The sequence below is a fragment of the Thermobia domestica genome, chromosome 2, assembly GCF_964235325.1.
Source record: "Thermobia domestica chromosome 2, izTheDome1.hap1.1, whole genome shotgun sequence".
Classification (NCBI taxonomy): Eukaryota; Metazoa; Arthropoda; class Insecta; order Zygentoma; family Lepismatidae; genus Thermobia; species Thermobia domestica.
The window spans coordinates 362,193-938,908 of record NC_137455.1 but is presented as its reverse complement, the minus strand read 5'-3'; the positions used below and the strand labels follow the sequence as shown (position 1 = coordinate 938,908).

General features: G+C 36.7%; 3 protein-coding genes across 8 annotated transcripts; all 3 read right to left on the bottom strand.

Annotated features, from left to right (window-relative positions):
• Positions 1-84,940: 84,940 nt before the first annotated feature.
• Positions 84,941-101,189, bottom strand: strat (RAB interacting factor STRAT). Its single transcript, XM_081738096.1, has 3 exons — positions 101,035-101,189; positions 91,303-91,477; positions 84,941-85,442 (listed from the first exon to the last, which is right to left on the bottom strand). Exons 2-3 carry the CDS (start codon positions 91,456-91,458, stop codon positions 85,209-85,211), a joined length of 390 nt encoding a protein of 129 aa, XP_081594222.1. The 5' UTR covers positions 91,459-91,477; positions 101,035-101,189; the 3' UTR covers positions 84,941-85,208.
• A 21,032-nt stretch (positions 101,190-122,221) lies between these two features.
• Rhp (GTP-Rho-binding protein rhophilin) lies at positions 122,222-512,262 on the bottom strand. Of its 6 annotated transcripts, none has more exons than XM_081738078.1 (13): positions 511,993-512,262; positions 235,203-235,318; positions 174,624-174,752; positions 163,838-163,913; positions 157,548-157,625; positions 149,302-149,426; positions 143,960-144,218; positions 142,359-142,457; positions 139,324-139,600; positions 135,528-135,722; positions 132,272-132,498; positions 127,825-127,977; positions 122,222-125,607 (listed from the first exon to the last, which is right to left on the bottom strand). In XM_081738078.1, the coding sequence occupies exons 1-13, from the start codon at positions 512,089-512,091 to the stop codon at positions 125,377-125,379; spliced, it is 2,064 nt and encodes a 687-aa protein (XP_081594204.1). In that variant the 5' UTR covers positions 512,092-512,262; the 3' UTR covers positions 122,222-125,376. The 6 variants fall into 6 exon arrangements, with proteins under 6 accessions (XP_081594204.1, XP_081594215.1, XP_081594200.1 ...); XM_081738089.1 differs by lacking the exon at positions 511,993-512,262 and adding an exon at positions 408,859-408,992; XM_081738074.1 differs by lacking the exon at positions 511,993-512,262 and adding an exon at positions 401,315-401,461.
• A 23,052-nt stretch (positions 512,263-535,314) lies between these two features.
• Ddx1 (ATP-dependent RNA helicase Ddx1) lies at positions 535,315-575,807 on the bottom strand. Its single transcript, XM_081738069.1, has 14 exons — positions 575,644-575,807; positions 567,078-567,129; positions 563,839-564,020; positions 559,677-559,876; positions 558,626-558,868; positions 557,465-557,641; positions 555,265-555,402; positions 553,742-553,981; positions 549,857-550,043; positions 544,892-545,032; positions 542,965-543,135; positions 541,362-541,579; positions 538,222-538,342; positions 535,315-535,675 (listed from the first exon to the last, which is right to left on the bottom strand). Exons 1-14 carry the CDS (start codon positions 575,657-575,659, stop codon positions 535,557-535,559), a joined length of 2,205 nt encoding a protein of 734 aa, XP_081594195.1. The 5' UTR covers positions 575,660-575,807; the 3' UTR covers positions 535,315-535,556.
• Between the last annotated feature and the right edge of the window lie 909 nt (positions 575,808-576,716).

The following is a 576,716-nucleotide window of genomic DNA, read 5'->3' as shown; positions in this document are numbered from 1 at the left end:
TCACAATTGGTATACCGGATATGTTCTTGGTGCTAGAAATGAGTAGGGGAGGCCGTGGCTGGTTGGCGAACTTTTCATTCTTTATTTTTTTTCCTGAGCAGATGGTGCACTGTATTGCAATGTAATGGATGTGTAGGGACAGACCAATGTTTCCTCTAATAAATTCAATTTTTGTTTTTGTTTTGTTGTTTACAGTTTTCGAGAAATAAATTTTTCTTGCTTTTAAAATGTTAACTGACCCCTAGTAAGGGGCTGGTTGGCTGATATTATGGGCTAGGTGGCATACTTTTTAAATATAGCAAAACACAAATAAATATTGGATTTATTAGTAATAAACGTGACTTTTCTAAATTCTATATTTATTGTGATGAAGTAGGCTATTTGAAGTTTGAAATGACTTTTATTCACAACATTTAAAAGAATCAGCATTATTAAGAAAACTTCTTTCTTTCATTCTAGCTTGGTTGTCATGACAGTGAAAGCTACAATATTATCAAACCACATCAGTTTCAGTAGGATTTTGTATAGGTTAATTCTTCATATTATTTCAAAATGTAATTAAATTAACTGAACTATCAAGAAACGCAGTTTATTTGCTGCTGTTCACAAAGTAGCTAAGAGAAACTAAGATATGTTTTAGCTGAATTATCGAGAAACGCAGTTTATTTCCTACTTTTCGCAAAGAAAGAAAAAGCAATAGCTAGGCCTATATTTTTGTAACAAAAGAGCAATTACAAAATATTCTTGATCCTGAGAGTTAGGCCTATTTAGAAAATTCAGTATCCGACATCCAGTATTATCTCGATTTCTAAATTTTGACACTAATCCAGTACGTGCATGCTATTCTATAATATTGAAGTAAAAGATCGATAGAACCGTAAACAACATAACAATAAAAAAAAAAATAATGTAACAATAAAGTAAAATGAAATAAAATTCCACACGGGGTTGTTTGGCGCACTTGCCAACCAACCCCAAATGCTATACGCCAACTAACCCCAAGCCCATGTTGTGCAACGAAGTCGTAATTACTTAGCAATTGTTCGGCATTTACGTTTTATTGTTTGAATATCCATAAAAACAAAGTTCAGATCTAACTAATGCTATGTTACTTACCTCTGTAGTCCAAGTAGTGACGATTCTTTGATGTAACGGAGAACTGAAAAAAATACTTCAGACTGGCAAAAACACTCTTTATCTAATAGACGCCATGATCCGCAAGTTACAAATTCCATATGAAGGTGGCAGCTGGATCCATAGGTCACTCTTTTATGACAGCAGCAACAGCTCATTATGTTAATTAATGAAGGAGTTACATGCAGTTCGTCAAGCAGCCCCAGTCTCCCCTACTAGGTCTTCGGGCTAGTATTTACGAACGTGGTGATTTGCTTTGTCACGACCGATCCCGAATATTAAAGAAAAAAATACTTGGTGTATTCCTTTGAAAATACTATAGCTTTCGAGTCTCTGACACGTCCCATTTCAATTTACTGTATTCGATGCAGTTCAATATCTTACCCATAACTTTCTACGTCTCCTTCGTATGAACAGCGTATGCTCCAGGAGCAGGTTGATGGACATCGCCAATATGGAAAAATATTACCTTCACACTTACTCCGAATTCACTAAACAAGCGAGATTATGTTCATATCTTACAGACTGAAATAAGCCATTCACATCTTTCCAATAAACCATGCCTCCATTTTCTTAAAAAAATAGCCCGCAAAATGACTTTTATGATTTTCTAAATAAACTTATTTTAACTTCTATAGCTAAGAGATTCTTACCTAGGAACTTGTGACGCAACAATTCCGCTTTTGTTTTAGAAAGATTTAAGTCCCGTACAAGATCGTTAAGCTCTTCTTGTGTGATCAGATGAGGTACTATTGACGGTTATAGATGACTGAAAGTCTGCACCTTTCCCGTTGGTTGGGACGTCTGAGGTATCCTCTTCTGAATTACTGGTTCAGTGTTCTCGAGCAGTATTGTTAAAAATATTCGAACATTTTTTCGCTGTTATTCAAATATTGAATATTGTTCCAATATGTGAATAACGAATATTCAAAGAATTCATTCGAATTATGATTTATCCGAATTTTAACAGCACTATTCTGGAGCTTTTGGTAATGGAAGACTTCATTATGCGGAGCTGGTCCAATAACTTATTTCAAACTGGGATACTGAATCATCTGATGGTTAGATTTAGAGATAAAGTCCTTCACAAGCAAAAGTAATGATTTCTTGCATTATATATTTGTTCTCGTTAAATCACAGAAGCAGCGAATTTTGTAGCAGTACGTTTTCCTTATAGCCAGTTTCCCAAATTCGTAGACCATGGAATGTAGTATATGCTGCCTACGACTTATCCTAGTTACCACACCACAGCCAAATAATAAGATTTTTTGAACTAAAGATGTAAGACTGCATTTTTTATTCTTAAATATAAGTTCAGTACATACGTATGTAATGAAATAAATCAGGTTCATTTTTTCACTTACTACACATTGCATTCCACTGCATGTTACATAATGTTTATTTAGAGCTAAAAATCTAGCCTGTTAGACAGTAAAAACCTGTAAAATTTGTAAAATTGATAAAATATCACTCCATACGAACCTTTTCATGTGGTCTGCTTCTTGTTTAATGTTTGTAAATATTCTACATTTTTAGAAGTAAATGCAGAGAAAACTAAATACGTATATGGAAGTTCGTCGGGATCGTAATACTCCAAATTATGGATACACCAAAATATCATATAATACTTTCGATAAAGTAGATACTTTTAAATATCTAGGATCAATGTTAACGGACCAAAACAATCTTCACGAAGAAATTAAATGTCAGCTAAAAGCAGAGAATTTGTGTCATCATTCAGTTCAAAATATCTTGTCGTCGCGATTTTGGTCAAGAAATTTGAAGCTTAAAATATATAAAACGATAATCATGCCTGTTGTTCTGAATGGTTGCGAAACATAGTCGCTTACTCTGACAGAAGAATGTACACTTGAAAGTATTTGAGAACAAGATCCTGAGACGAATATTCGGACCCAAGAGGAACGGGAATGGGGAATGGCGGAAACTTCATAACGAGGAACTACATAATTTATACGGTCTACCCAACATTGTTAGGGTCGTCAAGTCTAGGAGGCTTAGGTGGGCAGGTCATGTAGCTAGAATGGAAGAAAGTAGAAACGCTTTCAAAGTCTTAACTGGAAGACCAATCGGAAAACGACCATTAGGAAGACCTAGGCACAGATTGGAGGAGGATAATATTAAGATAGATCTCGCAGAAATAGGAATACAAAGTAGAAACTGGACGCAATTAGCTAAGGATAGAAGTCAGTGGAGAGCTTTTGTGAACGCGGCATTGAACCTTCGGGTTTAATAGGCCTTACAATTAGAGTTAGTTATTTAAATATGCTAAATTCTGCAGTTGTCTGCATTAACATCGCGTGCGTATGAAATGAGACATGATATGTCGGAGAACTTGTTAAAAGTATGGAAGTTACAGTAACACCAGGGAAAAAAGATTAATTCAATACGTTTTGTTATTGTTCAAAGTAAATGTGACGTAATAGTAAATTCATACAGTTAACGATTTCAGTTACAAAATTTAAAGTTCACACATTAATGTAGGTTTTATTAGGGATTTATTTTTCGTCTATAAAACAATTTGTTGCAAATAACTCAGTAGCTGTGGGCAATCGTGTCTCTGTGATGACACGGAAACAATCTTAGTCATAAGAACAAAGTGAAATGGAGTGGAGTTAGTGAACATCTTCTCCACTTCTTCTTCTTCAGTTCATATACAGGCGAGAGATAAACACTGTCTTGTTATTCTTAATGGCGGAAGGAAAATGCGTAATTTGTAATTAATTACTCCGTTATCTGAATCCTGGAAGAAACAGAACTACCTGTGTTGACAGAGAAGAAAGGACTTCATTCGTCTCTCCGAAGGATTGAGTTCGATCATGCGAAAGAGAAATTTCACAACACAAGAATTGAATTTTGTAAACATTCCATATAGCACACATAAACTTTCACCTGAGGAAGCTACATCATTTTTAAACAAAATTTTCAGCATAATCGTGTTTGTTAAATATGAAATGTAAGCGTGATACTCTTTGCTGATGACTTTGCAGTTTATTTGAAAAACAGGAAGATGTACCACCAACAAATGTTTCAATGTGACAGCGTGCTTTATTAAGACGAAAATAAATAGAAATTTAAAGGGAAAATCTTCAGAGTGTCGTCGGGAAAGAAAACAGTCTACAAAGCAGGAAACACTAATGGGTTGATACCTATGTAATAAGACTTGAAAGTTATTATGTTTATTTGCATAACAGCAGTGACAAATCAACCAAAGGAAAAAGTTATGAGATCTCAATTGTCAAGTCAAATATTTTGGATTCTGAGTTTCAAGTATGTATCGATAGGGTATCGATGTCAATATCACTGTTCGCTTACTTTTCAAAAATGAAATTTGCCTCTACTGGTCGCGACTAGAAATCTAGAGTTGGCGACCAGTGTTCAGTAGGAATGGTTTCTGCCTAAACGCACAGAGCTGCGCAGTTTCTGTTTCGCACGAAAATAATTGTCACTGAGTGAGGGAAAACACAGAACATTGTAATGCAACCCTCCATTCCCACCCTCAATCGAAATGGTTTGCCTTAAGGTAAGATATTTTTAACATGTATATGAATTGAAAAAATCAAATATGATAATCCTGAATCTAATTGTCTGGTTTTGAAATTTTATGCCCTGATGTAAACTCTTTCTTTGTCAAACTAAAGGCCGTGGGGAGGGGGGGACCTCTCACAATTTGTACGTGAGGAATACTGGCGACCTCATTTTTGGATTGGCGAGCGCATCTCACTTGGAAATTTTGCGCCCTGCTTTAGGATAACAAACACCATATACACTAAACTAACACACGCCACCAAACACAGGAGCAATAACCTTATTTGCCTGTTCTCACTTAAAGAAGTTAATGATCTTCCTTTGGTTTGAATTGATTGGATTTGACGACCAACAAAATCTTCAATTTCGTTTACTGCGAGTAATATTATTAGTAAGACTTTGTTGCCATTTAATAGATCATCTTAAGAATACATCATCACATTCAAAATTTTCAAAACCATTTCTTAAGCTTTAGATGAAGTTGGCACCTACTGTTTCTTTAGTACTTTGTACATCGGTGATGTCGTCTTTATCTCCTTTATCATCAGAAAGATTGTGTTTTGTTTCATTCTTCTCTAGGGCTGCCTCTGGATAACCGAAAACCAATTGCAACTGTATTTTTCTGTTTGCGGTCAGTCCAACACTAGAAATTATTGAACTGTATTGCTTTGAGTTACTCAAACAAGAGGTTCAAAAGTTCGACTTACCCACGATTTTTTTAACCGTTGTTTTCAATAGTTTTCAGACTATTCGAATTCTCCAATATATCGAATTAACGAGAGTCCGCTGTAAAACAACAGATGAGAAGGTAGCATGAGCAGTATACAAGGAATAGATTTAACATGGATTTTTTTTTTTTTTTTTTTTTGGTGCAATTCAAGACGTTTTACATTAATTAGTTACGCATTTCATGTTTATCTATAGCACTTTTGCTTTTTGGCTCATGGTTTTACGTGGGAAATGTTTTTGTGTTTTCTTTGAGTTCAATCAAAATTTGAATGGTTTCTTCTTCAAGTCAAGTGTCACTTGCTTTTTCAAAATGAATTTGCAATCTATATAAATTCAATAGTACTTAGGGTAAATGTGATATTAAATCTTATAATTAAAGATAATAAAAAATGAGTTTTACGAAATAATAGACCGAACAAATCAGTAAAATGAAGCCATTAAAATTCTAATTTATTTAAAAGAAAACAAAAATAATGCCCCTGCCCAGGTATTTAACACCGTCAAGTAAGAATTCATGTGATCTGTCCATTCTTTTAATTAATACAAACTTACTTTATTTCCACTTATAATTAGTGGTCACATTAAAGGAATATGTGTTACATATGTTTGCCTCTCGTATACCAGCAGACGACTGGAACATTCTCTGCGAAACCACTAACAGATTTTAAGTGATACTAAAAATGCAAATGCAGTGCGGTTCCACAATACGTGTTATGCAAGAACCTACTCTGAGTTCTGCTTGACCCATGAGATGACCCTTCAAAGCTCTCGTTCTCAGATTCAAACAGCAAAATGGTTGCAGGATGTTAGTGAAAGGCGCCTGACCACCGGGCAATTACCTCTCCCCCTCCCCAGCTCCCGATTGTGTCTTTGCTCTTGAGCAATTGCTCTGCCGATGATTAGCCTCAACTTAGACAGAGAAATAAAAACAATACGAAGCTATTTATTAACCATCCGGAAGCAAGTGGATAGTTATCACTCAAAAGTCATGAAGAGTCACTCTTTGCATTCACACAAAAAATACATTTACCTTTTTATCTTTCGATTAATCGGTAATGTCTTTTTTATTATATAGAAACTATTGATAAGATGTTTCTTTAAGGAATTCGAGCGTTCTAATCAAAACACTGAGCACTCAACAACAAATCACAAAATGTCATGCATTATGCTCAAAGTACCTATATATTTACACGTTATCCTGTTAAAAAGAAAAAAAACTAGGTTACTGAAACTCAAAACGGAAGTAATCTTTATTTCTAGAGCGATAGTATTCTCAGCTAATGTTCTATGGCAGTGGTTCTCAACCGAATTCCTATCACAACCCCTCATTTTATCAATCCTCTTGCCAGCGACCCCCTTATAATTTCTCGTTTATAATAAGCTTGTGTGGAAGATCTCACGATATCCATCTATTTCTATAATAGTAAAATCTATTTCTTGTATATAGTGGATACAGTAACTTCCCTGGTCAGTTCATTCATATTACAAATATCGAATTTGATTCGTCATATTGTTTCAAAATGGAGGCCGTTTGAAAGTTTTAACAGTTCATAATTCCCTTAATTTTGGGTCATGCGATAAAAAAAAAATAAAGTGATTTCTAATTTTGGTTTTAAAAAACTTGGTCGGTTGTCAAAAAAAGTCATTGATTATTTTAAATGATTTGATAATATGCGTCACGAAGATTGAACCGAACATTGTCGCACTAATGAAATCATACCATACTGAGGGATCTCGTTAGTTTTCAATTTCAATTGTATTTCAATATGCAGCTTTTTGTTGCATTTGTATTTTTCTGGTATTTCAATATGCAGTTCTCATTAGTTTCATACAGTACCTCCTTCGTTTAAATTGATTTTTAAACAACTCTGCACTTGTTGAAAACGTTTAGATCTATTTTTTATTGTTCTTAACAGTATGTATAAAAATAAAAATATGCATATCAAGAAAATTCGAAGTAATATTTAAAAATATTTTCCGGTATTAGATTCTAATTATATTAATCCCTTCCGCTTACCTTCGCGACCTCCAGGTTGAGAAACCATGTTTTATGGCAACGATCCTTAGAATGTGGTCCGGAGATCCCTGGGAATCTTTGAGCGTATAGAGGGTTCACAAGTCAAACTAAATCTTCTTTAACTTCATTATGAAAAATATCAGTATAATCGTAATACTCAAAATAATTGTATTATAACTTTTTTTCGTGGTTGAGGCTAGTTTTGGTAATCTTTGTAATATAGGCCTCCGTACTAAACTTGAGAGTATACCAATTTTTATTACAAAAATTGAATAAATAGTACACATGAAGATATATTCGTTTCTTGTATTAAAGACATGCTTAGGATGGCAAAATTCACATATCAAAAGGGTCCTCAAAACTACGAAGATTAAGGACCGCTGCTCTATACTATCTATGTGGGAAATTAAAAAGGCTGATTGACAGAGACAGCTTGTTCTAATTAGTTCAAAATAATGTTCTCGATTACAAACGTTTGGTAACACCAAATACGTTAAAGTGATATCAAAGAAAAGAGATAGCAAAGCTGAAGCATAGTGAAGTAGTTCATTGCTGGGATGACAGCAACACAAGATGTCCGCAAATGAAGAAAGAAAAGCTTCGTGTGAATAAAGTGTCTCTTTCTTGGTCTCCACGTTCCCCTGATCTTACAATGTGTGACTTCTTTCCGTGAAGTTTTGTCAAAGCAAAAGTATATCAGCCACGTTAAACGATCGATGACATCATTTTCACCTACTCACTATTGTTTTATAACAGTATTCGACTACAGACATTGCAAACAATATAAGGAAAAATGATGAATCCTGTAGAAATATGCATGTGGTGACTGGATTAATCGTTCTATGCTGAGGGGAATGCAACTGAACCTTGGCCCTTATTTTTATTAGAAGATATGAAAGTATATCTGATTTTTTAAAAATTTATCAATACATACCAAATATATTCTAAGATTAAATAAATATTTTGCATAATGTAATCAATTTCGTATTAAAAGTTAATAGATACGTTGTGGTCCACTTAGATCTCTGATAACATTTGATTTTATATAAACGTTATGCGAAGTTGTCATGTTGCTATCGTGTGTTCACTTTTGTCATACACTTTTAAAAATACAATTTGTTTGATTGCTCAGTTAACGGTTTGATTTCATTCTCAAAACATCAGCTTAGTCTTATATTTGTATTTGTGTGGATTAGGTCTTGTAAAATTTGTGATGGTAGCATAAGATTTTGTCTAAATAATGGTTATTAAAGATTCAGCAAATCGTACACAAGACTATAATTATTAGAGTCGTAAGTGTGGTTGGACGCGATTCTAATTGGTAAATTTTATACCTTAGCATTAACAAGGTTAAAAATACTTAGAAACACGAAGATATGGTACAATTACAAGACGCCTCACTTCAATCACAATGATATCAATCTACACACAATCTTTAAAACAAAACTCTCAGTGGTACAGCTAACGAAGGGTTATGGTTGTCGAGACAGCTTTTAGTTGGTAATGTGATCATCACATTGGATTCCATAGGAGTTAATTCCTGTCCTTCAAATAAGTTTTCAGAAACTCTTAATTTAAGTTGATCTTTATTTCAATAACAATCCTCGATCAAAGAAACAAACAAACAAACAAACAAAAATCAGCGAGAATAGAATGCAAAACAGTGTAAATCAAGAACACACTCATACTGCTTACCAAAACCTCTGAATACTACATAAGAAAGTAATCATTTTCAGACCCATTCTGATGTAACTTATTTTCCTCTTCTTTATGTGAGGAACCTGTTCTGAAGTTGAGCCCTTCATTGGTATTTTGGCTAGTTTGCGGCCCATGGTGCACCGGGTCCCGAGTTCCATCTCCGATGAAAGTGCAATACATTACAATGATTCGGATTCCACTTTGAACTGTAAGTGTACGTCTCATATAGCCTGGTGCTGGAAGGTCCATTAAACTTCAATCCAACCAGGTATTTATGACATTCTTTTATATATTTCTGAAATATGCTGTATCTTTTGAGCGCTAACGTTAAGTTGAGGATTGTTAAGAGTTTCTTTTGAAATTTACGTTCTACTCTCATATACATTTCTTAGGTATTGAAGTGAGTGTCGAAAAAACGTAATAATAATAATCGTTTATATTGAGATTAATACAAAATACGATCACATTCTTATTGTGTAGCAACTTAAGACCAGATCCGTGATATCCTATTAAGTGTTGTTGGATTCATTTCCATTATATGTCTTAAAGGCCCAAACAATCACCTAAAACAGATACAAACTATGTCATTTATAAATCGAAATCATCCTTCTTATCATAAATGGCTCTCTTATTCGGAATACAAACACATGATGAAGTAGGAAAAATCACGCATGAATATGTTGCAAAGAAATTAAACGTAGAAACAAAACACAACTTTACTACAAATTAAAACTAGAAGCTGTACTTGAGGATGCTTAATTTTCTTTCCATTCATTGTGGCGCGAGTCAGATAGAACTTTTTTAGGGGACCACATCTAGCCAGTAGGCCCCATTTCGCCCATTATTGTTCTCGGGCATCCTCTGACTAAGCTGACTGCATCGTCTGGAGTGGGCGAAATGAGGTCCGAACATTCCCCGGACGTGGATCCTATAAAAATATTTGCTAGGTCTTTCTACTAAATTTGCAGAAACGACCACACAAACCAACAAAACAACAGTTACATATACTTGAGACACTCTGTGACGAGGGGGCCGCGGTGGCTCAGCGGTAGAGCGTTCACCTCTGGTGCTTGGGGTCCCGGGTTCAAACCCTGCTCCCGCCAAGTGAACTTTGTGATGGACAAACATCGTGTGTGTGGGTTTTCTCGGGGTTCTCCCGTTTCCTCCCACTTTCTTCATTCCACCGTTTTCATTCATTTCTCATAATCACCGTCTCCTTTAGCCTAACCGGCATAACCGTGGGACGTAAAACTGAAATATTTCATTTCATTTACTCTGTGACGAATGGCATCAACTGTCACAGCACGTCATCGATGGTTTAGTGGATAACGTTACCACTCTCTGTCGAGTTAAAGCTCTTACCAAGTTGGTAAAGTTATCCTACCAAGCATCAAAGAAGGCTACTTCTGTGTTACGTAGCTATGGACACAAGTTTATTTTGCGGATATCTATTTATAATACTTATCTCAATGGAACGTATATGTTGCTGATATGCTCATACCAAATATTAGTATTGTCTTATGATTAACTGCTAACAACGTAAGTTCTCTTTTGTTTGGATGATAAAATAACGAACTGTTACGGCAAATAAGTTAAAAATGCAATGACAAGTTTTACTTGTGTCATTTTGATGTCAAGCTCTTATGCTTGAGAACTTTGGACTTGAATATTACAAACTTTGATGAGACTTAAAAAAAAAGTGCCATATTTATAGCAGTCTGTAATCTATTTCTTTAACTTTATACGTGACACGGGAGACAGTAGTTTTAAGCTTACTCAAGAGTTCCAATCCCTCTTCGCCAGGGGACACTTACAGTGGCGTAACTAACGGTTTGGGGTTTCCCCGCAGACCGTGAAGTGGGGGCTCTTCTCTACGTCCCACTTCATGATTTGGGGGCCCCTGATGTCTTGAGCCCCCCCCCGCAATGCGGGGTCTGCGGGGCCCTTATTTACGTCCCTGGACACTTAGCTTCAACCACTGATTGAACTGGGAAGGTATGACATACACGTGTATTATGACGTACACGGATATCTATAAACGTATTCTGGATTTTGACCTCCATTTTGTCTCAATAGTTTTTACACAAACTGATCTAATGAAAAGTTCAATAGATTATCGAAGCTGTTAATCTATACTAGCTGTATCGGTTCCTGCTCCCTCTTGACAGTAGAAATTAGAATATACAAAGTAAAACTAGCCATCATAGTGTCTTCAGTTGGTCCGATGGATTATCACAGACAAGTTAAACAAATATCGGTAAGTAATACAAAATTAGACTCACTATGGTTTCTCTATATCTCATATCACGCTACAGGGAATCTAAGTAGTGAGAAGCTCGCGCAACGACAATTGATCAAATAACCTATTAATTAATAAAAGAAAAGAAGGATGCCATGATGCAAGTTGTAAACTTATTAACACACAATGGAGTGACAACTTGGCTTTACATGGCCTTGTATAATAATCTGTGAATTTATCTAACGCCACAAGAGAAAAGGAAAGATATTGCAAGCTGTGAAGAAGTGTTAGCAGCACTTCCTTCCGATTCCATAATCAATCTATTCAAAGTTCTTCCATTCTGTTCAGAAAAGAAATGAAAGTTGCGTTGGGAGTTCCGCCTTCATTTTCCTAAACACTTTCTCCGCTGTTTTCCATATGACTTCAGCTATTGTCACCTAAGGTCGAGGCCACAAAACTTATAGCGGAGGAGTAAAACATTATTGGCAACCACCTTCACAGTCATTTTCTGTCAATAGGTGTCTCGGAATAATGTAATGCTGTGACCTTTTTGTTTGAAGAAATTAAAAAAAAAAATGGTCGTGCTTTACGCGATCATAAGCGTTTATGTACATGTTTTCTTCTTTGGAGTATGTGCCGTAGAATCATTAATGGAATTGAGTACATAGAAAGTAACAAGTTAATTTTTTATATATACTGTCTGCTACTTCTTTCACTTCCTCACACCCCATTTATTATTTTTTTTTATTATTATTCCTTCGCTTACAACTTGTAGAAACTTGAATTTCCGGATTCTTCTATTGCATCTTCCATCCTTTCATTGTCTGTCTTCTTTAAGAACACATAATACTGGTATTGTACATTAATCTTGAGCATAATATTAATACTAATAATAATAGAATTTAAGAAATAGAATGGATAGTAAAGCTTGAACTACTAGAAATATATTTTAGCAATTTGTAGATAGTGAGCAATCGCCGTCATTTTAAGATTTCTAACTCGCTTCAGTGTTTATATCCTCCTTTGAAACTTATCATCCTTTGAAACTCTAACTTAACCATTGATTCATGCAGTTATATTTTTAAAACGTATTAGTGAAATTCCATATAATGTGCGTTCCTGTCACCACGGCATGACGCGTCCTCGGATTCCGGATCGAAGAGAAGGATTCTACATATAGAGGTTAGCTGACAATATATTAAATAAGCAGTCGCAGACAGATGACAAAGGTTGTTTCTTCAGCTTGGGGGTTTGGGGTGAGGCTAACAACCTCATTCTCTAAAAAAGTTACTTCTTTCGAAACATTCACAGAAGCTTTGGACCAGGAGTGATAACTTGACACGACCTCAGCAAAATAAAATTGGACACGAGATTTGGAACGTGGAAAATAAGAATTCTTTATACGGCAGGAACGTTAAAATCCTTCACGAGTGAATCAGAGAAACATAGGAAGGATCTAGTAGAAGTTCAGAAAGTTAGATGGGAAGGAAAAGGAGCAACGAAGTTCGGAAATTTTACGTTCTTTTACGGGAAAGGAAATAGGAATAACCAATTAGGAGCAGGGATTTCCGTTCTTAAAAGAAATTAAATTAAATGAAATCTTTGAGTTTTATGTCCACCGTTATGTCGGTTACGCTAAAAGAGACGCTGATGATGAGAAATGGATGAAAAGGTGGAATGAAGAAAGTGGGAGGATAAGGGAAAATCCCGAGAAAATCCTCGAGCAAGGTGTTTGTCCACCACAAAGTCCACACGGCACGAGCTGGGATCGAACCATGGACCCCAAGCACCAGAGGTGAACGCTCTACCACTGAGCCAGCGCGCACCTTCGTTCTTAAACGAATATCAGCAATTAAAGAAGTTGAATTTGTTAATGATAGACTTTCTATTATTACTTTTAAGAGTCGGTGGTGTGATATTATAGTTTTAAATGTATATATCCTAACAGAAGGTAAGGATGACGATATAAAAGACATTTTCTACGAAGAAGTACAACGGGTATTTGACCCATTCCAGCAATACCATATGAAAATTCTATTAGAGGATTTCAATTATTTAGAGGTTAATGGTGTTCACCAGGTTATGACGTATGCTGATGATGTAAATTTAATGGAGATGATAGAAGAACAATAGAAAGAAATTAAGAGGTCTTATTATACGCTTGCAGGGACATGAGTTTAGAGTAAATGTAGAGAAAACTAAGTACATGGAAGTTCTCCGGGATCGTAATACTGGAAATTATGGATGAGCCAAAATATCAAATAATATTTTTGACGAAGTGGATACTTTCAAATATCTAGGATCAATATTAACAGATCGAAGTTATATTCACGAAGAAATCAAATGTCGACTGAAAGCAGAAGATTTGTGTTATTACTCAATTTAAAATCGTTTGTTGTCGCGAATTCTATCGAGGAATGTGAAACTAAAAATATATAAAAGGATAATCATGCCTGTTGTTCCGTATGGCTACGAAACATTGTCGCCAACTCTGAGGAAAGAACGCAGACTAAAAGTATTTGGAAATAAAATGCTGACAGTGAGATGAATATTCGGATCCAAGAGCAACAGGAATGAGGAATGGTGGAAACTTCATAACGAGGAACTACATAATTTATACCCTTTCCAAACATTGTTAAGGTCATCAAAGCTAGGAGAGTCAGGTCGGGAGATCATGTAGCCAGGATGGTAGAAATTAGACACGATTTCAAAGCCTTAACTGCAAGTCGAATTGGAAAACGACAATGAGGAAGACCTAGACGCAGATGGGAGGATAATATTAAGATGGATCTGGCAGAAATAGGAATCCAAAGTGAGAACTGAATCCAGTTGGCTAAGGACAGAAGTCGATGGAGAGGTTTGTGAACGCGGCATTGAACCTCCGAACCTCCGCAGCTGCAACTTCCATAGGCGATAGAATTAGTTAGTTAGTTAGTTTAGTCAAATTCATACTGCGTGAATACCAGACAAATTGTGTTTTGTAGATGATTTTTAGTATATATCCTTCATTTTTCCAATAATATATCCCTAATCATATAAGTTAGGTTTTAAAAATTCGAGTTCATTTCTCAGATAAAGAGAATGTTAGAAGAATGTTAAAACGTGTGGACTAAGATATCATAAAGCGTAAAGTACATAATAAAATATATGCAGGAGCCTTAGCGACATATGCAAATGTAAAACCTACTTGTCAGAATCTCTATTAAATCAACAAAGATCTCTCTTTGCTGTTCTGTTTCACATCGTAATGGGAGACGAATGCCGTTATGTATAATTAGAGAGTAGGAAAGCTTATGACGATGGAAAGTGATAATAATAGCTGAAGATGCGCGTAATTTCTTTCACAGCCAAAGGAAAATGTCAACAAATATTAAATATTTATGCAAAGAATTCGGTGTTTTCTTTGTGTTATTGTATCGTTGCATAAACCGAAGTCGCATCAGGAAAAGACTTAATAGATAAAGCATTTAACCAATTAGCTAACTCATTAGGCAAAGAGTTTAAAGTTTCTCTCGGACAATTAACAAGAAAGTTGCGAAGAAGCGTCTTCTGTATAATGTCTTCATTATGATGACGGTTGTCGCTCATCACCACAACCACGGCTGTCTCTGATTTCAATCAGGTCGCCGATTCATTCTTCCTGTATGGATAGCACTTTCTCCCTGATAGAACGTACACAATCAAAACTAAATATTGTTTATATCGTTAGCATCCATTCAATACATCTGATCTTCTTCAACTAAAATAGTTTTGATTGTGTACGTTTATTAGAGAAGTGCATTTCACAACACTGGATAATGGACGTAGGTAATAAATGAAAGTGAGATGAAATGAGAATCTAATTTAATGTTGTTAGTACACCATTAGTCTTGAATTAACATGTTCATGTGAGACAAGGCGAGGCACGAGACAGAGCTTACTTGGCTCTTTTGGTTGGGAGACATTCAACGAAAGGAACGATGATGCTGTGCACAGCCCTTGTTCAAATTCTACGAGAATTTTTCAAAATGCACAGAGAAAAATCCGTTCTCCGGACAGCGGTATATTGTACAAATATACGGTATCCTCTTGCTTACTACAGAAATCAGTACGGAGCATACGTTATCCGTATGCAACATAGGCACTGCCTTTAGATGTTACATCATGCCGTTGCAGGATGTCTGACATCTAACAGTTTTCAGCATATCACATGCATATACTTATGCTATATTCCCGAGCTATATGTTATATATGTCCATTTGTATGTGAGATCCTGACCGCTTATATTGTTTCATACGGAAAGTACGTATAGATGGAACACTTATACAGAAAATATTATAAAACATGCGTTTTCAGTTATACGTCTGCTGTACGTTAAGTCCAAAAGCTACAGGAATTACTCATGTTACCTACTTTTTTAAGTACGCCACCTACATTTTTTCTCAGTGTGTTTTGACGAATAGGGTCTTAAGTTGTGATAAGTACCATAAAGAGAATATGTGTCATATGTGGTCCATGCCTTAAACTGACACGTTACAACTCAGCGGAATTATCACATGTATCGAAGAACATGAGGCATTCGTCGAGTGCGACTGCAATATCCTTTCCGAAAATCATTAGCAAGGAAGCGCCGCACCTCGTACCATAACAATAGTCCATATGCCACGGACGGAACTGAACTCTTGTAATCCAAGTCTCTTCGAAATTTACACATCTTTTTCAATCTTTCTTTTTCCGTTTTTTTAAAAGGCGAGGGTCCAACTTAAAGGTTTGGGCAATTTGCATGAAAGGTCCAACTTCGGAGAAAAGTTTCTTTGTCCAGCGTATTTCGCATATTATCGTCGGCATGTTATTGGAAAATCATCACTGGCTTAACATTTTTTGAACAGTTATCTGCTTTCATTAACGAATTAACTATAAGGTAATGTTGGCCCAATCACTTTCGATAGGATTTGAGACAGATTAAAAATGCAAAATAAAATATAATAAAACATTTTAAAGTAACATATAAGAAAAGAGCATTAAAAATTTTTCTTTTAAAACAAAGTCTTCTAACATTCTTGGAGAAACATTCTTGCTGAAAGAATAGTTAACTTAGAGATTAAAAATAAAATAAACTTTGTGCATTTAAAGTTCCATATTAAAATTGTCAAAAACGGCATTTGGTATAGATGAGTTACCAGCAAGCATATTGAAATAACTGAAATCTTTAACCTAAGCTTAAAACAAGTGCATTTTCCGGGAGTCTAAGATTGTTCTAATAAAATTAATATTCAAAAGAGTCCAAAGAACTATCCTAATAATTATAGATCAATTAAACGCCAAATATTGTCATCAATAATTGCGCTAAACGATTAGAAATGATTGCGAACAAACAAACTTAATGACCTATGAAAACTGGAGTTTTAATGCCGCATTCACAATAGACTTGACTTTTGTTCTTAGCCAACTCGATACAGTTTCTACCTCGTATTGCTGTTTCTGTGAGATCCATCTTAATATTGTCCTCTCATCTGCACCTAGGTCTTCCTAATGATTTTATTCAAATCGGTTTTTCAGTTAAAATTTTTGAAAACATTTCTACTTTTTTCCATTCTGGCTACATGAACTGTCACCTTAGCTTTCTAGACTTAATGACCCTAACAATGTTAGGCAAACCGTGTAAATTATGCAGTTTCTCGTTACGAAGTTTCCCCCATTCTCTATTCCTGTTCCTCTTGGATCCGAATATTCATCTAGAGGTTTTATTTTCAAATACTTTCATTCTGCGTTATTTCCTTAAAGTGAGTGACCGCATTTCGCAACCGTGCTGTACAACAGGTATAATTATCGTTTTATATATTTTAAGCTTCAAAATTCTTTGACAGAATTCACGAAGACGAAAGAGTTTCTACTGAATAATAACATGAATTCCCCGCTTTGAGTCGACATTTAATTTCTTCGTGGATATGATTGAAAGTATACACTTTGTCGAAAGTATTATTTGATATATTAACGTATTCATAATATGCAGTACAGCGAACTTTCGTGTATTTAGTTTTTTTCTGTATTTAATTCTAAACCCATGTTCCTACAGGCGTTCAATAAAACCTCATTATTTCTTTCTATTGTCCTTATATCATATTCTAGTAGATTTAGACCATCAGGATAAGCTACAATCTGTGGAGTGTCATTGAACTCTAGACTCTGGTCGCTATCTTTGATTTTCCCTATAGCGTGCGAAGAGCATTACCCGTGGGTTGCTATAAGTGTATATAGTATATTATTTTATCTCTATTAACCTCTCTCTCTGTCTATATAAAATGAATGTGACTATGTTTGTGACTTAATGGGCCTTATGCAGAGTCGTTTTGAAGTCTGATTAACGTCATACTACGGGTTTGACTAAAGGATGGTTATCAAAATTGTATTCAGAGTCTCTGATTAGGACGTAGTATTTGACGAAGTTAATCACATGTGACTAATTAATCTAGTCAGAGGCTAATCTTTTACCCACGGTTTAGCGTGCGACACAACATTTCGTATTTCATATTTCATATATCTTCATTTTACAGACTACGCATGCGCTCATCTACTTTTCCGTAGTTGCCACATTTTTTTTCTCACCCGATGCATTGGGTTTATATAAGTTAATCATACCCAAATCATTATTTTAGTTTACTCAAAGTAGACTCTGAATACCATAACGTGCATCTTCCTTAGTAAAGAGTTAGTATGCTTACTAATTAGTCTGAGACTAACCTCTTAATTAACGAATTCTATGTGAATACAGCCCAATAACTCTAGAACCACTCGACCTATCTCCATCAAATTTTCAACACAAATAAGGTTCGGGCCTTGGATGGCTTTTATCATTTCACTTTGACAGTGCAATGTAGGAGAAAGGGAGGGGGATATAGATATAAACATTATCGAAAGTGACCGATATCAAAGAGCGCTTTAGTAATAGTAAAAAGTGACTGACTAACCGAACATATATTTCTTATTTTAGCCCAGCGAAGCGAGTAATTGTCGCTTGTAATATTCTAAAATGCATTAATCACATTTTAATATAATTCTATTATATTGGTTACATAGACTAACTGTATAATTTGATTCAATGTAAATCGAATATTGATAATTTGCAACATTTCCTGTATTTCTTTTTATATTCTAAATAAATAAATAAATATTATTCAACATAAAATCTCGAAGTAAAAGAATTAACGTATTTCTACTTAATGTGTCCAAAATATGATTGGTTTACTTTCAGTATAGCATCTATTTCAGCACCGAGGTTATATAACACGTGAAATTATAAACTATATAGGTTGGCACTGGGAAATGAACCCAGGTCTATCGCCATATGCTATTTAACCACGGGGAGCTTTCGTAAAATATAGAAAAATCTAATATAAATAGAATAAAGAGTTTATTGTGAGTTTGTAAGTCTGTGTGCGGCCTGGAGACTAGAGTGGATTGAGAGTTACCAAATTTTGGCCACGGTTACCTTGGTCCAGGCCCCACACCAAGATGAAGAGTTTTTTTTTAAATCGAATCAGGGTGTCTCAGGGGAAGGGCATTTACCGGGACATGTAAAAGTAGTAGAAAATGACCGATAGTAGTGTCGAATTCATTGGTTACGTGGTCGCTGAGATCAATTGTGAAACTTCGATCGCATTAACTTCCAAATTCACCCCATTCCGCTGCGGGCCTGGGGTCACCGGGCAGGGATACCGAGACATGTAAAAATAATCCAAAATGACCGACATTAGTGTCAAATCGATATTTTTCGCGGTTGCTGGGATGAATTGTGATACTCCCACAGGCGTTGACTTCCAAATACAGCTGACATCGACTGGGGGCAGATCTGACCCATGCAAGAATGAGTATTTCAGGTAGTATTAAATAAGAGCAAAATATTAAGTATTAAATAACGATTTTTTGAACAACATGCAATGGAATTTGAAAATAAAAATCAATATAAATTTTAAATATACTTTGAATGAAAACATATTTAAAAAAGGATATAGGCTGCGTTTTATTTTTCTTCCGTGGTCAAGACACGACTTTTAAATAAGCATTATCTTTCATATTTTTAAATAAGAAGTTAAGTGTATGTGATGAGTATAAAAGTGTAGCAAAAACAGCAATAATTAAACAGGAATTAACTTTCTCGTACACAGAACTCAAAGAAGCAGCTTTGTGTTGTTTGGCCGCAAATTGTCCAACCCATAGTCCAAGTACTGAATGAAAACAAGATTTCGTGATTTAACTTTCGCTATCCAACACTACAACAATTCCAAAGAGAAGGAGGGAGAACCCTTGGACAATGACCTAGCCTAAAGGTTGCCTTAACTAATGCTTACCGTCTCATCTTTCCGGAAAGAAGAGGAAGAACTTTCTTTTGCAACGTTTGATGTTTCGCACGTGGTTTACAAGTGAGAGGCTTTGATTGAAAAAGGGCGGAAGGCCACAAATACGTAACACTAGATGACATTGCTTCCAAAGGAATTAAGGTGAGAGTCATTCTCGGCTGTGAGAACAGCTTCTGTTGTCTCTGGATTACGTTCAAAACAGTTGCAGAAAGGAAGAACCTACCACAATGAATGCATTATGCTTTCTCCCACACTGTTTCATTACAAAGGCTTACGCTCGTTATTATAAAAAGTACCGGTGACATATTTAGAACTAGTGATACTGTACATTGTTGAAATGAGCAAAAGCTTTTTTAAATAAATCGGAAATGTTTTAAATTAAATCGGAAGGGACCCAACATCTCCCTCCTCTCAACCGTAATATATAGAAATCTTACTTGTAGAACCACCTAGCACTGGTTGGTGCGGGTTTTCGCACGTATATATATCGTTTTTACAAAACATTGTATTTATAGCATAAACGATGAGAAATAGAGATCTCTTACTAAATACTCTCAATCTCATGCAATACTCAATGGAATGTGACTGGTGTCAAGGGGATGACCTTCGCATTCAAAATCAGGAAGTCTATGGAGCCACCGTTATACGACAAAGTCTAAAACTGGAACGAACATTCCTCCAGCACTAGTTCTTCGCACATCATCCACTCAACCATGGTACACCGGTTCTGTTCAGAAGTAGGATATTCACGAGTTAAACTTATTTCTCAAGAGCCTACATTTAAATTGGTGGCACACTGCTAAACGACGGCTATTGGAACCTCAAGCTGTACAAACTGTCAAAAGTTTAGCACCTCTAACAGCTCCTGATTCTAAAACTATTCCATAAGAAGATGATGGGCAGATGGATTCCTCTTTGTCCCTTGATTCTACTCAAAACACTGTCTCTCCAGTCGGATTGTTAACACATAAAGGAGCTACTTCCACGTACATTAAATTTTTAACAATATGCAACTACCCTGCCAACAAAGGCTATAAACTAACGCACGGGGTGTCCCCTGTCTTCCAGGATCTCCTGTATTTTGCAGTTAACATCATCAAATTTAAATGTTACTCGCAAAAAAAAAAAAAAAAAAAAAAAAATCTACGGCGAACTCATCAAGTTTTGTCAATGCCTCGAACCTCAATACGCTACAGAAATGGTCAAACAAGATCCCGTCCGGAAACAGAAACTATCTATCGTCACTCAGTTAGATAATATAGAGACAGACATCACAAACTCTGAACGCAAGATTATATCTGTTCAACAAATGAAGGGAAAGAGGCGAACTCCTATACCGTTATTTTTAATAACCGTAAAAAAGACACTTACAGTGAACGACATAACCGACGGATCTCTATGAAGTCATATTGGACCAAAAGTGTTTCTGCAGTGCTGCCGTTATCAAAGGTTAGGACATACCCATTCCTCTTGCAAATTCAATTCCCTCAGAACAGCACAGGATGCTTCCGTCACCTACCCGAACTGTGATGGAGGTCATCTAGTTAACTTTAAAGGCTATCCTGTCATGCACACAATTATTGCCCACCAAACCAAAATTAATGATGTGGTCACCGAAAAGGACTTTTCTCCACTTCCCTCAGATGGCAACTCCCCCGGAGAAGCCTCATCTAATTCAGGACCATTTTACGCCGTTATAGGCACACTTCACATAGAAAGTCAACATTAGGTTGCCCTGAAAGGAAGTCAGAAGTCATTACCGTTTCCCCGTACGTTACTTGACTCGTGGACGTTACTCGAGATCTGAAATTTTCACAGATATTCCAAACTGTGATGAGAATTACGTGTCGCTGCTGATTTTTACTAAACTATCTATACTCTGTGAAATAGATTATGCAAACTTTGACCCCCTAAAATATTAGCACATGATTGAAATCCTTTTTCCGCACCAGAATTTGTGATTGGTTCCTCTCAACTACAATTACCTTGTCATCCATCCTAAGTGTAGAAGATCGACAGAAGCCTTACCAATAGAGATGCAAGGGCTCGGAAAAAAAAACCGGCTTTTTTGGAAAAAAACTCGGTTTTTTCTGCTTTGCTTTTTTGCTTCGGAAATTTTGGGCTTTTTTCAAAATACTGCTTTAAATTGATAAAACAGACTTTGTATCGCTTCTCTATAACACAAAAAATCATTTAATTAGTGGTTGATGCTGATAATAATATAAAACATCGAAAATAAACTATGAATTTCGAAAAAATATTTCAAACAATTTTTCTTCAACATATTTACATTATGAATTCCACAGGATTACCAATGTATATAATAAGAACTTTTTAACCTCCTATATACAAAAGTAAGCAGAATTGGCAAGAACCGTGGTTGTTTTTGAAAATGCCAAAAACCCGTTTTTGGGGGGATGTTTAAACCAGGCTTTTTTGGTTTAAACCAGGCTTTTTTGACTTAGATTTTTTGCTTTATGTATTTATATTACATATTCACAGAAATAGCCTAAGTTTGTTTCGCCTTGATGTTATTATGCAACAGCGGGGTTATGCCGGAAGAACTCCCATAAGCTTAAAGAAGTGCTGTCAGTAAATTTCTTAAGTTGAGAATCTCCCGCCCTAGCCATTGGGAAAATCCCGTCATTACTTGAAATGTAAGACAATAACGGGAAAATCCTGTTATTGCTTTGCATGTAAAATTTAAAGGTCAACGTACCATAATCAGTACGCTAAAACTGAGGTATTAAATTACAAATTTAGTACCGGTACGTAGATATCATTGAAAGTCCAATCCAAGTTAATGTTGGAAGCTACGTAGGCAATCGATAAATTTTGCCAATTTCTATCAATATATTTAAGCAATATTGGCTTCTTTATAAAACAACACGCATTTAGGCATGTAGAAATATACAATTTGGTTTGTTTCGTATATTTAGGCTTAACATCCTTACGAAATACCGAGGTTATCAAGGAGAAGACGTTCGCTTAAACTGACATCCGAACCGCTACTTGGGTTACGCATGAAAGAAGGATTGTGGTTCGACCGAGAATTGAACATGGGACACTTGATTAAAAGGTGAAAGGGAAATAAAACTATTGCAGGTGGTTTGATATCTGGAAACGTTACCATGAAGTTCACACGATTCGCATTTTTCACTCTTTTTATTTTTGTGGTTTAAACCAGTTATTAAAAAAAAAGTTGGTGTAAATCAGCCAACCCTAAAAGTAAACACTTCTTTTTAAAGAATACACAAATAACTAGCAAAATAGTATGTAGTATTTTTACTTCAAAATATTCCATACCCTCTTTTTGAAACAAAATAAAATTAAAATAAAACATGAGAGAAATACTTAGATTTATATGATACACTTAAAGGCTGCACATCTAGAGCTTTTGGTTCTGTATATTCTTGAAATTCTACAGTTAAGTTTTATAGAACCACCATCACAGTTTACCCAATCCTCAAGTTTTCTGAATCTTTAACAAGAGGGATTCAACATATCATTACGGAACTCCCCCCCCCCCAAAAAAAAAAAAAGACTACGGAATATATTTAAGTTAAGCTAAATACAACTGCACAACAAACATGACTGAGTGATTAGCTTTTGCGCTTCTATCGGGAAGTCTGTTATTCAACCAGCACTCGACCATTCTGACAAAGCTTTTCTTCATTCCATCTGTGAATGTAGAAATAGTGCGTGTACTGTGAGTTGGGCGACTTCCTTTTTTATTGTTTTTAAATCGTTATTATTACTAATTACCAGCAGTGACGGTTTTGCGAAGGTTAGGGGGGCGGTTTTTCGGACTGAAGCCCGTTCCCCAAAGTTACGGAATGTCTGCAACAAACGAAATATCTATTATTTATGCCTTTACTCATAAACTTTAAGCTCCCGTCAAATAAAAATTACAAATGTTTAAAAAAACTAAACATTAGTAAGAAACTCTTCCCAAAATACTTTTCTAAATCCGCCACTGATTCTCAGTATAAAATGATTTTTAAAGTTGTATCCGGAAGATTATTGCTAAACATATAAACGAAACGAAATATTAGTTATGCCTGTACTCATAAACTTCAAGCACTTCCCAAATAAAATTAGGACTTTTTAGGAAACGAAACAATCAGAAAAAACCCTCCTAAAGTACTTTTCTAAATCCGCTACTGATTATTTGTATAAATTGGTATTCAAGGTTGTGTCCGGAAAATTAATGCTAAATCACTTCACAGCTACAGTATAACAGAAATGTGGAAGTACGGTTTGACGGATATATTGAAAAACGTACGCTTTGACGGATAAATAGAAAAACGGGCAAGTTTAACTTTTGCGCTAGAAGCTAGAGTACTAAAAGCTCTTAGAAATGAAACACGGATGACAAACTAGAGAAGAAAAAAGATGTCGATAACTCAAAAGTTAAAATAAAGTTAAATAGCCTCTAAAATTACCCTCAAATACTACATTCTTCATGTTAGCTTTAATTCGTAAAACATGTGCTCCATCCATCTTGATGGTGAATTTCAGAGCGAAATATCACATTCAGGTCATGGAATTCTTATCTAACTATAGAATATACTATAAGAAAGCTATTTAGATAGAAAAATCATGAAGTTGAAAAAAGCCAAACTTTCCAAAATTCTCGTTTTTTTCCCAAAAAAGCCAGCTTTTTATGTGAAAAAAACCATCGATTCAAAAAAGCCGGCTTTTTTGCATCTCTACTTACCAACGATAGAAATATTTAGACTCTTTTGCTAGCAGTAGGGACACAGGGACAGGTATTGTAAATTCATAGGAAACGTAGAGATTTTTCAAAAGCAATCTTAATGCCTGAAAATAAAGTTGAATTAGTCGTATTACTGATAATAATTTATAAATGTCAACGTTCTTCACACTATCCTGACAAACTGTAATTATACCTAATTTAGTAACCCTGGTTTTGATTGGTTCAAGTTTTTACTTCCGAAATGAAGGAAGAAAATTAGCGCAGAATTTGAGTTGGTTGTGATGGATTCCCTCTATGTTGAGTGACACTAAACCAAGGACGAGAAACAAAATGGAGGCTAAAGCTTGTTAATTCACATTGAGTTATAAATCCGTAGAAAGACACTGTAGAATTTTTGTGATACTTGATTAACACATATCTCTCCATAATCAAAGTATTATAAAGCTTTCTTTGCTCTTCTAAAGGAAATAAGGAAACAGTAACAACAAAAAGTAAAATTAGTTTCAAATTCAGAGTGGAAATGTTAGAGTGATTAATCAAAGCTAAACTGTTTCCTGTTTCTTTTGTATTCTCTGTTGGCAAACACATGAGGACGGCATTTTCTCAGAAGAATGTCTTTCTCTGGATTAATATAGAAGCGGCGTTAATAGTGGGTGTTTCTCATTACAGACATTAGCGTCCTCTCCAACGTGTAGAAGGGAGTAATCTGTGTTGTGTTGTAACTTGGAAAAGAAGAAGAAGAAGAAAGCCACAAAGACAAAGTTAGCTGTGAAAAACGAAACCATGACCGCAACACTGCCTTCGCAATTAGCATTAAAATGCCGTAAAAGGTAAGTATGTTCTAATTAGTGTGTTCGCGTGGAGCTAAACTTCATCTACAACAAATTTGCTAAATAAAATTTTCTCTACGCTCTATTTCAAAATAGCCACACGATTATATGAATTTTCGGAACATATGTTGTCACTTTCCAATATTATTGTGATGTGTTTTTGTTATTTTTTCTGCATTCTTCTAATACTCTTAGCTCCGAACGTTTTCTGAGCATTCGTCTTCTCCATAGAATAACAAAGCATGTGCTGAGAGATCACAGAGCAACGGCGACAGAGTCTTCACTTTCTCTCTCCGACAGATGCAGAGGATGAAAGTTGCTGAAGAAACCATACAATTGGAAAAATTCATTGTATTGTGTAAGAAGTAAGAAGCCCCGTGAGCATCCACTTAACACACACACACACGTTCCTTCCAATGACTTGTCACATATAAGATCAGGAAGAAAGTGACAGTTAAAAAATGTATAGTTTGGTATTGTCTCTGAAGAATTTATGGATTAGGATGAATATTTGAAGGAAGATAAAAAGTAGGAACAACTCATTAACATGTATACGTAAGTTTATTTAAAAAAAGAAAAAGGTAAAAAACGAAATTCAGTATTTGAGTTTACAAAGGGCATGTTTCTGTTGCTGACGTACATTTTCTTCTGTTATTAAAAAAGAAAGTATTTTTGTGAATATATTTGAAGTACGATGCACAAGATATGAGATTAATTGGATTACATGTCCTTCAATACTTTCTCCAAAGGAACAGGAAGGATCTCACTCAAATGCTGTAATAGCTAACGATTGAAACAAAAAATTTTGATTATCTTTTAGTGAAGTGACTCGAGGTTGCTTCTGGTAGAGTAGAAGCTGGCTTCTTGGCACTGTAAGAAACCAAACACCTTTATGTCGGGGGAGAATTAATGAACGTGTAAAAGTGAATATTTCTACAACGAAACCAGGCTTTCTTCCAGACAATTTTATTTGGAATTGGGGTCAAAATGTGAAGGGACTGCACTGGGGCGCTGCTTTGGTATATTGGCAATAGCAACTTATTATTATTACCTCCAGAGGTGGGGATGGCCACCCAGGGCCGGCTCTACCATATATGTGCAACAGTGCATTTGCACACGGGGCGTCAAGTTTCGAGGGGCGGGAAAATCTGTCACAACTATTTTATTTAAAATATTTCTTGTTGGAAACAATATCATGATGATGGTAGTTAAATTTATTATCCTGATTTTCTGTTTGAATACTACATTCATAAATCATGTTTAGGTTGCATCAGTTTAAGGTCACATGGACAGTATTAAAGCAAATGGTGAAAAAAATCCCAGCATGAATTACTTGATTGTGATGAAGTACAAGAACTCAATTCTCGAATAGTAGCGAACACCTGATTTATTTAGTTAGTTATCACAGTTTTGATATGAAAACTAGTCTTCTCTTTATCACAAACAAGTTCCTTATCACTGAAGATGGAAACAAGTTTTTTTTTTCAATTTTAACAGATGTAGAAGGAAAATAAAGAAATAAATATAAAAGAGCTAGTTGCACTGGAATTGCAAACTGTTATATTCAAATTGATGCTCGATATTGAATTGTATAAAAAGGATTACCATTTTTCCTCTGCAGATGTGTTTCTTTATCTTTCACTAACATAATAGATTATTTGCTTTATCTTTCTCTAACATGATAGATTATTATTTAAAGAAAAAAGATTAGATTGTATTTGTAGTGTTTACGCCTTTCTGAGTTCGAGTTCTGTTTCCCTCCCCTTCGTTATTTATAATGAGGTAGCATACCGGTACTTAAAATTGTGGCTTTTAAGATTTGTTCTTTCTGGAGAACGAGGGGCGATAAATGATGTCTTGCCCGGGGCAGCAAATTGCCTAGGGCCGGCCCTGTGGCCAACCCCGAAAGTATACTTGGAAGAAACATTGAACAAAACCATAATTCAATGATATGCAAAGGGTAGCCTGGCGGAATCTGTCGCAGATATTTTAAGTACAAAATTAGGTTGTTGCGTTTTCTTAAATAACCCTTTTTCTGTAGGACTTTATAGTGATGGGCCTATATTCTTAGCCCATAGACTGTCACTTTGAAGCTATTAGCTATCACCTCTTCTGCAAGATCTTGCTTTATGTCCATTCACTATGTTGATCTTTCTTCCCCATGCACTGTCCTCCTCACGCAGAAATTACTTAATACATGCAGAGGATAATGTTAAGAGGGACTTGGAAGAATCTCGAATGTAGTCAGAAAATCCGTTACAGACGAACTAAATTTAGTGTGAGTGTATAAATTTTTGCTTATTAAGTGACAGCTTTACACGTAATCACAGTGTACATACTCTATAGAGCAGAATGCAAAATCCTGGTAGGACGATGAGAATCTCCCCTACTTAATATTTTTGGAAGAAAATTCCTTCCATTAATAGCTTGCTGTGGGGAGGAGGTGAATGAAGGTACATTATTGACATAAATTTGTAGATATAATTCATATGTTATTAACCGGTGAACTAGAGCTGGGTGTAAGCCGGATGGCGGATCGTCTGCTAGCATTGTGCAGCATGCTGGTGAGAGCTTCACCTTGTTTCCACGTGGGTAGGTGCGCGATGGGAAAAGTCGGGGTGAGGTTAGATTTACATCGAAGTTGGGGCTTCTAATCTCCTTCACTCGTTGACGCTCGCTCAGCTATGTTTCGTAACATAGGTAAATCACTTTATATACGGACTAGTTACCGTGTGACATTAAGTCCGGAGCGCGTGGTGCTTCTTCAATGTAAATTTAACTGCACCCGAAAATTAGAGCTTGCGGATTTTCGAAATAGAAATATCAGATCAAGAAAGATGAAGTAGCTGATAATATTTACATTCATTCTCACGTGTCCACAATGGGCATTCTTAAAGGTATTAGTGAATACATTAGAGAAGCAGCATCACGTCTATAATGTAGCTGTAAGTAACGTATTATTCTTAGGCTTGAACTATTCAATCGAAAATCGGGAAAATAAATAGTAATAATGGTGTCTATAACCAACAGTTCAAATACAGTGTTGCATGTTGCCCTCTTCATTATATATTGTTTATGTATCTACATCACAGAAGTACTGTTTTTTTCATGTGCAAAAACCTAAATGATTGTTGATTCGTTACACATATGTTTTGAAATGTAAGCAAAGATACGTACATTCAGCAACCCGCTCAGGAGAGTAATACTACCGGAAGTAACTTTTTTTCGCGCGCTACCCTTTAAGTTTGCCACAAAATTTATATCATGGGGGTCAAAGTGGAACAAAACGAGCCCTGCGGGGCTTCTAACTCCCTCCTCCTCTTTCTTCTTCTTATCTGCACAAAAGTAAGTAAATCCTTTTTTGAATATTATTTTCATTTTATTTTAATGGAAAAAAGTTATGACAATTAAAAACGTTAATTTAAAAAATAATTTAAAAAATTAATTAGATACAGCGAGAAACAGAAGAGATGTCGGAAAAGGTTAAATGTACGAAATCTACCCATAGTCGACGCAATTCAATGAGGTAGAACGCACCCATTCAGAAGAGAGCAGAACATCCGAAAATGGACCAATCACGTGTACAACAATGTCACAATGTGTTACGGAAATGAGCGAAAAGGGTGATAAGGAGCAGGAAGAAAGAAGAAACGAAAACAGAAAAATATATGTTTTTGCTTTGGGTGCATACATCACCCATATGCGAAAGAGACGCAGATTTATCTCAATTCACGAAGATGGGATAACACGCAGGAAGGATGCAAACGCCGTTCGTATAGGCAGCCAGCGAGACAGTTGCATATATCGGGTAATGGGAACAAAACTTCATAGCACAGTAGAATGTAATAGCAGGTGGTCCACATACGTAACATAAACAGCAACATTAATATCAGTACCACACATGAGTATCAAAATTATATCACTACGAAAATAGCGTACAACATAACAGTAATAGTAACAATTTTGCTTTTGTGTTCCTACTGCTTACACACATTTTCGTTTCCAACATCCATCTCATCGTTGATCGCATTACGCGATATATGCAACCCACCGCGCAGTGCTGTCTCGCTGGCTGTCTATACGAACGGCGTTTGCATCCTTCCTGCGTGTTATCCCATCTTCGGGCATTGAGATAAATCTGCGTTTCTTTCGCATAGGGCGGCGTATGCACAAAAAGCAAAAAAACATATATTTTTCTGTTTTCGTTTCTTCTTTCTTCCGGCTCTTTATCACCCTTTTCGCTCATTTCCGTAACACATTGTGACAATGTTGTACACGTGATTGGTCCATTTTCGGATATTCTGCTCTCTTCTGATGGGTGCGTTCTACCTCATCGAATTGCGTCGACTATGTGTAGTATTTCGTACATTTAAACTTTTCCGATATCTCTTCTCGTTCTCGCTATATTCCACATAATCTCATTTTGTCCCCATTTTTATGCCGCTATTTGACTCTTTCAATGTACTTGTTGGCCGATATAAAAAAAATACATGTCGCTTCTTTTTCGATGTTCTTTATGTCTGTGCAATCTTATTACAATCAGCGAGTTACACCTGGGTACCCTGCCTTATTAATATCTGTACCTGCGAGCATGAACTGCGTAAGTCCAATTTTGGCGAGAAAGAGTTAAAACCATGTATCTTTCGGAAGTCTGTAACGAATGGTTGTTTTTATTTTGTTCTATACGTGTTTAGTGCTTAAGTACGTGTTTTTCCTGTTTTCTGCAAAACAAAGATTTGTGATTTACGCACTTCATACTCTCAGGTACAGATATTGTCCTCCAATCTGCGCCTAGGTCTTCCTAATGGTTGTTTTCCGATTGGTCTTCCAGTTAAGACTTTGAAAGCATTCCTACTTTCTTCCGTCCTGGCTACATGACCTGCCCACCTGGGCATCCTAGATTTGATGACCCTAACAATGTTAGGTAAACCGTATAAGTTATGTAGTTCCTCGTTATGAAGTTTCCGCCATTCCCCATTTCTTTCCTTCTTCGGTGAGAATAGTTGCTTAGAATTTTGTTTTTGGAAATTATTTGTAAAAACTATCGTTCAGCATAGTAATAATGCAACAAAATTTTTTAAATTGTGTTTTCCATGCATGGCGTTCCAAGTTACGTTTCTTAGAATATCGAGAAATTTATTTATATTTTTTGTCATTGTATTTTAGTCTATTTTTACGTTATTGTTTGTGTGATTATACTCCAAATCTATTTATAATAGTTGACAAGTGTGGTCTGAGAGTCCATTAATGATTTCATATTTTATGTAAACCGTATCTAAATGTGTTGGTGCATTGTCTATTGCTGCTTTTCAGTGAGAAGTCAGTCGGGCTGGCTTTTTAATCATATAATTTATGTTGTAGGAATTTATTAAGGAGAGTACTTCCCTTCTTTCTTTCATGTTTATTTAAAAAATCGATGTTGAAGTCCTCGCAAATTAAGATATTTTTTTTGTGTGTGAATTTTTCGTATTTTATGTACTGTAGTAAGATACTTAGGTTTGTCTCCCCCCCCCAAAAAAATGTAATTGTGCCTTATGCACTTGCTACAGCAATTAAGTTGATTTTTTTTTTAAATCAAATTTCGTGGAGGTACCACATAATTCAGTTAATTCTTTCGAGTTGCCTAGTTTAGCAGAATTGACTAGTATTAGAAAACCCTCCTTTTTCTTTTACTTCTACAAAACTACTTACTGAGCTCCCTCGTGGTCGTGGCTAAGCGGTTAGCGTACGCGCCTGTGGTGTGGGAGACCCAGATTCGATTCCCAGCGGCAACTTGTGATTCGAATTCCACTTTAATAAGTAGGTTCATACTCATACAGCTAGGCCCGTATTTAGGTAAGTGCTATTCTGTGCTTGAGCACAAGGCGGCAGAATTTAGGGGACGGAAAAATTTTGGATATTTTTAAAGATTCACAATAAAGTAATATTTAAAACTAGCAACCCGCAGAGTCCCGCGCAAATGCCAGAAAATATGTTCATGTGTTTAATTCGTTTTAATTACAGTAGTTACTAATTAGCTAGCTTATCTGATTATTTTTAAAAAGTCATCATTTCCCCCTCTTCCCCAAGGGGTGAGGATGAACTTGTATATCATGAAAACTGATACCGTCAAACTTAGCCACCTCGAAAACTATGAATTCAACACTAATATCTGTCGTTTTCGATTACTTTTAAAATCTCGCCACTTCTCTGGGGAGTGGAGTATAACCTTGAAGTTGAATTGGTTTGAAACTGTCACTATTCATCTCAGTGACCACAAAAACTATGAATCAACTCAAATATTGGTCGTTTTTGGAGGGGGCGGAATTTTTGTGCAGGGGGCGGTAAATTATTTAGAGCACGTTGGCGCATAATATGTAAATACGGGCCTGCACCTATAGCCTCACTAGTGAACGGGACGATAAACTCAAAAACAATTTAACCCAAAACTACTTATTACATTATAATTATTAAAATTTATGATATTTCGGTTATCACGGTACGGGGTATGAATCTTATCTTTATTTACTAGTGTTTCCAATTGAGGTAGTTTTGAGGTAAGTCCCTGTATATTGTATATCAAAACTTACAATATTTTTTATTTTATAATATTACATGTGAGATGCCATGAGTTCCTGAGATGCCATGAGATGCTGTGAGCTCGTTCATGCAAGACTAAATGTTTCGCCATTTTTAAATCACTTCTACTGTTGGAGAAAACATAACAGTGTGCTTTCTATTTTTGTAAAGATTCAAAACATATTTTTTTTCATGAAACTTCATTAATATTTATAAAAGTTATAAACAACACTCAACAGCCATTTACTACTCACCCACCCTGTATATAAATTTAAAATTTCTATTTTATATGATCATATAGGACAGAAGAATATCTTTTTGATGACGCCATTTCAACTCCTTGTGTAACAACACCTTGTTGAATGAAGCTCATTGACACGAGAAATGTGTAAAGAAAGAAAACTTCTTACTTGGTGTTCGTTTCTCAATTTCTGTTTCAAATTTCGGCTGCAGAGCGTTCTTTCTTTTCATATTAAAATGACGGTTTAGTTTCAACCATTACGTAACATATTTGCCAAAAGATGGATTGTCCTTGGCACCGATTTTTTTTTTCCTGTCAAATTGAATTCTCAAACTGAAAAGCTCTGGTACTAATAAAAAAAGAAACCCCAAAGAAGCGCGTACACAGGTCAGTTGCTGCCATATTGCACACTTTAATTAACTTTCACTGCAACTGACATCAGCATATGAAAAGGTCACTTACTTAAGTCCTAAATCCATATGTTCATTCCAGCGTATGCCCTCACAACTCATAAGTACCCTGACCTGTAGCTAGAGATACCTCTATTTACAGCAATAGAAGCTTTTTTTCTGTCTATTCTCTTGACCGTTTGTTGGTCTGTTTGCACTTGACCTTAGCGTCTCCATTAAGGACATCACTTTCCTTAAACGCGTAAATTGCCTGCATTCAAGGTAGGATGGATTTTTGTGTTGCAACCTCTTTTTTTATTAACACCGAAATAACACTTGGAAATGAATTACAAAATCAATTATTTCCACATGTTTGTTCATTATGGTAAGCTGTGGATCCTCACTTTTCTTAATTTCGGATGAATCGTCTTTGCATTCAAGGACTTTGGGGTGCAATATTCTAAGGAGGAGCATGTATATACAAAACGATATCTCATTCTTATTATTCAATTCTATATAATCAAGTAATAATTTAATTTAAATGAAATGAAATATTTAAGTTTTACGTCTCACGGTTATGGCGGCTAGGTTAAACCCTTTCGTGGGCAATGGGAAGAAGAGAGAGAGAGAGAGTTGAGTTTAACCTCCCTTTCAGCAGCGAGGCTATATGAGACGTGCACCTACTGATTAACGTGGAATCCGAACCACATGAGCTCCCGCCGGGAATCGAACCCGGGTCTCCCACGCCAAAGGCGCGTACGCTAACCGCTTAGCCACGAAGGAGCCCCAATGGGAAGAAGAGTTCCCGCCAAAGGAGCCTAAGTATGCTCTTATTTGCTCCACTGGGAAGCAATATTCCCATTAATTATGAACCTTTTTTCAGTATGGAAATGAGAATTGCGCCAGAAAAGATATTTTTTTCTTTGTTTGGTTGTTTTGAGTGTGTGTTGGGTAACATGGAGGAGGTATCGTTCCATCACTTGTAGAAAAAATTGGCCCACGAAAGAGTTAAAGGAGACGGTCATGATGAGAAATGAATGAAATGGTGAAATGAAGAAAGTGGGACGAAACAGGAGAACCGGAGAAAACCCACGCATGCGGTGTTTGTCCACCATAAAGCTCACTTAGCGCAAGCTAGGATCGAACCAAGGACCCTAAGCACCAGAGGTGAATGCTCTACCACTGTGCCACCGCGGCCTCAGTAATAATTTAAATTTACAATAACCAACTACATGTTGATAATTACCAATTAGGATTATTTCAAATCATGCTCTTATTTATTATCCATGTTGAGACTTACGAGGAAGGTCCATAAACCGTGAGAGTTGGATTTTGATGAAAATTTGTGACAAGATTCAGATAGAGATGCTAAGTAACGTAGTAATAGTCACACGATGCGCAAACGCCTCGTTGAGCTGCTACACCGACGCCATCTTGAAATCCAGTAGGCAATGTCCAAGAATACCCTTTTGGCACAAAAATGAAAAACCTTTTGATAGATTTGACTTCAGTATTGTAAACCAAGGTAGAGTATCTATATGTGGGAGTACTTCCAGTGCATGATCGCCATCTTGAAAGGCGCCATATTGAATCGCAGTCAAATATGATAAATGACAAGGGGGACATATGGGGTATCAAATAGCACTGGAATTTTCTTCTGAATCCATTTCCATAACCAAAGTTTACATATATGTTTTCATTTCAGAGTTAAGAGCTTTCTAGCTCACAGGAACATATAAAAATTGAGCAAGTGAAATTTGTTATGAAACACGGTCGTGCGAGCACTTGCAGGATTTTAACTATTGCAGTACAATAGCCACTATACCAATCAGATCTTGAGACTAGTAAGAGAAATCATTAATTAAATTGAAATGCCTGTGGTGAAAAATGAAATAGCAGCACTGTAAGAAATTATACCTATTTCAAAGTGTGCTCTATATATGAGCCTGTGTGTGTTGCGATTATGCATAGCATTTAATTGCTGTAATATAAGCTAGGTGCAACGGCACATATGACTTTACAAGAATATGTCTTGAAGTTATTAGACAATTAATAGAAAAATAATAGAAAAAGTATTAGAAAAATAATATAAACTGGTGCACATAAGCAAATATTAACCTACTAACCTTTTGCTCTTCAGTTGTGATGATGGAGATCAAAAACGAAGTGATTAGCACACAGCATCATGGAGCAGTGCAAACACTTAACAAATGCACTTTCGCCACAATCTTCATGATCACAGACAATATTTTCTACTCGTCTCCAGAACATTTGTAAATGAACTAACTATTGCTCCTGTTACGTACCCACATTTCTGCCATGCATATGCAAGCATGTCCTTTAGGACTGGCGCGCAAAATTGATGATACACAACAGAATGCATTTTCTTTATGAAAATTATGCCATTTAATTTGTACACCGAACAAGTGAACACCTGCTACAGTTAGTTATTTATCACAGTTTTGATATGAAAAGTAGTCTTGCCCTTATTATAAGCAAGTGTTTTATCGTTAAAGGTGGAAAGATGCAGATATTTAATTATTTAATATTGAAGGAAAAAGCAAGAAAGAGGCTCGTTTTATGGATTGCAACTTGGTTTTGAATCTTGTAATAATCTTTATTGCCATCTATTCTTAGCAGGTGTGTATGCATTCTCTTATCACTAATAGCAGAACAGACACAAGAACAGTGAATTCTAAGTTTCCAGGTGTATCTTCTAAGAATTGGCTGTGAACTGATAATTTAAATACCCTTCATTGTCCAATGCGGCAGCAATAAATAGATTGTATTTAGACAAACTGGCAATAAATACATTAAAGTATTTTAACTTCGTAATATGCACGGTAAATTATAGGTTGTCAAGTATAAGTGCAAAAGAATGCAATATTCTGCAACAATGAGCGTCTTTGCGTAAGGTTTCAAGATTGGAGAAGAAAACACAATATAATGGATCATGTAAAATTGCCTAAAATAGATTTTGGTTAGATTCAGTTCAACGTCCCACACTTATGCCTGGTACGCTAAAGGAGACGTGGACCTACTGATTATAGTGGAATCCGAACCATTTTGGTCGTTCAACTAATATGCACCAGTTTATATCATTTTTCTAATATATATCCGAACAATCCCTTTGGTATTCTCTGCTCGTCAGCACTGTTCGGCATGTGTTTCATCGACCAGCAATCTATTCCATCGCACTTTGAAATAGGTATAGCTTGTAGCATGCTGCTATTCCATTTTTCATTACAGGCATTTCAATTTAATTAACGATTTCTCTTACTAGTCTCAAGATCTGATTGGTATAGTGGCTTTAGTACTGCATTAACTACTGCATTAGTTAAAATCCTGCAAGTGCTCGCACGACCGTGTTTCATAACACAAGTCTAACTCGCACAGTTTTTATATGTTCCTGTGGGTAAGAGAGCTCTTAACTCTGAAGTGAAAACAGATATGTAAACTTTGGTTATGGAAATGGATTCAGGAGAAAATTCCAGTGCTATTTGATATCCCACATGTCCTCCTTGCCATTTATCATATTTGACGGCGATTCAATATGGCGCCTTTCAAAATGGCGATCATGCACTGGAAAAACTCCCACATATAGATACTCTACCTTGGTTTACAATACTGAAGTCAGATCTATCAAAAGGTTTTTCATTTTTGTGCCAAAAGGGTATTCTTGGACATTGCCTACTGAATTTCAAGATGGCGTCGGTGTAGCAGCTCAACGAAGCATTTGCGCATCGAGTGACTATTACTACGTTACTTAGCAACTTGAACTGAATCTTGTCACAAATTTTCATCAAAATTCAACTCTCACGGTTTATGGACCTTCCTCGTTAGTGCGTTTGCACACGGCAACGATAATATCGGTGGAACGGCCGATAATGTCGTCCGGCAGTGGGTTAGATGAAGAGAGTGAGTTACAAGGCGCTGTGAATTCTTGTTTCGTTTCTTGTCTTTGGAATTTTGTTGTTTCCATTTTTTCTATTACAATTGTATAATAATATTATTATTATCTTGTCCTATAAACAACTTCGGAACAGCATATTATTATTATTATTATTATTATTATTATTTTTTTTTTTTACAGTCTTTGTTTTGAAGTAGCTAATTCCCTTTATTAAATAAGTATAAAATGTGGGAAGTCTGAAGAGTACTGGTTTCCCTCTAAATAGCTATTACCAAATAGAATATAGAAAATTTAGATAACCAATTTCTTGATTATTTTCCACTCCTTTTTTTATTTTTGTTCTCTCTCTCTCTCTCTCTCTCTCTCTCTCTCTCTCTCACACACACACACACACACACACACACACACACACACTTTGATGAAATCTTTTTTAATCTACTAATACATTTAAATTTTAATACATTCTGGAAATTAATTTAAGCGTTATTTTCAAAATTTGATACACTGTGAACATAAGCATATGGAAAAAATCCCGATTATTATTACTTTCTTTTATTTTCATCAGAATTGTGTGCAGATCACTTTTCCAGGTCCCACTCAATAAGCAATGATTGAATAGAATATTTGTTGACAAGTCAAAGTAGAATTATTATTATCTTGAAACGAAACCAGCACAATCAATCAATCTTTGCAAATCTCCAAGGACAAGTGACTTTTTTCTTGATTGTGATCTCAACAACAGGGATGTGACTCCATACTTCACTTGTTGCAGATTTTTTCTTTCACTTCCAAAACTATCACAAATCACCCATTTTAAAAAATAATTTGTGGAATGGCAATTGAAAACAAAGATCAAAGCTATGTATCCAAGTTTTCCCTCTTCCCTTTGTACCGGGCTCGACCCCCTGATAGAGTTCTGCAGTTCAGCTACAGTGACTGGATGAAAAGGTTGTGTATTATTGCATTCTTACCTTTCTAGTTTTGCTTAGAATTTTAGAGATAGCAAGAATTTTTCCATACGATATTTTAACCCTTATTGAACTTGTGGAATGTAGACCTTGCATATGGGATAAGATAACATACTCTTTCAAGGACAGAATTGAAAAGCAAAAAACATGGCGAGAAGTTTACGCAGGCCTTGTCGAGGATTTTTAGTTCATGGACAAAAGGAAACGAGAAACGACAGGTATGTATGGAGCAACGTAAAACAAAATTACTAATTCGAATCTTATCATTTAATCTACTATGGCATTAGTGTTAATTACATGGAAAACAAAATAATATACATACATACAATATGTAACAGTGTTTCAACAAAAATTAAAACTAATATAGTTTGCAATGTACCGCAGCATCAATTCTCATCGAAACGAAAATAATATGTTTACGAAATCTATTTAAAACGGCACTGTTAAATCTAAACATGTTTAGGCATAGGTCTATTTTTTCTAAGATTTGTACCGTCCTCCATACCTCTTCAGAACAGTTTTTGTAGTCCTTGTTTTTAGGGATGCGCACGAGACGAGTCGAGACAGGATTTTCCTGACAAAATTCGAGTCGAGACACAGCTCTTCCAATAGAGAGATATACATTTTTTAGTCGAGACATCATTTTTACAGCACATTTTCGAGACGAGACATCCACAAATCTTGTCTCGTGCGCATCCCTACTTGTTTTTAAAAAATAATTTTCCCGATTATTATTACTTTTATTTGTTTCCATATATGGAGAAGATTTTTAGAAACAGAGTGCAGAATATATAATGTCTGTGTCGATTACTTCGCTCATCAACGGCAACGATATTGTCGGGGCTTCCACCGACATTGTCGGCGAAGTGTGCAAAGTACGCCGACACCGACACCGATATTATCGGGTCTTCCTCCGATTTTGTCGGTATCGTGTGCAAACACGCTTAGTTTTAACTTATTTCACGTTTTCAGGACTTACTTTATTATTTTCAGTTTTGATTTTTTCTAACGTAATGTATGTGAAATTTTCTCCAGATGAATCTTCTATTTTTTTTTCCCGAAACTTAGGACGAGTTGCAGATCTTTGATAACATCTTTCATTTTCGAGCGACGATAGAAGAGAAGATCAGTAAAAACACGAAATTCGAGATTTGAACGGATTTACGCGTTTTATGGCCCGAAAAAGAATTTGGATGTGTCCTTCCGTCTGTTCGTCCGTTCGTATATATCCAATCGCCTTGAAGTTATACCGCTCATCGCATGCAGACCACTTTTTACATTTAAGGTTTATTAGAGATTCTCTAGTAAAGTGTCCTCCCTACTTTTTAAAATAACGGTAGGCCATTTTGCTGAAAAATGAAAATCAAAATTTGTTATTTTCTTAAAAACAGCTTCAAGAATTTTGTTTATAATTCATAAATATATTCCATTGACAGTCCTTAACATGGTATGAGTATATTTCTAGCGAAAATCCAAAAGCGGCAGTTTACTGTTGGGGTCAGGTTATTTTTCGGATTTTTTTCAAAAACATATCAGGCGATTTCATCCATATTTCATAAATATATATTTTATTACAATGTGGCGTAAATGGTTTCTCATTAAAAGATGGAAGAAAGGTAGCTTTCCCGGATGATTCTCTCGAATACGTTGTAAGCAATTTTGCTCATATTTCATAAATACACTGGTGTGCAAAACTTAAGGATCAGATAAATAAAGCAACATAAACTATTGCATAGTCGAAGGAAATGAAGCCCGGCAGGATGTTGCCAGAGGTCTCTCACACGTACACAGGAAGGAAGACGTTGCACACCAAGAGGTCAATGTGACTGTAGCGACGAAAGGGTCTGCTTCTCCAAAATAGTAGGGGAGCTTAAGGCAAAAAAATGGCCAAACCCTGCACTTTGTGTTAAAAAGGTACCACTCGGATATGTTGTTCCCCTGATCCAACTAACCAGGAATCGAAGTGGCCCCACTCCGACAGGTGCCCAGAATCCAATATGGCGGCTATCAAAGATGGCCGCCTCTGCGAATTCATAGTGTTGGCTTTAGAGGCATATATCTCCTTAACTAATAGTCCAATCTTCACCATTCAAAAACTAAACGACGTAGAAGATAACAGGGTCTAATAAATTGGCAAAAGATTTTACCTAACACTGAAATTAACACCTACAGAAATTATTTAATTTGGAACTTTACATTTCTTATGATCGAGTTAACTCATATTTTTTAAAATAACAAGTAAACGGCTGGGATTATCGAAAAAGGTGTCGTATAACTTTTCAAAGAGTGTTAAATTATCTTTCGTTTGGTGTATATTTCATTCAGATTGGTTAATAAACAACGAAGTTGTGATAATTTAAAGATTCGCATTGAGTCAATTGATTTTCCCAAATGTCGAGCGAGAGTTCATTTACCGTAATAAAGCATCACTGATGGATGCTGCATTGTACGAAACAAATCATTATCTTGTGATGCGTTCTTCATAAGTCCCATTTTCACCAGAGCACAAGATAGTCTGACCGAGCCCGGTTATATGAATCCAATATGGCGGCTATTAATTATCATCCATAAAGATAAGTCTCTTTCGAAATATTTATTGAAGTATCTAGATTTATAAACAAGTACGACAAAGCAATAACAATCGTTTTTCTCTCCCCCATCCTTCTGCTCCACTGAGTAAGTATGGGAAGGAATGAACTCCAAATCTTGTTTCGAAATACGTCAAAAGAATCGGATAGAACCGAGTGTTTAAAAAACTTGGAGTAATAACAACTGCACTATTCTCGAAGTGTTTCCATTGAAAGTAACAATGGCGTAAATCCCGTGTAATGTTTCGGCGGGAATAGTTCGGAATCACACAAAAAGGCAAAGTTCGAGGCGCCTACGCAATTCTTGTGTTACCAAGAAGTCGTCGATTCAAAATGAGCGATGTTTTTGAATTGTACAAAACACGGTTAATGACTAATATGAAGAAGCCTGAATCAGAAGAAATTCATAGTACAAGATTTCGTGAAAGGATTCTTCGTCACAGGCCAGAGCTAATAGCTCATCTGTCCGGCAGAGATGTTTTGCTTTCAGAAGGATCTGACATAATAAGTGAGCTGGAGGAAGACATAGATGAAGATGCTATGGCACTAAGTCGTGTTGTTAAGATGCTTCGAAAGGATATGGCAAACCACAAGAGTCATTTTGCAAGAAAATTTGAGAATCACTGCCAGGAAGATTATGTTCCTCCTTCACTAATAACTGCTGTTAATATGTTACTTTATGATTCATCTGTCACCCCTGATAGCAACGCAGTCAAGCAACTTCAAGGTTATCGCCTGATAGCAAGCCAACTTATATTTTACAACTTCCATAGGAAAGCAGGCGATATTGAAACAGAAGCAGCAAGACATAAAGCAATCGCGAGCCACCTCTTCCTCTCTATGTTGGGCTGAGCGTGTATGCTAAAACTCGTAAAAAAAAAACTCTCATAAATGAACTGCATTCACAAGACAATTCGTCTACACGTGTACAGGAAATATCTTCAAGTCTTTCTCAGTGCTTGATAAATCAAAGTGGCGAAATGGGTTTGGACTTCCAATCTTCGTTGAGGTATTTTAACCGTTGCAACATTAGATAATATTGACTACAATCCTTCTAGCACAACATCAAAGGATTCTTTTCATGGTACGAGCATTTTTATTTTCCAGCATCCTTCTAAAGATAACCTTGGCATTCGACGTGACCATGACTCACTGGATAAGTGAATATAAAAATGAGAACTGCTCCTGCTCTCCCCGATAATTATGCTCTAGTACAGAGATGCAAATAAGCAACAAAATTTTACTCACCCAAGAAAAAAAGCTACTAACCTACATCCCACAATAGAAATAATTTACTTACCTTGGTTACGATATAAATACTCGAACGCACCGATGAACCACTCGCCCCGGGCGAGTGGTTATTTTCATCCCTGCTCTAGTACCTCCTGCTTATATCACTAATAAGGAACCAGTTTTACCTCAACAGAATCCGCAGTTTGTAGAGAAAGTTCTTCCGCGAAATGGATTTTTCGCAGAAGAAAAAACTGAGAGTGTTGGCTTGAAGCATGCTTAAAAAATGACACTACTTGCACTTGGTCTGTACACCATGCCTCGAAAACTGAAACTCTGCAATTGCCAAGTATATGCTGCCTGCTTCCGTTGTTTAGGGAAGACTCTATATCTGTTGCTATGATATGGAATGCACGAAATGAATGTTGTACGAGAACTTACAGACAAAGTTAACAAAGGACAAGTTCCGGTTCTTGTAATGGATCAACCACTACTTGCCTTGGGGAAACGAATTCAATGGAATTGGCCAGAGTTATATGGCGGAGATCATCAAATTCTGATGCTGGAGGATTGCACATCGAACAAGCCTTCCTGTATCTTATAGGCAAATGGTTAGATGGAAGTGGTTGGGTAGAAATTTTATACAAGTCAGATGTAGCAACACCAGGAACCGCTGACAGGATATTGAAAGTAACTCACATTACAAAAGCTCGTTTTGTTCATCAGATTACTCTGACAGTTTTACATCATTTGCTGCGTGATGCATATCAGAACTCTTCATCAGGGCAATCTTTCAATGACTGGTATACTGAAAAGGAATCTTCGTGTCCAACGTTTAAGTTTTGGATAATATATTACCGTCTCGTGATTTTACTGTTAATTTACATCAGAGTCATACGTCAAGGAAATTTTAAGCTCTACGTTGAAACACTGAAACTAATGGCAGAATTGTTTTTCGCAATGGACCACCTTAATTAGGCTCGTTGGCTTCCCGTTCGCATTTTTGATTTGAAGAAGTTGGAAGAAACACATCCTGAGATTATGCTTTCGAAATGGGTTACTTTGTGATAAGAAAGACATCAAAACCTTTCTCTGCAATAGCTATAGATCAGCTCATGAACAAAATAACAAAATTATAAAACGGGATGGCGGAGCGATTGGACTCTTACACGACGACAATGCTCTTGTGAAATGGATGACAACGGGACCAGAAATTAGTAGACTAATTAATGAATTCAAAATACCATATAAGGAATATGATCCTGATAATAAGCACCATGAAGATTACTCGTCGATGCAAGAAAGAGGAAATCGTCTGTTGAAAAGATGAAAGAAGTTTTTGTCGAATTGGGGAATCCGTTTGAAGAAAATAGTGGACTTGTTAATGTTGCTTCCAGAATCATCCATAGCGGTGACATAATTGAATCCCTATGTTCAGCAGAAAAAAGGGTCTAATATGTACAAGGAATTTGTGCAAGGAAGATCAGTAGAATGTACCAAGCCATTCTTTTTCGCCCATGAAAAATATCTTCTCTAGTGCTTTATTCTTCCTTTCAAAAGAATAAAACAAATAGAAATGAAATAAAATTACTTAAGATGGACGTTGAGCTATTCTCTCGCTTACTACGCGTCAGTCAAACAAGACGACTTGACTTGGATGAATTCTTTCAGCACGAGAGTCAACTAATTCCACAGTCTCTCTGCCATAATTCACAATCCTCAAAAAAGTCCGACTTAGTCATGCTTGTAGAGAGTGAAGTCAACATCAAAGAAGAACACTTTCCTAATTCTTGTGATGTTTCGTTATTTCATGGAGCAATTTTGATTCACATTTTGCAACCAGTATCAGTGAAACATTTTGTGATCATTTCCAGTGTAATTTCTTCAAATATGTTCAAAGAGATGCAGACACATTCCATGCAGAGCAAGTGGATCTGACATGGGATAGATACTCTTCAAAGAGCATAAAATCTTCCACATGAGAAAGCAGGGGTGTAGGAGTAAGGACAAAAGTAACACCAACTACACCAATTCCTAGCAAGTGGAACGATTTCCTTCGTAATGACGCAAATAAATAAGAACTGTTCCTTTTTCTTGGAAAGTCTGTGTGTGAAAAGGAAGGAAGTAACTTTGAGGTAGCAACTAGTAATAGATATCACATAGAAACTTCAAGAAATCTTCCAACATTTTCAAACAAATCATCAGGAAATCATTTAGAAAAAGCTGATATTAGGATCATGTTACATTGCTTTGATGCAGCATTAAATGCACACAAGAAGATAGTTATCCTCACAGTAGACACAGATGTTGTAATACTTAGTGTATCGTTTTTCCAAGACTTTGAGCGACACGGTTTAGAAGAATTATGGATATCTTTCGGTACCAAGAAACATCATTGACTTCTCCAAGTTCATCATATTTCAAAAGCATGAAGAAAAGAAAAATCAACTGCGTCACGAGGCCTCCACGCGTTTATAGGATGTGATACAATGTCATACTTTCTCGGACATGGAAAATTATAAGCATGGAAAACACGGCTTTTGTATCCAGAGGTGACCACAGCTTTCCTAACTATTTCACACCCTGTAATCAACATAGGCAAAGATTGTTTTAATTCACTGCAACGATATGTTGTCCTATTATATTCAAAAACAAGTGAAAAATTTAAAGTTAATGAAGCCCGGCGAGAATTCTTTTTGGAAAAGGGCAGACCTCTTACTGCACTTTCTCCAACTTGTGATGCCTTGCTTCTTCACATCAAGCGTGCAGCATACCAAGCTGGACAAATCTGGGGCCAGGCAATAGAGAAGATAGCACATATTCCTTCACCAGTAAACTGGGGATGGACTGACAATGGAAGTGAACTTTCTCCAACATGGACTTCCATTCCAGTTGTATACGAAGCATGTAGGAAACTCTTTTTGAAATGTGCCTGCAAGACATGTACCCCAAGATGTCGTTGTAGAAGTGCAAGCGTCCTGTGCTGCTTTTTTGTTCTATGTGTAGGGGAACATGTGGAAAGGTGATGGAAACTGAAAACGAAGATCTAGACCAATAGAACTTTGATGTAAGTAGCTCTCATTATTTTTGAATATTCAGTTGATCCACAGTAAATTTACACCACGTTGGAAACGTACCAATAAATAGATAAACTTAAATGTATGATTCTTTATAGAATAGCTTGTACACAAAGTAGTATTAACTGTTCGTCGAAATCATAAAACTGTTTGTACACATGGAAAATCCAAAAGGTATATTGTGAATTTCAAATTATCGAACCAAGTGTTTGTGTTGTGTTTCTGTTCTTCAATACGAAAGAAATTATTAAAGAATTCAAAAAAAAAAAAAAATATATATATATATATATATATATATATATATTGCCTTATGTAATTTCCTTATAATATTGTAAAGAATATAAAGACAATGTCTATGGTTTAAAGACATGAACTTACTTCTTAGTCTTCCTGTGCAGTTCTCTTTCAATTCAGATGAAACAATAAAACTTTTCTATCGTTATGCTACGCACGTAATTTCTTAAGATATTCTTAAACTTGATTCATGTATAAAAGTGAATAGTAATAGAATAGGTGATATTACTTTGTCCGTATTCGTTTACAAATCTAGATACTCGGGTCAATATTTCGAAAGAAACTAATTTTTATGAATCATAATTAATGGCCGCCATATTAGAATCATAACCGGGCTTGGTCAGTAGGCCCGTAGTCAGCCCAAAAATGTAGGGGCCCCGTAGCCAGCCATATTATAGCTCATCACCATATTATAGTTCATTTGCAAGCCTACAGTGAAAATTTTAGGGGGCCAGCAAAAATTTAGGGGGGCGGCCCCCTAGACCCCCCTGGATACAGACCTGTTGGTCAGGCTACTTTGTGCTTCTAGTGAAGGTGGGACTTATGAAGAATATATCACAAAAGAATTTGTTTCGTACAATGCAGTATCCATCAGTGATGTTTTATTACGGTAAATGAACTCTCGCTCGACATTTGGGAAAGTCAATTGACTCAATGCGAATCTTTAAATTGTCATAACTTCGTTGTTTATTAACCAATCTGAATGAAATATACACCAAACGAAAGATAATTTAACACTCTTTGAAAAGTTATACAACACCTTTTTCGATAATCCCAGCCGTTTACTTGTTATTTTAAAAAATATGAGTTAACTCGATCATAAGAAATGTAAAGTTCCAAATTAAATAATTTCTGTAGGTGTTAATTTCAGCATTAGGTAAACCCTTTTGCCAATTTATTAGACCATGTTATCTTCTACGTCGTTTAGTTTTTGAATGGTGAAGATTAGACTATTAGTTAAGGAGATATATGCCTCTAAAACCAACACTATGAATTCGCAGAGGCGGCCATCTTTGATAGCCGCCATATTGGATTCTGGGCACCTGTCGGAGTGGGGCCACTTCGATTCCTGGTTAGTTGGATCAGGGGAACAAGATATCCGAGTGGCACCTTTTTAACACAAAGTGCAGGATATTTCCCCTAAGCTCCCCTACTAAAACGAAGTAGTTGAATGAAACGAACGAGATAGTCTGTGTCAGCCACAAAGCGGCTAAGATGCCACTCACAACAATATGGCCAGAACACAACATTTGATGACTTTACACAAGGAGGAATAATCGAGAAACTGGAACACGAAGGAATTGTGACGAGTGTGGCCCAGGAGTTTGGTATTGCCTATTTCATTGTTTCACGTGCATGAAGAGCATTCCAAACCACAGGCAATGCTCTACGAAGGACAGGTGTTGTCGACCACGGTCAACTACAACAGAGAACGACCGCTACATCGTGAAATAGTCAAGAGGGGACGGAGATCATACAGCGGGTGCAATTGCAACACATTCAAGAGGACTGCAAGTCTCTCAATCTCACACTGTACTCTACTGCATGGGGGTGGTCTCTTTCCCCGACGTCATTACGTTGTATTTCGTTGACATCTGTAAATCGACGGCACCGTTTGCGGTTAGACCGAGGAGAAGTGGGGTAACGTCCTCCTCTCGAATAAGAGCAGATTTTGCCTGAGTATTGATTCTAGACATACACTCATCTGGCGAGAGGTAGGAATACACAATGTGTATGTGGTACTGTACTTATTTCGCATTGCGGCTTTTCTGAGGTGCAGTCGGCCCGACTTTACGGATAATAATGCGCGAACGAATTTAACAACTCTAGTAGGGGAGCTCTTGGGACGAGTGGATATTCAGTGAATTCACTGCCCTGTCTATTCTCCTGACCTGAGATTCATCGACCACGTGTGGAATGCTATAGGGAGAAGATTTGCAGCACGTCCAAATGGATCAAGGACCATTCAGCAGTTACCAACACTGCTGGTGGAGGAATACAAGTCCATAACACAACAACTCATTACCAATCTTATGAGCAGATGGGAGCACGTTCTAGAGCATGCATTGTTATCCGTATGTGGTCACATATCCTTCTAAGGACCATTTCACTCTTTCTGTACTGTCAGGGGACATAATGAGTCGCAGTGTTTTCAAAGTAAGCTGTTGTTTCTGTATAGAAATGCTACTTTTGTTCTTCTAGTCACGTATTCCTTTCTGTTGTTTCCTGTATCACACTATAGCACTACCTTGTATATATCATTCAAGTTTCAGTAAGCCATGCTACTTGGGAGAGACACAGTGGTGACTCAGTGGTAGAACGCCTACCTGTGGTACATGAGGTTCCTGGTTAGTTGTAGGTCTACATCTCATATAACCTCGATGCTGAACGTGAAGCTAAACTCAAGCCCATTTGAATCCATTTCTTATAACCCTAATTTCAATAGTTCATTTAAATCTAATTATGTGTGACCTACAGCCCCTATAATAAAGATTTAAATATCAAATTTTTGAGCTAGATAGGGCCACGCTCCGTGGAGTAGGTGTCAGTATACGCGTAGCATGGATATCCCCGATGGAGAAAACGCTAGGGTTAAAGAGAGCCAAGCAGAGGAAAACATAAGGAGAAAATTGCGCTTGTAAGTACAAACAATGAGTTTCTACACCTTTTATTTATCATATTAGTTAGTTACTTAATTTTACATCTTATGATTATGGTAAAAAAAAACAATAAGAATGTGTTTTTTATACGTATCTACCAAATTTATCTGTCATGCTGCCCAGGGCCGCATTTAATGTTTTGTCCCCATGCGCCAAAATATGTTTGTCGCCCTTCACCACAATAGAAAACAAAAATTAACTTATTTTATGCATATCAATGTTGGAACGTTTTTATACAAATTTTAACGAAGTTTGGTACAACACAAACTTTCTGATCTCCCTTCGTATAGGTCATTAATAATGCTTCTTTATTCACAAGAATGTTCTTATGGGACATCATCCTATGCATAATTATAAGAAGGATATTTTGAATTGCGGAAGCCTTAAGAATGTCTCCATCCACCACTGAATGAACTGTAGATCTGAGCGATGAAAGTGAATACAAGATTTTGAAATGTGAGTGAAGAGAAGAACGAAGAAAACAAGGTGGTTGGAATGCGTCAAAAATTAGGAAATGGTAGGAACAGTAGGAGGTCAAAAAGCAACATTGGAAATAATTCAATTCGAAAAAGAAACCAATTAGGACGGTTTTAAAGATTGCATTTGGAGGGGCAAGATAAAAGTATGGAAAGTTAAAGGTAGGATGCTCACGAGACAAGACGAGAAATAACGTTATATTGTCTCGTCTCGGAAATTTTGTACAAGTATCGTTTCGTCTCAATTCTCGAAGGTTTCTTTCTCGTCTCGTCTGGATTCCTCTTTTCATTTCAAAATTTCTCGTCTCGTCTAGTTTCATAAATTTGTGTACTTCATTTTTGGTAGTAATGAGCGCAAGAGTCTTGGTCTTGCAGTTTTTGCAACAGTCTTGCATGCAAGACCAAGGCCAAGACCAAGACCATACCTGCAAGACCAAGACCAAGACCGAGACTCTTGCGCAAGAGTCTTGCACAAGTACCGGCTCAGTAGTAGAGCGTGTACCTTTGGTGCTGGGGTCCCTGGTTCGATCACAGCTTGCACCATGTGAGCTTTTTTGGTGGATACAGACCGTGTGTGTAGTTTTCTCGGGGTTTTCCCGTTTCCTCCTGCTTTCTTCATTCCATTATCATTCATTTCTCATCATCACCATCTCTCTTAACCTCAGTGCATAATCGCGGCACGTGAAACTAGATACTACATCATTTCAAAACGTATTAGTGGTGTTCTTCTTCTAAAACTAAAGAGAAATGTAGTATTGAACATCGGTAATTCCGTACACCATAGGTGCCGACTCTGGCTCCGAGGCTCAAGCATCCGTTCGAAATTTTTAATGTGTTTTCATAAAATGAATATCGAAATAACATTTTCATGACATTGACAAAAGCTTGTGTATGTGACCGCAAGTTTGGTTTCATGGGCAGGTGTTTGTACGTTGAAAAATTGTTTATCAAAATAACTTTTAGCCTCATCAGGTATATGGCACACGAGGATTGAGCGAATCCATATACACAAGTGAGAGTGATTTTGTACCGTTATTTCAAATAACTTGGAGTTTGATGCTGTGTTTTTGTATTTCTAATATAGATCAAAAGTATTTGTATAAGTTGAGTTTACACAAAAGACATGGACAGTTGAGTCGTTTACAGTTTTTACTCAAGTTATACTAAAATATTAAGAGGTTTGATTATAATCGATATTATTTTAATTTTTCTCTCTCTTTTTTGGCCAATATTGCTAACATATCATCATCATCATCATCATCATAGCTATTCTGCCATTATTTGCAGGTCACTTGCTGCAACTGAAAAGCTTCGATGTACGATGGTTCTCAGCTAGTCTCTTCTTCTTGACGTAGTAGTTTTCTGTTTTAATACTTTCCTTCAACTACAGTCTCCTTTGCCCCCTCCCTCTCTTTCCTTCCTGGTCCCGGGTTCGATCCCGGCCCCCGCCAAGTGAACTTTGTGGTGGACAAACACCGTGTGCGTGGGTTTCCTCGGGGTTCTCCCGTTTCCTCCCACTTTCTTCATTCCACCTTTCATTCATTACTCATCATCACCGTCTCCTTTAGCCTACGCGGCATAACCGTGGGACGTAAAACTCAAAGATTTCATTTCATTTTCTCTTTCCTTCCACCAACCACTTCCTTTTCCTCCTCTTAATTACATCTAAAGTTCTTCTTTTCTCCCCTACTGCTACTATTTCTAACACCTTCTCATTCGTTTTCCTTTCAACCCAGCTAATTCTTTCCTTTTTTCGAAAGCCTCCAATATTTTTTTCATAACTTTTGCGTAATGTCCATGTTTCTATTCCATAGAGTACATATTGGAATCAGTAAATAAAATCTCAATATTTAATTGGAAGTTTGTTCAATACAAAGATTAGCTAATCTTAGTTGAAAATTAAAAAATATATATATCTAACGCGTTTAGAGTGTAAAAATAATTTAGCAATTTATGGCATTTCAGTAATCTGTGCCGCCTTCATTTTCTTTCATGGTCTCCAAAATTTGGGAACCAGTGGAGTATTGAATCTGTTAAAAATATATAAAAAGATTACAAAACGTTGTAATTTATCTTATAAGTAGTGAAGCGTAGGGACCCGTTGAAAAATAAAGGTTATCCCCTATGTTGTGCACTATCATCATACTTACACGAAGGTAAACTATATTTCATTTAGAAACATACATTGTATTTCCGTTACTATTGGCGCATTGTAGACGTTATCCAGAGTAAAATTTAAAAAAAGATAAGATTTCTTAAAAGCAAGACCATGGTGAAAAGACTACAAGGTGGATGCAATGCAGTGCTACATTCTTGTCGCTCTGGCGCATGACGTCATCTTGGTCGCAGACGTGGCCAGCGAGAGTCAGATGAACTTTTAACAAGCGCTTTCTCGCTGGTATCTTACACGCAAACTTCTCTTCTATTTATAGTGATCTTCAACGAAGTAAAAATTTTAGTACAAACAATAATTATATAAACGTAATGTAATCAATGCTTAAGCTAAGTGAATTCAAAGGAAGATATTTACAATAGCAAAAGAAACAGCAATATAAGTTCATATTAAACAACTTTGAAGCTTGAACAAGCCAATATTACTCACTACATTTTCTGCTTTTTCTTTCTTTTCTTTTCTTTCTTTCTTTCTTTCTTTTCTTTTTTAAACATCTGAAGTAATACACTCGAGTATGTATAGGCCTGAATAATCTATAACGCAGTGTGTCGTTAATGCATTTCATTATTATATATTTATGTATGCTCAAGTATATTTTCGTAACACATTGATCGGTTTTGATTTACTATTATCATTATTTTGCTTGAAAGAGAATTCTTTACTGATGACCCCATATAAATTTTGAGAATATCTCAAGGGAGAATTCATTTTTTTCGTAAACAGAAATGCACGTACGTATATTTTCGTTATGCTTGGACAGTTTTTTTTTCTTTCTTAAAGAAGTTGCTCCCACGTAAGTTTCGTCAGAATCTCAGGGGAGGTTAAAAACTTTATTGAGCAGGGACGCACGCATTTAATATTTTAAACATCGTTTTTATTTTTGATTTATAAAAAAAAATCATCTTATTTGAAATCGCTGATCGCTTATTTATAGAATTTGTATTTAAACAAAAGGTTTCGTGAAACTGACAGTTCTCTGAATATTAGTGTCAAAATTTACCCCATAACAAATTGTATTATTAAACATTTGTACGAAATAAAACGTTACATATACTATTGTGTTCTAAAAATATATAGAAATAAATATGTATATACACAATACCTCAAACAAAGAAATTGAAACATGACTATTTCAAGCAAGAAACTAAGTACTAGGCGTAGGTAAGACGATGTAGGGGTGTTACAGCTAGACTAGAAAACATATAAACCATAAAATTAAATAATTTTCTTAATTTTCTTGATAAGTTTTCTCTTTTCTGCCCCGTGGACTAAAGAAGACAACAGATAAATGCAAGTGAATGATTATGTGAAATTTGGTGGAATGAGAATGCGGGAGTACCCCGAGAAACTCACGGACACGATGTTGTCCACCACAAACTCACTTGACCAAGAAGCGGATCCGTATCACTTGCACCAGAGGTGAACCTTCTGGCACTGAGCCACCATGCTTCTGTGATTGGTTGAGAATCTACCATATTTTTAAATTTACTGCAGTCATTCTTAATTTTGCAATTCTGGAGGGGGTCCCTAAATATATATATGTAATTATCCAAAGTTATGATTAAAATGAACAAAAATTTCATAATCTGAGTGTAAAAATGTCCCGACAATGTCGCCCTGACATGGTAGATGGATACTTTATTCTCTTGATCTAATACATTGTTATATATCTTGGTAACCGTTAATCGTTATTACGAACCTTCCATTCTTTAGTTAATTTGAAGTGCAACGTCCCGTTTTAGCACCGAGGCTACAGGGAATACAGACTTCCAGAATGAAATAGGACCTGAACTACTTTAACGCGTTCAATGCTCTCCATTTGCGTAACTCGAGAGAGGTAAGCCTCCTAGATCATCGTGCTTCCTTTCTCGAGTTACATGTCTGCCTCTGTGGGGAAAAGTTTGTCTCAATATCTTATGTAGAAGGAAATGATGATAGAAATGAGCACTTCTGTCGGTTCCCCTCCCTCATGATTTCGAATCCGGGTCTTGCCTCAAAGTTCGTCTTTTTAAATCGTACTATTGGATTTTTGTATGCAGAATCAACACAAGCTACTGTAGCCCTATATACTATTATTACACACTATTAATACTAAAAAGAAACTATATAATGAAATCGCTTTTTTATAATTTCATATAACATTGCATTTATTTATTACTTTTATGTAAAACTTACCATATTTTATGTTTATTTTGTTCTGTCGCCTGCAAGCTAAAATCCATTTCTGGAGACATTCCCTGTCTTTTTGAGGAAATCTAAAGTATTTTATATTAGTTCCCTTAGTTTTTCTGTAATAATTACTACAGCCGTACGCTGCACAGTTAGGCGTTCTCGATATCATTTAAAAGAGCAAAGTAACAAAGAATTTGCACTTGTCACTTCTAGCCGCGCTTTTTCCCTTTGTCCCTTGCAAACCAGATGACGTCACAGCCACGACAGCGCTCCAGGCGACATGCGCATACAACCACCTTGTAGTCTTTCCACCATGAGCAAGACTTGCAAGACTCTTGCAGCAAGACCAAGACCAAGACCACCCAGGTCCTGTATTTGCTCATCACTAATTTTTGGAACTTGTCTTGGTAGAACTTTGCGCTTAGTAATTATTATTATTATTATTATTATTATTATTATTATTATTATTATTATTATTATTATTATTATTATTATTATTATTATTATTATTATTAAATATTCCGCCTGTTTGCAGGTTCTAGGACTATTTTTTTTATTAAAGGTTTCGGCCTGGAAATGTTTCTTCCAAGTTTCTCGATCATTTCAGCTTCTTTTAACTCCCAATATTTTCTTCTGTTTCTCTAATTATCGATCAGATGTGTCTTCTTCTTCCTATTACTCGCTTTCCTTCCATCTTCACTAAGAAAAATCCATTATCTGAACAGCGGTATATTGTGCAACTATACGGGATCCTTATGTTTATGATATAAATTAGTACGAAGCATCCATATGCTACATACGCACTGAATTTAGATGTTACATAATGTCGTTGCAGAATGTCTGACATCTAATAGTCTTGCGTACATTACATGCGTATTTCTATACATATCTTACATACGTCAGCTATATATTAGATACGTCCATCTATATGTGAGATACTGACCTCTTATACAGTTCTTCTGTTCGTACGGAAAGTACATTTATTCGGAACACAAATACGGAAAGTTCGTATAAAATATACTTTTTCAGTTATACGCTTTCTGTACATTAAGTCTAAAAACTACAGGATTTACGCATGTAACGTACATTGTTACGTAAGCAAAAGATTTTTTTGTTAATGTTTGCTTTTATGGCAGTATGAGGAAGATAATTTCTTTGCAAGTTGTGCCCAATCCAATTGGCCTTTCTATGGATGATGCTGCCTAAAAGAGTTCTCTTCTCTCCTACTCATTTTGAAACATCTTCGTTTATTCCTCTTTCTGTCTATTTTATCTTCTTCATCTTCTTCCAACACCACATTTCGAAGGTCTCTGAATATTTCTTCTCTAACTTATGTAGTAAGGATAACTGTTACATTACGAGGTAGCATGTATATATATATATATATATATATATATATATATATATTTTAAAAAAGTATACATATCACCTACCCTCGTCAATCAATGTTCATAGCCAAGCGAACATAAAAGTCGCTCACAGCACAGAACTACTTGTAACTGATTTTAAGAAGGAATATTTTCGGAATAATGTTACAAAAAAAGATAGGGTTGCCACATGTTCGTATTTTGTACGGACTGTTTGTATTTTTGGTTCCGTGTCCGTGTCCGTATCGTACAAAGCATGAAATTGGAAAATGTCCACATTTGACAGTTTTTGGTACTGCTCGAAAATTTCCGAGTCTGGAATCGCTAAAATTTCGCTTGGAAAGTATTGTGTTTTCATCATAGGACCTATAACTTATATTTTACTACTATTAATAAATAGGTTATGTTTTAAAAATTGTCTCATTTTTCCGTTCCACGGTTGTTTTGGTTAGATTTAATATACGTAATTTAATTGCATGATTTATTGTGTTTGTGTTAATGAAAAACTTATAAAACATGTTAGTTTGCAATAGTGTTTTAAGTATTACAGTAAACTATTGTGTGATAACCTAAAAAGGTAATTTTTACGTAAGAAATTGCAAAATATTTGTCTGTGTTTGGGCACTCTATCTTTAATGGGTCATCATTTTAAGGCTTGTCCGTATTTTGGATCAAAAAATTATGGCAACCCTAAAAAGAAGATAATAACTAAACTTCTGATCTCTGACAGGTACCTATAAATTTAAGTAATGTAGTTAACCAAATGCTAGACAAAAGCGTTCTATTAAAAATTAATTCATTTAGAAAGACATTTTAATAATGGATTAATTTTGTTAATAAAATAATTAAATAACACATGAATATTTTAAGCAATTTAAAGACACTTATTTTGGTGTAAAACACTCCTCCTTAAGAAGATTATAAACTAATTTACATTCTGAAGTAAAAAAAAAAAACAGTATTCTAAGAAGACAAAAGGTTATTTCCGTGTTTCTGCTTCTGACAATGCCATAAAACACAACAAAATGTGTTCAACTTGTTGTTGAACATTGTTGAACACAACACGTGAAGGAAACAACAACCACTTGTTTTCCTGTGAACAAACATTCCACTCAATCTCACGTCAGTTTCTGAGTCTGTGTCATATTGACAATTGATGTGGATTTCCGTTCCTGTGTACAACTTCCATTAAGGATGTGAACTCTAAAAATAATAAAAAAAAGGAAACATTTTATTTCCTGTAAATTCTGGTTATTGTATTATTAATCACTATTCTTAGGTAATATGGACAAATCGATTCCTACAAAAAGAGAAAAAAAAAGCTTTTTGAGGGATGTTTATAACAAAAAGTGTCATGGAAATTGTAAGAAAGTCAAAAGAAAATTTGTTGAAAACTAAGAGTTTCATAAAAAGTATATTACTGAAAATGAAAAAAAGAAGTCAATGTTTTCGGGGAGGAGAGTCCGTTATGGGTACGCCATGAATCAGAGATTCGGGGTCCTACCCCTGCCTTTCTTAAAAATTTAATGAAATATCTATTTATAAAAAAAGCAGTTTTAGACTTCCAAACTATTCAATGCATAAATGTCGGAAGTCCTATAGAACAACATGTCCGCCCGTCCGTCTCTCTGTCGACAAATATGGAAGCAAAAACGGTCAGAGATATCGAAACACGGTTTTTTGGAATCGATTTAGCGTCTGAAGGATCCTGTTAATGTTGTATTCAAACCGGAAATTGTTTACATTAGTCATTTCCAATTTCAATGTTTATCGCCGTAGAACAGGGTTTCTCAAACCATGGGTCGCGATTCCTAGGTGGTCGTGAGAGGGTTCGATGAGGATCGCGAAGATAAGTGGAAAAGATAAATATAGTTAGAATCTAATATTTTTAAATATTATTTTGAATTTTGTTCTGATAAGCATATTTTTATTTTTATACATACTGTTAAGAAAAACAAAAAATAGGTCTACCAAACATTTTCAACTAGTTCACAGCTGTTTGAAAATCAATTTAAATGGAACAGGGACAATTCAATATTTGTAATATGAATGCACTCATCAAATTTGGTTTTAATCCATTCGCTTTTAGGGAAGCTACTACATCCATTATATACCAAAAAAAAAAAAAAAATGGATTCTACTATTATAAAAATAGATGGATATCGTGACAACTCCACAATAAGTATATTAAAAATTCCACACAAGCTTATTACAAACCGGGTCGCTGGCAAGAGGATGTTATGAAATGGGGATCGTGATAGTAATTAGGTTGAGAACCGCTGCCACACAACGAAAACACACGGCATTGAACCTCCGGGTTCCATAGGCCATAGAGTTAGTTAGTTAATAAGTATAATAGTATTATTATTATACAAATATTCGGTAAGAACCCTAAAGTAGAATATAAATTTTGTCGTGGTGCTATTTCAGTCAACTGTAGACATCTACCGGGAAAAACTTTGACTTTGGATTCGCAATTGCAACGTAATATACGAGTTGTTTGGACGACGCTTCGGCGTAGGGTTCAGACCTTTTGGTGTCGCATATCAATATAGAAGTTATAACGGCCCCACTTTGTCCCGGAGTCTCTCTGCTGAGTGATCTGTTGCCACCATTTCAGGAGTTTCTATAACATTCAAAGAAGGTTGTTTGTCTCTTCCTTTTCTCAGCTGCATTGTTCTTTGGAGAAAATGTCCAGAGGAAGCGAAAGGAAAGAGAAAGCCTCTCTCTTGGACGGGGCTTTATGCTCAAAACACAACATTCGCTTTCAGAAGAAGACACCTCTTTCAAGTGGAGCCGACAACTCATTGAGAGCTGTTACCGTCTTCCAGCTTACATAATTTGCATCTTCTTTACACATCAAGACGGCAGGATAGGCGCGTGGTTACGGAATTATCAGAAGTAGGCGTTCTACACACAACTCTAAAAACAGTGTTTCTCAAACTCTTTTCAAGTGGGATCTAGTTTTACTAGACACAATATTCTCGCAAAATAGGCTTCACTTCGTGATTGGATATCGACAAATTCGTTGACCCAAGAAAAATTCTTGCTGTTGATGAACGTTCTTTAACATCTGAATTTAACAAATGTTTCAAAGCTCTACGTTGCAACATGGATGTTTTCTTTCCTAATTTATTAGTTATTAATGTACTATTACTATATAATCCTCGCTGTTTCTCTTCTAATTTCAATTCAGGATACACTCTTTACAGTTATTACTCTAATGCTTACGTCATCTGCATAAGCGAGTATTCGACCTAGTTCTGTATATATCCTATCACTTTAGTTTAGGTTCTTCATTGTACTTTTCAGTACAGTTGATAATCTATCTCTTTGCTTCACTCCAATATTATTTGCATTGTCCACTAAGAATTTATTCAAAACATTTCTGAAATTAGAAATGAAAAGAAGAAAATTTAAAACAATCTATGCACTTATACTTGAATGAAGTCATTCTCTGATATATCTCTATTGTAATATTGTAGAAAATATCGTTTATTGTGTTGTAAGCAAAGCATATTTGAGCACCATCCTAATCAATGGAGTATGCAAAGGAATGATTCCGTGCATTAACTGTCCCCTTCCTCTTCAGCAACGTATTATGAAGGAAATATGCATTCACCCTGTTAATAAATCAAATGATATTTCTAGTTCTACGTCCCACGATTATGCACCAAGGCTAAGGGAAACGGTGATAATGATAAATGAAAAGAAGAAAGTGGGAGGAAATGGAAAAATCTCAAGGAAAGATACGCACAAGATGTTTGTCCAGTACAAAGCCCTCGTGAAGCGAGGTAGGATCGAACCAGGGACCAAACGCACCAGAGGTGAGCGATATACCACTCAACCATCGCGATCCTCTTTTCCATATTAAGATAGGTATACAAAAGTCTCCAAAAGATATTAGGTGAGAAACTTGAATACCGCCATTCAGAAATTTTGTGATCCTAAATGAACCGTTTCTGCCGCAGTCCTCTCCGAAATGACTCTGCCATGACTATACAACTCTGAGGTAATGAATTCACGTAACTTGAATGAAGGAGCGATGCACATAACAGATCTTCTGTCATTTTGTTACGAATGGAATTTAAACACTGTTCTTTGAGTGACAGGTAAATAGCCCACAGGAGAAAACTCGTGGGTTCAAAATAAATTAAAGAAAGAAAGACAAAATGCCAGTGATGAGAGACTCCCTGTCCCCTGGGGGTGGCATGAATCTCAAGGAAGTAGCATCGGGAGTTTGACAAGGAAGCAGCGTCCACCAACAAACGTTGCAATGAAAGTATTTTTGGGCGATTGACCCTTTCTTCTGGCACAACATTTGTCTTGTAAATACACAAAGCATCTGTTATGAAACAGTTATGTCAGCCGTGTGTAAATGCATGTGTTCAACTTCTGAAATGAAAGTATCCTTTCAATCTCATATTGACCCAATGCCCTTTATTAGAAGTATGTTGGATCATCAGAAATTTCATAGCCTGAGTTATATCCGTACTTTTGATTCAGGAATCCTGAGTTCGAATTCAGTTCCTGAACATCGTCTCATTTTTTTCCTTATTCAAACTGGATGGCATAAAATACGTGAGAAAATCATCGCCACGGAAACAAAGGTTTTCCATAGGTTCTTTCCTGTGTCAAGTCAATTTTCCTAAAAGTCCGATGTATGTTATCTACCCGCCTTTATCTTGGTCTACCCAAAGTCTATTATTTTTAGCAGTAGCGGCGCTAGGGTAGTAATAGGGGGCAAGAGGGAAGGGAAGAAGAATTTTGGGGAGGCGAGGCAACCACACTTGTTTTGCTTTTATTATTATTATTATTATTATTATTATTATTATTATTATTATTATTATTATTATTATTATTATTATTATTATTATTATTATTATTTAATTCTGAGCTTCAACCATCCAGTTTATTCTCACTGCACAGCTTTATGCTTGTGGGTAGCAAATGAGCATCAGCACGTTTCTGGACACACTTTAAAGTAAGCACAACACAGGAACATGAACTTACAACAAATATTGAAAGAAGCATAGAGCCTATAGAAAGAAGTGGTATTTCTTACAATGTTAGTACCTATGTGTATAATCGGCAGAGACATGTATGTGGTAAATTTCATGTCAAATGAGCAGTAAATAAGAACAATATAACAAAAAAAACTTTATTGTCCATTTTGCAACATTTTGTTTTACTCATTCTAATTTTTGTATTTATAATTTTTTTCCTATGAAATTTACCACAAATACATTGAGAAAAAAATGTAGGTGGCGCGGGCGTACTTAAAAAGATAGGTTACATGCGCAATTCCTGTAGTTTTTGGACTTAACGTACAGCAGACGTATAACTGAAAACGCATGTTTTATAATACTTTCTGAATAAGCGTTCCATCTATATGTACTTTCCGTATGAAACAATATAGGCGGTCAAGATTACACATACTAATGGACGTATATAACATATAGCTGACGAAGGTTACATAAGCATATGCATGTGAAATACGGAAAACTTTTAGATGTCAGACATCCTGCAACGGCATAATGTAACATCTAAGGACAGTGCGTATGTAGCATATAAATAACGTATGTTCCGTAATGATTTCTGTAGTAAGCACGAGGATTCCGTACATTTGTAGAATATAACGCTGCCCGGAGAACGGATTTTTCTCAGTGTATACATTTCCCGATTATACACATAGTAACTGTATTAAAAGTACCCTGCAAAATCATCATCAAATTATCCTACAACAAGACAGTTATAGATATGCGACAACCCTTTTGGACATGACTGTACTTGAAACAATAAGTAACACGAATTTTATAAAGGCATGTAACAGTATTATGTAAGCAACGTCCAATATTTTCTTCTATTTTTCAAATCATGGATAACTTGTATAATGCTGGGAATGTTGTATTTCTGTGCATGGAAATTATTTTCTGTGCATTTATGTGTAAACGTGAATAAATGAAGTACTTTGTTGTAAATAGAACTAGACTCGAAACTTTTTGATATTACCTCATATATATCATAGACTTAATTTTGACGAACTAAAGGATATGTAAGTATATTTGAAGTAAAAACCATTAAAATGAAAACTGATTGAAATTCTCCTTCGTTTCAAGGGGGAAAGAATCCTCCTCCTCCCCCATCTAAGTCAGTGGGTTAAGGTGAAATCAAGACGTTGCAGATATTAATGAAACTTAATATAACAAATACAAATTAGTAAATATGCCCGTAGCATCATAGTGCATGTATTATTTTCTGATATCGTTTTCATCACTTACAAACATAAAACGATGAATTTCACATTGAGATGGTGAATTTGCCTTGGGCATTTCTTTACGAAACGTAGTCCAATACTGAGCCATGTTTGTCGACGAATAACTCACCATTTCTTTTTTACAATTTGCAAGAAGCGCACGTAGGCCTTCCGTCATACCTTATAATCATTGACAGATGATATATCACCAGAGGAGATGGCTGTTTCTCAAGTACCTTAAACATACGGTTACTTCTGCTGAAGATGGAGGCTGTAATTTAGTCGGGATTACAGCCTAACCTAAGAAGAAGTTATGCCTAATGTATTTGCTGATTGGTTCAGAGGGAGAAAATGCATTTTTAGTTGGAAGAAAATTACGACGAGGCATCCAGGAGAAAGTACAAAATCATCTCTAATATCTACAGGTTGTCTGTAACCCTATTCCATCGGTCTACGTGATAATTGTTTGTAGGAATTAACAACACACTTACGAACATACACGTAGCACCACAATTGAAGACATGATACCAATAGGTTACCAAATAAGTAGACAAAACTGTCAAAATCGGTTTACTCTCGTGGCCACGTGATTATCGCATCTGATTTTGGTGAAGTATGCTGCTATTCGATTCCCAGTGGAACCCCATGTTCGAACCTCAAATTAAGTTGTAAGTCCACTAGATATTTAAAAAATGCCAATATTTGGGGAAGATATATGATTTTTTTTTACAATAAAAACCTGGGTTTTTGAAAGAAAAACAGAAATGTTCACTTTTTATGACTTCCTTGATCAAGTACCACTTTTGTTTCCATATGGTGAATTCTACAACTAAGAAAGTGCGTTTACACATCCAGTACTTGTGAGTCCTACGTTCTTGCCGAGGCTGACTGTCTTATTTGGTTTTCAAACGGAATTCAAGTTGTTTCCATCGAGTTTACGTTATACAACCACCATATCCCAAATGTCGTTTTGGTTGCCTAACCATCTTATCAAGCTTTTGGAAGTTATATATCTTAATATGTGTGCTTTTCTGGTTGCCTAATTGCAATCTGGAAGGCAAGTAAAAAGTATCATAAACCATGAAACGGAACGGATACTAAACTTTATATACCTAGGTATATAATCTTGACTTGCTTACACCGCGAAACATTTTATTTTGAACTTCAAGGAATTCATTGTACAAAATGAAAGCTATAAACGGTTAACGAAGAAATTAAATGTCGACTAGAAGCAGGAAATTCATGTTACTATTCAGTTCAAAATCTTTTGTCGTCGCGAATGTTTCGAGGAATTCGAAGCTTAAAATATATATAAAACGATAATCATGTGTGTTCTGTTATGTGGTTGCAAAACATGATCGCTTACTCTGAGGTTTTTTTTTCTTTTTTGTGAATCATAGGTATTTTTTATTATGTTTAACAGACAGGTTAAAATTACGCACAGACAAGGAATCAATTCACAATTATGATTTCTTAAAGTAATAATTTTTTACCTAAAAATTACAAAATTTTAATGAAGCATGATTTTTTTTTTTTTTTTTTTTTTTTGAAATTTTGCAATTCAGTCTATCGTTTGGAGTTGAAAAGCTGAGTCAGTCCAGTTGCTCCCAAGTTTTTTTTTTAAAAAAGACTCGTTTTCTCTTCCTCTTTTTAATAATATCTAAAATTATTCTTTGCTCCACCACCCTCTCATTCGTATCGCTCAACACAGTTAATTCTTTCCATTCTTCTTCACACCCACATTTCGAAAGCTTACAGTCGTTTTTCATTAATTCTGCGTAATGTCCATGTCTCTGATCCATGTCCATGTCTGTTATACAACTAAATATAGAAGAAAGCAGTATTCACTCTTCTAATCAGTTATCTATATTTCTTAATTGTCTTAATCTATTATATAAAAGAGAACGTACAAAATCCTTTGTTACCTCATCACGCTAATACGGCTGAACCAATTTCTTTTATTTTTGGGGGGTTATTAGGATTTGGACCCTAGATGGTTTTTATCATATCACTTTAATTTTTAATTACCAGTGTCTTGAGATAATTGACCATTCAAGTGTCCATAACGTACAAATCCTTTGTTAGTTATTCATCATAGGTAAAAATAAACGTATTTATATGCAACCCGCATGACCATGTAACTCGGCGGGTTAACATAAATGACAGGCGATATAATGTTAACATTTACTGCAATCTACTATGGTTTTTATCATATCACTTGAAAGCGAAAACTTCCGGGGTGACCGCAGCGAAGCGGGGCGGGTTAACATAAATGACAGGCGATATAATGTTAACATTTACTGCAATCTTCTATGGTTTTTATCATATCACTTGAAAGCGAAAAAGTAAAAATTATCTAAGTAACAAAGTTTATTGCGTTCCGGGGTGACCGCAGCGAAGCGGGGTGAACGCTGCTAGTTTCTTATAATAAAAATTAATATAATGGGACAAAAATTAGTTTTCCAACGTCACACTGAAGGGGATTTAGAGATCTTTTGCTTTCGGATACAACTGTGCTGCACAAATAAATGGAATAGCTTATGAATCTAATAATCGAACTTTGTAACATTACTACAAAGGAATAATCTGTATTGTGAGAACCTGAAGGATATTTTGGAACTTGTTTTCCTGTTCCAACGTTCTGCTTTAACACATGTGACACAAGAAAGCAAGCGTATTCTTTTCTGCGGTAACGTAAGACCGTACGTTTAGAAAAACACTTGTAATAATAATAATAATAATAATAATAATAATAATAATAATAATAATAATAATAATAATAATAATAATAATAATAATAATAATAATAATAATAATAATAATAATAATAATAATAATGTTTTGTTCCAGGAGGCGACTATTTCAGCTCAGAGATTGACAAACATGATACTCTCAATGCATTTCAAAATGTCAAGAGTCTAAGAGTCAAGAGTCAAGACGTAAATACAAATACGTCTTAAAACATTGAATGGGTAGTTTTCGCTGTATTTCAATCGCGAAATCACGCGAATATGGGCAATTTGTCAAAATAACATCAAATTTTACCTCATACAGGAATAAAATCGCGAAATATCGATATTCTGTTATAAATCCAGTGTCCCAAGAACTGGAGAAAAGTGGGCTCCAATGAGCCTGCTTTCTGTACTGTGGGGCCTATCTGAAGAGTTAATGAAATTTAATCCAACTCATTACTATTCAACACAGGGAGCCTTAAAGCAATCCTACCGTTCACTTTTTACTTTACACAACCATCTCATCAAAGTTTCATAACGCAAGCATCGGTTCTAACATAATAACATAATAACTTGTTTTATTCTTTATGTGATCATCTTCATCTGCAGGAGATCTGTCTTAGTTGTATTGAATACACTTTTTTTTTTTTTTTTTTTTAATATTCTGCATACGACTTTCACTGTACAACAAAAAACAGCGATCTTAGCATCGCCAAATAGACTTCTCAAGATGATATCAACGCCATCTATACGACAGAAAGAACAACTAATAGTTGTAAATCTTCGCAGGTGATTGCTTTTGACTTTGCGTAGCGACTATGGACGGAAGCAGGGGCGGATCCAGGGGGGCGATCAGGGCGATCGCCCCCCCCCCACAGAAGAGGAAAATTTATTATTTTATATATATAAATAAAACCCATACCAAAGTTTGGAGCCCTTAAAAGTAGCAGTATGACAACCCACCGCCCCCCCCAGAAGTCGGTCCTGGATCCGCCTCTGGACGGAAGTCGGATAGGTAAAAATTGAAATTTGATTTCTACAAAACACAAATTAAGAGAAAACTAAGCAGATGTACAATTTATTGTATTAAAGATGAGTATATTAAGTAGGTTTCGTTCCCTTGATTACAAGCAATAAAGTAATTTGATCAAATGTAATTTTGATTTGTAATTTTAATCGATGTTCCTTGACTTCCTTTTAAGAGCTACCATAGTAAGTGGATTAATAACCGTGGGATTTTCAAACAGTAATACAGTGCAGGGCGTCATTTGAAGCTCTAGGGGAGCAATTGTTAATGGGATTCTTATTAATAATACTAGAATGGAAGAAAGTAGAAACGCTTTCAAAGTCTTAACTGGAAGACCAATCGGAAAACGACCATTAGGAAGACCTAGGCGCAGATAGGAGGACAATATTAAGATGGATATCGCAGAGATTGGAATACAAAATAGAAACTGGATGCAGTTAGCTAAGGATAGAAATCAGCGGAGAGCTTTTGTGAACGCGGCGTTGAACCTCCAGGTTCCATAGGCCATAGAGTTAGTTAGTTAATACAGGGTGATTTTTTTTAAACTCACGAATTTCTAACTGAAGTCCGATTTTCATGCGGTTTGCTGGAAATGATCAAGGAAGGATGGGAGATTTATAGGACTACGTTTACTGGTTTCTATTCATCTGAGGTAATATCGAGCAGGCCGCAAGAAAAACAACTAATATTAGCCAGTGTACCTTACAATTGGAATGAGATTTTGGATATTTGAAGCGAAATTTAAAAATACAAATTAAGTGTTAGTGAGAATACAAATTGAGTGGTAACACACATAAATCACATGTTCAATAGCTATTGCCGGTTCCTTGCGACAAACGACAGAGAGATTTCTTGGGTGACTTAAAGAGTCGGTAACTGACATTTTCCACAACATTTGTCAGCGGGGTCTGATGCTTCCTTATCTCACTCAGAAGCGATCCTGTTTTTTTCCAATTTATTCACTAACGACCATATGTTCCTGTCTGGAGTAGAACGTGAGGCAAAGTTGCGTGTAAATGCCCTTTTGCGTAGCAACAACAGATTCCGTTCTCCAAAAAAAATTAACGATAAATTCATTTAGCTCCAAAGAGTACAGTATTGTAACTGTGTCCTCATCATATTGATGCAGTAGCACAGCATAATTCTCAATACAACGACCCAATTTTCTGTTTCTTATTGACCTTGGCGAGATTGCCATCTAACTAAGAAACTCAAATCTTCATACCGCACCTCACCTCATTCCAATTGTAAGGTACACTGGCGAATATTTGCTGTTTTTCTAGGGATGTGGCCGATATTACCCCAGATGAATTTAAACCAGTAAACATAATTTCATAAATCTCCCATCCTTCCTTGATCAATTGCACAAACCGTATGAAAATCAGACTTCAGTTAGAAATTCTAGACCCAAATGAAATCCGTGAGTTTTAAAAAATCACCCTGTATAATTCTAACATTACTTGGGAGTCATTTGTCAGAAGTTGAGAACCTTCAATTGAAGAGTGATCCTCAATTAATATAATAGTATTCCCTTTTAAAGTCATCCATCAATTGAATGTTTTTCCTCTCCCTTTTTTCTTCCACCATACTTTTTATCTTACGTCTTAGGATACAAACTCCTCTCAAATATTACAAGAATAAGTTTTTTTTTTTTTTTTTTTTTACTTTTTAAAAATCTCTTCTAACATTTCCGAACACTGTCTCGTTAGTTGTTGCATCTTACTAAGATAAGTTTCTCCACACACATACACACCCACACACACCCACACACATACATATATATATATATATATATATATATATATATATATATATATATATATATATATATATATTTAAAAAAACTGGGCCAATAAATCATTCTACTTACAGAATCAGTTCTCTGTGATATTATCACCTTCAAAGTAGTCGCCTTCAGCATTCACTCACTTCTGCATTCGGGGCTGTCATTGCTGGTAACAGTTCTGGAATGAGGTTTTTGGAAGGCCCTTCACAGATTCTCCGGTTTTGTCTGAACCCCTTCAACTGAGGTAACATGGGTTCCCTTTAAGCAATTTTAGGAAATAAAAAAAGTCGCATAGAGCCAAACCAGGTGAATAAAGAGGGTGTCCCATCATAAATGTTTTTGCTGGTCAGAAACTACTAGACAGATAGGGCCGTGTTGCATTGTCCTGGTGCAACAGCCATCTATCACTCCACAACTGTGGCCTTTTTTTTCTAATTTTTCCACGAAGTCTTTTTAGTACTTTAATGTAGTGCCGCAGTGTTGATTAACAGTCTGGCCACTGGGAACCCACTTAATCATGACAATTCTATTAATGTCGAAGAAGACAATTAACATTGCCTTGAATTTTGATTTTGACATGCGTGCTTTTTGGGTCTTGGGAATCCTGGAGACTTCCACTACATTGACTAGTGTTGCCACGAGACGGGACAGAACACTTTTAGACGAGACACGAGACGAGACGGGACGTCTCGTGAAATGTCTCGTCTCGTCTCATGTCTCGAAAATGAAAACGCTGGCGGGAACGGCCAAGATTGAAATTGCCATATAGATTGCAAAAGGAAAATCTCCTTTGTGAGAAAACATGTTGAAAAGCCTTCATAGAAAAGTGTCCTCTGTCTATTGAATGAAACAATCGGGATACATGAGCTTCCAGGAATATCATCCTTAATGTCTTATTCCCAATTCCCCTTGCTGTAAACTGAGGAATTCTCATTTTTTTATTTCTGGCTGGAATGATGACAAACAAAATCAAACAATCCAACAATATCAAAGGGAAGATTTCTTCAAGGTCAAGAAACCGAACTACCACCACCATCTATTCAATTTGAAAACTGGGTAAGGTCTACACTCATTACAGGCTGTAGTTGAAAGTTCTGGCTGAGATGGCAGAAGAGAACAGAACAGACTACACTTGTTTTTATTCTCTGGTGGCAGTATTCTTTTTGCTATATGAACTGAAAACGGCAATTGAAGTATGTCATCTTGCAACTAAAATTTTGTCTTCTCTCTCTCTCTCTCTCTCTCTCTCACACACACACACACACACACACATACACATATACACATAAAAAATACTTTTACCATTTTACCAATCGCTCGCTTATTATACAGCAGTCATGTTGTAAAATTCACCTCTTCGTTTGGAAGGCGGGCGAAGGACAAAGAAAGCAAAGATATTATCGACGAACCCTTCAAATTGTTTGCTTTCAGCAAATTTATGATACTAACAATAACACTTTAGGTGAAGAGGTTTTACAGGGGGACCTTCTTTTTGTTACGCGAAAATGTTTGATCTGACCAGAGTGCGAAATTGCCCTCTGCTTCCATGTTGAGAGGAGGGGAATACTTCCCTTTCCTAGTGAATAATATTCATTAGGACCTGAATTATCTTCAGAAATTGTTTCTTACAGGCATATAAAACCTCTCGAACTTGATAAGTTTAAAGAACATTTGATATAATATTCATGGAACTCCGTTCAAAGCAGAAAATATCATGATAATGATCAAAATTCGAACATTGAAGAACATAATTAACAGAAAAGAAATAGGATACCCAAACCATATTTTTAAACTTGCTATAAAATGTATATCCTATATTTTTACTAATTCCTTACTCCCATGAAAGTATCCTGGGGAGGATATTCTCTCCAATTTTTTCAGACTGAAATCCTTTTATCCCGTACGATTTCGCCCCCTGACACAATACGAAAAAACAAATGCTGTTAAAATCCATACACATGACCCTTCCGGGACTCAACCCGGGGCCTTCAAGCCATGGTCTATCTCCGCAGACCGCTCGGCTTGGTATGAAGATGTACGTTGTATGATTGCGAATAGATCACGACAATATAAGAAACTTTAATCCAAAATGGCCACCCAAAAATCAATTTTTTTTAGCCACTAGCTAATCTGGGTGTACTGTCATGAGTTTGTTACACAAACGGGGCAACCATCACATAGTAGCACACACCCCGCGGTTATGGGAACAGATTTGAACCATGGAAGTGAAGACAGGCCCCAAGCATTCTTTCGTCCCATGTGTCGTTCAGCTCCCATTACTATGGCACTTTAAGTAGAACTTACTGTGCAGTAAAATATAAAATTTCAATCAAATACTTTCCATTATGCAATAAAATTATTTGGTTCCGAGCATTTAAAAAAATAATAATTGCAACAAATCTAAACATGCTAAAATGGAAAGTAGTTTTTTGGATTGGTATGGGTTAACACTGTGAAACCTAAAGGCTGGAATATATGAAATCAAAGTGTACACACATATCTATCTCTCTATTTATCTATATATCTTTCCATCTTTCTCTCTCTCTCTCTCTCTCTCTCTCTCTCTCTCTATATATATATATATATATATATATATATATATATATATATATATATATATATATATATCCAGACACTATAAAGCAAGTGGGCTGATAGTATACGATAGTGTCGGGGATGGTGACACCTTTATATCGAACTTTCCTTGTCGTGTAAACATTATTTGACATTAGTGTCTTCATCTTTGACGTACCTATGAGCAATTTACTGTATATTCGTGTATTGAAACTGGTGAAACAAATTTCAGTTTCAGAATGTAAAAAAAAAAAAAAAAGCCAGGGTCCAGAAGCCTCAGACAACTAACAGTAGAGATATATTATCTTGTAAACTATTTGTCCTTGCCTTGTGAGGTTATTTGAATTTACTTTTAAGACCTTTAGGCAACTTTGGCCGAATGGATGATGATGGGAAAATTAGTGGAATGAAGGAACTGGTAGGGTACTAGACAACTTCGAGAAAACACACACATTCGAAAAATGAAATGAAATTAAATGAAATCTTTGAGTTTTACGTCCCACGGTTATGCCGGTTAGGCTAAAGGAGACAGTGATGATGAATAATGAATGAAATGGTGGAATGAAGAAAGTGGGAGGAAACGGGAGAACCCCGAGAAAACCCACGCACACGGTGTTTGTCCACCACAAAGTTCACTTGGCGGGGCTGAGATCGAACCCGAGACCCCAAGCACCAGAGGTGAACGCTTTATCACTGAGCCACCGCGGTCCCCACACACATTCAATGTTTAAGCATCACAAAACTCACATGGCACTAACCGAGATCGAACCGACTACCACATACACTAGAGGTGAAAGCTTCACAGTGTAGCTACCGTGACATTTCCTGTCTTGTGTGTTCTGGGTAATACTTGTAAATTAGTTGTATCTTGATTAGCATGGTGCAGCCTGCTACATTTTACTTTCGTTCCCATGGTATGCTGCTATATTTTTTACGAGACAAGACGAGACAAAACGAGACGAGACAGAACCTCTCGAGACGAAACACGAGACGGGACGAGCACATTTTTTCGAGACGAGACATGCTTTGCACGAGATGAGACGGGACAGCCTGAAGTCTCGTCTCGTCTCGTCTCGTGGCAACACTAACATTGACTGGCGCTTACTTTCTGGCTCATAGGTAAAAATTCATATCTCATACAACAAATTCCAACAAATTTTTTAAGTTTCACAAGAAACTTGTTGATTCGCTGTCGTTTTCGGTTTTTACATTAGACATTTTTCCGGCAGAATGGAGTTGTATGTGTTCACTCAATGACGCAGTACTTCCAACTAGAGTGATCGATTAGGTCGAAACTGGCCGCATGGACGCGAGTTTTCAGATAGTCCCACAGCCAGAAGTCACACGGATTTAGATCGGAGGATCTTGTTGGCCACGCATCTGGAAAACCTTGCGAGATGAGTGGCGTAACTAAAGGCTTCGGGGCCCTTCCTTAGACAGCGTGCAATGGGCCTCTTCTCTACATCCCACCTCACGATTTGGGGGGCCCCGATGGCTTAGGCCCCCAATGCAGGGTCTGCGGGGCCCTTATTTACGCCCCTGGGTGCTGCCTCATTTTGTATGAAAACAGTCGTCTAAAAATAGTTTTATGCCTGTAACACAGGAGTCACATGTCGCAGTTAAAGGTCCCTGTCGGTGTCACGATACAGTTGACAACTTCTTGGGATGTCATCTCTTCAACTCTTGTACGCAGACTGAAATGGATGCTCCTGCACAACATGCGGATTATCCGAGCCTCATACCCTACAGTTTTCCGTGTCCACTGCCCCTTCTAGTGCAAAATATGCCTCATCAGTCCACAGGATACCCCACGGCCACACGTCATCCACTTCGATCCGTGCCAATAAACGAAGGGCAAACTGAAGGCGTTGCGGTGGATCTTGGGTTTTTAATTAAAGTACTGTGTGAATCCTGTAAGGATACCACTGTAAAAATGGCCCTAAGAACTTTCCTCACTGTTGAGCCAATGACCAATTCCCGTGCCACCGCCCAAGTACTGGTAGCGGAATATGCAGCACATGCTGCGTCGTCCACAACAGCCACAGCAACCTCGTCAACAACCTACCTCGAAATGAGTCGTCTTCCTCTGCCTGGTGCAACACGCAACTCATCCATTGTATCGAATTTCAGTACCATCCTCTTTAAGCCATTTCTTGATAGCGGTGCTCGTTTCATTCCTTTCAGATATTCTCTCAATGTTGCCCTGTAATTGCTCCCGTTCTGATAGACCAATTTTACTAACAGTGAGTAGCCATGCTGCTTCTAAAGCGATTGTGTGTATGAAGTAGAACTCACGTGTGTTACAGCCTGTACGACGCCGTGTTTTTCCCTAGTGGCGGAAAATGGAACTAATATTTTTGCCAGTGTAACTCGCTTCCGCATGGTCTCATTAGCATATTTACCAAATTTCAATGTAATACATTGATTACAGCCCGCTCTGGACCGCCGTGAATAGCGTTACTTTAATTGTAATCACCTTGTATAAAACTTGAAAAAATATATAAAACGATGATTACGCTGTTGCACTGTACGGGTGCGAAACATGGTTGCTTATTCTGAGGGAAGAACGTAAACTGAAAGTATTTGAGAATAACATCCTGAGACAAATTTTCGAACCCAGGAGGAACGGAAATAGGGAATGGACCAAACTTCATAATGAAGAACTACATAATTTATACCGTTTACCAAACATTGTTAAGGCCATTACGTTTTAAGAAGCTCAGGTGGATAGGTCATGTAGCCAGAATGAAAAAAGTAGGAAAATTTTCAAAATTTTAAGTGGGAATCCAATCGGAAAAGGACCATTAGGAAGACCTAGGCGTAGATGGGAGGATAATATTAAGGTGGATCTCGCAGAAATAGGAATACGAAGAAGAAACTGCACCCAATTGGCTAAGAATAGAAGTCAATAGGGAGCTTTTATGAACGCGGCATTGAACTTGCGGGTTCCCTAGGCCATAGAGTTAGTTAGTTAAGCAATTTTGTCTTTTTATTGAAACTATGCTGTAAATACGGAGATCGTACCATACAAATCATCTAACCCTGGGAAACTCCTTACCTCTATCCGGAGCTCAGCGTTATTTTACAAATGTAAAGAAATATATTTTTAGAAAGTACAAATTTCTCTTCTGCTGTGAAAATTCCTGCAGACGTCCATAGTTGCTATCAATTTTCAATTAGGTGTTAATTCTCAACACACTATCTACTTGTTTACAGATTAACTGGTTATTACTCTGATTATTTAGCGTCATACATCTTCGAAATAAAATGTGAAAACCAACTATTTGACACGCATGAAGACTCTGCGGTTAGCTCTTTTTATGTAAAAGCGCTTCGAGAAGTGTCACAAGTGACTTAAAGATGAGAGAACGAAAAATGGCTTCATTCAGAAAGGTTCAGCAGCATTTTTTTTTTTTTCGTTACGTAACACGTAACAGCCTGTTATATTATTCATTTAGGAAAAATGTATTCAATTATATCTACTGGGAAATGTAAAAGTGAGGAGGATTAAAGAAAAAAAAATCGTTTCGCTGCTTAAAGAGTGTGCAATTGCTTCTATATTTTCTTTTCTGGTATAGGACAAACTGTTACATAAAATTTAGTTTTTACGATCCTAAAACCGCAATTAAACCTAACATTTATGTGTATTTAATGAGCAAATTATTATTAACCTATTTATTCCATTATCAACAGAAAGGTGGGTCCATGATATAATTGTCCTGCCTTTCTAAATGTTCAAAGCATGATTCCTCCATTATACGCAATATTACATCAACCATCCTCCATTTTAGTTTATGGCTTAAATAAGTAATAAACAACATGACAAATGACAACATATAAAATTTCTAATTGAATTTTATAAGCGACAACGAACACGAAGTTAATCAGCGTCAAAATGTGTTACAACACTTTCAATTGAATCAAAGAGAAAAAATATATATAATAGGAGTGTATTTTATCGTCGAAATGACATTAGACTATTCGTGTAACTAGAATATTTTGTCCCATCTAGTTACATGCATGGATTAGACGGAAGCAAAAAATATTCCATTTACATTTTGCACCTTTTTTTAAACTAAATAGCATAGAGCAGTGGTTCTCAACGTAATTCCTATCACGATCCCCATTTTATCACATCCTCTTGCCAGCGATCCCCTTATAATTTCTGATTTGTGGGATTTCTAATATACCTATTGCGAAGATCTCACGATATCCATCTATTTCCATTACTTATATATAGCGGATACAGTAACTTCCCTTAAAGCGAATGGATTAAATCCAAATTTGGTCAGTTCATTCAGATTACAAATATCGAATCCAATTCCTCATATTGTTGTGAATTTGGTGCATTGTTGTGTATGTGTTCAGTATCAAAAAAAAATGTTGAAAGGAACTTGTTTATATTTATTTAGGAAGCAAATAAAATCCCACAACAAAAATCTACCGGTACCTTCATTGTAGCCAGTTTTCTGGAAAAAAGACTATTCACTCACACACATACAGTACGTGTACAATTCTGCAAGGAACAACAAAGGGATCTGAACAAAAGCATCCTTTATTGTCAACAGAATAATTTGTTAATTGCTGATTTATCAACAAACGCAACACAGCTATTGTGGATTAGTGTTTTGGCTCTGTGATTACCTCAACATCATAGCGCTGAAAAAAAAATTAAAATCTCATTTCTTTTACTTATATATTTTTAAACAACCAATAAACCTAGTTTAGTATACCTGTTTTTTTCCTTAACAGTATGTGTAAAAATAAAAATATGCCTATCAGAACAAAATTCAAAATAATATTTTAAAATATTTTCCAGTATTAAATTCTAATTATCTCTGCCGCTTGTCTTCGCGACCCCCAGGCTGAGAAACCTTGATTTACATCATGAGCATAAGCCATCATTTGGTGAGTGCTATTCAACTTTAGGCCCTGGTTGCTATCTTTGGTTTTCCGTATAGCATATTTTATATCAAAATTGAATAATAATGGAGACAATGCATCTCCTTGGTTCAGGCCATTTTCGACGTGAGAGATCGTGGACAAGCATTTTTCTACTCGGGCTTAACTTTGGGATTCATTTAAACATTTCTTAATTAATCCAACTAGCTTTTTTTTTTTTCGGTATTCTAAATTCGGTATGTTTCCCTCTTAATAGAGTTGTAGGTATTTCTGAAATCAACAAATAATTTATGTACCTGAGTATGGTATTCCCATTTCTTTTCCAGTAATTGGCGAATGGTAAATATCGATTTCGCCTAAATCAATAGGGCTACAGATAATTTCAAATAATTTCATCTGCATATGACATCAATCTTCCTAACAGAATGTTTGAGAGATCCGATGTTGAGAAAAGAGATATGCCAATAATTAGCACAATCAGTTTCTTGTGGATTGGGTCAATGATTCATTCTTTCCACTCTTCTAACAATTCCTCCTTGTTTCAGATGAGAAGAAGGAGTGCATGCATCTATTTCTACAGCGTTTCCCCTTCAGCTAAATTTTAACTCAGCAGGAATTTTATCTACACTTGGAGATTTATTTCTTTAAATTCTTTATAGCAATTTCTATTTCTGTTCGGTTACGCTCTGAAATATACTGTTATGTATTTCACTTTCTCTACGTACATTATTTTTTGGCTGCGAATTGAACCAAGTGTTAAAGAAATCTTTCTATCTATTCAAAATACTATCCGTATCCGTCCAAAATCTTTACCATATACGCGTGAGGTTGATAGACTTTCTTAAATCCGTTCATGCCTTTATGCATGTCCCGAATATTTTTGTTTTTACTATTAGCTTCAAGTTCAACAATTTTAATTTTCAAACAATCACGTTTTTTTGTTCTAAAAGTTTGTGAAGTTTCCCGTCTGATATAAACAAAATTTTGTGCTGTTCTATCGTTCGGATTTTGTAGCCACCGCAGTTTTGTCCGTTTCGCTTCTCTCTGCTAGATTAGTGCATTCCTGGTCGAACCATGGTTTGTTTCTACCTATTTCCGCGCTTCCTAATTTTTCTGTTGCTATAATTTTAATTCTATCCCTAATTTTAATCCAAGTATCTTCCACACTAGTGCATTGTGAGCTTTCTAAAACCAAGGATAGAATCTATTCCACAGTTCAATATGATATTCCCTTTTCGATAGACTTTTCTGTAATTTCTTTAAACCTCTTTAAACTTCACCGTTTTCAGATGCTGAACATTTCTTTTTCAACGCAATCTCTCTGTTATTGTTGCTCCTACCAGGTAGTAGTTAGTGTGACAATGAACTCCTCTAAACGACGTAATATTCATTATGCTAGATTGTCTTTTTCTATCTACTAAAACATAATCAATTTGGTTGTGTTTTTCCATTTGGTGAGGACCAAGCATATTTATGAATGTCGCGATGTGGGAATGTTTTACTTACGGTAAGGTTTTCCAAAGTGGTCAAGTTCATGACTTTAATGCCGTTGTCATGACTTTCTTTTTGTAGACATTCGTTTCCTATATCTTCTCATCCTACCTTTGCACTGAAATCCCCTTACAGAATTTTCATACGGTATCGTGGAAATTCGTCAAATACACGTTTATTTCAAGTTAGTACACTAAAATTGAAAAATGGTTTCGTTATTTTATTGTGAAATTCTCTTAGCTATATTTGTATGTTAGGTTTGGCCATTTAGCTATATTCTGTGCGTCATTTGGTTACTTTGTGAAGTCACCTGTTGGCAACAGTGCCTTCTGCATAATCAGACGCCGAGTGTGTTTAAGGCTAGTTTTAGACGGAAGAATTTATCGTAGCATTTTTCGTAGCAAAATGCGTATCGTCGATATCCAACCGTGTAAGGCGTTTTAGACGGAAGCATTTATCGTAGCAAAAATCGTATCATCGATATCCTACCGTGTAAAGTAGCAAATGCTATAGCATTTCCCATGCCATGGCATATCCTATGGCGTTACTTGTCGATAGAACCTGCTCTACTTCGTAGCATTTTCCCCAGTATTTCTGGTCCGATTGCAGCGCCGTGGTGTGTTAAAAGGAAGCCAAAAATTTTGTTCCAAATATCCATGCTCTTTGTTTTGTGTGGGAAATTGAATTGTAGTAAAGAAAAATGAGTTTGAGTAGGGATTCTATTATGCTGATTGAAAAATATGAGGAGCATCCTTGTTTGTACAAAGTTAAAAGTCCTTTGTATCATAATAAGCATATGCGACGAAGGGCTTTTGAAGAAATAGCGACTGAAATCTCTGTTTTTATTTTCGGAGCCATAGTTTCGATCTTCTCTAGTGATTTGTTTGCTACGTCATAAGATGATTATCAAAATGCAACCGTGTTAAAGCACCATACACTTTTGATGCCATAAAATATTATACGAGATTTTTGGCAGCACACCTCCTACAAATGCTATTGTCTAAAACTAGCCTAATAATGTTCGAAGTTTGTAAAATCATATTGGAGTAAAAACAATCGTAATGTATTATCTACGCACTCTGTGTGCAACTGATAATACTAAACAGAATGCGAAAAACATTTTAAATAGTTTTGAGCACAGCGCCGTAACTTAAGATTTTTTTTCTGGGGAGCAAGCATAATATCTGAGCCCGGTAGAAAAAGTTGTTTTGGGCCCTCTCGCAAAATTCGAAATTAGGCCCCTTCTTTCCATCTTTCTCTTACTCTGTGGGCCCTCCTGAATACTCCCTGGCCCGTTTCATAGACGACAAATTAATTAAGGGGACAATATTGACAAATTTCAAAGCCATACGAATAAATATTATTTCTAGGGCCCCTAATAGATATTTTTTTAAACTGAAATGGGCCCACGACTCATTTTTGTTTTATTTACCTTTTGTGTCCTGTTTTGTTTATTTATTGTAGTGAACTTGTTTGATACTTCATTTATAATTTCATGTTCGTATCGTATATGGAGTAAGAAAATTTTGTCTTAAAGTGCGTTCCCTCGAACGGCGGGGAGCTTCCCTAGGGAAGAGTTGCCCCCTGCCCCCCCCCCACAAGTTACGGCCCTGTTTCAGCATGTAGTTAGGAATAACAGATAAGGACATTCTAGTTGTTTGAATGACAATTGCTACATTTTTCCTTTTTGCCTCACTAGTATGGCAGTCACTTGTTCCGAATAAATCCGGACATCCCAATTTTAAGAAAATTTTCAGAGTCCCGAATTACGCTTAAGAGAGACGCATTATACCGTACGGTGAGACGTCAAATCATCCAAAACAGTTACAAAACATACGACAGAAATTCTTAATGATATCTGTAGATTTCAACACATCATGTAGGCCTATAAGATTATCGGTAAACTTTTTAGTGTTTGGAACTGTGAAATTGCCGTCAATGATGATATACTTTGTTTTTACCGGTTCATTGTTTCATAACTTCTGATAAACTGACGCTGTGAATTCTCTGTTTGGTGTGTTTTTGGTTTAAATTTTCGTTGCAGTATTCATTCATAAATATATGTAGAGCGAGATATTTCTTTATTTCATTCTTAATAAATATTGTTACATGTACAAATCTGGAAATATTAAACTGACGAGCTGCACATGTTCAATACATTTATCCCGCTTTAGTCTTACCAAAAGGTGGCAACCCCACTCATTAGCCCTCCCAAGTATATAAAAAGCAGTTACATTGTGGGGGGAACGGGGCAACTTCCATCCCCTCAGCTTCGGATATCGGTTGTATAGTACGAGTAATATAGAAATAAAAAGCACCGAACACATTTAAATTGGTGGAGAATCTCATTGATAGGAATTACCGTAATATAGGAGACGGTGATGATGAGAAATGAATGAAAGGGTGGAATGAAGAAAGTGGGAGAACCCTGAGGAAACTTAAACACATCAGTTGTCTACCGAGCTGGGATCGGACCAGGGACCCCATGCACCAGAGGTGAACGCTGTACCACGCAGCCACCGTGGCCCTCGTACGCTGTATTGAGTACGAGATCCCAAGTAACTGTGGGACCGTCAAAGAATCTTCGAGAGCCCTGTAGTCTAACCTGAACATCCTGTAGATAGCAGATGGCAGGTCACTTATCTTAAACACCACCTGCATCACTAAATCACAGACTGTCTTTGCTGGTGCAGGTGTATCACAAAATCTCTGATCGAAGCTCTGGAGACAACTGATGTAAGAATTTACTCAAAAAACAACTTTGTAGGACAGCAACCCTCCGGGCTGTGATATGACGCACTGACTGTTACTTCTTCCCACTTGCACGCTATGCACGTGTTCTTCACCGAACATCAAAAACAAAGAAATCAGAAATACTGCCTTGCAAAGGACGATATGACACCAATGGTCCTTAATGGTTACATCTACCTGGGTAAGATTTCTTGGCAAATAGTATCATTAGTTGCCTAAGGGAATTTTTTCCACTCCTTATCTTGGATTAGCTTTCTCAAAGTATCATCCTCGCTTACTTTGTTCTCCTCTTTTAACATCTAGTTATCCCTACTCTCAAACAAATCCTCAATACAAAATGCTAACGGGAGGTTTCCATATAGATTGTATATAGTATATAAGAAGGAAATAAAACTTACCTTGTGTGCGTATTTTTCCTTAACCAATCATTTTCATTCCCACTAGTGTTGTTATCTTTGTCGGGTTTTCATTAAGTTAATTTGTCAGGTGTTGGCTGCTAGTTTGAAATCACACACTTTCATGTTTTTCTTTTCTTAATCTATCATATTTAATAATTAGAGTGGAAAGACGTTTATTTCCTAGGGTTGCCAACTGGCTGGTATTACACCGGCCTGGCCGGAAATATTACTGAGTTAATCCATTTTAAGTGATCAAGCATTTGCCGCTCGACCATCTCCAAAAAATTTAATTTTTTCATGAATGTTTATACTATATGAGGGTACTTCAAAACCACAATTAATTAATTTTTAAAATATCTCGTAGCGACGCAGCTTCTGCCGCCATTTTGCGTTTTCTCGACTTCAAGCGTTTACGTTGTTTTGAATATCTAAGCATGTATTTGTCTAGCAAATTGAAAATTGCGGGGCGTGTCCAACTTGTGTAGAGTTAAAACTTTGTCCTTTTAATATTTTTGCCTAAAACCACTTGAAAGGAGTGAAATCAGGGCCTACAGTAGCAACATTCTTGGACATTTAACACATGTTTGGGAAGAGGAAGCAACTGACCTAGAGGTCTGAATTTGTATCTGTATGTAGTCCGGGGTCATACGTTTATACTCAAAAATTTACAGACCAGTAGCTGCTCTCAAAGGCCTGAAAAAATATCGTAAAGTTGGGGAATTATGTCAATTTCCCATATTTCACTGTCCAATATCTCCAATGGGCCTGGATAAAAGGAATCTGAGACTTTGGGACTAGTTATTCCTTTAGTATACCATAGCACACAACAAAGCGAGTTTTGTGTTTTTGAGTAGAAGGGGCTCAAAATATTAAAGAATGACGTCATACTCTAGGAGGTGTTTTGTTCACAAATTCAACTAAAAATTCGTTGTTGTGAAGTAAAATAAATTAGGATGAATGGCTAGTCCAGTTAAGGCTCTCAAGCTCTTTCTTTCCTCTAGTTGTAACACTGTCTTATCACCCACAGCAGCACTGGTAAAGAATACCGCTATCAGCAGTAGGCGAGAAAAGTCAAAATGCATGCTTGACAAAAAAGTCAGTAAGTACTCATTGTTATTTGCTATATCAATGATATTCAAACATGATTATGGTTGTTTTAACTGTCAATTCATGCAGGAGACTATTGTCCTTTCGTTTGATCTACATTCACCAGTCACTGAACACACTTATTGTAAACACTGATTGGTGAATGTAAATTTAGAATGTAACAACAATAAACAGAATTGAATGTCATTGAAATAGCAAGCAGCAAGAGAAATGAGTACTTACTGACTTTTTTGTCAAGCATGCATTTTGACTTTTCTCGCCTACTGCTGATAGCGATATTCTTTACCAGTGCTGCTGTGGGTGATAAGACAGTGTTACAACTAGAGGAAAGAAAGCCTTAACTGGACTAGCCATTCATCCTAATTTATTTTACTTCACAACAACGAATTTCCAGTTGAATTTGTGAACAAAACACCACCTAGCGTATGACGTAATTTTTTAATATTTTGTGCCCCTTCTGCTCAAAAACATAAAACGTTTTGTTGTGTGTTGTGGTATGCTAAAGGAGTAACTAGTCTCAAAATTTCAGATTTTTTATCCAGGCCAATTGGAGATATTGGACAGTGAAATATGGCAAATTGGCATAATTCACCAGCTTTACGATATTTTCTCAGGCCTTTGGGAGCAGCTACAGGTCTGCAAATTTTTGAGTAAAAATCTATGATCCCGGACTACATGAAGACACAAATTCAGACCCCTAGGTCAGTTGCTTCCTCTTCCCAAACATGTCTTCAATGTCCAAAAATGTTGCTACTGTAGGCCCTGATTTCACCCCTTTCAAGTGGTTTTAGGCAAAAATATTATTTCACCTCTGCACAAGTTGGATACGCCCAGCAATTTCCAATTTGCTAGGACAAATACATGCTGAGGTATTCAAAACAACGTAAACGCTTGAAGTCGAGAAAACGCAAAATGGCGGCAGAAGCTGCGTCGCTACGAGATGTTTTAAAAAATAATTAATTGTGGTTTTGAAGTGCCCTGATATAGTATAAACATTCATGAAAAAATTAAATTTTTTTGAAAAGGTCGAGCGGCAATTTTTGTTTTTTCTCGAGCATTTGGAATGGATTAACCCTGCTGTTAATTTGATTAGGGCCGGTGACGGGTAAAAACCTCTTCCTAGCCCCTTTATGACCGATATTCTGAAATCTGTAATCCAGAATAAAACATGAACATCGAAATTCTCCAACAGCACCTTACAAATACAAATTTCCGTTGTATTATAATATACTAAGCGATTTTTTTTTTTTAATTTATGGCAGTTTTCTATTTATTTAACTTAACAAATTTGCTAACAATTAGATTTTACTGTGAAACATTGTTTTCAACAACAGAGACAGAAATAGATAATTTGTCATAATTGAGCGGCATAAATCTAGCGATAAACTTAAATTCTCCATCGATTGTTGGCAAATAACTCTTAGGCATTTCGCTGGTACAATGTTTGTTGCATTGTTAGGTTTCATGTCCCTAGCTGTTGCATATGATAACTTCCCTTAAATTTCCAACTTCCTTCCTTAGAACTTCTTAAAGCAATATCCTGTAGTTAAAGTATAAGTTTAAAGAGTAAATTTTACTCTCTAAATCCAACGTAAAGATTAATATACTTTTGTTCATCTGTTTCGATAATTTTAAAGAAGTGGCAATTTCTGTTCAATACAATAAAATTATCAACACAGACTTCAGTTTCTCACCTTTAGCTCAATGAAGACCATCTATTAAACTTATTAGAGAATGCACTAAGGATATGCAGAATACAGGAGCTAATGCACTTTTGTCCATGATAATACATTTCCTTTCCATGGAGAGTCCGAACAGAGATGCTTCACACTTTAAGCCTATATCACACCATAGGGAATTTTGAGAGGGTGCCGGTAATTTTATTTTCCAGAGTTGGCAACCCTATTATTTCCTTGTAGATCCTGTATGAGCAGACTTTACGAAACATTTACAATGAAAAGACAAGAGTAATATTTACAAATTTAAATGTTTTGTATTTATTATAGTATTTCTTACACTTCATTGATATAGGACCTAGAAGGACACAGACGTCCCTCTAGTCTAAGTATTAAATACGACAGATTTAAAAAAAAAAAAAAAAAAAAAAAAAAAAAAAAAAAAGTAGAACATGAAGGTGTGTGAATCTAAATCAACAGCCCTAATTTAATGAATAGCTTTAAGAAAATTTCAGCACCAGTGGGACTTTTCCTCAATATGCTCTTTCCCTCGTTATTACACTGTTCTACAAATTTTAACTTTTTTTTTCTTTCCAAAACGAAAGTAGGTGTTCTTTATGGTTTCTGACCTGCTGATCACGAATCTGAAGTCAGATATGCTGTATCAGGTCTACCTTTTGAGAAATGTTTAAATGAAAGTTAGAATCAAACTCTATATTTGGTGAATTTATGCATTTTAATAATATTATTACTTTTATGTACAATAGAAACCATTTTTTAAAAAAAATGTAAGCATGGCATATCTGGATATCACAAAGATAAAAGAATGCTTATACATTAGTATTTCATGGAGTTTTTCATTAACAATAAACTAAAATAAAGTTTAAAAAACACTAAAATTCCACATTTGGATTTGAAATGCCTTTATACATTGCCACCCAAACAAAAGTCATCTTTTGATTAAAACGTAGAGATAGATTGAGACATCGTAAGAAACGAAATACCTACGAAGATTTCCTCTTGTGTGATGTGGGGACAGTATCACGGGCCAATGTCCAGCAGTAGTCTGCGAGCATTGAAACACCAGATTTCCCTTTGTATCGCTGCTCCAGGATCTGAATTGATTGATGAAACCTCTCACCATGCTCATCAGACACATCTCCTAGGTTTTCGGGAAAGAAAGACAGGTGACTATGTAGAAAATGCACTTTCAGCGACATATTGCACCCCATAGTGTGTAAGTTTGACAACAACTCCTCAACTAGTTGCGCATAGTTCGCACTTTTGTTGTTTCCTAAAAAGTTTTCTGAAACACTCTTAAGAGAATTCCAGGTTTTCCTCTCCACTTCAGTTAGTTTTCCATCGAATACGTCATCTTTCATCAATTGGCGTATCTGGGGACCAATGAACACACCTTCTTTTAGTTTAGCATCTGAGATGTTTGGGAACTTTGTCTGAATATACTTAAATCCTTGTCCTTCCTTTTCCAACCCTTTAACAAATACCTTCATAAGCCCTAATTTAATGTGGAGGGGAGGCAAAAAAATCTTCTTGGGGTCTACAAGAGGTTTCTCTTTCACATTCTTAACTCCAGGAGTGAGGGATGCACGGGTAGGCCATTCTCGTTGTATGTAGTGCATTTCCCTGGCTCTACTGTCCCACTCACAAAGAAAACAGCAGTACTTTGTGTAGCCTAACTGTAACCCTAACACCAAACCAATCACCTTCAGGTCCCCACATATGTTCCACTTATGCTCATCATACCTCACTTTTTGCAAAAGGAGTTTCAAATTTTGGTAAGTTTCCTTCAGGTTTACGGAATATCCAATTGGAATCGAAGGGTAAGTATTACCGTTGTGGAGGAGAACACACTTCATGCTTGCTTTCGACGAGTCCAAGAATAACCGCCACTCATCAATTTTATACGGTATTTGTAATGCCTGCATCAGTCCTACAACGTCAGTACAATATATGCAGTCATCACTACTGCTGTAAAATTTAAGAAAGTCATGTTGTCTTTCACGGTAGAATGTAACTTTGGTTCCTTTTTGAAGAAGGTTCCAACCTTGCAGTCTTGAAGCTAGAAGCTCAGCTTTTTGTTTGGGTAAGTTCAAGTCTCTAACAAGGTCGTTCAGTTCCTCTTGAGTTATCAAATGTGGTTCTGTGACACGTTCACTGTATGTAGGATCTTCATTCTCACTACTCACACAACATTCATTCTCATCATCACTACTGTCTACTGTCCATACTGCTGGCGGCACAGGCACAGGAAAACCTTCGCCATGTGGGATGGGTCTTCTAGCTGATTGTAGATTTGGGTATTGAACCGACTTTTTACCTTTGGACGTTATTCCCTTTACATTTGAAAGACAAAAGTAACAGTCATGTAAGTGATCATGTGATTCAAACCATAACATTGGTGTAGCAAATGGCATACACTTATGAGAACCACGTAACCACCCCCTTAGATTCACAGCACAGGATTTACAACAAAATTTCGGTGCCCAGGGCTTCCCTACGTCGACCTTTGATGAGAAATACAGTTCGTATGCTTTCTTAACAATAGGCGTTATCTTGGTGAGTTTCTGTTTTGGAGTTATTCGCCCACACACATAACAGAAATTGTCACGATGATTCTTACATTTCCTAGGCATTTTCAAAATTGTAACACTTAATTTCACAATACCAAACGTTTCCAAATGTTAACTACTTTACAATGAAACATCTACCCGTTACGGGTCACAAAAACACACCTTTCAATGTTCTTTGTCTGCTATAGCATTCAAGAGGAAATAAAGCTCACCACACCAACAAGCAAAAAGTAAATATTGATAGTCAGTTGTTTCACCGTCATCCGGTGTTGCCAGGTCTATGTGGGGAAATTTCTTTCCGACGTCCAATTTTCCACTTTTTCCGCCAAATTTCTTTACCTTTTGTGTGTGAGAAGGGGTAGTCATGCGTTTTATATTAATAAAGGCTTGCATTTTATACATCAAGATGTATGAATAATGTATAGTGTCTGAAATATATACATATAAAACATTATTATAATAAAGTTTTTAAAATATATATTTCCCCGAAATAGTTCCACAAAATAGAAAATTTTAACTACATTTCCCCATTTTTCCAGTAACTGAGACCTGATACGCAAAAATGGATATTATTTTCAGATTCAGCAGAAAAAAATCTTTAAGAATCACCTATTAGTTTACAGGAAAGAAATTCAGTGTTGAACAGTGTTATCAGCCATCGTTATATCCTGCTATTTTCCTCGAATTCTTTTATATCCTCATATTTTCTCTTGTAGAATAAATATAATCTTTCAAGGCTCGTAGTCCTTATTAAAAAGTTAAAGAACTGTTAAGTGACAAATGTATCAACAGTGTTCAATATACCGTACCATCCTCTAGATAATTGTACATATGAAGCTAAGTAAAAATGTTTCTTTTAAAACAGGATGGAAACGTTTTTTTCTTGTAAAACAGGATAGAAACCTCAACGAAACAGATGTTATGTTTTTTGACTACCCAAACAGTTCCTAACTTTCATGTGAACTAAGCCAAATGAACAAAAAATCCTTTTCACATTTATTTAACAACAAAGATTGACGCATGTTGATAATCAAAATAAAAATAAATATTTGAATCTACTACTTTTATGTCGTGTTTTAGTTTTACCAAATAGTTTCACCAGTTTCAACTGCCATCGTCAGCAGATCGAGGTTCTTTGCTGGTATCATCTTGCACTCCTGTGTGTAGTTATCAACGGCGAGGCCACAAAACTTAGTACAGTACAACCTCGTTTATCCGGCCCTCATTGATCCGGATCAGATTTGTAGATTTTTTTTTTTTTTAATTTATATTCACATAGTTAATAATTTTTAACTATGATAGCAAGAACATAACTGTATGTACGCCAAACATTCGCTTTTTACTTTGATTAAATGTACAGTTCCTACATACATTATACAATATATCATGGTAACACTGTACTTAAAATGCTTTTTGTCAAGTTTACGAAAGCTTTACTACAGTGTCACGGGGCGTTAAAGTGGATTAACTCACAGATATAAATAGTTTTGACTTCGGTTGACCTTGAATCCCTACCACATTTCCCCTCCCTCAATTTCCTCACTTTTCCTACTGTTTTTAAACGGCACTTGTCATTTTGTTTATTGTATGTGGTTCAATTGGATTGTTTTTGTTTCACTTTATTACTACAATTTACAGGTGTAATTTTGATTTTGATTACTGGTTACATATTTTTGTGACATTGTTTTTGCTTTTTATCAAAGTGTTTGGGAATGCATTGCAGTGTACAAGTTTAAAATGGCACCGAAACGAAAGGAGGTCGTGGGTGTTAAGAAATTTTGTGAAAAGTTATCATAAGAAACGATAAGTCTGCTTATTTAAAAATTTGTTTTACTTATTACCCGAATTATCTGGATTTTCGATTTTCTAGATTGTCTTTGGTCCCAGTTTGACCAGATAAACGAGGTAACTAACTTTCTTAGCTCTTATCAATGTGCATACAAAAGTTCACGATCATATATTAAGAAACTATTATTTTCCACTAAAAAAAAAACTCCAATCCGATGATGAAAATTTATAGCAGGATGCAATAAGCAATTTCGAAGGTGAAGGTTAAAATATACACACATCTGATAAAATCAAATGCATAAGGAGTCCTGAATTCTTTCTTCATTGGAATTTTGGTACTGTTGGAGTTCTATTACGCGATTCAATTAAAATCACTCAAACGGTTGGTCACGAAGAGCTGAGCGATATGCAAAAATTTCACATAACGAGCTTATTTTCTTTTTCACTTTTCAGAAAAAAGAAGCATAAAGCAGCTAACCCTGATTTACAACAGTTAGAAAAAAAAATAAATCAAAAACAATTTTATTTGTCATAGAACTTTTACGTTAAGTCTTATTAAATTTAATTACAATATTAGAATACATTTTAGTAAATGTCTGCAATGTAGTGTAAAAATACAATATCCCAAAAGCAAGGAGAGAAAATGAAAGAATAGTCGGTGTTGAAATGTTGGTAACTTCTTCCGCACCTTCTTCAACTTTCAACGCATTATTCTGTTGCAATGTGAAAGGCTCCACTATTACAGTATTTCTCCCATACGCACAAACCTAAACACTATTCATATTTGACCCTGCTGAGAGCAACATAGCTCTTCTTGGTGGTCATGTCAAACCACCCAATAGGTCCTATTTCACAGTCAGCACACGTCAAGTACTTAATTCTGCCCACAGTGTTTGAGAAGCCAACATTTTCAAACAGATACATGTCCTCCACCAACCAATAGTCCTCCAACAGCTCACTCTTCTCATCCGCGTTTTCACTCTTCCTCTTCATGTGCGGCAACTGGAACTGGAAAACAAAAGGCATTAGAACATGTTCATATTATAACGCTAGCATCATTCCATAATACGTAAGGCCCCTTGGCCCAAATCTTATCCATTAAAATTATATGGGTGCATGAGAGGATGATTCAAATTAACAAAAAATTGGCTACTTACCAATGAATCCTCCCTTGGGAAGTCTAAATATTTTGAATACGTTTCGGAACGCCAGCTGATTCCGTCTTCAGTGGCAAGATAACAAGGATAAGAACGGATAGGAGATAAAAGAGTAAAACAAGGGTTACGTACCACTAAATAAATGTAACCTAAAGAATGAATTCTGAAATATCATGAGCAGAGCAAAGCACAAAAGAGTGAACTGGATCGAAGGAAGCGCGGTGTCTATGTTACGTCCCTATTGCCAGATTCAAAATATACATCAAAGGTAAGTAACCAAATTCTATCAATGTTGCCAGTATCCAGATTTAAAGTAGGTTTATATTTATGAATAAAGAATGATTCTTTAATCTCCCGTTGTTTCTTTGTTTTTACTTAATGTGTATGTGGTTTTATATGAAGCGCCAATCGCGCTTTCTTTAATTCAATTCACTCTTGCGCTTTGCTCTGCTCGTGACATTTCAGTATCCATTCTTTACGTGATATTTATTTAGTGGTACAGTATGTGTTCCTTTTATCTCGTATCCGTGTTTATCCTTGTTATCTTGTCACTGAAGACGGAACCAGCTTGTCGTTTCGAAACGTATGGAAAATATTTAGACTTCCCACGGAAGAATTCATTGGTAAGTAGCCAACTTTTTGTTAACCTGTTAAATCCAGTTCAGTTTAAAACATCACAATTCCTTGAAGAAACATGATTATTACCAGAATAAAGCAGTATGATGAAATACGTATGAAATCACTGACTGGGTTAAAGAGCTTTAAGAAAATTGTTCGTGTTTGGATTAATTCAGTTTTGAAGTGAAAGAAATTGTTGTATTTTGTACATGGAATTGTTGTATTTTATAAGCTGATAGTTTAGGGATTACAAAATGTAAATAAAAAAATCAGAAAATTTGTATATAATCACGAATACGACTGTATGTGCTTAAATGAAATGACTGTTATCTGGGTTCAATTTTGAAGACATTTTAAATCGTGATTAACGAATTTCAATGCTGAAGCTTCTCATGATAGATATCCCGAATTAAAATAACAACAACAATAATAACAATGTGAGGACTGACAGGCCTCACATGATATTTAACAATTATCTTCTCATTTGAGAACAAGAAAACCGCCAAAACTTCAGAACTGTACAAGACATCATACCATACAGTAGAATACATTATTATTAGAGTGAACTTTCATTAAAAGAAAATTTTTGTAGACTTCTGTGATCGTGCTTATAATTATCTCACGCAAGTTCAGCTAGAAATAATTGTTAAGATTTGTTTATTTTTATTTATTTATTTGTTGTAAAAAGATGTCAAATACCAGTCTCATCAATTTGAACATGAAAAGGGGTTCGAATAGTAATGTGTGACATCTTCCAGATGTACAGGTCTTAACACACATGAAGTTTTTGACAAGGTTAATCTCTTATTGGATAATACTGAAAGAGAATTCACAATTGATGACAACTGGCGAAAGAAAGTGACTCTACTTGCAGAGAACATAGGCTGCATCTGATGTCTTGTTATATGTGGAAGAGATCGCATAATATGATGCAGATGAGACGTTGCTTAGCATTTAAAGGTGTGATGTTAGCGTCAGTATTAATGCACAACTATGTAAGATTACGTCACAAGATGTTTAAATAATGGGACTGAGACGATTTAGAATTTTGAATTAACCCTTAACCCCCGACATCAGAATTTTTCACGTAAACTCCGACGTGGAGTCCCACGGATTCCGAAATATAATCTATATATTTTTGTACGTAAAAATTACTGTTCTTAAAAATTTTATTTCCTTTGCTTATTTTTTAACGCTTTATGTATATTATAATGTAGTATTACATAACTGAGATAAAAAAATAAAGGGTACACACTACATCAAAGGATCAACAAGGTTAACAATATGACCATATTACATTGGTCGCATTTTTCATACTTACAGAGTCTATTTACCGTTTCTAATACAAAATGCTGTCTTTTTGTTGTTAGAAAAGGAGATCAGAATACACTGAAACCACAGCATCTTTAACAAACACAATAGTTTATAAACCTGCAGAACACAAACATCACTAATGTTTTTGCACTCTACTCCTTGTCCGTTTCATCCGTAATAAAGTTCACCAATAGCACATTTAGCTTTATCAAACGAACTGTCACTGTCATTTTCTGATATCTTCGACTCTCTTTCATGGTCACTTTGACTGACGGTCTTTTCATCATCTATATCCGAAAACAATACATAAGACAAATCCCTACCCACATCGTTCATTATTACTGTGATTTCCTCTGCAAATTTTGCTTCAGAAGCCTTAACTGTGGACGGTAGAGACATTTTCGAAGTGGATTGTGACCAAACAATTCAATTTCGACAGATATAATAATTTAAATCCACCTCCGCTGGAAACAGTAAATCAGGTATGGCACGGAAACGCTGCCACTTCCGAGTCCATAAAACCCGTCATGGAGTCCCACAGACTCCGCGCAAACGTTCGAGCAGCACTGAAATAAATTTTCAGCACGCCCGCTGCAGAACAGCAATCAAACTCAACTCACTAGAAGGTACTGAGAAGGGCGTGGAGCTACACAAAAAATAAAAGGACATATATAGGTATTACATTACTCCCATGTCGGAGTTAAGGGTTAATTAAGGGAGCCAAATGTTCGAAAGACAAGTATCTCTGCCTGTCCTTAATTAAATTAGATGTAAGGTACAATTCATGCAAAAGACTGACGTTTTCCTTTCTTTTCCATAAAATAGAAAGCTTTAGTTATATAATTATAGAATTGAATTCCGGAGAAAATGTTAGGTAATAAAAAGATCTCTCTGCAGTACACAGGAGACCAAACGTTAAGGTGGATCACTACCCGGAAGTCAGTATAAGCATTAGTTTATTGTCTTAACCAACGCGTAAAGAAGTGGTACATATTATAAGTATTACACTATAAAATAGTTATGCGTCAGCTACAACATGAGATACTATTTTCTGTGCTTATGTATTCTGTTAGCTAAAAAAGTAAAATATAAGAGGAAAATTTGATCAGTTTTCAGATGAGTACGCAAGATGGAGTTTGCTGTTAGATTTTGCTACTCCTGTGCTCAGTTTTACGAAATTTTTACTTACAAGCATAAATTGTTTTACAAGTAGTTGTCTCATTACGGAACATGAATATTATATTACCGTTTTTCGTGTTATGTTTAACCTTTTATCCAAATATTATTTTGTGTTTACGGAAATAGTTTTAGCGGCTGAATCTCATGCTTACCCAGGACGCCATAATGCTTCGTTGCCAAACTTACATGCGTACTGTTGCAGTCACAGTAGTAGGGCAATTCCTTGTTAGCGTTTGAAGTCCAGAGGCAGAACCTGTGAACTGTGACAAAACTATTACAAATAATAAAAGTGGAAAATGGGGAAACGGAAGGAATCATACACAAAAAAGAGGAATCCAACTCAAAGTAAAAGATCGAAGAGAAAGGGAGAATAATTCGAAGAAACAGCTAAGCGCTTTCCAATTTTTAACTGTTTGTTTCCACGTAAATATTATACGCACGTGTAATACTAAGATAGTTTATTTTGACGATCATTTTGAACGTTAAATATGTAATATGTGTTCTTTCTTTTTCTTCTTTTCTTTTCTTTCTTTCTTTCTTTATTTTTTCTGAAACTCATTTTGGTTAGGCAAAATATTATATCTTCTTGAATATAATTTATATATGTTTTTGAGCTTTCATACATCCCCATTAGTGTCTGAACCCGTTAGTGGAAAATGGTAATTAATTCCACTTACTAGGGAAGGTCGTGGGGTTTACTCTGACTTCATTTTGATACTATGCTCAGTCGATTCCTTTTTACATATGAAACAATTAGGCAACCGGAGAAATCCTCGATCGCAAGCTTCTTCGAATTATAGACGTTAAAATTTCAAAATTGAACAGATTTTGAAAACGGTTTGAAGAAACCATTTTTTAAGATACACGCTTCATTTTTGGTACTGGGGTGTTTTCTTGGGTACTCGACGGAATGGTAAGGTCAAAACGTACGCATTTTGCAAGATAAGGGAACTTATTGGGGAAGGGATGAAGGGTAATGGCGTCTTACAACTTGCAAATTGCATCCTATTGCTATGGACTCCTAAGTGACAGCGCTTTAATATATAAAAAGGAAAAATACAGCTTACATCAAGAGACATTGTCTTGTTGTCCACCCACACTCTCGTTTTCTCGAATCAGGATCTGCATCTGAATGTGAATGCTCTCTTTGTCTCTGGATCACCTTTTCATATTGAATAATTTACATTAGTTTGAACCCTGAGATTCTCTACAATTACTTTGTTTTTCTTTTCGTTTTCTTCTAATGACTCACAATGACACAAGAGAATTCAGTTCTGTTGTTCTTATGAACAATCACGTGCGAAATTTATATAAAAGTACAATTTCGTTGTAAATACAATGGATACTGAATTACTGAACATGTCTATACGCATATTTACTATAAAGCTTAAGTACTATTGGAGGATCAACAGGTTTCGCACGCAAGTAACGACTAACCTTGTAGGTATCAGCAGATATGGACGCTGGACATATAGTCCACGAATTTTAAAGAAGTTTTCTTAAATGAAGAAAGGTAATTCCCCGTATAGAGAACTGAAAAGAGTATTCCAATATGTCAATTCCTCCTGCAGTTATTCACAAAAGGACATGTAGGATGTGAATATTTTCTTTGGTGGTAATTGCACAGTAGCTTTAAAATATTCTAATTATAATTTCTCAGTATAAATTTTCACGAATATCACACATTAGCTGTATCTTACCCTCCTTTATTTTTCTACTGTTTATAATTTTCAGAATGTTCCTGACTATGAAATACTGGATAATGCTTATTTTGATATTTTGTAAGTGTCATCACCACCAACAGAGCACTTATTTGTTTCTAATCAAATGGTCGTTCTAGGTATTCAACACTTCGATGCCCCTTCCTTCTTTAGTAGCCTTTTCAAGTTCAATGAGAGAGACAACTCATTCTCAAGTCGAGATACCCAAATATGCCTAGAACGTGCGCAGAATATGAACTTCTAGAAACAGGAAAATTAAGAGGATTGATATGAAAATCCATTTCAAACAATTTACAAAGAAAAAACAAATATAATACAAAGAAACACCGCTTAAACGTTGTTTTGATAATTGACTGAATTGACAGAATCTATTACGAAAGTTTCAACTCGTTATAAAATAATTTATATAAACATTTTTCTCTCTCAAAGTTGGCGCGTAACCTAGGCATCTGCTTATGCATGTGGCTCTCATCAGAACTCTCAACTTTGACATACATACATTCACAGTGAATTCTTCATTTTGTCCCATTTGTATGTCAAGCACCAAAAGGACATTTCAACGAACAAAGTAATTTCAGTCGTAAATTATATATATCTTTATCCATGATCCCAGTTACGTTTTCAGGACATTCACGATTTATTTATGTTAGATCGAAGAATATAATAGACTACTGACTCATTAAAAAAAATCTACTGGACCACATACAAACAATAACAGCAGCACATTTGAACTGTTCAATGACTAAGAAGATATTGCACATACGGTAAAGCACACTGATTAATTAATGTAATTTTATGGAAGACAAGCCCCCACTGGGAATCGAGATCAGAACAACGCACACCAACAATATGGGAAAATACACTGAGAGCTAGACGTACCTCTATCTGCTGATATATGCCGACGCCTGGATTTAGGATTCTGGACGGGCATCTTTGACATTTGAGAGGGTTTCCATTCTTCCCATCTTCCACGACGCCCTTCACGTCAACAGTCTTCCTCTCAACTGCTGACGTCACTGACACCTCAGAGGACATTGTGGGAGATCACTTCCACCTGCATAACATACAGTATATTCTTATTAGATGAATGATGACAAAGCATAAACTGGTTAAAATTTTTGCTTCCGTAAGTTCTACTGAATTTTCACATATGAAGACGAAAAATAACTTACCTCAATTTCACTGTTTTTACAACAACTATAGTTAATTGCCTTAGCTTATTATAATCAAGCACCTTAAACGACGCACCAAACCTTATCCCGGTTGCAAGAATATTTCTTTATTTCCCTCAACATAAAAGAAGAAAGAACAAAACATGCTTTACATGTATCTCTATTTCTTGAACAAAAGATTTATTCTATACGAAGCTAGTCTAATATAATCATTATGCCATCGTAAGGAGCCAAGAAGAAGTTGTCAAAACGCGATGTGTTAGTTCGACGTAGAATACAGTATTACAATTTGAGATCACAATGTTTTAGCACCCCCTGTTTATTTCAGATGGAATGGAACACAAACAAAAATATGATAAAATTTATGGGTCTGCATACGGTAAGTAAGACCGTAAGTTAAATATTCAGCTTCTTGCAGCCACTCACGATTACCCGTGTGTTCGTCTGCCGGACCATTAGGCGTCCACTGTCATGGATTGTCCACATGTGATTAAAAATGTATGCACCCGAATGCAACGAAATCCGGTGCGGAACCAAGATTCATGGCGAAAGAAATGAGACTCCACCCACGATGCATGTTCCGACTACAGCGTGTGGATCTTCGGGTTCCCTCCTACAAATGCCACAACAGACATTTCCTACGTCTGCAGCGAATGAATTTGGTGATTGACCAACATCATGGATGATACATTAATGGGAATCAAGTTCATAAGCAAGGTACAAGGATCTTGCTGGTTCCAGTTATATCTAAGGTTTTTGAGATTGTTTTGAATGAACAGATTGTTGACTATTTTGAACATAATAATTTATTTAGTAATTCTCAATTTGGCTATAGATCCGGAATAGGTACTGTTAAGGCTGTTGCCTCATTTTTGGTAAATTGTATTTCTGGGTTGGACAGTTAAAACTTTGTTCACGTTAAACTCTATAATCTATCAAAAGCATTTGATACTGTGTCTCATGATATTTTGTTACAAAAACTAGAATTCTATGGTTTTGACAATGCAACTCTGTCACTTCTTCATTCGTATTTAAATGGACGATATCAAAGAGTTGTTTATGAAGGGAAAGAGTGTCACCTGTTGCGTGTTAGACACGGAGTACCTCAGGGATTTATTCTTGGTCTGATTCTTTTTATTATTTATATTAATGACCTTCCATACAAAATCGCTTCACCCTTCGTTAATAGTTATTTATTTGTTGATGATCTCAATATTTGCGTTAACTCGCGACAAAAAGACTCAGTTCAGTCTACATTAGACATTACCTCAGATATTATTAAAGACTGCTGTACTTCCAACTTGCTTTGCATTAACTGATAAGATTAAGGATTTGGTGCTTACCTATAATAACAAATTCGAATGCAGAACTTAAAAATTATTCCGCTCCTTTTTTGGGGTTTTTAATTGATAATCACTTGAATTGAGACGACAATATCCTTAAAGTGAAATCTATAGCTAGTAAAGGAGTTTATCTAATACGTAGATTAAGATTGTGCGTAAGTTTAAAGGTACTTAAAACTATTTATTATGTGCAAATTCACAGTCATTTAAGTTACGGAACGATACTTTGGGGTCATCAGTCCTCCATCAAAAGCCTATTGAAAATACAAAAGATATATGTAAGATTGATACTCGGTCTCCCTAGTCGTGCACACTGTAGGCTAAGCTTCGTTAAATTAGGAATTATGACAGTACCTGCAATTTTCATATACCAATGTTTGCTTTATATCAAAGAAAGTAATCATACTTACAACGAATTAGGGTACTATTATACTTATCAAACTAGAAACAGGAACCGTTTAGGATTATTTAGATGTGAATATAGTAAGACACAAAAGACCTTTTACTATATGTCAGTTAAATTTTACAAATTCCTTCCTATATTTTTAAGAGAACTTTCATTTCTGGCTTTTAAAAAACAAGTACAGAAATTACTTATTAATAATTGTATATATAGTGTTTAAGAATTTTTTGAACTCAAAATTGATAGTTAAAACATTTTCGTCTGTTACATAGTGATCTTTGTTTATATTATGGTTTGTTATACTGTACAGGGTGACCGCGTAACTATGTTACAAAATGTAAGGGATGATTCCTGACACGGAAACAAGAGAAAAAGTTCAAATAAACTTTTGTCCAACGTACATAATTTCGGAGCTACAAGGTGCCGAAAGCGTGGGAAAATGACATTCAAAGCTCTATAGCTCGATTATGGTGAATGATAGAGCTAATGCGGCATGGTGACGTCAAAGACACCGAAGCTGCTGTATTCAAAAATGCTTAGGTCGAGATCGTGCAATTCGTGCACAAGGGATTTCCCAAAGGAGCGTAGGGATTTCCGGATAATCTGATGGTTCGAAAGATGGTTCGAAAACGATACGGATGAATAGCTGTCCCAACTGCTAGCAATAATGCGTCTGTACTAAGTCGATATCTCACACAAGCACGACATGGCGAACAGTTTTATACGTGCCATGTGTGGTTGCATAACGCGCACTAAATAAGAGTGGGAAACATGAAAGGAAAATGTGAATAATTTGGTACAAATGGTAAATACATGATATTACGCTGTCCTATCATTGGACAAACGCTTTTAATAAAAGGTAATAGTCATAAAACGCACTAAAATGTTGTAAAAGGATCACACTATTAAAGTCTTTCTTCCATGTAGTTTTGTCATTGAAAACAAATAAACAAAACTGAGCGAAACAACCATAATGCAAAAGAGCTTGTTTCCTAAAAACAAAACTCACAAGAATGGGAATAATGTCTTCAATCAACATTTTACAGCAGGACTGAATGCAGCCAAGAACATCATCAATTACCTGTAAACGAGACAAATCTCCCAATTATCCTACAATAGGTGATGGACATGGCGTCCCTCTACTTCAACACAGGCGTTACAGCGTCGCAGTAAGTTCTGACGCATCCGCTGTAACAACCCAGGATCTGTTCTTATAGTATCACAGGCAGCGAGTATTCGTGCTAATAGTTCTTCTGCGTTGTCTATAGGCGTTTCATAGACAAGTGTTTTGACATGACCCCACAAGAAAAAATCAAGTGGAGTCAAACCTGGGGAATGTACAGGAAAATTACAAGGACCACCTCTTCCAATCCATCTGTCACGAAACGTTTGATTCAAATACTCTCGAACACTAGCTGAAAAGTGGGCTGGGGCGCCATCATGCTGAAACCACATCCGTTGACGAACACCGGGAGGGACATCCTTTAATAACTTTGGAAGTATGTCTCGCTGGAATCTCGTATACACTGGTGCAGTTAATCGTGGTGGTAGTTAATATGGACCTATTATCTGATCACTGATCATATGGCGAATCGGTCTTGGTGGCCCCTTTCCACAATTGCATAAGGATTTTCGTCTGCCCATACATGACTATTGTGACTATTAAATATCCCGTCTTTCGTAAAACAAGCTTAGTCAGTGAAAAGCACGTAGGAAGCAAACTGCGGATCAATTACAGAGCGTTGGAGAAACCACACAAAACCGAACGCGAGGTTGGAAGTCAGTTGGACGTAAGGCCTGAAACCTCTCCGGATGATAGGGGTGTAACTGTTGCTCGTGTACTACTTTCCAAACAGTATCTTGTGCTACTCCCCTTTCACGTGCTACTTTCCGAGTACTTACTGTTGGGTCTTGGGCGAAACGATCAAGCACTTGTTCTTCAAAGTCCGGAGTCCTTGTGGTTCTTCGTCTTCCTTGGTCGTAGTATTGAGGTTGTAAATTCCCCGTGTCTCGTAAGCGTTGAAAAAGTCTGGCAAACATAGTATGGGCTGGATGTCTTCTTTGTGGATACTTCAGTCGATATAACCTATCAGCTTCTCGACTGTTGTCATTTGCTTGACCGTATACAAATATCATGTCCGCAAGTTCTGCTATCGAATATTCCATTTGATCTCACATTCGAACAAGCAAAGCACAAACTGCACTAAGGAACTCGTACGCTACGAACAAACCACATGAAGAATGACCTTCCACAACGCCTTCTAGTAGGGTTGTCTTATACTTTCCTTACCTTCGAATGTTTTCTACGACAGAAGGAAGAACAAATGCTTGTGATCGAACCTGCAAACTGTGGCGTACTTCAGGTGATAACACCGTCTGTGAAAACAAAATATCTTCTTAACGATAACAATATGACGACATGTTAAGCATTCTAGACAAAATCTCGAAATCAGTCCTGCAAAACAGCGGAAGCAGCGACTAAAACAAACATCCTGATACATTGTTTTTCCTTGTTCTTTTTCAAAGTTCGGGTGACGCACATTACGGCTAATGATAAGAAACGGATATTTTACTGTTGTTCTCTGGCAGTGGTCCAATTAACATGGGATGGCGGAAAAATCCCACTCTCGTAAAAAGTATCCTCGGCTCGTATCATCAAATAAAATAAGATTTCTGCCTGGAAGAAAGGGAAACCCCATATCCCCCAGTTTTTCCCCTTAGTTTTACTTGCTTTCAATGACAAAACTACATGGAAGAAAGACTTTAATAGTGTGATCCTTTTACAACATTTTAGTGCGTTTTATGACTATTACCTTTTATTAAAAGCGTTTCTCCAATGATAGGACAGCGTAATATCATGTGTTTACCATTTGTACCAAATTATTCACATTTTTCTTTCATGTTTCCCACTCTTATTTAGTGCGCGTTATACAACCACACATGGCACGTATAAAACTATTCGCCATGTCATACTTGTGTGAGACATCGACTTAGTACAGACGCATTATTGCTAGCAGTTGGGACAGCTATTCATCCGTATCGTTTTCGAACCATCTTTCGAACCATCAGATTATCCGGAAATCCCTACGCTCCTTTGGGAAATCCCTTGTGCACAAATTGCACGATCTCGACCTAAGCATTTTTGAATACAGCAGCTTCGGTGTCTTTGACGTTACCATGCCGCATTAGCTCTATCATTCACCATAATCGAGCTATAGAGCTTTGAATGTCATTTTCCCACGCTTTCGGCACCTTGTAGCTCCGAAATTATGTACGTTGGACAAAAGTTTATTTGAACTTTTTCTCTTGTTTCCGTGTCAGGAATAATCCCTTAAATTTTGTAACTGACAAAAACCATGGTTTTTATTGAGATTTTTTTTTTTTTTGTTTAAACCAGGTGCTTTTGGTTTAAATAATTTACTCTATGTATTCATATCATATATGGACAGAAATAAGTATGTTTCGCCTTGGTGTTATTATGCAACAACCGGGTTATGCCGGAAGGGGTCACATAAGCTTAAAGCAGAATCCAAACCGCTTCTCGACTTATATTCGAGAGAAACTGTCCTTCATTTGAACTCCGAACCAGGACTAATTGGCCACAAATGCGATACATCTGCCGACTCACTCACGAAGGACTCCTGATAAACATAAGTTGTACTGATCTTTACGAAGGCCTACTTGTTAATATAATTGTGAAGAGTCATTTCAGAAGGACAAAAAGATAACAGTTGCAGAAGTGAAACCATTATACAGAATTACAAATGGACAATTTCAAAGTACTACTGAGTACAGAAGAACTAATGGAATCCAAGTTAGTTAACAACGACTTTTATTAGTCCAAGTTAAAGAAATACAACGACTTAATTTGCATATCAATGAATAAAGAATAAAGATACGAATTATTTGAGCCCACTTTGGTTCTGACCCATTTATACATAAATAGATACCAAAGATACTTTTCATTTCACTAAACGCCTCTTGTGGGGTTTGTATGACCCAGGGTTTGCCCAAGTAGGCCCAGCCCGAAAAAACCCAGCGGACCCACCTGAAAAAAAACACCTGGGTTTTTGACATTTCTGTTAGTATATTGTTGGTACAACTAAGGTGATCACATTGAAAGTAATATTTATCAGATTTTGAACTTACTTTGGGTGAATTATATGCTTTCATGTTAAGGTAGTCAACAACATTCAACATAAGACCTTTATAAAGTTCTGGATGCACTGAATGAATGAATTTAAAAAACTCAGCTTGAGATAATTATAGAACAAATTAATGTGTAGATTATGCTTACAACCTATTTGAAGTAAAATAAGCACTTTTGTATTTTAGAAAATACTTTCCGTGAATAGTGTACTTCCTGACTCGGCGCCGCCGAGGGAGGTTATCCCTCATACGAGGGAGGTTTAAGATCATAGGTGCCGGTACTAACAGTAAATATGTAAATCCTATTAGTATTATTCCTTACCTTTCACGGTAACAAAAATATTCAGTAAAATTTGGTTTTCCAACAACAGTTCAGTTTAGTCATTTGTTGCTACCCTTCAAATAAGCATTCTGTAGAATCAACACCAGCAATAGCGTAAAAATTCTTGTCAAAAGTAAGAAGCTTAATACTCGGATCTCCCATGATTACGTAACGCTTACTATTTTAAGTGCTGAATTCAAACTTCAGTATTAATGGAGGTTTCGATGTACAGTAAAACAAGCTGCATTTTCAAGGAAAACCCGTCGTGAAAGAAGTGTTCGGGAAATTCCCGCAATTGAACCCACAAGGCATCGAAAGTGAACTTCAACAATAAAACTATTTATTTTACGCTGGAAGATATTTAATTTCATTTATGACATTTTGAAACATTTACTTTAATAAAATATGAATTATAGGCCTATCTTTGTTAATTGTTTTAAATTAATTTTCAGGAAAGAACCGTCTTGCAACAAGTGCTCGGAAAATTTCCGTAATTTAACGCACAAAGCATCGAAAGTGAACTTCAACAATAAAACCATTTATTTTACGTTGAAAAATATTTATTTCATATAATACATTTTGATGAATTATGTCTTAAATTAATATAGCTATTTGGTATTCATATTTGGCGAACGTCACCGGTTCCTAGGATGACTCGATCTACATTTGTCCGTTTGTGTGCTTGTACCATAGAGTGTTCAACTTTTGGTCTTTTAAATTTCAGGATACAAGCTGGAGGATTTCAACTCTAAATTTTTCTGTATAGATTTTTTTCGGCATACCAACGTAAAATTACAAAATGGCGCCCTTTCTTTCTTTTTCAAAGCAGCGGATATCCACGCTACAAAGGGCAGTTTTCGGTCTTTCAAGTTAAAATTTTCAAAGTAGAAGCACGAGAGATTAAATTAGCTGTATAATATTTTGGCGGCAGAAAATTTTAAAATGGCGGCCATTATTCAAAATAGCGGGGATCGATGTTACAGGGTGCAATTTTCGGACTGTTTTAAGTTGAAATTTTGAGGGTAGAAGCACAAGACATTCTACATTTGCTGTATATATTTTTTCGGCTATCCAATATAAATTTCAAATGGCGGCCATTTTTTCAAAACAGCACTGAATAGAAAATTGTTGCAAGTTGTGACAAGGACAATCTTGAAATGTAAATCATATTTTAACATTTTTACCCCAAAGACATTGAAATATTTCGAAAAAACCCAATTAAACCCGAAAAAACCCACATGGGCCCAGGTGGTTTGGGTTTTTTCAAACCCTGGTATGACCCACAAACACACACACAAAAGTACGGTATTTCGTTGTACACACACACACACACAAAAGTACGGTATTTCGTTGTATTTTATCAATAGTAAACATTATTGAAACGAAACAATATTTAGATTTTTCTTTGATTGCACTTACATAACAATAATGATAAACTATAAAATAAAAAAGCTGCTTTTGTGGTATAATCTTTATGAGTAATGAATGGGGGATTTAGGACTGAATATAATAATAATAATATACGGGAGTGAAACGTGATAACCCACAAAAGTGTGTTCATCAAGATTTTACAAACACTTACACTTTTAAGAACAATTTTTGTTTTTTGGTTTAAACCAGCCAAACCTTTATGTAACACTAAAATTTTGAATTTCTATCTATTTCTGACGATCGTAATACATCTGATGTTCTTAGATGTTTCCGCAATAAAATATATTATTATTATTATTATTAATTATATACATGCAGATCAAATTTAGGCACACTACGCGATATAATCGTTGAAAAATTATAATTATTTCACCTATTTCCTTCCTATTGTACTCTAAAACATTTGCGCTGGGCGATATGCCAACAAATCACTTAGTACAAATGAAGTCCGACGATGAGAATCGGTATGTTACACAGTAGTCTTTGATATAAACTCATGAATTATAACCCGACTATAGCCTTTGTAATGGTTACACACATCTATCAAATACTGGTCTCATTGTCAAAACTCCTCTGACAGTGGAATTTAGTATCCTACAAATCCTTTTTCATATACACGGACGATACTTGGTATCTCCCTCAAATCCATCGATGGCTCTGAAGCCGGTACAATGACTTATAGCAAGGCGTTGTAAACGACCTCGTTTGGGCATATACCCACCATCGCTCACGCGCGTGTTCCCTACGGATGCACCCCCTTTCTAATGCTTGGGCCCATCTTCTGCGCTCCTGCCTTTACACGGTTACATAGCATTTGTGTTTTAATGGCCATCTAGCTCAAGTTAGTTCGTGTTTTGTATACTGTAGTGTTCATGCCATACTTTCACATTGTATTTATATCCATAACTACATCACAGTTACAATTAACAAACTCTAATCATTACCAAGTGAGCCAGAGTCACTACCAAGTGATTTAGGGGAGAAACTAAATAATACTCCAATAATATTTCATATAAATTTACTCATTTGGGTTAAGTGCCGTATCGACGGACCAATTTTAGGAACTTTGCCGGGTCAATTGCAGAATTTATTCAAGTTTCTGAGGAAGAATGAGTACAGGGCAGGTAAGGGGAAAGTAAAAGTTAAAAAAGTGGTTGTATTCGTTGTTTTTTATGTTAGCGGCACTGTATGTGGAGGCGGGTGGACTATTTCGCGGAGAAGTACACTTGTTTTACTATACGGATCCATAAATTGTAAAATGTACAGAAAAAAATGGCAAGTATTTAATTTGCCTATTTCATGTCAAGAACAGAACCCAACCAACCCCTGCCGGGCTTCTAACCCGTTCCTACTACTACTATTACTACTCTTACTCCTGCTCCTACTAATACTTATACTATGGATTCATATTAAAGTAATACTGCACGCCTAATATAATGTAATCTAACATAACTTAATGTAATACAACAAAATATAACCGAATGCAATACATTTTGATGCTTTTTTTCAGTTTTCAAAGTGGTCCGGCGACACGGCACAAATGTCACTTATTTTAACCGTCGTAAAGCACTTGTCATCAGTCTACACTAGTAACCCTAAACTTGTAAACGTGAAATACAGCCGTGTTACTATTATGTTTTGTTCCTGCAGAAATTTGTTTCTTATAAACAAGTCTTTCTATGCACAGTATTTTATCTTTAAATTTTGCAAATTGTGGTGTGCCTAAAAATGACCCCCATTATTATATATGTATAGCAGAATCGTTCTAAAATATAATAAATATTATCTAACCTTTATTTCATATTACTTATCTGCTGAGTCTTTCTACACCGGCATATTAACTTCAGCTGTGCAAGCAATCCGTTTCAACTATTTTCCTCTTCTTTTTCTTTTATCAAACCATAGATACCAGGTATTTTCTAAAGATTACCTCTGTTTAGTAGACTTTACCAGATAACTGAATTTTCCGACACAGTAAATAAATATTGAAAAAAAAAAAAGGATATCAATATCTCAATATCTCGAACTTAATATGAAAGCTATGTAATGTCATCCCTAGGAACTTCCCTGACGTTACAATAAGGTACAAAATACTAATTTGTTTATACATTAGTTTGCAAACGTTTCTGTATTTTTTAATACCAAAATTACATAAAATACCAAATATCCCTTTCGAATATCATCATCATCTACTGAAATAAGTATCGTTTCATATTCAGATTCTATAACGAATGCGCTTCACTTAGGGTTGATACCGTGGCGATCTTAGCAGGGAGGCCAGGTAGCCACGGGCCTACCCAAAAATTTTGAAAAATATATTAACGCTAAAAGATACAATAAAGAGTAAAAATATTTTCCACTATTTATATTAATGGTAGATAATTATTTAAAAAATAGCATCAATCACTACTGTAAAAGTAATTTCCTACTGTTATTAATCAATCAAATATGTATGTGCAGGTGCGGCGATTAGATGGAGCAAGAAGAGGCAGTTGACCTCACATTTTTGAGGTGACTCCTTAATGCACGGGCGTCTGTGGCTAGGAGCACACGTCCCCCAATATTTTAAAGTACAAAATATTCAATATTTTATTCTAATTTAATTATTTACTAACGATAGAATAACATGTAAATAATAATATTTTTATTTGGAATATAATATTCAGGTTGTGAAACGATTGTAACAAAGCTCTTGATATACCTCAGGGGATCCGTGAAAGCAAGAAGAAGGGTAAAAATGGAGTTGAAGATAATAAACAGGTTAGACTAGGAAGTATCATTTAAATCAATTTCTTTGATGTCCCCCTCAAATTTTGCATGCCAGAGACGCCAGTGCCTTAATGTATATAGTTTATAACAGTATGGATTGGCTTGAAATTTTAAATTAACCCTCGTATCTCCCCAGCGTTAATTCTTAGAAATATAATGCAATCAGCTAACAGTTGGAGAAGAACAATACTCAGGAATTTGTCACCCAAAAGGTACCTCACTTTTCCAGACAGTTTTGCTTCCTCCCGTCAACCCATATATGGTTAAGGATTTTAGCTACTCTCGAGAAAAACGCCCACGCACCAAGTTCTCATGACGATGACAGATCTTTACGTGACAATGTGAAGTCTATCAATAATCGTCGATTGTACAACTTATTCGAACAATCAGTGTTTTAAATGTGATTCCTATTAACTTATGAATCATTTATTATATATTATTAACAATATAATAACGCCAAAACTTAATGTTTTCTACGAACTATATTTTAGTTTTGTCAGTGTATTCTTACGCTCCTAACTGGCAACTATGTGAGGCATGAAGAGAAGCGTGTGTGCAGGGGACTCTTGATTCAGTTTCTCTGCTCACATTTTTCCCAGGATACTTTGAGGCCGGTGACGTCACGTGGAGGTATCGCGGAATTTTTAAACAGAACAAGTGAAATACTGCATAAACAATTATGCTACTGTTTCAAGATTGGCAAAAACCATCTTAATTGCGCAATAGCTCATTATAATAACAGAGGAAGCAATACAAATGAAATAATGTTCCATCGATTCCCTAAAAATGATGAACTTCGAAGAAGATAGATTTCCCGCTGTAAGCAAAAGGACACTTAATATGGATTACGCACGAATATGTTCTGCTCACTTTTAACCATAAGATTATCAAAGGGTTTGAAAAATGAGCTTCTAGGTTTCCCGCAAAAGTAATGTTCAAGATCTGACGCTGTCCCTTCATTAATATTGATACCAAACTGGCATGGGGAAAAATAAACTAGACGCTAGACAAATTGAAAAACAAATGTGTAACAGCAATAATTTATTTTACTTTTATTGACATTTGTTTCTGAGTGCCTGAAACTTAAGGAGTTTATGTACGTAAAGCGAAGTGGAATAGGATACTAACGAGAATATAAATGTATACTATCATATATTCTTTAGTTTAAATAATCTTCTTAAGTTTTTTGAGTATCTGAATCATTATTCTGGCAAAGTGCTCAAAATGCACTTTGAGCAGAACATTCATAGGAACCTATTACAAACAAAATCTAACCTAGTCTAATCTTCTCTAAACGAACCGTACTTATCACGTACAAATTACATTGATTTTATTCCTTCTCCAATGCCACATCGTGTGATAAAATCATTTGTTCTGCTCTAAGTGCACTCTTACCATTATTCTTAGGTAATAGTGGGTAATAGAAGGGCTGACCGACAGAGCAAGTTAAGCCACGAAAACTAAATTCCAAGAAATCGAAGGGTAAAGTGTAGGACAAATAACTGCAAATTTTCCCCTGTGAAGGTGGTTCTTTTATGTATGTATACCACTCTATAGATATCTATGCAACTTGTAATCTGTAATGTATAATGTAAAGTGTGTTGTATTGAGTAATAAACAAATATTAGTAAAGTAAAGGAAATATTTTGCAGTGACGATATCTGGCAGTTTGATTAAGACACACTAAATACAATAGGTTAGGTTAGATTTCTAACCTAACCTAACTTACTCTAAACCAATCAAGTTAAGTTAGGTTCGGTTATGTTAGGGTACATTAGATTTGTAACGTAACCTAACCTATCCTAACACAACCTAATCTAATTTGTTATTACATACCCGGAATCTCTGAATACTTTGAATTATGTTGCTTGTATTTTACTACCTGAAATGCTCTTATGAAAACTATTTGAACTCCTTCCCCTCTTAGAATCCACGTTTCAATGAAAGTGTAATGACAAAAATCTATAATGTTACACCTTCCTCACGCCCAAGGAGGATGAATTTTGATTTAAACGGTATCGGGAGGGTCACTATTCATTTTAGTGACCCCGAAAATTATGGACTGGACACCAATTTCGTTTGTTTTCGATTATTTGTCGTCTCCTTCCTATCTCTTCTCACCCCCGAGACGAAAAATGATAAGATCCTAAGTTAGGCCTGGGTGTATTAAAGTACCAATAATACTTGGTAGTTTAAATTGGTCGAGGAAGAGTTAGCAGTCAATTATTCTTACAATGATTTTTATAGAAAATGATTCTTCTTCCACTTAAAACGGAAATTTTCAAGGAATGGGACATGTTTTTCTTTAAGTTTAATGAAGAGTTTATATACCGAGTTTCATCTTTCTAACTTGATAGGCTCGTGAGATACTGTACTTTAGGCAAAAATTTTGAACCTTTTCTACCCCCTTAGGATTCACCCTTTAATCAAAATAATGTGATAAAAATCTTAGTCAGGTCAACTCATGTACTAAAAATTATAAAAATCGGTCCAAAAGCGTAGGATAAGTTAGCGAGCAAACATTATATTCATTTTTATTTGTATAGATAATTAATCATTATTGACGGTATTTATTTATTAAATTATATTGTGTCATCTGTAAGTAGAAAAAGTTCATTATTTGTATTTGGAAAGACAAGGAAGTTCATAATTATGTTTTGAATCCAGTTTTACGAGTAAAGCGCGAAGTGTAACAAGCAGGCAAGTGAAAAAATCTTCACCGATACCTCCACATGACGTCACGGATAGGGAGCCAATCAGAACGCTAATCGCGAACTGGGTCTACCTGTTATTTTATATACCTTGCGTGTGTGTTCTCCAAGACGTTTTACGAGTTGAACGTACTGAGTTTTGTCTTCAGAAAACCATGTAATTAGACAATTGTAATACACACACCTAAATGTCAAGCTAGTGCAATATACTAAAATGTACACTTTCAAATATTAGTCTGCATCAAGAAACATTGGAACAGTGCTACTTGTACAAATTATGTTTTAATAGTAAGGAAAATATGCGTATGTGTTAAAAGAATCGTTCTTACGCATTTCCCTCGCCAATACAACGATTTTGTAGAAGAACCCTGTGGTATGTCGAGGAATGGGACAGTTAATTCATCTCTTTCCAGTAATGGATGTCAACTCTTCGGTAGTGCACCAGTGAATTTTATTTCGTACAGTCGCCGAAACCGTCGTGCGCACTTACGCGTCGTACCGAAATCTTTGGGCCAATTTCTTTTCGAGTGAAATGTTGAAAGTAATATGAAGATATTAATATTGTTCTAAATCATATGTAGTGTAACCCACCTAGTGCACATTAATACAAAGTTATTCACAATTTTTGTTATTATTTCTAAAAGTGAAAAGTGCTAACCAGATGTGTTTACTAAGTTATGTTTTCTTTTAGTGGTTGAAATACACACCAATTAAAACGTATGCGGTATAAAGTGTTTGCCAGAAGGTAAGGTATCCATCAACAGAGAAGTTCAAACATTACTTTCGTTTCTCACTATCCATCTGGCGTAGATTATGCATTGCTATCCCACTTTGTATTCTCTTACAGGCAGCGAGCAGCATATCTTGGAGCTGACGCGACAGCGATGGTGGGTAAACGGCTTATGCCTCTGATGTTTAACGCTCGAATCTCAGGACCGTAGGAGTGAGAATATTTGTTTGCTTTCCAGTTCCTTGTTGGATCCATTAGTTTTATACAAATGAATGATGTTCTAAAGGAGATCTTAAGAGATCCAAGGTTCGAATCCCATTATTATTGTTAGTCGGCCTTCTCGAACTGGAACAAACAAGTATCGAACCTCATTCCCCTTATAAGTTTCATTTGGAAATATAAAGTTTTTGTATGTATTACTGTTTCATAGAAAAAAAAAATGATGCCATATAATGTTTGCCATTGGGTAAGTATTCGTTATTTGTTTTCCCCTGGAGTTAAGAAAGCTACAAGAATTGCGTTTCAGAGTACAAAGGGCTAATTCCTACTTGTGTTACTATTGTCAATTTACTTAATAAAATATGAAATACGATATAAGATATTTTATCTGAAAAATATGGTTTCATATTAGTTAGGCCTATACAACCTTTCATCAAACAAAGTGTTAGAAACAACCAGGAAAACTAACATTGATAGACAAATATTGAGATCGTGTCTTGCTCCTGCCCACTTTGAACGTTCTATTGCCGCCACTGTGTACATGTATCTATAAGCGAGGCAGAGAGTCTACTCAAAATTAAAATCCTGAAGCCGCCCCTGGCCAAGGGCGACCATGTTGTGGTTTCCAAGAGGGAGCAAGTATAAGCGACATTTCAAATGTAGTCTCAAATTTTGCGGTAACAGTTCTAAAATATCTATTAGGTTTTCGATCTTCCGAAGCACAATTTCCTCTAAAGGGGGGGAGGCGAGCTCTGCAGGTATAGATAAAAGCCCGTCTATTGTTGTTAAAAGCTATTAAAATCTGCATTAAAATTATCTCGGCACCGACTTACGTTTTAAATTGCTCCTTCGAAAATGGCATATTTCCTGATAAACTAAAATGGCGAAAGTTATACGTTTTCATTTAAAAAGCAATACTGATGATGTAAAATATTACTGACCAATATACCTAGTCATATCATAAATAGTGACACAATTCTGAGGCAGGATGTACATTCGGTTTTCAATTCGTGGTCAACCTGCATGTGAAAGAGAGTGCAGTAGACCACTGTGAGTTGAGCTGTCATAGAGAAAGTGTGTTCGTTAAAGTGTAGCTATGGAGTGGGGTGATTATGAAAATCATGTGGCAGTAATAGCTCTTCATAAAGCAGTAATAGCTTCGGACCATCAAGCGATTCACGGAGACTTGGACAGTTGACAATGACCCAAGGCAAGGTCGCCCACGCAGCGTATGAACACAAAGTTAGTGCAAACAGTGGCGGCCCGTATTCGGAGAAATCCTGTATGAAAGTAGTCAGTACTTCCTCGTGAGCTGAACTTTTCCAGCATGTCAATCTCTTGTGTGTTACGCGTAAGAAGTTACTTGGAGTTGAAGGCTTAACGGCAAAGTACCAAAAGAAGATAATTTTTTATCTTCACGAGGATTAATTGGCACTCCTTCACCGTTACCTCTGTTATACACTCATATAACATAAGCTACAGATGTATATCATGCACATTGTTTTATATTTGTAAACAGCAACATGTGTTTTAATTAATAAACAACTCGCCGTGCTTTTCCACTAAAGTTACTACATGGAGCAGACGACAGGAATCATATGTTACCAGCAGATGCAATAAACCATTATGTGACCGTTTTTTCGAATATGAAACCTTTCAGCGGATAATTACTGACACTTTGAACCTACCAACGAGATTATCAGCGAACTTTACTATTACATTTCGACAATTACCAGAAAATCCTAGTTTAAATTTTACTTTTAATTTGCTAAATTTGCAGCGGACAATTAGTTTCATTCTCTGTTAATATAAATTATAGTGAGCGCAAATTCTCAGGTTATTTTTTCTTATTTTTCTTCTTTTCTTTTGCGTTTTTATTTTGCAACAGAATTAGTATTTCAATTATTTCTTTTTAAATACAAATTCATGTTGAGTATTTTTGTCCTCTGTTAGTCAGAACGAAGGACTTATTGCCTTCCTCGCTTTAGTTTCCTTATCTCGCTGACCTCAAGTTCAAACTCTCTGGTCGTTAACGAAATCCCTTCAGTTAACAAGGAAATATTTATGTTTCACAACTCTATGTCTACTATATGTAATCTCAATATTGGTGATATTATTATTAATATTATTGGTGTTAGAATAGGCATAACAAAAAGCTCATATAATTTGTGTGATTAAAAATCTTTTCATTCTTGCTTTTAAAAGCCAGATAAAGAAGTGTTTTTTCTTTCGTCAAACTGCAGATGTTATGTATGTTTCAAAAGTGTGTGTTTTATAGATACATTTTATCAAGAGGATCCATGGTACAAACATACATAAAATCTTTCTTATGTTCAATACCTTTAATGGCACTGTGTATGATTATTGTATATTTCGATGTAGAAGGCTTCTCCAGAGTTTGGGGGCAACACACACAAGAACTCAGAGTTCAGAGTACACCCACATGCACGCATGCGCACAACCAGAAACCTTCTTTCTCACTTAGCTCTGCCTAGGTACCTTTTGGTAAGCCAATCTTGATGGTAAATTCTGTTATCAGCGTGAGTGTTTCAATCACTACATTCTCGTCCCACCTGGAAGAAGTTTTCCCAGTTAGACTTTGACTCTAGTGTCGTGCGCAAACAAATCAGTTTTCTTTTCAGGCTGATAACTACTATTTTTTTCCTCCCCAGGGAACTTTCAGACTACCACGCATGACCGACCTTTGACCTGATGGTCCTAGTGCAATGTCTCAACACTTTACATTTATCCGCACTACCCCTGAATTGGTGCCAACTGCATTGCCTCTCGAGCCCTTTAAAAATAAAGGGCTTTGGTTCGTTCTTCGGACATGGTCCCCGTTTCTGAGGCCCCTAAAGGTAGTACTATCTAGATGGAGTCCGCAATGTCTTAAGTACGACCTAGCCTAGAAGTTCCGAGTGGTTCCTAGTAATCCCTGCCGTCTCTCTCTACTTCACTTTGCCAGTTTCGCCGCAAGCCATCCAGTACCTTATCTTTTTGGCTAACTTGGCACTATAATTCTGAAAGCGTGACGACAGCGAGGGGCTGCCCATAATCGCTGGTCGGCTTAGGAAACTGATGGTCAAAGTCTGCCTGCTTCGAACTTGACAATCTGCTTCTGCAAACTTGACTCCAGCCCGCATGTAAGCGCCAGAAACCGCTGGTCAACTTAAGAAGCTGACGGTCGAAGTTCTGTTACTCCCCTATTTGATGTGGGTTTGGTTAGACTCTAGGTTCATTGCCTAGCTAGCCGATAACTCATCAGTAGATCAAATAGTCTCATCTGGTAAACCTCTCCTATATGATGTGAGTTTTGATGGACTCTACGTCCATTGTCTAGCTAGCCGATAGCTCATCACTAGATCAAATAGTCTCATCTGGTAAACCTCTCCTATATGATGTGTTTGGATAGACTCTAGATCCATTGCCTAGCTAGCCCATAACTCACCGGGTAGATAAAATAGTTACATCAGTACATCTAAGCCTTACACTAGGACTGACTCGTGCCCTCCCAGTGCTAGTGAAGTTTTGTGTCGTTTTGTTAGTGAGTTTCTTCTGTGAGAATACTTATAGATTTGACCTCGTCATGTAAGTTGTATATACTTTCTATAGACACTTATCTACACTAATGCCCCGGTTCGTGGACTTGTAATATCTATAGGACCAATAATCCGAAGGTGTAAACCGCAGTGTAAGAACAGATCGTTGAGTTTTTCTCAGTGATATCCCAAAGGGTTGTTAGCTATGAAACATTTATCAGGATAACAAACACCATCCTTATTACTATTATTATTATTATTATTATTATTATTATTATTATTATTATTATTATTATTATTATTATTATTATTATTATTAGAAGTATAGTCTTGACCGAGGCCAACGCTACACTGTAAAACTAAGAACTTCAGATTGTTTTTTTTTTAGCAGAGTTCCTGTTCCAGTTTGTAACTTTGCCGTTCGAATTATAATTGGCGATTTGCAGAAACTTGGTTGACCAATTCAGAAGTATTTTGGCTTGTTACTAAACTCTCTTGTGTATGTGTTGGTCTACGCAAACGCATACCACTGGCCCGCTACAAAATGTATTAGCACCGGCATAATTCCACTTGATTGTATTATTCCTGTAATATTGATCATTTAATCGAATAAAAGATGAAAAGTTGGACTACGAGAATTCAGATATGATATTTTCCATGAAAAGTCTTATCACGTTATAAGTAGTTAGTAGTATTCGTGTTTCGTGTTTCTATTTTCCAGTTTGAGACTGAAATAATTTAATATTTAAAAAAAGTCATCAAGACATGAAAGAGGAAATACAAATATGTCATCAGTAAAAGAAACATAAAGTTAATATTTTCCTATGTTTAGGATAAATATTTCCAAATCTAGCTCGTGCAACCTATTTAACGTATTATCTTCCGAAACCAATGAACTTCGGTATGGAAAAGTAAAGTTTTATGTTAGGCCTTCAGACTATCATAGAAAGCCTCAAAGTGACGCGTATTCAAAGCATTTCACTTGACAAAATTAACAACTTTAATAGCCAATGATAATGCTTGCCTCAGGTGCTATGGTAAAATTTTTGCAGCTAATGTTTGCCTCTGAATTACGTAGTGCGAATCAATAATTGTAGGATTTCTTTCCTTTGCCCGTTCGTGAACTTAACATTATTGGAGCTCCATCAGTACATATTCCAGAACTGTATCCCAAGACAAATCATTTTGAACAAAAAAGTATTGATAGCAGAAAAACATCAGAATCTTTGGATGATGTTTCCAAAGTTTTTGAAAACAATATTTTTTCCATTAACCTCTTTACGAACCAACAGTACACTATTAAATGACAACACTGACTGTGAGATATCATAACAGTGCATGACAAAAAAAAAAAAAAAAAAAAAAAAAAAAGATTTTGTTAGTTCTCAACTAGAAGGGTTCAGCCAAAAAGCAGTATGACCTTTCTAACAGTTGCACATCCTCAAAACCAAGAACTTATATTTACCATTGTTATATATTCCTTTCCTGTTTCTCAAACTATTTTCTAATAGTATAATGTTTATAGATTGAGATTTTAAATAATCGTTACGATCTTTTAAATTTGTTGCCCTTCTAGAACAACAATTTCTTTATGACCGTTTTTAAAGCGATTTCTCCCTTCTCTAATGTTGGAGTCTAAGTATGTACTATGAAAACAGACCAAACCTATATTTATATCACTATCAGCATTACCTAATACATAGAGGAATCTTCTCTTTAATACTGAACTTTTACCAGTCAATTTTACAACATTACTCTGTCATTTATTAAATAACAAATAAATGAATTTAATTTGCTTAAAGATATTCCGAGAAAGTAAGAAAATTAATAAAAGACATCATTCGAAAATTAAATGAACTCCTCCGTGGCTAAGCGGTTAGCGTACGCGCCTTTGGCGTGGGAGACCCGGGTTCGATTCCCGGCGGGAGTTCATGTGGTTCGGATTCCACGTTAATCAGTAGGTCCACGTCTCATATAACCTCGCTGCTGAAAGGGACGCTAAACTAAAATCAACTCAACTCAACTCGAAAATTAAAATACAATTTAAAAAGAAAAGAAATTACGACTTACGAAGAAAAACAAATATACTGATAATATAATTACTTTATCAGTATTATTATATGCAACAATAGGTTTTACTAATATATTTATTCCTGTCACTATTTATTCAATCATAACAATGTCTTTAGCCACAGGCATCACAATAATAACCAGTTTACCGTTAATTTAAACATAAGCAAGAACGAAGATGAATATAAGTCTAGTGTTAATTGTATTAACTCCTTTAAAGAACAATTGAAAATGACAAAAACATTAAACGGAAATATTGATAAAGATTATATTAAACATACTGCGAAAGAAATTGAACAAATACTTAAAACATTTTCTCTATAATAAAAGAGTAAACTCAACAAGACTGTTAATACGGATGTAGAAGAGATATTAAAGAAAAATCATAAAAAAAGAATTATTTCTGACGATATACCATGTCTTATTATAGGTCCATCTAGATGTAGTAAAACTTTTCTCTTGTTCAACCTTTCACAACAACCAAGTTGGATAAACAACAATTATTTTTATATATTTCAATAGTATGAATCATCCTAAATATCAACAACTGCAAAAATGTCCTGAAGAAGTGGAAAAAAAGAATTGAAATTTAGAAATCAAATAATAACATTTTTATCCAACAATGATTTAATTATGCTTATTGATGAGTGTAAAACTTACTGATTCATTGTGTTTGATGATTTTTCTCTTTAGAAAATCAAAATAACATTATAGAATTATTATACTGTAGGAAGACAAACATTTAGAATCTTTTTATCTTGCACAACATATTCAAAGTCCCAAAATAATTACTAAGAGATTGTGTTAATTTCTTATGTCTATTTTGTCAAGATGATACTAATCTTAAAAATGTGTATAGTGAATTTGTTGGGGGACGTACGTGTTGTGAAAAATTAAAAAGACATCTGTTCTACTTGCTGGAAAGATGATCATGGTTTATATCAATTTAAATAATAAGGAAAGTAGAAAGATAAGATTAAGAACTTTATAAACATTAAATAGGCTTATAATAGAAATCGAAGTCAAGACTATATGGTTTAAATTTTTATGATAATTTCCATAAATTTTTTGATCAATGTTCAAACGTATAAACATCAACATAAAACAACACTTATTTAAAGATGAAAAATTCCACCTGAAAAGAAAATAGCGTTTCCTCAAGTAAAGGGTGTATCTCCAATCCCTCAATAAATACAAAATTTAAAATCCACACTTACTACTTCTAAAAGGATAGCCGAGTACTTACATCAGCCAAACCAAAAGCTTGATTATTCATTTGATCCGCAAGAGGTTCGACGAACAATTGGTTATTATACAATTAGGAATGAAGAACGCATAGAAGGTAATAATAGAGTTGTTGATAAAGAAGTATTTATAGCAACAGATGATTTAATGTTTTTACTAACAAACCAAAATGCACACGAGAATAATAATGAATTTGATATAGTCACAGAAGAGGAACAAAACTATAAGCATGTAATATTACTCATAAACGCCATGTATCAAAGCAATGATCTATTAATTAAAATAGTTAAATAGAGTTTCTCTCTTAAATATGATAGGTATATTAAACCTGTTTGGGAGAAAATAAAAAGGGAACCAGAATCATCAAAATCTGGAAAACAAACAATACAAAACACAGAATTCAGAAAAAAATAATTTCGGTGGATGATGTTTCGAAAATTAATAGATAGGTTAATTGTTATTGATGAAGAGGAAAAAGCGGGTAATAATTTTTACTACGGACAAGTGAGTATAATAGACATGATGAATTCTAAATTCTCAGAATTTGTTGTTTGATAAAGATATTGAGCTCACCACCACCAATAATATGGAACAATGAAAAATGTTGTAAAGTATTAGTCAACGATTTTATTAATAAACTCCCACTTGGATTGCATATTCCATGATTTTCGTAATAGTCTGGCTACGAAAGTACAAAAAAGATTAGAAAAAAAAGATAAAGGTGTTAATTCACTAGACTAAGCTTTAAAGAACACGATATATACTACAGAGATAACAACAACAACAAAAAAAAACTTCTACATATGTTGCGAACAAAAAATAGGAAAATAAAACATGGGGAAGAGCTTTTGCTAAAGATGCTAAGATTAATTACAGTAAAATTACTAGCTTTAGGAACTGCTTTAGCTATGAAGGCAAAGTAAATTTAGATTTAGAATTAAAACCAGAACGAAGTTTTAAAGATTTTCTCTATAATAAAAAGAATGTGTTCAATTAAAGGAGCTGCGTGCTCTAATCCTCCTAATGGAATAACTTCTTTACAAATTGATCATATACTTACGAAAAGAAAAAAAACGATTTAACGATTTAAAAAATCCAAGAAAGTAAGGGAATGAATTTGACTAATTATAACACATGTGAAAAAGATCGAAAATTCACCAAAAAAAAAAAAAAAAAAAAAAACATGGACGGTTTTATTTTTACAGTGCTCGCTATTCTAGCAGCATTAGGAGACGTTGATATTTTAGCAGGAGGACCAGTCGCTATCGTTAAAACTGTAATTCATACGAAAAATAATAAACAAGAAATGAAAGAACTGAAAAGACATAACCTAGCAATGGAAGAAAAGGAAGGGAAGAGTTAGATCAAAAAACTAAAACCATTAACCAACTTCTGATGTTACAAAAATCCTCAATTTTATCTATGTTTAGAACCTCTTGTAGAGAAAATCTTAGTTATTATTCAGATGGAACGCTTCTGGACTGAAGTAATCAGAATTTGAGGCATTGTAGCCGGTGACCTCTAGTTCTAAGAGGTGAACTTTTTTTTTTTTTTTTTTTTTTTTTTTTTACAGGCATCTAAACAATTAGAGAATTCAATCTTATTAATTAAGGAACCTTTAATTCAACTAGAGAAATTTCTATTTTTTATTGCTTTCCTGAATAAAATTTGGTCTAATTGGAAAAGCCTAATTTATATAAAATTCCCTGAATCTTGGGTATTATGATTAATTTAATTTTGTTTAGTTAATTACCCTAGACAATTAGCAAACATATTTTATTTATATTATGTAAGCGTCACTTGAAATTGTCTCAGGTTTTGATACGAAGAGGAAGAGGAGGGACCATTACAGTGGAGGTCTGTGTTCAATTGGCCCTCACACCGTCAGGTGAATGCAAATGGAGAAAAGGCGAAGGTCAGTTGTTGGTGTAGGTATATCCAACATACTACCTGGTTGTGGCAGCTCAGTTACACCGTGAGCTTGCGTAAGGGAAGAGTGAACATGGGACCTCCACAGAGCGTCATAAGGGCGTGCATGCTGTATGAGTTGAAACTGAGGTGGAACACCGCTGCAGCGGGACGGAAGATGTGCCAGGCCTTTACTGAGGGTGTCGTGATTACGCGGACAGTGCAGTGGTGGTTTAACAAGCTTAAGGACGGTGACGAAACACTCGAAGACGCACCACGTGCCGAAAGATCAACACATGTACAAAATGATCTTCAGACAGCACTTCAGATGAACAGTGGCCAGACATGTGAGAAACTGGGACTACAATTCAATATGAGTGAATAAACCATTCGGCAGCCCTCCATTAACTTGGGAAGCACTACAAGTTGGGTCGATGGGTCCCCCGTGATTTGACGCTTTGGCCCCGTGTAGCGTAGTCGCTAACGCTCTCGCCATCGGTGCGAGCGGTCCCGGGTTCGATTTCCAGTGGGGTCACTCGGTCGAAAAATTGTAACACGCTTTTTCAGGCCAGCCACTCTGAATAAGGTTTTCCTGATTTTCCTCATTCACACCAGGCAAATGCCGGGGTGCTACCTAACTTAGGAAGGCCGCTTTTTTCCTTCCTTTTCCCCGGGTTGTGTGCTCACCGAGGGACGTCATCCCTCAAATCGTGAAGGGCTAAATGGCCTTAGATGCAGAAATCTAAATCATAAATCCTAAAATGATTTGACTCTGGGCCAGAAGGCAACGTGAGCAGACACCTGTGTTTCTTTGCTGAATCGTCTGAGGAAGGAGCCATTTCTGGACAGGGTGTTGACATGTGATGAGAAGTGGGTCCTATACAAAGCTCCACGGCGCGAACATCATTGGTTAGCATCACATGAACCGGTTCCAAAACAGCCGAAACCAGCACTGGACCAGAAGGTCCTCCTGTGTGTTTGGTGAACTGCTCGTGGCATCGTGCATCGGGATATGCTACCAGCTGGTCAGAGCATCAATGCAACCGTGCGTTTTCGAGTGTTTCGTCACCGTCCTTAAGCTTGTTAAACCACTACTGCACTGTCCGCGTAATCACGACACCCTCACTAAAGGCCTGGCATATCTTCCATCCCGCTGCAGCGGTGTTTGACCCCGGTTTCAACTTATATAGCATACACGCCCTTATGACACTCTGTGGAGGTCAGCAGTTGAGCCGTGTTCAAGAAAAACTCAAAACTTTGGAGCGAGCACTTCTGAATCGCAAAGGGGCCCTTCTATTACAGGACAACACTAAGTCCCAGATGGCTAGGATGACCCGGAACACCACTCTACGCCTTGGACGGGAAACTATTGCATCCGCCATACTACCCGGACATTGCGCCGTCCGATTATCACCTGTTTCATTCCTTGGACAATCACTTTAGAGGACGCCAGTTCAAATTCCTATTAGAGGTGCAAAATGCACTTGATACCTTCTTCGCTTTACGGCCCACCAAATTCTACCGCGATGGAATCCATGGCTTCCAGAACGTTGGCAGAAGTAGGGATGAGACTTGGATATTTACCCACTGGGTAGGTAAATAAAAATTGGGTAAATACCCGGTAAATACCGAAATTTTATTTACCTACCCAAAAAATGGGTATTTATTACAAACTTCAAGATTATATAATAAGAAGACATAGTGGACTCCAAATAGCAGAATAAAATCTTCCAGATACAAATGTGGTTAAACAAAGATGCAAACCTGCTACACTGGAAACTCATAATATATATCTGGTAAAATTGCTTCGAACCATTCCTTTTCTAATTAAGTTCAGTACTGGTACTGATGTGAGACTTGAGAGTAGACGTGCCACTTATCTTAGTTGAATTTCCTAAGTTTTCTTTTATTCAGGGAGAGAGAAAAACTTAAAATGGGTAGAAAGAAAAGTAACGTTGCACATATAATGTACGAAGTGATATATCAGTAAACTGCAAGTAATGTGATGGAAACTATAAGCACGCATATGTAAATGAAATGTCAGATCATGTGTATAAATATTTTAAGTATCCTGAAAGTCTAAAGAAAACAATTTTTAAAAGGTTTACAAGGGAGAAGTTTGTGTGATTGTTCGCAAAATATTGGGACAAAACAAGTGAACGAAAGTGTATAACCTACGTCAAATTGTAGTAACAATAAAAGCATTGATGACTCTTTACTGACAAGGGCGTCTTATAAAACTTTGATGCAGTTTCATACATGAAGATTCCTCCATCAATGTAAAAAGTTCATCTAGTAGCATTATCACTTTTATGGATACAATGACAGTTGATGAAAACGTAAGTAGCCTATATATGCATACCGTAACACATGTAAGTTAATGAGTTAATGATCTCACACACACATCACATATCAAGTTACGTTTTGGGTTGAGCGATAAGGGAGTAGTTTGCTGGCTTGCTGTGTCTATAAGTTGTCTCAAAGTTCAGATAAAAATTGCAAATGGCAAAGGATAGTTAACTACTTATGTAATAAATTCAACAATTAATTTCTTATGTATGACATTGCATTTACCCTAGCCCAGCGCAAGTGTTTCTATTAATGTACACGTAATTTTATTTCATATAATTCAAGGACTTGCCATATGACCTTGTAAAAGTCAAAAAACGATGGTTGAAAAGGGGTTGGTAAAACAATTTACAAGTATTTTCAAATAACTTATATTTTGCAAAGTGATGGCCACATGGTCAAATAAGTTCAAATTTTTAGGGATAACTTGATGCCAAGTTTAATGAAATGCAAACACAACAAGGTTGCAAGTATCTGAATCTTCAATGTGGCGGTTGGATTAATGTTCGTAATGAGGAATTAATCAGCTTTAATATTACAAACCCCCATCCAATATTTGTTCATTTTATCAACACGGAAGGTAACCGTCACACTGCTGAGTGCATTAGAGATAAGTATTTGATGTCATTGAAAAATACAACCCAAGCAAGTTCTTTGTTTTCATTTGTGATGATGCAGAAGAATTTTATTCTTGTCCAACAAAAGTATCTCCATTTGCAACCATTGTCACGTAAAACACACACATTGAACCTTGTCTGCAGTGATATTTTGAAGTTTTCTTCAATTTCCTCACTTATAGCAAATGTTGTAGACGTTATTGAAATGGTTAAAATACTCAGGTATTGAATGCCTTTTCATGCAATTAACAATGAAAAGAACATTCACACTTCTCTTACTCTTCCATGTAAACCCGCTCACGAAGCTATTTACAATCTCTTGAAAGTTTGAAAGCTACAAAATCACTTTACATAATCCAGCTGTTCATGAAACCACTGCAAGATATATAGCATTTATCAAAGACCACAAAGCAAGGTTGCTTGATGATGATGTTTTCTGGGTGACAGTTGAAAAGCTAATTTATGTTCTTAAGCCAAACGTCGCCTGGATAAATATATTAGAATCTGATGAATGTAACATACACCGAGTTGTTCCTGCTGTCAAAGAAATCGAAGAACAACTAAGAAAGGCTGTGCCCGAATTCCTATTGTGCAAAGCAGAAGAAACAAATATTCTTAATAATTTCGAAAGCAGAAAAGTTACAGCACTTCAGCCGATTTACTATACCAGAACCATCCATCAATCACAGGGATCTTGACTCCAGAACAAGATCTCGATGGATTGGAGTTCATACACAAGGCTGCAGATAACATGAAAGTAGATCTTGTAAATGTTATGAAGGATTTCGCACATTACAAGGCAAAGAAAAGTTTGTGGGGCAAGAAGTTCATTTGGACAAATTCTGGTAAAATGAACCAAGTAATTTGGTGGCAAGGTTTGTGTGGAAGTACCCATTATCTGAAGTCGCACAGCAGATATTAACAGCATCGGTATTACCAGACGCCACAGAAAGATCCTTCAGTAATTTCTCAAAAATTCACACTAAGTCAAGGAATAGACTGACTGCTTTCAGAGCCGGAAAAATTACGTATATAGCTTATAACTGGAAGTTGCATCACCGGGAACAGAAGCCAAAAGTATCAACACAGCGTAAAGAGACTGAGAAGACTGTTGAGTCAGAGCAGCAGGAAGACTTAGAAAATATGTTATCGGAAGATACAAGTTCATCACATTTGGAATGCACCATGGTACCAAGAAAAAGGAGAACCCATGAAGAAGACAGTGAAAGTGACACTTCTTAGATATGTGAGATAAATGGAGACATTACCAGCGATGATTCCATATATTCATTTCATGTATCCGATGAATATGATGAGTAATCTTGGTAGAAATGCCATCTCATAACGAGATAACGTTTTGCCCTTATGTGTATAGAATATTTCGAGAACGTTACTAAGTGCTGAATGTTCTGTAATTCAGGACTTAAATTAGGTTGATACTGCCAATTGAGGTGTTTGAAACCAGCGAAAACTAACCGAATTTTGCCCAATTCTAAATTAAAGCATGGAATCATTTGAATTACGCGTATGAATCTGATGCCACCCAATCATAAACTAATTAAAGAAACTGACGTAACCGTCATGTGAAGCCCATTAACAAATGGCATTTTATCTATTTTGTTTCCAAGAATGCAAGTTTCCCGCAACACATGAAAATGCAGTTCCTTCATTCTGGCTTCAGACAGCTCATTTTTTATTATATTATATTGTGATGCCTAGCGAGCAAGTGTAGTGAAGTGTAAAAGGCTTCGTATATACACATACTCTTGCTTTGTTCAATTTGTAGTTATTAAAGCATGTATGATATAACAGAAAATATATTTTAAGTCATGTCAGTTGTAATGGCTTGTCGCCCATAGTCACTTACAGAATGTAAATTAAAAGAAAAGCATTTATCAGCGTTACATGTACTTGCTTAGTTTCTTTATTTGTAGAAAAATAAATGTAGTCTTTATCAGAGTGATCCGTTCTTTAAACTGTGCTCTCTGGAAAAATATCAAAACAGGAATGACCACATAACTCATTTCTATTAACGAAAATAATAAATTTAATGCATTTTGATAATTGCTCTAGCTTTTACTGGATCTAATGTTACCTTTTCATTATTTTTATGTACTGCTCAAAAAGATCTGTATCACATACATGATTGAAAAGGAAAAAACCCTTATATTTACCCAATTTGGGTAAATACCCAAAAAATATTTACCGGTAAAAATCCCATCACTAGGCAGAAGGTCGTCGATGGTGATGGGGACTATTTTTGATCTTCCAGGTACGTCTTAGGTAACATATGGATGTTCGAAGGTGGTGGATAAAAAAGCAACAGAACTTTCTTGGTTACCTTTATAACAAGAAGTTCTCATTTAATATGTTCCTGTAGACATGCATTCATTTTGCCATCGGGGAATAATGGTTCAAAATCCAGATATATATAAAATCCAATCATATAACCAACTATAGAATAGCATATGTTTTGGATAATAATAAAATAAATGATTTGAGACAGGTTTGATCCATTGATCAGCGTTACTAGCAGAAAATCCAGTTTTATTTTTCTATTTTGTCTGCTTCGAAATGCTTTCAAATACCTAAATATTCACCACATTCGTCGTTCTCACTTCAAAAATAAGAATTGTCTACCGTCTTATTGTTAAGGAAAAATATACTGTAATAGATGACGTCAAGGTTTAAATTAACATATTATTAATGATGATCAAAGCTACAATTAATCGATTCGTTGTTTGTATAAATAAATGGGGAAAAGGTATAGAATGCTTCCTACTCTAAATCAGAAATTTCATATTAAATATACATTTGTCTATTGGCCACTTTTTACAAAAGTACTCTAATTTCTATTTTTCTAATTCTAGGTGCCAGTAGGTTATATAGTATAATTGTGCTACTATATTATTATTATTATTATTATTATTATTATTATTATTATTAAGTCTTTTGCCTGTCGACAGGTCCTGAGATTAAAGGGAAACATTTTTCCCCTTCAGTTAGGATCTGGAAATGTTACTTCCATGTTTCCCGATGTTTCTTTTATAACTTTCAACCTTTTCTTCTATTTTCAAATCATCGTCCTGTTGGGTTCTTTTTGTTTCTACTTCTTGCTTTCCCTCTACGGCGATATAAAGAAGACAATACTGCCCTGCTAAGCGAAAAGGCCTTATCTCCATTTCACATACTTTCGAGAAAATACGCAAAACGCGTTTTGGCTTAGGCTGTACGTTCAAAATTGTTGTATTTCAGTAAAATTTTATTAAATATATTTTCACGATCTACAATTTATGTGGTAACACAGTTAAATATTTTTGGTTATGAATTGCCACTTAAGGTCTTTTTGCTTAGTTTTAGTTACAGTTTTGAACATAAGGTAAACACTCATGACGTCATTACCCCCTACCTATTGGTCAAACCACGTCAATTTCACTTTAGATAAATGCAGAATTGTACGACGAACATTGCCATACCAATATCTCGATTTTCGACAAATGTGGAGTTAAGGTCTTTTCGCTTAGGACGGCAGAATATACTCATAACTAATTTATACGTAAATTGATTTAAACTACTCGCTGAAAAAAACAATACGTTAACAATTTTGACAATAAACGTAGTTTGGCTCAGAGAGTACTTTAAATCAAATTTACGTAGCCTATAGGCCTATTGAAGCAAACCTTCAACAATAGAAAACTACTTTATGCTTTGCTCAGCCTGATATAAGGAACATCTGGTTCATTTTTGCGCTTTGTGTTGTGTGAGTGAAAAGAGCCGGCTCTACCATATGTGCAACAGTGCATTTGTATAGGGGGCGGCAAGTTTCGAGGGGTGGGAAAATCTGTCATAATTATATTAGTTAAAATAAATATTTCTTGTTGGAAACAATATCATGATGATGGTAGTTAAATTTATTATCCTGATTTTCTGTTTGAATACTACATTCATAAATCATGTTTAGGTCGCATCAGTTTAAGATCGCATGGACAGTATTAAAGCAAATGGTGAAACAAATCCCAGCATGAATTACTTGATTGTTATGAAATACAAGAACTCAATTCTCGAACAGTAGCGAACACCTGATTCATTTAGTTAGTTATCACAGTTTTGATATGAAAACTAGTCTTGTCTTTATCACAAACAAGTTCCTTATCAGTGAGGGTGATTTTTTTTTAAATATTTAACAGATGAATTAAATCAAGAAATAAAGATATAAGAGCTAGTTGCACTGGAATTGCAAACTTTTATATTGAAATTGAAGCTCGATATTGAATTGTATAAAAAGGATTACCATCTTTATCTTTTATTAACATAATAGATTATTATTTAGAGAAAAATAAACAGACAGAACGAGATTGTATTTGTAATGTTTAGGCCTTTCTGAGTGCCAGTGCACTTTCCCTCCTCTTCGTTGTTCATGATGGGGTAGTATACTTAAAATTGTGGCTATTTTAAGATTTGTTCTTTCTGGGGAAAAGGGGGTGGGGTGGGGGAAATGATTCCATTGCACGTGGCGGCAAATTGCCTAGAGCCGACCCTGATAACATACAATTTACTTTAACATACATACGGCAGTTTAGTATATATATGGCTGGGGTTGCATATTTTTTCAAAATCTTTGAAAAAATATCATCAAGTTTATCTATCTGAAACTTCTCTTATTGTTCTTATCGCAAGAAGAACGGCGTAACGTTTATCCTTTAACAAAAACATAAACTCATTAGGATACATTAATACGAAGCTCACAGTCCTTATCAGAACATTTACTCAATATGTACGGGTTAAAGTCCATTGGTAGATGATAGAATAAAACACATCACGTAAAATATGGCATTTATTTACATTAGAAATGTACATCAGACAATAACTACAATTATCAAGAGCTCTGCTGGTCAATCTATTCCATCTACAACTTAACGTCTAGCATCTACAACAAATGATGTTTAATGAGGTCATATATACAGATGTTTGATGAATTGTGGCACATGTAAACGATATGATAAATTCTTAATAGTACGATTATAACTAAGAATTAACATTTTTCACTTAAGTTGGAACATAAACGAAGATTTGCGCTTTAACCGTAGGACAATGGATCTGAGACTCATCAGCAAATAAACGTAACAGAAAAGTTTCTCAATTTGCCCAGCAGATTCTCAAATCTTATGTGAAATACAACAGCGTTGAATAATAACATTTTATATATTTTATAAAACATTTTATATCAAATAGTAGGACGGAAGATTTACTACTGGAGTAAAGGTAAGAAACGTATCGTTACTGGATTCTATAGCTTGTAACTTGAACACTTCTTTAATTCCATATTCAACTGAAATGTGGAATTAAGGACACAAGTATAAAACACAATTCCAGTAACATTGTTACAATACTTTACGACATAAGTTAAAATTAGTCTTTTTCCAAAAGATGCAAGAATGCCGTAGAACTAAATAAAAATTTAAAAAACAAAAATGAGCGTACTTCTGAAAACTATTATAAAATCGTAAGTCATAGTAACTTGACTGGATAAATTGCTTTACCTTCTATAAATTAGATGTTTACTCCTACGAGAAAAATGAATTACGTCACTCTTTGGATAAATTTTCTGTTTGAGTAGGAACGTTTCTCATCATAGCCATTATAGAAACGTTGACATATTCTGCCTACAACAGCGACGAAAGAACGATTCCTCGGAGGCAAACAAGAAACTGAACAGCTTTAGGAGACTTTACAGGACTCTTATGTCTATAATAAAAAAACATTTTTCAAACAAATTTGACAATAATCACACAAGTTCACAAATACTTTGTGATTTGTCGCTCTGAATTTATACATTGATTTGTACTTTTTTTTTTTTTAAAAAAAAGAATATATTATTTTATTTTGATTATACTACAAAGTTGTAAATTATATTGCACCTAAAAAACTCTTCATAAAAAATTTATATTTTCATACAAATTGTGTAAGTTCTAATGAAACGTTGGCTTATATTGGAAGATCGTCAGATCTAGGAAGAGGTAAAATGGTATATTACTCTGTATGTCAAATCACAGCAAATCACAAACCAAATTAGATACTTATTTCTAAATGTACGTTATCATTTTCTGGCTTTAAAGGAGATGAATCAAGGAGAACAAAAGTGAGTCGAAATTTCAAGGAGATTTGACAGAATAAAAGGGAAAATATCGACTAAACAATTAGAATCTTGATGTTCAAAATCCTCCGGATACATTACATTCGCCCATCTTCAACACCGAACAGCTGAAATGAAATTCGTTTTTAAAACAAATTAAGAGATATTACATTACACCAATATACATGGATACGTAAGACAATCTCTTGAAGTTTCTTTCATATAAACCCTTTCTTCCACAAAGGTTAAGGTTGTGTTTTATTATTATTTAGGTTTCGTGCTTCATACAATGCTGCATATCAAATACTCCGCACTCTTTATTAGCAAGAATTTCTAATTAAACACATTGTTCTGAAATTTAAAATGATCAGCATGAATTTGTCATATGAGCATGAATAACATATTAAATTGTTTCTCTTCTTGTGAAATTGTCTACCAACAGTCGAACTCAAAGACTCTCTTGATTTATGTATTTACCTCTTGTCAGAAGTGAAACTACACACGGAGACCTACATTTTAATATAGAACATGACCCACTGTAATGCGTTCGCCACTCCCCCCACCTGGAATCAAACCCACGACTTCGTGTACCAAAAACACACGCTCTAGCCACTAGACTAGAAAAGAGAAGAATGAAGAACGGGTATTGGTGGATAAAGTTCTACAAAGGATCTACGTAAGTACCACAAAGTTCGATCTTCGTGTTCCGTTTCTCGTCAATTATATCATGCAATGTCTTTCGAATGCCGAGAGTTATTTCGACCAATGATTCAATAGCGGTTCGATATTAGAACATATAAGTGTCTTAACAATAAAACACATTAATAAAATATTGAACTAATGATAAAAAGATATGTCATGTCTCTTAGATAGTGCTACGATATCCACGTTTTCAGGAGGTTCTAGTTAGTAGTTTCCGTGAAGACGCAATGAACATTGTCCACGAAAGCCTCTGTACTTTATTTCGCGGAGCCCAACGTATATTTCATAGATATGTATTTATGTAACCTAACCTTACACTCATGTAAACATGTGATTCTAAGCACTGGATCTCATAAGCAGCATCCGTCTTCAACGTTTTATTTCAAAGTATAGTTCTCAAATGTCATTTACAATTTTTATCAACGACAACTGCGATCTTATATTTATTTATTTATTTATTTATTTATTTAGTAGCCGTACGGTACTGTAGACAATAATTAATTAAGCGTTCATATACATAACAAGAATTGCATTGCAATTCCTTAGCAGTTTTAAGAAAGAAATCGCATTCAGGTTGTTTTTATTTAAAAGCTGGAATCACTTCACTTTTGTTCACCTTTGATTGACAATAGATTTAAAAAAATAATAATAATAATAATAAAAACAATTGGTGTGCATTTATCTCCCATTATAATTTAAATAACCGACATTTCTTTACATTGATTTCAAAGGTAATTCTCAGATAATTATTTTCCTGTCTATAATATGAGTTGTTACATATTTTTGTCCGAAATTACTTTAATTGCAGTTACTTGCACCATAGGAACATAAAGGTACATCTTAATTATTTACAAAATGGCAATTAAGTTTGATTTCTTGATTAAAATATGTTTTCCGTACATTTAGATATTTCTTACCATTATTTATATGCACATTACATTGTACTTAAAATAAATCTATTTCTATTGCACTCGTCGGAGACTCTACAGTCTTACCTTTCATCAATATCTTCACAATACATACATATACATAGTCACAGTATCAATCACACACGCCACATCCACTCATGCATGCACACTAACATTACAATATAGTACATGGAATTCCACACAGTTCTAAGTCCATTGGTTATTTGTAATTTTCACCGCAAGATGACGTTGCAGTCGTAGTTAACGTCGTCGCCGTCCTTCTTGTCCTTCTGTCCGCGCTTGAAAGGGTTCCACGTCAGCTTCTTCTGGATGTTCTCCTTGCTTCGACTACTCATGACGCTGCCTGACGGACTCTGGAAGCGACTCGAGCTGCCTGAAGAGACGCCAGAGCTTGAGCTGGCCGTTGACGTCGGAGAGATTGACCCTTTGCTGCTGTTCTTAGGCTGGAAACACAAACAAAACCACTTCTTTCAGTGAAACACAAAATTATATTCAAGCATAATACACAATATATCGGAGTGTGACACTTGGAAAACCTTGTTTGTTAGTGTATTATTTTTATTTTAAAATTTTGGAATTGTCTTAATTTGGAAGAAACTAAATCAGGGTGTCTACTGAGTTTCATTTTCAAAATTCCAGTATATTCAACATAACTATCAGCAAAATTCCAATGGCTAATGCAATGATTTTTTAAAAGTTCTTTAGAAATAATCACACTCTTGATGATTTCAGGTTTGTAATTGTTTTACCATCGACAGAATATTCTCTATTTTTAATAAATTTAGTTACCTTTGATGTTTTTGAAATACGCATGATTTTCTAATATTTTTTAAAAGCCCTCCCAACTTCCTTCATAACAATCCACTCCACCCATTGCTTTAAATGTCTAATTACAAAATGTATACAACTCTTGCTTTGGAAAAATTTACAATCTCAATGAATACAAAATTGTTTCTAAGAATATTAAAACAATTACAAAAAAGTATTTTTGACAAATTACCAACTTCATGATTTTTTCAGTATGTAGAGGAAAATTCCAATATATTTCCAGTATTTCCAGTATCAAAATTAAATTCCAGTATAATTCAAGTATTTCCAGTATCAGTAGACACCCTGTAAATACTAATACTGCTGTATTTCATATTTTGAATTTGAGTGTTTATAGTTATGGATTCGTATTATGCGAAGCACTCGACAAAATTTAATATTGAAATGTAAACTGACCATGAGAAATAATCTCGTTTGAAAGATAAATTCATTAAAAATTTAAATGAAATAAACTATTTTGCTAACTGAAAGTTAGCGAATAGACATGATAGTATCGCACACCTGATCCTCAGGTGGAACTAGCATATGATTTTGCGCATATTACGCTACAATGCAAAGTAATATTGATTGTTAAGTGTGTACGCTGAACAGCCAAATTTCTGTATTTAGTGATAGCTTCATAAGTTTCAAAGCCCCCTTGCGGCTAAATAATTAATGCTCTTGCTTCTATTGCTGGAAACACGGGTTTGATTCCCGTTGGGAATGCCTGGTTTGGGGAACATACGCTGAATAGTCGGTTCATATGCCACATACAGTTTTTGTGTGGCATACATTAAATGGGGTTGCCACGTTAGAAGAACTTGTAGCTGTCATAAAAAAAATATATATATGTATATATTAAAAAATCTTGAAGCTCTACCATATTTCAACATGTACACATAGTCTTGAAAGGGTCATAAAACATTTTTTCCATCTTACAAGGAGTTGAACAGTGTGCAACTTTCTGGGACGTCTTGCTTGCTACCTGCTATCGTCCTCTCGTTGATATAAAGGAAAAACCAGTTTCGCCGCTTCCGAAATAATGGATTCTTTTGGACAGGGAGGGGGAGTGCGCCAAAATACACGTTTTTAATGAGGAAGTTCACTATTTGTCCACTAGAGTGCAGTGCTGCATACGTGGAAATACCTTTCTTGCTTTCAAGAAGTTGTAATATGTACACAGTAAATAGAAAGATTGAGTTTCAAGATTTTTTTTTTATGACAGCTACAAGTTCTTGTAAAGTGACAATGCCTCTTTAAACTACAGCCAAAAAACAAGTTCGGAGCAAAACTATTGACTGAAATGTACTGAAAATTTAAAGAAGACACGCATTCAAAAATGCAGATCACGCAGCGGAAAAGGCTTCTACATGTCAACTTGACTCTTGAAAGATTATTTTTAACAGTTCTGTAGTCCCAACAAATATATCTACACAATTCAGAAATAAGCGAGGAAGTTTTGTTTATGCAATATTTACTCATTAATCTACTGGGTGATATTTTGAACATCGTAATTATATACTATTCTATCCATTAATCAATAACAAATCTTTCTGTGAAAGAAGCCTACCATCTAGCTCAAAGCTTTGCCCTATATTCGGAGTGGGCAGCGTAGTGTCTAATTAAGAATATCGATTTAAAAAAACTTGAAATGCCGTTCTACGAAATGTGAACCTTAGAATTTCAAAAATCAATATCTTCTCCCTTCCTCCATCATTGATTGATATGGCTTTGCAAGATCGGACCAACATTAGCAGCTGATTTGCATAGGGTGTTTACTTTATAGCATTATTAAGTGGTACAACATTATTGTTAGGTATTTAAATAGTATTTAAAAAGGTTTTGTTGCTTACTTTTAGGTAGTTCCTGTCCATAGGAGTAACAAGCTTTAGGCTGAGGGAATCTCCAGCTGCTTTGATGAGTTTGACGACCTCTTCATGCGGCGACCACTTCACATCCTTTTCTCCAATGCCCACGATGAAGTCACCCTCCTTCATCCCGCCGAACTATAGAATAAAATGTATGGTTTCATTACAGCATAAATAAATTAAAAAACTTATGATTACTCCTCCCAAGGTAGCAAGTAAAATGACCTGTAGGTACACATTCAGGAAACTAAAACTACTAACCAAGCAATTACATGCACATCTGGGATTTGGCCCTTTAATGTTAGAAAAATGATAGACAAATTCAATTACGAAGTTATAAAAATGAGTATTAAATTCTTACAAACGAATGGTATTAATTTTTAAAGGAAGAAAAAATGCAAATAAAATAATTATACAAATAGGAACTTATGATTACTAAGTCTGCGTCTGATGAAGTAACTAACGAAGGAGGTCAAGGAAAGGAAAGGAAATTTAAAACCAATATAACATCTTAGAAGAGAAGGTAAGTTTTAAGGCTGTATGTAACACTACATGGAATAGAATCAATCAATCAATCAAATAAATAAATAAATAAATAAATAAATAAATAAATAAATAAAAGGAAATGATTAACAAAGTAATACTTTACTCCCAATAAGAGGAACCAATTAGGAAAGTAATTCTGCGTCTGATGAAGTAACTAACGAAGGAGGTCAAAGAAAGGAAAGAAAACTTAAATTTAAAACCAATATACCATCTTAGAAGGAAGGTAAGTTTTAAGGCTGTATGTAACACTATATTGCATGGAAACAATAAATAAATAAATAAATAAATAGAACGAACAGATTAACAAAGTGATACATTATTCCCGATAAGAGGAACCAATTAAGAAAGTAATCTGTGTCTGATGAAGTAACTAATGAAGCAAGTCAAGGAAAGTAAAGGAAATTAAATTTAAAACCAACATAACATCTTAGAAGAGAAGGTAAATTTTAAGGCTGTATGTAACACTACATTGCATAGGGAGGGAAGCGGTGGATTAGTGGTAAAGCGTTCACCTCCGGTGCTTGGGGTCCCTGGTTCGATCCCAGCTCGCGCCGTGTGGACTTTGTGGTGGTCAAACACCGTGCTCGTGGGATTTCTCGGGGTTCTCCCGTTTCCTCCAACTTTATTCATTCCACTATTTCATTTATTTCTCATCATCACTGTCTCCTTTGGCCTAACCGGCATAACCGTGGGACGTAAAACTGAAAGATTTCATTTTCATTTCATTTTTTCACTACATTGCATAGAAACAATAAATAAATAAAAGGAAATAATTAACAAAGTAATTCTTCATTCCCAATAAGAGGAACCAATTAAGAAAGTAATCTGTGTCCGATGAAGTAACTAATGAAGCAAGTCAAGGAAAGTAAAGGAAATTAAATTTAAAACCAATACAACATCTTAGAAGAGAAGGTAAATTTTAGGGCTGTATGTAGCACTACACAGAAACAATAAATAGACGACGACCAAGTAGGCTAGTTGTCGCCCGGGGCAAGAACTCGCATTAGCGCCCCTCCCCCTCCTGACCAACCAAACCAAAACCCTCAGCGACTACACCTGATATTGGCATCACACAGTAATTCTCCTATTCCATTTTTCCTTCAAGTGGTGAAGCTTGATTTCAAAATTGCAGTACACAATTTAATTTTTAGTACAAGATAAAACATCAAACTAATTAGTATTTGATCGTCAAATAATCTGAGAGTAACATGCTTGACACGGTTTTATCATAATAACTGTAAATCACAGTGTTTTTAGAATTATATCGGGATGTGCATACCGGATAGAATGAATCAACAATTAAATATTCTATTCTAAGGCAACAGATTATGACAAATGGTCAAGCTGTTGTCTCGAGTATTATATTCGGACATTTTCCAGATCTTTTAAATCAATGTAAGTTAAATGAAAACACAAAAAGCTGGAACTAAAATTTAACTTTGCTGGCTCTTTTGACTGCAAAGGCTTTTGCAATGTCCTCAAAAGATGGGTTTGAAGCTAATTTATATTCTATGGATATGATCGTAAGGTTGGTGACGCGTTGTTGTCCTGTTAAGTTTTGAGGTATGTTTTTTAATGATCTTTAGTTTGTTAAAATTCCTTTTCTTGAATTGAAAAGTGAAAATAAATATTTTCTCAGTTTTGCGCCCACCCCTTAGTTACGTGACTGCTAATAAATAAATAAATAAATAAATAAATAAATAATAGAAAGGAACGATTAACGAAGTGACACATAACAAAACTTAGGCAGTACATGACAAACTTGAACCTCACAATAGTTAATATTTCAACTGTTTATGGTGTTAAAGGAAGGAAGGAAGATGTTTACATTAGAGAACGTACACGTAAAGGAGGATTTATAAGAATACTAGGAGAAAGAATATTTGAGTTTATTATTTAATAATGGAGATGAGGTGAGAATTTTGGTACATGCGCATGGGCACAGTAATTCTACGGCTATACGTTGAGATTTATGTAGAATTGGAGTAATAGCCGCACAGAGGTACACGGTTATGTTATTATGAAGAGGAGATGTTGATTCGTACTGTGAAACACCAGATTATGTTTCAGTGGCGTATTTACGATTTTGTTTCCGGAGGGGCTTTGCTAACTTTCGGGGGGGGGGGCTTTGCCTGGAAATGTGAAAATTCTGCAAGATATTTCATTTACTTTACTATACTAAGTAAGATTTCGGGGGGGGGGCTTAAGCCAGGAAGCCACCCCCCTAAATACGTCACTGCCTGTAGTTGTGGATAAGAAGTTGTAATGAAAGTATGCTGTATGGATCTAATGGTATTATGTGTGGATCCATAGGTTGTGAGCAAAAGTGATTATTATTCATTTATTTTATTATTACTATTATTATTTACTTATTCTTTTTTTTTTTTTTTTAAGTGGAAAATCTAAGAAAAGGCGTGGATATGAGAAATTTTTACTTGTATTTCTATGGGCTAAATTTTATGGTAAAAGTTGCTAGTGAGAACAAGATCCTGAGAGAAATATTCGGACCGAAGAGGAATAGGTATGGCGGAAACTTCATAACGAGGAACTACATAATTTATATGCTTTAACAAACATTGTTAGGGTGATCAAATCTAGGAGGCTCAGGTGGGCAGGTTATATAGCCAGGATGGAAGACCAATCAAAAAACAACCATTCGGAAGACCTAGGCGCAGATGGGAGGACAATATTAAGATAGATCTCGCAGAAACAGAAATACAAAGTAGAAACTGGATCCAGTTGGCTAAGGATAAAAGTCAGTGGCATTAAGCCTTCGGGTTCGATAGGCCATAAAGTTAGTTAATTTAGTTAGTTAGTTGATAGTAGGTAAGCAACTACAAGTACTTTATTAAAACTTGTTACAAGGAATTTTCAAAATAATTTTTTGATATCTAATACAGTAAGAAGATATAAAAGATACGGTGTTTGTGCAGCAGAGTAGGTCCAAAATGTTAAGGTTTAGATTACGTTAGGTTAGATTAGTAAATATTCCTGAAGTTCTTTTCTAAATTTAGCAACAGAGTCCTGAGCCTATATATCTTTGGGAAGTTTATTACAAAGCACGATACCCGCGTATTTACACCCTTTTTCATATAATACAGTTCTGTATTGTACAACAGAAAAGTTCTGTTTGTTTCTTGTATCATGATTATGTTGTTCTTCTACTTGCGTAAGGATACCGTCTAGGTGTCCCTTTAAAATATCAGTAAATTTAAGATATACGAACAAGGTATTGCAAGTATACAAGATTTTTTTTTAAATATTGGTTTGCGGTGATGTTTTGGTTTAGCAGCTGCCATCATTCTTATTATTCTTTCCTGTATTGTAAAAATTTCTTTGGCCTTGTGTGTATTTCCTCAAAATATAATGCCACGTGTTAAAATCGACTTGAATAATCCACAGCAAACTGTTTTTAAAACTAGAATCTTTTAATACGGTTTTAAGTACTTTTATTGTGAAATAAATCTGATTTAGTACTTTACTAAGCTTAGTTATATGCATATCCCAGGAGAGATCTTCATTGATCAAAATTCCTAAAAAACTTGGTAGATCTCCCATAGTCTGTTTCGTTACTTTCAATTAAAATATTCGCAGGATGTGCATATTTTTTGATGAAAATTGATTGCTTGTGTCTTTTCAATGTTCAATTTAAGCTTATTTTCTTTAATCCACTGAGACTTATTTTCTTTAGTCCACTGAGACTTATTTTCTTTAATCCATTGAGATAGATTGCAAAGGATTTCATTTGCACTACCTTCAACGTCCTCATTTGTTTTCCCTTTTACAATAATACTACGTTTTATTTTAGAATGCCTTATTACAACATTACTATTCCTAAAATATTATAGAATCATTGTAAAGAAGTATTGTAAAAAAAAATACATACGTCTGCAAGGCTTCCGGAATCGACGCCGGCGACAATGACTGGGGAGTCCCCTCGGACGCTGAAGCCAAATCCTTCGCCACCAATTTTCTGCAGCTGCACTGCTCGAGGCGCCGTCCAGTGGTGTTTTGCTGAGAAAATGGCCACTGGTCCAAGATTGCGGAACAAGTCTTGAACACGAAACTGAGCAAAGTCAGGAGAAGTCAAACTTAATTGGAATTTTGTTGAGGCTGAAATATAAAACAAAAGACCTTCGCATTTATAATCCATTAGTTTGTGAAATAATTTTGAATAATAACCTAAATATGGTCTAACATTCTTAGAGAACACACCACTACTTTATTTTTACTAAGAAAACTACACTCGTTACTGTAGCTTTAAAATCTTTGGACACACGAAGGAAAGTTCATACACTCTGTAATGCATTTAATACTTCAAGCACAAAGATAAGTATTTTAGATCTTGGTATCTTTAAAAACAATTATTTCCTGAATCTGCCCACTTAAGCTGTGTTTCTAGTGTAATATCATGCGATGTTTCCTCAGGAAAGTGATTTAAGGTGTTCATGTGTAACACTGGAGAGTGTAGATAATTTATTACTTGACTCGGAAAACCGAAAATTATCTTTTGTAAGTTGTCCTAGTGTGGTATTATACTCATTCACTAAGAGTATAAAATATCTTAACTTGCTTACAAGTTTGTTAAGCACGATATCTGGACAGGAAATAACTAAATAAACAATAACCATAATATTGCTAATTCATAAAGAAAAGAATAACAACAACTGAACGAAAAATTAAAGAAGCTTATTACATTCATAAAGAGAAACCTACACTCAATTTAGATAAAGGAGACATAAATGCAATTTGGAACAGCCTTTTCACTACATATTTCCACCGTCTGGAAGGTAATGAAAAACAGTGAACAACAGTGACCAGTGACAAGTGAGTTACCATTAATATCTGTTTATGTCCAACAAAAATAATCACGCTTCGCATATTTTAGATCCTTTTTAACCAATTTTACCGATCCACATTTCTCACCATGTTTTTAATCCTTTTCGAATCGTGACTATACGCTGAAGATAGAGAAAATGTTCTCCGAGAGTACTTCTTAGAGAAGTGGTTTATTTTCTGCGGTGAGTATTAGCCTTTTGCTTCCATTTTTTCTAAATATTATCACTGCTTGCAACACAGTGATAAGGAAATAACTAATTCCATAAAAATGAAGATAAGAACAAATTTTAGTCCGCAACCTAACACAAAATCATTTTTAAAAAATTCCATTTTAATGAAAAAACAATACAATTTAATAAGGAAGCTAATTTTCTAGGTAGTTGAATATATAGAATAAACCTTTAGAAGAGTGATGTAAAAGAAGTTCTTCATTTAATAAATTTAAAACAATATTATCAACATGTATTGAAGTACATTTAACATGTAATGATTATGCATTTTATGTGTATATATTTTCAACCAACTTAAAAAGTTCGTTACTGAATTCTCTATGTCTGTGTGTGTGTGTGTCTGTTATTTGCGATTATTATTATTATTATTATTATTATTATTATTATTATTATTATTATTATTATTATTATTATTATTATCGATTTTGAGCCTCCCATTCGATAGAGCATGAAAAACTATTTAAAAAAGTGATGGAAATTTTTGCGTCACTCTTACCGTTCCCGAGATATTGGTTTTTAAAAAAAAGTTTCCGGTTTCGGGAGATTTAAGGAGCCATATCTCGGGAACCGTAAGTCATAGACAGATGATATTGGTGTTGATCAATACCGAAGAGGATGGTGAACATGTTGGTACCAAATAGTAACCGGTGACCAATGGTTATATCTGCATTTCCAGTATACATGCGGTGATAAAGTGACAGCTCACTGTAGCTAATTCAATATATCCCCTAATACGCAGGTTCCAAATATGTAAGTGTATTATCTATTGAATTTAATCAAATAAATTTAATACACAATTTCATATAAATTTCAAAAAGATTATTTCTTTTTAAGTTCGCTCTGGTAATGCTCTTGGAGTATTCTCAACTGGTTTATTTTCTTTTTTTTTTTAACGAAATGACTAACAATTGCGTATGAATATACGTTAAGGTGAATAAATCTAACGTAATTCTTAACATTTCCATGATTGTTAAGATAATGACCACATACTGTATTATTTCAGAAAAGTAAAACGACACTTTCCTACAATCAATAGCATTTGTATTTTTGAAGGAGAATAAATATTGTGTTTTAGCTTTTTCTGCTATTATTTTCCAATGTTTCGAACAGAAACTACCTCTTTCTCTTTAAATTAATTTCAGGTTATCATAATTCTCAACAAGAATCTAAATAGGTAATTGGTATGACGAACGCACGAAAATAACAAGCTTTACAAACAAGATTTGAATTAGTTCCAATTTCAGTTACCTCCCTTACGGGAGATTTATATAAAGGAGGTCCCGGCCTTAGCGCCTTGTGGACTGTTTCACTAATGTTGTTTTAAATGAAAATTGTTTGAAATAAGATTATGTATTAAGGTGGCTCGTGCCAAAATGGCCGAATTAGCCTGTTTTAATTATGTTTTTCACACTGTTAATTAATAAGAAAGGATAAGCAGCGCATGAACATATTGAAATTGAATAACAGTATATTAAAATTGTAACAAATAACAAAATTGTCAAAAATATTGAAATGTAAATAGTAAAAAATTATTAAAAACTGAGAGCAAATCTCCCCAGTACTTAGTGTTTACAGCGCCATCTCTTATCCTCAAGAATTGCATTAAAAATACATTTCGAAAAGATATGCAACAATGTCTTATAACTGAATACAAGTTTTAATTATTTATAATAATAAACAGTTGAAAAACAGTTTTGCAGAAAGTTTGAAAGAAATAGTGAAACCTTATCAGTCACCTCCGTCAACTTATAACAGTGAAATATAGTACAATTTATGTGAACTCGATTATACAATTTGTATATGAAGGAATACTTAATGATACTCCATTTGTAAAGAGTGAAATATAAATATTCGCTCATATGATATTAGTATCTTGCTTTACGTGCATAATTTCTGTCCTTTCATTGGTTGATTTAATTTATCCTTTCAGTACTGATGCTATATGATACGTGGACCTACAATTTAGTATAGGGTCTCAACTACACCATCAGCTCTAATCGAGAATCAACCATGCATTTGTATGCTAACCACATAGCCAGGAAATAAGTAGTTCGTCGTGAACAGATCACATACCAAGTATTCTTGGAGGGTCTAGGATTTCCCTGAAGTCGTCTTCCTCCTCTGCAGCGGCGTAAGCATCCAGCGCTCTGTCGTGAGCCTTTCGTAGAACGCACTGCAACGCCTCCTTCCCCTTCAGCTCCCTACACATGCGGTGTAGTCGCTGGCTCTCCTCGTGAAGAAGAACAGACTCACGGAGATGCGCTCGACCTGTAAAAACAGAAATAGAAGGACTTTCAGTAATTTACCACTCATAACATGCCTTACAGAGACATACATGCCAGTTGGTCAATCAGTATGTTTACTTTTTTCCCTACGGAATATGACCCTTCTTAAATTCAATGATTTCCCATGTTTGCACCTTAACAGTTAGGCTCCAGACACAGAAGAAATTGAACCTCTTTTGTTTCAGAGCAATATTCCAAGTCATTAGACCCTCCATTTGTACAGATATTTAGGCCAAGTGAATTTCATCGAAATCAAAATATAAAGATGTTAACTAAAAACCTGTGGATAAGAGTGATTGCTTCTTTCAGGCCGTGAAGTTGCAACCTGCCTCTACCACCATAAATGATAAATAACACTGCACATTACGAAATTTAGATGTTTGACTGTGATAATGAAGAAGATAAGAGTGTTATAAAGCATAAAAGAGCTTCCAAATAGTTGTATATTTACTACAAGCTAGATTATTAACACTTTCTTTGACTTTATTTATAAATTTTAATCAATCCACATAAGCTTTTGTCTTATATCAATCTAAATATGTAATGAAATAACCGAAAAACCAAAACGAACAAAAAATAAAAAGGAAAAAAAATCTCGAAATTAACATTAGTAAAACAGATCCATACATTCATGAGAAATACAATATTCACATACTTAGCGAAATAAAAGATTTGAACAAGAAATATAGAAAATTTTAATAAAACAAAAAATGCTATAGACAATAAAACAAGAAAGTAGGAAAGACAGAAATTTTTTAGCTTCAAGTTTATACAGAAATTGTTGGTTGTAAAGCAAATATCATTCTTACCCACTTATCATGAGGAAAATGTTATACATTCGTTAATCGCGACTAACTGCCTTTTTCTCATAGATTAATAATAATACGAGGGTCATTTCTGCACAGTGAAAGATATTATGGAAGTAAATAATTTATTGTACCAAATACCTTTACAGGCCTTCAATATATTCTCCATTCTTGCTTATGACAGCTTCCCAACGTTTTGATAAATTCTGTATTCCGGATAGGGCATTTTCATTGTTGAGCTGTCTTATCACTCGGGTCATCTCACTGGAAGCTTTGTAAATTGTATCGAAACATTTTCCACGGAGTGGTTCCTTCAATTTGAGAAACAAATCAAAATCTGATGGACTCAATCAGGACTATATAGTGGGTGGGGGAGTATTTTCCATCCATACTTGTCGAGTGTTTTCCTCATTTGTAAGGCAGTATGCGGTCTTACATTATTGTGCAAAATGAGGACACCAACTGTAAGTTTACCAGGCCTTCTTTGACGAATTTTCGAAAGCAAAACATTTTGCAGAAACATTTTGTAAACTGAAATGACAGACATTCTGACCTCATATGCAATTCACTCACATGTTTTTCGTCGATCCTCTCTCAAAATGTCATTCACAATAATCTCAGAGGTGTAGTCTGTTGCAGTTGATGGTCTTTCACTTCTTGGGTTGTCCGCAGTTCTACACAATCTTCACAGACACAAGCTGACCACCGTGATACAGTGCTAGGATCCACTACACTATTTCCACAAACCTCTCGCAAAGCATTACAAATTTCAGTTGTATTCTTTCCACGTAGAGTTTTGGTTTTGATATAGGATCGCTGGTCACTATGTGTAACGTGACCTGAGTCGGGCTCACCTCCCATTTTAACACTGAATTTCTCACGACACAGCCACGCGAACCAGCAAACACAGACATAATCGTCAAGCCCCCTGACTCACAACTGACATAAAATTGAACTTGATCACACCATTCAAACGGTCACGCATGCGCTGTGTACAAGACTTCTGAAATGACCCTCGTAGGAAATTTTATCCCTATTTAATTGAACGGATGCGTAACATTTGGTCACATGATAAAAAACATTTTTAAAAGGTGAACTACTTCAGTATGTTTTTGTATACGACCATTACACAATTAATAATAATAATAATAATAGTAATAATTCTCAAGTGTCTGATATCGTTTCAAAGAAGTCACACCGTTCAGAAATAATAATAAGGAATAAATGCGTTCTCTTTTCATAGGTCGTTGCCCTCTAAAGGAAATACCCATGAAATTAATGTTTGTTTTATACTTTCTTCATACTTTCAATACTACAAACAACCAGTGATCGTTTTACATTCAAATCGGATAGAATGAAGCATCTTTACAAGATAGCTTTTATAAGGAATTTCAACATTTACACGCAGAAATTCCGAATAATTAAGATAAGATAATTGTTTAAATTTCCTCCGGATTTATAACTGCGAACAAAAAATCACTTTCAACTCACCCGTTCCGTGAAAATCACGACTATTTATAATCTCTCATTCGAGAATTCAAATAGTTCTCTTCATTTGGCTAGCTTAAGGAATTCAAATGTAATTTGACAAAATTACAGAAAAAGATACCAATGTATACAGAAAAAAACCACAGCACAGTGTCTCATTCTTTTAAGATAAAAAAATAATAAAAGTAGAAAATGACGTAAAGGGCCTCATTAAGTATGGGTTTGTGTCAATACAGTCAAAATTTGCGTTTCCATTTGCAATACTCAATATAGTACAATTTCTAGTATTCGTACTTTTATATTTTGCATTACGTTCAAACGCAAATTGCGTGAATTGCTATTTAAAAATCTTAGTCCTTTAACTATTAATAGTTCCTTTATGAAAATAACTCTTTACGTATTTACTAATTAACTAACTCTATGACCTATGGAACCCGAAGGTTCAGTATCGCATTCACAAAAGCTCTCCATTGACTTCTATCTTTAGCCAACTGGATCCAGTTTCTACTTTGCATTCCTATTTCTCCGAAATCCGTCTTAATATTGTCCTCCCATCTAGGTCTTCCTAATGGTCGTTTTCCGATTGAATTTCCAGTTAAAACTTTGAAAGCGTTCCTACTTTCTTCCATTGTGGTTACATGACCTGCCACATAAGCCTCCTAGATTTGATTACCCTAACAATGTTTGGAAAACGTAGTTCCTCTTAACGAAGTTTCCATCATTCCCGTTCCCGTTTCTCTTGGGTTCCGAATATTCATCTCAGGATCTTGTTCTCAAATACTTTCAGTCTACGTTCTTCCCTGAGAGTAAGTGACCATGTTTCACAACCATACAGAACAACAGACATGATTATCGTTTTATATATTTTAACTTCAAATTCCTCGACAAAATTCGCGACGACAGGAGATCTTAAAGAAACTGAATAATAATACGAATTCCCTGCTTTTAGTCGACATTTAATCATATATTACATAAAATTATTAATTATATAATACAATATTTTACTTAAATATCCTAATTTTATTATTATTATTATTGTTATTTCATTTAAATTTACACTTCCGTTACTTTTGTAAACACTTCTGCAATTCGAGTATTATAAGCAGAACATTTCTTTCTAACATTTAGAAACCTCACCGAACTCCTTTGAAGAAAGTAAGTTAATGGAAATTATACAGAGACAAAGTAAATTATTAGAAACATAAGAAGGTCAGTATTAATTTTCCAATGCAGCTATATAACAAAATCTAAGAATTAAACAGTGATCGGAAGTGGAAATCAAATACGCACCTAAGAGTTTCCTTTCGCCATCGTCCTTAGGAACTCTGATTTCGAGCTGTGTTGTTTTGTTGTTGTCGTCCTCTCTGTGAATGTACTGCAGAACCTCCTTCGTCCGTGTGCTGAGTTCTGAGCCATAGTTCAAGACGCCTGAAGCTACGTAGTAATGGGAAAGCGCCGTGTAATGCTCTCTTTTCACCAACACTAGCGACACCCATGAATAGGGCACGTAGTCCTTCACAGGCTGCGACGAGATCAGCCCGTGGACTTTCGAGTAGACATCTGCCACCTGGAACAACCCATTAATCGTGTAAGTAGGTTTATCAGTTATCATTAATTTCAGTCCCGAGAATAGCTTAGTTAATAAACTACAACTGAAATGTACTCTGCTCTAGAAAGAAATATTTTCACTGTTAAGAAAAAAGTGTTAATGATAATGTCTTCTCTGCTTCTTACTAAGTCTAGCAGACCTTTTTATAAAAAAAAAAAAGATTAAAAAAAAGTCTGAACATACAAGGAAAAAAGTCCCTCTCATCCGAGTGTATATTCGAAATTGTGTCAAATACATTTCATACGATATTTTTTAAAGTAATCTGGATCTTCACCTTTACGATACTAGAATTTCTGCACATTTACACTTACAAGATTTCGGCTAATAAAATCCAATCACGAAAATCTATTTGAGAAAAAAATGTACAACAAACTTTCATATTATAAGAAATGGACTAATAACACTTTTAAACAAACAGTACAGAAATTATTGGGGAGGCATGTATTTTACAGTATTGATGAGTATTTAAATGGGAATCTAAAATGACTTCTTTAATTAAGAGTCACCGAATGTAAAAGATCTAGGAATTATATTTGATAGCAAATTGACCTTTGCTCAACACATTGACGCAATAACGAGTGGTGTACATAGAAACCTAGGTTTAATTTATAGGATACAAAGAATCAACATTTATAAGGTTGTTATATTTTTCGTATGTGAAGTCAAAATTAGAATACTGTTGTACTGTTTGGACACCAAATGTCACTAAATACTCTGACGCAATAGAAGATACACAGTTTAAATTCTTAAAGATGCTTGCATACAAGAAAACTGGTTTCTACCCAAAGTATGTCCACTATGAAGACTTGGTAAGGAATTTTAATTTTCAAACATTAGAAAAAAGGAGATGTGTTTTTGATTTGTTGTTCTTACATAAATTATTAAATGATAAAATTGATTGTCCAGAATTAGTTTCAGAAGTATTATTACGTGTCCCAACAGGTAAGACTAGAACAGCAAACACGGGACATTCTATTGTAGAAAAGCAAGAACTAACATATTGCGTAAGTCTCCTCTGTGGAGAATGTGTGCTTCATATAAGGAAATGGTTAAATTTCATGTAGTAGATGTGTTTAGTATGTCAGAAAACAAGTTCAAAACAATTGCCAGGAAATAATCTTCATAATTAAACGACGTATACTTGTGTATGTATAATAATGTATGTTAGATAATTATGTATACGACACCATAACTGGATATTAAGCCTGTTGTGTTATCCTTATGAAATAAAGAAAAAAATTTCTGTTTCGTAGAATTTATGTACATACCTTTACTGTTTGTTGTTGTAGTTTCAAGCACGATGAAACCCTCGTGTATAACACACATTAAGGTGAATAAAGTCAAACAGTGAAGGAAGAGTATATTTCATACTTTTTAAGAAACGTACTGGATTGTGGAATAAATTCTGTTGTTGACAGAAACAGCATTGAAACTGAGTTATTATGGACAGAAAAAAATATAATTTAAAAATTCTAAAATCCTGCTTAAACGTATTGTTATTCTTCTCCCTTGATATTCCTTCAATATTAAAGCTCCTATAAAAAGTCACCACTTGAAATCAAGGTACGGTGGTTAGCATAACGTGATACAGGAAGTATAGTACAATGGTATGTTAGAAGCGGATGTAAAACACGCTCACATGTTAGAAATTGCATGCGATCTATGAATACTACTCTGAACTGAATTAAACACAAATTTATTATCTTTTAAGTGCTCGATCAACTACCCGTAATATTTAATACTGAACGGTCGTCCTTCCTTTCGGTTTGTGGATGAAGATTTTAAAATACACTTTTCATCAACTTCAAGAATAATGAGGTTTCCCATTTATTGATATATAATTCACGTTTGTTAGAATGCAGAATCACACTTATTTTGAAGTATTCCCACCTTGGATTTTTGTTTAGAGTTTCTTTCAGCAGCGAGGTTATATGAGACGTGAACCTACAGCTTAAAGAGGGGCCTGAACCACATGAGCTCCCGTAAGGCATCGAATCCGGATCTCCCGCGCCAAAGATGCGTACGCTAGCCTAGCATATAATTACAAAGGAGCTCCACACATTCCCATCTTCTATTCACTGTTACTGTTCAGTGTTTTTATTTTTTTCATACGTTGTCTGTGTTATTGATCGTTGTAAAGACATCTTACAGCAAAAGACAAATACTGTAGTACGAATTATGAAAGACTACAGAAATGGTCATAAAAGAATACACTGATCAATATAACAGAGAGTACAAGATGTGAATACATAAAAATAAGTTAGTTGTTCATCCTAACAAGCGTGAATTCAATAAGCGAGAAACCTTATTATCCTTAAGGATAAATAAATTAAAAAGAGAGCAATACATCTTACAGATTTCACCTATATACCAAAAGGAAGGACATCCATTCAGCGTTAGTAATTATTAAAGTCAAACTACTTGGCCTGACAGCCCTTTCTGGCCTAAGCAGCTCCAACGCCATCTGTTAGCAACCTGCTGAACTGCGTCTAGCCTAGCAACTAACACGTGGTCAGTGCGCTGCGTCGCCATGTCAATAGCCGCTGTATCACGAGCTTTTTAGACGTAGTTAATAATTATTGGAGATGAATATTTACGTTGGACCATTTAAAACGTAGAAAAGTTCTGTTTAAATATGCGTTCTCTCTTCTATATTTTTAATTATAAATGAAATAAATGTCATAAATCCCTCAATGTAAAATTGACGAATCATTACCTGGGAAGCTTCCTGTCCCAGATCAAGGCAGATGTCCATGTCCCTGCGGTCTTTGCTTTGAAGCTCCAGCTTCTCAAATAAACATTCGCGAGCCTGAGCCTGTAACAAACAGGGGAACAACATTAAATAATTAGAAATCCTCATTTTTCTTATATATCATCCTTGGTATGTATAATTGACAAGTGTCAAAGTACACCAAAATAGTAAATTGCAAAACATATGCACAATTTTTACATTACCTAAAATAAGATCAATTTTATCTAATACAATGTAATAAATTTGATTTATGTATTTAGAAATATATTTGTACAAATTCAATCAAAAATTTTGTCATTTGAAAGCCCTTGAATACTGTGGAAAATAATTTTTAACTAAGTAACTCTATGATCTATGGTACCCGAAGGTTCAATACTGCATTCACCATTGACTTGTGTCCTTCGGCAACTGGATCCAGTTTCTGCTTCCTATTTTTGTAAGATCCATCTTAATATTGTCGTCCCAACTGCGCATAAGTCCTAATAGTCGTTTTCCAACTGGACTTCTAGTTTACATTTTGAAAGCGTTGTTACTTTCTTTCATTTTGGCTACACGACCTCCTCACCTGAGCCTCCCAGATTTGATGACTAATTAGTAAACGGTATAAATTATACAGATCCTCATTATTATGAAATTTCCCCCATTTCAATTCCTCTTGGATCCGAATATTCGCCTCAAGATTCTATTCTCAAATGCCTTCAATCTTCATTCTCGTCTCAAAGTAAGTGACCATGTTTCGCAACCATACAGAACAACAGGCATGATTTTCGTTTGATATATTTTAAGCTTCAAATTCCTCGACGGAATTAGCGAAGACAAGAGATTTTGAACACGAATTTCCTGTTTTCAATTGACATTTTATTTCCTCGTAAATATGGTTTTCGCCTATCAATATCGATCCTAGATATTTAAAAGTATCCACTTTCTCTAAAGGATTATTCGATATTTTGATGCGTCCATAATTTGCAGTATTACGATCCCGGCGAACTTCCATGTATTTAGTTTTCTCTGCATAAGAAACGTATATACCACCTTCTTACTCTAATCCCCTCAATTCAATTTCATTGCATTCTTAGATCATGATGATATAGGGTTTCTCAAATTGCATACATAGTTTACATACATACTTTTTTGTTTTACTTTAAATACAGCCTTATTATTCCTTCTATAACGCCAAAATATGGTACCATATTTTTATACTGCATAAAATGCAAGATTCTAGCTGTTGCAAGACACATTTTTTCCTAATAGTTCTTATCGCATAGGAAAAGATTTTTTTAACTGTGAATCCTAAGACTGGACCACGTTCTAAGTATTTTATTTATAATCTTCTTATACTAAAATTAATATTAGTCAAACTAAATGTGATTTATAAATCTTAAAAGCATAGATCACCCAACATGATTTTCATAAAACAAGAGATGTTTTGAAAAACTCGGTAAAATCAAAACTTGTTCATTTAAAAAAAAAAAAAAAAAAAAGTTGCGCATAGAAATTAACAGGTTGAAAAATCTAGAACACATTCCTAGGATTTTTTTTTGTGAAATGTAGAATGGAGAACTTACCAACATCAGCTGGACTAGCATTTCTAACATTTCTGGTCCCAAATCCATGCTGGGTGCATTAGTGAAGTTCTCATGGATGTATTTGAAAGTGCCTGCCGCTCGCAGGAAACTGTCCACCGCGTTATCCAGACCTTTGCTCGTCAGTCTGTCTTGTTTCGCCCCAATCTGTGTATAGAGGGCGCCGATGTTAAAGAGAACGCACGCCTTCTCGAATGCAACTGTTCTTTGGCAGCTGGGAACTCCAGTCAAGGAGTCATACCTGCAAGAGATCATAATCTTTTAATATCCTTAAGCATGTGTAGAAGCAACAGGTATTATAATTATCATGTGTGCGCTACAGAGTGGTATAGAAGCAACAGGTATTATAATTATCATGTGTGCGCTACAGAGTGGTATAGAAGCAACAGGTATTATAATTATCATGTGTGCGCTACAGAGTGGTATAGAAGCAACAGGTATTATAATTATCATGTGTGCGCTACAGAGTGGTATAGAAGCAACAGGTATTATAATTATCATGTGTGCGCTACAGAGTGGTATAGAAGCAACAAGTATTATAATTATCATGTGTGCGCTACAGAGTGGTATAGAAGCAACAGGTATTATAATTATCATGTGTGCGCTACAGAGTGGTTACGAGAATTTGCACCAGGAAAGGGTTAATAAAGAGATGCAATTATTTTTATTTTTATGACGATAAAACAGAACGTTTTCTAATTAAGTGTTACAATTGAAACATATTTATTCCACCTATCTTTCAGACGATAACATAATTAATGACTAAGATATGCTGAATGTGAACGTCTCACTAATATTTTATACAGAGTTTTTATTGTTACAAATTCCACAACATTTCATATTTAATTTTACTGCAAGTAGTATGTGAGTGTGTAAAAAGTGCTTGTCTTGCCATTAGGAAAAGACCAAATAGATACAATCTGATAAGTAACAGTAATTTTTTGCTACCTGTACAAATTTTATTGTTGACAAAGAACGACTTCCTTTGCGCTACAAAAGTTAAGTTTTTTTCTTGGATTTTTAATGAAGAATGGTAATGAGGGCTCAAGAGAATTAGATAATAGAAATAAAAATTTTTAAAAAAAGAAAAGAAAATTATCTTTCCCTAATTCTGAAACTACTGAAAAATGAAGATGGTTTGGTTTGCGTAATTTTCTACTTTACAGAATGCTTTCTAAATTAGAGCACACGACTGTTTCTGCCGAAAAGTTCCTTGAGAATTTGAGCCAAATGCTGGATTTCTTCCCTGAGACATGCCAAGTTTTAGCGACTACCTAACAAATTATGAGGCATAATGTCTTTTAGACATCATATTGAATATTTCCATCGTTTGCTTCAATCTCCATAGGTATTTCTGTAGTACCCATTCACTATTATATTAACCACGAGATTCTCCTCTGAAGCAATCACCATGAATTTATTTAACAATAAAATACATTCACGCAAGGACATTTATGTGAATATGTTTCTTTAGTGTTTATAGTTCACTGCTTGAAAAACAACTCAATATTCTACACAGCTTATAAATAATATTACAATGGGCGTATTCCATGAGAATTTACCCTTATCTGTTTTCGAATGTGTGCATATATGAAAAAACAGAACACTGTTTTATAAGAACAATTGTGTTTTCGATCATTTTCTGTTTTCCAAGGAAAAATATATAAATGAGCTAGAAACAGTTTTTCCGATAATCATTTAATAACAAATACTATTAAATCGGTAGCGGCTTCCTTTTTCATGTCAACACTCACTCGCTGTTCACCTTCTTTAAAAGAAAATGACAACTTGGTTGGTGAAAGGGAGAGGTCAACATGAAGAAAGGAAATGCAAAATGCTTCTTTCTCTATAGTTTCAGAATAATTTATACAAATATAATATCGCAATGAAAATCAATGCAACTTATTACAGAAAGGCAATAGGAAAAGCACCTATAGTTCCCCATTGCTATGCAGAGATGCCTGTCAACATTTTTTTTTTTTTTTTTTTTTTTAGTTTCCTCATACAGGGTTCCCACTTATTTGGTGAGCAAGAATTCCCTGCCTTTTCCAGGTTTTCTGCGTCACGATTTACAAATTTCTAGATCTCCAAAAAAAGTAAAAAATTAACTTTATTTTTCCCGGCCAGGGGCTCCTCTTATACATATACATCTATGTAGTTATCGATACTGTCTGTGTGTGTGTGTAGGTAGAGAAGTTTTGCAAAACGAACTAATTTATTTCATAAAATATTCCCTACCAAATAGTCAGGAACAGCAAAAAGAAAAGTGGGATCTCAGAAGTAAAAATCCGTACTCAAAATTCCCTTACTTTTCTAAGATTTTCAGCTTTTCGTCAAATTCCGTGACTTTTTCAGATTTTCCAGAATTTCTAGGTCGGTGGGAACCCTGTCATAGTCTTAGTTATGATAAGAATTTTTTCTAGTGGCTCACTTAATTTTTTAACGGATAGCGGATTTTCCACAGCATCAGATAAGATCTGTTAACATTTCTACGAAATTGCTTATAATTACTTGAAAACTCCATTCAATTGTACACTTCATATCATTATTTTGTACATGTAAGTGTGGAAAGGAAATTGGAGTCAAGATTTCTACAGTTTACATTATATCTGACAGTGGAAGTTTTCTATTTTGGCTTTCACGTAAATGTACACTCGTTTCAATAAAGCTCCACTCGATGATGTAATACGTTAGATTTATTTCTAATACAGAGTTCAGAATTGTGTACAAACATTTAAGTACCACACAACAGTGGTTTACTCCTTCTGGTAGTAACTTTTAGTACCCTTTCTGGAAAGCAACAATGTCTTTACGAATTAGTCAATTCGGTGTTAGGAAGAATACAATGCCGTAGCGGCTTTCTAAGTGATACATATAAAACAAGAGAAAGTAGAAATAAAATATATGGAATTTTTTTAATGTCACTAAGGTCTTTGACCTAGTTAATCACAAAATTCTATTAAATAAACTGCATAATTATGGCATTAGAGGTCACGCTAACCCATGGTTCCAATCCCATTTAACTAATCACATACAATATGTGAAAATAGGAACAACCAAGTCAGAGATAAATTAAGGTACACTAAGTACAGAGTTCCGGAAGGATCAATTCTAGGTTATATACTTTTTTTCTTTTATATATAGTAATGATTTTCCTACTTATATAGTTCCGAACGAAAGCGTCCTTTTTGCTGATGACACGAACATTTTGGTTGAAATGCAAAACAAGTCTTGCTCTGAAGAATATATCTTTAACAATACGACAACTAAACTTACAGAATAGGTAAAAAGGAATCAACTCAAGATAAATACAGCGAAAGCAACAATAATAGATTTTAATGAGGAAAAAATATACTCTCCACAGGTATCTGAAACGTTTAAATTTGTAGTATTAAGACTGGATTCTAAGTAGACCTGCGATGAAAATGTCAATGATTTGTTGAGGAAGCTAGGTACAAGAGTTTACCTTCTCCGCAAACTCAGAAAAATTGATCTTTGGAAACCTAACAAACCATTTAATTCAGCTTGATCTAGTTATTTATATTGTACGGAATCATTTTCTAGGTTAATACCTGCTGTACGACAAAAGTATATTCTCATGATTATTATCTAATGATATATATATATATATTCTCATGATTAAACGAACCATCAATCATATTCATATACAAAACTCAAAACTCGTTATACCACAAAGGAATAAATCTATATAATACGGTTGTCAAATTCTATCAAACAAATGGCTCGAATAAATAAATAAATAAATAAATAAATAAATAAATAAATTTACAGTTAAAATATTAACGATCAAATTAATCAATTAAACATTTCGTTAATTTTTTATTTAATCAATTAATATTTCCGTAAGTAAAATTTTAATTCATAATCGTTAAAAAATTCGTAATGATTAAAAAGTTATTCGTTACTTTTTCTGAAAAACATAGAAAATAGATATTTTGCTTTTTCTTTTCGACTTATTCAAGAACTTGAAAAGCGACAACAGTAATTGCAGGCGTGGCATATATACAGGGTGAACTTGAAAGTTGTGCACAAACTCCGGGAGGTGATTCGTGACATCAAAAGAAGACAAAAAGTCCTGTTGCATATTGTCCAACTCCACGTCGTGTACAAGTGACAAGAGTGCCAACTTGGAATCGAAACTCGAATCCTGACAATTGGAACGGAACAGGAAGATGTACACAAACTATCTCTGTCTGCACAACTGCCTAATGCACCATTTTGCTGATGTTCATAGCCACATTTAGCTAGTTTTGATGTCATGAACCACTTACCACAGTTTGTGCATATCTTTCCCTTCCGTTTCAATTGTAAGGATTCGATTTACGATTCCAAGTTGGTATCCCTGTCACTCGTACAGGACGCCGAATTCGATAACATGGAAAAGGACTTTTTTGTCTTCTTTAATGTTGCGAATCACCTCCCGGAGTTTGTGCACATCTTTCAGGTTCACCCTATATATCTAGACTACGTATAATGTCCCTTGTAAAAGTAAAAGTAACTGATTCACAAAAAATTCATTTAGAAAATACATAATTTTCATTGATATTTTTCTAAGTTTTATGATATTATAATTTTAGTTTTTTATAAATAATCACTTTAGTTTGAAAAGAATAACTTTTTATAATACTATATTAATTTTCTATGTCCTTAACTTTGTCCATTAAATTTTATGTTAATTTTCACAATTCAACACAATCCTTGTTATATTGTAATGAAAGTTGTCGTTTGAATTTTAATTTTAATGGATCAATAATTTAGTCAATTTTAATTTTAGAGAATCAATAATTTAGTCAATTTTAATTTTAGTGAATCAATAATTAAGTCAATTTTAATTTTAGTGAATGAATAATTAAGTCAATTTTAATTTTAATGAACTATTAATTAAGTTAATTTTAATTTTAACCGTTGCTTTTTCTGACAATAATTTTTAAGTTACTGAATTATTTTTCCACAGCCTTATTTGTCATTTTAAATCATTAAAATTTTCATTAATTTTTCCAACTATGCTTACAACAGAATTAAATGTGGTAAAGGCGAAGAACATTTTTTTGTTTTATATCCTAATCTTGAGATATCGAAACTGGTGGGAAAACAAGTCCTATTCTTGAAACATCCATCACTGCACTAAGTTCAAATGCTGGAACAGAAAAATTCTAGCACTAAATAATTATTAAATGCAAAGATTATTAATTGCTGGTTTCTACAACATTTCTATTAATCTAAAGTTGTAAATGGTAAGAACTATGATTTGAATGGGTAATCTCAAACATAAATATTATGGTTGAATGTTTTGAAGTACTCACCACTCGAAGTAAATGCCTAGACTCCTCTCTGGAGGGAAAAACCTTCTTTCGACGAAATACAATTGGTTGTAATATTCGAACAGTAAAGCAACGCCGCTGCTATCTCTCAATGGCGTTCGCATTGCCTGAGCAGGAAAAGAAGAAAATACTCCATTAAAATAGTTCTTCAGTTTTAAAATATTACATTTAAAACATTAAATGGAAGAACTGTGAACAGATTCACACATATAAATCGATTGTGAATAATATCATCAGCTTTCACTGCGAAATAGCAAGTAATAGACAAGACTGATTGCAATTATCTAAAACAATGTCATTTATCACAGCTTCATACCTATCATACCTCAAGGCACATTTTTGAAAACCTCTATGAAAAGAAAGATTTTTTAATAAGTTTCCATTGAGTCAACCGAGTATCATCATCTGTTCAATTCCTATTTATTCAAGCTGTTTACTCTTCAATTACGTTTCTAATTTTGAGCTCAGGTTGGAATAATTCAAATTAAGAAATTTGTCTTTTTCTAGTACTAGAGATTTTTCTTGTAATCTACGGTCACTGAAGGATTGCCACAAGCAAAGCAATACAAACGCGTAGGTTCCTGAAATAGGATAGGTGCTGATTGCCACGGGTGCTGACTGCCACAGCCAATTATTGGTGCTGACTGCCACGACTGTCGCTGATTGCAGATATGAAGGTGCTGACTGCCACGACGGCGTGCTGATTGCCACGAGCCTGGGAGAAACTGTATTTGGAAAGAGAGGAATTAATCCCTCATACTAAATTTATGATTATTAATTAATTTAGTAGGGATTAATTTACTAATCATCACAGCAAATCTATGTGGCATCTTATAAGTTACAAAGTTGCTCACTAAGTGGAACGACACTTTGGATGTTTATAAAGGGATTGTCTTTTCTGTTATATGTACAATTTGCACATTGCATTGTTTATATTAATTGTTTTATTGTATTATTTAATGGATATGATGGTCTAAAGCCAGCTGACAAGGGAAGTTTGGGAGAAGCACTCGCCTGCAGAGAAATAAGCATGTCATTTGAAGGACCCATTCATGCTGATTACAACAGGTAATAAAACTTCTGTACGTTGAGAACTGTTCGAGATATTCAGCTTGGAAATTTCTATGAGAAAATGAATGGATGCACGTTTCAATGCGTTAAGTATTCTCACCCATGGCGAAGCCTGATGGTTTGAACTTGCTATTGCTTGATCACTGGGGTCCATTCACAGACAATTTGTCTGTTACAAGTTTTATGACGGATGGCAATGACCTAATGGTTGAGAAGATACCAAAGAATTGCACACGATTTGTGCAACCATTTGATGTGTTTTGATTCCGATCAATTAAAGATTATGGCAGGAGATTTGTATATACATAGTATGAATCTTCTTCACCTGGACGTTATAATGTACCAACGAAACAATCAAATAAAATTCGTGTCCATACGAATCACTTCCGATCTCCGCTATACATTGGATTGTTTCAGTTTGCGTTTTGCAAGGCAGGTTACGAACAAATTATAGGCCTATAACTTTTGAATCACTTGTCGAATTTGCTTTTTGCTTTGGTTCTGCGAACTGTTCTCTTGACGGATGCAACACAATTGCACATATAAAATGTCCATGGTGCGAGGGAGTATTTTACCTGTGCCATTTCTTCATAAAACAGAAAAACAACAGTGATCAATTTTTATCTCTAACCTATGATTATTGTGAACAATGTAATGACTAATTGTATCTAAGAAACCCGTTAGTTATTGCGAAACACTTTTTTTTTTTCTGTAACTCCGATAGCTTTCAATTCGTATGTCAATATTCGTTATTAATTACGTTGTACTTAACGCATATAAATGCGTATATCCTCATTTTCTCATATAAACTTCCAAGTTGAATATCTCGAACCCTTCTCAACCGTACAGGAATTTTATTAGCTTGTTATAATCAGCATGAATTGGGACTTCAAATGGCATGCTTTGTTTATCTGCAGGCGAGTGCTTTCTCCTGAACTTCCCTTGTGAGATACAGCCAGCAGTGCTTTTTTGATGGAACTTTCAAGAGCTGCTCGAAACAATTTGCACAGCCATACACAGTTCATGCTGACATAGGGAGTTCAAGTGAGAATACATAAATCGTACCAATTTTGTACGCACCGCTCCCTGACAAAACTGAAAGTACACTCATGTACAAAATTATTGTCGCATATCTATAACTGTCTTCTTGTAAGAATATAATTTGATAATTTTGCAGAGTACTTTTAATACTTATATTATGTGTATAATCAGGAAATTTATATTTGTGATAAATTTCATAGGAAAAGAATTATAAAAACGAAAATCATAATGAGTAAAATAAAATAGAACTAAATGGACAAGAAAATTTTATTTTCGTTTTATTGTTCTTATTTACTGCTCTTTTGACATGAAATTTACCACATACTTGTCTTGCCGATTATACACATACTAACATTATAAAAAATACCGGCGATTTCGTTATCAAATTATATTACTAGAACAACATATTTAAAATAATGAGACAATAATTTTGGACATGAGTGTAAATACAGAGACCTGTTTACCTTTGTTAGGTGTTGGTCTGAACAACACGACCCTAAGGATAATCTAGTTTCTTTCATGCTTCTTGGCGTCCGGTAATGTTACGTCTAGCAACTTTCTCTCAGGCTCGTGGCAGTCAGCACGCCATCGTGGCAGTCAGCACCTTGATATTGGCAATCAGCGCCAGTCGTGGCAATCAGCACCATTAATTGGCTGTGGCAGTCAGCACCCGTGGCAGTCAGCACCACACCCCTGAAATAAATATATTCCTTTCCAGACAGCACAAAACTGGTGCATCTTATCTGTACATGTGATCACTGGCGCAAATCCCGGGGGGACGAGGGGGACATGTCCCCCTCAATCTTGAACCTGGGGGGACTGTCCCCCCCAATAATCTGACTTAAAAAGTGCTTTTGCTAGGGATGCATTCGAGTCGAGTCGAGACAGAATTTTCCTGACAAAATTCGAGTCGAGACACAGCTCTTCCAATAGAAATATATATATTTTTCGAGTCGAGACATCAATTTTACGGCACATTTTCGAGTCGAGACAGTCTCAAATCTTGTCTCGTGCGCATCCCTAGCTTTTGCGGGTAAGTGTGATGATTTGTGTCAGACTGCCACAAAGGAAAGTGAGATGAAATTGGTTTCTCTTGGTTTTTCCATTTTTAATGAAAATGAAGGTGTGCGACTGTGTGTGACGTAACCTGATGTGAAACCTTATCTCCTCCTCTCCCCTAGGCACTAGAGCACGAAGAGTAGGGTCTATATAGACTACCCAATGCCAGTAGAACCCATTTTTTCAGTAAATGCGCATTTCATCTATATGTAGTTTCAGCCTAGGCATCTTGCTTCGTAAGCCAACTCTATGGTCTATGGAACCCGGAGGTTCAATGCCGCGTTCACAAAAGCTCTCCATTGAATTGTATCCTTAGCCAACTGGATCCAGTTTCTACTTTGCATTCCTATTTTTGCGAGATCCATCTTAATATTGTCTTCCCATCTGCGCCTACGTCTTCCTAATGGTCGTTTTCTGATTGGTCTTACCAACATACATACCGCGTACATACTTTCTTCCATTCTGGCTATATGTCCTGCCCACCTAACCCTCCTCGACTTGATGACCCTAACAATGTTTGGTAAGCCGTATAATTTATGTGGTTCCTCGTTATAAAGTTTTCGCCATTCTCCATTTTCGTTCCTCTTGGATCCGAATATTCGTCTGAGGATTTTGTTCTCAAATACTTTCAGTCTATGTTCTTCCCTCAGAGTAAGCTATCATATTTCGAAACCATACAGAACAACAGGCACGATTCTCGTTTTATACATTTTAAGCTTCAAATTCCCCGACAGAATTCGCGACGACAAGCAATTTTGAAGTGAATAATAACACGAATTCCCTGTTTTTAGTCGATATTTAATTTCTTCGTGAATATGATTTTCGTCTGTTAATATTGATCCTAGATTTTTGAAAGTATCCACTTTACCAAAAGCATTATTTAATATTTTAACGCATTCATAATTTGCCGTCTTACGATCCCGACGAACTTCTATGTATTTAGTTTTCTCTGCATTTCTTTCTATTGTTCTCATACCATCCCCTACTAAATTTACATCATCAGCGTACGCATAACCTGGTGAACACCGTTCAGCTCTAGGCCCTGGTTGCTATCTTTGATTTTCCTTATAGCATATTCCAGGGCAAAGTTGAATAATAATGGCTACAACGCATCTCCAAGCTCGTGGCCAAAAATTTTCCTACCCGGACTTTACTTTGGGATTCATTTAAACATGCCTTAATTAATCTAATTAGCTTTTCCGGTATTCCAAATTCTGTAAGAACGTTGTACAATATTTCTCTCCTAACCGAGTCGTGCGCCTTTCTAAAATCAATAAATAGTTGATGTACCGGGCTACTGTATTCCAACTTCTTTTCGAGTATTTGGCGAATGGTAAATATTTGGTCGATAGTTGATCGATTTCTTCTAAATCTGCACCGATAATCTCCAATAATTTCATCTGCGTATGGGGTCAATCTTGCTAATAGAATGTTTGAAAGTATTTTATAGGATGTTGACAGAAGAGAGATGCCTCGATAATTATTACAGTCAATTTTGTCGCCTTTCTTGTGGATTGAAACAATGATTGATTCTTTCCAGCCTTGTGGCAATTCTTCGTTGTTGTAGATAAGATGAGTTTGTGCATCCTTTTCCACAATATTTCGCCTCCAGCTAAAATTAACTCAGCCGGAATTTCGTTTACACCCGGAGATTTGTGATTCTTTAATTTCTTTATAGCGATTTCTACTTTTATTCGGTTGGGTTCTGGAATATACGGTTCTGCGGTGTGTACCTCCTTTTCTCCACACACATTAGTTTTTGGCTGCGTGTTAAGCAAATCATCAAATAAATCTTTCCATCTATTTAAAATGCTATCTGTATCAGTGAGAACTGTTCCATCAGCTTTCTTTAATATAAGCACGAGGTTGATAGCCTTTCTTAAATTCGTTGATCCTTTATACATGTCCCGAATGTTTTTATTTTTACTATTATCTTCAAGTTCCTCAATTTTAGCTTTAAAAAAAATCGTGTTTCTTTGTTCTAAAAGTTTTAGAAGTTTCCCGCCTCATGTCTACGAAATTTTGTGTAGTTATTTGATTCGGATTTTGTAGCCAACGTAATTTTGCCTGTTTTCTCTTCTCTGCTAGTTCGAACCATGGTTTGTCCCTACGTATTTCCGCGTGTCCCAATTTTTCTTTTGAGAGAGGATGCTTCGTAAGCAAAGAAAAGAATTCAATTGCTGGAATATTTATCTCCATAATCTTAAGGTTACATCTGTTAACTAAAGAGTATATGACATGCGTCAGATTTCTGTAACGATTCCTGTAATGTTATTGAGATTATCATAATTTTGCTCAGAGGGTATTGTTGCCTCATACATAATTGATATTCTTTCTTCATAGTTTTGGGGAAGTCATTATTTACATTATTATAAAACAATTTTAACGTGGATCTTTGTGGATGCCTAATTAGAATTATAAAGACGCATGTATTCAGATTTCAGAATGTGTTCATGGCAGTGATTTGGAATACTGATATGTACTACTACTTCATCTACATCGCCTAATATATAATATACTCTAAAACAGTTTATCAGGTTCATCTACCGCAATATGAGTTTCATCTCCCTTCTCTAGAATAAGCCTCAAATCTGCCCACCTCCCAATGTTGAAGACAACCAATGGCGTATTTAGGATTTTGTTTCGAGGTGCTATGCCCAACACAAGGAAGGAAGTGGGCAATTGAGAATTACATATATTTTAATTTATGCATAAATTAAAGTTATAATGGCAAGAATTGCAGACCGATAAATCCTATATGATATGATACAAAAATTTAGGAGTGAGTCTAACCCTTTATTCTATTCATACAAGAAAAAGGAAGCATCTTCTTGGCCATCCTAATTTCCCGGGCTAATTATTCCGTTTTGATTTTCTTTAATTCAAACATTTCCTTCTTTTAAAAATAACTAACCGATATAATTTTTCCATTGTTATAATAACCAAAGTCCTGTCGTGTTGATATCCGCGCAAGTTGGTGTGTAACACCAGTTTCGCTTATCAACTCCTCTTAGTTTTGGTGTTACTGATGACGGCCGACTTGAATCACAACTGACAACGGTCGATAAAGTATGATAGGCGAAATGAAAGAAAGTAACATCAAGAAAAAGAAACAGAAAAGTAGAAAGGATGAAAGAAAGAACAAAAGGACGCGGTTCTTACATGGAATGAAATTTGACAAATACAGTATTATTTCTGAACAAAGAGCATAAGAAAATTGAAAGTGAATGACATTTTTAGAAATGGTAAGAAAGAATGTTGTGCGTGGGATGCGAAAAACTAACAAATTTATTTCGGGGGTAGCTTGAGCCCAGCCCGATAGCCCCCTAAATACGCCACTGAAGACAATTCTGCTCCCCTGATCTTTCACAGCATTGCTTTTCAAATTTATGAATATTTTGAACATCGCTTTATATATATATAGGAACGGTCTTACCGTCCCCCCCAATGTTGAAGACAGATTTGCGCCGATGCATGTGATGCACATAGTGGCACACGATAGTTTATCCTCCCTTGACCAAGATGTTGTGGAAAATTAAAACATTTCCTATATTAAGATATATATATCACGCTTGTCCTAAAAATGAAATCAAATTGATTCCTTGTACCCCTTGAAGAAATTCCGCGTACGCCACTGGATGCACGTGTGCTATTTCTTGCTGTCAGTGCACCACACTTGCACATTGCAAAGATATGGATATCTATAGATTTGTACATGTAGCACACGTAGAACTGTACTCTGTACGTGTCCAGGATCCGTGCTATACATGAGTACGTGAACAGACAGTTGCCTACAGGTGAAGCACCCGTATAAATCTAGATGTACATGTGAAGTCCTACTGTTTCTGTACGCAGTACGCACCCGCGATGTATACTATGTGCTTTGTGCTATCTGAGATTATGTCTTAACGAGGTGTGTTTATTAATCGACCTTACAAGCCTTAATTTAGTTTTACTTTAGAATTGCACAAAGGAGATTGCTATAAATATAGTTTTTTTTTTAAAATCTATTTGTTAGCTGGGTCACGTAAGTATGGCTTACCTTAAGGTTAAGTTAATTTAGAAGTTAAATTTATATTATGCTAGCTTGCAGGGACATGGGTTTAGAAGTAAATGCAGAGAAAACTAAATACATGGAAGTGCGTCGGGACCGTAATACAGCAAATTATAGATGCGTTAAAATATTAAATAATACTTTTGATAAAGTGGATAGTTTCAAATATCTATGATCAATATTAACAGACGAAAATCATATTCACGAAGAAATTAAATGTTGACTAAAAGCAGGGAATTCGTGTTACTATTCGGTTCAAAATCTCTTGTCGTCGCGAATTCTGTCGAGGAATTTGAAGTTAAAATATACAAAACTATAATCATGCCTGTTGTTCTGTATGGTTGCGAAACATGGTCGCTTACTCTGAGGGAAGAACATAGACTGAAAGAATTTGAGAACAAGATCCTGAGACGAATATTCCAACCCAAGAGGAACGGAAATGGAAAATGGCAGAAACTTCGTAACGAGGAACTACATAATTTATACGGTTCACCTAAGATTGTTACGGTCATCAAATGTAGGAGGCTTAGGTGGGCAGATCATGTAGCTAGAATGGAAGAAAGTAGGAACGCTTTCAAAGTCTTAACTGGAAGACCAATCGGAAAACGACCATTAGGAAGACCTAGGCGCAGATGGGAGGACAATATTAAGATGGATCTCGCAGAAATTGGAATACAAAGTAGAAACTGGATGCAGTTAACTAAGGATAGAAGTCAGTGGAGAGCTTTTGTGAACGCGGCATTGAACCGCCAGGTTCCATAGGCCATAGAGTTAGTTAGTTAGTTAGTTATGCTAGCTTAGTTTTGTAAGTACAGCTCTGGTTACTTAGCTTTTAATACATTTCAAAAATAATACTTTTACAGTCTTCTTCCTTATGCAGAAATGTTAGGTTGCAATTCGAAACCGATTTTTTAATGGTAGAACATCATAAAGAGAAATGATGAAATAGGACAATCATTTCCGGGAAATTGTGATGACTGGTCACCTTATATTAAGAACGTACCTGTCGAATATCCATGAATTCTGAAATTGCTTCTTCGTATTGACTACCATCTTCGCTATAATGCTCAAGTATAAAGTCCTGAAAAAAAATATAATAAAATATAAGGTATTTTACAAAGATATACATAAAACAAAATTCTCAGCAAAAGGAAATGAACTACTTTTAATATTTCACAGTACAACTGATTAATCTCATGTAAAACTTCATACTTTAATTTTATTTTAAATTTTATAACTTAAGAAAATCTAAAAATTAAATGGCAGTAACAAAGTATGATAATAGAATTTATATCCAAGAGAAAAAAAGTTGTAGCCAAGGGTAAGTACCAATAACAGAAAGAGTTTCGCAATATCTTTATTTCAGAATGAATCTCGTACTTTCGGATAATAATACCTGATACACAGTACCTCTTACATTACTGCTTCTAAGAGAGTAATTAATATCTACCAGGGGTGTTTTCAAAGTTCTGGGGATAATGTGTTCCTAAATAATACAGGTCTGATAACTAACACTTCCGCCTACAAACCAGTTATGACGTTCGTCCGGATCATTTGGGACATGTTTGACTGTTGTCCAATAATATTATTTAATTTCCATGCAAATATATTCATGGTTTTTAAATATTAACGTGATGACTCTCGCGATTGTACACATTGGTATATAATAGATTCATGACTTTTAACACGATTTTTTTTTTTCGAATAAGTAAGATTTTTAGATCGTTGAGAAACCCGTCCATTTCGACCGAAGCAGAAACTGCATAGACGACACTTGCCATCTATTTCAAGAGCTATTAGTTCGTACAGAGACTTATTCTGATAACGAACAATAACTCAGAAATATGAAACCCGATTTTAATACAGAAACCAAAAACTGTCAAACCAGAAGGACTTCTATTTTAAACACGTTGCTTCTTCCGTTGATGTGGTAGTGATTATAATGTTCTGAAGTAGTAAGGCTATAATCTTGGTCAATTACCTAGAAAATGGAGCAATTATTCTAACTAACATTTTGCCACAGACGTTAACCAAACACCAACTTGGAAATCTCTAAAGCTGATTAGTGTTATAAGATAATAATGCAATACCACATACTGCTTATCGAACGAAAAAAAAAAAAAAAAACTTCTAAAGCACTGCAATGGAAATTGCTACCACACTCATCTTTTTTACGTGGTCTAGGTACATTGGTTATTATCTCTTTCCAGAACTGAAGAAACCTCTGAAATGGCATTAAACCTCCTGTAGACCATAGGATCAAAAAGGTTAAGAAGTTCTTTTGTGAAGATCTGAAAAGTTTCCAATTAAGATAAATCCGTAGTTAAAAACTGAAAATAGTTTGAAGACCTTGGACGCAGTTAGTAAAATTAAACTTAAAAACATTCTGCTTAAAAATTAAACATTGTTAGTTTTGGAAACGTCCCTCACATCTGCGAAATAAGCTGGTATGCTCTTATATGCTATGGTAATACCCTTTAGGCTACAGGACACGGATGATTAAAGTGAAACACTATGAAATACTCGTAATTAGTAGCAGAATGCCTATTCTTCGCACGGGGACAATACGTTTCATTTTGGACATAAAGAGCACCAAAACTGTCATCAATCAACTTAGAGACCCCAAAAACTATGAATTCGACACTAATATCGGTCATTTTCAATTATTTTTACGTTACCATCCCCCCTTCGAAGTACTAATGGGGTCTGAATTTGGATTTAAGGGGCATCGGAAGTGTCACTGTTAATTTCAGCGACCCCGAAAACTATGGCTTCGAGACTAATATCGGTCATTTTCGATCATTTTTATATATATCTCCCCTTCCCTAAGTTGTACCGTCAAAGTGAAACTATAAGAAAAGCTTTCCAGGTTCGAACTTCATCTATGCTGAAAATTTGATCGAGATTGGTCGAGTGATTCAAGAGTAATTAGGTCTTTTTTTGTTTTACGTCCTACAGTTATGCCGATTAGGCTAAAGGAGACGGTGATGATCAGAGATGAGTGAAATGGTGGAATGAAGAAAGTGGGAGGAAACGGGAGAACCCCGAGAAAACCCATGAGCACGGTGTTTGTCCACCACAAAGTCCGCACGGCGCGAGCAAGGATCGAACCAGGGACCCCAAGCACCGGAGTTGAACGGTCTACCAGTGAGCCACCACGCCCCCAGTAATTAAGTCACAAACATAGACTATATATATATATATATATATATATATATATATATATATATATATATATATATATATATATATATATATTGAAGGAATGAGAATGTAGGAGGAAACAGAACCCCCAAAAACTCAGGTACATGATGTTGTCCACCACACACTAGCGTGGCCGGGGTTCGAACCAGGGAGTCCTTACACCTGATAGAATGGGTATTATTGAACCGTCTTACTTCACATCATTAACAAAACAGAGAAATGCATTCATCAGCAACGGCTTCCTAAATAGTCAAGTGATTAGCATGTCATTCCATGGTCTATCCGTGGTGGGAATGCTAAACTGTAAGTACTTGTTTTATTGAAAAGGTACACAGAATTCCAAACAAACAAAATGTAGACAGCTGTTTTCGTTGCATTCAATAACATTACATAATTTATGATATAACCCGGTGCCATTTGTTGCAGAACATAACACGGATGTTATAACTCCAATCCCATCGACAACAAAAGAAGAACGCGTCATAAAATAATAAAAGAGAGGTTGTGGTGGCAGTGCCTGTTTGCTCTCAATGCACTGGAAAACCTAAATCGATTCCGTCTTTCGAATTGTCTCTTGAAGCAACTTTCACGTGTTAATTCAAAGCCCTTAAGTAACAGATGTTCGTGTAATTTTTGTTCTTTTAAAAAATGACAAGCGAATATTTCCAGTGAAAGTACGAACAGATCTTTTCGACACGGAAAAACGAACAGAACACAACGCATGAACAAAAAATAATCCAACTCATGTCTAGAAATGTGTAGCTTTTATTTTTTTATACTTTCACTTTTGTCAAGGAGTAAAGAGAAATAGAAAAAAAAATTCTTTTTTTGGTTGTTCCTGCTTTGTTTATGGTTGTTAAATAGAGAAACATTTAACAACGTCATCAACCAACTGAAGCAACATTTCACTTCAATAAAAACAAACACTGTAAACATTATCCTCAGGATATGTCTATAAACTACGCCGGAAACACGAGTAATAATGGAAGAATGATGACGAAGCAGGCGATGATAAAATTTATGGAATCTACTAACGCTATCCATGCGTATGGGAAGAAATCAGTTTTACGTCCCACATCTATGCCCCGTAGGCTAAAGAAAAGGATGATTAATTGAAGTAAATGGCTATGAAACTAATGGATAGAATGAGAATGTGGAATGGAATGGAGGAATTCTAAGAGAACCCTACGGAGACGATGCTGTCCACCACAAACTCACGTTAGAAATGAGCATTTTATCACTGAGCTACAGTTCGTACTCCATCCATTGTTACATTACAGTGTGAATATTATCTCTATCGTTTACCAAACATTGTTAGGGTCATCACGTGTACGAGGCTCAGGTCCGCAAGTCATGGAGCCAGAATGAAAGAAAGTAGGAACACTTTCAAAGTTTTAACTGGACGTCCAATCGGAAAACAACCATTAGGAAGACCTAGGTGCAGATGGGAGAACAATATTAAGATGGATCTCGCAAAAATAGGAATACAAAGTAGAAACTAGATCCAATTGGCTGAGAACAGAAGTCAATGGAGAGCTTTTGTGAACGCAGCGTTGAACCTCCGGGTTCCATAGGCGATAGAGCTAGTTAGTTACTTTAAATATCATCACAACAGATTAACAGAGTTTCATAGCTTCTTCTTCATGATTTGTCGTTTGTGCTTGTTGATATATAATATTGTTAGTTTTCCAAAATGGTATATTTATTATAGATAACTTTTTTTTTTTTTTAATATTGACGCCATTTAAAGAATTGACGAAACGTTTCTGATTCGTCACATCCATCCATCTGTAACTTTATAGGGTCGAGAGCAACTAAAGGTTGATGAATTCTGGTTACAGAGTCAGGTAACCCATGCCCTAAAGCGGTGCAGCATCTTAAAAATTTCTCGCAGAGGCACTCACTGCGATTTTATTTATTCAAAATAATTAATAATAATAATAATAATAATAATAATAATAATAATAATAATAATAATAATAATAATAATAATAATAATAATAATAATAATAATAATAAAGTATACATAAATTTGATTGGCTATAAATGTAGATAGCTTTTGACTTCAAATTGAGATAACCCGTTTCTACGTGGACTACACTGAATACGCTCTTTTTCTTAGTGCATCCCGTAGAATTATTAAAAGTTTTCAAAATTTGGTAATTTTCCCCTAGGTAATATCAAGAAGTTTTTAAGGTTTGAAGAATGGCAAATTTTAAAGAAGGGTTAAAAAGAGTAAAGTGTTAAAGTATTTAGGTACTGATCGAAGCTGTCAATATTTTTCCTTCCTTTTCAAACTTGTTTATTGTGTTACTTATATACTTAGGTGTGTTTCGCCCGTAAACATGTGCAAATGAAACTTCCTACGATGTAAGCAAGAAACCTAGTATTTGTATACCCCAATTATGATGTGAATTTCATTTCGAATAGAACAGGTCATGACCTGAAGCAGTATATACGACACATGTTATTGTTTAAAATTATTATTGCGTGTTGAACTATCCTAAATAGCAGTGCTTCTTCCAGACAAGTTTTTGGGGGACACTGTGCCCCCGGAGCTCTGAGAGTGCCCCTCGCGGCGGAAGAGACGAAAATAATACGTCTATAATATAATAATAAACACAAGTAGTGGAAGATATGCTCCTCCGAAACATATTTTCTGAAAGAAACACTGAAAACACAAAGATCTGCAAAAGGAGCTCTTTAAAGCGAGATATGAACCCAGTGACGATGCCAGCATTAATTTCTTTGGGGGGAGGAAGCAGAGGGGCAGTGATTTTTGGAAGGCAGTTTTTTTCTTCTATATCGAAAATACTAATTTCGTAAATGTTCACCTACATCACATATCTGGGAGCAACCAGGGAGGCGGATGATATCACCAGTGTCTCCCCCTCCCCCTTTAGCGTAGTCACTGCTCGAACCACTGTTTATTTCCGATGAACCTACTCTATCACGAATCGACCCTTAGTCCATACGTACGGAAAGCAGTCGTATTAATCCCCTAGCCAAAAAGAACTTGACAAAAGTGAAGAAGAGTAGATCAGAGAAACAGCACTGAAAGGCATTGCAACCAAGAGAAGGATTGGTATTGTCATTATTTTCGGTATACAGTCAGCAGAATGCCTACAAATAAATAATTCATTTAATTGAGAATAGAAACAGTTTTTGATATCCGAAACATGTCTGTAAAGGATACTCAAACGAAACAGTGAGAGGATGAGATGTAACTTTTCATTTCAAGCGAAAATAAGACCCACCACAAGAGTTGGAGACTTTACAGCGCTAGAAGCACAGACCAGAGTGTTTAGTGCACTTTCTTCTCTAGTGATGTTTATCGGAGAATCCATCTTCCATTCCACTTCAACTCCTCAACCTATCCCAAGCTGGAAGAGACTTAGAAAAAAGAAAAAAGTAGGCCGTGCCACTTGCGCGTTCGATGCCCCAGTTCCTGAAGCGGTAGAAAGAAACGCATACTTGGGATTCTTTGAAACAGCTACACCCACGGCGTAGCAGAGACGAAGGCCAAGTTCTCGGCCAAGTTGCTTTTTATCCAGAGAAGGGAGGAAAATTAAATGTAGTTTCACACGTCATATCAAAACAAACACCGCCTACATGGGAAGAAACTAAGGAGCTATCACTTCCCACTGCTGGCAGTTCTTATGTAAGGAGACACGAGAATGCTTCAATTTATATTTTATTTTTTTCGTTAAATATTTTATTATTGGCGCATTGCATAATTTTGTTTAAAATAGAAATGAAATTGGAACTTTAACGTTTCTTCTAATTGTGATTAAATCATTTCTAGACAGACAAAATGGAGTTGTCACAATTAAATCCCAATTATCTCACAAAATTGAGAACTTCGTGTATTGTTGGTCTTTTAATATTATTCTTTGAGCTGAAATCAACCAATTACAACATATAGTAAGATAGTTTAGTAGTATTTACGTTCGGAAAAACTTCTTTATTTCCTTTCAATGCTGCGTTGCGTTTTAAAGAGGAAGATTCTTCTGTATTTTATTGGCCCGAAAAAAGCAAGGATTAGAATACAATCAACAATATTATAATTTAATTAATCCTTGACCTTACCTTAAACGGTTCCCGAAAGTCGATTTCTTTTGTTTCCTTCAAACCGAGTGGGATCATCGGCATCACAGAATCAGAGCTGAAAAGAAAGGAAAACAGTTATAGAGAACATTATGACTTACGAAGACATTAATTTTTACTTTAAAAATATATTTATTATTTTAAATAGGTACAGATAGAGAATAAGTACACCACTAGACTTTCGTTACTTATACCCTGATTTTTTTGACTAAATCGACTCTTAGTACCTCTAACAATAATGTATATCAAAGAAGAAGTTTTGAGTGATTGAAATTTGGACAGGGCATGGGATTTGTGATGTAAGGTCCCACTAAGGAAGGATTTTTGGAAATTTGACGGAGAAAGGGAGAACGACGGATAGCAACGATTATTATCTTAAAATGTCCATATCTCGGAATCTGAACGTTAGAGACATGAAATTTTATATATGGACATCTTATTCAAAATAATTAGACATGGCTTTCGGTTGTGGGTTTTTGATATTTAACCTAAAAGAGAAGAAAAGGGTGTGAGAATGGAAAAGAGGTGAGAATTATGATTATTATCATAAAATATCTTAAGGTTGGAGGCATGAAATTTAGTATTTAAGCTTTTAATTTTTGAAATAATTAAAGACGTGTTTCAGTGTTTTTTGATATTTTCTTTAGAAGGGAAGAAACAGAGTGGGATTACAATTGATCGCCATATCTCGAAATCCCTTAGGATTCTTCATCCCGGCGAAATTAAAATACCGCTAATTTTACAGTAATTATGTAATATCTTCAAATAGATAAAAGATAATTGAAATATGGAACAAGAGCGTCCTAGACAATATTATTTTGCGTGAGGTACTGTTATCACAAGTCACCTAGTGGTTTTATGTTTTCAGCTGTTTAGAAACGCGAAAATAAATGCCGATTTTCAAAATGGCCCGAAATTGAAAGCAGATAAGTGAGTCGTGATAACGGTTTCTCATGTTAAATGATATTGTCTAGGGCGCTCTTGTTCCACGTTTCGATTATCTTCTATCTATTTGAAGATATCACATAATTAATGTAAAATTAGCGGTATTTTAATTTCGCCGGGATGAAGACTCTTTAAGATTAGAAATATGTTAGGGATATGAGAAATGCTAGTTTTGCTATTATTTATCTTAATATGTCGCCTGTATAAGGTTAATGTGCTTTCGGAATACGCTTCGTTGTGATATCACACATTCCCCCAGCATTTTTTTTTTTTTAAACTACTAAACCTATTCTTCTCCATTACGTTTAATATACAAAAAGATCTCACCTGCATTATAAGTAGTTTCATGAATGTGTTCTTTAACCTTTAAACACCCACAGCCCGTAATATGCAATTTATATGTGTGAGGTATCATACCACGGCGAAGGAGAGACGGTAAAGTTCATGTTTTCTTTTTCTTTTCTTTTACATCAGTTTTTTTTTTGGGGGGGGGAACCATTTCCTCCTTAAAATTGGTATGTGAAACAATGAAATAGTCCACTACATGGCAATATCATGTATTTATACTTGTTGCCTATATGGGGGAGGAAGGGGGCAAAGTTTCCCAATTTTTTGAGTATGTTTTTTGACATAAATTATATTTTTTGCTAGAACGGCTTCATATACGACTTCTACAAGTAGGGCGGATTTTGCAGAAATGTTACCTCGTTGGAATCTGTGTTAAATAAGCTTTCCAACAAGATATCAATTATTACACTGTGATAATTAGGGGTCACAGGGCCTCCAACGTGAGAGTCTATGATTTCGTTCAAATCCCTGACGGGCGTAGAAAAGTTAAAGTACAGTGGACCCCCGGTTACAAACTTATTCTTTTTTGTAACATTGTCCGTGAACCAAAATCATTTTTCCCATTGAAATTATTGTAAATATGTAGAGTCATGTCCAAAATTATTGTTGCATATCTATAAATATGTTGTTGTAGGAATATAATTTGAGAACGATTTCCTCAAGTATTTCCTATAATGTTAGTATGTGTGTAATCAGCAAAGACATGCATGTGGTAAATTTCATGTCAAAAGAGCAGTAAATAAGAACAACAAAACGAAAACAGAACTTTCTGTCCATTTAACAACATTTTGTTTTACTCATTCTAATTTTCGTGTTTATAATTATTTTCCTATGAAATTTACCACAAATAGGGTCTATACATTTCCCGATTATACACGTGGTATCAGTATTAAAAGTACTCTGCAAAATCATTATCAAATTATATTCTTACAAGGAGACAGTTATAAATATGCGACAATCATTTTGGACATGACTGTATAGTTAATTACTCTAGTCTATATTGAATTTAAAATATAATAATAATAATAATAATAATAATAATAATAATAATAATAATAATAATAATAATAATAATAATAATAATAATAATAATAATATAGGAATTTGGTTTGAGTAGCTTAGCGACATGACATGAGAGAGCTTTTTTTTTCTTTCAGTGCAAGTGTTACTAAAAAGTTACATATTATAATAAATAATAGGCGTTGTAATAAAGCCAATTGAGCCGAAGAAGAAGAAGAAAGTAGCGTGTGTAATCAGCTGATAAAAGTGGTAGGTGTGTTGTCTCTGGAGGGAAAGAGGAAAACCCGTTACAAAACAGGAAATCTGCTGGGTCATTGCTCACCGTCATTAGAGTGTAGGTAAGGCGGTCGTCATCTCCTAACTAGGTAAACTCTCGGCCGCTTCATCTTTGAAGTTGCCTTTGCGCTCATCGTCATCACAAATTACAAGCCGCTGCTCTGCATAAATCGAAATTTGCTACGTGTCAAGAATTCGTCCCTGGCTTTTATCTGACATAAGCTCTCGTATGTCTTCTGCAGCAATCAGTGAATAAGCCACGCGTTAAAATAAGTTAAGAAAAAAGTGGAATGGTCTGAAAAAATATAAAATGTTGTTTGAAACAGAATACGTCCATAGTAGGTGTGAGAGCTTAACGAAAAAAATGCTCGAAAATGAGAGATATATCAACAGAAACATTTTATTAAGCCGAACAAAATTAGGTAAATCCTCATACGTCGTTTTTGAGCAACAAGATTTTGGTTTGATTTTATTTTTAGTTTAGCGTCCCTTTCACCAGTGAGGTTATATGAGATGTGGACCTACAGCTTAACACGAAATCTGAACGACTTGAGCTCACGTCGGGAATCGAATCCGAGTCTCCCATTCGAGAAAATCGACAAAACTATTTTTTCCATATGGATGTTATAGGATAACCACGCATCTATTAAGGTAAGTTTTAAAGAAGCGCTATGAACCACCAGATGGCAGCACACTTTCCCTATCTTTTTCAATGTATTTTGTAGGGAGAAAAAACACTGAAAAATGGAAACAATAGTTTGTGCTAAAAAATTGAACAATCAGCGAATAATCGGTGTAGTTTTTCGATATTTTGTTTCTTGAAAGAGTTTCAGTATTGGAAATATGTTTCGCATTAAATGGCTTCAACAATCAATTAAGCAAAAGAACTAAAACTTGCACGAATTATCCTCTGATCAATTTGTCTTTGGACAATGTTTGCATATTCATTTGTAGACTTTTAAGTTTAACATCACATGATTATGCACCGAGGCTAAGAAAAACAATGATGACTACTAATGGTAAAACGATTAAAGTGGGAGGGAATGGGAGAACCCCGAGAAAACCCACGTGAAACAACAAATGCATTAACAATGTTTCTAAACTTAGAAGATATGGCGAACTAGCAACAAAAAGCAGCACTTAAACAACGATTACACGAGCACTATCAATTATTCCAATTAAACTGTGACAATCATAATAATAAAAATAATAACAAAACGAAAGTTAGCGGCACTCCTCATGAGGTGTTCTCCATATAGCGCGGGAGACGACACTGACAAAATTTCATGGATGGGGGTTGACGACCAGGACACACCCTTTCATTTCATTGAGTGCTGAAATTGGTAAACCTAGGTCACGCTTCACGACTTCCTGCGATCACTATACTCCATTCTTATCAATGGAGATGCAGGGTTGTCCTGTGGGTGAGGCAGTTGCCTCAGGCCCCCACCATAGGAGAAAAGAGTTAGTCTCTTGAGAAAAAGTAATACACTTGCTATTTTTGATTCGGTTTAGGGATTCAAAATACGTGTATACAAAGACAATGAACCATCATTTTCTAACGTAAGACATTCTCACGCCTTTTGCTGTTAATGCTGCAAACTATACTCACGTAATCACTTTCATCAATATCAGAAAAATCAAAGTTCGCGCGAAATAATTCTCACCTCAGTGTCGTACATCATTGGTCCCAATATTAACTTTCGCTCCAGGGCCTGCAAATTGATGAGATGGCCCTGTGGAGGCGTTTTCAAGTGCTGTAATTAACATCTTATAACAGCAAGGAACCACATACTTAAGTCATTTAGGAGGAGTAGCCATACTAATACGATTCCTTCAGGATATCCAAGAATAAGTCAGCATTTAAGATGTCGTGTTGAGGTTCAATTCCCAAGAACGCTCTATTTTTTTCGCGTCGAGGAAAATGCAGAAGTGAAGTGGATAAATGTGGGTTTATGATTATTGAGCGTTTCAAGTTAATGTGACAGCAAGCACTGCATTTGGAAAGTACCATTACTGTCTCACTTAAATGCACCTCTGACCAAGTCAAAAGGAAGAAAGAAAACATTCCTCCTCCTGATCAAATATTCCCTTTTGAGTGAACGCTATTGTGATGTGCCAGAAGTACATTTCCAATTTCCGTGTCCCCCATCCATTTGTCCCTTTCACTTCCTTCTGCAGCTGAATTCATTTTTCCTATCAGCCATTCTCCATACGTGTTTGTTCTTTCACGATGCCACTGCTTTGTCCCATTGCATACACGCCAAAGCTTTTCACAACTTTCACGTGTATTAAGTGTGAGGTACTCTCGTTTTGTTATTAGATTCGAAGTACACGAACGGATTATTGGTAACGGCAGCCTATTCTCTCTATCAACAAATGGATCCCCGATGCAGCAGCCCGAAATAAAGGATGTGATAATATTCTGGCCCGAAATAGACGTCCAGGTATCCTTAAGATGACTTCCGTCACAGAATATAAACTACTTATTTTCTTCTGTTACCAAAGTGGATTGTGTTCTTGCAGTTTGTAACATTCATACTTGTCATGATCTTAGGATAAATTTTGCAAAACAAATACCACAAAGTCGGTCGATTGGTTGTTTTACAGTTTAGCTTTCGTACGCAGAAAAGAAAGTTATGAGCAAGAGCTTAAAGTGGGATCCGAAACAGACGAGCTCCCACCGAAACCGAGTCTCCAATAGTGAAGGCGTAAAGTTCACAATTTAGGAACAGAAATTACATGCTTTTCTTTAACTTACAATGGTTCACCTCGTGTAACCTTAATTTAACTTAGCTCCCGCGTCATGCAATGATAAAATTTCGCATCGCGTCAAATATAATATTCTATTGTTACTTTTATATACTTAACCAGCCTTTTGCTAGCTGGAGGCTCCGCCCCCAAGCACCCGAGTTCGCTCGGCCTACAGACTCGCATTTCTTATCTATCGGCCTTTGCATCAACAGTGAATTTCGTGAACTTGCTCTTCATATTTCCTGATTTTGTCCATCTGGGGGCTTTCCCCCCACACATACTGTCTTTGCTCGGCCTACGGCCTTGCACCTCTTCAACCCACAATTCCATCGTTTCTTTTCCTATTTCAACTATCTAAAAAAAAAATAAGACTTTGTATCCCAAGAAAACGTCCATTTAAATAGCATGGGAATTCCTACATCCCTCTTTAGACCCCTAAAAAAATTTTAAAATATCTACTTTTGGCAATTTTCCTGTCGGTTAGTTCCGGAAAGCTACAATCATGCCAAATTTAATCATTGTAGCCCTACAGGAAGTGTTCAATAATTTATGTCAGCCCATATAGTTTTATATATAGTTAGAAGGATATAGGATATAGGAAGGATTAGAATATATTTTTAATAATTTGCTCTCCTAACTATATATCCTATCCTGTTATGCAACCAAAAATGCTTTGAAGTTAATATGAACAGTATAACTTCAAGGAGTTCTTTGTAAAATTACCTCGGATTATCGCGAACAACGCTTTTATGGTCTTAAAGCCAGTGTTTGATATTACCCCACAAAAACTTCTTCCTGCATTTCATAAAAGCATTCTTTTAAGAAAGTTTATGTACTGTATTTCTATATATTTTAACTAAGAATAATTTGTAAATCTCTTCCTCAGGTAGATTATAGTGTCAAAACACAACGGGTCTCGCCAAGCATGTAAGAAAGGAAACGATACAAAATGTATTTAGGCCTAATTATGAATAGAAAGTAGAAAATAAAATATTTTTTTAAATAACATGTTTTAAAAAACTAATGCATGAGACGTTTCACTTTAGATAATAAGAGTACGCCATTGTCTTGACGAATTCAAAATAAGTGATACAATACAGAGGGAGAAAGAGCAGAGGAGAAATAGGAAAGCATTGTAGAGTCCACAGACTCATACCCAGAATACTAAAACAGGGGATGTAGAAATATTGTATGGGCTAATTTGAGTTCACCTTATATTCGTACATACATAGTAGTTGGGGTTGAAGGTAGTCTCGTGAGGGATTCAGCCTCGCTGACAACTCTTAGCTACAGGTCTAATTGTCCATGGTAACACGTAAGGGAGGAAAGGATGCATTTCTTAAATATATATCTTCCATTGCATTCAATATGTAAATATCATATTTCATTTCCAATGATGATGATAGAATTCAACGACCCTTTTAGCACCGAGGGTATATGAGACGTGACCTTGTTTCAAATAAGATCCGATGTAGTGCTTGAGTTTGTATCTGAGGCTAGTGCCTCCACTAAGGATTGAATCTGGTACCACGGGCGAAGAAAGCACGAGCATCAGTTATTTGGCTACAAAAGAGTACTGCTGCTAATTAGTTTCATGGTATGGGGCAGAGGGATACTTCTGTTCTGCAATTACTTTTTCTTCCCTTTTATTTGTGGTATTTGTACTTAAAAAGTGGTCATAGTGAATATTTAACATTTTTCCAAAATAAGACAGTGATTAACAAGATTTAGCACAAGTTACGAAACAAATTTACGTAAATTGGTGGGAAAATAAAAACAAAATGGGTGAAATAATTGTTGGTCCACACACGACAAACTCTGCAGGGAAATTAGAGTGAAATTAAGCTTCGTCTGTGGTAATCTCCACCATCTTTGGTTCGACTAATGATAAGGCATGGCTGACAAACCTTGTTATTTAGTTCTTTGCTTTATCCTTAATAATTGTTGTTAAATAACAATCTATTATAAAGGGCCTTCCAAAACACATGACAAAAAAGAAAAAAAATATCCAACGTGGTGAGGGTAATAAATTTAAAATTATACTTAATATCATAGAATGGAATGGAGGGTCAAGGAAGCCGGTCTCAACACTGGAAAATTATATATATTTAAAAAAAAGAGTGGATTTTTGTTTTCTTGTATTAGGCTTATAATAAATTACTATACAGACTTAGGAATCATGAAAGCATCGTAATACTCAGAATATGTTGTAGGTAAAAGCCTCTGATGAAAATTGCTTCTATGAACATTGTTGTTTCAGAACCACGAGACATGATGCATTAATGGTAAGCACCCACGTTTGGTGGGCTTCGATCTAAAGCCATGTGAATTAACGATGGTTGGAAACAAAGTCTATTCTCAAACCAGATGATCCCCTCTGAGGACTGATGACATTAGATCTGTGTCCATGCACAATTGAAAGGTAAAATCAACTACTGTACGCACAATCTGTGTACAGTGACATTCGACTACTAACAGGAATTATTAAAATGATAACAATAGCATGCCGGTTATTATATTTAAGTAAAGTTAGGGCAAATCCATTGTACTACTCTTTTTAAAACCTTTCGTAATCACGACAAAGTATCGAAGACATTTGGATAAAAATTAATAAAACCCTACGTCTAGCCATTGTATTATATTAATGTGAAAGTTGTTGTTTTCTGACTCCCACCTGAGATAGACGGACAAGTGGAGAATAGGTCAGCGGACATCCAATTATATTTTCCCAAACAATTATTATTTGTAAAAAAAAAAAAAAAAAAAAAAAAAAAAAAAAAAAAAAAAAAACCAACTATACTGAACTATTAAAATAATCCACAGAATCAAAATTTGAATAGGGCGTAAATTTCTTCGGAAGAATACAAAAGAAAATAAAACACATTATTATCAACGCCTTACGTAATCTTTTACCTCTGAAGGATACAATTATTCATTCAACATGAACCTCATTACATGATTTCTTTTTTAAAACAGAAACTTAAATTCCCCTGTATAGTCATGATTTTTGGGGGTTGGTGCGTGATCCTAATCCATCGCTCGCTATTTGTATGTATTAGAGAACAACGCATTAACTGTCCGATTCTTGTGAAATGAGCAAAGTCAAGCAGAGCCGGTCTGGTGACCGTTCGTGCTCACTAGAGAGCTGGCAGCGTCGTGAGGGTGATTGGGGATGCATTTGAAAGAAAGACGTAGTGAACTCGGATTTAGAAAGCCTAGATTAATAAGGAAGGGAGCCAATATGCTGTCCTGACCACACTCCAAAGGTGGGAGTGCCCCATGGCTTTCTAAGGGCTGTTGCGCCAGGAGTTTAGTTCTGAGATATGTGTGGTCCTTTGATATTTCAATGGAAACTATGAAGCCAAAGGTAAACGACAGACAACGAAGAATCCCATCACAGTCATCAGCCCTAGCTATTTCTGATGGTGTCTCCATTTAGTATATAATCTATTGGCATATGTGTAAAGCATTGTATTCTGCTTCTTCTCGATGCATTGCCTTTCCTATTATTTCATACAGAACTGTTCCGAATACCTTCCGTAGTCTATTGTCTTTTCCTCCGTGCAAAGAGCACTAATTTTCAACGAGTTACGGAACCACCCAAGCCACAAAATGACGTTCCTTTGTTAATAAGAGATACTGAGTGCGGAACAGGGCGCGCTCTTTTGTAAATTAGTTTATTTAACGCTCCTTCATTCCCAAAAAATCATACATTTAACAAAAGAAGGTCATTTGCCTTTTCATTCTCATACAAGTAACAGTCTTAATACATCACTACGGTTTCTCTGCAACACTCCAGGACTGCAGTCATTGTGGAACTCTTTCAACCTTAAGTAATAAATGCAATTCTTCTGACTGATTTCAACCTTAGAGCAATAGACACCATTGGGACGCTTCAAATAAAGTAGAAACAAACCAATCCAAAATTATACTCATGAGCATGTCAACTGTTTGTTATTAAGTTTCAAGGCAATGGCGCTACAGTATGCAGATATTATTTACTATGGTTGAGTGACAAGGCAAACTAGATACTTCAATGCAACAAATACATTTCTTTACCACGCAATGCATTATTTATTTAAGTTATTTATTATCTTTTCTCTCTTTAAGTATCACAATCTACAGTGGCGGATCTAGCCCAGGGCTAGGAGGCCTAGGACCCCAGTTTTCGAGTAACAAAAATAATTTAAGCTCCTATTATTTATATATTTCTGAAAGTTTGTAGTAAGCACATGCAATACCTGATTGGCTCCCCCAGTTTCTACCTTCTAGATCCGACTCTGACAATCTATCTCTGAACCTTTCTTTTACAATAGCTTTCTTTATTTGTTTTAAACGAAAATCCTCTTGCACATTTTTTTCTTGCAGTATACACTACCTGGACCTTTTCTAAAGATTTTTTAAAAGTACGATTTCTCTATTTATTTTTTTAAAGATTGCATAGACTACAAATGCCAATGAAAAGAAAAGTGAGGGTGTGACGAAAGACATATTGATGTAATAACATATTCATAGCTAGTGAATAATGCCACCAGTCCTCCCCAGAAAAATCACTGTTTTACGTTCTGCAAATGCCAATGAAAAGAAAAGTGAGGGTGTGACGAAAGACATATTGATGTAATAACATATTCATAGCTAGTGAATAATGCCACCAGTCCTCCCCAGAAAAATCACTGTTCCATTTCCCACACTAGGGGCTGGGAGAAGAGAAAACCTCTATCAACTGACCTCGAGTGTATGGTGTTTCCCATGTGGGGATCTTATGGTGAATTTACCCTTTTGGGTTCTCTCTCTTGGATGGTAATTCTTAGAGAACATATGCACCTGCATCTTTCAAAGCTAACGTTTAACTGATTGGAGATTTAATGGAGGTTACGTGTATGGTGTGGAAATCTCAGATTTGGACCATCTCCTGAGGTAATAGCTACTGCACCCTGAGATTGAAGAAAATTCAAGGAACGTACGAGGAGCAAGTTGAGAATAGTGTTGGACATGTGAAACAGTGTCTGTTGTGCTGATCCCGTTCTGCTTTGGATCACAGAGGTTAGAGGTACCCTGTAGAGCGAATGCAGAGGACCGATACCTACATGATGGCGTAAAATAGAGATTTGCCACATTATCATATAGTGACATTCGTTACGTTACGACTGCATGACGATTTCTCGCTTACTTCGTTATGGGTAAAATAAAAAGGCGAATTCATTTTATGTGACCTTGCTCTGCTTTAAAATCCTTACCCAGAACTGACATTGGTCCCTTGTGCCCTTTTATTTCTTCCTTAATTTCAATGGCATAACGTCTCAATTGACAGAGAGGCTGACCTAACCTTGTATCGTAACAGAGTCACTGAAATGTGACGCTTGTTGCAATGGTTTCATGGGAAATAATTGAATGGCGGAGGGAAGAAAAGAAAATGGAGACAAACCTTTCATTTTGGTAGACTTCGACGGAGCTATTGAGCTCTGCCAACTGCTCCTTCAGCAACTGAAGATTGGAGTTGACGAAACTCAGTTCCAAAGCCACCGTCTCCTTCAACTTCTTGTTGGTGGTAGCTCTGAAAAGAAGCACAAAACATGAATTAGAACTTCATAATCGCATGCGCATTTTCTCTTAGCATCGAGGTAATATTATTAATCACAAGACTAGAACAAATGTGTTTCTTTAAAAAGCGGTGTCACCAAGATACATACCCCACTACTTTTGAGAACCAAATGGTTTCTAATTTTTCATGGTTTCTGTAATCATTTGGGAGCTTTTCCTTTATAGGATTGGCATAAAGGCGTGATTATTCCCAAAAGTAATAACAGTTTCACTCTATCTTTGTAAATAGTTTTGCTATCTATTGTAATGTAATACACTAGACTCTCTCTAACCCGGCCATTTCTTGCAAAGAGGGCTGCTGGATTAGCAAAAGTGCCGGATTATTGAGAGTGTCTGAAATTGAACTTAGAAATACAGAATTTGCTTTATTAAATATAAGGTTATTTACATTATCACAGAAAAAACAGAGAAACTTAATGCTTGAGATTGTACACAGATTATCACTCACTATGAACCATGTCCCAAATGTTCAATTGAAGTAACGAAGATGCATTCATTATCACGCAACCGCTTTCCAAGCAATAATAAACGGAAGCCACAATAACACTGTGTATATTTTTTTTCGCAACTACAGTATAAACAAATACAATCGTTGATAGAATGTTGTAACGTTATGCGGCAGACGCCAGATGTTGAGACAGGCCGGATTACTGAAAGGACAGACTACTGAAGGCCGGATTGGCGAGAATCTACTGTATTCCTAATTTGTTAAAGGAGGGATGTCAATGCCCATGGTCCGTAATGCACCTTTGTAAACCCTCTCTCACCGTTAAAAAATACCTGCTTTTAAATTTACTCCACAGTTAAAACATAAATACTCCCTCCTCTCTGAGCAGTGGCGTAACTACAATGGAAAAAAAATGAAATCTTTGAGTTTTACGTCCCACGTTTTTTGCCGGTTAGGCTAAAGGAAAAAAAATAAATTTTTGAGTTTTACGTCCCACAATATGCCGGTTAGGCTAAAGGAGACGATGATGATGAGTAATGAATGAAATGGTGGAATGAAGAAGTGGGAGGAAACGGGAGAAACCCGAGAAAACCCACGCGCACGGTGTTTGTCCACCACAAAGTTCACTTGGCGGGGACTGGGATCGAACCCGGGACCCCAAGCACCAGAGGTGAACGCTCTATCACTGAGCCAACGCGGCCCCTCGGTTAGGCTAAAGGAGACGGTGATGATGTGTGATGAATGAAATGGTGGAATGAAGAAAGTGGGAGGAAACGGGAGAACCCCGAGAAAACCCACGCACACGGTGTTTGTCCACCACAAAGTTCACTTGGCGGGGGCTGGGATCGAACCCGGGACCCCAAGCACCGTATCTACAACTGAGCAAGTGGAGCAGTTACTCCACGGCACACAGTAAAACGGCACAAGGTCGAAAACAAATAATACGGAAAACTGTTCCTTATCCAAAGAACGTCTGAAAACATTTCAAAAGGTACGCTATGACTATTAGCAGTCAATCTGCAATAACCGATACTGGGGGCGGATCCAGGAATTTTTGAGGGGGGTGCAGGTCTGAAAAATAAACTTGAGACATGTTTCGATATTTGGTTCGCTAACTAAAAATGTGGACTGCAGTGCTTCATAGTACCCCTTCTAGAGGCAGCATTGAGGAAAGCCATGTTCAACACGAGAGAATCCAGGATTACCAAGAACTGGAAACGCATACACTATCTGCAATGAGTGGAGAACGCACTCAGAATCTTCCTTTTGAGAGAAATTTTAAAACTTTATTTTTCCACAGCCTTTGAACAAGCGCTTCATTAGAGACTAATTTATATATTTTACTCATGGAGGGGCGCGCGAGCCCCGCGCCCCCTCTTAGGAGCTCCACTGGGCGATACCCAGACAATAGTGATAACTGAGGAAAAAGATAGTAAAAACCTTAGGTTTCTTAATAAAATAACTTTGTATACTGTATTATATATATATAACGCAGCAGCTGAAATGCGTAGGGCAGGGCAGGGGATGGGTATGAGTAAGTCAATGATCGATCGATTCAGGGTTACGTCACTGCTTCTGAGCATACCTGTATTACTACCTGCTTAATATTTTTGATACTTTTTGTATCCATTTCCTTAAAATACTATTCCTTATGGGTATCTCTGCTTGAAGGGTCAAATTTTTGGAATATTTTGTTGTAATATAAAATTGACTACAAATATTGTTAATTTTTTAAGAAACAAAATCATCTTTAATTGAGGCAACGAAAGAGAATCATTTTCCTTAGAACTGGAGAACATCTTCCCCTATGAGACGAATTACGAATTCACCAATGCACACCGAATGGCTTAGTCAAAGAGTTATGTCGGCCTACAAAAATATCTTCATCACCTGGATAACAGAAACAGAAACATCCTCCTTTCAAAGGCATAATTTCTCCTTTCTGTAAGTTTCATTAACTTGTCCCATTCATCTTAATAAAACTAAATAATCATCAGTCGAATAAATGAATACAACAATAGGATTATCCACGCAGACGCGAAACCAGGATGGAGTCAGAAGAATTTGTCTTTTCGTCTGAGTGCAGTGGCCTATTGCTACAGGCAAAAAAGATTCAATTCCTTAATCTTACCTTCAAACACGCTAACACTGTTGTCAAACAATTCTTTACGATCGGCTTTTCGAGGACAATGCGCCGATATTTTGAAACTTTTCGTCTGAAAACAACACAATATAGGACACATTTGCTTTGAAATGGTAAATGCAGCTATATTTTACTCTAGAAGAATCTAGGAAGTTTGAAATGAAGAAACGGATTGAAAAGAACGATTTCATGTACACATCGTAATATACCAGGTATTCTAAGCGTTCATGAATACAAAGCGATGCACACGGTACGGCAAACGATTGTAACACAAATATGGGGGAAAGGATGGGGATAAATTGATCAACATGAGTTAAATTTTTCAGATTATAGATAAATTATGTGGCTAATGCATCCCATTTATGTTTGGCAATTAAGTATCAAACATAAGAAATAGTAAGCTTACAATCCAAGGAACAGAAAGCATTTTGTTTGCTAAGTTTCGTGGGATTGGTCCTATTTTCTTGTACTTATTCACTTATTATATAATTTTATTCCTGAACCTCCGTCGTGGCTATATCGTTAGAGTACGCCTCTTCGTCTCGGGTTCGATTCCTGGCGGGAGTTCATGTGATTCGATCCCACGTTAAGCTGCAGGTCCACGTCTCTAATAGCCTCGCTGCTGAAAGTGACGCTAAACTTCAATCTCATCGCCATCAACTTCTTTCCTTCCAGTGAACATCATGTAATTCTTCCCAGTGAAAGATTTCGTCCTTTGTTTGCCAGGGTTACAATAACAAACCTTGAGTTTTATGTTGTACGTCAGTTTACGCTAAACACTTCATGTAAACACTTAATTAAAAATCCTAATTGTTTGAAATTTATTTCTTTTTTTCCTTTTCTTTATTTGTTTGCCCGCCAACAGAAACGTTAATACTCAAATGCAAATACATTACAACCCTTGTATTATTTTGAATTAATTAAATTGAAACAATGTAGTTTTTAAAGTTGCACACAATAGTCTCAAATCTGAAAATTGCCTGCACGCTAGCGCCATCTATTGGTATCAGGCAGGCAGGTGGCAAAAGTAGTGACACCTATTAGCGCAACTGTCAACTAATAGGAATTATTACGCACAGTTGGAACGGTTTTCTTCTATAATATTATTGTTATTATGAAATTCGGCTTTTTTCTTTTTCTTTTCTTTCTTTCTTTCTTTCTTTTTTCTTCTTCTTCTTCTTTTTTTTTTTTTTTTTTTTTTGACATATTGATGTTGAAAACCTTAAGAGAGGTGTGACTGGACGAAGGACAAACTTCTATCTGTAGAAAAACTACTAATCGTCATTTGTTTCTTCTTTCACTTAAAAGCAGTGGTGGATCCAACCCAGTGCCAGGGGGGGGTCCTAAGCCCTCCAGTTTTTTGAGTAACAAAAAGTAATTCAAACATTTATATATTTTTGAAAGTTTAAAGAGCTTTTATGTTTCAAGTGCGCTCCTTCTGGCCAGGGTTGAATTCAGGGGGTAGCCCGGGGGGGAATCTCCCCCACGAAGAAAATTCATTCCCCCCCGGAGAAACTAAAAACATTTTAGTCACAAAATGTAGAAATTACTTCACCCAATTATTTGCTTTCTTTCCGTGCACGTGCAGACGAAATCCAATCTCTCAATATACATATAAATATTAAACATGTAACATCTAAGATAGAATACCAAACAGTCAATAAAACTTGTATTTCTTAACGCTATGACCGAGTTCGGCAAAACATGAAATTGTTAACTGTTGAAGAAAGGTTTGTATTTTAGTAGGTACTATATCTCGCCCTATATTATATATTAGTAGGTAGCACTAGCACAGATAGATAGGAGAGGAAAGATAGGGAAGATCTTTCTATCATTCCATATGATCTCTGATGACAGCAGACTTCAGTTCTTGAAAATGTACAATTATTGCATTATTTGAAATAGAGCTCCTAAATCCCATTTCTCGCATCGGAAGTAACAGACGTAAATGTGTTTTACGATTGTTAAAGTAAACACACCTTTCTTTAACTAAAATTAAGTCAGTTAAAGGGTGGGGTTCAGAGGGCGTCATTTAGAGGGATCAGGGAGAAACAGTTATCCCTCCTGGGTTAGAGATTTATATATAATTTATCAATATAATAGTAGTATATAAGTGAAAGATTGCTATTGAAGGTGACGAAGATCCTGCTCAGTGCCGTGCCATTGGGGAGGGGCAAGCGGGGCGACGGCCCCGGGCGCCGAAGTAAGGGGTGCAAAATTCGGGAGGGAAAAAGGAAAGAAAAACAGAGGAATGAAACACATGTGCACATATATAAAATGAAAGGAAAAAAGTAATGAAAAGTGCCCAAAATCAAGGAAAAGTAGGGTTTACTCTTTTTAAAATTTTCTCACCTTTCGCGGCTGGTCTGTCGACCTCACTCATATATACGGGGGTGCCGTCGTATACTCTCGCGCCAAGCGCTGATTTTCCACGACACGGCACTAATCCTACTGAAGATTTCGTAACCTAACTATTGATGTGTATGCAGTGAAGAAACCAAGACTAATATGCTTGATTTAGAATCAGAAGTGTGAGAAAGAATGATAACTTTTTGTTAAGATATTCCTACGTATGTTTGTTTTAGGACAAAAAAAAATATTTGAGTTAATTTAAATATTTTTACAAACTTCTACATTAGTAACAAACAGTAACTACTGAATATAAGAAATAATAACAAAAATAGCTACTGTAAATAGCAGTTAAAGTTTGGTGTAAAATAATTTTGCCAGTCTTTAATGTTTTAGATGTAATCAAACTATTGTTTTTTTTAAATTATAATCTCACATTGAATATTTATCAGCAATTAGTCTCAATATTAGGTAAGATGTGTATGTGAATGGAATTGTTAAATATGCTGCTTTCTTGCAAAAATACAGAAAAACAATCCTCCCCCCCGAGGAGTTGGCATTCCCCCCCGGGTGAAAATGTCTGTATTCAACACTGCTTCTGGCAACGAGTTTCCTCGAAAGAGGAAGTACAAGTTGTTGCGGCGAGATCTTTCAATTCTTGGATGCGGAAGCGTCGCCACAATGAATTATTTCACGGATTTTGCTGTGAAATGTCTTGTTAGCTATTCTAAGTAGCTTACGATCTTCACTCGTCAAGATCAAACGCCTGAAACAAATTGGCATCATAACTGAGGTCATTCACTTCTTTTCCCTACGCAAAGGGAGGGTTTCCTCCGTCAGAGGGTGGCGGGGGTGGGGCCGAAGTATGTTTCGCATATTTTCTGAGGGAAAACCTGAGATAAACAGGCTTTAGTAAGTGTTGCCTTCAGTGTTGAATTCAGACATTTTCACCCGGGGGAAATGTCAACTCCTTGGGGGGGGAAAGGAGTTGTTTTTCTGTATTTTTGCAAGAAAGAAGCATATTTAACAATTCCATTCACATGCACATCTTACCTAATATTGAGACTAATTGCTGATAAGGGCCGCGGTGGCTCAGTGGTAGAGCGTTCACCTCTGGTGCTTGGGGTCTCGGGTTCAAACCCTGCTCCCGCCAAGTGAACTTTGTGGTGGACAAACACCGTGTGCGTGGGTTTTCTCGGGGTTCTCCCGTTTCCTCCCACTTTCTTCATTCCACCATTTCATTCATTACTCATTATCACCGTCTCCTTTAGCCTAACCGGCATAACCGTGGGACGTAAAACTCAAAATTTCATTTCATTTAATTGCTGATAAATATTCAATGCGAGATTATAATTAAAAAAACAATCGTCTAATTTTATCTAAAACATTAAATAAAGACTGGGAAAAATATTTTACACTAAAGTTTAACTGCTATTTACAGTAGCTATTTTTGTTATTATTTCCTATATTCAGTAGTTATTGTTTGTTACTAATGTAGAAGTTTTTTAAAAGATTTAAATTATCTCAAATATTTTTTGTCCTAAAACAAACATACATAGGAATATCTGAACAAAAAGTTATCATTCTTTCTCACACTTCTGATTCTAAATCAAGCATATTAGTCTTGGTTTCTTCACTGCATACACATCAATAGTTAGGTTACGAAATCTTCAGTAGGATTAGTGCCGTGTCGTGGAAAATCAGCGCTTGGCGCGAGAGTATACGACGGCACCCCCGTATATATGAGTGAGGTCGACAGACCAGCCGCGAAAGGTGAGAAAATTTTAAAAAGTAAACCCTACTTTTCCTTGATTTTGGGCACTTTTCATTACTTTTTTCCTTTCATTTTATATATGTGCACATGTGTTTCATTCCTCTGTTTTTCTTTCCTTTTTCCCTCCCGAATTTTGCACCCCTTACTTCGGCGCCCGGGGCCGTCGCCCCGCTTGCCCCTCCCCAATGGCACGGCACTGAGCAGGATCTTCGTCACCTTCAATAGCAATCTTTCACTTATATACTACTATTATATTGATAAATTATATATAAATCTCTAACCCAGGAAGGATAACTGATCCTCCCTGATCCCTCTAAATGACGCCCTCTGAATCTCACCCTTTAACTGACTTATTTTTAATTAAAGACAGGTGTGTTTACTTTAACAATCATAAATCACATTTATGTCTGTTACTTCCGATGCGAGAAATTGGATTTCGGTGTTCTATTTCAACTAATGCAAGAACTGTACATTTTCAAGAATTGAAGTCTGCTGATATCAGAGATCATATGGAATGATCGAAAGATCTTCCCTATCTTTCCTTTCCTATCTCAATCTGTGCTAGTGCTATTTACTGATATATAATATAGGGCGAGATTATAGCACCTACTAAAATACAAACCTTTCTTCAACAGTTAACAATTTCATGTTCTGCCAAACTCGGTCATAGCGTTAAGAAATACAAGTTTTATTGACTATTTGGTATTCTGTCTTAGATGTTACATGTTTAACATTTATACAGAATGGGTCTGCGTCATTTATATGTATATTAAGAGATCGGATTTCGTCTGCACGTGCACGGAAAGAAAAGCAAATAATTGGGTAAAGTAATTTGTACATTTTGTGACTGAAATTTTTTGTTTCTCTGGGGGGGAATGAATTTTCTTCGGGGGGGACATTCCCCCCGGGCTACCCCCTGAATTCAACCCTGGTTGCCTTTTTGGAAAATTTATGAAACACTAGATATAGTTTCATTTGTAATTTTTCTGTTATGGAATGTGTAAAACAATACTTGGGGTACACAACGTCAACGTTCAACCTATTCATAATATCCATCGGGAAAGAGTTAAGTTAGAAACTGGTACAGGACCCATCACAAATTGTAAATTTATGATATACCTATGATTGTCTGAGTTCTGCATGCCACCCCACCCAGTTTTTTAACTTCTAGATCCGCACTGCTTAAAGTATCAATCTTCACTATATTTTTAAAACATCGTTTCACAGTTTGCTACACTTTGTTTTGTTATTTGTAAACACTGAGGTCCTCCATTACAGCTCACACATTGCGTACTCTTGTTTTATCTCACCCATCAAAGAAAGAATTCCTTTTAGGCTGATCTTCTTCAGCCACTAATGAAAGCCCGAATGAAAAACTCCCGAAGTCACACAACACAACAGTTAGGTATTCCATCTGTGACGAAGAAAAAAATTCAGAAATCTTACCTCCAAGGACAAATGTAACGGTGCTACATTACTGGATCGAACAACAAAAAAATGGCGTTTTCAGGATAAAAAGTAAAAACCAGTTATGATGAGGCACGGAAATGGGCTCGCGTGCGACTCAGAAAGCGAAAAGAAGACGGGGAAAATGACAACAACAAAAAATGAATTTATTAAAATAACATTCGTTGGCGAGAAACGAAAATTACTCCAGGTGGTTCTGGTTTTTTGCTTCCACGCTTAAAATATTTATTTTTATACAAAAGTCATAAATTTTAGTTGTTTCAAATAATATTAGAAAGTATATTATAAATAAACTCCATTTTAAAAATGTTTTGTCTTTATTATTCCAGAGAATTCCAATAGTCAGTAACGAACTGGCAGCAGGTGGACCGACGATAGCGATGGGATGTACTCAGCCGTTCCTTTCTTGTTCAATTTGGCATTCAGGAATTGATCCAGCCTCGGGAAACCTAAAGATAAAATCCGACCGGTAGCTGGTGCCAAGGATGTCATAAAATAGAGGATCTGCCCTTACAACAAAATCTTGGAAGCCATACGTCACAGTTTCGCCACCCCTACTCTGCCCACTCCGCCCAATAAGATCGCAATGTTTTGAGCCAACAATCATGGCGGAAACGAATGTAGCCAATCAGACGATGGCGGAAACGAGAGTAGCCAATCAGACGTGCCGATGCTCGGTTGTTTTCTGGCTTCATTGATACATATGAAGATACAGAATAGAATGAAGATACATATGGTCATATCCTCTATTTTATAACATCCTTGGCTAGTGCTGACAGTTTCACACTGCACAAGGATGCAGTATTACTTTTTAACCTCCGCCGTAAGGATACCGGAGCTTATAATCTCACTTGAGGTGTTTGCTATTTTAAGAGAATGGATTGGAAAGATCATGGCCTGACTAGAAAGGAAGCAATTATTTTATGTTTGTATATTAGCTGCGTAGCTATATTCGTTGGTAGTCACTGTAAAATTGCATTTCTCTATTCTTCAGATGAGTTTATAAGGTGCTAAGTCGGCAGAAGTGACTGAAACGTGTGACATGCATAAAATTGAGAAAATTGAGCATCTGGCTGTCATTAATTACATGCATAAAAAGGCATTAAAAAGGCTTAACACCATAGAAAATTCAGATGGAAATGGTAAAGACACTAGGAAACTCCGCGCCTTCGTATTCCATGGTGAAAAAGTGACTAGTTGAATTTAGGCGTGGTAAAAACAGCATTAAAGATGACCCCTCAGTGGCAGGCCTTCAAGGTCGACTACTACAAAATATGTCAAATTTGTGACCTGATTTCGAATGACCGCACAATCAAAATCCGACAAATAGCCTGGACTGGCGTATTTCTTACGAGCGAGCTTAAAACATCGTAAATGAATTAGGGTTTTCTAAGGTATCTGCGAGATGGATACCGAAGTTGCTTTCAGTTGAACACAAACGCAATCGACTCACATTTTCTCGAAATTGTTTGGAACTGTTTGAAAGTGATCCAGAGGAGTTTATTAACAGATCTTTGACTTTGGACGAATGGGTACACCCTTGTCGGCAAACAAGATTATGGCATCAATTTTTTGGTATGCTAGAGGCATTATCCTGATTGATTTCTTCGAAAAGGGAAAATATTGTTGATTCTGAATACTACTGCAACCTTCTGCGACGTTTGCGTGAGGAAATCAGAATTAAAAAGCCAGGAAGGCTGCGAACAAAGGTGTTGTTTCACCAGGATAATGCGCTTGTTCACACGTCCCTTGCATCCATGGCAGAAATTCATTCCTTGGATTAGAACTGTTGCCCCACCCGTCCTATTCGCTTGATTTGGTTCCTTTGGACTTTCATTTGTTTAGAAATTTAAAAAAGTTTTTTTTGGGGGGGGGAGTCGGCGATTTTCTTCGGATGCAGAGGCGAAAAGTCTGTACTGAGATATTTTGCATCGCTGGAAAATCATTTTTAAAAAGTGGTATAGGAACGCTAGAAACGGAGAGATGGCATAAATGTGTCTCGGTCGACGGGGATTACATGGAAGAATAAAACATAATTATCTAAATATCTTGTAATTTTGTAGGTCAGGTCACAAATTTTCCAATCCACCCTCGTATTTCTTGTTAATTACTGACCGAATCTGAACGAAATTTGTTCGGCAAATAGCCCATCGTCTAGGGAATAAAGATGACTGTATTTGTGGACAATCTCGGCGAGACACCAAATTTGCACGATGGGAGCTTTTGAGTTTCGTTTATCACCCGACTCCTTTGTAATATTTACAAACTTCACTTGACTTTATGCCCCGTCGAGGGAGCTTGTATCTTTGTGCTACTCTAAAATTCATCTTCGATCTCTATAAATTCCTATTCTTACGTTTTCAAAACACTAAAATGTCTAAGAACAATATTAGAATTTCAATTGAAAGTTTTCTACTAGTCAACTAAACCAAGAATCAGCGTTTTCTCTTCTACTACTACCCAGTACTACTATCTTAGTTTATTGTAAATAATAGCAACAAACAATGTGGTGATGAACGTACATTTGCTTTCAAGACTTTGTGCCCACTTCTGGTCCGTAGGGTCCTTGGTTCGATCCCAGCTAGCGCCAACTAAGCTTTGTGGTGGAACAACACTCAGTTCGTGGGTTTTCTCGTTTCCTTCCGCTTTCTTCATTCCACCATTTTATTCATTTTTCATTATCACCGTCTTCTTTAGCTTACATGGCAAAAACTGAAAGATTTAATTTCTTCTTATTTTTTCAAGGCTTGTTCATAGAACGCAAAAAGTGACCTTTGGGTTGGTTGCAGTTTAGCGCCCATTTTTCGTACTGAGGCTATATAAGATGTAAACCTACCCGTACAATCTCAGGTGGAATCCAAACTAAATTAATCCGCTCCAATTTCAAGACACTCCCACCGGTAATGGAATCCTGGATTCTGTACAAGGAAGATTCGTGTGCTAGCCGCTATAGCAGCAGGGAGGGCTTACATAGTTCCTGTGTGCATGGTATCCCTAATCCTAGTTTTCAACTTATATATCTACTCTGGTATTTAATATAACTTTTCAACTCAACCACGGGAGAAAGAACCTCTCTTCTGGATTTTTAAATAGCTACGTTGGAGTAAGTAGGCTAGAACCTGCTCCTAGTAGAACTCTCAGATACTTCGTAGCATTTCAAGATAAAATTCTCTATCTACAGATCTTTTTCTTCCCAATCCGTACAGGATTTCCAAAGGTAACAACAGAACAGCAACTCGTAAGGAACTGTTGTTCCATGCTGAATCTCTGGAGAAAATTGCAGAGGCGGTCATATTGTTACGGACGTGACATCTCGGATTGCGTTCCAGTCACGGTTTACGATTGACATTCATGGGTCGCGTACCTGGTGATGTCTCGCCACATCCGTAGCACTTAGACCACTTAAAAAACAAAAGAACATCTCGGCATTCCTGGAACCTTTTTACAAGAAGATCGTTTACGAACAACAAAGGGATGACTCAACTCCCTGATTAGCAACGTCCATTAAAGAGCAGACCAACAGGCATTCAGCCGTCCACATGCCAATCAGAGCTCCTTTGTGCCAGTGGTTTAATTTTTTGATGACGGAAACGAAAATAAGTCTTTCAGTCTTTCTTTTGCTCTGTCACGAAATGTTCTGTTTTGCTTTTCTGATTGGAATTCCTTCCTTTCACGGCATGAAATGACACTTGAAGGACGCACGCGAGAAACAATGCAAGTAAATTAGTCTGTGGCATGGCAACCAAGAAGAGGGAACTTAAAAAAACAGCCAATTTACTCCTTTTTTCACGAATTCAAAACAATGATGTTACAACAGCGAATCTTTTTGCAGGCAACCATATCCTCTGGTAAAGATGGTTTTCTAACCAGGATTTCTACTGCGTGAGCAGATTAAAGTTCACATCCTCTTCTGTCAAAATGACAACATCAATTAAATTCTTTTACGTAGTTACTCAATACGAGATGGGCATTTAAAAAAATCGGATGACCACTATAGCAACAATACTTACATGAGCTGATGGGAGAACTTCTAGAAGGTACATTAGACACGTTATTAAATGAATTTATACAACTAACGCATGTCTTCATTCTTCGCAGGACATAAGCTTTAATAAATATAAAACTGAAATTTTGAATATTTTCTCCTTTTGCCTTTAGAAGCGGAATTTTCGAACCTGCTGCAGTGTGTTTAAGCTCCTTCTTAACACAGAGATTATCTACCGAATTTTGCACCTCCAATTTAAGCGAATCCTTACGCACTTTTGAATAAAGAGTCGGAAATTTATGTATCATACAACTTGCCATTTTTTTCCTCCTCCACGAGCGAAATTTTCGAAACTCCGTGAAATGCATGTTTAATAATTTTGAGTGGAGTTTTTACTTGCCGAATTTCATCTTCCTAACTTTAAGGATTTTTCAGTAACAAAAAAAAAAAAAAAAAAAAAAAAAAAACTTTATGTCCCCACATGATATGTATATTTTTTTTAAAAAAAATATTTCTTACCCTTTACTTTTATGACAAAAGAAGTTTCCTGAGGCCGCGGTAGCTCAGTGGTAGGCGTTCACCTCTGGTGTATGGGGTCCCTGGTTCGATCCCAGTTCGTGCCTTGTGAACTTTGTGGTGGACAAACATTGTGTGCGCGGGTTTTCTCGGGGTTCTTCCGTTTCCTACCACTTTTTTCATTCCACCATTTCATTCATTTCGTATCATCACCGTCTGCTTTAGCCTAGCTGACATAACCGTCGGACGTAAAACTTAAAGGGCCTTATGCAGAGTCATTCTGACGCGTGATCACTGCCATACTAAAGAGTTCGACTAACATATTTTCTGCAGTAGTCAGGCGTTTAGTATGGCGCTAATCATACGTCAAAATGGCTCTGCATAAGGCGGAAAGATTTAATTTCATTTGAGAAAAGAAGTTTGCTGTCAAAATGCATGTTTCTAGATATCCGTAGTCGTATAACTAGTGACTTACTTTCACTCTTTTATAAAATAGTAATTAAGATTATTGCGTGATCATCAGACCCCTATGGTAACTACAAATATGTTGACAGTATGCACTCACATTTATTTACCTTTTGGTGCAATTTCGAAGCCAAGCACAACTCTTGCCTTTACACTGGATAAAATATTATAATACATGCGAGGAGAACCCAAGTTCGATTCGCAGTGAGAGATCATATGCTTTGCATCACCATTACTTAATCTATGCCGATCCAAACTCGATATCAACCAATGAGTCTTTAAGTGATTTTCAGGCCTCTCTAATGCATGGTTCTCAAAACTGGGAGGCGTGAAGAGTACGCAAGGAGGCTCAAGGTACTGCGTTCGTAATTAAAAATATTACTAAAGTTATAACAAAGAGGCATTAAATTAAATGCACAAATACAAAACAACAATTGAGTAAGAACTATGGGAGGAGGTGTTTACCAACAGGGATAGTCGTTTCAGAAGACGGAGCATCCTTTCCACTGCAGTTTCTTATCGATCATACCAAGAAGCGGTTCTGTGAGACTATTGAGTTTTCTGAAGACATATCTTTTGCGCGTCTGGAACTGTTATCTAAATGAAGCTGTGATGATATCACCAATTACAATGAGTTCGTATTGAGCGTTTTCAGTTCTACAGCTCATGTTCGCGATGAAGAAACTAACAACAGATTTTACACAGAATCCGTTTTCATGTTTGCGTTAGTGCCATTACAGCTGATGGAACAAGTAATCCTGATACGAAAAGTAATTGTGTGGGAAAAGTCTCCTCCACAAGTAACTGCAGACCTATCAAATTTAAAAGCGTTAAAGGAACCTCACAATCTACAGTCAAAGAGGTGGAAAAAATTCGGAAAGAAATCAGTAAACTGCAATCTGTACAAGTAATCACTAAAGAAGAACATGCAGACGTTTATCCTCTGTTTCTAACAATGTTAGATCCCAAAGTGACAAACGTTCTAACCGGAACATCTACTCAAAGATGTCACATTTGTATGCATCTCCGCTTCCAGATGAACGAGCTTCGACAAGTGTAAAATTGACCAGTCTAGTAGAAACCTTCCAATATAGTCTCTGCACTTTATACACTTGGATTAAATTTCTGGCATGTGTTCTCCACATTTTCTAGAAGTTGAAACTGATGAAAACTTCCATTACAGGAACTATAGTAGATAAGAAGAAAACTCTTAGCGACCAAAAAGAACAGTTCAGCAGGCACTTAAGAGAGAGTTGGGCATCAGAATAGGTGAACTGCTTCAAGACAGAGGCACGTCAAGCTTGTGAATTATGACAACACGATTTTTCTGTAAATTCAGAAAAGGCTGCAGATGCAATTGGAGTAGACTTGGACCTAATAAAACGCTTTGGATCATTCTCATGGTTATATTCAGTGGTCAACTCATTTATCACAAATTTGATGAGTACACAAAAGGAACTGCCTCACTATATGTAAAACGTTATACTTGGTATCGGATGCCTCAGACATAGCATAAAATTATAATGCATGGATCGATCGCATGTGTTCAAATACGTTTTGGTTAATATAGGCATCCTATTAGAGGAGGCACAAGAATCTAGGAACAAAGACTTCCGCCACTATCGGGCACATCATTTCAGGAAGACTTTGCAAATCTATTTAACGATAGAAATACTACACAACTTGTACGTGTCGTCGGATCCTTTACGAGTGAGAAGCAAACGCGAAAAAGAAAGGTGGTCTACCTCAGGAAGCATTTCAGCTGCTGCAAGGAAACGAAACGTCCTTGCCTGGGCCTGAACCTTTTGATGCTGAACAAGAAGTGATAGACACAAATCACGCAGAAGACGAAGTTGACGAGAGCGATTAGGATGATGCACAATGAAGCTACATACATCATCGTGATGCATATGTGCACACTCATACTCTTTCCAATTCACAGTAAACGATTTGTTTCTGCAATTTTTCTTTGAGAATTTTCAGCTCACATTGTTTTATGTCAGAAAGACGTATATAATACTACAAATTTAGGTAAATGTAAAATGACTTTTGTGCTTTCATAATATTCATAACCTTTGTGTTTATTTGCCATAAACCACACTATTTAAAGTAGAATTGCACTTTCGTTGTCATAATCATGTGACATGCCATGACGTTATTGCCATGAGTGTATGTTGTATCATTTCTCACATCAATCTATTATCTTCATGAGAATTTTTCAATTCAATTAATAATTGAAGGGTTGACCAAGAGAGGGGGCCAAAGCACACTCCGACGAAAAATGAGATTATGGTGGAAATGCATTACTCTGTCATCTGTCTATCAGTTTCCGAACTACGTGTGTCTGTAATTTGTTTCATGTGTCTTCAAAAATAGGAATGAAAATATGTGACGGTTTGCGGCACAACAGCTCGTGTCCTGAGAGAAGGGGTCAAACCACAGTCCAGCTACAACGACCAATCAGAAGACATGTCTGCTTGTAAGAAAAGATGGCGGAACCTGGTAGCACGCTACCAAACACAACTGCAACAAAAGTTCGTAAACAAGTGTTAAATGCGGAAACGAAATGTTGGTAAAAATAATAATAATAATAATAATAATAATAATAATAATAATAATAATAATAATAATAATAATAATAATAATAATAATAATAATAATAATGAAACAGTGAACAGCAATGCAATATGAAAAATGTATACATCTGTCTGTGGCTAGAAACAGTAGCATCCCGTAGTTTATCTTAAATCGGATCCTACTTAATGGAATTTCTTCTGAATCCGGGCCATGTTCTACACTCGATAGAACTATGTTTCTTTTCGGAATACTGCTTTGGACAAAAAAAAAAAAAAAAAAAAAAAAAAAAAAACATAACAATTTTCTTCTTGTATTACATTCTGTTTCATTTACACAAGTTTGCAGAAATATGTTACTACTACCTGGTTCCAAGCCATATCTTTATGCTGTGTGATGCTGATTTTGTGATTTTCGAGAAAAAATCAGCAAACAAGTCATATGTACATGCCTGAACGATCTTGTGGTACAATCTTGTTGGAAGAGTCACAGTGCAGGATTCATTTCATGTAATACGCATGTCATCTGATATGAAAGATGTACAATCCATTTCCAAAGTGTTATTCAAAGACAGAGTGGATGAAACTGGCAGCAAGGTGAAAATGCGAAAGGTGGCTGCTGTCAGAGTATCGGCTATTGAACCTGGGTTCATCTTGGTTAAGTGTACCTACTCATCAGTTGAGGTATGGAAGAAACTTCGTGTGTTCCAGAAACATCCAGGCACATGGAGCAAATGTATTGTGTCCGCTACGGATGATGTATGGTCTCTGTTGGACAGCTTGGATGGTAGGAAGATCAATTATCTGAAGTATATTGATCTGATAAAAATGATGTCGATTTTGAGCTTAATATCTCTTTCAGCAGCGAGGCTATATGAGACGGGACCTACTGATTAACGTGGAATCCGAACTACATCATCTCCCGCCGGGAATCGAACCCGGGTCTCCCACGACACAGACGCGTACGCTAATCGCTTAACCACGGAGGAGCTGAAATATAGGATGGAGTATTAACAGAAACGCCCGAAGAAAATTTTCTAGGGGGGGGGGCATCTCCATGATTGTTACATTACGTCTGGTATTTCTGGTATTTAATATACGTGGTTTGCTATATTACGTATACATTTTCGTGAGCCAGGGGGGCGGCCCCCCTTCGGGAGCCCATGTGTATTATATAATTTCATGCTTCTTCCTCTAAAACTAGAATCTCTCTACAAGATTAGCCGCGTTTCCAGATTATCTTAACATTATTTATGACTTGACTTCGGTGTTTGTGTGTCGTTCAAAGTTTATATTCGTTATTTGACCTTATGCTTTAATGCCTATTTCTTGAATTATAAGTGTCAATTTCTCTGCTTAGTTTCGACGTTTATAGTTTCTTACATTCGGTTTCTACTTATATACACATGTATAACATATTTTTATAAATGCTAAATCAGTTTTATTACCAACATCTGATATTTTTAAAAGAAAATTCTCCAGCATTTTTTTTTTTTTTTTTTTCTGGCTAGGACCTTGCAGTTATATAATTGCTATTAAAACAATTCCAATCTCCAGTACAAAGCGACCTGGCTGAGTGATAACTCCTTTCACAAAGAGATTGAGTTAAAGAAAACGAGAGGATCATGAAATGAGAAATGCAATCCCAAACAAAGATCACTCGCGGATACTCATTTGTTAAATGGCTTCCACACGTGTTATCCAGCACAAAGAGAACAAAACTCGCCAAGCATGGTTATTCTGAATGTCATTTTGTTGTGAGCCAACGACCCGAAGGACGTTGCCTTCCGACAGGTCAAAGGTTGCGTTACCTTATGTCGCAGCACGCAAAATTTACTACCACGAATGAGCTAATTTATAGTAGTTCCTCACAAGTTACACACACACGATCACATTTCATCTCATCCGGGAAAAGGAACAACTCTTAAAAAAATTGTTCTTTATTTAAACAAATACAAATAACCGGGAGGAGATTCAAAAGAACATAATTCCATCTTTGTTAGATAAAATGAGCTCTTTCTGTAGTATTACACATCAAAGACAAGAATTTAATTCGTCTAAAAACAAGCTTTCTTGGTATCCGCTCACTCGTGTTGCATCTGGCGCATAAAACAAAGGAAATATTAAATTTGCCGGCAAATAAATAAATTAAATAAGACAGCAATAATCGACGATTGTGCACAAAATATCTTTCTTCTTGCACCTCCTCATATCGTTGATCCAATGCCAAAACCGCGAGTGTACTAAATTTGATTTTGAGTTATAAACATTTTAATATTCAACTTACTCAGAAAAGTCAGTATATAGACTTAGGTACATGTTTTAGGAATTGACGATAACTTCTAATATACTCATATTTCATAAATGGGATTTTGGTATTGGAATCTGTGTGCCCAAAATAACATGAAACTGCACTTAGGTGACAATAGCAAAATTTGCACATTCGCGGTTTTGGCATTGGAAAAATCAATGTAGAATTTGCTAATACTGTTTGTTGTTATACACTGAACTCTACTAACTGGACAATCTGTCCAACTTGACCCCATTTTTGTAGCACCTGGACCCAGTGATGATTTTACGGGGTGGCCTGGGAGCAATTCCACCTCCACTTGAGACAGTGCTCAACGTGGATTACCAGTTTTTCGCAGTACTACTTTCATCCCCTGGGTATTGAAAATCCCCCGAAGGAAATCTAAAAGCAGAACTGCTTGCATCTCTCTGTAAGACATGCATTGGTCATCTAGCTTTCTTGAAAATTAATGCATTGAGATAACGTAACATGTTACTGCTCCGCTGCCAAGGTTAGATTGAGTTGAATATGAACAGCCACTGATTACTGATTACTTGACTCTGTTTATTCAACACAAATTTAACACAGACATGACTACTATTTTCGCATTTCTGGTGTTATAGTTAACAGAAGTAAATTATCCCAGCATGACTACCACTTTCGCGTGTACTTTCAACATCAAACGTCCGGTATTGTGATTAACACAGGCTGTGTGTTACTACTTGACACAGAGGTGATGTTGGAGTGGTGTTACAGAACTTAGTGCATGAATAAAGGAACAGTAGAAATGCAAACAGCGGCACAATGATTTTTCTATATACACCATGTGTTGATAGTAACACTTCAGCTAGCATAGTGTTATATACTACATTAACAACTATATTTCACAGTTTCTCCAAAACCCTATGTATCAGATAGGTACATCGATACTGAAATTTCAAAGTGCACACGGCCTTCCATCCATATCATAAATAACTAGTAACTGTCAGCGAGACTTTATATTAGTTGTAAGTTTTTGACATCAACAAAGCTTTACACGATATATTTGACATTTTCACGAAGTAACGAAAAATGTATAATAATAATAATAATAATAATAATAATAATAAATAATAATAATAATAATAATAATAATAATAGTAGTAGTAGTAGTAGTAGTAGTAGTAGTAGTAGTAGTAGTTTCATGATCGAATAAATTTTCTGATATTTATGTAAAAGAAATGCTGCCATCTGTTGTTCCTGTATCTACTATATTGGGAAAACACTTTCTTAACTGTAGAATCCACTACATGGAAACAAAAGTGGTACCTGAACTAGAAGGTCATAAAATGTAGCACCTCTAAGAGATAGATATTCAGATACAGATCAGTTAAAAGCGAAATCATAAATCATTAGAGTTTACCTCGGTTTATTTATAAAATGTCATTTAGTCAGTGACACCCCAAGTGACTTATTCTTGTTAATTACTTTAGTTTCTTTCTATACCAGTACAACCCAGTAGATATCTGCATTGACTAAAACAAGTGAAAGAAATCAGAACGAAGATGGCCGTCAGCGTGTATTGAGCTGAAGGAAGTTCCATTACTTGTGCAATTGCAAATGGCTGGAGGCCATTCCTTATTATTCTCTCGTTAACAAAAGTAGTGTACGTGAATGCTTCATTAACTGGGACGATCATATTTTGTTTTGTGCTCCTCTATGCACGAGCAATGTACTACAATGTCAGGGGATTGGATGAAAGAACTAAAGCCAGATGTTATCATTAATCACAGGTTGCAGCAGTGCATGCTTCAATGCTAACAACGTCACTGCCATTACGTGGGAATATTTCCTCTTTCTTACGCATCACAGTTGCCAGTCACCTCTGTAATGATATCCATCAGCAGCACCGACAAAACTGTTTTCATTCTCCTCGGATTGCTCTTTTCACCTTCAACCAATAAGTCTTGACTTCTCAAATAAGGAGTTCGTGAAAGTCGTTGCTCCTGAAGGATCTCCGACTACATCCAATCGAAATTATTATCGTTTCGGCTTGCCAAACTCATTTGCCTCATAATATAAAGGAAACAATACTGCCAGTTATAACATGGTATCACAATTATATTTTCTAATGCAATTGTATTTAAAACTTTTTAGGAAAACAAGAGAACCCTTCGACTGAACCACGGATGGTTACGAAATCGACGAAGTTTCGCTAACATACTTTATGTTTGCTAACGTATGAAGGTTGACCCAGGAGATTCTATCGATTATATTAGATGTCTTCTACAATTGACACTTATACTTTTAACGAGGACACTCTCTTACCAGTAACGCGCACATGCTTATACGCTTAAAGAAAAATCAACAAAATTCAGATTCATTTCATTTAGGTCATTTCTAAGAGGAAAAAAAAAAGAATAATTTCCTATACGAACTCTGGGTTGAAAACCAAGATGGCACACGGTTTATCTGCACTGCCCCTCTTTACTTTACTTTACTTTACTTGTAAATAAATTAGTAACGAATAAAGATGCACACACGGGGGATCCAAGGGCGCCGATTCTGGGGAGCCAAAGCCCCCCCAAAAGCACACGTGGGCCCCCGTATTGTATTTATGAATATAAATATTTTGCATAATTTCAATGCAATTTGTCTTAAAATCCATATACCTTCTGAATCTGAATGCCCCCCCCCCCAAAATTTACAGAGAAATCGGCGCCCTTGGGATGATCCACCGGGCTTCGACCCGTAAAAGAAACTTTGTAATTTCTAAAGACTAATATACTTGTGGTTTGACATCACATGGGGAGTACTCACGGGGAGACTATATACTTTGAACTTTAAACCCCCCAACAATCATTTCTGGGTGCGCGCCTCTTAACGACAAACTGACAATTTTGGAAAGAGAGCCCTTTACCAGTTGGAAAACCTTATTAAATTAATAGATCATTTTTTTTTTTTTTTTTTTAAAGAATTTCATTAGGACATAAACTTGAAACACTGAGCTTGATGATGTCATAAACTGCGAAACGTGATTTATTTCTTAAGAGGCCTCATCCCGGCGAAATTAAAATACCGCTAATTTTACAGTAATTATGTGATATCTTCAAATAAATAAAAGATAATTGAAATGTGGAACAAGAGCGCCCTAGACAATATTATTTTGCGTGAGGTACCGTTATCACAAGCCACCTAGTAGCTTTTCGTTTTCAACTGTTTAGAAACGCGAAAATAAATGCCGATTTTCAAAATGGCTCGAAATCGAAAGCAGATAAGTGAGTCGAAGATAACGGTTTCTCATGTAAAATAATATTGTCTAGGGCGCTCTTGTTCCACATTTCGATTATCTTTTATCTATTTGAAGATATCACATAATTACTGTAAAATTAGCGGTATTTTAATTTCGCCGGGATGAGGCCTCTTAACGAAATGGATCAATTTTCAAAATTCTCTAATTTTTGTTAATGAATACTCATATTTAACTCCCCTCTGTACAAAAGAAGTACAACGGCGCGTAGCGCGTGAAAAAGTGACATTTTGATAAACACTTATTCTTATGAAGATGGTGGCTCAGTGGTAGAGCGCTTACTTCTGGTGCGTGGGTTCTCCTGGTTCGATCTCCGGCCAAGTAAGTATGTGGTGGACAACACTATGTTTTCTCGGGTTGCTCTTGTTTCCTCCCACATTATCATTCCATTGATTATTCCGTCATCATTCGCTTTCCTTAATCATTCACTTTCTCTTAGCTTTAAGGGCGTAATCGTGGGACGCTACACTGAAAGATTTCATTTCATAACATTTTCTTAGCAAGAAGTTTCTCCGAAAAAAAAAAAATGAAACGCAATCTTTAATTGTATGTCGCACGATTATGCATTGTGGGCTACATGAGACGGTGAACGTTGTGAAAGGAACTGATCGAATGACATTGTGGGAGCAAACGAGAAAATCAACGGACGTGGTGTTGTCTACCACACACTTACCTGGCCTGAAGTCGAACCAGAAACCTCTTGCACATGTAGTAAGCATCCTACCACTGAGCCACTGTTGCTTATTTCTATGTTCTTATCGAAAAATGACACAAAACTTTTCACTTTAATGTTTCACGATTACACCTTTAGGGGAACGTGAGACGGATGATTAAAGAAACTGAATGATAATGGAATACCGAGCGAAGTAGCTCAAGTCGTAGAGTGTTGGTTTCGCATTCGGGAGGTCGCGGGTTCGATTCCCGCTGCCGACCATCCTGACTCAGGTTTTCCACGGTTTTCCTCAGTTCTACCCAGGCAAATGCCGGGATGGTACCTACTAAATAGGCCCTGGCCGATACCTTCCTAAATCCTTTCCATTGTTATTGTTGTTGTTGTTAAATATCTAGTATAAAACTCTCTGGCCTCTGAACTGTATCTGGTGATTGGTAGAATGACAGTGTGTGGAAGAAAATGGGAACATCCTGAGAAAACCAATGGGCACAATGTTTGTCCTTATCAAAAGGCAATGTTACATAATATACTCCTAATTTATAAAATATTCACATAAACATCTCGTTATGTATGGCTAAAATAGTACTTTACAAGCTAAAACTTACACAGATAAATAGTTTACTGTTGTTTGGTTTTCGTAATACATATTTTAAGAAACGTGAAAACATTTCGAAGCGTACACTTAGTCTTTTCTCTTCAGTTGTAACTAAAAAACAGCTTTATTTCTACATTGTTTCTGGGAAGAAGAAAATACAAAACGCCATCGGATTTGAAGTTCCCGTCCGGGGTCATTTCATAGTTCATCCAACCTCCGTGGCGTGTGACAATCTGCTGCTTACGAGATGGAAGGGCCACCCGCTTCGTCAACCGCTGCCACCGCCTACATCCTGTTACTGTCTCTAGAAGTTGTCAGATTCGCTTGCTAAGATCAACAAACGGAGAAAAGAATCATAAACTTAATTGCATGCATTTGACCTTACTTGACATCCAAATCCATGACTATTTGCGTTCTCCAGTTGGGAGTGAACAGACCTGCTACTCCAAAGACAACAGCTCCACAGGCTAATGCCTAATTTTTCCACGACTAGTTTATAACATACCAAAATTAGCAAGTTCGGTATGAATTGAATAATCGTCTTCCTTTCAAAAGTCTTTCCAGCCTTAGAACAAAGTAGACGTAAACAAAGCGAAATGTATTACTTCGCGGCTCACACGTGCTTCGGCAGCGGATCGTCTGCTAGCTTACTGTCGTCGCATAATCTCCAAAGTGTAAGGCTACAGTTGGTTGGAAAATAATAATTAACGCACTGACTACTGCTATGTTGGAAATATGTATTTTCTTAAATCATTATATAAACGAGATTGCCATTGTTCCTGTTGTCCTTTTTTGTGTTTAATAACACGAGACGAAAATGGATTACTGCCACACATCGTCGCCATGTAACCCTGCCTTCTACAATAATTTTAAATGAGTGGGGTAGCGCGCGAACGCATACGCATGCGCAGTAAATACTATATGTCCAAATACGGGTGAGGTTGAAATAAAGCTATATCTGTTGTTAAATATTATATTTATTGCATTTATTATCACAAAATGCAGGATAAATTCAGATATCTTTATGTGACATTATCATTTTAGTAGGGGTTATATTGCGGTAGGATACTTGTGCAATGAGACCAACAACCAATCACTGGTCACTTTCAAATATAAATTGTGAAACATAACATGATGAAAACTAAAGAGAAAAACCTATTCTGTAGAATTTCCAAAGAAACTGGAAAGGGAAGTAATGGAAACTTCATAACGAGGAACTACATAATTTATACGGTTTAACAAACATTGTAAGGGTCATCAAGTCTAGGAGATTTAGGTGTACAGGTCATGTAGCCAGGATGAAAGAAAATAAGTACGCTTTCAAAGTTTTAAGTGGAAACCCAATCGGAAAACGACAGATGGGAGGACAATATTAAGATAGATCTCGCAGAAATAGGAATACAAAGTAGAAACTGGATCTAGTTGGCTAAAGACAGAATTCAATGGAAAGATTTTGTGAACGCGGCATTGAAGCTCCGGGTTCCATAGGCCATAGAGTTAGTTAGTTAGCTATATGATCTCTTATCCAAATGAACTTTTTACATAAAGTACAAGTACTTGCTGGGATCGAGCCAAGAATCTTGCAATCTTGCATTGATTCACCACAGAATATCATTAGCATTGATTCAAAAAGTTCAGAATTGTATGCATCACATACTTGGTAATTCCTACTATTTTCAAGTAAGCCTATTGGTGCAGTATGTATAGCGAGCGTTGCTCAAGTGAATATTGTGAAGTAACGTAACGGAAATAACGATGCAGGGTAACGAGTTACAACATTTTGAAGTAACTGTAGCGACAAAATTTTATGAGCTTTCAGAAGTAGAGTTTGAACTCTAAACTGTAGACAAAGAGGACCATATTTTCATTGAAAGATAATTTCTCAAAATCTTGCAACAAATAACAAGGGACATTTAAACTAACTTGAAGGAATCAACAAAATTTCAGTTAATTTAAAAGAAAAGAGCGGAATACTTCGTTGGGCAAAAAAAAAAAAAAAAAAAAAAAAAAAAAAAAAAAAAAATCAAAGATGGCGCAAGGTTGAAACGCTTAAATTCGCCTTCCAGCACCGAGGCTAAATGAAAAGCGAATCTACGGATCCAACCCACAAGAGCTCCTGGAATCTCCCTCCTGGAAAGTGCTAATAACATCCATTTACTTAAGCTACGTGGGAGCCCGACAATTTGCGAATTCACAATGTCATTCCGCAAGATGAACTCCTCCAGTTAAATCTCCTTTTCGCTTCCTTATATCACTTGTTAATCAAGTTTACAAATACAAATAAAAGGCGTGAAATTACAACAATAATTGGAGGCCAATTGAAAGAAACAAACAACTTTTTGTTCATTCATTCAAGATAATTCTTCTCCCTCCAACGGACACCACGGTTGCTTCTCATTAAACAACAGACGTTGTCATTACACGCTGGAACTGGTCCCTCTTCTCCAACAGGAAAGGGAAAAAAATATAATCAAAAATAATTTGTGGCCTGCACGAAATCGCAGTTTCATAACCAAGCAAACAGCTTTGATTTCCGGAATAACCAAATCCTGTTTCCTTGTTGGAATATACAAAATTAATAAATGGTTTGTTATTTGCCAACGTGGTTTGCAAATCGTGTTCTTTTTCTTTTCTTTTTTTTTTTTTCATAGGATTATTTATACTTCCCAACCTTCTTATTAACAGAAGCCATCTTCTATTGCGTCATAAACTGATAATCAGTTTCAGAATCACGTGTCTCGTTCGTCCAATAGAAACTCTCTCCTTCTCTCGTTACAATTAGTCAAAAAAAAAAAAAAAAAAGCATTAAATTTCCTTCTCCCTACAATTGATATAATAATATCTCTGCATAATCACGCATTAATTTTCAAGTGAAACGGAAATTCAGTTGCAGCAGACACACTTGAGAGTTTTATCCCACGCTTACTTATAGACCATTCGCAGAAATGCCAGTTCTTCGCATGGGAAGAGTTTGAATATTGTAGAAATTATCCCCCCTTTTTTTTTTCTTTTAGGAGTGGAATTTCTGAAAGTACAGAAACATGTGTTGGCTCATTTTCAATCAAAATTTTATATCACAAATTTCCCACATCCAAATCAAGAGTGGGCACGCGGTGGTTCAGTGGCAGAGCTTTCCACTCTGGTGCGTGCGGTCCATGGTTCGATCCCAGCAGGCGTCAAATGATCTTTGTCGTGGTCAAACACCGTGTGCGGGGGTTTTCTTTGGATTTTCCCGTTTCCTCCCACTTTCTTCATTCTACTCTTTCATTCATTTCTCATCATCACCGTCTCCTTTAGTCTGGCCGCCATAATCGTGGGACGTTAAACTGAAAGATTTCATTTCATTCCCAAATCATTTTTTCAAAAAAGAAAGAATCGGAAATTTTGGAAACGCTGAGACACTATAGTTCCTTATTTTAAATTAATAATTTGTGTTTGGAATTTCACAGCTCAACTTAAACCAAGGAAGAAAGGAAAATCTGAATATTGTATAAACTGTCCCTTTCTTCCCTTAAAGAGTGGAAATTTCGAAAATGATTAAACAAGTTTTTAGTTTCTTTTAATGAAACTTTTCATCTCTCTAATAGAAGAGATTTGTAAGATACTCTAGTATTGGCATAAAATTTAACCGGATCTTAAATTATGTACTTTAGAAAGAAAAATTTAAAAACTCTTATCCATTGATTTCGTGATAAAGGAAGTATACTGCTCAAATTTCCTCTTTGCAGCAGTACTAGTATTTGCTGGTCATTGATGATTAAGCTACATTTGCTCTTTCGTATAATTTAACCGGTAGCATACAAAATTTTTTTTTAATGTTGATAACTGGTAAGAAAAAGAAAATTATGATACACTTCATGAAATTTATCAATTTCTACAAATCTTATTATCCCATTAGGTATAAGTCGAAATTTGCAAGTTATGATTCCCTTTCTAACCTTTCTATCCTCAAACAAATTTCCATCCAATCGGCATCAGTGGGCATTCATAAAAACTATATATATCATACTGCATTAACTTGGGGTTCATATTGGCCCTCATTCTTCACGGATTTAGGTATCAAGCCATACACGTAGGGTATTTTCTAATTAATTCTATGGCCTATGGAACTCGGAGGTTTAATGCCGCGCTCACAAAAGCTCTCCATTGACTTCTATCCTTAGCCAACTGAATTTAGTTTCTACTTTGTATTCCTATTTCTACGAGATTCATCTTCTATTCCTATTCCTATTTATGTGAGATCCATCTTAATATTATCCTCCCATTTGCCCCTAATGGTCGTTTTCCGATTGGATTTCCAGTCAAAACCTGAAGGCTTTTCTACTTTCTTCAATTCTGGCTACATGACCTGCCCACGTGAGCCTCGTAGACTCGATGACAATAACAATGTTTGGTAAACAGTATAAATTATGCAGTTTCTGGTTCTAACTTTAAAAAAGTCACCAAGTTTCATTAAAATTTGATAAATTTTAGGAAAGTTATGATGGAACAGAGGCACAAATGAATTGTTGAAAGCATTATTCTGAAAGTGCACTTTCTTAAAAGCTATTTCACTCAAAGCATTTCACTTGAAATAAACGAACACCTTCAATATTTTCACAACACTTAAATCAACAATATTTTGCACAGAATCTTGAAATCAGTTAATTTACCTGGTATTTTATTGTTGATGGAAAAAATGCTACTTAATCCACTAGTTATACTGGTTGTTAATTACCTTATGGTCACGAATTATTTATTGGTTTTCTTACATATCCAACGATCCAAACAATGTTATCTGTCTCTTGCTTTGATTTATGCTCCAACGTTGTCAGATTCTCATTGTGGTTCTCACCACTCACAAAGATACAAATTATTGTACAATTTCTCGTAAGGAGAAACAAACGCTATTTACAGTTCTAGATATCTCTATCAATCCATATTACGTACACTCGAATCTAACAGTGGAAGATAAAAAGCTACGACCGTTGGCTGAATTCCTGAGAATTTAAGAATACTAGCGGGAACAAATATTACGCAATACTAACAGGAACATCATTTTCTATGGGCGGTTCACAACAATCTGCAGTCGGGGATCATTCGGGCTCAAGCTCTCAATATTCAAAGAACTTACTCTTACTAATCGCAATGAGGCTCTCACGCTTGCTTAAACTGAGGTTCAGGCTCACTATCCACTGATGCTCAATGAGTGAGCTCGACGCTGGTTGTGCCGATGAGCTGGACTCGCGACTTTCGAACATGTTTGGTCAACGAGTTTATTTTATGCACAAAGTTATAAATAGTTAAAAAGACTGTTTTGTAATGTTGAGTGGGCTTTGGATTTGCAAATAACTTTTCCAATCCATTCTTAGCTCTCGCTATTCCTAAGTTTTAAGAACACTCTTCGATGCGAGACACACTTTTTTTCAGTGGTACTTGGGAGCATTTTGTGCTAACATGGATCTCTACAAAATACTGTTCGCATGATCAATGGTACTTCTTTTTGAGAACACAGAGACTTTCTCTAATCGTAACGATGGTAATCATAATTCTCTGTTCAGACAGGCTTTCAACATGGAAGGCCGTGCTTATTAGTTCTCGTTCGTGATTCATGGTTAAACAGACTGCAAGTTATGTTGCACAACGATATCAAAGCAGGAAGACAGGAATTTCCATTGTACGCTGTTTCTGTTATTAATTTAGATTCAACGCATTAAAAGAATAAAAGTTTATTCAATTTGCCCTTCTCTCTTGCATAACAAATGCTTGTGACAAATGTTACGCATACGTAAATACAATTCCTCTGATTGTTCTGTTCTGTTTACTCGCCATGCAATGTCTCAGATGCTAATCTCAAGTTCACCAAATTAACACTTGCAACGTCAGCTAAGCATTTCTTTACGTTTCTGGTATCACACATACATACATGACAATAAATCAGTTTTCTACTTCATTCCTCGACAGTTTCTACCAAGAAACGGAACACAACTAAATCTCCAATAATAAATTGTTGACAGTTTGAAACTTGGCTAACCATCCCTAATTCCTTAAGAGGATGGCTCAGTGGTAGCGTATTAGGTATTCCTTATTCGATGCCATATAAATGAGTTTGTGGCGACCAACATTGTACTTGTAGGAGTTCTTCCCCATTCTTATTCCACCAATTCATACATATTCATTCACATCACTCACCTGCTTTAGCCCAAGATTTCAGTTGATTTCCTTAATTTTTCTCTTTCAACGGGCAAATAATGGAGTTACACAACTGAATGCAAATAGACAACTACATTCTTTAGTGTTATAAGTGTAGAAAAGATAGTGAAGAAGCATTTATATAATAAACAATGCTGTCAGTCGGAGACAACAAGATTTCACGTATTCAGTTTGCACATAACATGACTATTGTTGCATAATCTCGACAGAAAATTAACACGATAATAGAAAAGATGAGAAAAGAAAGCGAACGATATGGAATAAAAATAAATGTTGAAAAGGACAAATGTCAATAGCGATCAGAAGGAAGCGGTGTGCACCAAAAATAGAAGTACGAGGGTATTCCAAAAATTTCTGACGTAACATTGAAATTTCGCACCATTGGTGATATGGCGTTCGTGGCACATAGTACAATAAATAGGAGAAATATTTAATCAGTTTAAACTGACTAGTTACGTCAGTTGACGGGAGGAAATAATTTGAATCAGTTCCTGCGCATCAACTCCCATCCTGCATGATAATGCTCCAGCCCACACGGTTGCAGTAGAAGACTGTGGTTTCGAGAAGATGCAGCACCCATCTTACAGCCCAGATTTAGCACTGTAGCTCTATCAACAACAGCCGTGTGACTGGAGAATGTCATGCAGTGGACGAGCTCAATGCGAAGCGACTCATGAATATAGTCCAGGGTGGGCTATAGCCTTTGATTGGTTAATGTGCTCTCAGCACATGAGTTTCTATTCTCGTTATGCATGGTTTTCCAGATCAGATTCGCTGCTCTTAATTCAAGCAGCTACCCAATAACTGCCGCACAGTGTTGCGCCAATACCGGAAAGTCTGACCATAACTTCACGTTATCACTAATTTCCTCGATGTTCAATATTCCACACTTATGTTCTATGGCCTAAGCGTTACGACAGGAAACAAATTAGGCCAATGGAATGAATAATGAAACGACCACCAAGGCATTTTCTGTCAGCTGAACTCGAACTAACGATTGTTGAACTAGAGCCCCAGACTACTCAATTATGCTACTCACCTTCTGTTTGTAGACATAAGTAAGTAAAGAAAAAAATACTTCAAACATGGAAATACTAAGGCGGCTACCTGCGAACTCGACAGCTCGGATTCAGTTCCAGGCCCAGACCTACTGCCGTATACAATGCGGCTCAGAGGTTCGCCCAACCTCTTAACCAAGAAAGGGAGCAATGGCAACCGAGTATAGTCTAGTGTTGACGGTATTATCCTACCTACGTGAGAGTACTGAAAATTGTAGAACTCTGCCTTTATACCACTTATTAGCGTATCAACCATGTGGGACCTTCAGTTTTCTTATCCGCATAATAAGTTTAAGCTATCAGTCAAATCAAAGTAGCAAGGACTTTGTTTTAACTACACATGCAGTACACAGATTCATACGAAGACCTGAAGCACGAATGTACTTTACAACATTTATCATATCACAACATTTATCTTTGCCCATTCAGTCCAGCAGTTGATGGACCACCCCATTAGTCTAATGACTAGCGCAAGCCTTTGACCCAGGGGTCCCGAGTCGACTCCCGGTGAGAGACCATTGAACACAACATTGTAGGGTTCGGATTTCACTTAAACTTTAGGTCCACGTTTCATACAACTTCGTTGCTGGAGCTGAATTTCAATTAACAAAATCCAGCAGCTGCTGAGAAAGCACGGATATCGGGGACTGAAATGACACCAAATACAAACACACAAACAACTGAACCTCCTATTAATGCTATTTACTGTATCTACTGACTTGTCCTTTGCTTGTATATATAAACATTGTTGATGTTGCAATGGTGAACATGAAGAAGATGCTTCCCCTCCTTGATACACCGGCTTCTTTTGTAGACCATAATAACCCTAATTATTTATTTCAATTTTGTTTATTTTAATAATAGCAATTAAGGAACATTTAACTATTACATAAAACAATGAAAAATGTTACATTGAATAATTAACCTTTGCAACAACCTTCAATTATATTTTTCCCTTAGTTTAGTAGTTGCTCGGCTGGGAACACAAAGCAATGGGTGGATGGGAATATTCTCTGAAGAAATCTCAGTCTGGAATTTGGCTTCTTCTTCCATTCAATGTATACCTCTGGCATTTCATTTCTTTTTTTCAATATTTGGAGCGTTATTAGAAACATCTTGTTCCTTTGACAACAACATGCCTTCTTTTCTTCTACAAATACCAGCGAAAGAAGAAATTATAATAAAAATGTCTTGTCTCTATCAGCTACTATCTACCTACTATTTCAGACCTACTTAGGGGCGTCACTTCAGACTTCGCTTGAGGGGGGCAAGAGCATTACTGACATAAGACTTTCACGTTTTGTACTAGTATATTAGTAGATAATCTATTAATGTATATGTATTCCTCAAACTCTTGGGGGGCAATTGCCCCTCCTCCCTCCCTAGATCTCATTTTGATTTAAACGAATGAAATAGTGATTTAATCCCGAATAGAGATGTCTGAACACGTGAGATGGATTGTACTGATCAACTGACCTTGAGGTCAATAAATGAAGCGCAAACTCGGGTAAGCATAGCAAAGCGGAGCCCGATTGATTGGTTGCTTTTTAATTTAGCATCTCTTTTCAGCACCAAGGGTATACAAGACGTAGACCTAGGGCTTAAAATGGAGTTCGAACCATGTGAACTTGCACCGGGAATAGAATCCGAGAGTCATCCGTAGTTAAGCCACATACGCAAACATTTAGTAAAAATGGAGCCGAGTGAAGAGGGTTGGTCACGACATGAGAAATAAGGTTATCTCGTCTCGTAAATTTTGTAAAACTCCTGTATCTCGTCTCAATTCTTGAAAAATTCCTTTTCATGTCATATCATCTGGAATCTCGGAAAGATTTTTTTCATCTCATTTTGTAAATTTACGTACAAAATTTGCGGCCTGATTTTTTTGATAATTTAATCTAAAAGTTATCAGAATCTTTCGGCGCCAATAGAGATCCACAAAACGTGTGATATAAGATATAACAAGATTTAAAGCATATTTATTATCGAAGTATATTATATAATGATTTGTGTATCTCTGAACATTGATAATTGCTCTTCGTTGTGTTCGTACAATCTCTTTATCAATTTATAGTTTTCATACTATGAATCACATCACACAAGTGTTGACCACGAGACTCCTGGAATTCCTGTCGCAGATTCCAATCCCGAGATTCGCCATATTTACTAACTGTCATGGTAAAAGGTTAGACATGAAAGGGGAACTTTCTTTCAGACAAAATACAAAGAAAAGGGAAGAATTTTACAACTTGATTCATTTGGAGTTTAGCATCCATTTTCACCACTGAGGCTATGTAAGACGCGGCTTCACAGCACTTTATGATCTTCCCGGAATTCGAACCCACTTCCCCCTCATTCTATACTAACTATATTTCCTAGACGGAGCTCCGAACGCTGTAAGTTGTAGATAACGAGTTCAAGTTCGGAAGAAATTGATGAAACCATGAAAATTCCACGAAACAAGAATTCTGACGAAACCTCGCGAAATAATCCAACTCTTCAAAGTTTCAGATGCACACATGCAAATACATTCCCAGTTGAGTATATGTGAATTCTGTCATGCAGTTTACAAAACGGTACCCAAAATCCCGTTGGGGGTCACGAGTGTCATCTGCAGTAGCTGCTGGAAACCGTGTCACGCACTGGCGTCGCTCTCTTCCCACAGACAATGAGAGACAAAACAACTAAACAGATAAATGTAAGCCACAATTACTATTTCTTTTCTGGGTTTTTGAAAATTTTATGTACATAAAAATAAAAGCGAATTACATTTTACAAGATGAGAATTCCAAGCCTTCTTTAAATAAGGAAGGCGGCAAATTGCAGATAAAAAGAAATCTATTTTGTGTATTTCTTGCACACAGCTGTTAGCCTAGGACTGTATTGTATATCTACAACGTGGTTCATCAGAAAAGGTGTAGTGTTCAATATTCCATAATGAAACAAGATCTTATGTTAATGAATCGAACGAAGGGATGGAATCATGATGAGGAAGGAGGATCAAGAAAAATCATGCATTGCACTAACTTCAGCCAATGAGCAGTATTGTAAACTATAGTTGAGACTGTTTGTCTATTTGGGGGTACGGAGGTTCAGTGGTAGAGTGCTTATCTATGGTGCGTGGGGTCCCTGGTTCGATCCCCGCCAAAGTTTCTGGAGAACAGCATCGTGTCCGTGGCCTTTCTCGAGGTACTCCCGTTTCATTCCACTTTCTCATTCCACCAATGATTCCATCATCATTCACTTCCTTTAATCATCGTCTTCTTTAGCCTAAAGACATAATCGTGGGACGTTAAACTCAAAGATTTCATTTTTTTGTTTGTCTATTTTATTTATATAAAGTCTGGCTTCTCTGTCATACATCGAGTGATTCTAAAACGCTTAAGGGAGTCGCGGTGGCTCAGTGCTAGAGCGTTCACCTCTGGTGCACGGAGTCCTTGGTTCGATCCCAGTTCGCGCCAACTGAGCTTTGTGGTGGACAAACAGTATTTTGCGTCGACTTCCTCGGGGTTCTCCCGTTTTCTCCGACTTTGTTCATTCCACCATTTCGTTCATTTCTCATCATCACCGTCTTCTTTAGCCTAACCGGAAGAACCATGGGACATAAAACTTAAAGATGTCATGTCTAAAACACTTAATTCAGAAGCAGTCAAGACGTCATTCCTGCAATGCACCTCGCAATATGCGTAACGTATACACCGATGCTGTTGTAGGTACCGTTTTGGCATGGTAGCTGAATGGTAAGGCGCTCACCTCTGGTGTGAAATGTCCGTGTTTCATACTCGAGTCATGCGTGTTTGAGTGGACAATATTACTGTGTAGGTTTTCTCCGTGTTCTCCTACGTTCTCATTCCACCAGTAATATCATAATCATGCATTGTCATTAATGATACCTCGTTGGAATCTGTGTTCCATAAGATTTCCAACGAGGCATTATTCATGTCCCTGTGACAATTAGGGACATCGCCAGGGCTGTCACCGTGAAACTTTACTAATCTTTTGAAACCCCTATTCGGCGCTTCTACGATAATAATAATAATAATAATAATAATAATGATTTTAAAAAAAGAAAACGTGACGTGATGGGCAAATTCTGTCTTTATTTTTGAACTCAATGCCCCAAAATCTTTAAGAAACGACCAAAATGTCCCGGGCATCATTTAGTTCGCAGAACTGTGCAATTATTTCCTTTGCCCTAGAGGGCATTACCGTGGGCCTTAAAACTAGAAATTCCATTTCATTTCATTTGTTGTACGTCTTTTGTTTTTCCTAGTTTATCATTTGGCAATACGGTTGCCCACAGCCGAGACGAGACAGATCTTTCCCAATAGAAACAAATACATCTTCACAGACGACACTTCACAGTTCAAGATACGAGACACTCTCAACCCCTAACTGATAGGCAACCTTCTCCATCGTCGTCCTCCTATAGGGAATAATGTTTGATGTCAAACTAAAAGATTCACTCGAATTTCAGTCTAGATAAGAACACAATCTGAAGATAAATTCCCCATCGAGTTGGTACGATTGACAGATGTACACCAAAACATGGAAAGAAAGTTGTGATGGAATTTCACTTGTAGATCTTAAACTTTAGAAGAAATGTCTTGGTTAACACCCACCACCTAATTGACATAAGTATAGCGTTCGCATTGCCTTCACAGTAATGAATTCTACTTTTCCCTGAAGATGTCAGTAGTGTTGCCAAATAGAGCAGAGAAAGTCTCCTGTTGTTGGCAACGATGCAACTGGAGTAAAAGGCGACCGAAAACAGAAGAGCAAAATCACGGAGAAAGAAAAAAAAAGTTGGAGAACAGCTCTAGAGAGGAAACGAGTGCTCTGCATGGAATAGAGAAAGAGAAGACTGCACTGGGCACAAGGCCAAACAGTGCTTTCACTAGAATTTGATACAACACATTTGATCGGAATTACAAATCTCACATATTGATAGTTTCAAGTTTGTAGTAGGGTTGCTATATCATTAATAAACCTACGACTGGATTATTATAACTTGCGTATTTATTTCTGCATTTAATTTCAGCCAACTAACACTGGAATTACTGCAATTAACAACAATGAAAATAATGGGAAAGGAAGGTAACCAGAGGCTAAATTTAAGTATATTTAACGACATTTGTCCAGGAAGAGTGATAAATCTTAGAATGGCCCGCCAACAGACTTGAAACCGGGACTTCCCGATTCGATCCATAAACTCTAAAATTAAACGAATACCCGCGCGATAGAAATACTGCATGTTTAACATTTTGACTGAAAATAATAAAACCTTACCATTTTTTCACCCAAGGAAATTTGAGACTTTTTAAAAATTTTTAAACACACAGCACTCGAAAGTCAATTATCCACTTGTACATTTAAATTATAAAAGATGCATGATGTAACCAGAATCATATGTAGAAATCCAATTTGTTAGCAATGAAACTGTATTTATTTTGAAGCTATACTCACCTCACACAGTGACTATGAAACTTATGCTCTTAACTGAATCTAATCAATTTGCTTAAGGAAAGTGTCAAGAAAGAGCGCTGAGGACGAAAATACTACACGATCTATGCCTTTTTAAACATATCCACACCTAGCGACCAGAATGGGACATCTCTGGCTGAATTTCCAGTAAGAAAGTAGCCTCCATAATAAGTTGAACGTCAAACGCACGACTAATTAAAAAGAAAATATCACTGAAGAATTGATTCTCTGCAGAAATTAATGTTTCTGTCAGATGATAGGTTGGAAATAGTGTCAATAAACTAGTGTGTAACTTAAGAAACAAAAGAAGTTAGTAATCAAATTGTGAAAGTGGACATATTTTGACAGTCACCAACAGAAAGTGCTTCATACGAGTACACAGTGAAAGGAACCGCATTCGAAACCTCCATGTTCGGTAATCGATAGCTTTAATATCAGAGTTCAGGAACAGCTTGTCTTACAGTTAAGGAGTTCCATAGGAGGGTGGATGCTCTCAATTACATCAAGCGAATATTCTGATATCACTAGGAGAGAGTGAACTTCTTTTGTGATGCTCAAAAGCTGTGAAAATTTAAACCATTCTTCGTCCTTTGTAAAGTTTGTATTTTCATTTTATCTGTTGGTTGGGGGCACGGCGGCTCGGTGATAAAATGCTTACTGCTGGTCAAGCGGTCCTGGTTCAAACCCAGGCATGTGAGTTCAAACTGGAGAACACCATGCCAATATGTGTCCTGGGTGTTCTCATGTTTCCTCCTAAAGGGGAGCGCGGTGGCTCAGTGGAAGAGTGCTTACCTCTGGAGCATGGGGTTCCTTATTCGATCCCCGGCTAAGTAAGTCTGTAGTGGACAACATCGTGTCCATAAGTTTTCCTGGGGTACTCCCGTTTCCTCCCACATCTCATTCCACCAATTTTTCCATTATCATTCCCGTCTCCCTTAGCTTAACACGCATAACCGTGGGACGTTAAACTCAAAGATTTCATTTTCTGTTTCCTCCTACACTTTCATTTCATCCGGTCTTTATCATTATCATTCACTCATTAATCTTCCGTCTGTTTTAGATTAATGAGCAGAACCGTTAATAAATACATTTGATGATTATTTATCGGAACTGTACCCAGCGATCACTAAAATCAGATTTTCTTTTTCCTAAAAGCTTCTTTTGTCATACCTACCCTTCTTTTTATTCCTCATATTTTCTCTCCCGGAATCGGTCTTTTGCTCCCTCAGAATCGGTCTTTTGCTCCCTCTGGAATCGGTCTTTTGTTCCCTCTGGAATCGGTCTTTTGTTCCCTCTGGAATCGGTCTTTTGTTCCCTCTGGAATCGGTCTTTTGCTCCCTCTGGAATCGGTCTTTTGCTCCCTCTGGAATCGGTCTTTTGTTCCCTCTGGAATCGGTCTTTTGTTCCCTCTGGAATCGGTCTTTTGCTCCCTCTGGAATCGGTCTTTTGTTCCCTCTGGAATCGGTCTTTTGTTCCCTCTGGAATCGCTTTTGCTCCCTCTGGAATCGGTCTTTTGCTCCCTCTGGAATCGGGCTTTTGTTCCCTCTGGAATCGGGCTTTTGTTCCCTCTGGAATCGGTCTTTTGCTCCCTCTGGAATCGGTCTTTTGCTCCCTCTGGAATCGGTCTTTTGTTCCCTCTGGAATCGGTCTTTTGTTCCCTCTGGAATCGGTCTTTTGTTTCCTCTGGAATCGGTCTTTTGTTCCCTTTGGAATCGGTCTTTTGCTCTCTCTGGATTCGGTCTTTTGCTCCCTCTGGAATCGGTCTTTTGTTCCCTCTGGAATCGGTCTTTTGTTCCCTCTGGAATCGGTCTTTTGTTCCCTCTGGAATCGCTTTTGCTCCCTCTGGAATCGGTCTTTTGCTCCCTCTGGAATCGGTCTTTTGTTCCCTCTGGAATCGGTCTTTTGTTCCCTCTGGAATCGGTCTTTTGCTCCCTCTGGAATCGGTCTTTTGCTCCCTCTGGAATCGGTCTTTTGTTCCCTCCGGAATCGGTCTTTTGCTCCCTCTGGAATCGGTGTCTTTATCCCTCCGGAATCGGTGCCTTTATCCCTCCGGAATCGGTCTTTTGCTCCCTTTAGAATCGGTCTTTTGCTGCCCCGGAATCGGTGTCTTGTCCCCCCCCCCCTTCCCGGAAAAAATCCCGCATACAACCAAAAAGACACGGGCATCAACCATTCGCCTACAATAAATCTCAAATTACTAAACGTTTATATTGTATATCCCATAAACGACGAAAAAGTAAATAAATAAATAAATCGTAAACTTGTGAAGAACATTTTCATTGTTGAATAAAGTTCTAGTAACGAATAAAAAACTATTGTACGCGTAAATGCATATTCGTGATGTTTTCGTAAGCGAAGACGTCAATTGGGAGACAGACGATCTTTACACAGCGAGGCTTCACGCTTTGAAAGAAACAGTGTGCTGCGTATACAATGGCTCGCTGTATGCATTGTATGTTTCCCACGTTGATCACGAGAACAATGTAGCTATCTATAAGGAAAATAAAAAACAGCAAAAGGGGTATCAATTAAAAAATAACTACAGAATTATCTTGGCAGAAAACAATGCAAGCTGTACAGATTGTATCGGAAGAGGAGATGTCGCACGGAGCTTCCATAACGGTATCTGCAATGGAAAAACAAATGCCTATTTAACGAATACAATTGAATCGTGGTTTTCCTTTAGACTAAGCCTCGATACGAAACTAAGATTCTAATTGTTTCTTTTACGAAGGACAATGAAATGATCAGCAGCGATTAGAGATGTTTGCATTACAATTAGGAGGACGAACACAAATATAAGGTCAATGGATAATTAAGAACAAACTCCATGTCTAGGGATGGGCACGAGCGAATTTTCTTTGAAACTTGGCTCGGCTCGAAAGACATCTTTAAGCTCGAGTTGAGTCGAGCCAAATTCTGTGTATAGTTCAGGGGCGGACCCAGGACGGATTTCTGGGGGGAGCGGTGGGTTGTAATACTACTACTTAGATCTACTTTTAAGTGCTCCAGACTCTGGGATGAGTTTTATTTATATATAAAATAAGAAAGTTTCATCTTCTAGGGGGGCGATTATCCCGCTTGCTCCCCCCCAGATCCGCCCGTGCTGAAGTTTCAAGTACTCTCTTCAAGTAGGCAATACAATTATCATCAATGATACTACTTTATTATTATTATTATTATTATTATTATTATTATTATTATTATTATTATTATTATTATTATTATTATTATTATTATTATTATTATTATTATCGTTCACGAGGTTTTGGGTTTGAATTCCGGAGAAGCAAGTATTCAGGCTCGAGCCAAAAGATCTTAAAAGGTATAGGATACCGGCCAAACGTGTTCAAAGCTGTTTGGCCCAGGTGAGCCGAATTAAGCCGATGGGTCATGAGCCAGCTCGAGCTGTTCGCTCAGTTGAACCGAGCCGAACCGGTTGACATCAGCACCCGGGCTAGGCTTCTGCTTGGGCTCAAAAATTCAACCGTGCAGGTCTCAGTCTTGATGGTAAAAATTACAGTATGCATGTTCCACATGACCTCACTCCTAATATTTCTCATGACTTTCGCTTTCCAGTCTATTCAGCCCATGATTTCAAAACGAGTTAAAACAAGCTGAACAAGCGAGCCATTTATCAAACTCGACTCGGCTCGGAACTCGACTCAAGAAAATTACCTTTGAATCGACTCGAATTTAGCTCGACTCGTTCCTATCTTTATCCATGTCTCGTGGATTCTAAAATATTATTGCCATATAACAAAGAAAAAATATTCAAAGTTCAGACACCTATTAATTGATTGAATTAAACAACAAAATTATGCTTTTTTTATCAGCTGCAACAACAATCTGTGCCACATTTCAGTCTCTCCGTAAACCACTACCAGCTGTCGCTGAATTTCAGCAGCAGTTACATATTTCGCCCACGAAAATCGAATAACTGAGAAGACTTCCTCGCGAGACCACTTTTCTAAACGAGTCGCCATTTGTGTTTACCTGAAATCAGTGCTGTTTTAGGTAAACTCTAAACAGTTGCCAAGTCTATGTATTAAAATTACTATACAGTTCTCATTTCTCTATAACAGACGAACCTCCAGAAATATCGGCCTTGTAATCTTAGTTTCTGTAGCTCCCTCGTATATCAAGAATAGATCATAACGATCTGAACAAAAGGACATATTTGACGGTAATTCTGATGCGTAGTTTGCGATAACTAACTGGTTCATACTCGCTTTGCTAGCTTAAGCAATTTACCTAAATATAAAAGTCGTTGAGCAAAGTAACGTCTTTTTAATTAAAACAAATGAAGCTGAGCCAAAGCTTGCACAAACTGAAGCAAAGGGAAAATACGCAGTTTCTTTCCTATAAAGCTTTCTTTGATTCACACAAAAGCCGACTGCCTTCAGCTTCATCTGTTTATTACATGAACATCCATGGGAACCCTTTGCACGAGCTTCAAATCAGAAGAAGATTTATAGAAGGTAAAACGAATGTTTGCTGTGAGGTAACGTAACTGTGAGACCTCTGTTAACTGTAACGAAGCCTCCTAACACACTGCCTTCGTCTGCTGATTCATTGTTGCCGATCTTCTATTCTGTAAGCGGTCTCTTCTCATCTATCTGCCATTCCATTTCTTAAACTATTAAAACAAAAGAGTAACGAAGTAAAATTCTTCAAAAACAATAAGTAGAGCTTTCTCTCCCTCCTCCCCCCCAAAAAATATCGATTCACATCTCCTTAAAAGGCTGTATCTTTGCAACCGTGTGTTTCTTTAAACAGATAGGAGATTCGCGTTTCTATCTTTAAGTTTTACGTCCTACGGTTATGCCGGTTAGGCTAAAGGAGACGATGATGGTGAGAGATGAGTGAAACGGTAGAATGAAGAAAGTGGAAGGAAACGGGAGAACCCCGAGAAAACCCACGAGCACGGTGTTTGTCCACCACAAAGTCCATATGGCGCGAGCTGGGATCGAACCAGGGACCCCAAGCACCGGAGGTGAACGCATTCGCGTTTCTATGATTTCTTTCCACTCATGGATAAGAGTACAGGGCTTATAGAGATGAGTGATTTTCTAAGATTGTTCAAAATTTATGGACAAGATTAACCTGTCTAAAATTCTCGCGTCAACCGCTAATACACGGCATCATTTAACTTTTATTTACACCTTAATTAAATTGCAAAGCTTTTTTTTCCGCTGCGTTACTAGTATATTTAATATGTCACGAGAAAATCCACGCACACGGTGTTTGTGCACTACAAAGCTCACCTGGTAGAAGCTGACAAGAAAAGGACATAAACCTGTCATCCGGACATCCGAATCAAACGTAATCCATTCGATAAACATAACAAAGATATGTTCATGTACAAAAAATTAAGTGTCATAGACAAGTCCCTGGAGCCCATTAACCCTGTTAGTATAAAGAAAATCGCAGGGATAATTCTCTCCAGAAATCCCTCCCTTAAACTTTGGACTCCTCTCAAATAGCCCCGGGTAAAAGCACACAATCCAAATACATATATCTCGAAAAATATTATAGGAAATAAGAAATGTATATACCAAGTTTTGTATTGATAGACAGAATAGGTATGAGGGGAAAGCGTGTATTGGTATACAAGTTTTTCCCTCATATCTATTCAATCTATCAATACAAAACTTGGTCTATACATTTCTTATCCCCTATACTATTATTTAAGACACATTTGGAATGTGTGCTTTTACCCGGGGCCACTTGAGAGGGGTCCAAAGTTCATGGGAGGATTTCTGGAGATAATTTTCCCGACATTCTCCCAATTTTCCCTGTTCAAGTACGTTATTGGCCCCAATACCTAGCACCTCTTCGATTTTCTTTATACTAATAGGGTTAATAGCCCCAGGGACTTACTCTGTTGTCCATGGCACCTATTTTTTGTGCATGAACATATCTTTGTTATGTTTATCGAATGAACTAGGTTTGATTCGGATGTCTGGGTGACAGGTTTATGTCCGTTCCTTGTGAGATCGAACCAGGGACCCTATGGGCTACAGATCAGTGCTCTAGCACTAAGATACCGTAGCCCCTCTCTGCAATTCGTACTAGCTGCATTTTTCTTGTTTTTCTCTTAGTTCGAAGAAACAAACCTTTTCGCTTCCTATCTACTACTCCTATCTCTCTTCCTATCTAATATTCTCATAGTACAAGTAGAAACTTTCTAAGTGGAAGTTTACATTAAAAATAAATAAATAAAAAAAAACTGTGATTTTAAAGGAGCAACTTCCATTGCTCCGTTTCCAATTTTCTTGCTACTGCGTTGCGCTCCTAGGTTTAGCAACAAATTCCCAATCCGTCTGTAGACAATCAGTATTAAGTATATCAACAAAATGTTTTATTCAATAGACGAAGTCACAAACAACGCTGGCCACACATCAGCTATTTGTTAAAAAGCTGTGAAGCCGACAAACCTTTCATAGGATGTAACGTCAGCGAATTTCAATGGAGCGTTTTGTTTAGTTGTCGAGTTCTTTCACATTTTGCATCGGATACAACAGCCATGGATGATTGGTTCCAATCAAATATTTTTCCCATAAACACAATAGTCCTTCCTTTCACTGGAAACAGATTTTTCATGGCCTCCGCTTTTATAAGGAGTTTTAATTGGTTCGTTTGTCCTTTCCGTTGCTCAGAGGAAAAGTAAAAGCAAATACTATTATCTCTCTTATCAAGCAGACTCTGTTATTATCAACAAACGTTCAGAGATGTCAATTGCAAATACAAACACAAATGTGATTTTCTTATAAGCAAAATTATTGAACCGCAGCGTAAGATCTAATGTGGCGGAAAATTTGGTGCAACCAGTGGAGTGTGGTTCAGCGGATATTACAAAACAATATGATTTTTCATAAATTGCAAAATGGCGATTAAAAATATTTTCATTGCTCTGTTTCCGACGGAAAAGGGCCAAGGCATTGGTTTCCCTTTCTCTCCTCCCAAATTAAAAAGTTTCACATTTTGAGTGAATTAGATATAATTGTGTTTGTATTTGGGACTTCGCTAAGCAAGTTATTGGAGATAAATCCAAGGGTTTACTTGAGAGCCCACTCCTGGTTTATTGGCAGTACGCGCGCCCTTTATGCAAAGGGTCACGGATTCGATTTTCGCTGAGAGAGTCTTCAAATTTGAACCCATTACGGCACTTTGGATTCCACTTTAAACTGTAGGTACACGTCTCATATGACCACGGTGGTAAAATACAATTCAGCACACCAAGTAACTTTGGAGTGATTCAAAATCTTAGAGTTTAACGTCCCACGGTTATGCCTGTTAGACTAAGGGAGACGATGGTTAAAGCAAGTCAATGATGATGGAAGAATGAGAAAGTGGGAGGAAACGGGAGAATCCCGAGAAAACCAACGAGCACGATGCTGTCCACAACAAACTTACTTGTACGGGAATCGAACCAAGGACTCCACGCACAAGAACTAAGGGCTTTACCACTGAGCCACCGTGCACCCTGGAGTGATTCAAATGGAACGGGGATTCCAGATTGATAAGTTGAAGACGACGGTAGCGTCGATGTCGAACAGAAAGAAGGCTGGTGCTTCTTGTCACTGAATTGTTATGAGAAACCGAAGAAAAAAGTTTGGGAACGGCGAATGACGCTTTTACTACGAAAAGCTTATTCTTAGGGTCGTCGTAGAGTAAATACTCCGAAAGTGTTTCGGATGGGGAAGAGGGAGCCTGAAACGTCAATATGATGAAAGACCGCAGAAAACCTAGTGGAAGCGTTAGAAATGTGAATATGGAGATGAAAGTAGAAAACTGCATGAACTCAATAATCTGCTGGAACACAAATGAATGAAACGACAGCAAGAACTGGAGACAGAACAACAATACTGGATATATCATAGTTAAAAAGAAGAAACAATTGTGGTTATGAAAGTGTTTGAGAACAAACTGTCTGATTGGGGATGTCACAGAAGATAAATAGAGAGAGGAGATAAGAAGATTGCGAATGATGAGCGATACAAGAGAGACGTAATTCTTTGCCAAAACGAAACGAAATGAAGTGAAATGAAATCTTTGAGTTTTACGTCCCACAGTTATGCCGGCTAGGCTAAAGGAGACGATGATGATGGTGAGAAATGAATGAAATGGTGGAATGAAGAAAGTGGGCGGAAACGGGAGAATCCTGAAAAAACCCTTGCACATGGTGTTTGTCCACCACAAAGTTCACTTGGAGCGAGTTGGGATCGAACCAAGGACCCCATGCACCAGAGGTGAACGCTCTATCACTGAGCCACTGCGGCCCCCCCTTTGTCAAAACGAGGGTAGTGGCGTAGGACCGTAGTGAAGGACAGTTGTGAACTTACGGCGACTGACTGGCAATGATAGATGAAAATACTGTTAACGACGAATTAAGAAGAAATAGTAAATAATAATAATAATAATAATAATAATAATAATAATAATAATAATAATAATAATAATAATAATAATAATAATAATAAACAGTGATGACAATATTTGGATGTGCTCTACAATTACAAATTAGAAATAGAAAAACAGATCGGAAGCAAAATTCAAGTTAAACGCACTCCTAAGACTTAATTTCTACCTTCACATTAGAATTTATTAAAAAAAAAGAAAAAAAGTTCCAAAACCCTCAAAGTAAAAATTTTGCTTCGTAGAAAATCCTGGGCAAAAACTACGCTGTACATTGTGGTATGTGTGCCTGAGGTCTGAAGCAACGACCTCTCACGTCCTTCGAAAGAACGAATAGATGATTTTTAAAAAATGGCTTTCATAGTCATTACATCCCACACACATAGCACATGCGCGTAATTTTATATTTGCTAGAGTACATAAACATGCAAAGACTCCAAAACACATATCAAATGATTGTTGTTTATTCTCCACCAAGCGATAGGCCTACTCCATCTTGCTAAAAATGGTATCGTTACAATCTGGGGAAAGGAACTGGGAGCCGGTTCTTGAGGTTTTCTTCTTAACCTTCTTCGTCTTCCTTTTTATCGTCGTTTGTATTTTTGTCTTTCATTCCATTGCAGTGCGAATGCCAACCACAGAGGAGGACGAAGTAGAACAAGCCATTAACTTCCCAGATTGAGCGCTATACCTGTCCGAATGGGTGGACATCTCGTAGTAATTTATGTAAAAATCGCTCTGTTGTATGTCGGCCAAGCAAAAAGGATACCTTCAACAACAGCAAAAAGGTCCTTCGGGGGAAAAGCGTGGTTCTGACGCGTGAGAAGAATTATCAACTATAAATGATGCTTGCATTTGATTAAAAAGCTAGTTCAAGAGTGTTTACGAATGGAACAGGGTAGAAAGGCATCGCACGTGTCCCGAGGGAGGGGCACAAACAGCTAATTGTGATGAATGGTCAACCATGACTTTTCAACAATTGCTTTGCATTTATACGAGCAGTAACCGATCCCTGAGTAATGAAATATTTTCCACAATTCATCGTCTCACGTAGGTAGTGCGATTCTCCTCCAGCGACTAATGAACCATTTGGGAACAATATCATAGCGCTAATTAGTTGATTATCTAACAAATGAGGTGAGGAATCTTCAAGAACACGTTTCCATATAGTAAAACGAGAAAGACATTAAATTGTTGCATCAATCACCTTAATTAACCATATAATATTCATCACACACACAGGAATACAAGAAGGTATCTGGGAACTAGAGTGCAGCAAAAATTACTCCAGACAAAAAAATGGGCTGAGTAGGGTACAACACAATGTTCGTAACAGCTACACAGTTCGGGAGAAGGGTGTAATCAAATGGGCTGCCGGAATAGTGTCTTCTTCCTAAACGTTTCCACTGTCTTCATAGATTTGACTCCCTACTTAGAAAGTTTCTGTAAATTTCATCAGTACCATCTTTCTTAACCTCAAAATTAAATCCTAAAAGTTTGTGGTAAGTGCAGCAACAGATCTTGCAACTATAATAATAATAATAATAATAATAATAATAATAATAATAATAATAATAATAATAATAATAATAATAATAATAATAATAATAATTATAATTATTATTATTATTATTATTATTATTATTATTATTATTATTATTATTATTAGTAGTAGTAGTAGTAGTAGTAGTAGTAGTAGTAATAGTAGTAGTAGTAGTAGTAGTAGTAGTAGTAGTAGTAGTAGTAGTAATAGTAGTAGGTAGTAGTAGTAGTAGTAGTAGTAGTAGTACTATAAAGAGCTCGCCCAACTAACATAGCTACAAGCGAGCCTTCGTACATTGTCAGTCATTGTGCTGAGATGTACAGTTCCTTTCGTGGTGAACTGGCTAACAAGCGTACTTTCTATGCTAATTATTCTGTGTTCGATCCACGGTGGAAGTCCCCACAGCATCAGATAAAAATCATGAGTAGTATTTCGATTCCGAGCGCTAATTCTTGTGGATCAAAGCTCACGTTCAGTAAAGTCTCATATATCCGTTGAAAGCGGAGGGCAAAGTCAAATCGAATCAACAAACGGATATATATTAGCTTAATAACTGAAGATGCGGGAAGAGAAATAAATGATATTAGTTTCAGATCGAGTGAGGTTTGTACGAAAGTTGAGAATCAAAGAAATTCCAGCAGCAACCGCCATTACCTTCTATGAACGCAAAGCTAAAATATGAAAAATTAGTTGTTCAACTCTGTCACGTTTTGACCGCGAAAATGATCATCAACGTTGTCTTGTTCGTTTTGAAGAAGGTGAAGCCTCCGTAATACAAGCGTTACACCACAACTTTAAGAAAAAAGAAAGAATAAAGGAGAGAATTGAAGTTGGACACAAAAACTCATCCATTGTAGCCATGAAACAGTGCAGGAAGAGCATTTTGTGGTTTCGTGGAAACCAGATTCTGTTAAAAGTAGAACAATGGTTGATAGAAACTTCAACATGGACACAAAAACATAGTCTTTTTTTAACTAGTAAACGTATTTTTACCTTTTTCTCCCCCAACGGCTTTCCCTTTGATGCTCTGAATTAACTTTGAGTTAGAAAATGGCTCCACATACTCTAGTATGTGTGTTTTTACATACAAAGAAGAGAATGCACATGTGTGACCCTGTTTTCTCTGTTAATGTGTGGTTTACCCGAACGCTTCATTTGACAACGGAATATTCTCTTGCGCATAGAACACACAGGAAGCCATTATTACACGCAAATATTGAACTACAACTTTCCACACATATATTTAGGTCATGGACTGAGCCGTTCTTATGGAATTTACATTGTTTAAATCAGCGGTATTCAATCTTTTTTTCTATTCCTAACTATACTTATGCATATGAACGCACAGATGTCAAGAATCCTTAATTCCAATTATAAATAACTATAAAATATTGAACAATACAGAGGTGAACAATATACTGTAAGTGAGAGGCATAGTCAACTCAAGAAGAATTTGCTGGGCATTACGGATAGATGAAAGACGAATGCCAAAAAGAATAATAGAAGGAAGAGTATACTCCAACAAGTAAAAAAGTAGACCAAAGATAAGATGGATGGACAAGTGGAAGACGACATAAAGGAAGATAAGAAACTGGAAAAAGAAAGCAAAGAAGAAGACGGAGTAGGCTAAAACATATCCAATGCTGTAGTGCGATTTATTATTTGCTAATTAAATAAGCCAGTGTTACTATAAAAACACAGAGAAAAATCCGTTCTCGTAGACAGCGGTATATTGTACAAATATACGGTATCCTCTTGCTTACTATAGAAATCAGTACGGAGCATACGTTATCCATATGCTACATAGGCACTGCCCTTAGATGTTACATCATGCCGTTGCAGGATGTCTGATATCTACGAGATTTCCGTATATCACATGCATATACTTAAGTTACCTTCGTCAGCTATATGTTATATACGTCCATTTGTATGTGAGATTCTGATCGCTTATATTGTTTCATACAGAAAGTACGCACAGATGGAACACTTATACAGAAAGTATTATAAAACATGCGTTTTCACTTATACGTCTGCTGTATGTTAAGTCCAAAAACTACAGGAATTACGCACGTAACCTATCTTTTTAAGTACGCCACCTACATTTTTTTTTCTAAGTGCAGAAGAATAAGAACTGATATAGCGTGGAATAAATATTATATTACGAATTCAAATGTTTCTGATCCGTTAATGACATGGGTGAACACACTGGTTCCTCGATTCGTAACTGAACGCCCTTATTTTAAATTTACATACCTCCCTAAGAAGTCATCGCGTACCCCTGGGGAAAACCTTTACCCCAGGTTGAATACCATTTACCGCTGAACTTGAAAAGAACAAAAAAGTCGAACGTACATTTTACTAGTAGGTAAATGACGCCGTTGTTAAAAGAACAACAAATTCATTTGATATTTAATTCTATGAGGATCAGTCAAAAACTTAGTTGCACTCTTAAGAAAATAAAACAGAATAGAAATTTTACAAGAACGTTATTTGTACCGTAAAGTTCGATTCACAGTCTACTTTTCAACGTAATTACATCCGTTATTTAAGCATTTGTCGAATGGTACAAGTTTTTTTATGCCTTCTGCAAAGAAATCCCGTCCAATGCCCGATAACCATTCTTGGGCTGCAGCTTTCACTTCGTCATCCGAGTGGTATCGTCGCTTTGAAAGCTCGTCTTTCATGGGACCAAACAAATGGAAGCCACACGGTGAAAGGTCTGGGCTATAACGAGGGTGATCCCACACTTCCCACCTAAACTTTGTCAGAAGTTTGCACGCTTCGTGTGCTGCACGTTGCACCACTTCGCGATAGCTTGACATGACATTGCATTTCCACCATATACTTCATGCAACTGCCGATAAATATCAATACAGTTACGCCTTTTCACCCAGAAAAAAAAAACAAATCACCGCACGCATTTCCAATTTGGATGCCACTTGCAGCTGTCGAGACATGTTTACGACTGATTATCAGAACACCTCCACTTGCCTCGTGAAAGCCGCTACGTCACACTATACAGCTACATGTCTGCAGTGTTGCCACACAGTTTCGTCAAAATAGTCTTTGACCGAAAATACTTACGAAGGGGTGCAACTAACTTTTTGACTGATCCACGTAATCAAAGTAAGAGGAAACGAGAGAACCTTAGGAAACCCATGAATTAAAAATTTAGATTTCTGGGCTTTCGGCATCTATGACTATGTTAGCTCATCACGTATGAGGGATGACGTCCCTCAGTGATCACATTATCCGGGGAAAGGGAAGGAAAAAAGGGTCCTGAGACCTATATGTTAAGTACCACCCCGGCATTTGCCTGGTGTGAATAAGGAAAACCCAGGAAAACCTCATTCAGGATGGTTGTCCTGATAAAGCTTTTGACACTTTTTCGACCGAGTGCACCCACCTGGAATCGAACCCGGGGACCGATGGGAAAACCCATGCATACCACCAACTCTACTTGGCACGAACTGGAATCAAACCAGGGAACCCATGCACTACAGGCGAGCACTGTACCACTGAGCCACACTAGTTCCGCGCTGAAAAAAAATGTTTCATGTCTCACGTTTATGCTCTGGAAGCTAAAACAGACCGTTGATTAACCAAGGTAACATTTATGAAAGAACTGATGGAATGAAGAAATCCAGGAACATGATGGTATCCCTCACAAAGTAACATGACCTGACGTCGAATCAGGAACCTTTCGCACCAGAGGTGAGAGCTATACCACTAAGTCATCGAGTTCTCGTTAGGCTAGGGCTGTATCAAATAATACTCAACCGAATCGAACCCAGAATTTGCACACAAAAGGCTAACTACTACAGCACGAGGTCTGTATCAGACGTCCTAATTTAATATTGAGATCCAGTTCGCGAATTCTGTTTCTTCTAGAAGATAAATAAGGAGATGTAAATGAATTGAATCAACAGAAGGTCACAAAGCCAAATATTGCGCATTTCCGTATTTATGTTGATGTAACGTTGTTCATGTAAACAAGGGAAACAGGTTAGCCTTGAAAACATTGTGTAAACTGCAGCTTGTTTGCTTGATACAGTTCAACTGATTTATTTAACAGTATCTCCACTGATCTTTCCGTGCTCTACACATCGATTGGAGCAAGCAATGATGCCAAACTAGTAGGCTGACCAGAGAATATAGATTCCAAGCGATCATCAAGTTCTGTATTAAAACATCAAGAGCCAATCTGCGAGGATAATTAACACTGGTAAAAATGAAATGAAAGTTTTACGTCTCACGGTTATGCCAGTTAGGCTAAATGAGACAGTGATGACGAGAAATGAAATGATGGAATGAATAAAATGGGACAAAACGGAAGAACCTCGAGAAAACCCACCCACATATTCACATAGTGTTTGTCCACCACAAAGCTCACTTGGCGCGAGCTGGAATCGAACCAAGGATACAAAGCACCAGAGGTGAACGCTCTACCACTAAGCCCTCGCAGTCCCAATTAACACTGGATTACTTAAGTATCAACACAATAACAATGGAAAAGGAAATAAGCTAGAGTCTATATTCAAATATATCATTGTGGAATTAGCCTAGTAGGTCTGAGAGCAAACCCTGGAAAAATCTCAGTCCAGATGTGGACATCGCATTCAAACTCAGAACCTCTAGATTGCGAAGGAAAAGTGCTAACCACTAGCCCACTCCTGGTGTCCTGTTCGAGCAAATTATTCATTATTTATTTATTTATAAGGACAACACAACAGACTTAATGCCCAGTTATAATGTCGTATACAGAATTTTCTATCATACACTATTATACATACACAAATATACGTAATTTAATTATGCATAAGTTTTGCCTGACAATTGTTTTGAACTTGTTTTCGGACATATTAAATACATCTACTACATGAATTCTAATCATGTCATATTCTCCACACAGGAGACTTATGTAATAAGTTAGTTCTTGCTTTTCTACCATAGAATGTCCCAGTGTTTGCTCTTCTAGTCTTACCTGTTGGGACATGTAATAATACTTCTGAAACTAATTCTGGACAGTGAATTTTACAGTTTAATAATTTATGTAACAACAACAGATCAAACATTCAAATCCTTTTTCCTAATGTTTGAAAACAAAAATTCGTTACTAAGTCTTCGTAGGGGACATACTTTGGGTAGAAACCGATTTTCCTGTATGCAAGCATTTTTAAGAATTTAAACTGTATATTTTCTTTTGCGTCAGAGTATTTAGTGACATTTGCTGTCCAAACAGTGCAACAGTATTCTATTTCTGATCTCACATACGAAAAATATAACCTTATAAATGTTGATTCTTTGTAGAAGCCTCGTCCCACCCTATAAATTAAACCTAGGTTTCTATATGCACTACTCGTTATTGTGTCAACGTGTTGAGTAAAGGTTAATTTGCTATCAAATATAACTCCTAGATCTTTGATAGTATTTGGGGTAGACAAGGAAGTGTAAAGTTATTGTATAGGTAAAGTTAACTGGATTTTCTTTCCACGTGAAAGATACAGATTTACATTTGAACACATTCAGGACTAATTTATTCTTATCACACCACATTTGAACTCTCTGTAGATCCTGTTGAAGTTTCAAGTAGTGATCAATTGAATTATGCAGGACATTTGTTTCCATTGAGTAACATACAAAGGAAGATTCTGTGTTCGTAGGAAGGTTAACGTCCTGAATTCACTGTGAAATTAACGAAGTCCATGAAACAGTTTAGTATTATCTTAATTTTATCAAGAAAACTTTCGAGTATACATGAGTCGGGAATCGAAGTGACTATTATTTCTACCAATTTGGCAGCCAAGTAGCGGAGAATATTCAGTGGCCGAGACACGCGCTAGAGTTACTGCAAGAAATGTCTTCCTTAATTTTGTTATTTAAAAAAATGTTAACGAGGATTGTTATGGCCTTTGAAGAGTCATCCGAGCAGAGAAAGTAAATATTTTTAAAAGATTTTTAAACCAGCGTTGCAGACAAATAATTTCCGGTTTTCTCATAGTAATTTTTGTTAGTCAATTTTTTTTTCGTTGGTGATCGGAGTGTAATGGTGTGACTTCCGGATGTCAGAGGACACGGTGGCTGCCCAACCATCGACCGTTGCAAGGAAGAAACGAGGCAGGAACATTCCACTCGAGAAAGCCAATCGCTCCACAATTTATTGAAATGGTGTCGTTCGTCTCAGAAGACGAGAGACAACACTTTACACTTTCTGACCCTCATAAGGCCAACCTCAACTGCAATCAGTATCAGTACGTGAGGCTGAGGATAAAATCGAAAGTAGTGAGGTCGATAATTGTTTAAAGTAAAGACGATGCACAGGGAAGGGCGAGTTCTGTCATCTTTCATGTTTGAAATCGATTATCAATGTCAGAATTTCGCAAACAGGTTGCTTCTGTTATTGATTGTGAGGATTAGGAATTAGATTTTGGACTCTCAGCATCTATGGCCATGTTAGCCTATCACGCATGAGAGATGATGTCCTTCGGCGAGCACAGTATCCGAAGAAAGGGAAGGAAGCGGCCTGATACTATTATGTTAGGTACCATTCCGGAATTTGCCTGGTGTAGATGAGGAGAACACACGAAAACCTCATTCAGGATGACTGGCCTCAAAAGGGTGTTACACCTTTTCGACCGTATGTCCCCACCGGGAATCGAATACGGTTATTGATTGTTATTGTAATACTAAACTTTCTGACTAGAAGTCCAAAAAACCAGATCGACCGGCCGGCTACTTTCAATTGGAAATGTGTGGTCAGTACATTGTATGTCTCATTGCGACTTTCTCAACTGGAGTCTGCACATTTCGCAGGTAATAGTAAAATTCACTTATAAATCTGATAGAGCATACAATCATAGGATATCAAGCTCTAAATCAGACTCGTGTGCTCAATAAATAACATCGAACCCACCTGTGAACTCTTTTATGGCTATATTGTTAGTGTAACAGACTTCGGAGCAAAAGATTCCCGGTGGGAGCTCATGTTTTGGATCTCACGTTAAGCTTTTGGTTCACGTCTCATATAGCTTCGCTGCTGAAAGGGACGCGAAACTCCAAATGCATCACATCAATCAACTAGCGAGTCCGAGTGAACAAGAATCCTATAAGGAAGAGCAAGCCATAGGACGAATCCTATAAGTAACAATAAGCCAGAGCACGAATCTTATAAGTAACAGCAAGCCAGAACAGGAATCCTATAAGTAACAGCAAGCCAGAGCAGGAATCCTATAAGTAGCAGCAATCCAGAGCACAAATTCTATAAGTAACAGCAAGTCAGAGCACAAATCCTATAAGTAACAGCAAGCCAGAGCATAAAACCTATACGAAACAGCAAGCCAGAGCACGGATCCGAACAAGCAGAAGCCTCAACGGGGCTTGTGAGCGTGAGTACGAGCGAATATGAGCCTCGTCGACAATCGTGAGCTCGAGCGAGTGAGATAGGGCGAGTCCCATTAAGCCCTATTAAGGATAGCAAGCCCTGATGGAAAATGGCCACCTCCCCTACCGCCTCAAGTTCAAAATTCCCTTGCACCTTTTAAAGAGCTAGATGCAGGAAATTGTTTATTTCTTTGCTTTAAAGACGATTGTTGGATCACGTAGAATGAGTGACACGCTACGCCACTGCCTTTGAATAGAGGAAGTGAGCAGAATGTGTGGAGCTAAGTTGACAGAAGAAGAGGCTCGGCCTCGGAGGTCGACTGCAAATGCTCCTCCTTTTCTTTGCTTAGTACAATGCTCTCTCTCTCTTTCTTTCGAGGGGAACAAAAAAGAACAAACAAAAGGCGACCTCCACGAGACATTAACAGTGCAAACAAACTGGGATTCAGTTATTCAAACAGGGATGGCAGCCTTCACGCAATTTTAAATAACAAAAGGGAAATTGAATTAATAATTAGAATGCGGATATGGTTTCCGCTTTTACGGAGAAAAGGCCGCAACGAGAAAGGAAGGAAAATCGGTTTGCACGCCGAATACTAATTATACGTGCGATGTTGACACGAAAGCTTTCGCTGCGGAGAATATTAATTATTGTTTCTTTTTATTTATTTACGAAAACAAGGAAAATCACGGAAAGGAGGAGGGAATAAGAACAAAATTCGAAGGATATGAGTTTCTCTTAAACATAATTCAAAGTTAACGAAAGGAACGATTTCACCTTCTGCTTAAAACAAGTCCTCGGTGATTTTAATCTAATTTCGAATACGAAACGCTCTGCGTGGAATTTCATGCAGCGATGTTCATCAAATGATATTCTCTTTGGTTCATTATCAGGCCTGAAAAGGAGACTCGCTCTTATGTCCTCCGTATTACGGAATTTCGTTTTTAAAGTAGCGACATGATAATTTGAGGAAAATGTTAACTTCATATAAAGCTCTGCTAACGAATCAATCTACTCCTACACATCTCTGTTTCTATTCATCCTCCATTTGATATCTTTAAAGAATCACAGGAACAAATATATATCATACACTGTTAATGGTCAATGGGTGGCCCGCGAGTGTGATTCATCCAGCCCACCATGAAAATGAAAACATGTATGTTTTTTTTTCCATAAGTAAAAGCTTTGCTTTGTGTATAATTAAACACAAACTATTTGCTGATTGCTAACTAACACTTCGGCTTCCTCACACACTATGAGACACAGGGGAAATATAAAGACAATTTTGTTTGTATATAAGAATGTACATTTCTCCTGCATCTCATAGTGTCTGAGGAAGCCAAAGTGTTAGTTGGCGAAACTGTCACACATAGGTAGTTTTTAAATGTGAATATATTGTTTTGTCAAGCAAATGTTTGTTTTTGTTTAAATGTATGATTTATTCCTTTTTTCTAGAGCTCCTTCGTGGCTAAGCGGTTAGCGTACGCGCCTCTGGCGTGGGAGACAAGAGTTCGATTCCCGTCGGGAGCTCATGTCGTTCGGATTCCACGTTAATCAGTAGGTCCACATCTCATATAGCCTCGCTGTTGAACGGGAAGTTAAACTCAAAAACAACTCAATTTATTCCTTTTTTTAAAATTAATAATTGCATGTTAACAGGTGAATCGACACTTGAATTTTAATAGTGAAAATATGTTTCTCTAAGTTTTGATTACCACCCATTCTATAAAGTAAGGCTGTTGGTTCCGGCCTATTTTTTGTTTCAAAAAAGAAAAATGTAAATTGCATACAATTACTTTGAAATGCTGACGCCCTAACTAGGTTAGAGACATGAAACAAGAAAGCGCGTTCAAAATTCAGAAAATATTATCTACAAATATTCAGCACTCGGTTTCATGGGGGCTTCAAGGAAAGTGATATATGGCTCTAGTAGAAGTATGATTCTCATATGTTTTGTTCCTTTGCCATCAGCACATCATACATTAGCCTTCACTGTCGTACACTGTTTACAGAACGCATACGAATTTAACCGTGATAGATGGAATCCGGGGAGATCTTGACTTGCGAAATATTTCTCTTTAATTTCCAAGCTATGCTCCATAAATATTGGGATTTCAAAGTCCAATTGTCACTCACAGTAAAAAAAAAAAAAAAAAAAAAAAAAAAAAAAAAAAATCACTCATCGCTGTTCAGAACAAGAATTAGAAGAATATCCATGCAACAAACCTTCTAAATCTTAAATACTTGCTATATAATAAAAATTCGTTAAAATCAACGACGTACGAATCGGGAAATTGATGATCAATTACTTTACTCAAAAACTCTTCAATCATTTCAATTAAAATCTTGTCCAATACCTTAAAGTCACCCTGTCTCTTCTTTAAAACCAAATCAGGTGGCTTTTGTTGTCAACAACTGCAATATGTTCTACTTTATGATTCTTAGACGTTGTTCTGGAACAACCTCACATGGGTTAAACGCGCCGATTTCTCTGTAACTTTTTTTTGGGGGGGGGAAGCAATTCAAATGCAGAAGGCATATATGAGGATTTTAAGACAGACTGAATTCAAATTATGCAAAATATTGTGTATTCATAAATACAAGGCAGGGGGCCCACATGAGCTTTGTGGGGGCTCGCTCCCTAGGATCGGCGCCCTTGCTTACGACCCAGCTACGGGTTTTTCACTTCAACCTACCTCTGAGAAACCGTGTCCCTCTAACAGTTAGTCAAATAAATGGATAATTCTAACAATAATTAATCTACTTAGTACTAAACTATGAACAAACAATGGCTAAACACAAATTAAGAATAGTGTCTAGCTTCAAGATAGGTCATAGACCAAATAAGTGTTCTGTTTTCAAGAATAGGGAAATTGAAGGACATGTTTATTTTTGGGTATCTACACCTTCTATTCGAAATAAATTTAATAGCAGCCAACCAGAAAAGGAATATTCCCAGTTTTGATTACGAATTATGAATAGTGATATTGATATCTCGTAGACCTTCAGAGAAGATAATTATATTTATAAATAATTCACTTTTCTCTGTATGAAGTTTCAATTAATTTCGGTTTCGAAAATAACGTTTATGATCCTGTAGAATGTGTACTAAACGAAATCCAAGGACACTTGCTAACAGGCGTCTTCGAGCAATGATTCTTTTAAGCCCTCGGAGGGAATGGTGACAACAAAATAAACTCGATGGAGAAAGCAGCAATTATTGATTTGTTAACAAGTGAACAGAACAACCGCTGTGGTTTATGTAACTGGTTTTCCAAGTGGAAACATTTGCAAGCAGATGAAAACATGTTTTATAATTACATAGCAAAAACTCGGGATACAATTTTACTGCTTCTTACGATATGTTTTGTCACTAATATGTCCTCAGATGATTTGGCAAAAAGGAGGAAATATAGTTTTAATTGATATTTTTAAGTCATATAATTGCTTTCCTGAGAAGCGACTTACGCACTTTTATAAGAAGCAACAGATATTAATGAAGAACTTCAAAGTCAGCCACTTTCGTCAGAGGACGACGTTCCCTTGCAGGCGTCCTGAATCAGTTCCCAGCAGCCGATCACGTAACAAAACCCAATGTCAACGCTGAGAGCACAAACAAGAATATATTTCTGTAAACCTTCCAAGGTTTTGTGAAGTTACGTGGCAGTAGTTTTGTAATAACTGTTTTTGCTTTGGTATTGGCATCTAATTAACACTTTATGTAACGCTCAATCAATCAATATGCCAATACCAGAAGCCACCAAATGGAACTGCAATAAATGCTTTGTCATTATCTAATAAATTTCTTATAAATATAACTTCTGATAATAACAGCAAATTCTAGTCGTTTTAGTTTCTGAGAAGGAGATACTAAGATCAGTAACTTTGACTAATATGGTACATATCAGCTAACCAACGCGTAACCCGCGCTGATGTAATGCTCCCGCGCGATACCGAAGACAAGCAGCACATATGTGGGCAGCCCCTGCACAAGTGACCATTACAGGAAAGCAGAGGGTGATGGCAATAAGGTGCCGTGAGGACAATTGAGGAGCTACCTGAACGAAAGAAATAAAGGAATCCGATCGGGAAATCCATAAACGGGATTCACGGTATGCTTACCACAGACTCTGGTCAGTCACGTGAAGGAATTTTTAGTTAGGAATTCAGCTGATACTTTCCATTTTTATTTATTTATTTATTTATTTTTCTGAAAAAATCAGAAAAGAATTTCGAACTTCCCGTAGCAAATCTAATATTATGCATATTGTTATTACACGTACAGTACCTCGGTTGCCAGTTTGTACCAGTTCTAAATTTACAATCTATGACTAGCAAATATTCTAATCGGAGGAGGTCCTCTTCTCCGAAGAACATCCTGGCTACTGTTACGGACGAGTCGTGATTTGGAGCTGTTTTCTGAAGAAAAGGTGTTTTCGCAATCAGAGGGGGTCTTATATTGACGCCATTGACTCGGCGAGTCACACAGTTTCTGAAAAGACTCAAGTTATTTACATATAGGCCTAGTTTAAATTGTGAAATGTTATAGATTTCAAAATCTGTGTTTTTTCTTCATGATTTTCAGCCATTCTTTTGCCACCGAATACTCGTTACATAAAATAAATCATTCCCATGTTAAAATTTAAGTATTGACACCACTGATTTAGTTCCAAACGACGACTCTATCTTTCTAAGTGTACGATAAGCAATTCATTAGGGAAAGCGGTAAGTGGAAGGTTTAGAACTGGTTGTCATGGTAACGACAACATGTAGATTTTGGAGATTCTGGAATTTGGATATCACTACAGACTTCTGCACCTCTATTGAAAAATCAGTGTTGTCAGTTTAATTCTGACATTACTGTAACAGAATTGCCAGTAAAATTGTTGTTTAGACATAATATATAAATTAATGACTAAACTCTTAAACTTAATGGACACTTTGTTACCCCAGCGTATCTGACGGAAAACTTACTGTGGACAACTTTAGAAGCTTTATTGTACAAAATGGCGGTCTTTGGTGCTCTATAGTTTATCTTTCTTTATTCTCAAAAAACAAATATGTATAGAATATTACTTCTAAGAGCACGGGATTACTAGACTATGCAAACTGAGCTTGTTATTTAACTATTTGTGTTTGCCACAGAAACGATCAAGTAAAAATAATGTTTACGTAACTGTAGCAATGTTCTCTGTTTGATCAATTCATTACTTAATCCAAGGCAACCCACGTTGGAAGCCTCTTGAGTAGAGGCGATGTGAAGGAGGAGGGAACAAAAGATGAATTGCTGGGCCGGCATTTGAAGCAGGATTCATTAGGACCTCCCCGAGTTAATTACAGAGCACGCAGTCATTAACGTCGTTTGTTTCTCTTTGTTTTACGCGTGACGATTACTCAACAATAAATGCTCATCAACAACACGAAATAAAAAAATAAAAAGAAGGAAGATTTGTTCTCATCCCAGGCGAATACGAAACAAACCATGCCATGAAAGAGTTGGCTTTTGTTTCTTCTGTGAACTACAACTCAAGCAACAAATGCTCAATGTTGGCTTTGTTGTCTGGCACTTAAAGGTGCTCAAAATGCTACGCTTTTATTTATTTATTTATTTATTTATTTTTTAAAAAAATTGAAAACATTCATTATAGAAATCAAAGAATATAAAGATTGCTCTGCATAATTTTCTTGTTTTGAGATGGCCTTCCTTCTCTTCAACTGAGCGTTTGACTTTAAGAGTGATGACTACTAGCGCCATTTCTTTCTCAGCCAATTGATTTATTTTGCTTCCTTCTCTAAAATGAACAAAGATTTTAATGCTTTGATTTTACTGGGTTCTTCTTCAAGTCTACCTAAATGTTCCTTACTTCTTCAGAATTGAACTTATGAAAGGGAAGTTTAACAACATCTCAACAACAGATTAATCTCCGTTCATTACAAAGAAACAATAATATTTTCTCACATAAATAAATAAACAATGAGACGCTGCTTTTCCCATCCTTAACATGTATTCTAAAGTGGAGAACAGCCGACTTCATTAAATACCAAATAATCACGAAGATTTTTTTTACACTGTTTTTTGATTCCAGTAAAAATTTTGAAAAATGTAAAGAAAGAAAAGACGAGAGAAATTTACAAAACCTTTAAACTCTTCTAATTCTGCAATAACAGGAGAGTCGCATTCCATTCTTATGCGTTTCAGATCTCCCGTTACATTGCAGCTTCAAGTCATATGTATACAACTTCAATGTGGCAATACTACACTCCAATCAAGAAACGCCCATTCGTTTCTGTAGAGGGGAGTGGTTCTTCAGTGGTAGAGAATTCACCTCTGGTACATAGGGTCCTTGGTTCGATCCCAGCTCGCGCCAAATGAACCTTGTGGTGGACAAACACAGTATGCGTGGTTTTCTCGGGGTTTTCCCGTTTCCTCTCACTTTCTTCATTCCACCATTTCATTCATTTCTCATCATCACCGTCTCCTTTAGCCTAGCCGGCATTACCGCGGGACGTAAAACTGAAAGATTTCATTTCATCTCATTTCGTTTCTGTAAGGAGCCATCTACAGGATAATATCAACGCCGGAAGTAAACTCTTCAGTCTGCTAATTCAAGTGGAGACAACATTTCTGGAATAGAAAAATCAACAAGTCATTCCCAGACTTCCCGGTGAGAGAGTCTTGAAATTTAACGCATTACGGTGGTTCGGATTCCACCTTAAATCATAGGTTTACATCTCAAAGAAACCCGTTACTGAAAGAGACGCTAATCCAACCATTTCCAGGAGTATATCCTACTACGAATAGCTTTCCTTTACCCCCTTTCTTTTTCAGTGGAAATTGTTTCCTACACAAAGTCAGGGTACCCTAAGGAATTGACGTGTACAAATGATTCCTGGGTACACGAAGTCACAATTAACTTGATCTTTACGTTTGTGCTATCCATAATCTTGATTCTCAATCTATCTCTGCTTCAGCTCTTAATTTCCGGTTTTCCATGTACATTTGTTAAAACAGAGAAAACGAATCGGCCACCTTACTTCTATTAGCTACACCTGTCTATACTAGGGTAAGAGGGATACATCGTCGCTAGAAGCGTGTTGGTCAACTTTAGAAGATCCCTCAAAGTCAAACGTCATCTTGGCTGCCGAGCAAAATATTTCATTTAATAGTATTTGAAAAGCATTGAATGTAACACATTCAAAAATGTCATATTGTTTGTTGTTTTCTTTTTTTTTTAAAAAAAAAAAAGCGGAAAAGTAGTGGACAATATAGGAAAATTTTTCAATTATCATTTTCCACGCAGGACACAGGACAAAACTATTAGAGGAAAAGGCTCTTGCAGTTGATTTTCAGTCTCAGTGTACAATTTCCTGTGCCTCACCCAAGTGAACTTCTTAGACCGTCTAATACGATGGACTATAAACATATTTAATAACAATTACAAACATTTCAAAACTTAGTTATTATAAAACATCACAAACAGCTACTGTAAATTCGATGCTCCATAACGTCATAGCCCCCTTCCTTCTCAGTAAACCCAACAAGCACAAACAAGCACAAAAGCAAACAACTTATGTTGTAGAAGCAGCGTTAGCAGACATAATGGCGAAGTCGATAGTGTTTGTAGCTACAACAGTAATGAATTCATGATTCTTCGTACACTGCCAACACTTATGTGCCATCCCGTGCTTTGACGTTATTTATCGGCAAGATAAAAATCCCTGCACTCCAATAAGGGTAAGCATAAACAGAGACTTACTTGAAAAGGTTCTCGGCTCCAGCCCTTAGCCTCAGCTCTTTGTTGATTTCTTGATTTAGTTTGGATCGCTTGTTCTGAAGTTTCCCGCGACATGTCGCTATTCGCGGATCAGAACCCTGCAAAGAAAGGAAACATACATTTACTTCTTAGATAAAACAGTTTCAATCACGTATTTGTGAATAATGACCACCTATTACTTAATACAGGAAACAGAACAGGTTTTACTTTATGTTGCTTTGTGTAATCCTTATAAGTTAGATGTTCGAAGGAAACCTGAAACGTGCTAAATCGTAACAGTACTAAAGGTTTCGTGCACCTCGAAGCAGGCCGTAGCTAGGGAACGGCCAGCTTGTCTTAGACCCCACTGTAACCACCTTCAATACTTCTGAAACTTTCACCTGTTCTTTAGAACGTATATGTAATACCTTCTTTGATAAATATATGCAAAAAAATATAATAAAGCAGTCAAGAATATAAAGTAATTTCAATTTAGCCCCCTAGGGTTTACCTCGACAGAACATGAAAAAGAGTCGAGACGCCCAAAATAGCAATCTAGGATTAAAATACCAGAGTAGACGCTAACTCGTTTCGATAAATACTTGATGGGTCGAATTATTGTAAATAGAAATTTTTGTGGAGTAAAATATAGAAAGGGGACTCAAACTAAAAACATTGGGCGCTTTTCCTAGGGCGAGACTTTATTAAAGATCGTACCCAATGCTTTTAGTCTTACCACCGTTTCTTCATTTTACGTCACAAAACTATTTGCTCCTTTTGAATGTATTTTATAAAAGCATTTTTACGTTTTTCATGTTTTACTTGTTAGTTTTTATTCAATGCTTTTAAGTGTAACGTGAAAGGCAATACATTACTTATATATGAAGCCAACCGGACGCCTACTCGTCTGCAACCAACCAAACTTCTGTATGTTTGGGTTGTATAAGCAGCAGGTGCTCCACAGATGTTTCTACGTACTTCATTTAACACAAAAATGATCCGCTAGAGTAAACTCTGCATTGTCATTCGCTTTACGTATTTATACACATTTCAGAGCTCTGTTTAGTATGGGTATATGTTAATGCATTGGCCGCATTAGAATAATGCTTGTCAGCGAGAAATCTGGTAAGTCACGCAGAGTTGCGTTTGGTCCAAGGAAACATGGGTGACCATTCGTGCTCATCTGGTGGTGGTGTCATTGCAGCGTCCACTCAGCGTCGTGAGGAGAATTGGGGAGCTATTTGAAATAAAGAATTAGCGGACTCCGGTCTAGAAAGCCATCATTAACGGAAGGAGAGCCTATGAGTAGAGCACAAATCAGAACAAGACGCTATGAGTACCACAAGGCCTGTTACGTCAGTTTAATTTAGTTTATTGTTAATTTTAGTTAGTACGAAGTGCGTGAAGTTGAAATTACAAGATGTTACTATAACGAACAGAAAAAAACCTAATAATATTTTAATAAAAATCGTACGAGCTTCTAAAGCGATCTTTGCGCTGATTCCTGATTAATTTATACATCAAACCTTTCCACAGATTTAAAAACGAATGAAAATAGAGATCAAGTAATGGCAGAATTTTCGACTGAAAGCAATAACTGTACAAAATATTTCTATCCTATAAGTAGAATTATTCAATTATTAAGCGAACAATGACTGTATTATGATTCCCACTGAACTCGTGAACAAAGAGCTATTAAGTTTCCGACGTTTGAACTACAGAGACCATCACTAATGATAACGAACACAGTAGAAACGAAAGAAGGGCTTTTTATGTCTCTGCCCCTTACTCCAATCAATGGTAGCCGGATCTCTAGAAGGCGAGATATTGTGTTGTTTGGTGAAGCTATCTATTATGTTGTGACAACTGAAGTTGGATGATGGTCTATGAACCCAGCAGCTTCACTGGATTCAAACTCTAGCCCATCCTTAATATTTCAGAAGGATGCGTACGGTTGGAAAACAAGAAAACAAAACCTGAACAATTTTTAAAAGTCCTGCACATCTCATGAATTAAATAACTTAGAAAAGAGGATTTTTTAATAACGAGAATCACATTTTCTTAAAATCAGAGCATAGCTTGACGTCCCTATTCTTCACTGACTTAAGGGACTACAGTGATTCAGTAGTAGTGCGTTCACCACTGGTGCCTGGGGTTCCTGGTTTGACCTCAGCTCGCGCCAAGTAGGTTTTGTGCTGGACAATCGTGTCCGCAGGTTTTCTCGGGGTACTCTCGTTTCCTTCCAAATTCTCATTCCACCAATTCTTCTATCATCATTCACTTGCCTTAATTACCGTCTTCCTTAGCCTAAAGGACATAATCGTGGAACGCTAGACTCAAGGATTTCATTTCATCTCACTGAGTTATGAAGAAAACCTTCAGGAAGGTCTCACTGGAAATCTCAAACAAAGTATTCCTCATGTTTAATAAAAATTAGTTAATTTTACGGAAGTTATCACAAAAACTTTTTCCTTTTTTGGCAGACGGGTGAGGATATATTCCCATTCCCTGACTAACTGCAACCAGGAACAACGGAGATAGTTCTGAAGTTCTAGACAATACACAAGAAATGTATAATCAAAGTCAGATATTGTTTACGAAGTGTATGACAGAACATATATATATATATTCTAATATGAACTGGATTTATCTCTTATTCGTGGGTGATTTCATCCCATGCAGTGAGAATGATTTGAAAACCTCACGGTATAATATTTAATCTAAATCCGATAACTTTTACGATACGACAAACTTCTAACTTGGAGAGCCGCGGTAGAGTATTCACTTCTGGTGCACGGGCTCCTTGGTTGGACCTTAGCTCCTGCCAAGTGGGCTTTGTGGTGGACAAACACCCACGTACGTGGATTTTCTCGCGCTTCTCCCATTTCCTCTCACTTTCTTCATCCCCTAATTTCATTCTTTCATTTATATTCATATTTTATTTCATTTTTCTGACATGGAGTTAATTGTACTTCTTTCATTATTTGCTTATTGACGAGTTTCAAAGGCAAGCAAATATAGAAATCTAAATTTCAAAGAAAGTACACACAGTTTTCAATACAATAAGATATATTTTAAGAAAGTTATCACGGAATAGATACACAGATACAAAATTCGTTTTGTATTATGAATAACTGATAACAAAACAGTAAATTCCTGTAGAACTTCAATTTTGTTGATCAAATAACGAAGCGAAGAAAAGAGAGAGATTAGACCTTTACATTATGGTTAGCAGAAAATAAAGAGCAATAAATCATAAGAGGAATGAATGTTTTACTATCAACTAATCTGCGCATACGCTGCTTAGCAGTCCATAAAAACGTTCTTCAACTTGCGATACGATAATACATTTCTCACAAATGGCAGAGGAACCCTCGACCATTACAAGATCGTTGTCAGTGGATCGTGAATGGGAAAGAACCACCGCGATGAACTCGTAATATGAACATTGGAAAAAGCATTAACGCCACGGTTCACAGAATAAAAACCTGGTTTTCTTCCTTTTCTTCTTCTTTTAATAGAGTATTAACTGGAGTGACTTCCTCGAGTGGAAGAACCCGCGCTTATTGAGTTGAAACAAATGATCTCCACAAAGAAGGAAGGAAGACTTTTGCACTGCACCTAATAATTTACAACGGATAACAAATGACAAACGAAATGCAATTAACTGAAGACAACAGCCCACAATGTCAGATCCGATCCAAGGATACGGAAATCTCATGACTATAGTCTCGGAGTAGTCGCCATTGGAAAAATGATCACGGCGTATTTCTTGGGTGTGAATAAAATATCACAAAGTTTCTAACTTTTATAATTACGCCGTTCAAATTGACATACAGTTTTTTTCTCGTTTTAATTGATAAAAAAGGAATAATAGTGCTCCAATGTTGTTGCAATTTTCGACACTAAGTACCCGGCTATTTTAAGCGATCGCAACGCGTCTTTATTGCTCATGCGTACGCTTGGAATACGCTGACCATGTATTTAAATGTAGATGGCTAGTCACAAACGCGAAAGCAATAAAAACGCGGAGAAAACGTCAGCTCTAGCATATTTGGTGTGTTTCGGAACAATAGATCGCCTGCTGTTTAAAATGTCAAAAGGAAGGAAAAAAGGAAAGACGTGTTGCCAGGAAGCTGCTTTAAAGATGGCTTGTGCAGAGTACTGGAACTCTGTTATGATAGACCTGGACTTGGCAAAAAAAAAAAAAAAGACCTGGAATCCCTGACTGGCACACAGTATGATTTATAAATTTGGCAAAAGTAAAGTTACCAAATAGCTAGCTTTGTCGCGTTCGCTCTAGGGGGTAACGCTTCGAAAACGCATTCTCAAATGTCCATACGCTTACAGTACAATCGCTAATATTCACAATTACACTACAAAGGGAAGACCGATAACAGGGGACTGTAATTTTGTTCAAGCAGACTATCCAATCTGACAGCAAATAATACCTACACACTTTATATAAACAAAATTATGAGAAACAAGTATAAATAAACACAGTGGCGTATAAAACAAGAGCCAAAACTGTAAAACAATAGGAACCACATGTAGTTGCTCTGTTTATTGCTTCTCGACATCCGTTAAAGGGAGACCTACCTGTTACTCCGAGGGATGAGTGAATTGGCTTTGTTGTCACAGTTATTCATCAAAAAAGAGTAAAGTACATTTTATTATAGGGTCATAGAGTAATATTAGATAACTAATTGCTTATCTAGAAGCGATCATAACGATTTCTTAGTATTTCCCAGGACCACTATTCATAATGACATGACGAATTATAATCATTTTGAATTAAATCCATTCGCACCACATCCACTATGAACGGACAAAATTCGGTCATTTTACCCCAAATAATGTTGCAGAAACCCATTGTGACGTACGAAACACTTTTTGATCATTATTCCTCACCAATGAGGTCCATTATAATCATCTCGCTTGGAAACGTCCTGAACTATAACCATTCTTAAATTGAGAATCTTTTGTGATGTAGCTCGTATTGTCTCAGATTAGTTTCATCAGGAATAAACGGCTGCTAATGGTAAGCAAGGGGAAGTTTCTCGACCACAATTGCTGAAAGATAAACCCATCGTCCTTTAGTGCAACATGGCTGGTATCACTGTACAACGTAATTCAAAATGTCGTCCAGAAAAAACTGCTTCAAGAAAAAGCATAAGCGTTAAAATTTTTGTTCGAGAGTGTTCTATTCTTTTCGGATTATTCTGTATTTTTGAAAAGGAATGGATGCGGTATGCGAGAATGGACCCCACAAAACTGATGGCAATTCATCAAAAGTGAATGTGTTGTTTAGTATTTCTAATGGAAAAGCAAACGATGTCCGCACGAGAAAATATAACAACTTACTGTATTTGCATGAGAAGTAGGCCTTAACACATTTAAACCATTCCACCGAATAACACTGTATGACAAATTTAAGTGAATTCGTGAAAAACGAAAAAAAAAATGTAGTATATTTCTGGACTACATCATTGGTCCACTTAGAAATCAGTTTGTCAGCATGATGCTGCCATATATTGAAAAAAAAAACAAACAAAAACGAGCCTTTTAGTAAATATAGGTCATATTCCTTACAAAAGTAGGTTCCACTGCTAATTCCAAAATGTGCCATACAGCGTGGTTTATATTTTCTGAACCACCTATTTCGCGCAACCGCGTTGACGACCAAAGTTTTTGAAATCGCATCCCGATCTGTGGATGTTGTCCGACTCCTCTTGGAGAAATAGCTTGTTAAAGATTGAGTTGTGGAACAGTTGTTTACGAAAATCATTTTCAACGTTTGGCGGTCCCTTTCACCTACGGCTCCCTCATCACCATATGGTTAGCGTACCGCCTCCAAAGTGTAACATCCGTGTTCAAATCCCGACGAGAGTTCATGTGCTTCGATACCGCATTAAGCTATAGGTCCACGTCTCACACAGCCTCACTGCTAAAAACGAAGCTGAATTTCAATCCAACCTCGGTTTCCTACTATTCCTCTTCTGTCGTTGCCGGTCTAGAGACTAGCGCGTCTGGCTTTGGCGCATGTAGTCCCGGGTTCAATTCCCGGCGAGACAGAATAATTTAATTCTATAATCATTCACCTTTATTAATCACCTGTTTGCTTTAGCTTAACCTGTTATTATTATTATTATTATTATTATTATTATTATTATTATTATTATTATTATTATTATTATTATTATTATTATTATTATTATTATTTAAAAAAGTTTCTTTAGTGATGATATCTCTCCAAGACTTGTGTATGAACCATTCAAACCATCTGTTCCAACAAACCAAGCACTCAAAATTTGCCTGCTTTGAAAATCGGATCGGCCTCGTTTTTTGCAGTACCAACGTTTGGCCTGTGCACACTTTAACGTCTCACACAACCCAACAGAGCGTAATACACACTACATGAGTGTTTCCATTATTTTGCTAACTATCTGTACATACTAAACACGTCTATGAGATGATGACATAAACGCAATTAATATACAAACAGACATTGCTTGTTTTAAATTTGGCTATTACTATACATGACGTAGTTTCTAGGTACGGTGTTATTCTTTATCCAAATACTATAAACCAGTGTTTCCCAAACTGTGATCCGTGGACCCCTGGAAAGCCACGAGGTACTGAAAGGAGGTACGCGGGACTTTTTTGTTTCCATTAAAGTTCATCTTATCGCTTACAGCTGAGACAATAGTTATGTAGTATATCACCCAAGTTTTAACCAATTGAGAAGAATATGTTACGCGTACCAAAAGATGAAAAAGAAATAAAATTACTCAATAACAAAGATGCATTACTCATCACACTATGATGGCATTTTTCATCATCGTCATTTATAACAGTATTGTATTGTCATAAATAACATATTTAATGTGAAACTATAATTTATCATTTTATTTTAATAATTTGTAAATAAATTTTAAAAAATCATTTTTTTATTATTTTACAGGAGACTTCGGAGAATTAGCGGTTGGTACAAGGGGTCCGCGACATCAGAAAGATTGAGGAACGCTGCTATAAACCATTTATTTCATATGATGAATTATTCGCACATTTTAGTCGTCTCTCCTCATCCATTTATGTCTATATTGCCTAAAAATTTGAATATACAAAGATTCATTACCGAATAACGAAGCAGAAACTTCTTTCGTGAACGTATCGAAAAAGATGTTGAGTGTGATTTCTTATTACTGGGCGTTACATGAGATAAAAGCTATGCGAAGTATTCTAATGAAGTGCAGATGTTTGAGAGTGAATGGCCAAGAAATATTCACACGGTCTCAGCCAGCGCTGTTGGATTCTCGTTGCCCAAGGCACTGCATTGTTAAATGAATGGTCACAGGAGAACAGCACTTGTGGCTGCTACTGTATTACTTACTTCCGTTTCAGTCGCCGACAATTTCTACAATACTTTTTATCAGAAGGGAAGCTGTGTATCTACTAGTCTGCATCTTTAAGTTGCAATCATTGAGTTCGAGTCCCGTTGGAGTCATCCATCCCAAGAGAATCTTCTCAAATCCACTAAATCAGGTGAGTTAAATGCTATCAATGGATTTATATAAAGAAACAAAAAGAAAAAAGGAAAAATCTGATTCGTACAGAATCTACAGTACCCATACTGCTGTACAGTTATAGCCATATAGCCAGAATAAACTTAACACACTCATGGCAATGAAAGAATATTTAATGAATATTGCAGCTACAATACATCTGTGGAACGTAGAGTACATATAAGTAGGTACTTTTATTTGATTTTCTAATGATATGATATTTCCCGAGAAGCAAGCAACAAAAAACAGTATTATTGATCTGCCCTTATACAGAGTGTTTCAAAGCAATATCAACAACGTTCTGAGGTAATTCCTGACACTAAGGTATAGACTAACCTGGGTGCACGAATGCTTCCTTTCGGAGTTATAGGCTCCCGAAAACACGAAAAAATTAAATTCAAAGTTCCATAGCTCCAAAACTATGGTACCTATCGTAGTCGGGTAAAGGGTAAAGACTTCACTTAGGAACTAATATTTGCCCTATATAAAAATTCATGTTCCAGAATCCTGCGAAACTTTCCCAATAATTTTTATAGAGGTAGTTGGTAAGTACTTCAAATTATATGCCCGTAGCAAACCTCTACCTAGTTATAAAAATTGTTGCGTGAGTACCTTATGATTCTGGAACATGTATTTTTGGATAGGGCACATATTAGTTCGTAAGTGAAGTCTTGACCCAACTCCGGTAGGTCCCATAGTTTTGGGGCTATGAACCTTTAAAGTTCATTTTTCCATGGTTTCGGCAGCCTATAATTACAGAAAGGAAGCATTTGTGCACCCAGGTTGGTCTACACATTTTGTCTTATCTTGGTGTCAGGAATCACCTCCCAAACGTTGTTGGTGTTGCTTTGAAACACTCTGTGTAGGTTAATTATACAATTTCCTCATAAATCTACCTGATGTTTCCAATTTTAGGATATGTTATCTATTAATATTATTGACTAAGCAGTGTCTCAGTGGTAGGACGATCACCTGATTTCAGGAATCCTTGATTCGATCCGAGACCAAATAATGTGATTGAGTATTTTCAGGCTTTCCGTTTCCTCCCTCATTTACATTTCACCAATCATTCAATTTAATCTTATTAATCATTCCTTTGCTTTAACTACATGGAATAATATGTGGGACGTTAAACTAAAGTGTTTTTTTTATTTTATTGTCTGGTCTTTTATATTTTTAAAAATCTAAGTTCCATCAGATCTAATTAAAATTTTATGTGGCTCAGTGGTAGAGTGCTTCCTTCTGGGGTCTTCCTGGTTTGATTCCTGTCCAAGTACGTTTGTGGTGGGAAACGTCATGTCTGTGGGTTTTCTCAGGGTACTCCCGCTTCCTCCCACATACTCATCCATTCAATTTTTCCATCATTACTCACTTGCTTTAACCATATCTCCCTTAAGCTACAGGGCATAATCGTGGGACTGAAAGATTACAAATTCTATTCTCATTTTACATGTTAACCGTAATGACTATAAAAAATACAGTAGGAACCTTGCTTCCATTTTTATTAGTGAAACCTCGCCTGCAAACAGAGCAATTAAAAGCGGAAGCCACGGCAACTAGTTCGAATCGCCCAATGTAACGTATGAAACCCACATCTGCTGTGAGAAGTGATGGTCAAAGGATTCTTCCGAAATCTCAATTTTTTCATCCATCGACGGGGTGTGACCAGCTGACCACCTCCAGGCAGAACACGCTCGCTTCCCACACAGCCAATCACTCGGCAGAGGCCATTGAACCAATCACAATCATATCACTTACTGCTCAACAGACAAAAACAAAAACACACCAATCGTCTTTTTTTTTTAATCCTGATCGTCTTGTTTGTTTGGGAGAAACCATTTTAGAGAGACGATCATTACGCCCACAACACAACCTGCGTTTGCCTCTGCCTCGTCTGTAGAAGAGGAAAGCGTGCCTTCTCAAGAGATAAGCCAGCATCTCTCTCAACTACCATAATTCGTGTGGCCTTCGGTGCTTAATGTGCGATGGCAAGGATAACGGAAGTAGCATTGTTCTTATTCTTCTCAAGTGTAAAAACATTGATGCTCATATTTCAGTGTTCCATCATAGAATATCGAGTTGGTTTAAAATGAAACAATAGATACTGTGAGTCTTTTCTTTCAGTTGGCGATGATTTCATGTTTGGTAATTGACCGTCATCGGCCAGGCGATGCTGATGATATCTTTTTCGTAGCTCTCCTCGCTCACTAGCGCAAGTGTCTTTGATGTATAAGGTCCAGAATTCGATTCCCGGAGGAAGAGAATCAAACATAGTACAGTGGTGAAACTTAGACGTTGAACTGTAGGTCTCGCCCTATATAGCCACGTTGTTCACAAAGAACGGAAACACAGATTCATGATTTTTTTTTCTATGACATGGCTTACAATGGCATTAGCACTTCATGATTCTTGGCTTGTATTCGAATTTCTTAGGAACAAACATCACGACTGTTTCAGAATGTTCTCACTAAACACTTTTATAAGTTATACCTTTAATAGGCTTTGCAGATCATTCATTGGCCAAAGGTAAAGCCTTCTTTCTTTCTTCTCCATTATTCTAGCAAAAGTGAATCTTTATTTTGTTCACAGTTAACGTATAAGGTGGTGATCGTTGCCGCTGGTAGTTGAAACTGTCTCTCAATACTAGAACGGTCACCTATGACGCAAACGGTTCCATTGATGCAATGAGTTCATGGCGTCCATGGCTTTTCTCCGTTTTCTCCTACAATTTGGATTCCACCAATGCTTTTATCGTTATTCGCTTCAAATTCTCAATTTGCCTTCTTTAATGTACGAGGAAAACTAAACTACAAGTTTAATTCCGTTTCTCTCTTCAAGCTTCAACATCGTTTAGGTCTACATAATTCTTATGGATATACAGTCATAAAAGACGCGAGATATTTAAAAACAAATTTAAACAATGATTTCGTCACATTGTACCTATTATATTGAACTTTCTCGCTGGCCCAATTGAGACTAGAAAACTTTGTTTCTCGTCTCATAAATTCTGTAGAGGTCTCGTCTCATTTCGATCTCGAGGGATTCTTTCTCGTTTCGCCACAAATCTTCAAAAGCTTTCCTCGTCTCGCATCGACGATCTCGCCTCGTTTTGTAAGTTTATACGCTGATTTTGTTTTCTTAATTTCATCTAGAAGTTGTCAGGATCCTTCTACGTTATGAGATGTTCATGAAGGGTGTAATATAACAATATTTAAACTATATTTATTATTGGAGTATATCGTGTAATGATTTCTGTATCTTTAAACGTTGATAAATGCTTTTCGTTGTGTTCGTATAATCAATCAATTTATATAGTTGTCAACGTATAGTTTTTATATTGAGACCTAACACTTGGGTGAAGTAGTGTTGTCCACAAGATTCGTGAAACTTCTCCTCTTGTATCGAATTTTAAAAGATGCCTCCCGTCTCGTGGGATGAACTACCCACATTCTTTATTCTAGAAAGTGATCCAGTCATCTATAGAAAAAAAATGGAAATTTCTTACGAGACCTGCAGCCTGAGCGTCTTCCATCTAATGGGAGAGGTAACGAGCAATAGTTTCAGTTGATGGCCTTCCCTGAATGCTCTGGAATGGTACCTTAGAAAAGAATTCCTTTCAAGAACAAAAGGTTAGATAACGCAACGAGACGTTCGAAGGAAGCAATTATTATTTGGAGATAAATACCAAGGCAACCGCCACTTGTTGCCGCTGGTCGTCTGCATGACGCAAGAACCGTTAGAAACCCTCGAGCCCTGTTTTTCCATTGATTCGCTGCTGGAGTTTGTGTGGCAACGGGATCTCCAAGCGAGAGACTACGGCTACGTCTTTGGGAGGCCTCCGAAAGATAACATCGATGTGGCATTCGTTCGAAAGCAACAGAAACGTCAGCAGACGCACTCAATGTTCTTTCCACCTTTTATCAGATTGGCCTTCACCTGGGATGTAGATGGAGACGAACAGTATCAAAAGCACGAATAGCGGTTTCAAATGCTGGGCAAAGATTTTCTTCTTTCTTTATAAAAACAGAACACGCTTTGCTCTCAGCATACCTGTGAATTCTGAAGACAGTCTTGCTTTCGGCTGATACTTCTCATTTCCCTGAAAATTATCCAACATTTTCGAGTTGCTATGGTCATTCTTTCGATTTCATCTTTTGATTTAAGGAAGGATTTTTCAATTAGCAAATACCCTGCTTTTCTGCCGTTCTCTGACTCTTCAAGTGGCTAATGCGCGTGCTTTGCTTGACCGTGGTTTGGGTTCAATTCCCGATGGGAATGCGTGTCTAGGATGCAAATCTGAGTTGAGTTCAAATCCAATGTTAATCATTAGGGCTCGTCTCATAGCCTCGGTGTTAAAGTCCATTCCTTAGTCAACAACCAACTCTTTTTCTTTTACCTTAAGCAAAAATACTGCGGATATCAAATAATATTACTAAAATGATTGAGCAATTATTTCGTAGTTAGAAAGCAATACTTAATGAAAAATTCTTTATTAGATATTTTCTCCATTCTGACAGAATTTGTCTCCAAATTGAAACGATACACTCACTGAGAGCGTTTCATATGTCCAGTAGTGTTGTCAACGACTCGAGCGGCTCAGTCACCCCGAGCCGAACCGAGAAATGAGCCGAGCCAACAGCTTACCCAACCGAGCCGGTGGCACACTTGAACCGGAGCTTGAGCTCAGCTGGTGGCTCAGGGCTCGAGCCGAGCCAATTGATATCACTAATGTCCAGGAGGGAGATGTGAATGCACAAATGTATTAAATGATACATTACGATACACTTAAATGAATTACGAGTTGTGAATGGCAGATTAATTAAATGTTTAATTAGTATTTAACATTCTCCGTCAGCGCCGACACTATATGAGTAGGAAACTGATTAAAATTAGGTTCGAACGGATTTTTATAGGCAAACAACCCAACGAGGATGGAACTCGAGACCATCCATTTGGTCAGGAATGAATGTCGTGTTTCGAGTCCTTCTGCAATATCGAAGACACGAAGGATCGGGTTTGCTATTAATGTGGGCTCCAAACTACGACCCGGTGCAGTTGGTGAGTGCACAAACTATTTTACCAAATCAATCCTCACAGTTTAGGTGTTCCCTACCACATACTACCTCTTCTGGACTATAGAATCCTACCACCGGCACCATTGATTGGTGCAAATGAGTGCAGATTGAATGCTGGCTGAGAAGAAAAACATTTGAAGCTTTTCCCCGAACCTCGTTGCTAAGAAGGCCGGAAGAGAAGGAGATATGAAATAAAGACAACATTTGTGGCCTTCGCTAGAAGAAACAACCAAAAGATACAAAACATGTTCTTTTTAACCTTTTTTGTTATCATCAGCCGCAGAGCATAGATGGCACACTTTGACTCTTAGTTGTCAACACCTAATGTTCAATTCCTCTTTTTCCGGAAAGAAGGAAGTCGAATTATATTTCCCACGACAACAACAGCGACTGCCTATCAGCTGCTACGAGAAATGAGGTCGCGAAAAGTTGTCGCCAAAACTTGCATTTTGTTTTATTTATAAGTAATTTAGTCAATGTGACACAAATGATAAAACTCGTCTTTATTGATTCTGAGAATCCTTTTCCATGTACTCAGCGATCTTACGACTGCCTCCAAAATGAGATCACAAATGCAACTGTTCGAAATGTATTCATCCACGGCCTTTATCATCTTACAGGTACAAGGAAAGCGCAGCTTTGCGTTCAAGAAAGAGTTGAAAACAAGGTTAAACAGCAGTGTATCAGAAGAACTCCCTCGTAGTCGTGGCTAAATGGTGAGAGTTCGATGTCCAGTATGAGCACATCCTGAGTTAAACTTAGATCCATCAAGTATATAAAATTGTTGGTGAAAAGGGATGTTGCCCTTTAAATAGAAAAACAGATAAACCACCAGTGTCACGTTTAGGTTTATGTTGTTATCTGAATGTTCTCTACCTTCTCAAACAAAAATAACGAAGACAAACTTAATAAGGTTATCCTAAAATTCGTCTCATAAATGAACAGGTATTAAGGATTTTTTTTGCCTTATTACAGAATAGATTCCATCAAAAATTAACATTCCAGTCTTCAGAATTTTTTTCAATTAACATTTCATTAAACGATTCTCTATTGAACGGGAACTAAAACTTGCATCTACGTGGAAATGAAATTATATCTTTGAGTTTTACGTCCCATGGTTATGCCTTTTAGGCTAAAGGAGACGGTACGTGGAAATGAATTTATTTATACGAAGAACCAAAGGGGATTGCGAGCATTGTTCTAGTTTTTGTCAGTGAAAGAATACGAACACTTCACTAATTACAGAATAATAATTAGAAAGCATTAATCGAAATCTCGATCGAGAAAGTGCCAGTAAGATTCTCTAATTCTGTGTTGTTATATTCCCACGAAAATATGTTTACGTGAAATTACTGTTTCGCTCTTGTAGTTCATTAACGAACAATCTCCCGACAATCATGTTTGGTTCAGCTCCACAGATTCCCGCCCATATTACATGAACCTCGGTCACTATCAAAACTCGTGAGTTCGATCCCTAGCGTAGTGCGAGCTTTGAGGGTTGTCAAGCTCTTTGCGTCGTGGGGGGCAAGGAAGAGAGATTTTGCAACAGGAGTAGCAAGCTGCAATTGCGTTGGGAGACGTGTTGAGTCAGACGTGTCAAAGCTCGCGAATCCAGGTTTTGGAAAAAATGAAACGAAATCTTTGAGTTTTACGTCCCGCAGTTATGTCGGTTAGGCTAAAGGAGACGGTGATGATGAATAATGAATGAAATGGTGGAATGAATAAAGTGAGAGGAAACGGGAGAACCCCGAGAAAACCCACGCACACGGTGTTTGTCCACCACAAAGTCCACTTGGCGGGGGCTGGGATCGAACCCGGGACCCGAAGCACCAGAGGTGAACGCTCTACCACTGAGCCACCGCGGCCCCAATCCAGGTTTTGGGTTTAATCAGTGTCGAGCTCACAAGCTGGACCCGAGCATTATAAGTGGACATTGTGCCAAAGTCTGTCCGAGTAAGCACGAGTCCTGTGAAAGAACTGGATACAAGATGGAGCCCATCAGCCTCTTTGAGAGCGAGCACTTTGCCTTGACGAATTGCTATTTTCAGGTCAGTGCGTGCCCATTTGAGCTTGAGGACAGTGAGTCTCAGCCTCGATTACAAAATGGGTATCCCTGGCGCTGATCACTTATCACCGAGCTATACGAGTGCCACGTGAATAAGCTGCCTTAAGTGGCTAAAATTTTGGCAACGAAGCCAGTGCGTGAGAAAGCTATTTGTTGTATATATATTTGAAATTAATTATTTGCTAATCTTGTGGCATGCATGTGGGAGTAAAGGAAGAAAGTCCATTTTATGCCTCATCAACAGTAATGCTCGTTTTCCCGCCTCTCCGTAAGATTGATAGATATTCGTGAGGCGCGTGACGCATTCATCTTCCAGTTGACATTGGTTGTTCGTCTGGAAAAGCATAAAAACTAATTGCTGCCACTGGAGTTGTTGCGTGCTTTGGCTTTCCTTAATGAAGGCTCACACTCCAGTTACCACACGCTTCCTCCGGAAATACCTTTGTCACTTATTCGTTAGGTTCCATTTTTTATTCGTTCTGCATTAATGCAAAAGCAGCCAGCAACGTTCGGCCAAAGACCTTTTGATCCAATAAACGCGAGAAAGTCCAGGGAAAGCTATAGCTTTAGAGAAACGATTTCCTTCGATTCGTAATACTCTATGCAGCCAACACGCAATTGTAACCAATACGATTATTATAATCATGTGGTTAACTCTATTTGTGACAAGAATTTTTAATATAACAAGTAACATTGCAGAGAAGCTAACGGTTTGTTCCATCTGTTCAACAAAGCCATGTTGTTACGAGGTAGTTTGAAGAGGAACACATATTTCGAGTTAAAAAATATAAAATGTTTCTCCTTAAATCATCACAGTAACAAGAAATGCATTGCGAATATTTTTCAATGAGTTTCTATTCTGTGAGTTTGTGTTATGCGGAAATCATTGCAGCGGTTCTTGTGCTCTTATGCACAATGGATTTGCCAGTGAAAATATTTAATAATAATAACATTGATGATCATTCACTGATATAAAGTATAACGTTGAAGATTGTTGTGGATAGAGGAAGGAATGCCTCTCCTGCACACCCATATGTATGGCCGATGATTACACGGAAAAGGAGGGCGTGTGTCCCTGAAAGTCCCATCGCCAAGGCAATTTATCCATGTACTATGGATTGCTGGATCCCAGGCGATTGCTGATTCACCCTATGGTGATGATCCTTAATAATTCATAGATATTGTATGTTTAGAGTTTTCAACATTGTTTGCTACATACATTTACTCTTTTTCCTTGAGTACGCTGAGAAAAAAACATATGTAGCGTACGTAAAAACGTAGGTTACATGGGTAAATCCTGTAATTTTTGGACTTAATGTACAACAAACGTATAATTGAGAATGTATATTTTATACGTATTTTCCGTATAAGTGTTCCAAATAAACGTACTTTGCGTACGAACGAAATAACTGTATATATAGGTGGTAAAGATTTCACATACAGATAGACGTATATAAGATATAGCTGACGTATTTAACATACATATACGTATGTAATACCGTATACTAAAGACTGCTAGATGTCATACATCCTGCAACGACATGATGTAACATCTAAGGGCAATGCGTATGTAGCATATGGATAACGTATGATCCGTACTGATTTTCGTAGTAAGCATAAGGTTTCCGCATATTAGTGCAATATACCGCTGTCCGGATAACAAATTTTTCTCAGTGTACAAAGTAGTGTGTTGTTCCTCCAAGTCTAGACTTCCCGAATAATACTACATTTGCTGGAAATAACAAATGAGGAGCATTACTCCCCCACACCCTCACCCTCTGTTGAAATGGTCTTTGAGGACACACGTATGTGTGTGTGTGTATGTGTGTGTGTGTGTGTGTGTGTGTGTGTGTGTGTGTGTGTGTGTGTGTGTGTACCCAATTTTTCACTGCACGTTTCGCCACTGCTTAAAGTAATCGATGCGAAAAGAACGATAGGCTTTGACCATAGCTTTTGGTTTCGAATATGTTTGTTTGTTTTAGTCTTTTGTCCAATGATATGCCAAAATAAAATATGCAGAAGCATAGTACAAACAAATGTAACATATGGAAACCCCAGTATTGACAATCAATAACATAAGTCAATTCGAAAAAGATCAGAACCTCTGAGTACGAATATATAACAGAAATAAAAGCAAAAGCAATGAAGAGATGTACAAACGAAGAAACTCAACTCGCGGGGTCTTACGAATAGTCCTTTTTAGCGCTGCATTAAGAGCTTGACTAATATGTGATGCTAGCTTCCGTATTTAGAAACACGTTAGTGAAGATAACAACGATTTATATTGAAAAAGGCCAGCCACGAGTTTTCAGCAGGGTTGTCCAAACACAACAGGCGAAACCAAACGTAAGAGAGAATAGGTTTGGGACTAAAATGTTTCTAAATACGAAAGTTAAGATCACACGTTAGTCAAGGTGTTAATGCGGCGCTGAAAAAGACTGTGTATAGGGTCCAAGGAGTTTATTTAAGAAACATCAGCATGAAATTTGCCAACAGAGTAATAGATACCTCTTAGAAGAACAAGAGGTGTCGAAATACGAAAAGCTATTATTAAAGCGTAAATCAATATGACGAAGAAAGACAGAAAAAAAAGTAAGATTTGAGGGTTAGTTATCATTAGGGTTGCCATATGTCCGTATTTTGTACGGACTGTTTGTAATTTTGAGCCTGTGTCCGTGTCCGTATCGTACAATGCATGAAATAGGAAAATGTCTATATTTGACAGTTTTGGAGTTGTCTGAAAATTTTCGAGCCGGGAATAGCTAAAATCTTAGGCGAAAGAACTGTGTTTTCATCATATCTTATATTTTAGTCACTATTAATACAGTAGGTTATGTTTTTAAAAAGTGTCTCAGAAAACCGGGGGAGTAAGCACCCAGCATCAGGCTAGATCCACCACTGCGAATTGGCAACTTTAAAGATCATAAAATCTCTAGAGAAGGCAACGAATGGTTTGTTGACCCAAGCTATGTTTACGCTGATGCTTCAGTTTGTACACAAACACATTTTGTAGAGAAAGGGAATCGTTGGTTGAATGCAGACGTGACAATTTGTTTACTCTGTCGAAATATTCGTGATTTACCATTAAGCAGAAGAAATGAATGGTAAAACAAAGATCACGAGCTTAATATTAACACACCCATCGCTTGATATCCAATTTACTTAAATAGAATATCTTAATCGATTCGAGCGAATGGTAGTCCTCTCCTCCCCCTGACCCCATTTCCCCTCAATTCACTCAAAACACGAATCTTCGTCCGGCCTTGAGGGTGAAAGTTTTATGTACATAAACACTTTACATCTAATTAACGAAAAAAAAGTGTATGGAATCTCTTTGGAACAATTTTCACTTGTGCACACGATGTTCTCTTCTCTATGTCAACAGCTTCCATCGTCGTCTGTTTTTCTCTTTGAGCATCTTCGTCTCTGCAGCATTCATGGCCAAAACCACATTTCCTGGCATCCTCTTAGCTTTCTATAATACAATTCAAAGTAAGCATAAGCTGTTTCCAAACCACAGCCGCTGCTTCTTTCTTTGTGATCCTTTGTAGACCAAAGTAAAAATAAAGTGAAATGAACAGGGGCGGCTTAAGGATTTTAATTTGGGTAGGCCTGCTCCCTTGCTTATGGATACATATACACATTTGATTGATTAATGACAGTAGGAAATTACTTATACAGTAGTGGTTGATGTTATTTGTTAAATAATTATCTAACATTAATATAAATAGTGGAAAATGCATTTACTCTTTATTGTATCTTTTAGTATTTATATATTTTTCAAATTTTTGGGGTAGACCCGTGTCTACCCGGCCTACCCGCTTATGTCACCATTGGAAATAAAATCTTTCAGTTATGCCCTTTCGGGTAAGGAAGACAGATGATTAAGACAAGTGAATGATGAGGTAGAATTGGTGGAATAAAAATATAGGACGAAATGGGAGAACTCCGAGAAAACACACGGACACGATATTGTCCACCACAAACTTACTTGGCCGGGGATCGAGCAAACGCTCTTCCACTGACTCACCGTGGCCCCTTCGTAGACAAAAGTGAATAATCTGTTGTTGGTGCTTCAAGTTTAGCGTCCATTTTAGCACCAAGGCGTGAAATCTCAGTTAAGATGGAATCGGAATCACTGTAATGTCTTCAATGCTCTCTCGTCAGGAATCGAACCAGCGACCCCGTGTGCCAAAGATGCACGTCAGATCATCAGGGAGCGATAAATGAGTAATTCGTATGCTTTTTGTAATCCTGGGTTTGATTCCTGATAAAGTGATTTCCTCGGATACTATACATAATGATTCAGATTCGATTTTAAGTAGAATATCCTGACTCGTATATTCTCGGTACTGAAAGAAACAAACTCCACTCAGTCAATCTTCCCTTCTTTTGTTTTATATGTTTTGACTCAAGTGAATCGTTCATTTAAATAAAATCAGAAAACTAGTCATCGAAACCATTTCAATGCTGAAAATACTGTAGCAGTAACAATGAAAAATGTAAAATACCGCTGTTTGGTGCAACGTGGATCATTTTATTTTATGCAAGAAAACAAAGTCAATTGTTAGAACTGGAAATCGTAGTTACGGAAGCAAATATTATATTGTGATGAAGAAGGAGACGAACAACTTTAAGTAACTGCGCATAGATTAAATGAACCAATTCACGAGTTAATGAAAAATAGGTTTGTAATGCATGTGTTGTATATTACTGCATCGCCTTCACATGTAATAGAGGATAGCAAGATTATCCATGGCTTTCGATTGATTATTTTAAGAAAAGAAACACTGACCAAAGCTTAAAACACACTTCATTTTAAATTATAATATGCAACGGTTTCATATATCTAGCATATTCTTCAAACACTATCGAACATCTGTCTGACGAAAGACATGTTAGATATCCGAAACCGTTACATATTATAATTTAAAATACAGTGGGTTTTAAGCTTTGGTAAGTGTTTCTTTTGTTAAAGTAATAGAGGAAATTAAAGTTTACAAAAATACGATTTTGGCTGTTGTGTATTAAATGGTTGTTTCCAAAAATAAAAAAATAGATAAAAAAATAAAAAGTATCGGAAGAAATTATCCGATGGTAAAAGAAGATGAAGGAACTAGTGAAACGATATAGTAACATATAACATCTACCCTCAGAGCTTAGTATGGATAAACAAATCGAGAAATATAAGGTGGACTGATACATCACTTGCGTCTGAAGCAGTCGTGGTGCACAGTGATACTTGAAAAGCCTTGAGCAAACAAATTGTAGGCACATCAACAACATGGGAGAATCACATTAATTTTAGATTTGGACCTGGAAATGTTTCTTCCATGTTTCTCGATCTTCAACTTCCTCTTTTAATACAATATTTTCTTCCCTTTCTCAAATTAACAATCTTCTTCCTATTCCTCGCTTTCCTTCCATCTTTCCTTCTATGGCGGTATGAAGAAGAAAATTTCTTTTTTACAGTATCTGGTGAGGCCAATATTTTGAATTAGTTGGTGAAACTGTTACACATTTATTATTTTAAAATAAACGTAGCGTTGGTGAGTGACTTGTTTTTCTAGTTCAGAACATATTGTTTTCTTAGAAAATTGTTTCTCTAATGTTATAATTCAATACTTTGAATATATTCCCCCTATTTCGGGGGGGGGGGGGAGAGCTTATATATTTTCCAACCTTCCCTGGCTTTACCCCTATGTACTTGTATGCTTAATATTTTTTTCATTATGTGAGTTAAGATAAATTATTAAATTTCTTCTATCAAATTAAACTAAACTAAACCATAATAAGCACTTAAAAAGAAGCATCTGTAATGTAACATGTCCTACCCAATGTTTAAAACCTAACGACGTCACTGTACAAAAACAGAGTGAATTCACCGTGTAACTTAGAATCCATCAATTAAAGGGGGTGACAGTAGAACAAGGAAAATAGTGTGGTAGATCAATATACAGTATTTTATCTTTTAAAAATTGTCAATGAATTTTAAATGATAAGTCAAATATTTCAAAGTACGATGTATCAATTACTTTTGCATGACCTGAATCTTCTATTCAACCAAACCCAATGGACGTTATCCCTTCGACATCCAAGTGAAAATATAAATGGAAAGGATTTCTTAAATCTGGCTGATTTGTCTAATTTAATGGAAAACAGACAGGAACTCATCTCATAGGCTTTACTGGACTTCAGCGATGGAAAGGTGAAAAATGTAGCTATTAAAGTGTATGGGCTGGATCCTAAAAGCGAAAGATGCTACATGACTCAATATACAAAGAGATAAGCAGTGTTTGTTGTTGAGATAAGAACCGAGGTTAGCGTGTGAACAAATAGAGATCTTTTTCTGTTGTGAGGACGATTGCAAAAGGCGTTCCACGTGAAAGAGGCGCAGAAGAGAGTAAACAACGGCAGCGAGATAACGAGCTGTGATGGCCAAAGTCAATTGAACGTTACAGGAAGTAACACCTTTCAGTCTCAAGCTTCGTCCAAATACTTCAGCCTTCTACTGACGCCGCGTCCCCAATGCATCAAACATTGTCTTGAAATCATGGGATACTCTTCAAGGCTGGACCAAGGTTTTCGAATCCCTTGTTTCTCCCGAAGAAGGGAAAAGTAAAAGACGTTCTCATAGGCAACCAAACTTGCGCCAAAGTTTGAGGGGTTGCATACTCCCCAATAATGGGGGTTGGATGCTTTGTGAATTTGCAGTGTTTGTGGCTATAACTACAGAACTAGGGTGGGCGGAAAGATGAAAAACACTTGTTTTTGTGGGATGAAGAGTATCTTATTAATTATACTATATCACAAACACAATTTTAGTATTTTTGTACCCCATTCTACAGGTATAGATATTTGGTCACTTGAAAACTATGTATTTAATTGATCATCGAAATAAAAGTGACCGCACTAAACTTTCTCGATCCAACTGCAGTTATTAATGACACATTTTCTTTTGAAATACGAACAAAATTCTAAGGCGTTTTCGCAAAACATCACCGAAAGACAACTCATCCCGAAAAGAAAACTACCCCTTGCAGATTTTCCCATAAGAAATAATTTATGCCACATGTTAAGGTTATTAATGAAATATTTGTTTGTAAAATAATAATAAAAATCCCATGAGTGATATTTTATAAACTTGTCCGAAAAAGCCTTCAGAAGAATAAAGTATCTCTTGTGGATATTCTCATGGAAATAATTTATGCAAATATTAAATATTTGTTTAGGAAATGTGAACAGAATAACATGACTCGTTATTGATAAAATCGTTAAAAAAACACCCTGTAGAATAAACTACCCTTGTACATTTTTAAGCCCAAATGAGTTATGCCACATCGTCATATTACTGATGAAACATACATTTATGAAATATAAACAAGGTCGCCTGAATCGTGTTTGAAAAAATCGTCCGAAAGAAAAATCATCCCAAGAATAAACTCGTCCTTCTCAATCTTTTCCAGATGAATTATTTACAGCACACAATTGGGTTGTTTTGGAAAATTGATTTATGGAATATAGACAAAATTGTTAGAGCCGTTTTTGAGAAAATGACATTTTTTTATCTTTACTCTTAAGTAAACTATCCTTATCTTTAGGGTTAGGAAGAAAATTCGACCTCTCCCGCTGGAGAATCACATAAAAACCTTTAGTTTAAAATTTGGTCTCGGTATGTTGCACAGCATGGTTTCTAGGTGAATGTACATCTGTGCGAATGGACGGACAGACGGACAGATGTCGAAAAGTCACTTTTTCGGTTTCTATGGGCCATGAAACGTGTAAACCTTTGAAATCTCAAATTGGATTTTTTTTCGCCATCATCAAACTTTCTTCTCTCCTTACACGTCGCTCGAAAGTATACATATGCACAAAATGTAAATGAAAGTAGCCAAAAGTGCCACATAAATGTATGCACAAAATGTAAATGAAAGTCACGATTTGGCCTTCGATTTGTTGACAATTGAAGGCGTGGAACAGTAAAATAGAAATGAATTGAATTTTAGAATTTATAATTTCAATCTTGGAAAATATTAGACTTTCTCGGTTTGCTAAGAGTACTTTATGCGAGAGAGAGATGCGAGAAAAACGGTTCAAAGTATACAGACACCAAGGGAGCAGACGTTTGTTTTCACGGAAAACACTAGGATCATCACACCCGAGTAATTTTTAATTCAAACTATATATTTTCAAGTCTAAGTTTTGCTGATTCCTGCAGTCCATCCTTAGCAGCTGCTTGGACTTTAGGGATGCGCACGAGACAAGATTTGTAGCTGTCTCGTCTCGAAAATGTGCTGTAAAAGTGATGTCTCGACTCGAATAATGTATATTTTTCTATTGGAAGAGCCGTGTCTCGACTCGAATTTTGTCAGGAAAATCCTGTCTCGACTCGTCTCGTGCGCATCCCTGTTGGACTTGCACCGTGTTTCCAACTTCGTTATGCAGTTGGCAAGCATTTCGTAACCATGAACTTCAAACTTCATGCAGTTCCTCTACAATATCTTTTTAGTTGTATTTCTGAGCATTATTCACAGATTCTGTCTCTGCTGGATCAAGTTTTTTAAGAAACTATTCTATTTTATCAAAATTTGCACAATAGAATATGTGAATATATTCCTCAATCTAAGAGAGTCCGAGAAACTTTTTCATTTCCCTACCTCATGCATTTCTGAGCTTACGTTTTTATATTTTTGTGTTACGTTGCGATATATTTTAAATAAAGTTATGTTTATTGTTGTAGATAATGTAATTAAGGAATAAATGAACGTTAATACTAGGATGGAATGACAAAGAATTGAGGCCTACATCGGTACAATATGTACGGAAACGAATGAAAACTTAAAATTTGGTGAGAATTTCTTGATTTGATTGAAGAGGTTCTTTTCGGTGGAATTTGATGGGCAAAATTTCGAGTTTGAGACCCAAAAGTCATGTACTTACTTCGAAACATTGTTTCAGTAACCCCTGATCTTCCAGCAAAACTGGGATCCCCAGCTATAACTACAAAATTTTACATTTAATGCTTTCTGGCAGACGCTGATGTATACTAGAAACTTACATGGCCTTTTGGAATCAAACTAGGAAATCTTCACATCAAAAGTGGAGAATTAGCCGACGGGCCACAATAATCTTCTTAAAAGTAGTACAATCAACGAAGCTTAATTAGAAGAATCATTAGTTTAATTAGAATAAAAGTATAAATAAAGTGGACGAAAAGTGAAAGAGTCTTTTTGTTGTTTGGGATTCGTAATCTTTGAAGCGCTGGACATTTTCAATACCTTTCGTAACACTGAAGATGCTATCTTACCAATCCTACATTTCCAACAGATGAATAATTAAAGTCCAAAAAATTAAAGTTTACAGGGTAAAGTATGTATCTTTAAATTACAACGTATGTGTATGGATTTATTTCTTTGACATTCAATAGTTACTCATTAAGATATCTTTTCTCTTCTGGTCTTGAAATGTTTAAATTATTATTGAAAGCAACTGAATATTAGAATCTAATTATCATGTTTTTCGGAGTTTGTTTTTGAATTCTGTCTCTCAAATGGGAACAAGAAATAAAAGGAAGGATAAAAATGAGGAAAGGAGACTTTAGAAAACGTAAAACGTAGTTGCAAAGGAACTGATTTGTATATACTGCCGGTATTCACGCCATAGTTAAAAAAAGAAAAATGTTTTATGTTCTACTAAGCACCTACTATTTTTACAGCAGAAATTGGAAACAAAAAGAAATAAAGAAAATATTGCCAGATGAAATTTAGAAAATATTTGTCATTCCCGAAAACTAGTTCAAATTACTGACTGAATTGAATTCGAGGAAGAACGAGGGATGAGAAATTGTTTCGAAGTGAACCTAACCTAGTACGTAAATCTTTCCTCTGAACGTTACACGACGACTGATTTACCTTAATCGCAACAGATACATGTAGTCATGGCCTTCTTGCTAAATTAATTTATCAGCCATTTAGCTTTTAAAAATTACATGAAATAAAATCTTTCAGTTGAACGTCCCACGATTATCTCCTTTAGGCTAAGGGGAAGTATGATTAACACAAGTAAATGATGATGGAAGTATTGGTGGAATGAGAATGTAGAAGAAGACTGAAATACCCCCAGAAAACCCACGGACACGACGTCCTCCAACACAACTAGGATCCTGACCAAGATAGAACCAGAGTCCCCACGCACCAGAGTTAAGCGCTCTACACCAAGCCACAATATCCTTCCTTCATTTAGTTTAGCTTTTGTAGCTACTAGCGTTACTCAGCCAAAGAAGGATAGTGGGAGTCCCTTGTACTTTGTAAAGAGAAAGAATTAAGAGGTGGGGGAAGGAAGATATTCAGAATTGAGGATAGGAATACCACACGTACAAACACTGAGTAATTATGCTTTTATTACATGATTCATATCGCTCAGATACGAAGACACTCTAAGTCTCTGAAAGCTAGAAACCAAGAAAATATGAAGCTTTCCGAGTAATCAGAGCGGAGTCAACAAAATGCTTATTTCCTCAAAATACACTTTGAACGCAATGGTGAAAATCAGCGTCCATTTATTTTGTACAAAAAAAAAAAAAAAAAAAAAAAAGCTATACTTCCAGGTAGAACTGTCTACTGCATAATAGGTGCTGTTACTACTGGAACATCTCAAATATAATTCCACGTAATCTTGTTGACTTCACCCTTACTATCAGGAAAGTCTCATAAAAGCGGAAGATTTTTGTCTTCTTAGGACATCAAATGTAGTATTTTTAAATCTGAAATTTGATTATGTAAATATAGGTAACCTCCTCTTCAGCTCCTTTGTGAAAGTTTCTGGTTACTCTTGTGGTGTATCATATTTTTACTTTTTTAAAAACAAATACTTGCTTTTATTAATTTATTTTTAATGTTCAGTGTGTAGAAGATGTAAAATAGCAGAGACTGGTGAAAGAGCTAAAGTTAATGTTATTGAATCTTTGAGCTATGACGATACCAAAATAAAAATTCATTCTCAGGGACAAACATAAACATTTTTCTTCAACCAAACACCGTCTCCTTATCTTCTTCTGACTCAAGAACCCAACCCAATTATTATTTCCACAGAAAATTTTAATTGAAACTCACGAAAGAGAAATACGACGATCACATTACGTACCTTCTGACTTGCCCTATGCTGGGCTCGAAGTACGGCCGCTTGAGCCATTGCTGTCCACAAAACCACAATTGTCCCTTCCCCTTAATAAGTAATTCAACTTTAATCCAGCCCACTTTCACAGCAAGAGCATCATCACCAGAACACAATCACCAGACGAACCCAAATAAACACTCGCGAAACATGCTTTCCACTGAGAACGCCACTCCACTCCGCGACACCTGCTTCGATCGCCGTCTCTCAACCAACTGAACTCGCCTCTCCGCTCGTCTCTGCCCTTCAGACCACGCGGGCAGAGGAGGCAGATCTTGGTCGCCCGGGGGGCCCCGCGTGCTACTTCCACGCTGTTTCTCTCGGAAAGGGAAGCAACAGGTGAACACAACGTTTCTGACGATGACCCACTGGAAAATCTCCGGCACCGCCCTAACGATTCTCTTCTACCCGAGTAATGCACCAAAACAATTCACTCGGAGCCTTTCCTAACAAAACGGACGAGTGTACATAACACGTCAGTTACGCGGAATGTGCGTTTCTTGAAACTGATAATCCCATTCACTAGAAATGAGTTTTCTTTTCTAATAACATTCTTCAATGGATGAGTCACAGAATGTCGTCACCCCTGTCGACCAAGGTGCAAAGTTCTGAAAGGGTTGCAAACGGACTCCTGAGTAAAAATATCGTAACACGCAGCCGGATTTACGTATAAGCTAAACAAGCTATAGCTGAGTATTCCATCCACTTGGGGGCCTCCAGAATATTTAAAAGATAAAGCAAATTGATACACATTTTCAAAATATAAAATAAAAAGCAAATAAAATAAAACTTAAAAACAGTGTTGTGTGTTATGTAGGCTCCTATGATGTAAGTAGGGGTGCCCCCTCCCTAAAGTATTAGTAGTACGCTGATTTTTGTATATAGGGTGCCTACGATATGCATGAAATAGTTTGGTCTCATCCTAAATCTGGCAATGGTAGCAAGGTGTATATTTTACATTTATTTTCATTCAGGTACATTTCCTTATTTTCCTTATCTTGTACCAGTTACTCTTTTAATCTTCCGTATATTTAGACAAAAATTACAATTCTATTTCACTATAATGATAATGCATTAACGCAAAACATAATTATTGCTAGTCAAAATAGTGATTGTTGAAAGGAGTAGAATGAAGTATCTAGCATAGAAAAGAAAATTATGTTGTAGGTTATGTCATTTATATTGGCAGTTTAAAAAAAAAAAAAAAAGATAGTTTGGAGGATGTTTTCCCATTGTGGAAATATATATTTTTAATATGTTGTTTACAATAACTTAGTATTTTATATGTATTTACCTCTGGACTTTGCTACGGTGTTTGGTGTTAGATATTTATATATCACGGTTAAAAGCTGTGATGATTTGAGGGAAAGAAATCCCCCCTGGTGCTAAGAAATTCCCTCAGCTAATCTCTGCTAGTGCTCAATATGAGTTACCAATATTTTTACAGTACTGTTTTCACTTTAAAGTCCTCCGGGGAAAATCTGAAATTATCATTGGTAATGTCCCTATTTTTAAACCTAACTGAAGTAGCCTGCAGATTTTGTTTATACTGTTTATGGTTCTAAAGTGCACGAAATGTGATTGCATATATTTTCCTTAGTAAGCTGGAAAACAAATATATGGAGTTGGGCGAAGATGTTATGATTTTTCAGTAACAATAATTATTGTCCATATGTTATGCATTTCCTTGAAAGCTACCAGAAATAAACGGTAGCGGAAGCTAGTCATGGTTGGTACAGCCATTACGTTAGAAGAACCATCCCTAAAACAACTTTCTACAATTTTCATTAAACGACGTAAAAATAATAAAATATCTAAAATAGAAAGTGTATTCTAGTATTTACATAATATCGTTAAGTAAATAGACAGTTCTAGAGGTGTTCTTATAGCCTACCAATTACAGGGCTCAGTTTACGATCTTATAATTATGAAACTGTAACTTCCGCACTAAGGTCTGTCAGAAAAAGAGATGCTCGGGGCCTAGTTGATGTAATAATATTTTCTACCTACTGAAGGCATACTTTTCAAAACTGTCATATTAAGTCTAATAAACTCTTTCTATCAATTATTTTTATTCTATAGTCGCCTAGAGTTATATTTTTGAATGTCTCACTCTAGTAGATATCCGAAAACAAGGAGTAGCTCCATCTAAGTAAAGCATTCATTAATTCGGCACGAAAAAATAAATACTTACTGGTAAGCCTTAATTTCAACCGTAAAAGTACTGGATCAAGACGAGTGGTTTCCTGTTTCGTTCCTTACGTTGAAATAACTAACTCTATCGCCTACGGAACCCGGACATTCAACGCCACGTTCACAAAAGCTCTCCACTGACTTCTGTCCTTAGCCAACTGGATCCAGTTTCTACTGTGTACTCCTATTTCACTGAGATCTATTTTAATATTGTCCTCTCATCTGGGCCTAGGTCTTTTAATGACGTTTTCCGATTGGATTTCCATTTAAGACTTTGAAAGTGTTCCTACTTTGTTCCATTCTAGCTACATGACCTGCCCACCTAAGCCTTCTAGACTTGACGACCCTAACAATGTTGGGTAAACCGTATAAATTATGTAGTTCCTCATTATGAAGTTTCCGCCATTCCTCATTCCCGTTCCTCTTGGGTCCGAATATTCGTCTCAGGGTGTTGTTCTCAAATACTTTCAGTCATAAGATGTAATAATGAAATGAAGTTACGTGTTACGCATAGAATGGCTCATAAATATAGCTAAGCCAGTTATGAATCAAGGAAAATTAAATAACAGTACGCTTTGTAAACCGTGAGGACTTTAAGTAAAAAACCGTGTCTATATTCAATGAAGGTCTATCAAAAAATACTGTCATAATCTATGTCAAGCCGCCAGCTGCAACTTAGTTTACGAGGTAGGATCTATCAGAGGCTTCTACTTGAATTATCTGTGGTCGGCACACTCACTTCTGTCACTGTTCAATCTCATATCCTTCGACAACTCCGCGTACGCGAAGACCCGCGTTCAATTACAGGATGAAGTTTATGTGCTCCGATCCTATATTAACGTCCATGTCTCACATGGCCTCGGTGCTTAACGAAACACAAAACTCCAAATGAACCAACTTTGTCAATTTCAGCAGTTTTTGAATGAGTTTCGAACACTAAACTTTTATTCTTCGACGCAGAATTGAATCCGACCCTAAAATTGAAACTAAACTCCTGGAGCAACTCCTGGAGCAACTAAACTCCTCCCCTCGTTGTTAATGCTAGCTTTTTAGGCCAGAGTTCACTACTTCTTTGTTTGAAGTAGCTCACCAATTGTCCCCAAAACGCTCGGTGGACGCCGCAGTGCCAATACCATCCTGAGGATACGAACGGCCATCCATCTTTCCTCTGACCAGACCCACCAACGCTTGACTACACTGATCTCACGAGAAGAGATATTCCACTGAGCTAGGGCACTGTCACGAACCCAATATCACGTGCACAAAAGGTAAAAAGATGGTTTAAAAAATTGTTACGGTGGCCATTTTGTATTCGCGTTCCTTCCTTCAAGAGGTTCGTGTTTATATCTGACTCATACAAAAATTTCCTTTCAACTTTACCACAAATCATTGAATATACGCAGCTTCTAAGTTTTCTTCGTTACTTTTTTTTTTTTTTTTTTAAAAAAAAAAGTCAGGAATTATATGATGCTTTAGTCAATGACCAATTGATTGTTTGGTTCAGCTACGGAGTAAAGATATTGGATCCACTCTCTCAGCTTTTAGGATGTTCCTATCTATTCTAAGGAAGGGAAAAGTGTGGATAAAAGTTGCGATAGTATATAGAACCTGTTCAATAAAGCAAATCACATCAAATGAATTTGGAAAGCAAAGCATTCATTGTATATAAAATACTGATGCGCTTACGGATTGCCCATATCTAGAAGAAATCAAACAAGGAATTGGTTCTGATTCACTGATTGGAGTAATCTGTTTCAACATCTAGCCTATAGAAGTCGACTTAACTAAGAAATTGTTGAGTCCTTGTTACCTCTGTCTCCACTCGTAAAAAGAAAGAGCGTCCTATTCGTAGCAGGCCATCGAAGACCCAACGGCTGGTGGCTCTGCGCTTTCTTGGCTTTAGGACGTACAGAAGACAACGTAATAAGCGCCACACTCCGCCCCCAGGGACCTTTTTATATGGGCTGGGTGACTCCTGATATGCTTTGCAACGACAATAGAATAGTGAAATAAATTTTGCCCCAACCGAGAATCGAGCCTGGAACGCACAATATTTGTAAGATTTTCAGCCAGTTTGAAAAGATATAAAAGAAATCGGGGTGAATTTACCCTTCTCTCCAGCTGTAGTCCCCCCTTCTGAGAAATAATTCTAAAACCCACAATATTTTTGTTCAATTGTTACTTTCAAATGAAATAAAAGAAGACGGAACTATAAAGGTTGTAAATGATCCAGAATAATACTGATCTGCTCGATACTTCAGTTATTTCACTCATTACAAATCCAATTGTCTTCGCCTATACACTTATCAAAGACTAGCAGCGTTCACCCCGCTTCGCTGCGGTCACCCCGGAACGCAATAAACTTTGTTACTTAGATAATTTTTACTTTTTCGCTTTCAAGTGATATGATAAAAACCATAGAAGATTGCAGTAAATCTTAACATTATATCGCCTGTCATTTATGTTAACCCGCCCCGCTTCGCTGCGGTCATCCCGGTGCTGGCATATTGTAAAAGTGTCTGTAAAAATAAGCAAATCAATTAAAAAATTTTAAACAGAAGATTCAAGCTATTTTCCGCTGTATATCGCCTGTCATTTATGTTAACCCGCCGAGTGACACGGTCATGCGGGTTGCATATAAATACGTTTATTTTTACCTATGATGAACTAATAACAAAGGATTTGTACGTTATGGACACTTGAATGGTCAATTATCTCAAGACACTGGTAATTAAAAATTAAAGTGATATGATAAAAACCATCTAGGGTCCAAATCCTAATAACCCCCCAAAAATGAAAGAAATTGGTTCAGCCGTATTAGCGTGATGAGCGGACAAAGGATTTTGTACGTTCTCTTTTATATATATAGATATAAAAGAGAAACTATAAGTTGTGGTCTCTTGTTTCCATCTTGAATGGAGCCGGAGGCCGAGTTAGACGCCCTCTCATCCATGACAGACAACGCCTTCTTCCACCGAATTATTTTTTATTTTAGACAGACAACGGGTCACGTGTTCTGCGCACGACTAAAAGGACAGCTAATGTTGTCGCGGAGAGAATAACATTTCTCTTAAAAAGAAAACTGAAGTGATTTTTTCGTTGATTCCTTGGAGAAAACTTGAAACTGTTGGCTGCATGCAACACAAATTCCATTCGCTTCTTCCTGCCTTTGCTCCTGCAGCAGAAGGGAATTTCGTGTTGCAACGAACAACTACCTCCTTCCAGTTACTACGCATGCGAACACTGCGTCTGTTATTGCTACGGGTGAGTGAAAATTCGCTCTTTTGGATAACCAAACCAGTTAGTATTACGAAAGGAATCCAATATACAGGGTGTCCAATACACAACACAACCCGGAGTTTAGGATAGTACAAGTTTTGTACCTGAAACGATACACAAATAATGATTATACCAGCCTTAAGCCTTATTCATGTATATATTTTAAAACTAGGAAGCAACGATTGAAGTTCACTAGGAACCACACAGTGTTGCCAGATGTAACCGAAGGTGTAAATCTTTTTTTCTTTTTTTTTTTTTTTTTTTTTTTTTTTTGCAAAACACGTAAATTGACTCATAACTCATACGTATGGATATTCTTTCGTTAATTTTCAGTTTACTTAGTTGGAGTAGCTTGGAAACTATGGATCAGAAAAAAGAATTTTTCATTTCCACCGATAACTAATCGGATGGGGCCTCTATAAGAGGAAACTAGGGAAATCCTAGTTTTCATAAATTAACACTATGAATTAGCAACATTGCTGGTGTTTCAGTGCTTCACAAAGTGTGTTAAGGATCTGTCTACATTATGCAATTCCTGAAAACAACGAAAAAAAAAACTTTGAAATTATCATGATAAAACTTTTACTTACGTGCACCTGGCAACGCTGCAATTACACGAAATGAGTTATCATCTCTGTCTATAACAGATGCTGGGAGTGCCCCTTGTTTTGATTCAAACACAGGTTCAGACGTTTCAGCATGTTGCCAGCAACTTTACGAAGAGTAGAAGTGTTAATGTTCTAAATGGCACTCCGAATGTTCGTTTCCAGGTCTTGTATAGTTCGAGGATTGTTGTTGTATATCTCTTGCTTTAAGCAGCCCCTTTGAAATGAAGAGCAGTGTTTCCGGGTGCATGTAAGTAAAAGTTTTATCATGGTAATTTCAAAGTTTCTTTCTCGTTGTTTTCAGAAATTGCATAATGTAGACATATTCTTAACTAGAGATGCAAAAAAGCCGGCTTTTTTGAATCGATGGTTTTTTTTCACATAAAAAGCCGGCTTTTTTGGGAAAAAAACGAGAATTTTGGAAATTTTGGCTTTTTTCAACTTCATGATTTTTCTATCTAAATAGCTTTCTTATAGTATATTCTGTAGTTAGATAAGAATTCCATGACCTGAATGTGATATTTCGCTCTGAAATTCACCATCAAGATGGATGGAGCACATGTTTTACGAATTAAAGCTAACATGAAGAATGTAGTATTTGAGGGTAATTTTAGAGGCTATTTAACTTTATTTTAACTTTTGAGTTATCGACATCTTTTTTCTTCTCTAGTTTGTCATCCGTGTTTCATTTCTAACAGCTTTTAGTACTCTAGCTTCTAGCGCAAAAGTTAAACTTGCCCGTTTTTCTATTTATCCGTCAAAGCGTACGTTTTTCAATATATCCGTCAAACCGTACTTCCACATTTCTGTTATACTGTAGCTGTGAAGTGATTTAGCAATAATTTTCCGGACACAACCTTGAATACCAATTTATACAAATAATCAGTAGCGGATTTAGAAAAGTACTTTAGGATGGTTTTTTCTGATTGTTCCGTTTCCTAAAAAGTCCTAATTTTATTTGGGAAGTGCTTGAAGTTTATGAGTACAGGCATAACTAATATTTCCTTTCGTTTATATGTTTAGCAATAATCTTCCGGATACAACTTTAAAAATCATTTTATACTGAGAATCAGTGGCGGATTTAGAAAAGTATTTTGGGAAGGGTTTCTTACTAATATTTAGATTTTTTAAACATTCGTAATTTTTATTTGACGGGAGCTTAAAGTTTATGAGTAAAGGCATAAATAATAGATATTTCGTTTGTTGCAGACATTCCGTAACTTTGGGGAACGGGCTTCAGTCCGAAAGACCGCCCCCCTAACCTTCGCAAAACCGTCACTGCTGGTAATTAGTAATAATAACGATTTAAAAACAATAAAAAAGGAAGTCGCCCAACTCACAGTACACGCACTATTTCTACATTCACAGATGGAATTAAGAAAAGCTTTGTCAGAATGGTCGAATGCTGGTTGAATCCCGGACTTCCCGATAGAAGCGCAAAAGCTAATCACTCAGTCATTTTTGTTGTGCAGTTGTATTTAGCTTAACTTAAATATATTCCGTAGTCTTTTTTTTTTTGGGGGGGGGGGGAGTTCCGTAATGATATGTTGAATCCCTCTTGTTAAAAATTCAGAAAACTTGAGGATTGGGTAAACTGTGATGGTGGTTCTATAAAACTTAACTGTAGAATTTCAAGAATATACAGAACCAAAAGCTCTAGATGTGCAGCCTTTAAGTGTATCATATAAATCTAACTATTTCTCTTATATTTTATTTTAATTTTATTTTGTTTCAAAAAGATGGTATGGAATATTTTGAAGTAAAAATACTACATACTATTTTGCTAGTTATTTGTGTATTCTTTAAAAAGAAGTGTTTACTTTTAGGGTTGGCTGATTTACACCAACTTTATTTTTTTAAATAACTGGTTTAAACCACAAAAATAAAAAGAATGAAAAATGCGAATCGTGTGAACTTCATGGTAACGTTTCCAGATATCAAACCACCTGCAATAGTTTTATTTCTCTTTCACCTTTTAATCAAGGTGTCCCATGTTCAATTCTCGGTCGAACCACAATCCTTCTTTCATGCGTAACCCAAGTAGCGGTTCGGATGTCAGTTTAAGCGAAAGTCTTCTCCTTGATAACCTCGGTATTTCGTAAGGATGTTAAGCCTAAATATACGAAACAAACCAAATTGTATATTTCTACATGCCTAAATGCGTGTTGTTTTATAAAGAAGCCAATATTGCTTAAATATATTGATAGAAATTGGCAAAATTTATCGATTGCCTACGTAGCTTCCAACATTAGCTTGGATTGGACTTTCAATGATATCTACGTACCGGTACTAAATTTGTAATTTAATACCTCAGTTTTAGCGTACTGATTATGGTACGTTGACCTTTAAATTTTACATGCAAAGCAATAACAGGATTTTCCCGTTATTGTCCCACATTTCAAGTAATGACGGGATTTTCCCAATGGCTAGGGCGGGAGATTCTCAACTTAAGAAATTTACTGACCGCACTTCTTTAAGCTTATGGGAGTTCTTCCGGCATAACCCCGCTGTTGCATAATAACATCAAGGCGAAACAAACTTAGGCTATTTCTGTGAATATGTAATATAAATACATAAAGCAAAAAATCTAAGTCAAAAAAGCCTGGCTTAAACCAAAAAAGCCTGGTTTAAACATCCCCCAAAAAACGGGTTTTTGGCATATTCAAAAACAACCACGGTTCTTGCCAACTCTGCTTACTTTTGTATATAGGAGGTTAAAAAATTCTTATTATATACATTGGTTAATCCTGTGGAATTCATAATGTAAATATGTTGAAGAAAAATTGTTTGAAATATTTTTTCGAAATTCATAGTTTATTTTCGATGTTTTATATTATTATCAGCATCAACCACTAATTAGATGATTTTTTGTGTTATAGAGAAGCGATACAAAGTCTGTTTTATCAATTTAAAGCAGTATTTTGAAAAAAGCCCAAAATTTCCGAAGCAAAAAAGCAAAGCAGAAAAAACCGAGTTTTTTTTTCCAAAAAAGCCGGGTTTTTTCCGAGCCCTTGCATCTCTATTCTTAACACACCTTTTGATGCACTGAAACATCAGCAACATTGCCAATTCAGAGTGTTAATTTATGAAAACTACGATTTCCCTAGTTCCCTCTTACAGAGGAATCATCCGATTAGTTATCGGTGGAAATGAAAAATTCTTTTTTCTGATCCATAGTTTCCAAGCTACTCCAACTAACCAAACTGAAAATTAATGAAAGAACATCCATACGTATAAGTTATAAAAAAAAAATTACCCCTCCGGTAACATCTGGCAACACTGTGTGATTCCTAGTGAACTTCAATCGTTGCTTCCTAGTTTAAAAATATATACATGAACAAGGCTTGCATAAGCATTATTTGTGGATCGTTTCAGGTTCTAAAGTTATACTTTCCTAAACTCCCGGTTGCAATGTATATTGGACACCCTGTATATTGAAGGGTTTCTACTCGTGATGTGAACTATTTTTCAAGAGAGCGAGGCATTGAAGTCCTGTAGGATTTGAGCCGATAGTGATTTTAAGTTGGGGATATCTGATGAGAACCAGAAGTGCCCACTTTGACCAATCAACCTCACGCTCACACCAACAATCCGACCTCACGCACTCGGTCACCAGTTTGACATCACGCTCACTTAGACTCGAATTTATGCATTTTACAACCCTGGGCCGAAGAAAATTTTGCGCCCCCTTGTTTATTCGTATTCACTTATGAGTAAGCACAAGAATTTTAGGAATGATTTAAAAAGATGGATAAAAAGATTGCGATCTTGCCCAATAATTAGTTTTTGGATCAGGACCCACAAATTTTTTTTAACGACTTCTAAACTGAGTTTTTGTATTTTCTACGAATAAGCACATCATCTTGATTTAAGTGATAGTTTGGGTTTGGCTACACTATATGTAGTTCTCTATATATAAAGCCTACAAGGAAATATATTGGATCCAAAAATAAAAAGAACTGGGAAAAGACAAACTATTATAGTGTTTCTAGGATAGAAAATAAAAGCAAAAATCAATAAAATTACTAAACATTAGTCTACAGAAAATACAAAACAGTGTTATCAATAAGTTTCGAACAACAGTTAATCAGCCCAGTTTCCAGTTAGCTTTTGGTATAGATCTCCCGTAAATTCCTCTTTCCTGAAAGGTCTTTGTTCTCCGCACATTATGTTTCAATATCGAATAGTTAGTATGCCGTCCATGAAAATTTGTGTCCCTGTAGCCCATGCATAAATACGTACAGACCTGCGCACACTCAACCTCACGACTACATTTGACCTCACACTCTACTCACAACATCACGCTCAGTTCATGAGCTTGAGGCTAAGCTAGCGTGAGACCCGACCTCATGAATTTAGATATTCTGTTGTTGCTGGTCTTATCGAACGTAGTCCGCTGATTGTTTGATTTAAATAGCTCCTCAGTTGTCCTCACGGCGCTACCAGCCAACATAATCTAGTTTCCACCAATGCTAATTTATCCAAGTGCATAAGCCAGACACTACATTCACAAAAATCTCCGCTCAAATTTTCAAACATTTCCTAATTTAATGAAGGTCAAAGAGATTAGAACAAAAAAGTACTGAATAATTACAATAAAAACTTAGATTAACTAATATTTGGAGAGATTAGCCCCCTTAACACGGAGAAAGGGACCAGTTGTTGCTGTCACTTTTACAGATCAGTAATTGGGAAAGCAATTCACTCTTCGAATATAAGAACATTATTTTTCCTCAGCGGGGACTGTGGTGGCTCAGTGCTCACCTCTGGTGCATGGGGTCCTTGGTTCGATTCCAGCTCGCGCCAAGTGAACTTTGTGGTGGACAAACACCGTATGCGTGAGGTTATCTCCAGGTTCTCCCGTTTCCTGCCACTTTCTTCATTCCACAATTTCATTCATTTCTCATCATCCTTTAACCTAGTCGACATAACCGTGGGACGTAAAACTTAAAGATTTCATTTCTTTTCTTTTTTCTCAGCTAAAGTAGTTTGTGCTTAGAAACGTAGATTCCTGATCAGTGTTTTTGACCTCAATCGGAAGATTCCGGGTTCGAATGTTGTGCTCAGTCATTGTCACAGAGGTCCTTCCAAGGTTTCCCCAGTTTGACCTTCACTTATATAACCTGGTACACTTTCTTCCAGAAAATTTCTTTTTTCTCTTTCTTTTCATGCTATTGTTTCCCATTCTCCGTGGCTTTAGCATAAATTGGTCTCGCACAGTGTAGATGGAAATCTGTTCTAAATACGAAATAAATAAACCTTTTAATGTTCTTTATTATATTAAGTACTGAAATTAGTATATTAAGTACTATATTATCTTATATTATATTAAGTTAAAAGGATTTTATTTCCTCTTTTCAGCTGCTGATAATGAGTTTTTCAGAGGCCGATGTCTATATTAGGGATATCCAACCGATGCACTACGACACCTCGAGCTGTCGTGAGATTTTGAAGTTAATAATAATAATAATAATAATAATAATAATAATAATAATAATAATAATAATAATAATAATAATAATAATAATAATAATAAAACAAGTAATAATAAAAGTAAAAAAGCAGCGCCAAAATTCAAACAAATCTAGCCCGATAATTTAATTCATGTCATGAGAATGCTGTTCACACACAAAAACGGTTCTTCTTTGAGAAAGGAGCCATCCCAGTATTTGATGCATGTCTTTTATTAATGTGATGTCCCTGTTTCTGAGTTCCTCATGGCTAAGCTATTACCGTACACGTCTTTATCGTAAGAGTCCCAGGTTCGATTCCCGGCGAGAGTTCATGTGATTCGGATTTCACGCTAAGCTGTACGTTCACGTTTCACATAGTCTTGCTGCTGAAAGAGACGGTAAACTAAAAGTTAAAATCAAATCAACTGCCTCAGTTTCTGTCTTTAAAAAAAAAAAAAAAAAAAAAAAAAGCTCTAACTGATTTCGCAAAGGGAGCATTGAATCCAAGAGAATAAACGAAAGCCCTTTTACCATTAAAAGCTTCCAAAATCCTGGATGATTAAAAGCTCACTGCCAGCACTAATACTAACGCATCTCTTGCCTCTACCAGTGGCTTTCTGCCTCTCTAGAAGGTTCTTTTGACCGACACCAGGTGTCAATGGACAACTGCAAAATCTTGTTTTCCAGTGAAAGTGTTTGATTCTAATGAAAGGACGATTATTATTATTATTACACAATCTGTGTTCGTTTCCTTTCTAACGAGATCCTTAAATTCTATGTTTGGAACGAATACTTCACTCGCATTATGTTCCATCCATTCCTACGGTCATATGAAGAAGGGGGTCATTTTCTCCTTTCAATACGCTCCATGATAATAATAAATTACCTTCCATATATTGAGACGTGCGAAATCATCATTTGCTAGCGTTTTCGTGGTGTTAGGAGCATAACTGCTAAAAACATAGCAAAATGATGTGATTCGGAGATCTCTCTTCCGCAAGAAGAAATCAACCATAGATACCGGAAGATAGAAAAAAGCACGGACGATGGATGGCCGTTTGTAGAAATCTGCACCTGTTGAGGAAGAAGTTTTCCTCCCAAAAGGCTTTCTATCCTCCATTCCTTCAGAAACGTTGCGAAAGAGATTGTCGCTTATTACATATGTTCTAGACGTCCATTTAATGGTTCCATTATGTTTGGTATTTCGTTAACTAATATCCTGTTTATACGAATTCCGTTTTCTACCATAAAACATTTCATAATTAAGAAGACATCCAGAAACAGCCTTCAAGTTAAGTTTGCAATTGGGTGATAAAAAGGGTGCCTCATTTAATTTGGTTGAGTCGCTGTGGAATCAGTGGTCAAGTACTTTTGAACATGAGTGATGAATCTCACGACGCCGGACTCAGACAGAATTGACCTCAACTTTAGATGAACAAGTGTTGACTGAGGGAAATCTTTTACCATAACTAACTCTATGGCCTATGGAATCCGAAACTTCAATGCGGCGTTCACAAAAGCCCTCCACTAATTTCTATCCTTAGCCAATTGGATCCAGTTTCTACTTTGAATTCCTATTTCTGCGAGATTCATCTTAATATTGTTCTCCCATCTGTGCCTAGGTCTTCCTAATGGTCGTTTTCCGATTGGGTTTCCAGTTAAAACTTTGAAAGTGGTTCTATTTTCTTCCATCTTGGCTACATGACCTGCCCACCTGAGCCTCCTAGATTTGATGAAACTAACAATGTTTGGTAAACCGTTATGAAGTTTCCGCCATTCCCCATTCCCGTTCCTCTTGGATCCAAATATTCGTTTCAGGGTCTTGTTCTCAAATACTTTCAGTTTATGTTCTTAATCCTTTACTATAAGGAAACTTGAAGAGACTCATTACCACAGATTCTGTCATTATTGGCAGGTCACTTGCCACAGACTGATAATCTTCCCTCTACTAACGGCCTCAGGTAAGTTCTTTATTTAGATAAATTCTGTTTTGGTACTGTTCATGGATTGTAGGCTTCTTCGTCTCTCCCTCTTTCTCCTTTCCCCACGTTTCTCTCATGTCGTTCAGGATATAATTTCGTCTCAGATAATGTCTCAACTATATTTTCTTGTCTTTTTAATTACATCTCTACTATTTCTAACATTTCTCATTTCATTTCCGTTCGATACAGCCTATTTTCTCGATTCTTCTCAACACCTGCCTTCAAAATCCCTCGATTTTTTTTCGTAATCGCTTCTGGTCGCTCGCTTCTACAAATATCTTCCAAGAGTAGACACTGGCTGCCTTCCAGCTGCCAACTTCAGAACAGTACGAACGTATCGACAGCCGCCACTGAAAATTCTGATTCATCAGTCACGTCTTGTTACGAGTCAAGAGGATGCATTTACGTTCTCTTTCTCTTTCTTGTTTTACAGTGGACGTTCAGTAATGTATGAATCAATTCTCACTGCCTATTTATAAGTTCTATTGCTTTGTATTCGTATCGATTTCTCTCAATGCTCTGTGAAGATATTCAAGGTCTCCCTCTCCCTTTCCCCAGGAAAGTTTCGTCACTGACCGCTCATTCAATCCATGAAGACCTTTTGACTCTAGGAACAATATTAGATGTCATTACTCCAAGCCTCTTTGGTCCTGTCTCTGCACTTTTCCATAATACCAATAGGACGAGTACGTGCAGCTGACCCAGACAATGGAAGGCATTTGATGCAGATACGTATCCAAGCGCTTGTGTGTGAAGGAGGGTTAAGAAAGACTATTCAATTGAAATTTTAAAATAAATACACAAATATGATTAGATTATATTCCTAGAATTATCACAAATAAATATTGTTTATATACGCGTATTGTATACTAACCAAATATAGCGATCTATATTCCTTGGCTGCTTGTCTCTTACTAATTTTGGTTCTGACCCAGCCAGCAGTTACCGGGAAATAAAGTATCACATACACACGCATACACACATACATTGGAAATGAAAATACAGTACAGGGTGCCCCATAATTCTATATCTGATGTTTGACTGACTGTACTATTTGTAATTCTGGACAGAAAGTTTCGATATGGCAACACTGTGTAGCTTGAGAGTGTGGATAACGGCCACTGAATGGAGCGCCACACTATACCATACCAGTGCGAGATTGGCCAGCTCGGTCTCCCGATGTACACCATTGGACTTTTTATGGGGAGTTTTAAAGAACAAAGTATATGCAATTTAGCCAAACTACGGGGAACTATCACAGAAGAGTTCCACAAGATACCAGTACGGTCTGTCAAGGTAGTTCTGACAACGTTCCTCTTCGTCTCCAGTCATGTATCGATTTGAATGCTGCACTGGTGCACCACATCATGGAGAACAGAGATTAAAATTCTTGTAAGGAAAAGTAGGAGAGTAGTGCATTTATGTTCAAGTTACGTTGCTAGTTTCTTTACCACAGTCTTTGAAACATACTTATGAGCCATCCTTATAACAATCTTCCATTGCTTACGTTGATAGCTAGTAAATTGACACTAATGAAAACAACGACTGTGTTTTACAACACACTCAACAATTAAGTTTTTATTTAATTTAGTTCTACTAATAAGTCTGAAACAAAAAGTATTTTTTGCATTGATATTTAAATATAGGGCATCAAGGTAGATTTTCGAATATCTTCCAGAAGGTCTCCACAATTTCACATCTCTGAATGACAGTGAATGAATCTGACACACGACTAGTGTTACGCCTCCGCAGAGATAGTAGTAACATCTCGCTACTTCTCGCTACCCGTTAAGATTCGTACTTATTATTATTATTATTATTATTATTATTATTATTATTATTATTATTATTATTATTATTATTATTATTATTATTATTATTATTATTATTATTATATTTACTTATTTTAACAGAAAATGTAAAGATGATATGGACCGCACAAAAATAATATAAAGTTGTCTATCATACTACATTCCTCAGTTCTGTTAAACTAATAGTTTGTGGTGGTAATAATACATTCAAAACAATAGAAATGAGGAATGCATAATTGTAACAATGTTATAAACATCTATTGGTTTAGTGGTAGAGCGCTTGGGACAGTGGCGGGGCTACAGGGGGGCGAGGAGAGATTTATATTTTTTCTCGCCCCTTCGCCCCATTTTTGTATGTACAAGGTGAATATTAATATTAATAATATGTACAACCGATGATAATAACAATATTCAAAGCTAAACAAGTTTGGTTGTCTCGCGTCCTCAAAATTTTTCTTGCCTTCCTTCTTACCCCCCTACTATCACGAGCCTAGCACCGCCACTGGCTTGGAATCTCTGGATTGATTTCGATTCTCGCCAGGTGAGATTTGTGATGGACAAACACCGTGTGCGTACGTTTTCTCGAGGTTCTCCCGTTTCCTCCCTCTTTCATCATTCTATCTTTATCATCATCTCATCATTAAACCAATCATGAGACGTTAAATTAAAAGAAACAGATTAATTGAAACGCACACTCATTTCGATAGCTTCTCTTTCAGCTGTAAATGAAAAGTCGAAAGGAAAACGTTGATGAAGGAAGCACGACTCTGCAACTCGAGTGCCTGCACTTTCACAAAACTTCATTAACTCAACAGCATGACGCTCTTTCACAATTCTTCCCTTGGATTTTCCTCTTAAATACAGAGTTCATAATTCACGAAAGCAAGTCATATTACATCTACAAAAGCTATCAATATAATCATTACATGCAAATTTAAAATCATACACATAATTCAGTATATTACAATTTTAGTTTACATTTTGTGCACGTGTCAGAAACAATGGATTCCTTTCCTTTTTAGGAATAAAAGACTGACATTTATGTAAAGTTCTACTCATTAAAACAGTAATTCGTAAGTGGGAGTGCAACAACCAAAGCATTAAATTGAGGTGTGTTCGCTTTGTAGGACTCAGAGGGGAAAGCCTGAAAATCCCTTAGAAGAGAATAGCCAGTTGCGGAATTCGAAGTTGGGACTCCTTGAGTAACAAGCAAAATTGTTAACTATTTCTCTACTTCACTCTAGGAGACTTTCTGGAAATTACACTCTGTAATACACAAATCATGATCATCAGATAATACGGAGTAGTGTAATGGAAAACACTGGTCTACTTGAAGACCAACCAAAAACAAAGAAAGTGTAAATTAGAAAAGAAGGATTTTTACTGTTTTTAGATATAACCAAATTTTGTTCCCTTTTGTTTTGTGTTTCCAATCATGACTCTCCGCAATGGCATTTTCAGGGTAGAAATGGTCATCAGTTCCCTTCCCACTTTTCATCAGTCCCTTTCCCACTTTTTTAAAGATACCAGGAAATCAAGGAATATTACCATTTCTGCATCATTTGCAGTAAGTATTGTAATGCAACTTGGTAAAGGTACAAGACGGCCACATTTGGGTCACACAAGGCTCTTGGGCACATACGGATGACGTCATCAACGTCAGCACGATTCCCGGTAGCCTTAACTCACCGGGTTTTCCCAGATACTCATTTTATAAAGAGCGCGTGGATCCTTGAGCTGCATTGGAACAAAGGTAGAACAAGAAAAAACTCGCCCTCACTGGGATCGAACTCGGGTCGTCTAGTTGGTACGCAGATGCCTTACCTTTGAGTAAAATAGTATTTTATAATGGTCTTCCTTCTTCCTCACTTCCAACCTCAGATTGAGGTCATATAATCGATTGCAAAAGATGTTCTTTAGGAACAGGAACACAAGTTACTATAGTATTTTTAATTAATAAATAAATAGTTAACGTGAGGAAAATTATTAGTGAAAACTAATGAATCCCAAAAGACGCTACTAGTGCAACTACAAAAAAAAAAAAAAAAAAAAAAAAAAAAAAGTACAAGAAACAGATGATGAAAATCCCAGACAAGATTTGTTATATTGAAAAACAAGATAAATTCATATAATCATCGTAAATCCATTAATACACATTCGAGAATTGTGGAGTCTGACTGTGCGGTAGGTGGTGGATGTAAAATACATATTTAGGAGAATTGGATGAGCTTTCTTCGACAGGAGTCGAATGTTACAATGTCATTGTTGTGTTAATGGAAATTGCTCTGAAGAATATTGGACAGTGAGGGCCTCCCGAAGAATGCTAGCAACATCCAGCAACGGAGCAGCGCGACCTCGTCCTCATTCCTTCTGATGAGGAGGGGGAGGGGGAACGAAAGCTGTTGTTTCCGGGGGCTTCCTTCTTCAAGCAAGTCGTGTGACCCCGTTTTCTACTCACGTTCTCTGACTCTGCGTCTTCTGTTTGCTTCTTCAGCTCAACAGGGAATTTGTGCAACAATCGGCATTTTAACAAAATAAATAATCATTACATTACAAATTGGGAGGCAGAATCAAATCGAATTTTCAGCAACAGATTTATCATAAAGACTACAATTTGTCCCTGTTGAGTTTATTGTCTAAGACGATTAGACTTGGTAAGAATTTTGATAAAATATGACAAGAATGGGCAAAAGTTTGGACATAAGTAGCTCATCTCTTCGTCAGTTGTATTTCCTGAAACTCACCTTGGGGAATGTTAAACTACTGTTAAATGTGCCCTGGGTCTTGGATATGGTCTTTTCATATACTGTGAGTTGGTGATGTCCTTAACTGCTGGCTGTATTACAGGATCTGTACGTGGGCAGAAAGCAGGGCCGGATTAAGGAGGGCCTTCAGATGGACAGGGGCCTCCACTATGATCAAAATCTCAACTGGCTACTAAAAAAAGAATCATGGAGATATAATCATCATCATAAAATAAAATATGACCAAAAATATGAAACGTATCCCCTTAACTTTCCTACTGTACTTTCACAGAAATGTATTAGATAAAGTCAGCAGGGGCCACATACTTTTTCTAGCTTTGGGCCTCAGCCGGATTAAAGGGGTGTTTTCCCGTTTTTTACTCTTATGTTTAAAGACATTAGTTCAAATACTGGCATTCCCCAGTCTTGAAGCCTCTTTCACAAGTTGTGCAGAGTCTGCATAGATGATACTTAAGGTACTGCCACGATCTCAGTAATACTGGGCCTTATGCAGAGTCGTTCTGACGCGTGATTAGTACCATACTAAAGAGTTCAACTAACATATCGTCGCATGAGAATCAGAGGAACGTAACTCCAAAAATGCTGTTTTCGTTTTCTTCGTGTTTGGACATAATTTTGAAAGCCTCACTTTGTGTAAATAGAACGTAACGCCATCTGTTCTCATTGTCGATCATCTGTTGTAATGTAGCTCAATTACCATCTTATTAAAAATACATCTTCCTAAGAAAATAATATTTTTGTCCTCTCGCCAGTAAATCTACGAAAATGGAGTTACGTTCCTCTGGTTCTCATGCGACAATATGTTTCCTGCAGTAGCCAGGTCTTTAGTGTGGAGCTAATCATATGTCAAAACGACTCTGCATAAGGCCTACTATGTTTTACTTTCTTGTCCGCTGTTTAAAATTTTTCTTCTTCTGTTTTTACATATCCCAAACGGAAAAAAAGTATAAAAGGATAGCTGGTAATACAATGTCAGGGTCACCAATTCCTCATGTAACTGTTATTGGTCCACGACAGCATTGGCTGCGATGTGTACACGGCGATTTCTTCTTACAGTTGAACACTTTGTCCGAAATTTCTCGCCCATAACAGTACGGTATTCTTATGAGAAGCCTTCCATTGTTGACTTTCTCTAAACTGTGTTGGAATCTGCCGGAGCATTGCGATTATAGACTCACGATTTTCAAAAATATGTTTACATATCGAAAGCACGATATCGACCAATCAATACCACGGAAGTAAGTCTGATGCACATGTTGTGCTACTCAAGAGTCACAACTACGTAATAGGCAGATCATCCTTCTGGACCCTGCAATTGAAGCAGAAATTTCAAACAATATGTTCATAACACAACTTCACTTCAACGAAGCTACTTAAGTTTCGGAAGCAGATGAGTCATTTATAGGCCCTGAAGAGGAGGAGATGATAATAAACAATTCTCTATTGAAAGTATTATATGTTCATAGGAAATAGCAGGGAGAGAGAAAATGAGGATTCTCAGAGAGGCGTCAGGGAAAAAGCACTGCGAACCTGTTTAACAGCTAAGGTGAGAGAGAAAAAAAAAGGAGAAATATAGTGAAGTAATTGATCCATTCCTATTATGGTTTCTACAAGTGAAAAGAAATGAAATCTCTAGCTAAGTCCTGCTGACTGAAAAAAACAGTTCGAGGCCGTAGTAGTTCAGTGATAGAAGGTTCATATCTGGTATGTGAAGTCTCTGTTTCGATCCCAGCTCACGCCAAGTAGGCTATGTGGTGGACAAAACCGTGTGCGTAAGTTTTCTCAGTGTTCTCCTGTTTTCTTCCACTTTCTTAATTCCACTAATTCGTTCAGTATATGATCATCGTCTCTCTCAGTAATCATGGGACATTAAACTTAAAAAGAAAAATGAAAGTGGATGATTATGAAAAACTTAGTGGAATGAATAAAGTGACGGAGAAACCGGAAAACTGCTCTTAACACCCATGGACATAACTACAATCATAAACTCAAATTGCCTGGGATCGAACCACGATCTTTTCACACTACAGATGAGGTGGTCAATGACTAAACCATTGTTTTTCACATCACGGGCCTCAAACAGAAATTCTATGGGTCTTATGCAGAGTCGTTTGTAGCGTTGTATTATGAGCTTGACTAACGTGTGATGCTAACATCCGTATTTATTTAGTAACACGTAAGGGAAGTTATTGACAATTTATATCGAAGAAGGCAAACCTCGACATTTTCACAGGGTTTCCCAAGCACTTTAGGAGAAATCAAGTTAAGTAAGTCCTATTCTTTGTTATATTGACTTTTTGAATTGTATTTTGAAGGTCCTATAACGTCCTATAAATTTACAAAAGTGCAGTCAGAAATGGCAAAATGAATCCACTAACAGATAGCTTACGTTACGTTCCAATAGAAAGACTCATATCATTGGTTGTGGCTAAATATACTTCTCTTTATATTAGTCTTCAAATAATAATAATAATAATAATAATAATAATAATAATAATAATAATAATAATAATAATAATAATAATAATAATAATAATAATAATAATAATAATAATAATAATGGTTCATTGCCTTCCCTGACTGGCCTGGCCAAAAAGTTGTCCGTGGTGACCCTTTGCGTGTGTTGGAACAAACTCTTCGTGGGATGTGCTGCCGAAGCATTATTTGAATGTTGACGGATTTAAAGATTCACTCGTTTAGAATGTTGTAATGAATACACGTTCACAGAAGGGATGGGTGTTTTCTTTTGGCTAAAGGACGAACAAGAGGAAACTTGAATTTGTGTTGTTGTGGATTCATTTTCTGTTATGTAAAGCAGGTGACGAACACCACAGAGTGACACGGTGACCCGAGTGACCCCGTTGGATAATCCAGAGGGCAAAGGACGAAGGGCAACATCAGCCATTATATGCGGTCAACATTTAGAATGAAAATCATTAACAGCAAAGCGTAGTTGCCTCAAATATTCATATTTAAAAAAATCGAGGACAATGTCACCCAGTGTTTAGAACTATGTAAGTAAATGATGTCAGTGTTGTAGATTATTCATGTCTATCCTTCGTATTCTGGCACCACTGGCAGGGTGTTGGCTGCAAATTGAGGAGCTTCCACGTACCAAAGTGCTCAGCAGCTAATCCCTCCGCTCCGTTCAACATCATTTGTAGTTCCTTTGTACCCCTCCTTCGTTTTCTTCCATCACGAATCTTGGAATGCAATTTGTTCTCAAATAATATCGTAAATAATCTTTTTAAATACCTCCAGTAATGTTCTTACTCCCTGACATTTTAGGCATTTCCTTGTTGGTCTCTGTTCGGCCAAACTAATTTATTTTAAAACTCTTCCCCACACCCACATTTTGAAGCTTCCAACAGCTTATCGTGGATTTTTTTTGTAATATTCACTTTTTTGTCCACAATATAATCCTCCAAACGGAGGATTTGATCAGTTTGCAACTCTTTACTTATCCAATGCCACCAAAATATATTTCTTTTCTTATGTAAAGCCTTCTTTCGCCATTGCTATATTTGCTTTCATTTTCTATTTACATTTCATACCTTCACTGCCATTGCTATCTAGCTAGATCAAAAACTATTCTCCTGTTCTACTTTCTTCCCTTCAACATTTATACTTACTGCCATCAATTTTATTTTTCAATTAGGATACCTTTCACTTTTTAAGTATTTAGCTTCATCCAACGTTTCTCTCACATGGTTCTCGATTCATGATTAATTAATAGTCTTCTGCTGTGTTATAATGACGTAGATTCTATGATAGGGGCAAGGTCTTGAAATCAAATTAAATCTTTTAGTTTAACGTCCCACTATTATTCCATTTAGACTAAGCAACCTTATCGTCTGCACGATGATTAAAGCAAGTGAATAATGATACAAAAATGGCGGAATGAGAAATGGGAGTACCCCGAGAAAATCCACGAACACGATGCTATTCACTACAAACTTACTCGGCCGGGGATCGAACCAGAAACAAGCGCTCTACCACTGAACTACCATGCCCCTCGGGGCAAGGTCTTCATGCTAATGTTTTTCTCTGTTGGAAAAGATATAAAGCAAACAAATTGTTCCTTGTTTTATATCTACCGAGACTGATGCCGTGATTTTGTAATCTAATTCTCTTGGAAGCGAGATTGTGCGGTGGGGAACGACCTATACCGTCAGAGTTGATTACGCATAGTCTCTGCATTCGCCAACTGCATCGAGTTGAAGGCCCGGCCGCTGAACAGAGTTCCGTCCTTTATATCCTCGCTGTTGCACAAGGGCTCAAAAAAGCTTGTAAAAAAATTTAAAGCAGTGATAGTACTTGAGTTGACCAACTAACTTGGCCACTTCACGTCGCTCGGCATTAAGTTTGTGGTATCATATAGAAAGCTATCTGCTGTTGTTTCTTAGTAAACATTGGAAGGTGTTAATAGCCATGCCCCCGTTTGAATCCAAAATTGAAACTTTATATTGTACTCCTTGCCTTTCGTATACTGAGATGGGTACTGAGGCGAAGAAATTTGAAATTATCCTCCGCTCTGGATGCTTCGTCTGAAACAACTGGACTTTCGGAGAAGCCTGAAAAATAAAACGCTACGAGATTATAAGCGCTATGAACTTTTGATTTTGTTTGGCGTCGAAGTACTAGGTATTACGGTAACTAACGACACTATTTATCACATTTTTTTTCAGGCTTTGACTTTTCTTTTTTTTTTAAAAAAAAAAAAAACAGAGAATGTGGAAGGAAGCAGAGCCAGCCTTTATTTCAACATTGAATCGAAACACAACAAGAAAGTCACAATTGAAAAACTGTGAGACAATATTTATTTTACATACAAAACGATTAACTTGTTCACAACTTTTTTCAATGGAAGCAAAACAAAAACTGTTTGAGGGACGCAAAATCTACTCCCTCACTTGACATCGGTGCTCAGTGTTATCTCTCTGCCAGGAACGTCGATAGGATTTAAAAGCTTCTTTGATGCAAGCGGTCCCGGGTTCGATTCCCGGTAGGGAGACATGGTCGAGGCCAGCCTCGTTAGTGAGATTTTCCTGGGTTTTCCTCATTCACAGCAGGCAAATGCCGGAATAGTACTTAACATATAGGTCCCAGGCTACTTCCTTTCCTTCCTTTTCCTCGGATAATTAGTGTGATCGCCGAGCGATGTCAACTCTCATACATAACGGGCTAACATGGCAATAGATGAGGAAAACCCAAAAATCAAATTCCTAATCCTAATCCTGAGGATTTAAAAGCTAACAGGAGTAAGCAGGAGCATATCCAAAATTTTAATTTGCAGACAGCTAAAATTTAATTTTACCAAAAATCCCTCACAATTTGACCTTAATTGCTATACTAATTTAGAGCGAATGCACTTGTGACACATGTTTCAGTTTCCTGAACATTCCCTGCAACACACAGTAACCACAATGGCGCTACTCCTATTTGCTTTGTCTGACAATGCAAATGTCGGGATGGCACCTCTAATAGATAGTATAATAGCCCCTTCTCAACGAGGGATAATAACTTATTTGAAAGGCATAGAGACGTATGAGTAAGGAGAGAAATGAATACGTTCAGGCGCTATTAAATGTTCAGAGCTCAAACTAAATATTTTTTTGCCAACCAAGCTCAAATCAATAGGCTGTCAGTAATTCACAGGGAATTCCCTTCTTTCTCGGCTAAGGAACATTAAATAGGGGATGGTTCTAGAGAAAACACTTCAAAATTATTATATAGGGTGTCCCAAAAGTAGGTATACAGTCCCGTACTGATCAGCTCACTGTATTTTATATCATTTGGTATTGTTATCAAACAGGTAGACCTAGTTTCATTATTATTTGTTCTTAATATCTTTTTACTTAAGCTCGGAACAATCGAAGCAAATAAATCCATAAACTAGAATGTTATACTTGATCAATGCAGGGGTGTATATCTACTTTTGGACCACCCCGTATTAGTTTTATTCATTTGTTTAGTTACAGAAATTCAGAGATATATTTGCTTATTTTATTCTTTGTGAGGATACGAGAATTCCATTAAATGAAAATGTCAACAACGGAAAGATGAACTTCTCCATGAATCGCACCTTGGACTCTCTCGAATGGAAGACAAGAACCAGTTATGCTACTGGATTTGAAATATGTAATAAAAAATCGTTAAACAAAGACTTATCTTCCGTAACTTTCCAGATAAGTAAAGTAAATGGACTTATTTCGTTTCTACTTTTTTCACTGTGTGTATGAAGTCATATTAAAGAAGAAGAAGAAAAAGAATAAGTATCTACAGACAATTTCTGCTTTCCCGTTTCTTTAACAACAAAGAAAAAAAAAGGTGTTTGTAAAGTAACGGGACTAGTTTTTCTCTCTCTGACATTTTGTGCAGAAGTGAAATACCTACTCTTTAATTTTTTTTAAACAGTAAATGTATATGTCGTTTTTTGTAGCTTCTAGGAAAGTAATTATAGAGAAAGTGGCTTTTCTGTAACGTTTAAATGTCGCAACAAATTTATTTGAACGAACTGGCTTTTATCAACATTTTATGACCATAACACAGGAAACAAATGTTACAGTCAACATGGAACATTGGCACTCACCTGCTAATCCCCTCCTTTTCCTTTTATTTTGACTAATTAGCATCACTTTAACCCTTTGACTCTCCTTAGTGGGGGAAAAATACTAACTTCCCTTTACAGTTATTATCAACATCCCTAATTGGTGTTACCTTTATTTATAGATACTTGTATAATGGAACCTTGATAACTCGAAGTAAAGGGAATAAATAAAATCCGAGTTATCGAGTTTTTCGAGTAATCACGGTTTGAGTTATTACGGTAGCCCCAACAAAAATTCGAAATATCAAGGTTCCTCATGTAAAGTGACTATATAACCTCTATAACTCGATGTTTTATTCATTTAACCTCTAGAACTTAAAGTTGTAAAAGTTCCTTAAATTAAAATTAAATAAGATGACTTAACTAGTGTACATAAATTGCTTTGGAGAGGGGGGGGGGTTCATGTTTAGACATAAATAAATCATAATTACAGTACGCATTAGCAACAATGACATAACTAACAACAACGACAATTACATAAAAGTGTAAAGGCATAGCTTCGAATTATCGTGGTCATAGCAAGAGAAATTCGTCTTATAGAGATAAACTTCGACTCGTAGAGGCTCGCAGATACAAAAGTTCGAGTTACCGAGGTTTTTAAATATGATTAGCAAACCGTTAAAATTAGACTTATCAAAGTTGTAATTTTTACACGTTCAACTTACAGAGGCTATTTTAACATTGAGTGTTACGGAGAATTAAAGGGAATGTAAAAAAATTCGAGTTATCAAGACCCAACTGTATTTTTCTGGCTCCAGACAAAGTACTGTTCATTCATATCACCTTTTTCTCTCTCTTGGATCTTAGATATCTATTTGCAAAAGAAATTAACAGAAGTGTTAAGTCATCAAGAACCTTTTGACAACTCCTGTTTCAATTCATTAACAAATACTGTCGAATTATTATTATTTAAAAATGATTGAACCACTTGTCAGAAGACCAAAAGAAACCAATAATTGATGGACTTCAGAAAATGATTGTTGTAGAAAATTGATAGCTACCGGTATAGTTTATTTAGAAATTCAAAGGCAAAGAGTTAGTTGGTGAAACTGTAACACGTGTTGAATTTTAACGAAAATATATAGTTTTGCTCAGCAAATAATTAGTTTATATTTAATTAGAAATTCAGTATCTAAAATATGTTATTAAAAAAAATAAAAGAATCCTTATCAATGTAATTTGAAACATGTTTTATCCAGACTAAGCTTGATCATTTCGGGGAACGGGTTCTCATGTTCCAATATTTCCTCTGCGAATGCCATTACAGGTGGTGATACACACAAAAATATGATAAAAGTTCTAAGTAACTTGGGCTCGTTGTGGCTTCGTTTAGGAGCTAATGTCATCGAAGAGTTGATTTCCCCATGCATAAAACAAATCTCTAACATCCATTGGTAGAGGTTAGTGAATATTGTAAGGAATACCAAATTTGATGGGACCGACGGTGAGGGGCAGCTCTATAATGTAGTCACAAAGTCACATGCCTTCCCAACTAATACGAAATGAATACCGAACAAATAAAATTACTTAATTTAATATGGAATTTGCAACATTGATTGACGCCTATGAGAGATTTGACAGTATAGTGTGAGTCACGATACTTGGTATTACCCTCTGCTCATGTGTTGTTGCTTCGCTCTTTGTAGCGATTGCCTGCCTCACACAGTAGTACTTTAAATGCCTGTCCATACATACAATGTAATCACACATTTTTCGTGACCGAAAAAAAAAAAAACATCCATTTTGGTCGGCACGCGGGACCGCCGGCAAAAAGGAAATAGGGTGGAGTCTAAGCTCTATGGCTATGGTGACGCGTTCAACATGAGGAACGTAAGACAGTTTTGTAAAGCCTCTCGCACAAATATGTCGTGTGTGTATGTGTGTGTGCTTGTACATTTTCTTCAGAATATATGCATAAAACAAATCTCTAACATCCATTGGTAGAGGTTAGTGAATATTGTAAGGAATACCAAATTTGATGGGACCGACGGTGAGGGGCAGCTCTATAATGTAGTCACAAAGTCACATGCCTTCCCAACTAATACGAAATGAATACCGAACAAATAAAATTACTTAATTTAATATGGAATTTGCAACATTGATTGACGCCTATGAGAGATTTGACAGTATAGTGTGAGTCACGATACTTGGTATTACCCTCTGCTCATGTGTTGTTGCTTCGCTCTTTGTAGCGATTGCCTGCCTCACACAGTAGTACTTTAAATGCCTGTCCATACATACAATGTAATCACACATTTTTCGTGACCGAAAAAAAAAAAACATCCATTTTGGTCGGCACGCGGGACCGCCGGCAAAAAGGAAATAGGGTGGAGTCTAAGCTCTATGGCTATGGTGACGCGTTCAACATGAGGAACGTAAGACAGATTTGTAAAGCCTCTCGCACAAATATGTCGTGTGTGTATGTGTGTGTGCTTGTACATTTTCTTCAGAATATATGTCATGTCCATAGGTGAGCACTGTCTTGTAGAGATGGACGCATTTCTTGATACCAATAAGACCGGAATTGAATATTTTATTTACAGCACTGTCTAAATAGTTTGTAAAGTCGTGTTTTTAATATACTGAATATGGGTACCGGAATCGACAAACAACCGAGCATTAGACCAGGATGTTTTGCATAGACGTTAGGATATGTTTATTGCGTAAACTGACTACTCCCGGAGCTCGTTCCTAATTCTTGTGGTACGTCTGGGAGGTTTAAACAAAATCAATTGAGAGGTGGTACCGTTGACTTCCATGCTTCCAGATTTGACACCATTTGGAGAAGGTTGTAATCTGTTTACCCAGTTGCGGAATGATGTCAAGAGTACTCCTATCAATGGTCCAAAAGCGGTATCATCTGCATGAAGCCCTGTTTCATAGGAGGAGAGTTATAGAAGTTATGGGTAAAAGTGTATCCTTTACATCAAGAAGATAAGGAAGAGGTGCAATAGTCAAGCCTTGTGGAACTCCACGGTGCAGATGAATGTTTTCAGATAATCAGTGGTCCTTCTTGATTTTAGTTGTCCTACTTCTAAGGAAATTGTAGAGCCATCGTACGGTGGTAGTAGAACATTGTAAAGAATAACTTGAGTAAGGGCTCATCTGCCAAACGGAATCGAAAGCACCAGACAAGTCCATAATTCTAGCTCCTCCATTGTACCCTTTACTAAAGTCTTTCTGAATGTGAAATGACAGGTAGTAATTGATCATGACTGGAGTGATGAGGTCAGAAGCTAGTTTGATGAGAAGTGCAGCAGTTTTCCTATAATTTCTTATGATGTGATAGTTGAGGATGTTTAATATTTTCTTCTTGAAAGTTTTGCTTCATTTGCAACCATGACATGGATTCGATACTGCTGTGCATGATGCACAAGCTCCATTGCCTTTTCTTGTGTGCCTTGAATATTTACAAAAAGTAGATTGATACGAGATGGTTAACGTGTAGTTTCCGGTCGGCAGGTAGGTACACTCATGTCCAAAATGATTGTCGCATATCTATAACTGTCTTCTTGTAAGAATATAATTTGATAATGGTTTTGCAGGGTGCTTTTAATACTGATACTGTGTGTATAATCGGAATTTACTGTGTGTAAATTTCATAGGAAAAGAAATTATAAATACGAAAATTAGAATTAGTAAAACAAAATGTTGCTAAATGAATGGGAAAGTTTTATTTTTATTTTATTGTTCCTATTTATTGCTGTTTTGACATGAAATTTGCCACATACATGTCTTTGCCGATTATACACATACTAACATTATAAGAAATACCGGGCGAATTCCTTATCAAATTATATTCCTACTAAACAGATTTATAGACATGCGACAATAATTTTGGACATGAGTGTACGTCCAAATTCAATACGAGGATAAATTTCATTAAGATTTGAAAAATCGCCCCTAAAATTAGAATAAATTTACAGAAAAGTCGGGATTTCGGAGGTGGGTCTGGACTCTCAGGACCCACCCCCTGCGTACGTCCCTGCCAGTCGGGGTTTAGTCTTCTGCTCCATGACGCTGAGTATGGGTTGCTGTATACGTATTTTGCGAAGACTATTATTATTATTATTATTATTATTATTATTATTATTATTATTATTATTATTATTATTATTATTATTATTATTATTATTATTATTATTATTATTATTATAAATGTATCCCTTAGTGGAAATTAAGGAATTGATGTGTTCTCCCAAAAAGGTATCGGATGCTTTCTGTTTCCTTGCTGAACGATATTGCAGTGTAAGATCTAAAATTTAAAAGAAAAAAAAAAGTGCGCATTGTGCGAAATGGAAACAATCGAAGTGGGTGAGAGAAGTGGGAAAAAAGAGCAGAGGAAGCTGATCGCACTAGAGGGCTCCTTTGTGGCTAAGCGGTTAGTGTACGCGCCTTTGGCTGGGAGACCCGGGTTCGATTCTCGGCGGGAGCTCATATGGTTCGAATTGCACGTTAATCAGTAGGTCCCGTCCCATATAGCCTCGCTGCTGAAAGGGACGTTATCACCATTAATTAGGTCTACATGTTAAATATATGTTAATTAGTGTTATATATCAATTATTGCAATTAATTTGCAAGCTTCTGACATTAGTATAATTATATTCATCCCCGTAACTTTTTAGAGAAAGGAAATTTTCTTTCAAAAATAATAAATGGAGGAAGTTCCCCCTCAACCCCTCCATGATTTCGTACTCTGGATGCGCGTAGTGAAGAACCTTAACTATTTATTCATTTGTGAAGTTTTAGTTTCAGTTTTACATATTTAGTGCAAATTCCTTACATTTGCAAAGGAGGTTTATTTCATTCCAACTGCCTGCCACCATACGTTTGCAAGCGATTTAAAGAAAGAAGAGAAAACAATAATTTGACCTTCAGGTGACAATATACTTACATTCTTCTCTGTTGGCGAATGACACATCTCCCATCGGAATGTGATGTCACATGCACGACTGCACGAGAATTCAAGCGATACAGCTCCTCTCCTCACTCGCCGACTAAAAGGTTCAGGCTTTCGCCGCTAGATGGCAGATAAAGCTAGAAATACAGTTTCAGTCTGCGTAACACATTTATCTTTTGGAGATTACCTTTACCTTCGCAAAATATTTATTTAGTTCCTATAAGTCTCATATATAAATTCAACTTGGAAATTATGGTTGTTTTCACGGAGTACGCTGAACGTCGAAATCACTCAGAAATGGTAATTCTATATGACTTTCTCATGCGTTTCAATTCTTATTTTGTCCCTTGGAAATTTTAAATGAAATGAAATATCTCAGTTTAACATCCCACGATTATACCCAAATCTGAAATGGTCTAAGAATATTCTAAACTTAAAAACCGTAATAATACTATTACATATAAAGCGTGTACTTCAAACATGAAACAATTTTTTTAAAAAATGAAAATAAAGTCTTTGAATTTTACGTCCAAGCATATGAGGCTAAGCTAAAGGAGACGGTGATCGTCAGAAATGTACGATATGGTGGAACGAACAAGGTCGAAGGAAACGGGAAAACTCCGAAAAAAACCCACGCACACGATGTTTGTCCACCACAAAGTTCACTTGGCGCGAACTGGGATCGAACCAGGGACCCCACACACCAGAGATGAGCGGTCTACCACTGAGTCACCGCGGTCCCATGAAACAATTTAAATAAAATAATTCTACTGTTTTGAAGAAATTCCTTCGCCACATAAGTTAGGATCAAACTTCACCGTTCAACATATGCTGTGTTTGGACGTAAATCCAAAGGACTAAGAGATGAAACGGAAAAATGTTCATAATAAAAATTGATGTGGCGTTCTTTACAACAACAGGACTCCTTACTGCATTTTGTCGCTAAATGGATAACACGCGTGCTTTCTGTTCGCGCGGTTCCAAATTCGATTCGCATTGAGGAAATATGCCTTCAAACAAACTCGTCGGCTCTCACTTCAAGCAGCAGATCCGTCTAAAATATGTTCAGAACATTATACTCCAATTGACTAAGCAGAGGACTTGTGAAATGATTCAACCCATCACGATTCTTCCAACGATTCCTTCATTTATCAATCCGAACACATAGAAATTATTTTTTTTTTCAGTTTTATGTATCACTGTTATGCCTTGTAGTTTAAAGAAGACGGTGATGGTGAGAATGATGAAAATGGTGGAATGAATAAAGTGGGAGGAAAAGGGAGAACACATCGTACAAAACAATAGAATGCATCATTTTGTTTAACATGGAAAAGAATACCTTCCGATTATGAACACTTGGTATTCAAGCCTAGACTTCCGTAACTTTATACAACTCTATTTAAGTTCAGGGTCGCACCAACTCTATTGAGTCTGGACCCCCCTTCAGAAAAATTTCCTAACTCAACATACATTTGTACACTTTCTCAATCAAACTAAAATTAATGGAGAAATGATTGATGTAGCATAAACATTTGATTTTACACTCCACCTGTACTCTTTTTGTTATAAAAGCATTCTAATTCTATTATTTAAAAAATGAAAATATAGACGGAAATATTTTACAATTACTTATCGCCTTTTCAGGGGCAGAATATTACCCATTCACTACTACATAGACGTAGTGGCTTATAGTATTGGACCCCCAAAAGCTTGGACCCTCCCCCAACAAAAATTTCTGGGTGCGCCCCTGCTCAAGTTACTATTTCTTCTATTGATTATAATATTATGTTGTTGTCAGGGAACGTTCGTCTCCAATCATTGTGAGTGTCGAATGACAGGATGCAGTAACAGTCGATGATGTTTCTATTAATGAATCCAGTCAAGCGCTTCTAATAAAGGCTTCCCCTTCATTTTGGGAGGAAGACTTCCGGACAGTTTCACTTTACATATGATTGGTATTGTCTATGATTGGCAAACTGATCACCTATCGCTGAAAAAGAAATTTTATATTCTGCTTCCGCTCAAAATAATACACGCACTAATAAATACCAAGAACAAAGCAAAAAAACAATGATTTTATTTTATAAGAAGTCCTCTTCGTGTATGCCTTAATTTCTCCGAATGTGCGTCAAAGCCTTACCGTTTTCTATTCCATTTGGAAAAAGCATGACAGAAATCCACCTAACGCGTCTGCGTTTGGTATGTATTGTTTCGAGTTCATTTATTGATAAAATTTTAGGAATTGACTAGAATCATAACAGCACTGCAAGGCTACTTGATGCTGAACTTCGGTCTAGAAAGACAGAAAAACGTTTATGGGATGAATTAAAAGAGTTTGGCTTTTTTTTAAAATAAAAAATAAGATTTCATTTCTATCGTACCTGCTTTTACCTTATTTCTGGAATAATTTCAGCACCGTTAATTTCACTTCTTAATTCTCGAGCTTATGCAAAGGGTGTTAAGTCATAAAAATACATTTTCCATTCACTTCCAGAATTCTATAATTGCAAAGAGAAAAATCTTTACACTTGTATACAGGGAACTAAGTCAAATTCAAACTTGTATCAAAGTTAAAAACTTGTGTATTCTGAGATATCTCACGAAATCATGAATATACTTAGAGTTCGAATTCAATTTTTTGACTTAATACTCTTTGTACAAGCACTCCTTTAAAAAAAATAATTTCACATTCTTATCGTTATTAAAAAATTTTACCGTCAGCAAATGACTAAGCAATCTAAAAACGTCAAGAAATTTGATACAATAGTAGGCCTATTTCTTGAAGAATATAACGAAATACTAGTCCCATTTATTGAAGTGTAAGTCGAACTCTTTTGACTGAAATGTAACCGATCCGAAACTGCTTCATACTGAATAATTAACGTTAGTAGATTAATGAACAAACGCCTGAAGTATATGCAACCCACACTGTGTTTAAAGTTCGTTGGGTTGTATAACTTGTAGGGTATACGGCTGAGGTAGCGTTACAGAAGATAAATCAGATTCGCGTTTTAGTATCAAAGAAAGAAAAAGGAAGAAAAATAGTTTTTTGAGGGGTTTTTATTGTGCAAAAAAAACAAATAAAAAAGAGAATTCCCTTTAAAATTAAATAAATATTTCTTCCATTTGCTAAAGAAAATTTATAGTTTTCACCAACCGTTGTCTTTGATACCACTCATCAGCTTCTCTTTTACATACTGAAATTAAAGAATACTTTTACTTAAAATAATGATGCAAAAAATCCAAGTTAAAAAAAATCCTTCTTCAACACGAAGTGGTTTTTCCCTTTAGGAATGATCCTTGATGTGTGGGAAATGGATTCGATCAGTGGTGGAAGCTCATTTTATTTATTTATTTATTTATTTATTTATTTATTTATTTGGAGTTTAAAGTCCCACGTTTGTGTACCGATGCTAAGAGAAACGGGATAAGATGGAATATAATGGTAGAATGACGAAAGTGGGAGGAAACGAAAGAACCCCGAGAAACCCACGCACGCAATGTTTTTTTTTTCACAATAAAGCCTACTTGGCGGGAGATAGGTTCGAACCAGTGGCCCCAGAAGTAAGCTCTCTACCATTATGTGGAAAGAGATTCACGAATTTAGAAGTTGAAGGACTGCTACTTTTCAAGTTAACAGACTAGTATTCAATATTATACAATGAAATATATAAACGTTTCGTTATCCTGAAATTGCCGTCACTATAAATAGAACCATAAATAGAACAATTTAGTCTGAAGGTCAATACTTTACTTCTTTATTTCAATTTCAATCTAATACAATTTTCTATGTGTACCTTATTTGCAGTTATATCAATTGAATACCTATAACATGATCAGGAGGTCAGAAAGAGGTTTAAGAGAAGAAACGACAAAAATTAACTTCACTTTGCAAAAACCAGTTTACAATCTGCTGGAAAAGAATAAAATAACATTTCCCGACAATTATTGGTTAAAACGTTTTTAATTAAAAGTAGTGTCTTATCTTAAATACAACAATTTCCACGGGTAGGCAATTAAACTATAGGAAGAAAAGGCTTCCGGTTTTACGCATGTTTAATAATAATAATCCTTTGTAAAACAAAATAGCGTTAAATTGCACAAGAATAACATATAGAGCGTACCATGTGACATTATATGCAGGCAAAATGATGAGGAATTCACTATTTATTTGTTTGGAATTGAACCCCTGTTTTTAGAACAAAGGTTAAAGAATTGGTTGCTCCCATTAGACTTTATCATCCCTTTCAGCAGAGAGGCTAAACGACAGGTGGACCTACAGATGAACTTTGGATCCAAAACGGATGAACTCTTAACAGGAATCAAATTCAGGTCTCCTGGGCAAAAGTCGCGTACGCTAATCACATAGCCAAGAGGGATATTTCGAAATTAATGAGATTACATAACGGTTTAAAAGCTTAACATACTAAAAATAATACAAAATTTACAATTTTTCTTTAGCTTATTTTTCATAAGTGAAAGGAGGTAATGAAATGCAATTTAGCACAATCATAGATAATGTTATTCTACAACAGAAAATATGAACCTCAAAAATTTTCACTGTTGCCATTCATAGAAGTTACACTGTTGTCAGGATAACAATTCCCCCAAAATCTAAGTTAAGGCAGCGAGTAGAGGAACGAAATTAACAGTATTTGATTACGTATCATGTTGTGTTGGTATCCTGTGAACTACTTTTTAAATAATAGTTGTATTTAGTTTGTAATAAACAAAATAGTTTTAACATACACTTATAATTAAATAATAATATTATTTAAAAAATAGTTCACAGAATACCAAAACAATATGATATGTAATCAAAAGCAGTTGAATGTGTTCCTCTAGTCGCTGCCTTAACTTAGATTTTGGGGGAAATGTTATTCTGGTAACAATGTAATTTCTATCGATGGCAACACTGAAAATTCTTGAGGTTCATATTTCCTGTTGTAGAATAACGTATATGATTGTGGTAAGTTGCATTTCATTATCTCCTTTCACTTATGAAACACAAGCAAAAGAAAAATGGTAAATTTTGTACTATTTTTAGTATGTCAATCTCTTAACGCTTGGTATGAACTTACACTACCACAGGGATCGAACCTGTGTTTCCCTTACCAAAGCACACTTCTTTCCATTTCGTCTTCTTTCTTCTCTTCTCTTTCAGGGCTTGGTGGGCCTCTAAAAATGAAGAAAAACTTCTAATTTTAATAAACTAAACTTTTATAGTAGTGGCCAAAAAGCAACTAATTTCATCCATATAGTATTTCTTGTTCTTGGGAATTCCCACCGACATAAGAGAGCGTGAAATTTCCTCATACTGCTACTTCACGGCCGAAGGTCAAAGCACTCCGTATGAGACATTAATTAGTTAATTTCTTGTTACAGTCGTTTAATCGTCGCGTATTGTTCTGTTCCCCCCCACTCCTCCGGTGCGTTCACCTTTCCACCTCGTCTTGTTTACTTCTTTCTCTCTCTTTCTCTTTTTTTTTTGGCCAAATTCCTTTTCCCACGACAAACAATCGAGAAACGAAAATGAAAAGAAAACAAAAGATTCCCTTTTCAATCTCAGACAAGTTCAGCTTCCGGTTACATACTCTCCAACTTCTCAATTCACACACACGCTAGTAATAATAATAATAATAATAATAATAATAATAATAATAATAATAATAATAATAATAATAATAATAATAATAATAATAATAATAATAATAATAATAATAATAATAATAATAATGTATTATTATGATTACCATTATTTTCTCATTTTAACTGTTAATCTAAAAATTGCACTTGCTGCCACTACAGCGCACAAAGAGTAATGGTTCATCAGATTCATCTTAGGAGGGCAAGGTAAGTCAATGGTAGAGCGCTTACCTCTGGTGTGGGGACCCTGGTTCAATCCCTGGCCACGTAAGTTTGTGGTGGACAACACCGTAACTGTGGATTTTCCCATTTCCTCCCACGTTCCCATTCCACCAATTCTTTCAACACCATTCACTTGGGTTAATCACCTGTCTCCCTTAGTCTAACAGCATAATCGTGGGACGTTAAACTGAAAGAATATACAGCTTAATTGAATGATGTGTGGTCAGAACATCGATTTCCAACACCGCCGTTCCTGGTTTTCTAGACGGAAGTTCGCTACGTCTTAACTCGGGTAGCTTTCCAGTCGTTTGGCCCACCAACAGGAACATGTTATTTCACTTCTGGTGTGAAATGTCCTTGGTTCGATCTTAGACTATGTGAATTTATAGTGGACAACATCGTGACCATGGGTTGTCTCAGGATTCTCCCGTTTCCTCCAACATTCTGTCTTCTACAAGGTGACCAGAACTTTTACTTTCAAAAACGGGACGCATATGAATCGGCGACGGGGGGGGGGTTAACTTCCACATTGTATTTTGGGACTCAGCAGTGTTTTCAATTTACAAAATACACAAGTAAGAATGATAACACAGCGTTTCTAAGTTAAGAACTACAAAAATTCTTTTAACTACTTCAACACTCAGAATTCTCACTTAATTCCCACTTGAACCACAGAACACTCAATTCTCATTTGAATATTCAGAAGTTCTAGGCACGGCTGAACCTTCCCAATGAGTGTCGGTACGGAAGAGTGTAGAATTAGCATTGACCATTTATATTTTGAATAATAATTACGGGACATCTGGGTCATGTTTGCTTAAAACGGGACATTTAGGCGTCCCGTTTGAGAATCAGAAATAACGGGACAACGGTTGAAAATAAGGGACTGTCCCGGTTAAAACGGAACGTCTGATCACCTTGGCTTCTATATTCATTTGCTTTTATTAATCATGTTTCCTTTAGCCTAAACAGGACATCCGTGGGATGTAAAAAAAACAAAGATTTTATTTCGTTTTATTTTGCAACATATTTGCAAAGTTTTTTGATAATACATTTCGCGAAGAAAAAGTGTATTTGCGTATACGCGTGGATCTCTAATTACATTTCGCTTAATATAATAATAATAATAATAATAATAATAATAATAATAATAATAATAATAATAATAATAATAATAATAATAATAATAATAATAATAATAATATTTCAGAGGTAAATAAAGGGATTTCTATCTTCTACAAGAGACTGCTTACTATTTATCCGTACAAGTGATTAGACATTGCGTTTCCCTTATGTTAGCAGTTTTGGAGAATCAAGTCTTTTAACAACAGGAGTTGGACGGAATATTTCTGGGCCGAAATTACAGGAAGTGTGACGAAATGATGATCGCTCGCTAAGATCCGCTCGAGAATCTCGTTGCTGGGTAATGTGAAGAGAATATTAGTCTTGTTTGCTCACGGGCTTTTCCCACGCTCCGTAACATCACATCTCACTTTTTAAACATACAGTACATGATGTTAAAGAAGCTGGCAACACTGTTTATTTGCATACCTTCATGTATTACGATCAGTGTAGTAGAGTCTGGAGAGACGGGGAGGGGAGGGGGAGTTAATAACTTCACGTCGACCACTACACCAAATGCAATTGTCCGAATGACCTTGGGGGGAATGGCGCTTGCAGAATGGAAAGTGAGAAAAACAAATGAGAATCAAATGAAGGGAAGAAGAAGAAGAAGAAGAAATCACATAAGATTAAAATACTGTGACCCACTTTCCGTTGCATTTGTTTTCACACAACCACATCGAAGTAGTGAAGGCGTATTTCCTATATTCAGTTTAGTTTCCATTAACATTACTTGCGCATTCGGAATACTTCGAAAGGCAGAAACAAACACATACATTAGAAAGTATAATACGTTGATGATATGTCTACAAAAGTTGAAGAACAAGAAATATCCGAAAGAAGATGTATTGATATAACATGACTCCAATCTGCCAGTCACCCATATGACGGGTGATTCCTCTAGCGTCCACGTCTTTCTTGATCAGCAGCTGAAACGTACATCTCATCCAGAATCCTTTGCATAATAACGGCGTGCATGTTTACCTTAGGTCTGCCACAACAAAACCACTACAAATCTGGTGTTTTGAATAAATATATTTCTCATTCCTAAAGTACCGTAAGTAATATCTAGATCCTTTCTATTTCAACTGTGCCCCCTCTGGCGCTGCTGTCGTGTGTTTCGCCGTACCTCCCTCGAAAGAGAAGGAACATGTTGCTTCGGCCGAGATCTTTAAATAATTGGATACGAAAGCGTTGCCGCAATAAATTGTTTCACGGACTTCGCTGTGCTCTGTCTTGTTAGTCATTCTAACAAGGAAAGTACTTGGGGCTCGAACGAATGAATACGCACAAAAAGGAAAGCATGTGTAATGTGAGCATTCCGGAAGCAAACAATGATGTCCGTTTTTTCTGTAACATCGTGTAAACGGCCGCAAGAGCAGAGCAAAGCAGAGTACATGCCATAACTACAGGACGCTAAAAAGTCGGGACTCCGAGCCATTTTTGCGGAAAAGTGTTGGGTGGATTGAAAAATCGACGCACACGTATCTCATTATTTTTAGGGTAATACATTCTGAATGAGAAAAAGTTGTGTCCCAGGGTTCCCAGGCAGGGTCCAACCAAAATTATCAAATGGTAAGGGGTCAAGTAGTATATCGTTGAAAAAGTATTGTAAAAAGAAACAAGATGTAGCAAGTCCCGAGTCTCTACGCTTACCCTGTACAAAATGGTAGGCAGTCAAAATGTCAACAAAGTTGTTATGAAAGAGTTTGTGACCACCATTTTGCATAGGGTGTGCATATGGACTCGTGACTTGTTGCAACTTGTTTCTTTTCATAATACCTTCTCAACAATCTACTACTTGACCCCCTACCATTTGAAAATTTTGGTTGGACCCTGTCTCGGACCCTCCGGGGAACCCTGGGACACATTTTTTTCATTCAAAATGTATGCCCCTTAAAATAATGAGATACGTGTGTGCCGATTTTTCAATCCACCCAAACCTTTTCCGCAAAAATGGCTCGGGGTCCGATTTTATAATGCTCCGTAATTATGGCATGTGCTCTACTTTGCCCTGCTCTTGCGGACGTTTACACCATCTTGCAGAAAAACGGACATCACTGTTTGCTTGCGGGGTGCTCACATTACACATGATTTCCTTTTTGTGCGTATTCATCCGTTCGAGCCCCAAGTACTTTCCTTCTAAGTAGCCTACGATCGTCACTTGCCAAGACCAAACGACTGAATGACAAATTGGCAACACAGCCGAGGTCATTCACTTCTTTTCCCTAAGGAAAGGGAGAGTTTCTAACGTCAGAGGGTGGCGGAAGTGAAGCCGAACTATGTTTCGCATATTTTCTGAGGGCACACCCGAAATAGACATGCTCTAGCTTCAACTACCCAGAGAAAATGAACTTAGTTTTTCTTGAAATAAATCTACTTCTTGCCTAGCCTTATATTTGTTACATTTGAGTTAGTTTACGTTTCATAAGTGTAGCTAGTAAGGTATACAGGCCTTATCTTTTGTTAATTTAGCTTCGCGTTGACAAGTGTATGTTAGCATAGTTTTGCGCAGGGAGTATAAGTAGTCTAGTTTTCATAACTTATACGCGGTTAAGATGCCTACAGTTAGATAAGTTTAGCTTTGAGTTCCTACGTGGCTAAGGGGGTTATCTTACACGCTTTTCTCGTAGGAGCCCCAGATTCGATTCCTGCCGGGAGCGCATGTGGTTCGGATCCCATGTTAAGCTGTAGGTCCACGTCTTATATAGCCTCGCTGCTGAAAGGGATGCTAAACACAAAATCACATCAAGTTTATCTTTGTTTTTTGTAAAGTACTGTTTAGGTTTTGCTTGTTTAGTGCACTCGGGAGTCACTACTGATGAAAATATTTAAATAAACATTACTTATATCGGTGGAGAATCCCGCCCCCCTTCCCCAAGCAAAATCTAAAATGGCGCTACTGTTATGTAAGTAAAGGTATTTGAGAACATTTTTGCATGATTTTATAGAATGATACATATAAAACTTTATACACTATTTTAACACCTGAATAATATCGAAAGTCAGAAGCGTTCCTGTTTTCCACAATATAAACTAGTCTTAATGGAGACTTACGAAGCGTTGACTATTTGTTATCGGTGTTAAATATATTCAATTGACAGTGTTCCGACTGCATTTGAATACGAAAGACAAAGCGATGAAAGTTCGGAAAGGACAACGAACCAAGGTCCTCTGTCAGTGAACTGCTTCTTCGATCTTTAACTATTGTGAAAGAAGGTTACTTGGATCATTGCATTGGCTGTGCGTCATTCCTGGAATCTCGAATGAATTTCAAGCGAAGCAGATGCCTCGACATCCCGAGAGCAAGAGTACGTGATGTCATTGAGTCACGATTCTTTGCTATCGTCCTTTGAATATGGTTCGTGTCGTTGACAAGACACGGTCCATCAACACCCGTCGACTTCCAAGGACAGATGACATGGGTATATGATACGTGGATTGCACTTCAATGGAATCTGCAGTTAGTCATAGAAAGCGACAAATAATGTCAGAGACTTGTAGATGCAAGATTTTAATATTCAATTGACAAAGCATTCAATTTAATGAAAATCAATATTGAGAGGGAATATCTACGAATACATATAATTAGGAATCGTGCCTCACTCGGTCGAGCCATCCTGAGTGAGGTTTCCCTCATTCACACCAGGCAAATGCCGGGATTGTACCTAACATATAAGTCCTAGGCCTCTTCCTTCCCTTTCTTTGGATAGTGTGATCGCCAAGGGACGTCATATTTCATATGTGTGACGAGCTAACATGGCCATGGATACCGAAAGGCCAGAAATCTAATTCCTAAACCTAATCGTAAGAAATCATGCCAACTTTTCGTTTCATTTATGGGCTGCTTGAATGCCAATGGTGTTTAAAACTGAAATTTTCCAGGAGAGACCTTTGAACTCTCATGTAAATCGCATCGAAAGAATGTTATTCCCTATCAGCATTACAAAAGAAACTTCATAATTATACTTTAGGTTGCAATCATAAAACAAATATGAATTTTTATGAGATATTGAATTTCAGAGTTTTTTCCTGTAAAATTTTCATTTTTCAGGTACACTACTTCGCATCCAAAGCAGTCCATATATTTGTAAACTACAGAGGAAAACCGGTAGATACTGTCTGGAAGGCCAAAAATAACAACAATGTTACTTAATATGTTGACGATGTAACAACTCCGGGTTTAGTTCTGTGTCCTTTAGAAGTTTCATTGATAGTCCACTCTTGATTTGTCAGTATTTATATCCATTTGTGAAGGCCTTCATGAGTCGCTTATCATTAAACACATTTTCTGTGTAATTAATTTATTTGACAAATTACTAGAATCAGTCTGTGAGGCGGAGATACACTGGAATCTAGTAACAAGTAACAAATATGAAAAAGAGAAAACAAGTTGGCTAGGCCCTGTATTTCAAAACACAATTCCATCACTTTTCACAGTGAATCAAGGAAAAACCCAAGAGAATGACCAGCCACCGGATTCAAACCGAAGACCTTATTGCGAAGGAAGAACGGTAACCAGTAGCCTACTAATTCTAGACGTTCCTTGTTCTTGACTTTCGATTTCACATTTAACTAAGTAATGGTTTTACAACATCAAAATGTGAATATAATTGCTCACTATACACTGCATAGCTTTCACATCATCTCGATAGTCTAGTGGCTTTTCGTGCGCCTAGTCCCGGATTCGATTGCCGGTGGAGTGTATGTAACGCACTATAGTAGTTCAGATTCTATCTTAAGCTGTAATTCCATATCTCATGCGGCCTTGGTCTTGAAAAAGAAGCTTCAACAAACAACAAGAAGTCAGATTTCTCACTCTATTAAAAAGGCCGCGGTGACTCAGTGGTAGAGCGTTCATCTGCGGTGCATGGGGTCCCTCGTTCAATCCCAGCTCGCACAAAGTACGTGTGCATAGGTTTTCTTGAGGTTCTCCTACATTCTTCATTTCACCATTTCCTTCATTTCTCATCATCACAATCTCCTTTAGCCTAGCCGGCATAACCGTGGTACGTAAAACTCAGATTCCATTTCATTTTTCTTTCAATCTATTAAAATGTGCCAGCAGAATTATAGAACTGTTGTATACCCTCATATGTATAAATCAAACATTGACGTCAGGAAGATAGAAGAGCATTAAATATGTCTGATTTTCTCCATAAAAAAAGGCACTCAAAATTTTATATATAAGATGAAAAAAGAAAAAATGAAATGAAATGAAATCTTTGAGTTTTACGTCCCACGCATATGCCGGTTAGGCTAAAGGAGACGGTGATAGTGAGTAATGAATGAAATGGTGGAATGAAGAAAGTGGGAGGAAACAGGGAGAACCCCAAGAAAACCCACGCACACGGTGTTTGTCCACCACAAAGTTCACTTGGCGGGGGCTGGGATCGAACCCGGGACCCCAAGCACCAGAGGTGAACGCTCTACCACTGAGCCACCGCGGCCCAAGATGAAAAAAGAATCAACTTGTTAATTACAGGAGTCAACAATCATAATGATAATTAGGAACAGTCTTTCCACACTGACAGAATGTATGCAGGGAGTGGGTCTGAGCTTACACCCCCCCCCCCGATTTTTCTGTAAATTTAGACCACTTTTACCGATCATTTTATAAATATTAATATTATTTATACACATATTGAATTTGGACCCCCCCCTAAAAAAAATAAATTCCTGTGTACATGCCTGATTCTCAGGTCTGAAAGCTGATCTCTACTACGATCTTACTTTTAGATATACTAAAAACAAATAATGTGTTTACCAATTAGTTTCATAATTGCCGGGATAATTTATAGGTACTACAACTTACTGACTGTTGCGACTCTTACGTAATTATGATTATGCTGTTTCAACTCTACTTACAATGTTTCAAGACCTAGGCGAACCTTGGACTACGTCTGCGCCTTGTAAGTTTTAGTTTCACATCATAACACGTTGCAAGAGGAAGACGAAGTTAACACGTACAGTTTGTGTGTTTTGCAATGAGGGCAACACGAACACTACAATTAAGCTCTGTTAATTTGCAAACCATGAATTCTTCAAGGGTAAGCAACAAACCGTCTTCAATAACATCTCCTGAAGACCTTCGCTTCTACTTCGTCACCTACCGTTGTTCTCAGCCTTTTCTTTTTAACAGATGAGATAAATAATTTCCGAACTTCAGATCTCTTTTGCTAAATGATCTCATCACTGTAGGAACAATCTTAATTATGTATCATAATTGACAAGCAGAGGATGAACATTACCCACTGATATGAATATGCTCAATCAAATCGTTTGTTTTCATCTTAAAGTCGTTCTTCAGCACCAAGGTCATATAAAACGAGAACCTACAACTTTAGATACAATCCTTACTACACAAGCTTCCACAGAGAACGAAACTTGGGCTTATCGCATATAAGATGAGAACCTTAAACATTTATCTACAAGAAAGCTAGTAGAATTAATTTATGCCTTTACTTCTAAATTACTAAAAAGAAAATGAAATATTTAAGTTTTACGTCCCACGATTATGTCGGCTAGGCTAAAGGAGATGGTGATGATAAGAAATGAATGAAATGGCGCAATGAAGAAAATGGGACGAAACGGGAGAAGCCTGAGAAAATCCATGCACACGGTGTTTGTTCACCACAAAGGTCAGCTGGCCTGAGCTGGGATCGAACCAAGCACCACAGGTAAACGCTCTACCACTGAGACACAGTGGCCCCCAACTGTCTATTGAATCACTTATTCTGCTTCTAAGGAAGGAAGGAGTTATTTTTATTATTTTCAATCAGGGTCGTATGTACCCATCTGGAGATCAGGGGCTAAAAAAATATATGGCCTCTGCTGGCTTCGCCTAATAATGTTTCTGTGAAAGTACAATAGAAAAGTTACGGAAATACACGTAGTTCTATGGCATCAACCATGTCATGCATTTCCGGATTGGAACTGGATATTTTATAATTATACGAGACTACAGAACAGTTGTATTCAACGAGAAAATATGAATCACGATTCTCATGCACTATATTTGATCTTTTTAAAAACTGATTTATGCTGATTTATTAGGACGGTGGATGTAACAAATGAAAAAAAAAATGTTTCATATTTTTGGTCATATTTTATCTTATGATGATGATTGCGTCTTGTATGATTCTTTTTGGAGACCCAGTTGAGATTTTGATCAGAGTGGAGGGCCCATCCACCTGGAGGTCCAGCCCTACAGTTCCCCTAAGCCTCCAGTTAATGCGGCCCTGTTATTATGTATTTCAATAAACTAATTCCTTCCTATGCTATTTCAGTCAGTTCAAAATAAATAATAAAAATGAAATAAACAACAATTTTAATATCAACAAGAATAGTAAGCTAGAATATGATTGCTGTAGATGTGAACTATTTCTGCAATTTATTTTAAATGTTGATCATAGGAATGCAACTAGCAATTGTTTCGCGACGATTTAAACCCAATCCTATATTTCAAAAAACATGAGTACAGCAGATACAGAGAGAACAGAAGACTGTTAGAGAAGTTGTGAAAAGCGGTTCCTCTACTAAGATTCTCAAGAGAAAGGTAAAAGTGATTTGGCCTTATTAACTGGAAGGACGTTCCTACTGAAGCTGCTCAAATTAACTGTTCGAAAGCACTTTCAAAGCTCAATCAATTAAAAAGCGCTCATTATTCCGCTCGCCAATTACTTTCTCATCTTTATTTTGAAACATTGCGGAAATAAAGGAATAATATTACAATTTCTCTACCAAGCCCGATGGATGACTAGTAGAACACTCGCCTCTGACGCAAGGGGTCCTGGTTTGGTCCCAGGTCATATGAGTTTCTGGAGGAGAATATCCTTTGTTTTTGAAGCTATTGTCCACCAGGAATCGAACCCAGGACCACGTATATCAAAGCCCAACGTGAAAAGCTGTGCATAGTGTTCATCAGTTCTCTGTTGGTTCTCCTATTTCCTTCAGCATTGTCATTCCACCAATTCGTTTATCATCATTCATACTCGTTAATGAGTCGTCTCCTTTAGCTCAGTGGTTCCCAACCGCTCCATCGCAACACACTGTTGTCTCGCAGAGTTCCACAAGACGTGTCTCGAAATTTTAGAATTTAAAAATCATGAATCATTTAACAATTAGCCAGAGTCCATTTTGAGAAGAGTCAACGCCTCCAGCGATAGCAACAACTTCAGAGGGTCACTACTTAGAACATTACAAGCTGACACTATTATTAAATAAAAATAATCGAACCAATGTGTCGTAGGCATTCAGTAAAGTACGTCGTTAATCAAAAAAGGTTGTGAACCACTCCTTTAGTTTATACGCATAAAGGTAAGACGTTAAACATGTGTTTTTATTTTTATCCTTTTAATTTGCGTAATTTTGTAATAGAAAGCACAAATCCTATTGACAGAAGTGATCAATGTTCTCTGATGGGCTTTGCTTTCAATCTCCGATGTCAGATTTATTTTGAAAGCATATATCCTTTTGCAATTCGATATCACAAAATAATTTACTCACTAGCATTTTCTAAACCCTTAATAATTTCACAGATAAATTTCAGTATCTTTGATATCTCTAACTTCTTTATTTGAAAAAATGAGGCGGAATTAGTAAGCAGTTTTATTTCTAGTAGCTGTCTTCTCTTCTCAGTGCGACTGAAAATAGGAGAAGTGACCCATGTTACAACTCTTATACCAGAGTCCTCTATAATGAATGGGAGACTATGTCACTATAGCTTACATTTAGATTCTATGCTTTTAAAAATATCCTAGTCGTAAGAAAGTCAACTAAGTTATTGTTCCAATATTCTCTTGGCTCTCTTTTTTGGGTACGAATTTAATAAATTGCCAATGGCTTACCTTCACAGCAACCCACACACCAATAACCAAAAAGCAAAACTTCAGAAGCAGTTATCAACTTACCTGTAAAAAAAGAAAACACAATTAATAGTGAATGAATGACAGTATACTCTACAAATAACAATTCTATATATTCATGATTTATGCATAAAACTTAAATAGGACTGTAAAAGTACGGGACAAGAATAAACGAACAAAAATGCCATTAGTTTTAATGGTATTTTTGGTCGTTTATTCTTGTCCCGTACTTTACTTAACATTTTTGTTTCTCCGAGCATAAAAAATAAAGGCTTCTACGATTGTGAGCCCAAAAAAATTTTATATCCCCGTATTTGTTTGTATTGATGGTAATATGCCATCCCTAGATATTTCCGCCCTAGGTCCGGGCTTCTGTCTACGAGCATGAACATAGTTGAGACCAGGTAATTTCTTCCTCTTTGTAACGTCCGAGGAAAAAGATCGGATCCGTTGGTATTGTTCCAGCATTTTCCTCCTGGACAGACATGCAAATCCAGGAGAATTCAAAATGATTCGACGTTCTTCTCCATTCATTGCAAAATTTTATCAGGAATGTACCCAGAAAATGCACTCAAAAAACTACAATTCTACCGTAAAATCTATGATTCATAGTGCCGTAGTCGGAATGTTAGTGTAGTTCAAAGACTCAATAGACATCACGTTCACTTAAGGTTGGTGTAAAGGGACAAGTTTTGCCGATACATATCACTATAGTCCTCGTATCTCTCTCACGTATTTTTTACCTTTCACGAAAGTTCACGATTTCTCTTACAAATTTCAACCTACAGACTTCAAATTTTGAGAGAAGAAACTGCATAATCTATCGAAGGCAACTATAAGTGACGATTTTTTTATCTGTAATTTTCTTCATTGTTGAAATGGCTTGATTGTTGAAATGCATATCCAAATCTTTAACAATGGATCTATTTCAACAATGAAGAAAATTATAAATAAAAAATCGGTACGAATTGTTGCCTTCGATAGGCTATGAAGATTTTCCTCTAAAAATTTGAAGTCTCTAGGTTGAAATTTGTAAGAGAAATTGTAAATTTTCGTGAGAGGTAAAAAAAAAAAAATAAAAAAAAATACATGAGAGATATACGATGACTGTAGTGACATCTATCGGCAAAACTTGTCCCTTTACACCAACCTTGATATAATCTATTTTCCCCCTTTCTTTAACTCCGGGTCATAGGACACCCGGCTTCGATTCCCGGAGGGAGCTCATGTGATTCGAATCCCATGATAAGCTGTAGGTCTACGTCTTATATAGCCTCGCTGCTTAAAGGGACGCTAAATCCAAAATCAAATCAAATCAAATCTTTAACTCCGGACAGACGATGATAAATTGAACAATACGAAATAGACTCCTCAACTGAACAGAATAATAATAATAATAATAATAATAATAATAATAATAATAATAATAATAATAATAATAATAATAATAATAATAATAATAATAATAATAATAGTATGAATAAATATTGTTAATTATAAAATTATGCCACATTTGAGTTATATTACAGTACATGTTTGTCAACAATGATTAAATGTTTTCTTTGATACTCACTCTGCGATAGATGGGGACCCTCATGGCACCTCGAGCTACAACACACTACTGGATTAACGTGTGTGTTGTGTTATGTGGATTGTGTTTTCTCCCCTGCCACCTCCGCAACCAGGTGATTCGGTGCGGAGCGGTCACGTTGAAGGCCACGCTAATCAAAATACATGCAACGATGGAGGTTATAAAAGGTCCGGATGGATTCTCCCTCCTCTATTTCCTTGGTCTTCCATCCGCTTAGCCGCCCCTCCACCCACTGTTATCAACATTGAGAGTATGCTAACCATTTGCTTGTGTACCCAAACAGATAAATTATTTAATATTGTTAATATTGCCAAATTATTACGTCTCCTTGGAACCACAGAAGAGGAAGCCATTCTGATGAAGGAAGTTTCCCAGGATTCTTTTCTGTTTCATAATTAGCTTATCAGATTAATACGTCAGATTAATTATTTTTTGTTGATTTCTTTTCCGCTGTAATGTGAAGATAACACAGTGACGCAATCCCTACGACGTGTGAAGAGTCCTTGGGAATAACGTATGTTGTTCAAAACAAGTTGTTGGGTCTGAATCCGAACCAATGATTTTAATATGTGGATCTTCTTTTTGAAAGCATAAATTGAATTGAAAATCACTTCTACATATTTTCTATGTACTTCTATTATAACGTTACTATTTCTAATATCAACACAACTTTTGTTGTTGAGAATACAGATTTTTTTTCAACTATTTATATACGATACTGCCCGCAATGAAGGAAATAAGCATTATTCTTTAATTATCAGAATGCAAATGGTTGTTGTTCAGACATTAGACTGTAACGAGGGAGCAGATTCAGTTATTTATTCCTTTAAAAATGTTTCAGACAGTTTGAGAGGCCAGTTAACACAGGAAAAATGAAATGAAATCTTTAAGTTTTACGTCCAACGGTTATGCCGGCTAGGTTAAAGGAGACGGTGATTATGAGAAATGAATGAAACGGTGGAATGAATAAAGTGGGAGGAAACGGGAGAACTTCGAGAAAACCCACGAATTCGGTGTTTGTCCACCACAAAGCCCAGTTGACCCGAGCTAGGATCTAGTCAGGGACCTCACGCACCAGAGGTGAACGCTCTACCACTGAGCTACCATGCCACCCAGTTGACACTGGAGTCCTTAACAAGTGTGAGAAAAGAAGTGGAAGGAAGTCCTCGAGGACATACATTTAAAGATACCATCCCAGTATTTGGATCGTAAAATTGAGAGAAAACGAGGCTGCAACTTCCCAGGTAGTTGGTCAATGGGTGAGAACCTGGAACCTCGTGATACTGAAGCTAGAACCGTCCATGTACAGTACGTCATATTGTTTTTTGTAAAGTATTAATTTTATTACCCATACATCTAATCAAATCTACCCATAATTTTCACGAGACGAAATTGCACTAAGTTTTCGTAACTGGATATGAAACAATACACAACACTCCCAATAGAAACAGATGCCCATTCCGAGACTAGACAGCAATTTCACAATATCTTCCAGAGATGAAACAGCCCCAATTCTTATCTCGTAAGCAACCCTGCTCTCCTGTATCCTCCCCCCCCCTTACACTAAACTACAAATGCTTAGCAAAGCAGCGTTTATTATAGAATAATAAATGTAACAGTTTTGGGTATCTAACATATCCTTCTTCAGAGACCATCGAAAATAAATGAAAACACAGACTCATATATCGTCATTGTTATGTTTTAAAAATAGGACCTAGCAGGTGAAAATTAATAACTCGTTAACAACACTACAACGTTTAAATTTCCCAATTGAGAGGCTGAAAGACTAGCAGAATTAGACGTCTTAAATTTGAGACTAGGTTCGAACCATTGACAGGTTTAATTAAATGACATTTAGAATGGTAATAAAGGGACAGAGATGGTTACTTGTTATCCGCTTTCCCCTCTGTCGTTGAGGGGGGGGGGAGACAATGACAGCCATCCCTCAGAGAAAATATCATAAATAGAGTTAGGATGCGTTAGTGAATGGAATTTCCTGTTAATGGCTTCCTATTGCGGAGTAAAGAAGTAAACAACCAATGACCACTTTCACTGAATAGTCAACAGCTAAAAACAAGACAAAGTACATTTAACGGAATTTCTGTTGATGAAAATATCTCTGTGATTGACAAATGACTTCAGGATGTCATTTCATTTCGCAGTTTGTTTAGGAAAACCTGGTCTTAAGTAATACAGGAAAAAAGGAAAGAAAATGTCCTGCAAACAATCGCTGCTACATCTAACCACAGCAATTTTCTTTCATCATTTCTGTCATATTCCAAAGGGTTACTTGTTCTCAGTTCACGAAATAATTTTAAAATTCCATAATTCTTAAGAAGTGCTTGACGTAGCACCAGCTTCAGAGAGTAACTCGTCTTTAGCAAACAGGAAACAGTATTTTTTGTGGTCGATAAACTGATACAAAAAATATTAAAACTGCTCGTCAGCCATTTCCCAATTTTTAAAACGTATTTCAGAAATGAAAGAACAATACTAAAACCTCTCCATGTTTTTTTTTTCTTTTAAGTATACAGTGCTAATCAATAAATTAACAAACGCTTGTGACGTAGTTTTTATTGTTGGCCGCAGTTTGTGATTTAAGCCCACGAACTATTTGTTGGTTGGCGCAGGAGTTTAATGTCCCTCTCTTAGAGGGGCACGGTAGCTCAGTGGTAAAGCGCTTAGCTCTGGTGTGTGAAGTCTCGGTTCGATCCCCGGCCAAGTAAGTTCGTGGTGGACAACATCGTGTCTGTGGGTTTTCTCGGGGCATTCCCATTTCCTCCCACTTTCTCATTAAACCATTTCTTCCCTCATCCTTCACCTGCCTCAATTATCGTCTCCTTTAGCCTAAAGGGCATAATCGTGGGGCGTTAAACTGAAAGATTGCATTTTTTAACATTCGCAAAGAGATTCCATGGGACAGGGGGATCTACTGTTTAAACTGAAGTTCCAACCCCAACTCGTATTCGGCGAAGCCACGGTGGCTCAGTGGTAGAGCGTTCACCTCTGGTGCTTGGGGTCCCGGGTTTGATGTGGTGGACAAACACCGTGTACGTGGGTTTCCTCGGGGTTCTCCCGTTTCCTCCCAATTTTTCATTCCACCATTTCACTCATCTCTCATCATCACCGTCTCCTTTAGCCTAACCGGCATAACCGTGGGATGTAAAACTCAAAGATTTCATTTCATTTTTTCCCAACTGGTATTCGAGGCAAGTAAAGGAAAGGAGGAGAGATAAAAGTCAGAGCTATTAGTTGGCTGAAATCACTTATATGGAATCTATCCAATGAAGCAAAACACTTTTGAATCCCGCTCACACTTCGAGTTTTGTTACGGAGGAACCAAATACTAAAAAGAATGTTAAATACCATATTTCCATAATTCTGAAAAAAAGAAGAAGTTTTAACATTGTCATGTGACAAGTGTCTCCCAAATCCCAAAGGAGCAAACTGTCGCATGCTGTTTTCTTTTTCTTTCTTTCTTTTTTTTTTTTTTTTTAATCTGTCTTATTGCAAGGGTATAACCAACTATTGTATTCATTTCAAAGAGGATTGTTCAGTATTTTATTTGTGAATTTGATACTTGAAATCGTTGAATAAGCAAATAGCACATCTGTCTAAATGTAAAATTTTGACTTCTCCCCTCCCGTTAGCTCCAATTGCACCCGGAACCACGCACGTTAACCACCGTCTCTTAACTCGTTATCTACAACGAAGAGACTGTTCAAGACATAGTCTTTCATCATGACGAACATATTGACATTGTGAGTTATAATATCTAATAGCATTTTCTAACTATTAAATCATTAAACAGACAAGCTTTAGCACTGTCCGCTGATTTTCACTATATTTTGAAAACTGTAACGTAAGAAAGGAACCAATGAATAAAACGTGTAACAAAAAGATTTTTTTCTTCAGAAAAGAAGAAATGTCTTCACACAATACAAAGAAGCAATGTCTGTTCACAAGAATCATAAACTACCAGTGTAAATTCATCTCAACTTCTAATTGTAGACCTAAAGATGAACCTTTCTGCTAGTAATTGCTAGTAATAATTGAAGATTCTCCTTCATATTTCTCCGGTAGACCGGTAGATTGGTTGATTAGAATTTACCGATTCTTTTTAACACAGAGGCTATATGAAACGTGGGCCAACAGTTTAAGGTTAAATCCGAGTCATCGTAATATGTTCAGCTTTCCAAGGTTCTCCATAAGGGAATCGAAACCGGAACCCCGGAACCAAAGGGGCGCGAGCAAACCACTACACCAGTGGGGAGGACTGTCCGGTAGAGTTCGTAAAATATCAAATAATAGACTTCATTCCATCTTAATTCTACCCGACAGTTTCACCAAAAACATTGCACGAACTTCGTTGTCAGCAAATGACTATCTGACAGACTTCAATTACCATTATCTCTACTCACCTTTATTTCGCCTCTTGAGAGTAAAAATGGATCTGAATGATGAGGTTGAATCTATTACATAGAAAGACAGTCTGGCGTGACTACAGACAAATCAAAACAAGCTTTAACCGTAGATGTAATACAAGCAACAAGTGTAGACCAAAGATGGGCATCCTGACTTATTTTGCCCTCACGAGTGTAAGAACAAAAGAGTGTGAGCTTGAGTTGCAATTGAAATATCCCCATCCCTAGTGCAGAGTGCTAAATACTATTTTGCACTTTTTAAATGTCAATTTCGGATTTTTAGTCTTCTCAGATTGCTAAGGAGAATCTTTTCCTCCCCCCACTTTCAATATTTTATCTCCAATCTCTGTAAAGGGAAGAAAAAGAAGAAAGCTGTTGGTGCGGATGCAATTTACAACAATAGAAAAAAAAACGAAATTTCGTCTGCCTCTCTCGAGCCATGATCGTTCCGAAGGAGGAAGGAAGTCGTGATGGTAAGGACAATGCTTTGAGGAGTGACTCATTGAGAAGCGATTGTCTTCGAACGATCACGTCGCTGGAACGAAAAATGCGCTTGATCGACGGAAACAATTGCAACGAACACAGCCTCCCCTCTAACCCTTTACAATTTCATGCAGGATATTTGAGGAGATTTTTCCTTCGTTCGCCAGGGTCATTCACTCGTCCAGAACAACACAAAATCCATTCAATGGACCGTGGAGACGACCACTTCCAGCTACTGGCACGCGAAGATATGTGCAGATTATTCTTGGCTTTCACCGGACCATTTCTTCCACCAACTCCAATTCAATCCGCTCCGATTGACTTCTCAGTGCGAAATTAACAACTGTGTAAACCTCAGAAATCTCTGGAATTTCCATAACGATCAGCGGCGACTGATACGAATAATGAACGTTCCAGACATACGTATGGGTCGTCGATGAAAACTACCGTGCCATTTCCTACTCACCATATTCATATTGTTCTGTACAGTAACTTACGGACAATACATTATGCACATTTCCATAAATACGTAGAACAAATTGTCGAAAACGTGCATGTTTTAAAATAAAAATAAAAATGTAATTATGAGTCTGGAACGACGGTCTCTAGAAGAATTCTTCAACTGCCTGCAACATACAATGGTTGATTGTGGTAATCATAATGGTGGATCAGAATGAATGGGCGATTATTTGGCGGAAACTTCAACTACACGAGTACCCCTTATGTGGATGATTAATGTGACACATCTTGAGTAAAACATGCCGGCAGAATGCTGATACGTCTTTCACCAACAGAAAGACTGCATAGGACGAGGCCTGCAGTTTAAAGCGGGACCTGAATCAATCCAGTACGTTGAATGTTTCATCATCGGGAATTGAACTCAAAAGTGGTCCCGTATGGCGTAATCCCTAGTGCTATCACATTTGCAATGAGCGGCTCCGAGTTCAATTGCCGATGGGGAAACTCGGTGAGAAAGATGTAACAGCCTTCATCAGGCCGCCCATCCAGAATGAGCTTTTCCCCGGATGGGTTTCCTTCACAACCAGATAATACCGGAATTGTATTTAACGTAACGTTCCCGGAACACTTTCTTCCTTCCTCTCCGATTCCCCAGGCAATATGATCGCCCAGGGACATCATCTGTTATAGGCGCTTGAAGAGGGGCACGAAAATTTATAATATAGCAAACCACGTATATAAAATTAAGAAAATTCCAGACGTAATGTAGCAATCATGGAGATGCCCTCCTAGAAAGCTTTGTTCGGGCGCCACTGCTAACATGGCCATTAGATGCCGAAAGCCCAGAAATATAATTAGTAATTCTAATCGGACCCAGAAACCACTAGACCAGGGATGAGGGGAAGTCTGATGGAAAATGAAACATCAGAAGGAAGACTGTGCGTGAGGACTTTTATTTTTCTTGCTATACATGCCTATTTGTTTACGATTGATGTTCAAACGAGGCCTTGAATAACACTACTGTACTTGTTTAGAGTTACTCTAACAGATGGCAGCATCTACTACAAGAAGTGACCATAGACAACAAGCAAAGCGACTGTTGTGAGTCGGAAGGAAACAGGTTTTCCTCCGTTTGATTCAGGAAGTGAGAAAGATACGAGATTACGAGAACATAAATGGGGCCAAACCCACTTCCAGAACCAGAAAGTCTCAGTTTTATACCTCAAGACCTGTCGGGCGACTACGCACAAAAGCCATTATTATTTATGACTTCGTTTCCATCCACCATTGTTCCAGCAACAGACTAACCGGAAATTTTGGCACTTCCCACGTCTCTCCTATGGAATGATAAAATACCCGTTTGGCTCATTCACCAATACATTTATAGATATGAGAACAACTGTATTTCTTCAGCTTCTGTTTTTTCGTGATTATATAAACAATCATGATCTGATCTCTCTGATGTCACATTGTACTATGATGTGATTACCTCAATTGGAGATTGGATGCACAAGACATTCTGTCGGTGACAAATCTTCAATTGCAATCTTCCGTTTCTTCACTTCTAAAGGTTATCCAACATAATATTCATGTTATGGACTCTCAACATTACCTCATATTGAATGTTAATAATAATAATAATAATAATAATAATAATAATAATAATAATAATAATAATAATAATAATAATAATAATAATAATAATAATAATAATAATAATAGGTGAAACATTTTCTAAACAATTTAAACAACTTTCTATGACTCTTATAAATCCTACATTCCATTCCATCATGACTCGCCATTTTCTTTAAATATTTACGCATTTTGTATTTAGTACAACAAGGTCAGTTGTACCCAGGGACGTACGCAGGAATTTATTTCTGGAGGGGTCTAAAGCGTTTCGGGGTGTCCAAATACAATTTGAGGCTAAATTATATGAAAATTGCCCCTAAAAGTAGACTACATTTACAAAAAAGTCGGAATTTCGGGGGGTCCGGACCCCCAGGACCCAACCCCTGCGTACGCCTCTGGTTGTACCCGCACGAAACGGCAGGATCAGGTTCATTTTAACCCATCAATATTACTGGTAAGGAAATAGCGCTTTTTTTTTTTTGAATAGAGGTATCACATGTTAATATTAAAGATTCATGAGTATTTATATATTTATTTCAATTGACTTTTACATGCTATTTCTTGACACCTACCAGTATAAACTATAATTGATTAAAATAACACATTGTCTCCTTTCTTCAAGACGTGTTCTAATTAAAATAAATTATGTTCATTTCACTATGTGAAACAACGGCAGAATTCCAAAGTATGTGAATTAAATACTCAAACAAACTTGAAGTAGTACATGTATAACTATTGGTTGCAATAATCTGATAAGATCAAATATAGAATATCTTCCTCGGATGCTGAATTCATATTAAAAAGTCATTACACGCTGTCTTGCTGTTTCTATTTTATGGCGATAAAGGTTTAAACCGGAAAGAGTTACTTTGAAGTATTTCTGGATAGAATATATAGTTAAAGGAGCTGAATCGATTGGGAAGCTGAATCGATTGCATTACAACCGCATCTCGATTATCTCTTACCGGGTTTGCTCTGACACCTGTCGACAAACGAACGGACAAAGCCATTCAATAAAACTTCCAATACTTTTGCATAACACAGTTTAGAAGTCTAAAAGTATAGAGAAAAGAAGTCGCTGTGCTTCTATAAATCATTGATATTAACCGTAGCTGAAACTCAATTACAATTTTTGTAAAATTTCCAAAATTATAAGGAATACGACGATCTGGTCAAAGTGGACTCAATCTTCCTATTTCCAAAATAACGCGTTGCAAGTACCAACCTTCCTTGGTATCCTCGGTATTGCATACGGCCACAAAACTCAAGCCCAAAACTCATCCCATTAAGACTCAATGTACTGCTTATCCGTTTGGTGTGTCAATGAAATGTTGCTGCACATCTTAAGACTTCTTGAATCAAGTATTCTTAGTACATTTCCTGACAGTGCCTTTACTACTCAGACCCCAGGGGCGGATCCAGGGGAGGGGGCAATTGCCCCCCCCCCAAAAAAAGACAAAACTTTCTTATTTTAAATATAAATAAAACCTATCCCAGAGTTTGGAGCTCTTAAAAGTAGCTCCAAATAGCAGTATTACAACACTCCCAGAAGTCGGTCCTGGATCCACCCCTATCAGATCCAGCGTTATGTCGTCTTCTATATTCATCCTGTTTGTTGTTGCGAATATTTTCGTCAAAATTTTGTTTCCTGAAACCTCAACCTGCTTTCATTGTCACTATTCATACTTATTCTCAAGATTTTGTTCTTTCTTCTATGAATTAGGTTTCTTTAACTGACTTCAGAAATGAAATATTTCAGTTTAACGTCTCACAATTATGGACGACGATGATAAAGACAATGATTAAAGAATTTGTGGAATGAGAAAGTGGAAGGAAACGAGAGTACTCCTACAAACCTATGGACACTTACTTGGCCGGGGATCAAATCAAGGACCTGACACAGCAGAGACAAGCACTTTCCACTGAGTCACCGTTCCTCCTTACTAACTTTACACTGAATAAATACAAGCAAAAAAAAAGTATGTTTTCTCCTGCTGCTTTGAACTTCAAGAACGCTCCTTCTCACTGCTTTGACCAAACTACCACTGCAATTGTTGCTTTTGATTTGAGTGTAGCGTCTCTTTCAGCAGCGAGAGTGTATGAGACACAAACCTATAGCTTTACGTGGAATTCGCACCACATGAGCTCCTACCAGGAATCGAATCTGGATTTCCCACGCCAAAGACACGTAACGGTTTAGTCATGACGGAGCTCTTCAATCATTACAAAATCTGAGATGATCACCACAGTTTCGTGTGTTGTGAGCGATCAATTGAATTTGATCTCCCTGAGAAAGCATACGTTTCTTTCTTAAGCTTTCGTTAGCTGACATCTCAAACCAGTGTTTCTTCAGGCATGTTTCTGGGAAGACAGTCCCCCCCCCCCTCCCGAAGAGATAAGGTTAATACATACTCATACTAAAATAGTACCAGCGGTGGGAGTTTCACAGTACAATAAATAAATAAATAAACATTTTAATATTGCTACTTTACAAGTGTTCTAAAGCTCGTGGTAAAGCTATTTTTTTTTTTTAAATTTAGAGATTAGGTGCATCTTGTATCTGTAACTGCCAACATTGAACAGATAAGTGACAATTGAACGTCTTGTTGCACGTACTTCAGAAAAATGTAAGACTAGTATGCCCCTCGACACTAAGAGCGACCCCCGGCACATATTTTCTGTAAGCAAGTCTGCCTCAAACCGTATTGTCTGTGGGTCAAACGCAGGGCTATAAGAGACACGCCACGAGGGAAGACGTCCGGTTAACAAAATTTCTATAGTTAACTGTTTATACGCATCTCATTATTAGAAGGGTTATTTACACGTGTGTCACTGTTAGGAGATATCAAAGAATGATAAACATCATTCTTTACGTAACAGAATACATGTCTCACATATAATACGTAAAAAAATAATCTATTCCAGAAGAATAAAAAACTACTCACTGCACGACATTGGCAACGAACAACACGCTTTTTAACGCCATAAAATTTCATTTTTCTCAAAACCTACGCATGTGAATTTACCCCCAAAAGTATTGTTTAGCTTGATCTAATCTATCGATTGACATCGATGTTTTCTTTCGATAATGCAGCGTGTTTATAAATTAATGGTGTGGTTTTAAAAATTAATAATTAATCTATGTATTACCTTACACGGGTAAAGAATACACCATAAGCAGTGGAACTGTTTATGTTTCTCATACGCTACCTGATGTTTGCTTGTCATGCTTACTGCCGGGTCGCAACGTCAGTTTCCGAGATGGCGTAGCAACACGAAAAGGCTTTCTGCGTGCACAGACGACAACAACTTTCACCCGTGGCCATCCCTAGTGTTGTAAAAAAACGGTTTTTTTTCTGTGAAGTTTTTTTTCAATAAAAAACGTCGTTCTTTTTCATGTTTTTTTTCAAATGTCTGTTTTTTTTCTGGCAACTATTATTTATTGATGTATGTTGAAGATTATTGAAATAATCAATAGAACTTGAGTCGAAGCCCTCGTAACTTACAAATCGTTTGTTTCCTTGTACATATACGAGCAAAATCGTGTGATTATTCCTTTCGGACCCAGATCATTTTTGGCGTTTTCCTACTTTGTCAGTTAGTGACGTATTCCTCAAAAACCATTTACCCTATTGATATAGTTAAGACGTTGTTTTTTTAGAAAAGGAATGTGGCTATTTTTTGGTGTACGTTACATTGCAGTGTTGCGAGCGGGTGGGAAATTACTGAGGGAAATGTAGGGGTGAAAATTTACAAAAAATCCCTAACCGAAATTCAAGATTTTTTGTATCTAGCACCACTGTTGCCATATGGGTCTAAGTCACCTAAAAAGATTCTTTGGTGCGTTGACAAGGTAGAGTGAAAACCTGAAGTCGCTGGCTTCCATTCAAAGAGAAAAAGAAAAAAATTTGTTTCCATACACATGAAATTTTGACACTTTTTACGCCTCAAAAGCAAAAACCAACAGATATGCCGACGCTACAGCTTCTCTAATTATCCTATTTGAAACTTTTTATGGTGTGTTCTGTAGGCTAAAGAGAAGGCTTTCAGGTAGTGGTACATTTGTTCCAACGTAGCGAGGAAGAGGGAAATAATAGAGGGGAGAGGGAAATTTGCCGAATTTTTCACTTAAAATCGGGAATTAATTGTTTTGGCTGGAAACATTGCCATAAAACATACGTAAACTATCTGAAAGTAAACCTTGGTACCTTAAGAATTTATCCTATAAGTATCATTGTGATATCTAACAAAGTAAACATGAAATTAAAAAAAAAATTCTGATTCTAACTCAGAAATGCACAATTTTCTTACCATTTACAGAACATGGTTTATTATAAGCCACAACTGCAGTTCCCCTAATTATTCTACCGAAACTTTTTATGGTGCGCTGTGTCGGCTAAGGACGAGGCTTTTAGACAGTGGTACGTTTGTTTGAATGTAGCCAACAAGAGGGAAATAATAGAGACAAAAAGGGAATTTTTTCAGAATTTCCTCCTAAAATCGGAAATTAAAATTTTCTGTAGCTGGCAACAGTGCTAGCAGACACACACAAACTATCTTAAAAGAAGCTTTGGTATCCCTATTATATACCCTACAAGTATTGTGACGATATCTAATAAAGTAAGCAGATCATTAAAAAATATTTCAGTCTACGTAAAAAAATCAATTATCTTTCCACTTAGAGAACAAGGTCTACTGTAAACCTCAACTGTACTTCCCCTAACTATCGTATTGAAACTTTCTATAGTGCGTTGTGAAGGGCAAAGACAAGACTTTCAGATACTGGTACTTTTGTTCCTATGTAGTCAACAAGAGGGATATAATAGACAAAACACGTAATTTTCCCCTAACATCTTGAATTAAAATTTTCCGTAGCTGGCAACACTGCTACCAGACAGACGAAAACTATCTTAAAATAATCACTGGTACATTACTAATATATCCTACAAGTATCATGGCGATATTTAAGAAACAATGCTTTTAATTACCAAAAATATATTTCGATAAACAGAAAAGTAGGGAAAATCAAGAGTTAGAACCTAAATCCGAATTTTTTGTGCGTCCCCTAATTACTCCACTGTAACGATATGTACCCGAGTTTATTCAGTAAGAACAAATGTTCGACTGGCGTAAGTTGACTTGCATTGGGACGTATAGGTAGGTTTATAACAAAAATTTCGAATTTTTTGCCCAAATTTAAGGAGATTTTAATTTCCTTAGTTGGCAACACTGCGCGCAAGCCCATCCAATTGATGTCAACAATTAGGTATCCATCCGACGTATCTACCTGACAAGTCTTAAGGAGGTCTCTCTACAACGAATGAAGCTACAGGGGAAAAGTAATAAAGAAAATTCGAAAATTCTTGAATTTTTGACGGGTGAAATTTGAGAAGGAAATTCGACACACAGAAGAAGAAGAAACTAAAATGATAAACTATGGACCAACCATATTTGGCAAAAAAAATATATACCGATATCTTAATTAGTGACCATACAGGAGCGTATTAAAAAAGTGACACACGCGTATGTGACACTTTGGCCATGTGGGTCCGAAAGGGTTACGAGTGTACATTTAATTACATTTTTTTTGACTACTAACTTGTGTTGTTGTAGTAATTATAGTCTTGAATAATAATAATATCGTTGTTGTAAACAATCATAATCTCTCTTTTTTACATCTTAGTTCCAATACTGATGCTGAGAAATGCAGGGTGTTTCAAAATGAATATCGGGGAATTAAGTCTTCGTAGTACTTATTACATTTTACGCACAATTATAAACAATACATCAAATAAAAGAACACCTCAAACAGTTTTTGCTTCAAGTGTTCGATGTGAGCTTCATTCGTCACATGGCACACATTGAGTCAATAGGCGAGAAAGGCCCATAAACTTTCCGCCATATGGCACAAAACATTCAATTCATACAGACGGTTGCACTGTAACTACAGATTCAGTCTTTGCAAAATTAAAACACACAAAGCTTTCTGGTCTCTAGTCTCCATCTTTGCTACTTGCTCTTTCTAACGGCAGACAGAGGAAACAATGCATGGCATGCGTGTGTTCAAAACTGTTTGAGTTATTCTTTCATTTGATAATGCTTATAATTGTAAGTTAATTGTAATAGATACTACAAAGTTTCAAAACCCTAATATTCATTTTGAAACACCCTGCATTACTTCAAATTATGTCATTCTATATTCATGTCTTGTATGTACACTCATGTCCAAAATTATTGTTTCATGTCTATAAATATGTTGTTCTAGGAATATAATTTGATAACGAATCCGCCTGGTATTTCTTATAATGTTAGTGTGTGTACAATCGGCAAAGACATGTATGTGGAAAATTTCATGTCAAAACAGCAGTAAATAAGAACAATAAAACGAAAATGAAACTTTCTTGTCCATTTAGCAACATTTTCTTTTACTCTTTCTCATTTTCGTATTTATAATTCTTTTCCTTTGAAATTTACCATAAATATACATTTTCAGATTATACACACAGCATCAGTATTAAAAGTACCCTGCAAAATCATTATCAAATTATATTCTTACAAGAAGACAGTTATAGATATGCGACAATCATTTTGGACATGAGTGTACATATCATCGGGCCTGCCTTAGGCAATTTGTCGCCCGCGCAATGATGTAATTTGCCGCCTCCCTCTTTCTCCAGAAAGAACAGATCTTAAAAGTCACGATTTTAAGTATGCTACTCCAGCATGAACAACGAAAGTGAAGGAAACTACACCCGCACTCAGAAAGGCTTATATACTTACTACAAATACAATATTGTTGTGTTTTTTTTTCTTTAAATATTAATCTATTATGTTAGTGAAAGATAAAGCAAATACATCTGAAAGACGGTAATCCATTTTATAGAATTCAATATAAAGTTTCAATCTCAACATATCAGTTTACAATTATAGTGCAACTAGCTCTTTTACCTTTATTTCTTGATTTTCTTTCTACATCTGTTATTTATTTATTTATTTTTAAAGTTTTTCCACCTTCAATGATAACGATCCTATTTGCGACAAAGACAAGAGAAGCTCTGCTAACTAACCAAAGGGGGCAGGCATTCGAGAATTGAGTTCCTGTATTTGACAACAATCAAGCAGTTTATTCTGGGATTTATTTTACCATTTGCTTTAGCACTGATCATGAGACTTAAACTAATGATACCTAAGCATAATTTATGAATGTAGTATTCAAATAGAAGGTCAGCTTAGTGAATTTAGCTACCATGATCATGAAGTCTGTCTCCAACAAGAAATATTTATTTTAAATAAAATACTTATGACAGATATTGCAGCCCCGTGGAAATGCACGTGTTGCACATGTGATAGAGCCAGCAATGCATATCATATATCAAGTCGACAAATTATTTATATATGATATTCAGAAAAATATTAGTAGACAAATTAGTTTTAGTTTTTAACTTTAGACAAGTTATTTGCGTTTTATACTGTTCGTTATATTATTTTCGTACTTATTAAAGGCCTACTTTCACGAAAAAAAAAAAATGTTTATTTCTACTTTTATTTCTTCGTTGATATTGGTGAAACAATACAGAAACCCGGATTCTTAGTAGGTACACTACTCATATAAATTGTAAAATATTTGTACCGCATCAGTTTCTAGTGTTTAATTTATGTTGCATTTTATGATAATTACACCTACATAAAAATACTTCAGACTTAAATGACGTAAGATACATTACAAATGACTATTTGAAAAAAAACGAAATTTAGAAAAAAAACGAGAGGCAATGTTTTTTTTCTAAAAAAAACGAACATTTCTGAAAAAAAACGAACGGTTTTTTTTCTATTTACAACACTAGCCATCCCGTTCGCCGAATTTAACACGATTCGACTTCTTTCTTTGGGTTTTGTTAAAGACAGCGTTTGTTTATATACCGCCAAAGCCCATGTCTCTTGGAGAAGTTTGTGATCGGATAACGCACGCATTGCCGACCATCACGGCAGACGATCTATACCGAGTATTTGAAGACTTTGCTTACCGTGTAGATGCGTGTCGTGCGACCAAGGATGCACTTACACATACTGAAGAATTGCGATTAATGCGTCAGAAACTTGGACAGATGCTGATGCTTATGCTGTAAGGTTTGTCCACATAAAGTAATAAATAGATTTTTTTTTATTACTTCTTAAAACCGCAGCATTCATTTACAAACATGCTGCATTATACTTAAACAAAAATAAATAAATAAATAAATAAATAAATAAAACTCATAATTTTCGGCTACTTCTCATTAAGTCTATTGTTTATTGTCATTTTACTAATCTCCAGCTTTACAAGTGACGAGGCTCTTGTACAGTTAGCGACAAATATTCTTTCCGATTGATGAAATTAGTTTCGTAAATAACTTCAGAATGGAAGGACAATTTAAGTACTATTTTCAGTAAATTGAAAAGAATAGAATTTTTTCTGTACGTTACAGCCATGCCAGCGTTATTTTCACAATAATTGTTTCCAAACAGAAAGAACTGATTGTACTGTTGCTGATTGTACGTACATAATCAACTTTTAGGTTTTTTAAAAAAAAATCGTTTTCTCGAAAACTACGCATGATGATTTAGGCTCACCATTATTAGTTTATTCAGCTGAATGACATCTATTGATTTGTAGATGTTTCTCTTTGGATTATTATTATTATTATTATTATTATTATTATTATTATTATTATTATTATTATTATTATTATTATTATTATTATTATTATTATTATTATTATTTGCACAATTTATTTGGACTTATTTCACACCTGCAAATTGAGCCTGTGAATAGTGATTTATCTACAAAAAAAAAAGTTACAGCCAATTACAAATTTTATTATTATTGTATGAAAATAATAGCAATTATATAAATAAAACGCGTAGGACTTAATGTTACAAACTTAAAAGAATAATGGATTAAGACAATACAAAGTCTCCTCCTTTGTACAACGTACGAAAAGGCTGTTTTCCACTTTGAATGAGGGTGACAAAATCTCTTCTGGGAATAATTAACATACAAAGGTCGTTACGTCATCAAGAAAAGGTGATGGACCTATCTTTCATGTTTGAATAGAACATCATTTAGGAAGAGAATGGATCGCTCATTGCCTTTCAACTGTTTCTTTTACAGCCAATCACGCCACAGTGAAATTGTGGAGGCTGCTTCACTCACCAGATGTTACTGGATCACTTAACACTCACGACAATAGCGCCTTTCTTCACTCAATACATCTTTCCAACAAGTTACTACTTTGCATCTCTATGTATTCAACGCAGGTTTCAGAAGGTCTTTATGATCTCAGAATATCTCTTAGTAGTTATTTCCTTTCCCACATTTCAAAACCGATTCCCTACTTGCAACTAATATAAATATTGGAAGAAATTAACCAAAGTTCTTATATCATTTAGAGCAGCGTTTCTTAAACTGTGCTCCACAGAACACAAGTAATCGATGATGTATAGAACATTAGTCCCAGAAAGAAACAAAGATCAAATTCAACTGCATTGTATATTACACACTAAAGCTAAGAATATCATAAAGATAGATGGTTTCTCATGACCTGTGGAACACGAGCCGCCACTGAGTGCTATGTACGACTTATGGTGGTCAGTGATGTCAACCTGAAATGTTATAAAATCCCATCCTAAGAGTCAGAAATTCCCATTTTGCTCTTAGGTTTCCCACATTATACTAACTACAAAATTAAAATTTTAAGAATATATGAAAAATGAAACTATTGCATGTCGTATATTTTCTTCACTAAAGTAACTTTTGATCTACGTTAATCAAGTAGTTGATTAATAAGAATATTTCTTAATTGAAAGAAACAGCTGAAAATGTTGGCGGAAACAAGTACATTTTCTTGTCAGGGTTTAGTATTTACATAATTCCTTTGCGTCATCACATTGTAATGAACGCAAGGATACTAGAAGAACTATATACTCCAGTCATTCCGTAAAGAGCATTTTCAAGCTTGGTTGTTTCTCATTTTGCATTTTAACTTTTTCCCGTTAATTATTTAGAAAGTACCAGAGCACAATTTACATTTCTTGAAGTTTGTTTTCTGAGAATCACTCCTGCGCTAGCATCCATTTTTCGGTAAAAAAAAATTTGACAATTCAAGATTATTGAGAAGTCATTGGTCTACTTTCCGCCAATAGAGAATGTTGTTTTCCTTCGATGAAATATCCCACATTTGCTTCTAATTGCGATGAAAATTTCCTTCAACCCTTTTCGAGAAATTGTTTTTACAAAAACTGGGATTTTTGCCACGGGTTAGCATCACTGGTAAGACTGAGTTATATCTACTCTGGAACTTACCCTACCAAATTATTATTATTATTATTATTATTATTATTATTATTATTATTATTATTATTATTATTATTATTATTATTATTATTATTATTATTATTATCCCCTGGTATTATGTTTACGAAGCCATTTAGTTCTTTGATCTTAATTTAAATAACTCTCAACTGCCGTACCTTCCGATGTTGAACTTACACTTACGGTTGCCAACTCTGGAGAATTAAAAAATCTTCCCCCCCCTCAAAATTCCCTATGACAGTCTCAATTCGAATCCATCCATGGGAAGGAAATGTACTACCCTGAACAAAAGTGCATTAGCACCTGTATTCTGCATATCCTTGTTAATATAAGCTTAATACATACATTGTGCTATAAATGAGAAACTGAAATCGGTATTGATCATTTTATTGTGTTTACTAGTAAGTGCCACTTCTTTAAAATTATCGAAACAGATGAACAAAAGTATTACCTGACAATTTTGGATTTGAAAAATAAAATTTATTCTTTAAACTTATGCTCCAACTCAAAGGGTAAAAGTGGGGGTAAAGGGGTAAAAGTCGATCTGAAAAGGTAGGGGAACGGTAGGTAGCGGCATGACGTCACGGCGTTCCCCTGCCCATCTATGCCCATTGTATTTTTTTTAGGAACTGGGGGGACGCCCTACATATTTTTTCGAGGTTGGGACGGCGTACCCCCGCGTTCCCCCTGCTTCAAGTACAGGAAATTGCTTTAAGAAGTTCTTTTTCAATAAAGTATAACATTCCTTAAAAGTGAATTTCACATTTTCCCTGATACAGTTCTTGTCATCTCTTTAAAATCATCTAAATTGATTAACAAAATATATTAATCGTTAACAGATGGTGAAAGGCGGCAGTTTTGGATGTACAGAATGAAAGTTACTCTTTCATTCTATACTTCGTACTATTGTGTTTTTCAGATGTAAAGCATCACGGGCAGTAGCCAATGCTGTGCGATATTCCGCGCGGTGTTGCCGGATTTCGGACTCCCCTTTCCCTTCTCGCTCTTCCTCTAGTTGAGATTATTACACATACATTGGCAACATTATTCACAATGTAAATATACTATTCCAGCAAACTCAAAGATTTTGGCTGTGTATCCTAGAAGTATATATAGCAACTGAATAACCTACCTATTAACTTATTCCAGTGGAACTGCTAAACGTTCGTCTTCAACACTACTTTCACTATCGTCTATGTCAATTAATATTTCGCCATTGTCTGAATCTGACTCTTGTAAATTTTTTATTATGAGTTCCAAAAATTGTAAACACAAAAAATAATTCTTCGAGCTTCACTTCGTAGCATTTTTTTTTTTTTTTTTTTTTTTTAAAGAAAATTCCGCACTTGTACTCGGTTTCCTTAAAGACATTGTCAACTATAATTTTGGAGAACAAATGAACTACCACGAAAGAAAGCAACCTAGACACTGATGAATTCTGTTTATGCTAGAAGAAGAGAAGTTGCGTTCCTACACACACAATCAGCTCCTTTGCTTCCATATAATAACATACTCTTATACTTGATGTAGGTCTCACAACAACAATCCATCTGATTCGTAAGCAACACGATATGGTCGAGTTTGTTTTGGGTTACAATAATTTATGACACCACTCAGACGCCTGGTGCTTTTGCGTCCCTGCTAGAGGAGTAAAGAAGGAGTACGTAATTGGCCACACATACGTAAGGTATTGAAACGAAGAAAAAAAATCATACTGCGTTTCTTCTGTCGAATAAGGAAGAATCTTGCATGAAGGCAATTTCAAAACAATATTACTAATGTCCCATACCTTCTGTTCTTCCACATGAGCTCCCGCCGGGAATCGAATATATATATATATATATATATATATATATATATATATGAATCAAATTGCAGAGGCTTGTTATTTAATTCGATCGCTTACTATTCTCAAGGGTGTAGAAACGGAGGAAAAGCGGGCCTTGACTTTCCAAACTATTTCCAGCCCCGAAATGAGGTTCATCTAGTATATGTTTAGTAAACTTATTTAATAATTAATGCAAATTAGGAACGTTTATAATAAAATAAGATTTTTAAAAAAAGAAAAAAGAAAACATCATCAATACAGTTTCTGTACCTAATTACAAGGACGCTGATTTCTCTGTAAATTGGGGGGGGGGTGCATTCAGATGCAGAAAGCATATATGATGATTTTAAGACAAATTGCATTCAAATTATGCCTAATATTGCACATTTACAAATAAAATGAGGGGCCCTGGCTCCCTCAGTCCCCCCAGGATCTCTCACTACTATATTATTGCATAATAATATCTGAGTTGATATTTTTTCGAGTTTTTTCCTTTTAGTATTTTAACCTACATAAACACAAAGTCGGATAAACAGACTGCTAGAAACAGCATTTGTTTTCTTATGAATAGCTTATTGATTTATCTCTTACAATCCGCTTTTCAACTTCAGTACTGTCAAGATCCGTCTTTTGTTAAGGTAGCATCGAGAAAACATAATATGTGTATAGTATACATGGTGAGTTAAAATGCTTTCATATTCTGAAAGAGGTCATTTGTTCTGTTTTTAATGTGTGAAAAGCTTTCCTCCCCCTGAAAGTAATGTTCCCCTAGAACAACCTGTTGGTTACACCCCTGATTATCCTTTAATAAAAGTTGAGTTCCATTTCCAAATCGAAGAAAAATTCACTGGAAATTAGACGGGACTCAACGCTCGTTTTACTAATTGTTTTATATGGAAACCTTTCAAAGCGTGTATCATGACAACCAGTTATCATAAAAAGATGTAGTTTTCACGTATGTGTTCGTAATTCTTTCCTCTACTTCGTAAAGTGAGCAGTTAATGTGCTAATACAATATTTCTAATAAGCGCCTCTGCTATTGTCAAGATTCGCAGTAGCGCGAGAAGTCAGCGTGCAGAACTGCTTGTCGCGAATTGTCAACACCGCTCAAAGCCAATTGGACGCCGCGTAAAGCCAACTCAAGGCCATGCCGCTTCTCATCTGAAATCTGTTGTAGATGAAATTGCGTGCAACGAAATACAAATTTAAAAAAAAAAAAAAAAAAAAAAAAAAACAGTCATAAAGGGGCTGGTAAGAAGTTTGTACAGATCACCGGCTTTAATCAAAATAACAGCAATATTTCCGGCCAAGCCGGTGAAAAACTATCGGTTGGCAACCCTACTTACACTAAAAGTATGAAAATTCCAGCTTTCACTGCAAAAATCTTTTTAAAATGTTTAGAAGTAATTCTTAACTTTAGTTTGTCTGCTTTCGTCACAAATGAACAGTTAAGTGAGAAGTATGAGCTAACAATTTCCCGCTAATGAAGTGTGAAGACACAATTTGACCACGGTTAAATGACAGGAGAAAAAGAAGTGACAGCAGCGCCATCTATATTTCAAACGAGGAAACTTGAGACATGGTCACTCAGCGTTTATTTCAGTGAAGAACTGTTAGTCTAAATGTTAAAAAATATTTTTTTTTCTTGTATCTAATGAGATAACAGGAAATGAGTCAAGGTAGCAAAGTCCTTCGCCTGGTGAACAGTGTTTGTAGAATACTCATAAACGACGAATATGTGTGTGTAATATGTTAATAATAAGGGCAATTTCTTTAAGACTCTTAAATCCTGTGTGATTCATTACATAGGATTAAGTATCAACGGTCAGAGTACATATTATGTAAGAGAAGAAACAGCTGAAAGCAAACATGATAAGAAGGCAACGCTTCCCACGCCCCACTTGGGTAATGGAAGGGGTTTCAATGTTTGAAGAACCCTTGAGAGAAGTGTTACATTCCACAGAAGATGAAAAACATCTTTTCATATTTCTTTTATGGCTTATTTCGTTCTTATCTCTCACACGTCACAAGGGTTAAAGGAATGTTCAACATCAACTTTATAGCTTAACGTCCTTTGCAAACAACGAATTCCAAAAGCTCCATATTTCAAGTTAATAAAGTAAAGTCAGTTAATCATAGCTTTCTTTTACAGCGCATTTTTTTTATTTGTGTATGAAAATAATGTTTTCGTTTCAGTTTAATATCTCTCCACTATCTGATACTCTCCAGGCCGGTAGCCAGCCGAAAAATGTAGGGGGGGGCTGAAGTTAGGGAGGGGCTGATCCAACCATATTGTAGTTCATCACCATATTATAATTCATTTGCGGCTTACCGTGAAAATTTTAGGGGGCCAGCAAAAGTTTAGGAGGCCCGCCCCCCTAGACCCCCTGGATACGGGCCTGATACTCTCAAATCGACGGAGAATCCTGGCACCTAGAGCAATCTTTGTTTTATAGACTACTAGCGTCAATTCCGTGCTTCCCTGGGTTAAAATAAGGAAAAAATAGTAATACGTTTCTTTACTCAGTCACTTTTTATTATTACTAAAGCGTTCTCTGATATTGGTCACTTTCGATCATTTTTATATATCTTCCCCTCCGCCTGCCTCAAGTTGCGAGGTTGAATTTGGCTTTAAACGGCATTGGAAGTACCACTGTTCATCTCAGCCATCCCGAAAACTATGGATTCGACACTAATATCGGTCATTTTCGATCATTTTTAAATATTTGCGTCTCTGCTCTTTCCCTAAGTCGCCCCGTTAAAGTGAAATGATAAAAAAACATTCAGTTTAGCAGCATCTCCAGCACCAGACACTTCCGTACATCCTTTCCTTAAACCACAACTTCTCAATCCGTTGGAGAACCCTAGCACCTGCGCCATCTTTGTTTTACAGCCTATTGATTTGAAGATGTTTCTGTTTTCCTTGGGATGAAATGGACTTTGCATCACTTTGATTTTACTGACTGCTTCTTCAAATGTGTTTAAGTGTCCCTTACTTCCTGAAAGTTACTATTTTTTTTTTATTTTACCTCAGCGAAGCGGGTAACTGACACTAGTAATAAATAATAATCAAATAGCTTACATTTAAAGGCAATTCTACCTTCCCAGAATTCGTCTACTGTTGACTGATGGCGAAATTTCAGTGAGGATTTGAGTCCGAAAATTCCTGATTGAAAATTAAGTACCTGTTTATATTTACGATGCATGGTAAATAATCAAGAATTCAATAGAGAAAGAAGTAATGGTCATAGGATCAAGTGCAGATAAATGATGATTGCAAAAAATTCGTCGGAAGTAATAAAGCATTAAACAACACAATTACAACGTAAAGTGGCGGAGGTGGTAAATCCTTTCACATTGAAAGGAAAAGGAGCTGTTTTAACAAACTCAATTCAATAAATTACTTTCTCCAACCATTTCAGAGGAAAACTGCAGTGAAAGGAAACCCACAGCCCTGGCATTCAACCATAGAAGCTCTGTCCATGGACTTCGTTGAGTGCCAGCAAACAAAAGAGACAAATATATCTGGTCACTCTCATTTTCTTCACTTGAAAAATAACTTTTAAAAAACTCTCTAAACAAAATAGAATACATTAAATAAATGCCCCAAGTTTTGTTCCAAATTCCACATTAAATAATACAAAAGCAAAATCTATAAACAATATAAAAGTTTTCCTGTGTTTGTAAAATATGATAGTTGTAGAAAAACACAGATCGATTGCGATTTCCTGATTTAATATTTATTATCTATTTTTGGCTGATCATTGCTGGAAAGTATTTCTTATAAACTTCCATCACTTTCTGCCTTTCACTTCGTTTTTTGTTGGTCATTCTTTCTGTTCTCTAACTTTACCAATTTTCTTTTCACAAGTCTATGCTCATACCGTTCGTTTCAAAAGAAGAAAGGTTAATAATTTAAGTATTCACCACTGTCTTTCCAGTTCTCTACGCAAAATGAAGCACTAGACACCAATAAAGCATTAAGAGGTGATGGTGTACTTTAGGCTTACCAAAAATCCCGTTAAGTTTCTGTGTATGTATGTATGTGTGTGTGTGTGTGTGTGTGTGTGTGTGTGTGTGTGAGAGAGAGAGAGAGAGAGAGAGAGAGTGTACGAAAATACAACTCATGATTTCTTTCAAATCTGTGTTCGTTTAGATTTACTTTATGCTGGCACAACTATGAAGACTGTATATAAAATGTTGATAAAATATATTGCGAATACAAATACTTTAAAAAGTCGTATTCGAATAGCGACGTGACATTTCTTAGCTTAGTTTAGATGGAATTTAGAATTTAGGAATTAGATTTCTGGGTTTTCGGCATCTACGACCATGTTAGCTTCGCATGTATAAGAGATGGCGTCTCTCGGGATCACACTGTCTTAGAAAAGGGAAGGAAGAGGCCTGGGACCTATATGTTAGGTATACCTATTATCCCGGCATTTGACTGGTAGGAATGAAAAATACCTAGGAAAACTTCACTCCTAGGAGTGGCTAGCCTGAAAAAGCTTCTACACTTTTTCGACCAAGTGTTCCCACCAGGCATCGAATCCGGGACCGCTCGCACCAAAGACGAGAGATTAGTTTAGATGGAGATTTTATCAATACGATATACTAAAACCCATTTTGTGAAATCAAAATATCGTGCTTTTACGAAATTATGAAATTCGAAATTATACCTACCTACAAATAGTGCAAATACATTAACGCTTATTTTTTTAAATCCATATTTATCCTTTATCCCATCAATTTCTACGGCGAATCATTTTTCTGTCTTCTTCCAAATAAACTGGAATTTTATCGGTTAAACTGTCTTTTTGAAATCTACTTAACATATTTTGTTTTATATTTTATTATATTTTGTTATATTTAATTTTAATATTTAATTAAAGTATTATTAAATTAATTTATAATAGAAATTGAATTTGAAAAAGCAAGAGACTTGAAGAAAAAATCAACAAAATCCCTGTTCGTTTCAAAGAAAGCAGAAATCAAAAAGATAAAAACCAAAAATGTTCGTTAAGTACTCAATGTCGTTAAAGAATCAAAATTATTCAAGTTGCCAAAAATCATTTTCCCCAAATGAAAGATAAAAAAAAAAAAGCATCAGGAATTTTCTCTCGAATTACTGTACTCAATGTTTTTAAATTTATTGACATTGGAGCCGTTCATTAAACGAAGACATTTTGCTTCTAATGGTTTAAGACTCACTCAACAATCTTTAAACAATGCAGGTGTCCACTTCTGCAGGTTTATTTAAGAGCAGTGGCGTATTTAGGGGGGGGGCTTCCGGGCTTAAGCCCCCCCCGAAATCTTATTTACTATAGTAAAGTATATGAAATATCTTGCAGAATTTTAACATTTTCAGGCAAAGCCCTCCCCGAAAGTTAGCAAAGCCCCCCCCCGAAATAAAATCGTAAATACGCCACTGTTTAAGAGAAATGCAGTCAGTGTTTTGGTGAGGAATTAGCCCGTTAGGAAATGCCTATTTACAAAGGAACTGTCTTTTCTACTCTTAAATGAAATGTAAAGATAATAATACGAACAGAAGACAGATGCATCAATATTTATTTTAGTTTCGTGTCTTTTAGTCAGTTGTCGACCAACTCACTAAACTTAAATGAACTTTCCAGCTGTATTCTTCCTCAAAACATTTTTCAGTTTCCTAAACTAACTGAAGCAATGCAATATTTACATTTAAAGGTTCTGGGATGACATTGTACACAATGCAAGCATTTCACTCACTCTTCAACCGTTGAGCGCATTTGAGATACTTATTTCCCTCTAACACACTATGCTCCTTATTGAACGCCATATTGTGATTGTAGGTATAACGAAATGGATTATTCAACACAGTCGATGGAAGGTATTAGTCTGTTGATGATTAATATCTGTACAATCACTATCAAATATATTAACGCCATAAGCGACAAGGAGATAATGGGCATCACCTAAGGAAAATCTTGTATGGAATGGAAACAGTATTTGTTAATGTAATGACATGAAATATTCCCAAGATTATGTCCTTTAGGCTAAGGGAAACGGGTGATTAAGGCAAGTGAATAACAATAGAAGAATTGGTGGAATGAGAAAGTGGGAGGAAACAAGAGTATCCCGAGAAAACCTACAGACGATGTTATCCACCAAAAATTTACTGGCCTGGGATCTAACCCAACGCACCAGACGTAGGCGCTCTATCACTGAGCCACCGTAATTTAATGTAATGTAAGGTATTCAATATTATAGTTGGAACCGTCTTTCATCTTCTATACGCGTAAGATACGAATCAGGTTTATCAAAACAAAGCTAGACTGACAAAAATCATGACAACTATAAATATCCATTTCCCACATTTAGGGGTAATTGGGATCATTACTAATCCCATACTAATAACAAATAAATAAACAACTAGTTAGCTTCCTTTTAACTGTAGGGATAACCATTCACCGTAATATATTAGACAAAGCCAATGGCCAGGGAGTAGCAATTGTCAGACAGAGTTTCTGAATGTAGTTTCTGACCATTAATTAAAATTAGGTGATCCTTATTGCAGCATTGATCCTAATTACATCCTCCTTTCCTAATCTTGCACTTCTTACCATTTTCTCTTCCATTTCCAAACCGATTTTAAAAAGCTAGATTCTCGTTGACCTGCACGTATCTATGTACTCGATTATATCGAGAACCGTTGGCCTTATTGCGATGTAGTTTTCAGTCATCGAATAAACTGTTCCCAAGAAAGGTTAATATGTATTAAAATATTTTAAAAAAATAATTATTATTTATTTATTTAAAAAAAATAATTACTGCAACGCCTGAATACATTATCCTAAAATATGCTGCAATCAGAAATTAAACTTAGTAAGGTGGGTTGCATATAATCAAGGGATAAGAACCCTTTTTACCCAAGTTTCTCCGAATGATTAACACTGATGATAGATGTTTAGGTCATTATCGTTGTCATGACTTCTTACATGGCAGTCTTGCTCAACTTTTACGAGAATACAATCCACTTTTTTCTCATTGGTCGCCCACTGATCTTGGAGACCGAAATGTCCAGAACGAAAGCGACCGTTTTACTGATTTTTGTGTGTATGTTTCCTATCTGAAGTGCCCAAATATCCACAGCTTGTTAACAACAAACCTATAGGGATGTTCATTGGTAGATCTTGTTTCATCTGGTTTGAGGAATCGGACGTTTGATCTCAGGTCATATGAATTCGTGGCATTGACAGAGAATGAGAGGAGAGAGGGAGAGAGATTCATATAAGGGGACAGAGAAGGATACATTCAGCTATACAAAGCTAGAAGTGGTGAAACAAATGATCGGGCAGCGGCAGCAAACATATTTTGAGGGAAATTGTGATTTTGCGAAGCAGAACAATCAAAGTTTTTCAGTCGAACCAGCGAGCATTACAACAGCAGTTGTCAAATTACCTTAGAGAACTCTTTTTAAAGTATCAGATGATTGCGCAGTGACAGAAAGACCTTAATATTTGGAGGATGCAGAATTTATCCACAGCTTTGAGACACGGGTTTCGAACCAAGAACCTCGCGGCTATGAAACCGCGACGTTAACCATTCACCTACGGAGAATCCTACTTCACAAACAACATTCTTTTCCCACATTTCAAAGCCAACATTTTCGAAGCATGACATAGGGAATAATTATCTATATATATAAAAGAGAACGCACAAAATCCTTTGTCCGCTCATCACGCTAATACGGCTGAACCAATTTCTTTCATTTTTGGGGGGTTATTAGGATTTGGACCCTAGATGGTTTTTATCATATCACTTTAATTTTTAATTACCAGTGTCTTGAGATAATTGACCAATCAGGTGTCAATACGTACAAAAAATCCTTTGTCCGCTCATCACGCTAATACGGCTGAACCGATTTCTTTCATTTTTGGGGGGTTGTTAGGATGTGGACCCTAGATGGTTTTTATCATATCACTTTAATTTTCAATTACCAGTGTCTTGAGATAATTGACCATTCAGGTGTCCATACGTACAAATCCTTTGTTATTAGTTCATCATAGGTATAAAAATAAACGTATTTATATGCAACCCGCATGACCCTGTGACTCGGCGGGTTAACATAACTGACAGGCGCTATAAATCACTTGAAAGCGAAAAAGTAAAAATTATCTAAGTAACAAAGTTTATTGCGTTCCGGGATGACCGCAGCGAAGCGGGGCGGGTTGGGGTGACCGCAGCGAAGCGGGGCGGGTTAACATAAATGACAGGCGATATAATGTTAACATTAGTGCAATCTTCTATGGTTTTTATCATATCACTTGAAAGCGAAAAAGTAAAAAATTATCTAAGTAACAAAGTTTATTGCGTTCCGGGGTGACCGCAGCGAAGCGGGTGAACGCTGCTAGTCAATTATAAATACTTCGCAAGCGTCGAAAAACAATATTTAAGGTGCATAGTTGGCGAGAAATTTCAGCGTCTGCAGTACTATAAGTGTCACAAGTAAACGTTCTCACCCAACAAACGGGAATTTAGACATTATATATATATATATATATATATATATATATATATATATATATATATATATATATATATATATATATATATATATGTGCGGATCTAAGGGGAGCTATAGGGGTTATAGCCCCCCTTGACGCTCAGGTATACACTGGATAAAGCTGCAAACTATGGTTTAGCCCCTCTCTTGAGGACCATATCCTGGATCCGCAAATATATATAATATAATAAATAGTATACTGAAGTGAAATTTACTATTGATCTAGTGTTGTTGGCATGAGACCACATTAATGTTAACAACATCGAGATTACAATCGCTGTTAGTCTAATAGGAGTATATGTAATAGCTGATCACATTTCGTTGATTTTTTCCTAATTATTCAAGAAAAATTCACTGCAATTGAACGAAAGCCACACACATTTGGCACCACTTATTATACAGTACCTGATATCACTCTATGAGGTAATTTGTTTTCTCAAATAATTGATTCACCTGGTTCATCTTTCTTAAGGATGTTGGGTATCTTCATCATCTTTGTTTTCAGCTCATTGATTTTTATGAGGAAGTTTCAGTCTCAATTCGTTGAAATAATTTGGAATTTTAGATTGCTAATAGAACTCCAACTGACCAAAGCAGTATATATATATTTTAAGACTACATATCTGTGTTACAGTTTCGGGTATGTAACATAGCCTTGCTCAGACACATTATGTAACATACCGAAAACCGTAACACAGATATTTGTCAGTTGGAGTTTTATTGGCAATTTTGAATTTTCCAAAGCTGTAATGGATAATTTACAACTGGAATTTTAATTAATTCATTGTACTCTTTCTCTCTTCTCCAAGTTTATTTAAATACTTTGTCAAAATCAATTTGTTTTAGAAATGAAAATGAAATGAAACATTTATTTTAACGTCCCACGATTATACACCGAGAATAAGGGACATGGTGATGATGAGGTATGAATCTAAAGGTGGAATGAAGAAGGTGGGAGGAAACGGGAGAACCCGAGAAAACCCACTCACACGATATTTGTCCAACACAAAGCTCACTTGGCGCGAGCTCGGATCGAACCAGGAATTCTACACACCAGAGGTATATGCTCTACCATTGAGCCACCGCGGCCCTATGCGTTATAAAATTTAATATAACTTCAATTATATTTTATTCTTAAATATGAGAATTATTTATAACAAAATTGAATTTTCACGAAGTAAGGTGCATATCTATATATATAAAAGAGAACGTACAATTCTTTGTCCGCTCATCACGCTAATACGGCTGAACCAATTTCTTTCATTTTTGGGGGGTTATTAGGATTTGGACCCTAGATGGTTTTTATCATATCACTTTAATTTTTAATTACCAGTGTCTTGAGATAATTGACCATTCAGGTGTCCACAAATCCTTTGTTAGTTCATCATAGGTAAAAATAAACGTATTTATATGCAACCCGCATGACCGTGTCACTCGGCGGGTTAACATAAATGACAGGCGATATACAGCGGAAAATAGCTTGAATCTTCTGTTTAAAATTTTTTAATTGATTTGCTTATTTTTACAGACACTTTTACAATATGCCAGCACCGGGATGACCGCAGCGAAGCGGGGCGGGTTAACATAAATGACAGGCGATATAATGTTAAGATTTACTGCAATCTTCTATGGTTTTTATCATATCACTTGAAAGCGAAAAAGTAAAAATTATCTAAGTAACAAAGTTTATTGCGTTCCGGGGTGACCGCAGCGAAGCGGGGTGAACGCTGCTAGTTTAAAAAATACATTTGAAGAAGGAGCCATTTAAAAACCCTCGTTTGTTTCAAAGAAGAGAGAAAACTCTGCTTTTTATAAATCAATGGCTGAAAAACAAAGAATGGCGCAAGTTCTCGGCACGTTTAAGCTAACGAAGTTTGTTTTTTAAATCCACTCAAATGAGCCTTAACTTTCTGAAAATTAGATTTAGTTGTTGATACTAGTTGTTCCTTCTCCTCATCCTACGGCTTGTATGCAAATTGCCAGGATGCTAGAAGAGAATCTATTGGTGTCAGAGGCAGCGCAGCAAGCGACAGATCTTGAGCTGCTTGTGGATATTGGTAATTACTATGACAGATCATGTATTTATAATAAAGATTAACAATATCTAAATATTCTGGCCTAGATGGTTATGCAACCTGTAACTCTTAAATGTTTTGCAGTTTACATGTCAGACTTTGTCATAGACTGAAATGTTTTTGCTTTATAATAAGAGTATATAATTTTAATATTTAAAAATCAAACTTAATGTAAATATTATTAAGTTTATAGAAGTAGACATTCGGTTATACTATTTAAATAGACCAAAGCATTAAACTCCACGTTTATTTCAAAGAAAACAAAAGAATCCTTCCCCATAGAAACTACTGTCTAAGAACCCAACATGACGAGGCTCAACAGTTATATGCATTAAGAAAATTGAATATTTACAGCAGTAGATAGTCTCAGAACTTCCGTATAATTTATCAAACATTAGGAAGAAATGATAAAAGAAAATCACTTTTTTAAAAGATTACTAAGTGAATGATAAGCTGCGAATGAGGCCTACCCCAATATTTAATGTAATGAGCATATCTAATCAAAGCACATCACAGATAACTACGTAAACGGTGCGCCATATTTACGAGGTATGTACGTTTCACTGAATCATAGCTCAAGTATGTACTGTATTTACCCGAATATAAGGGCTCCTTTATTTCGAAATATAAAACTAAAATCCAAAAGAAGCGCATCTAGTCGTATAATATATCTTTAGAGAAATGTAAGCCTCCAAGACGTCTCGGATTTACCTTACTTGTTCCCCAAAAAACTGTTCAAACTCCAAATGACCCAATTTTTCTCCTCCTCCGTTCGATAATTAAAAAATATCGCCTTTATTACTCACTTCGATCAGTGTTCACCTATTGTTTAAGTAATTCTGATATAGGCCTATCAGAAAAACCCAACTGCAAAGCTAGGAATATACTTTAAATTTTGATAGGGTCTCCCGTCCTGATTTTTTTTTAGTATAAAAGTGTCGGAGCTTTACAAAAATGGTACAAAATACCGGAAGATGTTATTTATTTATTTATTTATTTATTTATTTAATGCAAATAAGGAAGCAGAATGAAAATAGTAACAATGATTTGGGAATTTTAATGATATAAAGTTCAATTGTTGATTGTTTTTCAGTTCAAACCGGCGCACGTAAGTAGAAGAATAGTACTTTTTAGAATCGATACAGCTACCGGTACTACCGGTAACTTTATCTGCAAAGATACTCCAACAAGCCACAGAACTGTTTTTTTTAGCCAATGATGAGCAGTTTGTTTGGTAACTGCCTGAATTTTCTGTAGTAAATAGGGGTGCTTGTGTCCGGACCCACCCCAAAACTTCCTACCTCAGCATTTGTACACTATCTCAATAAAACTATTCTTATTTAACAGGGAAATGATTGATGTAGCATGCAAATTTAATCTTACACTTCATCTGCACTTTTTCTCATATAAGAACAATCTAGTTCTATCATTTTTTTCTGAAAATATACGTGGATGTATTTTACAATTACTTATGGTCTTTTCGGACGCAGGATAATGCCCTTCAATACTACATAGACGTAGTGGCTTGTAGTATTATACACCCCTATCCCCAAACAAAAATTTCTGGGTGCGCGCCTGCTTCTATCCAGAAACGGATTCCCAAAATTGATCATTTTTTCAAGTAGTGCTCTAATACATTTTTGCATCATCCATACAATATTCTCCTCTGACTTTCCTCTTCTCCTCCAATGAAATACGGAAAACAGTGGAAATAGGCATTGCTATAGTGTCAAAACGTAGTTTTCATTCCATCAAGTTAAACAGAAGATAAAAATGAAGGCAGGCTCTTTGTGTATATTCAGTTCTTCTAATGGAGAAAGCATACTTCACTGTTTCGTGCTACTTAAACAATTGTTAATTTATGAGTCGCGATACATTGGTCGCTTTTCTTGTATTCAATGAGGTGATAAACGCAAAAGGCTTATAAAAAAAATCATTTATTTTAGCGCCTGTAGTAATTTGCGAAACTAAGTCTGTAGTAGGTAATATCCACAATTACATTACAAAAGAAAGAGCAAAATACAGTTTGTATTTATAATCAAGAACAGCATCCACTCTGACAGTTCAAAATACCTGCTACACTGTATATATATCCATATCTTTATTCAACATTAAATTCAATATTTAACATTATAAGTTTAAACTCAGGACTTTCTTTCACACTGAATCGAATGATCCAAATTTCGTCCATTGCTTAAAACTGAGCATAAATATGTGCTTCGATGTAAGTTGCCATTTCAAAATATCCCGAATTGCTATGAAAGGCTTTAAAGAAAATAAGATATGTGTATTAAAGACAAAACATCTTCTCTGCTATTCCACAAGCGTCTGATAATAATTGAACGATAATAAAAAGGCTAGTAATTGTCTTGGGGTACTTACCACGACCCGCTTCCTCAACTCCTGAGATGCGTCTGATGCTTGTTTCTGGGGTTGAACCCACTTTAGCATGGTTTCGGAACCACTTCAGGTGAAACCAAAAACCAACAACTCATAATCATTAACACTTGTGATTATCGAATGTACGAACAGCACACGGAAACCCCGCATAATAAAATGAATCACTCAACTCTTCCAATACACAAGACATACTCCAAGCGCTTCGTTATGACACACATCTCTCGTGGGAATAGAAAATATTTATGAGAACAAGAGAGAACTAATCACATGAAAAGAAGATACCCGTCCATCTGGAGGCAACAGTTCACTCTAATCACGACGCCGTCACCGTGCGCTATTCCCTTGCACAGCACACGGAACAGCTTCAGTACCAAAGGAGTTGAGATTAGTCTCGGTTCTGACGTCACAACCAGTGAACATTCACGAAGAAACGTGACGTCACAAATAATACACCACGTGCTCGATTTGTAAAAAGAAAAATCTCCGTTTCACACCGCAATGACACAAATTCGCTGACCACCTGTCTACGACCACCACGAGGTACGAAAGTTTCTTCTAACGTCAGCGGAGGTTCTTGTGGGTGACAAAAAGCAACCGAAATTCTGTGGAGGACGGAAGGGATTTCTGCAGAATATTTTACGCTTTCTGCGTCTTCTCACATTCCATCGTCATCTAACGACAAAAGCCAAGGTTTTCGCTGTATTTGTTTACATTTCCTCTTCGTCCATCAAAGTCTAACGTCCTCTGTTGACAAAGCTGTTGAACGTCTCACAAAGCAATCAACGATGCCTCCAATACATATAATCAAATTACTCCGTCTGTTTGCCAATAGCTCAGTTGCCAGAAACATATTGTATTTCCCTTGCTCATCATCCTTTGTGGTTGTCACTGCCAAAAATAACAGCCGCATAAATTATGATTATCCAAGACAGGGGTTCATTCAAGACACTGTTTCAGTAATAGAGGAGCAGACTTGGGTTTTGCCAGGAAAAACTATTTTTTAATATTGTTATTTAAATTCTGAAACTAAAAAAAAAAAAAAAAAAAAAAAAAAATGCTACGATTCTTGCTACTGTTAACAAAATGATTTACAATGAAAGAAAATCTTCTAAAATTAGAAGAAAACAATACGGGGTCGAAATCACTCGGATTAGTTTCTATGCCCATTTCTCGTGACGTCAGCAGTAAATAACACACCACTCGTTCTGCAGGTTTTGTGGGAAAGGGAATGTGTTTCTGTTTTCCGTGGTTTGCACTTAAGTTAACAAGATGGCACTAAATGTTCACTAAATAAAATGTTACGGCATGCACTATCCTTCTTTCTTCTTAGTTTCACTGCACTACCAAAACCATATGAACTGTTATTTTCTCAGCTTATAATCCACTAACGCCAATATCAATTTCAATAATTATCCGTTTTCATTGTATCCAGAGACAAAGGGGTGGGCGAACAAAAATAGAAACGCACTCTCCATTGGAATCCCGTGAAGTGTGCTGCTCCATACTAAAAGTATTTTTTTCTGTTATCCTCAGTGACCAAGTAACACATACACACACACACACGCGAACAGGAGAGTGAATATGCAACGTGGGCCGCTCAACTCCTGCAACTCATTCTAATGACGGATTTCTTCTGAAGGTACTGTTAGGATATTGAGTCTCTCTCCATGGCCTATAACCACTCGAAACCATCAACAGACGAAGATCAACTGGAGAGAAAGAGAGCGAAGACACCTATCCAAAGATCTTTTTCCCTCTCATCCTTCCTCCAGTGCTGCGGGCAAAACAACTGCAGCTCTTCACCTTCGAAACGTCACTTTCTGCTCAGCTGTCGCTTCGAGTGCTTTACGTCCTGCTGCAGAGCACTGAACCGCGAAGCCGGTGCCGGTATCGTTACTACGACGAAATAACCAACAAAAGCAAATTGGATTCTAGTGAAGCTAGGTCAATGGAAGCGCTCGTAATGGCAATCAACCGATCAACTGCCCTGCCTTGATGCAAGATGACCTCCCCAATACAACGTCCAAATTTCTCACTTCCGGCCTCACAAACATATTGAATACAAAAAAACGTTGCCCTCGTTTACGCTTCAGTGGTAACCAAATTCGCGCAAAGTCTCTGCCTGGCTCCTGTCCTTTCCCTTTTGGTTCTGCTTTCCATAAAAATCACCAGTTTTATACACAAGATGTTCACAAAACAATACAATCAATTCTTACTGATTCGCTTCAACTCTTCTTATCATAAGAATCATATACCATCGTTTCTGTATCTTTATATACCAAACATTATAGACCAAAACATTGGGAATGTTCAATCCAGGGAACTCTTTTAATATGATTCACTCTACTTGCAGTCCTTTTGGTAATGTCAGCATCGATAATGAGGTGAGAATACGACCACTTTCATTCCACTCCACATTTGTGTCCAAGGGCGTCATTTAGGGAGGGAAGAGGGAATTGCCTCCTGAGTTTGATATTAATGACGTCGGAAACCCGGATTCGATACCCGGCGGGAGCTCATGTAGTTCGGATCCTCCGTTCGGCTGTAGGTCAACGTCTGATACGGCCACATTGCTGAAAGGAACGATAAACTTAAAATCAAAATAAATCCTGAGTTTCATATACTTCTCAAATCTTGGAAATTAAATGAAATCTTTGAGTTTTACGTCTTATGGTTATCCCGTGTAAGATAAAGCAGCTGGTGATGATGGACGGAATGAAATGGTTGAATGAAGAAAGTGGGAGGAAACGGGAGAACCCCGAGAAAATACATGGTCACGGTGTTTGTCTACCACAAAGCCCACATAGTGTCTGCTGGGATCGAACCAGAGGTCCCACGCAACAGAGATGAACGCCCTACCTCTGAGTCACCGCAGTCCTTTTTTAAGAAATCAATAGTATAGTAATAGAGTAATGAAAATCTGAAGTCCTACGCGGAGAGAGAAATTGAAAATCCCACAGGATTCCAGCTACAGGCGGATTTCCTGCCGCTGATCCTGCCACGGCAGAATAATTGCAATCTGTGTTGCGGTGAATGGAGCCAGATCAGTCTAGCTGGTGAAAAAATACTTCTTATCTATATACGCATATTCCATACATACTTTCCAGATGCTGCTGCGTGTTCAATTCTTCCCCGTGTATTTATTTACGGTGAGAAGGAAAATCGAGATCACACACAAGAATGAACTCTGTAGCTGAAGTGTCAATACAGAATCAGACAATGTGTATCAAGGTACGTAACCATGATTTTCTTTATCTTACATATTCATTACTTGTGGCTGTATAGATTGATCCTGGCTAAGCAACAAACCTGCGTAACCTAATACAGAAAATCTTGTGATTCTGTCTACCTGAGCTCTGTAAAAGGAATTTCGGGATCAACTCATACGACATCACACCTCAAGGCGGTTTACATCAACAGCAAAGTGGTCCCGGATCCATACTCGGCAGGGAACATGTGCTTTATATTTTGTGCTGTGAGTCCTCTTGTCATACAACCTTAATACTCAAAGGGAGTTCTAATGAAATTAATTAAAGAAATAAAGCTAATTACATATTTAAGTATAACAAAAGTGATTAATACTACAATGGGATTTCAAGCCCTCCCTGGTTGCGTATAAATATTTTGTAAGTGATTGGGAGTTAATGAGGCCGCTTGTTTGGTAAATGAATCGAAATGCTTCTACAGATAGTCAAAAGAAAAATTTAAGAATTCCTTTGTTTGTTTATTTATGGTGACCTCCATAAACAAAATGGAAATAGAAATTTATTTGTGGAAGTGTAAATGTGCAAACACTCGCCGGAAATATTAATAGAATCGCTCTTGTCTCGCCCTTCCATCTTTGCATTGAGCAAGAACAAACATGTTAAATCATTTTACTTTTATGTTTCCGCCATCTCTCCCGTAATTTACAAATATTTTTTTTTTCCTTAGACAAAACGATAGGCATTGGCCTCTGAAGAAAGAAAAAAACAACTCCGGATAAAAGACTTTCGCCCATTCACTTTGATTTTTTTTTTTTTTTTTTTTTTTTTTTTTTGAGGTGCTTCCGTTGAGGCTGCCTCCGTTAACTTGTGCAGTTTCAGGGACGGAAAGCCTTTCTTGCGTGAATAGAATAAATTTCGCTTTCTGGAAGCAACCAAAGAAATTGATTTATTTATCTCAACGACCAAACTGACAGTGGAATCGCTAATAATCAATAAAATGACAAAAGAAGTAAGCTTTTGTTGGAAATTGTTTTTGCCATTCGCTGTGGTATAACTGAAGAAAAACGTGTCAAAATGGATGTCCACAGGATTCAAACCCGGGAGTTCCCGAATACGGAGCAAGACCACTAACCAGGAATTTACACCCTCTCGTAACATCAAACAATTTGGCTAATAACAGAGTTTCCTGTAGCCAAGGACACCTTTCTTATCCTTAGTACGATGAGTTCTTGGTACGATCTCCATTGGAAGCAAAAAATATTTGTCAATTTGGAATGTCAACTTTCAAACTCGTAAATAAAACCGCTTTGACTTGAAGAGGCTGTCTGATCCCTGGTCATAGAGTGCTATAGCTGTAGACGTCACAGTTCTGCATAATTATTACATGAATGTTACCGCAAAAGTCACGGCAACGTTATTTTATTTTATTTATTTTTTACGAAAATGGGAAAGAAGCAAGAAATTGTGAAATATGCAAATGGAAGGTTACATGTAGGGAATTAGATGAACAGACAAATCTCCATCAGGACATAGCACGAGAGAAATGACTGCAACGAATCCTTCGTTTCATACGTGTTTTACCTCGAATTACAACATTACAAATCATTAAAAGTACACTTGCAATTATGCGTAAAGCCCAGAAACTAATATCAGTGGCATCCATTTTCCTTCGAAATAGACTCCCAAAGAATCCACTGGATCATGACGTCACACTAACGTTACAGGATCAGAGCCTATGAGACACAACTAAACCGCCAGTCAGCGGAACGGCTTATCAGAAATTTCGTCGCAATTTCTCCTCTGTGAAGTTAATAGTTATACTAGCGTATGATACTAGAAGGTGATTCTGTGCTATTTCCTTCCGTATGGCCAAAAGTAAACGTATTGTGCTACTCCCGCACTTTCCTGCAACAACACCGACTTCGTGTTATTCGAAGGAAACGTCCTGAACGTCTGTACGATGCACTCATCTTTCGAACAATGTGACACTCCATACGGCTGCGTGTGTACAGAATCTTCTCGCGCGATGGGGATAGGATAGGAAGTACTTCAGCATCCACCATATTCGCCAGACTTATCAACTTGCAATTTTGACTTCATACCAAAATTGAAGGACTCACTGCGTAGAACACGCTTTTGAACACGTGAAGACAGAGTCGTGAAATCAGAAGATCCGCTCATAGTGAGGCCACATTAATCGGCGCCTTCGACATCGTTAGTAGTCGGTGGGGGATTCTTCTGGAGGCTACTTCAAAGGACTCTAGATGTCGCTGGCATATGCTTCTGGTCTTTATGCATAATTGTACTTGTACTTGCAATGGTTTCCAATCAGGGGCGTCATTTAGGGGGGCAGGGAAGGGCATTTGCCCCCCTGAGTTTGAGATGTATATAGATTTTATAAATAGAATAGTAGTAAATCAGAGAAAAATGCGAAATTTTACTTATATCAAGGGGTCTTGCCCCCCCAAGCAAAATCTGAAATGACACTCCTGTTTCCAATGTAATTCGAAGTAAAACAGGTATGAAAACAGTAATTCCTTGTACTATTTTTTCTCGCGCCATATTCTAATGGAGATATGTATGTTCATTCACTAAAAAAAGTCGCGACTTTTGCGGTAACCCTCGTACCAGAGAAGAGTTGGCGATTACCGACTAGGTGAGCTTGAAATTTACTATAGCAATAACAAAATCAAATATGTCTTTAAAGGATTATTAGAGGACTACACAAAGATGACTGAACACTTTGTTTCTAATTTTTGGTTTGGTAACAATATCTCAGCCCATAGAAGCTTTTTTATCAGTTTGCTTGAGTGATAGAATTAAGATAGAATTTCCTAAGACAACAGCCCACCAAATTGAAAGAGGTAAGTGATACAATTCGTGCGGTTGCTCACGAGAAGAGACGAGATATCCCTTTCGAGACGAGACATACTCAAATTTTGCCTTGTAGGCAATTCTAACAATTAGAGTGCCCAAAAAACGAGACAAACATCTTTGAATAGAAACAGAATACTTTCCGAGACGAGAACTACACTTTTGGGACGACAGATTTCGTGTCATTTGCAACCCTAGCAACAATTGAAATTCCAATTGTTGAAGTTTCTTTTTTCTTTCTTTTGTTTCTTTTTCCTTCCATCTTTTCGTTCTTTTTAGTTTTCTTCTTTATTTCCTCCCTTTCTCTCTTTTGCTTTCTTTCATTCTTTATGTTCTCTTCCATCTTTCTTTCTTTCTTTTTGCTTCCTTCTTTTCCATCTTGGGGACACGGTGGCTTAGTGGTATGGCGCTTACCTCTACTGCTTGGGGTCTCTCGTTCGATCCCCAGCCAAGTACGTTTGTGATGCACAACGTCGTATCCCTAAGTTTTCTTAGGGTACTCCTGTTTCCTCCTACACTCCCATTCTACCAATTCTTTCATAATCATTCACTGGTCTTAATCATCCGTTTCCATTAGCCTAACAGGCATAATCGTGGGACGATAAACTGAAAGATTTCATTTCTTCTTCTCCATCTTTTCACTTTTCTTCCTCTCCTTCTTTTTCTTTCTTTCCCTTGGAAAGCCTCGGAGGACATCTTAAAGGAAGATTGACTTCGTTACTTTAGCCCACGGAACAAAGCTACTCCTACGAAATAAATATAAACGGGGGGAAATTATATACGATATAGTGTATTATATAACATTGCAGCAAATGATATAGGATAAAAAGGAAGGTTAACCAAAGATTAGACTCCACCTACCCTGGTTCCAATTTTTAAAATGAATTTTAGAAATCCTCCCCAAAGTCTAATATTCCACTTCCTCCGACGAAATCTGAGTAGATTTTTTTTTTTTTTTTAAGCTAGAATGACCGTTGACTTGATGAAACAAAAAAAAGTGAGCGGAAGCTCTTAAATAAGTTGACTCATCTGCTGTTCGGAGGAAGCCCCAAAGGATGGTGCTGTCACCTGTACTTCCGCCGACGACCAATGGTGCTACCTTGAGGCACAGAGAAAGAAATCCGTGACTATGTTTATTTCTGCCATTGAACACACAACCAATTCCAAGCTTCTCGTGTTTCTTTCAGTCCAATTTAATACACTTTAATTTAAAAAAAAAAACAATAAAAAGGAGTTTCATACCAAATAAAAATAAAAGATTTAAAAGATAACAAAGGATTATTAGAGGATTACACAAAGACTGCTGAACACTTTGTTTCTAATTTTTGGTTTAGTAACAATATCTCAGCCCATAGAAACTTTTTATCAGTTTTCTTGAGTGATAGAATTAACATCACCTGAGACAACAGCCCACCAAATCGAAAGAGGTAAGTGATACAATTCGTACGGTTTTTCACGTGAAAATTCAACTTGAATCGAAAACTTTGTATAGAGCAGTCTTATTCAACGTTAGACATGAAATGTGTGGTTCAGCATCGAGGCTATGTAAATCAGGGTCTAGGGTTACCGCTTAAAATGGGACCCAAACCACTACTCAAGTTAGTACCTGAAGCAAGCAATGCCATCGGGAATCGAAAGCAACACAGAAAGTGTTTTAAATAGGTATTTGGCTAGAAAGATACACCTATAATAATAATAATAATAATAATAATAATAATAATAATAATAATAATAATAATAATAATAATAATAATAATAATAAAGGGAAGCAAGAAATGCAACTTATCTCTGACACTTCTTTTGAACGGATTGACGGATCCTGAGCACATTTATCCACGGCGGTGAAGATGACGGGTTCCAAAGTTTACATAAAATAAAATATGAAACCGATTGAGTCATGGGGAATAAAATCACAAACAAACCCTTTCTGCCATAGAACGTAAGTATTCATACAGTATTATTCAATCCTTCCGAAAATTGTAAGCTGTTTTGAGAACACAAAGAGTGGTTTGTGTTTCCAAATGTGATAGAAATCAGTATTTGCCACGGGACGAAAAATAAGGTTGCCTCATTTTGTAACTTTTGTAGAAGTCCTGTCTCGATTCTCGAAGAATTCTTTCTAGCTTCGTCTCTTTTACTAAATTTGTGTACTAAATTTATGCACTGATTTTTCCCTTAATTCATGTAGAAGTTATGAGTTCTACATGATCCCAGAGTTATGCCGGCTAGGCTAAAGAAGACGGTGATGATGAAAAATGACTGAAATGGTGGAATGAAGGAAGTGGGAGATACGGGAGAATCCCGAGGAAACCCACGCAGACGATGTTTGTACATCACAAAGTTCACTGGTGGGAGCAGGGTTTGAACCCGGGACCTCATGCACCAGAGGTAAACGCTGTACCACTGAGCCACCGCAGCTCCTAAGTAGAAGTTATCAGAATCCATGTGTGTTACGAGAAGTGCACGAAGGATATAAGATAAGAACATTTAAATCACATTTATGACTTTTTAGTTTTTATACAACTATCAATCTTGTAACACTAAAACAGTGAGAGCAAAGACGAGGTTGGGTGATTAGTTTCAAACGAGACGAAAATCGTGACATTTCTACTCTCGTCTATAATTTTAAAATGTAATTCTCGCACCAACTTTCGTCTTCTTTTCGATATGTGAATCGATACGAGTTGAGAAATTGCTTGTCTCAATGGAAGACTACCAGAAATGGTTAAGGGTGCTTTGAAAAGTTTCAATATCAAATTTTATCTGCGTAATGTGCATTTTGGCTATAAGATGACTGGAAGATTCTATAAATACAGTAACTATACGAAGAATTATTACAATGCAACGCCTAAACGTCTGTTCGTTAGTTACCGTAGCATAACTTAAAAGAGCTTCCATAACATTCTAGGAATATCTAAGAACGTTAGCACATCCATTTATATTTACTCGTACATAGTCAGCTTTCTAGGATTCGACCGCGTGAGAAAGATGTCTTCCATTTAGAACAAGGCGAAACTCTAAACAGCTGGATTCTCGTCTCGTTTTTGAGACGAATCATTTCACGACTCTTATGGACGAATGAATAGTTTAGTCTCTCCGCTCGAACTTTTATTATTATTATTATTATTATTATTATTATTATTATTATTATTATTATTATTATTATTATTATTATTATTATTATTATTATTATTATTATTATACCAATAACTGTGTATAAACATGAAAGTTTGGCGGTTTGAATCTGAATACTAAAAACTAGTTGACTGCTGACCTCGGTAGTCGTTGAAGTTTAGGAGTCTAGGAATCGTTCACGAGGTACTGGGTTTGAGTTCCGGAGGAGCAAGTATCCGGCTCGAGCTAAAAGTTGTTAAAAGTTAGAGGGCGCCGGCCAAACATGTTCAAAACTACGCGGCCCGGGTTTAGGATTGTCAACGGCAAGAGCGGCTCGGCTCACAGTTCATTCACTATTGAGCTGAGCCAACAGCTCACCCAACCGAACCGGCTCGAGCCTAAACAACCGAGCTGATGGCTTACCCTAACTGGGCCGGCTCGAGCAGATGGCTCACCTGAGCCGAGTCGGTGCCTCATCTCAACCGAGCCGGCTCGAGCTGTTCGCTCAGTTGAACCGGGCTTCTGCTTAAGCTCAAAACTTCGACCATGCTGGTTTCAACCTTGATTGTAAGGACTACAGTATATACTTATATTGGTGCTCACGACATTTGAAGCTGTTTCGTTATAAAAATCCATTGTCGCCTTGTTAATCAAGACAAGACGAGATGCGAGTAATGTCCCATCTCATGAGCAAGACTAAAAATATTCCACATTACTGCTTACATTTCTCATAGCTTTCGCTTTCCAGTCTAATCAGGCAATGATTTAAAAACGAATTAAAACGAGCTAAACGAGCGAGCCATTTATCAAACTCGACTCGACTCGAAATTCGACCTCAAAACAGTGACTCGGCTCGGAACTATACTCGAGAAAATTACCTTTGACTCGACTCGAATTCACTTCGAGTTTCGAGTCGAGTCGAGTTTTAGCTCGACTCGTGCCCATCCCTATATAAAATGTTCAATATTTGGATTACCAATTTCTCTCGGGCATTTATGTTTTTTCCTGGTTTCTTTCTTTCATTTCTTTTTCTTGTAAGTTGTCATTTTCTAACTTGCACATTATATTTGAATTATGTTCTGTTCACGGCGGACGCGCACCCAGAAATTTTTTGTTCAAAACTTTGCGGGGGGTTCAATACTGTAAGCACTACGTCTATGTAGAATTGAACTGGTATTAGTCTGCTTCCGAAAAGGCGATAAGTAATTGTAAAATATTTGCACCTATATTTTCATTTGAAAATGATTGAACTAGATTATTTTTATAAGAGAAAGAGTAGAGATGAAATGTACGAGCAAATTTTCATGCTACATCAATCATTTCCCTTTGTGAAAGTGTTGAATTAGGAAATTTTGGTGGGATGTGGACCCGGTGGACCCCTCGTGATTCATGGCAACCAGAAATTGTCACTGACTGTTGAATGAACATAATTAATAATTATACAATTGAAGGTCAGTGTATACTAATAAAGCTTATTGTTTGTTTCCTTTACTAAACTCTTAATTTTAATAAAATGATGCTATTAGAAGATAGAAAACTAAACCTATAGATACATTTTAATCAAACCATTCGGTGCGATCTGAACGTGAATTCGGAAAGTTGCCCTCTGCTGCTGTAGCAGCGTCGTCCCTAATCAATTCCCAGACAACAGGTGATTGACACTTGTTCAATATGTTATGTTGTTAATTCACTAACAATGTATCGAAAGGTGTGAACTTTTGAGCGACCGTGTACCAGGAGTAAGAAGCACATTCCTCCTTCGTCTGCATCCATTGACACAAGACGTGTAAAAACCTCGCCCAAACGCTTTCACGTTCGCCGCTCCTGCTTTCATGCGATTTTCCACAGGCATTAAGTAAACGCTTTCTATCCATGCTTCGCTTTTAACAACTATTCTCGCTGATTCTCACTTTCCTACGAACGGTTCGTTTGAATTTCCAATGAGAGGAATCGTCAAAAGAGCTGGTTCACGGACCACCCTCAGACGATCAACTACGCCTTCTCTTGCGAATATATAGTGGCCCCACGTAGCGTAGTCGCTAACGCTCTAGCCTTCGGTCCGAGCAGTCTCGGGTTCGATTCCCGGTGGGGTCACTCGGTCGAAAAAGTGAAAAACGCTTTTTCAGGCCAGCCACCCTGAACGAGGTTTTCCTTATTCACACCAGGTAAATGCCGGGGTGGTACCTAACTTATAGGTCCCAGGCCACTTCCTTCCTTCCCTCTCCCCAGATTGTGTGCTCGGCGAGGGACGTCATCCCTCAATACGTGACGGGCTAAATGGCCTTAGATGCTGAAAGCCCAGAAATCTAAATCCTAAATCCTAATCTTGCGAATAAGTAAACAGTTTTCAGCGCTAGAGCCCCCTTCTGGTGCGAGGGTTCTGGTTCGATCTCAGGCCGAGTGTATTTGTCGAGGTTCTACTGTTTCCTCGAACATTCTCACGCCACCAATTCTTTTATAATTATTCACCTTTATCAGAATCCGTCCCGTTTGCTTTCTCGGTTATTTAGAGTTCAGCGTCCCTTTTCAGCGCCACGGTTATATGGAACATGTACTTAACAATTTAAGGTGGAATTCGAAACATCATAACGTGTTTCGTGTTTTTAGGCTTCTTACTGAAAATCGAAACCGGAACCACGTTCATAAAAGATGCGCACTAGTAATTAGTCCAGCGACGAGCGTTCCGTCTCCTTTAGCCTAAAAGGCAAACTCCTCGGACTTAAAATCAGAAATTTCATTTCATGCAAATGTGAATAGTACGATACTTCCAAAACAAAGAAATATCATTTGCAAATTTTATTGTGCACATGATAATGTTTCATTGTGATTTCACGGGTAGCGAATATAGAATAACATGTCTCCATGCCGATATAACATTAATCATTACCTACGGAGACAATGTAGGAGGTCAATATTTTAATCCATGCTCGCAATTTTAAGTATCTATTGAGCACTTTATTCCTTCTTCACAATGAATATATATATATATTAAAGTAGCAACCTGTTTCTGGTTGAAAGAAATGAAATTTTTATTTTTAATGTCCCACGATTATGCCCGTTGCGGTAGGGGAGACGGATGATTACGGCAAGTGAATGATGATGGAAGAATTGGTGAAATGTCAAAGTGGAAGGAAACAAGAGTATCCCGAGAAAACCTACGAATTCAATGTTGTCCACCACAAATTTACTTGACCGAGAATCGAACCAAGCTCTTTGAAAGAGTATATTCTGCAACCGTAAGTACGAAATTTTAATCCTTTGATTTTAATAAAGATCTTAATCAGATAATGACGATCCATCTTTGTTTGATTCAATCTAATCTAGGAATAGACTCTCGTGAAGACAGTGAAAGGGATCGCACGAAATCGAAGGATAACGAACTTCTTGTGGAAACAAAACACATCCCTTTTTCATAGGCAACCAACAATGCTTAGCTGCTTTACGTGTTGTATAAAAGCTAGGGAACGTAATGGATTTTACGGGATAGAGTACGTTAAAGCCATTGCTACACGTGGAGATGACAATACGCTGACTTCATTAACGAGCTCGGCTGAGATAATATCTGTAGCTGTGTATTGTCCCCCCCCAAAAAAAAAAACTTTCGTGCAAGAGTTATTGTGTGGAGTACGCACCGGCATACTAACAATCCAATCCAATAAATCCTACCACAAATGATGCTAACAAGATCAGATGTCAGAAATAGACTCAAACCCTTTATAGACTTCTTACAAGCAACGGGATTCATATATCTTGCCAAAAACTAAAAAGCTTACATTTTTCAATGAATTCACAATACTTTTGGAAAAAAAAATTGTTCTGTAGCATTATTGAATGCAATATGAACATAGGACAAACCACTCTATTCTCCTAATGAGTATACAATGAACAAATACATTTCGCGACTTTTGTATAATACCTCCTAAAATCTAAGAACATGAAGCTCTCGTTGTGATGACTTCGTTGAAAACACGCAATCGTTTCCCACAGAAGGCACCGATCCGTCTTAACTAGTTTACAACTTCCTCTTTCTGACTTCTGTCATGTTCACTTCGTGGCAATATCTTCCGGATGTCCAAATTCATTCGACTCCCTCCTGACACGCACCATTCCATCAAATACAGATTTTTTTTTTTTTTGTTTCTAAGTCTTTTTAAAAATTACTAGCCAATTGCTACATGATGATCACGGTTCAAGTTAGAAAATTTGAAGTCACTTTCAACTACACTTCTTACTAGTTTTTGAAATTTTCGAGAATAACTTACAAGACCACAAAGAATATTAATGGTCTAAAGATTTCATCCAGTCTAGTACATACACAGTACTTACAAAACATTACCTAGCATCCATGAAATCGAACAACTGGAAGCTTTCGAAATGTGGCTCTGGAGAAGAATGGAGAGAATTGGCTGAGTCGAGCGGAAAATGAATAAGAGGGTATTAGAAATGGTGGGCAAGAAAAGAATAATTTTAGACATTATTCAAATGAGTAAGAGAAACTCGTTGGGACATTGGATAAGAAGGAATTGTATCATGAGGGACGTTGTAGAGGTATGGTGGCAGGAAAGAGAGGGAGGGGGCGAATGAGACTACAATTGGTAGGACTATATCAAAACAGAGAAATCATACGTGAAGGTGAAGAGGTTAGCGGAAGACCATGGAGTACGAGCATGGAAGCTTCTCAGTTGAAGCAAGTGACCTGCCAATGATGGCAGAATGCCTGTGATGATGATGATGATGACATAATCGATCCACGTTATGTGTAGTCCTTAACACTACTATTCACCAACCGGACGCATTGGGTTCGATATCCGTTTGGGGAAGTATTTATATTATTGTTTTATACTCATCTAATTGACCTTCGAGGGTTCACCCAATCTCTCTCAAAGGCTTCTGGGAAAACCTGGAAGTTGAAGGTAACTGGCCACATCATCTCTTCTTTTTGTCGAGGTCATAGGAAATGTGACGCCTTACCTCAGCACCACTCAGAAGCCATATTCGTCTATCCCAAATTGAGAATCAGCTTCTTCGTAGCTATATGGTTAGCGCACACGTCTTCGTCGTGGAAGACCCGGGTTCGATTCCTGGGAGGAGTTCATGTGGTTCGGATTTCACGTTAATCTATAGGTCCACGTCTCATATAATCTCGATGCTGAAATGCACTCTAAACTCTAATGCAACCTACCAGGCAACTGAAATGGAGTGCGTACCATAGAGTCTCCTCCAGAGATACCCATTTGGAATCACACTAATCTCCAATGAAGCTCACGACGTCCCATTTTGATCCCAATTATCCCATATAGTTCCCGGGATTATTGGGGACAATAAGTAGACATCCCATAAACGTCCTGCATGGGACGTCCTAAAGGATTCCACGTAGGATGTTCACGGGACGTCCCGGATGGGACAGGGGATCCCAGGGAAATCCCACGCCGCATATACCTAGGACCACATTATCCCACGATTTACCAGTGGACATCTCTTTGAGGTCCCGTTGAATATCCCTTTTCCGGGATATTAGCGAAAATCTGGATATCTCGCGCAGGTCTTATGGATATCCCGGGAGCAAATTCGGATGATCCGAGAATATCACGTTGACCATTGCGGATCATTGTCGGACGTCCCATGGATGTCCGTGTGCTATGTGGGACATAGGCACAAACTCGCCTTCAATAAGACTATCGCTTTTATTAACCTCATTGAGGTCCTCACAATCCACGTATGGATAGGGGTGGGGCTGCCAGACTTCTTGATACAAAAATACCAACACTTTCGGCTTTACTAAAACTTGTTGAAATCATTTAATTAAAGAAAAGCTACTTAGTGGACTATTCTTATACATTATGAAATTAGCATTGAAATTAAAATTAGAATCCTGAAGGATAAAACACCTACATAATACTAAAATATTTTTTCTTTCTTTTTTTCTATTTTGTAAATTTAAATTATATTTGGTTCATTACATGTTATATTTTCAATTGTGTAAACTCAGGGACGTACGCAGGAAGTGAGTCCTGGGGGTCTGTAGACCATCCCCGAAATCCCGACTTTTCTGTATATTTAGTCTAATTTTAGGGTTATTTTTACAAATTTCAATATAATTTATCCTCATATTGAATTGGGATCCACCTCTTAAAATACATTCCTGCATACGTTTCTGTGTTAACCGGTGGAAAATTTATGGAAGCTAAGAGGGCTGCAAGTTTACATATCTAACTGTGATTGGGTTTTCAAGGTAAGGCTTCTTGTCCACAAATTGAAATAAAGAATTTTCAATTTCATTAAGACACTTTGCTCTGAACTTTCTGCATTGTTCATAAATTCACCAGCGGTCTCTTTTATGAATTTTCACTTACCTTTAAACAGGGGCGGATTCAGGGGGGGGGCGATCGGGGCGATCGCCCCCCCCCAGAAGAGGAAACTTTTTTATTTTATATATATAAATAAAACCTATCCCAAAGTTTGGAGCCCTTGAAAGTAGCAGACAACCCACTGTCCCCTTCCCAGAAGTCGGTCCTGGATCCGCCCCTGCCTTTAAAATGAAAGAGTGCAAAACTTCCGCTTTTTTCCTAAGTGACTATGTAATCAGTGCAGTGCTAACGAAATAGTAATTAACTAATCAATTCTCCAGGTCTAAAACAAAAATATGAACATTTTGTCACTTTCTTATAGATACGGACAGAAGTCGTAGTTTAAAATATAAACTGTCCGTACAAAGTATGGACTTCTGACAAACCTTTGCATGAGGCTTCTGCTTGCAGAGGCTCCCGATCAACTATTGGTTCGAAGGTTGATTGCGTTGTAGAATTCATGATTTCGTCATTTGTCAACAAAATACCGTCCTACCTTCAAAACATAGAGTTATTTCTGAAAGTCTATGACACCATAGTTCCCCTAAATTTCTGAAACTACATGAAACGTCTTGAAAACAAGTACGTAGGTATAATCTCATTCAGTGATGCCTTTACGTATTAAACCGGCATTAAAAAAAAAAAAAAATCAAGTAAACTATTTTGGGAACGAACATAGAACGGTGTGTTATGGGTTCTCGACTAGGGACCTGCAGAATCTTGTTTCAAATCCAAAACTTCCCAAACACATTTAGTTTTTATTTCTTTTTTTTAATATTAAAGCGAAGGATGGCATATTTTGAAGCCTATTCTTTTAAAAAAAAAATAAAAAAAAAAATAAATAAAGATAATGGAAAACATTAACCATGGAATGCAGTGAGGCTGATACAACCCATGAATGTCAGGTCATTAGAAAATGTTGCCAGCAGTTATATTTGTAGCCATTTTGGATACCCAATGAAAGGAAACTCGTTCCTGGAAGGAATCATGAACCTACAAAATGGACGCTGTTTTATTACCCAATCATGATCACCAACTTCTTTGAATATAGGGCTCAACAAAGCACGAACGGTGACGTATTCTTTCCTTCGGTTGGTGTTTGTTGACCTTTTGTTGAGGCAGATTCAGGTCAGACAGATCCTCACTCAACAAAGATAGATTTCTTCTCCGCTACAGACCATCACACAGCGAATTCTTTTTTTGCGTGCAGTTCACATAGGGGGAAGGGGGAAACGGGGAGGTTGATACTGGTGAAAGTAACATTTAACCCTTTAATGCAGATCGAATACATGATTTAACACAAAACATATTAGCACTGGAAATAAAATAGATTTTTAAAAATCTCATAGAACTTCTGATCCAATACAAAAGAGTTGATATTCACAGCGGATTTCCAGATCATTCTGGTCGGCAGTATGTTTCTCAGTAACGATATACAAATAGGTTCTGGGACAACCGTCATAAAGTATGAGATCCAGATGTTACACTATTCCCTTACATCGTGTAGAGGAGAAAGTGTATCTGTCTCATTATCCAGAGGATTCAATACGAATCTAAGGCAATCCAAAGTTATTGATATTTGTGGCTTCACATGTCCTAAATTAATCACCCATAGCGAATGATGGATATGTACTGCTGACGTTCAATTCATTCTCCAATAATGAGTGGTTATTAAAATGATGTCTACATCATTTGAGTCTACTTATCTTCTGTTGTAGGTAGGACTAGGTACAGTCATGTTCAAATAAATGAACAACATTTGTGCCTTGCGAAATCCAGGTCGCATATTTTTTTTTAGTTCTTGTTCCTCCCTGTAATTCCTTGAGATGGACTTTTCAATGAAAGTCTGTTCCGGGCTGGTCCGTATTTGTATTGTTTAGCCCAGTGGCGTATTTAGGATTTTGTTTCGGGAGGGGCTTCGCTAACTTTAGTTCTGGAAATGTGAAAATTCTGAAACATATTTCATTTACTTTAATATAGTAAATAAAATTTCGGGGGGAGGGGGACTTAAGCTCAAAAGCCCCCCCTTAAATACGCCATTGGTTTAGCCCATTAGCTTATATTCTTTTTTGTCTTTGAAACAGACGGGGATTTAATGGTTTGATTTTATTGTTTGTTCCTCAAATATGTTTAAAGATAATAAATAAAAGCAAAATGAATAGCTCTACGTAAAGAAAAGTACTGAAATATCAAGATGGCGCTTGTATCCTTATGCGACCTCACAATTTTGTTTCAGAAAGGTCTATCTTGTAAGTAGGTTGTTGTTAGTTCGAGACACAGCTTTGAAGCTATTTGATAATACAAAAACTAACTCTATGTAGCCCTACGAAAACTAACTATGAGATTTTGAATAAAGCCAGCCAGATCCTATATTAGAAGGTACAATCTCAATATTTGCATCGTAGGATTACGGGCGAACACACGAAAAACTTCAGAAAGGATAGCTGGCCTTATGACTTGCAATTCATTTAAAATGACACACAGACTATGCTAACCAAGGCACAGCATTTTAAGATCTTTCTTATATAAGTATACGGGTTATAGAAGGAATTATTACTATTATTAAACTGAAGGAAAGAGTTAGTGAATTTTGTCAACTGCTAATGGTATCGCTAGTTGGTTGTTATTCCGGAAGGTGTATACCTGGTGGTTGAGTGAGGAGGAGTCCATTGCGCTCTGTAATCAGTTTTTCTCACGGCAGCGTCAGATTCTTTTAAAATTGAAAGAAAAAAAAAGTTAGTTTCCTCGAAAGAACACCCAAAAGCAAAACACAAAGGAAGTGAGAAAAGTGTTACCTCTCTTCCCCCTTCCCCTGCGAAAGAAAGAAAGAAAAAAACGTGATCAAATGCTAGAAGGAATGCTTTCCAACTCGAGCGCATATTTTCCGCTGTGTTTGTGTTTTTGTTTGTAGCAAACGAGATTCACAGCATTAGAGTCTAGTTTTTTCAAACTCTTTTTTTTTTAAGAAGAGAACAGCTGGAGTTGCTGCATGGCGCCTGAGGGCCATAACTGGAGTCAACGCCAGACCCGTTATTCTCAACCCATTCTCCCAGATAGCCAAATGCGAAGGCAGTTTTTTCTTCTTAATTTTAGTTTTTAAATAGCGTCTTCTTTCCCCCTCCCCTCACCAAGCAGGTGAAGATGCTATCGAAAGAAGAGCGATCAACAAATGCTGAGAGGGAATTAGCAGCACCACAATGCACCTTTTGTAGTCAATACAGTTCAGGCGCTGTTGCCAACTCACATGCAGGACAAGGCGCTAATCGATTGCTTATTGGGATGATTGCTTTCCCACAAAAAATCGTTATATCTCAATTTCTCGAAATAGAAAATTCATAGAAAAAGGTTCCTTGCCTCTTTCTTCACAACTGTACGTAAAGGAATAATTTTCGAGTCATAGTTATTACATAATTACTTCCATAAAACTGTTCCCATTCCTCATTTCGAAAGATATTTCGAGAAACAAACATTATATAATTTCTGGGTATAATTTTTTTGTAAGATGAAAATAGCACTGAGTAAAGAAATCAATGTTCCTGAGATGGTCTTTATTAGTGACGTAACAAACATCTTCAGAGCCCTTGCGCAGGAGGATATTTGTGTCCAGTCCCCCAATCAGCGGGTTACTTAGAAGACGTAACAGGTGAAGCTTAAACCGCTTGCCAGAAACTATAACTATGGGCCCCTTTGAATTTATATAGTACTCTTCTTGCTTCTGCGGGTCTACTCTCCTCGGAGCCCATTTCTGCAGCAATGGATGGTTCTCTCCTTCTGGGGGTCATGTGAACTTGTGTAACCACTGAAACAAAACAAATCAGCCTATCATAGTATCCGTAACGACTTGTGAAGCTTGAGCTCTACACCAATCAGAGAAATGTTTTGCTTCACGTGTGATATATCGGAAGATTTCGGTACGATTTGTCGAGCTGCCTTCTGAACCAGCATTTGACAAAACGTCCAACAGCAGAAGTATACTAACAATGTTGCCAAACTTCGAAGACGTGTTGAAGGAGAGACAAAATTGCAGCACTTAAGTAACTATAACACGTATGGTAACAACTATTCGAATTAAAAGGTAAGAATAATAATACGAAATATATAAAATAAGAGCAACAAAACGAAACTATGCGACAATCTTGCAACACTGTACTCTCAGGTGATGTTCTTCGCATAGCACGAGAGACAACATTAGAGATACTTCATGAAGAGGGTTGGCGACAGGAACACTCCCTCGCGTTCTATTGGGTGGTGAAATCGGTAGATTCAGGTCTGGCTTCACGACTTCTTGCGATCACTACAGATCTTTCGGCTCTCAACAAAGTGGGAGAATCCCAAGACAACCCACGTACACGCGTTCGTGCACCGCAAAACCCACTTCGGCCAAGCTAGGGTCAAACCAGGGTCTCGAAGCACCAGACAGGTGAGCGCTCTGCCACTAAGCCCACTACTTGCGTGTGTATCCAAGATAAGCCTTTTACTGAGATGAATCTGGGAGTACGCACGTCCTTACGAGATGCAGTTGATGAACTTAAAAACCTTAACTCCCACTCGCAAAGATTACATTCAGAGAACAAGTCCTTTCATGATTTAAGAAAGTAAGGTAAGGATAGTAGAGAGGATCACGCGAAAGGTTTTCCTGTATGGGATATGGATAGACACCGTTACCCATTAATATATTAAATAATTGACCCCATTAATGAACCCGATTGAGACAATTAATCAAACTGTCAGTTGGAAAGAATAGAAATTTAGGATTCTCTTACATGTATGAGATATGAGCTATAAATAACTACCGTTAAAGTAGCCGTTATCCGTTAACATATGAACGGATAAATTCAATTAGCAAACCTGGCCAAGATAATCACCGCTATCTGTTGCAAAAAAAAAAAAAAGATAAAAGAAAGAAATAAAGAAAAGAAAAGAAATAAATAATTCGCTCTCAGGTATGAAACATAGGTTATGGATAGTCACCGTTAAACTCACCGTTATACGTTAACGGATCGACTGCATTAACGAACTTGATCTAAATAGTTGCTCTAGCTATCTGTTGCAGAAAACGGAATTCAAGAATTAGCTTACATATATGGCATATAGGCTAGCGATTGCCACCGTTAAAATGGCCGTTATCCGTTAATCCGTTAAACGATTGACTCCATTAGCAAATTCAGTGGATATAATAATTCTAGCTACCTGTAGAAAAAAACAGAGTCTATAATATTTGCTTACAACAATGAAATATGGGTTCTATCATTGAAGTTCCCGTTATCACTTAATATACTAATGGATTAACAAACTCAACCGTGACAATCGCTCTACGTAGAGAGCACGGTAGGTAGCTCAATAGCAGAGTGCTTACCTCTGGTGCGTGGGGTGGGGTCCCTGATCTTATCCCCGGCTAAGCAAATTTGTGGTGCACAACATCGGGTCTGTGTGTTTTCTCGGGGTACTTCTGTTTCCTCCCACTCTTTCATTCCAGCAATTTTTCCATCATCATTCACTTGCTTTAATCATCGTCTCTCTTAACTTAAAAGGTATAATCATGAGTCCTTAAACTAAAGTGTTTCATTTCATTTTTTCGCTCTAGCCTATCTTCTGAAAAAAAAAAAAAAAGTCAAACTGTCAACCGTTCAGGGTTATTGTGGAGAGTATTAGACGGGGACGGACTAACAACACTGCGTGATCCTAATAGAAGTCTCCCATTTTCACTGCAGCCCAAACTTGTCACAGTAACGACGAGAGTAACGCAAAAGTAATGAAGTTGGTTCACAAAGCTTATTCATTACTTCTTAAAGATGCTCATAAAACAACTCTTACAATATATCATTACTAGCAGCGTTCACCCCGCTTCGCTGCGGTCACCCCGGAACGCAATAAACTTTGTTACTTAGATAATTTTTACTTTTTCGCTTTCAAGTGATATGATAAAAACCATAGAAGATTGCATTAAATGTTAACATTATATCGCCTGTCATTTATGTTAACCCGCCCCGCTTCGCTGCGGTCACCCCGGAAGTTTTCGCTTTCAAGTGATATGATAAAAACCATAGTAGATTGCAGTAAATGTTAACATTATATCGCCTGTCATTTATGTTAACCCGCCGAGTGACACGGTCATGCGGGTTGCATATAAATACGTTTATTTTTACCTATGATGAACTAATAACAAAGGATTTGTACGTTATGGACACTTGAATGGTCAATTATCTCAAGACACTGGTAATTAAAAATTAAAGTGATATGATAAAAACCATCTAGGGTCCAAATCCTAATAACCCCCCAAAAATAAAAGAAATTGGTTCAGCCGTATTAGCGTGATGAGGTAACAAAGGATTTGTGCGTTCTCTTTTATATAGTAGATTTAAACACTAACGCGTCAGTAGCTTCCCGTTACTTTCCAAGAATGCAAGAATGCTAAAGACATTGTCACAGGCTTCAATTCCCCTTACTCTGGGTTCGAAAAACATACGAAACTAGATAATTTTTCACAAACTGAAACAGAAAAAGTAATTTCAACTACAACTATAGCACTTCGATGTCTTATACTAAAACGACTGTGCGTACGTTGTGACAAGAGAGAAAAGTTGTCGCATGATTAGAATGGAGAGTGTCGCCGTCGGGTGCAGACAACCTTTCTGTTAGTTCAGAAAGTATTCGCCTCATTCACATCCATTCACGATAATTAGTATCTTCTTTCAGCGAAAGTACTGCGGTAGAGCAACAGAAAAACAGAAACATGAAAAAATTATTTTTCTTCAGGGCTGCATCTCATTAGTTGACACGCGTTTCCCATTCTGCTTCTCTTTCGACTGCTGTGCCACGATATAGTCAAACATCTTCTTCTCAGATATGGATTCCCAACTTTATTTCTTTATTTTCAGTCGCTCCAAGAACATGAGAAAACATTGGACGCATAATCGGAAACATGTTTTCTTTTTCTTCTTTTTTTATTAGTTTCTAGCAATGATAAAACAGAAGGAAGTACGGAGACCATTAAAAATAATCGAATTTGAGGTTTCAACGAATTTAGAGGTCTTAAAGCACATACAGGTACATGCCGAGAAGTGTGACTTTCAATGTCTGCCTATTTTCGCTCGTTCTGCTAATGTATTTACATTTGCCTAAAAAACACATCGTTCCCCGTATTCAGATGAATTTTCAACTTGTGGTTATAATAAAATTCTCCAGCAATGTTTTCAAATTTTCTTCCTATCCTTAATTAAAGATAATTTTATGACGATGAAAGTCATGTCAATTTCTAAAAAATAGTTCTAATAATTTTGTATACAGACAAGCAAAAGGGCTAAAACCTATCTTCAACCTTTGAAGTAAAACCTATCTTTAACGAAACCTTTATTAAACGGAGACTTGTGTTAAGCGGAACTTGTGGTTCTATTGTAACATGAATTTACTGAGGAAAATCACATTAAATTCCCTTCACTAAACGGAAACTGTATTACATGGACAACGGAAATCAAAATAAGCCTCTTAACGCGAATTTCAAGTTTCGGAGTAAAGCATTTAGAAAGTATTTTGACATCCTATGAGAGGTTAGATATAATTTTAGCAAAACAGACAATGACGTGCAAACGGAAGCAGACACAGTGGATATACATGCTTTCATTGAGAATTATACGGAAAGTCCGAAAGGAGAAGAGGAGATGGAGGAAGAAAAGAAATAACGCACTGAGTCGGGAGAAGAATGTAAGCTTAAGATTTATCAAGATTATGTAAAATGTTTAGGTGCTTATTGTGGTATCTCACGCTAACGTCTCTGTGGAAAGTCGAACAGACAAGCAGCGGTGTGTACAGAAAACCCTCCTTGACTATTGAAAAAGCTAGGTTAACGTCTGTAAAGTATGTTTTCTGTTTATTGTAAGTTTTCTCTGTATTAATTTGTAATAGAAATAAGTACTGTAAATTGAGTAACAAGGGAAAGGCGTGATGTCACTCAGAGATAATTGCACCAAATTTGGTGTAGGATTATGTAATGGGAATAGAAAATAACGTGTGGAAGCATTCGTTTCGCAGGCATTCGAAATCAGAAATCATGGGCCCTACAGTTTAAGAGAAGTATGGCCTGTCAATCAGATATTAATGGGACGGAGCCTTTTCTCCCTGTTGTGATCAATAAGAAGAAGTTAAATAAAGTAGAACGAAAACAGTAAAGAAGACATGAGCAGAAAATGCGCCATTGTCCAGTCTCAGTCCCACCAGGCGAATTCCGGGATTCTAAATCTACCAAGTCCCCTGCCCTTGCTGTTACCAATTGGAAATGAAATGAAATCTCTGAGTTATACGTCCCACGGTTATGCCGGTTAGGCTAAAGGAGACGGTGATGATGGGTAATGATTGAAATGGTGGAATGAAGAAAGTGGAAGGAAACGGGAGAACCCCGAGAAAACCCACGCACACGGCCGTTACCAATTGGATATGCATCACTATTTAGCTTCATGAAATTAGAAAGTAAAGGAAATATATACCGAAATTAATTATGGGCGTTGCCAGAAGTTTTCCAGGGAAGGGGTCGAAATGAAGTTGATGAATTTCTTCATACTATAAGATGCTGTCAGGACATAAGTGTTAAATGTTTGAACCCACCAATATCAACTGATTTCATTTGTACAGGTGTTTGATACCTACGACGTAGCGCCCACCAAAATTAAAGTATCGTGTGTTTCGGAGGAGAATTTAAATATATATTTAGGGATTAGTGATGTTTAAAATGGGAACGACTATGGACGGCCATAACAAAAATAACCGTTTGAATACATACAAGACTGTTCATTAATACAACTATGTTAACGCAAAGGATAAAGGAAATATTTGAATTTGGTCTACTCATCACTAAAAAGCAGCAAAATGTATTGAACAGAAAAAAGCCTCATAACAATGCGTTCAAAACTCCAAATATAATTCATGCATGTTTCACAAACACTGCACTTAATAGTGTGAACACAAAATGAACATGAGCGTTTCGCTTCCGTTGCCTAGCCCACAGAAGACAAAACGTCTTCATTGTCTACCCATATGCCATGTTCGTAAAGTTAGTTTCCAAATTGGTTTCAACAAGATTAGAAAATACCGTAATTAACCTTAACATACCATACGGTGTTATATACTGTTTTTTTTTTTTTGACATAATGAAACAGTTGTTAACAGAAGCATTAAAAATATAACAAACACATAGCACCAGGAACTGTATTCCAAAAATAAATATGCTAAAAGAAACCTACACACGTTCAGTCTGAAACAGCTTAGACTTCTTTTTATTTTTTAAATTCAATTCCTCTTTATAGAGATAAAGTGGGTAATGCCAAGGGCACTTGATGATTTAGTATCCCGGCATTCGCTTGGTGGACTGAGGGCGGACATTGGCGCATTTTCTGTTCAGCTCATCTCTTCTGTTTTCATTCTACTTTATTTAACTTCTTCTGCATTGGACGCTACAGAGAGCAAAGGCTCCATCCCATCAATATCTAATTGACAATTCATACTTCTCTTAAACTGTAGGGCCCATGATTTCTGATTCCGAATGCCTGCGAAACGAATGCTTCCACACTTCTGTTCCCATTTCTTACTCCTACACCAAATTTGGTGCAATTTTCTCTGAGTGACATCGCGCCCTTCCCTCGTAAGATACGTACAGCATATTATTTTACCCCAATACACCCATTATATGCAGGCAGTTTTTCCCCCTAGGTCTACCTTCGTTAATCGGAAACCTAACTTTAATGGACATTTTTGGAAATCCCGTTCGATTCCGCTAAAGACATGTTTCACTGTATTTCATAAATGAATAATTCATTAACAACTTTATTGTTTTTTTTTTTTTTTTTTTTTTTTTTTTTTTTTTGTGAGGAAATGTCAGAATGCGGTAATATACACTTTTCTCGACTTTCTCAAAACTGACTCACACGATTTTCTTTATGTTTCATGAATACACAGTTCAGCTAAACTACAACATCGGATTATTTCATTTTAAGAAATAGGAGCAAGAAAGTTTAATGGGTTCGCTCGTGACCTCTTTCTTTTCTTTTCTTTTCTTTTCTTTCGTAACTAACCAATGTGTTCCAATACAGACTAAGATATGATCGACTCCAATGAGACTTAAAAGCCAGAAGTTAATTCTTCCAAACTAAGACTTTGGGATGCTGTCCAATAACTGAAATTTCGCCCAATGGATGGGAGGAGAATGAATTTCGTCCATAAGGCTCAACTCCAGGGTTCATATTCCAGTTCATAGAGAATGAAGCAACAATACGTATGATCTATTTTCATTAATATAAACCTCAGAATGATAATATCAAATATATATGAAGCACAATGCTCGGGAGACACGCCCAGACCAGGCCTCTAGGCATACGTCTCGTTGGCCGCTGGCATTCTAGAGTAAGAGGCGTCGCCGACTGAGTGCCAACAGGGTTACGTATGTCATTGCTCACGTAACAGAATGGAATGAAAGGACAATGTACGGGCGGTACCGTATGACGTCACATATGAAACAATTACCAAAAGAAAAGCCAGGCGGAAGCGAAAGTGCAACAAAATAACCATCTCATTTCCCTCCTCAATCGTTTGCACTCAGCCCATAGCGCTTGCTCCATTTACCAGCTGATTAAACAATTTTCGTGATAGCTTCAACCTGTCTCTCTATAAACCTTCCGTTCGGACAGAGAATCTAAGCATGCTATGTTTTTTTGTGTGACCAACGTCCACGTCCAGCCGTCAGAGGCTACTCTATACTAGAAAGATTAAGATGATTCCTTCAGTTTTGTCCTATTTCTTCCAAAAATTTGGTCCAAAGTGACACGATAGAAAGCTTTTTTTTTTTCCCCAGTCGATGAGACACAAACATAACTCTTCCCTTACTTCAAGAACTAATCCTGATATCATTCAACCCAATAAGCATGTCTGTTGCCTTTTTCTTTCTGCAATCAAAATTGATGATCTTCCCCCAAATCTCACTTTGCAGATGGCGGGCGCTTAAATAGCAAGCGCGTAAAAGTGTTTCCAATATGGGAAATAAGGTTAACGCATTTATGATTACTGCACTTCTTTACTTGCTTTTTCTTAGGTAATGAAATCATTATAAGATCTAGACAATCTATCGGACATTCTCTTATTCTAGAATTTGGGGAAGTGATCATTATATTTTTTAAGTGAACGAATTTTTTTCCTCTGATGTTTAATTGAACTGATTTCTTCTTCAGTTCTATTTTAACACCCTTTAAAACTCACTCATTTTATATATATAAGCACAATGAACAACGCAAATAGCGTCAGACTAGTATGCACCATGTTACTAAGTGACTCATTACCATCGTCCATATAAATTGCAATTAATTGGTCTAACGTTCGCTTGTAGTTTAACGTCCCGTTACAGCATCAAGGCTATATGAGACGTGGGTCTACAGTTTAAAGTGGAATCCACACCACCGTAACGCGATCAAATTTCAAAATTCTCCCACTGAAGTTTCCGTGCATTACAGCTGAGCTCGCTAACCATTAAATGAGCAGGGAGGACACCACGGCACCAACTTTCCATTCATCAGGTAAACAATAGCGATCAAATATTTCAGTTTGGCGATAGTCATTTAGCATTTATTTTGCTTGTCTTCGAATCACGAAGAAATAATGGTGTTTAAAGTCTCAGATTCACACCTGAAACTTTGTTTCGTGGTTTAAGTGCACTGACTGTAGTAGTCAATTCTAGGAAAACAGTTGGTCAGAATAGGTCATTATGTTTGGCCGTACTCATAGACACTGAGAGAAGTAGTAAATAAAATCGACACATTCATTGGTATGTATATAAAAGTATACTGTTGAACGTGTTTACAATGAAAACAATGAAGTCTAACATTTGTGTGAATTGAAAATGATCCTAACGCAGAGGAACCGCCAATGAGTTTCACACCTGGTGAAAGAAAATTTTCAAACCCCACAGGAAACGCTGGAGTCCTTCAATGCAGGTCCATTCCAATCAATTTCGCATTGCAAAGGCAACTTCATGCAATCGACAAGTAGAATCCAATCCACTTCTTATTGCTGCTGGAAACATGAAGTGTGATCCGATGAGTCGTGTTTTCGTATGTATTCTAATGATGAAACGCGCGTCAAGTGTACTGAAACTCTGATGAAGCGTTTTACCCGCAGAGTGCAGTTCAAGCTGGAGAGTGTTTCCCTAACACGACTTGGGCCAGCTCAAACAGGAAAATATGAATTTGAACCAGGATGTGTTTACAGAACCCAAGCACTCGTACATGATTAAAGAAACGTTACACATGCTCTGGCCTGCAAAGAATCCGATATAAATCCAACTACAAATCTGTGAGATTACTTGAAGCAGCAAGTGAAACACTGAAAGAGGCATCTTTGTTGCAACTACGCACTCTAGTAATGGCTGAAGAGATTTGTATATCAGGAACATCCCTCAAAACCATTTCCAAGTGGTTTTGCCTGCCATTAGGTAAATTCTACGAAGGGGACTTAACCTTTTGTCCAGTGTGCTTCTTACATTTAATACTAAGTTAAATTTGATTACTAAGCGTTTATACAACTAACTCTATGACCTATAGAATCCGATGGTTCAATGCCGCGCTCCACTGACTTCTATCCTTAGCCAACTGCATCCAGTTTATAGTTTGTATTCCTATTTCTGCGACATCCATCTTAATATTGTCCTCCTACCTTTGTCTAGGTCTTCCTCATGATCGATTCGAATTGAACTTCCAGTTAATACTTTAAAAGCGTTCTTACTTTCTTCTATTCTAGCTACATGACCTGTACTGAGAAAAAAAAAAAAAGGAGTAGGATTTCAGTTTCGATACATCGTATTTACGCGTGGGCGCTCCTTAAGTAATGTAATTTCATGTATAAAAGTACAGCAAGCGGGAACAACATGCTAAGTCTGGAGTTCGGCGTCGAACTAGACTCGCTGAGATTGGATAATTTTATTCACATGACTGATTTCGTGTTAAAAACTATTACTCTCGTAAGGTAGGGAGTCACAGATTTAGAAAGAACCAAGAGGGGACACTCGTACGAAGGTGGTAACAATATTACATACGTATGTTACCACCGTCGGAATGGGTATGGCGTTAATTCTAGATTTGAAATGGTGGTCCCACAATACAAAATTTTCGATGGACGGTGGTGTAGATCGTACTACGGATGAAACAACATTACTTAATGTGGTGACGCGCGTAACCTGGTAAAAACAGCATTTACATGCCGACTGGATTATGCATTTTTCTCCGTGTGCCCACCTAAGTCACCTAGATTTGATGACCTTAACAATGTTTTGGTAAACGGTATAAATTGTGCAGTCCCTCATTATGAAATTTTCACGATTCCTCATTCCCTTTCTCTTGGGTCCGAATATTCGTCTCAGGATCTTGTTCTCTAATACTTTCTGTCTACGTTCTTCTCTCAGAGTAAGCGTCCATGTTTCGCAATCATAAAGGACAACAGGCATGATTATCGTTTTATATACTTTAAGCTTCAAATTCCTCGACAGAATTCAAAACGATGAAAGATTTTGAACTGAATAATAACACGAATTCTCTGCTTTCAGTCGACATTTAATTTCTACGTGAATGTGGTTTTCGTCTGTTAATATTAATCCTAGATATTCGAAAGCATCCGCTTTGTCGAAAATATTATTTGATATTTTAACGCTTCCATAATTTGCAGCATTACGATCCCGACGAACTTCCATGCATTTAGTTTTATCTGCATTTACTTGTAAACCCATGTCCCTGCAAGCGTTTAATAAGAACTCTACATTTCTTTCTATTGTTCTTCTATTATCCCTTATTAAATTTACATCATCAGCATATGCCATAAACTGATGAATACCATTCAACTCTAGGCCCTGGTTGCTATCTTTGATTTTCCTTATAGCGTATTCCAGAACAAAGTTAAGTAATAATGACGACAAAGCGTTTATATATATTTAAATAAAGGAAAGGGATATTTAAATATATTTAAAGAAGGACTCAGTAAATCAAACATCAAATCCTGGTCAATTTCAAAGGAAACAGGAGAATACTTCTCCATATACTTCAACGAGCTGAGAAACTACGATTTCGCACAGTACTTGGTTCACATAGGATATATACAGGTATCTCTGAAGACCAGAGGCATAGCCTTTATATTAGAAAGTACCTTCCGACATTCACTATATAGCCATTTATAATATTATACAAGAGTTACGGTGGACGATGCCGATGGAAATTCTCTGCACCGGAAGCCAATCACCAACTAATAATTCATTACAAATATAAGCAATGATGTCAAAATGGCCTTGAATCTTGCCTGGAATCTCCATCAAACCACTGAGAGTGATCATTGGAACGCTGACAGCATTTCAATGAACGAGTGAAGACAGGATTGGGTTGGAGGTCACGTATCGCACAGACACCAAGAGATTAGGTTCCGTGTTTCAAGGTCGCCTCCACTGGTTTCTAGTGTTCTTGGAAGTTCCAAGGTGAAAATCACACTCATTTAAGCGAGTCTCACACAAAAATAGCCAATACATCGATTACGTGTGAATACAAGATTTTTATGTTCTCCGTAATCTTTGTTTGCAGCCTTGCTTATAAAGATGCGACAATGTTTATGACGAAAGACATAAATTTACTTTATTACAGTGTAATTGTAAACATTTAGTGGGTGGGGTGAAGATAGGTTGCTTTAAATGGCCTGATTTTCCACGCCATTTACATACGAATCTAATTCTGAAAAGAAATTTGCGTTTCACATGAATAGGCAGGGAAATTCCTCAATAACCTTGTCACTTGGGTAATGTCGCATTAGAATGAGATAATAAATTATCTTAAACTAGATATTTGGAGAGTGATGCGAATTATACAAACGAGGCCAAGGCGATTATCTGCATTCTCTCGCATGACATCGATATCTATAGAGCAGTCATAAAACAGAGAAAATCTATTATTTGAACATGTAACTAAAGCAATGTACAATTTGCACTCTTCAGTTTACTATTAGCATTGCAATACTTTAATTCAATGCAAGGAAAAGAGTTAATATTAAAAGTTCGTATGGGATTATAGGTCATGTGTCATTTTTCAGATTTTTTCTGGCATAAATTCTATTCAGGAGCTTTACTGCACAGGATATCTTAAATCTCGACAATAGTGACACTGCTCAGGCCGGTAGCCAGCCAAAAATGTAGGGGGGCCCGATCCAACTATATTATACTTCATTTGCAAGTCTACCGTGAAAATTTTAGAGGGGCCAGCAAAAATTTAGGGGGCCCGTCACCCTAGACCCCCCTGGTCTGACATTGCTCTTAAGGTTTTCTGTCGTCCGCTTTTCATAATACTTTAAGGAAATAGTGGTGAAGGCTGCACGTGGCACCAACAGGCAGAGCTATTTTCGGAATGTGAGAACATAAAGTGGCAGTGGAATTTGGAAAAAGTAATCCGTACAACTTTCTTTTCAAAGGAGATAGAAACGATACAAACAGAAAACAATATACGATTCCTAGTTTCAGATTTGATGAACCCTCCTTAACAAATAAAACATTTACATTCGATGGCTGTTACTGTGCAAACAGAATCAATCCGAACTGAAAGAACATGAAGAAACGCGTTCGAAACAGTGCAAGGTAAAGCCATAATAAACAACTGTTAATCAGTTTTGTCATTGGTTGAACACTTCACCTATCCTGTAGCCTACAACAGTCGTTTCTAATTGGCTGATGCATAATGCCATAGTCAGGCAAATAGCTGAAACACTTTGAGCAAAAGAGGGAACGAGTGTTCGTAGTCTGAAAGAAATTTTCCTCATCTAGGGAAATTTCGTAATTTAGAAAAAAGGAAAAAAAGTCAATTTTTCAATAAAACATAAAAATCCAGGGAAATTCTCGCGCTGACTGCTTCACCATCATAAATACTTAAATATTAGTTTGTTCTTCAGAAATAAAATACGAATAGTTGTATGCGTGTGTGTTCAAAGTAACATAATTTGCACTCAATTGTGTATATTTTGTGAAAAAAGGAAAGAAAATAAAGAAAAAGAAAAGAAAAAGAAACAAAGTGAATAGTAAAAGAAAAATATAAGGAAAAAACAAATGAATAAAACAAATGTGGTTGGCACTTCCATTAGTATAGCTACATTAATCTTATGACATAACTTCTGTCATACGAATAGGAGACTCAACAAATTAGAGAAGTTTTGACACGAGAAGCGGCAATTTGGTGTCAGTGGAGGGAAATTTTCTTGACTAAACTTACGAACACTGGAGAGAGGAGAGAATGAAGTAGGAGAATAGGAAAAGTAGGTGTTAGTCATGGATCCATAAATAGGTGCCTGCGCTGTCACCACTGGCTTTTATCAACGTCAGGAGACCTGCCAGCTCCTTCCCCTGTTTGTGGGGTGTACGAAGAAGGGAGACGTCACAGACCATTCAGTTGGAAATAATTGCTTTGCAACACCTGATAGCCCTGACGATAATTCGTTAGAATAACAATAAGGTTTGAAGAACCATCTTTGAAATCCTCCACCTCCATCAATACAGAGTGAGGCAAAAGTTCAGCACCATTCTTTTATTTTTCTGGTGAAATCATGTGTTGCTTGCCCCTTTCCCATTTGAAATATTGATCCTGAATTAAAATACTAGATTTCAAAATGGCCGCCATGATGTCAAATGGTACCATCTGGTGCGCCTCCATCCCAATTGCCCACATCCAAAGTTTCATCATCTTTCCTCAAGCCGTTTCAAAAATAGAAGAGGCTTTTGCCTCACCCAGAACATATTTGGTCCTGTAGTTAACGCTTGTTGCGAAAGCTTTCGGTCTCCATAAAATCTTCTATTTGTATGTGTATGTATGTAGAATGAAGAAGTCAACAATTAGAAAGGCATTTTTGAAGATTGCTTTGCCCTGACGTTTAAAGTCCTGGTTATAGATAAGATTAAAACATCTTACCTATTTGTAACAGCAACCAGTTTCAGTGTTCGCGAGAGTGAGTACTTACCTGGAAAAGAAAACGAAAAAATAAGAGAAATTAGTTAAAATACAATAAACACAATCGAAAGTATTCTAACAAACACACGAGAGAACTTCAAAACACATTTTTAGATATTTAAACCTAAATTACCTAAGTTATGCTGAAACATGATCAATGTAGATTTCTTTCCTTATAAGACTGAAAGCTTCTAGGGAAGTTTAAAACCCAAAAGTCTCGATATATCCAACGTATATAATATAATATAATACAGAGTGATCCAAAAGTAGGTATACAGTCCCGTACTGATCGATTCATGACATTTTATATCATTTGCTTATCGTTATCCATACAGGTAGTGACTTAGTTTCTTTCTTATTTGTTCTTAATTTATTTTCACTTACACCTTAAGGTCGGAATAAACCAAAACAAATATATTTATTATCTTAACCAATTAAAATGACATACTTGATATATACAGGTCTGTATACCTACTTTTAGACCACTCTGTATGTAAATAAGAGTACATAGCCCCTAAGGTTAAGAGTATGACTCAATTCAACACTATGTCGATGCATGAAACTTGCAGTCGAGAGGTCCTACCCTGAACATCGCATACTTTGTGAAAGAAATTTCCTTATATACGTACATTGATTAACAATTGAATTCTTGTTCCCACTGCACTAAGTGTTTGTGAAAACTACATTGAAACTACTGTTGACAGCAGCATCCAGTGTCATCCAACTGCAACAGCGTAAACAAATTACCGCAAAACTCGGTGCAAGGACTTTGGATTGGAAGAACTCTTCTATTCTTAACTGCTTATGCAACCAGGCAAACGGAACTACTATGTGGGTCTGTCTATACGTCAGGGGAAAACACGTACGACTGGCACAATACAGGGAGTAGTAGTTGCCTTTTCTACCTGAAGATGACTCTGAAAACAGCGAAAAGCTGCATTCACTCGACGTTTCGTTCAACTATTTCTTTGGAACGCTTATTTTTATTTTTTTTTTTAAATAACAATGAGAATATAGAAATAGAGAAAGAAGAACACATTGTCTAATACTGTCCAACCAGAACAGATCTAAACGACAATAAGTAAAACGTAAGTTATTTCATATTAACAAAACACTTAGAAATGACAGTTATTCTTTTCGTAATGATTAGTAACTGCTCTGAATGTAGCAATCTCAGGGACTAAATTAAAACTTAAAATAATAATAATAATAATAAACTCCTGAGCAACAGCTCTTAGGCGACCAGGGCCTGTTAGACGCTTGCGGCGTTCATGCGTTTGCGATAACGTGTTGACTTCCTTCGCCGCTCATGCTATCTTTCTAGACCGGAATTAACTACTTCTTACTTTCGAGTAGCTCCCTAATTATCCTCACAACACTGGGTGGAATCATATAAGCATCCAGCGCTGTTGACTTCGCTGATTTCGCGATACGTGGAATTCCAGTGCTACTAGAGAGTTGGCTAATTAAAACTAAAGAAATTAAATGACATAGCATGAAGACACACTAAGACACCATCCTATCGCCGTTATGGTTGTTATTCTTCAAGTTTTTTATATAGAAATATCATTGTAGACCCAGAAAAGATTAGCCAAAGAATATTACACGGCGAAGCTGAAACTTAATTCCACCTCTTTATGTTTCAAGTGAAGTAATGTTTTAAGTTTCAAAAATTGGAACATCGCCTGAGTAGCTACTAAGTGCACTTGTCTGAGATAGTCACTATTTTGATCATCAGTCGCAGAGTATATGTAATGAAGTTTCCAGTTTTACATCTCAAGGTTATGCCCTTTAGGCTAAAGGACATGCACTATTAATGACAATAATATGGATTATTAATGAAAATTAATGGATAAAATTATGAAATAAGTGGTGCCGTGAAAATATGAGAGTAAATTGGAGAACCGTACGGACATGACGTAGTCCAGTACAAGTTCACATGGCTACAGATCGATCCAGAGATCTTTCACACAAAACGCGAGCACTCTACCACTGAGTCAACGCGTCCCTCTCCAGAGGTAATGCGACCCGTCCATTGCGGGATGACCAAAGTCCTTCTTTCAATTATACCTACTGATAGCAGGAATTCTCCTACTAACTTGTAAGTAGACTCTACGTCATATAGTGTCGGTACCGGAGGGTTAAAGCAAGCTCGCTTCTCCCCAGCGTATAAGGAAACGTCACAACATCACTAGATATCGCATCTCCGGTTTGACCACTACCGGGACATTAAAACCTAATCTGAACTTGAGTTTGAGTTGGATGATTGAAAGGCTTTCATTCGCCGTTATTTCTGACTTTGTAGACAGAACAACTCCAATGCGTAGGTTATCAATTGTCTAACGAGAAGGACCCTCAGCCTCGGTCTCGGATGAGAACTGATTCACACGAATCTGTGATTATTAATTTTACCCAAAGATGACATGAATTTAGGTGTGTCTTTTGGATTTTTCTCAATAAACGAAAATAAAAATTACGGGTCAATGAGGAAGTTAGTGCTGTTAAACTCCATGACTACCCTTTGATTATATTTAGCAGGTTGCAAGTTGACAGAAACTAGAACTGAAGATCAATACATCGTCGAACCACACGGCTACACACAGGAAGGATATAACTTTAAGGTATAGTGAGAAATAATGCATCCTGAGTGTTTCTCTATATTCTCTAAACTAGTCATGTGCAACGGCCAAGCCGCAGAGGAGTTTCGGCCTGTTAAACCGTTTCAACCGGCCGGTTATTGAAAGTTATTTCTTACGTGATCTCTTAAACTGAACTGATTTTTTTTTCTGGATAACTGATGCTCACTTTGAAAATATTCTCCGGATTGGAACATCCAGTGTACCGCTGAACATTGAAAGTAGGGATGGCCAATTCCGGAATTTTTACTTTCCGGAATCCGGAAAGTAAAATCGGAAAATTCCGGAATTCGGAAAAATTCCGGATTTCGGAAAAATTCCGGAATTCGGAAAAATTTCGGATTTCGGAAAAATTCCGGAATTCAAAAAATCCGGAATTCGGAAAAATTCCGGAATTCGGGAAAATTCCGGATTTCGGAAAAATTCCGGAATTCGGAAAAATTCCGGAATTCGGAAAAATTCCGGATTTCGGAAAAATTCCGGAATTCAGAAAAATTCCGGAATTCAGAAAAAATCCGGAATTCAGAAAAATTCCGGATTTCGGAAAAAATCCGGAATTCGGAAAAAAATCCGGATTTCGGAAAAATCCGGAATTCGGAAAAATTCCGGATTTCGGAAAAAATCCGGAATTCGGAAAAAATCCGGAATTCGGAAAAAATCCGAAATTCGGAAAAATTCCGGATTTCGGAAAAATTCCGGAATTCGGAAAAATTATTTTTTCTTTTTGTAATCCTAAGAATATTGTTCAAATGCAAACGAACAAATTTCCTTTTTGTAATTCTAAGAATGTATGATGCAAGTTAAGCTGAAACTTACATCCTAAAGTATACACTAGTCAATCTTCCCATGGTTAATGAGATGTAGTCCAAAAGTACGATGTACTCCTAATATTTAATTTTTGTTTTACTGTGATATTGTCCAGAGGTAAGACATATATCACACTGAGATAAACAACTTGACATAATGAAGATGTTATCATACGTAGTTTTCCAGAAAATCGTGAGAAACGATTTTTTATGAAGTTAAAATATGCGTCGCTTGTTGCCAGTGTGATGCAATTGATAACTTTTATGCTGGAATAGTCTTATTATTATTATTATTATTATTATTATTATTATTATTATTATTATTATTATTATTATTATTATTATTATTAATCGTTTATGTACTGTAAAAGAAAAATATGAACCGTTAAGTAGTAGATTTTATCTGTTGTTTTTTGATATCTTCTAACAGTAATAACAAATTGCTTGTAAATACGCAATGATTATCAAGGACAATGGCATATTAATGTAAGGACTACTCTGCAGACTAGCAATAAACAATAAACAATAACAGATAAACAATAGTCCCCCCCCCCCCAAAAGAAAAAGTAACTAACTTGGGCACGTGAGAATGTTCGCAAGAATATAGGGACGCATTGAGACTAGCAAAAAACGTGGTGTTATTATTACTCAAAGGGCCGTACGATGGAGGCTTTAACGTTAATGTTAATGGCACCAATGAGCACTTACTTGCTCTAACGGTTAACCTCATATTTGAGATGATTCTTAGAAGTGGGCGTGTTGGCATGCAGTTGGAGTACTAACGATTTGCGTCACTATCGAACACTAACGTAGCACTAGCGACGTTTAAAGTCGAAATTGGAGTCTGACATAAGTGGCTTGTCAACTTCACGGACATTATATTTTCCTTGAATGCGAGAATTTTGCGCCCTACCACAAAAATAGGAAAAAATGCGCTCGCAATATATTTGCACTGGGATGTTTGCGCTCTACCCCAAAAAGAGGGGAAAATGCGCCGGCTATATATTTGCACTGGGATGTTAGCGCCCTACAATTCAACTTATTATTGTATTGTGTAAAGTAACTTCCACTCGCACTTGAACTAGGCTTGCCTCTCATCGTCTCAGTGAGTTACTCCATCCGTTATAATATTCCGAACAAACGAAAAAAATACAATTTTAGTTCACTAAAGGGCAATCCATACAAATACAATTTTTCATTATACTACAATATTTACAATAAAAGTATAAATGACTGATATATAATTATTTATTAATATAATCAAAGAGTATAATTTAATCTACAAAAGGCTGTTTGGCTCTACCCAGATATCTCTGTTCACAATCCTTGCGAGTTGTTTGGCTTTTCAGGACACAAAATATAGAAAAGAAAATGTAAAGTGAATGTAAAATCAGTTCAGTAATATTATCAAGAAAACTATGTACAGTGTGTTTACTTGCTGGAATTACACTTCAAACACACAATTGCGTTCAGTCGATCTTTCATGAAAAATGTTCCGGGGGGCACATTTAGTATTTCGGAGGGGGGTCACTGTTGGTACTATTCTATTTATTATTATATTATAGACGTATTATTTTGGTCTCCTCCGAGGGGGCACTCTGAGAGCTCTGGGGAGGCCAGTGTTCCCCCAAAATCATCTCTGGAAGAAGCAGTGATTGCGTTGATCCGTTGTGTTCTTTTGGCTTATATTGAAGTTTATTCTTCCCTTATATAGCCACAATGAAAATAAATGACAAATGGCATGGTTGTGGGGGGAGGATTGTTTATGCTGTAATGTCAGCCCCTCCGAGGAAATGCGTAAGCTCCAATAGTTTCTTTTATTTCGCAGGGCTCAAACTTCCCGGTGGAGGTACATCGCAGGCGCAATTTTCCCTGTTCTTGAGGTAGGGCGCAAATTTCCCATACGCAAAATTCTCGACACCGTTCGAATGACCTCGGAAGACGATATCTTTTTCAATACTTTTTTTATATTCTTTTACTCGAGATTTCTTCATAGCTTCTTATTAAAATACTTACTAATATATCCTCATTTTATTGTCCTAACCAATCAATATGGGTATGTTGTCAGTAAAATATTTAGATTGATCGAGCCTCTGGTGTGTAACCACAGTGTTTCATATCATGCACCCATTAGAAATCTTGGCTAAACGAACCAATATATGTTGCCAATAAAATAGTTTAGAATGATTGAACCCCTGGTAAATAACCACAGTATTTCGTGACAGATCCCCCCCCCCCTTCCTATTACCATATTCTAGCTACGTGCCTGACTCAGCTAATTCTCTACATTCTTTACCAAGCACACATTTTCTAAAGCGGAAAATGCTCTCTAAATACCTAAGCTCATTATTTTCAGCAGATACACAAACTGGGTAACATTCTATCTACATGAATGTTATATATGTCGATTACTGGAAACCGCTTCTCGCTATCTATTACCATATTTACTATATAATGATTAACGTTAAAACCGGAAATGGTTGATTTGTACCGCTTCCGGTTTGAATATTACATTCATCAGGGAACTCGATTCTTAACTATTGACTCTGTACATCATGGCCAAAATTGATTGGTAATCCATCAGATAGTTCTTGAGACTGTTTGTTTCACTGACGGACAGAATGAATATATGGCTATAGAGTTTTGATAAACTAAATTCGTTAATGAGTGATGATGGAACAAATATAAGAAAGGGAACCAAGAGTACCACCGGGAAAATTTTCGAACACAAAATTAGCTATCGAAAACCCACATGTCCTGGGTTAGAATACCATAGATGAAAACTCTACCACTGAGTCATCAATCACCCGCTTATTAGTTTTGTTAACTATTATATTAATATAAATTAATGAATGCATGCTTATGTTAATTATTGAACAATTACATTGTATACTTCGTAAAGTCAAAAATTATAAATTTGTATTTACTGTACATACAGTGAGCGCAGAAAGTGTTCGTACACCTATGCTATTGAAACGAGAATGCCTGCGAAAAAGAAACAGAAAATTTAAGAAGTGTAATAACACGCACAATATGAATAATGAAAACTAAGCTTTATGAATATATCAATAAAGAACCACAAAGACAAGTTTAATGGTCAGAAAGTAAATAAATTCCGTAGAAAATGTATAGAGTAGACGCAAAAAGTGATCGTACACCTGACGTACGAATACGAAACAAAGATACCACAACTGGGGTTCACTAGTATTCACCTGAGTATACACCTCTGTATAGCATGACGAGTAACAAAATGAGTTTAGTTGTGAATAGGAGTGAAAAAACTGCACGGTGGGCTGTCGAAATGGGAAGCAACCGAACAGAAACAAATGAGGAGACAAGAAAAGTAATTATTAAAGTGCATAAGAAGGGTAAGTCTTTGAGAAAGATAGCAAACCTCAGGGGCAGATCCAGAGGGGGGCGATCGGGGCCATCGCCCCCCCCACAAGAGGAAACTTTCTTATTTTATATATAAATAAACCCATCCATAACAAGTTTGGAGCTCTTAAAAGTAGCAGTATTACTGCCGACCGCCCCTTCCCCAGAAGTCCGTCCTGGATCCGCCCCTGTATAGAGTAGCCACAACCGAGTATTTTCCGCTGTATGTTTGGAGTCGTTGTCTTGCTGAACAATAAATTGTTTTCAAGAACCATCTTCTGGCACTAGTATGGAGATATTCCTTTAATATGTTAATATACACTTTGTGGATCATCACTCCATCGATAAGGTAGAGACGACCCACTCCTGAGGCACTCATACAACCCCAGACGAGCACGGACCCTCCTCCATGTCTTACTTTAGGGACGAGATTTTGAGGATTCATCTCTGTATTCACCTTGCGCCATACCATACGCCTCCCATTGGACTCGATAAAATTAAATTTATTTTCGTCCGAAAATATGGCCCTATTCCAGAAAGAAGCCTGATCCCTTATCTTTATACTCTTTTTCAAACTTTAGTCTCTTTATACGATTTGTCTTGTTCACCCAGAACATTTTCCTGGCTATCCGACCATGATACCCTGCAAATATTCCGCCACCGCGTGTTTCCAGATCCGTTGCCAATTGCACAGCACTACTTTTTGGAACCTTTTTTCTTTCCCTAATAATGTAACGTTTAACTTGTTCACTCAACACTCCTGGTCTTTCAGTTCTTTTTTTTTTTATTATTATTATTTTTATTATTTTTTTTATGGTTTCGCACAGTGATAGAAACATTATACATCGCAATTATTGTTTGTACTGTTGAACAAGGCCTGTCTGCAAGGTTTGCCAGGGGCGGATCCAGGACGGACTTCTGGGGGGGGGCGGTCGGCGGTAATACTGCTACTTTTAAGAGCTCCAAACTTGTTATGGATGGGTTTATTTATATATAAAATAAGAGTTTCCTCTTGTGGGGGGGACGATCGCCCCGATCGCCCCCCTCTGGATCTGCCCCTGACTCTATAATACCTTGAAACAGCTTCGCACACCTCCCCAATTCCCAGACATGAACCCCATAGAACATCTATGATCTGTTCTGGAGACAAGAATCAGAAGGCACAGCTTGTCTACTAAAGAAGGCCTAAGAAAAGCTATTCAAGAAGAATGGGACATAATCAGTCCCGAAGCTACAGAACTACGAACTACTACAGGTGAAATCAATGCCACGAAGACTACAGACAATCATTAACGCACAGGGTAATCTCACAAAATATTAAATAACGTAATATACTTTATAAGCATTAATTCAAGCATAAGTGTACGGTGACATTTTGCGTTTACAAAAAAGGAATTCTCTCTTTTCTTCTGAACAAAAAGTGATTGTGTTTGTTTGGCCTTTCTCTTGTATATAGAAATAAAATGTATGAATGTGTAGTCTTAATTCTGGTTATATATATATTTTCCACCTCCCGTTCTCATGCTAGCTGTTTTCAATATAAAGTATGCACGGTGTACGAACACTTTCTGCGCTCCCTGTAGGTATGTTGACAATAAGCGACTGTTATTAGAATATTTGTTGAGATTTATTTTCCTTCACTGCCTTTCGTCTGGTTAAAAAGTAGTTTGCAGTGCTTTGGAGCAGCTGCAGGTGGGAACGCGATAATGTTTGAGACATACCGGCGACTTTTTTGTGTGTGAAAATAAGACCTTTCTCATAAAGTAGTAAATAACTGCAGTAGCAATTGCCTACGTAAATGATAAAGACATATCCAACTACAAGAAATTAATACAGTATATATAGCCTATTCATTATTGTGTTTCTCTTTTAACAGCTACTAGCTAAGGATGGCCAATTCCAGAATTTTTACTTTCCGGAATCCGGAAAGTAAAATCGGAAAAATTCCGGATCTCGGAAAAATTCCGATTTTTTCTAAATTCCGGATTTTTTCCGAATGTCGGAATTTTTCCGAAATCCGGAATTTTTCCGAATTCCGGATTTTTTCTGAATTCCGGAATTTTTCCGAAATCCGGAATTTTTCTGAATTCCGGAATTTTTCCGAATTCCGGAATTTTTCCGAATTCCGGAATTTTTCCGAATTCCGGAATTTTTCTGAATTCCGGAATTTTTCCGAATTCCGGAATTTTTCCGAATTCCGGAAAGAAAATTTTCCGATTCCGGAAAACAAAATTTCCGGAATCCGGATTCCGGAAAAATTTGGCCATCCCTAATTGAAAGACTAGTCCAGAACATAAAGGGTCAACTTTGGTGGCGTGTTGTTTGCCACGATATTGCCACAGTCTTTGAATTCCGATCTTATCAGATCTGATTATCGTGAAGATAAAAACACACTTGGAGTGAAAGCAAGGCTTGCCAGGCAATTTTGTTTTTGATTCCCTGGGACAAGTGGCAAGTGTTCTCGCCTATGGAACGACAAAGATCTCATAAGACTCGCTGCTGAAAGAGAACATTAAGCTCCAAACAATTATCACAATAGCTTAGTAAATTGATAGCCCTTTACTTGCATTTTCTCTTTTAACGGATTTCTTAATATCGTCTCCTGTTGCATAACGTTCGGTTTTCGTTATGCTACGCTACTAAAGAACTGGATTTTATATACTTAAAAATGAAATGAAATATTTCCGTTTTACGTCCCACAGTAATGCCGTGTAATCTAAAGGATATGATGATGATGGTGATGATGAGAATCAATAAAAATGTATGGAAGAATGTGGGAGGAAATAGAAGAACCCCGAGAAAACTCACGCACAAGGTGTTTGCCCACCACAAAGCCCACTTTGCGCAAGCTGAAATCTAACCAGAGACCCCAAGCACCAGAGATGAATGCTTTACCACTGAGCCACCTTTGCCCCTACATGCTTAAGAAATGTATATGTGTCAGAAGTGTTGTTCCGATATGGCATCTGGTAGAAGAAATGAGGCACACCACACATTTGTGTTTAATAATAATAATAATAATAATAATAATAATAATAATAATAATAATAATAATAATAATAATAATAATAATAATAATAATAATAATAATAATATACATTTTATTTTATGGAAAACTAAAACTCCTATTATTATTGCTAATAATAGTTGTTTTCAATGCATGAACGTATATAAAATATTAAAAATATTATTAAAACAAAACTATACTTCCGAAGATTAAAAAAGTTCTAATTTGACGAAGACCATTTATTTAACTCAAATTTATAGACACCATATTTTAAAATATTTCCTGATAGTATGAAACAACAGCAAGCAAACATATATAGAAAACCTGAATAAAAACAAACGTAAACGGAAGATCACACTTCAAAGTGATGAAATTGAGACAATATTTCCTGACATGACTATAATCACGTAACACCATCCTTCTAATTTTTTTCAAACCATGTATAAATATAAATATATCTCAATAGAATCAGCCTATACAAGGTCATTAAAACATAAATTAATAAGCAATCGAGTGCTGTCTAATGTCAAACAACGACAAATATAAATCCACTAAAATGGTTTACGGTCAGTCAGAAATGGAAAATTCAGATATAAATTTTGAGAATAAACTAAAACACTCCTAAAATCTCTTTGGAGAGAAATGTTTAATGAATACTCAGAACTACGGTTACAAAATAGTAGGAGCAGTAACCCAATAACGTGTTTGGGACCGTTTGTATTGTATGTATTCTGTTTTTAAATATAATAGATTTGATTGTTATAATATAGTCATTTGGCAACCCTCAACTTATGAGTCGATTTTGTATAAATCTTCACGATTATGATATAAGATAAATCAGAGAGAACAATGCCGTGGCAAACAACACCAAAATCGAGTCGTGGCAAACAACACGTTATCTCAACTTTTCCATTAAAATGGTAAATAAATATTTTTTCTGCTTTTCTTTCGTAAGTAAATGTGTTGGTTACCGTGTCCCTGTAATATTGGTGTATGATAAGCTAGTTTCTCCATTGGATATTTATGGCCCTCGATACCAGTAAATCTTCTGTGATTGGCACACCCATTTTTTATAAACTTGCACATACATGCTCTAAACCAAACAGTGAAGTACTGTTTAGAGACATTCCGACTGTCAAGAAATTCAGTGGCCCACTGTGATACAAAAGTGCAATAGATAGTGTTCTGGAACTTAAAAATGTTCTTCTGACGGATTGGTCCGTTAGATTGGAGCTTAGCGTCCTTTTTCAGTACAATGGATAGCCCTACATGAGACCTGGGCTTGTAGTTTAAGGCGAAATACAAACCACTGTAATAGTTCAAATTTCAAGACTTTCGTACAGGCAATCGAATCCTGCATCCAATGCACAAAAGGTGCGCACCTTAGCAACTAGAGTGAAGAGGATTTTCTTCCAGGGGAGCATCGTCCGCCTGCTATCACAGTGACAGTAACTGTGTACACTAACTTAGTAAGCAAGTTGTGTCAAGGCCTTCGTCGAAAACGCCGCAACCGACATGTTCCAAGGTCAAACTGCTTCACGACAACGCTCGCCCTCATGTTGCTCAACACGTTAGTGTCAAAGTTAATCAGTCGAATTAATAGGTGTTCCAGAATCCACCACACAGCTCGGACCCGGTTCCTTCCGACTTCCGTATCTTTGGATCGCTGAAACGAGGCAAGATTAACCACTCTATTTGGCTCAGAAAATTCGATCCTTATCGCTCGAAGTGGCGGCTATACGAACAGAAAGCGAGAATTTCATGATAAGGTGTAATCAAAGCAGTGATACGCTATAAGAAATGTGTCGAGCAAGTTAAAAAATAGACAAGACATGCAATTTGTACGTAAATATGTCTCGGTTGGTTATCTATAAACTTTTTACAAGAAGAAATACTGTACACTATTTTTCGATGTCACTTCATGAGTACACTACAATTCTCTAGAAAAGAAAATCGCGAGTTCGAGTGTAGCTCATTGTCTTGAGTTCCGTAACTCTTATTCCCACTCCCTGGAGATCTCTCTAAATGTATTTTCAAGGTCTCACTTTTCGCACTTAGAAACGAACGATTTCTTCCATTTAAAAGTAAATCGTTAGGCGATCAATACAGCAAAATAAAGAAAAAATATTTTTATTGGGTTTTCAATGCGCTATTCGCCATTATGATATTAGGGCGTAATGACCAATCGCAGATTCCAAGAAAGACAAAGTGTTTGTGAAGTTTCAGACAATTTTTAAGTTACAGGTAAATAAATAAATACATATACATATACATATATATAGTTTCATTTAGAGCAAATGTTTTCGACTCTTTTGTTTAAACTGACCCCACCTTTTCCTTTATCAGCCAATGCTCCCCTCATTAGCTTCGTGAGCCTGCCACAAGCATTTTGGTACTAAAGATCATGGATTGCATTTCAAATGAGAATATATTGAACAAGTATATCCCATTGTCTCCTTCAATTTCAGTTACCTGTGGTTTTTAGCCTTTTGGGAGTCTCATACCCAGGTTGTTTACCACTTGTCCTGTGCCCGTAATTCCACAAAGAGACTAATATTGATGTGTTGAATCAAGGTGACTCCGTATTCTTAATCTGCACACACAATACATAATGTATTAGTAAAATTAAAAAGAAAAAAAGTACTCGTTTTAACATTTTACAACTCGATACTCCTTTCTTCATAAAACAAGTTGTATGCGCAGTGAACTTCCTTGTGCGAAAAGATTTTTTCCACTTGTAGTCTCGTTCTCCAATGGTCTACCTGCTCACGTATTTTCAATCAATGCAACCAACAAAAGCGACGTTGAATAACAGCGGCTGATCTAGTCCTCGACAATTACTCTGGGATCCAAGAGTTTATTACAAGGCAGTTACTTAACTTCCCGCCAACCGTTACGAACAACTCTCTCAGAATGACGGCTCCTCATTTGGTTATAATTTGACAGCGAAAGCAAAATAAATGGATTAGAAAAAGAAGTGAAAAGTCAACTCGTTCTGGCAAACAGCCAAATAGTACTCGAAACACATTGGTAAGGCCTGCTCAAATAACGAAATCCTTTAGCTTTCTTTAGTTTGCTTTTTAAATAAAATCTTAAAAATATTTTCACATTTCTTGTCATTTTAGTAGTTTCGATTTATATTGTTTGGTATGAACAATTTTATTTACTTATTTATTTTATTTTATTTATTTTTTAGTAGCTACCCTCTTCTCATTAAAAAGCCCTTGTCTAGCAAAGTTTCTTTACATTGAAATAAAGAGCAAAATTTCGTTTGGTTTAATTCTTAGAATGGATAAGATACAAGGCTTTTCAAACAGATGTAGAGGGTCCACTTTTTTCAACAAGATTATCTATATAATAATTGGAGAAAATAAAGAAAAGTTCTTAATTTTATAACGTCAAAACTTAATCCTAATTACGACCATTTTTTATTTTTAAATTCTTCATTATTGATTGGTTTCAACAGTCATGCAAAATGAGTGTTGAAATGAGACCTTGAAGAAGTATGCATTTGAGTCCTATGTTTGAGAGAATGAATTAATACGAGAACTTGATTTACATCTATAAAATTAATTTAACAACTACGAGCTGTACACAGACATTTCTTAGACTAGGAGTTTGAGGCTTGGGCGCCCGGGCCTCCCCTGGCTCAGGAAAATGTATAAGTAACAGAGCAAACCACGTATATTAAATACCAGAAATACCAGATGTAATATAGCAACCACGGAGATGCCTCCCCCCCCTTAGAAAATTTTCTTCGAGCGCCACTGGCTCGAGGTCATTAAGCCAGAAACTATTCACCCGTTTTTGTTCCGGGACAAGAAATAAAAGAAAAGAAAATGGCCGAGAAAAGAATAAAATTCCATCAGTGACTGTATGCTTTTCGTTGATTGAGAGGTGGTAAAGAATAAACTTCAAATACGAATTCTGTGCAAAAATCGCTTTCAGTCAGGGGCGCTCTCACGCAGGGGGGGGAAGGGGTCACCGGATCCGGATCCCCCGAAAAACTTCCTAATTCAACATACATTTTTTCTACATTCTCTCGAAAAAAAAAACTATAGTTATTTAAACAAGGAAATGATTGATGTAGCATAAAAATTTGATCTTAAACTTCCTCTGTACTCTTTCTCTTATAAAAACAATCTAGTTCTATTATTTTTTTCTGAGAATATAGGTAGAAGTATTTTACAATTATTTTTCGTCTTTTCAGGTGCAGAATAATACCCATCAATACTATATAGAGCATTTCCCCCACAAAGTTTGGCAAAAAATTTCTGAGTGTGCGCCTGCTTCCAGTCTTCACTTCGAATTAAGGGTGGACTGGTCAGCAAATTTTATGCGCCCCCAAACCATCTATGTTATAATGAAAATAAACAAACTTCCCTAAAATATTTCCATTAGTTTTCTGAAACGATATACTATATATATATATATATATATATATATATATATATATATATATATATATATATATATATATATATATATATATACAGTGGCGGATCCAAGGGGGGCTATAGGGGCTATAGCCCCCCCCTTGACGCTCAGATATACACTGGATAAAATGGGCTTCAATCCTGCTTTACACTGGATAAAACGGCAAAATATGGTTTAGCCCCTTGATCATATCCTGGATCCGCCCCTGTATATATATATATATATATAATTCACATATCTGGTGAATCTTAGATGATAATAACTTTTTAAGGGCTGTGTATGGTTAATTAACCAAAAGTTACAGCGATGTATCCGTGGCACCGCAGCTGTTTTCTGTAATCAAACATCAAACTAAAATAAGGAACTTGTTTGGCGTATCTTTATTTCAAAATTGGATGAAACAACCGTTGTTCGCGCGGCCAAAATATATTTGATTTCCCTTCCCCTTAAGATAGGCATTTGAATCAAAGCGCAATGATAAGAATCCATAAGATAGCCTACTGTTAGCATACATTTTGAAACATTCTACCTCTTTAATTAAACTGTTATAATAAAAGACCCAACATGAGGTGGGCACTATGATACAAAAGTCATTTCAAATGGATACGCTGTTTCCCCGACTGCGAAAACTATGGACTCGATATTAATCTCGGTCATTTTGGATATTTGATTTTCCAGCCCTTTTCATCACCCTCATGCCGATGGGGATAAAGTTGAACTTAAACGGCATTCGAAATGTCACTATTCATTTCATTGGCCCCGAAAACTATGGATTCGACACTAATATCAGTCGTTCTTTTATTATTATTATTATATTATTATTATTATTATTATTATTATTATTATTATTATTATTATTATTATTATTATTATTATTATTATTATTATTATTATTATTATTATTATTATTTACATGCCATGCCTGTCGTCAGGAAGCCTAGGAGTGCTTGGCGTGTTTCACCCTTACAGTGTTTATCCAGATTGTAAGCCATAAACGTGTACCAAATTTGGTTGAAATTGCTGCAGACGTTCCAAAGTTATGCTGGAGCGTACATATACACGTTTATATACAGGGTGTCTCAAAAGTCCCCTGATATACGGTAACTCTGTTATTATCAGAGTTACAACAAAATGTAAGGGGGGAAACCGTGATAATAACAGAGTTACCATATGTTAGGGCTTTTAAGACACACTGTATGGGTAGAAGCAGCAAAAGACATCTACCATATAGGGCTAAATGGTATAACAGACCCCCTTCCTGACTAATTGTTATGGTGTTCTCCCAATATTTGTATCGTGGCCTTTTTCATCCCTGCTTCGAATCCAGATCGTGGTACTAGGTAATACGACGCCATCTTCCTCCTTTATCCCTCTTCCACCGATGTCATCTTATATTCGTATTATTCCTGAGGGCAAAAACGAAGGAGGTAGAAGTGGGGAAAAGCCCATCCGTCATTCAGAAAGGATTACGAGCTTCATCTTTTGCTATTGCTATATATTCCATTCAGCAGCCATTAACAAACAAAGGCTTCTGCTTCTCTTTAGAGTTTATAAGAAAATGAAAAGTAATGAACAGAAAAGGCTTCGAGCTGAAGAAATTATTTTTTTGTGGTTTTAAAACAGAAATCCCTCCACAGCCTATGACGATCAACAAAAGCCATTTTAACTTCTCCGGAAACACGCCATTTCGAGGCCTTCCGGAGTTTTTAGTCACCGCCCGCTGGCTGTCTTCGTCTTTTTCTTTCTTTTTAGTAAGAACACAACACTCCCTGTTGTTAACAACGAGCAGTACGTGAGTACGCGTTTCCTGTCTTAAGAACAAAACCATATCATATGTAATTGCACCTGAACGCAACGCATAACGGTCACATCTTTAACTTTGGATTCCAAGTTTTTCTTCTTTACACAATTTACATTGCACAAGAGAACTGCAGGTTGCTTCAAACCTGTTTTATTTGTTTATTGAGAAATGAAATCAAATGTTCATGTTTAAGTCCCAGGTTTATGCCCTATAGGTTAAAGGACGCAGATGATGGATGTAATTGAATTATTATCAAATAATTGGTAGAATAAAAATGTGAAAGGAAACGAGAGATCTGCGAGAAAACCTACGGACGAGGTTGTCTACCATAAACTTGCCTAACCGAGAATCGAAATAGTGTTATCTTGCACTGAAACAAGCACTCTCCACTGAACCATCGTGCCCTTTACTTGTTGGAAGTTTAGCACCAACGTTATATGAGACGCGGGCCTACGATTTGGGATGGAATGCGTTCAATGCTCTTACATTGGGAATCAATCGTGGGACCCCGAGCACCAGAGGCCAATAAACAATGAGGCAATAATAGATTCTGTTTAATTTTTACTTCAGCCTAGCTTGAGACTTAAGAACCCTCAGTCAATTAGCCCCTTATGAAGGCCGGTGCATGAGAGTAAGGGTAGGGACATGCCGAAGATACATCGCGGTGGAGATCGAGGTTTAAGTCGCGGTCGCTACGTCGATGTCTAGGTCGCGATGGATGAAGGGCGCACATAGCAAGGAGGTCGCACCCTCGCTGTTAAGTTCTCAGTTTAAGGAGAAACATTGCTGTGACGCATATGAAATTATTCCGTCAGTGCATAAAAATCACTGCGAAACCACATTTTGAAATTGAAAGGAACAAACAGTTTATAAATAGAGATGGACGCGAGACGAGATATGAGAAATGTCAAAGTCTAGTCTCTTGCTTCGCAAAAATATTTGCAAAAATGAAATGAAATATTTAAGTTTTACGTCCCACGATTATACCGGTTAGGCTAAAGGAGACGGTGATGATGAGTAAGAATGAAATGGTGGAATGAAGAAAGTGGGAGGAAACGGGAGAACCCCGAGAAAACCCACGAGCACGGTGTTTGTCCACCACAAAGTTCACTTGGCGGGTACTGGGATCGAACCTGGGATCTCAAGCACCGGAGGTGAACGCTCTACCACTGAATCATCGTGCCCCCTGTAAAAATATTTGAGTCTCATCTCTTGTTCATCTCTATCAATATTCTAAATCACAGATTTTTACCTTTTATTCAATTTTTTGTGAAGAAATGCCCTCTTTCAGCACTCAGGCGAGAAATCGTTTCCCAGTAAGATTTAATAAATAAATAAATCAGGTATATCTTCAGGTTTCGATGTGGAGGGGGTATCAACTGCAGCAAATGAAGTTTCCTCCCAATGGATACGTGCCAGCCTTTACACGTATTTCTTTACCTTATATCAATAACGCATTTAGAAGAAACTCTTTTTATTAATCTCGGACTTGGAGTGGGTGTAGTTTTTAAGCATAGATATGATTAACAGTAGCTTCTTTTTTTCTTTAAAAATTCTACAATTTACGGACTTCAGTCCGAAAGCCTCCCCCCCCCCTCTGTGACCGCCACTGTCTTATATAATAATAAGCTACAGTATAATTGTCAAATAAATAACTTATCTGACATTCTCATTTCAGTTGCTATTCTCTTCCATTCTCTATTTAAAACGTGCCTATTATAATGTTGTTTGTGTTTCTTATTGAATATTGCTGAAACATTCCTCATTAATTCTATTAATATGTCTTTTATAATCAAATATAATAGTGCAGCAAAACCTCTCGAGCGTAGACGCACACAATCCACTGCAGACGAAATTCTAAACAAATGAAGACTTTATTCCGTGCAGCGCTTCAGGAAGAGCCAATGAGAACACGAGCCACAGCGATGCTTCCGCTGAACATTGATGTAAAAACAAACTCAGTTGTTCATCATCGCGACCACTAATTCACCCTCGCAGTCGACCTCTAGGTCGTGATGTAGCGTGCATCTTCGGCATGCGCTTACTCATTTGAATCCATGGGTTTGTGCCAGTATCGAGGGTGCGACCGCGACTTAAACCTTGACCTCCATCGCGAGGTATCTTCGGCATGTCCCTACCCTAAGGATAACATTGCTTTTTGAGGGTGAGGGCGAGTGAGTATTAGTGTGACAGAGTTGAGCGAGAGTAACTGTGAGCATGGGTTAGGGAAAATGGCCATATGTGCCTCATGCGTGAATAATCACTTTGCTTCCTGATTTAACTTGAAGAAATAAACAGCGGCCTACATGAAAGGAATCATTCAGTTATTCACCGAACAATTATTAACGCTTCCAGTGTTTAAGCAAATGCTAAAATACAATTTATTGTCTGGCGATGGAGGTCAATGGGGTTGGGAGAGGTGAGAGAGAACCCACTGAATTTGGCTTCGTTCCTTTCAAAAGAAATTGGGAACATAAGCGAAGTTATACCAGTAAAACGTAACATCAACTAAAACGTGTTTCAAAAAATGGAAGTTGTAGTGTCTTTTGTGTCAACTCAATTAAATTGGAATGCTCCTAACGCAGTTACGTCCAATCAATTAATAAAATGTGAACAAATTTTAAGTATGAAAGCTTCCCAGCCCAGATTAGCTCTTGGGCTGAACAGACTAGAGCTTGGGGCGACATGCAACCTACGTGGAAAAAATTGGCTTTATCTCCCTCCTTATGTTACAAAATTAATTAATTAATTAATCGTAGGGATGGTACCGAGACCGAGACGGCCTTTTATATACCGAGACGAGACCGAGATCGAGACGGGCTTTTATCTACCGAGACGAGACCGAGACGGAACTCTATAAATCGAGACGAGACCGAGACGAGACTTAGGTCAGTCTCGAAAGTCTCGGTCTCGTCTCGAATATTGATATAGACAACTATTAAGATTGACCTTTACTCAAAATTTCTTTCGTTGCTGTATTAGGTAATATGGGAACAGTTGACTAATGTTCAGTGGCGTATTTAGGGGATGGCTATCGGACTGAAGCCCCTCCCGAAATAGATTTGTGATCATTTTTTCGCATTGCACGTAGAACACAAATATTTCTTACTCTTTCTCAAGCCTCTCCCGAAACGAAATCCACTGCTGATGTGTATAGTCATCTCTGTCGCTTTCTCCCTCTCTCCCTCTCTCAACATATATATATATATATATATATATATATATATATATATATATATATATATATATATATATATATATATATATATATATATATATATACCAGCGGATCCAGGATATGATCGAGGGAGGCGGTAAACCATAGTTTGACATTCTATCCAGTGTAAAGAAAGAAGTAGGATTGAAGCCCTTTTTATACAGTGTATAGCTGAGCGTCAAGGGAAGGTATAACCCCTTTAACACTCCCCTTGGATCCTCGCCTGTATATCATATCTAATATAAGTAAAAGGAAGAGTTTGTTTGTCTGTGTGTCTGCGTGCCTGTCTTTCTGATTGCCTGTGTGTGGCCTTGGGACCAAACGAGAGTCCAAGAGTTACGAAATTTGGGTGACAAGTATCATGTCCCAGGCCTCAGACCAAGAAGAAGCGTTTTTTTTTTTTTTTTTTTTTTTTTAATATAATCAGGAGTGGCGTTTAAAGGGACAGTAAAAGTAGTAGAAAATGACCGATATTAGTGTCGAATACATACTTTTCGCAGTCGCTGAGATCAATGGTGATACTTCCATTAGCGATTACTTTCAAAGTCAGCTACCAGTGCATGCGGGCCGTGGTTTACTTGCGGGGGAGGGGAGTACCGAAACGTAAAAATAATACAAAATGACCGATATTAGTGTCAGATAGTTTTCGCGTTTTCTGAGATCAATGGTGAAACTCCGATCGCATTAATCTCCAAATTCACCCCATTCAGCTGCGGGCCGGAGTTCACAGGAGGGATACCGAGACATGTAAAAGTAATCCAAAATGGCCGATATTAGTGTCAAATGTATAGTTTTTGCGGTTGCTGATATAGTGATACACCCACAGGCCTTGACTTCCAAATACTGGTCCCATGCGAAAAATGGGTATTTCATCTAGTTATATATAGTATTTCATCTAGTTATAGTAATTTCTCAAATTGCACTACGTTTGATATTACATATTTCTGTTCAGTTAATTTAATTTAGTGCGTGGGTTTTCTCGGGGTTCTCCCGTTTCCTCCCACTTTCTTCATTCCACCATTTCATTCATCTCTCATCATCACAGTCTCCTTTAGCCTAACCGGCATAACCGTGGGACGTAAAACTCAAAAATTTCATTTCATTTTTTAATTGAGTTTAACGCCTCTTTCAGCAGCGAGGTTATATGAGACTGAACCTACTGATTAACGTTGAATCTAAACCACATGAGCTCCTGCCGGGAATCTAACCCGGGTCTCTCACGCCATAGGCTAACTGCTTAGCCACGAAAGAGCTCTATATATTTCTAATTTAGGTAATAAATTAAACCACAAAAACACATATATTATTCAGTGTAACAAAGGACAATACATATCACTGACATCAACATTTTGGAGATCTCTAATAACTCAAATGGCAGGAACATTATAACATTAGTGTTCAGTAGTTTTAATTACAAGAAGTCATGGTTACATTATTTTAAGCAGTGTTGCGAACTTAAATAAATTGCTAAATATTATTATAAATATAGTGCAAATAACGTAGCTAAAGTGCAAAATATTTTAAAATTACTCGTAATTTGTTTTATTGTCCAAGAATGTTTTTAAAACATGATGTTTTTCAGTCTTTGGGCTATTTATAATGTTAATGTCGAAGTTTTCGTTCCAGCAATACATGTAAAAGCAAATTGTAACTGAAATTCAACGTAACTGACAACTTTTCAGTAGCACTAGTTGTTCTCCCTAAGCCTTAGGCCTGATGTATTTTTTAGATTAAAACACTGCTTTATTAAAATTTTAATTACACCCAAACTGTATTTTATTTGTTATAGTTTGACCACCGACCACCTCAAACTCGATCCATACCATATAGCTGTATGCAGTTATTCAAAGACACAGTTAGTAATACACATTGTGTTGATTTTTTTTGTTTTAGTTTAACGTCTCACGTTTATGCTAGGGCGGCTAGAGGAGACGTGGAGTTACTGATCATAATGGAATCCGAAAAACTTCGGTCGTTGAACATTACCGCTACCGGGAATCGAACTCCATGCGAACCAAAATCAAGCATACTAGCCATTACAGCAAATGGGGGTTCTTACATTGTGTTAATTTAAATAATTGAGTCAGTGTTGCCAGATTCGAAGATCAAAAAGTAGCGTGTCTGTGCTCCAAAAGTAGAGGATATGAACTATTTGTAGCCCAAATATATAGAAATGAATTATTTGACAACTAATGACTGGTACTAATGAAATAGACCGGAAAATGTGATGGACATATTGCAAGACCGCCAAGACGAAATTATGATCGATAGACGAAAACAATTTTAGATTGTATACCACGTGACAAAAACAGCCTAGGGAATGTCCGCATACAAGAAATTGTGACAAAATCAGAAACCACTGGGGAGTAACCTGCAAAAGAATTATCCAAGATAGATAGTTGTAGAGAAAACTTGGGAAGACTTCATCCAGCAGTGGATTGATAATGGTTGGTTATGATGATGGTGATGATTTTATATCGAGACCTCAGAGGTAAACTAAACCAAGTCATAATTTCGTAATTTTACAGGAGAAGCGAAAAACCGGTTCCTTAACTAAGATCTATAATATTGTTTTTCAAACTATACTAAGCAGTTACAAAGTAGTAAGATGGCTTTAGACTTACATTATTACACCGCTAGAAAGAACAAAGTCTATTTAAAAAAAAGTATTCTAACTCAATTTGACCAAAAAGTGACTTAACATAGTCTACCACTAATGTTCACACACACACACACACACACACACACACACACACATATATATATATATATATATATATATATATATATATATATATATATATATATATATTGTATAAATTTACTGGGTAAGGTAGAGTAAAATTGGATCCAAAATTTAACGAAGGTCATACAGCAATATATATATATATATATATATATATATATATATATATATATATATATATATATATATATTTGACTATTTAATACTTCATGTTGCTGCAAAACTACGAAAATGAATACAAAAGAAAACTAGAAAGTTAAGAATCACTTATTTTGGCAAGAGAGAAAAAATAGATACAGCTAGGTCGAATTACCTATATACTTATATAATATGTATGTTCATGTTTCGCAAGTAGTTTTCAATCAATCAACTTTAGGAACTTGTATAAGAAACAGAATGTACTTAAATTTAGACACGAACTATGCGAAACATCTGACTTTGAATCTAACTTGTTTCGTGATGCAACCTGAGGCCACACATAGCAAAGATGAGTGACGTAGCTCCCACCACAAAGTTCAGGAATTTCGTCTTATAAGGTGTCAATTAAACACGCAGATGTGAAACGGTAATAAAGCATTTGATCAATTTTAAACAAAATATATTGTAGTAATAATTTACCCTATTTGTTCAGATAATGAACGTTATATTATGTTTTTAAAATGACAGTCAAAACATAATGTATTGGATAATAAATGAGAAATTGTAAAATTTCAATTTCGGTACGATTAAATACATTCATGCTGCTGTGTGTTGCGTTATCCGTTAGAATGTATTGAACAATTCTACTGCAGTTAATTTAATAGAGTTTAATTGTATAGGCAGTACTGAGGCCATATGAGAAAGTCTTTTGCTGAAAGTGAAATATGGGTTACTATTAGAATTTTATCCCAGATATGATATACCCACTGATGATTGAAACTGGAACACATGCATGAAAGGCATCAGCGCTAGCAAATAAGGTCTGAAGAGGTACACCATACTATAATTCTAAGTCAAGAATAAGGCCAAAAATAAGAAGCAGAAACGACAGACTTTACAATAATAATACTTTTACAATTTTAATTTCACCTATTTATTTCGAGACTTTCGAGACGAGACCGAGATTTGGCCCTCGAGACCGAGACCGAGATCGAGACAAGCATTTGTTGACCGAGACGAGACCGAGACCGAGACGGCGATTTTTGACTCGAGACGAGACCGAGATCGAGACAGCTATTTTAAAACCGAGACGAGACCGAGACTGTACAAAGTCTCGTCTCGTCTCGTCTCGATACCATCCCTAATTAATCGTACTACAAATTTTCAATGTGGGCCTTCCTGCATTAAAGACTGTAATATGCTTTTCCCGTTTCGAGTGATCTTACCATTAGGTGTGTATTGAACAATGAGATTTTGTGTAGCCCCGACTGAGTGCTGGAGCCATTAGGGACAATAACTTGATTTGTAACTTAAAAGTCAAAGCTTAATCAAAACATAACATTTTTTCATATATTAAAAGAGAATTAGCAAAAGTAATAACAGAATCTTCTAATTTGGTAAAGAGAAATACATTTGAAATTACATTACTTTTCCTTTGAGATGGGAGAGGAGTTTCGGAAGCACATCCTATTATTATTATTATTATTATTATTATTATTATTATTATTATTATTATTATTATTATTATTATTATTATTATTATTATTATGCCTTTCGGCAGGTCCTGGGACTAATGAGGATTTTGGCGTGGAAGTGTTTCTTCCACTTTTGTCGATCTTCAGCTTCCTTTTTTCTCCTATCTTTCAAATCATCGATTAGCTGTGCTCTTCTTCTACCCATTCCTCGCTTTCCTTCCATCTTACCTTCTATGGCGGTGTGAAGAAGACAATTTCTCCGCAAGATGTGTCCAATCTAATTGGCCTTTCTACGAAGGATGGTGGCTAGAAGTGTCCTCTTTTCTTCTATCCGTTTTAAAACATCTTCGTTTGTTGCTCTCTCTGTCCATTTTATCTTCTCCATCTTTCTCCAACACCACATTTCGGAGCTCTCCAAGTATTTCCTCTCTAACTTCCGTAATGTCCAAGTCTAGAGTGCAAAAATGTTTCAATCAGGCCTTTCATCAGACAAATGTAGGACTGAAACACTGTCTTTACTTGTAACTGTGAGGGAGTTTCGTAACAATTCACTCTTCTCATTCTTTCTCGATATTTTAACTTGATTTAAGCGATATGACATGGAAATGGGGCGTTCAAAACACAACAATATCAACTCCAATTAACAAAGTTGTCAGAAAAGAGACCTAAAGCTTGTATGGTACGCTCAAATTCGTGAAAAAGCTACCACTTTTTTTTTTAATATTATGAGAGTTATTTACACAATATCTGGACATGACTCTTTTAAGCTGTAGTTAGAAAACTTGAGGAAGAGCTGTGAAGAATATGGGATGAAAATAAATGTTAGAAAGACAAAAGCCATGGTGACTGGAATGAAGTGGTCTGTGTCAAATATAAAAGTAGGAGGGGAGAAAATAGAACAGGTGACTATTTTTCGATAACTGGGTAGTATTATTAGTTATGATATGGAGTGTGAATAAAAGCAAGGATAGGAATGGTGAAAGAAGCCTTTAGGAGAAAGAAAAGTCTATTTTGTAGGGCCTTGAATAAAGAGTCGAGGAAAAGACTTATAAAATGTTTCGTGCGAAGTATAGTACTATATGAGTCAGAAACATGAACACTACCTTTCGAAATGTGGGTTCTGAGATCTTTCGAAATGTGGGTGTGGGAAAGAATGGAGAAAATTAGCTGGATACAACGGAAAACGAATGAGAGTGCGTTAGAAATGATGGGGTAGAAAAGAACAATTTTAGATGTGTTAAGAAGAGGAAGAGAAAGTGCTTGGGACATTGGCTAAGAAGGAACTGTATCATGAGGAACGTTTTAAAGGGTATAGTGGCAGGAAAGAGAGGGAGGGGCGAAGGAGACAGTACCAAAACAAAAAAATGGTATGTGAAGACAAAGAGGTTAGTGGAAGACCGTTGAGCATGGAAGCTTCTCAGTTGCAGCAAGTAGCCTGCCAATAATGGCAGAATACATATGATAATGATGATCATGCAATATCTAGACTATGAAGAACAGGACTACTTGGCTCCTAACTATGTTCGAGGCAGGTGCACAGACCATTATACAAGAACGATACATACATTACAACCGTTCAATACTGCACTATCTCACCTTCCACACGAGAAATGATTACAGAGAAACTACCGTTCTCCACTGAGAGATATCAAAAATAAATTAGACAATACATTATTAATCTAGGAATGTATTGGTCGTATACCCAACTAATATCTTTATAGTTTAGTATATAAACCTTAAATTTATAAAAGAACGTGCATATACGCGGTTTGATATACGCTCCATTTTGGAGAATAAACGAGCGTCTACCTCCCCAAAATTATTGGATCAATCTGTATCTATAGGGCGACGTTCAAGAGTTTAAATCTACTTTTTTTTTTATTAATTTTGGAACGTCACATGTAATAACAAGTAACATTTCAAGAAGGAGCCAAGAAATAAGAAAAAATGTGTGCATTTCAGGATATTAACAACGTTCGTTCGCATCACTATTCAATGCGACCAATTCTTCGTAAAATATGTTCTAATTCTTCAGTGGTAACGGTATTCATCAAAGAAATTAGTACTTTTTGAACTCATTTGAATGAAACCATAATATGGCTGAGGGGACAATAGAAATCTAGATTAACTATGAACCTAGTAGTAGTGAAAATTCATGTGTGGCCATTTACAAATGTGGAACGTTATCTCACTTACACGCAGGTGCAAACTCACATTTTTTCTTTTTCTTTCTTTTCCTTTCTTTTCTTTTCTTTATTTTTGTAGGGGACCAAAATCGGAAGTGCTAACTGGGCGGGTCTTCCGTGAGTGCGCCATTGGCGCAGACAAAACATAAGTATATTATTTGTTAGAATTACAACGTTTTAGGAAGATCCGGACCCGGTCGACCCTGTACGTACGCCTCTGCTCAGACCTATCATCTCACCGGCAAAGCATTTTCCTCTGAAGAAATTTGGAAAAAATCCCAGTTGATCACGTTATTTTCAAACTCGAAGTTATGAAAAAAAACCGCCATACGTATTAAAAGATGGTAGCATTGTATTAAGGAGCTGGATTATCGTTAACATCATTCGCTTCAAACGTGAGAAGTTGGATTTCTTATCGAGAAATATCGTATATGCGAAAGGTGGAGAAGATATCAAAGATTGCGGGAGAGAAGACATCTGAAGGGTAAATGCAAATATTGCAAATCGTACTAACAGTGTTAGGGTCACTGAAACTGCGAAGCTAGTTATCAATTCTAGAAGACGCAAGATCTGCTACAGTGTCGTTAGCTGAAATCTAAGAGATAATATTGTAATAATTTTGACAGATGTATAACAATTTAGATCTGACAGTTCCTGTTAAAGCTCTCGTGGATATGCCACTCGTCTGATAGACTTACTGGTATAACTTGATAAATGGTAAATAACAGAAGAGAGACATTTAGACGAGCATCAAATCCAGGCGCGAGCTTTCAAAATTGTTCTACTGGTTAATGAATAAAAAATTGAATTAACAAATTAAGTAAAGAATGTATAAATTGTGGTGGAAAAGACCTTTCCTAACAGGGACGTCCTTTGTGGTAGCAGGAGGCAATTGTTCCCCCTAAGCTTTACATGAAAAACTCTTAATAACCCGATGGGAGATGATTATTTGACCATAAACGAGAGGTGTCCACTGCAGAGAAGTTCCTCATAGCTCTGATGGTGATTGTATGCATCACACATTGTTATAAATGTAAATATAAGCTGATATTGAACTAAAGTAGTCGAGATAGTGAGGGACTGAGGAGAAAATGTTCCTCAGTAAAGAAACAAAGTATCTCTGGAGGATATGTTTATACGAGAATGTGATTATTCTCTTTACAATTACCAGTCATACCTTTGTAAAAGTTCATTAATTCGCTTCCTTGACTGTATTGGAAGTAACCCAAAGAGAAGGTGCACCATTGCTATCAAATACCGAAATGATCCAATGCAGCAATGATGATTGTTAGTTAATTTCTTGGAATAAAGTCTGCAAGTTTTTCTTTGCCATGTAATTCTGTGGACAATAACTTCTAACCAAAATGTCCTTGTAACTGCTGGATCAGTTGAAGGGATGAATTAAAGATTTAGGCCCTATATTCAAGTTCGAAAAAGTTTTTTCTGTCGTAAATACGTTTGAACAGATAATGATTATTGTTCGTTATGAAGAGGTTACTTAAACATTGAGGTAAAAGAAGACTTTCTGTTTCTGTATCTGAAAATTACGTAAAAGCGAGGGTTCTCTCCCACAACATTAACTAACTAACTCTATGGCCTATGGAACCCGAAGGTTCAATGCCGCGTTCACAAAAGCTCTCCATTGAATTCTGTCCTTAGTCAACTGGATTCAGTTCCTATTTGTATTCCTATTTCTGCGAGATTCATCTCAATATTGCCTCCCATTTGCGCCTAAGTCTTTTTGGTCTTCCTGTTAAGACTTTGAAAGTGTTCCTACTTTCTTCCATCCTGGCAACATGACCTGCCTAACTGAGCCTCCTAAACTTTATGATCCTAACAATGTTGGGTAAATCGTATAAATTATGTAGTTCCTCGTTATGAACTTTCCGCCATTCACCATTCCTGTTCCTCTTGGGTCCGAATATTCGTCTCAGGATCTTGTTCTCAAATACTTTCAGTCTACACAACATTACATATATTTTTTCCTTGAAATTCAACCTATATCGGGAAGTCTTACACCCCCTCCTCTGCCAAGCAAAACCTAAAATGATGCTACATCTGCCCCATTCACCCCCCCTTCTTTTTGGAGGATTGTAATCAGAAGAGTGACTTTGAGTAGGCTCCGCCCCTACAAAAATAATTGAATGAATTCCAAAACGTATTGCTTGGTGTCATGACTGCGCGGTCTGACGCATTAGGCTGCGGGAGGCACGGTGGCTCAGTGGTAGAGCGCTTACCTCTGGTGGGTGGTGTCCTGGTTCGATCCCCGGCCAAGTAAGTTTGTGGTGGACAACATCGGGGGTATTCTCGTTTCCTCCCACATTTTCACTCAACAAATTCTATCATAATCATGCACTTGCTTTATCATCGTCTGTCCTAGCCTCACGGGTATAATAATGGGATGTTAAACTCAAAGATTTCTTTTTTCTTCTTTTGCATTAGGCTGGAGTCACAAGAACTGTCTGTCGCGGCTTCGAATCCTCCTCACGATACGACTGTTATTCATCATTCTTTCATCGTTCACGTCACAGTGACGTATTTCCAATCAATTCGACTTAATAATTATGAATTAAATGTATTATGAACGAATGTAAACACAGGAAGAAGGAAGCAGCGACGACAACTACAAACATGGTACTTACGTCTGTGGCATTCTCCAGTAACATCCAGAGCCGTCTGTCGGGGGCCATCACCACAACTGAGGCAACACACACAGGACAACAACAAAAACAACAACCAACAACAACTGAGAGCGAAAAAGACCGGTTCATCCAACGAAGGAGCCGGTGGAGTTGTAAACTAACGTTGTTACACGAGAACTTCTTCGCTCGCTTCCTTCTTCCACTGTTGCCAGCCAATCAGCCAATTTCCCACGAATCACAGACCTTGACAATGGCTAACGTTGACGATAAAAACAGTTAGAGTTCGGGAAGGGAAAAGAAGATGAAATTAACAGCAAAAAGTGATTGTGGATAAAAAAACAACGACAACGGAACTATTTTTTTGTTCTTCGCATTTAATTTCGTATCTCATTTGTTTTGTTATTTCTCGTCTTTCCTGTGACTCAACGTCCCACACTACAAAGTAAAAGAGTTCTTACACAACAAAGCCGGAAACGCGCCAAGCTGAGTCACGACTTGCTCTGGAAATCTAACCTCTTGGGGTCAAACCAACTTCATGCAAATGGAAGGAGTAATTGTCAAAATCTTTTTCCAACAGTGATCCAGCCGTAGCCTTTGACCCTTAGAAACACCATCCATGGTCGATGCATAGGCACTTGCTTCTACTTCTATATGTATCACACAAACAGAGGGAGAGAGAGAGAGATTTAATGATATGAGATGAACTCACAAATGGATTGCAGTTTGGAATATTTGTTTGTTGTATTGCTAGAAGAGGAGAGGAGAGACGAAGGAGAAGAGAAGATTCACTTCCAGGAAAAGCTTTGTAAATTAATTTTAAATGTAGAATATTGTGTGGTAGGTAGTGTGCTAAGTGCTCTTAGCTCTTCATCTGCATATTAAAATGCAGATGAGTGCACATTTGCATATTAATATTTAATTTGTGTTTAATTTAATTAATTTATGTTGATAAATATTTAGTATTATAATTATATTTTCGTATTGAAGGAATGATAACTAATAGCATTGCATGAGACATCTCTACTAAGGAGCATAGTAATTAACATATCATTTATAGCTGTAATGCTAAGAGTTATCTGCATAGAGAAATGAAAAAAAAATGTGTATTAAATATGATACAAAACTTAGATGAACAGAAGAGCATGAACGGATTTTTTTTTTGGTAGAAACAGCATTCTGACTGGACATCTGTTAGTCCACTGTTGCTGCCTCAATATAATGAGGATGCCTAGTCTAGTACAGCAACCCAAGTCTAAAAATGAAATTCAAGTTGAAATCACTGCTTTCGATATGATTCTCTCCTATTGTTTCAATTCTCATAAAATGTTTAGCAAAACTCTACAAAACTTGGTAGTTAGAGTAGCTTTCCACACCTTTCACAAAAATTTCACAACCTCGATAGCAAGTGAACCTATTGCTTCTTTACCCATAATGCTGCGCCAGTTTAAATGTGTGTTGAAGACACATACACACACACACACACACACACACATATATATATATATATATATATATATATATATATATATATATATATATATATATATATATATATATATATATATGATCACACACTATGTGATCAAAAGTATCCGGACACCTGGCTGAAAATGACTTACAAGTTCGGGGCGCCCTTCATCGGTACTGCTGGAATTCAATATGGTGTTGGCCCACTCTTAGTCTTAATGACAGTTTCCACTCTCGCAGGCATACTTTCAATCAGGTGCTGGAAGGTTTCTTGGGGAATGGCAGATGGCAATGGCCCATTCTTCACGGAGTGCTGAACTGATGAGAGGTATCGATGTAGGTCGGTGAGGCCTGGCACGAAGTCGGAGTTCCAAAACATCCCAAAGGTGTTCTATAGAATTCAAGTCAGGACTCTGTGCAGGCCAGTCCATTAGAGGGATGTTATGGTCGTGTAACTACTCCGCCACAATCCGTGCAGTATGAACAGGTGCTCGATCGTGTTGAAAGATGCAATTGCCATCCCCAAATTGCTCTTTAACAGTGGGAAGCAAGAAGGTGCTTAAAACATCAATGTAGGCCTGCGCTGTGAGAGTGCCACGCAAAACAACAAGGGGTGCAAGCCCCCTCCAGGAAAAACACGACCACACCATAACACCATTTTACTCTTGGCACTACACACGCTGACAGATGTTCACCGGGCATTCGCCATACCTACACCCTGCCATCGGATCGCCACATTGTGTACCGTGATTCATCACTCCACACAACGTTTTTTCACTGTTCAATAATCCAATGTTTACGCTCCTTACATCAAGCGAGGCGTCGTTTGGCATTTACCTGCGTGATGTGTGGCTTATGAGCAGTCGCACGACCATGAAATGCAAGTTTTCTCACCTCACGCCTAACTTTCATAGTACTTGGATGGATCCTGATGCAGTTTGGAATTCCTGTGTGATGGTCTGGATAGATGTCTGCCTATTAGACTTAACGACCCTCTTCAACTGTCGGCGGTCTCTGTCAGTCAACAGCCGAAGTCCTTTTGTGCTGTACGTGTCCCTTCACGTTTCTACTTCACTATCACATCAGACACAGCGGACCTAGAGATGTTTAGGAGTGTAGAAATCTCGCGTACAGACTTCTGACAAAAGGGACACCCAATCACCTGACCACGTTCGAAGTCCGTGAGTTCCGTGGAGCGCCCCATTCTGCTTTCTCACGATGTATAATGACTACTGAGGTCGCTGATAATGAGTAGCTGGCAGTAGGTGGCAGCAGAATGCACCTAATATGAAAAACGTATGTTTTTGGAGGTGTCCGGATACTTTTGATCACATAGTATATATATAGAAAATATAAAGTGTTAATTTAAGTATGTAAATATTTCATAAGATTATTATATATATTTTTAAAAAGTGTGTTAATAATAACGAAAATCTAATGTCATTATGCCAATATAATAAATCTCAGTTACTAGTGCTCCACCAACAATAATAATAATAATAAAAATGTTCACCATAACTTCAAATATTTCAACTTTCCAGTAGGGTAAGTAACACAAACTGCAAATATTTACTTGTCTTTTCTTTTCAGACTAAAAATATGAAGTATTATTACATAAAAACAGCTAATCACTTCCCTGGTTGGGGCTCAAAAAAGTATTGCTCTATAAAACCTAAATACTTCCATTAATAATAATGGTAAATAAATAAAGATTATGTCTAATCTTTAAATTATTATATCAAATTAAGTTTTGTTAAAAGACTAATTTTTTATAAATTTAAAATTCCCATACCTCTCCTCCATTACTAATTAAATTTAAATATAATTTTAAAAAACTGGATAAACTTCAGCTAAATAACCTTAAAATCAGCATATGCCTTTTGTACTTCAACATACCGCTGCTATAGTGGTAATAGCAGCTGCAAAAAAAGTCTAAGTACAAGGTTTCTTGCCACTAACTGTACATGTCATTTATACACAATTTTAATATGTAAAACTTATGTAACCCAAATACTATTAAGTGTAGACCCCACAACTCAAAACTAAAATGCGGTGCTTCCATTTGTTAAATATCGCCCTCCACAGGTGCTATGAAAGCAGGTTGTCTATCTACAACTTCCCACATGATCATAATCATCAATATAGGAACTCTACCATTATTGACAGGCAACTTATTCCAAAGGGAGAAGCTTCAATGCATCACGGTCTTCGGCTGACTTCGTCTTCAAGTAGAAGTTTTCTGTTTTATATGTTTCATCATTGTAGCCTCTTTCATCCCTCCCTCTTCCTCCCATCATACTTTTAGCACGGTACACCAGTGGTTCTCAAGCGATGTGTCGCGAAATTTTAGAATTTAATAATAATTAGCTAAAATTGAGAGAGACTGTATCAGTGAACAGCTCCATCGGTGCCGATAATTCTTAATATACAGTCATTATAAGAACTAATTGCTTTCACTATTATAATAGTTATTATTATTATTATTATTACTATTACTATTATTGTTATTACTACTACTACTACTACTACTACTACTACTACTACTACTACTATTATTATTATTATTATTATTATTATTATTATTATTATTATTATTATTATTATTTATAATAAAAATATCAAACAAGTGTGTCGCGATGTCCTGGATGTTCAGTAAAGTACGTAGTCATCCAAAAAAGGTTGAGAACCACTGTGCTACACATTATTCAGTTCCATTTCAGCCAGTCACCTACCCAGTTCTCTTCCTCATTTGAATTACGTCTAATATTGTTCTTTTCACTCCTACCGTTTCTAATACTTGGTAATTCGCTTTCCAATTAATCCAGCCAATTTTCTCCATTCTTCTTCATACGCACTTTTTGAAAGTCTCCATGCTTTTTCATCGCTTTTGCCTAATGTCCATGTTTATGAGTCATAGAGGAAATCATAGATGTAGCCCTTAATTTCATCTATCATGTCCCCCCCTCTAAATGCTCAATGGTTCTTACTTCTAATCTTCTCCTTCCTTGATTAGAAGTATTGTTCTTTGTATATTTAAGGTAAATTATTAACTTTTCAGTTTCTTTGTAGTTCAAATTAATATTCTCTCAATTAAAACAAAGTTTCAATGCCATCACCTACTGAACTGCTTGGTATTTCTTGATTCAAGTTACCGTGTACAGTAAACAATAATTAAAACAGAGTAAAAAGGAACTAAAAATAGGCAGCAGGGAAACTAAACCTTTTAAAGCCACAAAACAGATTCTAGGATGGTCCAATATTTTTATGCTTTCGTATTAAAGTTGTTTTTTTTTTCTTTCTTCATATCGAAGCTATATGACACATGTATCTACACTTTAAGTCAGAATCCGAACCACCGAAATACGTTCAATGTTCTCCCGCTGGGAATCGAACACGAACCACGTGTACGCAAGTTTCTATAGCCGCGTGGAAAGCTGAATTATCCTCAACTATTCACGAATTTTAGAATTTCATTCTCTAATTAATTTATTACCCTTCTCAAGTGAATAGACTGTATTCGTTGTTGCTACAAATGCTTTTCGGCCAAATATACGTTCCAGCATACATTTTCTTTGCAGACTCTAAAAACTACATGATCAAGCATAGTTTTTCATTAATTTCACCATCTACAAAACGGCAGATTCAATATACACTGCAAAAATAGTGGACTTGCATCGTTCTTTCATTAAGTCCTTTTGTCCAACTTGAACTTCATATAAAGAAACATTCACTCGGAGGGTCAGATGCCTTCCGCTATCCCAGGTTGAACACCACTAACGTAGAAATCTTTGTTATGTTAGTTCAAGGAAATAGATAAAACAATATCAGACAATTATATGATGAACTTTGTTTGTTTTTGACCAAAAGCAGTTTTCAATACATCAAATAAAAGTGAAGATCGAAATAGCTGAGTCAGTAACCCCTGTTCTTAAAAGGATTTATGGGAATTTGTAATTTATGATAATTCCAGAGTGCGGTGCAGTTGTATTGGTTTTCCACATCACGAAACCGCTGTGTAGCTACCAATTGCTGTTAATAGAAGGCCCCACAGGTCATCGCTGTGGCCGTTTCCTTGCAGCCTGTAATTTGAAGAGAATTCAATCAAGTGGGAAATGAACATGTGAGGATGCTTTGATGGTTTCTCGCCAGGAGCTGGCCACCGGGTGCTCATTATCACTATCCACACGGAAACCCAATCGCATCACGATTGAAACGTTTCGGTCGTCGATCATGGAAATCTCGACGGACCAAAAAGACGGTATTTCTTGGCTTGAAACGTAGCGAGAGAAACAAGTGAGCTTACCTTTATGAAAAGGCAGTCAATGCCCTTAATTTCTGGTGGAACACGCTGCTTAACATTTCTAATTTCCACTCCCGCATTTGAGGAAATAAACTACTGGAGACCGTGTAGGCAAAGGCATTACATTGTACTTTATAGATAAAGTTAGGGACATGGTGACTCATTAGTAAAGCACTTGCTCTGGTGCGAGAGGTCCCTGGTTCGATTCCAGTGCACGTAATTTTGTGGTGGTCAACATTGTATCCGTAGGCTTTGTCTTGTTGTATAATTTCTTTCCATATTATCATTCCATCAAGAATTGCATAATCATTTACTTTCTTTAAGCATGTATCTCATTTAGCTAAACCTACCCCATAACCGCGATAAGGAAAATCTTCTCCTAAGGAGAAAGAAATAGAAGTTGGAATGACAGGGAATTGGAGTAGAGCCATGAATGGAGTCAAAGATCTAGAAAAATATTTGCTTCAATTGTTTCTGATTTAATATTTTTAGTTAATTTTAACCATTTTCTATTTATGTATGATCACACAGTATGTGTTGAAATAATACCTTTCGCACACAACGAGTTATAATGTCTTTGACATACGGCACTCAGGACAAAACGCTCGGATCTTAAAGTGGAAAATTTTTATCGAGTATCAATTGCACAGGAAAAGCCTATTTTAGTGATCCGCAAGGTTACCAACTGCTTGAAAAGGAACGTGTAAATTGGGTTGCATCTGTCTAGGGGTTTGTGATAGCAACGAAAATATTGGAGCTTACCTAATGGTGTTGCGACGGACCTTGGTGAGGAGTTTACGTACTTTTGTCACTAACTGTACCGTAATTAATTAATTTATTAGATATGGATGGAAACAACGCAATTCTATTTTCTATAAAGAAAGACACTTTTTACAAACAGGGGACAGGTATCTCTATAATATCTCTAAATTATTTGAGCACTGATCGCAATGAATTAATTTGAATTTTCGAATGTTTATGTTTATAATTAAGACGTATATTTTAAAGCCTGTTTATCTACTTTCCATGTTTTTAGATCAAAACATCCAGTTTCTATTGTTCCCTTTACATTAGACAGATTAGAAATAAGTTTGTTTTCTCTTCTAGTCTCGTACATTTTATAAAACATAGTCTCGTCTCCAAATTTTTAAAGTTTATTTTTTTTTTTGTAAATTTATGTACAAATTTATGCTCTGATAGTTTTGTTAATTTCATGTGAAAGTTACCAGAATTTTTCTGCGTCACACGAGGAAGAGGTCTATGAAAAGTCTAGTATAACAATAATTAAAAGATATTTATTATTAGAGTATATTGAATAATGACCTGCGTATCCTTAAACATTCATACATGTTCTTCATTCTGTTCGTACAATCACTTTTTCAATTTATGGTTTTTAAATCAGAGATTGTGTGAAATTAAAATAATGTTTGGCATGATGTAGTGTTGTAAGACTTGAGTAAACTAGTGTTGCGCACGAGACTACTTAAATTTCTCATCTCCTCTTGATTATGATCTCGAAAACGAGACAAGAATTATCATGCTTCTAGTCTCGTCTCGAATTTTTTTTAAAAAGTATTTCTCGTTACGACTCTTCTCGTTACCATTGTCGTGTCTTTCTCGAGACGAGACGAGACGAATAATGTCTCGTCTCATGGGCGATACTGGCGATACTACAAGTCTCTAGTCATTATCGTAGTAAACTACTTTCGCGCTTGACACTTGAAAACAAGAAATGCATTGAATATGCCCGTAACAATGAATGAAGAAAATGAAATACCTTATTTGTCATGGTTTATCCTTTGGCTATTTGTCAAAGAAATATCCAAACAGATCCCACACTCAAATTCACTTTCTTCTCCAACAAACACAGCTTCTTCCCAAAGATAATGTCACATCAGTACGTCAATAGCCACGAGTAACCCTTCGCCGAATCTCTTGATGAGAGTCCATCTTCCAACTGGCCTTGAAATCGTGGAAAAAGAAAGTTTGTTAAGCGAAGGAGGTTGTTGGGGAGCCCCGGGCGCTGCGACGATCTACTTCCACTTAGCTTTCGGTGGATGACGCCATGCACATGCGAAAGAAAGCATTTCTTCTTTCTGGATTACGTTATCATTCCACAGCCGAAACAAGAAATAACAAAGAATGAAAAAAACGTTGATGAAATGTGGTAACAGGAAATTACGAAGAAGTGAATAGCCAGGGGGAAGAGATTATTGAGGTTCCTCTTTTCTCTTCGTGAGTGTAGGTCACGCCTCCTTACGTTTGGCGATAAAGAGTCTCTGTTGCACAGAAGGGTATTTTTCCTAACCCTCAGCCTCATTTAATAAATTGAGATACAGTGAGGATGAGGACGTCCATCTCTCGTCTGTTGGTTCAACCTTTGAAAGGACCAAATGTTTGTTATCAAAAGGAGGCAGCGCATCATTCAAATTTTTAGAGGATCAACAAACATTATGGTTCATTCCAGATAAGCTGATAGAAGAGCAAAACACATTCATGCATGTAGTCTGAGGAAAATTTTGGTTTTTCTCTCCCCACCACTAACGCCCTACCCCGCACTCAAAGATATAGAATGTACTCAATACGAGTACAAATAAGGAATTAATTATAAATTTCATAATAGATCTATATAATAAAAAAAACTTTATTACATTTACCTGTACTAGTGAGATAACTCCTTTTAGTGTATTATTATTATTATTATTATTATTATTATTATTATTATTATTATTATTATTATTATTATTATTATTATTATTATTATTATTATTATTATTACTAAGTATTCTGTCATTTGCCAGGACCTGAGACTAATGAGGATTTTTTTCTCTTAATTTTCTTCAATGTTTCTTGATTTCATCTTCTTCATTTAACTCCCGATATTTTCTTCTCATCGATCACTTGTGTTCTTCTTCTTCCTATTCCTCGCTTCCCTTCCATCTTTCCTTGTATGGAGGTATGAAGAAGACAATTTCTTTGCAAGATTTATCCAATCCAATTGGCCTTTCTACGAAGGATGGTGGCTAGAAGTGTCCTCTTCTCTACTATCCGTTTTAAAACATCTTTGTTTTTTACTCTGTCTGTCCATTTTAACTTCTCCATCTTCCTCCAACACCACATTTCGAAGCTCCCTAAATATGTGTTCTCTAACTTTCGTAATGTCCAAGTCTCTGAACAATACAGTCCAATGCTCCTTATATAGCACTTGACCAACTTCTTCTTAAGTCGGGTGCGCGGTGGCTCAGTGGTAGACCGTTCACCTTCGGTGCTTGGGGTCCCTGGTTCGATCCGAGCTCGCGCCGTATGGACTTTGTGGTGGACAAACACCGTGCTCGTGGGTTTTCTCGGGGTTCTCCCGTTTCCTCCCACTTTCTTTATTCCACCATTTCATTCATTTCTCATCATCACCGTCTCCTTTAACCTAACCGGCATAACCGTGGGACGTCAAACTCAAAGATTTCATTTCCTTTAATTTCTTCTTAAGTCCAATATTGAGCCTGTTAGTTAAGAGTGATCTTTTCTTGTTGAATGCTTCTTTAGCTATGGAAATTCTTGACCTGATCTCTTTGGTACAGTAAGCGTCTCTCGTTAGATACTTGAAATGATCGACCTCTTCAAGTTCTCTTTGTTCTACTCTGAAATCTAACGTCGCATTTCTACGGGATCTTTTACTGCAAGTAATAGTAAATTTAAATGAACAGTTTCAGTCGGAGTTGTAAAATAATGTTGGAATTGAATGGGTAGTTACTGTATTCAGAAAATAATTTCATATTAATAAAGAATCTAATGGCAAATACAGTCTATATGGGAGAAGCATCAGAGTGCTAGTGTGATAACGACATATATATTCACAACCTCCTCCGACTTTTAAATAAAATTGTAATGCCCCGCGTTTTGCGAGGACATTACAAAAGTTAAATATTGGTTCATAATTGTTTAATTTGTTGGTGAACAGGGTCAAATTCTGCACCATAAAATTTCAATATACAAAAAGGAGAAAGTAAATAAAATAGATTTTATAAATTATTCTTTTGTTAAATAAACAAACTAAAAAAAGTGACATAATTTGTAAAACTGTTAAGAAAAAGTTCTTGGCTTGAAACAAAACGTTGTTTCAAATAGTAAATTGTGCAACTGAAAAAGTGTGGAGGATTTTTCAAATATATTACGATTTGAAGTGAAAAGTAGAACGATAATTATACTTAAAGTTTATTTAGAATGTTATCTAAGCGAGATGAAAATTAAAGAAATGAAGTACTAATACGTGAACCCACTCCGGGTTCTCATTGACAAAATCCGATGTTTTCCTATATGAATTGAATCTTATTTTAATTTCGTCAAAACTTCAAGTGAATGATGACCCGTTATCTGATCACAAGTTGGCAAATGTCATTCAAATATTATAATCATAACTTCCCACTGGAGACAAGGCGTATCCATGTTAATGAGGTAAATGGTTAGAATGAAGATTCTCGAAGTTCTAATATATGCTACATTTGTGGATTTCCTTATACTATCGTTTTATGACTGGATATTTTCACAGGATTGTGCTCGTACAGCTGATAGGTAATTATTTGGTAATGGTCGTAAGGTACTGTAATTTAGTCTTATTGATTTAAAAGCCCAGCTTCGATGAGAATTAATGAAATAAAATATATTCTATGCATATTATTAATGATTATAGTACACAATTAAATGAGTCTATTGTACGGATATATATGTATGATTAATGAGAATGAAACTATGAAGCATAATTGGAAAATGTGTCTACGAAAGCTAATAATACCTAAACAATAATATTCAAGTCATATTTGTCAGCTGTCATAATTAAATAACTCTATTTCCAGTTGCATAATAAGCATAAGGAACTGTATTGAAACAATTACAATAACGAATGATAGCATATACTTACATATTTTATTTACAGCTTAATTAGAGGCGGCCTATGTAATTGCATAATAAGAGCCGTATAGTTATCTACTTATTACTGGATAAATGGAAGAAATCGGATAAAACCAGGAATAAAATATAGGGAAACAATGTGTACAGATAATGTGCTATTATGTATGTATATCTATATTTGTATATGTATGTTTATGTTATGTATATGCATGTACAGTGTTAACTAATTTCATTACAGGTTCAATACTATTTGGAGATTTAATTACATTTCGATAATCTTGATTTTCTATTAGATCTAATAGTAGTTCCATTTTAAATATATTCGATTCCTTGGGGTACAGGCTCCCTACATTAAGAACTGGGAATGCGTTATCTGTTTTGAGGACATACCTCAATGGCGACCATGGGCCTTCAGTTCCACGACGCCTGCCATGTCGTCCGTCGCGGGACTGTATCAAAAATGAATTTGTTGCGCAATGAGAAAAAAACCGTAATCACGGGTTGTTACAAATTTGGCGACATCCAGCATCAGGATATATAAAGTTGAGTCTCTCTTGCTGCAGTATAAGAAGTTTGTCATACTAACTTGAGGAGCATGAATCTTGGCAGTTATTTACCAGAAGGCGCCAGAGGTAAATTCTTCCAAGAAGAATCATGGAAGGTCGAAAATAATCTGTATCTTGTGTTGAGAGAGATTCGACTGCAGAATGTTCGGAGTCTTAGACCTGGGGAATTGATGTGTCTAAATTTCTGAAAAGAAATATAGTGGTCTTTTAGGATACAAGTTAGATTAGAAAATTTGTAAGCATCGGATTCTAATGTTAGTGGGAACCCAAATGGGTTATTTGATGATTTTAATAATGTAACGTATAGTGAATAAGAGAAAGGACTCTGTCAATGATAGTGATGAACAATGTGAATTGGTAAACAATCCGAATGAGAGAAATTTGAATGAAGAAGATGGAGAAAAGTCAGTGACGGAAAATACAAAACCGAATTTAACAATAGAAGATAAATTTGATTTAATTTTGAAAGAACTCTTCCAATTACGAGGTGACGTTCAGAATTTTGCACAAGATTTTAAAGGAGAAAATGCCGAAACTCTAAAAGAATTTAGAGAAATTACAAACCAATCGATTGTGAGGTTAAAAGGAGAAACTCCTAAAGAATGTCCAGGAAAACGAGGAATAGATATTCTAAAATATGTTGGGATTGACAACGGGAAAGCTAATAAAGTTGAAGAAATCCAAACCAGAATAAAAGAAACGGAAGTCAAAGAAAACGAAATTGAAGGTCGTGAGAAAGAAGATAAGAAAGAAATTAAAGAAGTGGAAATAGAAGAATGTAGCAGAGAAGACGAAACAGAAGATTGTAGTGAAACCACATCTGTGACTGAAAGTAAGTTGGTAATGAATGAAAGATGTCACGTGAAGGAAAAGGAATGTGAAATGGAAGAAACAGGTCAAGAAAATAATACGTCAAATAATGAACTGGAACATAGAGATAGCGACACTGGGACTACAGAAATGAAATGTACAGATGTCTTTCCCAAGCTTCAACTAACGAGAAATAGAATTTGGTTTGGTTGGAAAAGGAGAAAAAAGAAATGTATTAGAAAGATGACTGATGGAAGAAAAACCACATGGAGACGACAATCGAATAATGAAATTGTAGATATCCAGAAATGTTGGAAAGAAGTAAAGAAGAAACGTATGGATGAGCACATGAATCTTCCCAAACGGATGGAAGGTCGACTCACGACAAAAGCTCTAAGGAAATATCAAGACCATCGGAAAACTAAAAGAAAGAAACAAAACTGGATGATCATGAAATCAATGGGACGCATATATCTGCAGTTTATTAGAAGTAAGAAATGCCAAAAGAAAATGCTAGACAAGAAGGAATCTTTTAGAAACACAGGATAAAGATAATTGGAAACTCATATTTGAACTTATATTGTAATATATTTATTGTTAGAGTTTCATCTGGTTTTGGAGATTATTCATCGTTACTATTGAGAATTTTGTTAATCGAACTACCAATTGATTATTAAAGTTCTTTATTGGCTATTACCATGTTAAGAAAATAGTAAAATAACACATTTTAAGTTTCGAAAATAATTATGTAAATTCAGGAAAAAATTAATTGGACCTTATATAGTCACGAAAATCAACAGAAATTGTGCGCCGTAAAATGTTAATATTTAGGTTAAGATATATTCAAAATTTTATCTTACGATAAAATTTTTAAGGCTCCACCGGTAAACTGTAATGCCCCGCGTTTTGCGAGGACATTACAAAAGTTAAATATTGGTTCATAATTGTTTAATTTGTTGGTGAACAGGGTCAAATTCTGCACCATAAAATTTCAATATACAAAAAGGAGAAAGTAAATAAAATAGATTTTATAAATTATTCTTTTGTTAAATAAACAAACTAAAAAAAGTGACATAATTTGTAAAACTGTTAAGAAAAAGTTCTTGGCTTGAAACAAAACGTTGTTTCAAATAGTAAATTGTGCAACTGAAAAAGTGTGGAGGATTTTTCAAATATATTACGATTTGAAGTGAAAAGTAGAACGATAATTATACTTAAAGTTTATTTAGAATGTTATCTAAGCGAGATGAAAATTAAAGAAATGAAGTACTAATACGTGAACCCACTCCGGGTTCTCATTGACAAAATCCGATGTTTTCCTATATGAATTGAATCTTATTTTAATTTCGTCAAAATTTCAAGTGAATGATGACCCGTTATCTGATCACAAGTTGGCAAATGTCATTCAAATATTATAATCATAACTTCCCACTGGAGACAAGGCGTATCCATGTTAATGAGGTAAATGGTTAGAATGAAGATTCTCGAAGTTCTAATATATGCTACATTTGTGGATTTCCTTATACTATCGTTTTATGACTGGATATTTTCACAGGATTGTGCTCGTACAGCTGATAGGTAATTATTTGGTAATGGTCGTAAGGTACTGTAATTTAGTCTTATTGATTTAAAAGCCCAGCTTCGATGAGAATTAATGAAATAAAATATATTCTATGCATATTATTAATGATTATAGTACACAATTAAATGAGTCTATTGTACGGATATATATGTATGATTAATGAGAATGAAACTATGAAGCATAATTGGAAAATGTGTCTACGAAAGCTAATAATACCTAAACAATAACATTCAAGTCATATTTGTCAGCTGTCATAATTAAATAACTCTATTTCCAGTTGCATAATAAGCATAAGGAACTGTATTGAAACAATTACAATAACGAATGATAGCATATACTTACATATTTTATTTACAGCTTAATTAGAGGCGGCCTATGTAATTGCATAATAAGAGCCGTATAGTTATCTACTTATTACTGGATAAATGGAAGAAATCGGATAAAACCAGGAATAAAATATAGGGAAACAATGTGTACAGATAATGTGCTATTATGTATGTATATCTATATTTGTATATGTATGTTTATGTTATGTATATGCATGTACAGTGTTAACTAATTTCATTACAGGTTCAATACTATTTGGAGATTTAATTACATTTCGATAATCTTGATTTTCTATTAGATCTAATAGTAGTTCCATTTTAAATATATTCGATTCCTTGGGGTACAGGCTCCCTACATTAAGAACTGGGAATGCGTTATCTGTTTTGAGGACATACCTCAATGGCGACCATGGGCCTTCAGTTCCACGACGCCTGCTATGTCGTCCGTCGCGGGACTGTATCAAAAATGAATTTGTTGCGCAATGAGAAAAAAACCGTAAGCACGGGTTGTTACAAAATAATAATGGAAATTATAACTAATGATTCTTATATCTAGAATTTCAATTTTTTAAATACGACTAATATCAACATATTATTTTAAATACTCGCTGAGCAAAACAATACGTTAATTGTAAAAACTGTACGTGTAACTGTTTCGCCAACTACCCACTGGCTTCATCAGACACTCTCAGTGACTGGTTTCGCTCAGTAAGTAGTTTAAATCAAATTTAAGTGTATAAAAAGCAAAGCTTATGAAATAAAACATCAAAATTTTAGTACATAAATATTAATTAATACTTCTTTTAAAGATAAAAATTAAAAATGGTAATATTGGTACCGCGGTAATTGTTGGGAAAAGGAATAGCGATGTCTTCTCAACATCAAGTGCAAGAGAACTGGAAAAAATGAAATCTTTAAGTTTTACGTCCCACGGTTAAGCCGGTTAGGCTAAGAAGACGGTGATGATGAGAAATGAATGAAATGGTGGAATGAAGAAAGTGGGAGGAAACGGGAGAACCCTGAGAAAACTCACCCGCGTGGTGTTTGTGAACCACAAAGCTCACTTGGTTCGATCTGGGGTCGAACAAGTGATCATGCATCAGAGATGAATGCTGTACTACTAAGCCACCGCGGCCTCCATCAAGACAACTGGAGTACAAATTTAAATTTTACACTATGCTGCGTCATTTAAAAAACATTCCCTCGCTGTCAAGATTAGCGACGACCTGTTTTGTCCTTCTGCTGAGGCAAAGAGGTTCGGAGAAGGCGAGTTTGTTTTGATTGCTTATCAGCTTGTTTGGAATTAATAGTTACACAAATCAGCAGAAAATTTACACCCCATTCGCCCAAAAATACACTGTATCCGGAGTAAACTTCAAGAAGCGGCAGGAGACAAATACACATATTAAAAAACATGAATTTTGGAAATTAAACAGTTTTTTAAACATTTTTATTTAAAAGACAATTTAAAGAAAAGCATCGACTTTAGAAAAAAACTACAAAAAACTTTTTTTTTTTTAAACAACACCGATTCCTTGAAAAATTACATCGAGATACTCAAGCCCTCTAACTATGATAACAAACACAAATGACAACAAACACAAATTAACAGGTGACTGTTGCGAGAAGTTTCTTTCTCCAGTAATGATTGATGAAACAAAGTTCTCACCTTTAGAAATTCGAATTTCTGGCATTAATACTTTTACATAGTTTTAAATGTTCTAGTGATTATGTAATCTCAACTATTACATGTAAATACGGAAGCCATTTTACCCTCCGTGACAAGGTCAAAACAAGAGGTTCATTTACTTTGGATGTCATATCTCTGGGACCGGCACTTTCTGGTTACAACACAACGTTTCTTTCTTACAAGTTCAGCAAAATGTTTTCCATCGCTTACAAATCAGTTAGTATGTTGGATGTTCAAATCAACATGTTTTTATTCTTATTGTTATTATTGTGATTATAGCCAGCGTGTTGTGCGCATGAATTCTTTCCATCTTCGAATGTTGTGAGTGATGGGAACAAAACCTCTTTCGTTGTCTCCTGATGAACGGTGTTCCTCTGAATTCCGTTATCTTTGTTTTTTGCTGTTCGAACTGCTCCGACAGGTTCATCTGCATACACACGCAACCACTCTCTATCTCATTGCCTCTTCCCTATCACGTATCCATTCGGTTGGCAGGAATTAGCACAGAGAACAGGTATTCGAGTACAGAAGGCGCCTGCGATAATCAAAAACGCGGTGACAGAAGTAACTACAAGCAGATGTTTAAGTGATTGTGAAACGAAATCATCGCTGGAATTGTATAAGTAGTAATGGCAGCACTTTAGGACACTTTTTGGCCCCTGGGTCCCTGCCTCAGGACCCATGGTCCCTGGCCGGGGTCAATGACCTAGGGGTACATAGGACCACCCCCTCTAAATTTTGGCAGGGGTACCATGGCCCACCCCCTAAATTTTGGCAGGGGTACATAGGACCACCCCCCTTAAATTTTGGAAATTGCCAAATCTAAAAATTTGGTATGGTAGCCTAGGACCATAGTATGTACCTCTATCAGTATTGGGTGTCTATGTCGTTCCCTTTCATGGGTAAAAAATTGCCAAAAATTCAAATTTCGGGGGTTTTTGACCTAATTTATCCCCTTTGATGAGGTGTTATTACCCTATATGGTTATATGGGCGTATACAGGGGTCCATTCCCTTTCATAAGACATGGGTACATTAATGCACCCCTTGAAAAATTTGGGAGGGGTACCTTGGCCCACCCCTTAAATTTTAAAAATTGACCAATTTAAACATTTGGTATTATAGTACAGAACCCTAATATGTATTATGATAAATTTGGATGGTCCACCTCATTCCCTTCTAGGGGTACCAAATTGCCAAAAAATATAAACGTAAGCAATACGTAGTACCACGTGTTTGGTTTTCGACCTAATTTATTCCCTTGGATGAGGTCCTATTACCTTATATGTTTATATGAGCGTATACAGGAGTCTATTACCTTTCATAAGACATGGGTATATTGGTGCACCCCCGGGAGGGGTACCTTGGCCCACCCCTTCAATTTTAGAAATTGCCCAATTTAAACATTTGGTATAATAGTATAGAACCCTAGTATGTATCACGATAAATTTGGGTGGTCCACCTCGTTCCTTTTAGGGGTACAAAATTGTCAAATTTTAGTACAACCACGTGTTTGGTCTTTTGACCCAATTTATCGCCTTGGATGAGGTCCTATTACCTTATATGGTTATTTGGTTATGTATAGGGGTCTATTCCATATCATAAGACATAGGTACATTTGTGCACCCCAGGAGGGGTACCTTGGCCCACCGCTTATATCTTGGAAATTGCCCAATTTAAACATTTGGTATTATAGTATAGGACCCTAACATATATTACTATAACCTCGTTCCCTTTTAGGGGTACAAAATTGCCAAAAATATAAACGTAAGCAATACGTTGTACCACGTGTTTGGTTTTTGACCTAATTTATTCCATTGGATGAGGTCCTATTACCTTATATCGTTATATGGTAGTGTATAGGGGTCCATTACCTATCATAAGACATAGGTACATTTGTGCACTCCTTTAAATTTTTGGTAGGGGTACATTGGACCACCCCTTCAATTTGGAAATTGCTCAATTTAAACATTTGGTATTATAGTATAGGACCCTAATATGTATCATGATAAATTTGGGTGGTCCACCTCGTTCCCTTTAAGGGGTACAAATTTGCCAAATTTTAGTACAACCACGTGGTTGTTTTTTTGGCACAATTTATCCCCTTGGATGAGGTCCTATTACCTTATATGGTTATATGGTCATGTATATTGGTCCATTCCCTATCATAAGACATGGGTATAATGATCCACCCCGGGAGGGGTACTTTGGCCCACCCCTTTAATTTTGGAAATTGCCCCTTTTACATGTTTGGTATTATAGTATAGAACCCTAATATATATTACTATAAATTTGGGTGGTTCACCACGTTTCCTTTCATGGGTACGAAATTGCCAAATTTTAGTACAACCACGTGTTTGGTTTTGGTTCAATTTATCCCCTTGGATGAGGTCCTATTACCTTATATGGTTATATGATCATGAATAGGGGTCCATTCCATATCCCCTTAAATTTTGGAAATTTTCCAATTTAAGCATTCGGTATCATAGTACATGACCTCAACATGTATCATGATAAATTTGGGTGGTCCATCTTGTTCCCTTTCATGGGTAAAAATTACTAAAATATAAACATAAGCAATATGTTGTACCATGCGTTTTGTTTTTGGCCCAATTTCTTCCCTTTGATGGGATTCTGTTACCTTATATGGTCATGTATATGGGTTTATTTCCTATCATAAGACATGGGTACATTGACGCACCCTTTAAAATTTTTGGGAGGGGGTATCTTGGCTCATCCACTCGGTTTTAGAAATTGTTTAATATAAGCATTTGGTATCTTCGTACAGGTCTTCAATATGTACCACTATAAATTTGGATGGTCCACATCGTTCCCTTTCATGGGTAAAGAACTACCAAAAATCAAATTTCGGAGGTTATTGACCCCTATTTAGCATGTTATATGGTTTATTACCTTTATATGTTTATGTTCCCTTTTAAATTTGGGAATTATCAAATAAAATTCGGTAAACGTTTTCTAGGACCCATTGGTGTTCCTCTTATGGCCAAATATTCAAAATTTAAATGTTATTGACCGGCTTTATTATTGAATAAGTACAGGATTTATTACTTTTTCATAAGACACAGGTGTATTTGTGTACCAATCTTAAATTTTGGAAGGGGTACATTTCTTATTGTCGTATCAATAATTGGTAATTGGATAGTATCTCATTCATTGGGTAAATCATTATGATCACGTGATCAGTTATTGACCTATGATGGGATTAGGAGTCCAGGACATTGGTACATTGAAACTTTGTAGGATAATTTGAGAATGCGTCATTGGTATTGATTATTACAGCCAAATATAAACGTAAGCAATACGATGTACCACGTGATTGACCTTGATGAGGTAGTGTACAGGGATACATAGCTAACCTTATTGAATCTTATGACTCATAGTCTTAAGGGAATACATGCTACAACACTGGCAAAGTTATTGTTGATGTAATTTGATTGGTTGATCACTATCTTTCGTGCAATCTGATTGGCTGATCACTATCTTTCGTGCAATCTGATTAGTTGCTGAGTTTCAAATCTTTGCTGCATTCAGTTTTGTTTTAACATTTGAAAAGTTTTTGAATTTTTTTGTTTGCAACTTTGGTTTGACATTTTTTCGTTTGATATTTTTAGTTTAAAAATTTTTGTTTCGAAATTTTTGTTTGAAAACTTTGTTTCAAAATTTTGTTTGAAACTTTTCGTTTGAAATTTTTCGTTTCCAAATTTTTTTGTTTCGAATTTTGTTTTTTCAAAATTTTGTTTGAAAATTTTTTTCGTTTTAAAATTTTGTTTGAATTTTTCGTTTCCAAATTTTTTCGTTTCAAAAATTTTGTTTCAAAGTTTGGTTTGACATTTTTAAAAGTTTGTGCACTCATTAGTAAAGAACCGGAACTGTTTAGAACTAAAACCTCTGGCAACATTTTGGTGCAATAGTACACATCAGAATATGGGGTTGTACTTGAAATGAAAAAACACAATTCATTGAAATGGATCATTTTATTACACTCCACATACATCCATACCAGATAGTGGTTCTGGATATTGTCGATACAATGTATTTTGAACTTCTTGCACTAGTTTGTCTTTAGCGTATAATTTTAATTCCAATTGAAGTCTTTTAAGGTCTATTGCGATATCAATTGGTGGAAACTCAATGTCCATTTGATCACAAATAAACTGTTTATCAATACAGTTATGCACCCACGAACGATGTTGACAACCATCACAATATCTAGATACATGTTGTACAATATGCATAACACATTTTTCAAAATAGTACTTTTTCAGGAATATACTTGTTTTGTTGCACACTTCCACTGCATGTTTAACACACTGAAATACGCTGATGAATTTGTTCCATTCCGTTTGTGTTAGATACACCATGTTGCGAGGGACATGGAATGTACTCTTTTTACGTAACAGCACCATCTTCTCTTCGAGGAATGTACGCAGCACCACTTCATGATTTGAGCCTAATGATTTGACTATGGTCACATTTAGCTCATCATGAAAATAATCGTTCATTTGGTCGATTCGTGAACATAATATTTGCCATTCTTCACAGGTCAGTTGTACACCAAATTGTTCTGCTTTGCCCAATCGAATTACTGGTTCAAATGTTCTAGCACTGATACCAATCATCACATGTTTTGTTTGAAATATATTTATTGGATAATAGCTTGCGAAGATGAACTCTTTATCGTTAGAAGTACACATCTTTCCTCCTGAAAAGCACTTGCTCAAATGATTTCGTGGGATGACACTGTATTGGTTGATTTATAGAACTACGGCTCACGTCATTGGAAAGGAATGTGCTGACGTTTGAATTCATGGTTTCATCACAGTTGCTGACGTCATGCTGACCAACCAAATTCATACAACTATGTCTGATGTGCTGACGTTTGAATTCATGATTTCATCACAATTGCTGACGAATCTGGCTGTGTACTAAATTCAAATTGATGACTTCGACCCAAGAATCCTTTGTAACATAAAGATACAGATCCAGTATTTAAGAAACGCAGCAGTTCTTCTTGTTTTGATGCTTCCATGGGAAAATATCTTGCTGGTAAAATTATATTCTTATCATTTTCAAGCTTCACTACGATTCTTAATCCAAACTTTGTAGGGATCGTTTGGCTAGCTAAGATTCTATAAGGTACATTCTGTTGTAAATCAGTAATCTTGGTAAATGATTTCATCACATCACGTGTGTTTAGAAACTGCAGACAAGTAGCCATGATGATGTTATCATGAATACTAACTCGAACGATACTTATATATGATGCAAAACTGATGACGTTGCATCATGTTCTGACGTGTACTATTGCACCATAATGTTGCCAGAGGTTTTAGTTCTAAACAGTTCCGGTTCTTTACTAATGAGTGCACAAACTTTTAAAAATGTCAAACAAAAATTTCAAACAAAAAATTTTCAAACAAAAATTTTCAAACAAAAAAATTTGAAACAAAATTTTCCAAACAAAACTGTTCAAACAAAAATTTTTAAACAGAAAAAAAAATTTTGGAAACGAAAAATTTCAAACGAAAAAATTTTAAACAAAAAAATTGAAACAAAAATTTACAAACAAAAAATTTTCAAACAAAATTTTGAAACAAAAATTTCAAACAAAAAATTTTCAAACAAAAATTTCAAACGAAAAGTTTCAAACAAAATTTTGAAACAAAGTTTTCAAACAAAAATTTCGAAACAAAAATTTTTAAACTAAAAATATCAAACGAAAAAATGTCAAACCAAAGTTGCAAACAAAAAAATTCAAAAACTTTTCAAATGTTAAAACAAAACTGAATGCAGCAAAGATTTGAAACTCAGCAACCAATCAGATTGCACGAAAGATAGTGATCAGCCAATCAGATTGCACGAAAGATAGTGATCAACCAATCAAATTACATCAACAATAACGTTGCCAATGTTGTAGCATGTATTCCCTTAAGACTATGAGTCATAAGATTCAATAAGGTTAGCTATGTATCCCTGTACACTACCTCATCAAGGTCAATCACGTGGTACATCGTATTGCTTACGTTTATATTTGGCTGTAATAATCAATACCAATGACGCATTCTCAAATTATCCTACAAAGTTTCAATGTACCAATGTCCTGGACTCCTAATCCCATCATAGGTCAATAACTGATCACGTGATCATAATGATTTACCCAATGAATGAGATACTATCCAATTACCAATTATTGATACGACAATAAGAAATGTACCCCTTCCAAAATTTAAGATTGGTACACAAATACACCTGTGTCTTATGAAAAAGTAATAAATCCTGTACTTATTCAATAATAAAGCCGGTCAATAACATTTAAATTTTGAATATTTGGCCATAAGAGGAACACCAATGGGTCCTAGAAAACGTTTACCGAATTTTGTTATTTGATAATTCCCAAATTTAAAAGGGAACATAAACATATAAAGGTAATAAACCATATAACATGCTAAATAGGGGTCAATAACCTCCGAAATTTGATTTTTGGTAGTTCTTTACCCATGAAAGGACCAAACACGTGGTTGTACTAAAATTTGGCAATTTCGTACCCATGAAAGGAAACGTGGTGAACCACCCAAATTTATAGTAATATATATTAGGGTTCTATACTATAATACCAAACATGTAAAAGGGGCAATTTCCAAAATTAAAGGGGTGGGCCAAAGTACCCCTCCCGGGGTGGATCATTATACCCATGTCTTATGATAGGGAATGGACCAATATACATGACCATATAACCATATAAGGTAATAGGACCTCATCCAAGGGGATAAATTGTGCCAAAAAAACAACCACGTGGTTGTACTAAAATTTGGCAAATTTGTACCCCTTAAAGGGAACGAGGTGGACCACCCAAATTTATCATGATACATATTAGGGTCCTATACTATAATACCAAATGTTTAAATTGAGCAATTTCCAAATTGAAGGGGTGGTCCAATGTACCCCTACCAAAAATTTAAAGGAGTGCACAAATGTACCTATGTCTTATGATAGGTAATGGACCCCTATACACTACCATATAACGATATAAGGTAATAGGACCTCATCCAATGGAATAAATTAGGTCAAAAACCAAACACGTGGTACAACGTATTGCTTACGTTTATATTTTTGGCAATTTTGTACCCCTAAAAGGGAACGAGGTTATAGTAATATATGTTAGGGTCCTATACTATAATACCAAATGTTTAAATTGGGCAATTTCCAAGATATAAGCGGTGGGCCAAGGTACCCCTCCTGGGGTGCACAAATGTACCTATGTCTTATGATATGGAATAGACCCCTATACATAACCAAATAACCATATAAGGTAATAGGACCTCATCCAAGGCGATAAATTGGGTCAAAAGACCAAACACGTGGTTGTACTAAAATTTGACAATTTTGTACCCCTAAAAGGAACGAGGTGGACCACCCAAATTTATCGTGATACATACTAGGGTTCTATACTATTATACCAAATGTTTAAATTGGGCAATTTCTAAAATTGAAGGGGTGGGCCAAGGTACCCCTCCCGGGGGTGCACCAATATACCCATGTCTTATGAAAGGTAATAGACTCCTGTATACGCTCATATAAACATATAAGGTAATAGGACCTCATCCAAGGGAATAAATTAGGTCGAAAACCAAACACGTGGTACTACGTATTGCTTACGTTTATATTTTTTGGCAATTTGGTACCCCTAGAAGGGAATGAGGTGGACCATCCAAATTTATCATAATACATATTAGGGTTCTGTACTATAATACCAAATGTTTAAATTGGTCAATTTTTAAAATTTAAGGGGTGGGCCAAGGTACCCCTACCAAATTTTTCAAGGGGTGCATTAATGTACCCATGTCTTGTGAAAGGGAATGGACCCCTGTATACGCCCATATAACCATATAGGGTAATAACACCTCATCAAAGGGGTAAATTAGGTCAAAAACCCCCGAAATTTGAATTTTTGGCAATTTTTTACCCATGAAAGGGAACGACATAGACACCCAATACTGATAGAGGTACATACTATGGTCCTAGGCTACCATACCAAATTTTTAGATTTGGCAATTTCCAAAATTTAAGGGGGGTGGTCCTATGTACCCCTGCCAAAATTTAGAGGGGGTGGTACTACGTATTGCTTACGTTTATATTTTTTGGCAATTTGGTACCCCTAGAAGGGAATGAGGTGGACCATCCAAATTTATCATAATACATATTAGGGTTCTGTACTATAATACCAAATGTTTAAATTGGTCAATTTTTAAAATTTAAGGGGTGGGCCAAGGTACCCCTACCAAATTTTTCAAGGGGTGCATTAATGTACCCATGTCTTGTGAAAGGGAATGGACCCCTGTATACGCCCATATAACCATATAGGGTAATAACACCTCATCAAAGGGGTAAATTAGGTCAAAAACCCCCGAAATTTGAATTTTTGGCAATTTTTTACCCATGAAAGGGAACGACATAGACACCCAATACTGATAGAGGTACATACTATGGTCCTAGGCTACCATACCAAATTTTTAGATTTGGCAATTTCCAAAATTTAAGGGGGGTGGTCCTATGTACCCCTGCCAAAATTTAGAGGGGGTGGTCCTATGTACCCCTAGGTCATTGACCCTGGCCAGGGACCATGGGTCCTGAGGCAGGGACCCAGGGGCCAAAAAGTGTCCTCAAGTCCCCCCATTACTACTGTATACTAAATATGAAACAGACAGGGGAGGGAAGGAGCCTCCTCCTGGCTAAGCGGTTAGCGTACGCACCTTTGGTGTAGGAGAACCGGGTTCGATTTCCGGCGGACCCTCATGTGGTTCGGATCCCACTTTAAGTTCTTGATTTACGTCTTATATAGCCTCGCTTCTGAACAGGACGCTAAACTAAAAGATCAAATCAACCTCTCGATGGCAGATAGCAGAACAATCGCTACTATGAAGTTAGGTCGTTAGATACAGAGAAGTTGGAGCAGATGAAAGGCCACGATGGACTAAGGAGGTGCATCTTTTGCTAGGAAGTGGAAAAAGAAGTGAAAATAAGTTTGTTTTACTTTTCATGATTGTGCCCGTAGGCTAAAGAAAACTCACGATTATGCCCGTAGGTTAAAGGGATCTGACTACTATGCCCTGTAGGCTGAAGGAGAGACTGACAATTACGTCCTGAACGCTAAAATACATTGACAATTATGCCCTGTACGCTAAAGGATACTGACTATTTTGCCCTGTAGAGTAAAAGAGAGATTGACAATTATGCCCTATAGCAGGCACGTAGCCAGGATTTCGTAATAGGGGGGTCCGTGACGAAACACTGTGGTTATCACACCAGGGGCTGGATGGTTCTAAACTATTTTACTGTCAACATACCCATATTGGTTTATTTCGGACAATAAAATGAAGGTATGTTAGTAAGCATTTTAATAACAAACTATAAAGAACTCTCCAGTAAAAGAATATTTTAAAATATTGAAAAAGATATAGTCTTTCGAGGTCATTCGAACTCTGTTCTTGTTGTCTTCTTTCTTCTTTTTCTTATCTTTGTTTAATGCCGTCAAGGATAGCAATGAGATGTCTTTGGCAGTAAAGACATCCTATAAAATGGATTAGTGTTGCTGCGAAATTGAAAATTTCTTTAACACGTGTAACTGGAATCTATGTTGCCAGGCTCATATTGGTGATTGTGGGCATTTCTTAAGTTCTACCTGAGAGTCTATCTGATCAAACCGGTTTATTGATTGTCATTTCTAGTCCATAGGATTAGTATGGAGCTAGGTGGAATTCGGAATGCTCCGTTCCTATAATGTCCATTTTAAACTTGAACCGCTTCCGTTTCCTCCACACAAAGCTCCTCATAAAAAAAGTAACCAAACGTTTGCTGTAGTTTTATATTTTTAATGCTGATTCTTCTTTTTCTTGTTTCTTTTAGTTTCATCGTTCCTTAATTTTTTTCATTTATGGTTTCGAAGGGAGGGGGTCCGGACCCCCCGGACCCACCCCTCGGCTATGTACCTGCCTATAAGCTAAATGGGACTGGCAATTATGCCTGTAGGCTAAATGGGACTGATGATTTTGCCTCTAAGCTAAAAGAGACTGACAATTATGTCCTGTAGGCTAAAAGACATTGACAATTATGTCCTGTGCGCTAAAGGACACACACTGAGAAAAATCCATTCTCCAGACAGCAGTATATTGTGCAAGTATACGGAATCCTCTTGCTTACTACATAATCAGTACGGAGCATACGTTACCCATATGCTAGATACGCACTGCCCTTAGATGTTACATCATGCCGTTGCAGGATGTCTGACATCTAACAGTTTTCCGTATATCACATGCATATACTTATGTTACATTCCTCAGCTATATGTTATATACGTCCATTTGTATGTTCGATCCTTACCGCCTACATTGTTTCATACGGAAAGTACGTATAGATGGAACACTTATACGGAAAGTATTATAAAACATGTTTTTTTTTTTCAGGAATTACGCATGTAACCTACCTTCTAAAGTACACCACCTACATTTTTTTCTCAGTGCACAATTTTGCCCTGTAGAGTAAAGGAGACTGATGATTGTGCAAGTAAATAATTATGAGATAAACGGTGGCATGAGAATGTGAGAGGAAACAGGAGAACCTCGAGAAAACCCGTGAACACGATGTTATCTATCACAAATTCACGTAGCGCGAGGGATCGAACCAGGAACCACTCGCGCCAGTGATGAGCCAACATGTCATAGGCGTACTATTTACCCTAACCTTAAGAGTAACACTGAATATATAGCAGTTGTTGAACGTTGTATTATAAAAGTGCGGAAATCACACGAGAGGCCCAAAAAAACATATTTTATAGGGAATTCATTCGAATACAAATGTGAGAGTTCCGTTAAATAGCTCTATACATTTGAAGAAATATCAACCTTTTTATGCACTAGTCTTTTTCTACAATTAATAAGATAATGTTGAAGAAGAAAGAGCCGCCGTGTCCTCAGGACTCTCTTGATAAGTTGTTCTCTGGTTTCATTAAAAAAAGCCAGAAAGGTCGGCCATCCGACTTCACAAGTCTTCCTGACGAGTATACCTGACGTCAACCCAAAACTTGATGATGACTGACTCCTGGCCTGAGTCTTCCCTGAAGACCTTCGAACTGTCATGTGCACCTCACCATTTCGCGCATGATGACGAGCAACGGATGGAATGCATTATGACGTCACGAGTTCCAAGGAATATGACCACTGTTCATAGAAATAAAACAGCTTTATCATTAACCGTGGCTACCTTGACAGAAAATTATTTTCCTTTAAAAAAAAATCCACCTACGATTTTGTGGGAGCCTCTACTAGTGGGTAGAAGTGCAAGCAACATATCCTGCATTTCATCGAATATTAATCACGCAATATGTAACTTTTAAATTAAGTGAACACTCATTGTCTAAATCAGGAGACCTATGGCCTCCAGAATAGTAAGACAACGTTTCCCTTTTCTTAAATAATAATAATAATAATAATAATAATAATAATAATAATAATAATAATAATAATAATAATAATAATAATAATAATAATAATAATAATAATAATAATAATAATAATAATAATAATTTTTAGTTCGCTTTTCCTTTCCGTTTTACACTTTAATAGGCAATGAAATTCAACCGTTGTTTCTAAGTTAAGCACTTTCCTGACAGATGCAATCAATTTGTTTCAGAATTATTCACTACGCCTTAGTCTTGAACTGTTACGTAGTCCACTTCCCTTAAAAACACAGACAGGACTGTGGACTGAAGAAAGAAATTCAGTATAAGGGTTAAGAGCACCATGCACAGAAGAAATTACTTAACTGGAGAGGTAATCAGTTGCATATGTCAGTTAAGACTCTCCAATTAGAACAAACTAATTCTAATGCTTTGCTTCTTTGAACTATAAAAAAACCATAGAAGGCAATTGCAATTATACCACTCAAAATTATACCATAACTATTTATAACTTTTTTAACATATGTTCAATAATAATAATAATAATAATAATAATAATAATAATAATAATAATAATAATAATAATAATAATAATAATAATAATAATAATAATAATAATAATAATAACAATAATAATAATAATAATAATAATGACAATAATAATAATAATAATAATAATAATAATAATAATAATAATAATAATAATAATAATAATAATAATAATAATAATAATAATAATAATAATAATAATGCGAGTAAAGGACAACAGGTAAGGGCTCCAGCTCCAGAAAATCTAGAACATAAACATGTGCATACAAAACAAAGTACCTGTCGCCTATGAATACATCAACAGGTACAAGCGAGCAGCTGAAACACTCGTGATATACAAAGCCTTAGCTGATATAAGCTCATGGGGAATGAAAGGCGTTATGAACCAAAGACAACATTACAAAAAGAAAATGGAAAACGTATTTCTTACATTGGAATCACTTAATAACTACAGAGAAAATCACTAGCTTTTGCAACATGCTTTCAGTCTTTGTGGTCTTGGGTTCAACATTTGATGTGGATACAATGCCGAGTAGCCCTTCGGATTTCACTTTAGATAGTAGATCCCGTCCCAAACAGCGTTAATGGTGGAAAGGGACCACTCAACTGATTCCTTAGTTACGGAAGGATTAGAGTATTTAAGAAGCAATTACAATCACATGCAAATCATTTGATTTTTTAAAAATAAATAGTTGCTATCCAAGTAGTCTGTATCTCTAGACAAGATGGAGATTAAAGTTTCGTTAACTCTCATGGAACTGATAAACGAAGCTCTTGATCTGAGTGTGAAGAACGATTTCGTGAGATTTTGTTCGCATAGATTTCTACAGTACTTTTGGCTTAAATTTGCTTCCGACGGGAGCGTCCTCAGTCAGCGCCTCTATGAAAGACACAAAATACATGTACATTTTTTCTTTTTCAGATTTCGTAATACCTGTTGATGGAAGTTTGATTTCACTGGAGTTCCGTAAACGCTCACAATGTAAGATAATTACCTGAACGATAGGCAACCTGAAAGACAGAAGGGCTGTTGGGTTGTCTACGTCACAGGCAAAACGGTTGAGCCTTTCTTCGTTTAAACTTCCCTTTTGAGAACTTAAAATGAGCCTATGTGAGACTGGGATATACAGTTCAAGGTGGAATGAGAATCACAATAATACGTTCTGCTTTTTAATGTTCTTCTACTTGGAATCGAACCCAGGAATACATAAACCAAAGACGAACGTGTTAGCCACTATAACAATTCGGAGGGTTAGAGCCGTTTTGTCCTGAAAATTGAAATTCATCTACACCTTGATTATGTATTATATCAACTTGTTATTAAAGTGGAATCATAAAATACCAGCCTAACGCAACTTTTGGATTCATGACAAAGAAAGCCAATTTCAATTTATATACAAGATTTTCCAAGCAAATCAATGCATTCTAAAATGAAACCGACGTATTTAAGTTGTAAACTGTTCTAAGAAAGTACAGGAATCTCTACCACATAACAGTGAGTAAACGAAGCCCATAGCATAAAATTTAACAGGAACTGAATGCGTGGCGACCTACCAACAGCAACGAAAAGAAATAATTTTAACGGCCTCGTGTTCCTCATCTTCTCTCTTCGAAAACATAAAATACGCAACCCATGAGTGAGTCATCAAACTTCTGAGAAAATCATCGTAAAATCAAAGAGTTTATATCCCTAAGTCTCAGACACTTTATGTTGCATGGATTATAGCATTCTCAGAAGCAGTGTTGCTAATTCAAAATGGTCCACAACATATCTCAGGCATTACATACTCTGATTTTGTGTAAGTGCTCCGACTGACCAGTTTCTAGCCCACTTACTCTAACGGGTCATAAGCCAGTAGAACAGGGGTAGGTAGTATGTGTAGGGCCAACTGGAAATTAAAGGTCGAAGTAGAGAAATGAAAATGAAATTTATAGTTTAGTGTGCTACGATTATCCACGGAGGGTAATTTTGATAATGAAATGATGATGAAGAAAGTGCGAGGAAACGGCAGAACCCCAAGAAAACCAACGCACACGATGTTCTGCACCACGATTCAAGCTTAGAGCCAACTAGGATCGCACCAGAGATGAGTATTCTAGTACCGAGAGACCGCGGCTCCGGCTCCGACCTGCATTGCGTAATTATGGCTTCATTACCGAGGTACACACCTTGACACGTCAATTTATAAATGCATATTCCTAAGTAGAACACTTTCATCACTCTGTCAAAGAGACAGAGCCTTCAAAAAAGACAAATTAATTTTAAAATTCTTTGTTATTAGCGTTTCATACAACAACAACATTAAAGAAAGAAATGGAGTACGAAAACCGTGGCAGTTATAGAGATGAAACTGATACTGTTCATTATGTTACTCGTAAGACGACAGTACAGGGTGGTCTGGAAGTGAGCGTACCCCCTTTAGTTTCAACAGTACAGAATGTCTGTACACAGTTATCTTGAAGTCTTAAGTGTTTTAAGACCTTAAGTATCTTGAAGACTCATAAACATCGATATGATCACCATCCATATCGTAACACACCTGAATTCTGCGCCAAGTCTCGCAAATGTTTTGCGGAGATACTCTGGAGTCACGAGAGTGAAGGTGTGTTCCACAGCTGCTCGTAATTCCTGCGTTGTGTGATATTGAGTGTTTCTTACTTGTTGCTTTATGAGACCCCAGAGAGCATTGTCTGATGTCGTCAGTTCGGGACTTCTGACTCGGGACGTCAGATCGGGAGGCCAGGCAAAAGAAATCGGTGATGATAAACAACCTCTTCCAATCCAGCGACCAAGAAACGTTTGATTCGGGCAATTGCGGACGTGAATCGCGAATGAACGTGAATAGCAATGTTGCCAGACAATGCCAAGCAATGTTACCAAACAAATGTGGGTAAAACCTAAAACCGCCAGAAAACATCAATTAGGGGTACGCCCACTTTCGGACCACCCTGTAGATATCGTAGTTAATTACATGTAGCTTAAATTTATAATTCACTCTTACATTTGAATTTTGCCTAATTAAAATTTTGTCCAAAGAAAATGAAATCTTTGAGTTTTACGTCCCACAGTTATGTCAGCTAGGCTAAAGGAGACGGTGATGATAAGAGATGAAAGAAACGGTGGAATGAAGAAAATGGGAGGAAACCGGACAGCTCCGAGAAAACCCACACACACGGTGTTTGTCCACCACAAAGTTCACTTGGCGCGAGCTGGGATCGAACCAAGAATCCATGCACCAGAGGTGAACGCTCTACCACTGCGCCACCGCGGCTCAATAGTGTCCAAAGATTTTATATATATGAGTAGATAGATCACATGAAAGTGAACAAAATAACCTGCTTCAGGCGTAATTTACGAGAAAATGAAAATCAAGTTTTGTGGCGCTAAAAAAAACTATATCATTCACTGCGAACAATAATTAACATTATTTTTTTTATTTTCTGAAAGAAATTAGTTATAAGTACTGCTGTCTTATAAACAAAATGCACTGATAACTAGTAAATTGTATGTATTAGTGGCGCAAGTAAGGGGAATTTCAGGGTTTTATCTCTCCCTTAAGCACAATATTATGAAAAAGTAAACATTCACTATATATTTACATAATTACATGACCCCAAAAGATGTGAAATTCATTGAAGAACCCCCTTAATGAAATTTTGGGTGCAGCATTGGTTTCTATTGTTCTTTGTATTTTCCTAACGGTGACACAGATTATTCGTTACCCAAAAACTACTTATAATAAAATTATTTAAAGAAGGTTGATTTTATAAAAGATTTGTTTTTCAGTAAAGGCAGACGTTTTAGAATAGTTCGCTCTAAACTAGTTTTTAAGTTTTTTAAGTTTTTTTTTTATTTAAGTGTTTTTTTGGGTGTGTGTGTGAATGTAATCGTAAGGGTTTATACCTCACCCAGTGTGGAGCCAAAACAGCTGCTACAATTGAGAAAATTCCACCATTTTAGGTTGGAAACGATCTGTAATCAACAAAATTTTCTCTCTTTCCATTTTTAGGTACCTTTACTCATAATGGAGTTGACGAATCCGACCAGGGACAGACTCGGTTCGACTGGTCTCAGCTTTATGTGGTACTTTATTTCTCGGTAACTATTGGCTGGATTTTAACGGTATTAGGTTGGCCCATCGTCTGAGAGATAAAGATGTCTATATTCGATGGATAAGCTTAGACAGGTCAACAGAAACTTTCATTCCTTTGCACACCGGGAGCATCTGACTTCAGTTCACTTCGGCTAGTTGCCATCTGGAGAGCAAAGAACTGATTTTACTTATTTATTTATTTAAAATAACAAATTAATAAATACTTTAAACAAGATGTTCCAATAGAGACATACGCATTGAATAAAACTATCACAGGGATTTAAGTTAAATAATATTTTCAAGTAATTTTCATATATTACCCACAAGATTTCCAATAAACAATAAGTGTCTATAAAAATATTCTGCCCTATGTCTTTTTATAGAAGTATTGGGTACCGTCCTGATATCGAACTGACGATCAGCCATTCCACTTCGTTTACTAGAATGACAACAAGAAAGTTGCAGTATTTTCCTGTTTTCCTGAATCATTGCCAATCTAGGAATCTACCAGACCAGATTGAATATATTACAAAAACAAAACACAGAAATATCATTACCACAACATCTTGCTGTTTCCGATATGCTCAACATTCTATTTTCCTCAATTTATTCATCTGAGGGCCGCGGTGGCTCAGTAGTAGAGGATTCACCCCTGGATCGGTTCCTTGGTTCGATGCCAGCTCGCAACAAATGAGCTTTGTGGTGGACAAATACCGTCTTCGTGGATTTCCTCGGAGTTCTCCCGTTTCCTCTCATTTTCTTCATTCCACCATTGCATTCATTTATCATTATCACCGTTTCCTTTAGCCTAGCCAGCATAAACGTGGGACGTAAAACTTAAAGATTTCATTTCTCCTCATTCTCTCAATATCTAAGTGACAAACAAGCACATATCAATAGACGCAAGATACATTACATAACAGTGACAGCAGCAGAAATATTCATTTGAATATTGGTAACGCAGATTAGGGCATGATTTGTAGACTGCGAGACTATTGGGTGATAGGGTAGAGAGGATGTTCAGGAAAATCATCTTCGTGTTTCAGTAGAAATTCCCCATCGTCTAGCTAAGCCGAGTCTCTACCAGGTACCAGCGGACAAGTTGCGGTGAGAATAAATCACAGTTTGATTGCCAACGAAGTGTCCTTCCTCCAACGTGACTGTCAAAGTTACGGTGGAGATTTAAAATATGATCAGGGTTTGAATGGAATGGAACAGCTTCCAAAATATGCGCTTCTACTTCTACTCTTTTTCTTTTCCATTTTGCTGCGCTTTTCGCAAACAGAATCAGTTTGTTTCTAGTTTCTAAATTATTTTCCAAATTATTCCCTTAATTAGTTTCTAAATTATTCCCTTTTAAATTTTGCTTAATTATGTTACGTATTTTTTAAAGCCAGTCCTGCATTGTATTTTACACCTTTTAAAATAGTTCATCATCGTAGTTACTTCTGTTTCCGCTCTAGAATACTATAGAATAGCAGAATACTACTTCTACTCTTTAGAATACTACACCCACAATACTGTAATTGGGCCCTAAAGGCCTGTTGTAATCTTAAATAAATAAATACTGCCTTTCATTTTTATATTTCTTCTCACTGTTCTAACGTTTGTGTAGAATATGTTCTTTCTATTATTATCAAAAAGTTTAAAAATAAATAAATAAATAAATAAATAAAGTCGTATCTTAAAAACTGCGCTTTTGTGCTGCAATTCTTCTTCAGTGGTTCTTACTGTTTAACGACGCTCCAAGCCTTCAATGGAAAATATTAGGACAGAATCGCTCATAGTTATACGCGAAATAATGGAAGTAGGGATGAAATAATTTAACTGAAATGCTGAGAATTTTATTATCCCTTCACGATTTCTAAAGTAAATGACAAGCTCCTATCACACTTCTAACTAATGATTTTCTAAAGAACGAAACAATGTCAGCCACTAACTTAACTACGAATTCGAAACTTTTTTCATACTAAATTACAACAACGTAACAATTACAAAATCTAATAAATGGCTTTTCGCTTCCAGCCAAGGAACAGCATCGATACCATGCGGTTCAAGTTTGCTCTGAACGATTTTACTTCTATTTTTCTCAACTAGTTAATACGTTGTATATAGCTACGAATGTGGGGCCATCACTACCGAGATGATTCGTCTTATATCCACGGCAAGTGCTGCGTGGGACACAAACGATGGCGAACGAAACTAAGTCTGTGACGTAAGGGGGTGGCTAAGCAGGCGACAGACACATCTCATGAATGTGGGAACACCGCATTCCTCGTCTAAATGGAATGCAGAGCGCCGTCTCAAAACGCTCTCCCTTACTATAGAAAGAACAGGGAGAACTAACACAACAGAATGAAACGTTCTGAAGGTAATCCGATACAGCTTTTTGTGGCCTACTCAGATCTACTCTCTGTCTCACCCTGTTCCAATACGTTCTAAAGTTAATATGGAATCTTCTGGTTCCCCTCATTTCCCATCCTTTTTCCGCACTATCAGTCTTATGTTAGCGCTAACCAAAGATGAGCTACCGCCTCGAATTGAACCCGGGTCTTCCCTGCCAAAGCCATGCACGCTATTCATATAGAACTTCGGAATGGAATCCAACGATCTGAAATTGAAAAGAGATTTAAGTAGCAAATAAATGAAAGTATTGGATGACAAATAGTACGTCTCATTCCGTTGTGCTAATTATCCTTACTTAGCTTAGAGGACGGGATTTAATGTTTCGGTGCCCCTACCGGTACGCCGAAAGGTGATCGCCACACCTCATTCTGGCATGCAAAGTTTTAACACAACAACAAATTTATATTTTTAAAAAACTTGTTTTAAACACACCTTTGTTTAAAGGCTTTTTATATAAACTTTAATGAATGTTGGCATGGTGATAAGGCATTGTGAGATGCACATCCGTAGGAGCGATGAGAGGAAGCTGACTTGAGTTGATTTTGAGTTTAACATCCCGTTCAGCAGCGATGCTATATGAGACGTGGACCTACTGATTAACGTGGAATCCGAACCACATGAGCTTCCGCCGGGAATCGAACCCAGGTCTCCCACGCCAAAGGAGCGTACGCTAACCGCTTAGCCATGCTCCCTCATCACCACAACAGGGCTATGCGTCAGCCTTTACGCAACTGTTTACTGAGAGTACAACGTTAAAACTCCACTCAACTTCAACCACCATTGATTGAAGTCAATAGCTCGTTAAAGAAATTATTATTTGGAGGGCATTTACTCTGACTTTAATCATGTTCATTATTATTATTTAACTTTTTTTTTCATCTTGCTTCAAGTTTTTGCCCTAGGTGCGCTCCTACCCCGGGCATATTCGGTCTAGTGGTAAATCCGTTAGTGCCTGCCCACACTGCTTAGGCGATTCTAAGTATAAGTTCTAAGGAGGACATTGTGGCTCACTGGTAGAGTGCTTACCTCAGGTGAGTGGGGGACCCATTTCATCTCCAGCCAATAAGTTTGTGGTGGACAACATCCTGTCCGCAGGTTTTCTCGGAGTACTCTCCTTTTCTCCACATTTTCATTCCACCAACTCTTCCATCAGCATTCACTTGCCTTAATCATCTGTTTATTCGGTTCAAAATCTCTTGTCGTCACGAATTCTGTCGAGGAATTTGAAGCTTAAAATATACAAAACGATAATTATGCCTGTTGTTCTGTATGGTTGCGAAACATGGTCGCTTACTCTGAGGGAAGAACATAGACTGAAAGCATTTGAGAAAAGATCCTGAGACGAATATTCGAACCCAAGAGGAACGGGAATGGGGAATGGCGGAAACTTCATAACGAGGAATTACATAGTTTATACGGTTTACCCAACATTGTTAGGGTCGTAAAGTCTAGGAGGCTTAGGTGGGCGGGTCATGTAGCTAGGATGGAAGAAAGTAGAAATGCTTTCAAAGTCTTGACTGGAAGACCAATCAGAAAACGACCATTAGGAAGACCTAAGCGCAGATGGGAGGACAATATTAAGATGGATCTCGCAGAGATTGGAATACAAAGTAGAAACTGGATGCAGTTAGCTAAGGATAGAAGTCAGTGGAGAGCTTTTGTGAACGCGGCATTGAACCTTCGGGTTCCATAGGCCATAGAGTTAGTTAGTTAATCATCTGTCTCTCTCAGCCTAAAGCGCATATTCGTGGGACGTTAACCTCAAAGATTTCCTATAATTTTCTATGTAGGTTTTACTATATGGTAATTAGTGGACGTATTCCTGAATTGAATTTTGCTTCTGTACTTGAAAGCGTGATGCCTATTTAGCCAGTGTCTGCTGTTGGCATCTAGAATCAATTTCACTCGGCCTTTAAACATCAATCACTTATTTTCAAAAAATATGTTAATACGCATAATGTTATTATGTTAGCTTTCACACTTTATTTTCAATTAAACATGTTAAAGACTAGTTCAACCTATAATTATCTTTCACTAACTGCTGGAAAAATTTCTCTTCTCTGGAAATGGGAAAGGCTTTTTGCGAACGACCAAATGACCACTTCAACCCAAACTACAATTACAATAATTAAAATGAAAGCGAGTCAAGCGAAATCACTCCAACTTCACGACATAGTGCTGACACCTAACGACAGAATACTCTACTACGTGCTGAAGAGAGCCTTACGCTACGTGAAGGAACTTTTCACGCTGTTGCTTGACATCCAACACAACAGATATCGGAGATCGTTTAAAAAAAATAATAATAAAAAGTCGATTGTAATCTGGATGCTCCATGCGATTCACCTCTCGTACGATCTTCTCCGATTGTAAATAACTTCCCTTCGAAGACAATTTGTAATTAAAACAAGTGACGATCGTAAGACTAAGAACAATGCACAAGAGACACACATCACTTCTTGAGAACACACGGCAGCCCTCCCCCTTTCCTCTATTTTATAACAGAAGCAGTTTTATTATGGTCTCTCTTCCATACAATTAAAGCAAACAACTGCCCATTTTACACAGGAAAAATCATAATTCCTCCAAGTACGTAATATACACCGGATGAAGAACAGTGGATAACACTTGCAATACAATGACTGTTTCCTGTGGGCAGTAGATGAACCTCACGTTAATGTTGGGGTCAGTGTCACGAAGAATTTATATGAAAATTGTAATTCAGCAAGAGTTCCCATTCCCCTTTGATCAAGATGCACCTCTCTATGTTCACCTGCGACGGACATGTTCCCCAAAAGGCTTTATATGTATGTACTTATTTTTAAACTTACCCAATGGTTCTGCCCTCGAATCTCGCTAACCCTTCATTAACACGTGTTCTTCTACTGTAAATCATACGAAAATCCTCGTGGTTATGTAGAGACCCAGATTCAATCTCCGATGGCAGCTCATGTAATTTGAGTTTCACGTTAAGCAGTAGGTCCACGCTTCGTATAGCCACGATTCTGAAAGGAATACTAAATTCTAACCCAATTAATTATTCTCTAAGTTATATATTTTTATAAATTGTAATATTTGTTATTAATTTGCCTTATTAAAATTTCAACAACGCATCTGGGTGCAACCCTTTATATATAGGGTTTCGATGACTGGTTAGCGTTAGAAAAGCCCCGAGTTCGAATCCCTACCGTCCATCCTCAGTGAAGCTTTTTATAAGGAATTTCGTTATTTTCAGGAGGTGAAGATTGATACACTTTTATTGGAGCCACTTTTCTACTTACTCAATCACTATGATCTCCCTTCCTCTTTTTTTCAAACGTAAAGCCTTGTTTAAGATGTGCCTTCTAAGTCATCGAAACCTCTGGTTGCCAAAAGGTATCAAATGTTTTACCATTTCCTAAAATTCGAAAGATGCACTTTTTGTCACAATTCCCACCCAACCCCCTCCTGACTATACGTTATTACCATGCAGAATAAAAGAGAAACTTGAATTATGTGTTCTTAATGACGCGTTACAATATAAAAGAAGAGACTCGCCAGTAGATAATGAAGACTCGTCTCAAAGAGAAACAGTTATTTTGTTATTAGAGTCATCATCATCATCACATAGAAAAGATATCAAGCTAAGTTTTAAATGGTGATGATTGCCACAGCTTCAGCAAACATTTCTTTTAAAAAATACTTTAACTATACATATTAGTATTAGTAGAAGATTATGTTAAACAAAGGACAAATTAATATTGGATTGTCAGGTTATACTTCAGGATGGCCACATAGTAGGCAAGTGATCTTAGAAGTTACGATGCTGATAGCGAGGTGAAACACACCATGCGTTCAAGATTTACTGATGAGTAAGAGGGTTTTAAATGGTATATTTATGTACCTGTCAAGCGCATGGACATTCAAAACTGTAAGAAAGAGTTCAATTAATTTTCTAAAAAGTAGCAGAACGCTCACCTCTGCTGCCAGAGGTTCCTACCTCGATCCTAAACCATGCGAGTTTGTTGTGGATAGCATGGTATTCTCTTGGAGAATCCCACTTATTATTATTATTACTAGTCTTTAATTTAATATTCTAACTGCATCCTGGAAGACAACAGACCAGTGATCGCAAAACCGTCGATCGCGAGCTACTAGCAGCTCGCGGGGCCATTTTGGGCAGATCGCGTTAACGCTCCGGTTGGCTAACTTTGATTCCACCACTGAGCTGACGCTAACGATAACAACTGCTTGTTTCTCCCGCACAACTGCCATTGTCACCCTCATCTCACAGTTGTGAGGATGCTCGTGAGGATGTGCACGTGTGTATATTAGATACTAGCAGCTTTCACCCCGCTTCGCTGCGGTCACCCCGGAACGCAATAAACTTTGTTACTTAGATAATTTTTACTTTTTCGCTTTCAAGTGATATGATAAAAACCATAGAAGATTGCAGTAAATCTTAACATTATATCGCCTGTCATTTATGTTAACCCGCCCCGCTTCGCTGCGGTCATCCCGGTGCTGGCATATTGTAAAAGTGTCTGTAAAAATAAGCAAATCAATTAAAAAATTTTAAACAGAAGATTCAAGCTATTTTCCGCTGTATATCGCCTGTCATTTATGTTAACCCGCCGAGTGACACGGTCATGCGGGTTGCATATAAATACGTTTATTTTTACCTATGATGAACTAATAACAAAGGATTTGTACGTTATGGACACTTGAATGGTCAATTATCTCAAGACACTGGTAATTAAAAATTAAAGTGATATGATAAAAACCATCTAGGGTCCAAATCCTAATAACCCCCCAAAAATGAAAGAAATTGGTTCAGCCGTATTAGCGTGATGAGCGGACAAAGGATTTTGTACGTTCTCTTTTATATATATAGATGTGCTAACTTGGATAGTTCGATTTCATATTTACTAGAAGTATAAGCTTATAAGCAATAAACAAATACAATTAAAAAAAAAGTTGGCAGTTCTCTTAGTTGGTACTTCTCACGGTTCCTCAGAAGCTTCAGAAATTTGTCGACCACTGCAATAGACTGTTCCTCTTGTCATCAAAAGAAAACAGCTTTAGCATTGAAATGAAGTCAACAGAACGCCTAATAGTTTGCAACCAACCAAACGTCTGTGTGCTTGGGTTGCATAAGCTGCAGGTACTTGAACAGTTATTTCCAAATAATTAATTTCATTTGCATCGTTTGGATGCCAAATGGTCTAACTCCAGAGTTGAAATTTTCCAAGGTTGAAATTTGAAGCTCAACATCTTATGTAGGGATGCGCACGAGACAAGATTTGTGGCTGTCTCGTCTCGAAAATGTGCTGTAAAAGTGATATCTCGACTCGAAAAATGTATATTTCTCTATTGGAAGAGCCGTGTCTCGACTCGAATTTTGTCAGAAAAATCCTGTCTCGACTCGTCTCGTGCGCATCCCTAATCTTATGAACAATTCATATTCGGAGATTTTTGGTAACTCAAAACGTAGCTATGTATTTTATGATTTTATCATTGACTGTTTACAAAATTCACTTTAAAAACGTACCCATCTAAAAAGGTGAATGAAAGCATTAGGATTTTTAATTTTATTTTATTTTTTTTTAGTTAGGTCACTTGGCATACAAGTTGCCCATTTATTTTACAGTAAAATGATAAGCTACAACGAAAACTGTGTGAAAAATTTGAATTGTCCTTGGGTTTACGTATCTGTAAAATTTCAGAGTTCTAGTTAGAATGGAAGTAATTGAAATTTAAATAGAAGGATTTGTTTCTAACAAACAAACAGAATAGAAAGCTAACACAAAAACTAAAAAGAAGTTTAGAAAGAAACGAAAGGTGAAAGACGTGGATTGTGCGTCTGCTCAGCGTTCTGTGCTTCAGCTAGTTGAAAACAGAAGAATCCAATCCACTTGAAGGGTTTCAAACAAATTAAATCAAAGAACAAGCACCCCAAACCTCGACCCAGGAGACTGATTAATGTTCGTTGTCCATTAGAACCAACAAAACCACTCCAACACATCACGGAAGGAACCGCATTCCACACCAGCAACGACGCTTCCACACATTCTATGAGCAAATGCATGCATAGGAGATAAAGGAAAGAAAAAGCAGAAACTGTAGAGTTTACACCTAAAGAATGAAATATTTTTCCCCCTAAATTGCCCATCGAAAATCTGTTATTTGATTCAAGCTGATTATCCCTTGAATTATTGTGGTATAAAAGTATTTACATACAATCGCTAGTCAACTCATGCTTAAACGACGGTGTAACCAGAAAGTTATTGTAGGTGGGCATTACTGTTTCAGGGGCAGGCTTTTTTACGCACTGTACTACAAGCACCACACACACACACACACACACACACACACATATATATATATATATATATATATATATATATATATATATATATATATATATATATATATATATATATATATATATATATATAATTTGGTTCGAGAAATACTCAGGCCCTCAACTAGTGATTGTGTCTCCCGGGGCAAACAAGAAATCAGCAACCCTCCTTTCCGCCGTTACTGATTTTCGCAGAACAGTACTTTCGTTTTTAAAGAGTGATCCTGCGTGATCCAAAGTCAGAAATGAAATATTGGGACGTGTTCCGTCGGCTGACATTCGACTGCATTTTTATGAGTCAGGTCCCTGCCAGTATGTTCAAAACACGCTCGTTTAATTATACAGTTTGTGAGTACAATGACAGGGAAGTGTGACATAAACTAGAGAAAATAAAAGAAATACTTGAAAAATTAGGAAATTAAATCAAAATGTACGATATACATTACTTCAAGAGTTTCAAGAAGCTATATGAAAAATTATTCATTAGAAAGCATCTTTATGATAAAAAGGATATTATTCAACGGAATTAGTCCCTTAAAGTAAGTTACTGGGAAATTATTTACAGATATTACTTCGTAAGTTAACAAAGCACGACGTTCAGGGATGTCTTCAACCATGATCGCATTTTTTAAAAAATATGCAGTTTTTGAGATATTTGAGGGTTATTTAAGGATATCGGAAATGAACTTAAACACAGGCATACATTGTCCTATCCTCTTCCGATAACAATTCCTCAGGAAATCACGGAAATCATCCAAATCTTAATCCTTGTAGAGTGATCTTGACTTTGTATTGAAACAATTATGCTTATTGTATACGTTCTCTCGTCGCAGGTGACTATAAGAACCAATGACGTTTTGATTAGTTAGTCCGAATTACAAATACTCTCCCTCCGTCAGCTGACGTGAAGTTAGGGTCGTGCTTATGCTGTTTTTATGCCCAAGATCAGAAGATTTCCTTTCTGATACTTCGAGTCTGGAGACGGGACCGCTCAAGTTAACAGTATACGTGAATGTGACGTAGAAGTTCTCACGACGACTGAACATTTTTGAGTGGCTGAATGGGGTAATCTCGTAAAGAAACATTGCTTGGAATAAGATGTCTTTAAGCGTTTCTTTGTTCCCACCGGCGGTTCCAGACGAGGTTATGATGTACGACCGTATCTCCAAGTTGTTCTATGCACGCCGGAGCAACGCGAAACAAAGACAGAATGCCTATTTTTATTATTTATATTTTATTTATTATCATTAAATAAAACACTATTTTTATTAAATAGTTTAATACATAATCTACTACAAAAGATATCTCGGAGCAAAATTTATTACACACACTTATGAATGGATGAACGAAAAGGCGAAATTAAAGATTATTGAAATTTAATGAAAAAAAGTAGGTTCGCATTTCCGCAGAAATTAGTTTGCTTTTGTTTTGCTTTGCTTTTGCAGTAAACTGTACGTTAGTGGAAGTGTACGTACGGTAGTACGTTAGTAGTACTAAATAAATAAACTAAATGAAATAAAATAAAAATAAAAATGTGCAACGCGGAATAAATTTTTTGAGGTTGAATTGAATTGTATTTTTTGCGCGAAGTAAGGAGAAGTGACTCCTTTAAGTGGCAGCCGAGATGGCCTGCTGCTTTATTTCAGAAAAGAACAGATGAATGAGATGCAGAGAATTTCTCTCGGGAAACTCTTCTTTTCCCGTCGTGGAAATGGGGGCAGGTGGCTTCCATCTTCAGATCTTCGATAACCTATCACTCGCAGGTCCTATGAACTGCCAGGCAAACAACACTTTATACAATTAAAGGTATGAAGGCACCAGAGGTACACACAGACACATATAAACACACATAATATAGGAAGTCTGATGGAAGGAGCGAAGACGAAGAGTGGAAGTCTGATGAAGACACAGTTATTGTATTGAAACTGTTACGTGATTGTTTTATATATATAGCGCTCTCTACATGCATTTTGCCATGGTTACACGTCATAACTTTACTGGCAATTTTCTTCCTTTCATCTGTTGTGAATCCCTCTCATTGTATCGCTTATAATCCGGGACGCAACTGACCACTCACAGTATTCTTATGTAGGTCGTACTTGTGTGGCTTACCAAACCACCGCAGGCACTGCTGTTGTTTAGAATCGGGAGACTCTGAGACCGAATCCAGCGGCCGCCCACCTTCAGCAGATAAACATCTTGAATCGAGGATCGCGGGATTGAGTCTCTATCTTCAATAATGCTTACGTTTCCTAGAGCTCTTTGCTCCTAAGTGTGAGTTTTCCAGGAATATCCTCAGTTCCACCAGGCGAATGACGGGTTAGTACCCACAAATTAGGCGCTGGCCGTCTCCACTACCCATTGTTGTTATTAATGTTTATGGTTGATGATTTCATTGCAGGCTGTCTGGAAATTCGTTGATATACATTTAACTTCTGGTGTAATTTGAAAAAGATACGAAAAAAAGTGTTGACGTAGCCCTAATCAATTCGTAGAGAAGAATAAAAAGAAAATGCCTGAGAACATTTGATCCTCTCTCTTGCTCCCATGATTCATTCAATTCCTTTTATTCAGACACCAATTGTTATTTGAATCTTTGACAAACTTACTTTCTAAGCTTCTACGAGGAGATAATTCGTTTCATTTCTCTAATTCTAACAGCAGCAGACAACACACCCTTCACTCACGAAGGACGGAATCTTTTGAATGGAACAAAACAAAGGCCAGGAGTTGCGCTGCTTGTGAAATTGTTAATATAAATGTCACGATATGAAGGAACACAATGCGTGTTGCAATACACGATCAACAAGAAACTTGATGCACACAACGAAAGAGAAATACGGTGCCCTTTTCCCAGGAATTTTCATTTGCTTGAGCGCTGAACTGTTATTTCATGGATAAAACAATATTGTTATGTTAGGTTAGTCACTACTAAAGTAAAAGTGAGAAAATAGGGCATATCATGTCAAATTAACAATTTTTTGTCAATTTTGAAACTGTACATCTTTTATTTTAATCATACTTGCTTGTCTAGATAGTGTCTCAGGTAAGAAAAACTTCTAAATTTCAGATTATTTCTGTGTGTTTTCCTGTTAGAGCCATCTGAACTAACGAAAAAAAAGTGTAATTTTCAGTAAACACACATTACAATGTCACTTATAAATCAAGCTAGAAATGACGTACAACGTTTGGATGCTCTTCGTAAGTTCGAGGGCTAAAATTTTTGTGGATATCACGGAAGTACTTCTTGAGAATCCATTGTAACTAGTCACGACCAATGCTTTGTCTTAGTCTATTTATTTATTTTACCCCCTACCCTCACACACACAATGTTTGTAGTGCATTTCATAATAGCATTACTTCTAACATTTTTCTACAGCTATTATTTTTAAGGAGGTTGGTTTAGGAGAACTCCTTTCTATATTAGGCCTGTCTGTCCACGTGTCCGTCTGTCCATCCGGGAGAAAAAAACTCAACAAGTAGTGTACTTGCTGGATCACCATCAATATAGAGAGTCAAAAATAAGTCATGATATTCAAACCAGAAGTTTTAGAAATCAACCATTTCTGGTTTTAACGTTGATCGCTATAGAGCAAAAACGATGATAGATAGCGAGAAGCGGTTTTCTGTAATCAATTAGGCTTACAAATTCTATATTTTATCCTCAACTCTCTACTAAAACCGGAAGTGATAGAAATCCATTACACCTTCCGGTTTCAATATTCATCAACATAATTAATACTTTCTGACCAGAATATATAATTATTTATTAAAATTAAAATAAGGCGTAACAGTTTCAATAACTTGCCGTTATCTTCATCAGACGTTAACTGGAAGAGATATCTTCATAACGTTAAATTATTATCCACAACAATAATTGCCAAACATTGAGAAATTCCTGTAAAAATGTTTTGGTTTGTATGTATGGTTGAAACACTTCTTTCTAACTATAATTTCGTTATTTTTGTATTTTGGGTACAAAATACAGCATATTTATTCCCAAACAACATTGCTATAAAATGTAGTGTTGCTAGTGTGCAACATTATCCGTAATAGGTCAATTATAATTAGGAACATTTCTCAGAAGTAATTAAGAAAAATTACGTTGACATATCTTCCTACAGAGCAAGAAACTACAAATCGAATATATATATCGTGGAATTCATGAAATAAAGCTTCTGCAGTACTGAATTCGACTGCTTCTTGTTGACGAAGATTATAACTATCTAAACAAATGATTCTCAAATCAGGTATATGAATATTTCAATGCCAATTAATCGACCACTGAAGTTATCATTTATGCTATAACGTAATAGAAAGCGATGTTGCTTGTAAGCAACTAGGTCAAATACAAGGTTAATGTTATGAGGATATCTCTTCCAGTTAACGTCTGATGAAGATATTGTTAAGTTATTGAAATTGTTACGCCTTATTTTAAATTTTTATTTTAATAAATAAGTAAATACTCTGGTCGCGGTCAGAAAAGTATTAATTATTTAAGTAGTAGTTCCAGAGTCAAGATGGATGAAATTACATGAGGATTCATCTGCATAGAACAAAAACGATTTTAAAAAATAATAAATAACCAGCATCTTTAAAATCGATTTAGCATTCTAAGAGTACATATCATTGTTTCTATTAACTCAATATGTCAGAATTCACGCACTTCCGGTTTCAATATTAGTTGAGAAAATGTTACTTACGTTATACAAACCAAACTCCTTCAGATGGTGTACACGTGACACTGCTACTTGCCTATTCATCAAATTTCCATAGACAGCCTCCAACGCTATCTTTAACCATAAATAGTATTAACAACAATGGGACACGAGTTCACCAGGATCTACTGTATATTAAATGGTACCATTCCGATATTTGCATGGTGAAATCCTGTCAAGATAACAGCTACCGGATTCGAACTCTAAGCCATTCACTTTCTGCCGGTTCCCCGATTTTAAACCAACGTTTCGTAAACCATTAGTTGTTGCGAATCCTCAGTTCCCACCTTGGCCTTGACAAGAGCGATTAAATGGTCATCGATAGTTGTGGTTCGCTGATTTTTTTTAAAAAATTCACTCCACAGAAACACTTTTGTCCCTTCCTATGAAAAAGCGTGGGTGATGTTGGAGAGTTTTTCCCAGAGGATTGTAGGTCAAATTCCGGATGTCTCATCTCCCACTGTCGGAGGTTAAAAGCCACAGCACTGAACAGAGCGTTGATCTCAGTTTATAACGTGGAAAGCGAGAGGAATGAAACGAAGGCAGCTTCCCACAACTCTTTCGAAATATCATTTTTACGTTGCTAGTAGAGCAATAGCGAAGATCATCAACACCTTTCAACAGACCACAATTCGCATTGTATATTTCACGTTTTACTACGTATTGCTCAGCCACTGAGAATTCCGTACAAAATACTGGAATATGTTTAGCAGTCGTGTGGAAAGCTTTAAGCAATTTTTCTTTCAACCACACTTGAGTAATACGAGAACAAACATTACCCAATAAATACACAAACGATCCAGCGTTCTTACTTTCCAAGGGGGTTTGAATTTCGCGGTTATCATTATCACAGTTTCTTCCTCAACTTTGACAGACGAATGCTGGAATGGTAACTTTGTAGATATTTTTACTCAAAATTTCTTCTTAGATTTCCAGACCAAGATGATTTACAGTTCTATCTGTAAATATGCCAACAAACAAATGCACCAGATGCCATACTGATAAATACTAGGATCACACAGTACACTTCGTATGCTTTACGTAAGCTAACATCATAATGGTTGGGGATTGAAGAATAAAGTTAAAAAGTCGTTGGCCCAACGTGGTTTGAAGTGCATGATGTCGGACCAACAATTGGCCCTCATTTACCCAACAGTTTCCACCTCTTTCCGCCAGTCACCATTTTGCTTCTTTCGTAGGTATTGAGTTGGTTGTCAAACGCTTGACAAAGCAGTCAATTTCAACGTAGGACCAGCACTGGCATTCCTTGCGTACCATTTCCCACTGTTGTGCTGCAGGGTTAATATGAAAGAGCCACTGAACCACAAAACAGGCAAACAATTCTCCTTCGTGTGATGAATCATGGTATAAATATGACATTCTGATGGAAATATATGCATTTGGAGAATGCTAAACGGCATCTACGGGAGCTACAGTGAAATTTGGAGGCAAGGACTTATGGTATCGCTCTGCTCCTGAAGGAGAGGGCTTAGGCTTCTGGTTGCTCAACATGACGATATCACGGCAGAGGGTTACAAGGGCATTCTACTTGCTTATATATTGCCTACCATCGAAGGCTAATCCAGGGATGGTCATGGCATTTTGTGTACTAACACGGCAGAGCATCTGTTCATCTTCATACTGTTTGATCTATGGGGAGTGGTTTCACGACAAAACTGTACCGGTAATGGACTGGTTTGTTCAGAATCCTCGTTTGAACACCACTGAACATCTATAGAGGATGTTCGTGGCAACTTTAAACGAAGAATGGGTTGTCATTCCGCAGAAAACCTTTCGCCACTTAATCGGGAGTATGCCTGTGAGAGTGCCGACTGCGAAAGTTAAAGAAAGGGCCAACCTTCCATTAGGCGCCATTACGTGACATGAGTCAATCAAACTTTTTCCTACATCAGCCAATAACATGCAATTTATTTGTAATAACATAAGTTTTTCGTTAAGTCTCTTAAGTTTTTATATAAAAGAATATTGAAGCATTTGTGGAAGGATGGTAATTGACAGGAGTTGCTTTGCATATTGTGAACATAGACGACCTCCACTTGAAAGCCGTGGCAAAGAATCGGCAGTCAACAAACTAAGACGATTCCAAGACAGAAGAAAATTTCGTCAATAAAATTATTTTTGGTGTTGACATGGTCAAAAGACAAAATGACAAATTCAATCATTTTGCAAACTTTTGTATGTAAATAAATGCTCTTTATACGTACATAGAAAACATCTTAAAGCTGAAGGTTATTGTTTCTTATAAGAATTCAGTCACTGTTGTTGAAAATGGCTTGGTATCAATGACTGCTTAATTGCTTTCCATGTAGTTGCGTAGCTATGCTTCTTTGCTACGCGTTGACTTCCGGCATCTTTTCTTTTCCATAGTTTACGCCTCAAAAAGAGTTAGTCGCTCTGCTGGGCTTCAGGGACATTACCCTCTGAGCTCTCACTATCTCTGTTTACATGTAAAATATTGTTGCAATAAGTAAAAGTGCCTTCCATAAGTCAAAGAGATACTAATTGACGTGTATAAGTACGCGTTTGTTAATTGAAGCCATAATTAATCAGTTATTCTATTTGTAGCATTACTAATACTAACTCCATTGCCTCTATTCTCCGATTAGTGTTGCCCAGGTGACGAGATAAAACTTGTCTCGTCTCGTCTTGTCAACTTTTGTCGAATTGTCACCTCGTCTCCATTCTTCAAGAATTCTTTCTGGTGTTGTCTAAACTTTCGGGAAGTGTTTGTCATCTCGTCTGGTTTCGTAAATGTATGTATACATTTGATGCCGTGACGTGTTTCTTAATTTTATCTACATATTATCAGAACCCTCCCTCGTTACGAGAGGTCCACAAATATACGTAACATTTAAATCAAATTTATAATTAGAAAAAAATGAAATGAAACCTTTAAGTTTTACGTCCCACGAATATGCCGGTTAGGCTAAAGGAGACGGTGATGATGAGAGATGAGTGAAATGGTGGAATGAAGAAGGTGGGAGGAAACGGGAGAACCCCGAGGAAACCCACGAGCACGGTATTTGTCCACCACAAAGTCCACTTGGCGTGGGCTGGGATCGAACCAGGGACCCCAAGGTTCACCGCGCCCCCAATTTATAATTAGAGTATATTGTGTAATGACTAGCACAGTGGTTCTCAACCGATGTGTCGCGACACACTGGTGTGTGAGGCAGTCGTCTAAGGTGTGTCACGAAATTTTAGAATTTAAAAATCATGAAGAATTTAATAATAATTAGTTAAAATCGAGACGAACTCTACCAGTAACACTTCCAGCGGCAGTAATAATGCTCAGTGCTACATAAGAGTCATTATAAAAACTAATTTGGTTCCACTATATTATAGTTATTATTATTATTATTATTATTATTATTATTATTATTATTATTATTATTATTATTATTATTATTATTATTATTTATAATAAAAATATCAAACAAGTGTGCCGTCTGTGAAGAAAGGTAGAGAACCATTGGACTAGCATATCTTTAAGCGTTGAGAAATGCTTTTCATTCTGTTTGTATAATCACTTTATCAATTTAGTCTTTATATTATGAGTTATGTAATGCTGAATGTTTGAAACCTAAGACTTTGGTGAATAGCGTCGCCCACAAAACTTGTGAAGTTCCTCGTCTCGAAAACGAGATAAGAATTGTCATTTTTCTCTTATCGAATCCAATTTGAGAATAAACCTCTCGTCTCGAAAACGAGACGAGACGAGATTTTTTGTCTCGTGGGAACATTAGATGTGATGCAGCCTCTAAATTCTGTTAATGGTATTTTCCTTAATAGACAGTATCCTCTCATCTTTGAATTCAGTCAGTGGCTCACCCTGAGAAAGGCCCTGAATAAAACGAGTGTCTCTTTCAGCATTCACTTCTTTATTAAAGCACAACACAAAGGCTTTAGACCTATACCTAAATTACGGTGTTCATCACTCAAAATATAAAACGAATATTTACAATTTCACTTTTGAACATTTTCAGCATAAATATTTATATTACTTGTCGTTTTTATGCATGTATTATATGATAACACGACTTTTTTCATGTATTTATGTATCTATTAAAGCTGCATTGACTACATCCCATATTCGGGAATTAACTTAGCATATTCGTTCCTGGGTATTTAGAATTAAAGGAAGTAATACTTTTCATTGCGTGTTTTTCTATCCGGTAAATTTATTTGGAAGATCGAATGCAGTATTGCAGCCTAGTTTATTATTAAATATTTTCTAGAAGAACATATCATATAAGCTAAATGTTATTCTTTGCTTAAAGGTTATAGTTTCGAAATTATTATTTGAAGAATAACATTTTTCATTTCCAGATAAAATGTTTGTTTGTTTGTAAATAAGTTATCTCAGAAATTTAAACTGGACTTCCATATAAAGTAAGTTAGATTTTGTGTCTGTCTTTCACACAAGCGTCTCACATTTAAGCTTCATACGAACATACGAATCATATAACTTTCGAACTCTTTACTAATATTCCTTTTGAACCCTTTTCATGGTAATCTGAAGATTTGTATTCGCTTCTTGATGCGAGTTTCAAATGTAAATTTTGTCATACGTTAAACATACCGGTAAGTCATGTATAGTAATTTAGTTTCAACTTCATTTATTATACTTTCTAATGATGCTATGTAGAAGTCTTATAGAAGGGCTTTGTCCGTCCGTCTGTCGACGAGTATCAGAACAAAAATTGTAGAGAAATCGAGATGCGGCTTTTTGCAATCGATTCAGTGTCCCAAGACCAGCTTCTATTTTTTCTGTTAAACTTCTATTCAAACTGGAAGTGGAACAAATCAACTATTTCCGCTTTCAACGTTTATCGGCATAGAAAAACAACGGTAATAGATAGCAGTTTTTAACAATTGATCCAGCATCTCAAGAAACTATACCATCACCACCCACAACACTCTGACAAAACCAGAATTGGTTAAAATTTACAAGTTATTTCGTTTGCAGTACTTATTTCCATAGAACGAAATCCCTTAGAGATTCCGAAAAGCTGTTTTTCTGAGACAGATTTAGCATCCCAAGAATGAGTTTTGTCTATCTGTTGAAACTGGCAGATTTCCACGATTTTTTGATTACAACATGATGACATCATGCATGAAACGAAAATATATATTGATCTGTAGAGTTTCTTTAAATGGATTCAGTACCGCAACAGTATATTTAATTTCAAATTGTATTCCTTTATTGCAACAGGAAGCGATAGACAGCAATTAGAGCACTCTGATTCAAATGTTACGCTCCTTACAGCCAAAACAGTACAAGATAAGGAGTAATGGCTTTTTGAAATGGAGTCAGCGTCCGAAGAGCAGATTGTATCTTTGATCTTATTCCTTTGCTGCAACCCGTATTCATAGATGTACTTGTTGAAGCTTTTGTATTGAATTCGTATAATTTGGAAATCCACCGTAATTTCACACTGTGAAACGACTTGTTGCATTATAATAAAATTGCATTCATTTCTTAGATTTCTAGAACTCGTGATTTTACATTTATTAATATTTACACCTAGTGAGTTACTTTGGTACCAAACAACTGCCTTCATATCTTGTTGAAGTTCATTAGAAACATTTATTGATTTCATATACCTAAAAAGTTTAAAGCCATCATTGTATAACAATTAACAGCTTTTACACATTCAAAAGATAGCTTAAAAGGATTCCGCTACCAGCCTAGTTAATTGCCAACTTCTGCTTCCATTGATTTCCGGTTTTCTTCTCATCTGTTTTGATTCACGGGGGAAATAAACTGGACACCCTACCTTTCTTCTGCTGACTAAGTACCCGCATTTATGTCCGCATGGTACGTAGGATAGAGCGTGCCTTCGGACAGAACATTCATACATGGCATTTTATGTATATTACACTACTTTTTATGCATATGTAGTACTAACCATCCAATAGTCAGTTCCGTTGATGAGGAGGAGAAAGATAATCGCTTCGGGCTCACTTGTCAGCTCCACAACTGGTCACAGGTGTTCAATGTTGCTGAAGTCTGGAGACTGAGCGGGCCAGGAGAGGTGTTCCAGTTTATCCCGTTGTCCACGAAAGCAGGCTTCAACAATGCCAGCAGAATGAATTATTTCGTTGAAAAATTGTGTCATTCAGCAGAAAGGAAATGTATGGATCACAGGATGCACTTGGTCACACAAAATGGCCAATCAATCACTGGCAATAAACGTAACCAGGGGATCCACGGAAGAGTGGACAGCATCTAAGTTCATAATACTGAATCTTTCATATCTTTCTTCGTACGCTGTGCAAAAGATGCTACAAGTGAAATTCTCGGAAGTTCAGCAATAATTCAGCGAAAAACGAGTGTCCAAGAACAGTTGGAATCATAGTGAGTGATGGCCGCACAGAGAAAAATCCCGAACAGCAATATATAGTACAAATATGCAGAATCCTTGTTTACTACAGAAATCAATTTGGAGCATATGTTATCCATATGCTACGTCCGCACTGCCTTTAGATATCACATCATGCCGTTACAGGATGTCTGACATCTAACAGTCTTCCGTATATTACATACATACATATATGAATGTTACCTTTGTCAGCTATGTTATATACGTCCATTTATATGTGAGATTCTGACCGCCCATATTGTTTCATACAGAAAGTACGTATAGATGGAACACTTATACAGAAAGTTTTATAAAACATGTGTTTTCAGTTATACGTCTGCTGTACGTTAAGTCCACAATCTACAGGATTTACACAAATAACCTACGTTTTTACGTAGGCCACATATGTTTCTTTTCTCAATGCGTCATGTAACAGAAATCAAGAAAATTTACGGCTGATGGGAAACCGTATTTATTTCCTTACATACAAACCGCTTTCATCACTTAACACATACGCACTCTGTAATTTTAAGGGTTCAAGATAGAGAAGTGCGTAGTGCTAGAATGGAAGAAAGTAGAAACGCTTTCAAAGTCTTGACTGGTAGACCCATAGGAAAACGACCATTAGGAAGACCTAGGCGCAGATGGGAGGATAATATTAAGATGGATCTCGCAGAGATAGGAATACAAAGTAGAAACTGGATCCAATTAGCTAAGGATAGAAGTCAGTGGAGAGCTTTTGTGAACGCGGCACTGAACCTCCGGGTTCCATAGGCCATAGAGTTAGTTAGTTTAGTTAGTTAGTTAGAAGTGCGTAGCAGAGCAATCTCTATGCCCGGTCCAACATTTTTCTTCTTAATTCAATTAGATTTACTTTTAAAATATTACTATTTTACATTCGAAGCGTTATAAAAGTACAAAAAAAAGTCTCTCTATTTTATGTATGAAGCCTACCAATAAAAGGATTTAAAATCCAATTCCAACAAAGAAGTGAATTATTTTCTATCCCTCAGTATTTACTTCGGAGAAACAGAAAGACACGGAATCGCTTTTTATTATGGCATTATTCACGGTTTGAGCATGTGATGTTATTTATGTATGAGCGTATCTTACACCAATCCAACAGTTCTTTTTGTTGTTTGAGATTCACGTAAGAGTAATGAGGAGAGGGAAATGTAAACAAAATCGAACGTGACACTACACTTTGTCTTTGTTCAAACCCGGAACTGCGAGCGCTGATATCAGTGACAGGGAATGTGTTTAGTAAATGACTCATAAACATGTCTTCCATAAACATTGTGTGTCTACGAATACTTGATCAAATAATCCAATGGTTTATCTCAACTGTAATAAAATATGCAATTACTACGAACAAACAATGGACATTCTTTGGAGAGATCAACAACAACGCATGAGCTATCTCAGTTCCTTCCTATAATTCTTCGCCTTTCTATATGCATTTGAGTCATTTAGTCCAGTTAATTTCATCTACTATAGGCACGAAATCTCATATCAGTCAACATAAAAATCATTTCAAGTTCTCTAGCACCCGATAGGAAGTTCGAGTGATTTTGGTTATATTATTCCAATCCGAGCTCGTATCATAATGCATATCAAATACTTGCATGTGTAGTCTCTACATACACCACACGGAAAGAGAAGTTATCCAAACCTCCAAACTGAAAACTGCATTCACTGTTGTAGAAGGCAAATATGTGGAAATGTGCAGTAATAAATGATATTCAATTGATTCAGAAAGGCGAAATGCCCACACAACAAAAGAATATATTACGTTATGTCTGGAGATGAAATTCGATTGTGCTTGGAATCGAACACAAGTATCATGCTATGAAGCCAATATGCGACCAACTACACTACGCAGTCATGCTCCCTGTTAGCCATATAACTGTCATCTTTACTTTGCTCCATCCGTTTAGATCACGTGTTAACAAGCATTACTTATTTCCTCCACTTGTCAAAACCAGAAAAACGTCCAATTCAATCGTCATAGCTGTTGGTTGTCTCATAAACACTTGATTATTCAAGGACTAAGAATGTCTGCATGATATGGCCATATAATCTGAATAACTGAGCATAGTGAAGGATGTGTGGCTGGATGGCAAAGGACTAAATAGGGTAGTGGTTGGATCACTGGTACAATCGTTGGCCTAGTTACACTCTTTATTCTGTTTGAGCTGCATTGAATCTACACCTTACGCAGAATTTAGTGCTCAAAAATATCATTTACTCGTTCATTTGTCATTTCCCATATGAATAACTGGAAATTCTATTTTGTCACAACTTCTGGTTATTTCTTGTCTTAATACAGAAGGAAGCCCCTAATGCACTCTCGTGTAACGCCACAATGGGTACGAGATTTTACTTACAAATTATTGAAATTGTAAATTTTGAACGTAATTTTCAATTATCATTTTAAAAGTACATTCAAAAACTGATTGAAGCGAAATTTCTTGAGATATTTCTAAAATGTTGATGTTTCGTATTGGTTCTTCTCGTCAATATACTGTTGGAATAAATGTACGTTTAGGACTGAGATTCGAAATTGAACACAGAAATCCCAAATATCATATTATGCGGAAACCACAAGAACTGATTGAGTTTAGACAGAAGTCCAAAGTCTGCTGTTTTCAACGACATTCGTCCCTCTTCGTTATTTTGAGTAGAGGAAAAATGCTTATTTTGAAAAACCACAGGAAACGTTTGCTGCGCATGGTATTACGAAATGTTTTCTTCTTTATCGAATTAATAGAATACCAAGAATCTATGTATTTCTTATTAATTTCTGTGTTCAGTGGTTGCATCAAAGTATATCAGATCGCGAATTGTTACTTTCGAGTCGTTTTGTGTAAAACATCTCTCCTCAGGTGGAAAAATGGCGAACGGCTCATGCGTTGAGAGAAATGCTTCCGCAGACAATTCTTTTATTATTATTATTATTATTATTATTATTATTATTATTATTATTATTATTATATTGGCAGTTTCCCGGTAGAGAGGACATCTTTATTGAAAAATAAAGCTGGTTTACCTTCAGCGTCAGAGTGGTGTTATTTACTCCCAGTTAATAGCTTAGACGCCTGATCTGCGAACAATAAACGAAGTGATGTTACGTACCAAATTTCACAAAACTAAATCCCCACGTTTAGCGGGTTTCCATATCCAGGCTCCTAACTATGAAAACATTTACGCTCAGTCCAACCTCAATCATTTCACGAATTCAACCTGTTTTACGTATGTTATTAGGACATAATATCGATTGTGATTTATTCTAAAAACACTTTTATACATTGAAAGAGCTGTAACGTCCAAATATTTACTGAGAACTCATAGTCGTATCGGAATAAACAAAAGCGAGTACGGAACAGTAAACTGTTATAACAAAAGGCAAAAGAAGATGTGCAAAGGTATACAAAGTGGTCGAGTGGTTTCGGTCGATACACTATCAATCACATGTTTGTGAGTTCAAACCCGGTAGCAAATTGTTTCTTTTTTAAGTGTCTTCCTATTTTCATCCGGAAGCTGAAAATATTTATTTGAGTAACTCATTGAAAACTTCTTTTGTTTCAAATTCGATTAGAACGGAACATTATATGAATTGCGAATCTTAAATCCATAGCTAAAAAAATGAAGTATATTCACTACTCTATTATCCTCTGATTTGTAACGAAAAACTATTTATAAACAGAGGTGACTTCAGAAAATTATCCTCGGTGGGAATTTCAATATGCGGGTGGAGGGCAAACATTGATAGTCCACATTGAGCACGATGGAATATATGGTCCTGAAGGCGGAAATTTCTTAGCTCGAGAGGGGTCTCAAATTCTTCCTCAGATCACGTCCTGAGAGCATCATTGCTTAAAAGCTTTTCGTAACAAATATAATATTACACTTGTTTCTCGTTCTACATTTAGAATTGGTAAAATCATAACTTATAGAGGATTATAATAAAAGTATAAAAATTACAATACCAATCATCTATAAATTATCCTGTAAGTTACCAACTTTGGGTCAGATTAAAACTCAAATATTTGTTTTCGGATTGCACTTAGAAGTAAGTCCTCTCTATATAATCCTGATTGGAAAGCCATGTTTAACTCTAATTAATTAATCAATATTTATACTAATATTTTTTTATTTTACTATTTTTACTATCCAATATTATATACACTTCATTTCCAAAATCAAAATCTCGGAAATGTATATTGTATGAGTGCAGACTCGCAAAGAAATGATTATTTATATATATTGGTCTCTATTCGAAATTCTATTTAATCGAATCCGACAAGAACACAGACAGAAACAACGAGAACAGGTGGGAAAAAGAGAGAGAAAAAGGCGTTGTACCCGGCGGGGACTCGAAGTAAGTTCGAATGGTGCTTTACAATCCGAACGCCTTAGACCACTTGGCTATGGTAACAACTAGTGATTGTAGCAAAGGCTTCGAGTAGTAGTTCTTATTACAGAATAACATTTTCTATTGCCTAAAATTTAAACCTAATTTACTTTGATATAATATATCTATTAATTTGTTACATGAACACGTTTTCGTTACTTTGATGAATGATGTATGTTGTTGATATAGATTCTATTACACGTTTTTTCGTAAATATTATAGAAGGTATCAGGGTTATTTATGATCTTTCATGGAAATTGACTGGCGCATGCGCAGTACACAGACAGTTCAATTGGAAGGCGAGGAAGGAAACGCTAACACACTGTTAGAATGTTTCATCGCTGTGAAGTATAAAGAACAGCTAAAATGTATTTTACGCTTATCATTGCGTAAAGAATCACCAGGTTAATGTTTGTCCAAGTTCTCACTAATCAACTGGACTCATGAAAAATAATTAATATTGTCATTACTGCAGAATATGAAGAATAAAGAACGTATATTACACCACATTGTTCTCGAATTCGAACTTAGCTAAGGAAGGGACAATAAACAAAATGTGATTTATTCATTCGAATTGAGATAATTCAATGAAACTAGAAATTACACAATCAAAGGAAAAATATCGTTAAAAAGACAATAATACTTTTATCCGAGATGTGAGATAAAGTTATTAATTAACTGAAATGAAAGTAATATTGGGCATGATATAGAGTAAGAAAAAAAAGTAAATGTATTCTTAGAAACGTTCAAAGTAAATTCACAAATACTTTTTGAAGATATACTACTCTTCCTTTACATTTTAACGAACTAATCAGTAAACAAGCAAAAGAAAAGAATGAAGAACGAAAGTATTGATCTTGAAAAATTATAATGAATAAATGAAACTTAAATAAATGTTTACACAAAAAATAACACATTAGTACTTCGTGTAATCACCTGCAGAGTCAGTAACTTCTTGAAGTCTGGAGGGGATACTAGATACAAGTCTCGAGCAATACGACGGTGTGTCACGAAAATGTTGCCACAGTTCCATAACATGATTTTGAAGAAACGTTTGATCTCTGTCTTCACGTCTCTCTTCCCATTCTTACACCATGTAGGCCCACAGATGTTCAATTGGGTTCAAATCTGGGGATAGAGGGGGCCACTCAATACAAATTAATTGTGGATGTTCACTTAGCCACTCTCGTGTTTGCCGGGAAGTGTGAACAGCACTGTTGTCATACACAAATATATATTCTTCCTGTTCGGGGAAGTTTTTTTTCTAAGGACGGTAACAACGTATTTTCGAGGATATTAATGTAAACACTGCTGTTTATTCTCTCAGGCATCGCAACCAAATCTCCAGGACCAGCAGCCGTCATGTATCCCCAAAAGTGTGCTGATATTCGTCCTGAACAAGAAGTTCTGATAATATTTTGTTCAGCATACCTGGTTCCGCGCGGTCTATACAATATAACTCTGCCTTGTTGGTTAGACTTGAAAACCTTCTCGTCGGTCCAGATGACTAAGTCCCAATGTGACTGAGGTTGGGTTATGTTATTCTGTGCCCATTCCATTCGTCTGGCCTTGTGAGTTTCAGTCAGGAGAGTCTTCCTAGCGGGTCTTGAACAGTGTAGACCAGCCCCCAATAATCTTCTTATTATTGTTTCGTGAGAACAATTATATTCTCTGGCTTTGTCCAAGAGGATTGACGTGTAGCGTAGAGGTCTGTTGATTACTTCTGTAAGTAAAGCTTGATCTTGAGCTGCAGTTGTCACTTTTGGCCTTCCACTTCTTGACCGAGACCTGAACCATTCACCACCTTCTTCATGTAGCTGTACCCATTTCTTAACCGTTTTCTTGTCACATCCCAGATCTCTAGCAATCTGAGGCACAGTTTGTCCCATTTCTGCTCGGCCTATGATTTCTCCTCTCAGAACAACAGACAGTTCTCCACAACCTTTAGAACGAGGCATTTTGAGAACCTGTTAGAAATTTGCGTTCTGGCGTGTATGACAAATGTCGGTAAAGTGCATATTTCTGTTTCTACTGCGCATGCACCAGTCAATTTTCATGAAAGATCATAAATAATCCTGACAATTGCTGTAATATTTATGAACGAATACGTAATAGAATCTATATTAACAACATCATTCGTCAAAGTAAAGAATACCGTAAACATAAAACAATTTCAACCGACTATTACATCAGGCCAAAATAGGCTTAAACTTCAGAGAATACAAAATAAATTTCATACTGTAACGAAAGATTGAACATGAAACACGGTTACTATATTTTCAACTTGTCACATTAGTCGAGTGGACTATACTGTGTTTGCTTGTTGAAGTAAGTAGACGTGTCTTCGCTCTGTGCAACAAGCTCTGACGTGTTTACTTTCAACGCTGCTTTCCTTAGCAATCAGGTTTGCTGCTGTTTTTTTTTCTTTTTTTTTTCTGTGTTCTTTTTGTGAGTGAATTAGTTGAATGAACCATATCGTTAAAAAGGGTAAATACTCTTAAATATGATTTTGGTGGTTTCGCAGCGACCAACCACCTTGAGTTTGCATCAGTAGCTCAGTGATTACTTCAAGTTTTCTGTTGACGATGTATTAAGTATCGAAATGGATGTTTATCGCAAATTGTTATATGTGAAACTTCGTACCGAAGAGCTTTGTGAATCAGTTTTGCGTACTTCTGCCGGAACTGTGTACTATAGTGATACAGATGGGAAACATCCAGTGCCTGTTTTGTGGGCCGCTGTGCAAATTGTAACCGTTAAGTTGCTTTGTACGCCAATGGAACTTGATGAGGCTGAAATTAGAAGAGTTCTTGGGGACTATGATGTTATTTCTAAAATTTTAGATGAACTCTATTCTGCTGATCATATTTACCCTATACGAACTGGGCGTAAATTAATACGAATGGAAGTGAAACGACCTATTCCATCGTTTGTTGTAATCCAAGGACAAAAGTTTTGTGTTACGTATCCCAATCAGACCCGAACATGTCTCAGGTGCAATGGGGAACATATGTATTCTAATTGCCCCCTTCGAGTTCCCAGTGATCCCAATAGGGCTAGGATAGGCAGCTAGGGTAGCCCCTACATTTCGCACTAATAATTCTGCAGATCGTCTCATGCCTAAATTTGAAAGTTTGCCCATTACTTCCCGCACTTGGAACAAACCCACCATCAGTGTATCATGCTCATCTGACCCAAGTGTGCCTACAGTAGATGCAACTCACTTTCCAGAACTACCAAATACGAATGTTTCCTGTGAGCCGAACAATGCCACTAGTGTCTCTTCAGAATTGCACTACGTGCGTGTCCTAGTCCTTCCACTGAAAAAACAGATGCCCCACAGCAGTTACCAATTACATCTGATGTCCCCTTGTCTAATTGTGTTACGGATGTTGAACTAGTTTCTGACGAACAGGACTTCTCATCGATTACGTCGGCTTCTACGATCGTTCATCGTAACGAGTGCTGTACTTCTGGTTCTCAGGACAATTGTGGTTCGTCTGAGAATATGCTTCGTGCACCACCCACCCCATCCCAGCCTAGTGAGATGCAGGGAGCTTCTCCTATCACGGACTTCAATGCAATTAGTGACGAAAATCGAAATCGCCGCAAGTGTACCAAACGTAATGAACTGAGTCAAAAACTGTTTAAGAAATGTGAAAATGACCCGACCACATCTATTGTGTCTACAAATATTGATAGTATGTCATAATATCATGGTTAGTGCATGCGTTCTGTTTCAATGGCTCCAGATCAATTGTGTTAGATCAGTTAGTATCTCCTACACTGCGTTAGATTGACTTGTATGTCGTTCCGATATTCTACGCTTCCCTTCACAGTTTTACTTGTTTTTAATGATGCTTTTATCTTTATTTTCTTCGCTCTTTCTTTTGTATTGGTGGTGTTATGTGCTTTCTAGTGTGATGATGCTTAAAATTGCTACAATTAACATTAATAACTTACAAAGTTCTGCCAAACAATCTGCACTACGTGACTTTTTGTATGTCGAGGGTATTGATGTTGCCCTTTTACAAGAAGTTGGTCTTTATGAACTGAATCTCGGCCCAACCTATACTGTAGAAAATAATTTTGACAATAGTGACACAGGTACAGCGATTGTTTTTCGCGATTCAACAAGTTTCTCTTCTCCTATGTTCCATCCATCCGCTCGAATCATACGTGGTAACCTAGGCGATATCAATCTTGTCAATCTTTATTCTCCGAGTGGATCACAAGCTCAAACCAGGCGAGATACTTTCTTCTCCCAGGACGTTGCTCTGTCGCTTGGACCCAATGTTGAAAGGTTAATTTTGGCGGGAGATTACAATTGCGTTTTAAGGCCTGAAGATCAAACGCCGGGATTTAACTACTGCCATGCTTTCCAGGAATTAGTGACTGGACTTCATTTACGAGACACATGGATCTGTCTGAAGCCGCAAGCACGGGATTACACTTACCAATCACACCAGAGTGCGTCACGCCTTGACGGCATATATGTATCTCCCGTATTGGTGCCATGCATTAAGTAAGTTGAAATTGTCCCCACCTCCTTTTCTGATCACTCAGCTTATATTGTATCCTTCACCGTTCCTGATCTAACTGTTGAACGAGGTCGCGGTTATTGGCAATTCAACACATCATTATTGGAAGACGATCAATTTTGTGCTGAGTTTCAATCCAAATGGCATTACTGGCTTAGACAACGTCAATACTTTCCTACTGTTAGTGATTGGTGGCATGCTTATTTCAAACCACGATTTGCAAGTTTCTGTCGGTGGTACTCAGCTGAAAAGTCCCGAGATCTTCGTAATCTGCTTTACTTTTATACCAGGTGTTTGCGCGAAGCTCGATGTGCTGCTGTTTCTGACTTCACTATGTTCTCTCAGGTAAGCGTTATCAAGCCTTGCTTCTCAATTTGCATCGCCGCCGTATAGCAGGCATCAAGGTCAGAAGCAAGGTTCCAATAATAGATGCTGATGAAGAGCCATCATTACATCATATTCTCAAAGAAATCAAACGATGCCAAGGAAAATGGATCCATCGAATCACAGATGACAAAGGACATCTTCATCAGGATGCTGCTTCCATTAAACATGTGTTTTGGTTGCACTACTCCAAACTTTATGGTATGGCTAACATTACTCCAACGTCTGAGGAATTTTCTACACCACCCTCTGCTCTTCTTGATGATACTGCACAGCAATCTCTTGTTCGCCCTTTTAGTATTGAAGAAGTATATGGTAAATTCCCACCACCAAGAAAGAAAAAAAAGGGCCGCGGTGGCTCAGTGGTAGAGCGTTCACCTCTGGTGCTTGGGGTCCCGGGTTCGATCCCAGCCCCCGCCAAGTGAACTTTGTGGTGGACAAACACCGTGTGCGTGGGTTTTCTCGGGGTTCTCCCGTTTCCTCCCACTTTCTTCATTCCACCATTTCATTCATTACTCATCATCACCGTCTCCTTTAGCCTAACTGGCATAACCGTGGGACGTAAAACTCAAAGATTTCATTTCAAGAAAGAAAAAACTCTTTGCACATTACCTAAACTACTTATTGTATGGACGCCCGCTATAATTGACATGTAAATTTTTGTTAATTTTCCCTACTATACATTGACTTTGTAACAATGTACACAGTGTGTACCAATATGTAACTTTATTTTGTATTTTGATATATGTAACGTCAATTAGTAAAAATAAAAAGTGATAAAAAAGTGGACTAAGGCATTCGGCTAGAGATTCGGAGGCACCATTCAAGAGTAGTTCGAATCCCACCACAGTACAATTTGTTTTTACCTCTTCTTGACGTTTCTGTTTGTGATCCTGCCGGATTCTATTAAATATAATTCCGTAATACGCTAAAATGTACGTAATATTTGAAGTTCTTAAACTCCCATTTTTATATTTTTCAAGCTCAATTGAGAAGAAAGAGGGAAAATGAAAGTACAAAGATTTACAATAATTATTTAGAATTTACTGTCATTGTAATTGTGGATATTTTATTTATGAAAATGTATAATGAACTAAAAATATATTTAGTAGGTCACATGTCTCCATTTTTCGATTCTAACTTGAAAGTTACAGTTTAGGCGGTGACATATCGAAGACCCAGGGGGGTTGAGGGAGTTGTAATCCCTCCCATTGAAACTTTTATATTCTATTGAAATAAAAAGTGTTTCACTTTATAATCTTGGAAAAGCAACAATCACTGTGTGTGGAGAACGGTTTATTTATACTACGATTTATCACTTCCAAATGTGTAGAAGATGTGACTGGATATTGTGTATAATCATTCAAGAAATATAAGACAACGAAGGGACTTCGTAAACCCTTCACGCCACCCCAGGAGGACGAAGTGCGTCCCGCCGTCTCTCGGTTGGGAACTACCGCTTGCGAGGGAAACATTCTAACAGTGTGTTAGCGTTTCCTTCCTCGCCTTCCAATTGAACTGTCTGTGTACTGCGCATGCGCCAGTCAATTTCCATGAAAGATCATAAATAACCCTGATACCTTCTATAATATTTACGAAAAAACGTGTAATAGAATCTATATCAACAACATACATCATTCATCAAAGTAACGAAAACGTGTTCATGTAACAAATTAATAGATATATTATATCAAAGTAAATTAGGTTTAAATTTTAGGCAATAGAAAATGTTATTCTGTAATAAGAACTACTACTCGAAGCCTTTGCTACAATCACTAGTTGTTACCATAGCCAAGTGGTCTAAGGCGTTCGGATTGTAAAGCACCATTCGAACTTACTTCGAGTCCCCGCCGGGTACAACGCCTTTTTCTCTCTCTTTTTCCCACCTGTTCTCGTTGTTTCTGTCTGTGTTCTTGTCGGATTCGATTAAATAGAATTTCGAATAGAGACCAATATATATAAATAATCATTTCTTTGCGAGTCTGCACTCATACAATATACATTTCCGAGATTTTGATTTTGGAAATGAAGTGTATATAATATTGGATAGTAAAAATAGTAAAATAAAAAAATATTAGTATAAATATTGATTAATTAATTAGAGTTAAACATGGCTTTCCAATCAGGATTATATAGAGAGGACTTACTTCTAAGTGCAATCCGAAAACAAATATTTGAGTTTTAATCTGACCCAAAGTTGGTAACTTACAGGATAATTTATAGATGATTGGTATTGTAATTTTTATACTTTTATTATAATTCTCTATAAGTTATGATTTTACCAATTCTAAATGTAGAACGAGAAACAAGTGTAATATTATATTTGTTACGAAAAGCTTTTAAGCAATGATGCTCTCAGGACGTGATCTGAGGAAGAATTTGAGACCCCTCTCGAGCTAAGAAATTTCCGCCTTCAGGACCATATAAGGGATCGTGCTCAATGTGGACTACCAATGTTTGCTCTCCACCCGCATATTGAAATTCCCACCGAGGATAATTTTCTGAAGTCACCTCTGTTTATAAATAGTTTTTCGTTACAAATCAGAGGATAATAGAGTAGTGAATATACTTCATTTTTTTAGCTATGGATTTAAGATTCGCAATTCATATAATGTTCCGTTCTAATCGAATTTGAAACAAAAGAAGTTTTCAATGAGTTACTCAAAGAAATATTTTCAGCCTCCGGATGAAAATAGGAAGACACTTAAAAAAGAAACAATTTGCTACCGGGTTTGAACTTACAAACATATGATTGATAGTGTATCGACCGAAACCACTCGACCACTTTGTATACCTTTGCACATCTTCTTTTGCCTTTTGTTATAACAGTTTACTGTTCCGTACTCGCTTTTGTTTATTCCGATACGACTATGAGTTCTCAGTAAATATTTGGACGTTACAGCTCTTTCAATGTATAAAAGTGTTTTTAGAATAAATCACAATCGATATTATGTCCTAATAACATACGTAAAACAGGTTGAATTCGTGAAATGATTGAGGTTGGACTGAGCGTAAATGTTTTCATAGTTAGGAGCCTGGATATGCAAACCCGCTTAACGTGAGGATTTAATATTGTGAAATTTGGTATATAACAAGTACATAGAAACTAAACCTCAAACACAGGCGTATGTTGCATAACGCGGCTTTTAAAATAACGAAATAACAGTATAAATAGTAGTGCTGTTAACATTATTCATATAATTAATTGAATATTACTTACTCTTTTCAATATTGGAACAATTAATCTTTATTCGAACTGATAGAATAATTGTTCGTTGTCCGAATAACGAATTTTCCAATAATGAATTATTTGAATTCGAATAGCGTTAATAAATAACATGCATGCATGTTTATATAGGGCCTACATAAGCGACTCGGACGAATATAGTGCTAAGCGCCACTTCCGGTGAAATTAAGTTATTAGGTGGAATGGATTCAGATTGAACCACAGAAGAATATGTTGGTAGTTTAACTTCGAAAATGTATCTGGAAATGAGAGGGAAAGTTAGTTTAATATTTCATTGAATTTCATGGTAATGGCCAACTAGTTTATTTTCCAGGGAAGGGATAAAAGGGTTTAAATGTTTCGGGAAATGTCATAAACGTATTCTTGCCGTGTGAAGAACGGATACAAAGGCTGAAGTATGAGGTAGGAAGGGTCTGGAGACGAAATCCCCCACTAGCTGAAGTCAAGTAAATAAATAAATATCGTTTTGTGCTCTCCACAAAACGTTAAATCTGAGTTCAGAAGGAAAAGGTTGTTTGCGTACTGCGAGTTCAACATGACTGGCTTTAGAATACAATAATTCAATACATCTTTCGTTTCATTTCTTGACAGAACACGACATTTTAGTTATTAACCTTGTTTTTTTGTACATTTTCTAAAAATAAAAGAAAGAAAGAAAGCCTTGACTTAGAACACATCTGATTGGATTCTCTTTTGTTTTATGAGGGGAAACGAATAGATCTCAACTAACAATAGCCATAAAAATAAGCAGGTGCTAAGCATACTGGTAAGCCCAATATTCTCTATACTTTTGTTGTTTAGAAAACGTTTAATATCCGTAATCTAATTTTAAGTGAAGCTCTTGCGTCTGTTAACCCACAAAGAATGAATGATCTGGGAAGAAACACATGTGCAAAGCGTGACTCATATGTACCTGATCAATACATCATAAAAGCACCAGGTGTTTTCTTTCTTCTATGTTGGCTGCTTTACACTTCATCTGTCTGTTCATTGTCTCTTACCGTGCCTCAAAATGCTATGGATACAAGTCTCTCAGTATAATAGTAAGGTTCAATATGCAAAAGTAATGCTCGTATACGTTAATTAACTTCAATATATGTTATTTATTTTTCTACCTTAGGAACTGAGTTCATAGCTTCGTCAGAAAATACAAAATATTTAGAAACAATACTTTACAGATATTATGGTATATATTCAAATAAAGAGAGAGCTCTTGATGTTGGTCTAGTGGCTAGAGCATGCACCTTTGGGAAACGGTCCCAGGTTCAATTTTCGGTGAAAGAGCACATACAACTTAATTTCATAATCATTCACTTTCATTAATAACCCGTCTCCTTAAGGCTAAAGGGCATAATCGTGGGACGTTAAACTAAAGTGTCATTTCAATGAAGATACAACATAACATATAATGTTAAAATAACAGCTTGAGTAATTTTTAAACAGTAATTCCCGTTTCTAATCCTCTTTCTCCACACAAAAGTAATTTTTAATCTTGGCATCATGAAAAAAGAAAGATTTAACTAAAGAACTTCTCTATGTTACAGAACTCATTATGTAATAATAAATTTACATTTTTCTTCTTTAATTGCAACTTCACATTCGTTTAACAGAATTTGGAACTTTTATTATGTTTTTTATTCCTATCTAGTGTATCAAAAATGAAATGAAATGAAATCTGTTAGGCTAAAGGAGACGATGATGATGAGAAATGAAGGAAATGGCGGAATTAATAAAAGTGGGAGGAAACGGGAGAACCCCGAGACAACACATGGTATTTGTCCACCACAAAGTCCACTTGGCGCAAGCCTGGATCGAATCAGGGACCTCACGCACCAGAGGTGAACGATCTACCACTGAGCCACCGCAGCCTCCTGGTGTATCAAGTTTTGAGTTTTTGTTAACTGTTATTTTATAGATTGGTATTAGATCATGTCCAGATTATAGTTGCATATGATTAGTAGTTCTCGCGTTGTATTAGTGTGAGTCGGAAATTAATGAAAAATTTGGCTTATTCGTAAATAAAAATATAATCGTCTCTACTCGATATTTCGCAGTATTCAAACTATTGAATATAATAATAATAATAATAATAATAATAATAATAATAATAATAATAATAATAATAATAATAATAATAATAATAATAATAATAATTGCAAACAATGTTTGAAAAATCTCTATCGTGTGTTTCCGAGACTAAAATGTCGCGTCAGTGAGAAACATAAAAAGTGCTCAGTGGCAACTGAAGGAGTTGTGAAAGTGGGTTGCGTTTCTTTTCTTCTGGAACAACAACACAAGACGTCCATGGTCAAAGGATTTAGGAAAAGAAAAAGAGATGCTGCTTAAACAATGGCACACGACACCACAACAGCTAATTAATTCTATTCTGAAACAAAAACTCCCTCCGCAATACACAATCAGGGAAATAAAAAAGACTATTCAACAACTACCGCTGAAAGAGAGTTTAAATTGAAAGAAAACCGTTTGAAGAATTGAGAGATTCAAAGCTCTCTCTTTGTAGAGAGCGCCAAAAGAATTAGTGAAATGAGAGTATTATATTCCAACATTGTTTGAAAACGCAAAATACAATAAACTGTTTTTCTTTATTCAATTATGACAAACGTTTGAGATATTGCTCAAATTAGTTGTTGCTTCAACAGGCTTTATTTTACGATTGGTGTTGTTACAACAAACACCCACGAAAGTGAATGTTCTTCCAGATCTATCTGCAACATTGGGTGGGACGGCTAAGACCGTTCCCATAATCAATTTTTAAGCGATGTTCAAAATGTTGATGAAGTTGAAAAACAATGCTGTGGAAGATCAGAGGAGCAGAGTTGTCTTCAACATCGGGAGGCAGGCAGATTTGAGGCTTATTCTGGAAGAGGGGGAGATGAGACTCATATTACGGTGAATGAATCTGATTTCTGAGGTGAACCTGTTGTATATTATATATCAGGCGATGTAGATGAAGTAGTGGTACATATCAGTATTACAAATCAGTGCCGTGAACATATTCTGAAATCCACTTGTTGCAATTTGTGCCCAAGTAGCGGAAGCGGAATTAATACAGAGTAGTGTGAGCTAAATGCGCCAGAACACGAAGTTCAGTTTGAAATATTTAAGAATACGATTCTTTTTTTTAAAAAATGAAACAAGTCAAGAGACATTAATTTCATCTCATTTTCCTTTCTGGCAGTCGAGCACAAATCATCACATTTCTACCCGAAAAACACATTTCAAATCTGATTATTGGGGGGACAGTCCCCCAGTTCCAAGATTGGAGATATGTTCCCCTCATCCCGCCGGGATTTGCACCAGTGGTGGCGAAAATACCTTAACGTAGGTAGGGCAATAATTTGAAGTTGGGTCGAATTTGATATGAATCCACTGACAAACTCCCGCTTCCCCTCCAACTTTGAGTTTGAACTATTTATCTGCGTGCTATCCATCATTCGATCCAAGTGAACATTACCTGATATTCCCAGCTACACGACTGTGATACAGAGGAAAAAAAACGAACCCAGAAGGGAAGTTTAATGTTTGCGTCTGTTGATTTACGAAGAATATTTCTCCGCGGAAAAGCTAATCACAGAAGTATAATCACTCTGTGTAATTGTGACTCTTTAATTATAAGGGCAAGTGAGTCCGTAGCCTGGAGTGAATTTAACCTTGTGAGAGAATCCCTTATGACCAAGGGTCAGCCAATGTGCTTCAAGATCTCTTTCTGACAAAGGAGAAAAGACTGGCCACGCACTGCTTCTTTTAAACAAATGGAACAGTTACAATTTATAGTATCAAGGAGACACAGGTTGTGTTCTTTGTTTGACCCCCCTGCGGCGTAGAATCTCATGTGCGTAGGTTTGTTTATTGTGGTTGTTACACCGGAAAACATGCCACGCAATGGAGCCAATGAATTGTTTGTGCTTATGTCCAGGACAAGCGAAAAGTTGTTCTCACAACAACGCTACTGGGAATGGGTCACGGTCACCATAAAAGCAATTTTGATCTTTTTAAAACCGGAGAAATGTCCAGACAACTCAAATGAATGCAACAATACAATGCATCCAGCCAGAAGTGCAAATACGGAGATGGGAAAGATGGGGCATCGAAAATAGACACTGAATTAAAAGGTGTATCTCTTTCTTCCTTCGGGATAGAATTTCCTATATTTGTGAAAGCGAATGTGATTTCGGTTGTGTATACAAAAATCCAAGAAAAAATCGAGCCCTTTTTTTGGTTTCGTTATATTGAATTCGTGCAAGTGAATAATTCAGCATTCCTCAAACAAGAGGTCCTCAAATGCCAAATTTCTTCCCTATGCGTCTAATGCCAAGGTGCACGATCTATGTAGTTATAAAATTTTCGCATACGTTTTACTTAGTGAGAAGTATCAGGAGTCAAAGCATGATAGCCTATAAGCATCCACAAAAAGAAATGTTTCCATATTGAAATCGGTTCAATGCTTTACGTTGAACAAAGAAATATTTTCTATTTCCAATTTAGTATGAGGTAATATTCAAATATACACCGAAACCCTAATAAGCATCATCTGTCTGTGTTTCCTTGTTTTGATGACGATTTTTCATCAACTATTTTTTCTTGCCGTGATCAATTGAGCGGAAGAACTGCGTTAGTAAAAAAAAAAAAAAAAAAAAAAAAAAAAAAAAAAACACACTTCATAAATCTTTCAATAAGAAAATTGTGTTATGATGTTATACACGTCAAATTAATTTTTAAAGAGGTAATAACTTGAAAATTGCTATACCAATCGATAGAAATACATTGTTCTATGCATCCAGCAATAGTTTTTTTAAAGTTAAATACTTTGGACTTGTACTGTTCGTCCACTCACCAATTCAATTGTACTTTACAACACAAAATTGAACTTAGAAAGAATCTCGCGGTTGAGAATCAATGAGCGCTGAGTGTTACTTGCAGCGAACGTAACGCTTACTATTCTCATCCCTGAGAGAATCCAACGAACATCTCGAAGAGTTTTATCACTCTCTCCAACTTAAGAGTGTGGATGGAAGGTTAGCAGCCTCTCTTTCGCAGCTTCTTCAATGAAATGTTTTCTCTGCACTCTTGTTCTGACGAACTCTCTTGCAACCAAACATCTCCGAATGAACCATTCTTTGTATTTAGTGGCTAAGTGATTAGCGAACGCACCTTAGGTGTGGGAGACCAGGCTTCAATTCCTGGCAAAACATATGTGATCGAACTCTGCATTAAACTATAGAAGAACGTCTCGAATAGCTTCACTGCTGAAAGGGACATTAAGCTGAAATCCAACAAATTAACCACCCTTCGAAACTATTAATTTCTTACAAGAATCTAGCTTCTTCCGATTGGTTGCTTGGATTGAAATTACCGTCCCTTTCAGCAGTGAGGATATATGTAACATGGAACCTGAGCTCCCACCGGAGATGAAATACGGATCTTCCGCTCCAAAGCCGTATACACTAACCTTATAGCCACGAGGCCTCTTTGGCATCAGAAGTCACAGTGTCTGCTTATCTTTTACGAAGCCAATTCTTGTGTATGTCCTTTTCCAAATCCTAATTCTCAATCAAGGAACCAATGGCTTAAGCTAATCAGCCGACGATTTGAAAGTAGTGGATGTATTCACCACATCGCTAGTCGCGACCGCTGATGCTGGTTTTCTTAAATGGAATCCGCTACTCTTTCTCTGAACCAGCTCCTCAACTGTTCTCACGGTAACTGGGATAACATTGCACTGACAACACATGGCTTCCCCTTAATGGACCCATTCAAGCATCCAAGTTCCGTCCAAATCCAGCACTACTAGACATGGGTGATGTCACGGGACCTGATAGACTAGATGACACATGCTTCTTTTAGTGCATTAGACGGGAAAGGAACTGGCTACCCTAATACTACTTCATTTTCTTAAGGGCTTCATAAGCTACGATAGCTAAACATTCAGATAGGATGAATGTTATAGGAGTGGATATCTCAATGGTACCTCTCAGTCATTTTTTTTATCTAAAATTGTTCAACGAAACACAATACTAATAAAATGCATTCGACTTATAAACTGTCCTCAATGTATAAGTAAGACAGAAAACTAATTTACTGTAGTTCCTAATTTTTATTAGTCTCTAACTCGTTTCAACATTAGAGCTATTGCAACGATTACAAGAGAATTGTGGTGCATAGATCCACTTTTCACAGAAGGACATTGTAATGTTTGAGGATATTACGTGGAGCCTATTCAGTTGAATGTCAGGAAAGAGAAAAAGTTGTCAATAGCCTGTGTGATAGGAACAGAAGCACTCGTTACGAAACACGCAAAATTTCATTTTCAAGGCTACTGGGTTACGAGGAGAAAGGATTGCATTGGGCATTCCAACATGCCACTGCACAACTAAGTCCATAAAGGAAATCGGGCAGAAAAGCCACACAAAATGCAAGCAATTCGTCACGCAACCCACAATAATTGGTATTCCATTACTTCACAAAAAGTTATCACGAAATGCTATCGCCATCTTTATGACTTTTAGCTGGAAAACGGATGTTCAGTACGTCGATTCCCATTCCAGCTATTTCTGGATTTCTAAATCGGACTTCACTACCTCTTAATTCAGGTAACTTTCCAAGCTTCTCAGTACAGAAAAACCTGTGTCCCTACTTGAGATCAAACCCCGGACCACACACCTCATCTATTCGGCTATACGGTACTCTCTCAAGAAATAGAGTTTCTTCAATTTCCAGCCAAGTTCTTCCTCTGAAATATTACCAATAAAGCAATCCCGGAAACTTTATCAATCCCTTGAAAATGACCAAAACTGAAACCGTTTTTCTCATTCGAAATTCTCAACAATCCATACAAAGCGTCTGATCTAAATCTTAGCACGATTTGTTATCCAGACATCTGCTCGTCTGCTTGGTTTGTTTGTTTCAGCAGCAAGAGTCCAGCATTCAGGGTAGCGTGGTTTCCGACTTTCCCATTGGAAAATGAAATTCAGTTTCCCGCTTTCTCCAAACATGTCACAAAATCAGGCAAGAAATCAAGTACATCAAGTTACAGCCTTAGGATTTAAGAGGGTTTGTTTATTACTATACGTAAATCTTCTGCGTCTTAACTGTTTGTTATGTTTAAAAGAGCCGGCGTTTCCATTCTAACCTAACCTAACCTAACCTAATCTGAACTTCCTTGTTTCATCTCACCTTTTCCTTCTCTCTCTTAGTTCCACCCTTGGGGACCTCCTTTCTCACCTATAAGTCACTTTTTTATTCTACATATCAACTTCCATTCCTGCAACTTTCTATCCCACCTTAACAGTTCCTCTCGCGTAGTCCTTCCTTAGCCTTATCCTTCGTCACATCACGCAACCACTCCACATTCCCATTCGCTGTCTACCCCTGAGTCCTGTCACTATTTTCTATATCCTTCCCTCCAATCCACAACTTATTCTTCCCCTACATTTCACTCTGTGATATATTGTTCACCATACACTGCAACAACCAACATATTTATAGAACAAAAAAACAATTTTCTGTGCTTGTGCTTAAAGACAGATCTTTGAGCCCTTAAGCCATCCTTAGACGGATGGGTCCTAAAGCCACGAAGGTCGCGTCTAACCCCGGGGAAATGATGAGGGCTGGGACCAGGAATACCATTCAGTTGTAGAAGGAATGGATATCAGAATCATAGGCATGCGGATTATACATGGGACGCCATCCTCGTTTTGTTCATGACTTCGCTCCTAAATGCTAATACATTCCCCCTTAACAAAAATGGTAGGGTCCCTTTAAAACGTACGCAATGGTTCTGATGTCGCTGTCTCCCCTCCTCCCAGGCGTGCATCTAGAAATTTTTGTTGGGAGGGGTCCAATAGTATAAGCCCCCTACGTCTATGTAGCATTGAACGGATATTATTTTGCACCCGAAAAGACGATAAGTAATTGTAAAACACTTCCGAAGAATATTTTCAGAAGAAAATGATAGAACTAGATCGTTTTTATAAGAGAAAAGATAAAATTTTCATGTTATATCAGTCATTTTCCTGTTAAACAAGTATAGTTTTATTGAAAAACTGTACACATATATGTTGAGTTAAGAAGTTTTTTTTTGGGGGGGGGTCAGGACCCAGTGGATTCCCCGTGGGTGCGCTCCTGTCTCCTCCTCCTGATACAGTCATGCATCAAACATGCTTTTCTTATACAAATTATAGCTGTGTATATTACACTGTTTTAGTTGCTGTATCAAAATATTTCAACGCGTTTTCTACACCCTTGAGTGATTAATGGATTATATTGTATAAGTAAACATTTACTACACAATGTAATAAACAATAGAAACACGATTGTTGTACACCGCAAAGAGGAGTAAAACAGTAAATAATGTTTACTCACTGATACGATCGACAGACAAATGAAATAGAAAATGCACCTGCAAACGTCTTACACGAGTGCACTGATTATAAACAAAACATATAATCAGCTGCTAATTTAAAAACAAAGTCGTTAGTCACGCTTAGAAGCCAATGCGGGCGTTTGATGTCGACAACTGAAACGAGAAACAAATTCATAAAATTTCCCTCCGCAACAATCGCTGCTGAATATCATCGGAGGAAAGCATCGACTGACGTGATGAAGCGCTTATCTCACTCGAAAATAATGAAGAGCTGATAAAAAGAAATATTCCGTCCACGCCCTGCCACCCATTGTTTACAACAATTCGGTTTCTAAAGGAGTGTTTCGATTCTTTTGGAGAAGGTATTCGTATGGAAATCAAGTAATGAAGGTGAAAGTCTCCAAATTCAGAAAATAATTTTATTTTGCCTTGAAGTGTGCTACTTTCGTTGGTATTCATGGATCCACCCGTCTCGGAAGATATTACAACCAAGAATAAAGATGTCTTCTATGAGTCATATTCGCTGTCAAGTGAGAATGGAATGATGATAAAAAGATAGACAGCGAACGTCAGCATCCGTGGTACATTTCGCTGGATGGCCTTCCGTACACCAATGATGACAGAAGCTACCGGCGAAGCTAAAGAGACTGTGATGGCTTTCATAGGTATTATACAAGTTTCTTTACGTATTCCACCTGAAATGTAAACGGCCCGATACAATTTGAGGAACATAGTTGTCAATTTAGTAACGTCTGTCATCAAACCTGGTGGTATTTCCTCCAACATGAAACATTTCGTTTATTGTCCTCATGGTTGAGAAGCCGGACAATAAACTCATATGATTGGTGGAATGAGGGTGTAGAAGGAAACGGAAGAATCTCGAAAAAGTTCATGTAGCCTATATGATATTGTCTACCACAAAGTAACGCAGGATTGAACCAGCGACCAAAGAGCCATCGAGCACCTATTAGTGTCCCTACAATTGATTAGGCTTAATTACAACATATTTAATCTAATTAATTTTAAAATATAATGGTTATAATCCTACTTAGTGTGTTTTATTATATTTAAGAAATAAACCGAATGAGACGGATTAGGACTCTCTGTTATGCAGTGCTTCTAGTGAGTTCTAAGTAGTGAAAGGCAGGAAATGCTCACGACCTGTTGGCAACACTGTTGAACAGGTACAATCGATAGATTCGTCAGAACCTAAGGAATGATGTAAAACTGAAAATGGTGGTTCCTAGACGCCAAATTGTTAAGATGAATCGATGAAAACTTTTGTTTCGAGCATGAAATAAAAGGAAGAGAATAGAGCCCAGAAAGAGTATATTCCACCTATTGTTGACGCCCACGACACGAGACGAGACAAAGTTCTTCAAATAAAAGCAAATATACCCTTCGTGCGGAGAAAGCGCTTTTAGAACAGCTTTCTGAGACTAGACATTCTCCCTCCCCCTCCCCTAATATACTCTTGAGGTAACATTAATTTTACGGATGCTTTGTTAAACAAAAAGAATTTTATAAATGATCAAAAGAATTTTTGAACGTCCCATAAATCGAGTTTCCGTATTTTTCTATGGAATAAGCACATCATATTGAGTTAAGTGATAGCTTAGATTTGACTACACTATATGTACTTCTCCAGATATAAAGCATACAAGAAAATTTTTGCCTGAAATATATTGGATCTTTTGATCCAAAAGGGGAAATAAATCAGTTTAATAAATAATTGATAAATTCATGAATTTATTGGATTTAAATATGAAACAGATGCTTAACAGCATTTAAAGTTTGAGAAATCCTAAATAAAATCTTCGTTATTCGTTAGAACTCAAATTTCCTTCTTTCGCTGTGCCCTTGTTTCAAGATTTAATTACAACATTCAGATCACGTCGGATGTGGCCTTACGGCTTATCCCGTACGAATTATACCTCAGATTCCTTGCTTATTCTCATTGTCATTTTGTAAAGGGTAATCAAATCACTCGGAAGCTGAGGATTCAGACTGTGTTGCCTCGAAAAGTTATCGTGAAGTCATGTCTCCAGTCAAAAATTGTATCTGTTGCAATTGGAAGAGGCGTCTCGCCACGACAATGCTGTCTCCCCCTTGTCTCGCGCGAAACCCTAATGAACGGAAAATGAAAATAGAGAAACCATCAACTGAGGCCAAATACAGAAGAAACGGATTGATTTTTGTTTTCTTAATTTAGAACCCTCTCAGCGATGTCCACTCCACACAAAATGTTTCGTCGATTTTTGCGATTTATTGAAATTTACAGCTACAATTCTGAGATTGTAGTGAATGCACCAACGCCTTCCTCATCAAATTCCAACAAGACATTTAAGTCATAGGAGCGCTTCTCCCCTGCCCCAGCTTTAAAAGACATAGGTTCGATCTCCGGTGAGGATAGGAAATTCTTCTCATTCTATTTTGCCTGCAATTCGGTTCAGAGGGTCACAGAACCTCTGTAAATTTAAACTGGGTATCTGGTGAAACCCGGTATTAACGAATTTAATAAACATTTAACACACAAACACCATTTGGGGAAGAACTCCATTTGCGTTCCACACGGCTTCAGTCTTGGGAACCAAAGAGGCAGACCATTTCTCAAATGTGGAAGTGAACTGAAGATGATGCCACGGAGATGGTTACATTTCAAGTGTGAAAACGACTGAAATGTTGGCAGATGTAATAAATCAATATAAAAGGAAATGAGGAAATTAGCCGAAAGCAATGGAGGAGTTGGTATCCAGCAACCCGTGAAGCCTTCTCTTTCTCGAAGAAAACAATAACTTTCCCCTTTGAACAATAGAAGTATTCAACATCACAACGCTTCATTTCATTTGGTCTATCAACTGTAATAGAAAACATCTCTCACAACAAAAATCGTGGAAGAGAATTGCTTTGAAAAGTTGTTTCTATTTGGATTATCTCAGCTCTCAAAGGGTGGCCTCTTATAGTATTTGTCAAGAAAAGACCTTCGCTTCGATTCTCGGTCAACCACACTGCACGGTGTGATTATATCAAACATTTAGTCGATTTGCTCACCAAGTTTTTCAGCACACACAGGCACTATGCATAATTTCGTGGAGTCAACACTCAAGAAACAACTTGGCTATCGCCTTTTCTAATAAATACTTAGCTATCGCCACCGATGTAATAGGTCGTGGTCGAGTTGATGCAAGGTGTCCCGGGTTCGGTTACCGGAGCCTTGAAATCTTAAAACAATACAGTGGTTCAGATTCTACCTTAAACTGTAGGTTCACGTCCCATATAGCCTCGGAATTGAAAAAAGATTCTTAACTGCAACCCAGCAACCAACTACTACATATACTTTGTCGTTATTAAATAGAGTTCTCTCTTTGATATCGAGGTTCAACGTAAGGTGTTCTATTCAGTTTCATTCTGCATGGTCCTGTGTTCAAGTTGTCCTGGGAGAACGGTGAAGTTGATCTTAGGTAATGGTCTGTGCACCTTCCCAAGTTAAAAGTAGACCCTTTTCTTCACAACCTTGCTGTTGCATATAGACGTTGAATACAAAAATCCAATTTTTTTGTGAAATTATTGGCAAAAGAATGTTGAGAGGACGGTAAGAGTAAGTCTTTTGTTTGTAGCGAAGACGGTAACAGCGATCCGTGATTAAATCTACTTCGATACTTTTGCCTCTGGAGTGTGGGTGCTCCGGAATTAAAAATATACAACGGAGGCGAAAAGTTTTAACTTCGAGATGTCATTTTCTTTAGTATCTATTAATATAACATTATTTATTTACCAACCAATTAATGAAGGTATATGTGTGTGTAGTGACGTACGCATCCCGGGTTTTAAACCCTATTTTGAACAAACATTTACCATATTAATATATGTACTGTATACAAATTCCTGAAATGATATGGACTTGGGAGTTTGAAGCTTCTTTTCCTTCTGAGAATGAAATTCTGTGTACGCCACTGTGTGTGAATATTTGCAACGTAGAATAGAACGAAGAATGACTTCATTAATAAGTAAATAAATTTAAAAACAAATGTACGATACATACATTTGCAGTAAAGACGAAATACAATAAAAGAAACACCATTCTAAAAAAAATAAAAAATAAAAAAAACCTATTACATTAAGCAATCATTGCACGCAACATGTCCCAATAATAATACCGCGCTATCTTGATTCATTGGATTGCACGCGCTTCAATGTGAAAAATTATGCGTTCCTATACGCATTATTAACATAAAACAGGTGCTACCATACTTTAAAACAGTTACATAGAATTTTACAGCCTATCGACTATTGATTAGTATCCTCGAGACCTACATTAGCAGAAACAATTGCATAAATCGCGTAATACACAACGATTCTAACGTTTTCCCCCTTTCTTGAAGAACAAAAATGGGAGGGGGGGTTCTTACTCTCCTGTATTCTCCAGCCATCCAGCCATCTCTCTCACAATACATTTCTTAACATATAGTATCACCAGTGGCGTAATTAGAGGGGAGCTATCGGACTCCGAAATAAATTTGTTAGTTTTTCGCGTTGCACGTACCTACAACAATAATCCTTCTTCCAATTTCTAAGAATTCCATTGACTTTCCATTGTATTATGCTATTTATTTAAAAATAATACTGAATATGTCAAATTTCATTCCATGTAAGTTCTTTTTCTTAGTTGTTACTTTCCTTCGTTTCTCCTCTCATATTTTCCATCATTGTTAGTTGTGATTCAAGTCGGCTGTCGTCAAAATGTGTCGTCACCGAATTTCATACTTCCTCCGTGCATTTCCTTCTTGATAATTTAGGTATTATCTTACCTTTCAGTTGTTTTTCCCCCTCCCTACTCTCACTAAATGTTTTCATTCCTCATACCTGGAAGTGTCATTGTACAAATATTAAAGAAAGGAAAATGAACTTCATTAAAATTAGTCGGCACCCAAAAGGAAAAATATAAATACTTATTCACGTGTTGTGCATAGCCCTCCCGAAACAAAATACTAAATACGCCACTGAGTATCACCCTTAACAAAAGTACAAGACTGGAACTTTATGCACAGAGTATAAAGTAAAGGGAGACAGAGCGTTTTGAGGATGGAGAAAAGGTAACTGTATTTTGGTCATTAGAAAGGGAATAATAGCGAAACTGATGGTTTCTGCAGCGTTTCCTGTTTTCTTAAAATAACGTTTTCTTCAGCAGCCTTCTGCTTCTTTCAGATTCTTTATCCGTCAGCAGCACTCGCTGGTGAAGATGATCGCTACACTGCCTGATGTTTCACATTCGTCTTGTTTTCGTAAACATGAAGTTATATTATTAAGTCTTTAATACCTTCTACTAGCAAATGCCCTCGCGTGTTACTTCGGTCAATATTTTGCGTTCTCTCTTCATATTCAATTCATCTAAATTCGAGATCTCGTCGAATGAAATTGAAGCGCCTCGTAGGGCATCATAGAGAACCATTCCATCCTTTTTTTCATTCTAAGTGAAATAGGTGCACACATGCTTAATTATTTTAACGGAGAAGTTTTCAAATTTAAGGAATTCCGTGGTATGGTCATTTCATTATAACAATTGCAAATCCCATCCCCCTCCTCCCCTTCCTCGTCGAATTTCCAAAAATCTTTCCTTAGTGGTACCTTACATCCTAAGTCCTATGCACTGTCTAAATTTCTAATTTCTAGTTTAAGCAGTTTGCTCCGGGCGTTGATCAATCAGTCAGTTACGATTTCTTCTTCTATACATAGCACATATATAGATTACAATATGATAAACGTCTTTCTTTCGTGAGCAAATAACTGTGCGCTTCTTTTCTGTCCGCGTTCTCCGAGGTTCGATTCCTGATGAGGGGCGCTTACCTCAAAACAAAACAAAAGTGATTGTTGGGATCGTACTTTAAGCATTACACCTTCTGTCACAAGACTGGTAGCGAAATGGGAGGCTAAAACTCCAATCTTTCTGAAAGCCATGTATCACATATGTGCCTCACTGTCACATGTGTAGTATATGAGTTCACTGTCATATACTACAGTGTGCAATGTGTCTCTTATTACAATGTAAACCTTAAATGATTTCGATACATGGATAAGCATCAGATGTTTGAGGAAAATGCAATATAGTAGGAATTAACACATAGATAGGCCTAACTGGAAAAACAGAAAGACATGAATCATGAAAAAATAAGAAATATTTTTCCCGACTTAAGTGCCCTCTTTTCGCCTTCAATATTTATCTGCACTTCGCTCATTCTTATTTTTGTATGGAGAGTGATTGAAGAAACTGGTGGTCAAAGAGTTTGACTGCTTTAACATCCGACATTTGTACGTGAGAGCGAAACCATAACGTCAGCTACATAGGAAGACTTACGTAGAAAATATTGAAACAATTCCAAACTGTTGATAAAAGAAAATTAAACAAACGTCTCGTATGCAGTAACGCATTCTTGGTACTTGATAACAAATGGCATCCGACTTCGTGTGCTGTACTTCCCTCCTGAATATGTGAACAAAAATAGCTCCATATTAATCGTCTTATTACAATATAAACTAATATAAATATACGTAAAAAGGGTAACTATTGGATGGTTAAACACCAAAAGAACAAAGGTAAAAAGGAGGAACTCCTTTCACTTTTTCCTTTGGTTCTTTTCAATGAGGATGTTTGTATCTAAATTGCGGTAGTCACTTGTCACCATGTGTCAAGGATTAGGATCTAGATTTCTGGGCTGTCGAATGGCCATGTTATCTTGTCACGTATGAGGGATGACGTCCGAGGAAAGGGACAGAAGAAAGGATTGGGGAAGGAAGGAAGTGACCTGGGACCTCAATGATAGGTACCACCCTGGCATTTGTCTGGTGCGAATGAGGAAAACCCAGGAAAACCTCACACAGGATTGCTGGCCTAAGAAAAGCTTTCACACAGTTTCGTCCGCGTGTCCCTACTGGGAATCGAACCCGGGACCGCTTGCATCAAAGGCGATAGGGTTAGCGACTACACTACGCGAGGCCTGTGTCAAAAGTAAAGCTTCGTAAGCTTCAAATCGATCTGTGTACATGAAAAAGTATGATCAACATCTTAAGCGTACAGCAATTCAAGGCAAGTGGAATTCATAAATGGAATTGGTAAGTTTAAAAAAAAAAAGAAAAGAAAAGAAAGAAAAAGAAAAAAGAATATTCCGAAAATAAAGCAGAACATTCCACAATAGTAGTTTAAATATCCAATATGGTTAGGTTTTTGGTATTTTGGAAAATGAAAGCCCTTAACTTACGCTACAAATGTCTTATACAAATATTTTTATATAAACAACGATATTTCCCGTAAGCATTTTTGTTTCTTATTTTCCAAAATACGATGTTATGGAATGTCTTCCTTTTCTCACTCACCGACTCAACTTTAATCGAGGGAAATCCAATTTCCAGGCGAGTTTCGGTTCACATCATGTAGACTTCCAAACTATTCTAACCGAAGTGATAGGTTGTTAATCAGCTATCGTTTTAGTAGGCTGATGATGAGGAAGATGAAAGTTAGTCTTTGGATGCTAAATGTAGGGCTATATTAAAAAACAATGTCGGTCTTTTATAGTTTTTAGTCTATGGAAATCTACAAAGGGATTACAGCGATGATTTCATCGCTACTTCTTATCGTCCTTCCTCTGGATTAGCAAAATAGATTTCTGGGCTTCCGGTATCTATGGCCATGTTAATCCATCACGTACGAGAGACGACATCCCTCGGCGATTACAGTATCTGACGAAAGGGAAGAAGGAAGCGGCCTGGGACCTATATGTTATAGGTACCATCCCGGTATTTGCCTGCTGTGAAGGAAGAAAACCGAGGGTAGTCTAACTCAGGATGGCTGGGCTGAAAAACTTTTTACGCTTTTTCGACCGAGTATTCCCACCGAAAACGAACCCAGTACCGCTCCCAGCAAAGACGAGAGGGTTAGCGCGTCTTTCCTCTGATACCTGTCCACAGACAGACGAACGGGCTGTTGCCATGCTATAGGACTTCTGACACTTATTCATATAGTTTCGAACTCCAAGTTCTGCAATAATCATGGCAAAATGGCATAATTTATGATTTTAGACACGGAAGATTATCGAATATCGAAACATGAAGTTTATTGTGATGTCATTTGTTCGAATATGAGTTGAAATTACCTTTTCAATATTTTGACACGTTTCGGAATGAAGGCTCAAAGCATGAGTGGTTACTTGGCCCTTTCATCACCGATACTATATGAAACAAGACCTGCTGTTTGGAGTGAGATCCGAAGTCAGCACTTCTGCCTCGAATCGCACTCGGGAAGGGGTTTATGAACATAGATAAAATCTAATAAGAAAGTGGGATGTTTTTAAATGGAATATTTAAAACCCCATTTACGTTTTCCTTGGGACACTGGACAACTTTTCGCGAAAACGGATAACACAGTAAAAAAAGGGAACGTTTGTTCGGCCGATTGTAATGTCTATGAATAAATTTGGTTGCTTCACTCGATGGAGGCCGTCATGTATAAAAGAAAAATATATGAAAAAGCATCTTGGTCTAAATAGTGAAATATATTTCAGAGACAACAAGTTGAAACAAGATGTACAATCCAGAATAATTCAGGAGAAAAAAAATACTCGAAGAAAAACAAAAGCTTGTGACTTGAAATAAAGAAACACCGTAGTCTATGTCCGCGTGGTCCCGGGTTCGATTCCCGGCCGATGCTACCCAATTTTCAGCGTCGCGAGGCAAACTGGGAAGTCATATGAATAAAAGACATGACGCAATTAGGTATAGCTGATATGCCTGTTCGAGAGAAGGTGGCGCAGTGCGCTGACCGCTATTTGGACATCCCTAATAATAACTGTTCATCTACGTCTGGTTTCCAGACACCAGAAACGTGGATGTATTCTCTACGTTTCACAGTCTACTGCTTTACAGTATTTTGGTATCAAAGCCCTCTACTCATCGAAGAAATCCTCTTCCCAACCCCTGTGAAGCCTCGAGAAGCTATCGGTTGGATTTTTCCACTTCATGAGCAGAGAGAGAGAGAGAGAGAATTTTATTGCGTGAAATAATGACATGACATAACGCCCGCCATTTAAGATTCTTTACTTTCTCAAAGTATTTGACTTCAATTCTATAATCATGCAATCTCCCAGTTAGCAGCGTCCTTGCTTCTATATTGGAATGGAGACACATGCGTAAGCAATTGTCTTGAAGAAATCAAATGATTGAATGAAATACAAACTTATATTAATTGTCATTAGCTTATTTTATTTGTTAATTAATTAATTAATTGCTGCTCGCTGAGAGCATGCTTCACTGCCTCTCACGAAACATTCACAGAAATGAGAAAACTTATTTTATACATGGCTGAGCACACGGCGAGGGTATGTCAGTACACACACTTAAATATTCCTTGGGTTATTTTTCATTTATTTATTTATTTATTTATTTATTTATTTATTCACAATTTGTTTAAAAAAATAAAATAACTGGTATATTCATTCTTATGTTTCATTTATATTTCTTGTTTTATCCAGTCACAAGAATGAAGGGCATGATGGGAAGTACGTTATTGAAATTTATGGACGCTTCTCTAGAATTCTCTAAAAAAAATCGAAATATTTAAATCAGGCTGCCAACCTGTCTTCAACATTGCGGGGACGTGTAAGACCGTTCCCATATTATATACATGTTAAGTGATGTTCTCCCCAGCCCCCAGATTTGAGGGTTATTCTGGGGGGGGGGATTGAGACTCATATTACGGTAGATGAATCTCATTTCTGAGGTTAACCTATTGTATATTATAAGTTATATCAGGCGATGAAGTGGTAGTCGGACACAAATCATTACATTTCTCCCCCCACAAAAAAAATTCAAATCGGATTATTGGTGTACAGTTCCCCTAGTTCCAAGGTTGAGGGATATGCCCCCCTCATACCTCCGAGATTTGCGATAGTGTTGCCAACTCGCACATTGTATTAAAATACATATTATTTACACACGAACCACGTTTTAATCAACAATGTATTTTAGGTGTGTTATTGGTCAACAGTGGCGTTGTCTACGAGATGAGAAAAAAGGTTTTCCCGTCTCGTCTCTCAAATGTTGTAGAAGTCTCGTTCCGTCTCGATCCCCGAAATTTTTCTCGTCTCTTTTTGAAAATTTATGTCCTGATTTCTTTCTTAATTTCATTCAGTAGCTATCAGAATTCTTCCATGTCACGAGAGTTGCACGAAGGGTGTGATAGAACATTTAAACCATATTTATTATAAGGGTATATTGTGTAATGATTTTATCTTTAAGCATTGAGAAATGCTCCTCATTGTGTTCGTACAATCACTTTATCACTAAAACTTTGGTGAACAAGTGTTATCCACGAGACTCGTAAAATTTCTCGTCTCGTCTCGAACCTAAAAACGAAATTTCTCGTCGCGTAGTCAACACTAGTAATCAGAACCATTGGGAAAGTTTGTGAGTGGCTGTTGCTTTCGATGCATGACTAAATTCTTTACGAAACTCGTCATGAACCTTAAGGAGACTTATACACCTACTCAGTGATGATTTCAGATGATTTTCACCGGGGGAGGAGGACGTTCAGTACACGAGAGCTGAGAATAGGAGAAAAATGCTGGTAACCCACATTGAGCACGATTGCAGATATCCCCTGGGGGGGGGGGGTCAAGTTTGTAGCTCCAGGCCACCTTCTACAGCTATCACTGCTCCCACTTGTTAAATCTTTCAAACACAACTTATCTGCAATTAAGACAACACAAATTATTATTATTAGCAGGAAGTGTCCTTCCCAATGCTTCGAAGGTTAGACCTAACGTATTTCTTATGACTGAGAGGAATTCAGACGCTGGTGTTTGATCCTCTATGTAAAGTGTTTAACGTCATTGCTTTATTTACTTTGCACTGAGTTGTTATCTCTTCTTCTGAGAGAACAGTAAATAAAATATTTAGAGCGAAGGAATAGACGCAGTTCCTCGCACCATGCAACACTTGAAGCAATTTATGATAGAGCGTCACACACTTTGTTTTACTTTATTACGAGATTCATTTTTATGGAGATCGGCTGACAATACGTTCCAGGAAAATATAAAGCCCTCTACACAGACAATACACTGTTGTTAGAAGACAAATAGAACGCAGTTGTGTCTGGCTACGAAGAGCAGAACCCCCCACCATCACGTTCACCTCCAGAGGGCGCTGATGGAATTAACACAATGGTAATAAAGCAATACTCTTTACATATTGCATATCTCCGAGCATAATGACATGCACCGAAGTCAACGCAGATAAATGTAAAAATTTTCAGTTTCTCAGGTTCTCACTCGCTATTATTATTATTATTATTATTATTATTATTATTATTATTATTATTATTATTATTATTATTATTATTATTATTATTATTATTATTATTATTATTAAAGGATTGTGCCAGTCGGCAGATCCTAATAGGCCGTTTCCCCCCTTAAGTTCGGGTTGGAAAATGTATTCTGTACTTGTTCTATCAAGATGTTTCACTTGGCCTATCGATTTAAAATGAGCACAAAACTCATTACGTTTACATTACTCATATACAATCATGCTTCTGGAAATGCCAGTGGCGCGAGAGAACAAATCAAAATTTCTTGCAGCTCTCATTCGTTAGAAAGAAATAACAAATGGTAAGGATTTGACACAAAATGTTCCCAAAGCATTTTTTTTTTTTTTTTAATTTTTATTACAGCGTGAGACAATCAACATAGTGTGAGCCAACCGAATGAAACAAGGGCTGTGTCAAAGCAGATGCTCTACAGGCGAAGAGTGACAGATACTTCTCTCGCAAAACCGAAGCCCTCTCAGTTGCTAAAAATAAAATAAAATAAAATAAGAAAACCGGAGCCTTCAAACCATTAAATGCTGTCCCTTAGCACACTTTACAATACAATTGTTTTGTTTCATTTCTCCTTTTCCTTTCCTTTCACTCTTGTGGTTGAACATTTAAAGATCTCTCTCCTAATGGCCCTACATACGATACGTAGTGGAAAACATTTTCATCTTCATGCTAAGTCAAACTCAAGAAAATGGACTGCGGCGATGGTTATGTTTGAAAGAAAGTAATAGTTCTTAAACTCTTTTACGGATAACACTATTGGCTGACGTGTCACTGATTTTCTTCAGTGTAGCCAGTTCAATGCCAAAAATATTGCTTAAAATTCATATTGAAAATAGTTAAGAAAATTTCGCTGGCATTGCACTATTTAGCCTTCTGCTTCTTCTCCTCCAGACCTTATCCGGTCGTAGAGCGAGTGTCTATTCGACTATATCACTGAGTTTCCAGTCAAAGCCAAAGATATATATGTAAATAATCTCCAATAACATACGTAGAGTGTTCATGCATCGAATATCTATTTTTCGTATGAACAGAAAGATAGAAAACATGTTTTAGTCGTTGAACACGCATTTCCATTCTTTCAGAGACGCCGCATGTAAAGACGTGAACAAAACGAGGATTAATATCTGCTGTTCGGCTGCTCCTGCTGTGTTCATGACACGAGATCAAAGTGTTCCCAAGCGGAATGCGCTCATCTTTTGTCCGAGTTCCCATCAGCGCCGTGAGAACTCTTCTCCAACCGACCTACATCTCGGCAGCGTTTCTCTTTTGGAATCACGCAAAATTATCAACTCCTGGTTGGATGTGGCTGTCCAGCACCATCACCGTCTCTGTTACACATACAACGTATTTTAATAAACACACGAAGGACCATTAAAGCGGAAACAAAACTGTTTGGGACTAGAGCAACAGAGGGCGGAACTGCCATCAAATGATGATAGAGCAGAATTCTTCATTCTAGGGATTGAAACCTAGGCTTGGAGTAATCGAAAGGTCACTTGTATACAGAGTTGCTTGTGAATTGAACAGACTTCCGCCTACCATAGCTATCTTTGCCCCTGAAGAATTTTCGATACGAATTGTTCAAAATTGAGTTCTAATTAATATTATGTCAATTCTTGTAATAGTTTGTTAATTATATATATTACCTATTAAGTTGTCACATATTTGAGTGTAAAATTGTAGATCTCTTGCATTTGGAAGTAGAACAAATACACAATTAAATATATGACAAAAGGTAAACCCAACGATCATCATCTGATGCAATCTTCCCAATATTATTGAACTGTTTCGGGAGATTGCTTCATGAAAAGGAGCGCCCCCTCCCCACGTTCTTTAGGGCTTCAAGAGTTTTAGACAAAAAATCGAGGCACACTATGAAAATGTTCACTCTATGAATATGATCATAGGTTTATTCTTGTTTTTTCTTGAAATATAATTAAATATAAGCACTCACCAAAGATAACTTATAAAAGCAGTTTTTAAATATTGTACGAATAATAGGCTATTATCTTATGTTTTGAAGCAAAGTAGGAACATTTTTAACAGTTGTAACAATCCAAAATTGTGGAAGACGGAGCATTAAATTCAAAGTACGAATCGATACATTGGAGAGTGTTCACTCGTACTGAAACCATATTTTCTTGATAAATAATCATCGGATTTTGGATTACCCTCACCACTATAATTTTGGACTAAGTTTTAAACACTTTTTTTTTTTTTTTTTTTTTTAAGTGGGACAGATTAAGTGAATCCGGAACTGTGCCTGCAAAATCCAACACATGTCAAATAGAGGTCCTTAATCCATACTGTGTAAAATATGCGGTATTTTAATTTCGCAATGATCGGGCCTCTTAACACTGCGTCTTCCGTAATTTTCGATTGTTAGAACCCATCAATAAAGACATTTATTTTTTCTTTCGTTACTTTTTAAAAATAAATTAAGAATAAAGGTTCAAAAAATGTGGTTATGTTGGTGGTCATGAGAAGGGTGTTCCTATGATTACGAGAAGGTTTTTATTAAGTTTTCGAGCAGGAAAGCCAGTGACTCAATGTAATTATAAAATTATAGAAATAAAAAAAAAAAAAAACGAAAAGAGAAACTGAAATTCCTTTTTTTTTTCTTTAATAACATGCTAACGTCCTTAAACACGCCCTCTCCATCACACAGCTATTTTCTAATCATGATTCCATTATTTTTTCTTTTATTATTATTTTTTTAAAGAAAAGCCTCCGTCCGAAGAAATGATCCAAACACTCACGGCTAGAAATGAAGACAGTGAAGGCGGAGGTATTTAATTGGAAATGGAGGGGAAAACTTGCTACTTTCTGACCTCTGACCTTGGTTTTAGTCATACTCCTGCTGAAGCTGAGTGCTGTCAAGAAGAGGGAGGACGGTTCTCAACCTCATCCTCTCACTCACAACGAAACTCTCCATTCTTTCAACAGGATCTACACACAGTTGCCAGATATCTATGTTTCAGCACTAACTTCATCCACACCTATGCCATATACGATGTTGCAGACTTTTATATCAATGAAAAAATATCACTACTTGTAGATTAGATCACGGTTCTCAAACTCCGATCACAGAAACATCTGTACATATTGTTTTATTAAAAGCGGTTAAGGCATTTCTTTCATGAACCATAGAACGGAACTAATACCAAAGTTCATGCACCAAACACCCTGATCTCGGTTAACTACTGCAGGGACATTCTTCATCTGGGCTGGATGCTCTACTTACATGGAATCAGTAACGACTACCGATGAACCATTGGAATGAATTACCGCCAATGTACCATCAAATTCATCTGACGTAATCGAATGTGAATGATTGCATTACATTCCAGCGTAATTCTGCAACAACTGAAGCAATTACAACCAAACTTGGCAGACATATGTCCTTCAATGTGAAAAAAAAATACTGTGCGAGTAAGACATCTCAAAGGATCGCAGTTGGAGAGAGTGACATGTAAGAAAAACTCATGAAACGACTCGTATTAGTGTGTAATTCATAGTTTTCGGGGCGTATTTTGGAAGTGTTTCAAAATTTATGCAAAAAGTAGAGTATTTTGTGAAACTTTATCAGTACACTTTCATTAAAATACGTATTCTAAGGGGAGGGGGAATTCAAATATTTCCATAAATGTATTCTTCCCGTGCGAAGGACGGGCATGTTTTTAGCAAATATGTAATAAAAATATGGTCAATTTAATTACTGTAATACGTAGTCTATATATAGGAGTAAAATATCACGTACGTGCCTGCCCTGTACCGAGGTGTAATAATGTGAAAACTATATTTCAATAATAATAATAATAATAATAATAATAATAATAATAATAATAATAATAATAATAATAATAATAGGCATGTCAAAAGATGCAAATCGGGAAGGGTAGTGAGCAAGCCGCGATTCTGAAGGATATTAATTACCTATACCATATACATAAAAGCTATGTTTTCTTTCTTTCTTTTTTTTTTCAGTCAAGATTAAGCACTATTTTACCTTCGAGGAGAGTATGTTGTATGAATAAATTTTCCTGTATTTGTCAAAGTTCTATTTCATAAATCTCTCCATTTACTTGTCATCGGACATTAATTAACTAAATAATTAAGTTCTCATGTTTATAATTCACATAATTGTAAAAGATTAAGAAAACAACAATGGCGGAAAACAATCGACAATCATAATAACAATTTACTATGCTAATAAAAGGAAGATTGTTATCGTATTTAATGAGCACCACTTTACCATATTTGTATCAACGCAAATAACTCCCACAATATAGTTGGGTTCTCTGTTTATATAAAGGGATGGGTTACTTTCTCACGTGGACTTCTCTTGTATTTGAAATCGTTATGTATTCCGTTCTTAGCCTACATTACGCATCGAGTATTGGTTAACAGTAAAAAAAATATAAATACAATGTCACGTGAGAAACCTGTATACAAATTGACAATAACAAAATACACTTCCTCGTAGAACAATTGCAATACATGGTGAACGGAAACTCTGCATCCTTCACATGCGAGTCACTTCTTTCAATTCGCAGTCTCTGTACATTGGATATTTATTCCTGATGTTCGGAATTGTGATTTCAATTCCCGACTTCTCCATAATTCCAGAACAATTTCACGATTGTATAGTTTTGTAATTTCCGAATACTGATTTTTCGAAATTCCGAACATTGAAAATGCGTGGATCGAATTTCGACATTCCAGAATTTCGACGTTCTGAAATTCTGGATGAAGCCCCGACATTACGGAATTTCGGAATAAGAAATTTTCAAGTCCGATTGCGTAATGAATATTTTTATTCCGAAATTCGATTCAAGCAATTCATTTTATTGTGGAGAACCCACTTTCTCCTAGTTACGATATTTCTTGAGCGAGGTTTACGAGGATGAAACTGGATGATAGAATAACGCTTTGGACATTTTATAGAATCAAGTGAGGAATTGTTCTGATGAACGTTTTCCCCTCAGCTGCATTCCAACAAAAAGCGTACGACCAGAGGCTGCTGTTTCAAGGCATTATTTTCAATTCACTGCACTCTGATGTCATACGGAATTTGTCTCTATTCTCTATAAACCACCTAACAGACAAACAATGAGGATTTCGAGAAACTGAATTGAATTGAACGAGGATTTAACACACCTTTCATCAGTGAGGCTACATGAAGCGTGGACCTACACCTTAACATCGAATTCGAAGTACATGAATTCAACAAGGAATCGAACATGGAGCTCCTGCGAGAAGGACGACCGAGAAACTAACCACTGACAAAAATCCACCGATTCTTCCATCATCATTCATTTGAATTAATCAATGTCTCCCTTAGCCTAAAGGGCATAATCGAGGGACGTTAAAAAAAATCATTTTGTTCTAATGCGAAGAGTTTCTGATTCGGTCCCTAGCCTACAGTTTCTGGTGGATAACATTGTGCCCGGGAGTTTTCTCAATGTTTCCTTCTACATTCTCATTTTACTAATTCTTATGTAATTATTCACATTAACCTCCAGGGTATAATCAAGGAACGTAAAACTGGAAGGTCTCAAGGATATCATACACAAAACACACACGCGGGACCGCGGTGGCTCAGTGGTAGAGCGTTCACCCCTGGTGCTTGGGGTCCCGGGTTCGATCCCAGCCCGCCAAGTGAGCTTTGTAGTGGACAAACACCGTGTGCGTGGGTTTTCTCGGGGTTCTCCCGTTTCCTCCCACTTTCTTCATTCCACCATTTCATTCAGTATTCATCAACACCGTCTCCTTTAGCCTAATCGACATAACCGTGGGACGTAAAACTTAAAGATTTCATTTCATTTTTTTCAAAACACACACGAATATGCTTTTGTTGGATCACTAAGAAACGTGTTATTGTTGCAAGAGATCACATCGTAACAGATAATCTATCTTGTATTTGCCTTTGGTTATGAGAATTGAATATGATTAACTTGATTCATGAATTGGTATATCTCTCCTATTTTGGGCGTGCTTATCAGGATGATTCAAAAGATGCAATGTACAAAAGTAAAACCTGTCATTTAGTAATAGTGTCATCAAGACGATAACTGCTGAATCTCAGAAATCTTCGTTTGTTTGTCAAGGCTTACTTTCCTTTTCCAGGACCAAGTTATATGGAACATAGCTCTACAATTTAAGTGAGATCTGAATTACGGTAATATGTTGAAAATTCAAGACTCTCTCTTCCGAGAATCGAACCCATGACGCCGTGCGACCAAAGTATGCATGTTGTAGCCACGAGAAATAAGGTTTTCTCATCTTCCGTCGTAAATCTTCTAGAAGTCTCTTCTCAAAATTTTCTCCTCTCGTTTTGTAAGTTTATGTAGGTATACAGAACTTATGGCTATTTTTTTTTTCTAAATTTCATTTAGAAGCTATCACAATCATTGTGCGTTATGAGTGGATAATGAAGGGTGTAAAATATCAAAATTTAAACCATATTTGTTATTGATGTATGGCGTAATGACTTGCGTATCTTTAAACGTTGATAAATGCTCTTAATTATGTTTGTACAATGACTTTATGAACCTGTAGCTATTACATTATGAATTATGTTTGAAATCTAAGACGTGAGTGAACTAGTATCGGTTACGATACTTGTGAAATTCCTCGTCTCGTCTCGATTTTCGTCTCGGAAACAATATGAGAATTTTCATGCTTTTCGTCTCGTCTCGAAAGGCAATACTGCCGGTAATATTATGATACACCTTTTTTTTTTATTTAAAGCAGCAGTTATTACTTTCTTGTGTTTTGATCCCGGTCCATGGGTGGTAAACTGGGTAAGCGGTACATCATCTATGGCGAGAATGCCGAAACAAGTGTGTCGTACTTATGGACTGCAGGGGAAATAAAGATTTTGGTGAAGTGTTTGGTGAAGACATATTCTCCTAAAGGTACTCGTTCTACTTTCAATCTTTGGTAGCTGGCTTCTTACATCGGGTTCAACGGGTGTTTACTACAATCACATCCGTTGAATGTGCCTATATTCCAGCGATAATTAAATTCCTGAACTGAATTGTATCTCTCAATATACGTAGAAAGGAAAAGAAAGTCAATCCATCATAAGAGGCAATTATAAGGAAACCTAATAAGAGGCGAGGGACTCTGTGCTCAATATGAGAAGCAGAGAGAGAGGGAGAGACATCCTGTTCAGTTGAATCGACCTTGCAGGGACTTCCTCCTAATTAAGAAGCCCATCTACCTTGCTTCCTCTGCAGATATTTTTATGGGTTAACATCCATTCTACACGAAGCTACAACGCAACATGACATTCTTTTCACTTTGGAACTAAAATGTCTGCAAAATGGCGTCTCACTCGAGCTATTTGTACAAATAGCCTCATTAGCAGTGAAGAATGATGGTTTATTTTCAGAATTGAATGTCCATCAAAATTGTGATAAGATTTAAATGATCATTTACACAAAAGCTGTTTAGTTTTGTTTCTCAAACGCCTTACCAAATTGCGAACACATCTAATTCCTAAAGGTCAGTCATTACAAGTGGATATGAATACATACTTCTTCTTTTTTTCTCTCTCTCTCTCTCTGTCTGTCTGTCTTTTAAAGAGATTTTACGTAAATAACATCTTTAAGTATTGCAACTTGTCCGATTTCAAATGCTGTACCATTAACAAACCCAAAGTTTGAATTTGGTGAGAAACCAACGCTGAAAGGAGAAAAATCCTATCGTTAGACTGGCAACGGGACTCGAACTCCATACTCTATTACCTGCTGCTAAATTAGCAAGGAGGTAGTCAGTCCAGGGATCAATTTATTTTCCAGTGTTGTTCCATGCGTACGAGCGATGTGTGAAAATGGAAAATATAATTTTGTCCTGCGTAACACACTACTCCTACGAAATTGAGGTTTTGCTGTTGGTTGTTGATTTATGTATTTTCAGCGGCCCACTGCTCATTCATTCCTTTTCCAATTTTAGCATTTAACTTATACAACATACTTTTAAATAAACTAATCACTTATAGACCAACCTTTTCTTGTAAACAAGAAATTTGAATGCAAAGTTTATGACGTAATAATTGTTAGCCGCCAAATTTATTCACTATAATAAAGATTTTGAAAGTAAGTAGAGCTCTGAAATTTTGTATAAATACATAAACCGAATGACAATACAGTTTTTGCTGTAGTTGATTGCTTTCCTTGAAAATGGAGCGCCTGCTGGTTATACAACTCACCTGCATAGACGTTTGGTGGGTTGCAGACAAGTTCGCGTTCTGTTGGCGTTCTAGACTAGAGTTCGCTACTTCTTTCTTACAAGTAGCTTCTCATTCTCCTCACGACATTGGGTGAACGCCGCAATAGCAATATCATCTAATGAGTATGGACAATCATTCATCTTTCCTAGGACCAAACCCACCACTGCTTGACTTCACTGATCTCTCGCTGAGAAGCTGTATTGTAGTGTGGCCAATCCATTGACAGACACCATACTAAGTAGAACTCTGAACTTTTGTATAAATACGTAAACCAACACATGTTTTGCTGTAACTGATCGTTTTACTGTAAAATGAATTCTGTAAAAACTAGTCTTTTGCTAGATGATAACTTCTTTCCCAGACCCCTCGTTTATTCGGCCTATGGCCTCGCATCTCCTATTTCAGGCTTTGTTCCATTGTTCGCACGGCAACAACACGTTTATAACATTATTCTTGGGGAAAAATTTAAACCTATTTCCCCTTAGAGTACGCATTTCAAATTATGATGGTAAAATCCTACGCGGGTCCAAATGTTAAATGTATTTAAAAATCAATTTCAAATGATTTGCCCGTTTTCATGTGTCAATGAAACTGACAACATCAAAGTCATTTTTATGTATTAAGAAAAAAAATAGAAACTGCTCCCTTCATTCGTTAAAAGCGGAATTTTTGGAAACGCTATAGCATATGCCCACTGTTTTAAATGAGGAATTTATGTACCAAGTTTCATATCCCTAACATCATGTTTATAATCTTAAGAGATTTCGAGATATGACCATTCATTATAAGAATTGAAGACCTGAATTGCGAAACATCCCAAGTCCACTCTTTTTCTTCGTATTTTGCGTTTTTTTTATGTTAGCATCTATGTTTTAAGGGCTATTCACTTGCATAATAGATAAGTCCAAATCAAAACTGTAAAATAAATAAATAAATAAATAATTTAAGCTAAACAGAATAGCATGCCAAATATAATCCTCTTGTCTTTCTTCTAAAAACAAAAACGTAGTCCAGTGGACTTGGGATGTTCTGCAATTCAGGTCTTCAATTGTAATTCCACCTTTTTTTCCTTCCCGCATTTTTACTCATTCTAGGATAAATATTAAAAAAAAAAAGCGGTGAAGCACAGGTCTAATTAACTTAAATGAGAAGACCAAAAACTGAATTTCATGCCTCTATCTTAAGAGGATCCAACATATGGGCATCTTATTAGACCTATAATGAATGTAATTCCTACATCTTTATACTTGTCAACGCCTTTTCTTCCTTTCTAGGTCACATATCGAAAACGCCGAAACACATATCTATTTAAAATTAAAATTCTATATACTAAATTGTATGTCTCTAACCTTCATCTGAGGTATGGGCATTTTAAGATAATAATTGCTACTCTTCTTTCCTCTCCCCCTTCTCCATAAAATTTCCAAAATTATTTCCTTACAAATTCTATGCCCTTTCAGAATTTCACAGTTCTAGCTGAATCGATTTGTCCTGGGCGTTGATTAGTCACTCACTCAGGACTTCTAAGATAAATGCATACCGCCTTCTGGTTATACAACCCGAACGCACACAAGTTTGGTTGGTTGCAGACGATCAGGCATTCACTTCATATCAATGAGCATTCATTATTTATAAAAATTCTGAATGAACTGTTGGACATATTGTAAAATGTTGTTCAAAAATAAAATACGTCAACTCATACATTAAAATGATGTAGTATTTTCAAATTAAGGAAGTCAGCAGCAAAGAAGTGATTCCAGGATATTGAAGGAAGACTGAAAAGCGAAAAGTAATAATGATCCAAAAAGCATTATTTTATAAAATGCACTAAAATCGACAAGGTAATGAAATGAATTAAAATTATATTTTTGTTGCAAGGAGAAACTAAGAGTTAAAGGGTGATGAAGGAAGAATGAAGAAATTGAAACTAAAATAAAGTAGTAATATATTGCGTGCTCTTCGTAAGGTTGAGGACTCGTGCGCCATGATTTTACGATTTACTTTCTTCATTTTATTTTTTTAAAAAAGAAAAGAAACTAAAGAACTTCTTTTTAAGTGCATTTTAATATTTTCGTCTTCCTACTATATTATGTAAAAGCATACTTTAAAAACTATTTTGTAGTTGTTCTTTATTTTAAAGTTGGGCCACTGTTCATCTTTCATTAGAATAAATAAATAAACATTAAGTGTTCCCTTTACAATGATGTACGTAGGATAGGTGCAGATCTTCTCTCTTGTTCTTCTATTCAAGTTAGTATGCGTCGTTCAATTACATCCCAAGTTATCAGTGTTCATTTCTTCCACGGATCACACAGCTAAACTTCGAACTGGAATTGGAGGCGAAGAATAATACCATTTTATTCTATTGTTTTGAGGGAACAGAATCGTCTGTTGGCCCGGTCTTCATTTTTGGTTAGCGCCTCCTTCCCACGCTCTGAAAGGTCGCCTGACCCACTGAACCCAGATTCTCAATGCAGAAGGTAAGTTTCAAGGCCAAACAGTTTTGGTTCCATTCTGCCACAAGCATTGGCGTCTACATCACCTGCTCTGGGGGTTTACACTGAGTCTTCATGTTCTATTCCTCAGTTCTCTTCTTAATTCTATTAAATAGTGAGTTTCTTTTAAAAAATCACAAGTAATTTCTTTCTTTATTAAAAGAGATATATTTCGAACCGAACTATATGCATAAGTCTTAAACTTGCGCTGAAATGATTCATCTACGGTATCTAACAAGTATCTCACATGTCACACAGGTTCGAAGAAGTATCAATAATAACCCAAATTGGTTTCTGATACGCTGGAGTCGGTGAGATGGTCCTGTGATCCACTTCTATTGCAGGCCAAATAGTGTGATGGGGAACGATCTTGATCTTTGAAGATGTTCTCTGCATCTGCCAACGAGCCACGTTATGAGTAGGTCGTCTCCTTCCTTTCATTACCTCAGTGTTGCAGAAGGACTTTCAACAAAATCTCAAACTCACTCCCACTTCTAATGCACTTAATGATATGAATGAAAGGGAATTAAATAATATTAAATGAAACTAAAATTTAGTTTAACGTCCCACGATTATCCCATTTAGGCTAAAAGAGACGCATGATTAATCAAAGTGAATTATTGTGAAATTATTTCCTTGGACTCTCCCACCGGGAATTGAACACGGAACCACGTGTATCAAAGGCGCATGTCCTAGCCATTCGACTAGCAGAGAGCGCGAAATAATGTTTAAAAAATTGCAGGGAGCTCAGTTGTGGTTAAGTGGTCACCGTTTACTCCTTTCAGTTAGGAAATCCATGTTCGCTGAAAATGGGAGTGCATATAGCTGGGGCAACTCATTAAGCAATTGGACCCCGTCTCATATTATCTTTGTAGTAAAAAGGAAACGTTAAACTGGGAAGAAATAAACAACGTAACGAGATGTTTGCTCCTAGATTGTAAAGATGGAGCCACAGACGAAGAGCTGCATTCTCCTGAAACGTCCACATTGATTAGTTGACTGATTCCCTAATAAGTTAGTGATTCAGCTTTAAAGGGAGCATAGAAGCTGATTTTTACTTGCTACTGTAGTAATAAACATTGTCAAATGTGATCTAGATATTATAAATATGATTTGTCTGGCTTTGCTTCAGCTCAGCAACCAATTCCTTTGATAAAATAATAATCTTAAATTAAGTTTTAGATATCACAGGATTCATGTTAACTACACCTAAGAACGATAATATCAGAAATATAGCATAAATTATTCGAGCATTATATACAATTGAACATTTTCAGTGATTCGTTTCATTTCGTGGCTATGTTTACCGTGAACATAAGATGAGACCTTCTCTCTAAATCCCAACTTGATAACCTTCAAATCTTTTACGCTGATTAAATGCCCCATCGTCATTAACTTAACAAAATCCAATGCAACAAACATAACAACAGGCCAGGTAATCTTCTGATGGCAACCGAAATGTAACAACACTTTACTTTTCTCTTTCGTTCAAATCGATTTCCTTTCGTATAAATACTTCTACTTTCTCGTGGTTCCTGTAAATGGACTCTTGGACTCCTTCAGACCAACTCAAGGGTGAGGATGCTCCAATCAAGATCTGATATGTTACTCCGCTGGGCCTTCTGGTACTTTGTGCCACGCTCAATAAGTTCAATCCTCTTGGTTGGGGATGTTTCGTTGTTTGGACTGTGATAAACTGCAAAACACTCGTCTCCTGTATAACAATGTTATCCTTTGATATCGATGCTGTTAATATATGCTCTCCAGTAAATGGTCGACTGAGGGTTTTGTAGACAGAACTTTCGCTGAAATGTTGAGCCGAGGTGGCTGAAGATGCATGGATCAATTGTGAAAATATTCAACAACGCATATATAAAATGAAACCGGACTATTTTAAAATAATTATTACATAAAAGAACAGAAAACAATGACCTTGAGAAGCTTTGAAAAGATGATAAGGACGACGCTGTTACATGAAAGACTGCCACCGAGGTCGGAGTCAGCCATTGCAACGACTCCTCACAAGCAGTTGAGAAATCTTCTTCCTTCTCAGGGAAGCTGAACATCAACGGACTCCCTGGAGTCTACACAGCATAAAGTAAACAGAGAACTAAAAGATGAAACATTTAAACTCTACATTCAATTGATGTTTAGCTACGTACGAATACTATGTATTTGTATGAGACTTGGAAAATTGAATCAAGCTTCGACATAAATATGTATTTGAAAACTTTTGCCTCCAATGTTTATCATTATTAATAATAGGTTCAAGCTTATCTTTCTTCAATATTAAGTCTGCGTTATAACAACTGTGTAATCTGCTATACATTGATTCAAAATCATTTTTTCTTTCTTTAACCTTCCCAAAATAACCAACGTTTCTATACATATTCTTTGCCATTGTCACGCAAGTGCTCTCATGGGAGCGTGTTCGGCTCCAACATGACGACCACCACAGCAATGAAATGAGTATAACAACAAGACTCAAATACTCCAGAGCACAAAATGCACATCCAGAAGTAAGGGTTTAAAATGAGTCAAGTGTTGCCCATTCAACCTCCCACTTGCCAAACAACGTATATTTCATTTGACATGTTAATCAAATTTCTCAAAGCACAAAAAGCTTCCAACAAAATTAAAAAGCTTAGTTATCTTTTGACATTTTTTCTGAGAATACAAATAACTTTAGAATAATTTCATGTTCCTTTATAATTTCTTTACAATATGTCCGAAAAATCATTACACATATAAATAGCATATTTTTATCTTTGCAGATAAGACCTCAAAATGTAAATGGCAGAAGCATCGAGACCATCCTCCTTCTCCTCCCCTTGAACCAAGAGGTTCCACGAATGTTGCAGAGGACTTCAAAGACAAATAAGGATCAGAAAAGGCTGTTGCCTATGACAAAATGATTGTAAAAACTGTATAAAATAAGTACGTAGATAAATAAAAAACAAGTTGGTAGTTAGCAACAGGAGTGCTATCAACGAATGTCACTGGCCGTGTTATAGAGAGAACTCCACATAGCATCAAATGCTAGTGCTATTAAAATTATTCGAATATTCGTTTTCAATATTTGGACAATTGTTCGATTAATTATTCGTTATCCGAATGATTATTAAATAATTATTCATCATCTGAATAAGTACTCGTATATTAACAAATACTCGAATAACTGTTTACTAATGATTTCACAACAATCTAACTTTTGTTGTCATCCAGCCACAAAGAATGGTATTAAATTGTTACAATTGTAGATAACATTGATGTGGACGAACAAACAATTTTATCTAAATCTCTTTGTGCAAACAATTTCCTGGCACACAGCACAAACAAAATTGATCAAATATCTTGTGTCTTTTCTTCTTTCTCCTTACTTCGAAAATACTTGTTTGAATAGGAATCACATACAGTAAATGTTTTCCTCATTCTTCAGGAGTCTTTACTAATAAGGAAAGAGTTTATGGGTTTTGTAAATTCTTCCTTCAAGCTAAAATGGCTTCTCGTCATGCTACACTAGCAGACTCCTCCTCTCTCAAAAAAATAACACAACATAATCATTGTTAGAAGTCGAGGTCGCAAACATCCCTCTTCTCATCCCTAGAGAACCTTAAAATGGGGAGGTGGTAGCTCAGTGATAGAGCATTCACTTCTGGTGCATTGGGTCCCTGATTCAATCCCCGCTCGCGCCAAGTGAACTTCGTAGTGGACAAACACCGTGTGCGTGGGTTCTCCCGTTTCCTTCAGGCGTCCCCTTACCTTTCCAAATCCACTTTTACCCTCTGCTAACACTAAAACACTGTTTGAGATCGATGACTTGGCTGAATTAATGTTGCTAATCAGACTCGTAAAATCTCTCGTCTCGTCTCGTCTCGAAAACAAGACAAGAATTGTAATGTTCCTCGTCTCGTATCGAGGGCAACGCTAATACGAACGTAAAACACAAAAACTGAAATTGAACTCAGTAGCCACCAATAATACTTGTGTGATGTCCATTTTCTGCGTCTAGCGTTCTACATTACAAACAGCGAATAGATTGTGCTTACCATTAGGGCCGTGCCGTGGAAAATCAGCGCCCGGGGCGAAAGTATACGACAGCGCCCCCATACATATATTCCAAGCAATTTTTCCTATCTTTTTTCCTTTTTCCTCCCGAAATTTTTCGCTCCCCTTACTTCGGCACCCGCGGCCGTTGCTCCGCTCGCCCCTCACGGCACGGCCCTGCTCACTATACCAAATTAGATTCATAAACAACAGTTGAGTGGTCGTGAAATCCCAAATGAACTTATTACTTAACAAATTGATCTGTTGAAACAAGTAAGCCGTTTTTACATGGTCATGCAGGAAATCGTACCAAGAATACTAAGTTCCAACAATAGCTTACAAATCATCATCACGCATAGCAACTATAAAATGTATTTGGAAGCTGCATTTACGGAAGTTGCAGCATTATTATTACAATAGAGATAAAGAATCTTTTCTACCGAACTCATCCGAAATAGCTACCGAAACACGCAGTTACCTTCCGTCAAATGCGGGTCGTTTATGTTTACAAAGCAAATAAAGTTGTTTATATGGGTTGGATAAGATTAGATATTACAAGGTACAACGGTGTCAATACATAAAGTTCAGCGGCTGCTCTCTTAGAAACAACGTATCTCAAAGATCTAACCTAAAAATTAAAACCTTTTCTATTTAATCCATATCTTTAAGATATTAGGTAGAGTGCTGGGTGATATCTTATGGTTAAACAGATCTGATTTCTATAGAAGCGGTACTCAATGGAAACTGCGCTCAAATATACACTTACATTGATAAATACACTAAAAAATATTCTGAAAATAAATTACACTTTTCCATTAATGAATAACACAATACATTGTTTGTATTTCTCAAATTCCTTTAGAAAAGAGGAACTTCTGAAGTGAACGTGATTTTGCCGACATAAGTATACATCACAACAAAGGAAAACTTACTGGCAGAAACGCCTGCAGGATTTTTCCAGGGGGAGGGGACAAAAGACGGAAATACAAACAAAGCTGGAAATACACACACACACACTGGCACATGTTGATTAACAGCAAAACCATTTCAATTTTTAGGCTCATTGCATAACTTCAATTAAGTACAGTGAAAATATTAAAGATGGTAGTGTGTGAGTATGCAAATTTTAAGTATTTTTACACATATTTTCGAGACCCTTTCAAAAACCCAGGGGATGGACTTGAGCCCCTCCTCTTGCCACACTCTGCGAGTGACTATGCTTATTAGTGTTTCATTTTTTTTGTACCCCATTTGCATGCTTTGCTGATAATGTAAGGTTTACAGAAACCCTCTAATTTCTGCAATTCAACAAACAATAAGTCAAATTATAATCGATAGCGTTGTTGCTTGAGCTCATGTAAGAGCTGGCAGTTATTCGTGTGTTGTCTCCATTGGAAAATAGACGACGACTAATTCCATTCGGGCGTCTGGAAAGTTTCAAAATATTCTTCTAGTTTTATATACCAGTAACTATGATTAATAATAATAATAATAATAATAATAATAATAATAATAATAATAATAATAATAATAATAATAATAATAATAATAATAATAATAATAATAATAATAATAATAAAACAACTTTCTGGAAATTGTCTTGAGGAAAAACGCATGTACCTGACTCCGCCCTCTGAGCGAAGGGAGACAGCAACCGTTCTTTGTATGCATGGGCAGCCATGCAAATGCACCCTCCTCAGCAACAGTGTATCCAACTACACCACCTGAAAGCTATTTTTTTAATACGTAGCTTATACAGTATATCCATATGGGAAGGGGTAATTTGGTGGAATATAATTTCAGTGCAAAAGTAAGACGAAAGCAAGTGAAAAAAAAGAGAGAGAGAGATTAAAGAAAGATTGTGAACAGTAGAAAGGAAAATTATTAGACTAATTCATCTGTTGCGCTGAATTATCTTTGAATCGAGTCCTTCCCGCAAGTGTAATGCATGGGAGACTGCGCGCGCGTCATTGGTGCACGTGGTTTAAGCTTCAATTCCCGGTGGAAGACAATTGAATGATTTACAATGGTTCGGATTCCATCAGTGGTACCCATTCCTCCTTAGTGCTTAGACGTAATCTCTCCAAATTTAACATTATCACCCTTTAAAACAAGTAATGGATGAGATTAGAGTAGACTGTGAGAAAACCAAGATAACTTGCTTTCCCAGACTAATCTATACTTAATTTACTGTTCTTAAAAGCATTATTATGGTATAATTAAAGTTCGATTGTGCCATTTTCAATAACAATTGTTGCCCAGAAAATCTCATGACCAGAACTTGCGCCCTAAAACCCGCGTCTGATGCACTCTGGGTTCCACCTTAAACCACGTAATGTACGTCCCATACAATCTCGGCGCTGAAAAGATACGCTGGACTTTAACAAATAACGAATTGTCTGGTTCCGGCTGGTTTGATATCTGTTAGGAAAGAATATTGTATCCTGCATTTTCTAGCTTTTGTTCAGATAAGTACTCGTAAATAATAATAATAATAATAATAATAATAATAATAATAATAATAATAATAATAATAATAATAATAATAATAATAATAATAATAATAATAATAATAATAATAAGTACAGCATTCCCCTGCGTAAATAAGGAAACTCACTCGCTGTCATTCTTTTCCTCAAATAAATTAAAACGGCATTTACTCTAGAAAGGAATTAAGTTGTCATTTGCATTGAAGATTAACTACCATCTTCTACATGTTTTTTTTTTTCTGTTTATGATCTCAAAACTAATTTTACAGTGAAAAATATAACAAAGTTTCTTTTTATATACACAATCACCTGTCGTGAGTATTCTTGAGGTTAGTCCATACTATCTCTTGATATTAACATTATCTTGACTAGAATATTTACTAAGTCTTTCCTTGTGGCTTGATATTCAGTCAAGGAGTGCTTGTGATCACCGATTGTCATTTCTTCTCGCAATATGTCCGCACCCCCCCCCCCCCAAAAATGCCTGCCGGATATTTTTCAAAGGAGGTGGGGAAGTCGAACACATAGGCGAAGTCGAGAATACATACCTCTTGATGCGTACAATATTTTATTTATGCAAAGTGCACATCTTTATAGTAAATATATTAAATACTATAGCGTGTAAGCAAAGTAATTCGTTTTGGCATATATTTCGAAGAACCGAACCCATTTCGAAATCTTGGGGAAGAATGCCTCCTCTTGCCCCAGGTGCAGCGCCAATGTGTATCTTGGCACTGGGCCGGGGGTTCTTCATGACTTCCTCGGAAGTAGTGAACGGTAAATGGTGAGAAATCACTGGCCGGTTAATAATAACTTGCTGTCGATACGTACACTTGAATTGAGAATGTTTTATTCATGAGGCGAACTTTAGCCATAGTCGCTCTACCACCTAACCTAACACATAAATATAAAAACACAATAATATGTTACATGAGAATATACGAAAATCTCACATATATACGAGAAAAAGATAGTGTTCAGTTATCTACAGATCGTAATACATAAGTGACTTGGGCTGCCACCTTTTGATAAGCCTAGACGGGACACAGCTATCAAACGTATGCAGATCGCCATATCCTCAACCAAATTTGTAGATGGACCAATTTATTTAAAAAACCGAAAGACATACACTTATTCATAAATGAATATAAATGAACATTGCCATGAAAATTTAAACAGAAAACTCCTGCCATCAGCCTGTTGGCGGTTAGTTGAACGGAAGTGACCACAGAATAGACCTAACATGACTGGCAATCATTCTACTGCTACCAACAAGAAAATTTTAGCCTTAGAACCATATCGATATCTCCACCATCATAGGTACACATGGTGGGTGGAAATTTGCAAATATTATTAAGAATTTCTGTCACATATGTTGTAAGTGTTTTGGATAATTTGCCGCCATATAATGCGTACCTGTAGGGCGTAATTCGGGACGCTCCAAATTTTATTAAAATTCGGGATGCCCTGCCTAATACGGGACAGATGCTAATGCTAGTCTTAGCAAAGGGCTTAAAGCGGGTTTGCTGGTTGAAGCTAAACACCTGTTTTTAACGCCCAGGTTGTATCAGACGGGGTCTGTTGGTTAAAGTAATCAGAATCACAACTTGGTTTTTTATCGGAGTCAGGGGTAAAAGTGGATCAGAAAAAGTAGGGGGACGGTAGGTAGCGGTATGACGTCCCGCCGTCCACCTGCCTATCTTTGTCTATTATATTTTTTTAGGAACTGGGGGACGCCATACTTATTTTTTGGAGGTAGGGGGATGACGTTTCCCCGCTCTGCCCACGTTCGATCCTGGGACTAGGCATACTTACAAAAATGGTTATTCCCAGTAATAAAGAAGTAAAGCAGAATCGACAAATCTACGCAAAAGAGATTTCATTTCAGGGGTTGAGGTTACAGCGTCTCTACTAAACTGAACATTGTCTCTGAAAGGGCTGTGGTGGCTCAGTGGTAAAGCGTTCACCTCTGGTACATGGGGTTCGTGGTTCGATCCCACCTCGCGCCAAGTGAGCTTTGTGGTGGACAAACACTTCGTTTGTTGGTTTTCTCGGGGTTCTCCCGTTTCCTCTTACTTTCTTCGTGTCACTATTTCATTCATTTCTCACCATCACCGTCTCCTTTAGCCTAGCCGGCATAACTATGGGACGTAAAACTTAAAGATTCAATTTTTGTTCATTGTCTCTGAAGAGCAATTTCATCAGAGAAAACAACACTTATTGCAATTACGATTATTGTGCTCTGAAATCAATCATGGACGATAATAATTTCTTACTGATGTGCTCTAGTAATAATCCTGGAATAGGCATTTTCCACCACAATGAAAGTTATTTAATGTGCCGTGCACATATCCACATGTGCAATTGCAAATTGCAAAATTACCTCAAGGTCATTTATTTCAAGCCTCCGTCTTATCTGAACATAGCCACGTTTGCTTCACAGTTAGAAGAAAAAATAAGAAGCTGAACACATTCCCATTCACAACAGGACAAACAATTGACAGGTATGGAAAACAAACATCCATTCTCATCGAATACATTTGTCGTAATGAATAAACTATGAACACTGAATCACTAGCATTTATGTTCTACGGATAAATAATATTGAATAAAAATTACTACAAAAATACAGATATAGTACAAAAATTGTTTAATTTTTAGAAGACAATTTTATACATTTATGCTTCGCCATTGTTCCTCTTTCAAAGTTTCTGATGAAACAATTGTAACCGTTGTGACCCTCTGATCCGTCTACAGCTAGTCTCGGGATTTTGGTTGGGAAAATTATTTCCTTCGGAACATTTGTACTGATACTCACACTCGATAGCAGAGATAACTAAACGAGTAATTATTATTATTATTTTTTTTAGTTCTATAGATTATCTTTATAGAATCTCAAAAGATACATCTCTATATCTCATCCTCCGCCAAATATCAAGGAGAGATTTGAAAACCCTTTAAGGAGTCCTGCTCTTGAGTCTATAGCCATCCTGACTGTTTTATCTTCAGCTGAACCACGTGAATAGTGGGTTGGTACCTTTAAATGCATTTGATCGACTTCCTCCCGAGAAACCTATTCATTTCCTATTTATCAATGTCTCCAGACACAAGTACTCTACTTACTACCAAAGACGTAAAATAACAGGCACTTTTGGCATGGAGAGTTTTCTGCATAAAAAAACGGTTTCTTTGAGAATAAAAAACAGAAAAATATTTACTTAAAAACTTTTTTTATGATTTTCCTATTCAAGGAGTTTTCATGTAGCGTGTTCTACAATTGAAAGAGCACCTTTACGATATTCAAGAGTTACAAGCCCTACGTTCAATTCGGGGCTGACATCTTCATTGGTTTTTAAACTGGTATTTCATTGGTGGCCAGAAGTGTAAAGTATGCAACACACATACACAAGGGCCATATTGGTTGCATAACCACCTTATCAAGTCCCTGAAAGTTCTTCTTCTTCTCATGTGTGTTGTATGGGTTGCGGAAATTCAATCCAGCAGACAAGAAAAGTGCATCGGAAGCCAAGAAACAGACACAAAACTATACTTTTTTTTCGATACAGAATTCCGGTTACATCTCGTTGTCCGTTCGGGAAACACTTGATTGTGAGCTTCATATATCATATTAGAATCTGATATTAGTTCATTTTACAAAATTAAAGTCACAAACAGCCATCTTGGGTAAGATGTTAGTTCAACTATAGTAAAAATTCATTATTTATAAGAATTCACTCTTTCTTTCTGTGTACTGTACTGTCAATATATTTGAAATTAGAAACTTAGGTAGACTGTTTATAACCTTTTCTCGCTTGAATTTTAACAGCCTCAATAAATGCTATTCACATAAACATATTCTCCGTAATCCCCCTCCTCCTACTGAAGTTTGACTTTATGCATAAATAATAAATGATAATTTTGTTCCACCAGATCTTAGCTACTACATTTTCAGAACAGTTATTGGTAACACTTTATTAAATCTACATATTATCCTTCCTTGATAGACTACCAGCAGCGCTGCTGAGATTAGCGGGTTAGTATAATGCTAAGAATACTAATCTGTCCGTATAATCTATAATATATACATATATATATGAGTATGTTTATGACTTCATAATTCTTGAACTACTGTACTGGACCGATCTCGATCAAGTTTTCAACATAGATGAGGTTCTGGACTGGGATGGTTTTTATCTTTTCTACTTTGACGGTGCAACTTAGGAGAGGAGGAAATGAAATTAAATCTTTAAGTTTTACGTCCCACGATTATGCCGGTTAGACTAAAGGAGACGGTGATGATGAGAAATGACTGCAATCGTGGAATGAAGAAAGTGGAAGGAAACGGGAGAACCCCCAGAAAACCGACGAGCACGGTTTTTGTCCACCACACAGCGCGAACTGAGGAGAGGAGCAGGGGAAGATATGTAAATGGAAGTGACTGTGTGATTAATAACTTTTGAATCACTCGGACGATTTCGATCAAATTTTCAACATAGAAGAGTTTCGGGAATGGGATAGCTTTCATCTTTTCCAGTTTGACGGTGCAACTTGGGGAGCGGGAGGAGGGGGAAGATGTTTAAAAACCATCGAAAATGACCAATATCAAAGGGCAGTTGAGTAATAGTAAAAAGTGACTGGTTAACAGAATATTACGATTTTTGCTTATTTTAACCCAGCGAAGCGGGTAATTGACAGTAGTTTTCACTACATTTTTGTCGTAAAACTTCAATACTTCTGCGAGCCTGCGGTGGCTCAGTGGTAGAGCGTTCACCTCTGGTGCATGGAGTTCCGGGTTCAAACCCTGTCCCGCGAAGTGAACTTTGTGGTGGACAAATACCGTGTGCGTGGGTTTTCTCGCGGTTTTCCCGTTTCCTCCCACTTTATCCATTCCACCATTTCATTCATTTCAAATAATGACCGTCTCCTTTAGCCTAACCGGCATAACCGTGGGACGTAAAACTCAAAGATTTCATTTCATTTTCATTTTTTAATACTTCCGCGATTAGTTCGAACTAAAAACCTACCGATTTGCCCTTTTATCTTTCATATGAAGTGATCGATTTTCCTTCATAATTGAACTCATAGATTTTCTCTTGCATCATTTATTTTAAGAATTGTTTATAATTTAATTTCTTTAAATTTGTTTCCTAAGAATAATGTGGCATCGGTATCGTTGCTAAATCTCTCGCCTTCGATGGGAGTGCTTCGATTCCCGGTGGAACCACTTGGTCGGAAAAGTGTAAAAAGCTTTCTCAGACCAGCCATCCTGAATGAGTTTTCCCTGTGTTTTCCTTATTCACACCAGGCGAATGCCGGGGTGATACCTAACATATTGGTCCAAGGCCGCTTCCTCCCTTCCCTTTCCCCGGGGGGACGTCATCCCTCATACGTGACGGGCTAAATGACCAGATATGATAGTCCAGAAATCTAAATCCTTTTACTAAGAATAAAATTAGTATTACTGTTTTGTAGAAAATACAAATTAATGTGTGTGTTTGTATGCAAAAGAGCCTTCCGATTCTATACATGATCTCTTAACAATGTCCTTCGTTGATATTCCCAGCCCGAGACCTTTTCCAGTAAATTTCAGAATCAAATTTCAAATACTGTCAAATAAATAAATAAATAAATAAATAAATAAATAAATAAATAAATAAATAAATAAATAAATAGATAAATAAATAAAATATATAAACGAATATGTGAATACTACTCGTTACAAAGGCCCTTCCCCCTTTTCTCGGAGACAGTAAAAGAAAAAAAAAGAAACAAAAAGGCCACACTTGAAACAAATCATTACTCGGATGTCTCACTAAAGGAAATAAAAGTACTCGGCTTTTCTTTAATTAGACCAAATTTTGAACAAACGACAATCATACATCTTGCGTTCTACGACTACATGGAGCGTTTGGTAGCGTTTCTAATACAAACATTTGCAATTGCAATTATAGAAAAAATAAACACAAAACTAAATAATATGTTTTAAAGTTTGCTTTGTGATCTGAAAATAATGAAAGTGACAATGTTTGAAATGCGAGTATTGAAAAGAAGAGAGAAGATTAGCTGAGTGTAACCCTAATTATAAAAGGGAAACATGTCAGTCTGTACGTCACGCTATCCTGGAATGTTATACAACAGTACTTAAGAAATATATAATATTGATTCTAGAATTAGAAGTAGAACAACTTGAATATAATATATAAAGGAGAAAATCATTTCGTGCGTGATTGAATCACAGGAAAACGCCTGAGCAGCTTTAAATGAATTTTTGGATTACAGTAGAACTCCTTTAATCCGTCACCTTTGGGACTGGGGTATAGTTGTAATGCAAAAAGGTCAGAGTGTCAGAAAATACGGATTTACAGTAAAATAAACAATCTCTGAGCTCAAAAATGTTCTCTACAGTAAAAACAAACGAATTGTATATACTAAAAACTGCACAACACAGTACAGAAAACACGCACAATGAAACAAACTATACAAGAGATGACGGAGCACTAAAACGGATATGCGGTAACAGCAAGTAAACAACAATGCCGCGATGGTAGTAAACGACAATGAGCGTCGTGAGTGACCGACGAGCCGGGACAAGTTTGGCTCGAGCACGGGTGTATCAATGGGAGTGGCGGACCAGCCGAGGGCGGACGAGAGGGGTTCCACTGTAATTGTCAACTACCTCAAACTGGGTTTTTTTTTATCAGGTTACTTTGATTAAAATACAAAATTCTACGGGAGGAGCGGGAAGGTCATAATTTATGGATGCTAGAAATAAAGCATTTCACGAGCCAGTAAAGTTAGGAAAAATTAAACAAAGTTCTAAGTAAAAATACAGGGACAAATGTCTCAATGTCTTTCAAAATTTCCATTTCAAGGGTTGGCGCATTTTCTAGATAAATAAAAATGACATGTAAGAATTTTTCACGACCAACTTCTTATACATCGCTGCACCAAATATGGGTACGTACATGAGTGAACCAAAATCTAACTTGGGAATGAGAGCTAAGGGATTGAGAAGGGGTGACAAAAATCGACAACCCCCGAATCTTAGTTTTCTTTGCACTGAGATGAATAGTGATACTTCCGATGCCGTTTGAAACCAAATTTATGCTCCATTGGTATGGGGAAGGGGTGACATGTAAAAATAAGCGAAAACGACCAATATTAGTGTCTAATCTGCAGCTGTCGGGGTCATTGGGATAAATAGTAACACCCAAATACGTTTTGAGTGCAAATTCATGTTCCATCGACACAGGGAGTGAGACGGAGGAAGAAGTGACATTACAGAGTTCTATCATTTCACTTTCATTGAAATGCTCATCCTGAGAGGGAAAAGAGAATTCAAATTATTTCGACAAACCTCTTCTTCCCGTGCGAAGGACGAGCATTTTAACTTTCATTATAAGCGCCAAGCGTCTCAATGCTTCACGCTAATTACTAAGTATTATCTTTCAACGCAACATCCCACAATTATGGCCCTTAGGCTAATGGAGACGAATGATTAAAGCAAGTGAGTGATGATGGAGTAATTGGTGGAATTAAAATGTGGGAGAAAACACCGCACGATGTTGTCCACCAAAAAAAAAAAAAAATACTTGGGCACGGATCGAACGAGTTACCCCACGCACAAGAGGTAAGCGTTCCACCACTGAGCCCCCCTAATTACTAATGGTAAATAGTCACATAAGTAGATGTCACTATAAATGCCTGACGTTAATAGATGTTACTACTGCCGAGATTATCGTGTATAAATAATTACATAAACAACATGGAATGAAGTTCCGTTGGGTTTTGGGTCTTTGCTAGATCGGTCTAAAAGCATCTCCAGCTCTATCACGGATTCCATGAGTGAGGGTTTTAGAAGATTTTCTCCGAGGGAGGAAGGGGAAGGAATTTGAATACACTGAGGATTTACGAAAGTACTGGAAGTCTTCATAGAGCACCATAGGATGCATGGTCCTGAAAGGAGGAAATCCCTCACCCGAGCTACTCTCTGAAATCATCACGTAGTCTTGGAGGATGGGAGCTTTCAAATTAGCAGAAAGTGATGATAGCAGAGGACTTGGGACGAAAATTTTAAATGGACGTCTGGAAGCTTTTTGAGCAGTGGTCGCTTTAAATTTCCCCCGCAAGGAACGGAGACTTCAAATTCATTGAATGTGAAAAGCAGTACTGTGAATATACTCATACTGCAGACTCTATCCACTGTCGTGAGGGCAATTGAGGAGTTACTTAAAGCAAAAAAACGTAGCGAACTCCTGTGTAGGAAGTCAGCATTAACGGCGTGAATAGGCGATGTGCTGACCACACATCACTCCAAAGATATGAGTGGTACAAGCCCTGGCCCATAAGAACAAATGCATCACGAGTTTAATTTTAGAAATACTGATAATCTGCATTCAGCGTGAACGGAGGAGGACTTCTGGGCTCATAATGAAATCATTACTGATTACTGAAATTCTTCCGTTCTTCAGACTAAACAGATAGAAATACTGTTCACCATAATTGTCTTGAAAACACACGAATTCATTTTTAAAAGTTTCTATCCTTATTGCTAACACCTGACGACGCCATTTTTACTTTCGTGGAGGGGGGTAAGTAGAGGGCCACATAAATATTGGGAGAGCAAGAATTTATTTATTTATTTATTTGTAATTATGCTGAAAACAATAATTTCACAGTACTTTATCTATCTTACAATACAGCTTATCCGTAGAGGGGGTAGACAATACCACCGGAGGTATTCCCGCCTCCCTCGCCCACTTTCTTAGCTTTTTTTTTTACTTGTTTGTTTTTTGACAATGTTCATCAAATATATTCATGTAGTTTGTTTCAGCATAACGTCTGACGATTATGCTCTGAGGCTAATGAAGAGACCTGATAAGGAAGAAATAGAGGAATGAGGAAAGTGGGAGGAAACGGAAGAAACCCCGCACACAATGTGTTTGTCTACCACAAAACAACACCGAACCAGGGACCACACACAACAAAGATCAGCGCTCGACCACTAAGCCATCCTGACCTCTGAAGTCCTTTTTTTTTGGGGGGGGGGGCTAAAATTAAGAGAGACTTCTCGTCGCAACAGAACCAATCCTTTCGTGAAACTTACGAGTTGGCAAAATGTGTTGTTCCATGGCGTAGCCAGCTTCTATAACGGGGGCATGTTCCATCAAATGACAGAAGCCTGAAAAGTCGCTAATTCTCTTCAACCAACTAACATTTATGTATAAATGTTTTTAGTTATATAGACTAACAAAAAGCCTGCCTTTCAAATAAAGTTTTATTTACTGAATGAATTGACTTCGCATGAAAGGGGAAAAGAAGTCCCTACAATATTCAAAATTCTCAAATTATTTTGCAATGGAAATAATGTAGAACATAAACTGAAAATTTGAACTAATATTGTTAAAACCATTTTCGAGTGGCCATCGCCGAAGGGGTTAACCGTCAGATAATGTGAACTTACCCTGATCGGAGCGTAATTATTTTTCTTCTGTTTTTCTTCATCCTCTGTTTCTTTCTCCTTCATCTCTTCCGAACCTCCCCTTTCATCCACAGAAATCATTGCGGTCACATTTTCTCCACACAACACATATGCACAACAGATTGCTTTTATCTCACGTATTTCGTTCTCTATAGAAAAGTATCACAAAAACAAAAACACGGAACGTCTTCGCGCACAGACACTTCTCGTGGCAACCACAACGCAAACAACCCTTACTACTCCACTCACTCCTTACTACGCGCCGTCTGCTTCACCTCACACTGCCATCTAATTTCCGTAACAGGAAATAATACAGCATTCATCCTGCCCTCTAACGGCCATTTTATGTACTTTCTTCTACTTAGCGAAGGTAAGGAAGAGGCCGAGAGACACTTTTCCTAAAACAAAGCTCCCATCAGGACTGCAATAATCGTTCGTATCTTTCCGTTCTCCCTTATGAGTTCTAACTAATCATCATCATCATCATCATCACAGGTATTTTGCCATTATTGGCAGGTTACTTGCAGCAACTGAGAAGCTTCCATGCCTTACGGTATTCCTCGTAACTAACTAACTAACTAACTAACTAACTCTATGGCCTATGGAACCCGGAATTTCAATGCCGCGTTCACGAAAGCTCTCCACTGACTTCTATCCTTAGCCAATTGGATCCAGTTTCTACCTTGTATTCCAATCTCTACGAGATCCATCTTAATATTGTCCTCCTATCTGCGCCTAGGTCTTCCTAATGGTCGTTTTCCGATTGGTCTTCCAGTCAAGACTTTGAAAGCATTTCTACTTTCTTCCATTCTAGCTACATGACCCGCTCACGTAAGTCTCCTAGACTTCACGACCTTAACAATGTTTGGTAAACCGTATAAATTATGTAGTTCCGCGTTATGAAGTTTCTGCCATTCCCCATTCCCGTTCCTCTTGGGTCCGAATATTCGTCTCAGGATCTTGGTATTCCTCGTAACATTTTCTTTTTCACTTACGATTTTTCTGTTTTAATATTGTCCATTAATTGTAGTCTCCTTCGTCCTCTCCCTCTCTTTCCTGCCACCATACGCTTTAGCACGTCCCTCATGATTGGCCAATTCTTTCTTAGCCAATGTCCCAACCAGTTCCTCTTCTTCGTAATGTCTAAAATGGTTGATATCTGTCCCACCATTTCTTAGACCCTTTCATTCGTTTTCCGCTCGACCCAACTAATATCCTCTATTCTTCTGCACACACATTTCGAAAGCTTCCAGTCGCTTTTCATAATTTTCATGATTCTGCCCCCAAACAATACCATACTCTACACAAACCATTTTATGATTTTTTCTCAACTCTTTTCTCAAAGTCCCACAAAATAATATTTCTTCCTCCTAAAGGCTTCTTTCGCCATTCGTATCCTTGCTTTTATTCCCAATACATACTTCATATCATTACTAATAATACTACCCAGATATCGAAAATCATTCATTTGTTCTATTTTCTACCCTCCTAATTCTATATTTGACACCGACTGCTTCGTTCCAATCACACCCAGGGAAAAAATCATTTATCGTCATCATGGGCTTCCATTATCTTCATAGACATGAAAGCTTAGAAAATGAGTGGTAGAATGCTCACCTGTGGTGCGCGGGGTTCTTGGTTCGAACTCAGCTCGTGTCAAGTGGGTTTTATGATGGACGAACACCATGTGGGTAGATTCCCTCGGGATTCTCCCTTTTCTCTAAGTTCCTTTATTCTAGTATTTCATTCATTATCACTGTTCCCATTCGGTGGATACACGTGAGACAAACTAAAAATTTCATTTCATTTCATAAAAAACTTAAATAGCATACAAATGGCGGGGATATAACTAGACCGAGCGGGGCTCTGGGCCAGAGATTGGACTGAAGCCTCAACTGCCAGAACCTTAAAATCTAGGCCATAAAATTGCTTTTTTAAAACATATAAGTAACGCTAATGTAGAGCAGGCACGTAGACAGAATTTCGTAAAAGGGGGGGTCCATGACATGAAATACCGTGGTCGTCACACACTAGCGGATCCAGAAGGAACGTTTGGGGGGGGGGGCGGTTCGCTCCCTGGAAGATGAGCGTAGCCTCAAGGTGACCAGAATTTTACTTTGAAAAAATCGGACGCATATGAATGCGGGACTTGAGGGGGGGGGCGTATCTAAACCTGATTTAGCTAAATGTGATTCCCTGATTCCATTTTGAGACCCGAATTTGTAAGTTTTTTTTTTTTTTTAAATGAAAGTATTTTGAAGATTTAAATTAAATACACACTTTCATTTCGGAGACATGGCGGCGTCATGATTTACTAGTCAACGCAATATATCAGATGCGCTGTCTTGCACAATACTTGCACAAAAGAAAATACGGTTAGAGGGAAGCAAACTGGGCCCCATCTTTTTTCGCTTGATTCTTGTAGTATGTGACGAGACAAACACGACGGTACCAAAATTATCGAAATTGCACCTGGAGAACATGGGTAATTTGGGTAATACTGTAGCTTAGTATGGAAAATGAAGGGGAGGGAGCAAACTGGGCTCCATCTTTTTTCGCTTGATTCTTGTAGTATGTGACGAGACAAACACGATGATACCAAAATTATGGAAATTGCACCGGGGGAACATGGGTAATTTGGGTAATTTTGTAGCTTAGTAGGGGAGGGAAGAAACTAGGCCCCATCTTTTTTCGCTTGATTCTTGTAGTATGTGACGAGACAAACACGATGGTACCAAAATTATCGAAATTGCACCGGGGGAACATGGGTAATTTGGGTAATTTTGTAGCTTAGTTTGGAAAATGAAGGGGAGGGAGCAAACTGGGCCCCATCTTTTTTCGCTTGATTCTTGTAGTATGTGACGAGACAAACACGACGGTACCAAAATTATCGAAATTGCACCGGGGGAACATGGGTAATTTGGGTAATTTTGTAGCTTAGTTTGGAAAATGAAGGGGAGGGAAGAAACTGGGCCCCATCTTTTTTCGCTTGATTCTTGTAGTATGTGACGAGACAAACACGACGGTACCAAAATTATCGAAATTGCACCGGGGGAACATGGGTAATTTGGGTAATTTTGTAGCTTAGTTTGGAAAATGAAGGGGAGGGAGCAAACTGGGCCCCATCTTTTTTTGCTTGATTCTTGTAGTATGTGACGAGACAAACACGACGGTACCAAAATTATCGAAATTGCACCGGGGGAACATGGGTAATTTGGGTAATTTTGTAGCTTAGTTTGGAAAATGAAGGGGAGGGAAGAAACTGGGCCCCATCATTTTTCGCTTGATTCTTGTAGTATGTGACGAGACAAACACGACGGTACCAAAATTATCGAAATTGCACCGGGGGAACATGGGTAATTTGGGTAATTTTGTAACTTAGTTTGGAAAATGAAGGGGAGGGAGCAAACTGGGCCCCATCTTTTTTCGCTTGATTCTTGTAGTATGTGACGAGACAAACACGACGGTACCAAAATTATCGAAATTGCACCGGGGGAACGTGGGTAATTTGGGTAATTTTGTAGCTTAGTTTGGAAAATGAAGGGGAGGGAGCAAACTGGGCCCCATCTTTTTTCGCTTGATTCTTGTAGTATGTGACGAGACAAACACGACGGTACCAAAATTATCGAAATTGCACCGGGGGAACATGGGTAATTTGGGTAATTTTGTAGCTTAGTTTGGAAAATGAAGGGGAGGGAACAAACTGGGCCCCATCTTTTTTCGATTGATTCTTGTAGTATATGACAAACTGGGCACCATTTTTTTTACAGGTAGAGCGAGCGGTGAGCGGGTCGTGGCCGCAAGTGGAACTAACAGCAAAATATCCTTTGAAGCAGGGTTACCAAATACAGAATGTGCTGCAATAATCTTCGCCCCAAGTAAAATACCAGCAATGCATTATTTGATCTAATGTCGTGTGAAATGTACGGGAATTTTGAAATACTATTCAAAATATAATAATTTAATAATGTTGTGCAATGTTATTTAATAATGTGTTGAGAAGGGATTTGAAAAATTTAGTCGGATGAATGGTAATTGATCGACAATTAGATTTTTCGCCAGTAAAATTGATATATAATCTTTAATTCGTAGAACAACAGTTCTTACTACAAATGGACGATCTTAGGATTTGATCCCTCGATTTCAGCGATTTCGAAACCAGAACACTAAATGCTAACTTTTACTTGTTCGCATTACGTTATAGGAAAGAAATTAAGATTTGATTTAGGGAGTCCACCATGTGAAAAATATTTAAATTCCTAATGAGAATAAGATATCTCAAACTTCACTAGCACTACACCCGTTCCGTTTAACCATTTGTTGTGTAATTTCACGGTCAGTCAGTATGACAGTTGTGCGGACCGATTGATCGCACTACAATTTCGAATGTTCCCACGAAAACTTCGGTAATTCGAAAATTTCCGGCAATTTCGATAACTTTGGAACCATCGTGTTTGTCTCGTCACATACTACAAGAATCAAGCGAAAAAAGATGGGGCCCAGTTTGCTCCCTCCCCTTCATTTTCCAAACTAAGCTACAAAATTACCCAAATTACCCATGTTCCCCCGGTGCAATTTCGATAATTTTGGTACCGTCGTGTTTGTCTCGTCACATACTACAAGAATCAAGCGAAAAAAGATGGGGCCCAGTTTGCTCCCTCCCCTGCATTTTCCAAACTAACTACAAAATTACCCAAATTACCTATGTTCCCCCGGTGCAATTTCGATAATTTTGGTACCGTCGTGTTTGTCTCGTCACATACTACAAGAATCAAGCGAAAAAAGATGGGGCCCAGTTTGCTCCCTCCCCTTCATTTTCCAAACTAAGCTACAAAATTACCCAAATTACCCATGTTCCCCCGGTGCAATTTCGATAATTTTGGTACCGTCGTGTTTGTCTCGTCACATACTACAAGAATCAAGCGAAAAAAGATGGGGCCCAGTTTGCTCCCTCCCCTTCATTTTCCAAACTAAGCTACAAAATTACCCAAATTACCCATGTTCCCCCGGTGCAATTTCGATAATTTTGGTACCGTCGTGTTTGTCTCGTCACATACTACAAGAATCAAGCGAAAAAAGATGGGGCCCAGTTTGCTCCCTCCCCTTCATTTTCCAAACTAAGCTACAAAATTACCCAAATTACCCATGTTCCCCCGGTGCAATTTCGATAATTTTGGTACCGTCGTGTTTGTCTCGTCACATACTACAAGAATCAAGCGAAAAAAGATGGGGCCCAGTTTCTTCCCTCCCCTTCATTTTCCAAACTAAGCTACAAAATTACCCAAATTACCCATGTTCCCCCGGTGCAATTTCGATAATTTTGGTACCGTCGTGTTTGTCTCGTCACATACTACAAGAATCAAGCGAAAAAAGATGGGGCCCAGTTTGCTCCCTCCCCTTCATTTTCCAAACTAAGCTACAAAATTACCCAAATTACCCATGTTCCCCCGGTGCAATTTCGATAATTTTGGTACCGTCGTGTTTGTCTCGTCACATACTACAAGAATCAAGCGAAAAAAGATGGGGCCCAGTTTCTTCCCTCCCCTTCATTTTCCAAACTAAGCTACAAAATTACCCAAATTACCCATGTTCCCCCGGTGCAATTTCGATAATTTTGGTACCGTCGTGTTTGTCTCGTCACATACTACAAGAATCAAGCGAAAAATGATGGGGCCCAGTTTGCTCCCTCCCCTTCATTTTCCAAACTATGCTACAAATTTACCCAAATTACCCATGTTCCCCCGGTGCAATTTCAATAATTTTGGTACCGTCGTGTTTGTCTCGTCACATACTACAAGAATCAAGCGAAAAATGATGGGGCCCAGTTTGCTCCCTCCCCTTCATTTTCCAAACTAAGCTACAAAATTACCCAAATTACCCATGTTCCCCCGGTGTAATTTCGATAATTTTGGTACCGTCGTGTTTGTCTCGTCACATACTACAAGAATCAAGCGGAAAAAGATGGGGCCCAGTTTGCTCCCTCCCCTTCATTTTCCAAACTAAGCTACAAAATTACCCAAATTACCCATGTTCCCCCGGTGCAATTTCAATAATTTTGGTACCGTCGTGTTTGTCTCGTCACATACTACACGAATCAAGCGAAAAAAGATGGGGCCCAGTTTGCTCCCTCCCCTTCATTTTCCAAACTAAGCTACAAAATTACCCAAATTACCCATGTTCCCCCGGTGCAATTTCGATAATTTTGGTACCATCGTGTTTGCCTCGTCACATACTACAAGAATCAAGCGAAAAACGATGGGGCCCAGTTTGCTCCCTCCCCTTCATTTTCCAAACTAACCTACAAAATTACCCAAATTACCCATGTTCCCCCGGTGCAATTTCGATAATTTTGGTGCCGTCGTGTTTGTCTCGTCACATACTACAAGAATCAAGCGAAAAAAGATGGGGCCCAGTTTGCTTCCCTCTAACCGAAAATACTGTATTGACTATGGCATTCATTTTAGCGGAAAAATGTACAATTTGCTCTAATTGTTTATATTTTGAATAACAATTGCGGAACAGCACTTGAAAAAAAAAAAAAAAAAAAAAAAAAAAACGACAGATTCGGTGTACGCAAAAATCAATATCAAATGTATACATGCATAAAGAATAATACAAAATGTCAACAAATAACAAAATACATTATGATATTTCTGTATACGTTTCTTGGTAGCTTAAAAAATACATTAAAGTTTATAATTAATAATTAATGTTTAATAGTATATGGTACACAGTGTTCAAATGGGCCAAAATATAGGGGAGCAATCTTTACATATTGCTTTCATTTCTGTTTATATCAGATATAATTCAGCAAATCGAAAATTGAAAAAGAAGAAATATAATATTCAAACTGAACTCCAAGGATGTTTAGTGGCTCCGTGATTATTCCTCGTAGTATCTAGTAATTGTCCGAACTTGAATTTCGTGGCTTTCCCCTGAAATAAGGATGTTATGGTTTTTGCCTTAAAAGAACTATGGCCTGCGATTTCAAGGGCACAGATCAAGTACAGGAGAATGAAATGGATACACTTTCTAATACATAATACTAATCATAGCTGCATTTAAGCATTGAACTGTACTACTAACAGGAATCCAGAGCGACGATTTGAAGTTAACCTACAGCATTAACATACAAAGAAATGAATTGTGAAGATAAATCCTACATAAATATAATATATTGCGGTACTCCTTAACCATATAAATCATTACGAAGGTAAACGCACAATTTATTCAGTAAAATACTGCAAATAATGTAATAGCAAAAATATCAATACTAAACTTTCTCTTGCGCAAACTCAACAGAAATGTTGTCGGATCTAGCACGAAATGTGTATAAATTTTACACGAATTAAAATTATATAGAATTACAATATAAGCTATTATAATGTATAACTAGTAAAAAAAAAAAAAAAAAAACTCTGAAAGATTAGCAAAGTCTACAACAAAATGAACGAAAGAAGATCAGAAATGTAAAACCAAAGTGATGTTTCCGTTCATTACAGCACACACTATATTTCCTAAAACATACCAACTGGCGATATTATTTGACAATATCACATATTTTTTTAAAATGCAAATTAAAATTTAATTTTGAAAAAAATTATCACCTTTAAACGAAATTACCAATAGAGAATAATTTACGTATAACTTGTTTTTCTTTCATCTCAGATATAATATGGACCCCGTTTGGTCTAAAGGCTAACACGCTTGCCTTTTGTGCGCGTGATCCCGGATTCGATTCCCGGTGGGGATACAGTTGAACGAAAAAGTGGTTCGGATTCCACTATAATCAGTAGGTCCACGTTTCCTTTAGCCGTTCTGGCACACACGTGGGATGTTACACAAACAAATATCATATGTATAATATATAACTGTTTATTAAAAATATAATATAGCCTATATACCGGTACACATCTTTTACGATTGTGGTTGTGCCCTTTTGTTTCAGTTAAAGACTTTAACAAAGCAATTTCAGAAAATTTTTCGAGTTCGTTTGCGATTCAGATACATCCAAGGAGTTCAACTTATACTCAGGCTCATGATTTTTGTGGAGTACCCACGAGTTGAAAATAATTACGACCAAACACCACGACGGGCGAAAACCAAACAACAGCCTTAGTCACCTTGCAGTCCACCTCTGGGAAAGTTACAGCACAAACTCAAATCTACGCCCTATCTTGTTCCTGGCAAATCTGCCGATGACACGAGCGTAATCTACGTTTGTCTTGGTGCGTATTTAGTATTGCCAGGTCGCTAAGTTGATCTGCACCCATCCAGAACCGTAGCCATGTCTTCAACCTCTTTAGTGTTGAAATGTTCTTTCGGTTGATGCTTTATATAGGGTATTTTGTACGAATACACCCCCTCTTTTGCAGCGATATAATTAAATATGTAAAGAAAGAAAAGCATTATACCAGACTAGGAATACGGGGTTGGAAATTGGCTCTATTAGGTAATTTCTTAAATGCAGTTGTTAGAAACATAATATAATTATAGCTATGTTTACAACAATAAAATTATATTATATTAGCCTTCACCTAGGTAGGGCTTCGCCCCCAGACTCCCAATTTGCTCTGCATACGGCCTCACACAGTATAGTAAATGCTCCTACGTTTTACCGTGGCACAATTTTCGCGTTCTTCCTTCTACGTATCTTTTTCATATAGCATTGCATTAAGCTAAATCTCTGTCTCGAAATTCAAACACCCCGTAAGGCATTTTAGTGAACCACCCCCACCTCTTTTCCTTCTCTTCTACGTTAAGTGGCAAAAAACGCTCAAATATGTTTATTTTAAATGAAAAATTAAACTACCAACTTTCATGCCTCTAACCGTAAAGGATCCCGAGATATGAGCATCCTATAATAATAATAATAATAATAATAATAATAATAATAATAATAATAATAATAATAATAATAATAATAATAATAATAATAATAATAATAATAATAACCGTCCCTTTTCTTTCCTTCTAGGTAAAATATCAAAAACGCTGAAATACACATTGTATTATTTTGAATGAGAAGTCCATACACCAAATTTCATGTTTCTAACCTTCGAAGATTCTTAGATATTGATAGGGGGGCGCGGTGGCTCAGTGGTAGAGCGTTCACCTCCGGTGCTTGGGGTCCCTGGTTCGATCCCAGCTCGCGCCGTGTGGACCTTGTGGTGGACAAACACCGTGCTCGTGGGTTTTCTCGGGGTTCTCCCGTTTCCTCCCACTTTCTTCATTCCACCATTTCACTCATCTCTCATTATCACCGTCTCCTTTAGCCTAACCGGCATAACCGTGGGACGTAAAACTTAAAGATTTAGATATTGATATCTAATTTTTATAATTGGAAACCACGCCCCTTTTCTTCCCCTCCCTTTTTTCCACATTTTACTAAAGTATCAAAAAACGTTGAAACGCGTGTCAAATTATTTAAAATGAGAAATCCATGGCCACCCCTTCCCTTCGGATTTCCAAGAAATCCTTCCTTAGTGATACCCTACGCCAGAAATCTTATCTACAGCCCGAATTCCAAGTTTCTAGCTTGAGCGGTTTGGCCTGTGCGATCAGTTACTCACTCAGAACTTCTTTATATAACAGCTTGTGTTATTTCCCAAGAAGAGATGAAATGCCATTAAAAGTCACAATAAATCCCTGGTCCCTTCCTAATGTTTCCGTGTTTGAACCTCAAAAGTCACGGCTCTCTTCGTTGATCTAGTAGCTAACGAACGTATCTTTGATGCATGAGGTTCTGTGATTTGATTCTCGGTGAATGAGCATAGAACGCACTATGGTGGTTCAGATCCAACTTTAAACTCTAGTTCTCGTTCTGTAAAGCATCGCTTTTAACAAACGAAGTAAATACATATCAATCAATCAACCAACCGAAAAGTCTCAGATTCAGAGTGCTTTTAGGTAAGATTCTACATTTCTCTTTATTCAAGGTAGAGGTACTTGAAGTTTCGGGATACGAATTCCATTTCCATATCCTTTTTCTAGGACACAATTTTGAAATATATATCTTTTTAGTTCAAAGAGTGAGGCGTCTTACTCTCCTTCCTACAGCTGCAGGTCCAACGAATGAATCATATTCTCACTCCTTTGGGGCTTATAGTGACCGCCTCAAGGAACTAGGAACATAAGTATTCACACTTCAAATTTGTCTGTATTAAGTACTACTAAGTACCACACATTTTGATTACTCTGCTAGGCTTGTCACACAGATTGAATCGGTCGGGAAAAGACCATATTTGTATTTTTCAACGATAAATGCTGGAAGTAAAATCCAGACCTTTGGGGGCGGGGCGGTCGCCCCCTCCGCCCCCCCCCTTGGATCCGCCAGTGTCGTCACACAAGGGGTTCGATCATTCTAAACTATTTTACTGGCAGCATATATTGGTTAGTTTAGCCAGGATGTAATGGAAGCGGGTGAATGAAATAGTGTGATTATTACACATGGAGCTCGATCAATCTAAACTATTTTGCTAGCAACATAAATTAATTTGTTAGGACAATAAAATGAGGATACGTAAGTAAGTATTTTAATAACAAACTATGAAGAAATCTCGAGTAAAACAATATAAAAATATATTGAAAAAGATTTTATATCTACGTTCCTTCCTCTGTTCATTCAAATATAACAATTTTCTTTTCATTATGACCCGAGTAAAAAGTACATATCCAATATTGTCTTGTGAAATATTTTACAATATCTGCGTTCCTTTCTCTGTTGAATTAAATGTTAACAGAACTTTCTTTCCACATAACTTTTTAATTTCCATTATTCCGTCAACTACTGTCTGTTCCAAATGACAGGTTAAAGGAGCAGTAGAAAATTGGTTTTGAAATAACGTGTTTGATGCTGCAGAGAAGCGATGATGAAAAATTATGATAAAAAATGTACACACTATTACAGAACGGCACTATGTTTTCCAAACCTTGAAATTTTCCTGACTAGTAGAAGAAATTCTGAGAATTCCGCAACTTTTCTAGAAATTTCAAATTCCCTGACTTTTCCAGGATACCCCGCTCATTTGCCACCATGTATTGCAACACAAATCTCCTTATAAGAAGGAATAACCAAAATCTTGCTGCAGCTTTTTATTTTTAACGCCGATTCTTCTTTTTTTTCGTTTATTTTTGTTTGATCCTTCCTTATTTTTTCATTTCTGGTCACAAAGAGGGGGGGCGGCGGACCCCCCTCCTTGGCTACGTGCTTGTGCAGAGGAAGTATATGAACATTCAGCAGCACATTTTTAAGGTACATGGTTTATAGTTTTATATTTCATAATTGCATATTGAGTTGTATATTGTGTTTTTAAAATTGTCTTTTTAAGCAGGCGGAAGAAAAAGGTATTAGCCTCAGTTCGGCGCAAAAGTACACCCCTGCACTGGCTAAGTGTAACATTCTAGTTTATGGGTTTATTTGCTTCGGCTCTTCCGAGCTTAAGATATAAGTAAAAACACATTAAGAACAAAAAATAAAGAAATTAAGTCTACCTGATGGATAATAATACGAGGGCTGCTCTATATATTTCTGGCCTAATAATGAAAATACGAATATTTATCAACGAAAATGGTTTTATTGTTTTTCAAAATATTCTCCATCAAGATTTATACACTTTTGCATGCGCTCAAACCAATTTTCGAAGCACTTTTTCCACTCCGATTGAGACACCTCCAAAACATGGTTTTTGAATGCTTCAACAGCATTTTCTGGCGACGAAAATCGTTGACCACGCATTTTTTTCTTGATGTGTGGGAATAAAAAGAAGTCATTGGGTGCCAAGTCAGGGCTGTACGGCGGATGACCCATCACTTCGACGTTTTGGCCGGTCAAAAATGCGCTGGTTTGAGCCGATGTGTGAGAGCTCGCATTGTCATGGTGCACAATGATTCGTCTTCTCTTGTTCATTTTTCGAATTTCTCCGAAGACTTCAGGCAAACAAATGGTGGTGTACCACTCAGAATTGACCGTCCTACGTTGCTCAAGCGGAACAGTCGCCACATGACCAGTTATGCCGAAGAAACAGGCGACCATTTGCTTCGAAGTGCTTCTTCCACGAACAACTTTCGTTGGATTTGGCTCGTCTTGGAAGACCCACACGGTCGATTGCTGTTTTGTTTCGGGCTCATACGCATAGATCCATGATTCGTCACCTGTGACGATCTTATAAACGTCTTTTGAAGCACCGCGATCGTATTTTTTCAGCATTTCTTTACACCAATCCACACGAGCTTTCTTTTGAGCGATTGTCAAATTGTGCGGGATCCAACGAGAACAAACCTTTTTTACGGCCAGGTGTTCATGCAATATCGAATGTATGCTGGTGGAAGAAATGCCTAGGCATGCCTCTATCTCACGGTAAGTCACATGACGGTCTTGCATTATCAGTTCACGTACGGCATCGATGTTTTCTGGCACAACGGCTGTTTTTGGACGACCTTCACGGAATTCGTCTTTGAGCGAGCGTCGGCCACGATTGAATTCGTTGTACCAGTTTTTCACAGTGCTATAGGATGGTGCTTCGTCGCCATACAAAGATTTAAGTTCATCGATGCACTCTTGTCGTGATAATCCACGTCGAAAGTTGTGAAAAATGATCGCACGAAAATGTTCACGAGTTAATTCCATGTTTTTGCCAAGTTGATTTCTTCAAGTACCTGTAAAAGAAAAAAAAATTGTCGTAAGTCAAAAAGTTCTGAGTACATTTATGCTACAAAATGTCAAACTTTCCAATGGAAATGTCAGATTGCACCTGGCAACACTTAGTGTTGCCTAGGCCAGAAATATATATAGCAACCTACGTAAGAAATGATGTAAAATGCAATGAGCTGATCGTACGGTATTGTATATCTACTTTTGGGCCACCCTGTATATAAATAAATAAATTTACATAAAATAGTACGATTTGAATATAAGAACTTTTGCAGATTATTAAAGTTTTCAAGTAGGGTGAAATAACTTAACATTTTGTACAAGTTTTCAGTTTTTATTTGATGTTTCAATGTACAGCACAATGTAAAAGATACAAAAGAAACATTCTTTTACTAATCCAATCCGTGCCATTGGTGGAAGAAAAATCTTCGAAATTGGGACATTTCGAAGGGGGGGGGGGGTAGAGGGTAGTTTAGTTGGGGACGCGGCAGAAGTCCTAAACGGCACAAGTCCTAAAAATCATTTTGCCTCAAAAGTCCTAAAAGGCACATGTCGTAAAAATCATTTCGCGTCACAAGTCCTAAACGGCAGAAGTCCTAAAAAATCATTTCGCGGCACAAGTCCTAAACGGCGCTGGACCTAAAAATCTCTTGTGGCACTACTATCGCGTCCGTGCCAAGAATACTGTCAATCTGTTAGTCAAAGTTTTAGATATACTGTGTCATATTACAGAGCCTTAGTTCTTACAAGTTATTTGTATAAATACATATTCTATCGTTCTGAAATAATAAATAAATAAATAAAGCCTATTGTCGTTTCTTGCTCTTTCCATGATATATTTCTATGGTGACAAAATTTTAACTTCCTACCAAATGTGATTCCCAAATCTTTCATAATGTCTGTTTGTTTCTATTTCCACACCATTGACCTTATAGTAGTAACATAATATTGTGTTTTAGTTATGTACGTCATAAATTTTGCTTTCCTTGTGTTGTTTTGAAGTATTTTTTTTTTACACATACATTTATTCTATACAAGTCTTCCTGTAGTAAATAGTTGTTATACTCGTAATTAACTACTCTTTACTCGTTATCATTATTAATAATAATTTTAGTATTACTAATATAGCTGTTACCGTTGGAATTAAATACGTTCATAATAGTATTGTGGCAACTACTTACTACTGAAATGCTTTATCGAATATTTAAGTCTGTAGTTTGTAGCAGGGGTGGCCACAGAAGTTAATGGCTTATAGCCCATAATGCGTCACTGAAATTTTAGAGGATCTTTGAAAAGCAACTTAATTGAAATTAATGAGAAACTTAGATATATTAAAAATTAATTAATTTAGTACAAGAACATTACGTTTATTCAATGCCGCAACCATGGTTGGAGAAGGGATGTATAAAAGTACGAACTATTGTAATAGTGTAGAAGCAATAACTGAGTTTTATTTATTTATTTTGAGTTTCTGAGTTTTGCGTCCGTATACAACATTGTGATTACGAAAGAGGGATTCGACTTTGTAAGATTGCCAGATTGCCAATGGCAAGAAGAAGTAGACCGAAGTGAATGACATTGTGCACAGATATTATAGACGTAAATGAGGGAATGCGTGTTTCATATTTTCCTAAAAAAAAAAAAACGGTTGGGTGGGCTACGGACCCCTCCAAACCTTTGATTACGAAATATCAAAAATGCTAATAACAGTATGTCAGAAGTGCCTAAAGGACATGAAGATCTGCAACGAAACTTTGTGTAGGGACAATACTCAAAAAATAAACTAACACATTTTTAAAAAAAAAAAAATTTCTTCGGAAAACGGTTTTAGGGGCAAAAGCACCCACTTAAAATTTTGAAAGTTGACGCCCGAAAAGCAAGAAGAAGTAGACCGGAGTGAATGAAATTGTACACAGATATTGTAGACGAGATTAGGGAATAGGCCTACGCAATTCGTATTTTCCTGAAAAAAAAAAAAGAAAAAAAAAGAAAGAAACTGTTGGGTGGACCGAAGCGTTGGCGGAAAGAGTGGACCAAAGCGAATGAAATTGTGTGTAGATATTATAAATAAAATAACGTGTTCGACGTGCCTTTCGTGTTCAACAAGTGTCCCCATCCGATTTCTTCAAATTTGGAACATCAACAGTAAGCACAAACAGTATAGAGTATTTTATAGTATTTCCGGAGGCCCCTTTCATCTTACAATGTTTTTCCGCATAAACAAAAACACGTGTCGATTTATTTTGTTTACTGTTGATGTGCCAAATTTGAAGCAAATCGGATGCGGACACTTGGGAAATCCGAGAGGCCTTACTTTACATCTACACACAATTTCATTTGCTTTGCTTCACTCCTACCTCCGCTACTACGGTAATATTTACTTTTTTCCGGAAAGGGCCTTATCCCCAAAACTGTTTTTCCGCACAAACTAAAAACACTTTTTTTTTTTTTTTTTTCAAAGTTTCGTTGCAGTTCTTCATATCCTTTAGGAACTTCTAACGTACACTTATTTGCACCTTTCAGGTTTCGCAATCAACAGTTTAGAAGGTCAGTGCCCCACCCAATATCTTTTTTCTTTCTTTCTTTTTTCTTTTTTTTTTTCAAGGAAAATACGAAACACATATTCCCTCATTTTACGTCTACAATATCTGTGCACAGTTTCATTCACTTCGGTCCACTTGGCTTTCGGGCGTCAACTTTCAATGTTTTGGGTGGGGACTTTTGCTCCCTAAAACCGTTTTTCGCATAAAATAAAAAAAGTCACATTCGTTCGTTTTTTGCGTATTGTCACTACACAAAGTTTTGTTGCAATTCTTCATGTTTTCTAGGCACTTCTGACGTACTGTTATTAGCACTTTTGATATTTCATGATCAAAGGTTTCGAGGAGCTTACGCCCCACCCTACCGTTTTTTCCAGGAAAATACGAAACATGTGTTCCTTTATTTTGTGTCTACAATATCTGTGAACAATCTCATTCACTTCGGTCCACCTCTTCTTGCCTTTCGGGCGTCAACTTTCAAAATTTTTGGTTAAGGCTTTTGTCCCCTAACACCGTTTTTCCGCTGAAAAAAAAAACTTGTTTTCGTTTATTTTTTGCATATTGTCACTATACAAAGTTTCGTTGCTATTCGTCATGTCCTTTAGGCACTTCTGACATACTGTATTTAGCACTTTTGATATTTCGTGATCTAAGGTTTGGAGGGGTCCGTGCCCCACCGAACCGTTTTTTTTTTTCAAAAGAAATTACAAAACACGTATTGTTTCATTTTTCGTCTACAAAATCTGTGCATAATTTCATTCACTTCGATCCACGTCTTCTTGCCTTCGGGTATCAACTTTCAAAGTTTTGGGTGGGGACTTTTGCCCTCTAAAACCGTTTTTTCCGCAGAAAGTAAAAAACACGACTTCGTTTATTTTATGTGTAGTATCTACCTCCCAAATGTTTTATCAAAATCGGAATGTTACCATTGGGAAGTGTTACATGTTGTTATTATATGTAAGTGAATTACAAAGAAGTAATTCTTGTGTAGGAAGAGGGTGAAGGTTTTACTTGAAACAGTACCCCCTGCTTGTGTAGTTGCTAGCTCGTGAGACTTGCACACAGGGTCTCAAGTTCGATGCCCATTGAAAGTTTATTATGCAAGTTTTTTTCTCAAATTTACGAGTTCCTCATATATTTGGCACATCTATATATATATATATATATATATATAAAATTTCAAGTGTTCTGGAATTTATTAATGTAGAAAAAAAGGACTGTTTTATATAAACACGTCTACATATTAGAAATTTTAGTTTGGAGTTCATGATTCATTCCTGTTCTGCCTGAAGGCCCTCCAGCACTTTGTAGAAAATATTTTAAATGATCTTTTTAGGCACTGCCTAATTTTTGGAGACAGGGAATTTTATGCTGGAAGGATTTTTTAAAAAGGGAAATGTAGCACCGAAATATAGTTCCTTGCGTGATTTTATGCACATCGGGAGTCATGTAGGTGCATACAATGGCTGTAGTAACGACAGCGGGGACAAAACCCAAGCGATCAAAAATCTAAGAAAAATTCTGACAAGACGGACAAAATCCTATGGACAGCATTATATGAGTATATATTTGATTTACCAGTGCTCGCCCTATATGATTATTTTTTCCCTTCAATTGTCACATTTTCTTTCTTTTAAAATACGGAAAAAAGGGTAGATTGGCTTTAATTACTTTCACACCCACCCACATAAAAAGTTCTGGGTACTCCTATTTATTATACATTTAACATATTTGAAATACGTTCAGCATGTTATTGTTAGACCATTGATTTTAATTGTGAAAACTGTGATGTTATTTGATTATTTTTAAATATTCATCTTCATGACGTAGCATATAGGAGTCTTATTTTGAGAGTTGTATAAATATTTATTTATTTTAATTCTGAAATACTGATATATATATATATATATATATATATATATATATATATATATTAGCAAAGATCAAAATGTGGAATATAGCCTATACTTACTACAGACGTGTTCAAATTATTAGACTCAACAGTTTCTGAATATTTTACAGTTCTTACAATATCACATCAGAAAACGCCTTTCAAGTTACAGTTAGTCCTAATTACTGTTCTTTAACTCTGTTCTAATTTCTTTTGGTCATGGCACATGCTTTTCAATATCAATTAAACAAATGCGTACGTGACATTTAAATATAAATGCTATACAGTGTGTGCATCTAAATTTGAAACAAAAAATGAAATGGATTACAGTAGAGCGTCGATTATCCGAAGTAATTGGGGGACATGGGTGTTCGGAAAACTGGTTTGTTCGGATAATCGAACTGTACATGTTTATTTGCCAAAAAGAAGTACTGTACAGTAAATTTATTCATAAAAACAGGCATCTCTAAGTATTACAAAGTAACGTACAAAGGCAACTTTAGTAGGAATATATGGTATGTGGTACATGGCGCAGCTGTTGCTGTGAACAGCTTTGATACTGCCGCTATTTCTACAGCCAGTGCCAAACCGACAGAAGTGTGATGATTGTTGAAACACAGCGACTGGCGGCTTGGCCGGTCAGCAGCGCCTTATGAAGGCCCCATTAGAAGCAATGTTCCGCTAGCGGTGGCTCAGTGCGGCGACTACTGTGGGAAACTTGGTTTGGGTGTGAGGGGGATGATGGACGGTAGGGTGGGAGAGTAACAGGTGCGAGCGAGTACACAGTTCGGTTAAGCGGTCGTTCGGTTGACCGACGTTCGGATAATCGACGCTCTACTGTACTTACACAAAAAAAAAAAAAAAAAAAAAATCTCTCACACAAAGATTACTATTTCGTATGAAATCCGTTATTTTTTATTAAGTCTTTTATCCTTTGTGGCATGCTATATACGAGTTTAGTACATTTTGACTTCAATTCAGCATCATGATACCACGAATTGTTCTTTAATATGTAATATGCTTCTTCTTTAACTTTTCCTTCATGAAGCTCCAGGGGTTCTCAATCGGGTTCATATCAGGGCTATTGCCCGGCCACGGAAGGACACTAATTTCGTTGTTCTCGAAGAATTTTGCCACAGTTTTGCCCCGGTGGCATGGGACTCCATCATGTATAAAGATGAATTGTATGTCATCAAACCAGATTGCAGTCTGGGGAAGCAGTGCTTCTTGAAGAACTTGTAGGTATTGGTCGTGCTTCATTGTTCCCTCTAATGTAGGGGAGCTTACTCCAGTACCGGACACCTAAGTATTTTTTTTCTATTTGCTTAAGAACCAATCAACAAATCGATACAAGAAAACACACTGAAAATAATCACAGCATAACATTTTTATTATAAGATTTCAACATTATTTTTTTCGATTTTCTAAAATGCTCAAAATGGTGTTGGTCAAAAAACTGTTCCCAGTACCGGACAGATTACTATAAATATCAAAGCGAGGAGTGGTGCAAATGATATGTTGTAGTTATGAAATACAATTTATTTGCTATGTTAATACTATTACATAATCCACTTCTTATAATATTAGCTGACAAGATGAGCTATACCCTCTATTAGTACTTTCGGTTTAAAAGTATGACAATTGAGTAGAAAATTAAAAAAAGCAAAATAAAATAGTACTTCACCGCAACAATGTTTCTCCCCCTACTAAATTATACACAAAAGTGACTGCTGTTACAACCGTTGGTACAAGCAATATACTTATAAACTTCTACAATAATAATAAAACTAAGACTATAGTAACAATAATGTGTAGGAAATTAAAGCCAAAAGATTTTTCAAATTAAAAGCTTCATCTCAGTTAGCTCACTGTTTACAATTTTCACAAATGAAATAATCAATATTTTCACTGTCGGTACACCCAACATGTGACCATCCTCGGCAACTGCAGCATTGTACTGAATCCTCATCGAAACCTCCACAAATAAGACACTCGGTGAGAGTATTTTCCTCTGCTTCATCCAGCAGCACTCCCAACACTACAGTTTTCCGCTAACACACTATCCACAGATACTTTATTCATCCCGTTTCCCATTCTTGTATGTAGCCATCCTTGTACTAAGTTCCTAGAAATCAAGTCCACCCTAAATATCTTCTTAACTAAGACTAATTGGGTAATTTCTTCTGTCCGGTATTGGGACCACACGATCTATTAGAAAAAAAATATTACCAACTAAAGACCATGGAAATTTTAGTTAATGCTTTCACACTGTACTCTTCTCTAATTATTAAGAAATATTATGAAAGTAAGATAAATTTAATTCACTTACTTGAGGAGAGTGCAAATCTTCTGTAAAAGTTATATGTGTAATGCAAAATAGCAGTGAGGATCAATTTTCAGCGATTTACTTGAGACTAGCGCGCACGACAGATAAGTGGCGTTAAACAATTACCCCTGTTGATAAATGTTACAGACGCATGTAGAACAGCTACTGCTCTCGAACGCCGGAATGCTGAAACTAGTACTGTCCGCCACTGGGAAGAGTCCGGTACTGAGGCAAGCTCCCCTATACAGTTTCTCAGGCCCAAAGACAAACATCACACCCCAGACCATGACTGAAGTAGGATGCTTCACTGTTTGTTGGAGGCATTCCAACTTAAATTCCTCCAGAGGTCGACGTCGCATATGTTTTGAACATTCATCAGACACGAAGACACATAATTCATCACTGAAACTCCTATTCTCCAATCATCAGCAGTCCAATGTTCTTTGCCTCGTGCCCATTCGAGGCAATTCTTTGCAATGATTGGAGTAATTTTTGCTTTTTTTCTTGGCCTGAGTGCTTTTATTCCCTCAGCACAAAGAATCCTTCGAACATTTTCAGGCGAAATGTTTACACCATAATCATCCATTTTTATGCTTCAGTCTCTAGAAGTTGCGTTTCTGTTTCCCAGAGCCAATCTTTTTAGTTTTTTGATACCTCTTATCGATAGCTTTGGATCTAGCCCACACTTCCAAAGCCTATTTTGCTGATACATTTACTTCTTGCTCATCGCAACGGAGATTTTACTCAGATTTTTGCCCTACCCCAACTCTAATAGCAGTTTGTCGTTGTGTATATCTTCCTTCCGCCAAAACTGTTTTGTCAACTTCCACTTTACGCGAAGAAAGGTCTCTGGCTTTTAAAATTATGCTGCGATTACAGTACTTCATAGAATAAAAGATTAATGCACAAAACACGTCAAGATCACTTTAAACTGGCCCATTCGAACTGTTGAACGCTTTGAATGTCGTAACGGGTTACGACTGCAAGCACAATACTTCAGACTGTAACTTGTTAGAAACCACAATAGCTGTCTACAACTGAAATACCACTTTCAGAACTCTCTCCCCTTTACTAATGCCTTCTGCTGTTCAACTGCTGAAGCCATCGTTTTGGAAAACCGCCGTGTGACAATAGACGAAATTGCAGCATGTGTACACATGAGTCATGGATCGGCACATCATATTGTGAATGATGTTCTCCAACGGCTGCAACGGCTGCAATGGTCTCAGGAGTCACTACGCGCCGAGCCTGGCCGGGGCGTGGAGCATCGGCCACAGACGTAACACCATTTGCAAATTGCCGGCACCATTCATAGATTTGTGGCTGTGACAAACACGCATCTCCATACTGAACCTTCATTCGCCTAAAAATGTCAATCGGTTTCACACCTTCACTTCGCAAAAACCGAATCACAGAACGCTGCTCCTAGCTGGTGCATGTGGCTAGTGGGGCTGCCATTTTGGAACTGTTGTTGCGCCGGTGTTTGTGCATCTGCCGGCTGCTGCCACCTAGGAGACATTCGGCATACTATCGTAAACAGGCATGCCAACTTACAGCTCACTGGCGCCATATGCGGATTTTTATTTCTACTTTTATGGTTTTTAGTTGACTTAACCTCGTATGTAAGCTTTAGTGGATTTTTGACCTACTCTTAATAAAATACACTCGACACAGTATATATTGCAATTCTGAATGTTTGCTTGGTTTCAGAAGTGTGATAAAATATGCTTTTTAAACATTTTTATTTAATTTTTTTTTTTTTTTAAAGAAATTTGTCTTGGGATTCTCGCATCTCTATTTGAAAGAAACGAATTTCTTAGCCAATTATATAATTAGTTCTTAGAATGAAATAGGTTATATTATGTAATTCGTGTATAAGTGCAGAACAGTTAATGATAATAATAATCTTAGTAGTACAAATATAGTTGTTACCGTTGGAATTAGCTACGTCCGTAACATTACCGCCTACTAGTTGCTGCATCGTCGCAATTTCGTGTGGTGGTGGCGAATTTCAGAACTAAAGCAAGTGAATGAAAAAGGCACAAGACCTAAAAATCATTTCGCGGCACAAGTCCTAAACGGCATAAGTCTAAAAGGCACAAGCCCTAAAATTTAGGTCTAGTGCCTATATTTTTAGGACTTACGCCATTTAGGACTTGTGCCGTTTATGACTTATGAATGTCACCCGTTTAGTTTCATTCTTTCCGTTGATAAAACTACTTATTAACCAGCAAAAGAGCCATTTTTATTTAATTCCTGTTCGGAGTTCAGTACTGACAGAAAAGTCAGAGTGTAACCACTGGGAAGAATGTGGAATCCCGGGCCGCAAAACGATTTTCTTAAATTAGGTTCGCTTATTATGTGTTTAAAAAATAATAAAGGACGTCAACGTTTTAACGTTAAACAACTGAAATAAATCATCCATTGACTCCGTTACTCCGTTTGGTTTCACTTGATCCACAGAGTTGCGAATTTACTACTATGCTATTGCGAAAGAATTTATGAGTTTGGCCGTTCAAGTAGTATGTGCATAACCGTTAGGGTTTTACTTTTTTTTTTAGTTTAATGTCCTACGGTTATGACCGAAACTAAGGGAGACAATGATGATGAGATGGATGAAAATGGTGGCATGACGAAACGGGGAGGAAGTTTTAGACACATGAGAGAAAATGAAATGAAATGAAATCTTTGTTTTACGTCCCACAGTTATGCCGGTTAGGCTAAAGGAGACGGTGATGATGAGTAATGAATGAAATGGTGGAATGAAGAAAGTGGGAGGAAACGGGAGAACCCCGAGAAAACCCACGCACACGGTGTTTATCCACCACAAAGTTAACTTGGCGGGGGCTGGGATCGAACCCGGGACCCCTAGCACCAGAGGTGAACGCTCTACCACTGAGCCACCGCGGCCCCTAGACACATGAGAGAATTCACACATAGTGTTTGTCTTCCCAAAACCCAAATGGCGGAAGCGGGGATCAAACCACAGACCCCACGCACCAGAGATGAACGCTATAGCACTGAGACACCACGACCTACCTCTATACATACTTCTCACCAACTATCTCTATAAAAATTGTTGTGGAAGTATCGCAGGGTTCTGAAACATGGATATTTGGATAGAGCACATAGTAGTTTCTAAGTGAAGTCTTGAACCGACTACGGTTGGTCTTATCATTTTGGGGCTATGGACCTTTAAAGTTCATTTTTTTTTTTTTTTTTTTTCATGTTTGCGACAGCCTATAACTCCGAAAAGAAGCATTTGTGTATCCAGGTTGGTCTATACTTTTCGTCTTATCTCGGTGTCAGGAATCACCTTCCAAACGTTGTCGACGTTTTTTTGAAACACTCTGTATATGGCAATACTGGGGCCACCATATTCTGAAATGACAAAATAGGACACATTTCTCCCTGGATAATTCATTATATAAAGATTAAGTGTCGATACAAGAATGATATGTTTTATCTTTTACTTTCAAATTTGCCTTTAAAACATTATGAAAAATATATTGAACCCAACTAATTCTTTCCATTCTTCTCCACACCCACATTCGAAGGCTTCCAGTCGTTTTTCATCACTTTTATGTAATGTCTACGTTTCCGGCTGATACAGTACAACACTCCACACGAAGCATTTTATGACCCTTTTTCTCAACTCTTTATTTAAGGTCCCACAAAACAAACTTTCCGTCCTCCTAAAGGCTTCTTTCCATTCCTATCCTTGCTTTTATTTCACGTTCACACTTCATGTAATTACTAAGAATACTACCCATATATCGACAATTATTCACTTGTTCTATTTTCTACCCTCCCATTTGTGTATTTTGACACAGACCTCTTCGCTCTAATCATCATGGCACTTGAAGTATAAAGAATTATAAATAAAACAAGGCAATGCATTTCTTTTGCTTTAATGAACGTTATATCCAATTTTATATTACAAGCAACTTTCTCTTCTTCTTCGCCTCGCTAGAAGTAACCAACAAATGTATTGATTCACCAAAACAACTTAAATAATCATGGCGCCTCTGTTAGGACGACAAAAAACAAAACTTGAAATAACAGTTCCTAGGCTTTTCAACTGTTAAGGACTGTTGAACTTTGCTTCCCAGTTAAACAAAAATGAATAAGTGAAGTTCAACGAAGTTCTTTCCCGTAATGACGCTTCAAATACATTAACTGAGCCTTACTCTCCAACTGGGCCAACTCTTGAACGGCTGGAGCCATTTGTGCAACGTGATTCTGGTAGCCCGAACCTGCAAAGATAAAGGTAATATTAAAGTCAGATAATAATAAGGTTCTGAAGCGACGGAGAAAAGGATAAAGGAAATACATCCTCAACTTCTGATCAGGGATTTTCCATTTAATATTTCCTTGTTACCCACATCATAAATGGCTTCTCATCTTTTGATTTATTTAAGAAGTTAATCAACTGTACAGTATTATTAGTATTTAACCCTTTTAAATTCTGGCTATTTTAGGGTAAATTATAGACTTTCAGTCAAGCAGCTAGAGCATCATCTTTATTTATTCTATTACCATGGTTCGTACCTCATTCTCTTCAGAATAGAGCAAACAATATCATTCACATTTCCCTATCATGTCCTGAGGGGGAGTAATTTTGAGATAAATCGGGATTTTTTTATTTTCAAATTTTAAGCCCCTCTGAACTCCCCCTGTGTTAACGCAAAATCAACTAAAAAATAGTAAGGGATACATTAAATGTGTGTACAAAATTTCAAGCTTCTATCTTGAATAGTAAGGGCGGGAAAAATATTTACCAATGAGACCCACAATGCCCCAGATTACTCAAAAAGACTCGAATGTAATATAAAAATTTCCTGAGACATCCCTATTTATCCTAGGGTTATGGTTCGTACACCATTCTCTTCAGTGTGTAACAGACTTTCAAACGGTACCATTCACATGTCTCCATCATGTATCTGAGGTGGGAAAATCGCGAAAAATGGGATTTTTAAAGCTTTTTACTTTTTTCTCTCTGGACCCCATGTGTTAACGCAGAGATCTGAAAAAAAGTCTGAAAAGTAGTAAGGTGGTATACTGAATGTGTGTGCAAAAATTTCAATCTTCTAGGTGCAAGAGTGAGCCCGCCAAAAATTATAAAAATACACCTAACAAAAATTATTTTCTTATACGTGATAACGCCATCACCTCCTATGTCTTGACGCAGAAAGGCGTGAAACCATACGTAACGTATTCTACAATGCCTCCATGTTTGAAAAACCAAAGGACAATCCGAAATAAAAAAAAAAAAAAGCTTTATTGGTTCTTTTTTAATCGAATAATGAAGACACTACCCAATCTACTAAAAATAGTATACATAATTTAAAAGGGTTCACGGGGGAAAAATGTCCAAAAATGAGACATACAGGAATCGATAGAGTGGATGGAGCTGAATAAAGTGAAATGAGTGCGTAATTGTTGAGAAAATAAGATTATTACGTCACTTCTTAAGATGAAACTAAGACTAAAGATATTTCTTTCTTTCATAAAGGCAACGCCACAGGCTTAATCTCCAATTATAGTGTGGTGTACATAACTATCAAACATCTATGTTCTTTTAAATGTGAAAAGACTTTGATATACACATTAAATATATCAATTACATCAAATTAACTATTTCGTTATACGAAGCACACATTCTCCATAGAGGACACTTATGTAACATATTAGTTCTTGCTTGCTTACCATAGAATTTTCTCGTATTTGTTAGTCTAGTTTTAGATGTTGATACACGCAAAAACAATTCTCAAACTAATTTGGGACAATCAATTTTACTCTTCAATAATTTAATATATAACTTCATGAATGTTCATTTTTTACACAAATCCTCGCTTATTCTATAAATATAGCCTAGGTTCCTACATACAATTCTATGTTTCTGTATGCACATAGGATTTCACTTCTCTTAATTCTGTATCTTGCCAACTGCCAGATGATGCTACTAGGGCAGCCCCGAAATTGTATGCTCCCACCGGAACTCACACCTTCAAACGCCGAGGATCCAAACTTGGTCCTCCTTTTGATTTGTCTCTGTCTACCCAATCTATGTGAGTAGCCTCAGGTGTCGTCAGTCATATTCACTTTTATAGCGGACGCATGTGTCTCTGCAACTGCGACAGCTGTACTAATGCCCCCTTACGGCCAAATGTTTTCGCTGTTTTGTATACTAGTTAAATGGAATTGTAATCAAACATTCCTTTAAGATTTTTCTAACACATCAATATATTACCAAAATAATCTGTCAACCAAGACACTGATGATCAAATAATAATAACCTGGAAGAAAGACGGCATGAGAAGCGGGGTAATTATGATTTGAAATCGAATCTGAATCTAACAGTACTGCTCTTAGTGTTATCATCTGCCACAAACTGAAGACTATGTACCACTATGGCTACAGAACAAACCAACAGGCAACACGCAAGTTTCGAACACTATAATCACTTAGATATACAATAGGATGCTTCTATTTCAATCAAAAGATGCTTAGGGAGTTTGTTTTATAATTAAACGAACAGTAAACTATTTTCCAATTTCAGCAGAAGTAGTACTCCGGTGTTACCGTGAGAGTCTCATTTTTTATTTTCGACGGGGGAACAAAATTTCCGGTGCTGACCCGTCATTGTGAGGCTATTTGAATTGTTGTAGAAAGCCATGAGCACATGTCATCCTATTGGAAGTACGCCACTTGCTCGGTTGAAACCTTTCCTTTTTTATTATTAAAAAAATACTGCCAAGTTAACTAAGTCTTTTCGTGAATGAAATTATTTGATTGTTACCTGTTTGCTGCCGCTTCTGTCCGTAGACTACCTTTCCATCGAACTCATCCATCGGCACCTTCAGGTCCGGCTCAATTTGTTGAATAGTCACGTTCAGATGGTCCTCGATGTCTGCCAGATACTGCAAATCACAAACACTCATCAAAAACCGTACAATACTACTACAATTATGGAGCAACACTACATTCCAATACATTCACAATTCTATTTTTAATTGAAATTCCTCTACGGAATTATTTCTTTCACCATTCTGTTAACTTAATAAAGAAACATGAATTGTATGATGGAAATCCTAATTAATTCAGCAGCTGAATGATACTACGCAAGTATTTGTTGAAGCACATGAAGCAATAATGCATTTTTAATATTATGTGAAGAACACATTTTAATTATACTGAATAATTACTTTGTTTTCTTGTGTTTTATGTGTAAATTAATATGATGAATTTCTGACTACTTTTACTGCCACTTTCTTTCGAGTCTACAGCTGAGAACGGGTAAGAATTTGGCGTTTTTCAAGTTTCTTTTTATAAGAGAAGCAATAAACTCTAAAAAGAATATTTGTAGTTCGTACTGATTGAAGTTCTTGTCTTCTTGCTTTATTTTAATTTCTTCGTATACAAGAATTTCTCCTCCATTTCTTCTGTTGCTAGGTCTTAGTGGTTTCCAATTTTCTTCTTGTTATTAAATTTCTCTCAATCAGTTTTTCAATAAATAAATAAATAAATAAAATTTAAAAGTTCTCTTATTACAACCTATCTAACACTCACCACATTCTAAATGAAATAAAGGTGTCAGTCAAGTCTCCTAAAATTTACCAGATGTGATTGCCAGTCAAGACAGAAGAAACAAAGTAATTAATTTCCAAGACTTTATCTGTTTCTCTAATTCTCACTTTTCGATTAATGATGTATTACGTTGTTTCCCTTCCACTCACGTGTTTATTATTTCTTGCACTGTTTGACTTCAAAATACACTTCATGGTGAACCACGCCAGCTTACCAGATTCCAATTTATAACAGTTGAACTATCTCCACATAAGACTATATAAATACAGGTTAGGTTAGGAATTAGATTTCTGGGCTGGCGGCATCTAGGGTCATTTAGCCCGTCAGGTATATGAGGAATGACGTCCCTTGGCGAGCACGCTATCCGATGAAAGGGAAGAAAGAAAGGAAGCGGCATGGGATCTGTATCTTAGGTACCATCCCGGCATTTGCCTGGTGTGAATGACGAAAACCCAGGAAAATCTCACTGAAGATGGCTGGCTTGAAAAAGCTATACTTTTTTCGACCGAGTGTCCCCACCGGGACCGCTAGCACTAACTACATAAATACAAAAATCAACAGACTTCTACATGTTACTACGCTGTAGATTTACGTTTCATGTAGTTGAAACGTTGAAAATAGGCACTGAATTCCGAACAAACGAGCAACAAATGCTTGAATGAGGTTGAGTCCATGAAATATTCTGTCAACAGCTTCTGGATAAGTTGATCCATGAGAATGATATTGTAAAATTGGTTGGTGACCATTTTGAGCTCTGAAAGAATGTCATTTGACAGGAAAGCTTTTGAGAAGCATAAGGTTTTAGTGTCAAAATCGCTCAGAACGAGTTACAGGTTAAGTTTAAGCCACAGCAGATCTTCCATTTCCTGCAAATTCACTTACGTTTCTCATTATAATTTATATCTTACTTGGATACAAGTGGGTCTTGATTAAAATGCGTGGAACACTTTAAAAAATTATGTTTTATGCCTACAAGCACGTACACATGTACACAAACATGACAGATATTTTGTTGAAAATGCAGGCGTACTGGACTACTGTTTCTTCCTACGGTCAGAGTATGTGTTTCATGTCTAAAGTAATACGTGGAAAGTATTCCAACAAGACATCCGCGTGGTGCAAAGCATTTTCTATGTATCCTTCACAAGATCGATCTAAATAATTTTCATATGGCAATGGTCTGCTTTTGTCACTCACGCGGCACGAAGAATATACATCTCAACATAAAAGTTTTTCTTGAGCTAAGTTCTTTTTCACCTCCGATCACATTTATCTCGCATTATAAGAAATCTGAAAGACTGGAGTCATCTTTGATCCACGAATAGAAACAAGGCGATTGAGAAATTCTTCAACCTGCGCCTTCTTAATAATCATTATTACCGGTATTTTAATAACGTGTTTTATTTCAACACTTTATACAGTGATAGAGACTTTCTATTTCGAGTGTGCTCTTGCTGGCGCTGCTGTCGTGTTTTGCCGTGCCTCCCTCGAAAGAGGAGAGACGCGTTGCTACGACCGAGATCTTTCAATTATTGGATACGGAAGGGTTGCCACAATGAATTATTTCACTAACTTCGCTGTGCTCTGTCTTGTTAGCCATTCTAAGTAGCCTATGATCTTCACTCGTCAAGACCAAATGACTGAATGACAAATTGGCAACATAGCTGAGGTCATCCACTTCTTTCCCTTAAGCAAAGGGAGGATTTCCTTCGTAAGAGGGTTGCGGGGGTAGGAACCGAAGTATCTTTCACATATTTTCCGAGGGCACACTTGAAATAGAAAGGTTCTAGCTTCTGCGGTTACTGTTGGCGCACTCATCTTCTGCGTGTAGTTTCATCTAGGTTAAGACTGTTACACCTTTGCCCATTGTCCCGTGAGCATGGTTTTATTGTAGAGATTATTAATATTTTTCATCACAAATTATAAATTCTTTGATTCTTATTGCAATATATTTGTAAAATGTAGGAAAAAAGGTAATAAAATTACGCTCAGGAAACTTTCGAGAAAACTGTTTAAATATGTCTGGATTCGAGAAAAACTGTTCTTGGGTTGTTTTGACCTTTAGCTCTTGACTCGCACTAGCTACAAGTTTGATCCTACTGTAAAGAACCACTATAAAATGCCAAAGTTTCATTGATGGCAGGTGGATGATAGTTCTTTCAAACGCTCAGAATAGAACTAACGAATCAAATGTGAATCTTGACTCGATAATTGAGATCCATAATTCAAGTTAAGGTATTACAGATACAGTTGCTGTATAGCTCCGAGATTTTTTTTTTTTTTTAATTTATTTTAAGACGACTATATAACTGTAGATGTAAAGATGTAAAACAAAACCAGAAAGCAAGTCACCTGTGGCTCGTTGTACCAAATGCAGCAGCCTCCATCATCCGTGAGTCGTGTGTTCCAGCAGTTGCGGCCCCGAGACGAACACCACTCGCCATGGAACCACACTTTCTCTGGAACAGCGGAAACGAGGGAAATGGCCAGACCCATTCGCTCGGCTCGGCCAACTCGGCCAATACGATGGACGTAGTTGGATTTCTCATCAGGAAGAGTCACATTAATCACTGAAAACGAAAAAGTTATTTATTCCTCCTTGTTTACCATTATTTCTACTTCAAACAGGAAATATAGTTGAAACCTTGTTTCACAACAGGATTAATAAGTTTAATTAATCTTAAGAAGGAGCAGGAATGGACAGAGTTTAGTATGGATTAGGAGCTTTGATTTAATATGGGCCACAAATACTTTTCACTACGCATCTCGAATCTTCGATTTATTTTTAATTGCATAATAATCCAATGTAAACGGTAGATACCTGTCCTGCTCCTTCTTAACGACAAGTATTACACGTGCTCCACTCATTTCCAACTACATGATCTGTGACGTGATTTCCAGAAAACAGACGAAGACACATAATGAGTAACGTTTGACAGGTAGATCAGTCGTATCAGCAGGAGCCATGACTACTGGTACACTGCCAACACTTCTTTATATACTTTTTCGTAATTTCGGCTCTGTTGTTGCTCCAACATCATTGATTGGCCAGTTGGAAAGGACATATACGCATTCTGTTGTGTATATTGAACCTACTATTTGATTTAGTCATGGGTTTCTGGAACGCTTCAAAATACAATATCAAACAGAACATCTTACAAAATATGGCCTCAAACATTCACTTTAACGGTGTTATGTATGTATTATCTTTCTTTCTTGCCCCTTGATTGGTATTCCTCTGTTTTCTTTGAAATTTTAATGGTTTGAGCTTAGTCATTTCTTCTAGTCTACTCTAGTTGAATATCTTTGGCTTGCATTTTACATACGTTTAATATTACTATACTTAAATTAACTTTCATTATTAAATACTGAAATTATTTAATTTAATTTAATTTTTACGAAATAAGAGACATTTACAGAGTTTTGAAGAAATCACTACAAACCAAACCATTAAAATTCGAGCTTATTTAAAAGCAAACAGAGGAATAATTCCCCAGATAAATCAATGGATTAAAATTACGTATGGTGCAAGTATTCAACAGTGTTAACATTTCAGTTCTTGATGTTTGGTTAGCGTACGCGTCTTCGACACGGGAGACCCGGCTTCAATTCCCAGTGGATTCGGATTGCACATTAAGCTGTAGATTAATGTGTCATATACCCCTAACTCAAGTCAACCGTTAAAAGATTTATTGCTTCTACTGTTCATCTTATTTTCTTTAATAGTCTCCACCATATTACATTCGTTTCTCAAAATTTCTATTTTTCTCTCTATTCTATCGGTTCTCACCCTATCTATCAATGACAGTAACCGTTTATTTTTCTCTTAGGAATTTATGGAACTCTTACAATCAAAATAATACTAATACCTAATATTATGTGATACCTTCCACATTAAATCGAATCGTTAAGACAATTCTTTGCAATATAAAGCAACTCAAAACCTGTGACTTACTAAATGGTAACCCATTGATATCCAATCCTCGGGCTGCTACATCGGTGCAAATAAGGAACTTTGCTTCTCCTCTCTTGAATTTTTCTAAGTTGGCCTTTCTTTCCGGAGGCTTTCGGTCGCCGTGAAGGCATACACACGAATACACATTATTGCGACTGTGCTGGCCACCACCTAAAAAAACAAGTAGGGGTATTAATGGGATATGAAAACAGAGTATGTTCCAATGGCTTATGGAACAACGGCCAAGTTACAAACCAAAATAAATAAATAAATGAAAGCTTAAAATATTGATTGGTTTTATTGTTTCGTTACTTACATCATTCAGGACACTTTACCATTTTTTTTTCATCTAACGAAAGATATTCAGACAGCCAAAAGCAACTGGAACTAATTTCTTCAATATTCTTTACCTTCTACTTCAGGAATTATGAAATGTTCGGGAACTACGCACTATACTACTAGCTGGGACTCTTGCAAATTGCAATTAAGAAGTCAGAATTTGTTTTTTTCAACACCAAAAGGTAAATGTTAGCCCTAGCCAAATATAGGTCCTAGCCTACGTCCTGTTAAATATAGGACCTACCCAACTTCCTTCATAGTTGCTTGCTTGATGATCCCACAATAATGATAGCTTGGCAGACTGCATCTCAAAGTTTTTAAATAAATAAACATAGAAGGGGGTCTGTGATAATTAATTTTACTATATTTATTTACTATATATATATATTAGTAAACTCTATAATCCTGCTTTGTGCTACTAAGGCGTTAAAAATGTTTCAAACTAAGAGACATTTAAGTTTTTTTTATTTATTCCATAATCCAGTTATAACACTCATTGCTAATCTTATTTTCTAAAGAGAGCCTTTCTGTAATTCGGCTCAATCTATAAGCGAAAGTGGAATATTTATCATTTCATTACTATTGAATTCTTAAATCTATCCACAATCTTACTTCATATACTGTTAATACATGAAATTATTTCTAATTCTAAGGTTCTAATTTGGGGGTTTGTCAGAGGTACAAAAATAAAATTTCAAATCAAACTTAAAAGAGTTTTAATAGGGTTTAACTTTGAATGTGAATTCATGTGTCTATTAGCGCACTTGGAAAGCCTAGCACAAACAGATTTCTCTGAATGACGAATATTCAATTCCACGCTTTTCATTGTTAGTTCAGCTCCGATTCTGATATGGTCTTGACTGGCGGCAGATTCTTACCCTGGAGACGGAATACTGATGACTAGTACTGCTTTACTAGTCCTGCAACGATTATACCGAACACCCTCCGTTTCGGAGGTGTTAAACTTGCAATGAATATTGTTTTAAATATAAGTTAGATAAACGAAGAGTACAGAACTTTGGTCATATGAATGATAACAATATACATAGATCTTAACGTCATTTACTTTCTGAGTACTAGTAGACTGAACTCCCGTGAACTGCCAGAACTTTACCTCATATTTTATATCAGGATCTTTGCTGAGGTTGATAATCTAATAGTTCATGGACCTGACGTAAAGCCAAGCGCAGAAATAAAAGTATTCCGAGTCCGGGTTTGAGAACAATTTCGGAATTTAGAAAGAAAGAAGTATGTATGTGCCAGCTTTTTGTAATGAGTTCAATTACGTAAGAAAAGTTGTCATCAGCGGATAAGACGAATTTACAGACATGCTTGTATGTAACAGAGTTTACACCGTGACCTCATTATTCACATACAATTGTTTACAAGTAAATTTAGTTCCGTATTTTCTTATGTTTCATAAACTAAATGAGAATCAGATTTAACTTGAAATGAAATCTAACATTGGTACTACCACAATACCTATTTTGTTATGTTAAGCATAGAACAGAATTTTAGAAGCACGAAACGTCATCGGAATTAAAAGAACACTTTCAATTTCAAGAAGAAACTAAACAGCAGTACATACCCATTTGATTCATGTAACGTTCGAGGTTATCACAATCTAGTTTTGTGCGGCAGAAGATGATGGCCCGGTCCATTTTGTGTTCATTGATGGCGCGAAGGCAGTATTCTCCTTTCAGCATCTTCACTGCTTCTGACAATGTTTCTGAAAGCATACGAGAACAATCATTCCAAACGGAATAGGATTTTCAGGCAATAGTTATATGGTTGAAACTCCTTTCCATTAATACTAATACAATAAGATCAGCAGGGATTTTTGAATTAACAGAAGCACAATTTAGATAGGAATGAAAAACATTATCGCTAATATCTATCAGAATAAAAAATATATATATAAGCGACTCCACAAATAGTGAAAGACATTTTGACCTTTCCAACAATTAAGAACGTATAACAATTGAGCTAGGAGTTTACATAAATATAAAATCTGTTTAAACTAATTTTCTATTAAAGTTACAATTTCAAAGCCGAACACACAGAATCAAGTAATCTGAACCAAACGAACCATGCATTACTAAGTATTTTTATAGAACACAAGCAAATATTACAAACATTCAGATGGTAGCAAACACATCTGCTTCTGCTGCAAGATGGTTGTTTGGTTTGAAGCTTCAAGTTCTTTTCAGCACCGAAGATACATGAGACGTGGATTCGAAGCACATGAGCTCCCACTATCAATCGACCATGGGTCTCCTGGACCCAAGGTATGAATCCTAGCCGTATAGATATGAAGGAACTCGCTTGATATTTCATGATGATTGAAGGTAGACGATTCCATCCTTAAAGGACAATTACATATGTATACAATCAAGCAGTCTTCTTACATTTGCGATGCCTATTTCAACCTTCCCCCCCCCTCCCACTGATCTAGTGGCTAGTCCGCGTGCCTTTCGTACATGCGTCCCGGGTTCGATTTCAGGTCAGAGAACCTTGAAATTTGAAGGCACTACCGTGGTCCGGATTTAATTTAAACTGTAGGTTCATCTCTCGTTTAGTCTCGGTGCTGAAAGGGACGCTAAACTCCAGTTCACCCAACAAACGATACTTAAATTGATAAAAATCCTGTTCTTTTAACTCAGAAAATGTTTCTTAGTGTTTTGTGAAATACATGGGCATGTTATAAGGATATTAACCCTAGGAACACCAAAGGGGTTTCTTCGGAGGCCCACAAATTATTTTTGTTACATTTTGTAACATTTCTAATTGCATAAAAAATCTGAAGAAAAAAAAAATGATATTGTCAAGCTTCACCCCAATCATCGTAAAACGTACTTGCTTAGTTTTTAGTGTTTTATTTTTTCTATTTATAAAGAAAGTGCTGTGGGCCTCAGTCACCCTCCCCCCCTTGGTGGTACTAAGGGGCTATTAACCGCATACGCTAATTGTTATATTCCAATGTTTTAGCTATTTATTTTACTTTTCATTGAAACAATTTTGATATTATAACATGCAGGGACACTCCGAGTTATTATTCTGGTGCAGTGTTGCCAATTGCACATTATAAAAATTTAGTATAAACATTTTTTCCTGATTACTTTTTTTGGCACCTAAATATTTTATTTTCTATTAGTTTATTCCTTCAAACCCGCTAACACATAAATATGTCAGTTAATATTATAATCACACACACACACGTGTATATATATATCTGTCTATCAAACAGGTAGACCTAGTTTCTTTATTATTTGTTCTTAACATCTTTTTACTTATAACTTAAGCCCGGAACAGGCAAAGCAAATAAATTCATAAACTAGAATATTATACTTGATCAATGCAGGGGTGTATACCTACTTTTGGGCCACATATATAAACAAAGAGAGAGAATCAAGTTTGAATAGTGATTGGAAAGAACTATGCTGCTGCACCTCTGGTGTTATCAAGTATCTACAAGCAGCAGCCTGCAACACTGACTGAAGACACATATTTCATAGGAAATTGTCAGTTCGTTATTCTATGACTGTGATTGTATGTGAAAATCTACAGCAGCATTCGAACAATGGAAAATCGTGCTCTTCGCCAAAGTTCAATTGAGAAAGAACTTAAAGAACTGTTAAGTGAATCTTATATAAAAGGTCGAATATAGCAAGGTGAAAATAACCCTGTCAGAGTTTGATGCAAAAGTCAGTGATTTAAGCATTTTATTTGATAATGCAAATATAACAAATGGAAGCAGTGGTACGTTCCTTGCAATGAATCCCTTGTAATATTCATGATGTTGTAGTGGTGTTAGTTTACAGAACTGACAGACAAGTCGTAGCTTGTTTGCTTACATTTTACATGTTCATTCGATAGGTGCAAAAACTTGATCTTATGCTACTAGAAAAATTGTAGCTTATGTTGTGTTGGCAACACTGCTTCTCTGGTGACATCCCGTATAGTGTCCAATGAACGTCCCTCACACTATCTATCTTTTCGCGGAAACAAAATTTGAAAGAATCTTGCCATTCCAAGCATAACCAGGATGAAATTATGAAAGATTAATCCTGAATTCATTGAAATACTGAAGTATATCCCACTCTTTCCCATTCTACCCTACTTTACTGCACCACCACCAAAATGCTTTTAGAAGCCTCCTTTATACATATATTACACTGTACTAAGTCACTATTGATCTGTTTGATAGTTTTTCTACACAAACAAATAAAATAAATAGGTCGTAGTTACTGACAAAAGTAAAAAAAATGGTAACTTAAACAATTATACACATATAGCTGGCAACACTGTACTTAGAAACCTAGTAACAATAGAGAATAAAAATATATTATGTCTTAGACATCCCAAGTTCATATCAGACAAGATAAATTATTTTCGGTGAGAAATAATGACCTTTATGCTGTGGGCCTCAGAGGTCTCACCGTTGGTGTTCCATGTAATCCAAAAATACCTTGTGTTCCTACGGTTAATATTTCATTCTTTAAATTTTATCATACCTATAGCTACAGAGGATTGATTTATATTCCTTTTCTCTGTATATATATATAGTAAAACCCCTCTAATCCGTCACGTTGGGACTGGGGGTATGGTTGGAACGCAAAAAAGGTCGGATTATCAGAAAATACAGATTTACAGTAAAATAAGCAATTTCTGAACTCAAAAATTACTGTATTGTTCTCTACAGTAAAAACAAACGAACAGTAGTCACTAAAAACTACACAATACAGTATAGACAACACACACAACGAAAGACACGATACAAGAGATGACGGAGCACTAAAGCGGATAAGAGGTAACAGCAAGTTAAACGACAATGGGCCTCGTCAGTCACCGACGAGTCGGAATAAGTTCGGCTCGAGCACGCTCGGATTAACCGGAGTGGCGGACCAGCCGAAGAGGATTCTACTGTATATATATATATATATATATATATATATATATATATATATATATATATATATATATATATATACGAGGGACATTCAATAAGTAAAGAGACAAATTGCTATAGCTCAATAAAGATTTATTTCAATCTTTCAAAACTAAGGCTATTTTTCAATATAATCACCCTTTACAGTTATGCATTTGTCCCATCTTTCTTGCAGCTTCCTAATTCCCTTGGCGAAGAAATCTTTCGATTTACCCCGAAGCCACCTTTGCACCGCTGCCTTAACTTCCTCATTGTTAGCAAATCTTTTTCCACGTAGGGCGTCTTTGAGTGGTCCAAACAGGTAAAAATCAGATGGGGCGAGGTCTGGGCTGTAGGCAGGATGAGATAAGACCTCTTAACCCAATTCTTGAAGCTTATCTCGGTCAGCTGGGCTGTATGAGGGCGGGCGTTATCGTGCTAAAGAATAACTCCTTTTGACAAGAGTCCACGGCGTTTGCTCCTGATAGCTGGTTTAACTTTGTGTTCTAGCATCTCAGAATAGTATAGGCTATTGATAGTTCGCTGATCTTCAAGGAAATCGCAATAGATTGGACCCTGTGAGTTCCAAAAGATGGTCAGCAGCACTTTACCAGCGGAAGGTTGAACCTTGAATTTTTTGCGAACTGGAGAGCTAGTGTGTTTCCACTCCATACTCTGCCTTTTGGTCTCAGGGTCGTAGTGATGGATCCAGGCCTTGTCGCAAGTCACTATTCTTTCAAAAAAAGCGTCTCCTTCAATCAAATTTCGTTGCGTTAAGGCTTGACAAATGGAAAGCCTTGATTCTTTATGAGCGTCAGTAAGCTGTCTGGGAACCCATCTGGCACACGTTTTTCTGTATTTTAAAATGTTCCTAATGACATTGTGAACAGTTCCAACACTTACTTGAACTTCCTCAGCTATCATTTCAACAGTAATTCTTCTGTTATCACGAATAAGTCCGTCAATCCTCGATTCCAACGAAGAACCAGAAACTTCCACTGGACGTCCACATCGGGGTTCATCACCTACACTTGTTCGGCCACTTTTAAACCGATCAACCCACTTGTACACATTCACATGGTTCATACAACTGTTACCGTACTGTCTCAACATTCGAGAAAAAATTTCACTTGGTTTTACACCTTCTGCGACTAAAAACCTAATGACTGAGCGCTGTTCTTCTAAGGTGCAATCTTCTAGAGGACTTGCCATGATGAAATGATATTTTTGAAGTTATGTTGACATAAAATTACGAAACAGCAGATCAGAGCATATCACAAGGTTGCCAGCTAACACCCCTGAAACAAAAAGATTAGTGTTAAAAATGTAACTTTGTCTCTTTACTTATTGAATGATCCTCGTATATATATATATAGTAAACAGATATTATGACTTCTCTCATATTACAATTACGTGCTGCGTGCTACGAAATCACATGGTTACACATATTGACATTTTATTCTTACTTCTATTTATAAGTATTGCGTCCTTTCTCTTGATGACACCCATACCTGCACACCCACCCACACAACATTTCTAACAATATTCACGAACTCTTTTCAATACAGAAATCACATGAACGTATACGTATACCGACCAAATAAAGAGTTGGGAAATGAACAAGACCTGCAGTGGTATTTCCAGGGCGAACGTTGTCCTTGGCGTGGACACCATCCGTCTGCACGTGTCTTCGTAAATTCTGCCAGCTGATGTCCTTCTGGGGATCCACCATCACCACCACGTGATGAACGGTCTCAGGCACAGCATCTTCACCTTTCAAATCAACCCACGTGGGGAAGTGCATCAGTCTCTCCTGCGAAGTCAAACATTGTTTTATTATTATTCCCTATGTCTTTGTCTATAACTACCCAATCTTTCATTATCACCACCCCCCATCACACCCTTACTCAAATTAAAAATCAATGGACAATAATTAAAAAGTCTAATGTCAGTATATCTTATGTCTTCTTCATCCACGAATGAGCAGTAATCACCAAAAAAGGAAATCTAAATAAAAATCATACTTGCTCCCGAAAACGATTAAAATCTATACAAACAAGTTTTTTTTCTTTTCTTTTTCTTTCTTTTTTTTCTTTTTTCTTTCTTTTTTTTTTTTTACTTCTACTATTTAGAAAATTAAAAAAACGAAGAGAAGAAAGTGAAAATCTCAGCTTAGAATGCTTTCACAATAAACATTGCTCCCTATGGAACGCTTCAAATTTATTGTTTATGATCAGCAATGTTGTCAATAGTTGTCAATTGGTAAATTCGAGGTGTCTACTTTTCCTCGACAATTTGTTCAAAGTAATTGCAGTGTGCTGATGTCTTAGTAGTATCTTGTCGCTGATTGAAAATGTCTAATTCCTTTTGGCCGTGGATAAGTAATTCAGAGGTACCAGAGCCAGATAAATTTAAGTAACAAAAGGAGGATCGTGTACTTGGAGTGGAGCAAAACTCAGAAAGTAAAGCGTGCTTATAACGCGAAATGCACTGTATATATATACTACTCTGTAGAATAGTGCCCTGTGGTCCGTGGGTGCCATTTTTTTTTAGAACAACATCCGATATATACAAATTCACGATCCTAGTGTTTATTGAATGCCAAAGAAGCGACATGTGAACATGATTTTACTCGCGATTTGTTGTGACGTACGGTAATGAATGTCATTTACTGCTGGAATACTGTCTGAAATTATGTGCGAGAGGACATCCGGAACTAATTATGAATTTCGTTATTCCATCAGAATATTACGTCGTCTATTACATAGTATAGTATGGGGTTTTCGCATAAATTAGCGTCAAGAAAAAGTGCAAACTGTGAATCCAATGAAGTTATTGCTTGGAGATGCCGTTATCTGGAAGAAATTAAAGCTTACCTTTCCGCGGGATAATGTGACGTGTACCTACACGAAACTTGGTATGGTAGCAACTGATGCGAAATAAAAAGCTGGCCCGATGATTTTGATAATCGCAACTTCAGACAAAAAAGGGGGAAAAGATCGTTATTATGTAAATGGTGGCCGATTTGGTTTCGTGGATGACGCTTTATTTATAACTCACAAGAAAATGCATGATGTTCCTGCTGACCATCACGGGACAATAAACGCAGAAAGTTTAGGGCATTGGTTTGAAACCTCCATACTAAAATGCTTGGAGGAACCGCCAGTTGTAGTTGGGATAATGCCATTTACTATAGTTGTACAATTAATCCGAAGAACAATTCTTAGGAAAAAGAAAAATCTTAATTATATGCGAAAGCACAATATGGGCATACTTAGTCCGGTCTGGTCCTGTTCTTCTCCAAATTATTAAAAAACAACTCGCGAAAGAAAAGAAGAAACAGGTACGCAATTAACGAACTGACAGCATCCTATGGGAATGCTGTTTTAAGATTACCTCCATATCATTATGTACTTAACCCATTGAAATGGTATAGTCACAACTGAAACGGACGGTGAACCCCTACCAAAACGAGTGGATTTAGCAAAATTAGTGTTGAAAGTTGGAGAAATTACACGAGACAGTTACAGAAATCATCAGTCTGTTTTCAATAACTCACAGAAAATTTTAATGGAAATAACAGATCATCAACAAATAATTCTGACCTAGATCACGAGTAGCGCTTTCGAAGGTAAGACAGTATTAAATATTTTTTATATTCTCTTATTTTCATAGATCAAGACCCCATAATATTTGTGGCGGATTATTGTTCAATTAAGTTATTTATTTTCCTTGTTCAACATGTCTGCATTCATGAACGGACGAACAGATAAATCGCACGTTTGTACACAATTTCCTATTTAAAAATAGTTTGCCTAATTTATTTTTGCGTTAATATATTGATATATTTTATTACAAGATTTTATTTTATAGTAACTTCGATAACGCTTGTTTTTGTAGAACAATCCACATACATACAGAAAGTAATATGTGGCTATTTTATTTTATTTTTTTTTATTTCTTATCATTCATTACCCGAAGGTCAAAAATAACATAGAAAGGAAGTTATCTGACGTTGCAATACGATTTCTATAATTTTATTGCGCAGTATTTCTAGTAAGAATTTTCGTAGTTGTTCTTAGAACTTTTTTGCTGAGAATTTCATAGGACTTTTAAGCTCTAGATTTTTGTATTAAACTGATAGAACTGCCCGTTTTTCGCAAGAAAAGAATAAGGTTTCTGCAAAATATTTCAACGATAAAAACATACGAAATTTCTTTCTTTTTCAGATTATTTGTTGACATAATTCCACTTCAGTTACATAAACCCTCACAAATCACTTCTAAATAACTTTTCTCTACTTCAAGACTAGTGTTGAAAAATTTCTCGTCTCAGCTCGGAAATGAGAATATTACAAATCTCGTTTACCATAATTTTATATTAAACACTGTTTTACTGTTGTATAATTCATAAATAGTATAAAAATTATTGTATATGTTAAACTGACTGTAAATACAATGAAAAATGTTATCAACGTTTAAAAATATGCATATCATTACTCACTTTAAATATATATCTTGCAATATTCTATTTCCTCTATAATTTAACACGACCTGAATACTTTTGCATTCAGAATATTTAATTTCTTATTGTAAATAGATTAGATAGGAAATAATGAAGGTCCAAAGTTAAACCCTCGTCACACTCTAAACCTTAGTCTTGTATATCATTACACTATTCAATTGTTTAAGTCAGGGTTGGCAAAAACCATGGCTTTTATTGAAAAAACAAAAACAAACAAAAAAAGGTTTTTTGGTTTAAACCCGTTTTTTTTTGTTTTTTTTGTTTTTTGTTTAAATAATTTACTCTATGTATTTATATTAGGTATGGACAGAAATTAGTTTGTTTCGCCTTGGTGTTATTATGCAACAACAAGGTTATGCTGGAAGGGGTCACATTAGCTTAAAGCGGAATCCAAATCGCTTCTCGATTTCATCCAAGAAAAATTGTCCATTTCGACACGAAACCGGGACTAATTGGTCACAAATGCGATTGCCGACTCACTCACGAAGGACTCTTAATAAAAATACGTTGTACTGATCTTTACATAGGCCTAGTTGTTAATATATTTTAATTCTCAAGAGTCATTTCAGAAGGACAAAAAGATAAACAGTTACACAAGTAAAAACATTATACAATTATATATAAATCAGGAAACTCCCGCCTTAGCCATTGGGAAAATTCTGTTCTTACTTCCAGTGTATTTGTATATAAAATTTTAAGGTCAACGTATCATAATCACTACGCTAAAACTGAGATATTAAATTGCAAATTTGGTATGTAGATATCATTCAATAAAATTAAAACAAAGTCAAATCCAAGCTGGATGGGATTCGGGCAGTTCTTGTGATCGTTAGTCTAATGATTTTCACCGCTCGACCAAAAGCAACAATAGTCTCCCAGTATTTTACGTAAAAAGTCAGAATGTTCTTCTTTAATAACGTTTCATCATTATTTTAATTCCCACGTGGACGAATTTAATCAACGCTTGTCATACATGAAATAACTTACCGCCATTTTCTTCACTTCAAAGGCATGCAGCGTAGCAGAACATACGATCATCTGTAGTCTTCGTCCATCAGAAGTAATTTTGGGGATCTGTTTGTGCAAGCGATCGATGAGATCTGAGTAACCCTGTTTCAGAAGACCATCTGCCTCATCCAACACAAAGAATCTGCATTGGGTGAGGGACAACTGTCCAGTCGAGATAAGATCCTCCAGTCTTCCAGGGGTTCCAACTACCACATCCACCTGTAAAAACACGAAACTTATCTTATTTTCTTATTTCTTTTTCTCCCCTGTCTGATAAAGTGTCCTGCGAAAGTTCACTTTTTTATATTTGTACGATAGGAAAGTAAATACAACTACATTACACTATTTGTTTTGTTTTATTTGTGTACATTTCTCGATTATTGTTAATTAGAGTGCTCATTAAACAGAAGCCGTAACAGTTATTTACTTTGTATTTACTTTTGTGTTCAGTGCCTTTTTGTCTATAACTGAAGATTCTTCACTAAGTGCACTTCCATTTTTTTTTGCATAGACAATAAATTATATATATATATATATATATATATATATATATATATATATATATATATATAAAAGGTAGGAACTAAGCCAGACAGTATCTCAAAATATTATTATATGAACTAATAATTGGTTTAGGCTTCTCGTATAATGTATAGATTTGAGAATTAATAATTATGACGTCACAAACTGATCACCTATAAGAAAAGGTTATTTAATAGAATTCTGTAGACAGTACGTGCTTTATCTTTCACACTTTTGATACTGCTCACTGTCTTTAAGTTATTCACTACGATTCAAAGAAAGGGGGGGACAGCTTTGCGAAGAGCACAACGTATATCAAACACTCTCAAAGCCTAAAACTTTCCAAATGAAAAATTAAATTCAAACTTTCATTTGAACGTTCCTCGATTATGTCTATGAGGCTAACGGAGTCGGATGATAAAGGCAAGTAAATGATGGAATGAAAATGTGGGGGGAAACAGGACTACCCCGAGAAAACCCACAAACATCATGATGTCCACTACACACTTACTTGGCCGGGGATTGAACCAGGGACCTTCGCACCACAGGTAAGCGCTCTACCAGTGAGCCATTCTGTATTCCACTTTAATGCAACTTTTGATATTCTCATCCCGTCGTCAGGGCATCGAGAAAAAAAAAATCTCTACACCAACGACAAGATCGGACATGTTCAAATAGTGCCCAAATATATAATGAAAGACACACTGGTCAATTCGGAACTTTGATTTCGGATTTCCTTGTTTTATGCAAACACCCAAAATTACTTTTCTGATACGTCTAAAAAATTGAACAACAATAACAAAACAAGAATTCCATTTACTTAATGGCGTAATAGGATGCATATCAAATAAACGAAACAAAAATATATTCACCCGAACGGCAATTCAACGCAAACGTATCCCTACATCTCTTATGAACAGCCACTTGAGTACTTTGCTTGGGTACATTATTGTCAAGAATTCCAAGACTAAAATACTTACCCCTGCATTCAAGGCAGCAATTTGATCTTTGACATTTACTCCACCAATCACCAGCAGCTCTCGAATCACAGGGTTCTCCAGATACTTCTTGAATTTGATTATTTGATTGTAAGTCTGCTCCGCTAGCTCCCGTGATGGCTGCATCAAACAACAAACATAGCAACAATTATATATGTTCCTTTTTGATTAACAACCTTACAGAATAAGTAATTTTTCCAAAAAAAATTCTCAGATTTTCACACTTGAAGCTTACATAAAACCAACTCGGAAAGTACAAAGAACGAATATGACTGCTATGTTTTATACTGACATTTTTAAATTAAGGGATAAATAACAAACTGTATTCGAGCAAAATTAGAAACGAATTGACAGTCGACGGACACGTGAAAGTTGTGTTGAGAAAGGAATTTACATCAAGAGGGTTATTAAAGTCACGAAGAGAAGAGCCAATCGTAAACGTGATAATGGTAGTTATAAGTAGAGGGTTACTTCAGAAACAGACAACATTCCAATGTTGCCAACTTGTAACATTTGTTCAGAAGTATATGTCAACCTCGAGGCAGTTGTACAGCGGGGGACACTTCTAAATGGTACACCTTAGCCGTAAATCTCCATATGGCTGTACCATTTAGAAGTGTCCCCCGCTGTACATGCTAAGTGTGGCTTTTTAGCCGAATTACTTTTTGAGTAATTTCTCTTTTCATTGTTATATTTATGTTTCTTTTTCATGTTTCAGGGCTCATAGTAGTCTAGTCTCTTGTAAATAGTTGAAAAGTGACCAAAAGCACAGGAAATAGTGACCAAAAAATGACCAAAATAAACATCATGCCCCTTTTTTCCTTTGTCAATTTCTCCATCACCTCTCTGTTTGTTGTTTTGTTTCATCTTTTCTTATTTACTTTTTTTTTTTTTTTTTTTTTTTTTTTTTTAGCTTCCTCCTTTTTTAGGTTTTCTAAGTATGCTATGTACCTAGGTAGTTATGGTAAGCAGACTTAGGAATGTAAGAAGCTTATGAGTAAGTGGCCTATTTCCGAAGCTCTTAATCCCAGACGATATATTTAACTTAGCATTGAGAATTCTCAAAACCATGAAATATTCAAATTTATCATCTATTCTTAAGAACATACAAGAAGCATAACACAAGACGAACATGATGAACCACACAAACACACACACAACATTCAGCGGAGCGTTAGCTATTACATGAGAAAACTAAAAGACTATTATAGAAGAAAGAATAGACACAGAAGAGTTCTCAACCCCACCTTGAGAGTTTAAGCATTCACCAATCGTCACTGTGCTTTAGAAAGAATAAAGGCAGCAAATACGGAAGCTCTGTTTCACACGTGGCAGCAAATACGGAAGCTTTCAGAAGGGTAATGAGTAACAAGTTTCTGCCTTTTTCCATTTCTTTTTATAATATTTTTCTTAGAAAACTGCCAATGAAAAACACAAATCAAACGAAAAAGTCACTCTACTTCTCAAAAAAGTAACTTTAAGTGACCAACTTGAAAAAAGTAGCTTTTACTTAAAAAACTGACTCGCTATGAGCCCTGATGTTTCCAATGACTCAACTATTTCTCGCTGATGTCTTCCATCAGCAACTGTAAACTTTACCCGTAACACTCTGTCCATTGCGTCCTCAAGACATTTTGTATGCCCTTGACTATTAAACTATACGATATTTCTTTAATTGATGAAATGAAATCATCAGTTGGTGGTATACTTTCATTAATTCAACATATTAAACAACAACGAAAGTGAAGTCCGATCTTTATAAACAAAGAGGAACCATTGAAATAATGAAGAAATTTTTAACGTATTTCGGATATATTTGTATAAATAGTATTGCGTAACTTCTCAATTTTATGTAACTTTAGGTATTTCTTATTTTTTGAGACTTAAAAAAAATTAAGTTTGAAGGATATGTAGCAAACGCAACGCCAAAAGTGGAATTGTAGGCAAAATGAACTAACAAGTTTGTTCAGAGTTATGGACGGAGATTTGACCATACTGATTTCTTTACATCGAAGACAGAAATAAAGATATATTTATTGTTGTGTTATTTTAAAGTCTTTCAATGCAAAGAAACCACTGTAAGAGGAGAGACAGTGGAACAGGCCAGCTCCTAAAGAAAAACAGATTTCATAGAGGTCACAACTTATAACCTACATAACTATATTTCTAGAGACTCTAATACCTCAATGATGATTGCCTGAGGAGCGTTCTTCACAATCTTCTTCTGAGCTGTGCTGGCTCCGCCTGTGATGTCGGAGTTCTTCACTAAGTCTTTCGGCGCTTCGCAGATGGGGAGGAATCCACCCTCCGGAGGATACTTGAATGGTTGGCTTCCAAAGTTGAAAGACATCTCAGCGTTCTACAAATAAGCAATTTTATTAGAACAGCAGTGGCATCTACAATAAATTCACATTATAATCGCCAGAAAAATTCCAAAAATTCTGGCGTTGCAGCTACCAAAAGACTACGTTGGCCAGAAGGAAGAAACTCAACTAAGAGATTCTTCGCATCGTCAGGTTTTCTAGGCTGACAGGAGTTGAAGTAGCTCCCTATTTGCCTCAAGCTACGTCTACAACGGCAATTCTGAGTTCTTACCAAGAATTGAATTCAGAAGAACATGAGCAATCCATTAGGGTAGACACCTAGTTTTGCAAAGCAATTTCTCTGGTTTTGTACTATTGTCCCCCCTTCTCCCCGCCCCATGCATACACAAATTGCGATCCTGTAAATGATGGTTTATCAAAAATACCTCAGTTTTCTTTATAAATTTATATTTTGAATGTTTGAATATTTCAATAGGAGGAAACTACTGACACATTTATTTTAAATACTTTTGTTTAATAATAGCATACAATAATTAAATTAGAGGCAAAAGACTTAAATATGTGCTTTCTTCAACTCTCAACACCATTACAAGAGAATTTAGTGGCAATTCGTACTCCTGAATGCTGAACCTTGACACTACACTGCGAAGAGCAGGGCTATAACGGATTTACACTCACATACGAAGCATTTTTTTCAGATCTTATCTATTTTTTATTTCTGTGATGAAATTATTATAAATATTAGCTGCAGCATCTTAACATTTGTTTCTAAACATTGATTTGCATATATATGAAGCAAATAGGGAAAAATTTTCAATCGAACTAAGCAAACGGCAAACTTCTTTAACAGTTTCCCTACGTAAAGCAGCAAATCAGTCCTAATAACAACCGAACATTAGTCCAGTGGCAAAATAAAACGAAACACAATGTTGTATGTTTGAAGAACATTGTAATTTTTCTAAACGATGAGTTTAGTAACCGTAATTAAGCATAAATACTCAGAAACATATGAGAGGTACCTTTAATACAACAGCAGGGAAGAAAGTTGCGCCCTTGAGCTGCGATGGAATGGTGAAGGCTCGTCCAAGCGATTTTCCATTTTTTGAGAACATAATTTCCCCTGCGTCAAGGTCTAAATAGCATCCGATGACGTCATGCATACCAAAGGATTCGCCGTAGTTATCGAACTGCTTGTTGTTGGACTTCTTCCCTGTTCCTCCGAAGCCAAAGCCCCATCTGTCCGTTCCCAGGTCAAGGGAAGCCTATGAACAAAACACATGGAAATTATATTTGGTAGTGTTAAAACATATTACATATATGACTAGTATTTAATTCAATTCATCTGTTTAAGCGCAGAAGGCCCATAAAGAGAAAACAGCTATGGACTACAGACACAGAGCTACAATTACACTCCACGGTGACTGACATACTAGATGGTAATTGACAACAAAGAGAAAACAATTTAACATTATTCCTCAATAGGAACTAGGAGAGAACAAATATGGTAATGGTTCGATTGACTTTATAATCACGTCGGCTGGCTTCCTTCTAAATTCCTTTGCTTACAAAGAAAAAGAAATTTAAGATTGGTTGGAAGTTCTGATAAAATCTTCCGCTGCTCTTAACAACCAAATGGCTTGATTTTCATCTGGAATACTGTACAAAAGTTAAATGTTAATTAATTCTATATATAACATGTCTCTCTATTGTGCATTACGTTCTCCAGCAACTTCAACACAGATATACAAAATACACATTTAATTTACATTAAAAACAACTTGAACTATAATTTCTTTCTTAAAATTATCACTTCTAAATAATACATTAAGTTACCAACGTTAAAAAAGTAATTAAAAGCTGTGTTCGTTAATAGAGCAACCTTACAACCTTTCATATTAATTTAAGTTACATCCTGTACAGAACAGCAAATATGGTCACAATCCCTTTTTCGTGCACAATCATAGTACAACGAGACTGACTTAAGACACCACTGCACTCTATAACTAATGAAATGATTTCCCTTGAAATATGTTTAACTATGGAAAGTATAAAGCTCCATCATTTACTCACCTGCAGAGTTGACCATCCGACGCGGCAAAGTCCTTCATCAGTGACCGTAGCTTCATAGAAGTATTTTCCTTTGCCCTGGATGCCCTTCGTCGCTCGGCAGCCGTGCCACTCTTTCTGTTCACGCGACTGACACCGTAATCCATCCGGCGTCACAGCCAGAGCAGCGCCTCGGTCGAAGAAACTTAACGTCCAATGCGGCGCTGCCTCACACAAAACAATTACATTAAAACTTCAACAAAGCACTTCACTTTTACTGCTACTCAGTATTTCAGCTCTTAAAATATATTCATTTACAAAACTTCGTTACAGATAGCAATCAACCTGTGTAGAGACTGAGGCAATGGAAGTAGTCAACGAAAAAACAACTATCCGTTGACTACTCACAATTTCCGATTCTCTCTTAACACAATAAACTCATCTCTGGTGCGAGGGGTCCCTGGTTCTAGCCACGGCTAGGCGAGTTTGTGGTGTATTCCCATTCGACCAATTATTACGTAATCATTGGCTTTCACTAAACGTTTTGTCTCGTTTAGCCTAAAGGGCATAACTATCGGATGTAAAACTAGATATCTAATTTTAAGAATAATCTTCCCATGCGTGTAGTTTATCACATAGCAAGTGGAACAACTATTATATCTATACGAGGATACCAATATATGATTTGTCACTTTTTGGCAATTTTCTCAATTTTCGCACTGAGATAAATTCCCGATTTAGCAATATATATTTCGTTTCCACCAGTGAACTGAAAGTATTTTAAGTTTAATTCATAAGCTATAATTTGCCAGCCTGTTCAAATGTACATATAATGTTTTGGCATCCTCGTGTAGAAATTAAAATTGATTATGTGTTTGTATTGGTTGTACGCACTTCTATATTAGTACACAATATAAGAAGGAAATAAACAATTTGTTTTGTGCTTATTTAATTTCCTTAACAACATTCAGTTCTCAGGGTTGCTGAGATAAATAGTAATCTCCCGATGCAAGTTATCTTCAAATTCATCTCCCATGTCTATTCTAAGGGAGAAGAAATTCAAATACTATCCATACACCTATTGTAACCATGAAAAGAACAGGCATTTCAGCTAGTACATAGTATGTCATATTTTCTAAGTTTTGAGCAAACTGGAAAACATTCCCATGCTATCACACATACCAAATATCCCTGCCATCTGCAGATACATTCCGAAATTAAAATATTTGTGGTCCTATCCCAACCCATTCCACCGGAAGTGGAGCTTACCATTGTCTTCCCCCAAGCCACTTACCTTTGTCACCCTAAGAACAGTACTCTTAAACTTCTGTGGCTGAAAACCAAATTGCGTCCAGAAAAGATAAAATCAGTCACGGTATTTTCCTTTGATAATATAATAAAACTCAGGTATGTTGGCCATCATCGACTCCATTGCAAAGTATCTTAGCTTAAACAGAAAATAAGTGCATTTTCAAGCAATAACTATTATAGATCATTAACATATGTGTTTATAATGCAACTATTTTATTACCTGGCTATCAGTTTTCCTTTTATAATTATACTATATATCAGAGCTCCCTTGTGGCTATTTGGTTCAGCGCGGAACATACGGGCTCGATTTCCAATAAGAGTTCATGTCGTTCTGATTCCACGTTAAGCTCTAGATGCACGTGTTCTGAAAATCATATTATTATAGTCCGAATCAACCAATCAAGTAACACGGTAAAAATTATTTCTGCAATATAACATTACTTAAATATCTACGTTTACTAGTCGCATTCTATGTTTTAAATGTTATAATTTCAACATCTGATTACAAGTAAGCATACTATCACTCTTTTGTATGCAATCTGACTTTACGTGTTTTCGCTAGAACGCGATTTAGACAAGCAACAAAGTGAAAATTGAACAGTAATTTTGCAGTCACTGTACGGTTAATTTTACGCGTGTTTGTGTTACGAAATTCCTGAAAACGAAGTAATTGTGCAATACGATAGGTGTACCTATAAATTGTCACAGCACATTCTTTATTCTTTTCCCCTTTTACCTATGACAATAGATAAAGTTGTAAGATCTAGGAAAAAAAAAGTTAAATATACATGTCGTCTGATCTCTACTGGCTCTTAGTCTGGATTTACAAACTGATTCTTCCTACTACTGGGTTTTAACAAGTTGTGGTTATTCTTTATTCCTTTATTACACTTATGAACATGACTCCGATTGTCATTTATTTTAAATTCCTTACAAGTTTCCCAGAGAGAAAACGCAGAGAGAGTTTCGAACGTGTGACAAAACAATTATGCATGATAATGCTCAATTCGAATTTCGTATCCCCTTTTTCTACGGTTCTTCTTTTGAGTCCAGCGCTAACAACAGTACATATGCCGATGCCAAAGGTCTATTTTTCTACGAAGAATGGCTCTACTTCGGCAAACTTTGGTTTTGATTAACTTTAAAGAAAATCTTATCTGCTAATTTGGAATCACATTACTTTTTTTTTTTTTTTAAATCTACGCAATTAAGACTACTGAGATGTCCGTTCCCTATATCAGTAGAGTTTAAGACACCCTTATAATGAGAAAAATAGAATTTGTAATCACAACTCCCGTTCTCATTAGTCCGCTATCAGGAATCAGTATTGCCATTTCACAAGTCTGACATTTTGATGTATGGAAACTTCTCTATATTAAAACTTACGCTTCCCTGAAATAATTCTTACAGTTAGAAACATGTTATTTGTCTGATAGTTCATAGAATCCCATTGTTTGTCTGAAGTACCTCAACCTTGCTTTTGATAAAATATAGTTCATGACAATAAAATGAAAGGTGCTTACTTTTGCTCCCCTAAATTCTTAATAGTTCCTTTTCAAAAATTATATTAACATCGGTTTTTTGCTGACAGCTGTCAACATTACCAATATTTAGATAACGAACAGTATTCGGTAGGGGTAGGATGTATGGAAGTAAAATATTCACATTCATAAATACACCTCTAGCTGCTCCTCAGAACTCACGTCTTTTTCCTTCTTTTTCTTTAGTGTAAAAGAGTTAAGGCACATATTTAAATAAATGTTTCATTTACCAACATAAAGACTGAAGAAGGATGTGTATTCTGTGAAGCAGCTAGACGTTTAAGAGTCTTCCATACACCCTACCTCTACCAAATACAGTTCGTTATCTGTTGACAACTGTCTGCGAAAAGTCGACACTAACATAATATTTTAATAAGAACTTAAAGATGCAAAAGTGAGAACCTTTGACTTTATTGGTAAGACTGCACAAGTGAGAACCTTCATTGGTCAAGCGATTCATATTGCAATATGGTTCGCATATGTTGATCTTTCAAGCGGTGAAGTCGTCTCTATTGTAGTACTTTTTACCTTAATTATTGTGTACTTTTTACCTTAATTAGTTTCTATTAACTACCTCAATAAAGCTAATTCATTATCTCTGAAATCTCTTGTATATTCCTTAATTCTAGTTCCCACATTTCTTTTTGCCATCCTTATGTATGTGAGCGTATTGCTAACTTACTTCATAACTTTTGTATTTCGTTAACTATTTTCCCAAATTCATAGGTAATTTTAAAGCTACTCTGCAACTATACCTTCTTGTATTTATATAATAATTTAGGCGATAACAGTACAGCTATCCAATTATTCGATGGAGAGGTATCTTTACTGTTTGGATTATTCTGTCAACTATTCTTGCAGTTGATAAATCCTGTTTCTTCCATTTTTCAGCGCACGTTTGAAATACATGCCCAGTTAATGTAATCCACATTGTTTCTCAATTTCCTCATTTTGTGATAGAATAAGTTAAAAAAATCCAAACATCTGCCTTAACCTTGACTGGATGAACTACTTTTACGAAAATAAAATATTCACCCAATATATTTTTTAAAAATTTCTTTCTCAGAAGCAAAAATTAAAAATGCTAATACTTACATCTTAAAAAATGAAATCTTTCAGTTTAACGTCCCACCATTACGTCCTTTCGGGTAAGGGAGACGGATGTCTAAGGCAAGTGAATGACGATGGAAAAATTGGTGGAACGAGAAAGTGGGAGTACACCGAGAAAACCCACGGACCTAATGTTGTCCACCATAACCTTAGTTGGCCAAGGATCGAATCAGGGACCTCACGCACTCTACCCCTGAGAAACCGTGTCCCCTGCTAATACTTACATGTTTGTGCGACAATTTTCGATCCTTTGCCCTGTTCTAGATCTTTTAAAGTTTCCCACACGATCTGAATGATTGGAAGACAAAACGCTCCAGTTTTTCCACTGCCGGTCTCTGCAGCCATCAACACATCACCTCCACCGAGGATCAAAGGAATGGCCTCCGCCTGCACATCTGTCGGCAGCCTGAAAAAGAAATATCCAATATTCACTTCTAAACGTTGTATTACGTTCATTGCAAGGAAAGTACTTTGTCAACTTTAAGAAAATCATGTGAAGCAGTAACATCTGCTAAAAGAAACACTTAGCCCTTTTCATAACTTCTAAATAAAGTGATCTATTATAATGAGAGAGTTCCCTCGTTGCTTTATCGTTAGCGCACTCGTCTTTGGGAACTCGTGGAAGTTCCAGGAACGTTAAGCTGAAGACCCAGGGATCACACAGTCTCGGTGTTGAAAGGGACGCTAAACTCTCAATCAATCTAATACAGTGAGAGAAACACGCATATGAAGATATTAAGCACAAGTGATCTAATCGGTTTATAAGTACTTATGAGTAGGTGGTACATGTTCCTGCCTGACAAAAGGCACCCAGATGGAAGCATACATGTATATTCTCAAATATACACACAGGGTGGGTGTGAAGTCACTATTGGATTTATGTCAATTTCCTATTCAGACTGATAAGCTCTATCAATTTCCAAACGATTCTCAAAATCACTCTTTAATATTATATTAAGAATCTAGGAGCAGAAAAGCAGTGAGTGCGTAACTAACGAAGATGACGGAGAAACTGACATTGCAGGATCGTGCTAACATAACTTCTTTTTAAGTGTGGAAATCTGTAATGCCTGTACAGCGATGGTGGGCAGTGTTCATGGACCTCATGCTACGCTTCACACTCGCATGATCAGAAACTGTCATACAGAATTAATGATAAGCGAGTCTGGAACAGATGAAAGAAGACGTAGATCACATTTCTCGGTGAGTTGACTGGTGAGAAGAGTATCACAGGAATGGCCTTCAAAAAGTCCTGGTCTTATGCCATGTTATTCTTTTGCTGTTAGGTTGTGCCAAGAATGAAAGCTACCGAACAAAACTACGTAATTTGGAAGAATCAGAGGAAAGTATCTATGTTGTGTTAAGAAATGTTTTCCAGTATTTCCTTCAAAACGCAATGCCAGTTTATCCGCCACTTTTGTTAGTTGTTCACGCTAGATGTCACTGCAGTTGTGCTCCTAATTTTTCACCGAACCTAGAAAATTATTATTTGAAAATCCATTAGAAGCTGACAAAACTATGGTCGTTTAAAATCAGATATTAACTTCACACCAACCCTGTATAAGATACGCACAGAGTACTGTCGGATTTTGATCTTGAAGCAAGACATACCTAGGAAATCAAAAATAATTCCCACCAATACCAATGAGATCTTTCCAATGCTCGGGCAAATATGGATACCACATTGGTAGAACTTAAATGGCTCATTCTTGTCTTCCGAATGGAACAAATGGTAATCGGACAATGCAGTGTTCTTAGAATTGTAGGGGATGTAGTTGATTTTCCCAAACAAAACGATACTGGTGTCACGGAGACCTTAGCAGCGTGTGGCTTCGTTATTCTGAATCTGAATAACAGATCTGTGACTTAAAAGCATTGGCTCCACGATCTTGGTTCCAATTGGTGCGAGCACAGAGGAACATTAATTGTCTGGCTAGGCTTGGCCGTGGACACAATAGCACTGACAGGATGTCTACTAAAAGTCCAAAATGAAATTTCGTGACCTTTTCTTTACCAAGCCATTGAAACATTCAAAAACTAATAACAATACCTATATTCTTTAGCACTTATCTATGTTATTTCTACTTTCAAAGGCTGTTCTCTGGAACGATGAAAACTTGGTGTCTTCTCACAGAAACTGGTTAGATGCGGAGGTGGATTCGGCAATGCGATGCGATCTGCATCGCTACTGCTCAATGATGTCAGCAGTACAATCTCAAGAATGAATTTGGGTGCGAATTAGTTGAGTTGATTTTAGTTTAGCGTCCCTTTCAGCAGCGAGGCTATATGAGACGTGGACCTACTGATTAACGTGGAATCCGAACCACATGAGCTCCCGCCGGGAATCGAACCCGGGCCTCCCACGCCAAAGGCGCGTACGCTAACCGCTTAGCCACGGAGGAGCTCTGGGTGCGAATTAGGTAGAATTGTCATGCATGCGATAGAACCATGCTTTGCTTGCGATTTGGTAGCGTCTAAAGCCGGATATGCATTTTTGGCGGTGAATCTTGACGTTTTACAGAGCAAAATTTTCCAGTCTTTACTTATATTTGTACAGAAAACAAAAAGTTCGTGACCTAAAACCTAAATCTCGTGACTTTTTCTTGACTTTCATGACCGTTTTCTGATTTCGTGACTTTTTCACGACTTTCGTGACCGATAGACACCCTGACTGAAGTACTAATTAATAAGATCATCTCAATATTATCTCTTTCAATGCACTGAACTCCGCTTCAGTCGCTCTGGTTCTCAATTTTAGACACTCAGAGCAACCAATGCTTGCCCACCAACGTGTTAGAGCATCACCCACCATGCCAGAATGTTCTGAGACACGTTTGCTTCCTTTGCTGGCCTACGCAGAGCGCCACCTAGTTGTCGGTTACATAGTACGTGGGGCGTTAGAAAAGTAATGAGACTGGCAACGCTGTTGTCTCCACCTTCATACGGCAGTTAACTCTTGCCATTGATTCAGTACAAGTTTGAACTTGCTTCATTGCTACACCATTATTGAGTGTGTCTGAAGTGGTTACGAAAATGGACCGGCAAGAGTTTGAGCAATGTTAGGCCTTCAAATTTTGTGTAAAGCTTGGCGAATTCGTTTCTATGAATTATGAAAAGTTACAAAGGGCTTATGGAAAACATTCCCTCGTCAGAACACAAATCCTTTTGAGAAGAAAGCGAGAATGAGCAAAATCCAAAATTTAATTGATCCTCATTTATAGATCGCAAGCAATTTGTGCCACAAACACAAGAACAAACTGTTAATCGAACTATTTTCTTTTCTTTTTAACATCGGGAAGTCGTTGAACATCTCTGGAAAACGGTGAAACGTTTTTGACGAAGAAAAGGTCACAAGTTTCGTACCCAAACAACATCCAGATATACGTAGTTAAATCTAAATTACTTTAAGCCTGATTGTAGTTTCAATCAATTACAGCAATCACAAATGCAAAACAATACTTACATCCAGTCCATCTCTTCAACTGCTTTGCCGATTTCAGGCAGAACACCCATTTCTGTAAAACAAACAAAATAATTCTATAACAACATAAGCAACAATAGCGAATACCCCGTTAGCTGAAACAGAGAAGTGGAGAGGTCTAACTTTAGAAAGGAATATGAAATAGATAGGAAATAGTTTTGATCACGTTATTTAGACTGAGGTACGTTTATCGCATTATGATGACTATTTCTTACCTGTCAACACAAATTAAAGAAATCGTTCAACAGCACCATTCGTACTACATTCTAAGTTCAAAGAATGCTCCTCATTTTAATTTTGCCTTTTTTCACAGTTAAAAAAAATTAAGCCAAGTAGCACCAACAGAAAATAAGATGGCGGATCAATAATTAAGGAACATTAATCTAATGTTCTCGGGATTACTGCCAGAGTTAATGTTGCTGTGCTGAGCTTTCGTTACCATACAGCGGTATCATCTTCAGAGCTATGAGTTGGAGTGTGCTGGTTGTACAATTTATAAACAGAAGAAAGATAAACAGACTCCAGACACTCCGCCAGACAAAAGGGAAGTTGTTATCTCGATTGGCTTTCCCACTACGATGCAGAGACCAAAGTATGATTCCAGACTTCGCCAAGGTAACCAGTCACATCAAGTCACAGCAGTCCTTATCAGGGCCAACCATGCTCTAGTCAGGAAACAGATACAGGAACTTCACAGAAGACTAGACCAGCACGACAGGGAAATGAAGCATCTACTTCTGTATCTACCAACATTCCTCCATACCTGGGACTGGGAATGGGTAGATTCTATCAGGTATGCATATAGCAGCAGGCAGCATGAATTACACACAGTTCATCTTAAGAAGAAATTCGAAATAACCGGAGACAAAACCCTGAACCATTTCATCCGAGCAGAGAGAAAGTAGTGGTGAATCTCTCCAGCAAAAGACTAAGTGAAGCAACTACAAGTCTTCTATGCAAAGACCCGAAATTCGTTCCAACACCAAAACACCTTCCCATCACAGAAACCGTAAGCGGTATAAAACACTTAGACCAAAAAGCAGCAGACCGCATACGCACACAAGCCGTTACGGTCCTTATGAGGGCCAAGCAGCAGAAGGCGAAATACAACCTATCCAGAGAAGAAAGGAAAGCCCTCAATGCCCTACGAGCAAATGACAGCATCATAATACTACCAGCAGACAAGGAGAATGCGATCGTCATTCTCAACAGGGAAGACTACCATTCAAAATTGACATGCCTACTGGAAGAATTTGCAGAGATCTAACCAAGGCCATCGAAAAGAAAACATCCCTATTAATCCAAAGTTGCAGTCTGAATGAAGAAGAAACTTAAACCTTCCGGATCAATACCACCAAGGATACACAAGAAAGAAGTTCCATTATGACCCATAGTTAACTCCATAGGGGGCCCCACGTACAACCTGGCCAAGAAATTAACAGGACTGCTATAGCCACTAACAGGAAAGCCACTAACACCATATCAGAAACTCCAGCCATTTCGTACAATTACTACACAGCACCAAGACGAACGCAGAAGACATACTCATCAGCTTTGATGTGGTTTCTTTCTTTACGAGGGTACCACTAGAAGATTCTATTAAACTCCTGGAATCACACTTCAACAAGGATATAGTACATCTCTTCAGACACACTCTAACGTCTACCTACTTCAGTTACTACGGCAATTACTATCAACAAAGCGATGGTGCGGCAACTATCTCTTCAGTAATAGCGAACTTCTATATGGAGATTTTGAACAACAAGCACTAGAAGCAGCAACATATAAACCTAAAATATTCTACAGATATGTAGACGACTCATTCGTCAATGGCCCCATGGGAGACAGAAACTCGACGAATTCTCGCACCATCTGAATTCTATACACCACAACATTCAGTTCACAATGGAAACAGAAACAGAAGGAAGACTCCCGTTCCTGGACGTACTCGTATACGAGAAACCAGATGGAAGTCTAGGCCACTCAATCTACAGGAAACCTACGCACACTGATCTCTATCTTGATGATACCAGTTTTCATCGTCCTGTACAGAAGATGGTGGTGTTAAATACTCTAATACACAGAGCATACCAATAGCAGATGCAGATAATATAAGCATAGAACTATCTCTATTCAAATTCAACGGACATTCGTCAAAACAGTTCAAGACAGCCATGAGAAAATACAGTAACAGAAATTGCACTACAAAAGAGGACAATACGGCAGACAACGAAAATATTGCAGTTATTCCATACATGGGAAAAACCTCCAACCAACTAGCAAGACTACTGAAGAAATCCAACATCAAGGCGGTACACTGCCCCCCCCCCCCCCCCCCACCGAAGATCAAGAGTTTACTACCAAGCGCAAAAGACCCATTGGGATTAAAGACCCCGGGCATCTATAGGATCACATGTGAATGCAACGCCACTTACATAGGTGAAACGGGAAGGAATATTGAAGACAAAATGAAAGCACCCCAGCGACACACCAGACTGAAACAACCAGAAAAATCTACAATAGCCAAACATTGCATACAATACAATCATACGGCTATGTGGGACCAAACTGAAGTTGTCAAGAAGAGCAAACAGTTCTGGGATAGGAAAATACATGAGCTCTATTCATTCGTACACACAAGGCCTCCATCAACAGAGACGAAGGTTATCATCTACCTGACATCTGGATTCAGCTTCTCACTACGAAAAGAACCATCGGCCAATCAGAGAACAGTTCCCACCGGCAACATCAGAGCACGCCATTGGCCAATAACAACAACTAATAGAAACACAGCAATTCCTTAAGACAACAATATAAATTGTACGACCAGCACGCTCGAACCCATAACTCTGAAGATGTTACCGCTGAATGGTAACGAAAGCTCAGCACAGCAACATTCACTCTGGCAGCAATCCCGAGAACATTGGATTAATAGTAGACGCCTGCAAAACTACAAGATCGTCGTAATTAAGGAACATGTTTTTCACCTGATAGTATACTATTCTTGTGAAAATTAAAAGAGAACTTCGAAGTACGCACTGTAGTCTGCAATTATTCAATCAGGTGTATCTCTAGCAGTAGAAGCGTGAACTACTGAGCAAAAATAGCGCGTGTATCATAGTCATCTACTTGTGAACAGCAGAAGGTGTAGTTTGTTTTTGGTGGGCAGAAGGACAAAAGCAGAGTGAAATTTACAGGGAAGCACTGTGATTCAGTGAAGGCCACAGTCACCTTTGACTAACAATGTTTGACAAATATTCTTTCATTTGTTGAAGAATGGATAATGAACTGCTGGTCGGTCCATGTATGTCTAAACGATGTTTCTTGAGCTAATGCTTTCTGTACCGTTCTCAAAGACAACAAACAAGTCGTCTCCTGTGGTATATTCAATCTAAATATCTGATGACCATTTTATTTAAGTTCCTCCCAAAACCGAAATAATATGTCCGCTCCTTTCATGAGGCTTTATCTAAATATATAACCAGTTCTTTGTTCTCCGAGTTTCTGGGGGGCACGGTGGCTCAGTAGTAAAGTGCTTACCTCTCGTGTGTGGGGTCCCTGGTTCGATCCCCGACCAAGCAAGTTTGTGGTTGGTAACATCGCGTCCGCGAGTTTTCTCAGTATACACTCGTTGCCTCCCATATTCTGATTCCATAACTTCTTCCATCATCATTCACTTGCTTTAATCATCGTCTCCCTTAGCCTCACAGGGGGACATTAGACCGAAATATTTCATTTCATTTCATTTCATTTCTATGCGTTCTAAAGTTCACTTGGGAAAAAGCAACTGTTCTCCGGCTTACCAAGCAGGTGCGTTGATTTCATTATGCCTTCGGCGTCTTAATATCCTGTGATATTTCCGTGCTTCCCGGTGGGTTACGAAACAAAATCTCATCCTCACTGCAATGAGGATGCAAGAATATCTACTGAAAGTGAAGAGTTATAAATATAGCTAGCTGAACCTGCGATCTCTACACAGCGCATCATTCACATACGAGCATGAATCTCATTATCATTCTTACAACATCTGTACATGTTCTTTTACAGACACAAGTGAAAGACGTCTTGATAAAAATCGGCACGGGGTACTATCAAGAGGAGTTTTATTATTATTATTATTTCAGTATCTCACACCGTTTACAAGATTTGAGCCTACTTCCAGTTGGAGTTTTTAATTCATGTATGATCAGCGTTTTCTTTCTTCTTGCATGCAGTATGTAATAAGCAAATACATAAACTAACTAACTCTATGGCCTACGGAACCCAGAGCTTCAATGCCGCGTTCACAAAAGCTCTCCACTGACTTCTATCCTTAGCCAATTGGATCCAGTTTCTACTTTGTATTCCTATCTCTGCGAGATCCATCTTAATATTGTCCTCCCATCTGCGCCAAGGTCTTCCTAATGATCGTTTTCCAGTTAAGATTTTGAAAGCGTTCCTACTTTCTTCCATCCTGATTACATGACCTGCCCAACTGAGCCTCCTAGATTTGATGACATTAACAACGTTGGATAAACCGTATAAATTATGTAGTTCCTCGTTATGAAGTTTCCGCCATTCCCTATTGCTGTTTCTCTTGGGTCCGAATATTTGTCTCAGGATCTTGTTCTCAAATACTTTCAATCTATGTTCTTCCTTCTGAGTAAGCGACCATGTTTCGCAACCATACAGAACAACAGGCATGATTATCGTTTTATATATTTTAAACTAAGCTAATACATTTAACACTACAATCAATTATAATGTCAGTGATATATGGTGTTCATTGGGCAAAACACTCCAAACAATAAAGATTCAACTTAGACTGGAGAAATGGTTATCCTTCGTTTTTCATTATAATTTGGATATGAAACAAATGCCTGAGAGATATACAACCCCTATACACAATTATGTGGTGTTGGAATGTATAATGGGTAGGATTTGATGCTTTAGATTTTTTTTTTTTTAGTTTCAACACTTCCAGTGTACCCGTAAAAATGTAATGAAGAAATAATGGCCATGTTTTTTAAACATTCAGTTAGAACTGGACAATCTACTTAAAATTTGCAATCGATCAGTGAAAACGTCATCTTTCTAGAGCCTGTAATTTCCGAGATCTGACTGTCGAAGGACCTGCCACAAACATATAAACGTCCACAAACGTATAGTTAAAAAAACTCCAAAGATGGCAGCACAATTCACTTGCATTTATTTTGGAGAAGGCTTGTTAAAATGCAAAGGCTTTGAACAATAATTTGAAAAGGATAAACTTTATGAAAAACATCTCTTTAAATAACTATTTAAAGTACACATACTTCAAAATATTTGTCTTTATTATAAACGTGAAATCACAAATAACCGTAAATCTAAGTTAGAAGCTGGAGCTTTTATTGCTATTGTAGCATTTTAATAGATAGATTAAAATGTTGCAAAGCATTAGAAGATTATTTTGTGCAAAAGCAGTTGTTGCCTAGAAACATTCATTTGCACAGCAGTGCTGGTAGTGTGAATATAAATGTACAAATGAAATATACGTAATTACAACAGAACGAATTTTTAAAAAAGAGAAACCAGCAATTTCATAGACATTAATATTGTGCACATGTTTTTTAAATCTTGGAAACAATGATAGACATGCGTACAGAACTTTCTCTACGAAAGAGATGTCAACGTAGGGTGCAACGTTTTGGCAAAGCGTACACATAAAATTAATTCATTCAGATTGAGAATAGACCAATATGCACATTAGCAAAAGATCCATCATAATGCCTTTTAAAGACATATTCTATAATCGAATTTTTATTTTACTAAGTGTGTTCCAACAAGGAGATTTAAACTTATTTAATGAGTACGAATTCTCAGACTTTTCCAGGTATATATATATGTACACTGGAAAAAAGCAACTTTATTTTTTTCCGACCAGGATATTCCTCATCTACTTCGCATGTACATGCGGGAAGGTTCTAGAATGCTGGTCCGCACATATGGGTGAAAGTAGGTTAGTAGTCAGGTTGATTACTTTTTTCATTGCGACTTAACTGGGATGTGGACCAGTGTTCCAGAACTCTGCCATGTACCCGTATACAGTCTATGAGTGTTTTTTAATAAAATATCCTTTACCAAACACCTGACAAAGACAAAAATTGAAATGAGTTCTGAAAAGTAAAAATCCGTACTTAAAACTCCTAACTTGTCCAGAATTCTTCAGCTTTTCACTAAATTTATCACTTTTCCAGAAATTTTTACGACTAAGATGAATTCCCTACCAAAAATACTACGTTATGTTTGATTAGTTCCTTTCTTATCACATCATCCCAATTACTTACTTTTACGGTTTAAACAATTGCGACACTGCCTTTAGAAAACTATAAATAATTGATGCATTTACGGTAGACAAACTGAATAAGTAGTCTGATAATCTTTCACGTGCTCACTTTTCTTTCCTCCCCACATAATCAAAACATCTCAATATTTAAATATATAAGTGCTCCTACACTGCTTTATCTTCAATGGCTTCCTGCACAATTTTAAAATCGCGCCGCTCCACAAAACGTAATAACTCTTCTTCTTCACTAACAGCCTTATAAAAGCTCACCATCGATATGTCATCCATCACATGCAACTAACGATTTTGAATGCCGAAAACGAATTTCTTCATTACACTCTGATCTCTTACGTCAGCATGCCTCCACTCAAAATAGTACCATCAACACGCAGCATTGAAAATTCCACATTAAACCTGTTTAATTAGTATGAATTTCACGCGGAAAAAAAAAATCACGATTTCTTTCCTGTAAATTTAATACATTTTTCATATTTTTGGACTTGTTCTCCGGCAATTAAACCTATCGGGATCTTAGCTCTCACATGTGTAACAAGATAGTTACATGAAATGCAAAATGTGCACCTTACTACGTAGTTCTCTATAAGGAATGCATGATGAAGTGTAATACTATGTGAAGGTAGTCTACAAAACAAAGTGATCATGGAAGTGCGATAAATATGTGCAACAAACAGGCCACGTGTTTTTCCACTATCCTCGCTTATACGTATATCCACCGTCGCTGACGAGCCTGCTCCCTACGGACGACGAACACCTGCGCGGGTCACCATGCTACTCTCCTGTCCTGACTCAGTTACATAGCATTCGTGTTTTTCAATGGTAACCTAGCACAAATGGTTTGTGTTTTATGTCATATGTCCACATGCTGACTGACTTTAGCCCTCTAAAGTCAATCTGCCATTAATGCAACTTCTCCCTTGGAGTGATACGGTAAGAAAACACGTTTATAATTCAATTGAAAGTTTTTGGGGAATGTTCTAGAACACAGGTCCACCCCACGTAGGTTAGTACGTAAGTTGGTTCCTTTCTGTACCAAAGTTTAATATTTAATTCACATAGTATTGCCGAGCGAGCGTCAGCGAGTGAAGGCGGGTTAGAGCCCCGCAGCGCACGTTGTTTTCTGTCTTTAGTACAGCTCAATGAGAAGCGGGACATGTATTCTGGAACCTTGCCCAGTTTTCGTTATTTCTGAGTATTAGAGTGTTAGCAACAATGAACAGTTGAAAGGTACTACCTTTTACGCAGTGATGTATATGCATGGATACTTGGCCAGTGAAGAATAAAGACAAGAAATTAACAAATATTTGCGAAATACAATTACAACTGAAGTTGGGTAACGAAAGAGTAAGTAATGAGTATTATTTAGTTTCTCCCCCAAATCACTTCGTAGTGACTCTGGCGTAACTACCAGCTCCGGAGCTGTTGACGGGGATGTGGATTTGCATTCTTCTAAGCAGATTCACTTCAGAAGACTTTAGTGTATGTACACCATAAGAACTAGAAATGTGCAAAAGACACTAATCTTCTAATGCTAGATGGCAGGGCAGTTAAGGGACATTAACATGACCATAAGTAATTTGGTAAATAACGTTTAAAACAGCTCTATATTCCTCCGATCGCGAGAGGCCATCAGCGGAACTTTAGCCAAGTTCCACTTGCTTTCTTTCATTTACTTAGTATATAGGTTTGGCCTAGTCGGGCTTACAGGAAAAACGCACCTATAATACTAAATGAGAGAAATTAAACCTTACTTAATTTAGCCTATCCACAAATAAAGTTGAAAAGCTGCCGGGCTTGACAATGAATGGCATGTCCTTTTTTTTTTTTTTTTGGCATGTGGCAAAGAAATAAGAATGAAGAATATCTTAGGGCATCATTTAGAACACAAAAAGTGAAAATATTATTTTTAATATGACGGTGAATTGAAAATCTGCACGACTCACACTTACATTATTTATATCTATCTTATTACATCAAGTATTGCTTTGTCGAATATGTAAGTGATTTCATTACATTGTCTTCGTGAATACTTATACCCACTTCAATTTCTTACGTGGCTATCTTCATTCTGCACCAATTAATTTAAAAATCCGTACAATGAACTATTCCTAATGGTACCCTTAAAATTGTTTTGCACAAGTTACGGACATTTGTCACGTAACATAGCCGGCATACAGGCACATTATTCTATAAAAAGAATGTAAGTCAGTACTATACAAACCATACCTTCAAAAGCTGTCATCTTGGCGCTGTTTTATTGTATAAGCACGAAATGAAGTTGCGGCTTATTTGTAAGGGTATTCTTTATTTTTCTGTTTCTTATTTCCCTTTTCAGTGCTCCGCTACAACGAAATAGGGCTGTGCATGACGTCAATAAAGGATGGAGAAAAGTGAAGATCGTCGTCCGAAGATCGAGTGTTTTTTGCCCTTCATTTGTTTTTCATGTGAAAAATCCAAGGGTTCTTGAAAAAATCAAGAACACTATAAAGATTGAGATCAAATTTGATTTTTGGTAAACCTCGACCTGCTATATAAGCGTATATTATATTCTGCAGGTTTAAGGATAGTCCAATGCAGCTGCCATGTTACTGCCGTGCTTTCCATGATAACTATTCCTACATGGAAATGAAATTTTGAGTTTTACGTCCCACGGTTATGCCGGTTAGGCTAAAGGAGACGGTGATAATGAGTAATGAATGAAATGGTGGAATGAAGAAAGTGGGAGGAAACGGGAGAACCCCGAGAAAACCCACGCACACGGTGTTTGTCCACTACAAAGTTCACTTGGCGGGAGCAGGGTTTGAACCCGAGACCCCTAGCACCAGAGGTGAACGCTCTACCACTGAGCCACCGCGGCCCCCTATTCCTACATGGATAATAAAAATTGTAATAGGTTATAACTAAGAAGATACCAATAGGCAGGGCCGTCGCGTGAGTTGTAAGCGCCCGGGGAGACATTTCGCAGGCGCCCCAAGTGTGTTATGAATGAAAAACAACCAGAATTTATTGTGTACTCCTAGATTTAAATATGGAATGTAAGATAAAAGAAGTTGGCATTACGTCAACTTTTTAAAGTGAATGGAAGATGATTATTAAAAAAAAAAATAGATGTTTGTTGGAGACGACAACGTTTGGTGCTGTTGACGAGAATGTATCCAGGATTTCGATTAGGGGACACCAGGAAAGGGGGTCTGGGATACCCCCGAGCATAGGCGGCACCAGGATTTTGGTAATGTGTGTGCAGGCTGGGAAGGGATAAGATATTGTAAAAAATATTTACACGGTACGCAATAAAAACT

Bases quoted from the DNA above. Each gene is read 5' to 3' on its own strand.
- strat (XM_081738096.1), bottom strand. From the start codon at position 91,458: ATGTCCTCTGAGGTGTCAGTGACGTCAGCAGTTGAGAGGAAGACTGTT. The intron at 85,443-91,302 runs GTACGTCTAGCT...TTTGTTTTCCAG, and splicing joins GCATATATCAGCAGATAGAG to TTCCAGTTGCCGCACATGAA.
- Rhp (XM_081738074.1), bottom strand. From the start codon at position 401,443: ATGAACCGGTCTTTTTCGCTCTCAGTTGTTGTTGGTTGTTGTTTTTGT. The intron at 149,427-157,547 runs GTACGTTCTTAA...TTTCCTGCTCAG, and splicing joins AATTCATGGATATTCGACAG to GCAATGCGAACGCCATTGAG. The intron at 125,608-127,824 runs GTAAGCAACAAA...TTGTGTTTCCAG, and splicing joins TGGACAGGAACTACCTAAAA to CCTAAGAACAGCAGCAAAGG.
- Ddx1 (XM_081738069.1), bottom strand. The intron at 553,982-555,264 runs GTAAGTATTTTA...GTGTTTTTACAG, and splicing joins TTGCTGCCTTGAATGCAGGG to GTGGATGTGGTAGTTGGAAC. The intron at 541,580-542,964 runs GTAAGTCACAGG...TTTCGTTTTCAG, and splicing joins TATCAATGGGTTACCATTTA to TGATTAATGTGACTCTTCCT.